This window comes from Onychostoma macrolepis, chromosome 14 (genome assembly GCF_012432095.1).
Source record: "Onychostoma macrolepis isolate SWU-2019 chromosome 14, ASM1243209v1, whole genome shotgun sequence".
NCBI classification, from domain to species: domain Eukaryota; kingdom Metazoa; phylum Chordata; class Actinopteri; order Cypriniformes; family Cyprinidae; genus Onychostoma; species Onychostoma macrolepis.
The window spans coordinates 27,485,025-27,990,983 of record NC_081168.1 but is presented as its reverse complement, the minus strand read 5'-3'; the positions used below and the strand labels follow the sequence as shown (position 1 = coordinate 27,990,983).

Genomic DNA, 505,959 nt, shown 5'->3' with positions numbered 1-505,959 from the left:
TGCTTAGTGGAACTAACACAGCTTTTAGTGTTCTCAGAAGCTCCAAAACAGTGATTCTGAGCATAAGCTCTAAAATAACATTCTCTGCAAAAAAGCTCTAACGCATGAAAATCTGTCTGCTACATTGCAAATTACATGCCATTTCATGAGAAAGAAACATCTTTCATGTACTTGAGCTTAACTCTTAAAAATGCATTGAGCAACTTTCTCTCACTGAGAAAGAAGCTTTTCAGCATCTGTGGCCTTGGATTCTCTTCATTTGCTTAGTTGCACTAACACAGCTTTTAGTGTTCTCAGAAGCTCCAAAACAGTGATTCTGAGCATTGAAGCTCTAAAATAACTTTCTCTGCAAAAAAGCTCTAACTCATGAAAATCTGTCTGCTACATTGCAAATTACATGCCATTTCATGAGAAAGAAACATCTTTCATGTACTTGAGCTTAACTCTTAAAAATGCATTGAGCAACTTTCTCTCACTGAGAAAGAAGCTTTTCAGCATCTGTGTCCTTGGATTCTCTTCATTTGCTTAGTTGCACTAACACAGCTTTTAGTGTTCTCAGAAGCTCCAAAACAGTGATTCTGAGCATTGAAGCTCTAACATAACTTTCTCTGCAAAAAAGCTCTAACTCATGAAAATCTGTCTTCTGCATTGCAAATTACATATCATTTCATGAGAAAGAAACATCTTTCATGAACTTGAGCTTAACTCTTAAAAATGCATTGAGTAACTTTCTCTCACTGAGAAAGAAGCTTTTCAGCATCTGTGGCCTTGGATTCTCTTCATTTGCTTAGTTGCACTAACACAGCTTTTAGTGTTCTCAGAAGCTCCAAAACAGTGATTCTGAGCATTGAAGCTCTAAAATAACTTTCTCTGCAAAAAAGCTTTAACTCATGAAAATCTGTCTTCTGCATTGCAAATTACATGTCATTTCATGAGAAAGAAACATCTTTCATGTACTTGAGCTTTACTCTTAAAAACTGCATTGAGCAACTTTCTCTCACTGAGAAAGAAGCTTTTCAGCATCTGTGGCCTTGGATTCTCTTCATTTGCTTAGTTGCACTAACACAGCTTTTAGTGTTCTCAGAAGCTCCAAAACAGTGATTCTGAGCATTGAAGCTCTAACAAAACTTTCTCTGCAAAAAAGCTCTAACTCATGAAAATCTGTCTTCTGCATTGCAAATTACATGTCATTTCATGAGAAAGAAACATCTTTCATGAACTTGAGCTTAACTCTTAAAAATGCATTGAGTAACTTTCTCTCACTGAGAAAGAAGCTTTTCAGCATCTGTGGCCTTGGATTCTCTTCATTTGCTTAGTTGCACTAACACAGATTTTAGTGTTCTCAGAAGCTCCAAAACAGTGATTCTGAGCATTGAAGCTCTAACAAAACTTTCTCTGCAAAAAAGCTCTAACTCATGAAAATCTGTCTTCTGCATTGCAAGTTACATGTCATTTCATGAGAAAGAAACATCTTTCATGAACTTGAGCTTAACTCTTAAAAATGCATTGAGTAACTTTCTCTCACTGAGAAAGAAGCTTTTCAGCATCTGTGGCCTTGGATTCTCTTCATTTGCTTAGTTGCACTAACACAGCTTTTAGTGTTCTCAGAAGCTCCAAAAGAGTGATTCTGAGCATTGAAGCTCTAACATAACTTTCTCTGCAAAAAAGCTCTAACGCATGAAAATCTATCTGCTACATTGCAAATTACATGCCATTTCATGAGAAAGAAACATCTTTCATGTACTTGAGCTTAACTCTTAAAAATGCATTGAGCAACTTTCTCTCACTGAGAAAGAATCTTTTCAGCATCTGTGTCCTTGGATTCTCTTCATTTGCTTAGTTGCACTAACACAGCTTTTAGTGTTCTCAGAAGCTCCAAAACAGTGATTCTGAGCATTGAAGCTCTAACATAACTTTCTCTGCAAAAAAGCTCTAACTCATGAAAATCTGTCTTCTGCATTGCAAATTACATATCATTTCATGAGAAAGAAACATCTTTCATGAACTTGAGCTTAACTCTTAAAAATGCATTGAGTAACTTTCTCTCACTGAGAAAGAAGCTTTTCAGCATCTGTGGCCTTGGATTCTCTTCATTTGCTTAGTTGCACTAACACAGCTTTTAGTGTTCTCAGAAGCTCCAAAACAGTGATTCTGAGCATTGAAGCTCTAAATTAACTTTCTCTGCAAAAAACTTCTAACTCATGAAAATCTGTCTTCTGCATTGCAAATTACATGTCTTTTCATAAGAAAGAAACATCTTTCATGAACTTGAGCTTAACTCTTAAAAATGCATTGAGCAACTTTCTCTCACTGAGAAAGAAGCTTTTCAGCATCTGTGGCCTTGGATTCTCTTCATTTGCTTAGTTGCACTAAGACAGCTTTTAGTGTTCTCAGAAGCTCCAAAACAGTGATTCTGAGCATTGAAGCTCTAAAATAACTTTCTCTGCAAAAAAGCTTTAACTCATGAAAATCTGTCTGCTACATTGCAAATTACATGCCATTTCATGAGAAAGAAACATCTTTCATGTACTTGAGCTGAACTCTTAAAAATGCATTGAGCAACTTTCTCTCACTGAGAAAGAAGCTTTTCAGCATCTGTGGCCTTGGATTCTCTTCATTTGCTTAGTTGCACTAACACAGATTTTAGTGTTCTCAGAAGCTCCAAAACAGTGATTCTGAGCATTGAAGCTCTAAAATAACTTTCTCTGCAAAAAAGCTTTAACTCATGAAAATCTGTCTTCTGCATTGCAAATTACATGTCATTTCATGAGAAAGAAACATCTTTCATTTACTTGAGCTTTACTCTTAAAAATGCATTGAGCAACTTTCTCTCATTGAGAAAGAAGCTTTTCAGCATCTGTGGCCTTGGATTCTCTTCATTTGCTTAGTTGCACTAACACAGCTTTTAGTGTTCTCAGAAGCTCCAAAACAGTGATTCTGAGCACTGAAGCTCTAACAAAACTTTCTCTGCAAAAAAGCTCTAACTCATGAAAATCTGTCTGCTGCATTGCAAATTACATGCCATTTCATGAGAAAGAAACATCTTTCATGTACTTGAGCTTAACTATTAAAATTGCATTGAGCAACTTTCTCTCACTGAGAAAGAAGCTTTTCAGCATCTGTGGCCTTGCATTCTCTTCATTTGCTTAGTTGCAGTAACACAGCTTTTAGTGTTCTCAGACGCTCCAAAACAGTGATTCTGAGCATTGAAGCTCTAACATAACTTTCTCTGCAAAAAAGCTCTAACTCATGAAAATCTGTCTTCTGCATTTGCAAATTACATGTGATAGTGCAAATGAAGAGAATCACTAGTTTAGAGCTTCGAAGAACACTAATGCTGTGTTCAGTGTAACTAAGCAAATGAAGAGAAAGCAAGGCCACAGATGCTGAAAAGCTTCTTTCTCAGTGAGAGAAAGTTGGTTTAGGCAATTTTAAGAGTAAAGCTCACGTACATGAAAGATGTTTCTTTCTCATGAAAGGAAATGTAATTTGCAATGCAGAAGATAGAATTTCATGTTTTTGAGCTTTTTTGCAGATCAAGTTATGTTAGAGCTTGAATGCTCAGAATCACTAGTTTAGAGCTTCTGAGTTCACTAAATGCTGTGATAGTGCAACTAAGCAAATGAAGACAATGCAAGGCCACAGATGCCGAAAAGCTTCTTTCTCAGTAAGAGAAAGTTGCTTATTGCAATTTTAAGAGTAACGCTCAAGTACATGAAAAATGTTTATTTCTCATGAAATTATATGTAATTTGTAGTGCAGAAGACAGATTTTCATGATTTAGAGATTTTTTGCAGAGAAAGTTATGTTAGAGCTTCATTGCACAGAATCTCTTGTTTGGAGCTTCTGTGAACACTAAATGCTGTGTTTAGTGCAACTAAGCAAATGAAGAGAAAGCAAGGCCACAGATGCTGAAAAGCTTCTTTCTCAGTGAGAGAAAGTTGGTTCATGCAATTTTAAGATTAAACTTGCCCACATGAAAGATGTTTCTAATATATGAAAGGAAATGTTATTTGCAATGCAGAAAGACAGATTTTAATATGTTAGGACTTCTATGCTCATGAAGTTATGTTAGAGCTTCTAAGCAGAATGAAAGAATTGCAGATGAGCACATCACAACATGAACAGACTTCTGAGTGAGTGATTTATGTGTGCTATTATGTAGAATTCACTGTTTTCAACAGTGCTTTAGATGAATGTAAGTAATGTAAATAAACAAATCTACATAGAGTAACTAAACATAAGTTATCTATTTCATTTGTCCATTAGTATTGTTGATAAATTGAGGAACATTTGTGTTGGATAAAAAGCGAGTTAACACATCAGCAACTACCTCAACATGTAAATGCAGTATTGAGCAGATAAATCACAAAGGTAACTTGACTCTTGTCTGGATGTCACAGGGACAGATGAGAGTGTTTATCCGGTGCAGAGTGACTGATGAAGGAATGCTGCTATTAAAGGCGTTGAGTGAGTACACTTCAGAAATGAATGAAACATATTAAATCTTAAGTTGTAGTTTATTTTATTTATTTTAATTTCAAACAGAGCTAATTACAGCACTTTTCCGATTCTCGATTGCTGTACATTTGATGCAGAGTTTTTGTGTTGGAGCAGGTGACGGCGGCATTTGTGGGAAAAAAAGGAAAACCTGAAACAAAAATATAAAGTAAGATAATTTTGTTACTTCTAATACAGAAATCAAATAACATTGTGCTGTTAAAATGACTGCTTTTCTATTGTGTTTGTGCATCTTTGCAGGATCTGCAATGTCTGCAGACTTGTGTGAGCAGTGAGGATGGAGAAGTCCACAGCAGTATCCTGGAAATGGTCCAGTGCCATGGATGTGTCACGTGTAGCTATGGAAAGCACACAACACAGGAGTTCAAATAAACAAGAAAGTCTTTTAATAAATCCACAGGCAGGAGAATCCAGGAGATAAACATCCAAAACAACATCAATACCAGAACTGAGGAGCTAGGGCAAAATACAGGGCTTAGGAGAGGGCAATCAGGGAGAAACAGAAACAGGTGTGGAACTAATTAATCAAATACCATAGAAACAAATAAGGCAGGAGAACAGAAACACAAACTAAACCAAAATGGAACATACATGTGACAGGATGAGATGCTCCATCACTCCACCTGCCCTTAATGCCTCATCTGGACTGGATGTTGCTGTGGTCTCTTCATCCTTAGTGACCCCAGAGACAGCGAGAACATCTAACAGAAACCAGCTGAACAAACTTGACCAAATTCACATCCTCAGTGAAACCCGAGTTTCAGAAGCTTCAAAAGCATCATCAAATAATGTCATGAAGCTTCTGAAAGTCAGGCTCCATTGACTGATATTGTATGAATAGAAACCAGCAACCAGCAGGAGAAACCTGACCAAAATCGCCTTTTGTGTTAAAAAAAACAAAAATAAATAAAAACACACACAAGAATTGAACAGCATGGAGGTGAGTAAATAATGACTGAATTTATATTTAGATGAACTAACCATTTAAAGCCCCAAATAGAAATTGTATGAAATATGTGTAAGCATCTATATTATAGTAGTACCTTGAAGAAATAAACTTTAAGAAATAAGTACCTTTATTGAGCATTCATGCCCAAGACACAAAAAAGCATTTTCAATTAATCACATTTACATTTATTCATTTGGCAAAGACTTTTATCCGAAAGTGACTTACAGGGATGCCCAATCCCTCTGCAGCAACCTGAAGTAGACACTGGTGGTGATGACTGATCGATCCAGCAACCCTCTGCTTACCAGTTCACTACACCACAAAAGTAATGAAGCTATATCAAAAACTAGCATGCAGTTGTAAACATATTAAATTAAATTTGGCAAGAAATGGAATGCTGGCAACATGAGATGAAAAGCGTTTTACTCTGTTTAAATGTTTTAAAGGTAGTTGTGTTCATGGAGTCCCGCACATGTTCTCCTGCTCTTGTTCAAGATTGTGTGGTTCAGCCTTGATGTCGCTTTCTCATCCACGATCAGATTCCAGTCTGACTGCAGCAATGAGGGACATGATGGATGGGCAGAGACAGGTGAAGGTAGACATGGTGGTCAGCTGCTTCATCAGAATAAAGCTGTACAACTGGCACAGCTGTGTTGAGATGGCAGTAGGATGTGGGTTCACCGCCCGTGAAAACATGATTGTCAGAACAATGTTTGAATGAAGCTTTGTTTCATGTGTCGTTGACTTGTATTTATTTATTGTCATGGTTACTTTTATTTATTCTTTTACTCATTTATTCATGTTTCCTGTTGTTTTCAGTAAATAAAATATAGCCTGTTTCATTAACATATGCATTAATTCATTACTTGACTGAAAATTGAGATGTATTCACCTTGGCTGCATTTGTCTAGTGTGTAGTTATGGACAGCTACGGCATATGAAAAAACTAATTACAATTTATTTGGTTTACTAAAAAATGTAATTAATTATTGGTCAGAATTTAACATTATTATTGTTCATAAATGTTGGGGTGGGCTAGCAATGCTTTCTGAGGTAATCATAATTTCTAAGTAGTATTACTTACATTCCTCGAGTGTAATATCAACAGTCTTCTCCAAAGGCAAGATCTTTGAGCAGCTGATCGATGTCTCCTTTGTGCAGATATTGCAAACACGGAGGAAAACTGTACTAGGTAGAGTTGTCGTGTAACGTGTTACTGATGCTATGAGGTGTTTGTACACCTGTCACTCTTATTTTCTTTTTGTTATTATTACTGCAGAACTTATTACATACAAGCTCAGGGAAAGATGGTAGTATATTTAACAATGAACAATCATAATGACAAGAAACAGAAAACCTAACTATAAAGGGTGTGCGTACGTCATAGTATGAGATTATTTACACAGGGGATAAAAAAAAAGGATTAAATATCTTTGAATAATCGTAATATTCATATAACCATAATGCATTAAAAAATAAAATTTTTGTTGTTGTTTTTGTTATTTATAAGCCTCAGGGATGAAACAAGAGAGAAATTCAACAAGAAAAAGAAGAAAACAAAGGAGATTTAAGCCAGTTTTGCATGTAGATGAACAATTTTACACATAAAATAAAGAAATTAATAACATATTGTCACGAATCTGGTCTGTGAACTTCCATTCATTCACCACCAGAGGTCACTCACTCACCACACTTTCACACCACACAACACAATGGACTGCATTTCCCATCAGCCATCTCAATCACACACTCACCTGATCATTGCACTGATTACACAGCTGAAACCCATTGAACACTCTTTATAAGCCTTGGACTTTCTCTGCCTCACTGCCAAGTATTGTTTGCATTATCGCTGCCCTACAGAGCCTTGTTAGTTTCCCTAGTCTTGCTTTTTCGGATTGTGTTTTCCCCTGACTGGACTCTCGCTCACGTTTTGGATTACCTCTCTTGTCAAGCCCCTTTGGATACTGTTCGCCGATCGTCGACCCACGCTTGTCTTTGTTTACTCTCTGTCTCGCCCATGTTGTGCCTGTTTGCCAATGTTTGACCCTGCCTGTACGACCACGTCTCTGCTCAATAAAAGCTCACACATGGATCCACACGTCTCACGTCTCGTCAGTCCCGTTACAGAAGACGTGGTCATACAGGCAGGGTCAAACATTGGCGAACAGGCACAACATGGGTGAGACAGAGAGTAAACAAAGACAAGCGCGGGTTGAGCAAATTTCATCAACATCAAATATTTACAGATAGATGAACTAAACCTGTCGCTTATATCTTTTAAGTTGTTGCGCTTGTTAACGTCATAGGTCACATGATAACATCAACATGACGGATGAAGTCATTTTTTTCTTTTTTTATTGCAAATGAAATAACAACAATTGACATAAAGAAAGAAAAGAAAAGGGGTCGACACACAGATGTCCCAAAAGCTTATAAAAGCATTACAAAAGTTAACAAAACATAATACTTTGTCATCATAAAAAATTAAAGGTTCCTTGATTTGATTTGATTTGATTTGATACTTTATTTGTCATTTCTATGTGTCACATAGAAACGAAATTGTGTTTCACACGTCCACATCTTACAATTCAGTGCATTATATAAATACATATAAATAAGTTCAATACAATTATTTAAAATACTAAAGCATAAATATTCTGGTAAAATTATTTAAAATGCTCTAATGTGTTAAAAAGAATAAACCACAAAAAAGTCACGAACTCTGTTTTAACAGCCTAATTGCTGTGGGAAGAAAGCTATTCAATAACTAGTTCTGGGGCCTCATTTATAAAATGTTGCGCAGAAACCATCCTAAATTTGATCTTACGATCATTTCTTAAATATGCGTGAGTTTGATTCATAGAATGAACGTACAAACAGAAAACGCGCGTACACGTCTCTTTCAGATGTGAAATCTATGAATCGCAAATGATCTTCAATTTGTGCGCAACTGAATGGTTTCAGCTCTCTGCCTTGTAAACGACTCCTAACTAATATCATTAACATATAAAATATTACCAGTCATCATAATTTAGAACAGCAAGCTGCAAGAACAGCTCACATTTTAAAAAACCTGCAATACTCCGACAATAAAAAGTGCGTACGTCTGCTCTGACCCTGACGTGACACTAAGCACTTTTCCACGTCAAAGACCGTCTTTATAAATATGAGCGCTGGCGTGGATTTAAGCATATGCACACTCTACGATCAAATCTGAGCGTACGCACACTTTATAAATGAGGCCCCTGGTTTTTATGCTGCGGTATCTTTTTCCTGACTGCATCAATGAGAACAATCCATAAAATGGATGTGTGCAGTCTTTCAGGATGCTACCAGCTCTCCGCACACAGCGCTCTGTGTAGATGTCTTGTAGCTGTGGCAGTGAGACACCAATAATTTTCTCCGCTGTTCTCACAATCCGGCTGAGATTGTGTCTCTCCTCTGCTGTACAGCTACCGAACTAGGACGAGATACAGTAGGTCAGCAGACACTCTACTGCCCCCCTATAAAACAGGGTCATGGCTGAGATAGGAAGTTCCACCTTCTTCAGCCTGCGAAGAAAGGCATTGTTGTGCTTGATAACAGCTGAGGTGTTATCTCTGGTAGTCAGCTTGTCCGTCAGATTGATCCCCAAAAACTTGGTGCTTTGGATCCTCTCCACCTCAGAGCTGTTTATAGTCAGAGGGAGATGGTGATGTTGGCCAGCCCTCCTGAAATTTATGACCATCTCCTTTGTCTTGTTGGTGTTGAGGGCCAGATTGTGCGTTGTGCACCAAGCTGTGAGTTTCTCCACCTCTTTCCTGTATGCCGATTCATCATTATTAGTAATAAGGCCGACAACAGTGGTATCGTCTGCGAACTTGATGACATGATTGCTATTAAAACTGGCAGTACAGTCATATGTCAGCAGCGTGAACAATAAAGGACTCAGATCGCAACTTTGTGGCGTACATGTGCTCACAATTATTGTTTTAGATGTTAAACTGCCAACTCTGACTGTCTGTCGTCTCTCTGTCAGAAAGTTTATAATCCACCTACACACTCCTGAATCCAGACCCAGCAGCAACAACTTTTCCACCAGTTGTTGGAGGCAAGATTGTATTAAATGCTGAGCTGAAGTCCATTAGTAAGATCCTGGCATAGGTGTTCTCCAGATGTGTCAGTGTGAGGTGGAGCAGGGTGGAGATGGTGTCCTCAGTAGAGCGGTTCTCTCTATACGCAAACTGAAGCGGGTCCAGATTTGTTGGAAGACAAGACCTGATGTAACTCATCACTAGACGTTCAAAACACTTCATGGCAATGGAGGTCAAGGCTACTGGACGATAGTCGTTCATTGAGGATGGATTGAACTTTTTTGGAAGTGGAATAATAATAGAGCTTTTTAGACAGGTGGGTACACTGGCCTGGCTGAGAGAGATATTAAATATGTCACAAAAGACATCCTTTAATTTCTCCACACAACCTTTTAGCACGCAACCTGGGATATGGTCAGGCCCAGCAGCTTTCCGTGGGTTGATCTTAGTGAAGACCCTAACGCTGTCCACTGTCAGCTGCAATGCCTGGCGAACGGAAGGCTCTTCCTGCATGTATGCAACTCCGGTGTTCTTAACCTCAAACCGAGAAAAAAATTCATTGAGGTCATCAGGAAGAGAAGGATCATTGTCCATTGCCTTTGCTGTAGGTTTATGGCCAGTGGCCATTTGAAATCCCTGCCATAAGCACCTTGTATCCTTGCTGTTGGTAAACTGAGTAGACAGCTTTATCCCAAAGGCCTTTTTTGCCTGGTGAATGCCTTTTTTCAGGTTGCTCCTTGCTCTTGCATACCCTACTGTGTCACCAGATCTGAATGCAGCATTGCGGAGCCTCAGTAAGGAGCAAACTTCACCTGTCAGCCACGGCTTATTAGTGGAGTACACCTTGATACATTTTTTAACAGTCACATCATCAGTGCACTTGTTTATAAAACCCAGCACAGCTCCTGTATATTCCTCCAGGTTTATACAGTCACCAGATGTTGCAGCAACCCTAAAGATGCTCCACTGTGTGCATTCAAAGCAACCTTGTAAGGATGAAATGGCCTCCTGTGGCCACACTCTGATTTCCTTCAATGTGGGTGGCTCTCTTCTCACCCGCAGCCTGTACGCAGGCCTAAGTAGTACAGTTAAGTGGTCAGAGCTGCCAATCCATACAACAGACTCAAGAATATGTTCTCGAAGCCTTTGAGTTCAAAGGTTTTGACGTTTTTAAAGGAAGTAAAAGGGGACTTTATATCAAAGGAAAACATTCTAAAATTGGGATTAAAAACGAATAGTTCTGGCTTTGTGAAGATGGAATTTACCCAGAAGACAGAGTAATAAAACAATATAATCAAGATTAACATTCATAGAAAGAACATCTGACAAAAAAAAAAGATAGTTTCTGTAAATTGTACAATTTTTTAACAACAAAGGAATACCATGACCTGTTCATGACCTCAAGGCTAGATTATTCCAATACTTTATTGGGTCGTTGTTCTGCACTTTTAATAAACAAACTTCAGGTGATTCAAAATGCAGCAGATAGAGTTCTTACTAGAACCAGGAAGTATGACCGTATTAGCCTGTTCTGTCAACACTGCACTGGCTCCCTATTAAACATCGTATAGATTTTAAAATCTTGTTAATCACTTATAAAGCCCTGAATGGTTTAGCTCCTCAGTACTTGAGCGAGCTCTTAACGCATTATAGTCCTGCACGTCTGCTGTGTTCTCAAAACTCTGGCCATTTGATAATACCTAGAATATGAAAATCAACTGCGGGCAGCAGATCCTTTTTTTATTTAGCGCCCAAACTCTGGAATAATCTGCCTAACACTGTTCGGGAGGCAGACACACTCTGTCAGTTTAAATCTTGATGAAAAACCCACCTCTTTAACCTGGCTTACCCATAACACACTAACACATTTCTGATTTAAGCTTATGCACGCTTTATAAATGAGGCCCCCAGTCTGTATTCAGATCAGATGGTCACTGCAGTCACCCGGATCCTGTCCGTATCCAGCCCAGATGGTGGCTCAGCACTTAGAGACGACCTCTACAGCTCTGAATGTCAGCAGAGATCAGATTCAGGACAACTAGATGAAAAACCCAGTCTCAAACCCAGAGACAGACCCCAGTGAAGACCTTGTCTCCTAGACGGCCATTGGGACAAACCTCGGGAACCAGATGAGTCCTCAGCACAAACTGCTGGTTTATCTGGCCAGAGGAGAACTGGCCCCCTGACTGATCGTGGTTTTTCCCAAGGTTTTTTCTCCATTCTGTAATGCAAAAGGACAATAGTTAACACTCAATTTTCAGTTAAAGGCAGTTTATCATTAAATTCAGTGATGTCATCAACCAGCTCAGTTCAATTATAATAGTATTTGTGCAATCAAGTCGACGTTATAGCTGGAAATTATAAGTGTCCCAAACTAAGCAAGCCAGAGGCAACAGCCACAAAGAATGATGAAGTTTTGGTTCCTTGCGGCTGTCGCCTCTGGCTTGCTTAGTTTAGCTGTATCGTCGACTTGATTGCACAAATACTATTATAACTAAACTGAGCTGAATGATGACATCACTGAATTTAATGATGAACTGCCTTTAACTGAAAATTGAGTGTTTACTATTGTCCTTTTGCATTACCGACACTATTTTCCTATTTGATACTGTAAATCTGCTTTGACACAATCTGTATTGTTAAAAGCGCTATATAAATAAAGGTGACTTGACTTGACCAACATGGTAAATTCTGACCAAAAAGACTTAGTGAATGGGCAATGATAAAACAGATGCAGAATAGATTTGTCACATCTCACGGGGGAGCACGGGAACCAGGAACGAGGAGATGAGGAATTAGCAACACGGGAGTTTTAATATACAGACAGGAACACAGATCACAGGCAGGGTTGATGTACAGGATGACTTTCAAAGACCGACAAACACTAACTGAAAGGACTGGGGTTTTAAAGACAGGACAATCAAGGAACTAAAGGAGACACACCTGGAATCAAATTAACCAATCAAGGGGAGACAGAAACTAGGTCACAGGGCACACATGGGGAGCAAAACACACACAAGACAGTCCAGGGACGTGACATTACTCCCCCCTCCCGGAAGGTGCGTCCTCGCACCGTGGAACAACAGAGGGGGGGAAACGGGTGGGAACCATGGCGGAGGCTCAGGAGGAGGACGGACCACCGGGAGGAGGTCGGCAGACAGAGACCAGGGAGGCAACGAAGGAGGGAGGAGCCAGGGAAGAGACAGGAGGGACCCGAGCAGGAGGAGCCTGGCCGGACCCAGGCCACAGCCATGATGATGGCCACGGTGGAGCCGACGGAGGGAGGAGCCATGGAGGAGGAATGGCCTCCGACTCCAGGGGGCCGACCAACGGCGGCGGAGCAGGTGGTGGAGGAGCCCGAGGCGGAGACGGAGAGCCGACGAGCCAGGGGAATGCCGAGGATCCGGGGGGCCAAGGTGGAGCAGAGTGCTCTGGCGACCGAGGCGAAGGCGGAGCTCCGGAGATCCGCGGCGGAGCCGGAGCGACTGAGGACCAAGGTGGAGCTGGCGGGAGGAAGGAGCCCAACTGAGCCGGTGGGACGGAGCGACGAGGTGCAGCCGGAGGAGCGGAGTCCTGAGGCGATGGCGGGTCGACGCCCGACCAAGGCGGAGCTGGAGGATCGACGGGTGACGGTGGAGGCGAGGGAGCTAGGAGCCGAGGTGGAGCCGCTGGGTCAACGGGCCGAGGCAGAGTCCGGGCCGAGGAGGTTGGAGGCGGAGGTGAGGGATACTCCAGCCCCGGCGATGCTGGAGGATGGCAGTCCTGTGGGGCTCGCACCGTATTGATGGTGGGCTGAGGGCGAGCAGAGGGGCTGCCAGACGACAGCGGTGGAGGAGGCAGGAGCGGGTGGGAGGGTGGGCATTTGCGAGGGGCCGGCACTGGGGGGCGCTCTTGAAGCGCGGACACTTGGGGGCGCTCTGGCAGCGCGGAGACAGGGAGACGCTCTTGCAGCGCGGAGACAGGGAGGCGCTCTTGCAGCGCGGAGACAGGGAGGCGCCTTCTTGGTGCAGGCACTGGGGGGCGCTCTGGCAGCGCGGTGCTGGACGGGACCAGCGGGGACTCTTGGAAGCGCCTTCGTGGCGCAGGCACTGGGGGGCGCTCTGGCAGCGCGGTGCTGGACGGGACCAGCGGGGACTCTTGGAAGCGCCTTCGTGGCGTAGGCACTGGGGGGCGCTCTGGCAGCGCGGTGCTGGACGGGACCAGCGGGGACTCTTGGAAGCGCCTTCTTGGCGCAGGCACTGGGGGGCGCTCTGGCAGCGCGGTGCTGGACGGGACCAGCGGGGACTCTTGGAAGCGCCGTGGCGCAGGCACTGGGGGCGCTCTGGCAGCGCGCGGTGCTGGACGGGACCAGCGGGGACTCTTGGAAGCGCCTTCGTGGCGCAGGCACTGGGGGGCGCTCTGGCAGCGCGGTGCTGGACGGGACCAGCGGGGACTCTTGGAAGCGCCTTCGTGGCGCAGGCACTGGGGGCGCTCTGAAGCGCTGTGCTGGACGGAACCAGCGGAGACTCTTGGGAGCGCCTTCTTGGCGCAGGCACTGGGGGGCGCTCTGGAAGCGCTGTGCTGGACGGAACCAGCGGAGACTCTTGGGAGCGCCTTCTTGGCGCAGGCACTGGGGGCGCTCTGAAGCGCTGTGCTGGACGGAACCAGCGGAGACTCTTGGGAGCGCCTTCTTGGCGCAGGCACTGGGGGGCGCTCGGGAAGCGCTGTGCTGGACGGAACCAGCGGAGACTCTAGAGGGCTCTTGCGAGGGGCAGGCACTGGCGGGCTCTTGCGAGGGGCCGGCTCTGGTGGGCTTGCCATACTCTCTGCCGGCGGGCTTGCCATACTCTCTGCCGGCGGGCTTGCCATACTCTCTGCCGGCGGGCTTGCCATACTCTCTGCCGGCGGGCTTGCCATACTCTCTGCCGGCGGGCTTGCCATACTCTCTGCCGGCGGGCTTGCCATACTCTCTGCCGGCGGGCTTGCCATACTCTCTGCCGGCGGGTTTTCCTGGACCGCGAACGGCGGCTGGTGAAGGGAAACGTTGACCTCCAGATCCGTTTCCCAGTCCAGTAAATCCTCCTCCATGTCCAGCAGCCCCAGATAGATGATCAGCTCATCCTCAGCCGTGATGCAGGGGGCGGAGCTCCACTCCGCGCTCACACCGTCCACGGTTGGCTCCCTCGCGATGGGCACCGTCGCCGGCTCTCGCACCTGATCTGACGTGTTGGGCTCAACTTCCGGGGCGATCTTCCGCTCAGTCGCTCGGCTTCGCGCTGGCTCGCAGATCGCAGCGGGCAATGGCTCTCCGTCATCGGTGGGCTCGGGCTGATGCTCCGTACCGCTGGGAGTTGGTGGGCTGGGCTCTGGGTCTGGAGTGGATCTGGCGAGATCATCCTCGGAAGAGACGGTGAGGGGTGATCCGTTTCTCACCAGCATCCACTCCACGAAGGCGGCGAAATCCTCTCGAGGACCATCCTCGGACGACAGCGCTCTGCACGCGGTGTTCAGACTGGCGTTGTAGAATGAGCAGAGCGTGCCGTCCGGGTAGCTGGTGTCATTAGCTATCATCAGGAATAGTCTGGTGTGGTCCTCGAGAGATCTGTCCCCCTGCTCCAGCAGGAGGAGGAGGAATTCGGGCCGAACATAGGGATCCATCGAACACAACGGAAAGAAAAAACACTGGGTAAAACGAGAAAACAAAACGGAGGGAAAAATGCGGAGGTTACTTTGTTAAGGTCGGTCTTTCTGTCACATCTCACGGGGGAGCACGGGAACCAGGAACGAGGAGACGAGGAATTAGCAACACGGGAGTTTTAATATACAGACAGGAACACAGATCACAGGCAGGGTTGACGTACAGGATGACTTTCAAAGACCGACAAACACTAACTGAAAGGACTGGGGTTTTAAAGACAGGACAATCAAGGAACTAAAGGAGACACACCTGGAATCAAATTAACCAATCAAGGGGAGACAGAAACTAGGTCACAGGGCACACATGGGGAGCAAAACACACACAAGACAGTCCAGGGACGTGACAAGATTCTTCTACAATATTACAAAAGGAACATAAAGAATGAAGTCTGGATCGCATTCATACTCAACGAGATTTTGCTGTAGATTTTGCTGTGTTTAGTTAAATGAAGCAGCCAGAAGCACAGCCTGCTTTTCATCACGGACAGTCAGATTTCTAGTACTTGGAGAACAAATTAAAATTTATAAAAAATAAAACCCCGTTCCTGAAGTTTTGCACTGAAGTCTCTGAACTCGTTTTATATTGGACATAGCATATAAAGCATATAATATTTTAAATGTATTACTTCCAAGCAATGACACAAGAAAAGAAAGTCGCCTCTGTAATCTCTATGAAATATATTTTTAAATAGGGTGAATTCAGGTAATCTGGGACAATTTTTTGCAATTTTAACTTCTGCGATTTATTTTAATATCTATCTAACACATTAGATCAACACATTAGACTTTTCTGAAATCCCTAAGATGTTTTCTAACCACACCAGAAGAAATAATGTAGATATTATGCCCAGAGGAGACATGCCACACCTATTAAGTGTTTTTGTGCCAAAAAACTTAAATAAAATTCTGCCTGAATTTGAAAATCTGGGACAGGTCACTTTGTAATATGGGACATATGTATTAGGCCTAAAAAAACCTATATTCACCATACTTTATGCATGCCAAACACAATATCAACAATAGCTCCCTTCATTCTTCTCTCATTCCATTGGTTTAGCTTCTTCGTATTTCTCTTATTTCCTTCTCTCTCTCTTCCTCGCTCTTTCTGTTGCCATCTCTTTTCCTGATGCTGTGGTACCATTGTATTTTGTAATACATTTCATTGAGTTAATTAAAGGCCATGGATATTGTGTGTGTGGGTGTGTATGGGTGTGTGTGTGCGTGCGCGTCTGTGAACATAACATTGTGAACTGGCCTGGGCGCAGATCCCCCTCCTGCTCAGTGATTTAAACCGTTGTATATACTATTAATCATTTTCCTGAGGTATCTGATTCTCTTTGTGAGGATTTTGCGAGATCTTTTAATGATAAGATTGTACAAATTAAATCTCTACTGACTTTGTCAGCCTATACTTCACTTGATGTTCCTTTCTGCTCTTCTACATGGTCTGTCTTTGAGCCTATCACCTTGGATTCTCTTAAAGAGGTTGTTGCATCTTTAAAACCTACTATTTGCCCTCAGGATGTAATTCCCACACATTTCTTTAAGCAAGTCTTTCATGTTATTGGCCCTGATTTGTTGTCTGTTATCAGCAAATGTCTTTGTACTGGGACCGTACCCGACTGTCTTAAACATGCTTCTGTTCTGCCTCATCTTAAAAAAACTAATTTGGATTCTACGCTTTTGAGTAATTTTCACCCTATTTCAAATTTACCTTTCCTATCAAAATTTTTAGAAAAAGTGGTCCTAAATCAACTTTTGTCTTTTTTGAATGATAACAATATACACAAGAAATTTCAGTCTGGTTTTAAAGCCCGTCACAGTACTGAATCTGCCCTCTTAAGAGTCATGAATGATGTATTGCTTACCACTGATACTGGGCAGTCTGTGGCCTTGGTCCTGCTAGACCGTAGCTCTGCATTTGACCTGGTTGATCACAATATTCTCCTATCACATCTAGAAGCATGTGTGGGCCTTCGGGGTGCAGTGCCTATGTAACCTAATGGTTTCGATCATATTTGACTAATAGGAGTTACTCTGTCTGCCTTGGACACCACTCTTCTTCCGTTATACACTTAACTTCTGGTGTCCCTCAGGGATCTATTCCCGGTACTGTTTAATCTCTACATGCTACCTTTGGGTTCTCTCTTATCTAGACATGGTGTATCTTTTCATCTGTATGCTGACGACACACAAATTTATCTACCTATAAAGCGTGACGATAAGCTTGCCTTTAAGTCTATATTAGACTGCTTAGACGAACTGAAACTTTGGCTTGCTAGTAATTTCTTAAGTCTTAATGAGAGTAAGACTGAAATTATTTTGTTTGGCTCAAATGATCATAGTGTTCACGATGTTGATCTTGATACTCTGTTTCCATACAGTACCACCTGTGTTCGGAATTTGGGGTTTTTGTTTGATAGCAGTCTTAAATTTGATAAGCAGATAAGTGCTGTGGTTAGGTCTTATTTCTATCATCTTCGTCTTTTAGCAAAGGTTAAGCCTTTCTTGTCTGGTAAGAACTTTGAAACTGTCATGCATGCATTTGTAACATCCCGACTTGACTATTGTAACTCTTTGTACATTGGTGCCTCTCAGACGTGTCACACGCTTACAGTTAGTACAAAATGCTGCAGCCCGGCTCCTAAAAGCGAAGCGTAAAAGTGAACACATCACACCGGTTTTGATTCCAGCATTTCTCCTCTACTTTGTTTTAATTTTATTTTAGGTTCATAATTCAATTGTGTTTCTAGTGCTTTAATGCTTTGTGTTTGCTTGTCTTTTTAATTGTAAAGCACTTTGGTCAACACCAGTGGTTTTTTAAATGTGCTATACAAATAAACTTGTATTGTATTGTATTGTATTGTATATACTAAACTAACTTGGAATTTGGGAAATGAAATTAACGGTTTACTTCATCCTGATACCTTCGCTTGCTATTGGAATACGTTTCCCAGATTCCATCTCTGTAGCATCTGTCTAGCTAGCTGGTTTAGCTAGCTGCTAGCTACTGTGAACTTGTGCAAATGTTATAACCTCCAGCATTAACACCCATTTCTCATTATGGCATATATTGGCCCATGTCATTAGATTTATAAAGTCCCTAAATGCATATTTCCCACATTTGAAGACTATCCCAGATTGCCCAAAGCATGCTGTCCCACATTCTCAATCATATTTGATAATGTGGGACAACAAAAGAATGTTAAAAAAATAAAAAATAAAAATAAAACACATTTTCAACACTTTAATACACATTTTGTTGCTTGAATAGATCACAAACATAATTTGACAACAATTAGGAACATTGTCTTATTTATGACAGATTTATGTCCTTAACATTTATCTAGTCAGAATCCCATGCCTTTGACCTTGTCATGCAATTCCCAGGGGAGCTTCTTGATTGACAAGTGCCCTGCCCCTTTCTGTGGAGTCACCCACATGAAGTCATGTGCTTTCAGTCACATGACATCCATGCTAAAATTATAGTAAAAGTCCTGTTGACTAAATTTTATTAGAACAGGAAATAAACACACTGGAGATTAGGTGTCCCAGATTACCCGAATTCACCCTATTATTCAGTTACCACGACTATTGGTCTGTACTAATAAGCGCTTAAAAAAGTAACACGCCATAAATAGGCTTGACAACACAGTTGGTGTTACGACGGTGACAATAATTTTGTCTCTAATAACGGCAAGAAGTGGCAAAATACATTAAATTTTATGCAAACTAATCGCATCTGTTTTACCAATCAAAGACAACGTCCAGACAAAGCTCTGCTCATTTTTTAGACGCGTTAGTAGCCCGTAATATCCCCTAGATGGCAATACTGTATGGTTCAAGATCTAATTAGAGGTTAATAAATGACAATAGTCACTGGTTTATAGAATCACTAGTAAACGATTTTATTTAGTAACATCAGTTCAAACGCAACTAATATTTATTGGTCCATTTTATGACAGTGCTACAAAGTTATCTTTATTGTATCTGAGTATATGAGCATCTGATTTTATGATGTTGTTTACAAAGGACAACCAGCAATCACCAGTAACAAAATAAACATTAATCGGTTGGTTTACTGTTTGTAATGTAAATTTTATGACGTAGAATATAATATAATAATGTTTGTTAAGTTGTAATTTAAAGCTTGTTTGTAATCTAATGCAATGGTATTTACAGTTACTTAAGTGTCCAAATAATTTTTGACATTATCTTTTATGGTCTTAAAATGTGTTTATTACCTATTTAAGAAAGTTCTTATGACATTAGGCCCAAAGAGCAGGGTGTGTAAAGTAGGCGTGTGGGCTGGGCGGTGCTGGGGAAGTGAAGTTCAACTCACAAGATTATTGGCTGTTTGGGCCGGTGGGCCGTGCTGGGACGCGATGGTACGTTGTGATTGGTTAATTCAGCCGCACCGCGGGTCGGCTGCGCTCTGACGTCTCTCATCTTATCCGCGAGTGCAGCAGCAGCGCAGCTCTGTCTGCGTCACGACACAAACAGAGACCTGAAATAACTTAACCTGGCAAGTTGCGTGACATTCTGTCACTCATCGGGCGTGAGGTGGGTTTTTATTAAGCCAACACTTCTAAATGGCAAGTTCAGGTTCGGATGCAGGACGGCATCTTCTTCAGCAGGCTCATCATCATCATCCCGAACCGGCGCCCGAAGCTGCTGTTCGCGAGGCGCAGAGATGGATAGAGGTGCGTGACGTCATAGCACTGCATTATTTGGAAATACAGTGTATCTGTATAATGCGTACTCATACTGAAGCTTTGCAACATTTGTGTCAGGTTTAACTGGACACGCGCATCTCCAATGTCCGCTGTGTGGTTTTATGGAGGGTTAAGTGTATGTAGAATGTACTTGGAGTTTAGTGTGGCTACTTGTGTTTACCTGTTGACATAATATAGGTTTCAAATGTCAATGCAATTGTTACCCAGTGCGAACCAGTCCTAATGGTATCAAACCAGCTAACACAATGTAGACTGTAAGGTTACAATTGCATTGAAATTATTGAAAATGTCACTTTTGTGTTGACTTTACTTGTTCATTTAAGGTTTGTCAAAAAATCTTGAAGAAGTACCAGTGGGATTTCTTTCATAATTCAGAATCAGAATTCAGAATTGTTGCATATTTCCAGATGAATAGATTACTATTGACGTACTGTCTTATTCCCTCCTATCAGGGAACCAGAGATTTAACTCGCACTGAAATGTCAAATTTATTATATGCCCATGAGAAGGATGCAATACAAACTGCTAAATTGAGGTGTGAACATTGGAGAATAAATGCTCATTGGGGCAGCTGGGATGCAAAACTAGGTTGAGAAGAAAATATATTAAGTACAACAAGACTTTAAGAATTACGGTGAAGAATTAGGTGTTAAACCAAGAATGAAACCATCAGGAACCTGCAAACTAACTGGATTCTCCATAAATTGTCAGGTTCTCAGAGACTTTGCTGAGGTAAAACCCTACTTAATCCTGACCCTGCTTAATACGAATCACAAGCAAAAGTGTTGTGAAATGCATTAAGGTAGATTTTTTTAAAGGCTTTTAAAAAAAGACAGATAAGACAGATAATTTGAATAGATGTCAATGGAAGAGAGGCTTCACTAGCAAATGACAAAATTTGACAGCCTCTCGACTGAACGTCAACTTGTTGCCATTAAACATTCATTTTGATTTGATTTACACCACCCTCCTCCAAAAAAAAAAGAAAGAAAAGAAAAATCTGTTTTTATAAGATAATTCATGCCTTTAACTTTGCACTAATTGTATGGTTCACAACGACTTCCATAACTCATAGATGTGAGATGCCAGTCTATGCAGACATGACACACACTAGCTGGTTATTTTTCTAACTTTTAATGCTATTATTATATATGCTATATATATATTGTATTGGATGGATTTCATTAGGGAGAAGAATAGCATTTGCCATATCATGACCCAACTGAAGCAGGCCATTTGAGATCAGTAGCAGGATATATGTGTACATAAAAATGTCATGGTACTTCTTACTTACTTGGAGCTGAGAGATATACACAACATTAATCCATTTGAGAAATGTACTCAAAACCCAAATGTTCAGAATTCATCATTAGCAATGTCAAATGCATTCAGGTCATATCCAAGTGCCAGATGCCCCAAATAACTGTTTATTGAAAAGCACACACCTCAGCTAGAGGCTTTTGTAAGGGGAGCTCAGTGTAACAAAGCTTTTGTGTCCATTATGTGTGGTTACTGGGATTTTTTTGTACAAGTTTTCACAGAACAGGGAGAAGGTGGGTCTCATTTTATTTTTCATCTAGCGCCCATGTCAACCTACTCAAACAAATGTAAACAGATGATCCACAAGCATTACTCCAAACCAAAGATTTTTTGGTTAAAAGAATTTCCTTTTGATGTCAACAAAGCTCATGTGGATTATGATGATGACGCCAGAGAAAGAACTGATACAATTGAGAAAGACTGTTCTGGGTGGTTGCTAGAGCATTGCTAGTCAGTTGCTAAGGTGTTCTAAGTGGTTGCTAGGGTGTTGCTAAAATAACAGTATAATAGTTATCTGTAGCAAAACTAGTGTGTGATGAATTAAACATCAAATATTTATACTTAAATTCCCTGTTAGTAGATTGATCCACTCAGGGCAGGGCACATCAAAGAAGGCGTCACATTTTGTTAAAGGGGTGGGTGATTGTGATATCACTTTTTTAACTTTAGTTAGTGTGTAATGTTGCTGTTTGAGCATAAACAATATCTGCAAAGTTACGATACTGAAAGTTAAATGCAAACGGAGATATTGTCTTTTAAAATTATGGCAGTTTAATGTCTACAGTTATGGCTCATAGGGACTACAACAAGCTACTTCCCGGGTTGTGACATCACAAACCCTGAAATTTACATAATGCTTTTGTAGGCTTGGGTGTGCAAAAAAATGCATGTATCCATGTGGGCCTTGTGCCACTCCTAAAGAGCCTCTTGAGAGGATAATTGGTGTGTGTTTTTCACCGACTGGTGAAAAAACTATGCTGGATTGGATGGAGACATTCCCTGGAGCAGTTTAAAAAATGATTTATGGCATTAAGTTACAACGCTGAAAATTCAATGCAAACAGAGATATTGTCTTTTAAAATTATGGCAGTCTAATGCCTACAGTTAAGGCTGTAAACCCCGCTCTCTGGAACATGCAACAAAGGAACCATGCTGCGTTGCTTTAGAGAAGAGGAAGAGTTGTTGCCATGCCATTAAAACTAGGAGTGCACGAAAAACTTAATATATGAATCACGATTCTGTCTTCTAACGATTCTAATGGATTCACAAGCTTCAGAATCAATGTTCTAAAGCAGTGGTTCTTAATCCTGTTCCTTGCGTCCCCCTGTTTTGCACACACACTGCTCTGCATCTCTCTCTCTCTCTCACCTGATTCAGTTCATCAGCTCGTCAGCTCCATCAGTGAACTGTGTTCCAGTTATACAATTTATGTATATAGACAGACAGATATTTTTCACAGAGCTACGAAAAGCGTTAAACATAGACGTGCACGCAGCTGCCGTGGTAGTGAGCAATACTTGCTGGCAAACACTTCTGTTACAAAAATGCTACAGTGCAATCATGTATTCTGCTTTATTAAAGCTTTAATCAGGATAAAACTGTATTAGAATCTAACATAAGCAGTACCATTTACAAATAACAGCCTATCTAAAAGTATGAGACAACAACAAACAAAAAAACACACCATTCTGAAACATCCTGTAAGAGCTGTGCTTGCACAGGTTCTGCACAATCCTCTTTACTAATATTCTCTGGGTCTCAGTAAGGCAAATTGATAAGCAATATTGACAATGCCTTTGTTTACAATACAACACTGAGCACATGCCACTGAGGTGAGGGGCGTGACATTTCTGAACGTGCACTAGGCAGTTTAACGAATCACAACGCACTGAGCCAGCTAACCAATCTGAGTGCACTGTGTATTTCTGAGGGAGGGGTTTCATAACACCAGGAAATCATCAGAGCATTCATAGGAGAAGGAACAGAGCGGTGTAGAATAAAGGTAAATTATGTGAAAAATAATATGTTTTTAAAAAAACAAAAACAAAGCATTAACACATGTTAGACTGCACCCCATAAAAGCAATCAACCAACCCTTTAAAAATAGGCAGTGTATGTGAGTGTGTGTTTGTTACAGCCTAGCAAAGTTGTAAAATGAATGAAAATGAATTTCCTCTCTGAGGACAAATAAAATGATCTATTTAACTCTTCAGATTTGAGATGGCAGTTGACTGGACAGAATATCTGATTTGAAGCTGAAGTGCCAAATGATGTCAAAATTGTTGCTCCGTGTTGGTGGCATAGAGTGACTGTGAAATTTGAATGCATATATATTCTAAATGTGAACCTTGTCATTGTTTTGGAGCACATAAGCTATAAGCTGGCTATACGCATAAGATGTGCATATTCATACTAAAAGCCAAACTATTTAAAACATTCAAAACATTTAGATTTCATGGGGACTTTAATATTGTAAGCAATTGTGAATAATTTATCACTTCCAAACGAAAAAAGGTGTCTTTAAACTCGTTTGTCAATATACACTTATATAATACAATAGCATACAATATACTATAGTTTACAATATACTTGATCTGCCTCTTAAACAATTTTCCTGTTTCGTTAACATTACAAAGTCCTCTTCTTTTTCAGTCCCTCCCCTCCAACCTCCTGTCAAAAAAACTTTTTTGTGATTATTTTCTATGAATAATATTTTTGCCAACATTTTTTTTCTCAGGATATCCTGATTTACTCAAAAAATATTTACTCAGAAGTGAAACTATGATTAAACTACAAATATAAGATATGTTTGTTGATATTCTTAGGTTTAGAGATGATCATCTCATACGGATATTCTTAGGTTTAGAGATGATCATCTCATATGGACACCGTTGAGAAAGAAAAAAAAAATCATGAATGGATTTTATGAGTCTTAACCCGTTGTTGTTTATAAATAAACATATGGGTGAAATTTTATAGTGTTAAAAAGTCATTCAGCAACTTGAACGAGTAAAGCAGTGCTCTTACCAGTATGAATTCACTTCAGAACTGTCTACCCTTTTATTTGTTAGTTCTTACTTTATAGGCTTGGCTGTGCAAAAAATGCATGTATCCATGTGGGCCTTGTGCCACTCCTAAAGAGCCTAGTCTTGAGAGGATGATTTGTGTGTGTTTTTTCACCGACTTGTGTGATGCCAATCAGGAGTGGGACTATGCTGGAGTGGATGGAGACATTCCCTGGAGCGGTTTTAAAAAATGATTTATGGCTCGCATATGGTTTGGGTAGGTCTATGTTTGTGCTTGTAAACCTACAGTAGATTTAAGAATAAGATCTAATGCATAGAAATGGTTCAGATCATTTATTGTAACCTAGATTACAGATTTGTCGCAGTTTTATTTTTCCAAAGCTATATGACTTCTACTACAGCAATTTTTTGCTACAGCAATCGTCTACAGTGTTCTCTACTGTACAACAAAAGCGAATACTGATTTTTGTCAAGCATTTTGTCAATTGATATCAAGGGCTTGTTAGTGAAATGTAACTTTTAAATTACTGCTACTTTCAAAAGTAATAATATAACTTATTACTCCCTGCTAATAGTAATTCATTAAATTACTTATTTTTCTGTTACACCCCACATAATTGGTCATTTCTGTACTTTTAAAATTCTGATTTTACACATGCACCCCTTTGTTAGGGGTGCACATGCAAATCTCTTTCTAGCACTGTCAATAACTGTGTATTTGTTGTTATGACAAGATCGTTCACTGCAAATACATCACTGATATTACCATGCCATATGTTCTTAACCTGCCCTGTCCCTTCTGAATTCCACAAACTTCCGCTTACGTACATAGAAACATTTTTACACATGAAACGTGAGACCAATAAGCATATGATTGTGACTGCATATGATTTGTGTGTGATTTTCATGTGATTTGGATTATTTTTATTAGAATTCATAGTTTTCAGTCACGTGATTGGCTTGAAGACCTGGTAGGCAAAACATTGATAGAACTGCAGCACAAGCCTGTCAGTTTTTATCTTTTTCCAATTCACAAATATTTAGATCATCTCTCAAAAGGATTGTCATGGGACGGGAGAGACGAAGACTCAAATGCTGGCAAATGGAGTTTCTTTTATTTATAAATCACAAAACAAACCAAAACACAAATGAAACCACCCCGAAGGGGAAAAAGCCAAAGTAAACACAAGCACTGAAAACAAGACATACACGAGGCACAGGGCAGACATAAGTCACAGGCATTACCTGGTACATAGGTGAGACAAATGAGCGCCGAACAGAAAACACAGGGGGGGGGGATGGGGGGCCAGGTCCGTGTGCTGGTGGGGGACCTGGGGACTGAGGCAGCGCCGGCGGGATGGGGACCCAGGGCAGAACCAGCGGCCACCACAGCAGTGTGTGTGGAGCTGCCAACCTGGAACGGGCAATGGCTGGCTCCGCTGCTTCGGGAGCCTTGTGAACGGGCGCCGCCGCCTCGGGAGGATCGTGAGCGAACACCGCGGCCTCGGGAGAATCGCGAGTGAACACCGCCGCCTCGGGAGCTTTGTGAGCGGGCACCGCCGCCTCGGGAGCTTTGCGTGTGGACACCGCCGCCTCGGGAGGAACGTGAGCGGGCACCGCCGCCTCGGGAGGAACGTGAGCGGGCACCGCCGCCTCGGGAGCTTTGTGAGCGGGCACCGCCGCCTCGGGAGCTTTGTGAGCGGGCACCGCCTCGGGAGCTTTGCGTGTGGACACCGCCGCCTCGGGAGGAACGTGAGCGGGCACCGCCTCGGGAGCTTTGTGAGCGGGCACCGCCTCGGGAGCTTTGTGAGCGGGCACCGCCGCCTCGGGAGGATCGTGAGCGAACACCGCGGCCTCGGGAGAATCGCAGTGAACACCGCCGCCTCGGAGCTTTGTGAGCGGGCACCGCCTCGGGAGCTTTGTGAGCGGGCACCGCCGCCTCGGAGCTTTGTGAGCGGGCACCGCCGCCTCGGAGCTTTGTGAGCGGGCACCGCCGCCTCGGGAGGATCGTGAGCGAACACCGCGGCCTCGGGAGAATCGCAGTGAACACCGCCGCCTCGGAGCTTTGTGAGCGGGCACCGCCGCCTCGGAGCTTTGTGAGCGGGCACCGCCTCGGGAGCTTTGCGTGTGGACACCGCCGCCTCGGGAGGATCGTGAGCGAACACCGCGGCCTCGGGAGAATCGCGAGTGAACACCGCCGCCTCGGAGCTTTGTGAGCGGGCACCGCCTCGGGAGCTTTGTGAGCGGGCACCGCCTCGGGAGCTTTGCGTGTGGACACCGCCGCCTCGGGAGGATCGTGAGCGAACACCGCGGCCTCGGGAGAATCGCGAGTGAACACCGCCGCCTCGGGAGGATCGTGAGCGAACACCGCGGCCTCGGGAGAATCGCGAGTGAACACCGCCGCCTCGGGAGGAACGTGAGCGGGCACCGCCTCGGGAGCTTTGCGTGTGGACACCGCCGCCTCGGAGCTTTGTGAGCGGGCACCGCCTCGGGAGCTTTGTGAGCGGGCACCGCCTCGGGAGCTTTGCGTGTGGACACCGCCGCCTCGGGAGGAACGTGAGCGGGCACCGCCTCGGGAGCTTTGCGTGTGGACACCGCCGCCTCGGGAGCTTTGCGTGTGGACACCGCCGCCTCGGGAGCTTTGTGAGCGGGCACCGCCTCGGGAGCTTTGTGAGCGGGCACCGCCTCGGGAGCTTTGCGTGTGGACACCGCCGCCTCGGGAGGATCGTGAGCGAACACCGCGGCCTCGGGAGAATCGCAGTGAACACCGCCGCCTCGGGAGGAACGTGAGCGGGCACCGCCTCGGGAGCTTTGTGAGCGGGCACCGCCTCGGGAGCTTTGCGTGTGGACACCGCCGCCTCGGGAGGAACGTGAGCGGGCACCGCCTCGGGAGCTTTGTGAGCGGGCACCGCCTCGGGAGCTTTGCGTGTGGACACCGCCGCCTCGGGAGGAACGTGAGCGGGCACCGCCGCCTCGGAGCTTTGTGAGCGGGCACCGCCGCCTCGGGAGGATCGTGAGCGAACACCGCGGCCTCGGGAGAATCGCAGTGAACACCGCCGCCTCGGGAGGATCGTGAGCGAACACCGCGGCCTCGGGAGAATCGCAGTGAACACCGCCGCCTCGGAGCTTTGTGAGCGGGCACCGCCGCCTCGGGAGGAACGTGAGCGGGCACCGCCTCGGGAGCTTTGCGTGTGGACACCGCCGCCTCGGGAGGATCGTGAGCGAACACCGCGGCCTCGGGAGAATCGCGAGTGAACACCGCCGCCTCGGGAGGATCGTGAGCGAACACCGCGGCCTCGGGAGAATCGCAGTGAACACCGCCGCCTCGGGAGGATCGTGAGCGAACACCGCGGCCTCGGGAGAATCGCAGTGAACACCGCCGCCTCGGGAGGAACGTGAGCGGGCACCGCCTCGGGAGCTTTGCGTGTGGACACCGCCGCCTCGGGAGGAACGTGAGCGGGCACCGCCTCGGGAGCTTTGCGTGTGGACACCGCCGCCTCGGGAGGATCGTGAGCGAACACCGCGGCCTCGGGAGAATCGCGAGTGAACACCGCCGCCTCGGGAGGATCGTGAGCGAACACCGCGGCCTCGGGAGAATCGCAGTGAACACCGCCGCCTCGGGAGCTTTGCGTGTGGACACCGCCGCCTCGGGAGGAACGTGAGCGGGCACCGCCTCGGGAGCTTTGCGTGTGGACACCGCCGCCTCGGGAGGATCGTGAGCGAACACCGCGGCCTCGGGAGAATCGCAGTGAACACCGCCGCCTCGGGAGGATCGTGAGCGAACACCGCGGCCTCGGGAGAATCGCAGTGAACACCGCCGCCTCGGAGCGCGTTTCTGAGGTAAATACAAGGCTTATTCCTCACAGCGTGTTCTTCCAAAACTGAAAAGTATCCGAGATGAATGCGTTGCTGCTTTGTTTACGGTGGTGTGGGCATTTACATGTGGCTCGCGTGGAGATTTGTAATAACAAAAGCGCGAGCAGCGTGGGCGTGACCTAATTAGAGATAATGAGACCAGACGGAAAAACTGGACATGTCCTTGGTTTCATACGGATTACTTTATCACAGAATATTTGTTTTCGGTAAGACTTACTTCATTTAACAGTAGACATGTCAAGCTTTCTATATATATATATATATATATATATATATATATATATATATATTTCTCATGTCTCTGTGTGAAGTATTTGCTGAGTTACAGTTCATTTTAGTGACGCGTTTCAAAAAGCAGTTCGCGGAGACGGAGAAGACAGAGAGCGCACCCTGTTTGCTTTCTTTATTCTTCAAAAGCACAAAGTTTAGTTGTTATTATGAGTGTATACAAATAAAAGTAGACCCCTTACAGATTCGAATGGTGTATTGCTCTTATCTGTACGATCAAAAATGGCAGAGTAAGGAAAATCTGCCTCAAAACGCATATACGCGTTTGTCGACCCCAGAGGGTTAAGCATTTGGTAATGGACTACGTGGATATGATAAAGCGAGTACCAGGTAAAAGGTATAAGCTTGTAATCATAGACAGATTTAGCAGATGGGTGGAGGCAGTACCATCAGCAGATCAGGGATCAGGAACAGTAATTAAATTAAGAGAAGTAATTCCTAGATTTGGAATACCATCAGAAATAAGTTCAGATAATGGATCGGCATTCATACAAAAAACTGTAAAACAAGTACTGCAACAATTAAGAATAAAGCAGAGACTAGGGTGCATTTACCATCCTCAGGCACAAGGGGCAGTAGAGAGATTGAATGGAACCATCAAGGCCAAACTAAACAAAATATGCCAAAGTACTAAACTTAACTGGATTGACGCATTACCTCTTGCACTAATGAGCTATCGCATGCAAACTAACAGAAACATGCACTTAACACCGCATGAAATGCTCACGGGTCGACCCATGCCTGTGCCATATTGTAGAGGTCCCTACAAAGGACCTCCTCTAGAGCAATTGCAAATGGAACTTCGATCATATATGAAGAAATTACCTGCCATACATAAAACTATCTATTTACAGGAAACAAGAAAAGAGCCCTGTGAGGAAACAGAGCCGGAATGTCCAATTGTTCCAGGTGAACAAGTATACCTGAGGGTATTCCGGAGAAAGTGGAATGAGCCCAGGAGAGAGGGACCCTACAAAGTAGCGAGAGCTACTCCAACTGCAGTCCAAGTGGAGGGAAGTACAACCTGGTATCATCTAAACCACTGTACTAAAGTTCCCAAAGTACGGACGGAAACAGAAGGAAACAGGCAAGCCAATAATTCAAGAGAAAGGGACGAGGAAAGACAAGTGACACAAGATGAAGTACAAACTGATGAAAGCTCAAAAACAGATGTACAAGGAGCAAACATTCTCCTGTCAGACAAACAGGAGAGGAGAACGAATAAGTCTGACAGCACATCTGATGATCATCACATGCCTAATGCATCTAATTTGGCAAACACAAGCGATAACCAACAGCACCCAGACTTCCCCGAGAATTGACTTTTCAACCCTCAAATGAATCTAGCAGTGGCTTTAACTTAATCCAAAATGAACAAGAACTAGATGAGGAGGAAAAAATATCTAGACAAAATAGACACATTGTAGATGACAATTATAACATTACTTACAAGAAAATGGGCAATTCAGATATATTATGGGAAAAGGCAGAAGACAACAATTGGTATAAATGGGTAAATTACACAGCAGAAAAAGAGAAATGGGAAAACTGCAGTTTGCTTTGAAGCAAGACCAATTTTATATATTGTACCAATACCTATACACAGTTCTAGTTGCAGCATATTTCATGATGAATGGTTTAAGAAATGTCCAGGACTATCTAATGCAATGGGATTAGATGTAGTAAGAATGGGAGGGAAATGCTTTATAAAGAAAGAGGCAGAGAGATAAATGTCTTTAGAAACTGTACCCAAAAAATGGCATTTTGCCCATATTGGTGCCAGTTTCTCCAGTCTACAACAAACTACAGAGAAGCAACTGAATTACAGTGCATACGTACCCGTAAATGGCCAATAGTACAGAAAATAAAAATACAAAAGCCACAAGGAAAAATACAATTAATGGCAGATCAGGAATTTGAATGTTATGAAAAGAAGGGAAATATTGACATAGGAAGATTTAAAGGGAAATGTAGCAAGATATGGAAAATACCATGAAGTAAAGATGACTATTTAGTGATAAAAGAAGGCCCACCACCTATATTTGATGACATTGATATTGCATTGGCAGACATATGGTGGATGTGTGGATTAGAATATGGCCTCTTGACAACATTACCAGAAAAATGGTCAGGATTATGTACTAGGGTTATGCTGACACATAAAATGAGTCACATCTCTCTAGAAGAGGAAGCAACAAGAGAAGAAAAATCCAGATCGAGAAGAGCCTATGAAAAAGACCCTGCAAGTTGATATAGATTCAACTGGTCAACCAAGAGGTATACCTTGCAAGAGATGAAGTTAAATCAGGGTTTGAATCAATATTCATTTGGATTACGCAAAATAAAAATACAGAACGGATCAATTATATATATTACAACCAGCAAAGATATATTAATTACAATGATGAAGCCTTAGCACTTTTAGGAGAGCAATTGGATGCAACAAGCAGAATGACATGGCAAAACAGAATAGTTTTGGATTATTTGTTAGCTGAAAAAGGGGGAGTGTGTGTTATGTTTGGGGATCAATGCTGTACTTTTATACCAAATAATACTGCTCCAGAAGGAGCATTCACTGAAGTAATGACCAAATTGAAGGATTGAACTCAAATTTAATGCTGGGACAGATAATAAAATGTGGGCTTGGTTTGATCTAAGGTTAGGAGCATGGGGAGCATGGTTAGCTAAATTAGGAATGTTTTTAGGAGTTGCAGTATTGATAGGAGGATTACTGTTTTGCTGTGTACTTCCAATGCTGAGGTCACTAGTTATCAAAGCCACAGCTAAGCAAATGGAAATGCTAAGATGTCAAGACGATGAGAAATGGAAATTAAAGAGCAACCAAAATGTACATTACCAGGGCTGGCCTTATGCACTCAACTGGAAGTCACAAACATTCACAAGTGATGGAGACTCTAGTTCCTCAACTGAGGACGAAGAAGAAGTAGTATAAAGATGAACCATACCCTGGGTGTAAGTGCTAGCCTAACCTCTGCCCAAGGGTGGCCCTCTACGTGTCTGGGCTGAAGATCAACTATGCTATTTTTGTGATGTTACATTTTTATGTTTTGATGTTTACTTCTATTGTTTTCTACATAACTGTGACAACCACAGGCAAGCGCTGAACCAATTGCACGCTCATGCTTATAACATTGTTTTATTTTAACTCTCTGGGGTCGACGGTATCGCCAGCGATACCAGATAGGTTTTTTTAAGATCAGTGCAAAAGACACTAAAAATACTCTGTTGATTTTGGTCACACAAATAAGTGTTATACAGCAATCGAAACTGTTAAGTGTCTACTTTTTTTTTTTATGTACACTTACAATAACAACACAACTTTGTGCTTTTGGAAAAATAAGAAAACAAACAGGGTGTGCTCTCTGTCTTCTCCGTCTCCGCAAACTGTTTTTAGAAACGCGTCACTAAAATGAACTGTAACTCAGCAAATACTCAGCACACAGATATGGGAGTTATATCTATAAAAACCTTTAAGTGTCTACTTTGAAATGAAGTAAGTCATATCGAAAACAAACATTCTGTGATGAAGTAATCTGTATGAAACCAACACGATGTTCAATCTGTCCCGTCTGACTCATTATCTCTAATGTGATCCCGCCCCTCTGTAAATAGCCGCGTGGGACGTGCGCACGTGCAAATGCCCAACACAAACAAAGAAGAGATCCTCCTCGTGGCTACTGTTACTGTTCGCGCTGAGTAAAGGAAGGATTTCCCTCGAAAGAAGAACACGATTTCATCCAGTAGAGGAGATCAATCTGATGAGTAAGTAATGTTTCTTTTTTGCATTAGTTACCGTTTTATTGTGACATAAACTTGAACAGATTTACTAACAGTTAGTTGGGTTTTTCCCAAACGACAACATGATGAATGCTACGCGTCTAACAATGTTTAGACCATGTTTATTATTAATACTCTGTTCACAAATAGATTTTAATAGCGTGCTAAACAATAATAATTAGTTTCTCAGATATAAAATATCATTTTGTATAGTACAAAGTACATCCTTTTATTGTACAAAGCTTGCTTGAGTCTGTGGCTACAGGATCATATCATAAGCTACTATAAAATCATACATACTAGACTATATGACTACAAAATCATAGTTGGGTTTTTCCCAAACTATAATTCCTGACTACAATGTTTGAAATTGTGTAAAATATTTTGAATATGATGGGCAATTCATTTTATTTAAATTTCTGGTCCCACTTTATATTAGGTGGCCTTAACTACTATGTACTTACATTTAAATTAATAATTTGATTCAATGCACTTATTGTGTACATACATGTTTTTACATTGTACTTATATTTTTAAAAATACCTATATGTACTTATATCTGTAATTAATTTCTGTAATTACATTTATAATTACACTGTTGACCCATCCCTTACACCTTAACCCACCCTTAAACCTACCCATACCACCAAACCTGTCCCTAACCTTACCTGTATCCCACCTCAATAGCAGCAGAAGTGTTTTGCAATACAATATGAACACAATAAGTACATTGTACTTATTTTTTGATGTAAGTACATAGTAGTTAAGGCCACCTAATATAAAGTGTAACCAAATTTCTTACGGCGCGATGATGTTTTCATGCTCTATATAAAACAATAAAAGTAATATGAATGTACACTGTAACATGATGAATGCTACGAGTCTAAGTATGTTTAGTACACGTTTATTATTAATAGCCTACTCTGTTCAGAAATAGATTTTAATAACGTGCTAAACAATAATAATTAGTTTCTCAGAAATACGATTTCTTTCTCTTTTTTTATGATAGTACAAAACATGTGTGAATCTATGGCTACAAAACATATATATATATATATACATACAGATGTTCCTGATATTAACATGCTCACAAATGTTTTTTTTGTTTTTTTTTGGTTGTTTGTATTTTATTGAATAAGATACCAGCACCAGATGTATCCTGATGTCTCTTCAAACTGTTTTCCTCTGAGAATGCTGTACCAACATCAGATGTTCAACTACACTGATATTCTATGTTAAAACAAGCTTCTTTTCTACTGATTATGTTTTTTTCTTCTTGAATCCTTGGAAAGAAGTAGAAACACTTAAATAAAACACGCAAATATCAGGTATGATTTACTTGTTTCACTTGTTGAACAAAATCTGTTGCAGGAATGACTCAAAGTCTGTTCACATCTCTGTGGTTAGATCAGTGTGCACAATAATGTGTCTTTGACCTTCATTATGTATGTTTTGATTATACTGTGTTGTAAATAAAATACAAATAATTAAAAAAAAACTTTTTTTCAATCTCAAGACTGATTACTCAAAAGTCTTATTCAGAACTATTTAGTGTGGGTTTTAAGGCCTTATTTCAGCTAAAAAAAATTTCCCAAAACTTACTAACCACGCATAATATTTTTTTTCTAAAAAAATGCAAACATGTACATCCAACTTGGTCACATATTATTGTAGCACAGTTTGTGCTGAATACAAAAAAAATTACATGTTGGTCAATAGTATGTTTTAAGTAGCTGAAATAAGCACAAATGTCGGGGCATGTCAAAACATCTCAAGGGCCCCAAAATGACCTCAGACCCCAGAGGAATTAAGGGGTTACGGAGACAGGATCTTTTACTCCTTCCTAGTCAAGTATGGGGGAGAGGTTTGGTCCTGCGGCTCCGCCAGAATGCTGTTACATAATAAAACTGTGTCTTAATTTAGTCACTAGGTAGTGATAACTGATGAGACTGAATTATGAAACTGCACTCTGGGTAAAGACAAATACAGGTGAGACTTAGTAATTCTCAAAGGGGGGAATGACAAAGAGTTTTATTCATCAAAATATAAAATAATCAAGTATAATCAATGTAAATATAAGCCATTTATGTATCAAGTTATTCTACTAATATAATCTTGTATCTGCCTGTGTAGAGGCCTGCATGAATGGAACATGCGAACATATGGTAAAGCTGCATATCCTGTTTTGACATTACACAAAATATATGAGGGGGCCCCTACCTTCACGGAACACAAAATTAAGGCCTCCTGTCTGCTTTTGAGTGGCAGGCTGGAGACATAGCCAAAAAAGCTAAAATGGCAATGTATGAAATGTATTGAACACGCCTAAAGAAAAACTGTATAAAAAGGCTAGATGGACACAGATTAGATAGGATTCACTGCAGTGTCTACTCGGCCTTATTGTCTCTGATTATAATAAAGTCTCTCTTCTGGCATCAAAACCCCAAGACTTCAAGAGTGATTCTTCATAGAAAAAGTGAGAACCACCACATTGTTGGTTTAGATGATTTAACAAGTTTATACAATTATTCATTTCCAATAGAAGAGAATGAGTGGAATTGTTCCTCAGGGGATCTATAGTGCACTATCTGATGTGATACTGTGGCTGACAGCTGCATGGTTACAATTTTATCTCTAATAGTTTCGATCTCGGAAATAAAGTAAAGTCATTACTTACTGCGTTGCTGGGTAATGTCTGCACCTGCTGATGATATATATTTTTGTTAATTTAACCACTGTATTGTATAAATACTTGGGGTTGTGTTTGTTTTCTTCTAAAAGAGATGTAAAGTAAGCAGATCTAGCAGTTTTTAAGGCTTTCCTGTAGGAGAGAGTATTTTCCCGCCAAGCAATACAAAATACCTTTTTCTCCAGTTGCGCTCCATTTTCCGGGCTGCTCTCTTTAGGGCCCGAGTGTGTTTTCCTTAATCTTCCTTAAGCGTAAAGGAGCAACTGTATCTAAAGTGCTAGAAAAGAGAGAGTCCATAGTTTCTGTTACATAATCAAGTTGTTCTGAGCCATTGGATATGCTGAGGAACTGAGATAAGTGTAACGCCACACCAGCAGAGGGAGCCCTCGCCCGAGTACTGACTGGTACCACTCCCTCTGCTGCTTCTGTGATCACTTCCTGCTTGGCAGCCATTTAAGCACGGCCAGGCTAAAGACCTTGCGAAGTATTGCCAGTTTCACTGCCTTACCGAGCGTTTCCATTGACTTGTTTTGTTTGTTACATGTATGATTTTTCGCCTAATTCTCTGGATTTTTGCCTTTTGGATTGCCCTCTTGTTTGTTTGCCAGTTGGACTGTATACTGTGATTTTGACTCCTTGCCTGTGACCACGACTCTGATTTTTGCCTAACGATTTGGATTGTTGTATGGTTCCTCATTAAACTTCTGCAAATGGATTCTGATGCAGCATCAGCTTCTCCCTCATTACAGAATACTTCGCCACCTAAGAATCCAGCAGAAGTTTCCCAGCTTTTGCTTTTGCTTATCAAAGTGAAGTGCTCAAGGGTTACCAAGAACAGCTCAACAAGCTTCAGTCTGCGAATGAGTATCTGACCCATTACATTCGATCGCTTCCTTCTCCCACCCCACAGACGGTAAGACTGGCTATGCCAGAGAAATTTAATGGTTCAGCTGAGCAATGCCGGGGCTTTATTCGTCAAGTGGAGATTTTTTTTTTTTTGGTAACCAGGAAGAACAGTTTTACTCAGATGAGAAGAAATGTGCTTTCCTAATGTCATTGCTTTCTGGTAAAGTGATAGATTGGGCTGCAGCAATCTGGGAGACAGATCGTCGGTTTCATACCTCCTATGAGTATTTTGTTCAACGGTTACATTATGTGTTTGAATATCCCGCTGAGGGCAAGTATATATCTACACAATTGCTTCATATGTCTCAAGGTAACCGCACTGCTGCAGATTACGCTATAGAGTTCAGAACGCGCGCTGCCTAAAGTGGATGGAATGACATCTCGTTAAAGGCTGTATTTCGACAAAGTTTGAACCTTGACTCTCGCTATTAAGATCGATAACCTTATGAGTAATGCTCCCAAGAGAAAAATTGTCCAGCCATCACAGGCCAGCGCTCCAGTCACACACCAGCTCTGCCATGTTCCTCAACCTACTTCAATGCCTAGCCAGGAGCCCATGCAACTGGGTTTCTCTAGACTCACTGAAGAGGAGAGAATTTGATGACGTTGACGCAATCTGTGCTACTACTGCGGTGAAACAGGCCACCACAGCATAGCATGTCCACACAAGGCCCGGAGGAACACCAAGATTACTAACCGGGTGAGTGTTGAACAATTTTCTCTCCTCCCTACTGTAGAACCTGGTCGAAACTAACGCACACACATGAGTAACTTAAGAACATTCCACTGGAACTAATCTAACTTCATCAGCTCGTAAAATGAGCAAATGACAAACACAAGGCCTCAGTTCTATGACTAGCGTCCGGCCATACTCTCCTTACCACCTCGAGAGACTCGTAAAACATGATAAGGTGAGGATGAACGGTCCGCGCTACATCTGTTTGGGGTTTAACAACTAATAATTACTCCTTTGGAGAATTTTCAGAACCAGAGCGTTCGCGATACTGCGACCCCCGCTTACCATAAACTACTTTCCGATAAACAAAAATTGACTGACTTACAACTTCGTCTCAGCAAAGAAGATCACCAGAGACACACAACGTGATACTCCTCATGACCTCACGACCTCAGCTCTGGTCTCCTGCATTCCAAAAGGAAGGCGCCTTTTCTCTCTCCTTCTCCAAAAGGAAAAGAACACACAAACTTTTATGGACAAAGGATCTTCAAAAGGACAATCCAGAAAAGACTGCTGCTATTAAAAGCAATATACCCAAGAGACAATACATATACGAATCAGAACTTAGGATATTTTAATCTATGACTTAACCCATTTAGTAGGTAAAATTATAGGTATTCAATATAAGTACCTCATGTTTGATATTGATTTAAACCTTATGCTGATTCCAATACATTGAAAAGGATGAATGCTGACTTTTAGCATCATAAGGTATGATTATAACACTTTATAGAAATCTGCTAGGATATTTGGCATGTGACATATTTATTAGCAGATAATGTATGCACGAAAGAGAAGTCGTGTTGGGCGGGGCTCCGCCCTACAGAGACAATGTGATTGGGTCAGACAGTGAATAGGATGGACTTAATTCTGTCCGATAAAAACAGACACCCCAACTTTGAAAAGTAGCTCAAAAAGAAAAAAAGAAAGGTGGTGAAACTGGTGAAACTGCAAGAAACTTGGCTGAAAGTCTGGGCGTTGCCCCCCCGATCGTGCTGCGAAACATCTGGCTGATCATCTAAAAGACTTCAACACCCTGGCCACGTCTGACCAAAGAAAACTTGCAAAGCTGCTGCGTAAGAACTTCAAACTCGCTATTTGCACGCTACCAGAAAGCCATCAAATCCAAAAGGAGGAATCCCGAGTGATGTCACGCGACAACAACACGTCAGCAGGAAAAGTCCAGGGCTTCCCTCAAGCAACCCCTAAGAACAGCCTTCAACTCAACTTCAACTCACAGCAAGTAAACAAACAAATCTCTTATTCGCTGAAGCTGACTTGAATTGAATGAATCGTTAAAAGATAACGAGAACTGAGTCTTCTGTTCTATCTAACACCAATAGAGTTTAGAACGTCTATAAATGCTGATCCCAACTAATCTTTTTCATTATCAACATGGATATTAAAATCACCAGCAATTAGGACTTTATCTGCAGTCAGCACTAAAACCCAATTTATACTTCTGCGTCGAACCTACACCGTAGCCTACGCAGAGACGCACAGGCCTGCGCCGTAACCTGCGCCGTGGACCTCTCCAAAAATCTAACAGCGCGTCAATTCTACGTGGACCACAAGTGCTGTGATTGGTCTGCTAGAACCCCTCCCTCCGTATGCACTTGTGTTTTGTGTGCGTTTATGAGCGCTGTAATATAGTTTAATGTTGCACATTCTTATTTAAAATAAAGCAAAGAACAAGTGTCTTATAATTTATTATACTATAGCATTATACATCACTAGTTGTCCGCGACAAACAATGTTGATCTGCCGTGGTACACGTCCTTGAGGAGATTGAAAGAATGCCATCTTCTCCCGTTCCGTTGTTGTCTCCTTTTTGTAGATTTAAATAATGATTTGATATTTATTTGCCGCTGTAACGGCTATGCTTCTCAGATGAGCCGCTGCTTCTTCGGCTTTTGCCGTGGTACTGCAGGTTCACAAGCAACATGCCCGTGAACACTGCGGACAAGCGGTCCGCATATGTACTGCACGTCGACGCGTATTCAGCACAAACTGTACTACAATAATATGGGACCAAGATGGATGTACATGTTTGCATTTTTTAGAAAAAAAATATTATGCGTGGTTAGTAAGTTTTGGGGGAAAAAAAATGTAGCTGAAATAAGGCCATAAAACCCACACTAAATAGTTCTGAATAAGACTTTTGAGTAATAAGTCTTGTAGCCTAGAATATTTACTTCAAAATTATGTGAAAATCATTCTGCTTACTCATTCACAGAAAACAATATATTGATTTAAAATTTTCAAGACATGTTTTGTGATCGAGGGTCTATGTGCGAGGGAGTGGCAATGGCCATGAATATTAAGTGAGTCTCACCTGAGAGACAAAGGGCCCTCCCCTGATGGCCCATCAGTGTGACTGTGACTTTGAGGCAGGTAAGAGAGAATGTGAGGAGATTGAAAAAGGGTTTTTAATTATTTGTATTTTATTTACAACACTGTATAATCAAAACATACATAATGAAGGTCAAAGACACATTATTGTGCACACTGATCTAACCACAGAGATGTGAACAGACTTTGAGTCATTCCTGCAACAGATTTTGTTCAACAAGTGAAACAAGTAAATCATAACTGATATTTACGTGTTTTATTTAAGTGTTTCTACTTCTTTCCAAGGATTCAAGAAGAAAAAAACATAATCAGTAGAAAAGGAGCTTGTTTTAACATAGAATATCAGTGTAGTTGAACATCTGATGTTGGTACAGCGCTCTCAGAGGAAAACAGTTTGAAGAGACATCAGGATACATCTGGTGCTGGTATCTGATTCAATAAAATACAAACAACCAAAAAAACAAACAAACATTTGTGAGCATGTTAATATCAGGAACATCTGTATATATATATGTTTTGTAGCCATAGACTCACACATGCTTTGTACTATCATAAAAAAAAGAGAAAGAAATCTTATATCTGAGAAACTAATTATTATTGTTTAGCACGTTATTAAAATCTATTTCTGAACAGAGTAGGCTATTAATAATAAACATGTACTAAACATACTTAGACTCGTAGCATTCATCATGTTACAGTGTACACTCATATTACTTTTATTGTTTTATATAGAGCATGAAAACATCATCGCGCCGTAAGAAATTTAAATACAGTGAATTGCCTATCATATTCAAAATGTTTTACACTATTTCAAACACTGTAGTCAGGAATTATAGTTTGGGAAAAACCCAACTATGATTTTGTAGTCATACAGTCTAGTATGTATGATTTAATAGTAGTCTATGGTATGATTATGTAGCCACAGACTCAAGCATGCTTTGTACAATAAAAGGATGTACTTTGTACTATAAAAATGATATTTTATATCTGCGAAACTAATTATTATTGTTTAGCACGCTATTAAAATATATTTGTGAACAGAGTATTAATAATAAACATGGTCTAAACATTCTTAGACGTGTAGCATTCATCATGTTGTCGTTTGGGAAAAACCCAGCTAACTGTTAGTAAATCTGTTCAATTATGTCACAATAACACAGTAACTAATGCAAAAAAGAAACATTACTTACTCATCAGATTGCTCTCCTCTTGTCACAGATCCGCCCACAGCGTCATCCACACCAACCACCTACACCCGTTCGCAATCACCGGAGTACTGATTACCACCTGTCATCACTTACCTGCTCGCTATATCAAGTCACTCACCACATTCCTGCGTTGGTTGGTCTCAAGGTCGTAAGCCTGGCTCACTTCCCTACTCACCTCTTGGATTGCCTGGATCCTCCGTCCTGTAAGCCTCACCGACCGACCGATCACAAAAGTGTCACTTTGAGTTGGACGAAGTCACTGAGTTAAAGGACCCCTTTGTTTTTAGTTACGTTTTGTTTGAAATCCTTCGGGATCAGTTTATGTTTGTGGGAAGGAAATAAAAGAAGTGTGTTCCCACTAACCCTGTGTTTGCCTCTCCGTCCAAACCTGACAGAAGACCAACCCCTCAAAAGGAGTAATTGGACGTTGTTAAACTGAGATGGAAGACCAAGCTCTTCCAACACCGGACCCATTCACCGAACTAGTTCACGCTCTCCATGAGCCCTCCAGCCTCCTCCGGCCCTCCCATCTCCTTCCGGGTGCCCAATGGCCAAACCTACCCTCTACTCCGGCGATGCGGCCACCTGTAGTGGCTTCTTGCTTCAGTGTTCCCTGTACTTTGAGTTTCAACCTCACCAATTCCTGAACGATCGGGCAAAGATAGCTTTCATCATGTCCCTGCTGTCCGGAAGAGCCCTACAGTGGGCTGAGGCGCTCTGGAATTCACACAGCCCCGTCGTGCGGTCACTGGGTGCCTTCACCGACCATTTCAGTGAAGTGTTCAGCCATACAGCCTCCTCCATCTCCGTTCACGAAGAGCTCTTTCAGTTACGACAAGCCAACATGTCCATCCATGATTACACCGTAAGATTTCGCACTCTAGCCGCCGGCAGTGGGTGGAACGAGACAGCACTTCTCGCCGCCTATCGACGGGGTCTTACACCCTCCATAAAACAGCAGATGTCTGTTATTGAAGACTCAGTGGGCTTGGAGGGCTTTCTCCAGAAATCGTTGCACATTTCACAACAGTTAAATGCTTGTCGTTCGGAGACTACCCCAGCAACCACCTCACAAGGATCGGTCCCACTTGTACCGGAACCCATGCAGGTGGACCGGTACCACCTATCTCCGGAGGAACGGGCCCGCCGGAGAACCCACAATCTTTGTATGTACTGCGGCTCGGGAAGTCACTCCCTGGTAGCCTGCCCCGTTCGCCCCGCGAACTCCACGGTGAGTACGGTCCATCTTCACCCTGAGGTTTCCAAGATTCCACATAGTGATGCTCTAATCATTTACCTGAACCGATCCTTTCCAGTTAAAATCCTCATTGACTCCGGAGCCGCAGGAAATTTCATCTCTTCGGCCAGCCTCCTTCAACTCCAACTACCCCGGCTCCGGAGTACTACATCCTACCGGATTTCCACCATACAAGGCAAACCGTTGAGCAAAGGGCTGGTACGCCACCACACTCCAGAGGTCACGCTCCGCGTTGGACACTTTCACGAGGAACAAATCTCCTTTCTCATCTTGGAGGAAGCCATTGTGGATGTGGTGCTGGGTCGTCCCTGGCTCGTAAAACATCATCCAGACTTGCATTGGAGTTCGGGAGAAATCCTTCGTTGGAGTGCTTCCTGCTTTGAAAAGTGTCTCCCCAGTCTCCCGGTACCTCGCCAGTCCGTACCATCTCTCCCACTCAACTCCACCACCGTAGAGAGCCCTACCACACTTACCTCGGTCAAGATTCCCAGAGCCTACCTCCCTTACCAAGACGTGTTCAGCAAAACGGCCGCTACTCGTCTTCCTCCGCACAGACCCTGGGACTGCACCATTGACCTGTTACCCGGGGCCAAACTGCCTAAAGGTCACGTCTATCCCCTCTCAATCCCGGAACGCATCGCCATGGAAGAATATGTGAGAGAGGCGCTACAGCAAGGGTTCATCCGTCCCTCCACATCTCCCGCAGCCTCCAGCTTCTTCTTTGTCGCCAAGAAGGACGGGGGCCTCCGCCCATGTATAGATTACAGAACGCTCAACGCACAAACAGTCAAATTCGCCTATCCCTTACCACTGGTCCCAGCTGCCTTAGAAGAACTTCGTGGGGCCCGAGTTTTCACCAAACTCGACCTCCGCAGCGCCTATAATTTAATCCGAATACGGAAAGGAGATGAATGGAAGACAGCCTTTATCACGCCCACCGGGCACTACGAATATCAGGTTATGCCGTATGGCCTTTCGAACTCTCCATCAATATTTCAGAACTTCATGAACGAGATCTTCCGGGACATGCTCAACCGATTCACCCTCATTTATATCGATGACATCCTGATCTACTCTTCCACCCTCGAGGAGCACCAAGACCATGTTACCCAAGTTCTCCAACGCCTCCGCCAGCATCAACTGTATCTCAAGCTCGAAAAATGTGAATTCCATCAAACAAAGATCCATTTCTTGGGATACATCATCGACGCGGATGGAGTACAAATGGATCCAGCCAAGGTGAAAGCCGTAAAAATTGGCCACAACCATCTTCTATCAAGGAGCTCCAACGGTTCCTCGGGTTCGCCAACTTCTATCGACGTTTCATAGCCCATTATAGCCATCTGTCAGCTCCTCTAACCTCTCTCCTCCAAGGAAAACCGAGATCCCTTACCTGGACGCCTCAAGCGATGCAAGCCTTCCAAAGGTTAAAGTCCTCCTTTTGCACCGCTCCAACACTCACCCATCCAAACCCCAATCAACGCTTCGTGGTGGAAGTGGATGCTTCGACGGTGGGAATTGGCGCGGTCTTGTCGCAGCTAAAAGGCGAACCTCCAGTGCTTCACCCCTGTGCCTACTTCTCCAAGAAGATGTCCCCAGCAGAACAAAACTACGACATCGGGAACCGCGAATTACTGGCAATCAAACTAGCACTGGAGGAGTGGCGGCACTGGCTAGAAGGCGCACAACATCCGTTTGAAGTGATTACTGACCACAAAAACCTCCAGTACCTTCGCGAAGCCAAGCGCCTAAACCCCCGACAAGCCCGCTGGGCCCTTTTCTTCACTCGATTCAAATTCACTATCACCTATCGTCCCGGCCACAAGAACCTCAAGGCCGATGCTCTGTCCCGTCTGCACCAGCCCGACCCATCACCCGAACATCCAGAACCAGTCCTGCCACCCAAAATATTCGCTTGCCCCATCATATGGAAGGTGGATGACCAGATCCGTGCTGCCACTCAATCTGAGCCTGCTCCGCCGGGAGTTCCAGAGGGGAAGCTGTACATTCCAGCCACCTTCCGTCTCCCCCTTCTGGACTCTCTACACACGTCTCCGGGATCCGCCACCCGGCCACAAACGCACTCTCTCGCTCCTTCGAACAAGTACTGGTGGCCCAACATGAACCAGGGCGTTGCCCGTTACGTCCGAGGCTGTGCCGTCTGTGCCATCACCTCGACCCCGTCACTTGCCCGAGGAAAACTGGTCCCCTGCCGATCCCACGCCGGCCCTGGTCCCATATCGGAGTTGACTTTGCCACAGACCTACCACCCTCCAACGGATCTACCACCATTCTCGTTGCGGTCGACCGGTTCTCTAAGGCCTGCAAATTGATCCCCTTACGAGGATTACCCACAGCCCTCGAAACTGCGGAAGCTCTCTTCCAACATGTCTTCCGGAACTTTGGCCTGCCGAAGATATTGTCTCCGACCGAGGGCCTCAGTTCACTTCCAGGGTCTGGCGTAGTTTCTTATAATTTATTATACTATAGCATTATACATCACTAGTTGTCCGCGACAAACAATGTTGATCTGCCGTGGTACACGTCCTTGAGGAGATTGAAAGAATGCCATCTTCTCCCGTTCCGTTGTTGTCTCCTTTTTGTAGATTTAAATAATGATTTGATATTTATTTGCCGCTGTAACGGCTATGCTTCTCAGATGAGCCGCTGCTTCTTCGGCTTTTGCCGTGGTACTGCAGGTTCACAAGCAACATGCCCGTGAACACTGCGGACAAGCGGTCCGCATATGTACTGCACGCCGACGCGTATTCAGCACAAACTGTACTACAATAATATGGGACCAAGATGGATGTACATGTTTGCATTTTTAGAAAAAATATTATGCGTGGTTAGTAAGTTTTGGGGAAAAAATGTAGCTGAAATAAGGCCATAAAACCCACACTAAATAGTTCTGAATAAGACTTTTGAGTAATAAGTCTTGTAGCCTAGAATATTTACTTCAAAATTATGTGAAAATCATTCTGCTTACTCATTCACAGAAAACAATATATTGATTTAAAATTTTCAAGACATGTTTTGTGATCGAGGGTCTATGTGCGAGGGAGTGGCAATGGCCATGAATATTAAGTGAGTCTCACCTGAGAGACAAAGGGCCCTCCCCTGATGGCCCATCAGTGTGACTGTGACTTTGAGGCAGGTAAGAGAGAATGTGAGGAGATTGAAAAAAAGGGTTTTTTTAATTATTTGTATTTTATTTACAACACTGTATAATCAAAACATACATAATGAAGGTCAAAGACACATTATTGTGCACACTGATCTAACCACAGAGATGTGAACAGACTTTGAGTCATTCCTGCAACAGATTTTGTTCAACAAGTGAAACAAGTAAATCATAACTGATATTTACGTGTTTTATTTAAGTGTTTCTACTTCTTTCCAAGGATTCAAGAAGAAAAAAACATAATCAGTAGAAAAGGAGCTTGTTTTAACATAGAATATCAGTGTAGTTGAACATCTGATGTTGGTACAGCGCTCTCAGAGGAAAACAGTTTGAAGAGACATCAGGATACATCTGGTGCTGGTATCTGATTCAATAAAATACAAACAACCAAAAAAAAACAAACAAACATTTGTGAGCATGTTAATATCAGGAACATCTGTATATATATATGTTTTGTAGCCATAGACTCACACATGCTTTGTACTATCATAAAAAAAAGAGAAAGAAATCTTATATCTGAGAAACTAATTATTATTGTTTAGCACGTTATTAAAATCTATTTCTGAACAGAGTAGGCTATTAATAATAAACATGTACTAAACATACTTAGACTCGTAGCATTCATCATGTTACAGTGTACACTCATATTACTTTTATTGTTTTATATAGAGCATGAAAACATCATCGCGCCGTAAGAAATTTAAATACAGTGAATTGCCTATCATATTCAAAATGTTTTACACTATTTCAAACACTGTAGTCAGGAATTATAGTTTGGGAAAAACCCAACTATGATTTTGTAGTCATACAGTCTAGTATGTATGATTTAATAGTAGTCTATGGTATGATTATGTAGCCACAGACTCAAGCATGCTTTGTACAATAAAAGGATGTACTTTGTACTATAAAAAATGATATTTTATATCTGCGAAACTAATTATTATTGTTTAGCACGCTATTAAAATATATTTGTGAACAGAGTATTAATAATAAACATGGTCTAAACATTCTTAGACGTGTAGCATTCATCATGTTGTCGTTTGGGAAAAACCCAGCTAACTGTTAGTAAATCTGTTCAATTATGTCACAATAACACAGTAACTAATGCAAAAAAGAAACATTACTTACTCATCAGATTGCTCTCCTCTACTGGATGAAATCGTATTCTTCTTTCGAGGGAAATCCTGCCTTTACTCAGCGCGTCTTCCAGAAACAAACAGTAGCCGCGATGAGGATCTCCTCTTTGTTTGTGTTGGGCGTTTGCACGTGCGCACGTACCACGCGGCTATTTACATATGAGCGGCATCACATTAGAGATAATGAGTCAGACGGGACAGACTGAACATCGTGTTGGTTTCATACGGATTACTTCATCACAGAATGTTTGTTTTCGATAAGACTTGCTTCATTTCAAAGTAGACACTTCAAGCTTTCTATAGATATAACTCCCATGTCTCTGTGTTGAGTATTTGCTGAGTTACAGTTCATTTTAGTGACACATTTCTAAAAACAGTTCGCGGAGAAGACAGAGAGCACACCCTGTTTATTTTATTATTTTTCCAAAAGTACAAAGTTGTGGTGTTATTGTGAGTGTACACAAAAAAAAAGTAGACACTTAACAGTTTCGATTGATGTATAACACTTATTTGTGTGACCAAAATCAACAGAGTATTTTTAGTGTCTTTTGCACTCATCTTAAAAAAACCTATCTGGTATCGCCGGCGATACCGTCGACCCCAGAGAGTTAAATGGCCCTTCTGGTACTGGTATATGGCCTATTGGTGTCGCTATTCCTTTCCTCACATTGTTTTTGGCACAAACTTCACATGTGGCCAGAAATTCATTTACCCTTGCATGTAAATAAGAAGACCAATATCCTTGCTGTTTAATTTTCCTTATCACTTCCCCCCTTGCGCAATGGTCAAAACCATGCGCATCTGAAATGAAAATATTCAAAAGTGAAGTTGGGGCAACAATTTGTCCTTCATGTGTACGCCAAATATGTTGTGTGTCTTTTTTGGCTCCCCTTTGGTGCCACATCGAGTGTTCATAGGGGCCTGCTTGTTGTTGAGTTCGAATAATATCATCCAACTGAGGCTGAGGTTCTATAAGTACTATAGGTGCTAATACTGCTACCTGACATCCTGAGGCTATTGTATTTTGTATCAGGAGGGACATTCGTCAGTAGCGTGTGCGGATTTGGTACTTCATCTGGCAAATCCTCTACTATATCATTGATTGTTCGTAGATCATGAACAAGACACCATCTGTTTTTGTCTGCTTTGATTACAGGCATAATTGGAGTGTTACATTAACTAGTTGTTTCTATTAATACTCATGCCTTCACTAAACCTTCAATAGTGTTTTTTATACCTGCTTCAGCATCAGGCTGTAAAGGGTATTGTGCTTTTCTGGGCAGAGGTGCATCTGGTTTAAGTTGTACTCTCACTGGGTTTGCTGATTTTATTATACCTATGTCTGCGTCATGTTGAGACCATAGTTCAGTTGGTACCTGACGCTCTACTTCCTTACATAGTTCAGTGTCAGTAGTGTCTATCAATTCGGATGTTGTAGTCATCTGTATATGTTTCTTTTGATTGATAACTACTTCTTGAGGAATTCCCATCAAACTGGTTGCACACAAAATTTTGATATAATTCTTGTCAGCTGAATGAAAAATCAATGGATGTTCTGTTGGTTCCCATTTGCTTTGTTCTGCCTTTTTCATCATTGGTCCTAAATCTTTTGCTTGCAATTTTTTTCCTACATATAAAGACACATGTGGTACAGAATCTGTTACATTGAACCATTTTTTCACAAATTCACATTCAGGTATATTTAGAGCGGCTCCCTGATTACCTATTATGATGTACTGTGAGATTATTTCAATTTTTTGCCCTTCAGTTTCTTCCTGCCATTTCTTTTCCAGTTTTTTTTTTTTATCTCTTTCGGGATCATATATCATTGTACAATGAAATTCTGATTTTGGTAACTGTGCTTCTGGAATCTGTGCCTCAATAAATTTTCCCCATTTATTAATTGTTTGTCTTACATCTTGTTCTATCTGCCCTATCCAGTAAACATTTGCTTTTGGCTCTACAACCATCATCTGAGTTTCTATTCCTATTGTGTCTATATAGACTCCTTCTGGAGAACACCAAATTTGTAGGCCCAATTTACATAATGCACCTCTTCCTAACAAATTAACAGGAGTCTGATTTGACACAAGAATGGGCATTGTTACACTTTTATTTTTTGATTACCGCTGTAAATAAAGCTGCTCTGCGCTGCGCTTATGAACACGGAGGTTAGAGACAGAGAAAATGCCTTCTAAAGTTTTCTGAAGAGAGTTCCCTTCAGATACTCTTTCATATTAACCCCCTGCCCCCCAATTCATTATTTATATTTTTCTTCCTATATTTCGAGCATTGTGAACAGTGATATTGCGCTGCCTGCTACAGTATTATCTCTCTTTGTGTCCATGTTCTGTCCTGTGTTAACGGTCGTTTACAGACTTAGTAATATTACCACACAAATTACATTTTGGGAAATTATTGTAATCTAGTTTGTGTGCAGTTCCAAAAAGCCGATCTTGTGTTTGGACCAAAAACTATCCGGTTCTGATTTATATCCGATCAAGCGGGGCATCTCTCTCTCTCTCTGATGACGCAGTAACGATCAGGGTTGCCAGGTTTTCACAACAAAACCCGCCCAATTGATACTCAAAACTAGCCCAACCGCATTTCGAGGGGGCTTCTCCGGTAAAAATCGCATTCTGGGGGGTAAAATACACGTTTGTCGGCGGGGAGCCTCCGGTAAAATTCGCATTCCAGGGGCTAAATATTACGTTATTTGGGTCGTTTCAACCCACGGACATGAAAAACAACCCGCGGCAATAGTGTTAAAGTAGCCCAATTCCGCGGAAAAACCACGGACTTGGCAACACTGGTAACGACCGTGGGGAAAAAAATCTTTGTCTGTCCATCCAATGAAATCCATGAATATGTAACGGTATCCACGGTATAGCAAAATCCATATCATGCCACAACATAATACCGGCAGTGTTGCCAACTTAGCGACTTTGTCGCTAGATTTAGCGACTTTTCAGACCCCCTAGCGACTTTTTTTCCAAAAAAGCGACTAGCGACAAATCTAGCGACTTCTTGGACAAACCTTAGCGAGTCTCTGTGATCGCTCGGACTGCCGCAACGGCGCGAGGTCAGCGCGTACACACCTCTTTCTCTGCATCTGCTCTGTTCAGCGAGCGGCTGAGAGGAGCAGCGCGTTCAGTTAAAATAGATATTATGTTGTTTCTCTAATTTTACATGCAAATATAGCCAATATCACAGCACAGAAATTGTCTCGTCTTTTGTGTATTTGATTTAATCAGAAGACGGCTCAATTATAAATCAGGATTTTTGTGCAGATTTTGTCTTGAAAGGGAGATGTAACGTTAGTCTTAAAGGGCAGCGTTTCAGTCACTATTTCATATTTTATTCTTTTGTCTGATATCAGAAACAGTAAAATATATAAATGAAAACAGTTATTATTAATTTGGCTGCATTAAAATACAGTATGTGAGCACAGAGAGACAAACAATGTAAAAGGCAATACAACGTGATGACGTCATGAATATGCTAATTAGCGTATGACGTCGTTTAGCGACATTTAGCGACTTTTCAAACTGGCTTTAGCTACTTTCCATTGAAAGAAGTTGGCAACACTGAATACCGGTAGTCACGTTAATACAGGAATAGCGCCCACCCCTAGCACACGCACACTTTGAGAGAGAGGAGAGACATGTTTTAAGCGCTCACTGTCTCTGAGCGAGAGCAGCATGTATCTGAGCGCGCACGTCCGGGTTTGTGCTAGAGCAGAGGAAATCCGTGTGCGAGCGGAGAGATGTGCTTATGTGCTTTCGCGCTACAATAATGCGCTCTCAACATTTGGCAGTAAAATAACGCCATATATGCTGATGATACCCAACTCTATATTTCTTCGCGACCTGATGAAACTTACCAATTTGCAAAACTAACGGAATGTATAGTTGATGTCAAAAACTGGATGACTAGCAATTTCTTACTGCTAAATTCTGAAAACAGATTTGTTATTTATTGGACCAAAAACTTTTGCATGTAATAACCTAGATCACTGTCTAATACTTGATGGCTGCTCTGTAAATTCTTTGTCATCAACTAGGAACCTAGGCGTACTTTTTGATAGTAATCTTTCCTTTGAAAAACATATTTCTAGCATTTGTAAAACTGCATTTTTCCATCTTAAAAATATATCTCTTGACATGCTCTCAATGTCAAATGCAGAAACATTAATTCATGCGTTCATGACCTCGAGGCTAGATTATTGTAATGCTTTATTGGCTGGTTGCTCTGCACGTTTAATAAACAAACTCCAACTGGTTCAAAATGCAGCTAGAGTTCTTACTAGAATCAGGAAATATGACCACATTAGCCCGGTTCTGTCAACACTGCACTGGCTCATAAACATGGTATACATTTTAAGATCTTGCTAATTACCTATAAGGCCCTGAATGGTTTCGCATCTCAGTATTTGAGTGAGCTCTTATCGCATTATAGTCCTTCACGTCCGCTGTGATCTCAAAACTCTGGCCATTTGATAATACCTAGAATATCAAAATCAACTGTGTGCAGGAGATCGTTTTCCTATTTAGCGCCCAAACTCTGGAACAATCTACCTAACACTGTTGGGGAAGCAGACACACTCTGTTAGTTTAAATCTAGATTAAAGACCCATCTCTTTAACCTGGCTTACACATAATACACTATCGTATTTCTATAATTCAAATCCGTTAAAGAATTGTTAGGCTGCATTAATTAGGTCAACCGGAATCGGGAACACTTCCCAAAACACCCGATGTACTTGTTACATCGCTAGAAGAATGGCATCTACGCTAGTATTAGTCTGTTTCTTTCTTATTCCGAGGTCACTGTAGCCACCCAGATCCAGACTGTATCCAGATCAGATGGTCACTACAGCCACCCGGATCCAGTCCGTATCCAGATCAGATGGTGGATCAGCACCTAGGGATGACCTCTACAACCCTGAACGTCAGAGGAGACGAGGACAACTAGATGAGCCCCAGAGACTGATCCCCAGTGAAGACCCTGTCTCCTAGACGGCCATCGGGACAAGACCACAGGAACCAGATGAGTCCTTTGAACAATCTGACTCTGCTTTAGCCTAGATTTAAACTGCTGATTTTGTCTGGGCAGAGAAGAATGACACTATTTCGACAAACTATTTCACCGTCTAAATACTGTAAAGCTGATATAAAGCCACCCAGCTTTATATCAAGCTGGTGTAAAGCTGCTTTGACACAATTTGGATTGTTAAAGGTGCTATACAAATAATTGTGACTTGTTATTTTGGCAAATTGTAATGAAGACCTTTGAGTTTCAGTGTGTAATTTGACAGTAGTTTTATCAAATGCAATTCTGGTGAAGTGACTCTCAGCAGCTCTGAAGGTGAAGTTCATATGAGGTTCAATTATCCTTATATAATGAGATAGCAGACACTACAACATGAGAATTATTATATTATAATAATTATTATAATTATTATTATTATTATTAGCTTTGACAGTTTTTAAAATTATTTTGATTCTTTACAGGTTTTCTTGCAGTGTTTATTAATAATGTAAACGTTTGATGGATAAGATACTGTAGTCTTTACATAGTCAGATCAACTCATCTGCAAACACAAACACACAAACACACACACACACACACACACACACACACACATACTTAAAATATTTCACTCTCCTACTTCAGGAGGAAGGGTGGTAAGTGGGGCATTGCTTTAGAGACGGAGATATGGATCCAAGAGGTGTGTGTGTGTGTGTGTTTTAGGGTGTTTTAAGTGGGACAGAAGTGATGTACTCATGGGAGCTGGGTTCTATTTGCTTTTCATGAGAAACTGACGTTTCTTTGTACCATAGACACACACACACACACACACACTTAACCATACACTGACTCATACTGACAGAGTAAACAGTCAGCTGCAGGGCTCGCAAATTTTCAAAATCCCTGGTAGCCCTTCGGGCAGGTACTCTTCAAATTTTGGTAGCCGAAAATTTAACTAGCCCAAATAAAAAAAAAAAAAATACCTTTTTTTTTTATTTATTTATTTTTTTTTAATAGAAAATCAGATAGGAGTATTGTCAATCAAAAATATTTTCAATACACAAATATCAACAAATATGAAGGAAGGAAATGTATTTCACTATTTACAAAGTATCTGCAGAATTAAAAGAAAAAGATAATTTAAGGCATTTTAAGAGCTGCAGAAGTAAAATGAACACAGTATGAGCGGGGTTGGACCATGTCTATGGTAACATACAGTATTAAGCCATAAAATTACATGATTTACAGTTCAGATACAGGTTTTCACAAAACAAAAATCTTATACAACAGCATTTCAGACTTTTTATGAAAAAGTTTTTTTTTCTTGTTTTTTTGTTTCTCAAACATGATCAGTTTTACCAGGGATGAACTGCTGAACATTCGGCAGAGCACACCACAAAATCTTTTACTGGATTTCGATTATTCGGACGTTTTGCTGAACGTTGTAGTTGGCGGGGCACCGGCGCTGTTCAGATGCTTCAGCCGGCGCGCTCGTGAAACTTGGACAGCGCAGATTTCGAACGCCATTTCCTAGCATCCATCTGGCGAATCTTCGCTCTCTACCCAACAAAACAGACAAACTTCTTCTGCTCTCCCGGACAAATAAGGATTTTTCAAACTGTTTCACAGAAACCTGGCTGAATTGATGCCATAGAGGCGACCAAAGACACTTTACTTTCACTTTCGAACTAGCGGCAATTCGGCCTCATTTCAAGCATCAACAGAATACAACTTCAAACTCAACATTGCCTATATATAAATCATAGAACTTTTATTAACAAAACAAATCAAAATACACCATTCTATAGGCTGTGCCTAATATAAAATAACAAATAACTTATACAAAGATTAAATAGCCTAGGTAGGCCTATACAAAACTGAAAATCAGCAAACACTGTGGAACCAATTAAATAAGAAACGAATGTTCCAAAAAACTTCCAAAATCACCTTGAAACACCTTCAAAATGCAAAATATTGCCAAACAAGCGCTTTTGTGTTTCGTTTTGAAACTAAATCTTCCGCAATCATCTTGTCCGTCTCACCCCACTCTTCTTGTCAATCAGCTCGACTCACTCTCCACATGAATGAAATCTATGATGTGACTGTTGTTCGGCACGCTTTATTGAGCTGCTGCGTTCAGTTTTTAATTGTAGTGTCTGTTCTCTAACTGAACTAAATGATTTTTATTACTAGAAATATTAAAATGACAGTGCCGTGGGCAAGTGACATAACAGTGTTGCGGTTTAACATCGGTATCACCGCCAACACCGTCTATTGCAGCAAGCCTACCTACAGGCAGAAACTGAAATCAGCTAAACCTTTATTAAGGACTGTAAAAAGATGGACTAATGAAGCAGAGCAGGCCCAGACGGTGTGACACCAGCCTGTCTGAAAACTTGCACTGACCAGCTGGCCCCCATCTTCATAAAGATCAACAGATCACTGGAGCTATGCGAAGTCCTCTCATGCTTCAAACGCTCCATCATCATCCCTGTCCCAAAGAAACCCAAAATTACTGGACTTAATGACTACAGACCTGTGGCTCTAACGTCTATGGCCATGAAATCATTTGAAAGACTGGTTTTGTCTTATCTGAAGGACATCACTGGACCCCCTGCAGTTTGCCTACAGAACAAACAGGTCTGTGGATGATGCAGTCAATATGGGACTGCACTACATCCTGCAACATCCAGACAGACCAGGGACTTATGTAAGGATCCTGTTTGTAGACTTCTGCTCCACTTTTAACACCATCATCCCATCACTCCTCCAGCCCAAATTAACTCAGCTATCCGTCCCCACCTCTGTCTGTCAGTGGATCACCAGCTTCCTAACAGACAGGCAGCAGCTAGTAAAGCTTGGAAAATTCTCATCCAGCACCTGTACAATCAGTACTGGCACCCTCCATGGTTGCGTCCTCTCCCCACTACTCTTCTCCCTCTACACGAATGACTGCACATCTAAAGACCCCTCTGTCAAGCTCCTGAAGTTTGTAGATGACACTACAGTCATCAGCCTCATTCAGGACAGTGACGAGTCTGCCTACACACAAGAGGTTAAGGAGCTGGCTGTCTGGTGAAGTCTTAACAACCTGGAGCTTAACATGCTCAAAACTGTGGAGATGATAGTGGACTTCAGGAGAAACCCCCCTGCACTCCCCCCACACACCATCATGACTGCAGTGGAGTCACTGTGACTGCAGAGGAGTCATTCAGATTCCAGGGCACCACAATTTCTCAGGACCTGAAGTGGGACAATCACATTGAGTCCATTGTGAAAAAGGCCCAGCAGAGGCTGTACTTCCTTCGTCAGCAGAGGAAGTTCAACCTGCCATAGGAGCTGCTGAAACAGTTCTACTCTGCCATCATTGAATCTGTCCTCTGCACGTCAATAAATATATGGTTCAGCTCAGCTACCAAATCCGACCTCAGAAGACTACAGAGGGTAGTCCGGACTGCTGAGCGAATCATTGGTACAACCCTCCCTACTCTCCAAGAACTGTACTTATCCAGAGTGAGCAAAAGGGCTGGAAAAATCACTCTGGACACCTTAAATCCAGCACACTCCCTCTTTGAACTGTTGCCATCTGGTCATTGCTACAGAGCTCTGAGCACCAGAACGGCCAGGCACAGGAACAGTTTCTTCCCTTAGGCAATCCATCTCATGAACACTTGACAATAACACTTGGCTAGATCCATCTCAAACAAGTCCTTTTTATTAAATGACTTTATTTCTTCTCGGGAACTGGACCTTTTGCTTGTGATAGAAACTTGGCTCAGCGTCGGTGATTTGGTCGGTGGGTGGGTGGGGGGGGGGGCTACTATATTTAATAATATTTTAAAATGTTGTCTATTAGTAGTACATGATTATTCTAGTTTTGAGTTGCAGCTAGTTAAAATAGACTTATATTGTCCGGTTATTTGTGCACTTATATATAGACCACCGAAATATATCAAACTGTTTATTCATGAATTTTCAGAGTTCCTAACTGCGATTGTACTGAGTTTTGAGAGGATTTTAATACTTGGTGATTTTAATTTGCATATCTGTTGTCCCAAAGAGCCCATGGTGAAGAGTTTGTACATCTTATTGATTCATTTAATTTCACACAATTTGTCTCAAGTCCTACCCGCAGACTTGGACATACTTTGGATTTGATATTATCCTTGGGTGTTTCAGTTTTGAATGTAGATATTGAGGATGCTTGTCTTTCTGATCATAACCTAGTTGTTTTTAGTATTTCAATTTCCAGTTCTTTTTTAAATTGTAAGCCTCCAGGTCGATATGTTTGTTCTTTGAAATCTTCAATGGCCAGTGAGTTTTCAATGGCTTATACTGTATTTTCAGATCTTCCTATGTCTTTTGGTTCAGGTATAAATGATTCAGTGTCAAGATTGAATTCCTCCTGTAATGTTATTTTGGATTTGTGTGCTCCTTTCAAAATCCTAAGTGAAATCACAACCATGGCTTAATAATAATACCCGTAGCCTCCGACTAATGTGGAGAAAAGCAGAGAGGAAATGGAAGAAAGATAAGCTGCAGGTGTCTTATGATATATTGAAAGATGCTATGATTAAGTATCAGAAGGCAGTTAAAGCTGCAAAGACAAAATATTTCTCTGATCTCATAAGAAAGATACCTAATAACCCCAAAGTGTTATTTAAAGAAATTTATTCAGTTTTAAACCCTGAGATAGCTACTGGTCTTGATATCAGTCAGACAACGTGTGAAAAGTTTTTTATGAACAAAATTGATATTCTTAGAGCTAGTATTCTGCCTCCAGACTCTATCCTTGATTGTATAATCCCACCCTCATTAGTACATTATTTAAATGAGTTTAAACCGATTTCATTACCTGATTTGGTGGACTTAGCCCACTCAGTTTTCTTTAGACATTGTTCCTCCACGTCTCCGTACTCAGGTATTGGACATGGTTGGCCTAGATCTTTTGTCAATAGTGAACTTTGTTGAGTGGTGTTGTGCCATCTTGCTTTAAGCATGCTGTGGTGCAACCTCTTTTAAAAAAGTCCAATTCATCTGATTTAAAGAACTATCGACAAATTTCAAAATGGTCTTTTCAGCCAAAATTTTTAGAGAGGGTTGTCTTTGAACAGCTTTCTACTCATTTAAATGGAAATGGTATTTTTGATAAGTTCCAATCAGGATTTAACGCCCAGCACAGCACAGAATTGGCCCTTCTTAAAGTGTCTAACGATCTCTTTTTGGCTATTGATTCGGGAAAGTGTGCAATTTTAGTTTTACTTGATTTGACAGCTGCATTTGACACTATAATACATGAAATACTGATTGAGCATTTACGACTGTGGGCTGGGATCCAAGGTAATGTTCTTAACTGGTTTAGTTCATATCTTTCAGGAGAACGTTTTCTGTTGAAATAGGAAATTTCTTATCCTCTTCTGCTCTGATGAAGTGTTGGGTTCCCCAAGGATCAATATTGGGTCCGGAGTTATTTTCCATTGACATGCTTCCTTTGGCTGTTATCTGTCAGAAACATAATTTATGCTATCATCTTTACCGCCGATGATACACAGCTTTATCTGCCTATAAAAATGGGGAATAATTTGGCTTTACAGTCTCTTTTTGCATGTTTTAATGATATTAAGGAATGGATGGCAGGACATTTTCTTCACTTGAATGAATCAAAGACCAAAGTGATAGTGTTTGGCCCTCCGAGTGTTTCTGAACCCATAATTAATCAATTAGGTTCATTTAAATCTAAGGTACATAATCATGCAAAGAGTCTTGGAGCCATTTTTGACGCAGAGTTAAAGTTTGATAAGCACATTAATTCTGTGGTTAGAGGTGGTAGATTATTATTTGTTTTTAAAGGTTTAAATTAGGGGTGTCAACGTTAACGCATGCGATTAATCTAATCTAATACTTTTATAATGTACCACGGCTGCCCAAAGTGTATATAGACAAATATATATTAAAATAGATCCTTTTACTAATGTGTATTATACTTGGAATGTATCTCTGGCAACTTAAGAATGGAGAGGCGGTTGTAACATCACAAACAACGTGAGTTTTATAAGATAATAAACACACGATTACGATAGGATATTTGTATAAGAGAATGTGTACATCTATGCTAATTTGGGCAGCGATATATAAGGCTATAAATAGCATATTTTAACAACAGTAAACGACCAAATTCCACATGTGATCGCAAAAGGAAGTTATTACAAACACTCGATGGTGGTTTGAAGTGAGTTCTGAGTAAAAGTGTACTATTAATCTCATAAATTGTCTTATGACGCATGATGCTAATATTAGCTCTAATGCACCTGCAGAACAGGTCCAGTTCTTCATAATGCATTTTGTCATAATACTTCACGTAAGGTCACAAGAAAATGTTTTGTTGTATTTATTTAGAAATACTTTTGATAATAGTTGGGTAAATGTATACTGGGATTGAAGCGATGTAGCTTGGTAAACATTTTATTGCCAGTATAAAGGCTGATAATGGCTGAATAAAAACAAAAGAATAATGATAAAAGAATAATAAGGATTATATCTCATACCTGGCGGAAGTGTGAAAGGTTCTGTTTCACTAGTTTGTCATGCATTTCTTTATTTCAACACATTTACAGGTAAATCCTAGTATTTTAAATTTGTGATTAATCATGATTAATCACAGTCCATGACTGTGATTAACGCGATTACATTTTTTTAATCGATTGACAGCACTAGTTTAAATGGACTGGCACCAAGTTATATTAGTGAACTTCTTCAGCAGCATACATCATCCAGGTCCTTACGATCTGCACAAAGACTCCAGCTAGTTGTTCCGAAGTCTCAAAAGGAGACAGGGCCTTTTCTGTTGCAGCATCTTGTTGCAAATTAGCTCAATGTGAGATGAACATAATTAATCATAACAGGTTATTGTCAATTATATTCATCTTCAGGAATTAACTGTAGCATTGATAGTACAATAAAATGATTTGTTCGTCCGCAGTACAGACAATTTTAATCGTCTATTGACTCTAAGGAAAATTATTTCTTTGGCCACGAAAAATTATTTCCTTACGAATACATTGCCCACAGAGCATGTAACAAAACCAGAACGTTAAAGTGACCTCGTTCTGTGAGCAGCAAACAGACATTCAAGCGTGAATACATATGGATGTTTATTAAACTACACTACTACTTACAAACATTAAACATATATGCCAACATAAGGAAAGCATGGAGAGAGAGAGAGAGAGACAGAGAGAGAGAGGGAGGGAGCGCTCGCGCGCAAGAGTAGGTTTTGTTGGTGCTGAGTGAAGTGTCCTGGTGTGTGTATAAAGCGTAGATTCCTGATGAATTCTTTCAGGAGTGAAAGCTTCGTCATTCCAGCCATGGGTTGATTGGTCCGAAGTGAATCGACAAAGTTACTGAACTTAAAACTGTCAGAAGATCGAACTCCCCCTGGAAGGGGAGTCGCGAGATTTCCAAGGTGATATGTGTGTCTCCCGGGAACTGAAAGTAAAGAGAAGAACCTCTTTTGGGTATGGGAGAAGTTTTGTCTGGTTTTCCTGTAACACCCATCTTGTTTAGTTTGACCCATAGCAAGGTGCATAGTTTTAGCGGGAAAGTGTTTCTTTGTCCCACTTGACACCTCATTTGCATGTTTTATGACTGGTCTGAAGAATCGGTGTAGTTTTGCCCACAGTACAGTAAAAATAGTATGATGCATTTCACGATCACATAGTGTGCATCATTGTTTGAGGAATAAAGAGCAGATCATTTTGATACCAAGAAAGAAACATCTAGAAGATATTAAACCCGAGATACATTCATACACCTGAATATGAGCATTTAGAGCTTAACCAATACAAATAACGAGTGGTAACTAGGCTCATATAATAAGGAAACAAACAAACAACACATGCATATACCAGATACATTTGTGACCGATTAATTATAGTCTAAATAAAGAAAATGTCTCTATGTGTGTGTGTTATGTGTATTATAATCGTGGAGGTAGTCCACTGGTCAGCCAGGCTGTTGGTGCCTGGTACCGAGGGTCATTTAGTTCTCTTTGGAATGCGTTTGAAGTCCGATGGAGAGAACAGAGAGTTGATCTGTTTACCATCTTCTAGATAGTGGGAAACAACCATTGGCAATTTAGCACCCATATAAAGGTAGAATGTGGGGCCAGGTCTGTGAATTACATGCAAATGTCAAAAGGCTAAAAGGATCTCTTAACTCTCTGGGGTCTGAGGGTGTTTTGGGGCCCTGGAGAAGTTTTGACATGCCCTGACATTTGTGCTTTTTTCAGTTGCTTTTTCAGTCTAAAAACACTGTATTCAGCACAAACTGGGCTACAATAATATGTGAGCAGCATGTACATACGTGATTGTGTTTTTGAGAAAACGACGTTTATGCGTGGTTAGAAAAAAACTTAAATTTTAAAGTAACTGAAATAAGGCCATAAAACACATACAGAACATTTGTTCACAAGACTTTTGAGAACTGGATCTTGTAGCCTAGAATATTTGCTCCAAAATGATCTGAAAATAATCTAACTCGCTCATTCAGAGAAAACAATATATTGATTAATTTTCTAAGTCACTTTTTGAGTAGAAAGGTTCTATGCGAGAGGGCGTGAACTATCCTGGATAATGCTGTGACTCACACCTGAGAAGACAAAGGCCCGCATAATGCGCTCCATAATGAGCCATTCAGTCAGGTGTGTGACTGAGAGGGAATTGCTACAAGAAAGAATGCGAGGAAAAAAGAAATGTGTATACATATAACTATCACATAAAATAACTTGTGATTCACTTGTGAGTGCAGTTAAACAGTTTATTAGAAACAAACAAACAAATAAACAACATAGGAGTCAAGACATCCAAAATATCCAAAATAGTGGCAGGAAACTGGAACCCAGGAAAACGGGAGACAGCAGAAACTGCATGATAAAACACAAAACAGATGTGAGCAACACAATGAACGGACAAAGACAAAGCAAACATGGTGACAATACATACACTACAAATCTTACTGTTTAAATCAGTGGTTCCCAAACTTTTTATGCCGGGCCCCCCTTTTGCAGAATAAAAAAAATGAAGGCCCCCCCCCCCCACCCCCACATACACATAAACACACCTCCAGGAGGATTTGTTTGAAACATTGTAATTCATTAATGGTAATTAACACAAATTCAGTGTGTGACAACTTACTGAAAAAAAAAAAAAAAACTAAATAAGGAACTAGTCAATAGTAGAAGCATTACAAGTAAAGCATGCAGCTTCAACATTTATTTATTTATTTATTTATTTATTTATTCATTTATTTATTATTATTATTATTATTTTTAACTATATAACAGTATTCATTTCAACAGATTTTCTCTTTGTTGTCAAAAATGAACATTTTTGAACTGCAGGATTTAGACTTATTCTTACTAGTCCCACAGTCTTTTCAGTGACTGGGATGGGCTTGCCTTGTGCTGCAGATCCTCTCAAATCGGGGATGCAGCTGTGAGACTGCCACTCTTAGCTCATTTTCAATGTCCAGCTTTGATCTGTATTTTGTCTTGATTGAGGCAACTGCAGAAAACCCTATCTAACATAGGTAGGATGTGGCAAAAGGAAGGAGTATTGCCAGGGCTCTCCTGCCCAGCAATGGGTAGTCCTTTTCCACTCCAATCCAAAATGCAGCCAATGCCTTGGACTTAAACTGAAGCCTTGTTGTTGAATCAGAGGTGACATCAATGGCGAAACCAAAACTGCTTTGTAATAATTATTTATTATTTTATTAAATAAGTCATTTTGTAAGACTTTTTAATTTAACTCAATTTTAATGATACTGAATTTAAAAATCACAAGCCAATAAAATAACCACGTTTATTGAAAGTAACACAAAATTGGACAGAAAATATAGCCTATTGATATTAAATATCAATCAATATATTATTTTTATTCAGTTCTATGAAACCGAATCGGATATAACTTTTTTTATAGTCCTACAAATCTATTATTATCAGAGCACGTGAGCAGAGCATCGCGTCACGAGAGGGTGGCTTCATTTTACCACCGTTGTGCAGTACATCTGTACTACAGCATGTTACATCACAATAGCGCTATTGCAAAAAGGAACAAGTATACATTGAAATTTTCTGTTGGCGCGTTATTTGAGAGGACTTTGCTTTGCGCACATTCATAGAGCGGAATATTCAGCGGAGTGTCACGACGGCAGTGATTAGAGAGAGAGAGTGCGCTGAATACTGCCGGGCGGCGGCAGATATTTTCGCTCATTGGACCGTTTTCTCTTTTGAAATTTCGGTGCGTCCCTATAAATATCGACTGACTGTATGTACACTAGCCTTGCCGCGCCCCCCTTATCATAACTCCGCGCCCCCCCTAGGGGTCGCGCCCCCCAGTTTGGGAACCACTGGTTTAAATAATTTGACTGGTAATGTTTTTTTGTTTTTTAAGTGTCTTCAGCTCACCAAGCCTGCATTTATTTGATTCAAAGTACAGCAAAAACAGTACATTATATTTATTATAATATATAGGCCTTCATATTTTTACTATTCAAAATAAATAAAGCATAGAACATAACTATCCTCACGTCGTGCAACATTTAGATGCAATGAAAGGTTGCCCATCATATTTCAAAATGTTACACTCGATTTTACACATTTTAATACTGGAGTTATAGTTTGGGAAAAGTTCAACTATTAATTGCGTTCAACTTTGTCACAACAACACATTATCGAATGCCAATAAGAAACATTACTTACTCGGTATAAAATATCTCCTCTGCCGGCTCCAGCTGCGCTCGCGTTCTGTTTGTGAGGTAAACAAAGCTTTTTCCTCTCAGCACGTCTTCTGGGGGTAAATGCAAGGCTTTTTCCTCTCAGCACGTTTCTGAGGTAAATACAAGGCTTATTCCTCACAGCGTGTTCTTCCAAAACTGAAAAGTATCTGAGATGAACGCGTTGCTGCTTTGTTTACGGTGGTGTGGGCGTTTACATGCTGCGTGTCTCACGTGGAGATTTGTAATAATAGCGCGAGCAGCGCGTGAGAGGCGTTTCAAGGACTGATTCGCGTGAAGTGACTCGCCTAGAAGGGACTTTGACACGGACATTTCACTCGCTACATGTGACTTCCTTTCAACTGTGCAGTAGTCTGATTTCAACTTAAGAGGGTCCACAATAACAGATATTTAGCCTATTCATTCTTTACACCATTTCTCTAGGGTCGCAGGTGGGTGTAGCAACATTTGTAATTATTCTAAAATCGCTCATTTAACAATAGTGTGATAATGCTATTCATGCTAGCACAACATCATCTTCAGTCCCTCTATGCCTGCGTTAAGGAGACTATGTTTGCCTAGCTTCAAGCAGCTAACTGTGTACTTCATTTTGTTGGGGGAATATAACTCGAGCATTATTTCTTCCTCTCATGGAGTTATTCAACGTTATGTTTGATATACATACATTTTCTAGTTTATCCTCACCAGTTGTCTTATCAGAGATCAGCTTTCCTGATCATAATTAAAATATACTATCTTCACAAGCTGAGATGAGAATATTCTCTTAAGTGACAATCAGCCTGAACACAGAGGCTGGGAAGTTGAACACAAAAGACCAACCGATGAGAGTGGGAGGTACACAAACTAAAGTTCCACTGATGGTTCGAGGACAGATGATTGAGGGAGTACAGAAGTTTATCAACCTTGTGAGCATAGTGGTTACTGATGGAGGGACATAGGCTGAATCAACAGTGAATAAGGAAGATCAATGGAGACATAGAGACAGGCTTTCCAAGAGACCTGGAAGACATGGCATGCAATGTCAAGATTTGGATAATGTGGCCATGGATTGAATACTTTGGAACGTCTTGTTGCCCATCGCGCCAACATGTGACCTGATCTGATAATGGTTTAATCTCTGCAGAGTAAGAAGCTACTCTCTTTAAATATTAAGGCATGCCACCTCTCCTAACCATTCAGAGAGTGCACTCCCTGAATTATCTTTGAGCCAAACTACTACGTCTTTGTGTTGAGGGGTTCAAACCTCAGTGATGTTTGCCTGTGGATAGTTCAGAATCGGAACCCTTCAGAGTGAAGCCTGCCGCCAAATATAAAGTTCAGGACCTCTACAATAATCTTACTCAAACAGAGTGGTCCTGACAGAAATCTAGTTTTAGCGATGAATGGAGCTCAAGCATAGTTCAGGCAGAGCACGGCGTGCCTGAAGCATCAGCTGACGCTCAGCTGATAGTAAATCCTCCCACTACAATTAATAAGATATATAAGTTCATCCGTACTCACACTTGCCATAGTCTGTTGCACAGACATGCGCTTACCCTCCTCCATCCCCAACTCTTACTCTCCTCACTTATGCAGATACATGATCACTAACTGCTTACCCATGGATATATCATCTATCCAGCTCATTGCTAAATTTCTCCAAATTTATTCACAGTACGGTATTACTCTGTAATACTGTATTACTTGACAGCAGTAAATATAACAACTGAACAATTATTTGAACCGTATATTGAACTAAACATCGGATTATTTTAATTTTATTACATTTATTTCTGAGTCAATTAACTACAAAATGTGCAGTTTTAAAAAACGCTGATATTTTTGTCTGCTTTTCAGGTGGTTGACGTGACATATTTTAAGTATCGCTTTTTATTTATCCTCTTTCCTACTACTTGTTTCACTTCTGTTTTAGTTTTTATAACCAATTCTTACTATGTGATCTGTGTTTTCAGATCACTACTGTCAATACCACTCGCAAACCACGCATCACACACTGTAGGCAGCGTAATCCTAACAACCTGCGCACTTTGCCTATGTCTGCTAATACACTACTTTCTTTTTCTATTGGTCTCTAGAATTGTCAGTCTGCTGTCAACAAAGCTGATTTCATTACTTCCATTACTAGTCATTCAAGGCTGAACCTCATGGCCCTGACAGAGACCTGGATGTCTGGCCAGAGGAGAAATGGCCCCCCAACTGAGCCTGTTTTCTCCCAAGGTTTTTTTCTCCATTCTGTCACAGAGGGAGTTTTGGTTCCTTGCAGCTGTCGCCTCTGGCTTTCTCAGTTGGGGACACTTAATTTCTAGCAATTATCGTCAATTTGATTTCACATATACTATTTAAACTAAACTGAGCTAAACAATGACATCTCTGAATTCAATAATGGAATGCCATTAACTGAAAATTGAGTGTTTAATCTTATAATTATACATTACTGACACTCTATCCTCCAATTTGATACTGTTAAGTGCTTTGACACAATCGGTGTTGTTAAAAGCGCTATATAAATAAAGGTGACTTGACTTGACCTGGATCAAACCAGAGGACAATGCTACACCTGCAGCACTCTCCAATAATTTCTCCTTTTCCCACACCCCCCGTTTGACTGGACGAAGTGGAGGTACTGGTCTGCTCATCTCTAATAATTGGAAATTTACTCCTTTACCATCTCTGAGTATCAACAGCTCCTTTGAATCACATTCGTTACTATTACCTACCCTCTAAAAATCCATTTTGTAGTTGTTTATTGACCTCCAGGACCACTAGGTAACTAGGTAATTAGATGTGTTGCTCTCAACCTTTTCTGAGGATGGTACCCCTTAGTTATACTTGGAGACTTCAACATCCACCTAGATACACCTCAGGCTGCAGACTTCCACACTCTACTTGCCTCTTTTGATCTCAAGAGAGTGTTAACTATGGCCCATCAGTGTGACTGTAACTTAAGGTAAGAGAGAATGTGAGAAGATTTAAAAAAAGTTTTTTTTTTTTATTATTATTTGTATTTTATTTACAACACAGTATAATCAAAACATACACAATGAAGGTCAAAGACCCATTTTTGTGCACACTGATAACCATAGAGATGTGAACAGACTTTGAGTCATTCCTGCAACAGATTATGTTCAATAAGTGAAACAAGTAAATCATACCTGATATTTACGTGCGTTATTTAAGTGTTTTAAGTGTTTCTACTTCTTTCCATGGATTCAAGAATAAAAAACATAATCAGTAAGGAGCTTGTTTTACCATAGAATATCAGTGTAGTTGAACATCTGATGTTGGTACAGCACTCTCAGAGGAAAACAGTTTAAAGAGACATCAGGATTCATCTGTGGTGCAGGTATCAGATTCAATAAAATAAAATACAAACAACCAAAAAAAAAAAAAAACCATTTGTGAGCATGTTAATATCAGGAGCATCTGCATGCATATATATATATATATATATATAATATACCGTATTGTCCCGAATATAAGACGACCCTGATTATAAGACGACCCCCCTTTTTCCAGATTTACCTGTTGAAAAAAGGCTTTTTGAAAACCAAATCTTTTTTTTTTTTTCTTTTTTTTTTCTCTCTCTGTAAAACACATTTATTCTTAAATTATTTTCATATTGCATATTTTTCCAATTCTAATTTTTGTTTTGAAAGTATGGTAAATACTGGTAAAATGTACCAACAATGACATTGGAACATTTTGATATACCATTGAAATAACAGGTAGCCCATCTGAATTATATAACAATTAGGCTATCAATCTCATAGTAGCCTACCAAAATGTTATTATCAGTAGACGTGAAATCTTATTGTAGTCTTCAAATCTGGGTACTGTCTTATGTTTTAAAATCACTTACAGAGGAAGTTTGTTCCCATCAGGCTAACATGACTCACGATCATGCTGCTGTAAGCTTTTCTTTTTCATTTGTTTTCATTCGCGATCTTTACAACACACATTACATATTTCATGGCACACTCGTTTTATTCGTTTTTGGCGCCACCTATTGTTGTGGGTGTATTATTGACATGTCAAAGTCTAGACCCTGAATATAAGACGAACGCGTTTTTTCAGATGCATTTCCAAGGAAAAAAACATCGTCTTGTATTCGGGTCAATACGGTATATATATATATATATATATATATATATAAAATGGCAGGGGAAAAACTGACATAAGTTAAAATAAGAAACAAGAATGCATGGACCAAAGAATGAAGATTGATAAATAAACCTTGTGGAACAATATCTTTGCAGAAGGATAAGAACTCTTTTATTTGACAACAATTCCTTACGACCTAATTGAACTTTAGCTAGCAGTCAGATTTCAGGACTGGCCATTCAACTGAATCTGTGCTACTGTCAGTCACTGAACTGCACTGCGCAATCTGCAAAAGCTGATTCCAAATCATTAGTTCTTATTCTTCTGGATCTATCTGCCGCTTTTGCCACTGTGAATCATCAGATCCTCCTGTCCACCCTCTCATCACTGGGCATCACAGGGATTCCACTTCCCTGGTTTGAATCCTATTTCACAGGTAGGTCTTTCAGGGTGGCTTGGGGAGGAGAGGTATCCAAAGCACATCAACTGGTCACTGGGGTTCCTCAGGGATCAGTTCTTGGACACCCTCCTTTTCTCCATATACACTACATCACTGGGACCATCATACAGGCAAATGGTTTCTTTTATCATTGCTAACCTGATGAAACACAGCTCTATCTTTATTTTCAACCACATGATCCAACGGTAGCTGCACAGATCTCAGGCTGCCTGGCTGAAATCTTGGCATGGATGAAAGAACATCACCTACAGCTCAACCTGGCAAAGACTGAGCTCCTTGTTTTCCCTGCCACTTCAACTCTACAGCATGATTTCATCATCCAGCTAGGTTCATCCACAATTACTTCATCAAGGTTGGTCAGAAATCTTGGTGTAATCTTTGATGACCAGCTGACTTTCAAAAACCACATTGCAAAAACTGCTCAATCTTGCAGGTTTGCATTGCACAATATCAGAAAGCCCTTCCTAATGGAGCATGCTGCAGTGGCACAACTGGTCTTAAACGAGCCCAAAAGGGCCCACGACACATCTTTATCTCCCTGCACTGGCTACCAGTTGTGGCTCGCATCAAGTGTAAGACATTGATGCTTGCATATAGAGCAGCCACAGGCTCAGCACCTACTTCCACTCACTATTACGACTCTACATTCCCTCCAGAAGTCCGAGATTTACTAGTGGATGATGCCTTGTGGTACCTTCACAGAGAGGCCCAAAATCACTTGCCAGAACATTTTCATTCACCATTCCTGGCTTGTGGAATGATATTCCCACCCCTATCCGGAATGCTGATTACCTGACAACTTTCATGTGACAGCTGAAAACTCATCTCTTTCATCACCATCTGACTTCATCCTTAAAAAAAAAAAAAAAAAAAAAAAAAAACTTTGCTTCTCTTGACTTAATCCCCAGTCTAGCTTGTACTTTTTTGAGCAATGCCTGAAACTTGGTATTATGAGCACTTACTGTCTATTTGCCTCTTTAAGATGGATCGCTTGATGTATTCCGTAAATTTTAAGTCGCTTTGGATAAAAGGATCTGCTAAATGACTAAATGTAAATGTCTATTGAAGAAGCATTGTTTAATGAGAAATGTATTTATAGCCTCCAAAGTGTGAACACTGATTAAGAATATTACAAGTTGTGGAGGAAATTCAGTGAAAAAGTCATGTCTATTGACTGGACAGACATAAAAACATAACAGAACTATAGAAAGGCCTTCACATGTAGAAGTTTGCAATAAGGATATAATGTACTTCAATGCACCACTACATAGTAAACAGACACGCAAACTAGTTATATACCCAATACGGAGGCATACACACATAGTTGATGCTGATTGATATCATCTTGGTCTGGAAAGAGGTTTGTGTACAGTATTCATGAAAAATACGAAGCAGTCTTAAAATCTGACAAACGGCTCAAAATTAGATCACTCTGCTGTTCCATTTATTTTTGAGGGGCACTGTAGAGCTAGAGTGTGCTAGACACTGTATGATGATACATGCCTGCCGAAGCCATAGCCTACATTAAATATGTAAGTATGTCCTGCTCACTTTATGACTTAAAATAGAGAATCAAAATATTTGTTACAGAATGCTGAGCACATTTGCAATTTATATTGATACGGTTTACATAAATCTAGATTTGAATAATTTAATAATTTCTGAATAATTTGAAGGGACTCTGCCCCAATGAGCCACGACTGAAGAATGAAATGTAATGATAAATCTATGATGAAAACTCTTAATTTAAGTCAATAATGTTATGCATCAAGAGAATATCAGACACAGTGTATTCCTTGACCTGGAGAAAACTTAAGGATTTACATGTTAATCTTCATCTTCAATGTTTAATGTAACTTTGATGTTGAGAGCATAGGAAGAATACATGTCTGCACGCGGTTGCGGTCAGGTAGTGCGTTCCAGGAGTGGTGCGTCTGTAGTAGTGCGGTGAATGTTTCTGCATTGAGTATACGTTTGTCGTGCTGCACGTGCTTTAATCACGTATAATTAAAGTCTGTTTCAAAGTCAACACATGGCTTTTTGGCTGGGTTTAAAACAAGGAAAAGTGCACTTTAAAGGGTTAGTTCACCAAAATTAAAATTAGCCCATGTTTTACTCACCCTCAAAGCATCCTAGGAGTATATGACTTTCTTCTTTCAGACGAATCCAATCGGAGTTCTATTAAAAATTACCTTGACTCTTCCAAGCGTTAGAATGGGAGTAAGCGAGTGTTTTTGTTCAACAGTCCAAATGTAGTCAAATAAAGTGCGTGCATCTGTAATAAAACATGCCTCACACAATTCTGGGGGTTGAATAAAGGCCTCCTGTAGTGAATCAATGCGTTTTGTAAGAAAAAAATCCATATTTAAAATGTTATTAATACTTTTCTCTCACTTCCGCTTTTTTCTCACTTCAGAGTCGAGAAAACGATACTTGTCAATCTCCCGCATATCCGCCAGGTCCAGAGATGCTGTTCCTGGACCACCAACCATTGTTGGCCATCGTCTGACCTATGGAGCGCGCAGTGACTTTCGTCACTCTCAAGGCGAGGTCCGTTGCCATGCACAGCTCCTGCAACAATCCTGGGTCAGAACTACCCTCGTGCAACTCCTTTTAATGCCTTGGCCTGGTATACTTGCAGGAGTGCCATGGCGTGCAGGGCGGAGGCAGCCTGTCCAGCGGCACCATAAGCCTTGGCCGTAAGCACGGATGAGAATTTACAGGCCCTGGATGGGAGACGAGGGTTACCCCTCCAGGTGGAAGCGCTCCTTGGACACAATTGCATTGCAACCGCACGCTCCACCGAGGGGATTGCCTCGTAACCCCTGGCTGCCCCACCGTCGAGGGTAGTGAGGGAGGAGGAGGCACCAAATCTGGTCACTTCCTCATGCACCTCTGGGAAGAAAGGCACTGGGGCGGGGGTCTGAGAACCAGCCCGGGCCACCCCAAGATACCAATCATCTAACCTCAACGGCTCGGGCAAACCCACTCTCCCTGAAGGGGGAAGTGCAGCCGAGTCCTCATCCCCAGACTCCAGCTCACCTTCTGATGCCACAATTGACATCTGGTCATCTGGAGGCACCCCAAATGAAACGGTCAGACCCCCATACTCAGGCTACCCTGACTTTTCACCGAAGTAGCCCTCTTCTGCGGAACAGAAGAGCGACTAGATCGGGGCATAGGTAAGGGGACTCTACCATTTTTGATGTACTGGAGTCTCAGCCTCAACGTCGCAATGGTCATGCCACTACAGTGACAGCATGACTCATCCACGAAGGCTGCCTCAGTGTGCTCAATGTCCAAACACGTGATGCAGCGATCGTGACCGTCATCCAGTGCCAGGAAACGACCGCATCCAGAAACACATGGGTGAAATGACATCTTTTAAAAGTGTTTGCTCTTTTACGGAAATTAGCTCTTTCACAAATGCTGAAGCACACAGGGGAACCACCGCTGCAGCGCCATCACACCAACACCAGCGTTGAAGAAGCCTCTTCCCCATAGTGCTCGTTGACTTGTCAGAATTCCTCTCAGATGAAAAGGCAGAGCAGAACAATAGAACCGCTCGGCTCCGAAGCGAAAAACTGAGTATGCGTTGCACCCGGTGCCTAATTATACTCGCGCTGCAATCAGCGGCAGCTGGATACGATCATCGCATGCCAATGTACATTGGCTTGTTTAGTTTACACTCGAAGTAGATTGGTCTATCGAAGCGAGATCCCAATTCGTCGCTCGCTGATGTGACTCGAAGTGACCGACTGAAAGGGAACTTTTGCTTAGCACACCATTATCTTTGTGTCTCTGGAACATCTGTTCTTATTGTTCTTATCATTCTTATTGTTATCAAACTGAGGAGCCAACTTTCACTAGAAGATTTAGATATTGTTTTTTCCCAACATTAACATGTGAAACAATATAAGCATGATAAACATAGGCCGACTTGAGTGTATTTATAGCACGGTTTGCTTTTTTATTTTAGTTTTCTCTGCTTGAGCTTGAATGGTTTTATTCCTTATATAGATGGTTTCAACAGCAACAACATAAACGTTACTGCGCATGCGCACTTTTGTGGCCCAAACTTAACTTCCTGTAGACTTCCACATAGAATCAATAACAACAGCAAAATCCCTCTAGTGTAGATTATTTCTGATAACAAGCAAAATATGTGTGTTGTGTAAGGTCCACGAATTTGGTCCAAGGACGGTATCCAATCGTGGGTGAAGGTTTCCTGCATGTTCAGTCTTTTCAGCGCACAAAGTTATTAAATCTAGGTTAATTTCAAATCTGACTCCATTTTTATTAACTAATCTATTATAACCTCGAATTTAGGTTGAAATGCAAATTGGTTGTTTGTCTATTTCTAATTAGTATTCTTCTGATATTTGATTATTCTAGTGACTCTTTACTTTATATTTACTCGTTCATTCAGGTGCTCATGTCGCTAACAAGGATACAACGTATTCTACTAGAGTCAATAATTACAGAGTAAAACAGAATAAGATCAAATGTAACAATCAGTCAGGTAAATATGTATTATGTCAATTACATAGCCAATTCAGAGATATCAAATCATATCAATACAAAACATTGAATTCTCAAAGATAAATCTACGAGTAAATGATGCATACCTGACTTTATAGAAATACATAGTATGAAGTATAGAGACACACCACACTACGGGCTTCTGGCTACAGAATCACCCTGATCCTTTTGCAACATTTCCTTAAGTACCTCAGACCAAGACCAACATCCCCCGAGATGGAGACAGGAGCTAATGATTGGAATTTGCATTGACGAGTTAACACCTTTTGGGACAAGTATGCCTCTACAGTATGCAAAATCTCTCTAAACTCTTAGGATCTGTATTACCTTTTAGTTTACTACTTATAAGAATAAGACCATTGTACCAGTTGCCCTGAGACAATTCAAATGATACCAAACATGACTGTAAATATCACTTGCATTCATGTAGAACATTATATTCTACTATTGACCATTCTGTGTGAGCTGAGTGAAGGGAAGGATGGGTGAGGGGAAGGAAGGGGATGGAAAGGCACTGATGCATATGTGAGAGAGGCGTTTTCCTGCATTTTCTCTCAGTGGGATGTGGAGACTGATGTCTGTATGTTAATACACCGTGTTGGTGTTGTCCATCTCAGAAGTTCAAAGTGTCTGAGGTTCTGTAATTCTTACAGCTGCATAAATCAGATGAACTTATTGAAAATGTAAATTCATTCTCTGCCAGCAGGAGGTGCTTTCGGAGCGGCAGAGATGGCGACAGAGGTTTCCCCTGTAAAGACTCCAATGTTCCTTAGTGTATCCCAAAACACAACACTTCTAATGCCTCTTTGGTGCTGACATTGTATCTCCAGCAGCTACAGCAAGAAAACATTAATGGCGGACCATGCTAATAGGGCAGAGAGCGTCACAAATGGGTGGGACATTTTCCCTATGGTGACATGTACCTAGGCAGAAATCTGGAATCAATTCTTCTGAGATGTATAACTGTTTGTCAATGTCTTGCTCTGGATGCAGTCATGTGTTTGCCCTTGTGATGTTAAAAGCCACCTCATATCCAAACAAGCTGTTTTTTTTTTAGCTTGATTAAATACATGCTGTTTATAATGATGAGGATGTTTTAAGTTATGAAACTTACAGGATGTTTTGTTAGTACAAAGACATCTTATATGCCAAAAGATGAAGGCAAGTTTGATTTCTCATGTCATGACCACTTTAAATGTTATGCATCTTAACTACTTAATCTCGGTGTCTGATTTAAAGCATGCGGAAATGCTACATCTACAGACCCACTGCCAAAATAATGCATCAGGTTGGTGTCTTGCTTCCATTCAAATCGTGCAATCATTTTTCACTTTTCCTGATATTCCAAAGCAACTGACAATAATAACAAAATGTTGGAAAACCGATCTTATCTTCTGCAAGGGCAAGACATTTATATTTAGTGTTGCATTGCCCAGGAAAGTGAAACTGAATTTTGGCATATGTGAAAAGCACTATATACAGATACACTTGAGTTCCTTACCTTACCTAATAAATACAAACTGTGTTAAAATCGAATATGAGGAGAGATGAAGACTGAAAAACAAGATATATTTCTGAAGCCTATACGAACATGCTGTGTGACCAGTAATATTCACTACCCAGATAGCACACATACGTCTGCAAGATGTTTGTTAATGATTGCTTCATCTGGAAAACATCTGCTGTGTACAAACATCTGATAAATGTCTTTAAGGTGTCAGTTTTACATACGTTCTAAATCATAAACATCTTAAAGACATTTTCTAAACGTCTCTTAAAGATGGATTGCAGATGAGAAAAGACTAAAAAATACATCTCGCAGATGTAAATGAAGTCATCAGATAGACGTCTCTGTAATCTATGTGTGCTATCAGGATAATAAATGCTCATACAGCCAGAACGCAAGACAGAATACAAAGCCGACATATGGCTTAATCCAAAAAGGCCTAGTCCACACGTACACAAGTATTTTTATAAATTAGTTTTTCCTCCATAAAAAAAAAAAAATTCACATGAGACAAACACACTATGAAGCACAAGAACACAAAAACACACTATGAAGCACTGTCAAGAGCATGCCAAACCAACAGGTGGCGGTATAACCCTTACTGTAAAGCCATTTTGGCCAATTGTAACCTAAAAAACACATACTCCGATGTCATAAGCCTCCAGTTTCACCAGCAACACAACAACACTGCAACCGGAGTTTCTGAAAAAAAACTTTACACTGACAGGTGTTTTCAAAAAGGTTAGCTTTCAATAACTTGATACTGCGTTTGCATGTGAACGAAGAAGAAATCTCATAGAAATCTCAGAAAAAGCTGTGGTTTTGAAAATGATCTGGATGACTTTTGGGACAGATGCTCTGCAAACATAGAAATAAATATAGATGATCTCATTTTTGTTCACCTTGACTCGATTGTTGGTTAGTCAACAAAATCAACAACTATTTTAATTAATGATTAATTTCAGAATAAATGAAATTTCCAACTTAAACTGTTTTTTAAATACAAAGATAGTATGTTAAAAGTGCATTTTAGTTAATATTCATGGTGTCTCAAAATAGCACAGTTGAGTAGACTTAGATGATCTTAAGTTGACTACTATTGGGCTGTCCCGATAGTAATTTAATTACATATTTACTGGGTGGCTCTCAATGTGTCTGAAAAAAATAGCAAGGGGATATTTTAATTATTTAATAATAAACTATTGTTTTTAACGTCAGCCTTTGCAGGCTGCAAAGATGAAGTTGAAAATACTGACTTGCCATCTTTGCAGTACAGTAGACATACCTTTGGAGAGAAATGCACTTTTAATATGGATTACATAATGAGAAAGTATTTATATTTTATTTGAATTGGTTACTTTTAAAGTAGACATTTCAAGCTTTCTGTAAGTATATTTATCACATCTGTGTGGCAAGCAACCTATGGGCTGAGTTTTGGTTCATTTTTGTGAAGCGCTCCAGTTCACAGACTGAGACGGCAGAAAGCACATCCTGTTTTTTTTTCTTCTTTATTTTACAATAGCACAACATTTTCTTGATGTTGTGACTGTACACAAATAAAAGTATACCCTTTATAGTTCAGGGCTCCAGACTAACATTTGAGAGCAGTGGCATTAGTGCCACTAAGTTCTACAGATGGTGCCGCCAGAAGCAGATTTGGTAGCGCTGTGGAGGTGGTGTGTGGGGGTATTAAAAATACAATGAATACATGCAGGTTACTAAAAATTGTACGTTTTATGGGTAATTTATATATTCTACTGTTATTAAATGTACTATTATTCTATTCTATTGTATTATACTGAAATGACAGACAACTTCAGTGATTATAAAAGGAGTGCTCTTTACTTGCTTTATGTGCAAATTCAAGTAACAAAAATGGTTTTAAAGCCACTTTCTGACTTTTCTTACTTCATACACAAAAAAAAGTGTAAAACTTTGACAAAATCTGATTTCATGATGATTTAATACTTTATATTAGTGATTCTATAATATAAAAATACAAAGCAAAAAAAGTTGGAATTAATGACTAATTAGCCAATAAGTGCTCCTCTCCTGCCATCTACTAGTTATAGTGGTCTCTTTTAATGGATTCTTTTAATTTTAAATAAGTGTTTGTTTACCACAAAATATATATTTTGGTCATCATATTTAAAATAACATTTAACATAACAAAATTTTATTTATTTTTCTGTGACTAACCAATGAATAAAATTTTGGTCGACTAAGCCTCTTCTCATCGATCAACGTTTAGTCGACTATTGCGGGACAGCCCCTACTAAATACCACTCAAAAATGGTAAAGTTTACATTCAGCTTGCTTATGATGATAATGAACCCAGATGCAGGATTTAACCCATTTAATCCTCAAGTGTCTGGGAGATCAGAAAGTCAGTTTCTGGATGTGTCCATGGTTTGTGTGGTATGGGCAGCGGGAGGAGTTTGCCTGATGGTAAGTAGTGTGGAGGCTTGGCTATGAGACACTTACAAGTCCTTGCACTTCCTGTGACATACACAGCCACCAGCACTTCTCATAGAGGAGCAAGAGAGTTTGCTGGATGCTGAGGTGTGGATTGACAGAGATGGAAACACAATGGGCTCAGAGAGTTTCAGGTGAGCTTTGATATTTTTGGACCCTGGACAATACAACAATGGTAAATAATAATAATTAAAAAAAATAATAATACAGTGATCTACGATGACTAGAAAGTGGTGACGGGAACCCTCAAGCCAAGCAAGTGATGCCATTCTTCTAGAGCCAACTTGATGGAGAATAGCTCCTGGTTGACTATATATAGAATATATAGTTTTGCTCCGTGGGGGATATTTTCCATGAAAAGAAGGCACATAGATGGATCTGAGACAAAACGTCTCCCATGCCTGTAGTCGATGTGTCCACTTCAGTAGCAAAAGGTTTGTCAGGACTGGGATGGACCAAGATAGGTACGGTGATGTAAGGCATGTTTCAGACATTCAAAACCATGAGAGGCTTTGGGATTCCAGAACGGAGACTTAGGCCGGGCGTGCACTGTGCGATTTTTGCTGTCATACAAACTCATAAGCAATTTACAGTGCCCTTCACTAAAATTGGCACCCTTGGTAAATACAGGTGCATCAAATTAGAATGTCGTGGAAAAGTTCACTTATTTCAGTAATTCAACTCAAATTGTGAAACTTGTGTATTAAATAAATTCAATGCACACAGACTGAAGTAGTCTTTGGTTCTTTTAATTGTGATTATTTTGGCTCACATTTAACAAAAACCAAACCATCTCAACAAATTAGAATACTTCATAATGCCCCATCACATGCCCCACCAGAGACAGAAATATACTGGACCACTGCTACACTGTCTTAAAGGATGCATATCACTCTGTTCCCCGTGCAGCGCTGGGACTCTCTGATCACTGTTTGGTTCATCTCCTACCAGCCTACAGGCAGAAACTCAAATCTGCTAAGCCTGTAGTAAAAACTGTAAAGAGATGGACTTCTGAAGCAGAGCAGGTTTTACAGGCCTGCTTCGAACTTACTGATTGGAGTGTTTTTGAGGCTGCAGCTACTGATCTGGACGAGCTTAGTGACACCGTGACGTCCTACATCAGTTTCTGTGAGGACATGTGTGTACCCACCAGGACTTATTTAACATTTAACAATGACAAACCTTGGTTCAGTGCAAAACTCAAACAGCTTCGCCAGGCCAAAGAGGACGCCTACAGGAGTGGGGACAAAGCCTTGTACAAACAGGCAAAATACACATTGAATAGGGAGATAAGAGTGGCAAAATTAAACTACTCTGGAAAGCTAAAAAAACAGCTTTCAAGCAATGACTCTACATCAGTGTGGAAAGGCCTGAAAGCCATCACCAGCTACAAGAGCCCATCCCCCAGCACTGAGGCCAATCAACAACTGGCTGAAGACCTGAACGAGTTTTACTGCAGGTTTGAAAAGACTGGTCTGACACCCCACACCCGCTCCGACCGTCTCACAGCACAGCCATTCACACCCTCACCCTCCCTCACCCCTACTGTTTCTCAGCCTGTACTCAAGATCTGTGAAGATGATGTATGCAAAGTCTTCAGAAAGCAGAAGATAAGGAAAGCCAAAGGCCCAGACGGTGTCTCTCCAGCCTGCCTCAAAGCCTGTGCTGTCCAGCTATCATCCATCTTCACATTGATCTTCAACAGATCACTAGAGCTGTGTGAAGTCCCCTCCTGCTTCAAATGTTCCACCATCATCCCTGTACCCAAGAAACCAAAAATCACAGGACTTAATGACTACAGACCTGTTGCCTTAACGTCTGTGGTCATGAAGTCATTTGAGAGACTGGTGTTGGCCCACCTGAAGGACATTACTGGACCCTTGCTGGACCCCCTACAGTTTGCTTACCGAGCAAACAGATCTGTGGATGATGCAGTTAATATGGGACTGCACTACATCCTGCAACATCTGGACAAACCAGGGACTTATGCAAGGATCTTGTTTGTGGACTTCAGCTCCGCTTTCAACACCATCATCCCAGACACCCTTCAGAACAAACTGACTCAGCTCTCTGTACCCACCTCCATCTGTCAGTGGATTACCAGCTTCCTGACAGACAGGCAGCAGCTAGTGAGGCTGGGAAAACACACATCCAGCACCCGCACCATCAGCACTGGAGCTCCTCAGGGCTGCGTTCTCTCCCCACTACTCTTCTCCCTCTACACAAATGACAGCACCTCTAAAGACCCCTCTGTCAAACTCCTGAAGTTTGCAGGCGACACCACAGTCATCGGCCTCATCCACGACGGCGGCGAGTCTGCTTACAGACAAGAGGTTGAGCAGCTGGCTGTCTGGTGCAGTCACAACAACCTGGAGCTGAACACGCTCAAAACTGTGGAGATGATAGTGGACTTCAGGAGAAACCCCTCCTCTCCCCCACTCACCATCATGAACAGCACTGTGGCTGCAGTGGAGTCATTCAGGTTCCTGGGCACCACCATCTCTCAGGACCTGAAGTGGGACAATCACATTGACTCCATCGTGAAAAAGGCCCAGCAGAGGTTGTACTTCCTTCGTCAGCTGAAAAGTTCAACCTGCCACAGGAGCTGCTGAAACAGTTTTTTCAGCTGTTATTGAGTCGGTTCTGTGCTCCTCCATAACTGTCTGGTTTGGGTCAGCCAGCAAATCAGATTTAAGAAGACTTCAACGGACTGTTAGGACAGCAGAAAAGATCATTGGTGTGCACCTGCCCAGCCTTCAGGACTTGTACAACTCCAGAGTGAAGAAAGCGGGCAGGTAACATCATCAAAGACCCCTCTCACCCCGGACACAACTTGTTTGCACTTCTCCCTTCAGGCAGACGCTACAGATCTCTGTGAACTAGAACATCTAGGCATAAAACAGTTTTTCCCCATGCCATCTCCAGCTTAAATAGCTAACACGTGGATCATTACCTGTGTTCTGTAATTCATTCTGTAATTCATTCTCCATCTTTAATTATTGCCTCCCTCTCAAGTATTATGTAAATACACATACATATGTTTATCTATACAGCTGTATATAGAGTAAATAATGCACAAATCTGTACATAAATCTACTGTTCCAGATTCATACTTATTATTATTAGGATTATTATCCATTGTTAAGTCTTACTATTTAAATGTTTTTTTCTGTTCTCATGTGTATTTATGTATGTATGTATGTATGTATGTACCAGGAGCACCTTAAAACCACAACAAATTCCTCGTGTGTTTGCGCACACCTGGCGAATAAAGCTAATTCTGATTCTGATTCTGATAAGACCAATAAAAAAAACATTTTTAGTGAATTGTTGGCCTTCTGGAAAGTATGTTCATTTACTGTATATGTACTCAATACTTGGTAGGGGCTCCTTTTGCTTTAATTACTGCCTCAATTTGGTGTGGCATGAAGGTGATCAGTTTGTGGCACAGCTAAGGTGGTATGGAAGCCCAGGTTTCTTTGACAGTGGCCTTCAGCTCATCTGCATTTTTTGGTCTCTTGTTTCTCATTTTCCTTTTGACAATACCCCATAGATTATCTATGGGGTTCAGGTCTGGTGAGTTTGCTGACCAGTCAAACACACCAACTCCATGGTCATTTAACCAACTTTTGGTGCTTTTGGCAGTGTGGGCAGGTGCCAAATCCTGCTGGAAAATGAAATCAGCTGGTCTTTAAAAAGCTGGTCAGCAGAAGGAAGCATGAAGTGCTCCAAAATTTCTTGGTAAACGGGTGCAGTGACTTTGCTTTTCAAAAAACACAATGGACCAACACCAGCAGATGACATTGCACCCCAAATCATCACAGACTGTGGAAACTTAACACTGGACTTCAAGCAACTTGGGCTATGAGCTTCTCCACCCTTTCTCCAGACTCTAGGACCTTGGTTTCCAAATGAAATACAAAACTTGCTCTCATCTGAAAAGAGGACTTAGCCCAGGACTTAGCCTCTGACGTTGTCTGTGGTTCAGGAGTGGCTTAACAAGAGGAATAAAACAACTGTAGCCAAATTCCTTCTCACGTCTGTGTGTGGTGGCTCTTGATGCCTTGACCCCAGCCTTAGTCCATTCCTTGTGAATTTCACCCAAATTCTTGAATTGATTTTGCTTGACAATCCTCATAAGGCTGCGGTTCTCTTGGTTGGTTGTGCATCTTTTTCTTCTACACTTTTTCCTTCCACTTAACTTTCTGTCAACATGCTTGGATACAGTACTCTGTGAACAGCCAGCTTCTTTGTTTGTGGCTTATCCTCCTTGTGAAGGGAGTCAATGATTTTCTTCTGGACAACTGTCAGATCAGCAGTCTTCCCCATGATTGTGTAGCCTAGTGAACCAAACTGAGAGACCATTTTGAAGGCTCAGGAAACCTTTGCAGGTGTTTTGAGTTGATTAGCTGATTGGCATGTCACCATATTCTAATTTGTTGAGATAGTGAATTACTAGTGTTTTGTTAAATGTGAGCCAAAATGATCATAATTGACCTATCGGTAAGCCCCCCTTAGTTACCGTTGCTCCCTCGGACAAGCAAAGGGAGTTGCTCACTGTCTTTCAATGACAGCTACAGTGTGAAAACCTTGTCCCACGATGTTTTGGCACAATTTTGGACACGGAAGGCCACCGAATTGGAATTAAATATTCCATGGAGGGATTTAAGCCCAAGTTATACTTCTGCGTTGGACCTACGCCGTAGCCTCTACGTCGTAAGCTGTGTGTCGGTTTTCATTTATACTTCTGCGTCGTCGTCCGCGTCGACGTGCAGTACACATGCGGACCGATAGTCTGCAGTGTCCACGGGCATGTTGCTTGTGAACCCTGCAGTACCACGGCAAAAGCTGAAGAAATAGCGGCTCGTCAGAGAAGCATAGCCGTGACGGCGGTAAATAAATATCAAATCACTAAATCATTATTTAAAACAACAAAAAGGGGGACAACAACGGAACAGAAGAAGATGGCATTCTTTCAGTTTCCACAAGTACGTGTACCACGGCAGATCAACATTGTTTGTTGCAGACAACTACTGATGTATAATGCTATAGTATAATAAATTATAAGACACTTGTTCTTTGCTTTGTTTTATTTTAAATAAGGTGTGACATTAAACTATATTACAGTGCTCATAAACGCACACAAAACTCAAGTGCATACGGAGGGAGGGGTTCTAGCAGACCAATCACAGCGCTTGCGGTCCGTGTAGAATTGACGCGCTGTTAGGTTTTTGGAGAGGTGCACGTCAGGTACGGCATAGGTTACGGCGCAGGCCTGTGCGTTTCTGCGTAGGCTATGGCGTAGGTTCGATGCAGTATAAATTGGGCTTTATGAAATATTTAAAAATAAATACGGTGGGTAACTGGAAGCGAGGGTTTACAGATCACAATGTAAGCGGGAGAAGTCTCATGTTACGGTCGGTCATCACGATCTCGGATAACAACATGTAGGATAAACACTGTTCATGTTTCGCAGGGTACGCTTAAATTAATGTACATTTAACCAGTTTAATATGGAGAGGCACTGAAATGTAGACCTTCGTTTATGAACTTTTGACCTACACTGTACAAGACGCGAGAACAGTCCGCTGTTTAAGTTTGTACGTTAGCATGGACTCACTAACTTTAACGTTAGCTAGTTTTAGCCAGTGATACCTTGCTAAAGCACAAGATAACATTAACGTTCTGCTTGAGCAGATGAAAACTGTAACTTAATGAGTGTATGACAACCAGAAAATGAACGTTTTTGTCTTCATTTGTATTGGGGTGAATACTTAGGGACATTTTGCTCTGTTTTGTTTGGATTCAGGAAATGTAATAAAATAAATTATATCGCCCATCCTCTCAGGATACCTGGAATCAGTGTGACAAGTACCCCAGGCACATCGTTTTTCCATTTTTGAAACATAAACCCCATTAAAGATGTCCGAGTTCCGCTCCCCGTGCAACTGATACTCGACTGCCATTGGCTAGTCTGCGATCAAGGGGAGGGGCTTACCGATAGGTCAATTAAAAGAACCAAAGACTTAAACTACTTCAGTCTGTGTGCATTGAATTTATTTAATACACAAGTTTCACAATTTCAGTTGAATTACTGAAATAAATGAACTTTTCCACAACATTCTAATTTATTGAGATGCACCTGTATGAGCAAAGGCTGCTGTGAAAATAAATCTGCATTGTTTATCCTTTTGATCTTTCATTAAAAAAAATCACAAAATTCTAGCCTATCATTGAAGTAAAACAACTGAATGTGGGGGGAAAATCTCAATGTGAAATAAATGCTTCTCTTGTTCATGTTGGCCACAATTATTGGCACCCAATTATTGCAACATCCTTTTCTCAAGATAACAGCTCTAAGTTTTCTCCTATAATGCCTGAAGAGTTTGGAGAACAACTGGTAAGAGATCAGAGACCATTCTGTCATACAGAATCTCTCCAGATCCTTCAGATTCACAGCTCCATGTTGGTGCTTCTTCTCTTCAGTTCACCCCACTCATTTCCTGTAGGGTTCAGATCAGACGACTGGGACGGTCATGGCAGAAGCTTCATTTTGTGCTCAGTGACCCATTTTTGTGTTGATTTTGATGTTTGTTTTTTATGTTCAGGATTATTGTCCTGATGGAAGATCCAACCATGGCCCATTAAAAGATTTCTAACAGAGGCAGTCAGGTTGGTATTGGTATAGTTGGTATTTGATAGAATCCATGATGCCATGCATCTGAATAAGATGTCGAGGACCTCCGGAAGAAAAACAGGCCCACAACATTAAAGATCCAGCAGTATATTTAACCGTGGACATGAGGTACTTTATCCCTGTTTGTACTAAACCTACCTGGTGGGTTTGCTGCCAAAAAGCTCTTTTTTTGTTTTTGTTTAATCTGACCATAGAATCCAGTGCCATTTGAAGTTTCAGTTGTTTCTGACAACTGAATATGCTGGAGTTTGTTTTTGGATGAGTGAGGAGAACTTTTCTTGAAATCCTCCCGAACAACATGTGGTGATGTAGGGGCTGTTTGATATTTTTTTTAGGCTTTCTGACCTCAAGACTCAACTAATCTCTGCAATTCTCCAGCTGTGATCCTTGGAGAGTCTTTGACCACTCAAACTCTCCTCCTCACCGTGCATTAGGATGATATAGACACATGTCCTCTTCCAGGCAGATTTGTAACATCTTTAGTTGATTGGAACCTCTTAATCATTGCCCTGATGGTGAAAATGGGGATTTTCAATGCTTTAGCTCTTTTCTTACAGCCACTTTCTATTTTGTGAAGCTCAACAATCTTGTTCTGCACATCAGAACTATATTCTTTGGCTTTACTCCTTGTGATGGATAGTTAATTAAGGCAATTTGGCCTTTGTGTTCCTCATATTTATAATCCTGTGGAACAGGAAGTTCCTATTTGCCTTGGTGTGCCAAAAAATGTACTGCTTCAGAGATGTTTTACTCATAAGAATTTCTAGGGGTGCCGATAATTGTGGCCAACATGCATTGGAGAAAAACGTTTATTTCATCATGATATTTTCTCCCCACATTTTTGTGATTTTTTATTGTTTTAATGTTTTTTTGAATGAAGATTCAAAAAGATCAATGATGCAGATTTATTTTCACAGCCATCTTTGCTCATATTTACCAAGGGTGCTAATTTTAGTGGAGGGCATTGTATTCCCATTGGGAGAAATTGCATGGATATTATTGACACTTATATGGACGTGGCTCACATTGCGTGAGAGGAATTCACGAGCCGAGTGCCTCCAGAGCTCCCAATAATTTTTAAACATGCTTAAAAAAGATGTAGGCTCCATTTTTGTATAGGCCCTTCCATATTACCAAATCATATACAGCCACATCACACATGCTAAATCCATGTATATTATTATAGCTCAGTGGCTACTAGGTGACCCCATATTGTATGGATACACCGACACACACACACAAATCTCTCAAGTTGTTTTTCTTGAACAGAATGGCTATACTGTTCTCTGTTGAATGTGTTCCACTGAAGGTGCTTTTGAAATGAGTGAGGGTGTTCTAGCCTTAATGTTCATCTATTTTCACATCTATTTTTTATGCCATTCATTGCTATGGTGCAAAGAGCGTTCCCTTTATCATTATTAAAAAGCTGTCACACATCTTAGTTCATCTAGTATAATCAATGAAGCTTTATACACTTCACAATGAATCTCTCTTTTTACAATACATTTACACTTTGGAATAATGAGATGATTCGCAAGCGTGAAGAGATCAGCACTGAACAAAACATCAGCTTTGTGAGCGGTGAGTGGATTCTAACATAAATGCCTCTGATTGGCCATTGCGTTCAGGAAATCAACCGATATGTCAGTGATTGGCTACATTGCTCACCGCTGCAAAAACATGTTATAAAGAGAAACTTTTGACACTCTCCAGAGCTCAAACACAAATACACAGTGGATTGTTTGTCAAATCTGTAATATGTGAACTGTGCTAGCAAAATGAGTCAACAAAATTTATTTATTACCTTCAAACCGATATATGATTTGTTGGAATCAGACGAAAAATGACTGAGCTATACCCGTTTGAAGTCAATGTAGTCAGCAAAGTCCATTTCGAGAAAAATCGAGTTAAAGTTTTCTGAGGGTTCCAAAGCAAAATCACCTAGCAGCATTGCATCTTTTCCTCCAATTCAATTCATAATAATCATTACTATATTAGTAATTACAATATAGCTAGTTCTATTATTTTGCCTTTGTTGTTCTAAATAAGAACAGATGCAAAAAAGAACAAATAGAAGAAGTGTGTAGTTTATTGGTTTTTTTTCATTTTACATCTAAACAAAAGCATTCAAGTAAGAACAACAAATAATCAAATGTAAAAATCAATTTAGTGTGTTCATTACAAATAATTTGATTATTAAAACTACAAAAACTGAATTTCTTCTTTTCTTATATTGTTAGATTAATATTAATGAGACAGACAACCTATACAGGTGCTGGTCATATAATTAGAATATCATCAAAAAGTTGATTTATTTCACTAATTCCATTCAAAAAGTGAAACTTGTATATTATATTCATTCATTACACACAGACTGATATATTTCAAATGTTTATTTCTTTTAATTTTGATGATTAGAGCTTACAGCTCATGAAAGTTCAAACATTTGTGAGAGCTTCAAAAGGAGAGAACTGAAGCTGGAGTCAGTGCATCAAGAGTCACCACGCTCAGACGTCTTCAGGAAAAGGGCTACCAAGCCACTTCTGAACCAGAGACAACGTCAGAAGCATCTTAACTGGGCTGTGGAGAAAAAGAACTGGACTGTTGCTCAGTGGTCCAAAGTCCTCTTTTCAGATGAAAGTAAATTTTACATTTCATTTGGAATTCAAGGTCCCAGAGTCTAAAGGAAGAGTGGAGAGGCACAGAATCCATGTTGCTTGAAGTCCAGTGTGAAGTTTCCACAGTCAGTGATGATTTGGGCTGCCATGTCATCTGCTGGTGTTGGTCCACTGTGTTTTCTGATGTCCACAGTCAACGCAGCCATCTACCAGGAAATTTTAGAGCACTTCATGCTTCCTTCTGTTGACAAGCTTTATGGAGATGCTGATTTCATTTACCAGCAGGACTTGGCACCTGCCCACACTGCCAAAGGTACCAAAAGCTGGTTCAATGACCATAGTGTTACTGTGCTTGATTGGCCAGCAAACTCGCCTGACCTGAACCCCATAGAGAATCTATGGGGTATTGTCAAGAGGAAGATGAGAGACACCAGACCCAACAATGCAGATGAGCTGAAGGCCACTATCAGAGCAACCTCGGCTCTCATAACACCTGAGCAGTGCCACAGACTGATCGACTCCATGCCACGCCGCATTGCTGCAGTAATTCAGGCAAAAGGAGCCCCAACTAAGTATTGAGTGCTGTATATGCTCATACTTTTCATTTTCATACTTTTCAGTTGGCCAAGATTTCTAAAAATCCTTTCTTTGTATTGGTCTTAAGTAATATTCTAATATTTTGAGATACTGATTTTTGACTTTCATGAGCTGTAAGCTCTAATCATCAAAATTAAAAGAAATAAACATTTGAAATATATCAGTCTGTGTGTAATGAATGAGTATAATATACAAGTTTCACTTTTTGAATGGAATTAGTGAAATAAATCAACTTTTTGATGATATTCTAATTATATGACCAGCATCTGTATATTAAGGCCTACTGTAATGCACGGATCTAATGTTACACATCCGATGTTTTCCCCCAACAGTTCCCCAAATGTTCACTTAAGACATTAAACAGATTGTTTGCGTGAATACTTAAATACTAATTCTGTGGAGTAATATGTGTATATTTATCAAGAACGCACACTGGCACACGCACATATGTCAGTGCGAGAAGCGACCGGAGAAAAGGTACTCATCTCAGAAAATGTACAAATAAAGATATTTTTAGATGTTTAATTACTATTTGGAGCATTGGGATTGCTAGATCTCAATTTTTTTGAAAACCTCAAATTCCACCAAAATAAACATTTTTCGCTTTTTTTGCCTTTAGCTCAAAATTAACTTGTGCACATTCCGACTCGTTGTGCCAGCACGGGTCACATATTATTATTATTATTACATCTTCAACTGAGGGTGCTCTTGCATTCGTTTGAACACCCCTGTAGGACAGGGCCTGTCTCTGCAATCATTTGCACACTCATCTTCAATTTTCTTTCTTTTTCTATCCGAAGCTATGTAGCTCATTCGCTGGTTACACTTTATTTCAATAGTCCAGTTTAGACATTCTACTAACTATAAGTATCTTTGGAACTATGTGTCAACTACATGTCAACTAATTCTCATTCATTTACAACTACATGTCTACTCTCAGTAGGGTAGGTTCAGGGTTAGTAGAATAAGTTGACACTTGAAAAGTTTCTCATAGTCAGTACGCTGTATGTTGTGGACCCATCAAAATAAAGTGTTAGAAGATATTAAGCAGACAGTCTACTAATACTCTAATAACTGCTAGTTGACATGTTGTTGCAAAGTTACTTACTGTTAGTAGAATGTCTAAAGTGGACTATCGAAATAAAGTGTTACCCATTCGCTTGCTGCCATCTCGCAAGTGCATTCCAGTCGTGCTGTGTACCAACTGCTTCGACATGATTATCAGGTTAACTGAATCGTAATGTGTGCAATGGGTCACGACCTCCCTAGTGTCCGAACCTGCAACGTGTACGCCCAGCTTTAGACTTGGCTCTCAGGAAGGACGTTAACAGAGCAGTGATGGAGCTGTAATTTCTATTAAATCTCTGATAAAAGTTTGTGAACCTGAGGAAGCATTGTAAAACCTTTACTGAGGTTGGAGTGGGCCAGGAATGAACTGCAGTGACTTTTCCCTTGTACATCTGCATTCCTTTCGGGCTGATGTTATACCCAAAGAACATAATGGACGCTTAAGGGAGGCAAAAAATAACCTTTTTAAAATTTTTAGAAAAATACTGAAAGATACATATTTAGCTATATCGGCCAACAAATATGATTGAGAATTTGACTGAGAAATTACCGTAGTCTGATTCAGGCATTTACCTGTTTAATTTTTTACTTTTGTTGACTATTTTGATTCTACATAATCCCTTTCAGTCTTTTTGATCAAAATTTCATTCAAATTGACTTCAGTTCAGAAGTTCAGTTCATATTGATTGAGGTGTTTACATGAAGGCTTTCAGTCCTATTATACCCCACCTTGGGACTAAAGATCTTTGCACACTGGGTCCGAAATTTTCGCGCGTTAAAAATAAATACGACCTCACATTGTGTCAGTCACGTTTACACACTGCCTCCGAAACTTTTGTCCGTCATAAAAAAAATTCAGATCATGTTCGATTTTCTGTGTTTTCACATCCGTAGCATGGAAAGGATGAGGAATACGAAAAAATGGAAAATCGCACGTGAACATTTCGGACTCAGTGTGCAATGGCCTTAAGACTAACATACCACAGACACCTAAATACGGGTTACACGATCTCACAGTGCATCTTTCTTAACTGCTGAATGAGGTTTCTTGTCTTAAATCTGATATTCCTCCTCATTGTATTGGTTTTAGAGCACACATTTTGATGTGCTAATGACATGATGAGGAGTAGGGCTGTGCAATTAATCGCATGCGATTGTCATTCGCATCTTGTCAGTAAAGCCGCTTCTGTGATTAGTAGTAAATATCGCGTTCATAATCGCAAATGACAATCGCATGTGATTAATTGCACAGCCCTGATGAGGAGTTAAAACAGGCTTGCATGATTTGCAGCATCAAACTGAGATCAGAGGAAATGCAATTGCCCAGGTTGAGAGACAACTGATTGAGTGTGAATCACAATTTGTGAATGTGAATTAGGTTAAATATCGATAAAATATGCATTTATAAATAATGTTTTGTTAATATATTCATTTAGCAACATTGACATCATAGACAATATATGACATAATTAAACAGTGGGTATGTTCTCATGGATCCTATGGAGGTCTGTGGTATCGTTTGATTACTGATACTGACTCTCAGTCAGACAGCTTCCTACACGCACAAGATTTCAGATTCAAAACTGCACTGTGGTGAGCTCTCTTGTGCACACACTATTACGAATAAGCTGCAGATACAGATGGACAGACGGTACAGTCATTATACACAGTGTTAAAAGAGATCAGAAATTTGAAGGCCGCCTCTTTTTACCTCTAGACACTCACGCATGTTATCATGCCCCTACCTTTATATTCCTAGGATTAATTTAATTCAGTAAACTGCCTATCCATTTCGTAATGCACATACACACACACACACACACACACACACACAAAGGGCTCTCTCAGCCTGACAATGCAGTTGGTCATTACACTGGAAAATGACACAGTCAGACCTCAGCTGACCAATATGTGTGCGCTCATCCCTTATACAGCCTCTCTCTTTCTGTCAATTGAGAACAATACCAACCTGTTACTGTTGTTGTGGCTTGTGTGCTGTGTGCTGTTTTGATGTTGTCATTGTGAAAAGGTAGCTAATTCATGTTTTGCCATATAATTAGTTACTCTGTAGGGTGTTCACACTTAATCTCTTTAAAATAACCTCATCTCAAATATCTTAGTGACCCAAAATTTGAATGAAAAAGAACTATGTATTTGCATTCACATTACTTGGACTTAAAACCAGGTTCAGTTCTATATTCTCTCCAGTAGTCTAGAGTTCATGTAGTTAGTGAGTTTAAAGTGGTGGTTGACTTTTTTTGTTTTTGTTTTTTTTTCTAGACTTGACTGTGTTTATGGGGTGCAGTCTAACATGTTAATGCTTTGTTTAAAAAAAAAAAAAAAAAAAAAACGCATTTTCACATAATTTTATTCTACGCCGCTCTGTCCCTTCTCCTATAAACTAGGCAGTGCGCTGCATGAGACAAAAAAGTAATATAGCCAAAACCACCGCATAGCCGCTCTTTAGTATATCGTTAGATGTATGTTGATTTTAATCAGACGATGTCGCGATTATAAATGAGAGTGACTCGTGGTTAACATGTATTAATGGGTCGTGTTTAGTCACTATTTAGTGTGGAATTTTTCTACAATAGTCACTCATCATGACAGTAAAATAGGGCATTCTAAGTCAATCTACTTGTAATGATACAGAAGCAGGAACTGCCAGACTATAAACTGAAATCTTGAAGGTTGTCCTTAGCAGGACTAGAACCCATATCTTCTGGACACAGGTTAGCTCACTTAGGAAGAACACCAGCTCTAAGTTGAGGATTTTGAGACCCAAGTGCAGAGGAATCACAATTGGGAGACGAGAGGTATAACTTCAAGTGGCTTTACTTGTAGAAGGTCAAAAAAAGGCAAGAAACAAAGTACAAACAAAACCAGAAGCAAAGCTTCCAATAGTTACAAAAAGGGAAAACAAAACAAGCACGATGGCTTACAAAGACTCACGGTCTGCAACAGGATACACAGGTAGGTAGGCTCAAGATTGAACAAAAAACAATGGCTAAAGGCAACTTAAATAGAGCCCTACACAGGTGAGTATCATCAACAATAATTGCTAGGCACAGAGTTCTTGCTAATGGTTGCCCCCTGGCAACTGGGAGGAAGATTGCAGGCAACAGACATCCTGCGCCCCCTTGTGGCTGGGAGCAATACTGCTCATCATGGCAGAAGTATGACCCCTAGTGGTTGGAGGAAGTATTGCTGGCTAAAGTCTTACAGGAGCCCCCTCTTGATGAACGGCTCCTGACGTTCCTTTTAGTGCTGTTTGACTGTTGTCGTTGGAAGTCCCTGATGAGCTCTGGGTCCAGTATGTCTCTGGCTGGTACCCACGAGCGCTCTTCTGGACCATAGCCTTGCCAGTCAACCAAATATTGGACCCCTCCCGTGCTTTGCGCATGTTCAAAAGTCTCTCCACGGAGTAAGCTGGTTGCCCCTCCACCATCTGAGGAACTGGAGGTGGTCTAACTGCAGGAGACAAAGGAGAGTAGATGACAGGTTTGAGACATGAAACATGGAATGTGGGGTGTATGCGCATAGACCTGGGCAGTAGGAGTCGGTAAGAGACTGGGTTTATTTTCTTGAGAATCTTGAAAGGTCCAATGTATCTAGGACCTAGTTTCCGTGACTCGAGGCGCAATGGGAGATTTCTAGTCGAAAGCCACACTCTCTGCCCCGGACGGAGTGACGGACCGATCCGCCGACGTCGATTGGCCTGTTTCTGCTGTTCCCGAGATGACTTTAACAGGGCTGCCCGAGCTCTCCGCCAGACCCCCCGGCACCTCCGGACTAACTGGGCCGGTGCTGGAACCTGTGCTTGAAGGTCCTGTTCAGAAAACAGAGAGGGGGGGAACCCAAACTGGCATTCAAATGGGGACATACCCAATGATGAGTGATGGAGGGTGTTATGGGCAAATTCTGCCCAGACCAGCTGGGAACTCCACATACTCGGGTTGTTCGAGACCAGACACCTGAGGGTCTTTTCAATCTCCTGGTTCACTCTCTCTGTCTGGCCATTGGACTGGGGATGGAACCCTGAGGACAAACTGATGGTGGAACCGATTAGACGTCCAAAAGCCTTCCAGAATCTTGAGGTAAACTGGGAACCCCTATCAGACACCATATCCTGAGGAAACCCATGAATCCTAAAGACATGTTGCATGAGAAGTTCTGCCGTCTGGCCTGCTGTAGGAATTTTAGGGGCGGGAATGAGATGACATGCCTTAGAAAATCTGTCGACTACAACAAGTATCACGGTGTTACCTTGAGAGTTGGGTAGGCCACTAACAAAATCCATGGATATGTGGGACCAGGGTCGTCTCGGGATAGGGAGGGGATGTAGTTTACCTTGAGGGAGGGCTCTAGGTTCCTTATTTTGGGCGCAAGTGGAACAAGCAGCAACCATTCTCCGGACATCAGTTCCCATGTTGGGCCACCAAAATTTAGACTGGATCCGCCTCAGGGTTCTTAGGACCCCTGGATGTCCAGATGACGGTGCGGCATGGCCCCACTGCAGTACTTCAGACCTGATGGTGTTAGGCACAAAGAGGCGACCCAATGGGCCATTACCTGGGTCAGGTTGGTGAATTTGGGCGTTCCGTACTGCTGTCTCCAAGTCCCACTGGATGCTTGCCAGCACTCTGTACCTTGGTATGATGGGCTCTGACCTGTCCTCCTCTTCCTGGGACTCGAACTGCCTTGACAGAGCATCAGGCTTAATATTCTTGGAGCCAGGTCTGTAAGAGGACAAAGTCAAAACGGTTAAAGAAAAGGGCCCACCGAGCTTGCCGAGGATTTAACCTTTTGGCTCCCTGGATGTAAGTGAGGTTCTTGTGGTCCGTCCAGATCACAAATGGGTGTTTAGCACCCTCCAGCCAGTGCCTCCATTCCTCCAATGCCAACTTAACGGCCAGCAACTCCCGATTCCCAATATCATAGTTCTTCTCTGCTGCTGTCAGTCGACATGAAAAGAAGGCACAAGGATGGAGTTTATTGTCCTAGTCGCTCTCTGGGACAAAACTGCTCCCACGCCCACGTCCGATGCGTCCACCTCGATAATAAACGGTAACTCAGGATCTGGTAGTGTCAGTATGGGAGTGGAAGTAAACAGCTGTTTGAGTCGTTTGAACGCTTGGTTAGCCTTCTCCGTCCACTGGAAGGGTGTGCCAGACCTCCTGGTGAGAGCTGTGAGAGGTTCTGCAATGGAACTGAAGCCTCGAATAAACCTCCTATAAAAATTGGCGAAACCCAGGAAGCGTTGGACTTGTTTCAATGAATCAGGGTGGGGCCACTCCAGGACTGCACGAACCTTGCTGGGATCCATCTGCACACTGCCACATGACAGGATGAAACCCAAGAAAGTAACTGTAGTGCTGTGGAACTCACTTTTCTCTAGTTTGACGAAGAGGTTGTTCAAGAGCAGACGAGAGAGAACCTGCCGGACATGTTGAACGTGGTCTTCGTAACTCTGGGAAAATATTAAAATATCATCGAGATAAACAAACACACATTTGTTAAGCATCTCTTAGAACATCATTGATAAGGGCTTGGAAGGCGGCCGGGGCATTAGCTAGCCCGAAGGGCATCACCTGATACTCGTAATGCCCTGTAGGGGTGTTGAAAGCAGTCTTCCATTCGTCCCCCTCCCAGATTCTCACCAGGTGGTATGCATTCCGGAGGTCTAACTTAGTGAAGATGGTAGCGCCTGGAGAAGTTCAAAGGCTGTGGCCATAAGTGGTAGTGGATAGCGATTCTTCACTGTGATGTTATTTAGGCCACGATAATCAATGCATGGGCGAAGACCTCCGTCCTTCTTACCTACGAAAAACCCCGCCCCTGCCGGTGAAGTGGAAGGCGAATAAATCCATTCTCCAGTGCCTTACAAATGTAATCGTCCATTGCGGACCTCTCTGGAGCAGACAACGAGAACAGTCTACCTCTTGGAGGGCAAGTTCCTGGCAGCAACTCAATGGCGCAATCATAGGGTCGGTGAGGAGGAAGAGTATCGGCCCGGGATTTACTAAACACATCCTGGAGATCGACATATTCCTGGGGGACTCGAGATAGGTCAGGAGAAGAAACAATCAGAGCAGGAGGTGTTAGTTTGACTTGAGGAACGGCTAGTACCTTAGTTCTTGGTGTATTTGACTCATGCTGGTTCCAGAGTTGTCGTTTAGGCCCCCAAAAAGACTCAGGAGATGAAATAATTCCGTCCATTGGACATGCACATCTCCATCTGGTGAAACGGCTAGTTGGCCAGTCAATTTGAGGATTGTGAAAAACAAGCCAAGGGTAGCCGAGGATGACTGGGAACTCGGGTGTCTATAATGAGAAAAGAGAGTGATTCTTGATGGGAGTCTATTTCAACTGAAATAGGAATGGTACGGTGTGTTACCTGGCCGGACCCCAGAGGTCTGTTGTCTAGAGATGTTATAGTGAACTTATCCTGGAGAGTTATTAGTGGTATCCTCCAGCTCTTGGCCAGAGTATGGTCCATGAAATTGCCAGCAGCGCCCGAGTCAATAAACGCAGAACTCTTGTGCCAACCACTGCCCCAGGAGAAATGCATCACTGTTGAAAATCCAGCTGAAGATCGGGGGTCAGTTATTTCTCTCGTCTCAGCCCCCCTCTCTCTGGACGAGAAATCTCTTTTCCCACAAGTTCAGGGCAATGAGTTCGAAAATGTCCTATTTCACCACAGTACAGACAGCACCGCTCCCGCATACGTTTGTCCCGTTCAGATTGTGATAAGCGATTTTTCCCAAGCTGCATGGGTTCTTCTGTGGAAAGAGGCTGGAAAACAGGTTGAACTGGACTGATGTAGCTTTGGGCTGTGAGTCGATCTTGTTGTTTCTCGGACCTCCTATCCCTAATTCGGTTATCCACTCGAATGGCGACATCAATAAGAGAATCCAAGTTAGGCGCAGGATCTCGGAAAGCCAATTCATCTTTTAGCTCAGGTGCAAGAGCCTGATGAAATGCTGCTTGAAGAGCCTGTTCATTCCAGCCACTCTCAGCTGCCAGAGTACGGAACTCAATAGCCATTTCTGCTACACTGCGTGCTCCTTGGGTGAGTTGAAGTAATCGTTGGTCATTTCCTACTCCTCCTGGATGATGGAAGACCCTCCTCATCTCTGCTAGGAATTGCTCAGAACCAGAAGTGAATGGTGAACAATGTTCCAAGAGAGCCGTAGCCCATTCCAAAGCTCTTCCAGTCAATAAGGTGATGATATAAGCCACCCGACTGCTCTCTGTAGGAAAACTACTGGGTTGAAGTTGGAAGGCTAGAGAGCATTGGGTGATAAAGCCTCGACAGCCCCTGGTATTTCCATCATATCTCTCAGGAGGTGGTAGCCTGGGCTCAAGAAGAGGAACCGCTGGAATTGGTTGAGGTTGAGGAAAGATGGGTAACTCAAGAACCTCCGGAGATGGAGGATTTTGGGGTAAAGCCAGAGAGCTCAAACGCTGAAGTATTTCTGTGAGTATCTGTTCATGATGTTGAATAGCAGTAGCTTGATTGGTGAGCTCGGATAATATTCTCTCCACATTTGACGAAGGGCCTTGACTCTCTGCTGGGTCCATCTTTTGGTTCAATCTTGCTGTAATGATACAGAAGCAGGAACTGCCAGACTATAAACTGAAATCTTGAAGGTTGTCCTTAGCAGGACTAGTACCCATATCTTCTGGACACAGAGCTGGTGTTCTTCCTAAGTGAGCTAACCTAAGTTGAGGATTTTGAGACCCAAGTGCAGAGGAATCACAATTGGGAGACGAGAGGTATAACTTCAAGTGGCTTTACTTGTAGAAGGTCAAAAAAAGGCAAGAAACAAAGTACAAACAAAACCAGAAGCAAAGCTTCCAATAGTTACAAAAAGGGAAAACAAAACAAGCACGATGGCTTACAAAGACTCACGGTCTGCAACAGGATACACAGGTAGGTAGGCTCAAGATTGAACAAATAACAATGGCTAAAGGCAACTTAAATAGAGCCCTACACAGGTGAGTATCATCAACAATAATTGCTAGGCACAGAGTTCTTGCTAATGGTTGCCCCCTGGCAACTGGGAGGAAGATTGCAGGCAACAGACATCCTGCGCCCCCTTGTGGCTGGGAGCAATACTGCTCATCATGGCAGAAGTATGACCCCTAGTGGTTGGAGGAAGTATTGCTGGCTAAAGTCTTACACTACTGCAGTTTCTCCTCTCTCAATCAGTAGAAAATGTGGTTAACACCCGATCATGCATGAAAAAAATAAATACCGTCATATACCGTGAAACCGGTATAATTTTGAAAAATACCGTGATATACATTTTTGGTCATACCGCCCAGCACTATTGCAGAGATTGAAAGAATGCTATCTTCTCCTGTTCCGTTGTCTCCTTTTTGTAGATGTAAATAATGATTTAATGATTTGATATTTATTTGCCGCCGTCACGGCTATGCTTCTCAGACGAGCTGCTTCTTCTTCGGCTTTTGCCGTGGTACTGCGGGTTCACAAGCAACATGCCCGTGGACACTGTCGACTAGCGGTTCGCATATGTACTGCACGTCAATGCGGACGACGACGCAGAAGTTAAATGAAAAACGACGCACAGTTTATGGCGTAGGTCCAACGCAGAAGTATAAATTGGGCTTAATCCATGCATTTAGAGTGTGTTCTTTCACTGCACGATTCAGTCTATCAAAATAAATTTACAATGATCACAAAATTCAAGATATGGGGACAGATGTCTATATTTATATAATTTCATATAGTTAATCATTATCACAGAAAGAGTGCCGTTTGTTCACCAAAAATTACCATGATTACAAATGTAGCAAAAAAAAATTTGTGATCAACTTTTTATATATTTTTTTCCAAATCAACAAAACAACAGGGAGGGAGGAACCACAGACACACCATCAACAATTTCAATTTTAATTTGTAGTAAAAAGGACAAAACAGAATTCACATAGATTGTCCATAGATTGGCAACAATTGGACATTCCCAAAACATGTGGAGAAAAGTACCTGCTGATACAGTGTTACAGATATGACAGTTATAGGTCGATTGCAGTTTCATTTTAAACCTCTTGTAAGGAGTTATGTATGCTCTATAGATGACTTTGAAATGGATAAGATGATGGTCTCATAGCTACAGTGGGGGAAAAAATTATTTGATCCCCTGCTGATTTTGGACGTTTGCCCACTGACAAAGAAATGATCAGTCTATAATTTTAAAGGTAGGTTTATTTGAACAGTGAAAGACAGAAAAACAACAAAAATATCCAGAAAAACGCATTTAAAAAAAGTTATAAATTGATTTGCATTTAAGTCAAAATAAGTATGTGATCCCTTCGCAAAACATGACTTAGTACTTGGTGGCAAAACCTTTGTTGGCAATCACAGAGGTCAGACGTTTCTTGTAGTTGGCCACCAGGTTTGCACACATCTCATGGGGGATTTTGTCCCACTCCTCTTTGCAGATCCTCTCCAAGTCATTAAGGTTTCGAGGCTGACGTTTGGCAACTCAAACCTTCAGCTCCCTCCACAGATTTTCTATGGGATCAACATCTGTAGACTGGTTAGGCCACTCAAGGACCTTAATGTGCTTCTTCTTGAGCCACTCCTTTGTTGCCTTGGCCGTGTGTTTTGGGTCATTGTCATGCTGGAATACCCAATCCACGACCCATTTTCAATGCCCTGGCCCTAACAGTACATGGCCCCATCCATCGTCCCCAGTGTTGGGCAAGCTACTTGGAAAATGTAGTGAGCTAAGCTAACAGTTACTCTTCTTTAAATGAAGCTTCACTACACTAAAGCTACAGCCCTGCGAAATGTAGCAAGCTAAGCTACGGCAACATGGCAAAAGTAGTTTACTACATCCAAGCTATTTAAAAAAAAAAAAAAAAAAAAACATTCTATTGAACCAACCTCATACCAAGTCAATGCTCTCTAAGTGATCAATAAAACTGTCAGTCAAGCAGATAGACAGGCATGTTCAGTTTAACTGTTTATTCAACAGCTGTTCCAAACCAATTTGGCAACATAATCAGTATCAAATACAGGGCCGGATTGACCTCAAATTGTGACATAGGCAAAATACATTTTTGCTGTCAGCCGGAAACCTCCTATTGGTAGTTGGTATTGTGGCTTTATTGTATACAGATACACTTATATAAATGGTAACACTTCACAATAAGGTTCAGTAGTTAACTTTAGTTAACTAGTGTAGTTAACATGAACTAAGAATGAACAATACTTCTGCAGCATTTATCTTAATGTTAATTTCAACATTTACTAACGCATTATTAAAATCAAAAGTTGTTTGTTAACATTTGTTAATGTACTGTGAACTACCAATGAATGACTGTATTTTCATTAACTTTGTATTAACATTAACAAAGATTAATAAATACTGTAACAAATGTATTTTAATGAAATCGTATTGTATAGTGTTACCATATAGATGTTTAGGCCTACAGATAGGCTATGTTTATTTGCATCGTTGCATGTGTCAATAGATAGCCTATTAATATTAGGGATGCACCGAATCCAGATTTTTGGGGTTCTGCCAAATACCGAATCCACTGGTTAAGATTCTGCCGAACCCGAAACCGAATACGGAATCCTACTCCCATCCTCAGACCATTAACACAGTAAACACATTAATGAAGTAAACAACGTCCACAGCAGTGTATTTTTCATTTTATTTTATTTTAATGCACAACTCGTATTCTTTCGGATGTTTAATACGCAAATGTTTTAACAGCGGCGATGTTGTGTATTGTTTGGGGTCCTTGCCACCACGAGACAAATCGGCATTGCAAATTGAACATGTAGCTCGACTTGAATCGCCTTCTTTCAACTGAAAGTACTGCCAAACAACACTTTTTCTGCTCACGAGTTCCATTTTCACTTTCTCACATATACTGCATTCGAACGGTCCACCTTAAACACCTTCCCGTACTCAACGGCGGCGTGACGTTGACCAGTGTAGCGCGCTTAATGCAAGCTAAGGGTTCGGTGGATTTTTTTAAAGTTCGGCAGAAACCGAACCCCGTCAAAAAGTCCAATATTCGGCCGAATCCGAATCCGAATCCTGGATTCGGTGCATCCCTAATTAATATAAACATTTCACCAAAATCTAGTTCAAATATGAAGCTTTTGACCAGCGAAGATTTTTTATTTATTTTTTTTCGTGTCCCGTTTTCCCCAGTTTTCTGTCATTATGTGGGCGTTCAGTTTTTTTCTGTTATTTGGCCAAAGTATCATATTATAAAAGATTCAACGCTTCGCGAGCTATTTGGCTGTGACTTGACAACAAATGCTAGAGAAACTCTTCTCCGCTCCTCAAAAAAAAAGAGAAAAAAAAGAAAAAAAAGCATTAGCCTTTATAAATAGTGTTTTTTGAGTAAAGAAACCGCTGTACTTATTCAATCAACAGTTCTTTATTTACCTTCAGACTGCAAACAAGCTGAGATGCTCCAAAATGTGCGCCACACTTCATTGATGAAAGAGGCGGGAGGAATAACGAGGTTTGACTGACAGTTTGAGGAGCCAATGGCGTTACGAGCCTTAGTGTATGTGCCATCACTTACTGATCCAGGATCAGTGATCCGTAGCTGTTATATTTCTGATTTGAGCTTGAATTTCAGAATGCTTTCTTTCGAAAATGTAACGGTAGCTTTTGCTAACGCTACTTGATCAAAAAAAGAGCTTAACTACCGAAAAGCTATTGGATTCAGAAAGCAGTGACACTACCACCACTCTACTGAGAAATGTAGTTAAACTAGTAGCGTCACTACTTGTAGCGACGCTACTGCCCATCACTGATTGTCCCTTTGATGCAGTTGTCCTGTCCCCTTAGCAGAAAAAACACCCCCAAAGCATAATGTTTCTACCTCCATGTTTGACGGTGGGAATGGTGTTCTTGGGGTCATAGGCGGCATTCCTCCTCCTCCAAACACGGCGAGTTGATGCCAAAGAGCTGGATTTTGGTCTCATCTGACCACAACACTTTCACCCAGTTCTCCTCTGAATAATTGGTAAACTTCAAACGGGCCTGTACATGTGGTTTCTTGAGCAGGGGGACATTGCGGGCGCTGCAGGATTTCAATCCTTCACGGTGTAGTGTGTTACCAATTGTTTTCTTGGTGACTATGGTCCCAGCTGCCTTGAGATCATTGACAAGATCCTCTCGTATAGTTCTGGGCTAGTATAACAAATCATAAATACTGCACTAAAGCCAGGGACACACTTAAATACTAGCTGAAACATTGCAAGACTGAACTGAACACACATATGATTTTAAATGCTGACTGTAAACACCGACGAACGTAACTGGCTCTGACGTGTTTGGGTGTGATCAGTTGTAAGTATCAAATTACATTCGTAATCAGTCTTACAGTCGTAGTGTGTTCCTGGCTGAGCTGGCAAGATGGCTGGTTCACATGTAGGCTACCTGGCTAACACGTGTACCTGGCTTTGATAACATGGGGCCAGGCCACAGTGCATATTGGCATTATAATATCATATCAGCGTATGTGAATAGCAAATAAAGAAACCTTGTGCTTCTGATCACAGCAGGGTTTTCATTTAATTATATTATATTGTGAAGATGTGCAAACAAACTGCAGAGCTTTCAATGTACTTTCACTGAAGCTTCTTAGAACCCACCATTTTCTCAGTCCAACAGCGTTATTCCGTAATTTCTCAGCACTGTTCCTGACAGCTGTGTGGCAGCTGTATGAATGATGTGGTTGGAATGTTTAACAGGTATGTGGACTACTCTGCCACATACCTGGTGATGTTCTGCTCTTAAGTTCAGCTATAAATTTGCATATATTTATTGTCAGAGTTGTCAGAACCTTCCCTTCCATGGAACATTTCAAATATGTCTTGCAAACTCTTTTATTTCCCTGAATAAACAGGTGTGGTTCAGCGATGAATGGTGAGTTGTAATGTTTTTGTGTTAAAGTTCACAGTAACACTTAATTTTATTTGCATTCAAATTTTATTATATGAAAATACCTATAAAACCTTGCCTTGATGTTTTGTATCCAACTGAAGAAATCTCTTTTTCAGGCTACTTACATAAGCTGGTTTCAGCTTGAATCCTCTCAGTTTTCCGCTGTAATTAGCTATTATGAAACTCTGTAGAGAACATTCAGGCAGAATCGTCATTCATGAAAGTTTTTTTGCTCTCTTTCAGAATGTCTAGGTATTGTTTGCTCAGTGCAGTGCAGACTGCATCACATCTAAATGAAAGCCCTGTCTGAGGGGATTGCTCATGGATGAAATATGACTGTAGATCAGAGAATGGAATAATTATTAGTCACCCCCCACACACAGCAGACATATACACACACCAGGTCTGTCGAGAGTCCACAGTTCATGATCTCTGGCTAAATCAGCTCAAATCTTTCAGATTAGGGAGCTGGGAGCTTGTGTGCAGATTGAGGGAGAAACTTTGTATGTCTGGCTTTTTGAGTACATTTCATTTATCCAGGTGAAAATATTTGGTGTGCGTGTTGTTTGTTGCTTTGGCTCGGGAAAACAGCTTGCACCTGCCTCTGTTGACATGAATTGACAGCTGATCCAGCTTTATTAAGCTTGTCTAATCACACAGTCATGAGTGATTAGTGATTAGTCATCTTTGCTGTTGGAAGAACAAGGTTTTGACGACAAAGGTATTTAAAATATTGCTAAGCAGTTTTGTAAAATTATTATTATTTTTTTCCCCCTCAGGACAAATGTATCACTATGTCTTTTTGACTTTATGCTCCCAAAACATATATATATATATATACTGTACACATATATATATATATATATATATATATATATATATATATATTTTGTGATGGGAGGAGCAAACGACAGACAGTGGATGTGGCGTCAGGCCTCGGAGAGGCTTTTATTAAACAAAAACAATAAAATATAGTGTCCAAAGGGAATAAAGTGTCCAAAACAAACATGGGGTCTGGTGTCCTCGTCGTGCTTCAGGGTTTATGAAGGAGGGCAGTGTTCTGGAAGGGAGGGTCCAGGTAAGGGACGGAGTCCGGGGCGCGACATCATAATGGCGGCTCTTCCTCTTGGCCCACGGCATACGGCGGGACTTGGTCGGCCCGGCATCCTGGCCCGACAGCCATAACAAGGGTGTGGTTTCGTCCGGACCGCGGGTCCGGCAGCTCACGTCTCTGGCGGCACGGAAGTCCCTCCACGCTCCCTTCCTGGACCCATGAGGACACCAGCGTGCATGCACGGGGGAAGAGACCGGTCTCTCGAGGAGAGGCACGTTCGGCATTTAAACAGCGGCGGTGATGAGGCTCCATTCAGTTCAGGTGTGCCTCATCACACGCCGCCAGCCCTAGCTGTTTCCACGCCCCTCCTCTCTCATACACCCACTCCCATCGGGAGCCTGGTGAAGGGCGGCGAATAAGGGACGGGGTGGTGATGATAATAAGGGGGGAGGCAACCGACTAGTCACAATATATATATATATATATATATATATATATAAATAAATAACAAAAAAATTATGTTATTGACCCAACTGTTTCAACACTGGACTCATGATAGCATAGAGGTTAAGTATTAGTGGAAGTGACCTAATCATCTCCAAATATAAAAAAAAACTTGTTTGCACAGCCCACAAAGCTAAAACAGATGGATGTTTGTGTGGCCCTAGCTAGCAGGTTGACTTTTTCATTAGGTGACTGGTAATTTTGGAGTTTGCGGGTAATCACCTTGAGGGTTAAATTCAAATAATCGCTAAGGAATATCCAGGGGTGTTACCCACAATTCAACTCTTATGTACACCTCTGTGGTTTTCTACATGCTAGGGCTAGGGTTAAGGTATAGGGTAAACATACCTATTAAGCTCACCAAAATCTACATTGAGACATTTTTTTAAGTGCACAAGATATCGGTTTCAGTACAAAAAGTTATGTTAAAATAAAATATAAATCTCTCACATAAAAATATAAAATTTTATTTTAAATGACTAAAGCGTTTCAATTAAGATATACATCATTAAATTCAAAAAGTCTGGCTGTGCTTAATGGGTACATTTTTGTATCCTTCAAGCACACCCCTGTTCCCATTAAGCTCACATCATGTTTTATTAAAAAAATATTGGGGGTGTTGATTAGATTTAGTTTAGTTTTTTATAAAAAGTTAATTTATAAAAATGTTTGGAGCACTTTTTTTCTTTTTTTTTTCTTTTTTAAGTAACAACCCAGCGGCAGACTGTGAGCTGATCATAGCCTATGTTTGATCAATTTAGCCTTCTAAAATCATCACGGCTTGCCTAAAATAAATTCTATAGATAGTTCAAGCATATCACAATGTTAGTTTAAATGTTTGAACTATATAAATGTGCGCTAGGTGCATATCTAATCGTTTGTGTGAATAGTGGAAGCTGAAGTGCACTTTGCAGGACATGGAGGCGCCAGAGCGGTCACTTGCATTTTTTTCTTGATAGTGGAATCAACTTAAAATACGCCGTAATGTTTGCTCATAAAGGTAAGAGTAATACGTCATTCGGAACTGTAAAGGGTCTACTTTTATTTGTGTGCATTCATAATATCAACAAAACGTTGTGCTTTTATAAAATAAATAGGAAAACAGGATGCGCTTGCTGTCTTGTCTTGAATAGGAGCACTTCACAATAATGAACCGAAACTCAACGAATTGAGTCACAAATATGATAAATATATCTATAGAAAGCTTTAAATTACTACTTTAAAACGAAATGTTTCAAATTTAAAACAGAAACTCTTTCATTATGTAATCCATAAAGATGCATTTCTCTCTAAAGGCACATCCAATGAGGAGATGGCGAGTCATTTTTCATCACTGTCTAAAATATAAAAATCTGAAAAAAATATATAATCAGGCCTGTTTTAGGCTTTTCCTTATTTTTATGTTGCTCTGCTCTGAATTCCTTAAAATTTAAAGGATTTTCTGCAACTCAAGTTTGTCTGAAATGTGAATTATTTATTACCCTATTTTTTAATCCATGCAGCAAATGCTTTAAAAACAGCTTTAAAAATGACTTTATTGCATTCCAGATGATTTTAAAGAACTTTTCACTATAAATTTTACGGGTAGCTTGAGTGTAAAACATTGTCATGAATTTGTTGTGTTCCCATTTGTAAAATACAAATTAATTGTTGTAGCCTAGCCCAATCTCATGAAAGTGCATGTAGCACAATTTTCTCTTCCTATTTGACGTAATGTTTATAAGCAGAAATTGACTTTGGCATGCAAAAGACCGATACATTCATTATTAATGGCATGGCTGGTTCAGTCGACAGAAATACAGGCCTATAAATTTTGCGGAGCAAATCTCAGGTCAGTCTGAGTGCTCATGGTACGCACAGTGCATACAGTCACACCTGCAGGCGCCACTGATTGTATGTATTATACAATCGCTCTATGTATAGCCTATAAGGAAGTCGTGGCCTAATGGTTAGAGAGTCGGACTCGTAACCTAAAGGTTCGAGTCTCAGGTCCGGCAGGAATTATAGGTGGGGGGAGTGAATGTACAGTGCTCTCTCCACCCTCAATACCACAACTGAGGTGCCCTTGAGCAAGGCACCGAACCCCCAGGCACCGCAGCATAAATGGCTGCCTACTGCTCTTGGTGTGTGTTCACGGTGTGTGTGTGTGTTCACTGCTGTGTGTGGGCACTTTGGATGGGTTAAATGCAGAGCACAAATTGCGAGTATGGGTAACCATACTTGGCCACATGTCACGTCACTTTCATATATAGATTGAGAAGCTACACGACTTTGCTGTATATGTATGAAATATGAATTCAAATAACTGTACAGAGTCGGCAAAGCCTTCCAAACTTTCAAACCGATCCTTTGATCAATACCTAAATATGTAGTAAATATTATAAGATGACAAAAAGACCCGGACCCAAAGCGACGGGGAACTTCCGGTACACCAAAACGGATTTGTGAGTCAAAAAGCTTCATTTTTCGTTTTGGTTTTATTGTATTTTCATTTGATGCATTTGAACGGAGCGTGACAAAGACAAAACTAAAAGTGTGAGAAAAACACCTGAAATTTGTTTATTATGCCCAGGAGAAGGTTTAAATATGCGATAAACCACTGATTTATTCGTTTTCCCGTTTTAAAAAAAAAAAAACGAAAAAACGAATTATCCGAAGGTACACGGACCTACCTAGTATCTGAGGCTTGGCTCTGGCCATTAGCAATTAGTGCTGACTTGTCCAAACTTCAAACTGGGGAAACCTTAAGAATAAGAGTACTGGGTCTTGCCCAGTAAATTAGACGAACACTGCAGAATTGTAATACATCAGAGAATATCATAGATTATGTGAGTAGATGTGGAAGTAGGTGTTTGAGTAGATGAAGATATAGAAATTCGGTAGGTGAAGTGTGAGTAGCCTGAACCAGATTCCGTAAAAACTAAAGTAAAAATATAGGATAAACGTACCTATTAAGCACACTTCCATTTTTGAGATCAGATTATAAAAAGAAAAAATAATTTATTATCCTACTTGATGTCTTAACCGATTGATATGTTTGTTACTATAAAACTCCTATAATTTCAAGATAGTATTAGCAACATAGCGCAGATGCTACAGAACACAGTTAGCTGACTAGCTGTATAAGATTGTGTGCTACGCTAACATATTACTTCACAGGCATTACTGGCTTGTACTTATACATCCATAATATTATAAATTGACAGTTGCTGGTCTGTGGTTTTACAGTGCTGTAATTTTTAAAGATTTCATATTATTTTAAGGTGAGCTTAAAGGGTACACTACAGAGCTTCAGTGTGACAAAATATGTATGAACTTAATACATGACCTAGACTATTTATTTAGCAAAATCCTGTCATTTTAATAAATATTACATTAAATTTATTAAAAATTTTTGCTGCTCGAATTAAGCTCAGTGTGCTTTCTCGAAGCTCTTCCACACTGAACGTCTATGTAAATACTTCATAAACAGACTTTAAATATTAACTGATGGTTGTCACTTTAAGTTAAGGTTAATGGATTCTGTCAACTCAAATCTGCAGACTGGCTCTGATCTTTGGCAACTAGCATTTCAGCAGTAAATTATAGGTCCATCGTTTGTCCTGCATTTCTGTCGACTGAACCAGCCTTGCCATTAATTATGAATTTATCAGTCTTTTGCACGCCAAAGTCAATTTCTGCATATAAATATTGAATATAAAAGTCAATTTCTGTGTATAAATACTATGCCAAATAGAAACAGAAAATCGTAGGCCTACTATATGCATTTTCATGAGATCGGGTTAGACTAAAACAATTAATTTGTAGCCTATTTTACAAATGGGAATTTTAAAGCTGTTTTTAAAGCATGTGCTGCATGGATTTTTCTTTTTTTTAAAAAGGCCAATAAATAATTCACAAGGGGATCACGTGACCCTTCGACGGCGATGCAAGCTTAGTCTTTCACTCTGCTCACTTTGCCACATATTGTAAGATCCTGTCAGTAAAATTTGAACCACTCTGCATTGGACCCATCATGAGTGCTAAGGCAGACAAAGGGGATCGGAAAAGAGAGATTGAGCAATCGCCAATGAAGAAAAAATTCAGAGATTCCGCCATCTCCAGAGAAGACCTCGACGATGCTATGGCTAGCCGTATTGAACTACCATTTAAACAACAGCAAAACACTTTGAATTCGGTTGTGAATTCGGCAGTAAGAGATGCGATGGACTCTGTACTGATTCCAGCATTGCGCGAACTGCGTGAGGACATACAAGCGACCAACAAGTCTGTTAAAGAGCTAAGAGAGGAGTTTGAGGCCATAACTACAGCGGCGAAGCAGACACGTGACCGCGTTGATTCTGTGCAAGCAGATGCACGTGAGGATAGGAGGGCAGTCACGGACGTAAGAAATCAACTGGAGCGACTCACCGAGAAGATGACGGATATGGAGGACAGGTGCAGGAGGAACAACGTACGACTGGTGGGGCTGCCAGAGGGGGCTGAGGGATCCGACACGGCTGGTTTCCTCAGAGTTCATCTTCCCAAGTGGATTCCTTTCTTGAGGGGCCGTGACATTGAGATTGACCGGGCGTGTATGACGGAGGGAGAGGCTCCGATCGGCCGCGCACTCTTATCTTCCGTGTACTGAGATGGCATGACAGATCAGATATCCTGAAGGGTGCTCGGCAGGCCTATCCGGTGAAATGCGCACAGAACAATGTTACACTACTATTTTTTCCCAACTTTAGTCCAGCTACAGCGATCAGGAGAAAGGCATTTGGTCCGGTTTTGAAGAAGATGACAGCGCTTGGCCTCCAGCCCTTCCTCATCTATCCGGCGGTGGTTAAACTACGGCACAAAGGGGAACAGAAAAGCTTCGATTCCCCTCAGAAAGCGGAGGATTTTATCAGCTCCCTGTCTCAGCAGAAGACATATGCTGCGGCTCTGCGGGGCGGCGACGGGGGAACAGCGGCCGCTGTCTCTCCGGTCCAGCGAGAGGAACTTTATGGCCGGGATGGACATGGTTCTAGCTGCCCAGTAGGGGATGATGGTAGGATGGACATGGACGTTTGCTAAGTCTATTTTTTGCTTTTTCTTCTCTCCTCTCTACTACCGAGATATTGTCCCTATATATCCGGTACAACGATCTCGTTGCTGGTAAGACTGACACTCCTTTTTTTTCTCTCTCTCTCTCTCTTTTTGGAGGACTAATTGAGAGTAGGTTTAATTAAAAATATTTTTGGCTGTGTGGGCCTTTCGGGAGACATGTCTTGCGTTGGAGTGGATCGGTCACGAACCATCACTATTTTGTTGCTCAGTCAGACCTATGTTCTCGGTAATGTGCGGTCTGAGTTGTTCCTCGTTTATAGTTGTTGGTTGTTCAGGTTTTTATGTTGTTTGTATTTTTACAACAGACATTTATACTGTTATTTATTTTACCTTATTTCTAAAGGGATTTTTCATCTAGGAGGTTTGGTATCTAAAATGCACGTCAGCGTTTACATGCTATTTACAGAATGGAAGTGCTTTTGTTTTTTCATTTATTGAATACAATTTAGGGATTGTGAATATTCAATGCATACTCTAAATATTTTATCACTGAATGTGAATGGTTTAAATTCGCTGTTAAACGAACCCGTGTGTTAGAATATTTACACCGTAAGTCTATTTCCTGTGCCCTAATTCAAGAGACGATTTAAAACAAGCTGATGTGGCACGTTTTCAGAATAAATATTATAAATTAGTGGCTTTTTCCTGCGCTCAAAATAAAACTAAGGGGGTGCTTATCCTTGTTAATCGAAAGTTAAATTTAACAATTGAACACCTTGGTAGTGATGAGAAGGGTAGATTTGTGTTTATCCGATGCAAAATATATAATAATAGGTTAGCATTGGTCTCTGTTTACGGTCCGAATGAGACAGACAGTGCGTTCCTTACACAGATTTCAAAACATTACTTGAGCAGACTGACTGCCCATTAGTTGTGGGTGGGGATTTTAATGCTGTCATAAATCCTGCTTTAGATAAATCTCAATTTGATACAACAGCCAATCCATCTTCTAAATTACTGAATAAATTTATCACGGAGCTCAACTTAATCGATCTTTGGAGAATTCAGAATACTAAAGCTAAGGACTTCACTTTTTTTTCTAATAGACATAAGACTTTCTCTAGGATAGACTACATATTTCTCAGCCCATCTTTAATTTCGACGAATTCGTCCATCTCTATATTACCAATTTTATTATCTGATCATTCTGCTGTGTTGTGCAGTGTTCCTCTTTCCGATGTTAAAGCCAAAGCCCCTAGATGGCGCTTTAACATATCATTATTAAGTAATCAGACTTTCATTACTTCATTAAAAGAATATATTAAGGAATTTCTTGAAATCAATATGCCCTCTGATGTGGATCCTCAAATAATGTGGGAATCGACTAAATGTGCCATACGATGATTCTGTATATCTTTTTCTTCTACTCTTGCCAAAGCGAAAACTTACCAATTTACACAATTAGAAAATAAAATACAATCATTGCAAAACCTACAAAAACAACATTTTACTGAGCAACAGGCTACACAGTTGTCCTCTTTAAAAGAAGAATATGATTTACTTTCACACTCAAAGGCGGAATTTATTTTACATAGGACTAGGCAAAAATATTATTTTGAATCAGAGAGACCTAGTCATTTATTGGCCCTTAGGTTGAAAGAATGCGAGTCTAAGGCATATATTAGCGCAATAAAATCATCGGATGATCATGTCACCATGAATCCTGCAGCAATTAATGACATATTTAAAGGTTTTTACATGAATCTGTATAAAGCCGAAACAGATTTTGATGAACCAATTTGTAAGCAGTATTTAGATAAATTGGAACTGCCTCGGATCTCACAGATGGATAAAGAATCTTTGGAGGCCCCATTAAGTTTGGAGGAGCTTCACGCCTCTAAAAGCCTTCAAAAGGGCAAATCGCCATGTCTAGATGGTCTCCCGAATTATATTTAGAAATTTGGGATTTGGTAGGGACACTTATGCTTAATTCATTTAATTTTGCGATTGAACATGGGGTTTTCATAGAGATCAAAAACATCACTGATTTCATTACTTCTTAAAAAGGGAAAGACCCATTAGATTGTTCCAGCTACAGACCGATTTCGCTTATCCCATGTGATCTTAAAATCTATGCTAAAGTTTTTGCTTTTCGTATGGAGAAGGTAATTCATAGTCTGATCAAGGAGGACCAAACTGGTTTCATCAAGGCGCAATGCATCTGACAATATCGTCGACTCCTTCATATTCTGGACTTTGCAGACTCCCACCCGACCCCTTGTGCGGTCTTTTCACTTGATGCAGAAAAAGCCTTTGACAGGCTAGAGTGGAATTATATGTGGGCAGTTCTGCAATGTTTCGGCTTCGGCGAACACTTCATTTCTATGATTAAGACATTATACCACTCACCTGCAGCATCAGTCATAACTGGTAATATTATTTCCCCCCCGTTCCCTTTGCAGCGGGAACAAGGCAGGGATGTCCGCTTTCACCCTTATTGTTTTGTCTATCTCTTGAACCCTTAGCACAAGCCATCAGGAAATCTGAAGTATCGATTAAGATTCATGATCATAATCATAGTATTTCGTTATCGCTGATGATATTATTCTATATTTAGACCACTTTGATGTTTCAGTCTCTAGTGTAATTAAGGAATTTGATAATTTTGTAGCTTATCAGGATATAAAATAAATTGGAGCAAATCTGCTTTAATGCCAATTAACAATGTTAAAGTCAATTCTTCTATTCCCTCATTTATCCCTATTAAGGAATCTTTCATCTATTTGGGCATTACCATATATAAAAACATTCATAAGATTGCCAGAGACAATTTTAATAATATCTTAGTTAAAGTCAAAAATGACATTCAAAGATGGAAGAATCTTAAAGTCTCTCTTCAAGGAAGAATTTCCACTGTTAAGATGAATTTGTTACCTCGATTAAATTTTTTTTTCTCTATGCTACCACTTTCTCCCCCTCCAGGTTATTTTAAGGAGATTAACTCCATAATTTCTAAATTTATCTGGAATGATAAATGCCCCAGAATTAAGCTTACCACATTACAACATCCTAATAGCGCAGGAGGACTGGCTGTACCAAATTTTGAACTGTATTATTGGTCGTTCCAGCTTAAGGCTCTTCATAATTGGGTTGATCCTCAATCTACAGTTTCTTGGAGAGTGATTGAAGCTGACAAGGTTAAACCAAATAGACTCCAAGATATGTTATTTACTGGCACAGGAAAAAAAGGGGATAAATATAAATTTGGTCCGGTTGTGGCCAACTCTATTAAAATCTGGAAAACGGTGGAACGTCGGATAGGAGGAACCTTCAAATTTTGTAATAGTACACCTTTATGGCACAATTTTAATTTTGTATGCGGAAATCGTCCATTTGTCCAACCCTCTTGGTCCTCTTTAGGTGTAAACACATGCGGTGATATATATGATAACCAGGGCCTATGTTCATTTCAGACATTAAGAACCAAATTTTGTCTACCAGCATCCGCATATTTTGTCTTTCTTCAGTTACGTTCTGCTCTCAAAGCGTATGGAGTTCCTTGGGCATCTCCCATCTCCTCTCATCCTATGCAAGATTGGATTGCACCATCTGTTGGTCGGCCGTCTGTTTCTTTAATATATAGTAAGATTATTGATTGCGTTACAAAACCTCTTTCTATTCAAACTATTTGGAATAGGGAATTATCTGACCTTAATTTATCTGTCGACTGGGAGAGAGTGTGGTCTAATCTCAGTTTAACATCTAAAAATCTGGCTCATCGTCTTATTCACTTCAAAGTCATTCATAGAGCATACATAACTCCTTACAAAAGATTTAAAATGAAACTACAACCGAATCTCAACTGCCATATATGTAATACTACATCATCAGGTACTTTTCTGCATATGTTTTGGGAATGTCCTGTCGTCATCAGTCTATGGACACATGTAAACCTGGTTTTATCATCCTTATTGCAAATGGATTGGTCTGTTAATCCAAGTTTGTGTCTTCTTAATGATGATTCTGATCTCTGTATAACCTCAATGCAAAAGAGAATGATGTTTGCTGGTTTTACAGCTGCGAAGAAGACAATAATACAGAACTGGTTTACACCGCACATGTGTGGAAAAACATATTGGATCCGTAGTCTCCTGCACATAGTGGCTTGTGAATGTACAACAGCACGAATCAATGGGGCCAAGCCTTCTACCATCGATGCTTGGCAGTGCTTTCTTTTTGATATACGTGACTGTATAAAGGAGTGACTTTTGTGTTTCTCTTGCCTTTCCCTCTTTCCCTCCCTTTGATTGGACTTTGAGATATTGAGTATGTGTCTGTTGTTGTTTTTTATTTTTATTTTATTTTATTTATTTTTTTTTTTATTTTTATTTTTTTGGATGTTATGTATAAAAAATAAATAAAAATGTTGATAACAAAAAAAAAAAATAATTCACATATCAGACAAAATTGCCTTGTAGCAAATCCTTTAAATTTTAAGGTATTCAGAAAAGAGCAACATAAAAATCAGAAAATATAAACAGCTATGCAATTATAGGACACAGTTTTACATATTATATGACATTATGTGTTATTTTTAAAATTATATACAATTAATAAAACGCAAATTATAATCGGGCCTGTTTTAGGCTTTTCCTTATTTTTATATTGTAGATGGTAATGAAAAAATGGCTCGCCATCTCTTCATTGGACGCATGCCTTTAGACAGAAATGCATCTTTACAGATTACATAAAGTAAGAGTTTTTGTTTTCGATTTGAATTATTTCGTTTTACAGTAGCAATTTAAAACTTTCTATAGATATATATGTTTATCATGTCTGTGAGGCAATTAGTTGAGTTTCGGTTCATCATTGTGAAGCACTCCTGCTCAAAACTGAGACGGCAGCAAGTGCATCCTCTGTTTTCCTATTTATTTTATAAAAGTACATTTTGTTGATATTGTGAATGCACACAAATAAAAGTACCCTTTACAGTTCCAAATGATGTATTACTCTTACATTTATGAGCAAAAATTACGGCGTATTTTAAGTTATTTCTATTGTAAGAAAAAATGCAAGTGATCGCACTGGCGCCTTCATGTCCTGTAAAGTGCACTTCAGCTTCCACTCTCCACACAAACTGCTGTGCTGGATATGCATCAGCGCACATTTATCTAGGTTAAACTTTAAACTAACATTGTGATGAACTGTTTTATATCTATATATTTTATTTTAAGCAAGTCGTAATGATTTAAGAAGGCTAAATTGATCAAACCTTTCAACTCACTGCTGCCACTGCCATTACTTAAAAAAACCTTACATTTAACGAACAAAAAAATGCTCCAAACATTTTTCTAACTTTATTTTTCTTTTTTTTTCTTTCTTTTTTTTTTATAATCACCTTTCCATTACATTCAAAAAGGAACTAGTTTCTAGTTTAGCTGAAACTAGCTGTTTTGGGAGAAGGGGAAAACGGGCTCAGGTCGGACTCGGGCTGGTAATTCTGATAAGCTGCCACCATTTTGGCCACTCAAACGCTCCCCCTCACCGTGCATTAGGACGATATAGACACACTGTCACGATCAGTGTCGGGGAAAGTTACTTTTAAAAGTAATGCATTACAATATTGAGTTACTCCCTAAAAGTAACTAATTACGGTAACTAGTTACTTTTTATGGAAAGTAATGTGTTACATTACTTTTGCGTTACTTTTTAAATACGAGCAAGGCTTGATTGTTTTTAATATAAGAAGTTCTATTTATAGCAAATGTGAAAGCCCTTTCACACCAAAAAGTGTAATGAATAAACCTCAGGCTGAAGGAAAAGTAAATTCACGTCTGTACAATAGAACGCAGGAGAAGAAGGTTCAACACTCTTCAGCAATAATAAAAAAAAAAAAAAAAAACAGTGAACCACAATTGTTAGTTTATCTAGTGTCATTTTTGCTTATTAGTATGGTTGAACTGGATCATCAAAGGTCAGCAGCAAAGACATTGGTTAATAAAATGGGATTAGATACATTTGTGTTATTTAAAATGTTTAATTATTGCAGGTTTACGTCATATTCTGAGTTTGCATTTCACTGTTTTAATTCATTTTGATAAATACTAAATCAGTTTTTTTTTTTTGCGAGTGGGATGAATTAATGCATATTCACATTTAGTCTAGAACTAGTTACTAGTTACATGAAAAACTAATCTGATTACGTAACTCGCGTTACTTGTAATGCATTATCCCCAACACTGGTCACGATACGCTGTTGGAAGAAGCACGAGGGAAACATGGAGTACAATCAATAGCCTTTAATACACAGGAGTACCATATAATTGTAGCCATTGTGTTATAGAGAAAAATATTTATTTCATAATGTGATTTTCCCCCACTTTTGTATTTTATTTTATTTTATTTTATTTTTTTTACTTCAATAAAAGGTTAGATTTTTTGGGAAATTTTTGAATGAAAGATCAAATGAATAAACAATGCGGACTTATTTTCACAGCCTTCTTTGATCATATATAACAAGGGTATGAATAATTTTGAGTACAACTGTATATTTTATGATATTGTATATTCTATTAATTTGAAAAAAAAAAAAAACTAACTAAAACAGAATTTAGAGAAATCTAATTATTTCTAGATACATTAATAAAGGAAAGTTAATGGTAAGTTAATATTTTATAAAAACAATAATTATGCAAGCTAATGATGTAGTTGAGTAATTTTGCAGTAAACAAGTAAAGTACCACATATCCTCAAAAGCATCATAAAATATGTTTTGTATTATACAATCGCTCTATGTATAGCCTATATATAGATGGAGAAGCACACACAAGAAAAATATACTTGTTAGAGGTATAATTGTACATTTATTTTTAATTCATATTTCATACATATACAGCACAGTCGGCAAAGCCTTTCAAACCTTCAAATCGATCCTGTGATCAATACCTAAATATATAGTAAATATTATAAGATGACAAAAAGATAGCTGAAACGACCCGGACCCAAAGCGACGGGGAACTTCCGGTACACCAAAACGGATTTGTGAATCAAAAAGCTTAATTTTTCATTTTGGTTTTATTGTATTTTCATTTGATGCATTTGAACAAAATGAAAATAAATTTGTTTATTATGCCCAGGAGAAGGTTTAAATATGCGATAAACCACTGATTTATTATTTTTCCCATTTTAAAGAAAAAAACTAAAAAACTAATTATCCGAAGGTACACGGACCTAGGTAGTCAAGAGTTGACAATGGTAGATTGTCAGTCACAAACCAATGATATCTTTCAACTAATCGAGTTGTTTTATGATGCACTTGTAACAGTCATTCAGCAGCCTGCTGTAATTTTAAATATTCATATATAGGCTATTCCACTGGCTCTCGTGCACTGAGAAGATATAATCAATAGTGCTGACCCATTTTACGGCATCATACTGTGTCACTCAGCAAGGGAGGCTTTCACAGTAGGTCGAAGTGGATCTATTTACATTTTCAGATAGACACTGTATGGGAATTGAATTTAAGAATTGTTTTATACAGAACATCATATCAGATTTTACTCTGTAGAAGTCAATGAATAAGAGACAGCCTGTTTTAATGTGACATGTAATTCTTTCAGACTACATTTTTTTCTGGGCTAAAGGCAGTGTGTTTTCATAAGAACTGAGTTTCTGGTACTATTGGCATTTCCTGACAGGCCTGTGATGAGTGCACTTGATTAGACTTGAAATTTCCAAAAGTGCTACGAGTTATACATAAAACACAAAGTTCCTCTCCATACACAGTTTCACAATTTCTGAAGAATGCAAAGTTTCCTTAGGGTTACCAGACTGTTTGTCTGTCTATGTTGAGCGTTCTGCAATTACTGTCCTCAATTAGTGTCCATATGGAGGGGCAGACAACACATTGCCTGTTACGTCGTTTAGGCTGCCTAAACTTCTTTTTATATAGTTTCTTATTTTCTTGCCTTGCCTTTGTGTTTTTGACCCTGGACTGCTTCCTTGTTTTTGATTGTTTGCTGCCTGCCCTGATCTTTGCGTGTGTACTGGGTTACTTTTTTGTCTCCCCTTGGATATTACTGTTTGCTGGTATCGACCCTGCTTGTTTGACCACGCTCCTTAATAAAGCCTTGCAATTGGATCCTCAACTCCATTGTCTCCTCACTCTCAATGGTACAGAATCATCAGACAACCCAGATCCAGCAGCTTTATTTAGTGATCCAGACCAGGTATGGATCCAGCAGCACAAGTAATGCGTCTCAAGGTGAGCGGCCTATTGAAGATTATGTGTAGGACTTTATTGAACTGGCTCACTTAACCTCATTTGATGAGGTATGGTTAAATATATTTTTTCGTGGTGGACTATCTGAGCCACTCAGCTCATGTATGCCATTGTGGCATCCGAACTGGTCATTAGTGGATTATATCGATCTAGCACTTCAATTGAGTGGCTCTGCATTCACCGTGGGTGTGGTAGAGGAGGACCGCAACTTGGTCGCCACACCACAGCCCTCTATTGTCATTGTTGCCTCTCATGAGTCATGTCCTCCGCAGAGTCTCATCCCAGAGACTTTTTGAAAAATGGCTGCCATCCCAGAGACTACCCACAAAATGGCCATCATTCCAGAATCTCATCCTATCATGGCTGCCGTTCCAGAGTCTCGTCACGTCTCAGCTGATCTTCCAGAGCCTCGTCACTTCTCAGCTGATCTTCCTGAGAACCTCGTCTCGTCAAGCCTGCGATGCCAGAGCCTGCTCAGGTCAAGTGTGGAGGACCTGGTGTCGGTGCGAGCTGCTGGCATTCCAGGGGTCGCTACGCTCACGAGCCACACAGACTCTACGCTCACGAATAACGCAGTTTCCACGCTCTCTTGCGACACTGATTCAGTGCTATTAAGCCTGCCAGCCGTTACTCATCCCAGTTCCCCAGGGACAGCACTGTCAGTCTTGGAAATAGACGATGTACTCTCTTGTCCTGCCAGTTATGGCTACGGCCATGCTCTGCATTTGGGCTGCACACACCATTGTAATTTCCCCAGAGGTGGCAGCCTTCGCTGCAGAACCTCCCAAGGTGGTGGCGCCCACTCTACTCCCCGAATCTGTTCCTAAGTCTAATCCAGAGGAGGCTCCTGATCCCAAGTTTAGCCCGGAGAAGGCTTCTGTTCCCGAGTCTAACCCAGAGAATGCTTCTAATCCCAAGTCTAGCCCAGAGAAGGCTCCTGGTCCCAAGTTTAGCCCAGAGAGGGCTCCTGTTCCCAAGTTTAGCCCAGAGAGAGCTCCTGATCCAGAGTTTGGCCCAGAGAGGGTATCTATTCTAGACCAGAGTCCAGTGCCAGCCCCCGAGCTCAGTCTAGTGCCCGCTCTCGCCCCAGAGCTCAGCTGGGATCCAGATCTAGTCCATGAATATGCTCCAGATTCCGAGACTGTAGCAGCACTCTCCCCCGAGCTATCGGTGTTCCCTGTTGCCTCTGTTTCTACCACTCACACTGGTTTTGAACTCTCCCTGTTTCCTGATGCCTCTGTTATGACCGCTAGTGCTGCCTCTGAACTCCCTGTGTTTGTTGTAGTCCTATTGCTACTGCTGAAGAACCTCCAGAGGTGGCGGCATCCGCTGCAGAACCTCCAGAGGTGGCGGGGGTGTTTGCTTCAGCTCCTCTTAAGACAGGGGTGCCCACTGAGGAGTCACGTCAAGCCACCTTTATTTATATAGTGCTTTTAACAATACAAATTGTCAATGATGCTCTATTTTTTTTGTTAATTTAGCCACTGTATTGAATAAATACCTGGGATTATGTCTTCTAAAAGAGATTTTATTTCATTATCAACATGGATATTAAAACCACCAACAATTAAAACTTTATCTGCAGCTAGCACTAACTCTGATAGAAAATCTGCAAATTCTTTAATAAAGTCTGTATGGTGTCCTGGTGGCCTGTATACAGTAGCCAGTACAAATATCTTTGCCTGTCTTTGCCTGTGTACTGGATTACTCTTTTGTCTCCCTTGGGCTATTACTGTTTGCTGGTATCGACCCTGCTTAATAAAGCCTTGAAATTGGATCCTCAACTCTGTTGTCTCCTCACTCTCAACGTTACACTTTGTCGCCTATTACTAAGAGTAAATTTAGATTTTCAGCCTGGAATAATGGACAGTGCTTTCACATTTTGGAAAGACGGTATGACCACTATAAAAGATCCATTTGAAAAGGTGTTGTTATCATTTGAACAGTTGAGGGCTAAATTAATAACTTCTTCAGGTATTTACAAATAAGGAGCTTTGTGCATAAACATACCATCCCTGGATTTACATCTTGCCCCACTCCAAGAGAGCAAGTGCTCCTGGATAATATATCTAAGAGGTCACTAATAAAGCGATGTTATGAAGCTCTTTTGAAAGGAACAAAAGTCAATAACGAACCCTAGCTATTTGGGAGCAAGATTTGGGGCTGTCAATTGATGTAGATACATGGACACAAATTTGGCAGTATGCTGACAATATATAAATTTGTAATAGAACAAAAGAGCTACAACCTTTTACATCGTCTCCACTACGCAGGCATGAATTTAATCCATTTTTGTCTCCATTTCATCTAAAATGCAAAATAGAAGAAAGGTGACTTTGTTCACTGCACTTGAAAATTTGTATGTTGAAGCTTGTTGGGTACAAATCTGTAGGAGACTAAGTCTTATATTTAATAATATAGGTTGCAACCTAAATTCATTTTATTTGTTGTTAGGTGTTGCTGATAAGAACATAAAGAGCATTTCGGACAAGAAGTTGTTCAGGTCAACATGAACCTTAATTTTTTTATTTAGATTTTTAAGCTGTGGTTTACGTTGGTGTGTAGCTACTTGTGGAATGGACTGTATATATGGTCATTGTTCTGTCTGTTTTATTGTTTTGCTACATTAAAACAAATCATTGAAAAAAAAGCAAAAGAAAGAAAAATATGTCAGTGCCATAGCCTTGTGTGCAGTTCTCCACCATCCACCATATGAAGCACCTGAATTTGAGTCCTGGCTTGTGGTCCTGTCCTGATACTGTTCCCATCTCTTTTCCAAAATTTCTTTCTTTCTGCCTGTTTAAAAATAAATAAATAAATAAAATACATTTTTATTTATTTAAATAAAATACAAACAAACAAATAGACTGACTAAATGATTATATTAATAGCACATAACATTCTCTTTCAAAACGTGTTGTGCTAACTCTGTTACATTGAATGCTATGGGGTTAAACCTCTGAAGCAGAGGTTCCCAACTCTGGCTCTCGAGATCCACTTTCCTGCAGAGTTTAGAGCCAACCTTAAATCAAATACCTTCCTGTAACTTTCTTGCAATCTTGAAGACCTTAATTAGCTGGTTCAAATTAATTAATTAGCTCTGTCATGTTTATAATATGTGGACATGGCAACCCTTCAAAAGTGTGCTCTGCAAAGCAGACTTTCAAACATTAACAAAACATGATGGCTCTGTTGACCCCGGTTCCTGTCTGTCGTGCCACTGAGAGGTTTGCGATTGTAGCTCTGTGTAGCTTTGCTTTTCTGTGGAATCTCTATCTTAATTTCACTCTCTGTTGTTTAAAGTGATAAAATATAACTTAATTCCCACCATATTTCTGGTATTATCTATCAAACTAATCTAACTAATTTGATCGTTCGCTTTTTAAATCCGTGCGTGCAGAAAATGGAGCGCAGCTGGAGGAAAACAAAACTACAGGTATTTCGTATTGCTTGGCGGGAAAGTACCCTATCCTACAGAAAAGCATTAAAACTGCTAGTTATTGTATAAAATTGTTAAATCATCTAAACCAACAACATGTATGTTTTTGCTTTAAAAATCCTACAATGTGATTTTTCTGGATTTTTTTTTTTTCTTATTTTGTCTCTCATAGTTGATGTATACCTATGATGAAAATTACAAGCCTCTCTCATCTTTTTAAGTGGGAGAACTTGCACAATTGGTGGCTGACTAAATACTTTTTTGCCCCACTGTATATTGAGACCTATGCTCTCAAATTCAAATGCAGAAATGTTAATTCATGCATTTATGAACTCAAGGTTAGATTATTGTAATGCTTTATTGGGTGGTTGTTCTGCACGCTTAATAAACAAACTCCAGATGGTCCAAAATGCAGCAGCTAGAGTTCTTACTAGAACCAGGAAGTATGACCACATTAGCCTGGTTCTGTCAACACTGCACTGGCTCCCTGTTCAACATCGTATAGATTTTTAAATCTTGTTAATTACTTATAAAGCCCTGAATGGTTTAGCTCCTCAGTACTTGATCGAGCTCTTATCACATTATAGTCCTCCACGTCCACTGCGTTCTTAAAACTCTGGCCATTTGATAATACCTAGAATATCAAAATCAACTGTGGGCGGCAGATCCTTTTCCTGTTTAGCGCCCAAACTCTGGAACAATCTACCTAACACTGTTCGGGAGGTAGACACAATCTGTCAGTTTAAATCTAGATTAAAGACCCATCTCTTTAACCTGCCGTATACATAACAGACTAATACGCTTCTAATATTCAAATCCGTTAAAAGATTGTTAGGCTGCATTAATTAGGTCAACCAGAACTGGGAACACTTCCCATAACACAAGATGTACTTGTTACAACGTAAGAAGAATGGCATCTATGCTAATATTAGTCTGTTTCTTTCTTATTCCGAGATCACCGTAGCCATCCGATCCAGTCCGTATCCAGATCAAATGGTAGGTCAGCACCTAGAGATGACCTCTACAGCCCTGAACGTCAGCGGAGATCAGGACACCTAGATGAGCCCCAGAGACAGATCCCCAGTGAAGACCCTGTCACCTAGACGGCCATCGGGACAAGACCTCGGGAACCAGATGAGTCCTTTATACAATCTGACTTTGCTGCAGTTAGAATTGAACTGCTGGTTCGTCTGGTCAGAGGAGAACTGGCCCCCCGACTGAGCCTGGTTTCTCCCAAGGTTTTTTTCTCCATTCTGTCACCGATGGAGTTTTGGTTCCTTGCCGCTGTCGCCTCTGGCTTGCTTAGTTGGGGACACTCAATTTCCAGCGATATCGTCGACGTACACAGATACTATTTAAACTAAACTGAGCTGGACGATGACATCGTTGAATTCAATAATGAAATGCCTTTAACTGAAAATAGAGTGTTTAATCTTGTCATTTTACATTATTGGCACACTATTTTCCTAATTTGATATTTGAAAGTTGCTTTGACGCAATCTGTTTTGTTAAAAGCGCTATATAAATAAAGGTGACTTGACTTGACTGTGGTTTACTTTGGTCAAAAATAGCAGAAAACAAATGTAGATGTAAAATGGCATGGTTACCATGGTGTCAATCCTGTACACACATGAAACAACAATTTAGGGTATTCACTCCTGTATGCAAATGCAGTTGTCTCTTCTTAACCTTTACCAACCTGATCTCATGACGAAAACGTACCTGTGGAAACCTTTTCGCAAGACACAAAATACATACTAATCAGTACATATCACTGCAGTTTCCAACAGAAATTTACACTAGAGGCGGTAAAACAGTGAGCACTTGTAATCATTTTCATACACAGTTATGATTACAGCTCCATATGTTTCACTTTCCGGACATAACAAGCTTGCTCGATAGCTCAGCCGGCACGGAATTAGACTTAGAATGCAGAATCCTTGGGTACGAATCCTGTGAAAAACATGACTCACGATGAAAAAGCTGAAAGATGAGAGATTGAAAAACAAGCTAAAACGGCATGCTTGAGATTGCATTTTTATGTCACATTCACTTTTGTTCATACTATCCGGTAGGTTTAGGTGTATTGCAGATAGTATGTTATTTTAAAATGTCACGGAGCATTAGAGTTATAGCACCACTCAACAGACATTTCAAGTCAGAACTGCGGTGACATACAAAACCAATGTCACATAAAATGTACCATATGTACATTCATCTGTTCCTGAGGAAAAATAACACTCTTTTAGCACCATGCAATTTGGGATGCTGGATAAAATCTGAAGTGTCACATGCACTTGTATAACTGTATAACTGTATGGAACAGGACTTGATAGTGAGATCATGTTATATTATGAGGACTTATATGAAACAGATGTAGATATGTTCAAGATCAAGAGGTTGACGTGGTGTTTCTGTTTGTCACTCATCTTCAAAGTAGCATCTTTAAGATAATTTTCAGCTGGGTCCACTTCATATTGGGGTCCTGTTTATTTCATGATAATCACCTTCCAGGTTATTATATGGGTACCAAACACATAAGATATTGATGAAAGCTGATTGTATTATGTGAGAATAAGAAGAGTGCAGAGTGATACAAGTGACATGAACCAGGTAATCTGTTATCTGGGAGGTCAGTCAGTTACAGTTTAGAGGTCATTATAAAACAAAATCGTGCCCAGTGCCTTGATTGACCAATCACAATCAAGTATGTAATGATCATAATCACATACAATTATATATAATTATATTTTATGTAAATAGTTTATTTATTCTGATTTTTTTCATCAATAATGTAAATCAGATGCTGTGGTGAAAGTGCATAATCCAATTTGCTGTCAGGAGTGGATTAGCCTTCTGTATTAGTCTCCTCTTAACTTCATAGACTTGCCATGTGCGCCAACAGATGGAGTGGTATAGAATAGGAGCGCTGACTATTCTAACTATTCTGCTAAAATAATTGTAGTTGGACAACAAATGTGCCATATGTAGAATTTAAACCTAAAAGTAAGTGTATTTTTATGATAGCTCTAACAGTAAAGCGACTGCAATGGGGTAATCAAAATGGCCTAATACAATTAGTCTGTGCTTTTGTTTTTATTTATTTTCATTTTCTTCTGCTTTGTAACATTACAATCTAAAAACAAAAATAATGCAATTCAATGTAATGTGATTTGAACCCTTTTTGGCACATAATATATGACATAGTCTACATAGTTACATTCACTTTATTTTATTTGCATGGCCTTTAATATCAACATTGTTTAACTGGAAAATATTTTCCAGGGTGTGTAATACAAAGTTTTTAAAACAAATACAGTTTTTTTTTTTCTTTTTTAAATCCAAGTAGAAAAACATAGTTACAATTTATTTTGATAGTCCACTTTAGACAGTCTACTAACTAAAAGTAACTTTGCAGCTACATGTCTACTAATTCTCAGAGTAGACTGTTAGGTTAGGTTTAGAGTTAGTAGAATAAGTTGACATATACTTACAAAGTTTCTCATAGTCAATATGTTGTATGTTGTAGACCAGGGGTCACCAAACTTGTTACTGGAGGGCCGGTGTCCTGCAGAGTTTAACTCCAACCCTAATCAAACACACCTGACGCATTTAATCAACGTCTTGCTAGGTATACTTGAAACGTCAAGGCAGGTGTGTTGAGGCAAGTTGGAGCTTAACTCCGGGACCGAGTCTGGTGACCCCTGTTGTAGACCCATCAAAATAAAGTGTTAGAAGATATTAAGCAGACAGTCTACTAATACTCTAATGACTGCTAGTTGACATGTAGTTGCAAAGTTACTTACTGTTAGTAGAATATCTCAAGTGGACTATCAAAATAAAGTGTTACCAAATATAGAAAATACAGAGATTTATACAGTATATCGCAAATCTGCCAAAAAATACTGAAAAATAATTTTTTTGCCCACATCGCCCAGTCCTATAAGATAATAAGCAGATTTTATTTTCTACTAGGTTGGTATAGTATGCATTGTATCATTATACCATTATATAATTATAACATTATATCACTTATATGTTCAGTTATGAACGGTAAAATATACTGGCACTAAAATGTCTGAAGCATTATCATAATTTTCTGATGTCGTCAGCATGAAAACAAAGTGAATCCAACATGCTGTTCTTCTCATGAGAAAATCTCTGTATTGTTTTTACTTTTGTTATTTTACTGAGTTTTCTCTGTTGTGCCTGACTGGAGCCCCCTGCCAGGCACAACAAAGCAGGGGATGTGGTAAACTTGGACACGGATGTGTGAGAATGGGCTGTTATGTCATTAAAATGTCTGCCGGGAGCAGAGTCACAGAAAAAAGGAAACATATTTGGATTGTTTAGGGAAACAATGCAGACATGCAATGGGATGCATTCCATGTGCAGCAGCAAAAGGGGACGAATTCCATCGACTCATTGAATGGCTTGGGACCACCTGCACTGTTGTTTTCGATTGTGAAATGTCAGGCATCTGCCAGAAGCTACTGTGTAGTTTTGATGTGTTGAGCATCCCTCTGAATTGAATCTTCTATCTAAAAGAAAAGAGCATTCAAAATGGACATTTCTGTCATAAATTATTTTTTTGTTTTTGTTTTTGGACAAGGCAAAACTGCAGTAACTGGTTGAATGGTTTACTGGGCACACAAAATGGTTGTGAAATATTCTACAAACTTATAAAAGCACTGCTGACTAGTTTGGGGGTGCTTTAATTATGGTCCCAAACTTGTTCAAGGCCTTCAGAGTTTGGACTAGACAGGGTTGGAATATCACCACACAGGGTGTGCTAATGGTCCTTACAAAGTATTTTGGTGGTACCATGATATCAAAGTAGTAAGTACCAAGTCAAGTCACGTTATTTATATAGCATTTTTACATTGCAGATTGCGTCAAAGCAGCTTTACAGTATTAAAAATGGAAATAGTGTGTTGAAATAGTGTGCCGTTCTGCTCTGGCCAGATGAAACCAGCAGTTTAATTCTAGGTTGCAACAAAGTCAGATTGTGCAGAGGACCCATCTGGTTCCCGTGGTCTTGTCCCGATGGCCGTCTAGGTGACGAGGTCTTCGGAGGGGATCTGTCTCTGGGGCTCATCTAGTTGACATGGTCAACTAGTACCGTGTTAAATTGGAACACTATGATACTAAATGTTTGCCATACTGTTATCTTCAGGACATCTTTTGCTCTAGAGCTTAACTAATTCTGTTCTAAATGAGTTGATGACTCTACATATCTATATTTAACATTGGTTATTTGAATATACATTATGCATTTGGCTGATGCTTTCATTATAAGCCACTCTTTATTGTTTAATTGCATTTTCTAGGAATTAAACCAGTGACATTTTTTACTTTGGTGCTGATAGTGGCATGCTCTACTATTTGAGCTTTCAAAAATAATTAAATATTAACTGTAGTATTCTATACGTCATATAATGCAGTAATGGACAGGTCAATCAAAATGTTCTTGATATTTATACATATAAAAGATTACACTACAATAAAAGCACACTGCAAGAACTCAAAACTAACTCTTCAGTTCAAAATATGAATTATTCCTTTCTATCCAATGCCTGAATTTGAAATCTGGAGAATTGTGATGCCACACTTCTCCTTAACACACCCCTTAACATGCATTATTGTTTTATGTAATCCAAGGAGTTGTGTTCATGTTTGTCCATTGATCACAAGCGCAATACTGCTTTTGGATAAAGATATAAAGTAAGACAGTCAAACTCAGATGTTTTTCTGCCAGTGGTTGTAAAGAAACTGCACCTCAAAAAACGTAGCCTTCTTAACTCTCTGGGGTCCGAGGTCATTTTGGGGCCCTTGAGATGTTTTGACATGCCCTGATATTTGTGCTTATTTTAGCTACTTAAAACATACTATTGACCAACATGTAGTTTTTTTTGTATTCAGCACAAACTGTGCTACAATAATATGTGACCAAGATGGATGTACATGTTTGCATTTTTTAGAAAAAAAATATTATGCGTGGTTAGTAAGTTTTGGGAAAAAATGTAGCTGAAATAAGGCCTTAAAACCCACACTAAATAGTTGTGAATAAGACTTTTGAGTAATCAGTCTTGTAGGCTAGAATATTTACTTCAAAATTATGTGAAAATCATTCTGCTTACTCATTCACAGAAAACAACATATTGATTTAAAATTTTCAAGACATGTTTTGTGATCGAGGGTCTATATGCGAGGGAGTGGCAATGGCCATGAATATTAAGTGAGTCTCACCTGAGAGACAAAGGGCCCCTCAGGACTCTCAAACAGAACTGTTCATAGCTTTTCTCATGGAGATATTATAAAATCACTGTTATAACATTTAAAATCACATTAAGTCAAAGTTTACCATTTTGTTCATACTGACATATCAGTTTTTACAATTATGACAGATTATGATTACAATGAAACCTGAAAATGACATAAACTCTTAAAAAGAGAAGACTTGCAATAAGTTTTGTCAGCTATCATTTATTGCAAATATCTATATCTGCAGCAAAATGTGTGTGCATGTATGTCCTTGTGTGTGTGAGTGTGTGTAAGAATGCTTATTGATTAGTCATATGATAGTTTAACCGTTTCATTTCTATGTGTGTGTGTGTGTGTGTGTGTGTGTGTGTGTGTGTATGTGTATGTGTATGTGTATGTGTATGTGTATGTCTGTGAGCTTATTGTCCATTTTCAATGTGTTTTAACTGTGAGCTATACATCCAGGTTGACCTAGACCCTACAGTTATACCACCTTAAGGCTTGAACCCTGGTAATCGCTGCTTGTAGCTATATTTTTTATTATTATTTTTCTCCGGTAAAACTGATCGTGCAGCCCAAACCGTAAGGCGTAGAGAGCTGAAACTTGATCAGATTGTAGTAGTATTGCTCGCTACTCAGATACAAAGCATCACCCCAATTGGCCTAACGATGGCGCTACAGCACAAAAACCTAAAATTTTACACAACTTTTTGGCCGTAGCTCGTACACCGTTTGTAGTAGACTCAAAATTGTATGAGCCAAATTTTCTCTAAAACGCACGTTTTTTTGTTTGTTTTTTTTTTCGCAAAATTGAGTTATATCTGAGACCTACTTTTGTGAACTAGTCCTAGGTTTTTAACCTGATCGGAATCAAACCACTTCAGAAATATTCCCTGGACACTGAATATCAATAATTATCAAAAAAAAGTTTACTTTAGATTTTCGTGCGAAACAGTACGTCAATTAGCGTCTATGCTAACGTTAGCCAAATGTTATTTGAAGCATAACTCTGGAACGGAATGAGATATCTTCACCAAACTCGGTACAAATGTGTATGAGCATTCTCAGCATTCTCAGCAACTTTGCCTCTGGGACTAATGTTGTCAATCTAATCGTTCATTAAATATTCTCAATTATGTTAAAAACCTACTTTTGCGAACTAGTCCTAGGTTTTTTGCTCCATCTCGATCAAATCACTGCAGTAATAATCTGTGGATTCTCTAGATCAATGATTTATCAAAAAAATTTTGAATTTTGTCCTTTGGTTAGCTATAACGGGGTCATTAAAAAAGGGGTGTGGCCAAATATACCCAGAACCTAAACGAAAACCTGAAACTTTACGAAACTTGTTAAAAACATGTGTCAGATGACTCTTAACAAGCATGCAAAGTTTCATGTAGATTGGACCATAGGTGGCGCTATAACAGTGAAAAAGGCCTCTAAAACACAGTATTTTTTATAGTAAATGACCTCAAATTGCAATAAAATGTTCAAAATATTCACTTATACACTATATCTTCATATCATACGATAGATCTTCTCATTCTGAACAACTTTGCCTCTGGGACCAATGCTGTCAATCAAACTGTTCATTTAAGTATTCGTTATTATTATTATTTTTTTTTTAAATTACTTGAACTAGACATGGTTTTTAAAATCAAAATCAATAAAATCAGTGCAGTACTATTCTGTAGACTCTCTAGGTCAATAATTATCAAAAAATGTTGAACATATGAATTTGGACAACTATAAACCGGTCATTTTATAATATCTTCTTTACATAGTGTACCCAAAGGCCTATGAATCCTAAAAGAAAGCTCTCAAAAGTGGAAGACCACTAATGGGCTTATTAAACTAACTCAGTGGTTCTCAAACCTGTCCTGGAATACCCCCAGTCCTGCGCATTTTGTATGTCTCCCTAATCTTTCACACCTGATTCAACTCATCAGCTCATTAGTGGAGACTACAAGACCTGATGTGGGTTTATCAAATATAGGAAGACATACAAAATGTGCAGTGCTGCGGGTACTTCATGGAGAGGTTTGAGAACCACTGAAATAACTTAAACAGTACTGTTCATAGGTTTGATGGATTCATGCTTAGATATTATAAAATCACTGTTATAACATTTGAAATCACATTTAGTCAAAATTTACCATTTTGTTCATAGAGACATATTACTTTGTACAATTATGCCAGATTATGATTACAGTAAAACCTGAAAATGACATAAACTCTTAAAAAGAGAAGACCTGCAATAAGTATTGTCACTTATAATTTATTTCAAATATATATCTCTGCAACAGAATGTGTGTGCATGTATGTCTGTGTGTGTGTGTGTGTGTAAATATGCTTATAGAGTATTAATATACTAGTTAAATCATTTAATGTCAGAGTGTGTGTGTGTGTAAGTCAAGTCAAGTTGAGCTTTATTGTCATTCCGCTACATGCGGGGGCATACAGTGGAACGAAATGTTGTGCCTCACAGGACCATGGTGCTACATAAATACAGGCATACAGCAATGAAGTAAAACAATATAACCTATACACAACTATCCTACTGATAGATTTTGACTATAAATATACTATATATAATTTTTTTTTACCTATACATAAACTAAAAAATACAAACTATACGAGTGCTTCAGATAAATACTGTACATGTGCGAAGAGAAACATTGTGAGTCAGCAGCTGGCTGGGGAACAGTGCAGGATGATTTGTAGTGCATGAGCATGTAAACATACATATATTACTGAGTCTTTTTGTGGGATTTGTATACACACAGCAGTGTGTGTGAAAAGTGACTAGTGCGCATAGAGGAGGAGAGTGTGCTACTACAGGTGGTTTGTACAGGCCCACTCACCTGTGTGTAGCACACTTCGATTGCACAAAAAAAGTTCCATAAGTTTCAGATGGTCCATGCAGTACAGTTCCTGTACCAGACAGTGATGAAGATGGTCAGCACACTCTCAATGGTGCCCCTGTAGAAAGTGGTGAGGATGGGTGGAGGGAGACTTGCTCTTTTCAGCCGGCGGGGGAAGTGTAGGCGCTGTTGTGCCTTCTTGGAGAGTGACATGGTGTTGGTGGTCCAGGTGAGATCCTCTGTGATGTGCACCCCCAGGAATTTAGTGCTGCTGACTCTCTCCACATTCGAGCTGTCAATGGTCAGTGGGGGGTGATCACTTCTGAGTTTCTTCTGAAGTCCATCACAACCTCCTTTGTCTTACTCACATTGAGGGACAGGTTGTTAGTGCCACACCATTTCGCCAGCTGTGCCACTTCCTCTCTGTAGTGTGTTTCATCGTTGTTGCTGATGAGACCTACCACTGCTGTGTCATCAGCAAACTTGATGATGTGGTTGGAGCTGGACTTGGCAGTGCAGTCGTGGGTCAGCAGCGTGAAGAGCAGCGGGCTGAGCACACAGCCTTGTGGGGCACCTGTGCTCAGTGTGGTAGTGCTCGAGGTGTTGTGGCCTACACAGACTGACTGAGGTCTTCCGGTTAGAAAGTCCAGAATCCAATTACAGAGGGAGTTGTTAAGGCCCAGCAGGTTTAGTTTATTTATGAGCTGTTGTGGGATTATTGTGTTGAATGCTGAGCTGAAGTCAGTGAACAGCATTCACTGTTCACTGACTTCAGTGATTGTCTCCTGCATTGCAAATTACATTGAAAATTCCCCCCGACTCTTCTGGAATAGCGAGAAGTTCTGCTGGCTCGTTGTGGAATATATATTTCGCTTGGATTTCTCGCCGTGGAGGACTTTGAACAGTTGGACAAAAATAAGTTATTTGGGGGAAGGACTCTGAATGCCGGTGAGGCTGATCTTTTATTCACGCCACGCTCTGGACAGTTGACACATACACAAACAACTGAAATACACAATTACGATTTTCAATGTTGTTGGAATTATTGTTTGTATCTGAAGGTGGTTAATGTTGTTTGGCTGTGTAATCGAAATATTACCTTGTAAATACACTGTGGGCTTAATAATGTTGCCTAGGTTGTTGTGGGTTATTTATAAGTATGGCTTGAGTGAGACTGATGTTCCCTTTTGTTTAGTGTACCACCGCTATACTATTTAGTCGAGTGTTACATATTGGTGGCCCGTACGGGGATTTATATATGTAATTTGGTGTTCTTTAAAAGTTAGAATGCTTTATTTTCCTGGTATGCTTTTATTTCTCCCCTGTGTATTTCTGTGTGGGAGCCTTAATCTGTGGGGGGGGGAAGGTGATGACGGGAGATGACGTGAGGCAGTCCGGAAGTAACGGCGGTTACACGGGAATAGGGGGGTGGGGTATAATAAGGAAAAAAGCGTGTGTGGAAAGGAGTTCGGTGGTGGCGCATTTGACGATTTTATTATATTTTTATTTATATAGTGCCTTTCTAGCACTCAAGGTCACTTTACAAATCAGGCTTAAGGAACAGAGACAATAGACATCAATACACAAAAAAAACAACCCTGAGTAATATACAGAAACCACGTACAAGATTAGATTACAAACAGAAAGAATGATGAGAAACATCCATAACAGGGTACAGTTCACAGTCAATGACTTGAAGAGTAATAGTCAGAAAAAAAAATGTTTTTTTAAGAGGTTTTTAAAGGAGAGAAGGGAGGATGCCTGACGGATGGTTTGGGGAAGAGCATTCCACAATCTGGGAGCAACAACACTGAAGGCCCTAGCTCCCATTGTCACCAGACGAAATTTAGGGGTGACTAATAATCCCTCACTAGAAGATCTTAATGAACGGGCAGGAACATATGGCAGAAGTAAATCAGATAAATAAGGAGGAGCAATGTTATGGTGGGCTTTATAAGTGAGAATTAGTATTTTGAAGTTTATACGCAAGGAAACCGGGAGCCAATGAAGATGATAAAGGATAGGGGTAATGTGATCGTTCTTTCTAGTGTGAGTAATCAAGCGAGCAGCAGAGTTTTGAACATACTGTAGTCGTTTGATATTATTAGCTGAGATGCCACAAAAAAGTGAATTACAATAATCTAATTGGGATGTAACAAAGGCATGTATAACAGTTTCAACATCTTGCTGACTGAGAGAGGATCGAATACGCGAGATATTACGTAGATGGAAAAAAGCTGTCTTAACCACTTTACCAATATGATTGTTGAATGAAAGAGTAGAATCAATGAGAACACCAAGATTGCAAACTTTAGTGGAGGGCATAATCAGATCACCATCCAGATCCAGCAGTTGACTAGAATGCTTTGACACAACAGCTTTAGAGCCAATCAGAATTAGCTCAGTTTTATTAGAGTTAAATCTAAGGTAATTTGCCTCTAGCCAAAGCTTGAGTTACTTCATCATGATTGGAGTCAGTGCTGTGGGACGGTAGTAATTTAGACAGGACACAGGTGATTTCTTTGGTACCGGTATGATTGTTGTGGATTTGAGACATGTGGGGAACGACTGCCTGGCTCAGCGAGGTGTTGAAGATATCTGTTAGGACATCTGTCAGCTGTTCAGCACAGTCTTTCAGTACACGGCCAGGTATGTTGTCGGGACCCGCAGCCTTGCGTGGGTTGATCCTAGATAGGGTCTTCCTTACGTCGGCTGGAGACAGATAGAGTGCCTGGTCGTTGGGAGGTGTGGGCAGCTTTTGTGCAGGTGTGTCATTCTGCATTTCAAACCGTGAATAAAAGTGGTTGAGTGTATCTGGGAGGGATATGTCATCATCACAGGCCTGTGGCAGGGGCTTGTAGTCTGTGATGGTCTGAATGGCTTGCCACAGACTCTGTGTGTCTCTGCTGTCTGTGAAGTGATTGTTGATTTTTTTGAGCATATGACCGTTTTGCATTTTTGATGCTGCAGGACAGATTGGCTCTTGCTGTTTTGAGGGCTGCTTTATCTCCTGATCTGAAAGCTTCATCTCTGGTTTTTAGCAGCCCACGAACCTCTTCTGTCATCCATGGCTTCTGGTTGGCGTGTGTGGTGACGGTCTTGGTGACTGTCACATCATCAGTGCACTTTTTGATGTAAGCAGTCACCGTTTCAGTGTACTCCTGCAGGTCTGTGTGGTTGTTGTATGTGGCCGCCTCTTTAAACATGTTCCAGTCTGTGTCCTGGAAGCAGTCCTGCAGTGCTGAGGTGGCATTTTCTGGCCATACCGTGATTTGCTTTAGAACCAGTTTGGCAAGTTTGAGAAGTGGTCTGTATGCTGGGATTAGCATAACAGAGATGTGGTCCGAGTACCCGAGGTGGGGGCGGGGTTCGGCTTTGTATGCATTCTTTTCTGTTGTGTAAACAAAGTCCAGTGTGTTATTTCCCCTTGTAAACTGCGACAATAACAATGGCCGTGAACTCCCGTGGCAGGTAGAACGGTCGACACTTCACAAACATAAACTCCACCAGTGATGAACAGTGTTTTGTCACTTCCACAGCATCGTTACACCATTTTTTGTTGATGTACACACACAAGCCACCCCCGCGAGTCTTACCAGACAGTGATGAATCTCTGTCCGATCGTTAACAGGTTAGCCCGTGCAGCTGAATGGCGGAGTCCAGGATGTTGTCGTTTAGCCATGTTTCAGTGAAAACAGACACACAACAATCCCTTGCCTCATGCTGTGTAGACCGACTGAGTTGAATTAAGTCCAGTTTGTTTTCCACAGAGCGAACGTTTGAGAGCATGAGTGTTGGAAGAGCCGGTCTTGTGGGGTTAGCCCTTAGCCTGGCTCGTATACCTCCGCGCTTACTGCGCTTCCGTCCTCTCTCACACCGCTTGCGACTAGGGTTGTTCCGATTCCGATACTAGTATCGGAAATTCCACCGATACCACAAAAAATTCTGGCATCGGTATCGGCGAGTACTTGAACCCATGTACCGATCCGATACCATTTTAAACAAGACCTATAGTTATGCGCTAGCTTTGCTTAACGCTGCAAATCGGAAATCAATTCTTCTTCGCTGCTCAGAATGCAAAGACAGGAAGTTGTGCTGTGTTGCCACACAAGCAACCACTATTTAGAGCAGCGAAGAAGAAATACAAACGTGCTAGCACATTGCCAGTTAGTTAAATCACTCGCATATGCGACTAAATCTTCACCCTGGGCGACTAAATGATGTCTAATATTAGCCACTGGCTAATAAATGATCAGATTTTACTGGGAGGCTATGTATAAGTTTAGCACAGGTATATTGTCACTCGCTGAACACTGAGCGCTTCAGAGTTTCTCTCTCCGTCAAGCGATATATTTTTCAGTTCATCTGAATGAATACGCAGCGCAGCTGTATTTGACGTACCGTAAGCTCTAGTGTGAAGCGCATGACTCGCCGTCGCTTTGCGTTTTTCCTCACACGCAGAGAGAGAGAGGGAGAGGGAGCGAGGGAGTCTTACATGTAGCCTGTCAATTCTGCATGGTATGTAAACGTTATTCTTTGTTGTATTTTTCTGTCAAAATAACGGAGTTCCTTTGCGATTCTTCAGCTTAACTGCCGGGTTGTCCGGTAGTAGGCGGAGCTAATGCGCAAACGACAATCTCATTGGCTGGCGTTCACCTATTATCGTCCCTGTTTTGATTTCAGCAAATCCGTTCGAGCCAATGCAGACAACGTGATTAATATTCATGAATCCAGCAGCTCGTTAATCCTTAGTGCGTTTTATATTGTTCTTAGTAGAATTCATAGTATGATTATTATCTTATCGGTATTATTGATAGTTTTTCCCCATTTTTACAGAAACACTGAATGACCAAAAAAGCACCACCACCGGTCCTAAATTCAGTTAAAATCTATCTATCTATCTATCTATCTATCTATCTATCTATCTATCTATCTATCTATATATGGTGAAGCACACCCTAAAATAATTGTATCAATTCATACAGGGCTAGTAGTACATACAACTGTATAACCAGATACACACCCGGGTATCGGATCAGTACTCGGTATCGGCCGATACCCTGAGCCTAGGTATCGGAATCGGTATCGGGAAGGGAAAAAGGGTATCGGAACATCTCTACTTGCGACGCCGCCTTGTGCGGGTAGCGTCAGTAGGCGAGGCCGCGGTCTCGAGGTCCGGCTCCAGGAGTAAACAAAGGCCTCGTACCTTCTCAGTAGCCGCCGGCGATAGTTTGTGTTTGTATGTGTTGTCGATATCCAAAAGGCTTTGGCGATCATACATGTATCCCGGAGTGATCTCCCGTTGAATTAGCGGTAAATTGACATTGTTTGGAGACGAACAGACGACATTAAAAGACATAAAAGCACCGTCTTTGGGACCCGGAGAAGCCGCTGTGTCTGACCGCGCCGCCATCTTGGTTTCAGTGTGTGTGTGTGTGTGTGTGTTTTTGTGACAAATCAGGACATAGATTTGTATAATGACAAGGGTACGACAGGTATTACAAGGAGAAGGTGACTTTTCGGGACATTACCCCATGTCCCCACTTTTCAAAACACTTATAAATCACACAGAATGGAGTGTATTGAAAATCTGAAATAGCACAAAGTCTCCTGTAAGGGGTAGGTTTAGGTGTAGGGTTGGTGTAGGGAAATAGCACATACAGTTTGTACAGTATAAAAACCATTACACCTATGGGATGTCCCCACTTTTCACGAAAACGAACATGTGTGAAAGTGTGTCAGTGTGTGTGTGTGTGTGTGTGAATGTATGTATGTTGTGTGTCTGTGAGCCATTTTGGATGTGTTTAACCAGGGTTTCCGCGGGGTCTTTAAAAGTCTTGAATTTAGTTGTATCAAATTTAAGGCCTTAAAAAGTCTTAAATTGTACAAGAAAGTCTTAATTATGATTTCAAGAGGTCTTAAATTTGGAGACGGAAAGACCAGAATTGCGATATGGCTGATTATGATGATTAAACTTCAAAAGGCTATGATTTCATTTCATGTTCTGGCTTTACCGGAAAACCGTTATATTTCAGCCAAAGGCGACACCTGCTGGCAGAGAATGGATCAGTTAACAGGTTAAACTAGTCCGCGTACTAGTTTCACTGCACGATTCAGTCTATTAAAATACATTTATAACGATCACATAATTTAAGATATGGGCGCAGAAAATGTATAGCCTATTTTTATACCATTTCATATAGTTAATATCACACGAAGAGTGCCATTTTTTCCTTCCAAAAATCAGCATGATTACAAATGTGATATTGATTTTATGCAACAGTTCAATAAACAAGAAGTTAATATTAAGAGACTTACGTTTTAGACACCATATTTCCTGCTTTTGCTCTATTTCTCCAACAAAAAAATAATTCCAAACACAGCCACAGAGCTGATTTGCGTCTCTGAGCAGCATGAAGGTGATTCATTCCTGAATGAATCAACCGTTTAAATGATTCACTTATTAACACTGACTTACTGCCACCTATTGGCCGTTTTAATTTCACATTTAAAGTATCTTCATTTTTTTTAAATCATTTCAAACACCAGTTTTCAACGTTTTATGTTTCAAATATCAAAACATTATTTATGCATTTGTAACTGCAATTTAGCATTCTGTGTCCTTCCGAGCTGCATTAAAAAGTGTATAAATACATCTAAATGCCTCTTCAGATGCATTGCAAAGATACATTTTGTTGATACTGATTTCATTTACTTGGTAACAGCCCAAATGCAAGAATTTGACTCAAAAGATTAGAAAAAATGGCTTAAATGTAAAAATGCTCTTAAAACTTGTTGGAAAAGATTAATTTCTATTGCTGCTGTGAACTGACCACACAGAGTCAGCTGTCCACGGTAATCTTTTAGATATCAGCACAATAACACACTCAGCAAAATATCGTCTAATTATCGTTATCGATAAAATCCCAGAAAATATCAAGATATAATTTTTTGGCCAATTTTGCACACCCCTAATTCATGTTATTTAATTTATATAATAATTTATTGATAATAATTGTTAAAATCAATATTATTAATACTTTTGACTTATCCATTTTCTTAAAAAATTGTTTAAAGGCTGAAATGTAAAGTTAATCATTTTACAAAACTTTGTTTTTGTGAAAACTTGTATCTAAATTGTAAATTATGCTTTTTACAGTTTAATATGGTACTATAGACATTATAGAATCTTCTCATTCTGATCAACTTTGCCTCTAGGATCACTGCTGTCAATCAAACTGTCCTTTAAGTATTTGAGATTATTTATAAAAACATGCTTTTTTCAACTAGCCTTCAGTTTTTAACTCAAAATCAATCAAATCAGTGCAGTACTGTTCTCAAGACTCTCTAGGTCAATAATTATCAAAACAATGTTGAACATTTGCATTTGTACATCTATAAACCGGTCATTTTATAATATATTATTTTACATAGTGTACCCAAAGGCCTATTAATACTAAAACAAAGCCTACAAACTGTGTAAAATGATGCATAATTTCATTCTAAACAAGCATGCAAAATTTAAGAGAGATTGGACAAAAAATAACACTATAATAGTTATAAAGGTTATAAACACAGTGTTGTATGAGAAATTGCTATTTATAACCACTAGATGACAGCGGAAGACCACTAATGGGCTTATTAAACTCTAAAACAGTAGTGTTCATAGGTTTTCTTATAGAGATATTATAAAATCACTGTTATAACATTTAAAATCACATTTAATTCAAGTTTACCATTTTGTTCATACAGATATATCAGTTTTTACAATTTTGCCATATTATGATCACAGATAAACCTGAAAATGACGATATAAACTCTTAAAAAGTGAAGACTTGCAAAAAATATTGTCACCTGTCATTTATTTCAAATATCTATATCTGCAACAAAATATGTGTGCATGTATGTCCGTGTATGTGTGTGTGTGTGTGTGTAAGAAAGCGTTTCACTGTCTTATGTGTTTCACTGTTAAGTGCTTTGACACAATCTGTATTGTAAAAGCGCTATATAAATAAAGGTGACTTGACTTGACTGTCAGCTATATATCCAGGTTGGCCTAGACCCTAAAAGAATACCACCTTAGGCCTTAAAATGCTTGAACCCCGGTAATCGCTGCTTGCAGCTATATTTTATTTTTATTTTTTTCCATTTCTGTCTCCGATGGAGTTTTGGTTCGTTGCTACTGTCGCCTTTTGGCTGGCTTAGTTGAGGACACTTAATATTTGGCAATATCTATTGACTGCACGGACACTATTGGATGAGAACTGAACTGAGCTAAATGATGACATCACTGCTCCACAGCTGGAGACAAAATAAACTCATTCTGAATAATGACTGTTGATTGTTGTCTTTTTGGAGCTGCTTTACACCAGAATTTAATTTTGTTTGCATCACTGAATCACTATTTTCTTGGTTATCACTGTAAAGCTGCTTAAAACAATCTGCATTGTACAACCCGAATTCCGTAAATGTTGGGAGATTTTTTACATTTGAATAAAATGAAAACTAAAAGACTTTCAAATCACATGAGCCAATATTTTATTCACAATAGAACAGAGAACATAACAAATGTTTAAATGGAGAAATTTTACACTTTTGTCCACTAAATGAGCTCATTTCAAATTTGATGCCTGCTACAGGTCTCAAAAAAGTTGGCACAGGGGCAACAAAGGGCTGAAAAAGCAAGAAATTTTGAAAAGATTCAGCTGGGAGAACATCTAGCAACTAATTAAGTTAATTGACATCAGGTCTGTAACATGATTAGTTATAAAAGGGATGTCTTAGAGAGGCAGAGTCTCTCAGAAGTAAAGATGGGCAGAGGCTTTCCAATCTGTGAAAGAGTGCATAACAAGATTGTGGAATACTTTAAAAACAACATTCCTCAACGTCAAATTGCAAAGGCTTTGCAAATCTCATCATCTACAGTGCAGGGCTCTAGACTCATTCTTCCCACTGGTCGGACTTTTGCGACTAACTTTCTCAGTTGGTCGCACGAGCACATAATTTGGTCGCAATATTTTTATTTATTTTTTATTTATTTATTTTATTTTTTTGCTACAACATTTGATTAATCAATGCATGCTGATTAACTTTTCTCATAGTTTATAGTTATATGGTAACGAAAGTGTTCAACATTCAACCCGTTCTTTTTCATCAGTATTATTTGTGACTTAAATTTTGTGAACAGGAATTCCTTTTTTCATGCGCTTTCACTTTCACTTTCAAATTCGCGATCTTGGTGTCACGTTTTACAAGAAAAGATAATTGTCTGTTTTGCTTATATCTATACACCTTTCACTTTTTAAGACTAAAACAAAACATGGATTCATTGTTATTCTTAATTAAAAAGCACAACAGCAATAAAACAGTAGGTTACAATGACAAACTAGCTTAGGCTACATTACATTTATTAACCAAAACGAATAAGACGAGGCATGGCATAGGACACATCACATGCTGTCTAATAAATTACAGAATGTTTCGCAAACTGAGGAATCAAGTAAATAATAATATTTAAAAAATTAAGGAAAGCCTCCACAGCGTAACGTTAGTTAAACAGCAAAGATAACAAGCTTTTCAAAACGAAAACAAAAAGAAAAGTAAAACTAAACTGGCTGTCGTTGACAGGACTTGCATGTTTTTTCTACAAGAATACCAACATGTTCACCTCTGGTTTAAGAAGCGGTCATTTAGTTTAGTTTGAAAACCAAATCCTCCGTTGCGCTCAGTCCGCTACTCAGCGAGTATAAACCAGGCTCTACACCTGAAGCGCTCGCGCCTCTCTTCAAGTTATCAGTGAAATCTGCTACAATGTGCCGCGGCTCTGCAGTGTGCGCTGTATGAAGCAGACGCTTTGGAGCAGCGCATACCATGCACTCATACAAATGTGACCACGTCAAATTTTAACTCACACATTCTCAAAAAATGGTTGTAGTCTAGAGCCCTGCCAGTGCATAACATCATCAAACGATTCAAAGAAACTGGAGCAAACTCTGTGTGTAAGGGACAAGGCCGAAGACCTTTGTCGGGCCCTCAGATGACACTGCATCAATCATCAGCATGATTCTGTCATTGACATTACTAACTGGGCCCAGGAATACTTCCAGAAACCACTGTCGGTAAACACAATCCACCGTTCCATCTGCAGATGCCAGCTAAAGCTCTATCATGCAAAAAGGAAGCCATATGTGAACATGGTCCAGAAGCGCCGTCGTGTCCTGTGGGCCAAGGCTCATTTAAAATGGACTGTTTCAAAGTGTTCTATGGTCAGACGAGTCCAAATTTGACATTCTTGTTGGAAATCATCAATGCTGTGTCCTCCGGGCTAAAGAGGAGGGAGACCTTCCAGCGTGTTATCAGCGTTCAGTTCAACAGCCAGCATCTCAGATGGTATGGGGGTGCATAAGTGCATAGGTGTTGGCAGCTTGCATGTTTTGGAAGGCACTATGAATGCTGAAAGGTATATAAAGGTTTTAGAGCAACATATACTCCCCTCCAGACGATGTCTATTTCAGGGAAGGCCTTGTGTATTTCAGCAGGACAATGCAAAACCACATACTGCAGCTATTACAACAGCATGGCTTTGTAGTAGAAGAGTCCGGGTGCTGGATTGGCCTGCCTGCAGTCCAGATCTTTCACCATTTGGTGCATCATTAAACGAAAAATACGTCAAAGACGACCACGAACTCTTCAGCAGCTGGAAACCTATATCAGGCAAGAACGGGACCAAATTTCAACACCAAAACTCCAGAAACTCATAACCTCAATGCCCAGACGTCTTCAAACTGTTTTGAAAAGAAGAGGAGATACTACACCATGGTAAACATGCCCCTGTCCCAACTATTTTGAGACCTATAGCAGGCATCAAATTTGAAATGAGATCATTTTGTGCTTAAAATTGTTACATTTCTCAGTTTAAACATTTGTTATGGTATCTAAATTATATTGTGAATAAAATATTAGCTCATGTGATTTGAAATTCTTTTAGTTTTCAATTTTATTCAAATTTAAAAAACGTCCCAACATTTCCAGAATTTGGGTTGTATAAAGCGCTATATAAATGAAGGTGACATGACTTGACTTGGCTGATGTGTCTCAAAGGCAGATATATCAGTTGATATGATTTAGTTATATTGTGACAGTGCTGTGAACATCAACACTTGAGCACCAATTCTCTAATAAATTATTAGACAGAACTGTTAAACAATGAAACTGAACAGTATATGAAAAAAAATATAATGGCCAGTATGTCATATTTATGTCATATTCACTGTGTAAATAAAGCATTAGCATTACCTGGTCTGTATTTGAGAAAATATGATTCAGTCAGCCTAGACTATGGAGATAGAGATGATAGACGATGGAGTTTTGGTTCATTGCCACTGTCGCCTCTGGCTTGCTTAGTTGGGGACACTTCATTTCCAGTGATATCGTCGACTTCATTGCACAGATATTATTTAAACTGAACTGAGCTGGACGATGACATCACTGAATTCAATAATGAAATGCCTTTAACTGAAAATTGAGTGCTTAATCTTGTCACTTTACATTATTAACACACTATTTTCCTATTTTGATATTGTAAAGTTGCTTTGACAAAATCTGTATTGTTAAAAGTGCTATATAAATAAAGGTGACTTGACTAGATTAGATTAGATTAGTGAGTGCACTGTTGGTTAGAGTGTTTACTTTTTGTTTATGCTAACAGTTTCTTTGTGAAAAATACTATATCAGGATTTGTATAGGTGTATTTGTCTTCACCTCAGATCATATGACTCAAGTGTGTAACTCCAGCTAATCTCCACCCAAGTAGTTATTTTTGAACTCATATAAAAATATTTAGCTGATTTAAGCTATTTTAAGAAAAGATTGTAAAATTCATTAAAATAAATGATCTGCTTTATTATGTAATACGTACAGCACTAAAAAAATGTGAATACGTAACCTGCATATGCCTCTTGCCCTTGAGAGAGGAAAGCACAAGCAACACAGAAGGTAAATCCCAAATGTCAGGAATAATTAGCAAGGATACTCGCCTAAGAAAGAGATTTAGCCAGGATGACGGCTGCTTAGGCACTTTGAATTTTCAGAGAGAGAGAGAGAGAGAGAGAGAGAGAGAGAGAAACTATTTATTTATCTCTTTCTCCTGTAGTGGTCTGAAATAACCAGTGGAATAAGCTTTGACTTGTGCTGTGTCATAGAAGGTCATTTCCTGTTGTGCTGATTTTCATCTTAAATTTTCTCAATTGTATTATTCTGAGAAATGCTGTAATGAATGCTGAAAACTGCACACCGGTGCTCTTAAAAACTTGCAAATTTTACTAAAATCAAGTCTTGTAGTCACACTGATGTTTGCTGAACATTTGTGAATGTGTTGCAGGTAGTGACCGGCAGGAGTTTTACTGACAGTGACTTCAGAGGTGGACTCGACAACGGCATCTTACTCTGCGAGTGAGTAACTCTCCCAAGCTGCTTTTGTTTCTCTGTACAATAAAAATAAATCAGGACTTGGGCCTAAGTATAGGTCTTCTTGGGTTCTAAAATCTGTTCCTGACCCAAATCAACCTAATAATTTCTTACCTACTTCTTACCCTATTTGAAGATTCATTTGTAGATTTGTAAATTAATTTTCTGATTCGTGACATTTACATTAGCTACATTTTAAACCCATGTTATCAGAAATCCTGTACATTGTGTATGTAAAAAAAAAAAAAAAGAAAAGATAATGTTTTTGGTGGATTTGCACAAGTTGCTTTGTTAGAAGAAAAACACCTAAATTTATAGCTATTGTATGTTTAATTTTTGTTAATGGCTTAATCTACAGTATACATGGAAGCACGGATGGACAGAGAGGAAGAAATTATTTAATATGTATTTGTATAAATAAAATATTGCATGAATGCCCAAAAAATGCTTGAAACTAATAATCAAAAGTTGGCTTAAAAGAATTTGGGTATTCTTGGGTCTATTTTGTAAAGCACATTTATTTAAAATTACCCAAGGTCCTGTGTCCAAGGCACTCATCACAGTTTTGGACCTTTAACCTGCTCAAGTCTTGGGTCAGACCTGACAAAGCCCCAAAAATGACAAAAAAATACAAATAATAATAATAATAAAAAAAATAAAAATAAATAAAAAATAAGACAAAATAAATAAAAACACCATAAAAAGCACACACTATAAACATAGTCAACATTTTTGGGCAGATTTCAAATCTTTAGCATTACGCCCGTTTCACACCGCAAGCGTGAGCTTCGCGGCAGCGTCACGTCAGCGTAACTACAGCGTCACTGCAGCATCAGACTCGGCAGAGTATTCACACTGGAAGCGTTTGTTCAGCGTCACAGCAGCGCCTCCAAAGCGACATATTTCTTTACAAAGACAACTATAAATTTGTTTTTAGAAGTTGGTCAGTTATAAACTTGAAAGTTTTGAAGTCTTGGGGATTCGCTTTTAAATGGTAAACAACAAAAACAGCTTCTATCGTGTTGTTTCAGTCATACTCAAATATAGAAAGTGCTGTTTATACTGTTTTATTATTATTATTATTATTTTTTAATAATATATACTTTTACCCATAATCTACATTTCTTATAGAAGCTGTCAACAATGAATGAATAATGAATTTCTTATGTAGGCCTACTGTATATACTCCATTGTAACTTAAGATCCTGAGCTAGATGAATTGTTCGTTGTGAGTTTGATAAAATGCTTTAAGTTATAATTTGCTTATGGCAATTAAAAATGAAAAACAAGTTAAAATGGGTAAATCTTCTATACATATTTTTAATTGTTCATTTTCTTTCCTGACATACTCCAATTTGTCTTAAAGCACACTAGACATGCTTATTCTGTGCATTTTTAGCACGTTTTGTGTGAAATATTTATATTGTCCATCAAAAGTGTGCTGTCACTTTAATTGAGCGTGAGCGGCGCAGCAAAAATAGACTCGGCGCCGAAACCATCGCTGCTCACGTGCCGCTCACGCTTGCGGTGTGAAACGGGCGTTATGCTTCACGGCAGGCTATACCTTTACATTAGCTAACTATAAATATTGTTAAACGATATATATTGTTGCAACACTTTTTGTATTTCCTTCAGTTTCTCAGAGACAGTTTTTTGTGGAAAGCCAAAATCTTTATATATTAAACCCACATCTGTCAGATACCCACCCACAGTGCTGTTACATGCATACATATGATAATATATGTACAATTTAAACTTGAACAGACAAAGTGAAACGTTGCAACTGACCCCTAGTAGGACGGTTGCAACAGTCCACAGGACAGTTGCAACACTTATTAAAATGTAATAATAAAGAAACATTATATAACATTATATTGCAATTTCTTTATTTTATTTGTGAACATACAAAATGTATATTGGTTAAATTGTTGAATTTGTTAAATTGGCCATAAAAATACAAAGACTAGTAAAAGAACAAGTAACAATCATGTTTTGGTTAATTATTAGGCCTAAAAAAAAATTGACCAACAAAATATTTTTAATGAAAATCTAGACTGAAAATTTACTGAACTACTTCTGTGAACTCCTGAAATGAACTGTGTCTGTCTGTGTGTGTGTGTGATCTGTTGTGCGTTTCCTCTCTCGTGGCTCGTGGCATACTGTAAACAAAGAAAAATTACAGACTACACTGTGGCCTAGTTTGAGAGTATGTACTTAAAAAAAGGAGGGATACCTGGGTATTGAACGGGTTATTTATTAATCCATGAAATTATAATTGTATTATGTTAATATGACAAGCTTTTACATCAATGTTGTGATAAGGGACAGTTGCAACAGCATGCTGTTGCAACTGTCCCCACTCTGTCAGCCATGATGAAACTTACTATACTAGCTAGATACAATAGCTTTAACACTTGATAGCTATGCCTATTAGAAGCTAAAAAAACACTGATTTAAATTATATGAATGAATAATGCTTCACAAAAACAGTTTAGACAGTATGAGAAATATTCTGAACATTAAAAAAAATACTTTTTTACCTCAAAATTAGCTTTTCCCTGAAGGAATGGTCACAAATGGCTGATTTCTTTCAGATCGGGGGAGGGGCTAACTAAGCATGTGCAGTATGAGTATCATCACTCTAGCTCATTCCTGATTGGAGGAATAAGTCATGTTGCAACTGTCCCCTGTTGCAACCGTCCCCGCTCTCCCCTACAAACATTCACTGTTATCTTATGTCTGCTGAAAGCAGCTACGTTAATGTTTCCATGTAGTCTACACTGTGGCCAACAATGTAAATGGCATTACAATCTGAGAAATTCGAAAAGGCCAGTAGTAGTTTGCATCCCTGAAAATTAATGTCAGTCGTTTAACATTTTTTGAAAACAGCTGGCAAATATTGCTAAATTGTCTCATCATGTTTTGCTGTTTAGCCTACATCTTACCTCAGCTCGCATTCAAATGCCACAGCCTCCCAGCTCAGCTTTGTAAACAGTAAATACCGCCTTCTTCGATTTGATAGGCTAAAACATTTTGACACTGACGTGACCAGTGCTTTTGAACCGCTGCGGCTGACTCAAGTGGGCAGCGCGGGCCATAAGTCTGGGTCAATGGACGGATATAGGCTACGTAAATTTACTGTAATCCATTCCTTATATTTATGCGATGGTTGTACAGCGGCCCATCGGTATAACTCCCGGTGCTCCAGATAGCCAGTCCGCCACTGCACGGGTCCTACTTCTTGCCTTATCGTAACACTGTGTCTACAACGGACGCAAGCGGCACGGCGCGACAAAATACTATAGAACTCATTATAATCAGTGATGCTGTCTACACTGGATGCTGCGCCGCGACAAGACAAATCCTTGACAGTAAACTGCTCCCACAGTCTATTTACAATGTATTGACACAAATTTCAAATGATTTTCATCAGTTGCTTTGTCGCGTCCAGTGTAGACAGACATGATAACTGGTGTAAGCCTTCTTTTGTTCCGCAGACGTTTTACTCTTTTGTTTTTTTATCTGCCATCTCTATCTTTCTGTCGTCGTTCGGCATTTTTGAAAAAAATGCATAGCCCACCTTTAATGGAGCATTTTAATTTTATTCAAAAAATTGTTCACCCAAAAATTACAATTCAGTGAAAGTCAGTGAGGTCCAGTGTTGTTTAGACCCCTAACATTCTTTAAAATATATTTTTTATATCTTTTTTAATATGTTAAATATCTTTTAGTCATACAGGTTTGGAATGTCCTGTGGATGAGTAAATGATAACAGAATTTACTTTTTTATTAAATATCCCTTTAAGTATTAACTTGTAATATCAATAAAATTTATATTGTTTTTCTGTAATTATTTACGAGCAATAAAATAGACACAAACAAGAAAATTGGGCCATAAAATATAAAGCTGCAAAATGTGCATATGAGTTGTTCTTGGAAGAATGTGATTAGAAATTTTTGCTCATATTAATCTTCATTTTTGCTGTCTTTGATATCTGGCCAAATCCAAGCATGGTTTGAAATATTGTTGAAAGCTGTTGTAAAACTTTACTCTGAGAAAAAGACCCCAATATTCTCACATGTAAAGTCTGGGAAGCAAGGGACTTCTCATTTCATTCGGGTAGTCTTGTTTGAGTACTGTAGGAACTTTGCTGAGTAGTTTTTAACAGTGTTGGTTACTATTAGACTAATTGTTAAAAGCAGTGCTTATTTTGGAAGTTTTAGGGGGTGTTTAGCTGAACACTTCAAAGCTGTCCTGTTTCATTAAAGACTTACTAAATAATGATCGGGTAATCACAATGTTGTCATTATCCGTCACAAACATGCAAATACAGATACTCCTTCCATACACACACAAAACCTTGTTTTATTGTTGTAAGCACCAACAAAAGCAAACATCTTCGGTATATTTCAAAGTTTCAACTGTGAAGGGTCAGTATTTGATACTTGATGTTTTTGAGTAACTCTACTGAGGTCAGTTTTTTCATCACATTCTTATTGTTTTACACAGAAAAGCAAGTAATGGATCTTAGCCTGTTAACAGAAGGCCTTGCAGTGGAGAAAATAAGCTTTTCCGGCAAAGGGACACATACAGAGACAAGTAATTAACCCTCTGGGGTCTGAGGGTGTTTTGGGGCCCTGGAGAAGTTTTGACATGCACTGACATTTGTGTTTTTTTCAGTTGCTTATAAACATTTTAATGGCTAAAGTCTAAAAACACTGTATTCAGCATAAACTGCGCTACAATAATATGTGAGCAGCATATACGTACATGATTGTGTTTTTGAGAAAACAACGTTTATTAGAGAAAAAAAACTAAAATTTTAAAGTAACTGAAATAAGGCCATAAAACACATACAGAACATTTGTTCGCAAGACTTTTGAGAACTGGCTCTGGTAGCCTAGAATATTTGCTTCAAAATGATCTGAAAATAATCTAACTCACTCGTTCAGAGAAAACAATATATTAATTTAAATTTTCTAAGTCACTTTTTGAGTGGAAAGGCTCTATGCGAGAGGGCGTGAACTATCCTGAATAATGCTGTTACTCACACCTGAGAAGACAAAGGCCCGCATAATGAGCTCCATAATGAGCCATTCAGTCAGGTGTGTGACTGAGAGGGAATTGCTACAAGAAAGAATGTGAGGAAAAAAGAAATGTGTATACATATAACTATCACATAAAATAACTTGAGATTCACTTGCGAGTGCAGTTAAACAGTTTATTAGGAACAAACAAACAAATAAACAACAGAAGAGTCAAGACATCGTGGGTGCAATATCCAAAATATCCAAAACAGTGGCAGGAAACTGGAACCCAGGAAAACAGGAGACAGCAGAAACTGCATGGGAAAACACAAAACAGATGTGAGCAACACAATGAACGGACAAAGACAAAGCAAACATGGTGACAATACATACACTACCAGTCAAATTATTTCAACTGTAAGATTTGTAATGTTTTTTTTTTTTTAAGTGTCTTCAGCTCACCAAGCCTGCATTTATTTGATCCAAAGTACAGCAAAAACAGTACATTATATTTATTATAATATATAGGCCTACATATTGTTATTATTCAAAATAAATAAAGCACCACCCCCCCACTAAAATTAATAAATAAATTAGTGAGCATGTTGATAGTCTTATCAGGAGCAACTATATTATTACATTAGCGATCACCAATATTGCCCACGTGATTTTATAACATAGATGCACACATGCTTTGCATGTATTATCATACAATACAATTATCATACAACATTTTGCAACTGAAAAACTAAATTATTATTGTTAAGCTTATTATAAACGTTTGAGCAGGTATTTTCAAACAGACTAGGCTACTTCACAGTAAAGATTGGTCTAAACTTTCTTAGACATTACTTTTATATCATTGTTTATAGACCATATAACTATCCTCACGTCATGCAACATTTAAATGCAATGAAATGTTGCCTATCATATTTCAAAATGTTGCACTCGATTTCACACATTTTATTCTGGAGTTATAGTTTGGGAAAAGTTCACCTAGTAAATGCGTTCAACTTTGTCACAACAACACATTATCGAATGCCAATAAGAAACATTACTTACTCGGTATAAAATATCTCCTCCTCCGCCGGCTCAGCTGCGCTCGTGTTCTGTTTGTGAGGTAAACAAAGCTTTTTCCTCTCAGCGCGTCTTCTGGAGGTAAATACAACACTTTTTCCTCTCAGCGCGTCTTCTGAGGTAAATACAACTCTTTTTCCTCTCAGCGCGTTTCTGAGGTAAATACAAGGCTTATTCCTCACTGCGTGTTCTTCCAAAACTGAAAAGTATCTGAGGTGAACGCGATGCTGCTTTGTTTACGGTGGTGTGGGCGTTTACATGCCGCGTGGCTCGCGTGGAGATTTGTAATAACAAAGGCGCGAGCGCGTGGGCGTGCCCTAATTAGAGATAATGAGACCAGACGGAAAAACTGGACATGTCCTTGGTTTCATACGGATTACTTTATCACAGAATATTTGTTGTCGGTAAGACTTACTTCATTTAACAGTAGACATATCAAGCTTTCTATAGATATATTTCTCATGTCTCTGTGTGAAGTATTTGCTGAGTTACAGTTCATTTTAGTGACGTGTTTCAAAAAGCAGTTCATGGAGAAGACAGAGAGCGCACCCTGTTTGTTTTCTTTATTCTTCAAAAGCACAAAGTTGTGTTGTTCTTATGAGTGTATACAAATAAAAGTAGACCCCTTACAGATTCGAATGGTGTATTGCTCTTATCTGTACGATCAAAAATGGCAGAGTAATTCAAGCTCATTTCGGCCTTATCAGGAAAATCTGCCTCAAAACGCGTATACGCGTTTGTTGACCCCAGAGGGTTAACAACAAAAACTGTTTTAACCTCGATAATAATAAGAACCATTATTGATTACAACAAAATCAGCAAGATGCGACCAAGATGGAGGCGCGGTCCAGGTCCCAAAGACGGTGCTTTTATGTCTTTTAATGTCGTCTGTTCGTCTCCAAACAATGTCAATTTACCGCTAATTCATCGGGAGATCACTCCGGGATACATCTATGATCGCCAAAGCCTTTTGGATATCGACAACACATAACAACACAAACTCTTCTACTGAGAAGCTACGAGGCCTTTGTTTACTGCTGGAGCCGGACCTCGAGACCGCGGCCTTGCCTACTGACGCTACCCTCACAAGGCGGCGTCGCAAGCGGTGTGAGAGAGGACGGAAGCGCGGTAAGCGCGGAGGTATATGAGCCAGGCTAAGGGCTAACCCCACAAGACCGGCTCTTCCAACACTCATGCTGTCAAACGTTTGCTCTCTGGAAAACAAACTGGACTTAATTCAACTCAGTCAGTCTACACAGCATGAGGCAAGGGATTGTTGTGTTTCTGTATTCACTGAAACATGGCTAAACGACAACATCCCGGACTCCGCCATTCAGCTGCACGGGCTAACCTGCTACCGAGCGGACAGAGATTCATCACTGTCTGGTAAGAAAAGCGGGGGTGGCTTGTGTGTGTACGTCAACAAAAAATGGTGTAACAATGCTGTGGAAGTGACAAAACACTGTTCATCACTGGTGGAGTTTATGTTTGTGAAGTGTCGACCGTTCTATCTGCCGCGGGAGTTCACGGCCATTGTTATTGACACGGTCTACATTCCCCTGTGTACAAACGCTAAGGACGCATTTCGTGAACTGTACAGCGCCAAACAAATAACCCTGACGGCTTTTTCATCATAGCCGTTGACTTCAACCACGCAAACTTAAAGACAGTTTTGCCAAAGTTCTACCAACATGTGAACTTTGCAACAAGAGGAAATAACACACTGGACTTTGTTTACACAACAGAAAAGAACGCATACAAAGCCGAACCCTGCTCCCACCTCGGGTACTCGGACCACATCTCTGTTATGCTAATCCCAGCATACAGACCACTTCTCAAACTTGCCAAACCGGTTCTAAAGCAGATCACGGTATGGCCAGAAAATGCTACCTCAGCACTGCAGGACACAGACTGGAACATGTTTAAAGAGGCGGCCACCTACAACAACCACACAGACCTGCAAGAGTACACTGAAACTGTGACTGCTTACATCAAAAATTGCACTGATGATGTGACAGTCACCAAGACCATCACCACACGCACCAACCAGAAGCCATGGATGACAGCAGAGGTTTGTGGGCTGCTAAAAACCAGAGATGAAGCTTTCAGATCAGGAGATAAAGCAGCCCTCAAAACAGCAAGAGCCAATCTGTCCCGCAGCATCAAAAATGCAAAACGGTCATATGCTCAAAAAATCAACAATCACTTCACAGACAGCAGAGACGCACGGAGTCTGTGGCAAGCCATTCAGACCATCACAGACTACAAGCCCCCACCACAGGCCTGTGATGATGACATATCCCTCCCAGATACACTCAACCACTTTTATTCACGGTTTGAAATGCAGAATGACACACCTGCACAAAAACTGCCCACACCTCCCAACGACCAGGCACTCTGTCTGTCTCCAGCCGACGTAAGGAAGACCCTATCTAGGATCAACCCACGCAAGGCTGCGGGTCCCGACAACATACCTGGCCGTGTACTGAAAGACTGTGCTGAACAGCTGACAGATGTCCTAACAGATATCTTCAACACCTCGCTGAGCCAGGCAGTCGTCCCCACATGTCTCAAATCCACAACAATCATACCGGTACCAAAGAAATCACCTGTGTCCTGTCTAAATGACAACCGTCCCACAGCACTGACTCCAATCATGATGAAGTGCTTTGAGAGGTTAGTCATGCACAACATCAAAAACAGCCTCCCCAACACACTCGATCCGCTCCAGTTTGCATACCGTCCAAACCGCTCTACGGACGATGCAATTTCCTCCACCCTACACCTAGCTCTTACCCACCTAGAAAACAAAGACTCTTATGTTAGAATGCTGTTCATTGACTTCAGCTCAGCATTCAACACAATAATCCCACAACAGCTCATAAATAAACTAAACCTGCTGGGCCTTAACAACTCCCTATGTAATTGGATTCTGGACTTTCTAACCAGAAGACTGTCTGGTACGGGAACTGTACCGCAGCAGACCGCAAGACCCTCCAGCGGACAGTGAACATAGCTGCAAAGATCATCGGTGACCCTCTCCCCTCCATCCTGGACATTTTCCTTACACGATGCTCCAGCAAAGCCAATAGTATCGTGAAGGACTCCACACACCCCTCCCACAGTCTCTTCCAGCTTCTACCATCAGGAAGATGGTACCGGAGCATCAGAGCCCGCTCTGCCAGACTGCTCAACAGCTTCTTCCCCCAGGCTGTGAGAGCCCTGAACTCAAATCACCCCGCCCCTTTCTGAACCCCCATACAAACCCCCTACCTCCTGAAACATGGACCATCTGAAACTTATGGAACTTTTTTTTGTGCAATCGAAGTGTGCTACACACAGGTGAGTGGGCCTGTACAAACCACCTGTAGTAGCACACTCTCCTTATCTATGCGCACTAGTCACTTTTCACACACACTGCTGTGTGTATACAAATCCCACAAAAAGACTCAGTAATATATGAATGTTTACATGCTCATGCACTACAAATCATCCTGCACTGTTCCCCAGCCAGCCGCTGACTCACAATGTTTCTCTTCGCAAATGTACAGTATTTATCTGAAGCACTCGTATAGTTTGTATAGTTTGTATTTTTTCTTTTATGTATAGGTAAAAAAATTTGGTCCCACTTTACATTAGGTGGCCTTAACTACTATGTACTTACATTTCAATTTTTTTTTGTATTTGGTACAATGCACTTATTGTGTACATGAATGTTTTTACATTGTACTTATATTTTTAAAAATACCTATATGTAATTACATCTGTAATTAATTTCTGTAATTACATTTATAATTACACTGTTGACACATCCCTTACACCTTAACCCACCCTTAAACCTACCCATACCACCAAACCTGTCCCTAACCTTACCCGTATCCCACCTCAATAGCAGCAGAAGTGTTTTGCAATACAATATGAACACAATAAGTACATTGTACTTATTTTTTAATGTAAGTACATAGTAGATAAGGCCACCTAATATAAAGTGTGACCAAAAATTTTTATATATAGTATATTTATAGTCAAAATCTATCAGTAGGATAGTTGTGTATAGGTTTATATTGTTTTACTTCATTGCTGTATGCCTGTATTTATGTAGCACCGTGGTCCTGTGAGGCACGACATTTCGTTACACTGTATGCCCCCGCACATAGTGGAATGAAAATAAAGCTCAACTTGACATGACTTGACTTGATAATTGAGCATAAGTAAAAATGTATAATAAATGAGCACCAAATCAGCATAGTAAAATGATTTCTAAAGACTTATGTGACACTAAAGATGGGAGTAATGACAAATTCACCCTTGCCATTACAGAATACAGTACATACATAAAATATTCAGTATTTTAATAGAAAGCAGTTATTTTAAATAGTATTACAATACAATTACTGTGTTGCTGTATATCCAAAAAATAATAATAAAAATGCTCTTCCTTCAAAAACAAAATCTTATTCCAAAATTTTGACACGGTAGTGTACATGTACATTGGGGCAAAAAAGTATTTAGTCAGCCACCAATTGTGCAAGTTCTCCCACTTAAAAAGATGAGAGAGGCCTGTAATTTTCATCATAGGTATACCTCAACTATGAGAGACAAAATGAGAGAAATAAAAAAATCCAGAAAATCACATTGTAGGATTTTTAAAGAATTTATTTGAAAATTATGGTGGAAAATAAGTATTTGGTCAATAACAAAATCAATAACAAAATTTCATCTCAATACTTTGTTATATACCCTTTGTTGGCAATGACAGAGGTCAAACGTTTTCTGTAAGTTTTCAACACTGTTGCTGGTATTTTGGCCCATTCCTCCATGCAGATCTCCTCTAGAGCAGTAATGTTTTGGGGCTGTCGCTGGGCAACACGGACTTTCAACTCCCTCCAAAGATTTTCGATGGGGTTGAGATCTGGAGACTGGCTAGGCCACTCCAGGACCTTGAAATGCTTCTTACGAAGCCACTCCTTCATTGCCCGGGTGGTGTGTTTGGGATCATTGTCATGCTGAAAGACCCAGCCACGTTTCGTCTTCAATGACCTTGCTGATGGAAGGAGGTTTTCACTCAAAATCTCACGATACATGGCCCCATTCATTCTTTCGTTTTCACGGATCAGTCGTCCTGGTCCCTTTGCAGAAAAACAGCCCCAAAGCATGATGTTTCCACCCCCATGCTTCACAGTAGGTATGGTGTTCTTTGGATGCAACTCAGCATTCTTTCTCCTCCAAACACAACAAGTTGAGTTTTTACCAAAAAGTTCTATTTTGGTTTCATCTGACCATATGACATTATCCCAAACCTCTTTTGGATCATCCAAATGCTCTCTAGCAAACTTCAGACGGGCCCAGACATGTACTGGCTTAAGCAGGGGGACACGTCTGGCACTGCAGGATTTGAGTCCCTGGCGGCGCAGTGTGTTACTGCTTGATTGCTCATTGCTGTTCGATTGCTTCAGTCTTTTGTGCTGCTGAGAGGTTTGTGTTTGTAGCTCTGTGTACCTTTGCTTTTTATTGAATCTCTACCCTACTTTCACTCCCTTTTGTCTAAAGTGATAATATATAACTTAATTCCCACCATATTTCTGGTGTTATCTTTCAAACTAATCTAACTAATTTGATCGTTCGCCTTTAAAAACCGCGAGTGCAGCTTGTTAGCCCGTTAACTTGTCACACGCGGTTCCATTTGAGTTTCTATTCGTGCCTATTACTGTTTTTTTTCTTTTTTTCTCGCTCCGTTTTTCACGAGCTCATCAAACAACAGTGGTAAGTGGTAAGTTAAGTTGGTATCATTCAGCAATCACGGTGAGTAATGGCTTCTTCTCCTGCTATTGTTGTTTGCACTGTTTGCCACATGTATAGCTTATCTGTCTCTGTCAGCAGCGAGGGATTCACATGTGATGAATGCAGGGAAATAGTTAGGCTGACAGAGAAGGTTTTAGAACTAGAGACACGCATCCAAACTTTAGTTGAGGACAGTAAGAATGTGAGGGCTGTAGATACTGCTTTGGATGCGACTAGCTCAGGGAGTCCTGTACATTGTTTGGTTTCGGTTGAGCCCGTGCAGCAGGGCAACTGGGTGACAGTGAGGCGGCCTTGTCGCGGGTCAAAACACCACTCTTCCGTTCCGATCAAAACATCAAACAGGTTCTCCCCACTCAGTGAAACACCCACTGAAATACCTGATGAAAGTGCTCTAGTTATTGGTGATTCTATTGTACGGAACGTGAAAATAGAGACACCAGCCACCATAGTCCATTCTTTACCAGGATCCAGAGCGCCTGACATCTTGTAATGTAATCATCTTGTTTTAGCCAGGTTTCTGTCAAACAAAGCACATCTAGTTTATGGTCAGTGAACATATCATTTACAAAAAGTGCTTTTGAAGAAAGGGATCTAATATTCAATAAGCCAAGCTTTATCATGTGTTTATCTGTATTATATCGGTTTTTTATTTGTTGAACATCAATTAAATTGTTACTATTACTTTGGTTTGTATGTTTTCTGTATTTTCTAGTTCGGGGAACAGACACAGTCTCTATAGCGTGATATCTAGATGAAAAAGATTCTATGTGCTGAGAGTTAACTGACTTTGGTGACGTGAGGCGGCTAGCAGACGATCGGTTTAGCCAGTCTGTCTGCTTCCTGACCTGGGCTCCAGTTAGTCAAGTACGAACTCTAAGACTATGTGCCATATTTCTAGAGAGAAGAGCGGCACCACCCCAGGAGGGATGAACACCATCTGTTTTCAACAGGTCAGGTCTGCCCCAAAAATTCTTCCAATTGTCTATAAAGCCTATGTTATTTTGCGGGCACCACTTAGACATCCGGCCATTGAGTGACAACAGTCTGCTATGAATCTCATCGCCACGATAAGCAGGGAGCGGACCAGAGCATATTACAATGTCTGACATTGTACTTGCAAGTTCACACACCTCTTTAACATTATTTTTAGTGATCTCCGACTGGCGAAGTCGAACATCGAAGTCGAACAGCGGCGATGTGGATAACAATCTTACTGAATTTACGTTTAGCATTAGTCAGCACTTTTAAATTTGCCAAGATGTCAGGCGCTCTGGATCCTGGTAAAGAATGGACTATGGTGGCTGGTGTCTCTATTTTCACGTTCCGTACAATAGAATCACCAATAACTAGAGCACTTTCATCAGGTTTTTCAGTGGGTGTTTCACTGAGTGGGGAGAACCTGTTTGATGTTTTGATCGGAACGGAAGAGTGGCGTTTTGACCCGCAACTAGGCTGCCTCACAGTCACCCAGATGCCCTTGCTGCAAGGGCTCAACCGAAACCGAACAATGTACAGGACTCCCAGAGCTAGTCGCATCCAAAGCAGTATCTACAGCCCTCACATTCTTACTATCCTCAACTAAAGTTTGGATGCATGTCTCTAGTTCTAATCTTCTCTGTCAGCCTAACTATTTCCCTGCATTTTTCACATGTGAATCCCTCGCTGCTGACAGAGACAGATAAACTGTACATGTGGCAAACAGTGCAAACAACAATAGCAGGAGAAGAAGCCATTACTCACTGTGATTGCTGAATGATACCAACTTAACTTACCACTGTTGTTTGATGAGCTCGTGAAAAACGGAGTGAGTAGAATAGAAACTCAAATGGAACCGTGAGTGACAAGCTAACGGGCTAACAAGCTGCACTCGCGGTTTTAAAAGCGAACGATCAAATTAGTTAGATCAGTTTGAAAGATAACACCAGAAATATGGTGGGAATTAAGTTATATATTATCACTTTAGACAAAAGGGAGTGAAAGTAAGGTAGAGATTCAATAAAAAGCGAAGGTACACGGAGCTACAATCACAAACCTCTCAGCAGCACAACAGACTGAAGCAATCGATCGAAGAAATGTGAGACGGGCCTTTGTGTTCTTTTTTGTCAGCAATGGCTTTTGCCTTGGAACTCTCCCAAGGATGCTGTTTTTGCCCAGTCTCTTTCTTATTGTTGAATCATGAACACTGACCTTAATTGAGGCGAGTGAGGCCTACAGTTCTTTAGATGTTGTTCTGGGTTCTTTTATGACCTCCTGGATGAGTCGTCTTTGTGCTCTTGGAGTAATTTTGGTAGGCCGGCCACTCCTGGGAAGGTTCACCACTGTTCCAAGTTTTCTCCATTTGTAGATAATGGCTCTGACCATGGTTTGCTGGAGTTCCAAAGCCTTATAAATGGCTTTATAACCCTTTCCAGACTGATACATGTAAACTATTTTGTTTCTCATCTGTTTATGAATTTCTTTAGATCGCAGAATGATGTGTTGCTCTTTAAACATGCTTCACTTTGTCAGACAGGTTCTATTTAAGTGATTTCTTGATTCAACAGTTCTGGCAGTAATCAGGCCTGGGTTTGGCTAGTGAAATTTAACTTAGCTTTCTAAAATAATGTGGTTAATCATAGTTCTTTAATGATTTAATAGGAGGGGGCAAGCACTTTTTCACACAGGGCCATGTGGGTTTGGATTTTGTTTTCCCTTCATAATAAAAAACTTAATTTAAAAACTGCATGTTGTGTTTACTTGTGTTATCTTTGATTAATATTTACATTTGTTTGATGATCTGAAACATTAAAGTGTGACAAACATGCAAAAAATTTAAAAATCAGGAAGGGGGCCAACACGTTTTCACACCGCTGTATGCCTAGAATGACCTTGTCCAATTTGCCACCCAATAAATTAATTCGTAATGCTGATATACAGGTTTGTTTTAGATGGAAATATAGATGGAAGTATACTAGTCAACAAAAATTTGACTGGTTGATTACTTGGACTCATGGCTAGTTCATATGCACTTGGGTATGTTTTTTGTCATAATTTCTTCATTGTGGTTATTACACTTCACCTCTGATCTGGCTCTGTAATGCCTCTATTGTATTATAAAATAATAGAGGCATCATTGAGATGCATTGCTGTGTGTGTGTGTGTGTGTGTGTGTGTGTGTGTAATGTGCTAAAGGTTAGTTCAGACAAAACATAGATGAGGCCCATAACCTCCTCAGCACAACAGGGAGTTAGAGTATGTGGACCCTGTAAACACACACACACACACACACACGCTAACATACAGTTTGTACATACAATTCTGACCAAGCTTGTTTTCAGTTGGTACAGTTGAAGTGCTCAGGTCAAGACTATTATAAAAGCACGCTGTATGATCTTTTACATTAATGTCCTTAGCGTGATTTCTGTGGGTCTGTTATGCGGAAGCCCTCGTGTCTGATCCCTGTAAGACTTTCCAGATGTATCCTCAAACACTTTTCTCTCCTACAATTATAGCTCAACATGAAACACACTCTAACTTCCTTTATATTTTACTATAGACAGGCCTTTATTTTGCTCTGCTTCCTGAAACTCGACAGTGGTTTTTATTACACATTTTGTCTATCGGATCACATTACATCAGAGGATTTCTACCATTGAATTTAGTGTCCCTGTCATATAGGACTGTGGATATACTGTGAACAAAGCATTTTTTCAACAATCTCACTCACCACGGACAAATTTGTTGATGAAAAGTGTTATGTGTGCCTTCTGGACATTTGCTTGCTTTCATCTCCTCTATTTTTCTTCTCATGCACTGTTTACTTGTTGAACAGCCAATCAGAGTGACATCTTCCACATACGGGCTCAGCCACTGATTCAACATGTTCAAATGTCCGAAAAGCCGCCAGTGCGTCCAGCTTATGGGAATGGTGGAAAACAAACTGCAAAATTGGGCCGACAAATGGCCAGCGATGGCCTGACATTGGCTGACAGCTGACTGGTATCCATCTCACATTCCCTAAAGAAATCTTACCCAACCTGAAAAAAAGGACTTTGATTGGAACTTTTAATTTCTATTTGGAATGTTATCAGTATTCAAAGACTGTCTGGTGGGTGAAGTAACCTGATCATCTGTGTTGCTTGTTTATGCAGGCAGATGTGGCAAATGCTATTGATCCCTGTCCCTTTAAGCAAAGGCTGCAAAGGTTATAACTGTGAAGCTGCTTTGCAACAATCTGTATTGTGCAGAGCACTATAGAAATAAAGGACGCTTGATTTTTTTTTTTTTTCTTGGCCTCTGCTTAAGTTGTTGACAAAACAGCAAAATAATCAAATATGTGTGATTGAGACTGTATAACTTTTTGTGGGGTTTGGTTCTGATTCAGGATGTCTGATGTGTCTCTCTCTCAGACTCCTGAACACAATCAGACCGGGTCTCGTGAAGAAGATAAATAGACTGCCCACTCCTGTAGCTGCTCTGGTAAGTGTTTCTACTTATCTATTCATTCAGCCCTGTACCCACCTCTCTTGTCTAAGCATCTTTGATTTCTTTTTTTATATTATTCTGGAAAGGAAGTCCTCTCAAGCCTATCTGAAAAATCTGACTTTTCAAAAATTAATAAAAAAAATAAATAAATAAAAATATATATATATATATATATATATATATACAGTCTTGACAAAAAGTATTTAGTCAGCCACCAATTGTGCAAGTTCTCCCACTTAAAAAGATGAGAGAGGCCTGTAATTTTCATCATAGGTATAGCTCAACTATGAGAGACAAAATGAGAAAGAAAATCACATTGTAGGATTTTTAAAGAATTTATTTGCAAATTATGGTGGAAAATAAGTATTTGGTCAATAACAAAATTTCATCTCAATACTTTGTTATATACCCTTTGTTGGCAATGACAGAGGTCAAACGTTTTCTGTAAGTCTTCACAAGGTTTTCACACACTGTTGCTGGTATTTTGGCCCATTCCTCCATGCAGATCTCCTCTAGAGCAGTAATGTTTTGGGGCTGTCGCTGGGCAACACGGACTCCAAAGATTTTCGATGGGGTTGAGATCTGGAGACTGGCTAGGCCACTCCAGGACCTTGAAATGCTTCTTACGAAGCCACTCCTTCGTTGCCCGGGCAGTGTGTTTGGGATCATTGTCATGCTGAAAGACCCAGCCACGTTTCAGCTTCAATGCCCTTGCTGATGGAAGGAGGTTTTCACTCAAAATCTCACGATACATGGTCCCATTCATTCTTTCGTTTACACGAATCAGTCGTCCTGGTCCCTTTGCAGAAAAACAGCCCCAAAGCATGATGTTTCCACCCCCATGCTTCACAGTAGGTATGCTGTTCTTTGGATGCAACTCAGCATTCTTTCTCCTCCAAACACGACAAGTTGAGTTTTTACCAAAAAGTCAAATTTTGGTTTCATCTGATTCTCCCAATCCTCTTCTGGATCATCCAAATGCTCTCTAGCAAACTTCAGATGGGCCCGGACATGTACTGGCTTAAGCAGGGGGACACGTCTGGCACTGCAGGATTTGAGTCCCTGGCAGCGCAGTGTGTTACTGATGGTAGACTTTGTTACTTTGGTCCCAGCTCTCTGCAGGTCATTCACTAGGTCCCCCCGTGTGGTTCTGGGATTTTTGCTCACAGTTTGACCCCACGGGGTGAGATCTTGCGTGGATCCCCAGATCGTGGGAGATTATCAGTGGTCTTGTATGTCTTCCATTTTCTAATAATTGCTCCCACAGTTGATTTCTTCAAACCAAGCTGCTTACCTATTGCAGATTCAGTCTTCCCAGCCTGGTGCAGGTCTACAATTTTGTTTCTGGTGTCCTTTGACAGCTCTTTGGTCTTGGCCATGGTGGAGTTTGGAGTTGGACTGTTTGAGGTTGTGGACAGGTGTCTTTTATACTGATAACGAGTTCAAACAGATTCCATTAATACAGGTAACGAGTGGAGGAGAGAGGAGCCTCTTAAAGAAGAAGTTACAAGTCTGTGAGAGACAGAAATCTTGCTTGTTTGTAGGTGACCAAATACTTATTTTACCGAGGAATTTACCAATTAATTCTTTAAAAATCCAACAATGTGATTTTCTGGATTTTGTTTTCTCATTTTGTCTCTCATAGTTGAGGTATACCTATGATGAAAATTACAGGCTTCTCTCATCTTTTTAAGTGGGAGAACTTGCACAATTGGTGGCTGACTAAATACTTTTTTGCCCCACTGTATAGTATTTCTGTAATACTTCTTTGCTGAAAAAAGTATTATGGTTTCCATAAAATATTAAGCAGCACAGCTGTTTTCAACACTGATAACAATAAGAAATGAGTATCAAATCAGCATATTAAAATGGTTTCTGAAGAATCATGTGACACTAAAGAATGGATAATTGTGGGGACTACAAATTCTGCTTTGCCATGATAGGAATAAATCACATTTTAAAATATATTAAATAGTTAGTTTAGCTAGTAATAATATTTCACAATACTGCTACTTTTACTGTATTTTAGATCAAATAAATGCAGAATTTTAAAACTTCAAAAAGACTACAAAAATGTAAAATGTCTTACTGACCCCAAACATTTGCTGGTACATGAATGCTTTGTGTAAATATCTGAGAGGTGCTACATACTGTTGTTTTTTTAGCTCTATTATTGGTCCTGCAGATTTGCTTTATACAACATTAGGAAGATCAGGCCCTTTCTTTCGGAACATGCAACACAACTCCTTGTTCAAGCTCTTGTTCTGTCCAGACTGGACTATTGCAGTGTTCTCTTGGCAGGTCTTCCAGCCAGTTCCATCAAACCTCTACAATTAATCCAAAATGTCGCTGCAAGATTAATCTGTAATGAGCCGAAAAGAACGCACGTCACACCTCTGTTCATCAATTTGCACTGGCTACCAATAGTTGCTCGCATAAAATTCAAGGCATTAAGCTGTGTTCACACTAGCAGCGACTTTTGTAGAAAGCTAGTCCCCCCCCCCTCCCATTCTACTTGTTTTCTTTCATTAGAAAACAAACAAACAACAAACCTTGCTCCATGTACTGCGTTAGGCTAACCAAGACTTGTCACAGCGCTTGCATATTGTTGGTCTTTTGTTGGTTTTGATTGCTTCTGTTGTCCTCATTTGTAAGTGGCTTTGGATAAAAGCGTCTGCTAAATGACTAAATGTAAATGTAAATGTATTATTTGATGAGTTGGGCTGCTGTGTATAAGAATAGCTGATTGGGAGACTGTTATGCTGTGGTGTTTCATTTTTCCAATCTGAAGTATTGTAAGTAATCTTTTTTTGAATACTTTATTTTGTCTTTCCATTCAATTCACTAATTGAACAAAACTAGACAAATACAGAATTCTTTTATAAAGACAATATTTTTCCCCAGAATTTTTTTCAGTTTCTTCTTTTCCTTTTTTGTGATAATAAAATGCTGCACCACACACAAAGTGTTTTTGTTTTTTTTGTTTTTTTTTGCAGTGTACATTTTGCAGTGGGCATGCAGTTTTGCTATATACAGTCTTGGTCTTGTCTACAGCATGGGTGTCCTGGATCCCACTTTGAAACAAATATTTGGCTCAACTTTGAGTAAAATGTAAATGTTTTTGAAGATGTGAACATTTTGAAAAGTTTATAACATTCACTGCATCCTTGGGATAATCACTTAATGTTTATATGGACAACATATCTCTCTGAATAGTCAAATAATCAACCATCCGAGTCTGTGTGACATTAGCTGTGAAGAAAGTTCACATTAACTTTCCACAGTGATGAAAACATCTGGTAGGAATCTGAAGAATCTTCTTGAATTGCTTTGTGATAAAGTTTGGTAGTTTGATGTCGGCAAAACTTTAAGGTCTCTGCCTGAGTCTTTGTGGTTTCATAGTTTAGCTACGAAATAGATATTAGTCTAAATGTCAAACTCTGTATTGAGTTAAAATCACGCTGAGGCTTCAGGCTAATGAATGCACCTCTTGTTTTCTTTAAGGGTGTTCTTTCAGTTTTGCCCTCCACCTCCTTTTGTCCTCTCACATCAATGACGAGTCTCAGAGTCACGTACCCTCCTCTGCTCAGCCCTTGAGTGAATAAAAACAAGTAGGGTACAACGGGGCTAAAGGCCCACCTTAAGAAAAAATGTGCTATTCACTGTGCCTAAAATGTATAATTGCAGAAAAAATATATACGTTGTATTGAACATTAATGGAGCAACAGATTTTGTGTGAAAATAAATCATTCAAGTTGTTTATTTTGTTTAAAAATCTTATAAATGTATGAGGGGGCAAGGGGGGCCTTTTACCCCACACACGGGGTAAAAGGCCCACGGTATTAATACAAATACTTCAGCTAAAATAATGTTTTTTTAAATAATGTCTAAGTTAATACTTGTTCAAAACAATCACTTTAGCAAAGTTTGTACTATTTTCTGCTTATTTTGAAAAACAAAAGAATTAATTTTTGTTCAATAAATATACTGTCATTAAAATATGTTAATATAAAAAAAATTTTAAATACAGAAACAAAATCATTTTAATAAGTAAAGATTCTGAAAGCGTTGAAGGAGATCCAACAATAATTTAATATATATTTACAGTAGTAACAACAAATTATATTTTATTATATGATATGATTAATTTAATGTTTTTAAATATGATGGTTTCATTCTAAACATGGTGATTATCTCTAATATGGACACCCAACATAATATATGATATTTACCATCTGAATCTAATCATGTCATGTCAACAAATAGAAAAGTCAGTCTTCTATTAATTATCATGTTAATTACTGTGCGCCTTTAGCCCCAACAGCAGGGGTGCTTTTTTACCCCAAATACCATACTTTTACATATTCTTTCATTATTTAAAAACTGTTGCTTTAATTATCTTAAACAAAACTGAAAATCATAAAGACCACCTTTGTCTCAAAATCTATGCATTAATTTTAGTGATTCTCATTTTATACTTAAATCTACAACATTCTAAAAAACATAAAATATTAGATCAAGTAAGCACAGAATGCTTTGCGCTGCTGCACGCGATAATGTCAAGGATCGGACAGATATACACGTGCATCTTGAAAAGCGGATGTTTTGGAAAGTGCTAAGCCATGTTTTTGTGCCATCTAGTGGTTTAGATTAAAATAATATCAAAGGCGCCTTTTACCCCGGGGCACCTTTAGCCCCGTTGTACCCTATATGCAAGACAGGGGGGCGACTCGCTATTCATTTAATGACTTCTTTGATTAAGGTAATAAAAAGCTTTGTAAGAGTTTGGAGGACAGCAGCCAGAAGAAGAAAACAGAGTGAAAACAACAGGTGTTAATCACCCAGTGCTTAGAATTTGTGTTTTGAAGGAAGTTTAGTTTGGCTGGGCCCTTTCCTTTCTCCTCCATCATTCACCCCTTCCCTCGCTAGATTGGGTGTCTTATCTTCCCCGTTCACTAATCAGTGCTGCCACCCTCATAACAGACATGGGTAATTACATGCCAGCATTCCTTAAATCTCTCTATCTCACTCTCTGCCTGGTTTCCCCCATGTCATAATGGGATCCCGGAGCTACAATTACGCTGGAATATCTTATTGCACTTTAAAGCCCTGAATGTTTCCTTGTGCCTATTATATCAGACAAGATCTCTCATGTTCGTATTACAATAACTGTTACAATCAACCTAGACAGGCATCATATGCATGCTTTGTTGTGAAAGCTGTTCCAAATGGTGGGTAGCAATGTTGCAATATATTAAATATAATGATATTATATTTTATATAAGTTATGGTCATCAAATCTGATTGTTTGAGCATTTCTCATTCCAAGAGTGCAGATATCATAGTCCAACAGCACTGGGGACTCTGCTTGTCTATATTTGTTTCAGACAGACTAGTCAGTCTGTGCATTAGTGTTGGGGACTTTTTGGATATTACACTGATACCCCAGTAGTTAGTTAATTCTGTTGTTCTGCTGAACTTTTTTTCTAACTTTCAGCATTTTTTCTTGTGTTAAATTGCTTAAATATTACATTGAATTCTAGTTAAGGAATGCAACAATACAGAACCTTTTGACCAATAACAATAACCGATAATCAGTTTAGTTCCTCGAGGAGGAATCATTTTTGTTTTTTCAGGGTGGCCTTTGTTTGGAGGATTACATGGAGGAGTTTACTAACATCTGCCATCGAGCAACATGTGAAGCTCATGAACCTTATGCTTATGAAAGGTTTTAGGTGCGGGCTGGACAAGGTGTGGGCATCCACTTCCAAATGCCCAGAGGTGATCCCTGCTGGAGTCTAAAACAATACATCAACTTCGCTCTCTGAGTGAACAGGTCCTCTTTTGAGGTGGGAAATAGTGATGAGAAGAACAGAGCAACCGTCCATGAGTCACATCACTCATTTCAGATTCCAGCCAGCCATCACCCATTTAGATGGACGGTCAGCCAGAGCCCACCGCAGATGGAGTGCTCAGATGGGCTCCTCCTCACTCGCATGAGCCGTCAGCTTCACCTCGACCCTCCGGGACTTTGGTGTCACCCTGGCTCTCCGTCTGCTCAGCTCCCCATGGGTCACCTCCAGCGGCTCCGTCTCCATCACTCATACCCAGGGTATCGTCAAGGGCATCTCCACCATGGCTCCTCCCTCCCTTGACTCCACCATGGGCCTGCATCCTGGCTGGTCTCTGGTTCACCACCTGGCTTCTCCTGCTCCTGGCTCCTCCCTCCATCATCACCAGCTTGGTGTTTCCCGCAGTCGCCTTCCACTGGTGCCTGCTTTTTACCTGCTTCATGCCATCCTCCAGAGCCCCCTCCCTCCTTCCTCAGTTGGACTTATGACGCTGGGACTCGCCTTCCAGGAGTTGGGAGTACTGTCACAGTTATGTTCTGTATAGGTCTGTTCCTTTGTCATTTTTTCTTGTTTTTGCCTGTGTTCCCTTTGCTTATTTTTGCTATGGTTTCTGATTCTGATTTAAGCCCTGAGTTTCTTCTGTTCACTGTTCGGTCTCGTTTATGGTATGTGTGTATTGTGTTGCACGGATTCTCATGTTTATTAAAACTCTTAGTTAACTTTCTTCAACATGTGCTATTTTTGTATTACTACACAAATGTTACACGTTACACATTTTGACATTGTACAAACACTGGATCTCGTGAGACTGGTTACTGGTTAAAAAAACAAAAAAACAGCAAATATAACATTGACGACAATTATGATAAATAAATTTATCAGTAAATAATATATTAGACACTAAAAGGTCTCAAAAAATAGTTTATTTAAAAATCAAATATTCATGCATTCATGATATTGCTGCAGTTGCCTTATTACGCAATACAGCCCAAGGGACTTTAACATTTTTCAAGTATTTCGAAACAAAATACCACAACCTGAATTATTGCAACCATTGCACTTTCAGACAAGCTCAGGTCTGTCGTCTTCTAAAATAATGCAGGTCTTCTTGGCACTTGCAACCAGCTCAAAACTATTGTCAAGAGCAAATTGCACAAACATGCTGTTATCTCCTGCATCATAATAAAACAGGTTAACTCCCCCTTCCTTTTCCTGTTTTTTTTTGGTTAGTAGGACTTTTGGCCCTCCAGACTTACTATTTTGTAGCCTACAGTTAGGGGGCTCTCAAGTTTGTTTTTGCTTGTTGTTAGTTTTGCATAAATTGCTGTAATGTTTTAGTTCGTAGCTGTGTGCTCATACAGAGAAGCAGGCCAATTTGAAGTGCAGACCTGGAATGTTTTAGAGAGTTTGTCAGGGTTTAATAGATAAGTGTGTTCAACGCTTATCAAAATAGTCAGAGTTATAAATCATAATTAAAATGAATTGAGTAAATAATCTCAGTACACACTGTAGTTCAAGAGATTTTCAAAGATTTAATTTGAAGTTCAAACCCAATACATTTATAAATCTTGCATACATTATGTTTATAGGTACCACATTATTTGCATAGGTTCTGTTGAGAACATAAATTAGATGAAAATTTGCACTTGTATAAGAGTTCCCTGTTCTGCAGCCCCTATCCACCGCCTACTTCAGCAGTCTGCTTCTTATTTCCCCTGTTTCTCCACCACCAATATTATGTCTGCTCACCAGTTCCTTTTTATGCAGGTGTCAGTACATTGTTTATGAACCGGCTGTTTTTCTTGGTGGGGAGGCTGTATGAATGGAGGTGAAGGAAAATAGGGAGGAATTCTGTGCATATGCTGGGAACATGACTGCTACATTACACCATCAGAAATATCTACAGCTCTTTTATTTATTATTAAATTAATCTCTTGGCACTCTTACATGTGTTCAGTCAGTTCATCATATTTTTGACCTTCTGAAGAAACCGTAATGTTCAAAACTACCCTTTGAAAGCAACATCAGCCTAATGAATGGATCAGTGGAAACTGCAGTGTACTTTGCGCCTCACCATCTTGCATTGCTGTCTTTGTCTAATGGATAAATCTGGGTTTGGCACATGTCAGCAGAATGCAACTGTAATGCTGTTGGAGGAGTAATTGTTCAGCATTGTTTTTCATGACTTTGGCAGGCTTCTTCCTTCCAAGGAGGACTGGAAATATTAACTATAATATTTGAACATTGTACGTTATTTGTTATTTCAAATTGGGAACAAATAAAATATGACAATATTTAACAATAAAATAACAATAAAATATGACCCTGGACCACAAAACCAGTCATAAGGGTGTCAGTCCTGTGTCGTGTGTTTCCCGCTCTCTTGTGTCTTTATATGGTTATTTTCCTGTCCTTGTTTAGTTTGATTATGATTCTGTTCAGCTGTGTGTGTTTTATTATCTTGTGTAATTAATTAGTTCCTGTCTGCTCAGTTAGTTTTTCGTCTGGTCTACTCGTTACGTTCCTTGTGATCCTGTGTGTCTCAGCCTTGCCTTGTCTTGCCCTGTCTGAGTTTATTACAGACTGTTATTTTGAAAGTTATCCTTGTCTCCGTGGTCCTCGTTCCTCCCCGCTGTGTGCACCGTGACAGAAGACCAGACCTAAACAGAGAATGAGCAGCGTCTTTTTTTCACTGTTTTATTTTCCATTTTTGAAAGTTTTTGGTTCTTTCCAGCCCGCCGGCCACGGCTCACTCAAGCCTGCGGGCTGATCCAAAGTCAAGCCCGCCGGCCGCTCCGACGTCAAGCCCGCCGGCTGCGGCTTGCTTCAGCTCCAAGGTTCACTCCAGTGTCCTAACCAAGAGTCCAGTCCAGGCTCCAGCCCCTGACCAGAGTCAAGTTATTTTAAAGTCTTGTGTCCATAGGAACAGTTTTATCAGTCTTGTCGGTCTTGTCTTGTCCGTGGAGGCTCTTCTGAGGCAGGTGGCTTCTCTAGTCATGGCCTGAGAGGGTCCCTGTCACCACATTCATCCCAAGGAGGGCTGTGGATTTGAGATAAATAAGCTTTCCATTGATGTATGGTTTGTTAGGATAGGAAAATATTTGGCCGAGATAAAACTATTTGAATATCTGGAATCTGAGGGTGCAAAAAATCTAAATATTGAGAAAATCGCCTTTAAAGTTGTCCAAATGAAGTGCTTAGCAATGCATATTACTGATCAGAAATTAAGTTTTAATATATTTACGGTAGGAAATGTACAAAATATCTTCATGAAACATGATCTTTACTTAATATCCTAATGATTTTTGGCATAAAATAAAAATCGATTATTTTGACCCATACAATATATTTTTGGCTATTGCTACAAATATACCCCTGCTACTTAAGACTGGTTTTGTGCTCCATATATATATGTCATATATATATATATGACCCTTTGTAAGACCTGCACAAATAAAATGATCAGTGTATGAGCGGGGTAGGGCAATGTTTATGGTAATATATTTAAAATATAAAATTACATGATTTATAGTTCAAATACAGTTTTTCACAAAAACAAAAAAAATCTTATAAAAAATCTTATGCTGTTAGTGAAATGTCTGAGTGTGCAAGACTAAGGTGATTCCTAGATCCCTAAAGATTACAGTAAGTACAAGGCATTAGTAGGGATCTGTGTTCGTTAATCAATGGGTCTGTCTGATGTTTTTGAAATATGTCATATGTCATTTTCAAGTCTTTTTTTTCTGTTGGGCAAAGAAGTGAAGTGAAAGAGAAGTGAAACATTTTTTTTTTTTTGTACAGAACCTAACTGCATATTCAGTTTAAACTCAAAGGTGAAAATCTTGTAATCAGCTGTTCTGCACCATGACCTCCTGGTCAGCAGGGGGCAGTATTTCACAGCTAGTGTAATTCAACTGAGTATTTTGATGTGGTGACAAAGAAATAAAAATAAAAAAAATAATAAAATGTTTGAATTGTCATTGTCTTCAGTCATATTGATAACATGAAGGAACCTTTATAGACTTTTGAGGTGAAGTACATTTACTTGGGTCTTAGGGTCTAATAGAGGGTCTCCCGAGTCCCAACTGGGGTTTAGCAAACATTTGGAGATTTGTCATGGAACTGCAGGGGTTTGTGAGAGGTCAGTAGTAAGTGAAACTGAATAATAATAATTATATACAGTATATATATATATATATATATATATATGTATATGTATATGTATATGTATGTGTGTGTGTGTGTGTGTGTCATTCTCTGTTTGTGCTCTGAGTTTGTCTTTTTTTTATAATGTGCTTTTGAAAATGCTACATGTGCAATCCATCTTCCCATACTTAAAATTAGAAACACTTATAACTAGCTGTTGTCACCAAAAGAGAAGCTTTAATGGCTCCCTGTGGTTTTCCACTAAAATAAAAAGTTGATGGTTTAACTCTTTAAAATCAGAAAATTAAGACATCTGTAAATATTAGTATTGCAATTTTAAAGTTGTACTGTAAAAATAAAGTTATTAATATTTTCTTTCTTTTCTGTCATATTGATATGTATTCTTTTTTTTTTTTTTTTAAAACAAACACAGTATTTGGTAACCCTCTTTTGTTGTGATGACAGCAACAGTCGAGTTGATATGAATAAAACCTGATGATTATGTTCTTGTGTGTGATTTGCTACTGATCTAAAGAGCATTTGACCATCTGGAGAAACAGTCACATGATCAGTTTACTTATTTGATTAGTCACTTAGAAAAAGTCCAGAATCTGAAATATTTATTATTAATTGTACATTATAAATCTTTATTTTAAAATGTAAAAAAAAAATCCTAAAACTTTTCAAGTTTAAATTAAACCCACATATTTTATAATGTTGTTTCAGAACTTTAGACCCACTGAATTGAATATGTTGCAAGAAATTAATAAAATCTGTAAATAATTATGGGTTCAGCTGATGAAAACTTGACTCAAACTGATGAGTGGTACTGCAGACTTCTTCAGTACATTGCAACAACATAGAAATGTTGCCTTGTTATTTATATGTTATTATTGTGTATTGTCAGAAGGGGCCGGTTCAGTTCTAGGGGGAGGGCTCTCTCTCTTTCTCTCTCTCTTTTTCTCACTCTCTCTCTCTCACTCTCACACATGAGCGTGAGACAAAAAGTTGTGTCCCTCCAAAATAACAGAGGAACAACAATCCCTAGGGACAGGAAACTGTGCCACCCTTCCAGGTCCGCTGGAGAGAGAGAGAAACTGAAGGGAGGGATCAGGGGCCTTTCATTGGAGCTGGGAACCAGAGAGTAGCAAATAACAGAGATCAGGTTGCACGTTTCAACAAAAGGCACAGATCCACCTGAAGGAGAGAGAGGCAGTCCTGCACCTGAGGTAGAGTATGCGTTTAACATTATAAACTTGCAGAAAGAGCGAGAAAGAGAGAGAGAGACACAGGCAGTGGATGACCAAAAACAAAGTGTCAGTTTGCCTCCCCTTCTGCTCTTTAATGTATGTGTGTGTAATTAGTCTTGGAGCTGTGTTCATGCAGGATTCACTCACATGTGTGTTTGTGTGTGTTTAGGATAATGTGGCGCTCTTCCTGAAGGGTTGTTTGGAGTTAGGTTTGAAGAGCTCTCAGCTATTTGATCCTGGAGATCTACAAGACACCTCTGCACGCTCTAACAAGTAAGATCAACCACTCATTAAACTGTCATTGTGTGTATGTTTGTGCTTGTGTGTGTACGCCCATGTTCTTGTTTACTTAGAAACACTGTATTTTTGCTCTAATTTCTTACATTGCAATATGTTACTTGAACAGTTGAGTTCTATTTCCAATGTTTCCAAATAATTTGGTTGCCAGTGGAAAAACATTAGACTCTCATTAAAACTGATTGATGTATTATTATGATTTCCTCACAAAATCTGTTGAGTTTGCTGTATAGATTTATTTGAATAACATCTGTCTTCCGTGAGTATTTTAACCATTGTAGTTTATATAGTGGCTTATACACTTTGATATGACTATACAAAATTCATTTATATGACCGCACCAACACCATCAGATTAGAACCAAATTTAAACCGAATTAAGCTGAATTGGCACTGTTGTCTTCTGTAGAGCTGCTTTACATTACACTGTTAATGATCTCTTTGTGTCCAACTGACTCGCACTAAATAATGACATTGCTGCCTTTGTAGATCTGGTCAATAACTTCTCATTTTTTATGTAGTGCTGCACGATAATGGTTAAATGGTTCATTTTGATTATTTTGGTCAAAAAATACTACCTAGTCTCATGGCATAAATGTACCTGGGTGCTCTTTTTAGCGAGATGCGAAATACATACCAATAAGTACATATCGCTGCAGTTTCCAAAAGAAATGAACACTAGAGGCAGTAAAACCCTGACACCTTTTATTCCTTTTCACACAAATTTACAGAGTTTCGATTAATAAAGTGTAATTTTCACACAATTACTTGAAGAATATCATGTTATGACTTCAAAACAATATTAATATGCTGGAAGATTTGAAAACTAATGCTTTTTAACATTAGCATCACACATATCCAGCTTCATATCTATGGATTTTCATAGACAGTAGGTTTGTTCGGTAGCTCACTGAGTACGAACTTGAGAGGCGAGGAGCGCCGGTTCGAAATCCTGTGTAACCACGGTTTGACAAAGCAGTTCAAATTTGCGTAAAAGGAAGTTGAAATGGCACGGTTGCATCTACAAATACGTTTTCATATCAGTTTTGCATTTGTTAACACTATCAGGTAGGTTTAGGGTTGGATTTGGTGTAGGGCATATTTCCAACACGATACAGCATTAACTTTTAGTGACAGTCCCCGGATATTTGAATTCTGAACCGCCGCAATAGGTACCTGAAGCAACGTAATAAAAACACAGCAATACGTACCTATATCAACGTAATAAAAATGTGCCAGGGTTCACGTATTGAACCTGTGTTTTAGCGCCACTCAGTGGACATTTCTCTTTGAAACTGCAGCAAAACGTGAAGTAAGGTACGTAAAAATGGTGTTGCACAGAGGTACGTATTTTTATGAGACCAGGTTGAAAAAATAAGAGGTTGCTGGACTGTATGTCAGATATCAGAGATGGTAAGTAGAGCGGGTAGGTAGCCAAGTAAGTTGCATGGAAGTAACAACAAGACCAGACAAAGGAGGAGTGCACAGTGAGGGCTTATAAAGGGTGACTTGCTTAGTTTAGGCAGGTACAGTGAATCAGAATTCTGGGGATTGTGAATGAGTAGGGGGAGCTGCAGGAGTGCACTGTTGGTTCTCACATTTCTATTCATGTTTTTAAAAAATGTATTACTACTTTTATGTTAAAAACTCTACAGTATGATAGGAATACAGAATCAATGCTATATAAAGTATTTATCTGTTGATTTTACAAGTTTATTTTAATTAAGTTAAAATTTATTTTTCCATATTTTTTTTGTAATTTAGTAAAAATAAAATAAATATGAATTTAATTGCAGCATGTGTTATTTACATTATTTAAATAAATGTGATTATATACATACAGGTGCTGGTCATATAATTAGAATATCATCAAAAAGTTGAATATTTTACTAATTCCATTCAAAATGTGAAACTTGTATATTATATTCATTACACACAGACTGATATATTTCAAATGTTTATTTCTTTTAATTTTGATGATTATAACTGACAACTAAGGAAAATCCCAAATTCAGTATCTCAGAAAATTAGAATATTGTGAAAAGGTTCAATATTGAAGACACCTGGTGCCACACTCTAATCAGCTAATTAACTCAAAACACCTGCAAAGGCCTTTAAATTGTCTCTCAGTCTAGTTCTGTAGGCTAAACAATCATGGGGAAGACTTCTGACTTGACAGTTGTCCAAAAGACGACCATTGACACGTTGCACAAGGAGGGCAAGACACAAAAGGTCATTGCAAAAGAGGCTGGCTGTTCACAGAGCTCTGTGTCCAAGCACATTAATAGAGAAGCGAAGGGAAGGAAAAGATGTGGTAGAAAAAAAGTGTACAAGCAATAGGGATAACCGCACCCTGGAGAGGATTGTGAAACAAAACCCATTCAAAAATGTGGGGGAGATTCACAAAGAGTGGACTGCAGCTGGAGTCAGTGCTTCAAGAACCACTACGCACAGACGTATGCAAGACATGGGTTTCAGCTATCGCATTTCTTGTGTCAAGCCACTCTTGAACAACAGACAGCGTCAGAAGCGTCTCGCCTGGGCTAAAGACAAAAAGGACTGGACTGCTGCTGAGTGGTCCAAAGTTATGTTCTTTGATGAAAGTAAATTTTGCATTTCCTTTGGAAATCAGGGTCCCAGAGTCTGGAGGAAGAGAGAAGAGGCACACAATCCACGTTGCTTGAGGTCCAGTGTAAAGTTTCCACAGTCAGTGATGGTTTGGGGTGCCATGTCATCTGCTGGTGTTGGTCCACTGTGTTTTCTGAGGTCCAAGGTCAACGCAGCCGTATACCAGGAAGTTTTAGAGCACTTCATGCTTCCTGCTGCTGACCAACTTTATGGAGATGCAGATTTCATTTTCCAACAGGACTTGGCACCTGCACACAGTGCCAAAGCAACCAGTATCTGGTTTAAGGACCATGGTATCCCTGTTCTTAATTGGCCAGCAAACTCGCCTGACCTTAACCCCATAGAAAATCTATGGGGTATTGTGAAGAGGAAGATGCGATATGCCAGACCCAACAATGCAGAAGAGCTGAATCAGAATCAGAATTAGCTTTATTCGCCAGGTGTGCGCAAACACACGAGGAATTTGTTGTGTTTTTTATTTTTTAAGGTGCTCCTGGTACATACATACATACATACATACATACATACACATCTGACATGAGAACAGAAAAACATTTAAATAGTAAGACTTAACAATAGATAATAATAAGTATGAATCTGGAACAGTAGATTTATGTACAGATTTGTACATTATTTACTCTATATACAGCTGTATAAATAAACAGATATGTATATGTATTTACATAATACCTGAGAAAGAGGCAATAATTAAAGATGGAGAATGAATTACAGAACACAGGTAATGATCCATGTGTTAGCTAGTTAAGCTGGAGATGGCATGGGGGAAAAAACTGTTTTTATGCCTAGATGTTCTAGTGCACAGAGATCTGTAGCGTCTGCCTGAAGGGAGAAGTGCAAACAGGTTGTGTCCCGGGGTGAGAGGAGTCTTTGATGATGTTACCTGCCCGTTTCTTTACTCTGGAGTTGTACAAGTCCTGAAGGCTGGGCAGGTGCACACCAATGATCTTTTCTGCTGTCCTAACAGTCCGTTGAAGTCTTCTTAAATCTGATTTGCTGGCTGACCCAAACCAGACAGTTATAGAGGAGCACAGAACCGACTCAATAACGGCTGAGTAAAACTGTTTCAGCAGCTCCTGTGGCAGGTTGAACTTTTTCAGCTGACGAAGGAAGTACAACCTCTGCTGGGCCTTTTTCACGATGGAGTCAATGTGATTGTCCCACTTCAGGTCCTGAGAGATGGTTGTGCCCAGGAACCTGAATGACTCCACTGCAGCCACAGTGCTGTTTATGATGGTGAGTGGGGGGAGAGCAGGGGGGGTTCTCCTGAAGTCCACGATCATCTCCACAGTTTTGAGCATGTTTAGAGCGTGAAGGCCACTATCAGAGCAACCTGGGCTCTCATAACACCTGAGCAGTGCCACAGACTGATCGACTCCATGCCACGCCGCATTGCTGCAGTAATTCAGGCAAAAGGAGCCCCAACTAAGTATTGAGTGCTGTACATGTTCATACTTTTCAGTTGGCCAAGATTTCTAAAAATCCTTTCTTTGTATTGGTCTTAAGTAATATTCTAATATTTTGAGATACTGATTTTTGACTTTCATGAGCTGTAAGCTCTAATCATCAAAATTAAAAGAAATAAACATTTGAAATATATCAGTCTGTGTGTAATGAATGAATATAATATACAAGTTTCACTTTTTGAATGGAATTAGTGAAATAAATCAACTTTTTGATGATATTCTAATTATATGACCAGCACCTGTATATATACAGGTGCATCTCAATAAATTCGAATGTCGTGGAAAAGTTAATTTATTTCAGTAATTCAACTCAAATTGTGAAACTTGTATATTAAATAAATTCAATGCGCACAGACTGAAGTAGTTTAAGTCTTTGGTTCTTTTAATTGTGATGATTTAGGCTCTTATTTAACAAAAACCCAACAATTCACTATCTCAACAAAATAGAATACTTCATAAGACCAATAAAAAAAACATTTTTAGTGAATTGTTGGCCTTCTGGAAAGTATGTTCATTTACTGTATATGTACTCAATACTTGGTAGGGGCTCCTTTTACTTTAATCACTGCTTCAATTCGGCATGGCATGGAGGTGATCAGTTTGTGGCACTGCTTGAGGCCTTCAGCTCATCTGCATTGTTAGGTCTGGTGTCTCTCATCTTCCTCTTGACAATACCCCATAGGTTCTCTATGGGGTTCAGGCCTGGTGAGTTTGCTGGCCAATCAAGCACAGTAACACCACGGTCATTGAACCAGCTTTTGGTACCTTTGGCAGTGTGGGCAGGTGCCAAGTCCTGCCGGAAAATGAAATCAGCATCTCCATAAAGCTTGTCAGCAGAAGGAAGCATGAAGTGCTCTAAAATCTCCTGGTAGATGGTTGCGTTGACTGTGGACTTCAGAAAACACAGTGGACCAACACCAGCAGATGACATGGCAGCCCAAATCATCGCTGACTGTGGAAACTTCACAATGGACTTAAAGCAACATGGATTCTGTGCCTCTACACTCTTCCTCCAGACTCTGGGACCTTGGTTTCCAAATGAAATGCAAAATTTAATTTCATATGAAAAGAGGACTTTGGACCACTGAGCAACAGTCCAGTTCTTTTTCTCCACAGCCCAGGTAAGATGCTTCTGACATTGTCTGTGGTTCAGGAGTGGCTTAACAAGAGGAATAGCCCTTTTCCTGAAGATGTCTGAGCGTGGTGACTCTTGATGCACTGACTCCAGCTTCAGTCCACTCCTTGTGAAGCTCTCCCAAGTGTTTGAATCAGCTTTGCTTGACAGTATTCTCAAGCTTGAGGTCTTCCCTGTTGCTTGTTCACCTTTACCTACTCAAATTCTTCCTTCCAGTCAACTTTGCATTTAATATGCTTTGATACAGCACTCTGTAAACAGCCACACCTTTCAGTAATGACCCTCTGTGACTTACCCTCTTTGTGGAGGGCGTCAATGTTTGTCTTCTGGATCATTGCCAAGTCAGCAGTTTTCTCCATTATTGTGTTTTCAAAGAACAAGAGATACCCGGAATTTATACTGTAGGGATGGTCATTAATTGAAACTCAAATGTAAATATTCCAATATTTTGAGATACTGATTTTTGACTTTCATCTTTCATCAACTAATCATCAAAATTAAAACAAAAAAACTTTTGAAATGTTTTACTTTACATGCAATGAATCTAAAATATATGAAAGTTTCACTTTTTGAAATAACTTACAAGAAAAAATGAACTTTTTCACGACATTCTAATTTATTGAGATGCACCTATATATATATATATATATATATATATATATATATACACACACACACACACACACACACACACATATACATATATATATACACACATATAGGTTTTACAGTGTGTGCATAATTAAGTCGATATTCTGATTCTTTTCCAAGCACATTATACAATTTCCAATCCACTCTCAACATGTCCATAAAACATTTTTTTTTAAATTAGTCAATCTATTTCATGACTAAAGATGAACGGTATATATATAAACAAAAACTTCAAAATGATTATCAGTAGAAAAGTTATTAATATTATCATGGTATTGTTACACACTGATGAGCACACTGAATTCATTTCACCAAGTTTTACATTTAAAAACAACACTCAACAAATAAAATTAGCAGCACTATGCACTTTTTGTTTCCATAAATATTAAAATAACAACAGTAACATTTTCAGGATTTTAAATTAACAAAAATGTTGACTAAATGACTTAAATGACATAACATTTTATCTACTAACATGTACAAGAATTTCAAAATGTTGTACAGACCGAGTATGGTTTCTTACAAGTTTTTTTTTTTCTCCGTTTCTATCACCAATGGTGTTTTGTTTCCTTGCCACTGTCACCTTTGTCTGTCACACTGCTGCTACATAGAAGACAAGTGCACAAAGAAGAGAGATTCCAAAAGGTTATTTATTCCACAAATCTCAGAAGAATAGGTAATCTACAAACCGTCAAAGCGATGTTCAAACAATAGACTAACTCAAACTGAACAGACAGGAACATAAATACACAGGCAAATGAGGATAATTGACAAGACACAGGTGAACTAACTAACGTAATCAAAGGGGAGACAGAAATTAGGTCAAAGAACAAGACAGGCAACCAAAGTTCAAACAGCTTGATGGTATGAAAGATCGCTCCCCTCCTGGAAGGTGCGATCTCGCGCCACAGAGAAGAAATGGGTGAGGAGACGGCAGAGGGATGGCAAAGGGCTGGCAGAAAGGCAGGCAGAAAACCAAGGCGGTGATGATCGAGGGAGGAGCCAGGGTGGAATAGATGGAGGGAGGAACCAAGGCGGAGCCCGGAGCAGGAGGAGACGGAGCAGGTGGGAGAGGAGCCCAAGGAAAAGACGGAGAGCCACAGAGCCAGGACGACAGGGAGGATCCGGAGGGCCAAGGCAGAGCAGATGGCTCGGGGGACCAAGGCGCAGGCGGGGATCTGGAAGGACATGGTGAAGCTGGAGTGACAGAGGACCAAGGTGGAGCTGGAGGGAGGAGCCCAATGGAGCCAGAGGGACGGAGGGACAAGGCGAAGACAGAGGAGTGTAGTCCCAAGGCAAGGGCAGGTCAATGACCGATCAAAGCAGAGCCGGAGGGACGAGTGAGCCTGGCAGAGCTGGTGGACTGACGGGCCACCGAGTTGAAGGGCCAAGGCGGAGTCCGGGACTCAGAGGCTGGAGGAGGAGACAAGGGATCCTTGAGCTATGACGTCGATGGAGACTTGCAGACCCGGGAATGCTAGGGACAGGGAAACGATCTCTGTGGTCGTGGCAGGACAGACAGACAGTTTTGGGTAGACAAACAGTTCATTGCAGACCTACATGGTCAATTCAGGACTGACAGGAAGCTCAGAAGAAGACAGGAGACTGGGTATATAGGAATAAAAGTCTATTAGATCCTTTGAATCCAGCCTTAGCTCAACCTCAGCGGTGGTGCAGTGGGCGGGGCTTTCCTCCACACCCCTGCCCTCTACAGTTTCATCCACCGTCGCCTGCATTGTTGCCGGCTCTCGCACCTGGTCAGACGATCGGCTCTGGCTCCGGGGCAATCCTCAGCTCTGTCGCTCTCTGGCAATGGCTCGTCGGTCGTGGCGGGCTTTGGCTCTCCATCTGCGGTGGGCTCTGGCTGACTCTCCGCGCAACGGGGTAATTTTGTTTGCATTATTGACACAATGCAAACTCAGGCGCTACTCAGTGGGGGAACGTGAAGCATTAGCCTGCATCTGGGCTTGTGAGAGGTGGCACTTGTATTTATATGGCCGCGCCTTCACCCTAAGGACAGATCACCAGGCCCTGACAGCACTACTTTCCACATCTGGGACAGGCCACAGGCCACTGAGGCTACACCGCTGGTCCGACCGTCTTTGCCAGTATAACTAACCTGAAGTTCACCCCGGGCAGAGACAATGTTGTGGCCGATCTACTGTCCCGTTCCGCTCCACCACACCCCACCACACACCACCACACACACACACACCGACATGGATCAGGTGGAACGGGACATTGTCCAGATGTTACACACACCCCTCCAGGCTGTTGTATCATTACAAGAACTGAAGGAGGCATCGGAACAGGACCCGGTCCTTTCTCAGCTCCGAGTCTATATTCTGAATGGCTGGCCTCAGGAGGTACCAGAGGGGCTGGCAGCATTTTCGAGAATAAAGCAAGAGTTGTCTTGCTGGAATGACACCTGTGTGGCACGGGGCCTCTGCACAGTCATCCCTAGCACCCTACGTGCACGTGTCTTGGCGATGGCTCACGAGGGCCACCTTGGTATTATGAAGTTGAAGCAGCGCTGCAGAGACCAGGTTTGGTGGCCAGTGTTAGATAAAGACATTGAGGCCCTGTTGAAAGATTGTGCTGCCTGTCTCTTAAGCGGTAAGACTGGTCAACAGGCCCCCCCACCCTTGCAACCTCTTGCTTGGCCATCACAGCCCTGGGACCACCTGCAGCTGGACATTTGTGGTGAGATACAGGGAGTTCCTCATCACCAACGCTTCCTAGTGGTTGTCTATGACCTGCATTCGAAATGGCCTGAGCTCATTACCACCGGTTCTGTGACTTCTCAGGTCATAATTAACTTCCTGGACTCTCTGTTTTCCCGCTGGGGCCTTCCAAACACAATCACTACTGACAATGGCCCGCGGCTAATCTCAGCTGAGTTCACAACATACATCAAAAACAAAGGTATTCATCACATCCGCACGGCATACTACCACCCCCCCCAAGCTAATGGTGGCGTTGAACACTTCCATCAGTCGCTGAAAAACAGTCTCAGAGCACATTTGTTCCAGGTGTGGACCTTTTCACGGGCCATCCATCACACTCTGCTGCACTACAGGGCCACCCAACACTCTACGACGGGGGTCTCTCCAGCTTTCCTCATGCTTGGCCATGAGCTCCACCTTCCCCTCGACAGGCTCAGCCCCGCACTGCCTAATGGGCCCACAACCGAGAGTCAGGGCCTCTGTCACCCACCAGCAGAGAAGGATGAAGCAGAAATTCGATCTCTCAGCACGCGTTAAGGTCACTGACATAACGGCCGCAGATTGGGTCAGGGTTCGTAGGCCCCACAGAGATAAACTTGCTTCATATTGGTCTGCCCCTCTCCAAGTTACTCATCAGCTGGGCCCAGCCACCTTCTTGCTCAGCAACAGCACACGGTGGCATGCAAGCCGTCTCCGCAAAGTGCTGCCTCCGGCACATACAACAGGCGTTACACCTCAAGCCACACCCTCCTACACAGGCTCCAGACATGCTATCAACCTGCCAGCTGAGATTTGTGCCTGCCGATCACAGGCTGCCCAGCCTCATCCCCTTGTTTCTCCACGGCCTGTCCGCATTCGTTCTCACCCAGGGCACTTACAGGACTTTGTGTCAACATTTCATGTTTGAAACCCAGTATGAGGGGGGGAAATGCTATGTTCTCTCAAATGAGTTGCTTGATAATGCATTGAGTTAGTGTTCAGTGATGCATCGAGTTTGATTGTGCTGAAAGCATTCTGTCATGCCTGACCAATGTAGGTGTTCATTTACGGGGGTCTGAGAAAGAGAGATAAAGTAAAAGAGATACGATAAGTGCATGCTACTTGCTGTGTCCGTGTGTTCCTTTTCAAACACAACAGGCACCTGTCACGGCCGCTGCACTTCGCCACTCTTTTGCCGTTTTTTGTGCTCCTCTACAGGTGCGCTGCAGTTCTATGGGGGTAATTAGGTGGATCGGGCACACAGGGCACACTGTGTGCCCGTCTATAAAGCGTCCTGGTTTGCTTTAATGGCGGCGGGCGACTCCTCATTACAACGGTCAGGACGGAGGTGAAGACCGCCGCTAGTGTGGAAAGGCTTTGTAGCCAGATTTGTTTTGTGACTGAGAACTTAAAATAAAATTCACTTTTGAACCGTCGCTCTCGTTCCCCCCTCCTTTCTTGTTACTTCCCACCGCGGGCATGAAGTAATCAGTGAGCCTGACATGACTGACGCACTATAGCTATTTGGGCATTATGTTCATAAGTCCTTTGATGTGTAGGGCATAGACGTTGCCGCTGCCTTTCTTGCATTTTGTTGTGGTGTTCAGTCTGGTCCGGTAGCTCAGCATTACTATGAAATAAGCTGCCGCTGCTTAGATCCAGTGGCTCAGCGCTGCTGTGACATAAGCAATAGCATCGCCATGATTGCCACTTGCTCTCACTCATGATGATGATAGCAAAACTGTTAGCTCCCTTATATCTGTTCTCATGTCCCCCTGCTGGTTAAAGGTTATGGGAACAGTAATTGCTCTAAGTATGCTGCTATAACGGCATGTTGACATCATAATCACTTATATTGGCCTGGCAGAATGTCCTGGCGATAAGGATTGTGTATGGCACAAGAAGGGGCACAAGAAGGTTTATCACCTCTCGCTCCTCTACATGACCAACTCGTGTTGAGCAGAGCACTCTGGTCACTTCTGTGATTTTGCCCCCATGGTAGTAACCCTTGCAGAAAAACCTATACCAGATGTGCTTAAAAAAAACAAAGAGGCACCTATGCATTTGCTATATATGCTATATCCTGAATGTTCCTTACTTACATCACATGTATTGTTTGTGCATGAGGAATCAGCCAATCCAAAACTGATGTTTAGACTTCATCTTACACTGTTGCACAGAGATGGTGATGACTGACTGGGTGCTACTGCCTTCTTGTTTCATCTGCATGAGATTGTCCCTGCAATGATCTTCACTTTTTTATGCGTGCACTAGCATATTCGTACAGTGCTCCATAGGCTTAACATAGATTTTATAGACAATTGGAAAAAAGTTTGGGGCAGACCTGACCTGTTGAAAAGAGATGGTGTTCATCCCTCCTGGGGTGGTGCCGCTCTTCTCTCTAGAAATATGGCACATAGTCTAAAAGCCTTGTTTATACTCGCGCCTGGCTCTGCTTCGCAAGCCTCCGCTGACTGCGCACGCACCTCCCCAAAAGGACGAGGCGTTTATACTTGACGCGTTCGCCGTTGAGATATTCTTTGAAACGACAGGGGGCGGCGAGGAGTAATTTTCCTCTAAAACCATCGGGAATCACCGGTGAGAAGAAGTCATTTGCCGGTACAAGGCTTCTCGTGTGATGAATGAGTTGATTAATTAATAATTTCTTTATTAAATGGTTAAAATAATCTTAAGCTTTTGGGTTATTTCACATATTATTAAGCAAATAGTGTATAAATAGTGTCTGCATGAATTCTAATTCTATTTTTATACAATAAAAATAAAACGTTCTTGAATTAAAAAGCCTTGGACAAACTATGCAAAAAAACAAAAAACAAAACAAAAAAAACTCCTCATTGTTTTCCCACAAAGCGTTAAAAGTTACCTGGTGGAGTTTGAAATTAACATCAAACTGCTTCTGTTTCACACAAATGCCAGCACAGACGTGCATGTTCGGCTAGAATCGCCCAGAACTAGTGCATCTTCGGAAGCGGAGCTGCGCAGAAAGTTACAAAAAATGTCGTGCACACTGCCACGCGAAACGACGTCGCGCGCACTCAAAGCGAACTTCCGCCAACACCGCGATGATGTCATATTTGGCGCGCGCACCCAAGCGAACTTGCGGACGCGTCGAGTATAAACCAGGCTTTAGAGTTCATATTTGACTAACTGGAGCCCAGGTCAGGGAAACAGACAGACTGGCTAAACCAATCGTCTGCTTGCCGCCTCACATCACAGAAGTCAGTTAATTCTCAACACATAGAGACTCTTTCACCTAGATATCACACTATAGAGACTGTGTCTGTACCCCGAACTAGAAAATACAGAAAACATCCAAACCAAAGTAATAGTAACAATTTAATTGATGTTCAACAAATAAAAAACAGATATAATACAGATAAACACATGATAATGCTTGGCTTATTGAATATTAGATCCCTTTCTACAAAAGCACTTTTTGTAAATCATATGATCACTGACCATAAACTAGATGTGCTTTGTCTGACAGAAACCTGGCTAAAACCAGATTATTACATTACTTTAAACGAGTCTACACACCAAGATTACTGTTACAAACATGAACTGCGTCCATAAGGTAAAGGGGGAGGTGTTGCTACAATTTATAACAAACCAAAAGGTCGGGTTTCAAGTATAATTCGTTCTAAGTAATGGTGCTTCATATAACATTATCCAAAGAAACAAGTGTTAATGATAAATCCCCTGTGATGTTTGTCCTGGCTACTGTATACAGGCCACCAGGGCACCATACAGACTATATTAAAGAATTTGCTGATTTCCTATCGGAGTTAGTGCTGGCTGCAGATAAAGTCCTAATTGTTGGTGATTTTAATATCCATGTTGATAATGAAAAAGGTTTGTTGGGATCAGCATTTATAGACATTCTATTGGTGTTAAACAACACGTGTCAGGACGTACTCATTGTCCAAATCATGCTCTAGATTTAATACTGTCACATGAAATTGATGTCAGTGGCGTTGAAATTTTGCAGCAGAGCGATGATATCTCAGATCATTATCTAATCTCTAGTATATTCCATAGAGCTAAAGCTGTAAAGCCAACTCTGTCACATGTTGACCTAGTTTCCTTAGTTCTCCTCATTAGTTAATTAGCTCCACACCTGTTTCTGTTTCCCCTTGATTACATTTTGTATTTAAAGCCTGTGTTCATCCCTTTTTCTTTGTCTGCTATTATTTGACCTATGTGTTTGCTATTCCTCGCTCCGGGATTATTTCTGTTTCTTGTTTGGATCGTTATTAAAAGACTCTGTTTTGTTTACACTCCTTCATCGTGCGCATATTGGTAAAACACCGTAACAGAATAGCAGACCGAAAAAGTGAATTATTTTTTAAGCGGCATTTTTCTTTCTGTTTATTTTTATTTTTTGTTTTTGTTTCCTCTCCCGGAATGGCCTTGTCAGCCGTCCAACTCCTTTGCCTGGAGCAGATGGACCGTTCGCTGGAGGACCATACCAGGGACTTTCTCGATCTGGCGTGCCTTACCAACTTCCCGGACCGCTCGTTCTGTGTTTTCTACATCTCCAGCTTGAGTGAGCGGTGTAAGGCATGCCTGCCAGTGAACGGTCCCAAAGAGGATTTCGCCGCTTGTGTGGAGCGGGTGCTGGAGAATAACAGACTGTTTTTCTCCGTCAGCCCCTCAGAGGAGGATATCTCCAGCCCCACTCCCAAACCAGAGAGCAGCCAGCCATCACCCCGCTATACGGAGATACTGCCTGAGCCCACTGCAGATGGAGAGCCTGAGCCCGCTGCGACTGAGCCTCAACCATCTTCTGACCAAGTGCGTGAGCCGGCAACATCGTCCGTCTTCGAGGGAGTTTTTGTGGTGTACGAGGGCTTGGAGGGAAGCCCCGCCCACACTCCTATGACTGAGGGTGAGCTGCATCTGGTTTCTGGGAGTTATAAAGCGGAACTAATGGACATCTTCCAGATGGACCTGATAGACTGGTTTGGAGAAGTACTAACCTGTGCTACTGAATCTCCTGCGTCTCCGCTGGTTCCGTCCAGCCCTGAATCTCCTGCGTCTCCGCTGGTTCCGTCCAGCCCTGAATCTCCTGCGTCTCCGCTGATTCCGTCCAGCTCAAGTCCTCCTGTGTTGCCTCCCTATCCCGCCTCCTCTCAAACCAGCTAGTTCCTCGCCTCCATCTCCGCTGATGCCTGTCAGTAACTCAGCTCACCCTCAGTCAGCGCCTGCCATGCGCTCCGTTCCGCCGCCTCGGGATTTCCAGTCTCCAGCTCCGCCCAGACTTGCGGATCCCCTGTCTCCACTTCCAGCCTCCGAGCTTTGGACCACACTTCGGTCCTCCGACCCATCGGCTCCGCCTCGGCTCCTAGCTCCCTCATCTCCACCGTTGCCCGTCATCCCACTGGCTCCACCGGGCTCCCTCATCCCTCCGGCTCAGCCTTGGTCAGTCGCGACCATCCGCTGCCTCGGGACTCCACTCCTCTGGCTTTGCCTCGTCACTCCATCCCTCCGGCTCTGTCAGGCTCCTCCTTCCCTCCAGCTCCACCTTCATCCTCAGTCGCACCGGCTATCCCATCCTTCAGCTCTGCCTCGGCCCTCCGGATCCTCAGTTTCGCCCCGGCTCTCCGTCTGCTCCGTTCCACCTAGGTCTCCACCTCCAGCAGCTCAGTCTCCGTCAGTCGGCCCCTTGGTGTCGTCGGCCCCTTCTCCACCATGGCTCCTCCCGCCGTCAACTCCGCTGTGGGCTGCCATCCTGGCTGGCCTCTGGATTGCCTCCGGGCTCCTCCCTGGCTCCTTCCTCCATCGACTCCACCCTGGCCCTATGAACATTGTCCCTTCCCCATTGCCTGCCCTCCTCCTGCTCCACACCCACCTCCAGAACCCCCACCCTCCCTCCTCTGTTGGACTGCTTTTGTTCTGCGCGGGGACGTGCAATTCCGGGAGGGGACGATATGTCACATGTTGACCTAGTTTCTTTAGTTCTCCTCATTAGTTAATTAGCTCCACACCTGTTTCTGTTTCCCCTTGATTACGTTTTGTATTTAAAGCCTGTGTTCATCCCTGTTTCTTTGTCTGCTATTATTTGACCTACGTGTTTGCTACCCCTCGCTCCTGGATTATTTCTGTTTCTTGTTTGGATCTTTATTAAAAGACTCTGTTTTGTTTACACTCCTTCATCGTGCGCTCAGTGGTAAAACACCGTAACAAACTCCTTGTTACAAATATGGTAGAACCATCACTTCTACCACAAAAAACTGCTTTATAAATAATCTTCCTGACTTATCTCAATTCCTCAGCATATCCAATAGCTCAGAACAACTTGATGATGTAACTGAAACTGTGGACTCTCTCTTCTCTAGCACTTTAGATACGGTTGCTCCTTTACGCTTAAGGAAGATTAAGGATAAGAGTCCAACACCGTGGTATGAGCACACCGGAAAATGGAGCGCAGCTGGAGGAAAACAAAACTAGAGGTATTTTGTATAGCTTGGCGGGAAAGTACCCTATCCTACAGAAAAGCATTAAAAACTGCTAGATCTGATTACTTTTCGTCTCTTCTTGAAGAAAACAAACATAATCACCGGTATTTATCCAATACGGTGACTAAATTAACGAAAAATAAAGTATCAACAGGTGTTGACATTTCCCAACAGCACCGCAGTAATGACTTTATGAACTACTTTACTTCCAAGATCGATACTATCAGAGATAAAATTGTAACCATGCAGCCGTCAGCTACAGTATCGCATCAGATAGTGCACTATAGATCCCCTGAGGAACAATTCCACTCAGTCTCTACTGTAGGAGAGGAAGAATTGTATAAACTTGTTAAATCATCTAAACCAACAACATGTATGTTAGACCTTATTCCATCTAAACTACTAAAAGAGCTGCTTCCAGAAGTCATAGATCCTCTTTTGGCTATTATTAATTCATTGTCATTAGGATATGTCCCCAAAACCTTCAAATTGGCTGTTATTAAGCCTCTCATTAAAAAACCACAACTTGACCCCAAAGATCTAGTTAATTACAGACCTATCTCAAATCTCCCTTTTCTGTCAAAGATACTAGAAAAGGTAGTATCCTCACAATTATATTCCTTCTTAGAGAAAAATGATATCTATGAGGAATTCCAGTCAGGATTTAGATCGTATCATAGTACTGAGACCTGCTTCTATCATCTGATCATGGTTGTATCTCTTTATTAATTCTACTGGATCTTAGCGCTGCGTTCGACACAATCGACCACAACATTCTTTTGAATAGACTAGAAAACAAGAAAACTTTTTTGGCATTAGTGGAAGTGCCTTAGCATGGTTCAAATCGTACTTATCTGACCGCCATCAGTTCGTAGCAGTGAATGAAGAGGTATCATATCAATCACAAGTGCAGTATGGAGTACCTCAAGGCTCAGTACTAGGGACGTTACTTTTCACGCTTTACATGTTACCCTTGGGAGATATTATCAGGAGACATGGTGTTAGCTTTCACTGTTATGCTGATGATAATCAGCTCTATATTTCTTCGCGGCCCGGTGAAACACACCAAATTGAGAAACTAACGGAATGCATAGTCGATATAAAAAACTGGATGAAGAGTAATTTCTTACTGCTAAATTCTGAAAAAAAAACAAGAGGTGTTAATTATCGGACATAAAAGCCCCACATGTAATAACCTAGAACACTATCTAACACTTGACGGCTACTCTGTCAATTCTCTTTCATCAGTTAAGAACCTAGGTGTGCTGTTTGATAGCAATCTTTCATTTGAAAGCCATGTTTCTAGCATCTGTAAAACTGCGTTTTTCCCATCTCAAAAACATCTAAATTGCGACCTATGCTCTCAACGTCAAATGCAGAAATACTAATTCATGCGTTTATGACCTCAAGGTTAGACTATTGTAATGCTTTATTGGGTGGTTGTTCTGCATACTTGGTCAACAAACTACAGTTGGACCAAAATGCAGCAGCAAGAGTCCTTACTAGAACCAGGAAGTATGACCATATTAGCCCAGTTCTGTCAACACTGCACTTGAGCAAGCTCTTATCACATTATAGTCCTCCACGTCCGCTGCGTTCTCAAAATTCTGGTCGTTTGATAATTCCTAGAATATCAAAATCGACTGCGGGCGGCAGATCCTTTTCCTATTTAGTGCCCAAACTCTGGAACAATCTACCTAACACTGTTCGGGAGGCAGACACACTCTGTCAGTTTAAATCTAGATTAAAGACACATTTCTTTATCCTGGCGTACACATAACACACTAATACTCTTCTATTACTCAAATACGTTAGGATTGTTAGGCTGCATTAATTAGATCAACCGGAACCGGGAACACTCCCCATAACACACGATGTACTCGTTACATCGTAAGAAGAATGGCATCTATGCTAATATTTGTCTGTTTCTTTCTGATTCTGTTTCTGAGCCCGTATCCGATCAGATGGTGGATCAGCACCAAGAGATGATGTCTGCAGCCCTGATCGTCAGCGGAGAGCCCCTGAGACATATATTTAAATTATAATAAACAAACAAATATATATTATAAAAATATACAGAGAAACAATAAACGCATTAAACTATACATTACAATTATAGCAAATGAATAAATCATATAAATGGAAAACTTCAAATAATGAATAAAACAAATATAACAAATACATTAAATTATAAATTAAAATGCTTCATCGGGACAAGACCATGGGAATCAGATAAGTCCTTTACACAATCTGACATGGCTGCGGTTGCAATTGAACTGCGGGTTTCGTCTGGCCAGAGGAGAACTGGCCCCCCGACTGAGCCTGGTTTCTCCCAAGGTTTTTTTCTCCATTCTGTCACAGAGGGAGTTTTGGTTCCTTGCCGCTGTCGCCTCTGGCTTGCTCAGTTGGGGACACTTAATTTCTAGCGATAATCGTCGATTTGGTTGCACAGATACTATTTAAACTAAACTGAGCTAGACAATGACATCTTTGAATTCAATAATGAATTGCCTTTAATTGAAGATTGAGAAAATTGAGTGTTTAATCTTATCATTATACATTACTGACACTCTATCCTCCAATTTGATACTGTTAAGTGCTTTGACACAATCTGTATTGTTAAAAGCGCTATATAAATAAAGATGACTTGACTTGACTTACAGTGCGCACAACACAAATTTCGCCATCAATAGTACGCGCACCACCCGATTTTTGTAACCATGTGTACTTTGTACGTGCAGGCCGCACATGCACATTGAATTTGTTTTGCACTAATCAGTTGTTCTACAAGGTGGCAACACTGGCCTGGGCCACTGTTTCACAGTAGAAACAAAAATAAAGAGAGAAAACAACAACAGCAACAAAATAACAGAGACAGCAGCAACAACAGACGGCCGCATTGACAAGCGCTTGTGTGAGAGTTTTATGAGATTGCTGCAACTTTAGTTTAAAAGAGTACAAACACATTTTTATCAGTCATAACTTCTGGAGAAGTATAGCACAGACACTGACCTAAGATTAAGCTTTATGTAGTGCATGTGTCAACAACCTGAGTGCGTGCACGCTATCAAATGGAGTATACTTTAAAATGCTATGCATTCAACTGTATGCATACGCTAACGTACACGTACAAAAATGAATACTTTTGGCTTTATTCTACTGCTCATGTACATGTGCTCCATTTACTGCTCTTCATTGTGCCCTTGCTGGTATAACTCCGTTTGTATTATGTTAGTGACAGCACCGGCATTGCCTCCGAGTCAGACATCAATACTATAATGCTGTTGGTACGACAGCCAATATTAACAATATATAGCACACCACGGGCAGGCCTGCCATTTGTTGTAACATTATGCAATAATGCAGTGACACTCACACTGTGGATGCACTGTAGATATCCTCAGGGATAAATTTTGCGAGGCGATAGTGTCATCGTCTTCATTCATCAAAGCTGTCAAAGATTCTGAGGCAATAGCATCCAGTGCCGCCGTATATAGTGCCTCTGTTTTGCACACTTGAATGCCATTGGTGGGCAAATTTTTACCTGAGAGATTTAATAAGGCTTCAGTAGGTTTGAGGAAGGAGGGGAAACCCCCAAAGCATCAACTATATGCAACATCTTGTTCCCTCCTCTTAGGTGGAAAAAAAGTGAAATGAGGTGGAAAAAATAGGCACAAAGGTACGATGAAAAGAATAGAAGATGCTATCGAAACTTTTCTGAAGACAGTCAGTCTTCTTCAGGTATAAAATACTGGACAGTATTTGCCATAAGTTCAAATCGTGGTAATCAAATACAGGTTTAATGATGATTATATAACATTATATTATTCAATGATAAGCATAAGTGTTATAATAATAACACTTCTCGTGTTTATTGCCATCCTATAATGAATCGCTTGTATTCCTCAACTATAAGTCGCTTTGGATAAATTCATCTGACAAATGAATAAATGTAGATGTAAATAATTATAATACAGTATGAAACGGTAAAACTAGCTGTCAGAAATTTTATCGTGGTTTATTGTCAAATTGGCCCTATTCATGACACTTAATGTTGTGATTCCTATTTCGGTCATGACAACTCTTGGAGAGTTTAGTATGGTAATATACAGTACATGGTAATGTTAATGTGTTTGGTCTTGACAGAATAGATCTGCTATGCTGCTGCTGCAGAGTGAGTACCAAGACTTGCTACTGCCAATACAACCACAGGCTTGCTGCTGTGAGCATGAAGGAAATACTGCTTCTGCACGTACAGGTGCATCTCAATAAATTAGAATGTCGTGGAAAGTTCATTTATTTCAGTAATTCAACTCAAATCGTGAAACTTGTGTATTAAATAAATTCAATGTACACAGACTGAAGTAGTTTAAGTCTTTGGTTCTTTTAATTGTTCTCAACAAATTAGAATACTTCATAAGACCAATAAAAAAAAAAAAACATTTTTAGTGAATTGTTGGCCTTCTGGAAAGTATGTTCATTTATTGTACATGTACTCAATACTTGGTAGGGGCTCCTTTTGCTTTAATTACTGCCTCAATTCGGCGTGGCCATGAAGGTGATCAGTTTGTGGCACTGCTGAGGTGGTATGGAAGCCCAGGTTTCTTTGACAGTGGCCTTCTGCTCATCTGCATTTTTTGGTCTCTTGTTTCTCATTTTCCTCTTGACAATACCCCATAGATTCTCTATGGGGTTCAGGTCTGGTGAGTTTGCTGGCCAGTCAAGCACACCAACACCATGGTCATTTAACCAACTTTTGGTGCTTTTGGCAGTGTGGGCAGGTGCCAAATCCTGCTGGAAAATGAAATCAGCATCTTTAAAAAGCTGGTCAGCAGAAGCAAGCATGAAGTGCTCCAAAATTTCTTGGTAAACGGGTGCAGTGACTTTGGTTTTCAAAAAACACAATGGACCAACACCAGCAGATGACATTGCACCCCAAATCATCACAGACTGTGGAAACTCAACACTGGACTTCAAGCAACTTGGGCTATAAGCTTCTCAACCCTTCCTAAAGACTCTAGGACCTTGGTTTCCAAATGAAATACAAAACTTGCTCTCATCTGAAAGGAGGATTTTGGACCACTGGGCAACAGTCCAGTTCTTCTCCTTAGCCCAGGTAAGACGCCTCTGACGTTGTCTGGGTTCAGGAGTGGCTTAACAAGAGGAATACGACAACTGTAGCCAAATTCCTTGACACGTCTGTGTGTGGTGGCTCTTGATGCCTTGACCCCAGCAACAGTCCATTCCTTGTGAAGTTCACCCAAATTCTTGAATCGATTTTGCTTGTCAATCTTCAGTCCTTGGTTCTCTCGGTTGGTTGTGCATCTTTTTCTTCCACACTTTTCTTTGGCAATGAATGTTTGTGGCTTACGCTCCTTGTGAAGGGTGTCAATGATTGACTTCTGGACAACTGTCAGATCAGCAGTCTTCCCCATGATTGTGTAACCTAGTGAACCAAAATGAGAGATCATTTTGAAGGCTCAGGAAACCTTTGCAGGTGTTTTGAGTTGATTAGCTGATTGGCATGTCACCATATTCTAATTTGTTGAGACAGTGAATTGGTGGGTTTTTGTTAAATGTGAGCCAAAATCATCACAATTAAAAGAACCAAAGACTTAAACTACTTCAGTTTGTGTGCATTTAATTTATTTAATATACAAGTTTCACAATTTGAGTTGAATTACTGAAATAAATGAACTTTTCCACGACATTCTAATTTATTGAGATGCACCTGTATAACATATATGAAATAAATAAATAATAGTAGGTTTTGTGATTGATGTGGTTTGAACTGGTAAAATGTGTTTGGAAAAAATATGATTAGAATAGTGAATATATGCACTGTGTCTTTGCCATCAGCCACCCTGCTGTCTAAGATATTGGGATTGGCCATCAGTTGACCACTATATAATTAGCTTTATATTAAACAATAGAAGTGTGTGTTTGTCCTCACTTGGATAGTTAGATAAACGTAGTCTCCATGGGCCATTTAAAAGGCTTCAAGTGTACAAACTTCCTCCATTTTGCTTCTTTTTTTTTTTCCTCTCATAGCCACAACATGTAGATATTAAACAAAGGTGTGTTTGTCCACTGCACAGTCTGTCGTCTCAGATGTCCCACTCAGAGTTCATGAGTGCGGTACTTCTTCTCAGTGAGGGATAAGCCATCAGGCATGAAGAGGTCTTTCTGAGACAGAACACTGAAACTACAGTAAATCAAAAAGATTGTCTTGCTCATAGGATTGGTTTTTGGCAAGGTTTTGGCAAACTGAATGTTTTGGAAACCTCTCTGTTAGTGTATGTGTGTTTACTTGTGTCATAGTGTCGCAGTTCAGAATTACACAATTGTGTAAATGGGTGTTTAAATATGTTACCAGATTATTGTTATTTAGTCTGAAGGTCCAGACAGAAAACATGTTTTTTTAATTCTTGCATTACATCATCTTTGGCACAATTTATGCATTTTTTAAAACCAACTTTTTAAAAGTAGGGTTGCACAGTATCACTGTGTGCACAAAGCAAGAATTTTAGTTTTTAGAAGTGCCAAAATAATAAAGTAAATATAGCACCTTTTTTGACAACTATGTATATTTTTTTCAAATTGCTCAAATTATTGTAAGGATAAATGTTGCTTTAGGCTGATATTATATTAGTAGTAATTATTTTATCATTTATTGTTTTATATATATATTTTTTGAATATATGTATTTTCAGTTAATTGGTTTGCTTGATAAAAGAGGTTTAATGAAAATGTATGCCATTAATAATTATGTAAAAAAAACAAACAAAAAAAAACATTTCTGTAATATTAAAACAAAAGCAAGGCCATTACAATACCCTTTAGCCTCTACCTCTATTAAAAATATAGTATATCCTCCTGAGCTTATTTCTGAACTGAACTTTTTTTTTTTTCTCTGAAAATCTACATGTGTGTGTGCATGTCTGCTGTTCACCTGTACTGGCCTATGCTTTTCCATACCTGTCTCTCTTTTATTCATATCGCAATCATCACTCTTTCCACTGGATCATAGACAAATCTATGAAATGAGCACAGAACTGAAGTATGTAGACACTCTGCTTGTTGATGGAAACAATGAACGCTTTTGACAGATGAAGGGAGAGAGACAGACTGAAGGTGCTATCAGAAGAATGATCTAATACGTATTGGAATCTGTCATGTGGTGTCAACCAAAGCCTATCTTCCAGGAGGAAAGCTTAGAAAAACAGACTGCCCTCTGATTCAACAGACATGAAGGAAACCAGAAATTACTGCTGCTTTATCTAGCCGTCTCTCTCACTCCCTCGCTTTTTCTTTACAATAAAAAAAAAAAAAAAAAATATATATATATATATATATATATATATATATATATAATACATACAGTATATAATAAAATAAAAATCTGGACACATGAGGTAGAGGTAGTTTGAAATGTCAGAAGCTGTCAGTGCCTAGAGATGATCAAATGAACTGAGAGACACACAGACACCTATAATATGAGTTTTGGACTGGTCAGAGAGTCACTGTTTACATTTTTTTTACCACGTTTCACCAAACCAGAGCAATCTGCAGGCTGAAAGTCAAGTCACACCAGTCAAAACACTCCATGCAGGGTCCCCAACATTTGATGATTTGAAAGTTTTGAATGTTGAAAGATTAAAAGATTTTCTCTTATGAATTTAGGTAGATAGTAAGATAATTTGTGTTATTTCTTACTCACCTGTTTTCTTTTTTTTTTTTTTTATCTAAATGATTGAGTTATATAAAATGAGTCCACTTACACATCTTTCTTATTCTTGGTCTTTCTCACAGAGGCCCAGACAACAACAAGAAGTTAAAAAATGTAAGTAAACTCTTCAGTGCCATGCCACTATATATATATATATATATATATATATATATCACAAATGCTGCTTTATGTGTATCAGTAGAAACTTAATAATTTGTAGCATAAATATATTTTTGAGCTAATTACTCCATTGTGATGAAATAATGGGTTTGATGGAACCACAAGCAGTTCTGTCTTGGCAAGGTTGAGTTGAAGGTGATGGTCCTTCATCCAGCAAGAAATGTATGTTAGACAAGCTGAGACGCGAGCAGCTACCGTCGGATCATCAGGATGGAATAAGAGGTAGAATTGAGTGTCATCAGCATAGCAGTGATATGAAAAGCCATGTTTCTGAATGACAGAACCTAGTGATGCCATGTAGACAGAAGAGAAGTGGTCCATGAACTGAGCCCTGAGGCACCCCAGTAGTTAGATGTTGCGACTTAGACACCTCACCTCTCCAAGATACCTTGAAGGACCTATCTGAGAGGTAAGACTCAAACCACTGGAGTGTGGTTCCTGAGATGCCCTTTGCCAATAGGGTTGACAGGAGGATCTGGTTGTTAACTGTGTCAAAAGCAGCGGACAGATCCAGAAAGATAAGTATTGAAGATTTGGAATCAGCTCTTGCCATTCTTAGGGCTTCAACAGTGCGATTTCACTTTTGTAATGTTAGTGTGTAATGTTGCCGTTTGAGCATAAACAATATCTGCAGAGTTGCAGAGCTGAAAGTTCAATGCAAACAGAGATATTGTCTTTTAAAATTCTGTCAGTTTAATACCTACAAAAAAAGCTCGTAGGGACTACAACGACTTACTTCCTGGGTCCGTTACGTCACGAACCCAGATAAAGCCCGCCCCCGGGAACACGCAACGAAGGGGGCGAGGCCATGCTTTAGAGAAGAGGAAGAGAAAACTAGGGGTGCACGTAAAAATCTATTCATATATGAATCGCGATTCTGTCTTCTAACAATTCTAATTGGACACACAGCTTTCAAAATCTATTTTCTAAAGCAGCAGTTCTTAATCCTGTTCCTCGCATCCTCCTGCTCTGCATCTCTCTCTCTCTCATTCAGATCATCAGCTCAGTGAATACACTTATTTTCAGATAGCTATGAGAAGCGTTATACATGGCGCGTTATACATATGCATGTGCAGTTGCCATACTGTATTACAGCTTTAATCAGGATAAAACCGTATATTAAAAGCTAACAGAAGCAGTAGCATTTACAAATAACAGCGTATGAGTATCTAAAAGTATGAGACAACAACAAACAAACATATCAAGAGCCGTACTTGCACAGGTTCTGCGCGATCCTCTTCACTAATATCCTCTGCATCTCAATCGGGCTCAGATTGATAAGAAATATAGACAACGTTATTGTTTACAATACAGAGCTGAGCGGAGGGGCGGGACGTTTAGATGCGCACTAGTGGCGGTTTAACTAATCACAACACACTGGGGCACCTAACCAATCATGTATTTCTGAGGGAGGGGCTTCATAAAAGCAGGTAATTAACAGAGTGGTGTGGAATAAAGGTAAATTATGTGAAAAATAATGTTGTTTTTTTTGTTTGTTTTTTTAACGAAGCATTAACACGTTAGACTGCACCCCATAAACACAATCAAGCCTAGAAAAAACAAAAAACAAAACAGTCAACCATCCCTTTAAGAAAGTCAGTTAACAGAAATTTGAATTTACATTCATAATTCATGATTATTACGTCAACAGAACTTATCAAAATTATCTCAGAACTCATTATGTTGGCAAGGTTTGATTAAATTCTTAAATTTGAATTTTTAACTTGCACAATTAACATTAATGTATTCTTTACACTAGGACTAGGTAAATCAAATGTGTGTCTTATTTAAGCTAGAACAGTTAACACAAAATTATGAAACGTCTCCTTTCCTTTGTTTTTCTGGAACAATAAGAGGATTATTCTCAATACACATATGATTGTAGACCACTGAATGATAACACATATGATTGAACACCTCTGCTTTTTTTGCGATGATTTGTAATCATGAAGTTCGGGGTCAAGAAGGGGTATTATTATACATATTAAACAATACTTTCACTGTAGGATTCAGATTGGCTCTTTATTTAGTACCACTACAGATGCTCTGTATATGGAGGGCTGAGTGGAACATTCACATGTAAAACTGAGTGAAATATTCTAACAGATCCAAAAGTGCTGTGAAAGCCCCACAATTACATCATATACAGTACGCTGCCATTTAAAAGTTTGGGGTTGGTAAGCTTGTTTTAATGTTTTTGAGATAAGTCTTTTATGCACTCTAAGGCTATTTAAGGCTGCATTTATTTGATTAAAAAAATGCAGTAAAAATTATGAAATATTAATACAATGTAAAATAACTGTTTTCTATTTGAATCATTTGAAAATATAATTTATTCCTGTGATTGTAAATCTGAATTTTCAGCAGCCATTACTCTTTTCATTACTCTTCAGTGTCATTTTATATTATAATCTTAATCTTATAACTGGAGTAAAGGCTGCTGAAAATTAATCAGATGAAAAAAAAAAACATTTTAAAATATAAAATAAAACAGATTTTTTTTTTTTTGTGATAATATTTCATATTTCATAATATAGCTGTTCTTCTAATTCAGTGTAATTTTTGGTTGAACAATTTCATTAGAAGTTGTCAGAACAGAAAAATACTGATGCAAACTGTTGCGTTCATAGTTTTTTTAGAGTGTACATCACAGTGTAGCACATTTGTTTCTGTGCTGCTTTTCTGTTTGTAAAGAAATAAAGGCACTTTGTTAATGAGTGAGTGTATAGATAAGAAGATACACTGACTGAGGAATATTTTGACTGTGTTCCTTTAGGTTTTGATCAACATCTACTGGCTGGGCCGAGCAGCCAATAGCAGCACCACATACAACGGGCCCACCCTGGACCTGCACAAGTTTGAGGGATTGCTGTCACAGATGAGAAAGGTATAAACAAATCAAAACCACTTGCATTTCTATCTGTCATTGACACTAGAAATGTGATTTTATATAATTGGTGGCATGTACAGAACAGAACATCATTCTGATACATTTCAGCATATTTATTAGTTTGTCATGAATCCTCAAATCAGAGACCAGAATATCATAAAGTTTGAGAGTGGGCTCTTGACTTGGACTTAGTACCACCAGGATTTTGACTTTTTTAGATTTGTGTGGCACAAAACAAAAATAAATAAATGAAAAATTTGCTGTGGCTTTTCTAAAATATTGTGTTGATGTTTGTAGCATTTTTGTGTTGTTTTGCAGTGGGAACCCACCAATAATTATTCATAATCATTTTGTAATTAGTATTAGTAACAAGAAATGTGCAATTTCTTGTAAACATTTTTGTGTATAATTATAGAAAACAGTTGTGCACAAGACAATGGTAAAATTCCAACAAAGAAATATGAATATTTCTGGTTTTCTGAAAATACACAACTGTGTTAGACACGGATATGTGCACACTTTTAACAATCTATTATGTTATTCACTATTGTTCTTATAGTTTTTACAGCTTAAATATATAATAAATAAAAAGAAAACATAGAATAGAAAAATAATATTTAGTGTTAGAGGCCTTTTTTGCTTTTGTTAATGGTATAATATATATATATATATATATATATATATATAAAGAAAACAAATAGATTGTCACAGTTTGCGGTGGAGGAAACACACAGGAGTCGTGGAAACGTTTAAACAGTCTTTAATCAAGGAACTCAGGAGATAATCCAAAATGGGAGATGCGACTGGGGAGAAACTGGGTCACAGAACACATGGGGAGCAAAAACACAACACAAGACAGTCCACAATCCTGACATAGATAGAATACATAAAGATTAGAAAAGCTTTTTTTTTTTATTTAATTTTTTTTATGAAAACAAGCAGTAAATGAATAGAGTGCAAGTCTAAAAGGGACAAGTTTTTTTCTTTTTCTTTTAAGAATAAAATTAGAATAGAATGTGCTAGAGTTAGAGGGTCAAATAAAGATGGAAGAGATGTGTTTTTAGCCAATTCTTGAAGATGGCTAAGGACTCAACTGCTTGGATTGAGTTGGGCAGGTCATTCCACCAGGAGGGAACATTTAATTTAAAAGTCTGTCAAAGTGATTTTGTGCGTCTTTTGGGATTAAAGCGGAGTTTACTTGCACATTCTGGATTAATTGTAAAGGTTTGATAGAACTGGCTGGAAGACCTGCCAAGAGAGCATTGCAATAGTCCAGCCTAGACAGAACAAGAGCTTGAACAAGGAGTTGTGAAGCATGTTCCGAAAGAAAGGGCCTGATCTTCTTGGATGTTGAATAAAGCAAATGTGTAGGACCGGGCAGTTTTAGCAATGTGGTCTGAGAAAGTCAACTGATCATCAATCATAACTCCAAGGTTTCTGGCTGTTTTTGAAGGAGTTATGATTGATGTGCCTAACTGGATGGTGAAATTGTGATGAAATAATGAGTTTGATGGAACCACGAGCAGTTCTGTCTTGGCAAGGTTGAGTTGAAGGTGATGGTCCTTCATCCAGCAAGAAATGTATGTTAGACAAGCTGAGACGCGAACAGCTACCGTCAGATCATCAGGATGGAATAAGAGGTAGAATTGAGTGTCATCAGCATAGCAGTGATATGAAAAGCCATGTTTCTGAATGACAGAACCTAGTGATGCCATGTAGACAGAAGAGAAGTGGTCCATGAACTGAGCCCTGAGGCACCCCAGTAGTTAGATGTTGCGACTTAGACACCTCTCCAAGATACCTTGAAGGACCTATCTGAGAGGTAAGACTCAAACCACTGGAGTGTGGTTCCTGAGATGCCCTTTGCCAATAGGGTTGACAGGAGGATCTGGTTGTTAACTGTGTCAAAAGCAGCGGACAGATCCAGAAAGATAAGTATTGAAGATTTGGAATCAGCTCTTGCCATTTTTAGGGCTTCAACAACTGAGAGCAAGGCAATCTCAGTTGAATGTCCACTTCTGAAACCAGAATGGTTGCTGTCGAGGAGGTTGTCCTGTGTGAGAAAGGCAGAGACTAGGTTGAACACAGCTCGTTCAAGTGTTTTTTGCAATTAAAAGGAAGAAGGGAACTGTAGTTCTCTAAAAGAGATGGGTTAAGGGTAAGTTTCTTAAGTAGTGGGGTTATACGAGCCTGTCTAAATGCTGAGGGAAAAACACCAGTGTGAAGGGATGTGTTAATGATGTGAGTCAGTGCAGGTACAACTGCAGGAGAAATGGCTTGAAGGAGATGAGATGGAATAGGATCAAGCGTACAAGTAGGATGATTAGAAAGGATGAGTTTGGAGACTTCTGCCTCGGAGAGTGAAGGATGTGAACGAGTACGAGTTTGCTGGTAAGAGGTGCTTGACAGGTTGTGGTGTGGAAAATTGTGCACTGATTGTTTTAATTTTATTAATGAAGAATCTGGCAAAGTCGTCAGCTGTTAGAGTTGATGAAGGAGGGGGAGGAGGAGGAGAAAGGAGCAAAGAAAATGTTTTAAAGAGCATGTGAGAGTTAGACGAATTGTTAAATTTGTTGTGATAGTATGTCCTTTTAGCAGTGGAGACATTAGCAGAGAAGGAAGAGGGGCGTGACTGATAGAGATGTTCCGATACCCTTTTTCCCTTCCCGATACCGATTCCGATACCTAGGCTCAGGGTATCGGCCGATACCGAGTTCTGATCCAATACTGTGTATCTGGTTATACAGCTATACTTACTAGCCATGTATGAATTGATACAATTATTTTATGGTGCGCTTCACCATAGATAGTCTGGCGAGTAAACAAAAAATATAATATATAATGTTTCGAAAAAAGTACACTCTTAACATCAGTCAGTCAAGCATTATAAATATATTATGATAATCAAGTATCATTGATAGAACTTTAGCAATTAGAATTAAAACTTGGTAACCATGTATGAATGCATATTAGTCATTTTAACTGAACTTAGGACTGGTGGTGGTGCTTTTTTGGTCATTCAGTGTTTCTGTAAAAATGGGGAAAAAACTATCAATAATACTGATAAGATAATAATAATCATACTATGAATTCTACTAAGAACAATATAAACGCACTAAGGATTAACGAGCTGCTGGATTCATGAATATTAATCACGTTGTCTGCATTGGCTCAAACTGATTTGCTGAAATCAAAACAGGGATGATAATAGGTGAGCGCCAGCCAATGAGATTGTCGTTTGCGCATTAGCTCCGCCTACTACCGGAGAACCCGGCAGTTAAGCTGAAGAATTCCAAAGGAACCATTATTTTGACAGAAAAATACAACAAAGAATATCGTTTACATACCATTCGGAATTGACGCGCTACATGTAAAAGACTCTCTCTCTCTCTCTGCGTGTGAGAAAAAAAGCAAAGCGACGGCAAGTCCTGCGCTTCACACTATTTACTGGAAATGTGCTAGAACGGTTTGTACTTCTTGGCTGCTCTAAATAGTGGTTGCTTGTGGCAACACAGCACAGCTTCCTGTGTTTGAATTCTGAGCAGCGAAGAAGAATTGATTTCATATTTGCAGCGTTAAGTAAAGCTAGCGCGCATAACTATAGGTCTTGTCTAAGAAAATGGTATCGGATCGGTACATGGGTTCAAGTACTCGCCGATACCGATGCCAGAATTTTTTGTGGTATCGGTGGAATTTCCGATACTAGTATCGGAATCGGAACAACCCTAGTGACTGATACACATTAAGGTCAGTAGGATTTTTTGATTTGTGCCACACCCTTTCAGCAGCCCTGAGCTTAGAACGATGTTTGTGGAGAACATCAGACCTGGAAGACAAGGGGCAGACAGCGTCTAAACAAGATGTAAGAGTGGAGCAGAAAGTATCAGTAGCTGTCACGTCCATGGACTGTCTGTGTGTGTTTTGCTCCCCATGTGCTCCCGTGACCTAGTTTCCCTTGTGTTGTTTGTGTTCATTGAATCCAGGTGTCTCTCAACAGTTTCCCTCGTTTCACCCTGTATTTAAAGTGTAGTCTGCCTGCCCCATGTTTCCTTGTCGAGTCTCTTACGTCTTTGTGCTACGTGTGTGTCTCCTGCCTGCCCTGTGTTACCCCGTGTTGGAATATTAAAGACTGTTGTTTGTGAATTATCCTGTGTCTTGGTGTTCTTTGCTCCTCGTTCCTCGCTCCAACACAGCAGCATCGTGACAGTAGCACTGTTAGCATCAAAAGATGATAAATGTTTAAGGGAAGGAAGCGAAGATGAAACCATAGCAGATAGCTGGGAGGGTGAGAGTGAGCGTGAGGGGAGTACCATCCTCAGGAAATGTTGAGAGCAGCACATCTAATTCATCCAAGAAGTTACCTTGTGGTCCTGGGGGTCGATAAACAACTACAAAATGGATTTTAAAAGGGTGGGTAATAGTGACTGAATGTGATTCAAAGGAGCTGTTAATACCCAGAGAAGGTAAAGGAATACATTTCCAACCATTAGAGATAAGCAGACCAGTACCTCCACCTCTTCCAGTCAGATGGGGAGTGTGGGAAAATAAGAAATTATTGGAGAGTGCTGCAGGAGTAGCAGTGTCCTCTGGTTTGATCCATGTCTCTGCCAGGACCATGAGGTTTAGTCTTGAATGACTAGAAATAGATGTAATGAAATCTGCTTTGTTTACTGCAGACTGACAATTCGAGAGACCAATAGAAATAGAAAGTAGTGTATTAGCAGACATAGGCAAAGTGTGCAGGTTGTTAGGATTGCGCTGCCTATAGTGTGTGATGCATGGTTTGTGAGTGGTAGTAATAATTTTAATTGAAAAAATAAAATTTTAAAATTGAAAAATGTATTAGTAATGGTAAATGTTGAAAATATTACTCTCTAACAAGGAACAATGCTTATACAGATTTAATTAATCCTAATGTTACAAATGAACTTTAATTGTAAAGTGTTTCCATTTCATTTCAACAGTTATGCTTAAAGATGGTCATCTTTAAATATCTACACAAAGGCCATAGCATTGATATTACATATGGATATTGTATGTATTCTCTCACACGCTATTTTCTTCTATTTTATAACACTTGATGATTATCTAATCAAAATAACAAAATATGTTAGTCACACACCAGGGAAAACCACAGTGCTTCATCTAGGACAACAGGTAGTGCACACACCAGACGCATCACATTCACTTCAAGGCGCAGTCTAAAAGTTTATTTAATCACCAAATGGGCAAAATGAACAATGTGACATAGATGAGTCTGAAGTTCTGTGTTTAAAAATACAGAGCAAATAAGAGAAAGTGTGATCTATATTATAGCTCAATAAATGAACCATAGGGACTGCTTTATTAGAACCAAAGAAAGACAAACCTTTTGCTGAAAATTGTGTATTTTGAATTTTAAGTTAAGTCATTATGTACATTAATAATGATTTGTGACAAATATAATGCAATTTAATGGAAAACTGTCATTGGCGCTCTGTAGCGCTGCAGGATTTTCTGTCGGCTGCATTTAAATCCGCATCTGAAGTTTCCCACACTGTGCAGAGCACAGCCTCATGTGTCAAAACAAACAACACAAGGTGTCAGTGATTTCCGCCTCTAGAGGCTGCTCTCATACTGTATAATGGCAATGGACCCTTCTCAGCCGCTCCAGCAATGGACACAACCCAGAAAACTATTGGCATGGATTTTTGCCTATGGCCGATAGGTCCAGTAATCAGCTATCGGTGCCTGATTAATCGGCAAAACTGATACATCTGTCGACCTCTAAAAATTAGTATGGCATTCCAAAAGTGCATATAAAATGACATTTAGCAGATGCTTTCATCCAGAGACTTACACCTGATAAGTGAAGTGACATGTGGCCAAGTATGGTGACCCATACTCAGAATTTGTGCTCTGCATTTAACCAAAGTGCACACACACAGCAGTGAACACAAACATCCGGAGCAGTGGGGCCCAGGGAGCAGTTGGGGGTTCGGTGCCTTGCTCAAGGGTCTCACCTCAGTCATGGTATTGAGGGTGGAAAGAGCACTGGTTATTCACTCCCCCAACCAACAATTCCCACCAGACCTGAGACTCGAACCTGCGACCTTCAGGTTACAAGCCCGACTCTCTATCCATCAGGCCACGACTGCCCTTGAGGACAACAAGAAGCAATCAAACCAACAAAATAAAGTTAAACACATACAGTTAGGTTCATGTACATTTGGACACTGACACAATTTTCATAATTTTGTCTTTGTATGCCACCAGAATATAATTAAAATGAAACAATCAAGATGAAATTGAACTGCAGACTTTAAGCTTTAACTCAAGGTGTTGAACAAAAATATAACATAAAAATCTAGGAATTACAACCATTTTTATACACAGTCCCCCCATTTTCAGGGGCTCAAATGTAATTGGACAAATAAATATAGTCATAAATAAAATGTTCATTTTTTATTATTTTGTTGAGAATCCTTTGCAGGCAATGACTGTCTTAAGTCTGGAACTCATGGACATCACCAGAGACTGGGTTTCCTCCTTTGTGATGCTTTGCCAGGCCTTTACTGTAGCTGAATTCAGTTGTTGTTTGTTTGTGGGTCTTTCTGCCTTTAGTTTTGTCTTCAGCAAGTGAAATACATGCTCAATCGGCTTGAAACCAGGAGATTGACTTGGCAATTGCAGAATAATTCACTTTTTTACCTTCAAAAACTCATGGGTTGCTTTTGCTGTATGTTTTGTGTCATTGTCCATTTGTACTATGAAGCGCCGTCCAATCAAATTTGCTGCATTTGGCTGAATTGGGGCAGACAGTATATCCCTGTACACTTCAGAATTCATCCAGCTGCTTTCTGTCTTCTGTCACGTCATCAATAAACACCAGTAGTCCAGTGTCACTGGAAGCCATGCATGCTCATGCCATCACACTGCTCCACCATGTTTCACTGATAATGTTGTATGCTTTGGATCATGAGCTGTTCCCAAGCCTTCTCCATACTTTTTTCTTCCCGTCATTCTAGTACAGGTTGATCTTAATTTCAGCCATCCAAATAATGCTTTTCCAGAAGTGGTCTGGCTTTTTTTTTTCAGCAAAGACTAATTATGCCTTGTTTGCCTTTTGGTGAACCCTCTGTATTTGCTCTCTATAGTATTCTCTTGATTGTAGACATTGACAGAGACACACCTACCTCCTGGAGAGTGTTCTTCACTTGGCTGGATGTTGTGAAATGGTTTTTCTTTCCCATGGAGAGGATCCTCCGATCATCTCCCACTGTTGTCCTCTGTGGGCATCCATGCCGTTTTATGTTGCTGAGCTCACCAGTGGATTCTTTTTTCTCAGAATGTACTAAACTGTTGAATTGGCCACTCCGAATGTTCCTGCTATCTCTCTGATGGATTTGTTTTGATTTTGATTTTGAAGCCTAACAATTGTCTGTTTCACTTGCATGGAGGGCTCTTTTGACTGCATGATGTATGATGCAAATTGAACACTGGCGCTCTTCCACTGCATGGTACGGTTCAGTACGGCTTGCTTTTGGGGGGGTTTCCACTGGGTACAGTACCTGGTACCTTGTACTTTTTTTAGTACCACCTCGGCCGAGGTTCCAAGCGAACCATACCGTTACCAAAACGTGACGTGTAAACTCTGCTGATCACTGATTGGCCGGAGAAAATCGTCACTGCCTGCGTCATTGAACTTGCGGCACTAGACACAACAGACCCGCTAGATTTAAATCAGCACAGCCAGCGAAGGATCGAACGCGACTGTTTTGAATGAGCGCACCTTTCTTTTAACAACCAAAAAACGTCTGTTTCGTTGTCAGTCGAGGAAGTACAGGCTGTCCTCTCATTGATAGCCGAGGAGCGGATCCAGCGAGAGCGTGATGTGGCGCGACTATAACGACACGTGAATAATCCCGCCCACTCTAAAGCGGTAGTAAACTGCAGTGGAAACGGAAACCGAGCCGTGCCGTTCTGAACCGTGCCGAGCCGAGTCGTACCACGCAGTGGAAAAGCGCCATTAGATTCAACTCCAGCCCTTTTACTTAATTAATGTAGAAATAGCGATCGACCAATATTGATTTTTTTATAACCGATACCAATTATTTGCATGTTTATGTGCCTGATAACCGATATGCAGAATCGATATTTATTTACTGTTATAAAGTAAATAAATGACTGAGTGAAGTAAATCCATACTTTACTTTGGTTTTTCCTACTTTCAAAAAGTGTTGAAAATGAACAGTCTTTCACGTTAAATTTAATCTTCATATTACAACAATAATAAAAAAAAACATTTTATTTATAAAAAGCATCAGCAGCAACACTAATATTAACAATAAGCAAAATAAATGTAGAATATCTAATGTTTTCAAATGGAGAAAATAAATAAAGGACGGGTCATATCAACTTCATTTTTAACTACAGTTTTAGATTTATAAGCTGTTTAATAGGCTAAAGAATGAAGAATAATTAACTGGATAATAATTCACTGAATAATATTCTCTGTAATATTGGAATATAACAAACAAAACATCGTATTTTATTGCATTTCTCAACTGGCATGTTATATCAGAATTATTCATAATGTTTTTGTCATTGTAGATTATGAAATGCCTGCTGACAGCGCGGTTTATCTATGCATTTACTTGATCTATAGGCTACTCAAACTGCGATCGCTCGCGGAGATAATAATTAATTTATATAGCCTAGAGATGTATTTATTTAGATGTTTATTAGCAAAATAATGGTTATGAAAGTGAAAGGACATATACGGCCAAGTATGGTGACCCATACTCGGAATTTGTGCTCTGCATTTAACCCATCCAACGTGCACACACACACTGTGAACACACACCCGGAGCAGTGGGCAGCCATTTATGCTGCAGCGCCCGGGGAGCAGTTGGGGGTTCGGTGCCTTGCTCAAGGGCACCTCAGTCGTGGTATTGAGGGTGGAGAGAGCGCTGGACATTCACTCCCCCCACCTACAATTCCTGCCGGCCCGAGACTCGAACTCGCAACCTTTAGATTACGAGTCCGACTCTCTAACCATTAGGCCACGACTTCCCCACGATATAGTAAATATAATAATATTATATAGTAAATGTTAATACAATGTAGGGTGTTTTAAACAAGTGAATCTAGTTAAAAGTAACATGCGGTGGCCGTCTGAAGCATTTCCTGAGCGTCGACCCCCTGAGTGAACAGCAATATGAAAGCAACTCATCGCGAGACCAATGATGAGCATACAGACAACAGAGAGGAAATTAAATTCAGCGCTTTTATTTCCAACATGTGCTCATTCATGGTTGTAGGCCTGTTATTTAATTCATGCAAAGTTACGTCTTTATTGGGAGAGGACTTGACGGATTGCCTGCGTGACTCCGACTTCACGAGACTAACGATGAGCATATCAACAGAGAAAGAATTAAATTCAGCACTTTTATTCCCAACATGTGCTCTTTCATGGCTACATATTTAATTCAGGCAAAGTTACGTCTTCATTGGTACAGACTGACGGATTATTTTATGAGACTCTGTGAGTTCGTCTCTATTTCTTAGAGCCAAGCTGCACAAACTACACATCAGATTTATGTAATGCATCTAATTTGTGCATTAATGACTATTATGTTAAAGTTTACTAACTACAGCAAATCAAGTAGCCTACCTGTGCACGCCGTTGTTGTTGTCTCATCTCCCCTCATGGTGCGTTCACACCAGACGCGAATGAGGCGTTAAACGCAAGTGATTTACATGTTAAGTCAATGCAAAGACGCGAATAGACATCCTGCGGCGCGATTCGCGCGAATGAAGCGGGATTTATACTTTCGCCAGTGTTGCCAACTGCTTTCAATTGAAAGTAGCTAAAACTGGTAGCTAAATGTCACTAGATAACATCATAATGCCAAATTCACTGATCTATAGGCCCTTTCGCACCGCAGGAACCTTTTCATAGTACCCGAACTAATTGTGGAACTACCCACTTTTTGGCGTGTTCGCATCGCGGGAACTAGGAACTGTTTTAGTTCCCGGAACTCCGTTTGAGGAACTAAATTAACTCCTACTTCAGAGTAGGGTCTAAAACAGTTCCATAGGAACTATCGTGACGTAAGTGTACGCTGATTGGCTAAACGCGTACGGAAACACCCTCACCCGCCATGATTTAAAACGCTGTGTAAACACATACTGTGTAAACATCGCATCAACTTATATTTCGCAAGAATGGAGAACAGCGATAGATGGACAGACGCTGAAGTGCAGGCACTTTTGAACATTTTGAACTTCTTTCCGATCTTTCAGTCGCTTAACGTATAAGTTACGTCGACATTCCATGTCCATTATTGTGAACCCCGCAAGACACAACAAAAACACAGCTCCGACCACAGCGTCCTCCATCCTCCTGTTGTTAACGTTATTCTTCTTTGTTTTCGTTGTTGAATGCCACGCACAAATGACGTCGCTGTCGACCGGCTTACGTAATTTCTTAGTACCCACTGTCGGTGTGAATGCAACCCTTTAAATGGTACTGGGAAATAGTTCGCGCAAAATAGTCCCAGTACTTTAGTACTGTACTTTTAGTTCTGGAACTAAAGCGGTGGGAAAGGGGCTTATATAAACATGAATATAGATCAGTGGGCAAGATAAAAACTTAGATAAGGTTTGTCCAAGAAGTTGCTATATTTGTCCCTAAACTTTTGAAAAAAGTCTCAAAAGGGGTGGGGAAGTAGCTCAATCTAGCTACAAAGTCGCTAAATTGGCAACACTGACTTTCGCCTGGCTCCGCTTCGCGAGCCTCCGCTGACTGTGCACGCACCTTCCCAAACGGACGACGCTTTTATACTTGTTGCGTTCGCCGTTGTACTATTCTTTGAAATGACAGGGGGCAACGAAGAGTAATTGTCCTCTAAACCGTCGGGAATCACAGGTGAGAAGTCGTCATTTCATCAAGTGAGAAGAGACTTCTCGCTTGATGAATGAGTTGATGAATTATTAATTTCTTTTTGTACAAACTGACTAAAATAACCTTAAGATTTTGTGTTTGTTTCTCATCAAATACAAGACAACTTTAAGCAAATAATGTATAAATATTATCTAAATGAATTCTCTTTCTATTTGATACAATAAAATAAAACGTTCTTGAATTAAAAAGCCTTGGACAAACTGCAAAAAACAAAACAAAACTCAATATTCATTGTTTTCCCTCAAAGCGTTAAAAGTTGCACCTGGTGGAGTTTGAAATTAACATCAAACTGCTTCTGTTTCACACAAATGCCAGCACAGACGTGCATGTTCGGCTAGAATCGCCTCGAGAACTCGTGCATCTTAGGAAGCGGAGCTACACAAAATGTTGTGCACACCGCCACGCGAAACGACATCGACATCCAATCAGGAGCTTGCTCTAGTAGTGACGTGATTACGACGTAGCGAGCGGAGGCAGAAATCCGAAACAACATGTTGTTGGACAAAATCATCGTCGCTGTATGTGGATACCCGGAGCTGTACAATACATCTTTGTACTTTTATAGAAACAGGAATAAAAATAATATTGCTTGGAAGAAAGTGAGTGAGGAGGTCGGACAATCTGGTAAGTTGTAAAAAACACTCTTTACTCAAGTTAAGCTACATATTGAGTTGATGTGTTTATTCAGAGGAAGTGTGCAGAAAGAAGTGGAAGAGTCTGAGGGACACATATTTAAAGGAGAGGAGAAAGGAGATGGAGTAGAGGAGTGGGTCAGCACCCAGATAGCACACGTACGTCTGCAAGATGTCTGTTAAAGATCTCTTGATCTGGAAAGCATCTGCTGTCTATAAACGTCTGACAGACGTCTGTAAGATGTCAGTTTTACATACAGTGGGGCAAAAAAGTATTTAGTCAGCCACCAATTGTGCAAGTTCTCCCACTTAAAAAGATGAGAGAGGCCTGTAATTTTCATCATAGGTATACCTCAACTATGAGAGACAAAATGAGAAAAAAAAATTCAGAAAATCACATTGTAGGATTTTTAAAGAATTTATTTGCAAATTATGGTGGAAAATAAGTATTTGGTCAATAACAAAATTTTATCTCAATACTTTGTTATATACCCTTTGTTGGCAATGACAGAGGTCAAACGTTTTCTGTAAGTCTTCACAAGGTTTTCACACACTGTTGCTGGTATTTTGGCCCATTCCTCCATGCAGATCTCTTCTAGAGCAGTAATGTTTTGGGGCTGTCGCTGGGCAACACGGACTTTCAACTCCCTCCAAAGATTTTCGATGGGGTTGAGATCTGGAGACTGGCTAGGCCACTCCAGGACCTTGAAATGCTTATTACAAAGCCACTCCTTCGTTGCCCGGGCGGTGTGTTTGGGATCATTGTCATGCTGAAAGACCCAGCCACGTTTCATCTTCAATGCCCTTGCTGATGGAAGGAGGTTTTCACTCAAAATCTCACGATACATGGCCCCATTCATTCTTTCGTTTACACGAATCAGTCGTCCTGGTCCCTTTGCAGAAAAACAGCCCCAAAGCATGATGTTTCCACCCCCATGCTTCACAGTAGGTATGGTGTTCTTTGGATGCAACTCAGCATTCTTTCTCTTCCAAACACGACAAGTTTAGTTTTTACCAAAAAGTTCTATTTTGGTTTCATCTGACCATATGACATTCTCCCAATCCTCTTCTGGATCATCTAAATGCTCTCTAGCAAACTTCAGTGTACTGGCTTAAGCAGGGGGACACGTCTGGCACTGCAGGATTTGAGGCCTTTGTTACTTTGGTCCCAGCTCTCTGCAGGTCATTCACTAGGTCCCCCCGTGTGGTTCTGGGATTTTTGCTCACAGTTCTTGTGATCATTTTGACCCCACGGGGTGAGATCTTGCATGGAGCCCCAGATCGAGGGAGATTATCAGTGGTCTTGTATGTCTTCCATTTTCTAATAATTGCTCCCACAGTTGATTTCTTCACACCAAGCTGCTTACCTATTGCAGATTCAGTCTTCCCAGCCTGATGCAGGTCTACAATTTTGTTTCTGGTGTCCTTTGACAGCTCTTTGGTCTTGGCCATGGTGGAGTTTGGAGTTGGACTGTTTGAGGTTGTGGACAGGTGTCTTTTATACTGATAACAAGTTCAAACAGATGCCATTAATACAGGTAACGAGTGGAGGACAGAGGAGCCTCTTAAAGAAGAAGTTACAGGTCTGTGAGAGCCAGAAATCTTGCTTGTTTGTAGGTGACCAAATACTTATTTTACCGAGGAATTTACCAATTAATTCTTTAAAAATCCTACAATGTGATTTTCTGGATTTTTTTTTCTCATTTTGTCTCTCATAGTTGAGGTATACCTATGATTAAAATTACAGGCCTCTCTCATCTTTTTAAGTGGGAGAACTTGCACAATTGGTAGCTGACTAAATACTTTTTTGCCCCACTGTACATTCTAAATCATTAACATCTTAAAGACATCTAATAGACGTCTATTTGACATCTAAAAGGAGACGTCCTATAGACGTATTGCAGATGAGCAAACACCCTAAAAAATACGTCTTGCAGATGTAAATGCAGACGTCAAATAGACGTCTCCGAGATGTACGTGTGCTATCAGGGCAGCGAATTTGCGTCTGTGTGAAGTGAATTTCACGTGCGAATGAGAGTAAACTCAAAATGTTCAAGCGGCCAACTACGCACGATTTATTCGCGCTATTTTGTGTTTTTGACCTACACTGTACAAGATGTGAGAACGGTCCGTTCTGTGAATGTTGAACGTGAAAATGAACATTTTTGTCTTCATTTTTATTGGGGTGAATACTTGGGGACATTTTGCTCTGTTTTGTTTGGATTCAGGAAATGTAAAAAAAATTAATTATATTGCCCATCCTCTCAGGATACCTGGAATCAGTGTTACAAGTACCCCAGGCACATCGTTTTTCCATTTTTGAAGCATAAACCCCATAAAACCGATGCGAGCTTTGAATCTGCCAATGTTTCTCTATGGCGCTGAAACCTAAAGATGTCCGAGTTCCGCTCCCAGTGCAACTGATACTCGACTGCCATTGGCTAGTCTGCGTTTGAGGGGAGAGGCTTACCGATAGGTCAATTCTCAAAACACCCACAAGATGGCAGCATTTATTGGTGAATCCGATATTACAAAACCGATATCCGACTATGGGAAAATGCTTAAATATTGGGGAAAATATCGGTAAATCGATATATCGGTCGATCTCTAGAAATAACGAAGGAATTAGCCCACATCTGTCCATGAAATGCCTTTTGAGTCAACTGTCCAATTACTTATGGTCCCTTGAAAAAGGGGGAGGTAGGCCTACATACAGTATTAAACAGCTGTGATTCCTTAACCTTTCCTCCAATTGTGATGGGAATACCCTTAAATTAAAGCTCACTGTGGACTTTAAGCCCATATTCATTATATAAGTGTAACTTGAATATATTTTGGTCAGCAGATAAAATCCAAATACTACAAATATATATATATATATATATATATATATATATATATATATATATATATATATATATATATGATGAGTTCATTTGCAAAACCAATAAATGCCACGTTTAAAAAACTGAACTGACTGCCTATGTTATTCTCCACATATAGCACGTTCTGAATTCTGAACCCTAAGCATGTTTTGTCACAAAAGCTGGTATTGTCTACTGTCAAGGCATACATCGTGAATTCACGCTTTACAGCAGAAACCGACAAGCACCCTTGTTGTTTGTGAACACAACCCGTTTTAGTGAGTCAGTGCGCAGTGTTCAGGTCAGGTGACAAGGCTGCTAGTCACTTCGAAAGACGCGCTATTCCTCTGATACGGCACAGACAGCATATAACCCACAAATGTGTAATCAGGAAAAAAAACACACACATGGATTCCGATTTTCTCAGATCGGTTTCAGGCCTTGTTCATATGTGGAAAATAATCTGATATGAATCTGATATGTGCATTTGCACCTGCCAGTATTTTATTGCTCAGTGGTTGCTCTTTCTAAGCTCATGTGACTTAGCTGTGATTCTCATATGTCTCATTTTAGAATCAGTAGTGTTTCAGATGTTTCTCCTAAAATTAAAAAGGAGAAATTAAAGTAGACACAAGACTTGAGAAAAATTCAAAAAGTGAAAAAGCATAATAGGACCCCTTTAAATAAGAGGTGATCTGGCGCTGAAATGTTTTGCTTTTAAAATCATGCTGAGTGCTCATTGCCGCTGTCATCAGTGTCAGCGGCTAGTTCACAGACAAGCGCTTCAGTCTATTGCTAACTGATGTGGGGACTAAAATGCACACAAACATGTCCCTGCACTTGATATTCCATCACTGATGAATGTCACGGAATCACCCGCATCACCAGCTGAAGCAGCCTCCTACACCCGTTCACAATCACCAGAGTACTAATCACGCACACCTACAACCACTTACCACCACCATTCATAAGCACACTCACCTCAGTCACTCATCGGCTGGTCTCAAGGTTGCAAGCTCCCATAACGCTGGTTGATGCCTACCTGTCTGTTTCTCCCGCCTGGAACTCCTCTCCTATGATGAACTAAGCAAGTTATGTTTCAGTTAGACTGTTTACTCTACTTCCAGTATTCCCTTTGTTGACTCTCTTCTGTTGGAAGCCCTACCTTGGTTCTCTTTAAATAAAACCCCTTTTTGATGTACACCTACCTGTCTGCCTCCTTACCAGTGTGTGACAGAAGACCAGCCCTTTGAAGATATATACGAGCACGAAGGTTCACATGGATCCTGGGAGCACCTCCTCATCGGAGCTCTTCGCCGATCTCGTTCACACTCTCCGGGAATCGCTTCTACCACCTCCTGTCACCGCCCCTCCGACAACCAGTCCCATGGCCCGACCTACTAGCTTCTCCGGGGAGGCAAGCTCTTGCAAAGGGTTTTTGTTGCAATGTTCTCTCTACTTTGAATTACAGCCCCATCGGTTCACGACGGAGCGGGCGAAAGTGGCATTCATTATCTCTCTACTAACGGGAAGAGCCTTGCAATGGGCGGAGGCCTTGTGGAATTCGCAGAGCCCGAGGATTGATTCACTGGAGAATTTCATCAAACATTTCCGAGAGGTATTCAGCCAGCCGACTACGGAGGTCTCGGTGCATGATGAGCTGTTCAAACTACGGCAAGCGGATTTGTCCATTCACGAGTACACGCTTCAGTTCCGCACTGCAGCGGCTGGAATGAGACTGCCCTGCTCTCCACTTTTCGCAGAGGCTTGAACCCCGCCTTACGTCAGCAGATGTCTATCTACGACGACTCCGTGGGACTGGAAAGCTTCCTCCAGAAGGCTGCCCGAGTCTCTCAACACCTAACCTCTCACCTCCAGTGCCCGAACCCATGACCACGGATAACTATCATCTATCCAACCTGGAGCGATCCCGTCGACTCACCCAAGGGCTCTGCCTCTACTGTGGTTCTCTGGCGCACCAGATCCGCACCTGTCCCATTCGTCCACCACGCCCAGCGGTGAGTACCATCCAAATTGCTCCTGATGTGTCTCACATGTCTCACGTCGATGCTCTTCTCAGGTATCAAGACCAATCTTTCCCAGTCAAAATCCTCATGGACTCTGGAGCTGCGGGAAACTTCATCTCCTCCCGCACCCTTGCTGGACTCAGGATTCCCCGTCACAGGAACGAAACCACCTACCAGATCACCACTGTCCAAGGGAAACCGCTGGGCAAGGGGCGAGTGCGTTACCGGACACCAGAGATCATCCTCCAAATCGGGTGCTTCCATACGGAACAGATCTCTCTACTGGTGCTGGAGGAGGCGGTCGTGGATGTTATCCTGGGACACCCCTGGCTTTCCAAACATCAACCTACCATCGATTGGAAGTCTGGGGAGATTCTCAAGTGGAGCATGGGGTGCGAGCAGGAATGCCTAAAGGATCTACCTGTCCCCATCTCTAACGGTACCAGCCTTTCACTCTGTTCCACCACCGTTGAAAGCCCCGAGACACACCAAGTTACACCCATTCTCCCCGAATATCAGTCATTTCAGGACGTGTTCAGCAAGGATGCTGCCACTCACCTACCTCCACAACGGCCATGGGACTGCGCCGTGGACCTGCTGCCTGGGGCTAAACTACCCAAAGGACACGTCTACCCACTGTCGATCCCGGAGAGAACAGCCATGGAGGAGTATGTAAAGGAGGCTTTGAATCAGGGGTTCATCCGTCCATCCACCTCACCCGCAGCGTCAAGCTTTTTCTTTGTGGCCAAAAAAGATGGAGGCCTGAGGCCCTGTATTGACTACCGTGCTCTCAACGAACAGACGGTAAAGTTCGCCTATCCCCTTCCTCTGGTCCCAGCCGCCCTGGAGGAGCTGCGCGGGGCCTGTATCTTCAGCAAACTGGATCTCAGGAACTCATCCGCATCCGCAGGGGTGATGAATGGAAGACGGCCTTCGTGACGCCCACCGGGCACTACGAGTACCGGGTTATGCCGTATGGGCTATCCAACTCACCTTCCATCTTCCAGAACTTCATGAATGAGATCTTCAGAGACATGCTAAACCGGTTCGTCCTCATCTACATAGATGACATACTCATATATTCACCTAACATTGAGGTACACCGTCGTCATGTCGCCCGAGTGCTCCAACGCCTCCGTCAACACCACCTGTATTTAAAAGCCGAGAAATGTGAGTTTCACAAGTCCACAATCCACTTCCTGGGCTACATCGTCACCCCTGCCGGAGTGCAAATGGACCAGAGGAAGGTGGAAGCAGTTCAGAATTGGCCTCAACCCACGACCATAAAGGAGATGCAGAGATTCCTGGGGTTCGCCAATTTCTATCGTCAATTTATTGCCCATTACAGCCAGCTAGCCGCGCCTCTTACCTCTCTCCTCCAGCAGAAGGCCAAATCTCTGTCTTGGACCCCAGAAGCTCATCGGGCCTTCGCTCAGCTCAAGTCGGCCTTCTGCACAGCCCCGGCTCTTTCACATCCAGACCCCAATCTCCGATTCGTGGTCGAGGTGGACGCCGCGACCCTAGGAGTGGGCGCCGTCTTGTCCCAATGGAGGGGTGAACCCCCCGTGCTCCATCCATGTGCATACTTTTCCAGGAAACTGTCCCCGGCGGAGCAGAACTCCGGGTGGGCAACCGGGAGTTGCTGGCCATCAAGCTCGCTCTGGAAGAGTGGCGGCATTGGTTGGAAGGTGCTCAACATCCCTTCGTCGTGATCACCGACCACAAAAATTTGCAATACCTCCGAGAGGCCAAACGCCTCAACCCCAGACAGGCCAGACGGGCTCTGTTCTTCACCCGGTTCCATTTCCAGATCTCATACCGTCCGGGGAGTAAGAATGTTAAGGCTGACGCTCTCTCCCGCCTGCACCAACCCGACCCGGCTCAAGAGGAACCAGAGCCCATCCTGCCACCTTCCGTCTTCTTGTCACCCATCCTGTGGGAACTCGACCGCCAAATCCAAGCCGCCACTCTCACCGAACCTGCTCCGCCGGGAGGTCCAGCAGGGAGGAGCTATGTCCCATCCAACCTACGTCTTACCCTACTGGACTCGGTCCACACCTCTCCGGGATCGGGACACCCAGGCAGCCACCGAACCCTCTCGCTTCTCCAGAACCGTTATTGGTGGCCCAACATGGCCCGGGATGTCGGCCGGTATGTCAAGGGATGTTCGGTCTGTGCCATCACCTCCACACCTCGCCGCCTGCCTGAGGGTAAACTGGTTCCATTACCCATTCCTTGCCGGCCCTGGTCCCACCTGGGGGTAGACTTTGCCACCGACCTCCCTCCGTCAAACGGGTATACCACCATACTAGTCATCGTCGACCGATTCTCCAAATCCTGCAAACTAATCCCACTATATGGATTACCCTCAGCCCTAGAAACGGCCGAAGCCCTCTTTCAACACATATTTAGGAACTTCGGCCTTCCAGAAGACATTGTCTCCGACAGGGGGCCCCAATTTATCTCTCGGGTCTGGCGAAGTTTCTTCCACCTCCTAGGGGTGACGGTTAGTCTATCCTTCGGGTACCACCCACAAACCAATGGCCAGACCGAACGGAGGATCCAGGAAATCGGGCGATATCTCCGGGCCTACTGTCATGAACATCAGGACAGCTGGAGCCAGTATCTACCCTGGGCAGAGTACGCCCAGAATTCGCTGCGCCAGGAAACCACCGGACTCACTCCATTCCAATGTGTCCTCGGATACCAGCCACCATTATTCCCCTGGACCGAGGAGCGATCAGAAGTCCCAGCGGTAGATTACTGGTTCCGTGAGAGCGAGAGTGTATGGGACTCAGCTCACATCCATCTCCAGAGGGCAGTACGGAGACACAAAACCAATGCAGATGCCCGCCGTTCTGCCAATCCCGTCTATCAACCCGGGGAACGAGTCTGGTTATCCACCCGGGATATTCGTCTCCGGCTGCCCTGCAAGAAGCTGAGTCCCCGGTACATAGGTCCTTTCCCGGTAGCAAGGCGCATCAACGAGGTCACTTACCGACTCCACTTGCCTGAGCGGTATCGGATCTCACCCACCTTTCACGTCTCCTTACTCAAACCTTTCATTAATCCTCTTCTCCCTCCATCCACAGAGCACGAGACACCCCCTCCTCCACCCGAGGTCGCCTCCAACGAAACCATCTATAGAGTCAAGGAAATCCTCGACTCACGACGGCGGGGCGGCCGGCTTCAATACCTCATAGACTGGGAGGGGTACGGTCCCGAGGAGAGATCATGGGCAAACAAGGATGACATTCTGGACCCATCCCTCATCCACGACTTCCACCAAGCCCACCCTGATCGCCCCGCTCCCAGGGGGCGCGGCCGTCCTCGCCGTCGATCTCGGGCGTCGGGAGACGCCCGTGGGAGGGGGGGGGTAATGTCACGGAATCACCCGCATCACCAGCTGAAGCAGCCTCCTACACCCGTTCACAATCACCAGAGTACTAATCACGCACACCTACAACCACTTACCACCACCATTCATAAGCACACTCACCTCAGTCACTCATCGGCTGGTCTCAAGGTTGCAAGCTCCCATAACGCTGGTTGATGCCTACCTGTCTGTTTCTCCCGCCTGGAACTCCTCTCCTATGATGAACTAAGCAAGTTATGTTTCAGTTAGACTGTTTACTCTACTTCCAGTATTCCCTTTGTTGACTCTCTTCTGTTGGAAGCCCTACCTTGGTTCTCTTTAAATAAAACCCCTTTTTGATGTACACCTACCTGTCTGCCTCCTTACCAGTGTGTGACAATGAACACATTTGGACTTAATGAGGAAAAAAAAAACTATTCGAGGGCGGATTAGAACCCATATCCGCTAACTTAGCATTTACAAAGCTTTGTTTACTTTGTTTTGCTTAACTCTGAAATATGAAATGTGGCGTTATCTGCTTTTGCCAAAAAAAAAACAAAAAAAAAACACTGGAGTTATCTGCTTTTGTTTAGTTATTGGAGTTATCTGCTTTTGTTTAGTTATTATTACTTGCAGTTTGATTGATATTACATATATATATATATATATATATATATATTAGTTTCAAGTACTTTATTGATTATTTTGCTTTCATTCATAATTTGAACAAAGTATCATGGGGCGTAGGAAAAAGGTAGATGAGCAAACCCGAAATACAGAGATTCTATGTATCACAGTCTGTGCTTACTACGGCTGGCGGCTGATTGAAAGAAATAAGATAATATGCACTCTTATAACCGTCTACAACATATTACAATATAAACAGAATAATGTAAACACTGTCACAATTAATCAACAGTCGATATAACCAGTCGCTTTGCTTAAATGCACGGTATCCATTGATTGCAAAATGAAACTGCGATCTAATTAGAGTAGCCCAGGCACGCATTGTCATAGGTCACTATTGTTAAGCCAGTCAGCATTGTAGCCAAGGCTCACATAGTCATAGGCCACTAGTGTTAAGCCGGTTGGCATGGTAGCCAAGACTCACATAGGCCACTAGCGTTAAGCCGGTCGGTGTGGTAGGTCCAGGCACACACAGATAGTAATACATGTGGTTCACATGGCTCTTCAGAGCAGGAGCAGTGCATAGGTCTTGGCAATAGATCTTGTTTGGGGGTGTTTGTTCTGTCCTGTTTCATTCTTTCATGTGTGTGGATATATGTGTGTCTGCATGTTCTTTTTTTCATCCCTAAATTTTAGACCTCTTAAAATGATAATTTCCAATTTCTTTTTACACATTCTTCTTAATGCATTTTACTGTTCAGACACATAATTTAACCTCTTGCTTTATAAAGTTTAATTTTCTCTCTGTTCCAATCGGTCCTCCCTATACACAAAGTACACAACCACCAAAGGGCCTCTTTGCTCTCAATGATTTAATGAATAGGGCTATGTGATTTTTTTTATTTATTCTTCCGGCGATTATGAAAACATGACGCTGAATTATGTTCCTTTCCTTTTAAAGTCGTGCGCTGTCACCCTTCCTACATAAAATCCAAATTAGTCAAATCATGTATCATGTCATAATATACAGTCTCCCACCGGATGTGCTCAATACTAAATAAGAGTTAAAAGCGTATTGAGCTGTGAATAGACTCCCTGGTGGCTTTCTGTGTGTGTAATCCGAGATGGAGCGAAACACGCACAAGTAAAGGTTACTTTAGGCTTTAGCTATGTGCTTAAATGGACAATTACACACCAAATATATATCAAAAGCAGTCGGTTATGTCTTCAGTGAATATAAACAGGTGAGAAAGTAATCAAATATCAGTAAATTAGATCTGTGCATTTGGTCTGGAAGTAAGAAAATAATAAACCTTTTGCTCTTTACTAAATAACTGAATAACTTTAATAAGAATCAGTGTATGTTTAATGCATGTGGAGAAGACTGTGCAGTGTTTTATTTTTACATTTGATTACTTTATTCAGTTTTTGCATAGTAGGCTATTAGCTATTTTTAGCAGGCTGAATTATTTTATTTGTATCTTTTTTCTATTGTATTTGTAATATATTGTTTGTTATATTATTTATTTTAATTGTATTACTGACTGTTTCAACTCACTTTTGTTTGTTGACAGTGATTTATAAATGCACGGAAAGGGCCCCCTGACAAAATTTTGCCTAGGGCCCCCAGAAGTCTTGGACCAGCACTGTGCACAGCTGCATCTCTTTTGTGTGGTTGGAAGTGAAGTGTATTTCGTGTAGTGTTGAAGTACTGGTTGTGAATGAATAATTTGGAAAGAGAAATTGGAAATATTAAATGGGAATATTAAAACACTTGTATATAATATGATGGCTGCTGCAGTCCCAGTGCTCCATATGGCCGGTCCGTCCCAGTGGATTTTACAAAGGAATTCACTTCAGCACATAATGATCAATTTAATCACCTCAGAATAAGTTAGCAACTGCTTAGCAACACCACAACACCCTGTAATTTTCTATGGGAAAGCACCACTCATATTTTCTTCAGAAAAGCTAAATATCTGAGTATAAAACAAGTTCAGCCTGATTTGGGTTGGGTTCTGAATGAGTGCTGTATCTTGGCTTAAAGAAAATCACTCCACCTCTGTCCATCAATCTTTGAGGTCATTATTGGAAGAGAGTGTTTAGGGTCTCTTCAGATGGGCTTACATCACTGCACTAAACCAGGGCTGATATCTTTTGTAGATCTTCAGGGAATACAATGATCTCTGTGTATATCATTGGGCCATATAACAATGTATTGGTTGTTTTGTGCAGTAGATAAAGTAGTAAATTCTTAACTTAAAAAAAATAATCTAAAATGATATGGACCCTAAAAATTATGTGGTCTTCATTTTCTGATGTCTTACTAACATTTATTTATTTATTTTTGTCTAATTGTGTAGAAAAAGACTTTATCACGCATTTAATGTGACACAGCCAATGATGTCACTGGACTGCAATTTATTTTTTCCATCATGTCATGTGTCCTTTGCATGAAAAGTGTTTCCCCATCTGGTTAGATAGTCACAAACAGACAAATCCTGGACTGATCTGGGTTCAGTCACAGTGCTGCAGGACTTTAATGAAAGGCTGGATTGTGTTTTGGTGACACAGCACAGCCAACTGAAAAAGAGCTGACTTGAGCTGTGATCTGTTGTTTTTTTTTAAATCAGAGAACTGCACTTTAAGCGCCAGTGCATGTCAGTCACCGCAATATAGTTATATACAGGTGCATCTCAATAAATTAGAATGTTGTGGAAAAGTTTATTTCAGTAATTCAACTCAAATTGTGAAACTCGTATTAAATAAATTCAATGCACACAGACTGAAGTAGTTTAAGTCTTTGGTTCTTTTAATTGTGATGATTTTGGCTCACATTTAACAAAAACCCACCAATTCACTATTTCAACAAATTAGAATACTTCACAAGTTAGTGAATTGTTGGCCTTCTGGAAAGTATGTTTACTGTATATGTACTCAGTGCTTGGTAGGGGCTCCTTTTGCTTTAATTACTGCCTCAATTTGGCGTGGCATGGAGGTGATCAGTTTGTGGCACTGCTGAGGTGGTATGGAAGCCCAGGTTTCTTTGACAGTGGCCTTCAGCTCATCTGCACCTTTTTTGTCTATTGTTTTCTTTTTCCTCTTGACGATACCCCATAGATTTTCTATGGGGTTCAGGTCTGGTGTGTTTGCTGGCCAGTCAAGCACACCAACACCATGGTCATTTAACCAACTTTTGGTGCGTTTGGCAGTGTGGGCAGGTGCCAAATCCTGCTGGAAAATGAAATCAGCATCTTTAAAAAGCTGGTCAGCAGAAGTAAGCATGAAGTACTCCAAAATTCCTTGGTAAACAGGTGCAGTGACTTTGGTTTTCAAAAAACACAATGGACCAGCACCAGCAGATGACATTGCACCCCAAATCATCACAGACTGTGGAAACTTAACACTGGACTTCAAGCAACTTGGGCTATGAGCTTCTCCACCCTTCCTCCAGACTCTAGGACCTTGGTTTCCAAATGAAATACAAAACTTGCTCTCATCTGAAAAGAGGACTTTGGACCACTGGGCAACAATCCAGTTCTTCTTCTCCTTAGCCCAGGTAAGACGCCTCTGATGTTGTCTGTGAACCTTGTGAGTGGCTTAACAAGAGGAATACGACAACTGTAGCCAAATTAATTGACACGTCTGTGTGTGGTGGCTCTTGATGCCTTAACCTCATAAGGCTGCAGTTCTCTCGGTTGGTTGTACACTCTGTGAACAGCCAGCTTCTTTGTCAATGAATGTTTGTGGCTTACCCTCCTTGTGAAGGGTGTCAATGATTGTCTTCTGGACAACTGTCAAATCAGCAGTCTTCCCCATGATTGTGTAGCTTAGTGAACCAAACTGAGAGACCATTTTGAAGGCTCAGGAAACCTTTGTAGGTGTTTTGTGTTGATTAGCTGAATGGCATGTCACCATATTCTAATTTGTTAAGATAATGAATTGGTGGGTTTTTGTTAAATGTGAGCCAAAATCATCACAATTAAAAGAATTAAAGACTTAAACTACTTCAGTCTGTGTGCACTGAATTTATTTAATACACGAGTTTCACAATTTGAGTTGAATTACTGAAATAAATAAACGTTTCCACGACATTCTAATTTATTGAGATGCACCTGTAAACCTCAATTCCTCTTCGAGTTCATCTGTCACACCTCATCCATTCCAGCTCTTGCTTGTTCTCTCCATGCTTATAATCAGGAAGAGCCAGTAGTGGGGATTTTGATTCATCAAGTGACAAGTATTTTAATTCCATTCACCAAAACAATTTGTACAATAAATCATTTAGTGACTCTTTTTATATATAATGCCACAATCCTGCCGACTACGCTGTTCGACTGCATGCCGAGAAGTGTCCGTGGCTTTTTTTTTTTAGGGGCAGTCGAGGCCTAATACACTCTCAGAAATAAAGGTACAGAAGCTGTCACTGGGGCTGTACCCTTTCAAAAAGGTACATGTTTGTACCTAAAGGGTCCATTTTGGTACTTTAAAAGTACATATTAGCAGAGGCGGACAATCCAGGGGTCAGAAAGTAAAAGTCCTGCCATGTGTTTATTCCACCCATGAACTCTGCAGCTGATTTCACCAGAGGAGGAACCAAGTCATTCCTTTCAAGTCACAAGCAAGTCTCAAGTCAAATCCCAAGTCCTCAAAGAGTTAAAGTTAATGAGATAATTAAGTGTCTAATTAAATTATGATTGTGCATTAGTGATGAACACCTGCTGTTATTGAGAATTACAGAGGATCAGATATTAATGTTTTAATGGTTAAAATGATGCCACCATCACGGAGATCAGTGTGTGCTTTAGTTGGGCTCTTGGCCTTTGACTCCTGTGTTAGATCGCTCTTTGCAGCATTACATGTGTTGCTGTAAAGTAAAGAGATCAGGGCTGCACAATGAGAAACCATGCTTTTACAGCTGTACTGATTGTTTGTTTTTTTCTTCTTTGTGTTGTATGTTTAGGTTTTGAAAAATCAATCTTGTGAAATAGCGTGCAAGGAACTTGTTGTTCTAATAGTTATGATGAATTCATTTGAAATCGACTGTATTTAATGCATATAAACACTTAAACTCTTCTGCTATTTAGACGCACGCAGACATAATGAACCAGAATATGAATCTCAACAATGGTGACAACCAACAAAATTCTTCATGCTGCAATGTATGCTGGGTAAGACCATAGTAAAAACTCCCATCATGCACTGCAGTATGAATTATTATTGTCACCACCATTGAGGATCATATGATAAGTGTTCATGTCTAAAAGCCTGAGCTGATGCTGTTCTTCCTCATATGTAATCACTACAGTAGCATTTGTTTGGTAGGACTTTTTTTTTCCTGAAATTCAGTAATAGCTGAATATCACTCAATAAACCAATGCGAGACACCTTCATGATGCTCATTTAAATGATTTAAAAGCAGAAAGTGTAAACTAAACTGCTACATCAAGTTCTTGATTCAGCAATGCACAAATGTTTGTTGTGAAACAATATTGCACTTGCTTAAAAGCAAATTACTTTGATTTACTAAAAGGGTCAAGAGCCCAACTAAAGCAAACACTGCTCTCCATGATGGTGGCATCATTTTAACCAATAAAACATCAACATCTGATCCTCTGTGATTCTCAATAATAGCAGGTGTTCATCATTAATGCACAATCATAATTTAATTAGACACTTAATTATCTCATTAACTTTAACTCTTTGAGGACTTGGGATTTGACTTGAGACTTGCTTGTGACTTGAAAGGAATGACTTGGTTCCTCCTCTGGTGAAATCAGCTGCAGAGTTCATGGGTGGAACAAAAATATGGCAGGACTTTTACTTTCTGACCCCTGGATTGTCCGCCTCTGCTAATATGTACTTTTAAAGTACCAAAATGGACCCTTTAGGTACAAACATGTACCTTTTTGAAAGGGTACAGCCCCAGTGACAGCTTCTGTACCTTTATTTCTGAGAGTGTAGATAGAGTCTCAGGTCTGGCAGGGATTGTCGGTGGGGGGAGTGAATGTCCAGCACTCTCTCCACCTTCAATACCACGACTGAGGTGAGACCCTTGAGTAAGGCACCAAACCCCCAACTGCTCCCCGGGCGCCGCGGCACTGGCTGCCCACTGCTCTAGGTGTGTGTTCATGGTGAGTGTGTTCACTACTGTGAACGGTATCACTAATTACAATGGTGTCTCTGTCACATTATGCCACTTGTGTCTATTGTGGAAACAGTGTTTAACTGTACAAAAGTGTTTAAAGACTGCTTAATTTTGTGGGGGAGTAGTAGCTACACTCTGCATCCTCATCCTCTCCTATTTTTCCTGTTTTATAATGGGTGGCAGTCAACGTTGCAATATGTGCAATACCATGGAGTGCAAGTGTTGGAGTGTCAACTAGTTACTGTTTACTTGTTTTGTATTATTTACAATATCATTGTATGTGTAGTAGTAACACAGTATCAATAATTTATTTAGTATATTGCGTCAATCCAATTCAATCACTGAATTTTATTAATATTGTCATGAACTACATATCATGATCCAGCAATATACTTTTTTAAAATAGAATTGATATATACAAGTTATGTACTTTTAACATAAAATAAAAAAATCATATTAATAATATTATTTTCATTTAGCACCGCAATGTGTTTTGCTTTTCCTCAAGTTTATCAGAACAGGCCTGTGACCCACAAGTTGAGATGCACTCATCTGTACTTCTGTCTCCAGAAATAATTTAAGCACCACAAGCTTTTTTCTCCACAATTGAAAAAGCAGATCTGTTAATGTGTTATTGTTTAATCCATTTTGTCAGTTGATAAAACTAAAAGCCAAAAGTTTGAATCTAAAATCCAAAAGCAGTCACAAGAGAGAGACTTCTGTGAAAGTCATTGTGTGAAAATAAATGAGAATGAATCATTCACTTTTTAAAAAATGTTTTTCAATATTGAAACACCACTTAGAGGAATCTTAAGCTGCAAACTTGTTATATTTTATATTTGTTTGTGTGTTTCTCAGGAAGCAGAGGAGTGGGACAGCCCAAAGCGAAGCATCAGGGACAGTGGTTACATAGACTGCTGGGAGTCCGAGCGCAGTGACTCTCTCTCCCCTCCGAGGCACATGCGAAACGACTCATTCGACAGCCTGGACTCCATCGGCTCGCGTTCCCATCAAACCCCCTCGCCTGATGGCCTGCTTGCCCACGGCTACAGCGATGGTAAGTCTAATGCACACATTAAAACACAAAAAATTACTTATTTATGGGTGGGTAATATATTGGTTGAAACAAAAAATTCAAGGTTAAAATTTGACAACCAGTATACATTTTGAAGTAATGCGGTTCTGAGAAACAACAAACACATTTGTCTCACAAATCCCCAAGGAAAAGAAAATGTGGAAGCTGCTATCCATGGTTTGAAACTGACCCCCGTATTGACTGCTTCTAATGCTTACTTTCCTAAATAATGCTTGTTCAGCAATAAAAGGTATGTGGAGAAACTGAGCAGTTTGCTTCAGAATTAAAGCCAAACAAAATAAGTTCAATTAACAGACCTTTTAGAGTTTAAATTTCAACTATTATTATTATAATTTTTATTTTTATTTTTTATTTTTTTTTGGCAAAATAGTATTTTAGAAAAATCTGTTTTTTTTTGTTTTGGTTTTTTTTTTACAATTTTTGCTACATTTGTTTTAATGCATTTTACATGACTAATAATAAAAAAGAATGTGCAAATAAGGTTTGATATGCTTATTTTTATTTTGGACAAAGAACCCTCAATGTTTTTATGTTTTTATGTTTTTTTTTTAACTGTTCTAAAAAATTTAAGACTATTTTATTGGGATATACATTTTGCTCATCACTCGATCATAATCTCATCCTTTTTGCACATATTAAAGAGGCTCATGACAAAAGTGTCCAGTTTGGTTAGCGTGGTCCTGTTAGCTTTGGTAGAAGCTATAATGTCAAAGTTCTTTCTTCATTGATGGCCAGTAAAAATGATCTGTATTTTGACAAAAGAGGTTTTTAGAGGTCTTTTAAAAATGTCTAATGATACGCCATGAGCCAATAATTTAATAGCATAATTTTCCTGCAGATCTAAAGTGATTAGTCACATGGCATTTATGGCATTGATGTTCAATAGAGAGCCAGTGCAGAGTTGACAGAACCAGGCTAATATGGTCATACTTCCTGGTTCTAGTAATAACTCTAGCTGCTGCATTTTGGACCAGCTGGAGTTTGTTTATTAAGTGCACAGAGCAGCCACCCAATAAAGCATTACAATAATCTAAACTTAAGGTCATGAACGCATTTGATAAATAAATGAAATTGAGAGCATAGGTCGTAATTTAGATATATTTTTAAGATGGAAAAATTTTGTTTTACAAATGCTAGAAACATGGTTTTCAAAGGAAAGATTGCTATCAAAAAGCACACCTAGGTTTCTAACTGATGATGAAGAATTAACAGAGCAGCCATCAAGTGTTAGACAGTGTTTTAGTTTATTACATGCAGAGGTTTTTGGTCCAATAATTAAAACCTCTGTTTTTTTTTTTTTTTGTTTGTTTTTAGAATTTAGCAGTAGGAAATTACTAGTCATCCAGTTTTTATATCAACTATGCATTGGATGGTTCAGTAGTTTAGTGGTGGTGAAGTTACGACAGTTTCTTCCGAGTTGAAGAATGACAAACTTCAGAAATGTTAGTCTGACTCGTTTGTGGTTGGAAGAGTTCTCTAAAAAGTTGCAAACATGCCTTTTTGTAACTTTGAGGTCCAGCGGCATCACTGTCAGACCAGATATCTCCAGTCTTTTCCACAAGAACAGCAACCAGAAGAGAGACTGAAGAGAGTTATAGGGTCAAAGATGTAAAGGCCTTTTAGCTTCTGCAGATGTCACACCACCTAAGTTTGGTTTGGCCAATGCAAAAGGTGTAATTTCAAACGGGAAGATATGTTTTCTTTTTTTTTTTTTTTTTGCATGATCAGAGTGGGCTAGCAGCTCCTTCCGGAGCTCTACGGTGGGACTCGTAGTGCAGTTGTCTTTCCTTCCCTCCTTCTTTCTTTCTTTCTATATATTAATATCCGAACCCTTATGTTAACCCTTTAACTGGCGACGTATCCTTGGGGATACAAATATTTGAGAGGCTGTGGGGAGAGGTAGGGAAAGTGTAAGTCTCATTTCTTGGCTTCCTGTTATATTTAGATATATTGACTTTGTTCATACATTCTTTGTTTAGTTCACAGGCAGCATTTAAACCTGCATGGCCACCTGTAGTGGGAAATCTACTCACCCTCTGATAAAAGTCGATCTAGTTCACATATATACACTTTAGAGGGAACTTACCTGTTTAAAAAGCTTTTGTTCAGCATTACCTTATTAGGTTTACATTGAAATTTTATGAATTAAATGCTTACATTTTTTGTAGTCTGTCTCTAAATGTTTGTATCTCAGGGGATATGTTGCCCTTTTAGGGGTATAAATCAAGATATAAAAACACATACAGTATATATGACCCTGGACCACAAAACCAGTCTTAAGTCACGGGTTTATTTGTAGCAATAGCCAAAAATACATTGTATGGGTCAAAATGATAGATTTTTCTTTTATGCCAAAAATCATTAGGGTATTAAGCAGTGTAGGGCACGTTACTTTAAAAAAGTAATTAGTTATAGTTACTAGTTACTTCTCACAAATAGTAACTGAGTTAGTAATTGAGTTACATCATTATAAAAGTAATTAATTACCAGGGAAAATAACTATTGCGTTACTTTAAAAAAATTTTTTTTCAAATGTCAAATAACTTTGGATGCCCCCAGTATTAAATATGTTAAATTTATGAAATGGACACTAAAAAGAATAAATTATTATTATAAAACATTGTACATTAATCTACACTATTTATCTACTGACACTTAGGATCAGTCAGTCAAGCATTATAATATAATATTATGATAATTGAATATTATATGACGATAGAACTTTAGTAATTAGAATAACCAAGTATGAATGCATATTTGTCATCAATATAAAACACACTAAGGATTAATGAGCTGCTGGGTTCATGAATATTAATCACGTTGTCTGCGTTTGCTCGAATTGATTTGCTGAAATCAAAACAGGGACGATAATATGTGAGCGCCAGCCAATGAGATTGTCATTTGCGCATTAGTTCCGCCCACTACAAAAGAAACCGGCAGTTCTTAAAAGCTGAAGAATTCCAAAGGAACTCCGTTATTTTGACAGGAAAATACAAGAATATCGTTTACATGTAGCTCGTCAATTCCACATTTTATGAAAGACTCTCTTGCTCTGTATCTTTCTTTGCGTGCGTGTATGTGAGAGAAAGCGACGGTGAGTCGTGCACCTTCACACTAGAGTTTATGGTACATCAAATACAGCTACACTGCGCATCCATTCAGATGAACTGAAAAATTAAATTCTAATAATATAATATAGTAACGCCACATTTTATTGTCAGTAACGGTAACGGCGTTGTAACGGGGGAAACAGTAATTAGTTTGATAACTCTTTACTGAAAAAAAATAATGTCGTTAGTAACGCCGTTTATTTGTAACGCCGTTTATTTATAATGCCGTTATTCCCATCACGGGTATTAAGTAAAGATCATGTTTCATGAACATATTTCCTACCATAAATATATTATTATTATTGATTAGTAATATGCATTGCTATGGACTTCATCTGGACAACTTTAAAGGCAAGTTTTATCAATATTTAGATTTTTTTTGCCCCCTCAGATTCCAGACTTTCAAATAGTTGTGTATATATATCTCGGCCAAATATTGTCCTACCCTAAGAATCCATACATCAATAGAGAGCTTATTTATTCAGCTTAATTTAAAAAAAAGAAGAAGAAAAAGACCCTTATGACTGGTTTTGTGGTCCAGGGTAACATATAGACTCTGAGATGTTGTGGTTTGTTTTAGAAAATAATTTTTTTTTTTTTTTTTTTTTTTGACAAAACGCATATCATTGGAAAGGTCTGACAGTCAAGGTTCCATATTTGGTGACTGTTTTGTAATAGAAGAGATGTATCCACTCGCCAGGTGGACAGGCATGCGCCGCAGCATGGCATATTGGCATTTCGTTCCCCATAGTTTCCGCTAGAGGACACAGTTTCCCTAGAAGGGGAACATCTCTGGTTACGTATGTAATTCCCCGAGAGGGAACGAGACGCTGCGTCTCCTTGCCATGCCTTCAGCCTGCTTGTTTCACGTCTCCAACAAAGAACTAAGTTGGTGTCATGTTCTGCAGACGCCCTCTTATACTTCCGGACACCTTCCTGTGACGTCATGGGCTATGTTGGCGACCCTTTGCAGGGAGCTTGATTGACAGATGATCTGACCAATCATAATGCTGAATCTGCCGTTTTTGACTGACAAACAAACCAGACCGGAGAACAGATTAACATTTGTGGACTTGAATTTGAAAAATTCCATTGGCACCTTTCCTCTGTTGAAACAAGATACCTTCTCATGTTCATTCGTGTTTATTTCCTGTAATTCGATTCGATTCACGATTTTCTTTTTTACAATATGAGATTTAAGACAAATTATAAATTAAATGTGTCCTTTTATTATTGCTTGGATAAAATGCAGCACGTTTCTTTGTGAAATTGAAATATAACTAGGGGTGTCAACGTTAACGCGTTAATGCATGCGATTAATCAAAAAAATTTAACGCGTTAATATTTTTTTAACGCAAATTAATCGCTTGATAAGGTTTGACCCCAACTTCTTCCCATCATCGCAGCGCGGAAGGTTATCTATCATGTGTGACGAGGGTACAGTGAACCAGTGTTGCCAGGGTAACGGCACAAGTGGGCTATTTTGAAAATACAGTCGCGGGAAAAATTACAGAGCCGTTTTGGGTTACTTTTTTAATGTGTATATAGACAAATAAAAATTAAAAAGATCATTTTACTAATGTGTATTATACTTGGAATGTATTCCTGGCAACTTAAGAACGGAGAGGCGGTAACATCACAAACATATTGATTTAAATATTCTATTTAAAACAGAAGAGAGACCAGAATCATATGCCAGTTCAGTATAAAAAAAAAAAAAAAAAAATTCTTAAAGCCAATTCATAGGAAACAGTATCAACACCCCCTCACTATTGCATGTGCGTTTTGACCACATAATCAAAATAAAAGCATCCGTGCGCTCCTACTCTACAGCGTACAGTAAATGATAGACATATCAATCTGGGCGAGCGATCCAATCCAAATGTGCTCTAACTGTTAAACAGTGGCCGATTGGTCCCTACATATCGTTCCCTCCCACTCTATCCTAGATCAAGTTCTTTTTTCTCAAATTATGTTTTCAACCATCATTGCAATGCGACCGGATCCCTGAAATCACAGCTTTAGACCAATAGAATGTTTTAGCACTCCGTTAACTTTTTCTCAAGAGCTATAAATCGCTTTATATTGTGCATAAGCTCATTTGAATTGAGATGAACTGCTTTAAATATCGACATGCAATTTACTATGCTTTACTAATGTTTCGTACGTGGAATTTTTCTTACAAAAACGTTATAGTTCAATCTCTAAATAAAACAAATTGTCTAGTTGCATTCTGCTAGTTGAGATCTTAACGTTATATATAAAGACTATCTGTTATGCTCCCCACTCAAAAGACATCGTATCGACTCCTCCTTTAGTCCCTTCTGTGATAAATGTCCTGACCAACAACTCGGATCCTTTTTTCACATGATGTGGGAATGTGAAAAAGTAAAAAACTTTTGGAGTGAAGTGTGTAATATCTTATCAAAAATGATTGATTATCCTAAACCAGTGAGCCCCTCTATATTGTTACTGAGTGATGATTCTCTGTTGAGAAAGCTACAAAAAGCTACAAAAAACTGTTTGGCTGGCCGGCTTAACATCTGCAAAAAAACTGTTAGCGTAACACTGGCTTCCACCACGTAGCCTGGATATGTACAAGTGGTTGATACAACTTCGGGACATTATAATGCTTGAATTATCCACGGAAAATGAGGAAATAATAACTTGGCACAAATGTCTACATTAAAGATCTGGACTATAGCTGCTGAGAAGATCTTCAAGTATATTGCACAAAACAATGATCAGGACTCAGAATGAATGCTTAATGCTGTATTTTTATTTTATTTTTTTATTTCGCATTCTTGATTGCTGGAATTTATGTTTTATGATTCCTGTGGCTTTGGTTTTATGTTTTACTTTTCTATCCATTAGGTACCCCGTTTTAAAGAGACCGCAAGGGAAGGGTGGGTGGGTGGGAGGGTGGGGGAAAGTTGAATTGATAAGTGATATCATGTTGTTATTCAGGTTTGTAAATTGTTGTTAAAAAAAAAAAAAGACTATCTGTTATGCTTCAAGCTTTTTCAGATCTGTCAACTAAAGTGGTAATTTCTATTTTCATGCCATGAAAATGGAGCTTTTTAATATATTAGCAAATTTTAAAGCAGTTGTTAAGAGTGAACAGACTCTCTTTGCCCAAGACTTGCTCCTACTGCTGTTTTACCTGGCCTCGCCCAAAACACACCCGTTTTCCTTCTCCTTAGCTTTCTCCAAAGGGGCCCCTAGCCTGAGGTTGCCTCAGCAAAAAGGAACCGCTCTTGCTGCTTCTTTGCATACCTCTCTTTCTTCCTATAACCTTTCTTCCAGAAGTGCCCTAGCATGAGGCTGCCTCCGCAAAAGTGCCTGCCTTTTATCCACCCTTTGCTAGCTATCCACCACCTAAATCAGCTACATCATCTTGCACCCTCTCTACAGCCACCCACATATCAACCTCAACCCACACCACCACTATGGAACCTCCGCCTGTCTGGGTGTTTTCACACCCGGTAGGGCAGTCGCGATAACCGCAATATCGCAATACCGCGCTATTGACGAGCATAACCGCAGAGGAATGCAACAACCGCAGCAATTATTGTCAGGTTTATGTTTTGTTATGTGGACCGTTATTTTGTCATTCTCTTCTGTTTACTTCACTTCCTGTTTCAACGCGATTTAGTTTCGGTTTGATTGGTTTCTGAATATGACCTCCTTACATCGTAACAGATACACACACAGATTAAATATATATATATATATATATATATATATATATATATATATATATATATATATATGCGGTAATACCACTCAAAATTACCGCAAGGGAAATTCCTTAACCGCGACAGCCCTAACACCCGGTCATTTTAAGGAATCTGAGCTATTTCAGACCTTTTTAAACCAAGTCCATCTTGGGAGCTTATTTAATGTTTTGGAATTTCAAATTAGTTGGTCATCAGATGCTTCTGTTCAAATGACTTTTCGTCATCGCTGCATCTTCAGGCAGATTTCAACAAAGTATGTTTATGACATACTTTTTTGTGTAAGCCCACAACATGATATTATTGATATTATTAAACCACCGTGTGAATATTTTTATGTGGATGTCACAATTGCTTCATCCAATAAATGATTTAAGGTGAAATTATTTTATCTTTATTTCAGGCCATAGTAAATCAGCAAGTATAATCAGTGCTACCGCATCTCTCTCTTAGACGTGTGCGCAGTGGGCCATGCGTAAACCATCTTCTTTCGCATGTACTGCAGTACTACAAACTTTGGCAAGTGAAGAAGGATACCTTAAATGGCCCGTATTATCTGTACTTGATATTTCACCTGTTACATTTCTGCATTACATTACTTCATTACTCCGTTCTACAGCAGCTTTTATTATAAAATTGTGTTACTTAACTGCTGAAGCAGCGATTTCTCCCTTCGCTCGTTGTGTCCACTTCCCCATGGTTGAAAGAATGGGCCTCCTAGGCTTTTCTTCCATCAGGACAACTCCATGGCAGTCTATTTCTTAAACAAATGCAGATGTAATGCCGAACTAATGCGGTTCCTCAGTTGGTTAATCTGGTCTTCCACATTATAATTAAAGCACAACTTACAACGGCAGTGAATTCCCCCTACAAAATTTCCATCATTTTTAGTAGAGCTGCCCATAGCTAAACTAAACTTGATCATTGATCATTGCATGCAGTTGAATTTTTACTGATCGTAATTGAGCTGAATAGTCTTTACTGTCTTGCTACAGCTGACTTATAGTGGAATTCGAATTGTCTCTTTTTTGATGAAGTTGGCATCATTAATTCTGTTACTTTACTGTTAATACTGCAAAGTCACTTCAGGCAATTTACATTGTATAAGCTGTATTATATATGTATGCAAAATACGATGAGGCCATCGCAACTGGCCCACCTTTACAGGTACTTAGCCCTGCACCAACTGTGAGCCAGTGGCATCGCTTCTGAGGACAATATGGTGTGTGCTATATGACCAGAGAACAATATGGTGTGTGCTATCTTCTCTGGGAATTTTAGCCGCTTCTTCAGGTCTGTCCGCATCACCCAGTCATTTGCTGAGGCCAAGACCCCTCTACTTCTCCGTCCTGCTGCAGTGCTGTCTCCTGTCCTGACAAACTGAATAAAGTGGTGTCCGCTGGAAAGGTTAACCTTTTTCCTTGCCTGTTCCACACCATCTGCCAACTAAGACAGGATCTTATGACCCCACCGGAATTTCCCATGTGCCAGACTTGACTGACATGCTGAGAGCACATGCTCAAGGTTGGCTTGGTTTCCACACAATGTGCAGCTGGGACTCTGCCATCCCCCAAATATGGAGGTTTGATGGAGTAGGCAGCACATCGTAGACAGAACATATCAAGAACTTTATCTGGTGTCCTTCCATGATCCAAATGTCCTGCCATGTCAGGGCCCTTTCTCGTATGCCCTCCCACCTTGTCCAGCTGCCCTGTTTTTTCATGGTTACAAATGCTGAATTTCCTCCTCTGCCTTGCGGACCTCCCTCTGTACCATGCTGCGGCGTTCCTTTGGGTCCATTTCTATTAAAATGTAGGGGGGCATTCAAGTTGACCTGAAATTACTGCCACAGCAGTGATTTATCTCACCACTCTTGCAGTAGACGTCATTCTAAACTGCCATCGATTGGACTGATTACACATATGATTCAGAGCATGGTATCGCTGAAGGCGTTCCCCTTGTGTTTTCCGACGCAACATTTCATTCCCTCGCGGAACCATGGTTACATACGTAACCTGGGACATTTTTGGAGCTTGATTAAATAAATGCTTTGTTTATAATGAGGAGGACATTTTAAGCTATGAAACTTGCAGAATGTTTTAATGGTATAAAGACCTCTTATATGACAAAAGATAAAAGCAAATTTCTCATGTCATGACCCCTTTAAATACGTGCTGTTTCCTGTAATGCGGACTTTCTGCTTTAAATATCTAGCTAATTGTATACTTCTTTTAAAGCAAACTTTAAAGTGCAAAAGGTTACATTACGAGTATCTTCAATTTTTTCATTTGACACGTATAGTACTCTCAAAGCATATGCTCGAAGAGCATTTGTGCATTTGTTGACTTTTTAAGTATTAAACAAATGTGTGACAGATACAGTATATAAATGGTTCTGGTGGATATTTATGTAAAGTACACTGGAGATGTAATTATAACTTGCCTGTATATAACTTTATTTTATAATGTCACTCTTCTCATAAGTTCATTTCATGAGAATATACCAAGAGTGGTTAATGTTTTAATAAGATGTCTATAAAAACGTTCCTGGTTTTATTAACAGAATGTACAAAGCATGTGCATGAGCAGAATACTCCAACTGTCTAACAGTTTTTATTTATTTATTTTTTTTAATTAAGTGTAAGCTGAAGTAAGTGTGGCTCACACTTGATTTGTTTCCTTGTTCTTAACCAGTGGTTTTCAAACTTTTTCAGAGCGACCCTATTTTTTCTTTTTAAATTGTCGCGACCCATATGTATTTGTGTGTGTATGTATATGTATATATATATATATATATATATATATATATATATATATATATATATATATATATATATAGGTGCTGGTCATATAATTAGAATATCATCAAAAAGTTGATTTATTTCTCTAATTCCATTCAAAAAGTGAAACTTGTATATTATATTCATTCATTACACACAGACTGATATATTTCAAATGTTTATTTCTTTTCATTTTGATGATTAGAGCTTACAGCTCATGAAAGTCAAAAATCTGTATCTCAAAATATTAGAATATTTACATTTGAGTTTGAATAAATGACCATCCCTACAGTATAAATTCTGGGTATCTCTTGTTCTTTGAAACCACAATAATGGGGAAGACTGCTGACTTGGCAATGATCCAGAAGACGAACATCGACACCCTCCACAAAGAGGGTAAGTCACAGAAGGTCATTACTGAAAGGTGTGGCTGTTTACAGAGTGCTGTATCAAAGCATATTAAATGCAAAGTTGACTGGAAGGAAGAATTTGGGTAGGAAAAGGTGCACAAGCAACAGAGATGACCGCAAGCTTGAGATTACAGTCAAGCAAAGCTGATTCAAACACTTGTGAAAGCTTCACAAGGAGAGAACTGAAGCTGGAGTCAGTGCATCAAGAGTCACCACGCTCAGACGTCTTCAGGAAAAGGGCTACCAAGCCACTTCTGAACCAGAGACAACGTCAGAAGCATCTTACCTGGGCTGTGGAGAAAAAGAACTGGACTGTTTCTCAGTGATCCAAAGTCCTCTTTTCAGATGAAAGTAAATTTTACATTTCATTTGGAAATCAAGGTCCCAGAGTCTGAAGGAAGAGTGGAGAGGCACAGAATCCATGTTGCTTGAAGTCCAGTGTGAAGTTTCCACAGTCAGTGATGATTTGGGCTGCCATGTCATCTGCTGGTGTTGGTCCACTGTGTTTTCTGATGTCCACAGTCAACGCAGCCATCTACCAGGAAATTTTAGAGCACTTCATGCTTCCTTCTGTTGACAAGCTTTATGGAGATGCTGATTTCATTTACCAGCAGGACTTGGCACCTGCCCACACTGCCAAAGGTACCAAAAGCTGGTTCAATGACCATAGTGTTACTGTGCTTGATTGGCCAGCAAACTCGCCTGACCTGAACCCCATAGAGAATCTGTGGGGTATTGTCAAGAGGAAGATGAGAGACACCAGACCCAACAATGCAGATGAGCTGAAGGCCACTATCAGAGCAACCTGGGCTCTCATAACACCTGAGCAGTGCCACAGACTGATCGACTCCATGCCACGCCGCATTGCTGCAGTAATTCAGGCAAAAGGAGCCCCAACTAAGTATTAAGTGATGTACATGCTCATACTTTTCATTTTCATACTTTTCAGTTGGCCAAGATTTCTAAAAATCCTTTCTTTGTATTGGTCTTAAGTAATATTCTAATATTTTGAGATACTGATTTTTGACTTTCATGAGCTGTAAGCTCTAATCATCAAAATTAAAAGAAATAAACATTTGAAATGTATCAGTCTGTGTGTAATGAATGAATATAATATACAAGTTTCACTTTTTGAATGGAACTTTTTGATGATATTCTAATTATATGACCAGCACCTGTATATACAGTGTATATATATATGTGTGTATGTGTGTGTGTGTGTGTGTGTGTGTGTGTATATATATACAGTGGGTACGGAAAGTATTCAGACCCCCTTAAATTTTTCACTCTGTTACATTGTAGCCATTTGCTAAAATCATTTAAGTTCATTTTTTTTCCTCATTAATGTACATACAGCACCCCATATTGACAGAAAAACACAGAATTGTTGACATTTTTGCGGATTTATTAAAAAAGAAAAACTGAAATATCACATGGTCCTAAGTATTCAGACCCTTTGCTCAGTATTTAGTAGAAGCACCCTTTTGATCTAATACAGCCATGAGTCTTTTTGGGAAAGATGCAACAAGTTTTTCACACCTGGATTTGGGGATCCTCTGCCATTCCTCCTTGCAGATCTTCTCCAGTTCTGTCAGGTTGGTAAACGTTGGTGGACAGCCATTTTTAGGTCTCTCCAGAGATGCTCAATTGGGTTTAAGTCAGGGCTCTGGCTGGGCCATTCAAGAACAGTCACAGAGTTGTTGTGAAGCCACTCCTTCGTTATTTTAGCTGTGTGCTCAGGGTCATTGTCTTGTTGGAAGGTAAACCTTCGGCCCAGTCTGAGGTCCTGAGCACTCTGGAGAAGGTTTTCGTCCAGGATATCCCTGTACTTGGCCGCATTCATCTTTCCCTCGATTGCAACCAGTCGTCCTGTCCCTGCAGCTGAAAAACACCCCCACAGCATGATGCTGCCACCACCATGCTTCACTGTTGGGACTGTATTGGACAGGTGATGAGCAGTGCCTGGTTTTCTCCACACATACCGCTTAGAATTAAGGCCAAAAAGTTATATCTTGGTCTCATCAGACCAGAGAATCTTATTCAGGTGTTTTTTAGCAAACTCCATGTGAGCTTTCATGTGTCTTGCACTGAGGAGAGGCTTCCGTCGAGCCACTCTGCCATAAAGCCCCGACTGGTGGAGGGCTGCAGTGATGGTTGACTTTCTACAACTTTCTCCGATCACCCGACTGCATCTCTGGAGCTCAGCCACAGTGATCTTTGGGTTCTTCTTTACCTCTCTCACCAAGGCTCTTCTTCCCCGATAGCTCAGTTTGGCCGGACGGCCAGCTCTAGGAAGGGTTCTGGTCGTCCCAAACGTCTTCCATTTAAGGATTATGGAGGCCACTGTGTTCTTACTGTGCGTTCACACCGCAGGCGGCGAGAGCGTCAAAATTCGCTCTGGCCGCCCTGCCAACGACGCTGTAGAAAGATCCGTTGACGCTCTGACGATCGAACGTTTGGTCTTGTATTTAAAGGAGCCGAAAAGCAAACAAGCATGTTGATCTTGTGCAGACTGACCAAATGTAGGGTATAAGTTAACCTCATGAAATATTTTAATTGTGAAAGTAAAAAATTGATCGATGGAAAGAACTTAATTATAGTTACATGTTTGCTAAAGAAATAAACCAATAAAAGCCATTTGTGTGGTGTGTTTTTTGTGTTCGTGGTTAAGTGCTAGTCTAAATGCAGTTGGTCAAATTGGTGTTGTTTTGAGCAAATGAATTGCATTCCCGCTGAAAAACAAGCGTTCTAGCGTGAAAATGCTTAGGAACTAATGTGGTCGGAACCAAAGTTTACAGGACTGCGTTCTCTGGACTCCGCTCAAGCGGAGGACTTCTACTTTCCGATTGGTTGCTGCCCAACCGCGTCATAGCTCATTACCATAAAGTTGACCTGATTTCAACTCTCCTCGACGCTCTCGCCGTCCAAGCCGCGCCGCTCTCGCCGCTGCTTGCCGCCGGCTCACATTGAAAATGAATGACTTCGGGCCACTTTGACGCTCTCGCCGCCTGCGGTGTGAACGCACAGTTAGGAACCTTAAGTGCAGCAGAATTTTTGTTGTAACCTTGGCCAGATCTGTGCCTTGCCACAATTCTGTCTCTGAGCTCTTCAGGCAGTTCCTTTGACCTCATGATTCTCATTTGCTCTGACATGCACTGTGAGCTGTAAGGTCTTATATAGACAGGTGTGTGGCTTTTCTAATCAAGTCCAATCAGTATAATCAAACTCAGCTGGACTCAAATGAAGGTGTAGAACCATCTCAAGGATGATCAGAAGAAATGGACAGCACCTGAGTTAAATATATGAGTGTCACAGCAAAGGGTCTGAATACTTAGCACCATGTGATATTTCAGTTTTTCTTTTTTAATAAATCTGCAAAAATGTCAACAATTCTGTGTTTTTCTGTCAATATGGGGTGCTGTGTGTACATTAATGAGGAAAAAAAATGAACTTAAATGATTTTAGCAAATGGCTGCAATATAACAAAGAGTGAAAAATTTAAGGGGGTCTGAATACTTTCCGTACCCACTGTATGTATGTATGTATATATATATATATTTATAAGGAAGGAAGGAAGGAAGGAAAGACAACTGCACTACAGACTGCTTCTGAAATTAGTGATCTATTCTGACATACCATATTTTGTCCAGTCCATAGTTATGATTATCACAATGTCATTGCAATTTCGAGAGAATATGTCACTCAGGATGTCACTTCCGAACGTTTGTTGCAAGTACGACACATTGGTCCTCTTAGCAGCATGAAAAACAAAACTTTTATTCAAATTTGAATGGAGAATAGGCTGTATACAGCAAAGAAAGCGTGCAAAGTGCGCTTCCTTAAAAAGCTGTAACTCATTTCAGTTTATCGCGATCTCTAATTATGCTATAATCAATCTGTCAACATAGCATTTTAATTTTTAACAAATGTGTGTTTTCATTTATTTGAAGTTGTTTTTTTTTTTTGTCGTAGTTTTGTTGTTGTTGTTCTTTTAATAATATTAATTTAAAAATAAACTTTTAATTAATTTTATTATTTATTCATTTATTTTATTCATTATATTTATTAATTTATTAAAAATATTTATTTTAGTATGTCAAGTTAGACTAAATTAAAATAAGAAATTAAATGTTGCCTTGGCAACAAGCTGAAAAAAGTTAAGTTTTAATATTTTATTTCAGTTAACCTTTATTTGATTTCAAATTATTATTTTTTTTGTCTTTTTATGGTTTTACTTTTAGTTAACTATAATAACCCTCTAACCAACTTTATAACTATCATGTCCCGTGAAAATAGCACTAAGTTTATGCTTTAGACACTTTTAGAGTACATTGTTTAAATAAATAAATAAATAAATAAATAAAACAGCATATACAATAATAAAGCTTTCTTAAAGGGGAAAAATGGATGCACCTAACCCTCTGCTCTCCTGCTCCGCTATTAAACTGCATAAACACTAATTAGATGACCAACTGAGTTGTGTAAACTGCTGTACTTTCTTATAGTCTCTCTTCTGCACTGGTGTGTATTTAACCCTGAGCTTGTCACGCCCATGGACTGTCTGTGCATTTGTTTTCCTCCCCATGTGCTCCCATTGACCTAGTTTCTCCCCTGTCTAATTAGTCATTCCATTCACCTGTGTTTCCCCAAGTCCCTCATTACCCCATGCATTTAAGTTCCAGTCTGTGCAATCTGTCTTGGTCCGGGATTGAAAGTCTGTGTTGTGATACATGTGTGTTCCTGCCTGCCCTGTGTTACTCCTTGGATGTTGATTCAAGGACTGCTGTTTGAGTTTACTCCTCGTCTCCTCATTCCTCGCTCCTCTCTGTAGGCAATCGTGACAGAATCCCGGACCCACAAACAGTTAAACTGCGTGATTCCCCTCCATTTTGTTTCCATTGTTTGATTCAGTGTTTTTTTGTTTCCGTTGTTTCCCCTATGGATGCCTTCACCTGCCCCGAATACCTCCTACTTCTGCTGGAGCAGGGGGAAAGATCGCTCAAGGACCATACCAGACTGTCCCTGGCCCTTGCTTATCTGAAAAGCTATCTGGACGACACGCTCTGCACGTTCTATGATACCAGCTTGAATACCAGCGCCGTCCTCCGAAGATGGTCCTCGAGTGGACTTCGCCGCCTTTGTGGAGTGGATACTTGTGAGAAACAAATCGCCTCTCACCATCTGTCTCATGGATGATTTCGCCAGTTCCACTCCCAACCCAGAGCCCAGCCCACCATCTCCCTGCTGCACGGAACAGAAGCCGGAGCCCACTGCGACCAACGAGCCATCGCATCTAGGAGCGACAGAGCTAAGGATTGTCGTGGAGCCAGAGCTGCATGTAACGTCAGACCAGGTGCGAGAGCCGGCTACCATGCCCGCCACGAGGGAGACAGCTGTGGCCTGTGAGATCGCGGAGAGGAGCTCCGCCCACTGCACCATGGCTGAGGGTGAGCTATTAATGGATCTGGGTGAATGGAAAGCGGAGGGAGAAATTATAGACTTGTGCCGACCTGCCCCCTCTCCTCTGTCCAGTTCCTGCGTCCAGCCCAGAGAGGGCTCCCGTTCCTGAGTTTAGCCCAGAGAGGGCTCCTGTTTCCCTGTCCATCCCAGAGAGGGCTCCTGTTCCTGAGTTTAGCCCAAAGAGGGCTCCTGTTCCCCCGTCCAGCCCAGAGAGGGCTCCTGTTTCCACGTCCTGCACAGAGAGAGACTGTGTCCCCGAGTGCAGCCCTGTCGTTCCCCTGTCAGTCACATTCCCTTGCTGGGAGTCGCAATTTGGTGTGTGTGTACGGTGCGAGACCCGTGGGTTGATCATCCGTCGCCTCGGGACTCCACTCCTCCGGCTGCGCCTAGTCCCTCTGTCCCTCCGGCTCCGTCAAGCTCCTCCATCCCTTCGGCTGTTCCTCGAACCTCTGTTGCTCTGGCTCCACCACGGCCTTCCGGATCCCTGCCTCCGCATCGGTCACCTGAGCCACCTGTTCCACCGTGGTCCTCCGGATCCTCCTCGTCACCCTGGCTCATCGGCTCTCCGTCTCCGCCCAGGCTCCTCCACCACCTGCTCCTCCGTCGTTGGTCGGCCCCCTGGAGTTGTCAGCCCTTCCTCCTGTCTCCTCCCTTCCTCCTGTCCCTGGCTCCTCCCTCCGTCGTCTCCACCCTGGACTCGTCGTTCTTTTAGAATTTTAACCTTAAAAGTTAATACAAGCTACACTAAACCGCGTTCATAATCGAAGGTGATTCGTCTTCAATTATGAACGCGATATTGCCTAGCTTGTCAGTGAACTACAGCTCTGTGTATTAACTGCCGCTCCATCTGAAAGCAGGTGATGGCGATTTACTGCTAATCACGAAACCGGCTTTACTGATGAGATGCGCATGATAATCAAATTCGATTAATTGCACAGCCCTACTTAGTGATGCACCAAAATACTTTTTTTTTTTTTTTTTTCTTTCAATAATTAAATTTGGGTTATTGGTCAATTGAGCTCTTTATGTTGTTCAGGATGTCATGTTCTCAGCTTTAACCAGTCATAGTAAAGTTCTTTGGCAATGACCTGCCTCTTGGTAGTTCAGCTAAACAAATTTTACATGTTAACTTGGTGTCTATTTTGTGCACACAATGTGGATAAGCTACAATGACACAGTCAAAATGCTCTAAATAAATGTCACTGTTCCAGTCAATGATTTTGACCATCCTATTTCAGCTGAAATAGAAAATTAATTTGTTTTGCAGTTACATTTAAATATTTAGGTTACTGAAAGTTCAGTGCATAAATAGTAAATATGAAGGATTTTTTTTATTTATTTTTATTTATTTATTTTTTTGCCAGGGACAGTGTATCCAGTGGTGGTGAACCTACAACTTTTTAGTTACCAGTTTAGTTCTTTTACCACTATGCCGTCTTACGCCAATACAGTTATAAAACAATTATTATTAACATGTGCTAAGATGATTGTAACATTACTAATTAATTCACACTGATTGTTCCACTGCAGGCCGTGGCAGCGACTCAGAGTGCGACACCCCCCAGAGGAAGATGCCGGACGTGCGCAAGGATGACATGCTGGTCCGGCGAACTTCCTGCAGTGAACCCCGGACTGCCATTCCTTTCAACCAGTATCTGCCCAACAAGAGTAACCAGAGCTCATACTTACCTGCACCAGTGCGACGCCCTCGCGCAGAAAGAGATGACAGCCGCAAAAGCTGGAGTAATGTAACCTCACCTGTTGGAGGAGAGAGACCTTTCAGGTAAATCTAATCTGAGATGCTGGTATGTTGATTATAGAGATTGTTTTTGCCATCTGGTAATGTTGTTTTAATTCAGAGTACAGTGGATACCGTGACTTGCTATAGAATTCAATATTCGGTCTGGGCTCCAAGATTTTTTTGAAACTTTTCCAGCTGACATCTGTAAAGAGTAAAGGGGAAAACTGCTATGCTCAAGACATGATTACTTTTGTGTAAGGAGGTCAAAGATCAGGCATTTGGTTAGATTCAAATTCCATTTCTGAGAACAGTTTTCTCCACTATCTTGATTATTTCTATAAAAATCAGTAATGTCTCATGCGGTTATAACTGTACCTGCAACAAAATCCTAACCTTCTGGGATTTAGAGTTAAACATGAATGAATGAATGAATAAATAAATACATAAATATCTTCTCTCCTGAAGCACGCACACTCCAGACACGGTCACTGTTTGCCAAACTCCAAAGACACTTTTACAGCACAAATATCTTAGCTAAAATTCCCCTTTGTCCTCATAAGTGGATGAAAACTGTATTTGTAAGTGATTGGCAATATTATGGCAACCTAAGGGATTACATGGTTGTCTTTTTTTTTTTTTTTTTTGCAGTTTTGATTTTGTAGTGCTGTGGTAATTGTGTAAGAGCTACAGACTGCTCTAATCCAGAACAACCATCAGACTGACACTATGAACACAGACAGGGACTTTCCAATACGAAATAAAAATTATACTAAAAACATCATGCTAATGTATCAAATGATAATCTCCTATAATTGCATTCAGTCCAACTGTAAGTTTTCAGTGCTATCTGTACTGATGTCCTTATTTATTGTTTGGAGTATTATGTTCAGAATTGTCTACTAACATGCTACTATTTCTGTAGTATGCAGTTCATATTTTGTGTGCAGTATGTGAATATTCTGCATGCATAGAAGAAAGCTCAAATGACCTTTTTTTTGTATCCCATAATGCAATGCAATGACATGTCTTGACCTTCCATTTAAAGTCTCATTAATGAGCTGGAATCAATGTGAACTGATTTTTTTGTTTTTTTTAAATATCTTTTATATATATATAAAATATAGTATATCGGTGATTCTATAATTGCAGGTACATTTGGTGTCCGAAGATTTTTTTTTTTTTTTTTCAAATGGTTATATTTTTTATTATTTTAATAATTTGTTACTCATTGTTATGAATTAAAAGATGTTACAGTCCATGCCAATATAATAATTTATTTTAAACGTGTCTTAAATAGCTGAAAATCATGATTTCTTGTTGTCCGAATTAGTTAGTGTATTTTTTTCCATCATGAATCATTGTGTAATCAAAATATTTTATTGTACTTTTCTTTTGGTAATATTTATTCATTTTATTTATAAAAGCCCTAAATAGTCATTTACTTAATTCTACAACATTAAATTGTTTAAAAATAACTTTTCTCTTATAAAAATGTGTGTCCATAAATCTTGCATCAACTCTGTTACTGTACCATACTTTACCTTTAAATTGGTGGAATTTTCTCCCACAACTATGTAAGATACAGGAAATTGTCACTTTCCCTCACAGATAAGATCTGACGCACTGAAAAGTCTGTGTGCTCTCTCTGAGAAAATAATTTAATCTAAAAAGTTCTTACACCAAGAGTTATTTTGCAGAATGTCAACACTGTTACCACAATATCAAAATGAAAACAGAATTCATTACTGATCACACATTGGGTTATTTAAAAGTATTTTAATCATGTTTTCATTAGTGCCATGTGCTCTTAGAATTATGCTAGCAAGTGGATTTTTTTGGTAAAAATAATATAAAATAGTAAATTCCGTTACCAAGGTAGAGTAACAATGCTGACAACAGAATTGACAGTCCACCAGATAATCCTGTTACTTTTCAGTTCTGTTACTTATAGGGTCAACTCTGTTTATGAACACTTTTCACAAAAAGCAATACAATTGTTGTTTAAAATCTCATAAATATTATTGAGATATTTTTGCACCCTTATAATATTTCAAAAACATTAATTTTTTTATTGGATATTGTATATAATACATAATCAGATGAAAAATATTTGCTCTAAGTGGACGATTCGGTGAAAAGATTAGTATTTTTTTATTTTTAAGGTATGCATAGGTGAAATTATCTCAGTTTCAAGTGTTGGAATGTAAGGACTGTTTGTCTAATGAAACAAGAATTATTTTTCCTGTTATGATTTATTGTTATTTCTACACATTGCCTTATTTGCCCATAACAGAGTTGACAAACAATATCCTAAAGACATCTGTTTTTTCATTAAAATTAAAAAAAAGAAAAAAAAGGAAGTTACTTATGTTTGGCAAGCACTGAATTATTAAAATTGAATATGTTTCAATACTGGAAAGAATTTATTTTAGTGAATATATATATATTTTTTCTTTCCCCTTAACTTTCTGAAATGCCAAATGTACCTGCAATTATAGAATCACCCATATATACCAGTGAATATTGCTGATAACTGATAATTATTTATGGCCCCAAAAATGATAAATAGGCAATATTTAATATAAAACAATTTTTGCTACAACATTACATTGTACAATAAAAAGAATGGATATTCATTGCAATAACTGATTAGATTAAACAGTGTTAATAAATTATTAGTTTAAAAAAAAAATCTAAACGTGAAAACAAATAATAAAATGGCAGAAATGAGCTCACACAATTGGATATCCAGTGTGAAATAATGTTTCCAAAAATCAACTGATAGAAATAAATGAAAAATAAAAATAAAAAAAAATAAGAGAGAATTGGGTGTATGTATACAAGCACAAACTAGCTAGTAGTGAATTTTGAACTCTGCCTCTATATATTGTCACCAGATGGAAAACACACAATGTAATTGTTTTTTTTGTTTTGTGTGTGTGTTGTTTTTGTCCCTCCTTTCTGTTTTGTAACACTTTCCTTTCCATATCCCTTTCATGTATTGCATGTTTTTTGTTTGACATGGTGTGCCGTTTTGTCTTGCATGTTGTTTTTGTGGGTGTGTCACTGTTCTTGTGTGGTTTAGTGGGAGTGACAACCTTTCGTTAGAATTGTCCTCTGTGGTAGCAGGAAGTAATGTTTACTATGTAGAGTCACAACAAATAGATACTGTCTCTATACAGCAATACTCTAGAATGTCTCCTCAAAATGACTCTTCCCCTAAAGACCCCATTTCTATTAATACACAACTCAGCGACCCTCAGATTAGACCCCCCCTTCCCAAAGACCACCTCCATCTTTCTGTACAACCCCAACCTCTAGAGCAGAACCACTCAGACCACAAGAAGATGGAGAAGGAAAAGGAGAGAGATGGATGGGCCGTTTTCTGTGAAATTCTGCCAAACACCACGGATCCCATTCAGAGCAACTTACAGATGTCACATAATAAGACTGCAGGAAATGATACCAGGTGCTGAGATTTCCCCTCCATCATGCCAACATACAAAACACTCAAAATCCCTCCTAGTGAACTTAATACACTTATACAAAAAAAGTAGCATATTGGTTGTTTGATTTATTTTTTTATTTTTCTCCCTTTAAAAAAACATTCAGTCACATTATCAAAGTAAAATGTGATTTGAATTTCTTTTTTACACTTGACTCATATAAAAATACAGTATATCCTTATGTATCCTTATAAAAATACAGTAGTTTTTGTAACAATCCGGTGGGATCTTATGTTCTTATGTTCATTTGACAACAAATGCAGCTTCTCGTCCTTTAATGTCTCTTTCAGGAGCTTTCTTGTTGCTTTGTCTAACCACCAAAGCTTGAGTCTGAGAGGAGACTTGTATTGTTTTGGGATCAGCACTGAGGAGCTGAGGGAAAAAAATACTTAATGTCCTTTTGTTCAGGTATTTGGAGCTTGCTTTCTGGGGAGGTCCAACTGCTGTTATAGGAAAGTCTGGGGGCTATTTTATAAGAACGGATTTTCTCTGGTAAACTGGGAATTTGGGGGCAAGATTAATCAGAAGTTAAGGGGTTTAGCACAATAGAGGACAAATGAGGAGCAAGCATGTCAAGAATGGCAGGGAGCATCATGTCAACTGAAAAAATGGTAAATAAAGACATTTGCTGTTGATTTTAAGCTTGTATTTTGATATAATTGCATATTACTTTTGACCAGTTGGTGAAGCTGCTCCCAAATTAATATGATGTGGTCAGTGTGGGGTGACAAGGACACACACAAAGTTTGGTGTCAGTATGTCAAGGCATTGCAGAAATACATTTATTTTGGCATCATCGTTGAAGATGAGTTTTATGAAAATGGTTAGAGATATCAAAAAGCTTTTAATAACTTTTTTGTCAGCAAAGTCTGATGATGATCTGTGTGAAATTTCGTAAAGTTTGTACAAACGGTCCAGTATGGGAAAGTTTGAAAATGTAGGTTTTTGACCTAAATCAAAATAGACAACAGGCACAATGGTGGACTGTCGAAACATATAAACCACTGGTTTCTGTAGGACCCAGGGAATAGGGAGAACCAAATTCTGTAAGCTGTAAGCATATTTGTAAATGTTGTGGTATCTTATGATCATTAGGTGGCACCAGTTCAAAACTCCATAGGCTGCTTCATGGACTGGTGCTCAAAAATTCAAAATGGCCAATGTCCAAAATCATCAAAATGGGAAAAACTGTGTACTGTTCGATTTGGTATGCCATACAAAATCTAAAAAGAGACCAATCTTGTGAGAAGAGGCTTAGTTGATAAAAATTTCATTAGTCACTTAATCACAGAAAGAAAAAAAAAATCCACAGGAAGTGGCGAAGTCATGTAGTCCGTGATGGACAGATCGTTAAGTGCTGATCTATGTGGTAATTATAGTACATGGCATCCAAACGTTCATTTCGATCATCGACCTCAAATGTGACTTATAATCTGAAACATGTAAGTAGCAGCAACATTACATAGCCGCTCGCTTTAATGCCAACCTAGAAAAATATTCAAGTGTTTGTGTAGAGTGCGGAAGCTGAACAGTATTGTGCTCACTGCATGACAGTTAACTTGGAGGCGCCGGTGCGATCATTTGCATTTAACTTAAAATACTCTGACATTTTTGCTCATACAAATAAGAGTAATACATCTTTCAAATCTGTGAAAGGTCTACTTTTATTTGTGTGCACTCAGAATAACAACAAAACGTGCTTTTGTAAAATAATGAAAGCAAAGAGGGTGCGCTTTCTGCCATCTAGGTAAAAAAAAAATAAAAAAAGAACTGAAACTCTCTGCTTGCTTCACAGACATGAAAAATATATTAATAGAAAGTTGTAGGGTTTATACATAGAAATAATTTAATTTAGCTCAAAGGGAATCATTTATGATTTTATAGGGAATTTGAACAGAATCACTTTTTTTGTGGCTGGTCACCGAGTCGGCCGGCGATTCACTGAACGAGCCGTACAACATCAACTCTGCACTGGATATTAAAATCCAAAATATAGTGAAAACACTATTAATCAGCATAGTAACAAGATCGGCAGATTAAGACATTAACTTGTAAGCACAAAACACAAGATACTTCTCTTTTCAATATAAATAAGACTTTATTTATATAAACCTAAGACATAAAATAATCTAACACAGGAACACACGCATTCTCATATTCACACGTTGCAGAAAGAGAGAAAGGATGAGTTTAGAGAATGAGAATGTGCAATCCCAAGTTTATAGCAATATGTGCTATTGCATAGACCTGAACAACCATCAATCACTTAATTAACCATCGCATTGAGTTTCTCAATGAGGCTAAAATTTATATTAAATGCACCAGTTCAGTTAGACCTGAAGGTTACTTGCTTGCATTGCCTTTGTGTTACAGGGATTCCCTTCTGTCGTCGTCGTTGCAGGAAAGGGGTTTTCCCGAGTTGGTGATTGGCTGGAAGTTCAGTAGTCTTTGAAGTGATGTCTTGGGAAGCCAATGGTTGGGCATTGGCTGAGGATGGTTTTGGAGTCAGTTGCTAGTTGAAGTTTGAAGCAGGTGCAGTCGGAGCTGGACTTTGCGGCAAACTTAACTTTTGAACACGAGACTCAACAGAAAGAAAATAAACTAAAGTAAAAGAATAAAATGAGTAAGGAGACTAGGTGGTTTTTCCTCTCATCGTGGTGGTAAGTAGCAATTGGCCTGTAGGCCAGAGCACGCTCAAAGAGCGCTAAAAACAGCGTCAAAACGCGGTGGTAAAAAGAGAAAAAGGCGAGAAGGGCAAGAAGGAAGATTTGATGGTGTCCTGAGTTTTTAAACTCTGCTTTTGGACACATCCCATCTGGTGTCTTGACCAATTAGATAGGCTATTATCTTAGCTAGGGTTGTTCCTTCCATCATAAATCAGCATGTTATCAGTCACATGGTCCGAATTTTACACACTCTTGCAAAGTATACTTTTGGATGTGATTTCTATAACCAGAATATGATACATTTGACAAAGAATCAGTTGGAAGAAACATTTCAAGCTAGAATGGTCAAACTCATACATACCAAACATGACTAACCTTAAAGTCATTCAGTAGTTATTAAAAAGACATACATAATATGTGCTTAAAACATGATAGTCTAATGTGTGGGTTACATACATAATAACATGCATAGAAATGTCCTTTTAGGATTTTATGTGCATATGAAAAAGAAAGTCTCTGTGTAGTTCTGTGTAGGACATAGGGATATGTTCGGTGAAGACCAGAGAGAGGTTAAAAGGTCTCCTAAAGAATTTCAGTCTCAGTCTTTGTCTTGTATGAGTGGGGGAAAAGTCAATCTAAAGAAGCTCGTGATTTCCAGTGTGGAATGCATGTGATGGCCATCTCTTTGACCATTAATCTTGATTATTTGTCCCAAATTTGACGATCTCCTTCCGGCATTGTACTTTTCAATAAGTGTTCTTTTGTCTTAATGTTGCGAGCTTTTCTGTGAAAGAGGCTTGTTGGTTAGGCTTGCTTCAGAGGTCGGAGCTAGGAATCTGATTTATGATGTTGTCCTGTTTTCTTGGGGCCTTCTCTGGAATTTCCGCTCTTCATGTTTCGATGTTCTGATCGAATCTTAGTTTTGTCTGACTCGTTCTGATCCTACAAAGTGAAATGTCTACTTTTAAGTAAACCAATTCAAAAGGAAAATATGGAATCTTTATGAAACATGCACATCAACAGTGGAGATGATGAGTCAGTGTCATCGACTTCATCACTGCAGCCGAAAATACAGAAAACACTTATCAATGAATTTTTATAATGTTAATGCAGTCTTCTTGCTGTTTTATTTATTTTTTATTTTATTTTTTTTTACCTGAAACATTCATAATTATTACTTCTGCGGTGCACTGTGGCAAGCTTTTTGCATGCACTTGAGCGCTGATAGGCTATAGGCAATTAAAGGCTCGTTATTATTAATTATATAGTTTATTAATATAAACATGAATGCGATTATTCGACTAAACACTTAAAATGAATGACTACTAGTCGACTAGGAAACTCTTTAGTCGAGGGCAGCCCTAATTTTTAATATCTCTTGACCTATAGGTGGCACTCTGCTGAAACTGTAGACTTAGTCATGGTTGTTATAACGTACCTCCATGCACATCCATTTCGGCATCCTCTTCGTCAAATTTGTTGATGCGCTATACGAGAATGGTTTGGTCTATCAGAAATCTTTTAATGATTTTTTGCCAGCATGGTCTAAGGGTGTACGCAAACTAGGCGTTTTGAACCGTGCCCGAGCACATTTGACCCACAAAAACCGGTTCGTTTGATTAGTGTGATCGCTCCGTACCGCGCTTGAGTGAAGTTTGTTTAGCTGTCCCTGGCTCACTTGGAAGAGGTGGGCCAGAGCACTGTTCAGTTGGGCTCAGGCACGTTACACATGTAGTGTGAGCGCTAACCGCGCCAGAGCACAGAACAGCTACTATTTTGTAAGTGCTACTGTCATCATTACGACCACAAACATATTCTATTACTACTACTACACATTTTTCAATAAATGTAATTAAATCAAGTACATTTAGGTTTATAACGGGTCTGGTTCTCAGAAGAAACCAGACATATTTTTGATTGCCTTCGGAATCTTTACACAACATTTGGAAACAAGACTTTTTAATTCATCTAAGAATGCACTGTTGCGTAAAATCCATACATCAAGAATTCATATGGAATCTGGATTTTATTATCTGAACATCTAAATATTAACCCAGCAACTGTACCTTTCATAAAGTTGATGAATGGCAACATTATGTGTTCACAATGGCCATTGTATGATTAACATGCATAACACCATACATCCACGCAAATTCATGAACACACTGAACACAGGTGGAGGAACTTTCCAACTGTGTGTTTCTGAAAATAGTCTCTCTCACAGGCACACCAGGAACAGGCAACCCACCCAGAGGAAGACGGGGAATATGCAGATTTCCTGTGATTAACCATGAACTGGGCTGAACTGAGCTTGGCGCTGTCAGGAATAAGTTACATAGCAGTCCTACTGGAGGTGGACAAAATAACACAAACACAGTATGACAGAGGTGGTTAACTTTTAGACAATTAAGTTAGAAGTAATTAAAAACAGAAGTATTAAACTTAATTGAGGAACTCAGTGTCTGATGTTGAGAATTTTTTTTAATATTTTATTAAAGAAAATGCCCATTTATATCCATAGAATTAGGTGATTTGTGTTGTTGTTTTTTTGGTCACTGTAAGAGTTTGGACACTTGGGTGGTCATGAACCACTTCACACATTATGTCAGTTAATCTGATGATTGTGTCGACGCAGTTGGTACACGGCAGGACTGTACTGCACAGTGAGCTGGCAGCAATTGCATGAATTTTTGTCCTAAACTTGAGAGCTTTCAATGTTGCTGCTATAGCTATGGATATAAAAGGAAAGAATAAAAAGGCTCTCACATGATATAAGCCACAACCATATGAGCATCAACCATGTGATTTCTCCCAATGGGACAAATGGTTCCAATGAACATTCAACAAACAGCATCGCAAAGTTGTGTGTTTGGAACTGTACTACTGATTAATACGTCCTTTATATCACAATATTGTTATATGATCATTTCTGTTATTTTTTCCATTCTCTGTATATTCTTTGCAGGTTACACAGAAACAAATCAAAATGATTAATTTTGCATGATGGAAATAAGTCCATGCTGCATAATGAAATAGGTGTTTGCTTACTCTGATGTGACTTGTATGGTGAATTGGAAGGGACATGCTCGATTCACTTAGTTTTGTCATGGCCACGGCATACAATTTAGTGTGAACATCATAGTGTGTTGAGGCCACACCATATTAATTCAAAGGAACATCCTTACATTGTGGCCACACTTTGTGAAGTTATGGCCTCAAGATCATGTTGTGGGAACAACATTCTTTTCTCATGGCTGTGAGTTTAATGTAAACAAACCTGCATAACCATAGAAGCATGGGCTTATCAGAGAAGGATGTTGTTAATAAATTAACATTTTCTTTTGAATTAAGAAATTATTTTATTAGTATACTGTATATTCTATTTTATTATATGTTTATAGACAACATTCAAATGAAGTTTATCAATATGTCAAAAGAATATGTAAGAATGTAATATAATACTTACATAATATATAAGTATTGATAGTCTTTAACATCTTAGAAACAATGGTAATACTTTAAGGTTCCATGTTACTATTAGTTAACTACATTAGTTAACATAAACTAACAAGCATTTATTAATCTTATTTAATGTTGGTTCCAACATTTATTAACACGTTATTCCAAAGTTGTATCTATTAATGTTATTTAATGGACCTTAGCTGAAATGAATGTAACAGTAAACAGCTGTATTTTTATTAACTAATGTTAACAAAGATTAATTAATACTATAACAAATAAAGGCCTTCAGAAGCAAAGTGATGCATCTGTGTAAAAAAACAGTCATGCACGTGTTCATGAGAGAGTGGCATTCCAGCGGGTGACATAGGTGTAGCGTGAGCTCGGCTGAGAATTTGCTAGTCTCAGAAGTTTTGTTTACAGCAAAGGAAAGCCAGTCTCCTCTTGGCTTATATCAAAATCCTCCAACATTTTTCTTTACAAATCCTTTGTTTTGTACTTATTTGTAACTGGTGTTTTGTTTTGCTCTCTTCTCTGCACTTCTGCATTCGTCACCGCGTTTGCCTATGTCCTGCATCATCCGCTGGAACGCTAGTCTCTTGTGAATGCCTGTAAGCTAGAGATTATGGTTTATGAAGTTTTTAATATGAATACTTTTCTTACAAAATGGCATCGCTTCGCTTTAGAAGATATTTATTAACTTTTTATGATGGATGGATGCACTTTTTTAGGCTTCAATATCCTGACCCCCATTCACTGCCATTATAAAGCTTGGAAGAGCCAGGACATTTTTTGATATAACTCCGATTGTATTCATCTGAAAGATGAAAGTCATACACCTAGGATGGCTTGAGGGTGATCGTGGGGTAATTTTCATTTTTGGGTGAACTATCCCTTTAAGTATGTCAGACAAGTGTGCTTTGTGCTTGTGTTTATATTCTTGAGAAGATGCTTACATGGTAACCTGAAATGAATTCAGAATGATGCCAATTTAAACAGCATTGTGCAATGTTAAGGTAAAGGAGATGAGCTTGTTGACAGAACCTGAGCAATCATTATGAAAGCAAGATATTCGCTGGAATTGCAGGTGAATGTTTGGGTAAAAGATATAGGCAATCATGGCTGTCTGCTGTGTCGGTGTGTTTTGTGTTGACATCATGCAGGCTAGCATTCAATGCTTCCAGTGCTCCTCAATCATTAGTCCAGTCAGAAATCATTCTAATATGCTGATTTAGTGAAAGCAGTTGTGCTGCTTGATATTTTTGCGGAAACTGTGATGCAGTTTTTTTTTCCACAAGATTCTTTGATGAATAGAAAGTTGAAAAGAACAGCATTTATTTCAAATAGAAACAATTTGTACCATGTCTTTTCAAAAACAAAATATCTTTTTGAACTTTTTCATGCATTCTTGCTGAATTTTCAAAAAAAAAAGGAGTGTACCCTGCATTCAAATGGCATGCATTTTATAATTTGTCTTAGGAACTTTTGAAGTTCTGCTGGGGAAAAAAAACAAAACAACGCACACACAAAAAAGCCATGATAGGTTAAAGAAGAGGATACCTTTGGGGAAAGATAACATTTATCTCTTGTTGCATCTTGTAAAGACATGGTGTCATGATGATCAAAAGCTGTTTTCTTACACTAAATAGCTTAGTGTTAAGAGAGAGCAGACAAGAAATTCACTTATTATGTTTTATGTTCTATTGAGCTTTGCAACTTTCTCCTGTTTTTATGTGAATCAATTTTGGCCTAAGGGAATTCAGTTTAACAGACCAAACAAATATGCAAGCTGTGCTATCTCAAAATCTACTTCTTGATGTTTTGTTATTAACTTAATAAACTCATGAAAAGTTATTTTGATAAGATCACTTTTTGTACAGAGTGTTTGGATCAGAACAGAATCCTCAGTTCAGTTACCATGCTTGCTTACTTCTCAGTTGTATCTGTAAAATGTTTTTTGAAGGTTTTTATTTATTTATTTATTTTATGCTCAGCAAGGCTGCATTTACAGTATTTGGTTAAAAATTATTTAATAATATACAAATATACAAATATATTGTGAAATACTGTATTATAGGAATTTATCAGAAGTTTAATATTTGCTTAATATTTTTGCTATTTATTTCATTAAAAACGTACGGTTGTACAGGAAACATTCAAACATATCCAGAAAATGTTAATAGATTCTGTGAACAGTAGTAAATAATAATTGCTGATTATTTACTTCAAAGTTGCCCTTCTGAAATAATTACTGATAATTTAACATGAATAACATATAAAAGAAAAGCAGAATACACAGTTCAGACACAACTTTCAAATATTTGATGCAAACCTTGCAAACTTTGAAAAAATCCAGTTATTATTTCATCCTTATTTATTGTAAAATGCTAGCTGTATCAACCTGTTACCTGGTAAATATGACTTTATTTTCAAATGGAAAACCTTGTGTGTCCCTACTTCCAAAAAGCAACTAACAATAGCTAATAGTAAACATATAACACTGCATAGTCTTTTACGTATGAATTAAGTATACACTGATTCCTATTGTTACTAATGTTATACAGGGAAGAGCAGTGAATGATTTTCTTATTTTCTTTTGTTTGATTAACATTAAATCAGAGACTGCAGCAGGTTTGTTATTTTATCATTTTAAGACTGAATGCACTGATAAGCATCCGATTACTTTCCCAACTACTTAAAACTGACTGCGTTTACATATATTTTTGGTGTGTTTTTGTCCGTTTAAATGCAAATCCAAAGCCCAAAGTAGCCTTTACTTGTCTGTTTCACCGTGTTTTGGATCGTGCACACAGTTGAAAAGGTGAGAAAAAAATGTGCTAAAACATTTTCTCTTCAGAGATGTATAACGACTCAAAGCTTATTGCCAACTAGGGCTGCAACAACGAATCGATAAAAATCGATTACTAAAAGCGTTGGCAACGAATTTCATAATCGATTCGTTGTGTCGCGCGACGCGGAGACGTTTGATTATTAAAAAAAAAAAAACTTTAGTTGAGCGCGGAGCGGAGTGAACACACTCGGTCTCTCTCGCGCACGGATGCTAGCAGAGTTTGGCGCCTCATAAATAAAAAACAAAAAGTAAAAAAAAAAAAAAACGAGCGGAGGTAGAGGAAAGATACATGGCGGAGGCAGAGAAATCCGTGCGACCCAAGTCATCCAAGGTGTGGGAGCAGGGGCGGCGTTTGCGTATGGCAGAGTATGGCAGTTGCCATACCCTAGCCCAGTCAGGTGCTGTGAAAAATTATCCAAACTTGAGTCGCTTATAATTCGTTTTTATTATTTTAAATCAGAGAGTTTTAAAAATAGTAAACCAATGATAAGCATTAAAATAACTTGTCAGTAAAACTTCGTAACGCCATTGGATCATCGAGCTCTCAGCGAGACCTCGTAACTTCACCCCGCCTCCGTTCAGATTGACGCGCCGCGCACAGCCTGGAGAAGATGAGATCTCTGCTTTTTCGCAATGCAAGGGTGAATAAATAATTGGTGTTTGAATAGTACAGCGTTTTCTTTACTCAAACACTATGTCAGTAAAGGATAATGTTTTTGTGTGTTTAAAGAGTGGAGAAGAATTAGTTATTTGCTGTCTATATACGTTTTAAATATCCTGTGCATTATGTGCATAAGCGCTTAATTTGAGATTTTGGCCAAGTGTATTAAACAACAAGAAAAAACTAAGCGCCCATATAGCTACAATCAAAGTTATATAACCTGTAAAAGTTGATGAAAGCATAATGCACTTAATGCACTGCATAACAGTTACAGCCGTTCTAACGACAGACAAAACACTCCATCTCCGTCATTCTCTGGTCAAAAACATTATTAACTCCATTTGAGCTTGATTTTCATATAATGTTAAGTGCAGGTGTCTGATACAATACCAACGCTAACGACGCAGTGTTGTTAAATTATTTAATTTTTGCACTTCCCAAAAAGTCTATATATTTGGCAGATGTAAAGCATACATGTGTATGTTTTTTGTGTTAGTCCATTTTTATTTTATTTTATTATTATTATAACAGCTCAGGGATGTTCAAGGAGCAACATGTTTGTGCACTTTCTAAAGATTTTAGTTCTGTTTTTGAATAAAGGGTTGGAAATGAATGCTTTTTTTTTTTTTTTTTAAATCCGATTCATCGATTAATCGAAAAAATAATCGACAGATTAATCGATTATTAAAATAATCGTTAGTTGCAGCCCTATTGCCAACATTATTCCTTGACAAATAGTTACAGTCCAACTTAATCTCTTGTTTTGTTTTCAGTGGAATCTCTCAGCTCTAGTTTCCAGTCTTTTCTGCTGGATGGATTTACAGCAAACTCAAGCCATATTTACATTTATGAGAGATACTCTTGGCTTTATAATTGGTTTGTTTTTTGGGTGGCCTGTATTTTCAGTGTCTGTGTGTTTCTTGTGGTGAGACCGCAGGCCACACTTTCACTGACACACATCTCAACAATTTTAAGAGCTGAGCTGTGGTTTTAGTGTTGCCAGCTCTCTTTTATGTTTTCCTTCCTGTTGTTCTTTTTCCTATTCTTTAAGAGGCCTTATAACGTTTTGATAAGTGCAATAAGTGGTGAATTTGAGTCTGTGCACTCTGGGTTAGTATGGCTGTTCTATTATGCCCTTTTCTGTTCATAAATGTGTATTTTAGATTTAACAAGGTACATAGAAAGGTAGCCAACTTAATGCATATGGAGGATTGTGATGTAAATGCTACAATCCATAGAAAATGTTTAATAAATGCTTTGACACCTTAACATTATTCTTCCATAATACAAGCTTAATTTCTTCCATCTAAGAGCTTAATATTTAGGTTTTTTTCAGCCATTAACACACAGACACTTTTGGGATGCTACTGTGACAGGTGGCAAAAGACATCAGCCAACAAAAAATGTACATTTTCTTTGTTATTTTTATTTATTTAGAAACATTTCTTCAAAAATATTGTATAGCCATTTGTTAAAGGTATGCAGAAATATATCTATCTACTAACATTTATAATTTTTCATGAAATAATGTACTCTATATTGAAAATGAGTAGCATCATAAAAATGTAACATATTAAGTATTAGAGTGGTCAGACCCACCACTTAAAGTTTTTACCAATTTGAGCCAATTAGCTATTACCACAGACTTAAATTTTCAATTGAACTGAGGACAAAATGTAAAACTGCTTTGCCACCTATTTATATATATATATATATATATATATATATATATATATATATATATATATTAGTGGTGGGCATAGATAAATTTTTTAATCTAGATTAATCTCACTGTAATCTTGGAATTAATCTAGATTAATCTAGATTAAAATGGCTCATTTGAATTCTGCCAAGTAGATAAGTAAACAACTAGCAGTCATCAAGAATTTAATATTGATAATAACATTGAAGACATTGTATGATTATTCCTTAAAGATAAGGTTTTAATAGTTTTAGTAGTAGTAGCCTATTACGTTCTGGCCAATGTCTTCAAGTGAAACCGAACTTTTATTTTGACGGGTTGCCGTGAGGATAGTTTTTCTCAAATGAAACGCTCGAATGCTCATGAAGTGACTCAGAGCAGTTCTGGAGATGTTGTTCATGTATTTATGTCCTCATTTAGTGAGACGACAGACGTTAATATCGCCGCAAGCCTCACGCGGGCTTCTGTATGAGTAGTGAACAAACCCGTGCGTCTGCGCCATACATTAACACAGAGACACACAGAAGTCATATTTAGATAGACGTTTTGCGGCTTAATATTTACAAATAGGAGTGGGAGTGTGCTCACTTGTGTGTGTGTGTGTGTGTGTGTGTGTGTGTGTGCGAACCGAGGCGGAACTCCGCTGTGCGCGCGATACAGAGAGCGCGACCATGTAACGTAGAGACAGAAATGACTTGCCGATTTCCATTGGGAAGCTTCTTAAAAATAAATTTTCCCTGAGGCAAACCCGGCGGCTTCATAGCTGCATCCATGTTAGCACGCATACACACAGGTTCGAAGACTCGTTCTCGCCCCCTACAGTGCAATTCGGCTAGGTATACATCCGCGCTAAAATATCAAGGTGAAAGTCATCATAGCTTGCGTAGTATAGACCCAGCTCCCAACCCAACTTTGAGAATAGATTAACGGCGATATTTTTTTTATCGCCCGATAAGAGTCTCACGTTAACGCAGCACGTTAACGCCGATAACGGCCCACCACTAATATATATATATATATATATATATATATACGAATTTTCACCCAAAACATCATCTGGGGCCAGTTGCATAAACTGTTTAGACTAGTCTTAAAAAGTTAGTCACCTAATTTTTTTTTTTCTTCAAGACTGGTCATAACTTTTTTAATTCAGTTATGAAAAGGTAGATTGGTCTTATTTGTATTGGAAAAGAAAGACTGATTACCCCTTGGCAACTGCTAGTTGGTCAAACTGGTTCTTAAGTCTTAACATGATGGCTAAGTTTATGCAACTGGCCCCAGATTTTCAGATAAGTCATGAAAGTAGACAAAGAGAACTGAATCAAACTAAATATTTTCTTTGTCATTTATTTATTGAGAAAAATGATCCAGTGTTACATATCTGTGCGTTGCATCAAGTACGTGAATCTTTGCTTTCAGTATCTGGTGTGACCCACTTTTGCTGCAGTAACTGAAGGTAAATGTTCTTGTTAATGCTGATCAATCCTGCACAATAACATGTAGGAGTTTTAGGCCATTCTTTAGTGCAGAACCACTTAAACTCTGTGATGTTGGTGGGTTTCCTCCTATGAACTGCTTGCTTAGGTCCTTCAACAAAATTTTAATTGGATTTAGGTCTGGACTTTGACTCAGCCATTCCAAAACATTAACTTTGTTCTTCTTTAACCATTCTTTGGTAGAATGACTTGGGTGCTTGGGGTTGTTGTCTTGCTGCATGACCCATGTTCTTTTGAGACTTTGTTCTTAAACAGATGTCCTGATGTTTTCCTTTAGAATTTGTTGGCATAATTCAGAATTCATTGTTCCATCAATGATGGCAGGCTGTCCTGGCCAAGATGCAGCAAAACAGGACCAAGCCATGATACTACCACCACCATATTTTACAGATGGGATAAGATTCTTAAGCTAGAATGCAGTGTGTTCTTTTCTTCGAACATAATAGCTTCTCATTTAAACCAATAAGTTCTATTTTGGTTTCATCCATCCATTAAACCTTTCTCCAATAGTCTTCTGGCTTGTCCACATGATCTTTAGCAAGCAATTTTCTTTTTGGAGAACAGTGGCTTTCTTCTTGCAACTCTGCCATGCACACCATGGTTGCTCAGTGTTCTCCTGATGGTGGGCTCATAAACATTAACATTAGCCAAAGTGAGAAAGGCCTTTAGTTGCTTAGAAGTTACCCTGGGAACTTTTGCAGCCTCGCAGACTATTACACGTTCTGCTTTGGAGTGATCTTTGTTGGTCGACCACTTCTTGGGAAGGTAACAGTGGTCTTGAATTTCCTCCATTTGAACACAATCTGTCTGACTGTGGATTTGTGGAGTCCAAACTCTTTAGAGATGGTTTTGTAACCTTTTCTAGCCTGATGAGTAACATCAACTCTTTTTCCGAGGTTCTCAGTAATCTCCTTTGTTCGTGATATGATTCACTTACACAAACATGATCAGACTTTGATAGATCCCTGTTCTTTGAATAAAACAGGTCACGTACTGACATTTGATAGTCATTGCACTGACTGAAAACACCTCTGCACAGATGGACTCTAATTTCACCTTTAAATTAACTGCTAATCAAAGTGTCACATGACATGCTCATGAACCTTCGAGTAGAGCTCTGTACGTCTGGCCCCTTTTTTCAGATTTTTTTTTCATTTTATTTTAAGTTTTATTCATTAATAATACTTTCCCTGATGACATACAATTGGAAACAGCAGGAGTTGTCACCGTCGGCTTCTCTGATTAAGAAGAAATCCAATACACCGATTGCGAGTGATATGATGGACAAGATGGCAAACACTGTTCCCTATCTGTCGGTCACTACGAGTTATGTCGTGACGACATAGGGGATTTACTTGGGAGCCCCAATCATCTCTGACTTAAGAGAAAACGCCAATGAATATTGGCTAGTGCATTTTGCATACCTGCGCCACTCCCCGTGCACACGGGTATAAATAGGCGGCAGGTGCATCCACTCATTAGATTTTTGCTTCAGAGCCGAGTGGATGAACGTGTTGATCTCCACAAAGAGCCATTCATCATCTGTCTGGAAGCTGTTCTGGTTGGCGTTATGGTGCGAACAGCGGTGTCCCTGTCTGCAGCGATTCCCCTGGGCACTTCAAGTAAAAAGAGCAGATTTCCTAAAAGAGCAAATCACGGTCGGTTCGCGTCTTTTTAAAGACACCGTTCCGGCCGTGTCCTCTTGGTTGCGGTCGTTTCCTATCCTCCATCCACGGCCACGATCGTTGTCTTCAGTGTCTGGGCATCCAGCACGCTGAAGCTGCGTTCGTGGATGGTTTATGCGTTCGCTCTGAGCGTGTAACCATGGCAGCGCTGCGATCGCGCCTCTCTCCTCACGGGATGGAGGGGCTCCTCTGTCACTACCGCGCTGGCTTCTCTGCCACGAGCAGAGAACCATCGGCTAGTGCTCTGGGCGATCTGAGGGTTACAGTGAGAGCCTTTCCGCCGGGCCAGTCCCCACGAATCTCTCACTCCTCCCGCAGCAGCTGTTCTGTGCGGCTCCCCGGTGATTCTGCTGTGCCGTCTCACGGCGTGCCCAGCGTTTCATTTGGTGCGCCGATAAAGGATCAGACGTCGATCGCAGCATCGGGGGATGGGCAATCGTCCTCTGAGGATGAAGATTCGGCGGGGCTGCCTCCCTCGGGAGTCGCGGCCGCCGCCGAATTGGACCCAGAGTTGACAGCCGTGCTTTCCCGGGCCGCCGCGAGCATCGGGCTGGAGGCGTGCACACCTCCTAGTCCTGAGCCCTCGCGGTGAGATGATTGGTTCCTCGGCACGGGCCGTGGCTCGCGACCATGCCCTGCCCCGGTTCCTTTCTTCCCGGAAGTGCATGGGGAGCTGACGAAGTCATGGATGGCCCCTTTTTACGGCCAGAAGCGGCTCGTCTGCCTCCCCCATCCTCGCTACCCTCGACGACGGGGCAGCTAGGGGGTACGTTGACATTTCCCAGGTGGAGAGTGTGTTTGCGGTGCACTTGTGCCCTTCGGGCGATGGAAGTCACAGCGCAGTCCCTCGGGAAGGCGATGTCCACACTTGGGGTCCAAGAGGGCAATCTATGGCTCAGCCTTGAGAAGAGCGATGTCGACAGTGTCGCCGCTCTCGTCTCCCAGGCTGGACTGTTCGGCGACACTGTCGAGGACTGTGCCCAGCAGTTCTCGGCAGTACAGAAGCAGACCAAGGCCAATTGGGTAACAGGTAAGTAGCTTGCCCCGGCGTGATGCACCGCTCCGCCGCAGGGCAAGCCCCAGTCTGCTTGTCGCCGTGGGCACCCTCCCGCGTCCTCCAGAGCTGCTCCGCCCCGTGCTGAATAGTCCCATATGCCGGTGCGTCAAGCCTCTCGCAGGAGTGCGGCGCCCCCCGTGTCCCAGTTGGCCCCTAATCGCCCAGATAGGCGACACAGCGGCCCTGACACGGGCAACCCAGTGATGTGGGAAGCTGCTCTTTCTCAGGAGACGGCAGGGACAGCGCCGCTCCTTCCCCCGGAGGAGGGCCGGGTGGAAAATCTCTGGTTCTGTTCCGCCGCTGGCCAGCGGCCCCCACTTTGTCAAAAGAAAGAGCAATTTCCCTTTCCTCCGGGTTTTCAGGTCCACGGGCCGACAGTGTGACGCGTTGCCTCCTCACTCTCGCCCACGACCCGTCTTGCCAGCGGCCAAGAGAGTGCGGTTCAGGGGACGCAGTGCCTTCCCACGCACCTCTAGCCAGTCCCCTCTGGGACCCAGGGAGTTTTGCGAGGATGCCTCAGAATGCACAGCCTTCTGTACCATCCAGCTCTACTCCCTTCGCTGCACCACCGCAGGTACGCCGATCGCGCCGCTGGAGCCACTTGCACGGCGCCTGGAGGCGTGGCTCACGCTGCCCAGCCCGCCTCGTTGGCTCACGGGCATGATTCGACTCGGCTACGTGATTCAGTTCGCCAGGCGACCTCCCAAGTCCAGCGGCGTTCTCGAGACTTCAGTGGTAGCTCAGAACGCTCCTGTCTTGCTCGAGGGGATTGCTGTCCTTCTGGCAAAGGATGCAATCGAGCCGGTCCCTCCAGCCGAGATGAGGCAAGGGTTTTACAGCCCTTACTTCATCGTACCCAGGAAAGGCGGTGGTCTTCGACCAATCCTGGACCAGCAAGTCTTAAACCGGGCCATGCACAGGCTCCCGTTCAAGATGCTGACGAACAGGCGCATATCAAATGCATCCAGCCCCAGGATTGGTTTGCAGCGATCGAACTGAAGGACGCTTACTTTCATGTTTCGATCCTTCCGCGACACAGACCGCCTACAGTTTGTGTTCGAGGGTCGGGCATGGCAGTACAGGGTCCTCCCCTTCGGGCTGTCCCTGTCCCTCCCATGTCTTCGCGAAGGCATGGAGGGCGCCCTTGCCCCGCTACGGGAAGTGGGCATCAGGATCCTCAACTATCTCGAGCATGGTCCGCGTGCGAGAACAGTTGTGTGATCACAGGGACCCAGTGCTTCAGCACTCAGCCAGTTGGGGCTTCAGGTCAACTGGGAAAAGAGCAAGCTCTCCCCTGTGCAGAGAATCTCTTTTCTTGGTGTGGAGTTAGACTCGGTGAGTATGACGGCGCACCTCTCGGAGGATCGCGCCCAGTCAGTGCTGAACTGCCTGAGTTCCTTCAAAGGCAGGACTGTGGTTCCTCTGAAACAGTTTCAGAGGCTCCTGGGGCATATGGCATCCGCAGCCGCAGTCACGCCGCTCGGATTGCTTCATATGAGACCACTTCAGCACTGGTTGCACTCCCAAGTCCCGAGGTGGGCATGGCGTCGCGGTACACTTCGTGTGAACATCACACAGGAGTGTCGCCACTCCTTCAGCCCCTGGACGGACCTTGCCTTTCTACGGGCCGGGGTGCCCCTAGAACAAGTTGTCACAACGGATGCCTCCAGTACGGGTTGGGGCGCTACATGCAACGGGCAGGCAGCCTCGGGGCCCTGGACAGGGCCTCGACTGCTTTGGCACATCAACTGCCTAGAGTTGTTGACAGTGCATCTAGCTTTGCGGCAGTTCCGGCCACTGCTGCTCGGCAAGCACGTGTTGGTCCGTACGGACAACACTGCGACTGTTTAGTACATCAACTGGTTGGGAGGTGTACGATCACGTCGCATGTCACAGCTCGCCCGCCATCTCCTCCTCTGGAGTCAGACGCGGCTCAAGTCGCTGCGTGCTGTCCATATTCCGGGAGCTCAATCGCGGCGGCCGACGCGCCTCACGACAGCTCACGTTCCCTGGAGAATGGCGACTCCATCCCGAGACAGTCCGGCTGATCTGGAGTCGATTCGGGGAAGCTCAGGTAGACCTGTTTGCTTCCCGCGAGTCCTCCCACTGCCAGCTGTATTACTCCCTGACCGAGGGCCCCCTCGGCACGGATGCACTGGCACACAGCTGGCCTCGGGCTCTGCGCAAGTATGCGTTTCCCCCATTGAGCCTGCTTGCACAGACACTGTGCAAGGTCAGGGAAGACGAGGAGCAGGTCCTGCTGGTCCTGCGTACTGGCCCACCCGGACCTGGTTTCCCGAACTCATACTCCTTGCGACAGCTCTTCCCTGGCGCATCCCTCTGAGGAAGGACCTCCTTTCTCAGGGGTTTGGCACCATATGGCACTGAGGCTAGAGCTCCTTCAACAAGGCAAGCCTATGCACTGAAGTGGAGTCTGTTCGCGAACTGGTGTTCTTCTCGCCGAGAAGACCCGCGAAGATGCACGATTGGAGTAGTGCTTTCTTTCCTGCACGAAAGGTTGGAGCGTAGGCTGTCACCCTCCACCTTGAAGGTGTATGTGGCTGCTATTGCGGCCCATCACGATGCAGTGGACGGCCGGTCCCTGGGAAAGCACGATCTCATCGTGAGATTCCTGAGGGGTGCCAGGAGGTTGAACCCTCCTAGGCCACCCCTGATACCCCCCTGGGATCTCTCTATTGTCCTGGCTGGGCTTCAGAGGGGTCCCTTTGAGCCGCTGGACTCAGTTGAGCTTAAGTTCCTGTCGGCTAAGACAGCGGTCCTGACCGCGCTCACTTCCATCAAGAGGGTCGGGGACCTCCAAGCATTTTCGGTGAACGAAGAGTGCCTTGTGTTCGGGCCGGTCTACTCTCACGTTGTCCTGAGACACCGGCCTGGATACGTGCCTAAGGTTCCCACCACGCCATTCCGCGATCAGGTGGTGAACCTGCAAGCCCTGCCCTCGGAGGAGGCAGATCCAGCCTTGGCGTTGCTGTGTCCCGTAAGAGCGTTGTGCATATACGTGGACCGCACCCAGAGCTTTAGAAGCTCTGAGCAGCTCTTTGTCTGCCACGGAGGTCAGCAGAAAGGGAAGGCTGTCTCCAAGCAGAGGTTGGCCCACTGGATAGTGGATGCCATCGCCTTGGCGTACCAATCCCAAGGCGAGCCGTGCCCCCTAGGGGTGAGGGCTCACTCCACACGGAGTGTTGCCTCCTCCTATGCGTTGGCGCACGGCGCCTCTCTGGCAGACATCTGTAGAGCTGCGGGCTGGGCGACACCGAACACCTTCGCGAGATTTTACAATCTCCGCGTCGAGCCAGTTTCTTCCCGTGTGTTGGGTAACAGGTAAGTGGCGGGAAGAGCTGGCCGGTGTCATGCTTGCTGCGCCATTCCCCCTCACCCGGGGATGTGAGCGCTGTTTTCCTCCTCCAGTTCAGTTCCCCGGACGGCGAACCCTGGTGGAGTTCCTCCAGCACCCCCGGCAGTCAGAGCGGAGCAGTCTGACACCAGGCCCAGTACTTATGTTAGCTCGCCTGGTCTCCGGTCAGCCCCTGTACTGGGCTAGGTGTCCAGATGGCTTGATTCCTTCGGTAATCCCATATGTGTATTATACCACGGTAAGGTTTCCCTCACGGTAAACCTGTGTCTTCCCTTTGACAGATCCTCTGTCAGGCCCCGTTGGCAGCTCTCCTCCCTACCCCTAGGTAGGATCTGCCCCAGGGTCCAGTCGTATGTAGTACTGCCCCAGGCCTGGGTCAGTCCATATCAGTGTCTCCACATGTTACCTCCCTTTGGGCAGGATGTGGCCTCCGTAGCGCCCTTCTCTGGAAGGCTCGCTTCCCGTCGTTACTGCCAAGCTGTAACAACAAATAGGAAAGACTTGAAGCTATCTTTCATTGAAGGTCGAAATCCTTCCGACTTCTGTGGGAAAAGGAACAGCGGCTTGGCTATCTCCAGCAGCGATGTACTCAGTGGTTCCCGCGGGCACCAAGGTTAGCGAATTTGCGCTGGGGCGATGGGAAGGTTGCGACCTTTCGCATGGCATTTGTCTATCACGCGCTCGCTTGTCAGCATCTGCATGCCACAAGGTTGTGACGGGGTTCAGGTTGTGGCGCTTTCCATAAGACCCCTATGTCGTCACGACATAACTCGTAGTGACCGACAGATAGGGAACGCCCTCGGTTACGCACGTAACCCTCGCCCCTGATGGAGGAACGGAGACGTTATGTCCCCATGCCACAATCTTGAACCATCGCTGGTTGCCAGGGACTTGTTCTCGGCTCCTCAGCGTAAAACCTAATGAGTGGATGCACCTGCCGCCTATTTATACCCGTGTGCACGGGGAGTGGCGCAGGTATGCAAAATCCACTAGCCAATATTCATTGGCGTTTTCTCTTAAGTCAGAGATGATTGGGGCTCCCAAGTAAATCCCCTATGTCGTCACGACATAACGTCTCCGTTCCCTCCATCAGGGAACGAGGGTTACGTACGTAACCGAGACGTTACACACTTTGAGGACATTCTAAGAACCGAGTTATACCGAGGCACGGAACCCACATGTCAGTTGTTCAGTCACTATGCTCTAAATTGGATCTTCTTACAGGGGAGATGAGAGAACAAAAGAAAGTTGTCACAGATCACGATAGGCGTGTAGCCGCGCTCGAGCAACAGGTTGTAGACTTACAGGATCGCAATAGGCACAGCAATCTGTGTCTGGTCGGATTGCCTGAAGGTTCTGAAAAGGACAACCCTATGGGCTTTTTGAAAAGATCTCTACCGACGTGGCTCCCGTCTCTGGCGGGCAAAGAGATTGAAGTGGAGTGAGCGCATCACTTGTACACAAGTCTCTCCTTAGATCGTGCTAAACCACAGGTTTTCATCTTTAAACTGTTACGGTACACGGACAGGATGCTCATTATGCGGGATATTTGCTGTCTAATCGGAGAAGAGATGCTCTAAATGCTTGGTTGACTGTCTCTTTCACTGTTCACTTTAATGTTCACTTCTTAATTCATAGTTACTAAAAGCTTTTATTGTGCATACAGTATCGCTTACTGATTATTGATGTTATTTTATTTGTTTTAGTTGTATTCTTTATCTCTTTATTTTTTTCATAATTTTTTTTTTTTTAATAGAGATACTACCTAGTCAATATGTGATTATGGGGCCCATGTTGATGTTTCAGTAATGTGCAGGTTTATGCTGACGCCACGGATCATATTAAGGGGTGCTGGCAGATCAAGGTTTGTTCTTGGTTTGATCTGCCATAGTTCATGGGAATGTGTTTGTTTTTTTGAATAGTGATGGGAAGGGTGGGGGTGGGGGGTGGTTTAATGGTAGAATCAACTGGTTTTATTTTCAAACTTGTATTTTGTCTTATTATGCAGTAATTCTGTTTGATACCTATGACTGACCTTAATATTCTGAGTTGTAATATTAATGGCCTAAATGGCACTCACAAACATACAGGTTTTCTGGATTTTTTGCGAAGAAGAAAGATTGATATAGTGTTAGTTTAAGAAACCCATTTGAAAGAGGAGGAAATACGCAGGTGTAATAAGTTTTATGAAGTGGTATCTCACTCATCTTCAGATACTAAAACCAAGGGGGTCCTAATGTTGGTGCGGAGGACTTTAAATATTACTATTTTTGATAATGGTTGTGATACAGATGGTAGAATAACACATATAAAAACAATAGCGGAGAATAGGAATATTGTATTTCTTTCAGTTTATGCCTCTTGTACTCCTGACCCTACTTTTTTCTGTTTTGTCAACCTATCTCTTGAAATTTTCAGATTTTGAAATTGTATTGGGTGCAGATACGAATTTTGTAATGTCGCATATCCTAGATAGATCTGGACCAAAGGAATCACACTCTTAAGCTTTTTGTTCAGACAAACTTCGGCAATGTGAAACCTCATCCTCATTGGTGGATAGTTGGCATTTATTAAATCCTTCTGCTTCTTAAAGTCTTTACCATTAAAGTCTTTCACTTTCTTTTTCTGCTACTCATAAATCCTATTCGCGAATTGACTATATTTTAATTTCTACTTCTTTATCTTCAGCTGTTCGTGATGCCGATATCTGTTCCTTATCTTTGTCGGATCATGATGGAAATTTGTGTGGATTATTTTTGATCCCTCGGCCATCTCGTGCCACTAGATGGCGATTTAATCCTAAATTGTTACAGGATGAAAACTTTTGCAGTCAATTCAGAAATACTGTAAATTTGCTGAGTTTATTGAAATTAACCAAGGTATGTAGCTATCCTTGTCAATGGGAAATATTCTCAATATTATTATTATTATTATTATCATTGGGAAGAGGGAGAGGGAGGGGGGAGGAGGAGGGAAGGAGAAAATACTTCAAGAAATTAATACACTCAACACCCATAATACTCAACACTCCCAACCTATACATTAATGTGAATTTATTTATTTATTTTTTGTTGTTGTTGTTTTTGTACACAGCTTGTTGTATGTTGTGTGTTGTTATAGTCTGTATCTTTATTTCGTATTCTCTTTGTATGTATTAATTTTAAAAAAAAAAGAAATAAAAAAAAGAAATTAACCAAGATTCAGTGGATGATCCTCGAACACTTTGGAATGCGGTTAAAGGATTTATAAGGAATAACTCAATTTCATATGCCTCTTTCCTTCAGAAAAACCAACACAAAAAGATAGTTGAACTGGAATCACAGCTCCAGAATCTGACTGGAGGTAATCAACGTTGTTTCTCAGACAATACACTCAGTAAAATCACTCAATTCATTACTGAGATCCAGGCATAATTATTATTTTCAAGGGAGTAGACCAAGCCACCTTTTAGCTCTAAGATTACGCAACAGTGAAAAGTTTGCTAATATTTCAGCAGTGAAATCCCAATCTGGGTTTATTATAACAGACCCAAAAGATTAATATCGCCTTCCACTCTTTTTACTCTAATCTCTATGCATCCTCTGCTGATGGTGACCCTGACTCTTTTGCGTCTTTTCTGTCCAACCTTGATTTACCTAGGCTGTCAGATTCAGATTCGGAAAACCTGGCTGAACCGATCACTCTTTAGGAGCTGGAGTCAGCAATCCGATCTATGAACAAGGGGAAATCCCCAGGCATAGATGGTATTCCAATCAAATTGTATACTACTTTTTGGTCGGATTTAGGCCCCCTCATGTTAGATATGATACATTTTTCAGTTACTTCAAGGCTCATTTAATCCGTCTATAGCTGTTATTTCTCTCTTGTTAAAAAAAAGATAAAGTTCCGAATTCCTGTTCTAGTTACCAGCCATTTTCTTTGATAGGGACTGATGTTAAATTATATGATCTCGTCATCGAGGTACTCGTCAGGGTTGCCCACTTTCTCCTCTGTTATTTGCCCTATCTTTGGAACCCTTAGCTCAAGCGGTCCGACAATCTGAAACTATTTCTCCCATAAATATACGGAATACTCATCATATTTCTTTGTTTGCTGATCATATCTTATTGTTTTTGGAGAAGCCGTCACATTCTGTTCCTCATGTGTTGAATTTATTTGACCAATTTGGATCTCTGTCTGGGTTTAAAATTAATTGGAGTAAGTCGTGTTTACTTCCCCCTCAATTCTAAAATTGATTCCATGTCCCTTTCTATATCTATTCCATTTGTTCAAAACTTTAAGTACTTGGGGGTAGATGGTTTTCCTTCCTTGCAGGAAATCGTCTCATAGTATTAGTATTATTATACTACTATTATATAATTGTATTCTAGCCAAAGTATCTTCAGATTTGGAAAATTGGTCTCATCTTCCTACTTCTTTTCAGGCTCGTATATCAGTGATTAAAATGAATGTTCTCCCACGTATTAATTTATTTTCTTCCATGATTCCTCTCGCTCCACCGGTTGGCTACTGGAACAAACTAGATGCATGTGTTTCACGGTATTTATGGGATGGGAAACGTCCTCATATTAAACTGACTACCTTCTTTCTTTCCTTGATTTTAGACTGTATGCTCAAGCCTTTTCCCTCCGCCCTTTATCAGTTTGGTTTGATCCTGACGCTTCTGTGTCTTGGAGAGCAATTGAGGAAACTACTGTTTATCTGTATAAATTGAAGCATCTTGTTTTTTCGGGGGTTCCGCTTAGGCAGTGTAAATCTCGATTTGGTCCCATTGTAACCCACCTCTTCTCCACATGGAGGGATGTTGAAAGATGTTCACAACCTGTTACAATATGGCATAGGCATTCTCCTATTTTCCACAATAATAACCTTTTGTGAGGCAGTACTCCATTTCGTTGCCCGCAATGGACTCATAATAAAGTAAACACACTATATCTATGATGTTAGTGGTTTAAAATCCTTCCAGAATCTCAAAATTCAATATAATCTGCCAGGCACCTCCTTATTTATGTATTTGCGCATTAGATCGGCCCTACGGGCATATAGGGTGCCTTGAAACTCTCAACTGCCTGTTCACCCTTTGCGCAAACTAATCCTTCCTTCTGAGAAATCTCCCTCCTCTGCTTCAGTCATCTATCTTTTTCTTCTTGAGCATTCATACAAACCTTTATCTATTACAACTGTGTGGGCTAAGGATCTTAATGAGGATGTGCAACTTTTATTTTCAGATCAGGTATGGTATGTTTGAATTGTCTTCTAAATACCCTAATCACCAGAGGTGGGTAGAGTACCCGAAAACTGTTGAAAAAACCAGCATATGCTGGTATGGTATGTTTTGAAGCATGGGATGCTGGTTTGAGCACCAGCTCAAGACCAGCACAAACCAACATCCCAGCTTCAAAACATACCATACCAGCATATGCTGGGTTTTTTTGTTTTGTTTTTTCTTTCCTCAACAACACTGGTAATAAATCAATATATTTGAATGATTTCTGAAGGATCATACTACTCTGAAAACTGGAGTAACAGCTGATACAAATTCTGATTTGCATCACGGAGTTAAATTAAATTATATTTTAAAGTTGAATTATGTATTAGAAATGTATATAACCTCTGACACAGAGAAGAGTGAAAACTCTACAGAACATCTGAACATAACGAAACATGCACATTGACGGATCTTCTTCCGTCTGTTCTGCAAAATGTAAACAAATGTAGCCTTTATTTCTGCAAGCCTAAATATTGTGAAAATATCAATATTAATTGTGTCTAGGCATTCCTCCTGGAACTAACGCGGGTTTGGCGGGTGTTTATTTCATACTCTGTGACAGCTTATTTAATGAATAAATTATACATTGTATTTAATGTGTAAGGTACATGTACAACAAACTGGTAATGTCATGGTATCGTGTACTGTAATCGAATCTATACCTGTGGAACCGACAGCACACGCGGTGTTCATCTAATAAAGATCTTCATAGCTAGCAAACCATAGCCTTTGCAGATTTGCTTTCAACTGCCTGTAGATCCAAAGCCACGTCTTCAAGGCTCTCAATGTTACAACTCTGAGTGAGAACCGCTTCAGACGACTCAGCGCGTGCGGCAGGGAACTGAACGAATCATTCAAACTGATTCGCGAACCGATTCACTGGTCTGCCAACTGGTTTGATCAAGCCTTCGAACAGAACTGACTCAAAAGAATGAATCATTCGCGAACGGGCATCGCTCATTGCCCAGAAAAAAAAAAGTAGACGGTGCGTTTGGAATGAATTGAAGGGTTTTTAATGCATTAAGATAAAGTAACGAGAGGAGCGTCGCCCACAGTAACGAAGTAAAAGTACCGTTTTTTCACTAAAAATGTACTTGAGTAAGAGTAAAAGTACCCGTTTTTAAATATACTCTAAAAGTATTAGTTACCCAAAAAATGTACTCGAGTAAATGTAACGAAGTAAATGTAACTCGTTACTACCCACCTCTGCTAATCACCAAATGATTCATTGGAAATTGCTGCATATTGTTTACTTGACTCCAATGAAATATTTTTATATGAATCTGTCATCTTCTCCTAAGTGTAATCTCTGTTCCCAAGGCACGTTTTTGCATTTTTTTTTTGGGAGTGCCCCTCGCTCTCACCTTTTTGGACTCCGCTCTCACAGGACCTATCATATTTGCTGGGTACTGAGATATGTTTGACTCCGCGCCATTTTTTCATGAATGACTTTTGGGACTTCACCTTGTCCGTCCAACAAAGATATTTACTGTTAGCTGCTCTCACAGCAGCAAAACAATTGCTAGTCAACCGTTGGAATCCTCCTCACACAATGGACAGACGAACCTGGACTGTGCATTTGTTGGACATTATCTCGATGGAACTCTCAACTTCTCGTATACATGGATCTAATGTGAAAACATGGCATTCAGCTTTTAATGTTGTGTCATCTTTTCTAAAATCTTTGTAAAAATGATTTTGTTATTTATTTATCTATTATTATAAATTAATTTATTTTTATTATTATTATCTATTTTATTTTATTTATTTATTTATTTATTATTATTATTTTTTATTTTATTTTAAGTCTACCAGGGGTGGGATGGGTTGGGTTGGGGTGGGTTCTAAATTTGTACAGCTGCTTTTTGTTTTATATTACTGTTCTCTGAAAAAAAAAAATTAAAAAAAATCAATAAACAGTTGTTAACAAAAAAATAAATTAACTGCTAATCCAAGAGATTCACATACATTTGCAACGCACAGATATGTAACACTGGGTCATTTTTCTCAATAAATAAATGACAAAGAAAATAGTTTACTCTCACTTGTTTGATTGGGTTCTCTTTGTCTATTTTCAGGACTTATATGAAAATCTGATGATGTTTTGGATCACATTTATTCAGAAAAAATTCATGCAGAAACTTTCAAGCAGCACATATATATATATATATATATATATATACATACATACATACATACATACACACATATATATATGCTCATTTTGGATTTTGTGAGAGCTGCACATTCCAAAAAAGTTGGGACAGGTAGCAATAAGAGGCCGGAAAAGTTAAATGTACATATAAGGAACAGCTGGAGGACCAATTTGCAACTTATTAGGTCAATTGGCAACATGATTGGGTATAAAAAGAACCTCTCAGAGTGGCAGTGTCTCTCAGAAGTCAAGATGGGAAAAGGATCACCAATTCCCCCAATGCTGTGGCGAAAAATAGTGGAGCAATATCAGAAAGGAGAGAAATTGCAAAGAGTTTTAAGTTATCATCATCTACAGTGCATAATATCATCCAAAGATTCAGAGAATCTGGAACAATCTCTGTGTGTAAGGGTCAAGGCTGGAAAACCATACTGGATGCCCTTAGACGGCACTGCATCACATACAGGAATGCTACTGTAATGGAAATCACAACATGGGCTCAGGAATACTTCCAGAAAACATTGTCGGCGAACACAATCCACCGTGCCATTCGCCGTTGCCGGCTAAAACTCTATAGGTCAAAAAAGAAGCCATATCTAAACATGATCCAGAAGCGCAGGCGTTTTCTCTGGGCCAAGGCTCATTTAAAATGGATTGTGGCAAAGTGGAAAACTGTTTTGTGGTCAGACGAATCAAAATTTCAAGTTCTTTTTGGAAAACTGGGACGCCATGTCATCCGGACTAAAGAGGACAAGGACAACCCAAGTTGTTATCAGCGCTCAGTTCAGAAGCCTGCATCTCTGATGGTATGGGGTTGCATGAGTGCGTGTGGCACGGGCAGCTTACACATCTGGAAAGGCACCATCAATGCTGAAAGGTATATCCAAGTTCTAGAACAACATATGCTCCCATCCAGACGTCGTCTCTTTTAGGGAAGACCTTGCATTTTCCAACATGACAATGCCAGACCACATACTGCATCAATTACAACATCATGGCTGCGTAGAAGAAGGATCCGGGTACTGAAATGGCCAGCCTGCAGTCCAGATCTTTCACCCATAGAAAACATTTGGCACATCATAAAGAGGAAGATGCGACAAAGAAGACCTAAGACAGTTGAGCAACTAGAAGCCTGTATTAGACAAGAATGGGACAACATTCCTATTCCTAAACTTGAGCAACTTGTCTTCTCAGTCCCCAGACGTTTGCAGACTGTTATAAAAAGAAGAGGGGATGCCACACAGTCGTAAACATGGCCTTGTCCCAACTTTTTTGAGATGTGTTGATGCCTTGAAATTTAAAATCAACTTATTTTTCCCTTAAAATGATACATTTTCTCAGTTTAATCATTTGATATGTCATCTATGTTGTATTCTGAATAAAATATTGAAATATATATATATATATATATATGTATGTGTGTGTATATGTATATATATATATATATATATATATATATATATATATATATATATATATATATATATATGTGTAATTAAAAAATACTGATAATTATTTTGTATAACATATTTTTATTGAATTTTAACAAAGTTTTCAAAAAAAAAAAAAAAAAAAAAAACACATCATCCTTCCCCATAACTTACCCCAGATCGGTTAAATAAAAAAAATAAAAATAAAAAAAATCCGTCAGTAATAAAATTCTATAACTTCACACATCTAAAGCATCTTCAATATCTCCATTTTTAACAAAGTCTAAAAACACCTCCCAGATATAAAAAAAATCAAAGGGTTTCTTTCTAATTACATATTTAAGTTTTTCAAAAGCCAAACATGTTATTACGTTTTTTAGCCATAATCCGATGGAAGGGCAATTGGTATTTTTCCAGCACAGGGCAATGGAACGTCTTGCTTGTAACAGACACAAATCCACCAATTTTCTTTCTTTAGTGGGCAACGAGCAATCCTCTTCATACATACTCAATACACACAATACAGGACAAAGAGGAATTGGAGAGGAAGTAAATTGAGAAACATATTGAGTCACCGCTACCCAAAACTTCTGCACCTCCTCACATTCCCATACACAATGGTAAAATGTACCTTGAAATTTATTGCATTTAAAACAAAAATCAGGGATATTAGGGTTAAATTTATTTAATCTTACTGGGGTTATATAAGTTCTCATTACCCAATTATATTGTAAGAGTCTCAACCGAGAGTTCAAAGTTTGTGTTTGTGCATTTAAACAAATTGTATTCCAATCATCTAGTGAAATATCCATATTTAGATCTCGAATCCATGCTTGCCTTTTATTTTCAGAGCTTTCTTTATGATTTTCTCTTAATATGTTATATAACTGGGTAATCTGCCCTTTAATGTAGCAATCTTGCAATGTAAATGTTTCCAATATTGACATTGGGGAGTTGTGTAAAATTCTTTAAACGCGTAAAATAAAACTTGAGTTGCAAATATTTAAAAAGTGTTTCTGAGGTATGTGAAATTTCGTTACAAGATTATCAAATGACATTAATATATTGTCTTCATACAAATCTTTCAACCTAATCATGCCCTTATTCATCTATAATTTGAACCCCATATCTTTTTTAGCTGGGCTGAAATGATCATTTCCCCAGATAGGAGAAAAATGGGAAAGCACAGGGAGGTCTCCAAGATATTTATGGACTTCGTACCAAATTACAATGGTATTTTTTACAAATGGGTTATCGGTCCTTTTTTTTAGTTCTTTAAGTGGTGCTGAATATAAAAGCTGTCAAGTGTCAAGCCTTTTGCGGCCAATTTTTCAACATGTAACCAAGACACAGCAGCTTCACTAGCAAACCAGAACAATGCAGCCCTCAACTGAGCAGCCCAATAATACCATAAGAAATTAGGTAGTTGGAGCCCTCCCCTTTCATAGGGCAGATATAGTAAAGAAAGTCTCAGTCTTGGCTTCCTGTTGTTCCAAATGAAATTAGAGAGAAGTTTTCTTATTCTTAGAAAAAATGTTGGGGAGGGGAAGCGGTAGTGATTGAAAACATATAAAAATTTTGGAAGTATATTCATCTTAATCACGTTTATTCTTCCCATTAAAGAAAGAGGCAGTGTCATCCATCTAGTCGTATCTTCAGATAATTTAGTCATCAAAGGTTCATAATTAGCTGAACTAAGGAGGTTTATGTTTGGGGTTATTTTAATTCCTAGATAATCAAAACCATTTAGAGCATTTACAAATGGGTGGCTTACTTTAGGGTTTAATCTCTCTTGTTCATTGAGAAACATAATTGAGGACTTGTCTTTATTTACTTTAAATCCAGAAAAATTGCCAAACAGGCCAATAAGTTTTAAGAGGGAGGGGATAGATTTTCCAAGTTCTGATAGAAATACGATGGCATCATCAGCGTATAGAGCAATGCGGTGTTCTAAAGCTTCTGTAAAAATACCGTGAATGGTAGGATGTGATCTTATTGCTATTGCCAGAGGCTCCATAGCTAGTACAAACAATAGAGGTGAAAGTGGTGAGCCTTGCCTAGTACCCCGACTAAGTTTAAATGCAGGCGAAATTAGATTGTTAGTAAGTACCTTTGCAGAGGAATCAACTAAAAGTACTTCCATCCATCTACGGAAAAAGTCACCAAAACCAAATCTTGCCAGCACCTCCATTAAGTACGGCCATTCTAGTCTGTCAAATGCTTTTTCGGCTTCGAGTGACAAAATGGCCGTATCAGGGGCTCCATCTCCTGCATGCACTAGATTAAGTACTCTCCTAACATTAGGAAACCCTTGACGGTTTTTAATAAAGCCATTTTGATCTATATGTATCAAATGAGGTAGAACCCTCTCGAGTCTCATTGCCAATGCTTTAGCGATAATTTTGGCATCTACATTTAAAAGCGAGATTGGCCTAAAGGAACCACATTCCACAGGTGACTTTCCTGGTTTTAAAATAAGAGTGATGAGGGCACTCCTCATCGACGGAGGGAGATGACCTTGTCGAAAAGCTTCCACATACATTTCCAATAAAGGCGATATTAATTTCTCTTTAAATTCCTTATAAATGTCAATTGGAAGCCCATCCGGACCCGCCGCTTTACCACTCCTCATACTAAGAATGGCATTAGAAACCTCTTCCAATTCCAGTTCCCTATCGAGCTCAGATCTTGTTTCTTCAGTGATAGAGGGAAAATCCAATCCATCTAAAAAGTTATTCTGATTGGAAAGGCTTGTAGGAATTTCAGATTGATATAAAGATTTATAAAATGAGATAAAAGTATCATTAATTTCAGCAGGATCTGTTGTAATTACCCCTTTTTCATTCCTAATTTCATTAATGGATCTTTCTGATATTAATTTCTTAAGCTGCCAAGCTAACAATTTGGTGGGTTTTTCACCCTGATCATAATAAGTTTGCTTCAATCTTAATATACTATTTTCAGCTCTCAATGTGGAAAGTTCCTCATACTCCGCTTTAAGGGCTAATAATTTTTGTTTAAGTTGTTTGGATTTATCTATATTTATTAATTTCTCTAAATCTCTGATTTCGGTATCCAAATTAATCATCTTTTGTTTAAATTTATTAAATTTAGAGCTAGTATACCCAATTATTTGGCCCCTAATGTATGCCTTAAAGGCTTCCCATCTAATAGTCGAGGAAGTCTGATCAGTATTTGTAGCAAAGTACAAGTCTATTTGTTCATCAGGGTTCTGCAGCCAATTAGGGTGCAAGCGCCATCTAGGGGAGCCTTTTGATAATTTTGAATCTATATAAAATAATGAAATGGGAGAATGATCTGACAAAACAGCACTATCATATATACAGCTGTCTATATTCGGAAGTAAAGAAAATGGAATTAAGAAATAATCTATTTGAGAAGAGGTTTTAGACAATGATGAAAAACATGAATATTCCTTTTTTGATGGATTTAGTGTTCTCCAGGGGTCACATAAATTTAAATCTTTCATAAACTGTTTAATTTTTTTCCTGCTTTGAGAGTGAGAACTATCCAGTCCCGAAGAGCGGTCAAGCAGCGGGTCCAGAGTGCAATTAAAGTCACCTGCTATTATAACCATACCTGGAAGAGAGGCTAGCAATATAAAAAGATTTTCAAAAAACGATGGGTTATCTTCATTTGGGCCATAAATATTAACCAGATTAATTACTTTACTCATATAGATTCCCTGTACTATCAAATATCTACCGGCCTTGTCTGTAATACTATTATTTACTAAAAAGGGTGCGGACTTATGAATCAACAACATAACCCCTCTGGAATGAGAAGAATAACATGAAGCCAAGACTTGACCAGGCCATCTTCTTTGCACCTTCAATAGCTCTTCTTTGAGTAAATGAGTCTCCTGTAAAAACACTATGGAAGATTCCAGTTGTTTAATCCTTGTTATAACTTGTTTAAGCTTAACCATTCTGATCATCCCCCTAACATTCCAAGAGGTGAACTTCAGCTTGTTTTGTGAGATTTTCTTTAACTTAGGTTAGATTGTACATCTTTATATACATCCATGTTAATCAAATAATATTTTGATGTGGAAGTTAACCAAAATATCTGCACGACTAAGGTGTAATTATTAAAAAAACAAGACCAAAATAATAACTCAAAAACCTGCCATGAACAAATTACCTTAGCTGTCCACCCGAACAAGACAGCCTGACCCCTCCCTCCCCACTTTAACACCTTGGGATACAGTTATGTCCCAATACTGATCCAATATCAAAAAGGGAGCAGATAAATAAAACTAAGCGACTAGATAAAAGGAAAAGGAAAAACTTATTGGAATTGTGTGAAACTCCTGGCATCTCTCTAAAGATTTATGGGCATTCACCTCATAAAGGTTTTACAAATTATATAGTTGAACTTTTCAAAGAAAATAGACATTTACAATGCGTTTAGTTCTCTTATTCACTATCACATTGGCTACTGTCATTCCGGGAACAGTGAGAATAACCACCTTATACCCAGCAGAAAACAAGGCATATGTATATCAAACGTGAAAACTAATCATTTTGCTGGGCATTTTTAAACCGGGAAAACTGACAAACTTTCCTGTAAGTCCTTTATGCTTCGACTGCACTCTGTATTCCCTGTAGAAACTTTTCGGCATCAGATGGGTCTTCAAACTCACGGGTCTGTCCCTCAACTGTCAGACGTAGTTTGGCTGGGTAAACTAGACCATAGTTAATGTTCAAGGATCGCAGTCGCTGTTTAACACCGTCGAAACGTCTCCTCTGACGAAGCAGCTCTGCAGATAAATCCGGGAAGAACTTGACCTCTTGTTCCCCATACATAATTCTGCCTTTAGACCTGGCAGAACGCATCACTCGGACTTTATCTTGAAAGTTCAGAAACTTCATGATCAGCACTTTTGGAGATGATCGACTGGATTGTGGCCTACCAGGTAGCCTGTGCGCTCTCTCTATAATAGGCGGAGATGGGAAGGTTTCGGGACCCAGCGATTCAAGCAACCATTTTTCCAGGAAGGCAACTGCATCCGGATTTTCCACCTTTTCGGGCAGATTAACCAACCTAAGGTTCGATCTCCGCGAGCGGAGTTTTCAAGATCGTCAAGCTTGCGTGTAAGAAAAGTAATGTGCTTAGCTGCTTCTTCCAACTTGTTCTTTTCTGAATTAACCGCGTCTTCTACATTGCTAATGCGCTCTTTGGCCATATCCATGCGCCCGGAGAAGTCTCTTACATCCTTTTTAACCTCCTGTATCGCGTTTAGAACTCCATCGAGTTTTGTGGCGAAATCATTTCTTATTAGATCCAGTTTTTGAATTATATCCAACTTTTGGGAAGCGTTGGCATTAGTTGCCCCTCCCTGAGGTACGCTGCATATGGTATCTGATGAGCTAGTGCTACTAGCATCCTCTTCAACGTCATGTTCCCCGGCTGGAGAAGAGTCCATTTTTGCCTTATCTTTCCGTTTTTTTGACGGCATCTTGATTCTTAAATCACCACAAAGAGTTAATAAAACAAAATAAAATCGTGTCGGTGAATAAAGAGGATGGTATTCAGGATTTTAAACGAACAACACCAGGAGCTCACAGAAAAGCGTGCGCCTAGTTCGGAGTCATAACCACGCCCCCCCTGATAATTATTTAAAAAAAATGAAGAATGATTAATTATGGTCCAGTCAGTAAATATTTTTTTTTTAACTGGCTTCACTCAGTTCTTGTAGTGGTTATTGTATGTGCTTGTTTAAAAGAAGTTTGACTAACTTAAGACTGTCTAAATGTGTGTGTGTGTGTGTGTAGTCTCTGTGACGTATGCCCTTTACTATAAAACTCTTTATTCACACTTTAAAAGTGATTGTGTATATGGATTTGTCAACATTTAGTCTCATTTTTTTGTGTTTTGGAATTAGATGCAATTTGCAATACTTAGAACTTTTCATATTCTGTGAAATGGAATATAATGCAATGCCATGTTTGTCATCTAAGCTTTTTTCATTTTTAATTTATTCATTTTAAAAAAATTTTTTATTTTTTACATTCATATTTTTAAATCTGTTGGTCATCAGTGTCCATGTGCTCTTTTGTCTTTCCATGTTGTAGATTTAGCCGCTCATCTAGTGTTTTTGATGATCCAGAGTAAGTCTCTTTAACACACTGTGCTGAAAAAAAAATAATAATAATAAAAAAATAAATAAACACGCTTGTGGGGGTGCCCTTTTTTCTCCACAGCCTAATGTCTGCATGCGCCAAGCTGTGCATTCATCACTTTGTTTTGGTACATTAACAATGAATTTTTGTTTTGTGAAAAAAAAAAAAAATTAATGTGGCGGTATTTCTTGTTTAGTGGAATGCTAATACAATGTAACCACTTATCCACAAATGGTATTTAAAAAGGTAAAGATACACTTAAACTTGTGACCTTTTGATATTTATGTTTGCTAAAGCACTTGCATCTAAAAGATGAAGTTATACTTGCATTTATACATACATTTAAGAAATTAAAACACAACAGTATACTCTTATGTAATGACATATTTGTTAGATAATATCAATTGTGTGGTTGTTTCAAAGTGTCTTCCACCACATGTACACTTTTGGCCTTCTTTCTTTGGATGCATGGCTTATGGGCAGCACAACCTATCTATTTATAAATGCTCACTTTGACTCACTGGCTGTGCTTTTTAACTGGTTGCTTGATAATAATTGCAATTGCCATTCAAAGTTGACTGCTAGTTGACTAAATTTTATAAATTACCAGTAATTTGATGATCTTAAATCTCTCTATAACAGGAGTGTGAGCATGATTGACATGAGAAGTGAGGAAGACTCTATGTTGCCACGCCATAGTCAAGTTCGACATGAGCTCATGCACAACCAGTACAACAAGCTAAAAGAGGAAGAAGACCATTGGCAGGATGTAAGTGTATTTCACTACTAGTACTGTTTCCTGTTATGGATCAGAATGTGTCTGTAATTTTATGTTTGCGTGTCAGGACTTGGCCAAATGGAAGAGTCGCAGAAGGAGTGTGTCTCAGGATCTGATCAAGAAAGAAGAGGAGAGAAAGATGATGGAGAGACTGCTGGATGGAGATGGAGGATCACAGAGAAGGAAAAGTATCAAGACATACAGAGAAATAGTGGAGGAGAAGTATGTCTGCCATTTCCACCTACCCTTTCAACTTTTGTTATTACACTTTTTGTTGCCGCCCAACAGTACAGGTGTCACTGGGTCAAGCAAAATCACATAAGCAAAAATTCTTATTACTGAATGTCAGTACAATAGTGATTCAGCCATAATCACAACATTGCAGGCCTGTCAGTGGCATTACTGTCAGTGGTGTTACTGTAAGTGCTGTTACTGCCATTGGCATTAAATTAAGAGGTGTTTCGTTAATTGGTGTTACTTTAAATGGTTTTACAGTTGCATTTGTCAGTGGTATTTATTTATTTATTTTTTCCAGTGACATCACTGCCAATGTTCTTAACTGCTAGTGATGTTGTTGTTATTATTATTATTTCCAATGTAGACGAATGGGGTAGACTGCCCAAAACCTTCAACAACCTGTGGGGATTATTGTTCCCCATTGGTCACTCAGTGTTGGTCAAGGGTATCTCTAACTACAATCAAAGATATATACCTTGGAGTAACTCTAATCTTCCTTATAAGACACTATATGAGTGGAGGAATTCATTCAGTTTCTTGCTAAGCAGAGAGTCCAGAGGTTTATGTTAGGTTTATGTTTCGATTTGAAAACTTTTCCCAAAGAGAAACTCATCAAACCTCTCTTAGGCCCATGTGCAGGCCAGTGCCTCCTTTTATATTTGAGCATATTGCTGCTCCGTTTTACTTAGAGCTCTTAAGGCATACTCCATATGTTTCCATATTTTAATTTGTTGCATCTGAAGGAGAACAGCCTCCAACCCATATGAGGCATCAACAAAGACATTTAATGTCACTGCCATTTATGGTTCCTTCATGGCCTTCACTACTGCCACCTTGTCTGCCTTCACCACTGATGCCACAATGATTTGTACTAGAAACTTGATTTTCTTTTTAGAGAACTCTCATTTATCATTGAGGGTGACCCTGGCCTTCTGAAGTGCCCTATGTGGTTCCCCAGTTGAGCATGTTGTCTATCTGACAAAGAACGCCTTTCAGTCCCTCAAGAATCTTTGATAAGTGCTTTTGGAAGTGCATAGACAGTTATAACAGTAGTAATCAAGTTAAGAAGGTGGTGAGTATTCTTTTGAAAGCATAATCTGCCAGAAGCCTGCATTAGCGTGGAGTTGAGAAAACACTTTGGCTCTGGCAAGCTGTCCTAAAGTTTTTTTTCACAGAAGGGAGAGGATATGATTTAACTCAGGGAGAGTCTCGCCTTGCCCATATGTTTTGGCAACACCAACATGGGTGCACATAATTTAGTTGACGTTTCCACCTTTGTAATAACCCCACGCTGTTCCATTTGCTTTAATTCTTCCTTCACCTTTGGCATAAGAGGGAGTGAAATATGCCTAGGCACTTACAGAGACAAAGGTTTTGCCCCTGGCTTTAGCACACTGCTGTACTCCACTTACTCTCCAACTCCAATGTCTAAGGCTAAAAGTAGCCTATGTTTGTGTAATCTATTTACTAAGTACATCATAAACCCTTCTTTTTAGGCAAGTACCAGATATGGGTGTGGTGTCATATTTTTTTTTTAATACGACTTTAACATGATTACAGTTTACAAAAAAAAACACGGTAAATTACTAATTATTTCATTATTTTATATAATTTTCATGGTTATTCAAACAGAGAATACATTATATAGCATGAATTTAAGCACTCTTAAAGAACTCCCGTTATTATTAATGAAGCTGTCTACACTGTAAAATTAATCTCTTACTTGCATCGTACGTACATCTGTAATAAAGAAATATGATGCAATATGAGCATATCTAGGTGTTATACCACAATCGACACTTTTCATTTTCACTTTATTCATGACAAGCCGTAATAGATTTAATTTAATTGTACAGGGCCATTTTTGTCCAGTTTGGTGGCATTTTTGCCTCAAGGCCCCGTTATTTCAGACCAGTGGCCAGGGGAAGGCTATATGATTCAGTAAGAGAGCGGTCAAAACGCATTCGGCCAATTCACAGAAAAGAGAGAACTGTACCCAAAGTAATGATTAATCACAAATGATTAGCATCGCTGGTTCATTTGACAGAAATACAGAAATACAAATAACTGCTTAAATATTCACAGGGAAGATGCTTCTCAGGTCAGAGTGCTCATGGTACACACAGTGCGTACAGCTGTACACCTGCAGGCACCCCTGCCTGTACCTATATTCTTCTTCATAAGGCTCGCTGTGAATTTCCCTTTTAACTGAATTTCCCTTTTTAACTTTCCCCCACGAACGTAAACAACGCTGATTACATAGATTACGTTCTTGGGTACTCTCTAAAATGGGTGAAGACAGTAACTCGGGGGAGAAGAATTGTTGAATAAAGTCATTATTTTTGTTTTCTTTGCACACAAAAAGTATTCTCGTAGCTTTGCAATTTTACTTACTATGTTTCTGGACCTGAGAACATTACAGTTGCGTTGCTGTCTATGAGAGGGTCAGAGAGCTCTCAGATTCCATCAAAAATATCTTCATTTGTGTTCCGAAGATGAATGAAGGTCTTCTGGGTTTAGAACAACATGAGGGTGAGCAATTAATGACAAAATTTTCATTTTGGGGTGAACTAACCCTTTAACAATTAATTACGTACAAGCTTATCGCAGGACGTTTTATACTTCTGACATCATGTTCTGTTGTCTAATACTGTATATACAACAGCAAGCTTTGCTGTATTATTATTAGGGCAGGGCAAGTTAACACGTTATTATCGCGTTAACTCATTAATTAATTAATGCCGACAATTATTTTATCTCGCAGTAACACAGTTTATTATTATTATTATTATTATTTTGAAAGTCCGTTGCTCACTGGCTCTGAATTCACATACAGACAAACCATGGGATGTTGATCAGTACTGGCTTGGGATGAGCGTCATCATGCGTCTCAACCAATGAGAGCATTTGGGGTAGGCCTAAGACTGCAGCAGCGCTCACATGAACATTCCCGATAAAATTATTTAGGCCACTGATTCTCAAAGTTCTTTTTTTAAATTATTATTATTATTATTATTATTATTATTAACAACAATTTACAAACCTGAATAGCAACATGATATCACATATCATTTTATCACTTATCAGGTTCAAGTGAAGATGGCGCCGCTCATGGCAGCCTACGTGGCGTCTTCCGCAGTTGTTTTTATGTTTTTGTTAGTTTGTCCTGTCTTTAGTTATATCCCTGCAATCAGTTTCACCAGAGACGAATTGCTGGACATTCGGTAGTACACACCACCCGATATTTCACCGGTTTTGCTGGACATTGTAGTCGGGGGAGCAGCTGCGCTGTTCAGACGCTTCAGAATGCGCAGACGGGAGAAGCGAGCCAGCGCACTCGTGAAGCTCAGACAGCGTGGATTTCGGACAGCACTGCCTAGCATCCATCTGGCGAATCTCTGCTCTCTACCCAACAAAACGGACAAATTCCTTCTGCTCTGCCGGACAAATAAGGATTGCTCCACACTCTGCTGCTCTGTGTTTCACGGAAACCTGGCTGAACGACGCCATTCCAGACAGCATGCTTCATCTGCCAGGCTTTCAGCTGAACGGGGAAATCGCGCTGCGGAGGGACATGCTGTTACATCAATGAGAGGTGGTGTACAGATGTAACAATGTTAAAGAAGATGTGCTGTTCACATCTAGAAGTGCTCTTCATTGACTGCAAGCCTTTCTACTCGCCGCGAGAGTTTTGCTTGTTCATTCTCCTGAGTGTTTACATTCCACCGCAAGCGCACGTGAGCTCAGCTTTACAGAAGCTAGCTGATCTGATCACAGAGACTGAGCAACAATACCCGGACTCTGTTTTAATCATTCTTGGGACTTTAATAAAGCAAATCTCTCCCATGAACTGCCAAAATACAGACAGCACATCACATGTCCCACCAGAGATAGTAATATATTGGATCACTGTAACACGGCAATAAAAGATGCATATCACTCTGTCCCACGGGCAGCTTTAGGACTCTCTGATCACTGTTTGGTTAATCTTATACCGACTTACAGGCAGAAACTGAAATCAGCTAAACCTGTTTTAAGGACTGTTAAAAGATGGACTAATGAAGCAGAGCAGGATTTACAAGCCTGTTTCTTTCTCACTGATTGGAGTGTTTTTGAAGCTGCTGCCACCGATCTGGACGAGCTCACAGAGACTGTAACATTTTATATCAGTTTCTGTGAGGATATGTGCATTCCTACCAGGACTCATTTAACCTACAACAACGACAAACCGTGGTTCACTGCAAAACTCAGACAGCTCCGTCAGACCAAAGATGCTTACAGGAAGGGGGACAAAGTCTTGTATAAACAGGCCAAATACACACTGGAAAAGGAGATCAGAGTGGCAAAGAGGAATTATTATGAAAAAATAAGGATTCAGTTCTCTTCCAGTGACTCTGCACTGTGGAGAATCAACAACTGGCAGACGATCTGAATGAGTTCTACTGCAGGTTTGAAAAAACACCCCACACCCGCCCTGAACACCACACAACCATTAACACCTCCAGCAACCCCCCTCTCCCCCACAACTGCAATTCAGATCAGCAAAGATGAGGTGAACAAATCTTCAACAGATCACTGGAGCTATGCTATGAAACAAGTCCCTTCATGCTTCAGAAGCTCCACCATCATCCCCATCCCAAAGAAATCCAAAATTACATATTTGTGCAATATATTTGGAGATCTTCTCAGCAGCTATAATCCAGGGCCCGTATTCTTAAAGATTCTAAGAATCCTCTCAGAGAGCTCCTAATTTAGCTTAAAAATTTCTAACTAGGAGTCTTAGCTTAAAAGTGATTCAGGAGCAATCTGAGTGCAACTCTGAGCGAGGAAAAGACAAAAACTTTTATCTTAGTGAGGAGGCGGGGCTGACCCCGTTGCTAGCGATGACACAGTCTTTTGAAAACTGTGATTGGTTGGTTGTCCAAGAAGGAAATAAAAGAGCGCTTTTAAGAGTAGGGTTTATTTTAAGCTTTCACAATTACAGGCGTAATTTTTCCTGTTTTACCGTTCTCGCTCTCGCTCTCTCTCTCTCTCTCTCACTCACTCACTCACTCACTCACTCACTCACTCACACACACACACACACACACACACATTATATATGTATATTCTTTATTTACCATGCGGTCATACTTAACGTATTTTATAGGAAATGAACAGTGACACAATAAGGTTCTGAAAGTGCTCTCAGGTACAAACCCAAATCATCACTGCTGCATAGTTGCATTTTCCAGTTGCCAAATATGTTAATGTAGTTAATGTAATGATTACTTCCATTTCTGGCGCTATGGCATTTCTGCGCGGTGTCGGATGTTAATGTGTCTCTAATAAGATCGGTCACAAACATGATCCCTGCACCATCTAATGTGTAGCGTCTTATTAACTCACTGTCATGCATTGTGTGCAACACAATTCTTCTTCCCTTTTCATGTTTCATCCATTTTCTCCACTGCTAAAGAAACTCTTAAGCCTCTTAAAAGTCCTCGTCCGTACTCCTAACAATTTTGGACCTTAAGACCTCTTTTAAGGGTTAAGATGCTTTCTGAATTACTTTTTTCTTTTCTAGGATCTTTTCTTTCATTTTAAGGGGAAACACCCACATTTCTAAGAATTTTCTTAGAATTTTGTTACTAGGAGCAACTCTTAGCGCTGAGATTTTTCATGAATACGGGCCCAGATCTTTAATGTAGACATCTGTGCCAAGTTCACCTGAGCCGTGGATAATTCAAGCATTATAATGTCCCGAAGTTGTATCAACCACTTGTACATATCCAGGCTATGTGGTGGAAGCCAGTGTTGCGCTAACAGTTTTTTTTGCAGATGTTAAGCTGGCCAGCCAAACAGTTTTTTGTAGCTTAGAGAAATTCAACAGAGAATCGTCACTCAGTAATAATATAGAGGGGTATAGGATAATCAATCATTTGTGATAGGATATTACACACCTCACTCCAAAATTTCACATCATATGAAAAAAGGATCCGAGTTGTTGGTCAGGACATTTATCACAGAAAGGACTAAAGGAGGAGTCGATACAATGTCTTTTGAGTGGGGTCCAATAAGTTCTGTGACAAAAATTATAATGAATCAGTTGGTGATTGGGATTTTTAGATAAAGTAAAAATGTTCGGCCATAACTCTTTCCCAGTCCGTAACACCCTCTTCTTGTTGACAGTCTCTTTCCCAAGTGTGCTGTATAGCTAAGCGTTTTGTTGTAGCCTCTAAGGCCTTTCTGTACATCCATGAAGTGAAATGGCTAGAAGAGGATAGATCAAACCAAGCAATGATTGGATGCATGGGAAGACTTTCCTCCCAGGGAACCCCGTAGGCCTTCATGGCCGACCTTAGGCTCAAATATTAGAACATAGATGAGGGTTCAGTTCCATACCGCTCACACAGTTCTTGAAAACTTAACATGCAATTAGAACCCGAAATATCTTTCTGTGTATAAATGCCTTTCTGCATCCAATCTCTCGAGAAAAATGGTGCGCCACCAGAACAAATATCATTATTATACCAAATAATATAATAATTGGGTGTGCCAATTATGTGAATGTTGAATGCATTTTTCCATCAGTTTAAAATTGACTATTGTATTGGCAATAATTGGACCAAAAGCTTCCATACACTGTTTGTTGTTTAGCCCAGAGAACAGTATATCTTGTAACCTATATTTATCTGCTAAGCTCATTTCAATCTCTCTCCAAGGAACCCTAGAGAGCGGGTTAAGCCAAATATTGATGCATTTTATTTCGAAAAGCCCTATGATATAATTCAAAGTTCGGAAGAGCTAATCCCCCATTATCTTTTGTTAGCTGCAGAGTTTCAAATACTACCTTACATGGTAGTCTAACTTTTTTAGCCATGCAATTAAGTGGAAGCAAAGAGGATTTATCCCAATTGATTTTGTACCCGGAAAGCATAATGAACTTTTCAAATACCTTCAGTATCCAGGGAAATGAAGCTTGTAGATCCAAAATAAACAGTAATATATCATCCGCATAGAGAGAGATATGCTGTTTGTAAGACTTAACTGAAATTGAACAAACGTTTTCTTGTCTTATCAGCTGGGCTAGTGTCTCGAGTGACAATGCAAATAGGATAAAGGGCACCCTTGTCTGGTGCCTCGTTTTATATTAAAAGGTAAAGAATGCACCCCATTGGTTACAACAGAAGCCGTGGGGTTTTTAAATAATACCTTTATCATGTTCACAAAATTTGTTCCAAAGCCAAAAGCCTCCAAGACAGACCAGAGGTAGTCCCACTCCTGTCTGTCAAACGCCTTCTCCGCGTCCAAGGAAAGAACTGCAGTGGGACAAGCTTGGGATTCATGTATGACATGCAGTACTCTCCGGATGTTATCTGCCGCCAATCAACCTGGCATAAAGCCGGTCTGATCTGGATGAACCAATTTGTTTATATATCGTTGTAATCGTAAGGCCAAAATTCTAGCATACATTTTAATATCCATATTTAACAAACTAATGGGTGTGTAATTTGCACAGTCTGAGTGATCTTTCCCTTTTTTGGGTATCAACGATATAAGTGCTGTATTCAACTGTGAGTGAAAGGCTCCAGCTTCTGCTGTCGCATGAATGGCCGTCAGGAAGACAGGACCGAGTAGATCAATATATTTAAGGAATAACTCTACAGGGATCCCGTCTAAACCTGGAGCCTTGCCATTGTTAGCACCCTGTAACGCCTCTTTAAGTTCCTCAAAGGAGATGTTTACCTCTCTTCTTCCGAGGAGGTTGAGGTAGTCAGCTGGGGCTGCTGGGTGGGAGCAGCCCCAATCGTTTTCCAGCTCCTCATTCAGGGAACGTTACTTCTCGTACTCCCCAGAATTTTGGAGTCGGAGTGGCGCTCCCGGGCCGAAGGCGGATCTGCGGACCGTCATTCTCGCTGGATAGTCTTCGGCTAGAACATCCTGATGCCTATGGCCCTTGGCCTATGGCTTATGAGGGCAGGCCCCTCTGGGGAAGAGTGGGGTACACCGCATTACACGGTGCCCATCTTTCCTCAGTGCCCTCAGGAGATCGGTCTGCCAACCCTGCCAGTGTTCCAGGGCGCAGCGGTCTCCAGCGAGCGCTTCTCTGTCTCTCCTGCCCGGAAACATAGCGGAACAGAGAGACTCGCCGCCCCCTTCGGGGGTCTCTAGGGCAGTGGTTCTCAATTCCAGTCCTGGGGGCCCCCTGCCCTGCACATTTTGCATGTCTCCCTTACTTAACACACCTGATTGAGATCATCAGCGTGGAAACTACTGCCAAATGTGTCTCAATGGGTCCTGCACACTATCGCATTCAGTTCAGCACTCCGCCACCTTTCAATGGGGTCATTCCCACACTGGTGGGTCCCGAGCAGGCTCTGGTAATGGAACAAGAAGTGAATACTCTCTTGAGGAAGGAGGCCATCAAGGTGGTCCCTCCTCTTGACAGAGAGTCCGGGTTCTACAGCCGGTACTTCATCGTTCCCAAGGAGGATGGAGAGTTGCGTCCTATTTTAGATCTGAGTCAATTGAACCGCTCAGTCATGCGACTGATGTTCAGGACGCAAACTTCCAATCTCCATCCTTCCCCATCACAGGAAGTTCCTGAGGTTTGCTTTGGGGGCGAAGCGTACCAATACAGGGTTCTTCCCTTCGGCCTTGCACTCTCACCTCGCACTTTCACGAAGTGTGTGGATACTGCGCTGGCTCCTCTGTGACTCCAGGGCATCTGCATACTCAACCAGACCGACATTTGGTTGATGTTGATCGCATTCCTCACCGGTTGGGGTGCAGTCATGAGTGGCCACCCTGTGTAGGGCCACCCTGGGTCTGTGGAGCGGTCGCCATCTCACATGGCACATCAACTGCCTGGAGATGCTGGCCGTGTTTCGAGCACTGAAACACTTTCGGACGGACCTAAGAGATCACCATGTGTTGGTGCGCACCGACAACACAGATGTGGTCACTTACATCAACCACCAGGGAGGTCTGTGTTTGCGCCCCCTTTACAGGCTGGCGCACCAGAACCTTGTGTGGTCCCAGGGCAAATTCCTCTCGCTGAGAGCAGTTCACATTTCTGGGCATCTCAATATGGGAGCAGACATCCTGTCGAGACAGGGGCTGAGGCCCGGGGAATGGATGCTTCAGCCCAAGGTGGTGAAGCAGATATGGAGAGTTTTTTGGCCAGGCTCAGGTGGACCTGTTATGACTTGAGAGACATTGCACATTCCGCTCTGGTTCTCTCTGACTCATCCAGCTCCACTGCCTTGGTACAGACTTGGCCGAGGCTTAGTCTGTACACCTTTTTCCCCGATCACTCTGCTCCCGTGAGTTCTGGAGAGAGTGCGCCAGGACGGGGTCCGTATGCTGCTAGTAGCCCTGTTCTGGCCAGGCCGAGTACGGTTCTCGGACCTGATTTCTCTCTTCGACGGCTCTCCATGGGAGATTCCCATCAGGAGGGATCTCCTCTCACAGGCGGAGAGTATGATCCTTCACCCCAGCCCGGAGTTGTGGAAGCTGTGGGTGTGGCCCCTGAGGGGGCACAACTCATAGCTTCTTGTCTCTCAGCCGAGGTTGTTGAGACTATCCTCCAATCCAGAGCTCCCTCAACGAGGAAACTGTACGCCCTGAAGTGGAGACTCTTCACTTCATGGTGCGGAGACCGCCAGCTCGACCCAGTTTACTGCCCAGTTGGTACAGTGCTGGAGTTCCTGCAGGCCCAAATCTCCACAGGGTTGACCCACTCGACCCTAAAGGTCTACATGGCAGCCATTGCGGCCTACCGCGCCCCTCCTGGTGGCCAGTCAGTGGGCAGACACCCCTTAGTTACACGTTACCTCCGCGGTGCACGGAGTCTGAGGCCTCCGGCCCGGGCATGTCTCACATGTCCTGAAAAGTGAAGCTGCAGGCTCATTGATCGCCCCCTGGTGGCTGGCTGCAGTACAGGTCATAAACCCCACCCTCTCTATGTAAACGAATGGGACTTCAGTCAAAATAAAAAAATAAAAAATTACACTTCAAATACAATTTTCCAAAATATGGTTTTGGTCATTTAAGGTAGTTGTTATCACGCTGATATATGTTCAGTTGTTCGTTTTTGAGATAAGTTTCATTTTAGCTAGTAATTTGATGCTATAATAACAGGGCGTGTCGTTATGGTTGATTGGATCTGCGGGAGTTTGATTCCGCGGCTCCACCTCACGACTCTACTGCGCAGACTCTGGCTCCAAACGAATCTCTACTGTGCAGACTCGGGCTCCAAATGACGTCATTTACTCAAGATGGCAGCAGCCATACTGAGATACATTCGCTTCACTTTTCTATAGTGGAAGGAAATGGAGACGTGTCGTCCATCTTTTTATACAGTCTATGCTCCGGCCAGAGAAGCTTATGCTAAGTGGTGGATCAGGATGCTATTCCATAGCCTCGAGTCCTCTGATCTCCCCTCACCATTGGGAGTCAAGGCTCACCCAATTAGAAGTGTGGCGGCCTCCAAGGCCTTTCTGGCAGGTGTGCCTATGCAGGACATCTACAACGCTGCAGGATGGTCTACGCCCCTCACGTCAGATTCTATGACCTAGATTTGGATTCAGTAGTGGCTTCGACTGTATGAGAAGCGATAGACCTCAGCACTCTGTGATCTATATTTGGATATATAAACGACCAACAATTGTGTAAAAGAGCTAAAAGCAGAAGTCGAAAAGCTAGCCACACATGACCGGGTCGATTCCGTTCAAGCAGCTGCACGTGAGGATAGGAGGACAGTCACAAACTTAAGAAATCAGCTGGAGCAACTCACCGAAAAAATTACGGACATTGAAGATAGGAGCAGGAGAAATAACGTACGACTCGTGGGGTTGCTGGAGGCGGCGGAAGGCTCCGATGCAGCTGGCTTCCTCAGATCTAATCTTTCCAAGTGGATCCCTTCCCAGAAAGGCCGTGACATCGAGATTGACCAGGCCCATCGCGTGTATGACGGAAGGAAAAACTCTGATTGGCCGCGTACTCTCATCTTCCGTGTACAAAGGTGGTATGACAGATCGGCGATCCTGAAGGGTGCTAGGCAGGCATATCCGGTGAAATATATGCAGAACAATGTCATGCTACTATTTATTCCCGACTTTAGTCCAGCCACAACTACCAAGAGAAAGAGCTTTAATCCAGTCTTGAAGAAGATGACAGCACTTGGTCTCCAGCCCTTTCTCACCTATCCGGCGTTAATTAAACTACGGCACAAAGGTGAGCAGATGATGTTCGACTCTCCTCAAAAGGCGGAGGAAGACGTATTCTGCAGTGCTACAAAGCAGCGGGAAGGAGTCTCCATCCTCTCAGCTCAACGAGGGAAAATTAACGATGAGGTCTGTGGTGATCCTAACTGCCCTGAAGAGGACAATAACAAGGTGGCCATGGACACTTGTTCATTTCTTTTTGGAATCTTACCCCTGCCCTGTACGTTCGTCCGCTGATTGGTAAATAATAATGATTTATTTTCTTTATTTTTCTTCATTATTATTATTATTATTCTTCAGGCTGATGGAGAGCAGGTTCAATCCACTATGCTTTTGGCTCAGTGGGCCTTTTGCGGACATGTCTTGGGTTGAAGTGGACTGGTCATGCATCAACATTTGTTTTTGTTGTTTATGCAGACCTACACTCTCTGTAATGTGCGGTCTGCTTTGGTTTTTATACACAGTTGTTTGTCGTTCCTTGTTTTTGCTTTTTTTCTGTGCCCTTCAACAGACATCAATGCTTTTATTTATTCTGCTTTTCTTTTAAAAGAACTATGCATCTAGGTGGATTGGTATCTAGGATACATACTAATGTTTACATGTCACTGGCAGTATGGCATTGCTTTTGTTTCTCTTCACTTAGACAGAATCTTGGCATTGCGAGCACACAATGCATGTTCTGAATATCTTATCATTGAATGTGAATGGCCTAAATTCTCCTATTAAGCATACCCGGATATTAGAATATTTGCACCGTAAATTGATTTCCTGTGCCCTGATACAAGAGTCTCATTTAAAACAATGCGATGTGGCATGTTTTCAAAACAAGTATTACAAACTGGCAGCCTTCTCTTGTGCTCCAAATAAAACTAAGGGGGTGCTTATCTTAGTCGATAGGAAGTTACATTTAACTGTTGAACATGATGATGAAGGTAGATTTGTTTTAGGTTAGCACTGGTCTCCATTTATTGCCCGAATGAAGCAGACAGTGCATTTTTCATAAATATTTCCAATATATTACTTGAGCAGATGGATTGTCCTTTAGGGATTGGTGGTGATTTTAATGCTGTTTTAAATCCTCCTAAAGCTAACCCATCCTCTAAGTTATTGAATAAATTTATCACTGAACTTAATGTAATCGATCTTTGGAGAATCCAGAATATTACATCTAAGGACTTCACTTTTTTTTCTAAAAAGGGTGGAATGTCTGATGGGAGGACATTTCAAATTTTGTAACAACACACCCTTATGGCACAACTTCAATTTTTTATGTTGAAATCGGCCGTTTGTCCAGCCCTCATGGTCTACATTTGGGCATAATCACATGTGGTGACTTATATGATAACCAGGGACTCTGCTCACTTCGAGAACTAAGAACTAAGTTTTTTTTTTTACCAGCATCATCATATTTTGTCTTTTTTCAGTTACGTTCTGCTCCCAAGGCTTATGGAGTTTCCTGGGCATCCCCCATTTCCTCTCATCCTATATGGGATTGGTTCGCACCACCCTCTGGTCGGCCATCTGTTTCTTTAATATATAGTAAACATAATGATCACACTGCAAAGTCTCTTTCTATTAAATTTATCTGGAATTGTGAATTAACAGATTTTGATTTATCGGTCGACTGGGAGAGGGTGTGGTCTAAACTAATCTTGACTTCTAAAAACTTGGCTCATCGTCTTATCCATTTCAAAGTCATCCATAGAGCATACATAACACCTTACAAGAGGTTTAAAATGAAACTGCAATCGACCTATAACTGTCAGATCTGTAACACTTTATCAACAGGTACTTTTCTCCACATGTTTTGGGAATGTCCAATTGTTGTCAATCTATGGACTCATGTGAATTCTGTTTTGTCGTTTTTACCACAAATTGAAATTGTTGATGGTGTGTATGTTGTTCCCCCCTCCCTGTTGAGTGGATATTGTTTTGTTGATTTGAAAAAATAAAAAGTTGATCACAAAAAAAAAAACAGATCCAGAGAAACTGGAGAAATCTTTGTGTGTAAGGGACAAGGCCGAAGACCTTTGTTGGATGCCCGTGGTCTTCGGGCCCTCAGACAACCCTGCATCGCTCATCGGCATGATTCTCTCATTGACATTACTAAATGGGCCCAGGAATACTTCCAGAAACCACTGTCGGTAAACACAATCCACCGTGCCATCTGCAGATGCCAACTAAAGCTCTATCATGCAAAAAGGAAGCCATATGTGAACATGGTCCAGAAGCGCCATTGTGTCCTGTGGGCCAAGGCTCATTTAAAATGGACTGTTTCAAAGTGGAAAAGTGTTCTATGGTTAGACGAGTCAAAATTTGACATTCTTGTTGGAAATCACGGATGCCATGTCAGCATTCAGTTCAAAAGCCAGCATCTTGGTTTGGGGGTGCATAAGTGCATACGGTATGTGCAGCTTGCATGTTTTGGAAGGCACTATGAATGCTGAAAGGTATATAAAGATTTTAGAGAAACATATGCTCCCCTCCAGATGACGTCTATTTCATGGAAGATCTTGTGTATTTCAGCAGGACAATGCAAAACCACATACTGCAGCTATTACAACAGCATGGATTCATAGTAGAAGAGTCCGGGTGCCGAATTGGCCTGCCTGCAGTCCAGATCTTTCACCTATAGAGAACATTTGGCACATCAATAAACGAAAAATACGACCACGGACTTTTCCGCAGCTGGAAACCTATATCTGACAAGAATGGAAGCAAAACTCCAAAAACGTATAACCTCGATGCCCAGACGTCTTCAAACTGTTTTGAAAAGAAGAGGAGATGCTAAACCATTGTAAACATGCCCCCGTCCCAACTATTTTGAGACCTGTAGCAGGCATCAAATTTGAAATGAGCTCATTCTGTGCATAAAATTGTAAAATTTCTCAGTTTAAACATTTATGTTATCTATGTTCTATTGTGAATAAAATATTGGCTCATGAGATTTGAAATTCTTTTAGTTTTCATTTTATTCAAATTTAAAAAACTTTCCAACATTTCTTGAACTGTTTTATGTTTTTGAACTGTGTATAGCTGTAGTTGAATGATTAGGCCTACAACGCTACTGCATTTTAATGTTGGTCATTATGGTGGTATTTGGTGTAAAAAGTTTGAGAACCACTGATTTAGGCTAAGCATTAACATTCACAAGCCGCTGTTCACTGTTATTTTTAACAGAAAAGACTGCAATAAGCTCGTAATCATGACTTCATAAGTGGGAAACAGGAATTTTCCGATAGCACGTGAAGACAGCAGAGAAGCGCTCTCACTCACCACAGTGGAGTGCATCGTTTTGTTAACTTTGTAGTTTATTATTTTGAGTCGTTTGGAATGTGGTGACACACGGCCCTCTCGCAATATATATACGCAATCATGCTGCAGGTATCAGAAGTGCTCACACTTGTTTTTCTGTATCAAACTATAAAATATTTTCTATAAAAACATTAATGCCCTGTCAGTGGCAAATAGCTTTGGTTTTATATTTAAATTGATTACATTAATGTTTAAGTTGAGATTTGCAAGAAATATTTTAACTGCTTTGTTTAAAGTGTTTGCAAACCAAATGTCATTGCCCTTTTGTTCATATAGCAGTACTTTTAAATGAAAAAAGTGCACAATACACTACTTTTGAATTCATTATTGAATTGTGTGCATAACAATGCGATTAATCGCAATGAATTTTTTTTTTTTTTATTATCCATAACTGTAACACAACGACTATGTTTCACCTGTTTATGCAATGGAACTGAATACTACCGTAGAGAAGCTGATATTAAAAGTACAGATGTTAGTCCTGTTAGTGTCTATGATGTTACTTTTGGTGTTATTACTGTTTTTTGCAGTCACTATAAGTAATGTTACTGTAAATGGTATTACTGTTAATAGTGTTACTGTCAGTGATGTTGCTGTAAGTGGTATTATTGTCAGTGCTGTTATTGTGAGTGCAGCTACAGTCAGTGGTGATGCTGTAAGTGATTTTTCTGTCGGTGGTGTTACTGTCAGTGATGGTACTGTAAGTGCTATTACTGTCAGTAGTGGTAATAGTTTCTGTCAGTGCCCTTACAGTTAGTAATGTAACTGATATTTCTGTTGGTGGTGTTACTGTAAATGGAATTACAGTCAGTAGTAGTGATACTTTCAGTGCCATTTTTGTCAGTGTCATTACAGTCAATAATTTGGTGTCCTGTAACATACCATTACTGATAAAAGTGCCATCAAATGGTAGATTATAGTTGCTGTAAGCTAGTGGATCTCAATTTGTGAATATATTTTTAGTGTCATTTCTATACTGTTTCTCTTTGTCCACTAGGGAGCGTCGTGAACAGGAGCTGCATGAAGCATACTGGAACGCCCGCACACCAGAGGAAGCAGCTTCTGTGCTGCAGCGTTATGCCCAGCGTTTCACCATCAGTGAGGCCATTATTGAGCGCCTCAAACTCCCCAAGCTACTGGAGAGGAGCGTGTCGGCTGACCCCACTCGTCACTCCTCCCTCCCAGTCTCCCAAGACATCCCCTTTTCTTTGAGTGCTTCCTCAAACCCACTGCAGTACCTGAGGCAGCAGTCACTTCCCTTGGCCAAATTTACATCCACGGTCGAAGCACGGGTGACGGGATACAGCACAGAGCATGAATTTGTAGGAGATGTGACAGCGCCCTCACTGGGTCCGAAACCTTACAGCAGTGCTACTGCTGAAATGAGAACAGCTAAGGTTCAACCAGCTCAACATTTCTCCTTGTAGAGTTTGCTTTTTAAGAGGTTTTATAACTGATACAAATGTCTATAGCTTAGGGATACAAACTTAATTTTTTTTTTTTTTTTCAATGCAAGTAAAAATGCAAGTAAAATCTAATTATCTTGAGCTATCCGCATTCATTTTGTAGTTTTAAATCTCAAAATACTTTTATGTCAGTAAGTGCCTCATTTATATTAACTTAGAAATCTAAGTTTATATTTAAATTGTATTTCACTAGGAGCTCCATTTTGCCTTTGGAGTTGTTAAAGAGCAGCTTCTGAGCAATGCAACATTGGTTACTGAAGCAACAATTTGCTGTGATAATATGCTGGATAATTTAGTGCTGTAGGTATATTCTCTGTTCATCTCCTAAGAAAAGTATGGTGTTTTTAGAAAGCATCAACAGTAGTAGATGTTGCCCTCTGGTGGCTGGAATGAGTTAAAGTGGGCATGTGTTGAATGGGTGCTAGTGTTCAGTAGGTATGAGTGTGTTTGTGAATGGGTTCTTTCTATGTGAAGTGCTCCATACAAGGACAAAAACACTCACAGTCAGAGAGCAAATCAGCCTATCTGGAACACACACACACACACATTTGTTTTTCTGTCATGGTAGAGGCTTTCCATTGACTTATTTTATATATTGAGCTAATGATAAATATATTCCCTTACCACTGATATCCCCTACCTGTTTACAGTTTTACTAAACACATTATTTAGTGTGTACTAAGCAGATTTCTTGTGAGAGCTGTTGACTGACAAAACCTGACCTATACATAAAACACAGTGGTTTCATTGAGAAAAGCTACTTAAACTTAAAATAAAATAAAAAATACCTTTTTTAATACTAATTTAATTTATATAAAGGGCTACACTGCAAAAAAAGAAGGAAATTCAGTAAATTTGTCTTTTTTTTTCAGTACACATCTGTAAAATAGGCTAGATTTTTTTGGGAAGCTGACTTGAAATTTATTAGAAAAATAAAATGGGGCTTATGCTTAAAACAAGAAAAAAATGGCAACATGTTAAAAAAAATAATAATTTAAAGTAATGTAAAATTTAAAGTAGTATTCTCTGGAAACAAATCTGCACAGTAATTTTATGTTATACTGGCTCATGCGCTAATCGTCTTTGATTTAAAGTACAGCTTTAGTACACCTAGCAGTGTGGATGCAACATCACACCACAGTAAAAAAAAAGTTTGAGTCATGTTTCACTTTTATTTATACAGCGCTTTTAACAATGCATATTGTATCAAAGCAACTTTGCAGTATTAAATAGGAAAAATAGTGTGTAATAATGCAAAACAGTAAACACTCAATTTTCAGTTAAAGTCAGTTCATCGTTGATTCAGTGATGTCATCGTCCAGCTCAGTTCAGTTCAAATAGTATCTGTGCATTCAAGTTGATGATATCGCTGGAAATTAAGTGTCCCCAACTAAGCAAGCCAGAGGCGACAGCAGCAAGGAACCAAAACTCCAATGGTGACAGAAATGGAGAAAAAACCTTGGGAGAAACCAGGCTCAGTCAGGGGGCCAGTTCTCCCCTGGCCTCCTCTGACGTATGCCATTGTAGAAATGCACTATATGCGGTCAGCGTTAATTTATTCATTTAAAGTAAGTGCCTGAAAATATAGACATCATCAAGTGATTAAGTGAGTAGAATTAGCTTGGTCATGTGCTCTAAACATAGTAGTCATCAGTTGATCCACTTCAATCATCAGGTGATCCGTAAAATAAATTAGGCTACTGATATGACTGGAGTTATACCAATTCATGTTTGTGAATATGATTTAAAATGAAAGTGCTACTTATTTTGTTAAATGTGAAATTTAAAATGTGCTCCTTTATTACCATATACAGCTTTGCTTCTCAAGTAAATATGCCTTGTTTTAAAGATGTTTACAAGAATATGAGACAAAAAAAAAAAAAAATGATTAAGAAAATAAGGGGAATAAATGTCTACTCTGAATGTTGGGTTACAATTTCGATTGTCCACTTTAGACATTCTAATAACTATAAGTAACTTTGTAACTACATGTCAACTAATTCTCATTAATTTGCAATTACATGTCTACTAACTCTCAGAGTAGACTGTTTGTAGGTTTAGGGTTAGTAGAATAAGTTGACATATACTTGCAAAGTTTCTCATAGTCAGTATGTTGTATGTTGTGGACCCATCAAAATAAAGTGTTAGAAGTTATTAAGCAGACAGTCTACGAATACTCTAATGACTGCTAGTTGACATCTAATTGCAAAGTTACTTACTGTTAGTGGAATGTCTAAAGTGGAACCGAATGTTGAATCTCTCTCTCACTCAGGTGGATGAAATAATGCGCGTGAATGGAGAAAGGGAGGATGGCGGCCACAGCAATGAGAAGGGAGGACCACAGAAACACAAAGAGGCAGAAGATGATTCTCTGCAGTTCTTCCCATCTTCTTACCAGCACACAGACTCAGACATCACAGATACTGATGTGTCAGGGGTCCAGCCTATGGACCACACACTCTCATCCATGTGCACACAAGAGTGGTGCGAGAAAGACAGAGATACCACAGAGGTAAGTATGTGCTGTGACCCATACAAGCAAAAGAATGTTAAAAAAGAATCCAGCACTACTTACTGTATGATGAAGGGAACTTTAATACTTTAAAAGTACCAACTAATTTGTATTCCCTTCATCATAAGTAGTGATGGATTCTTTTTTCCAAGCACCTTGTGAAGTGGTAAAGTTGCTCCAGATCCTATCTCATCAACCCATACAAGCAAACGAATGGAGAGTTTACACTCAATATAGCAGTTGAGTGGATTCCTATCATTCAAGAAGTCTGTCTGTTGCACAGGTTGAAGGTGGGACAGTCCCACAGGTTGGTGATGTCGCTATATCCCCAGAAGTGTTGGAGCTAAAAGCTGAAAAGACAGGTTGGTTAGCTTTTATTTGATAAATGTCCCAGCCCATTATACAAAAGACACATTTTTCTTCATATTGTTGTTTAAATTCTAAAAATGTTTCTGTATAGATCAAGAGCAGACAGATGAGACATATATGAGTGACTCTCAACAGGACATGATTCAGTTTAACAACTCTGCTGTGCAGGTTAGTCTATTGGGATCTGTATTGTATTTGTGCTTACATAAAAACACAGGCAAAAATACTATATTCGAATATAATGATTATTAAAAGAATGAATTGTATTTGTTATATTTATTTGACCATGACTTTTTTTTTTTTTTTTTGATTTGGTTGTAGGTCAATAAACTAGCAACTGAGATCCCACAGAAATCAACAAATCAATCAGAATCATCCAACCTAGAATCATACGGAACCAAACCAGGTGAGTGGTATTCAAAATTAGTTTTAGCCAACAGTAACCATAACAGTAACATCTTGGTGTTCTCTTCTCCCATTAGTCAAGTCAAGTCACCTTTATTTATATAGCGCTTTTAACAATACAGATTGTGTTAAAGCACTTAACAGTATCAAATTGTAAGATACAGTGTCAGTAATGTATAATGCTAAAATTAAACACTAAATTTTCAGTTAAAGGCATTTCATTATTGAATTCAGAGATGTCATTGTCTAGCTCAGTTTAGTTTAAATAGTCAAGTCAAGTCACCTTTATTTATATAGCGCTTTTAACAATACAGATTGTGTCAAAGCACTTAACAGTATCAAATTGGAGGATAGAGTGTCAGTAATGTATAATGATAAGATTAAACACTCAATTTTCAGTTAAAGGCATTTCATTATTGAATTCAGAGATATCATTGTCTAGCTCAGTTTAGTTTAAATAGTATCTTTGCAATCAAATCGGCGATAATCGCTAGAAATTAAGTGTCCCCAACTGAGCAAGCCAGAGGCGACAGCGGCAAGGAACCAAAACTCCCTCTGTGACAGAATGGAGAAAAAAAACCTTGGGAGAAACCAGGCTCAGTCGGGGGGCCAGTTCTCCTCTGACCAGACGAAACCCGCAGTTCAAAAGTTTATATTTCTATTTTAATTTGTTGCAATTTCTAACAATAGTGGTATTATGTAGTTAGGTATTTTATTATATTTTAGTTAATTTGTTATATTTTTAGTTTTATTGTATTTTAATCGAGGTCATCACTGGGGATATGTCTCTGGGGCTCATCTGGGTGTCCTGGTCTCCGCTGACGATCAGGGCTGCAGACATCATCTCTTGGTGCTGATCCACCATCTGATCGGATATGGACTGAGAAACAGAATAGGAAAGAAACAGACAAATATTAGTGTAGATGCCATTCTACTTACGATGTAACGAGTACATCATGTGTTATGGGGAGTGTTCCCGGTTCCGGTTGATCTAACTAATGCAGCATAAAAAAACTTTAACGGATTTGAATAATAGAAGCGTATTAGTGTGTTATGTGTAAGCCAGGCTAAAGAGATGGGTCTTTAATCTAGATTTAAACTGACAGAGTGTGTCTGCCTCCCGAACAGTGTTAGGTAGATTGTTCCAGAGTTTGGGTGCTAAATAGGAAAAGGATCTGCCACCCGCAGTCAATTTTGATATTCTAGGTATTATCAAACGGCCAGAGTTTTGAGAACGCAGTGGACGTGGAGGACTATAGTGTGATAAGAGCTCGCTCAAGTACTGAGGAGCTAAGCCATTCAGGGCTTTATAAGTAATTAACAAGATTTTAAAATCTATCCGATGTTTGATAGGGAGCCAGTGCAGTGTTGACAGAACCGGGCTAATATGGTCATATTTCCTGGTTCTAGTAAGGACTCTAGCTGCTGCATTTTGGACCAACTGTAGTTTGTTGATCAAGCGTGCAGAACAACCACCCAATAAAGCATTACAATAGTCTAATCTTGAGGTCATAAACGCATGAACTAACATTTCTGCATTTGATGTTGAGAGCATAGGTCGCAATTTAGATATGTTTTTGAGATTAAAAAACGCAGTTTTACAGATGCTAGAAACATGGTTTTCAAATGAAAGATTGCTATCAAACAGCACACCTAGGTTCCTGACTGATGAAGAAGAATTGACAGAGCAGCCGTCAAGTGTTAGATAATGTTCTAGGTGTGGGGTTTTTAGGTCCGATAATTAACACCTCTGTTTTTTCAGAATTTAGCAGTAAAAAGTTACTCGTCATCCAGTTTTTTATATCGACCATGCATTCCGTTAGTTTCTCAATTTGGTGCGTTTCACCGGGCCGTGAAGAAATATAGAGCTGAGTATCATCAGCATAACAGTGAAAGCTAACACCATGTCTCCTGATAATATCTCCCAAGGGTAACATATAAAGCGTGAAAAGTAACGGCCCTAGTACTGAGCCTTGAGGTACTCCATACTGCACTTGTGATCGATATGATACCTCTTCATTCACTGCTACGAACTGATGGCGGTCAGATAAGTACGATTTGAACCATGCTAAGGCACTTCCACTAATGCCAACAAAGTTTTCTAGTCTATTCAAAAGAATGTTGTGGTCGATAGTGTCGAACGCAGCGTTAAGATCCAAGATCCCAACTAATAAAGAGATACAACCACGATCAGATGATAGAAGCAGGTCATTTGTAACTCTAATGAGAGCAGTCTCAGTACTATGATACGATCTAATTCCTGACTGGAATTCCTCACAGATATCATTTTTCTCTAAGAAGGAATATAATTGTGAGGATACTATCTTTTCTAGTGTCTTTAGATACTAGATATGTATACAATTTAAAACCACTGAATTGGTCCACAGGTTTATCAGTCTTGATCAATTTTTTCTTAATATTTTTTAATTACATTTGACACTTTATATTCCTTTATATATATACACTTACACACTTTATACTATATACCATATTAATAAAATGAATAATTCATGAAATCACTGAAAGTGCATGTTTAAAAAATTGCATGTTTCATTTTCCAGATATGGCAGAAAAAGATGGAAATGTAAGTAAAGAAATTAAATATATTCATCTCTCTCTCCTCTTTCCTCATCCTTGAAGCCTGTTGTAGTTTTTATTTATTTTTTTATTTATTTATTTTTTTCTGGCTGTTTCTCATCTGGTATTTTTTATTCTTTTTCTACAAAGAGATTCTTTTGAATTACCACTATTAAATGCTAAATGGTGTAAAACAGTAAGGGTCAGTAAAGGTCCAGAAGGATCTCATTCAGATTTTGTTATGTGACAAGAAATTGCTTACTTGACAAACCACCATTGAAATACTGCACTAACCATAATCCTGAAACAAGATCCATTCAAAGTCACTGTTACCATGGAAACAGGAACTGGAATGGTGAGTTTTTGAATGCAAGCATTGGTTAAAATGTTATATTGAAGCATTTTCATCATTTTCAGTGGCTCATGATGAGAGTTGTTCATTCATTCCATCATAATGTCCTACTATTTTAAATAGTCAACCACCCACACCTTTTGCACACACAAGCACCACTTACATTTTTGGAAAATATAAGCACAATATCTGTTGCCAAAATTAAATTAAATTAAACTAATTAAATAAGAAAAATAAAAACAGAATATTCTATACCAGATGGTAAAGCAGCAGAAATTCCCCATTTTTTCTTGTCTTTTCACATTCATCTTCTCCAGTAGAACAGGTAATAACAAGTACTTCAGGGATAATAGATCAACTGTCTCTCTGTCCACTCCCCTCCTCACTGTTTTTGGTGTTGTCTGGTGCATCCTCGTACGGCGCATGTGCGTGTTGGTGCATAATATTGCGGACGGTATGGTTAGGTTCCTCCCCCAGTGCTGAATCTGGTGAAGCGGAGTGAACACTTTTCTTGGGACCCTGAGGAAGAGCGCAAGCGTCAGGAGAGGTGGCAGCAAGAGCAGGAACGCATGCTTCAGGTACAATGGCTTGAATAACCAGAGCCCACTTGAGCCAGCACTGAGAATCGGGCAAGCTTCATGTGCACAACCTGAGCATGCTTAGGCTTCATAGATCAACCAGACTGTAGACTAACCAGGCATTTAGCATATTATGCAAGTTGCTTAAGTATATAAGAAATAATTCACCTAAAATGGAAAATTCTGTTATTAGAATGTCCAGGTTGCTTTTTTCAATGCAATGAATATTCTACTAAATAACTAATTTAGTGTTCTTTTCAAGAAAGAACATTTGGAATGTTATTAGAGTGAGTAAATGATGACAGAATTTTCATTTTTGGCTGAACTATCCCTTTATGTTCCATGATTAAGTTTTCCATTTCCTTAAAATTGACTAGATATTATCAGAAGATCTGCTGACTCTCAGTAGAACTCAAATCAAAATTGATTGATGAAGAGAGGATGCATGTTTTAGCTGTTATAACCCACACTTGGCTGTTGCCTGTTCCTCCCCCACCCAAACAACTAGCCTAAAGATAATCTGCATCAATATACAGTGACTCCAAAAAGTATTTGGGCTCTTAAAGAGATAGTTCACCCAAAAATTACAATTCTGTAATCATTATCTCACAATTTTTTTGGTCTCATAACCAAACCTTTTTATTTTTCTGTTTTCTGTGAAATATATTTTGAAGAATGCTGGAGTTCAAACATTGTTGGACCACATTAAATTTAATAAATTAAATAGACTAAGTCCAGAAGAACTGTGGCAACATCTACAAAACACTTCCTACAAAGCTACCTGAAAACCTATATGCACAAGTCTGCCTATATAGGACAAAAGCTGTTTTAAACACAAAGGGTGGTGACACCAAATGTTGATTTGATTTAGTTAATAGACATGAAATTACAAATCAAATCTATTTATGATATTATTTTTGAAAGCATCCTCACTTTACAGCATTTTTACCTAAGTGCCTAAAACTTTTCACGGTATTGTAGCTTTGTGGGAAGTTTTCTTCAAGTGTCCTGGAGATGTTGCTACAGTTCTTCTGGATTTAGTGTATCTCAGTTTTTTTGTTTCTTCATGTAATTCGAGATGGGCTGCATGATGGTGAAATCAGATCGCTGTGTGAAGTATACTGGCTGTTGTCAGACTACTTCTGCATACAAAAATCTCACTGGATTATTACAATTAATGGCAAAAGGAATGTTTGGAAATGTAAACTGATATTTCCTACTGACACACTACAACAAAGGAAAAATACTAATGGCCTAAGACTTTTGCACAGTAGTGTATACAGTGTACATGTACATAGACATATACAGAGAGAGAGAGAACAGAATTTTCTTTGTTGGTGAGCTACTCCTTTTAATTCCACTGGCATTTAAGAGTAACTTAAATGTTGAAATCATTTTTGATAGTTCTAAGAAGATAATCTTGGATCAGTTTTGAATATGTTTGCACAATATAGCAAGCTAAAATTCTTAAGAAATATTTTTTTATTCATCATTGGCAGTAAAACACAAACCATAACTTGAACCCAGCATGATACATGAGTTCCTTCTGAAGATAAAGATACCCCTGCTTGTGTGAGTGTGTGTATGTGGGAAAGTGTTAGCTTATTTGAGAAAATAGTTAAAGGTAAAGAAAATAGTCAAGTTATTTAAAGGTACATCCACACAGCCTTTTTTTTTTTTTCCTCTGTTTGTTCCAAACTGTCAATGTTTACCACTTGGAAAAGATTGTGCCTGTAAAATGTTATAACTTTCAGCTGCCAAGCTTGCCTTTCTTTAAATTTATTTTTCAAATTTCAAGCACCTCACCATGACTATTAAAGAGCCATTTGGAGCTGCCATGTGCTAGAGCTTCTCTTAAAGTCATTTGTTAGTTTCTGACCATCGTAGTTCTGATGGTATACTCCATTTTCATTTTGTCAACGTTTAAATGAATGAAATGCATGTGTGATCACAGGAGAAATATCAGTGTGAACAGGAGAAGTTAAAGCAGGAATGGGAGCAAGCGCAGAAGGAAGTGGAAGAGGAGGAGAGGCGGTACCATGAGGAGGTGAATTTTCTCTCTGACCTTGTAGTTTCAGTTTCCCAATGACTTGCATTGTTAAAATATTTACTACTATTCAAAATGTAACTGATACCACTGACACCATTGCAAAATTCACATATTAATTTTATTGTTTTTTTTTTACTTAAACTTATTTACGTAATTATGTATGATTGGTCTTTTATAGCCACCTGTATACTGAAAATATTGTTTTATTTGATTCTCATGAACAGTCTAAATTTAGCATTATTCTTTAGCTGCCTAAGCTGGCACTAGTACTTCCTTGTGGAAATGCAGAACTACTGATATTATTATTATTATTATTATTATTATTATTATTATTATTATTATATTATTACTTTGCATTAGACAGTATGAGTTTGTGAAAATCAGGCTGATGAAAGTCAAAGACAGCAATGCCATCTACATTTAAATTACATTTTTGTTTGTAGTTTGTAGTTAGCCTGTATTTATAGTGAAACATGCATTTATAATATGCTTCATATGAAACTCCAAAAAAGATTTAATTATTAAAATCTTGGACTGATTTGGTTCATATTACTAATTAAGCTGACTGTTGCAGATGACAAATAACTGAATCTCAATATCTGGTGTGCTATTAATACACACATAAACAATTACAATATGCATCGTATTGTGACCCTGGTGAAACAATATGTCGCTGGAGCCACATTGTGTTAAATCACAAACCACAGAAGAGCTATAAATATTATGAAGCCTGTTGGGCTATTTTTGGCAGCTGTACAGTAACATTTATAGAATAATTATGAATTCTTATTTGGTTTTGAAAATCATTAGATCTTCTTTTTATTGGACAGAAAAGTAGTGAAATACACTCGATTTGTTAAGGATAACAATAAAGCAAAAATAAAAACCAACAAAAAACTTGTAGCTTGTACCCCAGAATATTTAAAAGACCTGCGACATACATAGTTTTAAAATGACATAATGTAATATCCATAAGACTTTGCCTAAAATTATAACAATGTTGCTCATTTACCCTAGGGAAAAGTGCATTAAAATATGAAGGTGCTCTGTTATTGATAATCTTAAGTACCATTTTTAATTTAATGTGTTCTAATCTGCTTTCTATAGGTAACCAATCAAGATGCTTAAAATGGGAAACATCAACATGTGTAAAACGACTAAACCCTAAATCTAACCTTATCAGTTTATTTTGAGATTTTTGTAACGTATGCAACCAACCATGAGACAAGTCAGACATCCAAGAAATGCATGCATATTGAAAAAGACATGACACTAAACATGATGCAAGTAATTTTATATTCTGTTTATTGAGAGAACTATAACATGTCTGGCAAGAAGTTTTGTTTTAGCATTAACCTTACCCAGAACGTTCATAGCCATACCACTTAAATCATTGTCAAGGACGAGATAATTAATGGTAGTTCTGTTTGATATTAAACAGTCCCCTACCTTAACAGACATCTTAAAACCTTTTTCAAATTCTTTTTAGACCCAAATTATATAATTCCATTTTACCTAAATGCAACATCAGTTTGTTTTCAGAAAACCAGTCTCTTACCTTACAAAGCTCCTTACCTAAATTCACTTGTATCCTACCAACATCCTTGTCTGAAATTAATAAAGCAGAACCATCAGCATATAAAAACAAATTAAAATCTCAAACTGCTTGCATGTCATTTATGAATAAAGAAACAAAAGAGGGCCTAAAACACTTCCCTGAGGGACTCAGCTAAATAAGAGTTCAACCAGGCTATCACTTTACTTGAAAAACCCATGGCACTTAATTTGTCTAAGAGTATTGAATGATTTACTGTGTCAAAAGCTTTCTGGAGGTCCAAAAGTACCATACCACACATTTTACCTTCATCAATCTGCCTCCTTATAAAATCTAATTTAATCTATTTAATAAAGTAAAGAAGAATCAGTCGAATAAGATCTCCTAAAACCTGATTGAAAATCATAAAACTACATCATCATCATCATTTACCTACTCTTACTTACATACTCATACATCTGTTTATACACAATCATTTCTAAAAAGAAAAATTTAAGGCCACACTAAGTACGGAGGTAGGACGATAGTTTCAAGGATCGTATCTATTTCCTTTTTTGAATAATGGAATGATTTTGGCTAACTTCATATCAGATGGGACTATACAATTTTCCAAGGAAAGATTAACAATCTTAGACACTTGAAGCTCTTTTAGCGTTATAGTAATTTGATCTACTTTAGTAAAATAAAAACAATTTGGCAACACCCCTTGTTTTGTATAAAATCTCTTAACAAGATCAATACCATAACTTGCCTTGGACAGAGGAAGCTTATCCACTAAGCTATTTGCAATTAATGGAAAAATGAATTAGATTTATTAGCAACTTTGTTTTTATCAAATTGCCATCAATATCCAAACCTACATTTGATACAGAAAATTTTGATTTACCAATTGATTGGAACCTATTCAACACCTTCCACAAAGATTTAGGATCTTACTTATTTTCTTGTATTTGTTCTTTAATAAAATTACGTTTTTCCTCCTTTATATTTTTTCTGTCCTAAATTTCTAAGTGCTTTAAATTTTAGATAGTTTTCCTGATTCTTAGGTTTCCTATAAGTCAGGGGTGTCAAACTCAGTTCCTGGAGGGCCGCAGCCCTGCAGAGTTTAGTTCCAACCCTGCTCCAACACACAAACCAAGTAGTTTTCAAATAAGCCTGAAGGACGTGATTAGCTGGATCAGCTGTGTTTAATTAGGGTTGGAGCTAAACTCTGCAGGGCTGTGGCCCTCCAGGAATTGAGTTTGACACCCCTGCTATAAATCGAGAGAGCCCTATTCCTACCTTTTTAATATTTCCAATATTTTCTGATCCATCCAAGGACTAGATCTTTGCTTAACTCTCACCTGCGGCAATTCTGTCCACTACTTTAAGAAAACTTTTAAAAATGTATTTTTTTTTTTTTAACCGTTTGATTTATTCTTATTTATCAGTTTATCAACTATTGATATATTTTGAATATCACTCCAATTAACTCTCTAAGATGGTCTTTAAAAACTTCAATATTATATATTTTTTAACAATCTAATTCGTACTGTTTTATGATTACTAAATCTTAATTTACTGCATTTTCTTGAACAAAAAAATAATATTATGATCACTAATACCATATTCCATTACTCCTTTCTGGGAAATATACTTTACATCAGATACTAAAATATAATTTGGGTTAAATGAAATAATGTACATAATGACTACAGAGTGTTAAAATTATCCCCTATTCTATTAGATATGTTTGTATTAAAATCTCCCATAATAATACATTCTTTTGTCAAATTGTCGTTATTGTTATTTAAAACATACTCAAGTCCCTCATAACAATTGTTTGATAGCTTTGATATTTGACCACTGTTTATAATACTTGGTTATAATTACAGTAATAATTCTTAATTTATGTCAGGAATGCTAAATCATGCAAAAATTAATCTGCAGTTATTGATATTTTGAATAGAATAACGAGACACATGATGTTTTATTAACAAAGTTCGGGAGGAGCATGTTCAGATAATTAACCTAATTAACACGAGAGAAGCAAGATCAGTAATCAACCCAGTTAACAAGATAAGAGGTGTGTATATATACACAGCTGACTCACCTTTGTTGACAGTTCTGCACCCGTCCAGAAACGGTATGAGTCCTCCCGATCAAGCACCCCAAATCACGCTGTTCCTCGTCCATCTGCCTTTTCACCCGGTGCCGTGAGCTGCTCCCGTCGGAGTTTGTGTGGGCCCTCCTGGTCAAGAGACTAAGTTTCTTCCTGAAACGCCAGCCCGACAAAATTTTCGGCATTCATTTTGGGGGGGTTATTTCGTCGGGCGGCTGTCCTTTTGCTATGTTGCTTTTTGAGGGGTACTCGGGGTTCGAGCCAAAGTTCCGAACTCGGAGCCCTCCCCTCGGACAGCACGCCAAATATGCTTAAACTTTATTCTATTTATTATATGTAAGTGTGAACTCGTGAAATTATGTTTTATTAGCAAAGTTCGGGAGGAGCACATTCAGATAATTAACCTAATTAACACGAGAGGAGCACAATCAGTAATCAACCCAGTTAACAAGATAAGAGGTGTGTAGATATACACAGCTGACTCACCTCTGTTCCTTGACAGTTCTCCAGCATCCCTCCGCCACCCCTTCTCCGCACTTACATCTATTCCTGTCCTAACCTGTAGGGGGGTACTCAGGGTTCGGGCCAAAGTTCCGAGCTCGGAGCCCTCCCCTTGGACAGTATGCCAAATACGCATAAACTTTATTCTATTTATTATATGTAAGTGTGAACTTGTGAAATGCCTGTAGTTGTGTTTGCTTTATTTATTTTTGATCACAGGACTTCGCTACACAACACACAAATGGCTTTTAGTCTGAAAATGTGCACATTTGGCGAAATATGTATTCACAATTTTGACCTAATATTTCATTATATAGAATCATAATTTCTGTAAATTTTTCATTAATTATGCAATCTGATGAAAATGAAGTAGCTTCAACCACTGTCTGCCCCTCTCTCTTCTGGGATTAATGAAAGAATAAACAATGTTTCCATGAGATGTAATAAACCGGTCTGTTTATTATCAAAACTACACTTAATATATTTACGTTATATTTTAGTTTATTTTATCCCCACCAGGGATTAAAATAAAAAAATTAAAAAAATCAGCAGATGTAGAGATATATAGACCAGAATCCCCCCATCTCTCTGACAAATCACACCCTCGTTATAACAGTTATTGTTACCATGGAGAAATTAATATCCAAGTCCAAGGTCCTCAAACAGTGTAAGAATCTTTTTCTGTCATGTTTAATTTCAGTTCTTTTTTTTAGCAGAAAGCATGCTTACTATGGTAAATTGTTGTAAAATACATGTCATCACATCATTTGAAACATTAGTCTCAGTTATCTGACAAAAAAAGCCATGTCTGTATTTCTTTACTCATAGACGCTTTTATTTTTTTCATCAATACAGGAGAGGAAGATTCTGGAAGAGACCCTGACCCCTCACTCAATGATTGCACCATCAATCTTTCCCAAAACCCACAGCACTTTACAGTCCCAGCCTGAGCCGGAAAACAAACCGGGGTCAGAGGAGAAGCAGATGGTAAGAATTTAAGGAAGGACATTAAATGAAGTGCTTGATGCTGGTGTAAATGATTCTGACCATATTTCTCACTCCATCAGAGCTCTGGGACTTATAGACAAGGGGAAAATGGCAACAGTGAAGCAGCCCAAAGAAAGACAGAGAGTGTACAGATGACAGTAAGGTCTGGGACACCAACTCTAGGAATAAACATAAAGGAATAGTTCACCCAAAAATTTTAATTGTAATTCCAGACCTTTTTTTCCCCTATGGAACACACTTTTTGAATACACTTCTCTTTTCCCTACAACAATAGTTTACATAGTGATTATGTCTGTCTACTTTGTTTTAACTATAAAATGTTATACGTATTATGGAATATACGATTTTGTGTTGCATGAAAAAAAAAAACGTAGATTTGGAGCAATGTGAAGGTGTGTAAATAATAACAGAATTTTCATATTTGGGTTAACTATTAAATTTTTTTAAACTTCATTATAATTGAACACATTGTTTGCTGCATGTTTTCACTTATCTTTTCTATACCAGTTCTCCCCTGCAAGGTTGTGGTTCAGTGAGTCAGAGAAGACAAGGAGACCAGAGCCAAGAAAAGCAGCCTACATTACCGTCTAGTCAGGGTGAGTCTAGTGAGCTTTGACATTAGCATGTTGTTTAACTAACAACTCTAATAAGCAAAATAATACATATATAGCACACAACACTACAAGGTCCATTTTATCAGATTGATTATTGCTCATTTTAATCAAATGTGAATGAAGAAAAAAAAAAAAAACATTTCTCACAATTTGTTTATCATTTTGTTTACTTAGCTTCTCCTAGTGCATTCTGGGATTACATTCTCAGTCAATTTAGACAAAATAATGTTTAACTTCTTAGGTATCTTAAAGGTTTCTTAAATTCTTAAAAAAGAAAAGCATACCTACGATGACCTAAAATACTGTCTAGGTAACTAAGTTTTTGAAAAAGGATGTTGTGCAATCTGTAACTGAATATATCTTTCAAATATTTTCAGTTAACACTCTGGTGGTTTTCTGTCATTTTATACTGAGACGTTTTGTGTTTTAATTTTTTTTAAGATACTTTACTTTAAGTTTTATCTGACCTTTGTGGTACTTGCTATATGAGCACAAAACAATCATGGACATGCTTAGAAAAGGCTAAATGGACCGCAGTGAAAATGAATTGGAAATACAAAAATACAGAGCAATTCTTTTGGGTATAATCTACTTGATAATGTCTTAATTTATATCTAAATGCAAAACAAAACAAAAATAAATTATTATAATATTTTATTATAAACTGATTATAATATTTCTAATTCTAACAATAATAGTAATAGTATTGTATAGTGTAATAGTATCCCTAATTATAAATATCTAGGGCACAGGTGTCAAACTCAGTTCCTGGAGAGTCACAGATCTGTAGAGTTTAGCTTCAACCCCTAATTAAACACACCTGATCCAGCTAATCAAGTCCTTCAGGTTTATTTGAAAACTACATCGTCCCTGCGTTCCATTCGGAAGGGCTCATCCCAATGCCCTAATCCCTTTAAAGGGTTTACCCTCCAGAGTGAGAGATTTGAAGGTTTGAAGGGTGTAGGGGCCCTTCTGCATCATCATCCAGTGCCCAGATGGAGGCACCATCATCATGCATAGAATCTGTGCAAAGTATCATGGGGTCCCGAAGTGTCCATCAGTTGTACCCTTCGAAATCCTTCATTCCAAAGAGCCCTTTGAAGTGGCCAGTTTTGAGCACTTCGGTTTGGAATGACCCTTCAATGTGGCAGCCATGATTGTTCAGACTCCGAAGTGCCCTTCGGAAGGTGATATATCCCATTTGGAATGCATGTATGCATATTTATATATTGGGCTATACAGGCATCTAGTGGTTGCACCATGGTATTAAATATAATTTTCTTTTTCCCCCACCAGACGGCACCAATCTGCCTTCCATGCACTGGATTTTAAAGGGTTCACATGACGTTGCTAAAAAGAACATTATTTTGTGTATTTGAAAGTGAAAGTGACATGGCCAAGTATGGTGACCCATACTCAGAATAAGTGCTCTGCATTTACCCATCCAAAGTGCACACACACAGCAGTGAACACACACAGTGGGCAGCCATTTATGCTGCTGCGCCCGGGGAGCAGTTGTGGGTTCGGTGCCTTGCTTAAGGGACCTTAGTCGTGGTATTGAGAGTGGAGAGAGCACTGTACATTCACTCCCCCCCGCCCCACCTACAATTCCTGCCAGACCTGAGACTCGAACACACCCAGAGCAGTGGGCAGCCATGTTGCGACACCTGGGGTGTAGTTGGGGTTTTGGTGCCTTGCTCAAGTGCACCTTAGTTGTGGTATTGAAGGTGGAAGAGAGCACTGATTATTCACTCCCCCCACCTACAATCCCTGCCGGACCTGAGACTCGAACCTGCGACCTTTGGGTTACGAGTGCAATTCTCTAACCATTAGGCAACGACTTCCCCCTGTATTTGGTGTAAATGTGTTTATGCAGTTTAAGGTTAAAAAAAACACATTATTTTCCACATACTGTACATTATTGCTGTTCCTCTATGCCCTGCCTTTCTGAAACACGCTGATTTTTACAAAGCTCATCGTTCTGAGAAGCGAGGTGTGCTCTGATTAGCCAGCTATCCAGTGCGTTGTGATTGGCCGAATGAGTGATTCATAATTACTGATTATAATGACTTATACTGTCTTTTTACGCGTCGCGTTGCATCGCAGCGCGTAAACATTACCATGTCTGCATTTGTGATCGGAGAAACGACAAACAAGAAGCACTACTCTACACAGCTCAAAACTTGTGTTTGAATAGTTAGTGGCAAATTCTTTAAATATGAAAACATACTTACAGGCTGTGAGTCAGAAGCGCCAGACTGTCCTTGCAAAGTTGGAATTGCCCCACTTTATAGAAACAGCCTTTGAGCATAGCTGGCAGACTACTCCCAGGTTCAGGAAATAGTCCTCCGTAAAATGGCAATGCACACACTCTAATATTTGGGTTGAACTGTTCTGGAACAGTGTTGTAAATACAATTTAACCACTGATTTCTAGTTGTGTCCTCTTTTGGAAGCCCAAACAAAGTAGTTTCACTTTTACAATGAAACACAGTGTCTCCAGGACATGGCGCCGGCGGCAGCAACAACACTACAGCAAAAATAAAAGTCCCACCTTCTTTCATTGCGTATACATTTGGGTGGTGTTTTGCAAATATCCCTACACCGTGACGTAGCCATGTGGGGGCGTTTGAATGAGCCATTTTAGGGGGGCGTGGTCGAGTCTTAACTTTTATAAAGAATATCTCTTTGGTTTTGAGATTTTAGTCTTTGCAACTTCAGGGATCTTATCTATGCACTCTTATCTAGCTTGTAACACTCCAAAGAGAAAGAAAAACTTGAAATCGCATCATATGACCCCTTTAAACAGCTTTGCAATAGTGTTTTTGAACTTGAACATTCTATTAATTCAAAATAATATGAAATATTTTTCTAATACTTGTATTATTTTATATAGGAATACATTTCACATAATTTACTGTAGAGGTGAAAATTGTTTAGTGCCATGAAACTAAATATAGTAGGCCTACATTCATTTCTCTTTTACACAATCACACACACACACACAAGTTAAACTATTTGTCTCCTGTCTGTTTTGACCGCCGAGGATCACAAGTGTGACCCCTAGGTTAGGAATACCAGAGAGTGAAATATTGGTGAAACCACATCAAATTTTGCATTAAAAATGAATTAATTAATTTATTTATTTATTAATTTATTTATTTATTTATGTTACAGATATGCCACTGGGTAACAGACAGATACCCCAGCCTGGAAATGAGACCTGGAAAAAGAATGCATCTCAACCAAAATCTGCTGGACGCAGGAGGTATATGTCTCTGTGCATTATGTATTCTTTCATTTTTTTTATTTTATTTGATTAGTTAACAGGGACATTTTACATTAATAAAACATTTCTGTAAATGTACCAGAATTAGCCAAAGGCTATTTTTCATCTGTAGTCACTGCACAGATGTTACAAGTCACCCTAAAAAGATGTGATTGTAATTGTTAAATGTTAAATGTTAAATTGTTAACTGTTATGTATTCTATAGCACAATCCATAAAACAATATATTAATAAAAACAACCAATAGAATAAAATAATAAAAACAAATACATAACACAATCCAAAAAAAAAAAAAAAAAAGGACAGCCACCAATATATAATTCTAATGTTGACATAGCTGAGTACTAATTAACCATTTCTTTAATTGAACCCTGAATACCTCATATGTATCTAGATCTCTTATGGTTGTTGGAATAGTGTTCCATTCTTGTGCAGCTTTAACAGAAAATGCGGACTGACTGAAATTACTCCATCTAAGTGGTATAATACAGTCTCCTCTCAATGCACCTCTTGTAGAACGATAAACAGTTGTTCTAATGTTGACTAACTGATTAAGAGGGGGAGAAGTTAAACCATAAATGATCTTATACATCAAGCATGCATTTGCATACTTAATCATATTTTCCCAACTCAGCAGATTATACATTTCAATATTGAACAATGATGAAAATGTACCGGTTTCTTGTCAAGAACTTTAAATGTACGTTTATATAAGGACTCTAATGGTTTTAGAGTAATTAAATTTGCCTGAGACCAAGTCGTTAAACAGTAAGTCATGTGAGGAATAACCATAGAATGCATATACATCTTAGCTGCCTCAAATGACATATAATCTCTTATAAACCTAAAATTATAGAGATTGAACTTAACCTGCTTACAAACCTTTTTTAACCTGAGCTTTAAATGTTAGTTTAGAATCAATCAGTATTCCAAAGTATTTACAGTGGGTACAGAAAGTATTCAGACCCCCTTAAATTTTTCACTCTTTGTTATATTGCAGCCATTTGCTAAAATCATTTAAGTTAATTTTTTTTCCTCATTAATGTACACACAGCACCCCATATTGACAAAAAAAACACAGAATTGTTGACATTTTTGCAGATTTATTAAAAAAGAAAAACTGAAATATCACATGGTCCTAAGTATTCAGACCCTTTGCTGTGACACTCATATATTTAACTCAGGTGCTGTCCATTTCTTCTGATCATCCTTGAGATGGTTCTACACCTTCATTTGAGTCAAGCTGTGTTTGATTATACTGATTGGAATTGATTAGGAAAGCCACACACCTGTCTATATAAGACCTTACAGCTCACAGTGCATGCCAGAGCAAATGAGAATCATGAGGTCAAAGGAACTGCCTGAAGAGCTCAGAGACAGAATTGTGGCAAGGCACAGATCTGGCCAAGGTTACAAAAAAATTTCTGCTGCACTTAAGGTTCCTAAGAGCACAGTGGCCTCCATAATCCTTAAATGGGAGACGTTTGGGACGACCAGAACCCTTCCTAGAGCTAGCCGTGCGGCCAAACTGAGCTATCGGGGGAGAAGAGCCTTGGTGAGAGAGGTAAAGAAGAACACAAAGATCACTGTGGCTGAGCTCCAGAGATGCAGTCGGGAGATGGGAGAAAGTTGTAGAAAGTCAACCATCACTGCAGCCCTCCACCAGTGCTTTATGGCAGAATGGCCCGACGGAAGCCTCTCCTCAGTGCAAGACATATGAAAGCCCGCATGGAGTTTGCTAAAAAAACACCTGAAGGACTCCAAGATGGTGAGAAATAAGATTCTCTGGTCTGATGAGACCAAGATAGAACTTTTTGGCCTTAATTCTAAGCGGTATGTGTGGAGAAAACCAGGCACTGCTCACCATGTGATATTTCAGTTTTTCTTTTTTAATAAATCTGCAAAAATGTCAACAATTCTGTGTTTTTCTGTCAATATGGGGTGCTGTGTGTACATTAATGAGGAAAAAAATGAATTTAAATGATTTTAGCAAATGGCTGCAATATAAGAAAGAGTGAAAAATTTAAGGGTGTCTGAATACTTTCTGTACCCACTGTATATTGGGACACTACCTGCAGCCTCAGCCCTGACACACAAACTCTTTAGTAAAACTATTTGACTTAGAAAAAAGTATACATACTGTTTTGGAAACATTTAGTTGCAAGCAATTTACACATTAACCATGGAATTTGTAAGGTTATTTGCAACTTGTGTGAAACTATTACCATCTAAATAGATTACAGTATCATCCACATACATTTGTATATTAATGCCAGGACATGCCAAATGAAGATCATTCATATACAGAGCAAAGAACAGTGGACCCAAAATAGATCCTTGAGGAACACCAGTAGAAGTACCTATATCAGTTGATTGGTGATTTTGTACTCTTAACACACTGAAGTCGATCTGACATATGATTCTATCCAGTTGAGTGTATGCAAAGAGAAATTAAAACTAAATAACTTTGACACTGTTAATCATAGAATTCTTATGTCTAAGGCTTTCTTCAGATCAAGGAGCACGGTTCCAACTACACCACCTTTGTCTAAAAGAGATTTCTTTATTCTCACACAAGCTGCAAAGTGTTGTTCAAAGTTTATATAATTTTGATTGTTTAATTCATCCTTATGGCTGAAGCTTAATGATTCTGAGCATGTGTGTGTGCATGAACACTGCATGTGCCTCTCCATTCTCAGGTCTGACTCTATAGAGAACATTGGGCCAAATTCATCAACATCACCTTCATTCACAGATACACAACCACCTCCATCACCAAACAGGTACAGCACAGTTTCTCTGATGTGAGATCACAACTAAAGATCCAAATGATCCAGTGTTATCACTCATTCCCTGTTTCCACCCATCACAAAACAGAATTGATTGTAAGTGAATTTTGAGTCAGTTTTTGAATTTGAGTCATTATTTGCATAATTAAATTTGTATTATATGATAATATGAACAAATATCAGCATTGGCACTCCCATTTCAGTCATCCATTAGTTTTGATGCTGTGCATTTTCTGTTACTTTCTGCTGCTGTGCTTATTACTGACAATTTTTATTTATTTATTTATTTTTTGTTACACTTTATTTTAAGTTCTCTTTGTTACAGTGTAATTATAGATTTAAGTACTGGGTAATATTAATTAACAAAATGTACTTTATATAGGGTTAAGGTTAGGATTAGGGTTAGTTGCAAGTAATTATGTATAATTTACTGTGTTTACTGTAGTAATTAAATGTAACATTTAACAAGAACACTATAAAATAAATAATGTATAATAAATAAAATTATAACAACTTATTTTTATTTAATTATTTTTTAACATACATTCACTTTTGTTTGTGTATATGTAGGTCTGTCAGTGGGAAGAAACTGTGTTCAAGTTGTGGTCATCCACTTGGCAAAGGTGCTGCCATGATTATAGAGACTCTCAGCCTTTACTTTCACATCCAGTGTTTTAAGGTATGTGTACATATTACAGCTGGAGAATTACAGATGCCAATTTATATAGTCATGTAATCACGATATTGTCAATGTCACTAAAGATCACAGGATCATAACTTTTAATGATGACTATAAAGTTTTAATAATCATTCTAATTTTATGAGAACAGGGAAGTCCACTGCAAGCCAATCAAATATCCCCTTGACTTTAAAGAGCTAAACCATTTCAAGTGGCAAATGACGTAAATTAACACTTCCAATAAGTAGTACATTATCATCCAATGTTGTGGATGCTAATATAGTTATCATTATAGTTGTTTGTTCTTCGTGTTTACGTAAGATCTGTTATAGAACTAGGGATGCATATCGTGGATTCTACTGTGTTTAAAGTTTATCCACATTCTTGAGATATTTTCCAGATGAATCATCAGGGTTTATGGCACATTGACAGTAAAACTAAGTGAAAAGCCAAACAGCTTCAGAGTTCTCTGAGGTTAAAAAATCTGGGGTTCGTAAATTTTTTTAAATGTTTTTGAAAGAAGTCTATTATGCTTACCAAGGCTGCATTTAATTAAACAAAAATACAGTAAAATTGTGAAATATTATTATAATTCAAAGAACTGTTTTTTTTATTTTATTATAAAATGTAATTTATTCTTGTGATGGCAAAATTCTGGCTGAATTTTCAGCAACCATTATTCCAGTGTAACATGTAACATAGAATGGAGACAGGAAGTGAATTTAAATGCAGGGTTTATTCCAAAGCAAAAACTTGTTTATAAAACAAAACCAAAACACAAGAAAAGGGGAGACAATGAAGAATAGCATGTAAATGCAAAGCGGTGAATGTCTGTAGGAGACAGAGATTGAGCGTTAATGCTGTGTTTTTGTGCAGTCTTTGATTGAGTGCTAAGTAGAATCATGTGCAGGTGAATAAATCCAGGGATTGTGAACAGAGTGAGCAGGGTCAAGACTGTGATGGTGACAATAGTGAGGGAGAACTTGGTGTGGTGACACAGTGACTGGTTTGTCACAAAAGATCTAAAGGACATCTATTATTACATACAAATTTTTCCCTTTTAGAATGTTTCTCAGGTTCGCTTTCAGAGGCGAAGCATGCCAATATTGAGCCTTTTGGCCTTGTCACTTCATGGATGCAGCCTTGGCTCCATTGCGACTCCAGAGCATCCGTGTACTGAATTATCTTGATGACTGGCTAATCTTAGCTCAGTTTGAGGCATTATCGGTTCTTGCCTGTGGCTAGGGTATTCCAGCCAGCCAATTCTAAAGGCTGCTGGGTTTATGGCAACATAACCTTGTCATCATGCTGGTCCTGCTCCATATGAGGCCCTTAAAATGGTGGCTCCAATGCAGGGTTTTTTTTTTATCCTTTGTGGACCTCTGTGAGTATAAGAGTTATGCCCAAGTGCCTTTGTACACTTCTTTTGTGGAGATGACCACGGTTTCTAAATCAGGGTGCCACGCTTGAGTGTATTGGCCTCAGAAAACTATAATTACGGATGCCTCACTTACAGGCAAGGGTGCTCCCTGAGGAAAAATGTATTGCTCAGTGGTGGCTCTTCCTAATCTCGGGAGACATGGTTGTGATTCTTATATATCTCTCATTTTAGTATCTACAGCATTTCAGATGCTTCTCCAAAAATTCCTTAGGAGAGATAAAATTATACACAAGTGAGACATAAGAAAGTTCTTAGAGAAAAGAGTCCAACATCAGAATGGGGTGTAAGCAACATGGGAGATCTCTTTATTGTCTTCTTGTAATCTCTTTCAAGACTCTTTTTTTATTGCTCATAGGTTGCTCTTTCTTTTTATCTTGATTTCTTGGGGTTTTTCACATTTAATGGTCAGGACAATAGGAGTAGAGAAAGGAAACAATGGGATATGTGAGAAGGGAACATGAGCAGGAAAGTACTATTAGCTGGGACTGGAACTCATGCTGTCTGAGGTGCAACTGTGCCTCCATGTTGATGTACTGGCCACAAAGCTCTGAAACAGCTTACGCTACACTCAGGATACTAAGAAAAAAATGAATAGAAAAGAGATCTCTTTAACACCCCAAATGTTTCTGCTAGACAGAAATTAGGTTATTTTAACATCAAATGGAGACTTCTGCTTGAATCTCCTGCTTCTCAAACAAAAACTCTAACACTCTCAGAGTGGTCTCCTTTATAGTTTTGGAAGAGATCTCAACAACATCACACACTGTGCTCAGATTTTTCTCCTAAACTAAAGACTTTGGATCTCACACATTTGTCTCCTTTAAAGCTTTAGAAAATATCTCAACAACTTTACAAAGTGTGCACCGTCAATTAGTTGAAAGGCACTAAATAAAGTAAAAACAACTATTGAGGAGACAAATGTGAGAGTCTCTAGCTAAAGAAATCTGAACACAGTGTGTGATGTTGTTGAGATCTTCTTTAAAGGAGACCACTATGAGAATGTTAGAGTTTTTGTCTCAGGAGACAAGTTTGAGAAGCAGGGGACTCAAGCAAAAGTCTCTATTTGATCTTAAAGTAACCTCATTTCTGTCTAGGATAAAAAAAAATACATGTTAAAGAGATCTCACTTTTGAGTTTGACAGAGAAAAAAAAAAAAAAACTTTAAATTTGTATTCATCTATAAAGAAAGAGATTGCATTTAAAGGGTTGAAAATAACACATTGCTGAATGGAACAGGTTGAAGTGATGAGAACATTTTTTACATTTTTTTATACAGTGTTTGTATTTTTGTTTTCATACTATGAAGTGTTTTTCAAATTCTCTCTCTCTCTCTCTCTCTCTCTCTCTCTCTCAATTCAATTCAATTCAATTCAATTCAATTCAGCTTTATTAGCATGACTGTGTAGCACAATGTTGCCAAAGCATTAACATATATATATAACAACAACATAAATAATAATAAATAAAATCCATCTAAATAAATGAAAAGATAAAGTAAGTCAGTTAATCATGTTTAACATCTAACATTGTGAATGGTTAATACATATTTAGCAGCGAGTGCAGCTGTGTTATCATCTTCTCCGAGTAAGAAGGGCATTTTCTCAATATCACCAAGTTCAGTAAATGATGGAATCAATGCTTCAAATATAGGGAGAAATGTTTGCCTCACATTGTGATATTTAGGACACATCAGCAGAAAGTGTTTCTCGTTCTCTATTTGCTGTAGATCACAGTGTCTACAGATCCTCTGCTCTCGCTCTGTCCATGTTTGTCTATGTCTTCCTCTCTATTTCTAAATCATGGTTACTTAATCTGTATTTGGAGAGGATTTGTCTTTCTTTGAATGGTTTGATCAATAAATAATTGGCAAATTTAGTGGTTCTGTTTAGGGTTGAGTAGCATTGGAGTTTATTTTGAAGGTCAAAGTGTATTTTTAGAGATTCATCATGAGTATCTTTCAGATTTTTGTCAATTTCTTTAATAATGGCTTTGGGGTTGTAGCTGTAGTCGGTGAGGAGCTGGGTTTTATGGACTAGCTGAAGAGCGAGCGTGTTTAGAGGATGAGATTCTGCTGAGGTTTCATTGGCGAGGAGGGCTTTATATCGGACTGAATCAGGATCAGATCGATGGAGGTGATGCCAGAACTGAACACATCTCTTCTGGATCTCAGTGTTCAGTGGGTATAAGCCTAATTCAGCTCTGCAGGCATCATTGGACGTACCTCTATGGACCCCTAAAATGTTTTTGATAATTTCTAGTTGTAGTTTTTCTATTGATGTTTTATCCCAATTTTTAAAATGTATTATTGGTCCCCAAATTTCACTCCCATACAGTAGAATTTGTTTAATGATTGCGTAATATAATTTGATCCATGTTTTAATTGGTAGTTTTAATTGGCCAAACCGTGATTTGATGGCATAAAATGCCCTCTGGGCCTTCTCATTCAAGGCCTTCACAGCCAGACCGAAGCCTCCTGATGCAGAGATCTTGATGCCCAGGTAAGTGTAGCTGGTGCTGTGCTCGAGGACTTCTCCTCCGTAACTGAACTGGTATCTGCTTCCCTGAGACCTGGCCATCTTCTGGAATACCATGACTCTGGTTTTGTCCAGGTTGACCGTCAGTGCCCATTCCTCACAGTACTGTTCCAGCAGGGCCAGGCTGTGCTGGAGACCCTCGGCTGTGGGGGACAGCAGCACCAGGTCGTCCGCATACAGCAGGCATTTGACTTCAGAGTCGTGCAGAGCGAGGCCCGGGATGCTGCAGGAGCGGTCCAGAGCTTCTGCCAGCTCGTTGATGTAGATGTTAAACAGGGTTGGGCTCAGACTGCATCCCTGCCTCACTCCACGACTCTGCTGGAAGAACGCACTTCTGAGATTCCCAATTTTGACCGCACATTTACTGTTTTTATACATGGATTGTATAACATCAAATGTTTTTCCCCCAATGCCAATTTGTAATAATTTGTATAGTAAACCATCATGCCAAATGGAGTCGAAAGCTCTCTCTCTCTGTCTCTCTATCTCTCTCTCTCTCTCTCTAAGTGTGGAATCTGTAAGGGCCAGTTGGGTGACACCAGCACAGGAACAGATGTGAGGATCAGAAACGGTCTACTCAACTGCCATCAGTGCTATATCCGCTCCCGCTGTGAGTTACACACACTTGCATCTGATATTTATTCAAATGTAGCAAATGAAGAAAAAAAATAACATATTCCTAAATATATTAGCAAAACTGCACTGGAAGCAAAATGATTCATGTATATTGAATTCATAGTTCAGACCATTGTTAATATATCATTGTCTTTTCATTTGTCTTGTCTTTAGCTGCTGGTCAGCCCACAACCTTGTGAGCTCATTGATTTTGGGAGCAAAAGTAGTCTACTGTCACCCCCAGTCCTCATAATGTTCGCATAATTGATTGCATATGTGAATACAAGCACATTTAACATGAAACCACAGCAACGTCTTCAAGTTGGGTTTTCTTTTCCAACACAAAAAAGCATGTGACTGTAGTGAAAACCAATTTTCTGACTCAACTGACTGTATAACTGATTAATAAAACTGTGTAAGCTAAAAACGTTTTCAGACAGTGCATACTCTTTGATGACAAATGGACAGTTTGAGCCATCTATAGATAACAATAATTAATAAAGAATCTGAGCTGAATTTGTGGGTGGAATTTCATATATGTATGTATGTATGATTTTTTGATGGCTTTTGAATAATTATTTTTTTAGTGTTTTTTTGAGTGGATTAAAACACCAAAATCTGTTAAAGAAAATTATCAAGAGATCTGCAAGTTATGTTGTCTTTATTTTATTTAAACATAACATGTTAGCATTTGTAGAGTTTCAAAATAAAAAGATCATCTTTAATTATTGGAATGCAGTTCCTCTAAATACCCCTGATCATTGTATTTCCTATCTGGAGGAAAGTATGTATTTTTATACATAAAAAGTACATTTGAGCTGATAAAAAAGACAAGTGCATGTAAAGTGATTGCTTATTAAGAAAACAGCCATATTCATATAGTAGGGTTTTTTTTTTTTCATGCAAATCTCTGTCTTTCAGTTGTTTGAGGGTTTGGGAAGTTGTTGCACTGAAGCAATGTGCCTTAGGAGAGATACAACGTCTACATGAGAAACTTAAGAGTTTGGATCCAAATACTGTTTCTACTCTCAGTTTAACCTTTTTCATAGCACATTGTAAATCTTTTTTTCCTGGCAATTGTATTATGCAGAATTTCAATATATGTATTGCTCAAACTACAATACCTTCCTGAAAATACATTTTTTCTAAAGCCGACTTTTGTTTTGGCTTTAAAGATACATAAAACTGGTTTTGGAAAAACATACATAAAAATGTATTTAAAAGAAATATCTTGTTTTAGTTTCATTCTGAACATAATTGAATTTAACATGACAAAGCAATATAAACGGTGATTTAAAATGATCATGAACTGCCCATCATAACACGCTCACTGGCTAAATATAACACCTTTTTTTGCCAATGTTAGTATCTTTGAATTATGTACAGAACAGAAGAGCATATGAAGTTTTTAGTTTGCTTGTTTTGTTTTTTGTTTTGTTTTGTTTTTGTTTGACCAAGTTGGCCATTTAATCTTCTGTCACAATTGATTTATTTAGCCAGTCTTTCTGTGCTTATAGGGTCTGGTCATGTATTTTATGTTTAATTCATCATAACTTTAGGTTGACACAGGTTATATGTTGTTTAGGAGGGAAATAGTTACCTTGGAATATATATGTATTAAATCTAAGGTATATTTATTGTTTTATTCAAATCTACACTATCCAAAAATAGATTAATTTGATGTTCAAATGCAATGGCTTTCAGTATAATGTATGTTTATAAATAAAATTCTGAAAAATCTAATCTAGTCCATATTTCTTTTTCACATGCATAAAATGTTTTGAATCAGAATGAAAATGGAAAAATATATTAAAATAATTGCATAATGTACAATACTTGTCAACAGTTTTGGAACACTACAATTTTTATTTATTTAATTATTTTTTTATTAAGTTTCTTATGCTCACCAAGGCTGTATTTATTAACAGCATTTGATATTATAAGCATTTTTATTGCAGTAATGTTGTGAAATATTATTACAATCTGAAATAACTATTTTCTATTTGAATGTATTTTAAATGTATTATTTATTATTTATAAATATATTATTATTATTATTTAATATTAACCCCCTGACATGGTTAATAATAAATGTTTTTGGGCACCAAATCACCATATTAGAATGATTTCTGAGGGATCATGTGACACTGAAGACTGATGCAAAGTTAAATTTTCTGCATCATTACTCCAAATGAATAAATTGAATTTTAAAATACACTGCAATAAAAAAAACAGTGATTTTTAAATTGTAGTAATATTTCACAATATTCCAGAACTTTGTAAATGAGGATCAACATGCTGCTTCACAAATATGCTGTATTGTGACCCCTTTAAAAAGAGTTAAAAATAAGTGCTGTTTAGTAATCGGCTTCCCCATATGTGGTTCCCAAGACGAAAACAGCTGATCGCTCTCTCGGAACTCTTTCTTTCTGTGTAAATACGCAAAGAGCACACTGGACATAATGCATTTAACTTTTGATGTTCTGCTGAGGAAAAAGGTGAAGGATAAAAGGCTGTTAACTCAAGAGGAACACTAGAATTAACAACTTCAGGCATAAATGCAGGCACTGCGTGAAGGAGATTGCAAGGCAAAGGGCACTGAGCATTGTCCTGGGATGTGAACACGTCCACTGTTGCTCTGTTGCATATGCTCCAAATCTGTTCTGTGTTCAGTTTCCCCGTTTCATGATGCCCTGTAGATTGCACCACAAAATCAGTTTGCATGCCAACGTGTGCCAGTGGAGTGCGTTGTGACCTCCCTGACAGTTAATGAAAGCCACAACTATAGTGTTATCCATTCTCGTGAAGACATAATGCCTTTTCAGAAATAGAAGAAAATGCCAAGTTCCACTGTGGCCGGACCTCCTTCCAAAGTGTCTTGTGTTTGCCTCATAACCCCTTATTCAGTTCAGGGCATTGGGGGCGTGTTTATTGCTGGTACTAGGTTTGCCCCACTAAATGGGTGCACACCTAAGCAGTTCACCACTACTATAGCGAACCAAAAAGTAAATAAATAAATAAAAAAACAAACACCATCACAAGAAGAACACTTCACAGTAGTGCGAATGTCAGTTCCCCACCCCAGTGCAGCGACCTACTGCTTGAATCACTCCAGCCCCTCATCACCTGAAGCCAGACTTGGGAAGCCATTCCAGGTGTATAAAAATGGGTCTTGCAAACTATTAAATGAGGTGGTGCCGTGGAGGTGCTTCCAGCGGGCCACAGATCAGGGCAGATGTCCTTTTTGGGTGCAGTTCTTGATTTGCCCCAAGTGCGGGCCTGGCTTTCACTGGAATGCTCTTTAAAAATTCAGCCTCTCACGGCAAGGCTGCTGGGTCTAATGGCTGCTATACATGCGGCCCCTTCAACATTACCTGAAAGCACCCAGGCCGCATCTGGGATGCCTCAATCTCAGAGTGACCTTGCCCCTTGGAAAGCTTCCCATCTCTACCTGTTAGGGATAGAGCTGGGACTATTCTCCAGATGTAAAGTAGTCATGACAGATGCTTCCAACTTGGGTTAGGGTTCCCCATAGGAAAAAAAAGTATTGCTCAGTGGTTGCTTTTCCAAAGCTCAGGAGACTTAGATGAGATTCTCATATATCTCTCTTTTTTTAGTATCAACAGCATTTCAGATGTTTCTCCTAAAAATCCTTAGGAGAAATAAAAGTAGACACATCTGAGACATGAGAAATTTCTGAAAGAAAGGAATCCAAAATGACAATGGGAGAGAAACGTGTGAGAAACATGGGAGATCTCTTTATTGTCTTGATGTAATCTCTTGCGAGACTCCATAAAAATGTTTTACTGCTCAGAGGTTGCTTTTTATTTTTGATTGCAACGAGGTTTTTCAAATTTAATTGTCAGGATAGTATGAGTAGAAACAGGAAACGATTGTACAGGTGAGAATTGAACAAGAGCAGGAAAGTACCTTTAGGTGGGATTTGAACCCATGTGTGGTTGTGTCTTCACGTCAATGCTGTCCACAAGGCTATGGCTCTGACAGATGTTATGCTACGCTCTAAGGATACTAAGGGGTGATTGTCTTATATGTCTCTATGAGATATCAACTTTATCTTAAGATGTCTTCAGTTTTATTTTAGGAGAAATGTTAAACATTTACTAATATTCTAAATACTAATGGTTTCAGCTCTCTGCCTTGTAAACGACTCCTAATTAATATCATTAACATATAAAATATCACCAATCATCATAATTTAGAACAGCGACCTGCAAGAACAGCTTACATTTGAAAAATTCTGCATTACTCCGACAATAAAAAGTGCGTACGTCTGCTCGCACCCTGATGTGACGCTAAGCACTTTTCCACGTCAAATACCGTTTTTATAAATATGAGCGTTGGCGTGGATTTAAGCGTACGCACACTCTAAGATCAAATCTGTGCGTACGCACACTTTATAAATGAGGCCCCAGAGTCTTTAGACTAGGAGAAAAAATCTGAGCACAGTGTGTGATGTTGTTGAGATCTCTTTTAAAGCTTTAAAGGAGACCATTGTGAAAGTGTTAGAGTTTTTGTCTCAGGAGAAAAGTTTGAGAAGCAGGAGACTCAAGCAAAAATCTCCATTCGATCTTAAAGTAACTTCCTTTCTGTCTAGGAGAAATATTTGAGATGTTAAAGAGATCTCACTTTTGATTTTTCTTTCCTATGGATCCTTGTGTGATGGCAGACCGGTGTCTGGCTCCTGGTCGAATCTAGAGCAGTGCTGGCATATCAACTGCCTAGAAGAGGTGCTAGTGAGACCAGCAGGGGGTGCTCACCCTGTGGTCTGTGTGGGTCCTAGCGCCCCAGTATAGTGATGGGGACACTGTACTGTAAAAAGCACCGTCCTTCGGATGAGACGTTAAACCGAGGTCCTGACTCTCTGTGGTCATTAAAAATCCCAGAATGTCTTTCTAAAAGAGTAGAGGTGTGACCTCGGCATCCTGGCCAAATTCGCCCATTGGCCTCTGACCATCATGGCCTCCTAACCATCCCCATATCTGCTGATTGGCTTCATCACTCTGTCTCCTCTCCACCAGTAAGCTGGTGTGTGGTGGGCATTCTGGCGCACTATGGCTGTCGTCGCATCATCCAGGTAGATGCTGCACACTGGTGGTGGATGAGGAGATACCCCCTGACAATGTAAAGCGCTTTGAGTGCTTTAGAAAGCGCTTAGAAAAGCGCTATATAAATGTAAGGAATTATTAGGGTCCAAGCCAGAATGGCGAAGGGCCCTATTGATTCCTTCAGGATTATTTATTTTATTTTTTATTTTTTTTCGACTATCCGGGGGTTTTGGGGGGCCTTAACGTGCTCAAAAACTCTTGAAAATTTGCACAAACGTTGGAATCTGCGGTCATTAGGACGCCGCAGAGGCTGGGACCTGGGGCGTGGCACGGGGGCTCTACGTCGCCCCCTGGAACACGGTCTGAAAACTTGAACATTCTTTTGTTGATTTTGAAGTTGATTTTGAGGCAGATAACATGCTTAGAATTCCATGAAACTCAATACACATATGTGTATTAATGATAGTTAGACACCGGCAAAAGCTCATAAATGGGCGTGGAAGAGGCACTCTATAGCGCCACCTTTTGTCAAAAGTGGGGCGGTTGGTTTTAGCTACATACACCAAACTCGGTACATAAATTGTACTTATTTAGCCGGACAACTTTCTAATTTACAGTCATTAGCTGCGACCGACAGGAAGTCGGCTATTTTTATTTGAATGTTTGTTTTTGAAGAAAACAGACTGTAAATAAATTCATACTCCTCCAAGCAGAAGCAAGTAGTTCACACCAAACGTTGTCAACATGATGCCAATATACTGAAGATTTTAAATTGCGGACGGATTTAGGATATCTCGAACGGTGTGGCAATGGTGATTTTTTTAAAGTAACAGTAAAAAAAATATTTCATGATCTGCCTCAGCTGCCTGTATGTCTATCAGATTCAAAAATAATGCATAGAATCAGCTGAAATGTTCTGTACTATCAGTATTCTTTTACATATATATATATATATATGTATACACAGACACACACACACACACACACACACACACACATATATATATATATATATATATATATATATATATATATATATATATACACACATAAATATAAATATATAAATATATTTTGAAGTGTTTGGAAACTGCACTTTAAACATATAAGAAAATTACTGCTATCTTTTTACTCTCACTTTAATGAATCACCATTTCAACACCGTTCAAGCTATCCATATATATATATATATATATATATATATATATATATATACACACACATAAATATAAATATATAAATATATATATATATATATATATATGTGTGTGTGTGTGTGTGTGTGTCTGTGTATACATATATATATATATATATATGTAAAAGAATACTGATAGTACAGAACATTTCAGCTGATTCTATGCATTATTTTTGAATCTGATAGACATACAGGCAGCTGAGGCAGATCATGAAATATTTTTATATTCAAAGCTAAGCATATATATATATGGATAGCTTGAACGGTGTTGAAATGGTGATTCATTAAAGTGAGAGTAAAAAAAGATAGCAGTAATTTTCTTATATGTTTAAAGTGCAGTTTCCAAACACTTCAAAACTTTTTACATAAATATAACAAGTCATTCTGAGGAAACATGCTTAGTTTAAAAAATGTATCATGCTCAGGGGCCACAAAACAATTAAAACTATTACTGAAATTGGTTTAAAGGTGAAGAGTGTAATACCAAGGATGACCACCAGATGGAGGCATGACCTTATTTTTCATGAGCTGCCTGTCTGTGTATCAGAATGAAAAATAATGCATCAAGAATCAGCTGAAAGGTTCTGTAGTGCCAGTATTCTTTTACACACACACACACACATACACACACACACACATATATATATATATATATATATTTTTTTTTTTTTTTTTTTTTCACACATATATGTATATATATTTTTTTTTATTTACTTATTTTTTTAAAAATTTTAATAGTTATAGAATATAAAAAGTATTGGTAACAATTTGCATTAAGGTCTCTGGTTAACATAAGTTATTACATTAATTAACATGAACTAAAAAGGAACAATATATTTTAAAATAATTTATTATTCTTATTTAATGTTAGTTAATACCAAGAGTGTAATACCAAAGATGACCACCAGATGGAGGCATAGCATTAAATTTCAAGAGCTGCCTGTATGTCTATCGGAATGAAAAGTAATGCATAGAATCAGCTGAAATGTTCTGTACTGTCAGTATTCTTTTACATATATATATATTTTTATTTTATTTTTTATTTTATTTAATAGTTATAGAATATAACAGAATATAATAGAATAGAATATAAAAAGTATTGGTAACAATTTACATTAAGGTCTCTTTGGTTAACATAAGTTAGTACATTAATACATTTATGAACTAAAAAGAACAATATATTTTAAAATCATTTATTAATCTTATTTAATGTTAGTTAATACTGACATTAATTCTGTTAATTCACAGAACATAAACTAATGTTAAGATACAACTTTAAATTTTAATAATGTATTAATACATTTTTAACTGAACATTAATAATTGTTATATAATTATTGTTCATGCTAACTAGTATAATTAAATAATATAGTTTTTAACATGAGTTCATTCAAAACTTACAAACTAAGTATGAACAACATATGTTTTACTATATTTCTTTGTGTTAGTAAAAAAAATCTTTGTTAGCTTATGGTACAGTAACTGATGTACATTAACCATAAATTTTAATTAATAATGTAGTAGTCAATTTTGAACATATCATACACCAAGATTCATAAATGGCACCCTAGACCACAAAACCGGTCTTAAGTCGCTGGGGTATATTTGTAGCAATAGCCAAAACTACATTGTATGGGTCAAAATTATAGATTTTTCTTTTATGCCAAAAATCATTAGGATATTAAGTAAAGATCATGTTCCATGAATATATTTTGTAAATTTCTTACAGTAAATGTATCAGAACTTAATGTTTGATTAGTAATATGCATAGCTAAGAACTTAATTTGGACAACTTTAAAGGCGATTCTTTTCGATATTTAGATTTTTTTGCACCCTCAGATTCCAGATTTTCAAATAGTTGTATCTCAGCCTAATATTGTCCTATTCTAACAAACCATACATCAATGGAAAGCTTATTCAGCTCTCAGATGATGTATCAATTTTTGTCGTCCAGGGTCACAAATGCTATAAAACTATTGTTCATGTTAACTTCGTGTTAACTTATATAATGTTAAAAACTGAAAACTTGTTGAAAAGTGTTATAAAAGATTTACATATTGTTCTTTATGTGTGTGTGTGTGTGTGTGTGTGAGAGAGAGAGGGATGATAGAGACAGACTAACATTAATAAAAGCTATATAATTATTGTTCATATGAATTAATATAGTTAATATTAATAACTGAAACCTTATTGAAAGTGTTACCAAAATTGTATATATTGTTGTGTGTATGGGTTTTTGTATGTGTGTGTGTGTGTGTCTCTCACAGACTTCATAGTTTGGATTAACCCTTTCATTGCTGTATCCCTCAAAACCAGACTGCCAGAGGGTTACTGTAATGCATGTGCCCGCTGGGCACAGTTTTCCTGATGCCACCGGGGTGGCGTTTGCACTGACGGCTTGGGCCCGCCATCGCTGCTTGCAGCTATATTTATTATTATTATTATTATTAGAGAAGATTGCAGTTTTTTCTGGCACTCAAAACCAAGGGGCACAGAAACTGTAGCGGCACCCCTGATGAAGCCCAAAGTAAACTTCAGCTGACTATGCATGGTCCTTGCACTAGCCTTGTGATGCAATTTCCGTTGTAAGGATGGTCTGTGTATATCAGCGCAGGAACGGAACACGGAAAGTGACGTATACCCAGGGACTTATGCTGCATTCATGCCATGTTGTAATTACTGTAATTTTGAAATGACAACACGTGACGTTGTACTTGGAGCTGTTCTCACCCTTGTACTTGGACATGGAACTACTGCACTATCAATGCCTAAACATAGCACCTAATGAATCTGATGTGGTCAGGTGGTACAAGTCATAGCTCTCAGAAAACTCCCAGTTCACAAGTTGTAATTAAGAGTTCTGTGAGGACGTGAACGCTTTTTAAAGGTTGGTATATCATAATTACATTGATTACAGTAATTATGTTGTGAAAGCATCTTTAAACGTACACCTACTTGCCGGCAACCCACCAAAATAAAAGCTTGCTGATTTTAGATTTGAAAATGATCATTTATATAAAAATAAAGAAAATAAAAAACCTAAATATTTACAATATAATAGTATTATCACACTGATTTGTTTATCATTTTATTTAAAAACTAAATAAATAAAGTGAAATAATAATATTATTTATTTATTTATTTAATTATTATGTTTTTATATATTTAATGGTTTACACTACATGCAGGGTGAGCAACCAAATCTCCAAGTGCTCATGATCATGAGCACTTGGAAAAACTCATGTGCATCAATGATTATTACTATTTTGTATATTGTTTTCATACTGTATACTGTACCCTATTGGTACCATGCTTGATATCAAAATAATCCTTGTTTAGTCTCCTATTCATTTGGTGTATATCACCTCCTCAGCATTGTATGCCTGTTATATTAATCAAAGTATAAAGGGACACCAAACTGCCAGCCCATTCTGATCATGCAAATGAGCTAGTTTTCAAACAAAGAAACATCTTCCCACCTGAAATTACACATTTTTCTTTGGTCAAGCCAAACTCAAGAAGCGTGGCATTGCCAGAAGTTAAAAGGCCACTACTCAGTGACCCTCCCTCTCTTGGGTCTGTCTTCTGATAACTGCTCGTGGGGATAAGAGAGGCTTAGTATAAGGTGTGGACTCCTTTGTTACAAAGGTGCTAATGGTTCTGTTCAGGCTGTTAACTGACTCCTTTTCATAGTTTCATTTCCCTGTTTCCATTTCTGTTTAATGCATTAGTACTGCAAGAAAATTATTTTCTGTGGCCATGACAATAACATTTCTTAGACTTGATATAAAATTACACCGAATGTTTGCTGGCCAAGCAGTAGTTGATTGTAATACTGATTCTGCAGCTGATCTAAACCTTTATAATTAATTATAACCAGTTAAAATTAATTATTCATATTTACACTTTAAGCTAATTTGCTTCAGAACAAATGCATGAGTTGGTCTTGAATATCCTAAACAACATTTGGCATACAACACTTGAGCAAATCTTGTTTTGAGGGGGGGGGGGGCTAACATGAAATAAATATTGGCTAACATGAAAATTATGAGAGATAAAAGGTGGCATTAAAATTGATTTATCAACGTTAGATTGTTAATTTCTTTTCACACTGTATTTGGTAATGTTTTTGACCACTGCTTAAATGTATGTTACCAGTGACTACAACTTTAGTTATTGCAAGACTTATAATTTGATGACTTGGTAAGGAGCATGTGAAACATGTGAATTCATTTAAATTCATTTGATGACATAAGGTTGATGATCGTGTAACAGAAACGATCAGAGAGTGCTCAAATATATAAGAAGAACCAATCATATGGAGCAGGTTAATGAAACACTAACACTTACGTACGATATTTTTAATGAGATCTTTAGTGTTCATAAGAATTGAGACAACGTCTGAATCAGCAGGGTGCTAACTAGTAGACATGCTACTAGCCGTAATCAATTTGTGTCACCTGTAGACGCCTCAGGTTAATTTATGTCAGGTGTGGAAAGGAATTTCTACCACACTTCTTAAAATTCTCAAATTTTATAGTTTAATGTTGTGACAGTTTTTTTCCTGTGGTATAATGGTATCGAATATTAATATTTTTCATATCAAAATGAGATATATACAGTACACCTGGATTAGGAGACCACCAGAAATCAGGAGGCCATAGCTCAGACTCTGCAATTAATTTAATAACATTTACAGCATGAATAACAGTTCATATCCAGACTGGAGCATGTATGTTTGAAGTAAGTTTTTATGGAAATATTTCATCTACTCTAGTGATCTAGACATGCTCCGGCACCATGTATGCACATATTTCATCATGTCTTTTTTATGTTGTGCAAATAATGGCATTGATGCAGCTGTACATCAGGTCATGAATACAATGACGATTATTAAGATACGCAGAAGAAAATGATGCAACCAAACATCTAGCCATCGAGGTCTACTATTGTTCAGAGTTTAGCTGAAAAGTGGCCCAAGAGAGCCAGAGTTGAGAACCCCTGGTTTATGTGAATGTTGAAAAAAAAAAAAAAATCATGAACAATAAAGTTAATGACTGATGTAATTAATAATGTTATTCTGTTTGATTAGATAAAACGAATTTATTCTCTTCCTTTTACCTACTCTCTTATTCTCCTACCAGATGTGATAACAGTCAGTACCAAGAGAGGGCGCTCAAACTCAACTCATATGCTGTATTGGCCTCACCCTTTTTAGAAGTAATAGATATTGTTCTTTTGTTTTTGGCTACAGTGTGTGTCTGCTGCATAGAGAAAATTGAGTTATACTTATTTCTCCTCTTCTCTGTCTCTCTTTTACTGTCTATCGATTTGTAAGAATGAAATCTGAAATTAATTGCCACCACAAGAAGAGGATAATCCAGAATAACCTGAACTGTCAAATCATCAACAGTGCTGCATGCTCTCACACAGTGCTACACACAAACGCACAATCCCTATTTCTCTCCGACACGACTCGTTATTATATATAGTTCATGACATCTGAATCTCAATTCAGCAGCAACAATATGAGCTGCTAAAAGAAAACATCTTCACCCCCACTCCCCCTCCCCATTTTAAAATTGTTGTACACCTGAAATTGCAGATGGTCACTAATACATGACAATGTTTTTAAAATAAAAATGCAAAATACCTCAATTTAAATATGTCACATTAGTATACACCATTAATATACACTATAGTGTGTGGACAATAATACTGAAAATAGGCTACACAAAATAGCCTACATGTGAAATTGGCCATTAAATTGCGAAAAGACTGAAATTTATCTGGACCTATTCAGAAGGAACATTTCATGTGCAACTGCTTAGAAACATTCGTTTTCACCTCTCTTCTTTCTCAGTGTGGCCCACCATGAAATAAGAAATTACGCTAACGATGGTTAGACTGGCTGCTGATTGCATGCATTGCGAGACGAGGAGCTTAGGCATTATCTTAATCGTTTAATGGAAGTTAAATAACATTTGTCAAAATACATAACATTTGTCTAACTTTTAGAAATTGCGGGGTCGACTTCCAGGTTTTCATTCCAGGTTTATTTTTGTTGTTGTAAATTCTGTGTGCTTACTTAGAACTATTTTCATCAGTGTTGTAACAATCAAGTTACTACTGTGAACAATTGGACCATCTTTTTGGGATATCGAATTATTTTAATATTAGTGTTTCTATTGATTTCTGTGAGGTTCTCTCAAAACTTAATAGATATTGTAACAGATATTGTTCATTAAACAGAATCGACTTCCGATTCTGAATTTTTCGAAATTGAAAAATGTATTATTTTTACCATATTTCCTACAGAAACGCAGAAAATGGCTAGATGGAGCCGTTCTCTCACCTACATCTGCAGCTCGAGTACAAACATTTGGGGATGGGGGCTTGAAGTTGATACAGAAATTCAGCAGATTTACTTGCGCACTACTAGTATTTTATGTAGGCTAATTTGAAAATACCAAAATGCCAAACTTATATGTATACAGATTACGTTTAATTTTTTATTACTTTAAAATACAAAATCGAATTCGTGTTTCACATACATGTCAATATCTGAAATTCATCCCATCTACCTGAAAGCGTAAAGTGTGTGTTTATTTTATGTTGATAAATTTATAAAACAGTTTAGATCTGTATGTCTTTGTAAATCGCTGTCAAACAAGCCCTTTTAAAAGGCAAACTTCTAAAATCCTTCTTTCTGCAGAAAAAAACGGAAAGAAGAAATGTAATTGAAATCGATTTCTGGTCTACTTTTACTAAAAGAATAGTAAGCCTAAATAGATTGTGAAAGCGATTTTACGAATAAATCAGAATTACGGAATGTTGTGAAGTGCTTTGTAAGGAGTCAGCGTCATGCAGTCAACTGCTCCATGTTAGACCAACACATTTTGTACCTACAGTGTGATTTTAATATAGGTTCTTTATAATTAATTTCATTATATTTATTGTTCAATTATGTTTAATTTGCTAGATATAATTAAATACATTCAAATTAATTATTAGATTAAATCGTTCGTACCTGTATTTAGCACAAAGAAAGAAATGACAACTACGTTGTGCCGTACAGTATATACAACTGTAAGAGGAGCGGAGATATTGAATGACTTGCCATGTATGAAAAACGGCCATATACTGACGTCAAGACGTCTTCCTACTAACATTTTCTTCCTTTTCTACAACCTCCTTCACTTTCTCTCTTCACCGCAGCATAGTTGTCACCGTTATCACTTTGGGAGAGTAAAGCGTAGACCACCGCTTGATTAGCGAATGTCTTGAGGAGAACCTTCATCATTGTGCCCTCCTCTAGACTTCTAACTACAAATGAATTGGTGAAAATAAAACGGTAACGTGGATTATAATTGATTGCTGGTTTGCACACAAAATGTGTATTTAATTATGTGGACAATTCAACGAATTGGGGGTCGTTTCCTGGCTGTTAAAATAAAGAGTATTTACGCAAAAATTACAGGTTTTTTAAGGTTTTCAGCTCTTCATGAACAGACGGCGAATGTAGCACTTAAAACGCCTACTCACTCGTTCTGAGAAATGTATGTAGAAACGAATGTTCCTATAACCTCACATGTAGAGAGACTCTTTCAGAGCTAGATACATCGTTATCGGGAGACGCGGCCCTGATTTTTTTTTTAAACAATATAATTTCCCCCTTAAATTAAATAAGTATGTGCAAAAATGATTGCTTCCGTGCTCGTTTCTTTGTAGCTACTCCTTAACTTCTTTCTCCTGTGGCACGAAGCTGATCTGCAGTCTGTAGCATGCAATAAAAAGCAAAGCCCACATTGTATTAGGCAGTAGCAAATGCTCAGATCAAACCAGACGATTTAGAAATATGTGTCTGTCATTGAAAAAAATGATTCATTGAATTTACTCTATTTTTTTAAGGTAAGTGGTTGCAATCAATTTATTTTAGCTACATTTAAATAAAAAAAAATATGTTGAAAGTTAGTCAACTAAATTAGTTTAATTAAATGTATCTAAAATAAATGGTTTGCGACGACTTACCTTAAACAATTTTTTTCAGTGTACTCTATATGTAAAAATGGATTGCTCATAGCTAGTTTGCCACAGAGCTGATGTAGGTCGTTGTAATGTCGTTGTGTTGTTCTGCACTTTATCTGGAAAACTAGCAGTATACATTTCTGCCATTGTGAGACTTCAGTTATTCGCGTTCGAGATGGTTTTTGCTGCATCGGCGCATCTATAGAAAACAAATTAATAGATAATATTGATAATATACTTTTTAAATGCTGAGTATTACACATGTAGGCCTATATGGGTCTGCATACAATCCAGTCGTCCGTTAATCAACAAAGCCACTAAAGCAGTTTTATAATACACAATGTGCATAGTAAGATATCTCTACGACTTTTGAAGATTAAAATAAGAATCAAACAGTTGGGGGTATGAAAAGCTATACATTTTGGAGTAAACTGCTAATGAAATTTAGTCTGTATATCTGTGTTCATAACAACAATAACAATAGTGTCTATATATTTCAGTGTCGTGACAGCATCATTTCCCGGAATCTGTATATCAGCAGCCCGGCGCCTTGTGCGGCTGTCCAAGGTGCTGAACAGGATATACACCCTCTCGGTCGTCCGAAGCTAGTAATGCAACTAAAGATCTTTTGAATGAAGATTTTGAATGAATATTGTGTTTTAGCAATGTTTCTGTTAAATTAAGTGAATACTTTAAAAAGGAAACGGGACAATACTATTTTAGCATCATAATTGTTTTTATCATCAACAGCCATGTCAATGGTACACCTGAAAAACTATGTGCACATGTAGAAATATTTCCTTCTTAAATATAAGCATCCATTACCTACATATAAATAATTCTCAAATCCTGGACAAAAACATGTTACATTATGCTCACAAAATAGGTGAAATCATTATAAAATTGGACGGAGAAGACAACATGCAAATAATATAGAAAATAAATACAATGTTTTGCATCCATTCCCTTTTTCCTCCAAAGAATGCTCCAGTTGTAATTTGTAAAACATTATAAAGACTCAGTGAACTACAAGGGGGATGTGGTCTATGTTTATCTAGGACGTCAATACGTTTTAACACTATACAATTTGAGCCACAAAAACACAGCTGTAGAAAGACACACAAAACGTTTACGTATTCCTGTCAACAATGAAGTATGTACTTGTGCCATTTTGAAGAACAATTTGCTTTAGATTAATAGTAAATATGTAGATGAATGTTTGCAGAGCCCCTGGCTCTAAGGCTTGGTAAATTTATAGGTAAAAATATATAACAGAGTGCCACATTTGGCAGTATTCTGTAATACAGACATGTAACTTGCGCTATTGGTACGTTTAGAGTCAATGTAAACAAATAATTATGGCGCCAAGATATAATGACATGTATAATGACACTGAATAATGACATTGTATCTTCATGAGTCCTTGGTGGGTTTTCTTTGCAGCAGGAGCGCGCATCGCAGTCTATTGGTTAGTTTACTTGAATTCGTCAGAAATTATGTCGACGACCACAGCCAAAACAAAACAGTCCGGATAAGGTCACAATGTTAACATAATGTGTATGGTATTATTATCCAGCTTCTGGTGTAAACCAATGGCGTCGAAAGTAGTCGAATGAGGACCAGAGGTGGTCTCTTTTTTCTACGCCAGAGGGTAGAGATACAGGGCTCTCTCCTTCTTTTGATATTCTCCTTTTTCAAGTTATCAGTTGTCAGTGACTAAAGTAAACGCTTACTTGTTTGTTTGTTGAATCTCGCGGTCGTCGTTTCTTTTCTGCATCAAGCACTAACTCAGAACATGCTGGTCTTTACTAAAGTGGCTTTGGCTCCGTTCTGTCTTTGTAACGAGGACAGAACACTAGCGAACGGTCCGCCCAGAGAGTCCGGAATGGAGGTGATGGTGCCCGGGGCAGAGGCCCAACCTTGACTCGGTGCAGTGCCTCCCATACCAGCCACTGACGTCTTCACCTGTTCAACCGGGCCGTTCCCTGTGGCGCTGACCTGTCCGCCGGTGGGACTTGGTCCACCACAGTTGGAGGAAGGGTTTGGGTTAGGTCCGGGCCCACCAGTGCTGTCAGGATCGGTAGCCTTTGCCTCTTTGCTGTCCTCCTCACGCGAGTCAGATTTCTTCCCAGACCCGTTCTTTGCTGCAGCAGCTGCGGCGGCGGCTGCACGTTCTTGTTTGCGAAATTTGGCGCGCCTGTTCTGGAACCACACCTGTAGAAAATGCGCATCACATATTTTAAAACATATTTTACACTGCATTTTTCGTGTTTCATTGTACCTGCATTAGTACTGAGTAATACAAACGATGTCATTATTTTGTATGAATGATCATTATATTAATAAAGAAAAGTTAATATTATTATATGCACATAACTGTATTAACATTTTGAAATGTATAGCATGGGAACCATGAAATGCTACATGGCTCTTAAACCACAAAAAAAATAATAAAATAAATTAAGCATAAACATAAACATAAAAATAAACCACTAAAACGTAATTGCTCGTCATGTAATATTATATAGCACGTCTTTACTTTTTGTCATGTTTTCTGAAGTAAATTTAAGAAGTCAGTGGAGGATATCCCACCTGCACTCTAGCCTCGGTGAGATCGATCTTTAGCGCGAGCTCCTCTCGTGTGTAAATGTCTGGGTAATGAGTCTCAGCGAACACGCGCTCCAGCTCTTTGAGCTGCGCGCTGGTAAAAGTTGTCCGAATGCGTCTCTGCTTCCGCTTCTCATTCAAACCTCCGTGGTCGGTAAACAGCTTGTAGGGGACTGTTCAAATACATAAGTCAGATGTTAGCCATTTGTGAAAGTATAATTGTAAGAAAATGTACCTAAATGTCACCTTAAATCTTTTGAAGTAAAACATGCAACTTGTTGATTCACATAATGAAAATGAAATAATTCAAATAATGTTTCTAAACTAAGCGTATCCAGTGGTTACTTGCATCATAAATTGTTTAAGATAAGATAAAATCGTGATAAAAGATAAGGTTATGAAAATCTGGAGTAATCCTGTTATCTGTGAAATGCTGTTAATTAAATGTTATTGGAGACTGGATTGGAAACTTGTCATAAATGCTTCTATCTGTTCTATTGTTGCTACTGCAACTTCAATTCAGTGTCAATAATGAGCTTAAGTCCCTGGTTATTTCATTATTTTCGAAGGTTTATGTCTCATCGCAAAGTAAATAAATTATGCCTATCATTTTGGCAGCTTAAGATAATTTTGTTGGCGGTTAGGGTGTGACTGGGATAGTGTAACCCCGTAACTGAATTACCTCTTGCCTGCAATCGCTTCTAACGTGATAAATTCTTTCATTTGTGTAAGCAAATTTCGTTTGGTAAATACTAAACACATTTCCATTTTCGAAAGCAATCAAGGCTTCCTATATACCGGGGCCATGATTCTTGTGCCTCTCAGCTGGCGAACTAAAGGTGACTCTGGGCTTACCTGCGGCGTACGGACTGCTCTGGTGGTCCCGCAGGGTGCCCAGACTACAGGAGCCCGGTGTAAGCGACGGGCACCCGGAGGTGGCCCCAAACGTCGTCCTGATGGGATTGTACTGAAAGCCACTGGCTTGGCTGCAGGAGCTGAAGTCCGCATAGGCTGACGCCAGGCTCGAAGTGTCCATCCCGGCCATACAGGACTCGTAGGCAGAGGAATTGAGGTAAGAATACTCCATTTTATACATTGAAAAGGCTCAGTGGAGAAGGAAAGCTGCACTCCCAAGGAAAAATACACACAAACGTCAAATTCAAATTGGATTAAATTGGTGAGGAGCACATGAAAAAAGCAAGCCAAAACGCGGACGAAGTTGGGGAGCTTGTGGCGGCTGAATTTTTACTGGTTTGAAGGAGGCTCGTGCCGTGGGTAGATGTGCACTGCTCGGCGCCTGCTCAAAAACTGCCCTCCTTTATAGGAGCTGAGCCTTGTTTTATGAAAAGCCTCCCAAGGAGCCGCCTAGCCCCAGGTCTCTAGAGCATATAGTCCTCATAATAAACTTGGCTCTTTCCGCTTGGACAATAGCACGGCGTTTGGGTCTTATTGCTAGCGCTTTTTTACATGACAATAACTCATCAGTCTATTGGGCTGGCACTGGGGGATCGGGCTGTCCAACCTCCCTATCATTGATCCCCTGCATCTCTAATTAGAATTTAATACCCCACCATTACGCGCCAGCCCCCTCCACCACGTATAGCCCTCTCGCTCAAACCGCCATCTTGCCCTTTAATTCAATCACACCACTTGGAAATAATGAAAGTTGGGTGACGATTCTCCCTGATCCAATTTTCCCCAAGCTTTTAAGCCTTTAAACCGGTGGTATACCTTGGGCTGAATTTTCGATAGTATTTCCCCGTCTCCTTTACTTGTTCTTCTCTCCGTTTCTCTTTTCTTTTGCACGGCACTTCTTTGGCACTCGCTGGTTTTCAGGAGCTGAAGAGACCATTGTGGTTATCATAAATGTTACATGCTTATTTTAACAGGATACATAACCTATGTCATTCTGAAGAATGTAGCCGGAAATGATTGTGGAGTGCAAATGACGCGTTGGTAATAGCTTAATAATAATTATAATCATCATCATCATTATTCGAGCAATGGACAACTGAAAGGTTTTGGTAAAACTTATGTTTACCGCATGCACAAATAATTCATTTAAGTTAAACTGATCAAGTTAATTTATTTGTGTATTTTATTATTATTATTATTATTATCGTTATTATCTTCGTTTGGATAATGAGGGTAGCAAATTCGCAAAAAAAATCTTAATCATCAGACCTCTTATCTTCTAAAATTGCCTCAGAACATAATTTTGTAATGATAACAAGGTTTTTGCGTTGCACCCATGACTTGGGGTTAGCACAGTATATTTAAGTCATGCGTAATGTAGACTTCTTAAATGTTGAAATTGTCATTATTCTAACTATATTGTATAAAAACAGTAAGAATTATTTCTTAGCTGTGGCTATCCATAGCTAAGTTGTATAACAGGCTTTGTATACAGCTATTTATTTCAAATACACGAAAGATTGAAAGAAAAGCGCTTAGTAAAATGTATCAGCCAAAGATGATTTCTCACGTCTTTCTTACCGTAAAAAAAAAAAATCAAGGCCACATCCTTTGTTATTGATCGTATATAATGCAAAAGCAAAGACAAATATCAAACCTATAAATGTTCAAAACGTTATACTTCCTATATGTGCTGAATAAACAAACAAACAAACGAACAAATAAATAAATAAATGGGAACAAGAAAAACCGTTGCACCTGTGGTTATACAAACAAAAGTACGCTCTAGGTGCAGTATACAACAGACGGATAAAAGCGATGATTGAAATTTCGTTGAAAAGCATCAAGCGTTTCGAGTTAGATTTTTCACCATTTCTGCGCCGTTTAAATTATCTTTTTTTCTCCTTCAGCCAGCTTCGTCTTTTTTTGTGAGAAAGATAAACGGCTATTAAAAAGTTCAGTCTTTCATGATACAACCCGGCCCCTATTATGTTAATTTTTTCTTTCTACACGCGAGTTGTGACTAAAAGATGTAGCAAATGGTTAATTTGATTACTGAAACCAAAGACCAACTGGTCCACCGTCCTCCCTCCACGCGCCTAGAAAGGAAAAAGAAGGCATCGCGAGGAATTAATCTAATAACATACAAAGGGCCGAGAAAAGTCCTTTCTGATATTTTGCCGAGGCAAATACAATTATAGCTTTTACCATCCGTTTCCCCTATTCAAACAGCTCTTTATTCTCATGATCTGTGGTCCACCAGCTACCGAAACGCCCATCTTTTATATTTTCAACATCTCCTTTCATACTATCAACTGGTTCTGCGATCTGTTGGGCGGACTAAAATGTCAACGTTAACCCTTTGATATTACTGTTTGAATAAGCGACCTGTCCACCTCCAAGCTTAACGAAAACAAGCACAGAGGTTTGCGGGCGCGCGCACAAACAGACGCGCAAGTAATTCTAAAGGAGGTGTTTGGATCCACTTGGCTATAATCTGTGATAAATCAGTTAAATCAGTTTGCACCGGCATAATATCGTTAACAGGTCAATAGCACGAAGCATTCTAAATTAAGCCCTATTCTAACAACAAACCGTAAAACTGTACGTTATCAGTGATTAACAGTGTGATAATGGTTCAATAACCGTAATTTAGAAGGTTATTTGTGATTTAATGACTTATAAATAGCAGCGTCCATATGGCTTCACTTAAATAAATCAAATAACTACGGGGCTCACAAGATCCTAAATCTTTGGTTGCAAAGTGGTTGACAATAGGGGTGTAAGTTCAGAAGGCTCTGCAGAGACTTCTTCAATTTCTGCACGCCTGCTCTGTGTTGCTCTGTGCTGGTGGAATGCGGGTCGGCAGGAGGGCAAAAGGAAAAACAAAATCCCTTTGTATGTGGAAGGATAAGACGAATCAGTCACAAAAAAAAAAAGAAAAAGAAAAAAGAGGAGTGAATAAGAGGGGAGGCCAGAGGGGTGTGACTGCTGTCAGATCGAACATAACGTCTCACTTTAATGTTGAGGAAACCCTAAGATTATCAGAGGGGAAATTAATATGGTTCTGTTTGTGGAATCAAAGGTTTTGCTGCGTGCAGTGCTTTTTTTTCTTTTCTTTTTTTTTTTTTTAATTAAGCTGAGCGTTTAATTTGATTTTTTTTTTTTTTTTTTGTTAAAATAAATGTATTAATTTTGGATTTATTTTCTAATATATTCATTATTAATTAAGCTTATGTTTTCTGGTTATTGCTCTGACTGATATTTTGCATAAGTAGTGTAAGTTCGCCGACAGGCAATAATACAAGACTTAAAGGCATTCCCAAATAAATAATGTACTGACATACCTGTAAATTTTTGTTATCATTATTATTTACACTAGAATAGAAAAAAAAGATGCCTCTGTTATGCCAACCTATAAGCGCGCGGTAGGATGCATTTGCTGAATAGTTATGTAGCATGTTTATTGTTCACGTGCACCCATTAATAAAACAAAGTTTAAATCAAGCTTTTCATAAATGACAGGTCAATAGTAAGTAACTTTTTTATTTTAATGCTCTAGAATGCTATATTGATATAGATATAAATATAAATGCAATACAATACATTAAAAATATATCTTCCTAAATTTTTCCTAATTCTACGGATGGTGACGCTGACTTTTTCAAACAATAACTTATATTTACAGTTGCAGATACGATCATTTGCCTTTTTTTGAGAATATAGGCCGAAAACCCAAAGTTATAGCCGATGTGAACGGTGGTCCATAGGCTGTGTATCCGGGATGCCAGATCCCTTATCCTTTTCTTATGGCCACTCAGCTCACGGCCTTCCCAAGTGACCACGATGATGTCTGGCCTTCAGAGGAGCGGATTAGCATAAAAATCTTATTCTGCGGGGACAGTATTAGCAAACATATTACCCTCTAACGCGGCTCTGGCCCCGCCGAGATCCTGTGCTCGGAATCAATTACGAAATTACTTCAACCTCTAAGTCGACATTAACGGGAGAAGAAATGCCATCGACCGGACCCAAATAAGATTTCGAAAAGATGTGATTATTTAATCTCTTGCCAGTGTTTAAGAATTTGATTCATAAAATTGTCTAAAATGAGATGGAATTAAATTCTTATCGGAGTCCCCTGTCATCGTTTCATCCCGTGCTGTGTAACGCTGGTTTAACAGTGACCCTCATTAGATTCCACCAAATCTAGCACTGTCCGGCGGAAAGGAAGGCCTACGTCGACTCTCAAAATGCTCTCCTATTAAAGATGTGGTCTTGGGCATAGCACAATACCATGTATGTGTTATTGATGTCATTTTCGTCATGAATTTAGCATTTGGCGTTCCACGTTAATTACTCTGAAAGTTGAATGCTAAATGATAACCACTTTTAACAGACTTTGTTACTGTTTTAATGAAGATGCATATATCTAAAATAAAGCTGATTTATTTTAGTGCTTCTGTTCAGCTTAAGTGACTCTTTTAAGTTGTCTATCAACGTTTACGAAGCAAAGCTGTTTATTTTAACATGGCTTAAGTAGGCCGGCAGGGTCATTCGTACAAACGAGGCCAAACGACTGAGTGGGGGGCATATTTTATTTAACACACTGGCATTGTTGTCCACGTTAAGCAATTGACAATTATTAGCCCTGATCTCATAAATCAGCCGGCAGGCCGTTATAATGGTTGAATAGAATGGCCGATGAAGCTCGGGTCACTGTCATTAACCAGAGCCCGTCTCCATGAGGCTACACAAGCAGGCTGGTCGGCCCCCCGAAGGCATTTGGGTCTCTGTAGGACCTGCTGGCTTAATATCGCCCGTGTGCTGAGATAAATGCTTAATCACACATGCATTAGTGGAAGACAGCGGGCCATTGTATGGAGCGAAGGTTTACTGGAATTAAGCGATTAATGACCAGCTACGTTAAATGGGACACAGCAGCACATCAAGAATGATTGAGTGTTTTGTAATATTTTTATTTTTTTTATTCCTTGTGGTCTCTAAGGGTCTTCCCTCTGGCCTTCAAGTTGAATCTCAGTTACTGTAGGCCAAACCTATCACCTATTATCAAATGCTAAATTATCCCTTATCTCTCCCATGCCTTTCTGTATGTTGTCGTAGATCTCTATAGGCAATACATGGTGTGTCTAAAAATGTAAATAGCAAGAAAGAAAAAATCACAATTTCTTGTACTTTTCTGTTATTTTCTTGGTATCTTAAAATTCTTATATATCTAGAATTTGTATAGTATTTGTAGAGTATTTGTATAAGTATCTGCCTGGACAGGCCAGTCACACTGGGTCCATATCCCCTCAGTACAGTCACTGATGAACATTGTGTCTCTCATTGGGAAAACAATGACCGGCATTCTTCTGTCTTTATATGTGACAATAAATCATGTGATCCGTGTCATATTTTTTGAGTTTTTGCATTTGTCTTGCAATGAACGAAATGTTTTTGATGGATGGAAACGGATATTAGGGGTCACAGAACCAGCGATCATGAACATTTAAACCCACGGTCTGGTAGGTCTGGAGAGCTTTCTTCCTCTTTTTCCCCCTCTCTCGTTCCTCCTTTATAAAAATCGTTATTGCATTACGCCACAATCTCCATACATTAACTGATGCAAGAATCCACAAGTGAATGTTTGAGAATAAGTGAACGATATCCACTCACTTGTTGATTTTTTTTGTTTGTTTGTTTTTTTGTTTTTGTTTTTTTGTTTCTAATTTTGCCCTGCTTTTAAAACCCCCTGCATTATTTCGTAAGTTTGATATAGCAACAGTCCAGCCACCTTGTGTCTCATCAGCATCACTTTAAAATGTGATGAACCCGAGCTGATGGTGATAATAAATCGCACGGTCAGCGTCTTCCTTTTTAGACCAGGAAAGAGTATAAATTAGAATGAATTGTGTGAGGTGAGGAAATGCTTAGGGAGTCGACGGTGTTAAATCAACCCAAACTTATTTAATGTGGTTTAATGGAATGGCTCTGCCGGGAGAGTTGATAAATTACTATTGTATTCCCCCCACCTGCTATTGCACCTTGTGATTTTGTTCTACTCTTTAATAGCTTTTAAGACATATCATGTATACGTCGTAAAAAAATAAAAATAAATAATAAAAAAAAAAATATGAGGAGATAAAGCTATTAGTAAATGTCCTAAAGAATTATGCTGTGCAACTATTTGACTGTTTATATGACACGGTTGTGTATGAGGTAGGTTGACACATCTTTTACATGTTGACATATCCTTAAGAAACTTCAACTTCATTTGAAAGTGCCCTGGGAGGATTATTTACAAAACTTTATCTTTAGTTTGCTACAGCTCATTCAGTAATAGTTAATTTTAATAATAACTGAAATGGGGGCAAAATATTTTCATTCACAACTCTATTGATTTTAAAGCTTTATTAAAATAGTTTATTACTATTTATAACTGAATTATTGATTTGTCTTTGATTAGGAAATAACGTGGATGTGATTAATGTGATTAATTCTTGTAATCATAAAAGTCTTAGCACTTTTGGAAAGATATCATAATGTTATTGGAACATATTGATGCATAGGACTAACATGTTGTAACATGATTATTCCTCCTTCCATAAGACCACTGACTCACTAGTTAACAAATTCATAGAGTGTATTTAAATGTAGTATGATTTTCAAGACTAAAGAACAGTTTTCAGATGTTGAGTTCAGGCCAAACTCATATCATGGAAACAGAAGTTTGAGGCCTGAGGTAAGATATTGAGCTGCAGAGTCAGAACAACGCCCGAGAGTGGCAATAACGCTAATGTGATAAAAGAAAGTGGTTTTCTGAATATAGGTAGGTTGGAAGCAATAGCCAGAAATATCTATTTTCAGACCTTGGCTAAAATGAAAGAGTTATGGAAAGTGAAACCTGTGCCAGACTCGTTCCTCTTAGTTTCTTTGGTGAGACAGAAACTTTATTCTGACTGTGGATTTCATGTTTTGAATGTATTTATGCCTATAGGTTTTGATTAAAGCCTGTTTGCCACAAAAGGCAGATGTTTGTTAATAGATTATAATGTCAATAGATTATAATATTATGAATTATGAAAAGCAGAAATGGCAAAAAAAAAAAAAAAAAGTAGATTGCAGTCCTACACAAATGTATTTTTGCATTTGACACATCTGTCATTAATCAAGTAATGGCTTTGTTCCTAGTTTAAAAAAAAATGCACTCATTAATAAAACAAATGACTTCAGCTCTCATTTTATTACCCATCATTTTATATTAAAGTTTTTTTTTTTGGTATTGGGTGGAAAAGAATAGAAGAGAGTTTTTCTTAGCCACGTGCAGGGCAGATTGATGTCATTGTCTCGGCACACTGACCTTTGCTGTAGTACCCACGGCAGACATCACAAACTCTCACATCAATTTAGTCCAATTGGATGTGGCATGTCTTGGCTAACTCGATTTGTGCAGAAATGCACCTGTCTCTGCCTTCTCTCCCTATAGATTTGCTCTGGGGGAGGAGGGGTTGCTTCTCTCTCCCTTTCTCTCTGCAGATGCAGCCTCATTGCAGCAGGCCTGGTGTGCCTTCCAAGGTCTGGGCAGAATGTCTCCAAGCACCAGAAGGAGAGGCCATTAGCCGCACACTAATCATATTACTGCACGTTAAAGGGGGAAGTGAAGGCAAGCAGGGGAGGAGGGAGAGGAAGGGAGAAAAGTTTAAGGTGTTATTAAGGTTGTTCATCTCTCATACAGCTTGTGCAATTTTGTGTTGTCTGGGAGTGTGTCCTTGTGTGTGCGTGACTGTTTGTCTTGTATGTTTGTAATGTGGTTTAGTATATAGCTTATGGTAATTTGTGATTGTGTGCATCTGCCTCAGTTTTTTACAAACTGTAACTGCACATTGAGTATATTGTATATGTATGTGGGTACAATTGTATAAACCAGTTGTGTTGTTAACTGTGTGTGAATATTGCATTTGTTAATGTGTGTTTGCTAGAACACGTGCTAGTTTTTGTGTGCGTGTAAGTGTGTGTTTGTGTGCGAGTGCGAAGGATTTGTTTAGGTTATGCAGAGCAGGCTGGCTGTCAGAGATGAATAATATGAGTGGCTTTATGAGCATTAGGTAATGAGAGGCATGCTGGGAACTGAGCGATCAGCACCAGCTCTCTGCATAGAGTCTTCCATCTGTGCTGACACAGTGATTACACCACACACACACACACACAATCACTACGCACATGCGCATACACAGATTCATGCTACCTATGTTCACAAATACTAGACAGGTCGAGCAGAAAATCTGTAAATTCAACAATACATACTCAGTTTAAATGTACATACTTATACCTTTTAAATTCACAAATTTAAAATAATTTTCTGGGTTCACAAGTTAAATTCACTCAACAGTTTTTTTTAACCAGAAAATATTTATTATATTTATAATATATTTTGGCTTATTCCTTGTTTTTATAAATAAAAATAAACCAAAATGATAGGTACAGTGAGGCACAATGGAAGTGAAAGTAACCATTTTTGGAGCAGAAATGTAATGCATATTTTATAAAAGCACTTATATTAATTATTCTATTAAGATTTGCTGTTTGTTTTTTTATTTATTTATTTATTTATTTTTCAGCTGTTTTAGGGTTCATGGCATTTCAGTGTCATGGCAACAACGTTGTAAAATTATAACTTTACACATAAAAGGTTAAAATCATGTTAAAATGCGCACTGTTTACGTCTTGTTTACTATTTAAATACTGAATATTTTAATATCTGTGAATTGACCCTTTAACTTTCAATAGATATTGAGACATGACATATGATGGTTTGATTCAAATAGACATAGATAGACAGAGACAAACTAAAGATGGATAGACAGATTAGCTAGACAGACAGACAGACAGACAGACAGATAGACAGATAGATAGATAGATAGATAGATAGATAGATAGATAGATAGATAGATAGATAGATAGATAGATAGATAGATAGATAGACAGAGACAGATCCTGACAGATCACTGTTTTAATTCTAGCTTTGTTTAGATGGTCAGACTGTGGGTCAATGTCTTGCCCTGCTGTGCCCCAGCACACAACCCTTTGGGGCAGAATACTTACTAACCCACTGGGTGGGTTTGTGTGTTCTTACTGCACCCCTTCTTTTGTCTTTTGTGGGGTCACAGTTAGTGACCTGGTGTGCCCAGCAATCCTAAACAATACCTCACACAGATAGAATGACCAACCGCACACACACACACACACACACACACACACCACCACCACCACAAGACTACTAGTGCTGAGGCATCACAACACACACACACACACACACACACACACAAAATGACCAGCATCCCCCTTCCCCTCTGATACTGACCCCACATTGCCTCCCCATTATAGAGGATTCAGAAAGCTTTTAGGGGTCCAGTAACGCTGAGAGATTGATGGTGTAAAACGCATGGTAGTGGGGGAAGAGCAGGTGGTTAAGAAGAAAATGTCCCTCTTTTAATGGGAGCTACAGAGCGTAATTTAATAATTATGAAAAGTGAGAGAGTGGGGAGAGGGTAGCATGGCGGAATGGATGGATGATTCTGGGTCTGTCTGGAGCGGCAACAGACCAGAAGGAGACAGACACTCTTCTGAACAGGTGAGGGGACTGAAGAGTGCTCCCTCATGTACACAAAAGAAAAAGTCTGAGATCACAAATAAAAATGATTCAGTTTTGCATTTTTCTATTTTATTACAAATATTACCATTACAAGATTTAATATCGCCATAAGTTCTTATTCTTAATTTCCATGAAATTAAACTTCAGGTTTGAGTAATATTTTAAATTCAGTAAAAGTAAATGTACTGCAAATATTAAGCATCTAGGTGTCACATAAATGTTGTTATTGAATAATGACTGTAGTACAAAAAAGCTTGTCAAAAACAGCTTGCATTCAGAGGAACATGCTACTGTGATCACAACATTAGTGTGACTCCTAAATGCTTAATATTTTCAAAGGCATGCAATGATAATCACAGTTGCTGTTGTTGTTGGGTTTTTTTCCCAGCAAGAAATTGTCTCTCTCACAATAGTGTTTATCCCTCTCTTTGTCTCTGTTTTATTAATTTTTTTTTCCATCTGCAAATATCAGCTGCTCCTGTTCTGCAAACATATGCATTGAAACCAGCTCCTCAGACACCAGCCATTCCCATGCTTCCCATTCAACCTCTGCCCCTTTCGATCATCTCTTCGTCCTCCTCTCCACTAGCTTCGCTTTATCTGTGTGTCTATTCGAGTTCCCTGGGAAAGATGTATTGATAATTTCCTGCAAAAATATGATTCCAGTTTATTCTACAGAGAAAAATCCAATAGCGCAGCCTCCAATTGGATTGGGCTTTTCAGTGGAGTAGAGAACAATAGAGAGAGAGAAGGGACCTGGCCCCAGACATTCTACATGAGATTATTGTTAAACAGAGACCTGATAGAATTACATGGTACAATAGATGATAATTGCATCACAACATGATTTCTCTTTTCTGTACAACAGCGCATATTCATCTACCTTATCCATCCACTCAGGGCACCAGTGTGGCGTGAGGGAAGCAAGGCTGATCCAGAAGGAAGGTGAAGACAGCGAGGCCATGAGATGAAGTTATAGATAAGCGAGCACATAGAGAGAACAGAATACAGCTCAGTCATACTACTACAGAGGTATTGTCATATTTTATGACACACTATGACAGTGAGCAGCTAGTATTTTGTTAAATAAAAATATATGATCCACTACAGAAAAAAAAAAAAATAGATATGAATGTTTTTTGTATTTGTATTTTGTAACACATATTTTGTATATCTATTTTTTTTTTCTTCTGTAGTGGATCATGAATGTTTTTTGTATTTGTATTTTGTAACGCATATTTTGTATGATCCACTACAGAAGAAAAAAAAAAAACATTTTTAATGTCAGTAGATCATATACAACAGCACAGTTGATTCTGTCAGGTCTGAATCAGGGCTTTATATATATATATATATATATATATATATAAATATATATATATATATATATATATATATAAATATATATATATATATATAAACATATGTGTGTGTGTGTGTGTGTATTACAGTAAATATTGACTGTAGTTACATTACTAAACGTAAGAGATGATGCTTATATACACACACTCCTAACTTAAAACAAACAACTCAGAGTAACTGGATTAATTCAGGGCCAGCAGTAGATGGTGTAGGACCTGGTGGTAAAAGATCGTCTCTTTTACAAGGAACGACAAAGAGAATGAAAAATCACAAAAGAGCCCAACTCTGATGTTCTAAAAGTATAGGGAGCACTTCGCCTGGCTGGCTGGCTGGCTGACTGCTCGGCACGGTGTGTGTCGGCTGCTGTGGGTGTGTGTGTAGTGGGGTGGGCCAGAGGGGTTAAGTAGGATGGAAGGCACCCATACTTCAGATTGGCAGCAAGCTGCCGCAAGGCTAATCTAATCAAGGGCCTCGCAATTCAATTAGAGCCATCTCAGGGGCCCCACCGCCAGCTTGCCAAACGTTCAGCTCTCCTCTCTGACGCCCTGTTTCCCCCCTCCTCCTCCTCCATCAGCCCTGCCCAGTGCCACCCAGCTGTGCTAGATGAATGTAGATGAAATCTGAAATATGAAAATCTCCAATAATTTATGGGAGCTGTGAGGGATGGCAAGGGGGAAGCGTTGGCTGGTGGTAGGTAATTCTCCCCTCAGGAGAGGAAGAGTCATCTCACCGGCAGAGAGACTGAGTGCGGCTGCTTATGTTGCAGAAATATATACGGTTGAGGAGCCCGTACACACACACACACACCCCCACATGTTGACTGTATCATCATTCCCGCCAGCAGCGCAACTCATACTTCACCAGACAACTCCATCTATTGCTCTCTGTTGCAACATCCACCTGAAATGGATGAGGCTCAGTTCAAAACACACACACAGAAAGAACTTGTACATACTTTGAGGCAAGTCTAACTCATTGGCGGGGAGACAGACTAGGAGAGAGTGAATGATGGGCAGTCCATGAAATGAACTCAGATTCTTAAGTAGAATACAGTGGCTGGGAGAAGGCAAGTGGGGGGTGGATGCTCTTAGACAAATTACACCTCATTATATCCTGGCTCTCACCGGCACATCATGTCAGGAGGAATCTTTTTTTATTTGCACAAATTTGCCTGGAATTCCTCTTCGTTTTCCCGCCGTCCATTATCAAACAGGGCAATTTGATTACATTGTGATTATTCTCTTGCTTGCGGACACTCCCACATGAGGCCGAGACCTCTCTCTCTTTCCCGTCTGTCTTGCGTTTCATATCCCAGAAGTGGCATATCTGGCAAAGATGCTCTATCAATATATAGCTTATGAATTCTTTCTGAATTTATTTTGAAAGGGAAATCGAAATTTTTGTTGTTTTCTCATTGGTGACTTGCATCAATGTTTTGTTGTTTTTTGGTACAATTGACAAGTTATCATGATTATTCTACATTAGTGACAGTAAAGGTGAGGTACTGTAATACTGAACTCTGTTGAATCAATATTGTTAAAAAAATGCAATTCTTTAAACTATTACGCAATTGCAGGATATTTATCAGAGTACTAATTACAGTATTTCAGCTTGAGTACTTCACAATCCAGTTCACACACTCTTGAAAATAAAGGTTCTTTATTGGCATTGATGGTTCACTGAAGAGCTTTTAACAGTCATGAAACCTTTCCATTCCATAAATGGTTCTTTGTGGTGTGAAAAGGTTCTTAAGATTTTTCAAATATTCTTCATACTAAAAAGAAAGAAAGAAAGACAGACAGACAGAAAGAAAAAGAAAGAAAGAAAGAAATATTTCTTCACATTATTTGATTTCCGTGTCTTTTTTATATGCGTGCTTGCATGTCTGTATGATTTTAAGTGGACACTGAAAAATCTGTAGTGTTTAACCACAAACATTGCATCAAGCTTGAGATGGGTACCATAGCAACAGTGCATTTTTTTGCAAGCAGCATCAACCTCATCAACTCTATATGAAACGAATGGACAGCTTAAGAAACTCTAACCATGACAGAATCAAATCTTAGAGAACAGGTGAAAGGGATTCCTATGGCTAAATTATGACTTCAATTGAGCAATTAAAACCCAAGTTGGAATTGAATTAACAAGATCCTGTGGCTCCAAATATGGCTTCCCACCCTTGCTCTAATCACAAATACATGGAGACATACAGAACCAGCCTTCAACCTGTTAACCACTTTTGTGATTTTGACAGTATTGGGGCAAAAACAAAAGGCTTCATGAGGTGAAATTTTGAATATTGCTCTTTATTGTAAAATACTCTGACAGGGGTGTAAAATATATAACATTGCAAAAATTGTTCAACTGAAATTTAATGAAAATAAAATAAATACCAACAAAATCAAAATCTTTGCTAGTACTCCTGGAGAATCACTGGGCCAGAATACAAGTGACTCATACTGTAATACAACAAATTCCAGTTTTCTGCACACTATGCTGTTGCAAACAAATATATGTCTCTGTATATATTTGTATATTTAAGCACAAAAGTGATCAATAATCAAGACAGTATTCATCTTTTAAACATACCTTGAGAATTCTTGAAAAAGTACTGAAAAACTAAATTAAAAACCAAGAATGAAAGCTGTTGTGAAAAACCTGCTGAGAATCACAGCAGGCATCAGAGTGCAGCGTAAGTGCTTCATCCCTCTAATTCTCCATCACTCTCTCTGTCTATTTGGCCTCCAGGAACAAGGCAGTTCTGCAGGATACCTTGTCTGTGGCCTTGGCTGGATGAAAGGCACTCCTGGCAGGGGTTTAGGGTATACTAATTGTGTTTTTGACTAATGCTGTGTTTGTAAATGATGAGGTGGAGAAGAGCAGAGAACATGGTGTGCAGGCCACGAATGGAGCTCTTATGATAGATCCTGATGGCGCCTATTCATGTGCACATTAAGCTGCTGGGATATACTTCTCCCTTTGTAGATTGCAGTGGAAAGTGAAAATATTAAGTCCTATTATGGAAAAATATGTTTCTCTATTGGTTTATCATTACATGGTTTAGGTTGCAATTGTGCATTTATGTAAATTATTTAATAATAATAATAATAATTAATAATAATAAATGTGTTGATAATGATTTACATAAAAACAGGATCACCTACTTAGTTTAATAATAATAATAACTGTTTTCAAAAAACAAACCTTTATCTGTAAATTAAATGAGAATCCATGTTTATCATATATTTTTGTTGGTGTACAGGAATAAATCTACTTTGTTTCAATCTTCACTTTTGCCGTTTGTTCCAGGGTGCTTAATGTGGGACTGCAATGTGCTCGCTTTATTTATTTATTTTTCTTTCACTCTGCTGTGCTCTGTCTTTCTCAGCAGGGGCTGCAAGCTGTGCTTCCCCCCCCCCCCCAAGCTGTCCAACCTTTCTGTCCTCTGCTCTCCTCGGCCATCTTACGCTACTGCTCTCTATCGTGCTGCAGACGGCTGGTGGCTCAATGGCTAACTGGATTATGGGACAACAGAGCACCTTCCTCTCTGCCGTTGGCCTCAATCTACTCGCGCCAGCGTCTATTGAGCGCGCCCGGTCCCCGCTCAGGCCCGGCTTTATTGAGCCGTGTATGGGTCTTTATGCTGTGCGTGCTCGGCCTTGCCCCCATCCCTCATCAATCATCCGCCTGTGAGGGCGAGCTCAGAGCACAGACAGGCTTCAACCATCTCTATAGGAGAAAAGAGAGACAGAGAGAATGTTTACTATAAGACTGATCACTCAAATCAATCGCGCATTTGTTCTGAAATGTTTCAGTGAAGTCTCGAAATACAAACATTTAGAAAAATTAAGACAGTTCACTGTGATCGTAACATTTTTCTGTTTTAAGATGCATATTTAAAAAATAAAAATAAAAAACTGCACTGCGCTTATATGATTTTCAGCAGGTTATTTTTTATGTATTTTTGTTTGATTGTTTGTTTGTTTTAACCAAAATCAAACCAGAAAAATATGTTAACTAGCCACCACACAGGCTCTGTGGTGTGCCGGTGCTGGTAAGCTTATAGTCTTTTGCATTTGCTTATATTCTTATATTTAAGCTTATATTCTTTTGCAATTATTTTTTTAAACAACGTGTTTAAATCCCTTTTTATACATTACAACATTTTTTGTTAAATTTAAGGTATAAACCTGGCAGCAGTGGTTGCTATGACTAATCATTTACAAGAATTAGCCTACCAGAAGGTATTTTGATTACTGTACAATCAGTTCCTAACTGCAATTCCATTATATTTTGCACAGTATACACTGTTATATACCTATTTAGGCTATTAAAATCGGATCGCTACTGAAGGGCACAGGATGAGGCGGAGTTCATTATAATTAAGCAAAGCAACTGGTGAACAATAACAAAGGTAGAGCACAGTGTAACAAAAATCCAAAACAATGAACATTATCAGGGCAAAACACTCATATGTAGCCCACACAACTGACTAAACCAAAAAGAAACTGTTAAAAATAGGAAGAAATCTAAACTTAGCTAAACATGTCATGGTCGCCCATTTTCCCATAAATGTTAAGGCCAGTTATAGTTTTCATTTAGGCCTATAAAAACAGATTTTTTATAATCTTTAATGTAAATATACGCATTACCTTATTAAATGTATAAATATAATTGTAAGCTAATTCATACTTTTCAAAATAATATTTTACAGCTAATGCACATGTAGGCTATTGTGTTTTAAATTGTGCAAATTTTTGTGTGTGATAAGGTGTTTTACAGTAAACCAATTAATTAGGTCTTAGAATTTTCTCTTTATTTCTCCGTTAAAATAAAACATATCTTTAAACAGAAAACTTCGTTTTCTTCGAGAATGATATCTCGTCAGCTTTGTAGATGATATCACCCCCCCCCCTCCCCCGGTTTTTTTTTTTTTTTCCTTTCATCAGGCCTCAACAGTATGTCGAACTTCTCTCTCTGCGCCTAACTTTTTTAATAACGATTTTCCCCCTGGCCGTAGGCTCACACTCGTCTCCTGGAGGAATACCTCAATCCGATTATGGCTCTATTTTACAGCAGACGCCAGGGCGCAATAAGAGCAGAAACGCCACTTCACCCATCAATTAGATCTCTATTAGCATCCAATGCCCACCGTACTCCAACCAAGAACCAAAATTAAACAATTCTTCAAGTCGACAAGGTCAATTCAGACCTTAGATGCCTTTCTTTCAGAACAAATGATTTCACTTAACGGTTTATTTCTCAACAACTATTAATGATCAATAAAGTAATAAGAACTGGATTATCCCATTCATTGTATGAAAATGTTGCAATCCAACAATAAACGCAATAAACGCGCATTTTACAATAGGCTACACTGATTTTTTCCCCTGAATAATATGGGCAGAGTGCACTATTTTTTTAACTTCTGTTCCTTAATCTCTGTCTTTCTTTCATTTATTTAGATATATGTTTCAAGAGGTCATTTGCATAGCTCTCTTAAAGCTGATTCCTGACAGGCTATACATAAGCTTTTGACTGGATAATTACATACCAAATTAATATGAGCAGGTAAGTTTACTGATAATTCACTGCTTGGGGACCCTTAGCGCATCGTCGCCAACCAAGCAACATGTTGAAATGGTGCCACATTTAGGCCTGCTACCCTACGCGGGAAGCAAGAGACTATGTATCACCTTCTACAAATTTTAAAAGGAAACGCTTCTTTTTTATTTTACCCTTCGAAAAAATGCTGTAAAATTAATTAAGTAAAATTAATTGTTTCCAGCTCCTCTTTCGATGCAAGTTGCTGACATTTTTCAGCGGCCTTTCATGTGTTTACTATACATGTTAGTTTAAAGGAGTATTATTTTCTCTTGAAATACAGGCTAAAGCAAATATTAGACAATGCTTTCACTAAAAACTATACTATGATTTTGCAGTCTTAAAAAACAATGATACAACCCAAATGAGCTCCTATGTCACTGTCAACTCTTTTTATTCGTAAAAAATAAAACCTGCAGGACAAGTGGCTCAAGCACGTATTTCTCTGTTTACTGAGTCAAAGGATGGCCATTTATCATCGATCGAGACAGCGTCGCATTTTCTACCTAGCTCTCTCAGACCTTGTCCTAAATTCAGCATTTTTATGGAAAACTGCAGTCATTTTGATTGATGAAATCTAAAGATGTCTAAAACAATCCCAGAGATCCCCAACTGTGGAGCTCCTACGGGGTGCTTCACTCCAGGCATTGTTATTGTGACATAAGGGGGGAGCTTCGTGAGAATACACGAAAAAATCGCGATTTCAGTGTAAAAGCGGACAGAAAAGGATTTCTTTACATTCATCCGGGCAGGCAGTGGGAAAGTTGGAAAACTCTCTCCATTTTATAAGCAAACAATACCACCTCAGTGTCTGTTGACTCCTTCAAAACATAGCCCTGCAGTATGGCTCAAAACTCAAGAAAGGCCTTTTTATTAACAAGATGGACTTCAGAGCGTTTCTTTTAAAGTCCGCGCTTAAAATTCAAGTCACTATTGAATAGGTTTGTGGCGCCTTAAGACATTAATATTTAGATGATATGATTAGATTTTATTAGGCATTAGTGTTGCTTTATGTGGAGGATGAATCTGATGATGTGGAACACTACAATCAAAATTATAGAGCTTCATCAAAATAAAGGTGCCATTTGGGTCAGAGAATTTAAGCACTGTATTTTTTGGTCATTGGTTTGCAATTTTCGTGCTCGTTTGCCAATCACCCAAAACAGCAGAAATGTCACCTGCTAAATTAGCTACTGCCCTCCATTATTAATAAGGGAAGCAAAGCAAGGGCAAAATCGGAAATATCTTACTTCGCGACACCCAAAGGGAGTTTTAATAAATCTCCCTCTATTTAACAGCGTTTTCCCTCAGACTCCTCCAGGCGAATAGAGGCCGTGTCAAGATTGCGTTTGTGTGCCAGTGCTTAGGACCAGCTGCTCTCAAAAACAGACAAGCCCTTGTCAATTAACTGCTGACGAGCAGGTCTGAGGATCGCCCGAGGCACTGCGGCGACCAGCAGTGTTACAGTTCCCGCAATTAGTATCCATTTCTGTCCAGACCTCCTCGGAGCGCTCAGACACAGCGCGGTCAAATGGCAAAACATTGCAAAGAAAACTGAAAGGATATTTTTGCTCAGCATTAAGGCTACGTCAAATTGTGGCTATTAGGAGAATCTGCCAATAGAAAAAAAGTCCCATGTATTCTCCAAACAATTTTCGTAAATATTACGAATCTAAAAAGAAGCAGATAATTACAAAATAAGAACGAAAAATATAGATCGGATGACAACGACATGTTTCTCGACTACTGGCCGCTTTGTCGTGGTTGTCACCGTTAACAGCTGGTGGGCATTCCGAGTCCGTCTCGGCCCTGTGGCCTTTGGCCTGGTGGGGGATGAACCTTCGGACAGGGCCGTCCAGCAGCTTTAACAACCCGCCGTTAGTTTGGGTCAGAGAGGCCAAGTCTCTAACAGGACAAGCAAAGACCCTCTCCAGCGGAAGCTGAGCCGAACAAAACGACTCCAGCCCAGCCGGCCCAGGGAATCATTAGGGGATGCGTTTGTTTAACTAATTAGCAAGCTGGGCAGCCATGGGGAGACTTGTAGGACAAGGCTTTTACTCAGGGGAAGATCTAGAGTTCAAAGTACAGGAGGGGGACACGGCCTGCAATGCACTGAAGTTCAAGAACAGAGCAAACAGCACATGCCAAAAATGGGCAACGCGTTCAATGCGGCAGCTAAATGAGGCAAATGACCCAAAAGAAGAAGAGGAGGGGTCCCGCGTTAAATATGGGAAAGTTTGGGGAACGGGTCGATGGGTCAAGAAAAGTCAACAAGAGACCAGTGTTAATGACAGACGGAATTTAATATCAAAAATACATAAATCTTCAGCTGAGGTCGGCAACACAATGCATACAAAGGGGCCGAGTGTTCAAGTCAAAACACTAATTTGCTGTTAGATAAAGAATGGGTTGATCCGAACTGTTATTATTTAACACAAAAATAGACAAATCTACCCACGTTGTGGGTTTGAGCAAAGAGGGTTTTACATGCGACACTTCTCGATGTTACTACGATGTGTCCGCAGAACCATTTAACCGGTAATTATATAAAAAGGTGGAGCCGAAATTTATTATTTAAAATAGCGGAATATCACACTAAATTGCCACTAAACGCAATGATGCTTATACATGATAAGATGTCAAACTACAGACTAGAGCACGCAATCCTGTTCCTAGATAGGCCTATTGGCTTCAAAGCAGAATTCGCTTAACCAAACACACCTGAACATGGGGATCACCACTGATAGCTTGTTTAGAGCAGAGTTAGGTCTATTCTGCTATTCTAATAAACTACGTCCAACTTCGCTGACCACACAGAGAGGTTAAAGCATAATCATTGATGAAAACTCTGCGTGACCTTGGGCAATGCCCCTCCCCTCTTAACCCTTGTTAGTCCTCACGTCCGTCCCCAGAAACGCCACATTCCATAACTCTTCATAAAAACCATTATTAGGGAAATCCTTTCTTTTTGACAATTTAATAGTGCAAACCAATCATGTGGGTGACACCAACCATTCATCTACCATCAGAGACAAAGAGCAGGCCTCTTCGCCATGCCGACGGGTGTCTGCGCTATTTCAGGACTAATCCACAATGCAAGCATTGTATCTCCATACTCGTTATGTTTAGGAAACCAATCATAAGTTTGAGAGGTTTCTTTTATTTTTAATTTTTGGATTGTGACGCAGACCAATAAACAAGACTACCAGTTATGTCCTGATCGTATTATTTTAAGGCCATGAACAGAAGCAAAAGCATGAAGTAGGCCAGTTTTTAAGACTCGCGCGAAATGCACTTGTCAGCTCATTAAAAAGGGTGAGGTTTTTGTTCTTCACACATAGGTTATGAATTATTTTTTGAATCAATTTAGCAGATTCAAGGCAATTTTGCAACATTCTCCAGTGGGACTAACAAGACAGAAAAAATGCTTCCTCAGAGGATTCACCTTTTACGAGCGCCTCAATAAAAGAGACACGAGCTCCACGCACCAGCGTATAATTTTTAATATATATGCAATAAATGTTCAATTTGTTTTCTGCAATGACGGGAAATAATTTCGTCATATTTTAAAGCCATTATTACATCCGTACTCCCACTCGAGCTCCTTGTGTTTGATTAAGTCATTCTGAGATTGTAGTTGATAGTTAATAACGATACTGTTATGGTCCTCTTGACATTAAATTCTCCACGGGGCAGTTATAAAAGTGCTTCTTTGTGTGCAGACCTCGGCCTTGGCTTATTTCCCTCAACCTGTCAATAACTCATTTTTAATTTGATGTCTCTATTCAGCTTGGGAAAATGACACATAAAATACACATGGTTGAATTTTATCCAAAACGACAAGCACATACTTTTCAGGAAAACAATATAAACCGATTAACTCAAATGTTAAACGCTTAATAAAGCACATATAGAGAATAATTATCAATGACTGACCAATTTAACATATACGGCTTGCTTAGATTTCTTGTGAAATTTGCATCTTTGTCATGCTTTAATTTCTGGTCAAGGTAGGTGTTGTTTATTGTTCTGCTGCCTATTGTTCCTTCTGTTGAATAGTTCATTGATGACAATTATATTTAGGAGGGTTTTGTCTGTGCACCATCGCGTTAGTCTGCGGTATGTGCTTGTTTTTACTAATATTGAGCTTATTTCAGAACTGGTATTCAGTATGATACTTAATAAATAACCACTGAAGTGTTATTCATTTATTTTTGTACTGCTATTTAGATGTAGTTCAATTGATCTTTTAATGATGTTATTTTTAAATTTGATATTTGCCACTGTATATTAGTGGTTTTTCATCCAAAGTCACCCAACTTGTTTGTAACGTTATCAGAGAGATGAGATGATAAAAACCTAGGAAAAGTAAAAATATCATTTCACTTTATTAAGCTAATCGATTTTTATGTCACAATACTGAACAAATAAATGATATAATATAAATAAAAATATTGAACATCTTAATGTATTGATCTATTCTTTTAATCGAAATACACATCCGAATTAAAATTCTAACATTTTCGTTTTTATTAGGCTATGCATCCCATAATTCCACATCAGTTTGAATGCAACCTAAAGATCACTGCAGTGACAATAGCTCATGTCATCCTGAAATTTTTGAAACGCCTCGGTAATTTGGGGTGACAGTCATTATCCCATCCATTTAGCGGAACCAGGTCCACTAAGTAAAGCAATAATAATACAGAACACTCTTCCAGTGAGTCTGATTTAATGTTTAAAAACCTGTGTTAAGAGCCGCGCAGAGCCGGTAAACTGGGAGGGAAAACACGCGAAAAATGGCCTTTATAAATTCCAAAAACAGCCGTTTAATAAATTACAGTTTCATTTGTATCACAAACAAAAAATAAAGTATTTAACTATTTCCCAGTGTCGCACGGCCATAAAATCGTACTGCATTTTAAACCCGCGCGTTCGTAGTTATGCGATGTTTCTTTTCATCAATAATTTGAGAGGTCTTTTAAAAGTCGATTTTCTGCATCCCTTTTTTCTTTTGTCCCCTCTCCTCGCTTGTCCAGAATTGCGTTTGTTTCGCTCTATTTCTGATCCTGTTTGTTTTATTCCTTTATTCTAGGTTCGATACACAGCTGCGGAGAGAATACAGTCTTCTTTTTCGATAAAAAGCACATTCTTTTTGACTGCAGTCTTTGATTTCTCTGGCTTTACACAGTCTTTGACTCTGAGATGTCAATCCGTCTCTTTTGTTGAGATTTAGCTTCTATGCAGATTGGACGGAAAGCCCATCGTCAGATGTGATGGATCCGTTTCGAAATAGGGAAAGGTTAAGGGTGGAAAAGTGAAAGGGTTTCCCTGGTAATTGCTTCGGTTTTACGAAAATGCTTTACTTCGTCGCTGGTTTCTTTTTCCAGAGACTACGCCAAGAACATTAATGCATACATTTTAGTCATTGCATCTGCTTTGAATTGAGATAAAATTGTAATATACTGTCCAAGATCATATGTTGTTGAATTTAGTCGCTTCAAAATAAATACCCTACACTGACTGTATGAAATAAACAGTTTATCTAAAAATGCGTTCACGTGACGCAGTGCAGAATAAACCAATATACTGTGCGCAATACATTCAAAGGAAAAAGCAAAGCATTCTGACCCTTATTTTTATTTAATTTTTGTTTTGTTTTGTTTTGTTACGTTTTGTACAACTCACTGCAAGATATCTATACAAATCTCTGCTCTTTATCAATACGAGCTGCCGTTAAACACTGTGATTCCTCTGAGAATAACAACTATTTGCAGCTGCTCTGCCACGTAGGCTGATGGTTAGAGCAGTGCAGTGATCTCAGAGGAAAAAACACTGCACAGCACTCAGCGGTCGCTAAAACCGAGTAACATTCAGCATTAGACAAAATATCCAACAGATTTCAGTTCATATAAAAGAGAGTTTAAGAATATGAGAGTTCAAAAAGGTATAAATTTAAAACGTTAAAATGTTCTAGCTACTTACAGTGCCGTGATGCGCCTTTCCGTTTGGTATCCTGTCATATCCTAACAGTGAGCTAATGTAGAGTTTGTCTTGTCTTTTTCTGGGAGATTCACTTTAACAAGTGGAAAGTTTGTGTCCTTCTGCGCCATTTTATACATGATGAGCCGTCAGTAATGGGATTATTAAACAAAAACGGTTTCAGGCGCTGGCGTTAACCTTTTTTAATGCCTAATTAGGTTTTGCAAAGAAATAATTAGATTTTGCATCGCTTACATTGCCTATATTTTCAACTGACGTAGAAACAATTTCATCTTTATTCGACCCTCTTGTCGATCAGCTTAACAATATACATTTAGCGTGACTGTATACAAGATGATTTAAAAATATGCTGTGATCAAATATTGTACATAAATTAATTATGTTGCACATTTGCCCGCATCACTGCCGTAATGCAATGATGAGAGCGCCCTCTGTGTGCCAAGACCACTTATCGCACATTTTTCTTTATTCTTATCCTCAACCCTGAAAAGTAGCCTACACAAAATAAAGCATATAGTTGACGACACAACTGCTTGTGGCAGTTTACCTGCTTTTTATTTGAAAGTCGTGACAGGCATGAGAATCGTATATATAGCCTACAGGAATTAAAGACATATTTGCCACTTTAAAATGGGAATACCTCAGGCGGTTTACTTATAAAGATCATGCAAACTTCGTTAGTTAAACTTAAGTTACGTTACGTAGCTAACCCAAATTATGTCACATCATGAATTGCTTATCGACTGGACCTCTCCAGTTTCACAAAATCACCCCGTAGAATGTTCATTACAAAGTGCAAAAGAGATTTCAGGTCCAAAGGTGATGAACCTCTTCCAAAACACGGAGAGCGACTCCAAACAAGTTTTTATACATGCGTGTGCTTTTCATTGTCATGCAAGAGTCATGAGGAAGTTATCATTTTCATTTGATTTGATTAAATAAATAAATGATAAAGTGTAGTCTATGTTGTGACAAACATTTTAAAGACATTTGAGATTTGAGATTTGATATGGTTTTAATTGCTTGTGCGCCCTGTGATTGTATATTATAGTGGAGTATTGATTTTGTTAAAATTTCCGCTTGAAATTGTTATTAATCTAACACACACAACGCTTCGCTCCACCGTGCTATTATTCAAAATCATCTTCGGCCAGTTAAGGTTGTTAAATTGCTGACTGTACACCATCTTCGTAGCATAAGATGTATAAGGCACAGGATCACACTTGGGCGGGTCGGAAAAACTAAAGGGCGAGGAGGAGGACGAGAGAGCTGGAGCATGCTCACAGAACTTCACCTAAATGTCCTTTATTCGCCATTCTTTCTTAATGTTTTTGTTTTCTGGAGGTTAAAATATTTCTAGGATGATTGCAATTTTATATATAGGCTTTAAACAGGCTTTTTAGGGGGAAAAAACGCTTGACTGCAATTGTGTTATGGTAGGCTTATGCTATAGCCTATGCTATGTGGAAATATATATATATATATATATATATATATATATATATATATATATATATATGGGTGAGTATCGCTGAATTAAAATGTAGGCCTCTCTCCATTTTGATTTATGCAGCACAATGCCGCATATGACAAAAGAGTCCGGTCTCATGAAAATGCGTACGCCAAATAAAAATGAAAACTCGTGGTATTGATACGCAAAAACGGACTTTGGCGTATGTATGATACGAACGTGTTTGGCGTGCATATAATACGTAATTTTTGCGTACATATGATATGATACATATCTACCCCACAACCCCAATCCTACCCATCGCGTACCATATACACGACAAAGTCCATTTTTGCGTATCAATACCACGAGTTTTCATTTTTATTTGGCATACTATTTATTCGCACTTTCATGAGGCCTGAGGTGGTCGACTGCTTTCCAAAAAAATGGAATGGAAGGGATCGTGAAAACAACTTAAAATAAATCAATCAATGTTTTACAATTGTTCCACAATAAAACAAATAAATACATTTCACAAATGGTGAATAAGAATAGGGCCTTACAAAAGAGACTTTTGCTTTTTCCTTTTTTGTCTTTTTCTTTGCTCATAGGTGCATCTGAACATGTTCCATTAGCGTATGTGCAGTACTGAGCAGAATGGCAAAAGAAAATGTTGGACAATGAAATTGAACTATTACTACAAGAGTGTCCACCTGCACAATCATTAGGGTGTCCTTTGTGTTTGTGGGTTTAACATGACATGCTAGCAATAGCTATGACGGGCTACCGTGAGCCATTTGCACACAATTTGTGCGTTTTTAGCTTAGGAAAATTTCATTATTGCAAACCATCAACTTCCCATAGAATGTTCAATACGGACCTCATTACAAAAATATCTGGACAGCGTTATGGGCATTGATGATAATGTTTTGCCTCATGATGCTAAAGAGAGTTCTTTACTTTGTGATTACGTCCTTTTAATACCCGAGTCTTTGAAAAAATCATTAATAATATAATAAAATTCATAAATGCGTAAAAATATATATATTTCATTAATGCGTAGTCTCTCTATTTGGAGATTTTGTCTATTTTGGGCCACTTATGTTATAGCACATTTTCTAATCGCTTATGTTAATGTAGCACACACACACACACACAAAATGTAATGTAATGCTGAATATGATACTAGGTATTATAGATTTAGTCAGTTTAATTCAGCACCTCCAAATGTGTACCATGTATCTTGGATTAGTGTACCTAGTGGGTTGTTTCCTTAAGTGCCTGAGTTACCCAGAAAATATTTAGAAAGTCTGCTACTCCCTTTTATGAAAATACTCCCTTAAATTAACATATTTATTTATTTAGTTAGTTACAGAGTAGAATAAATAAATAAATACTGCATGAGAAGAATGACCCATAGAGTTCACAGTATTAATGGTATTATGGTTGTCAGTGTAATCCTGTTTCGTGTCCTCGGCATCTGTGTCTCCAAACAAAGGAACACTATAGGCTAAATGGTAATTGCAGAGCCTTATAATAGTGCTTATAATGGTCAACATTTTTGTGTAATCACATTACACGTGTGTTTTGGCTAACTTTTTAGGTAAGCATTAACATTTCTGAAACCCTGCCGTCACAAATCATTTCATTTACTGTGTTTAATAATGTTTTAATTTTAGTACCTCAACGAGACAAATTGAAATATCCATGTTTGACAGTATTTTCACATTATTTTTTATAAGCAAGAAAAACTCTAGCTCTGGGTAAAAGGTTTGGCTTTAGTTCAGCATCTTTGAACTAAAATTATGCACTACTTACAAACTGTTGCAGTTCACAAATGTTTAAAATATTTAGGCCTATTCATTATAAAGTAATGCATAGAATCATTATGAAGCAAAAAGCTAAATACACAATTATATAATGTATAATGTAATGTATAATACAAATGTAACACCCAATAGTAGCTTGCTATAATACTGGCTGATTTATGAAATAAAAATGCTTTTACAAATACATTTTACATTGGCCAATATATATACAGGTGCATCTCAATAAATTAGAATGTCGTGAAAAAGTTAATTTTTTCTTGTAAGTTATTTCAAAAAGTGAAACTTTCATATATTTTAGATTCGTTGCATGTAAAGTAAAACATTTCAAAAGTTTTTTTTTTGTTTTAATTTTGATGATTAGAGCTTACAGCTCATGAAAGTCAAAAATCAGTATCTCAAAATATTAGAATATTTACATTTGACTTTCAATAAATGACCATCCCTACAGTATAAATTCTGAGTATCTCTTGTTCTTTGAAACCACAATAATGGGGAAGACTGCTGACTTGGCAATGATCCAAAAGACAAACATTGACGCCCTCCACAAAGAGGGTAAGTCACAGAGGGTCATTACTGAAAGGTGTGGCTGTTTACAGAGTGCTGTATCAAAGCATATTAAATGCAAAGTTGACTGGAAGGAAGAATTTGGGTAGGAAAAGGTGCACAAACAACAGGGATGACTGCAAGCTTGAGAATACTGTCAAGCAAAGCTGATTCAAACAGTTGTGAGAGCTTCACAAGGAGTGGACTGAAGCTGGAGTCAGTGAATCAAGAGTCACCACGCTCAGACATCTTCAGGAAAAGGGCTACCAAGCCACTTCTGAAGCAGAGACAATGTCAGAAGCGTATTACCTGGGCTGTGGAGAAAAAGAACTGGACTGTTGCTCAGTGGTCCAAAGTCCTCTTTTCAGATGAAGTAAATTTTGCATTTCATTTGGAAATCAAGATCCCAGAGTCTGGAGGAAGAGAGGAGAGGCAAAGAATCCATGTTGCTTGAAGTCCAGTGTGAAGTTTCCACATTCTGTGATGATTTGGGCTGCCATGTCATCTGCTGGTGTTGGTCCACTGTGTTTTCTGAAGTCCACAGTCAAAGCAGCCATCTACCAGGAAATTTTAGAGCATTTCATGCTTCCTTCTGCTGACAAGCTTTATGGAGATGCTGATTTCATTTTCCAGCAGGACTTGGCATCTGCCCACACTGCCAAAGGTACCAAAAGCTGGTTCAATGACCATGGTGTCGGTGTGCTTGACTGGCCAGCAAACTCGCCTGACCTGAACCCCATAGAGAATCTTCCATGTAAAGAGGAAGATGAGAGACACCAGACCCAACAAAGCAGATGACCTGAAGGCCGCTATCAAAGCAACCTGGGCTTCCATACCACCTCAGCAGTGCCACAAACTGATCACCCCCATGCCACGCCGAACTGAGGCAGTAATTAAAGCAAAAGGAGCCCCTACCAAGTATTGAGTACATATACAGTAAATGAACATACTTTCCAGAAGGCCAACAATTCACTAAATTTTTTTTCTAATGGTCTTATGAAGTATTCTAATTTGTTGAGTTAGTGAATTGGTGGGTTTTTGTTAAATGTGAGCCTAAATCATCACAATTAAAAGAATCAAAGACTTAAACTACTTCAGTCTGTGTGCATTTAATTTATTTAATACACAAGTTTCACAATTTGAGTTAATTTACTGAAATAAATTAACTTTTCCACGACATTCTAATTTATTGAGATGCACCTGTATATATTTTTTTTACATTGCTTATATATATTTTTAGTTTATTATTATTTTCCGTGCAGACACATTAAATTGTTAAGTAATTTATTATATTATATTAGAACTAGTTATGAAACAACAGAAGTCAATCTCCCTTTTAGACAGCTATGTAAATGTGTGTTGAGGTAGTCTATGGATGCTTATGTAAAACGTGAACAGAAAAAAAAAATATTATTAAACATGGGCCAAAATGTCCTCACTATTCAAAAATGTCCTCACTAACTTGTCATCCGCAAACGTAAAATTATGCATCTATGGATGTGCACATGTTTATTTGACTGTTTTACAAGTAAGAGATATGTGACCCTGCACCAAAAAAGGGTAATTTTAAATGAATAACTTAAATAATAATAATTATAATAATAATTAAAAATAAAAATAATTATAATTTAAAAATTATTTAAAATTTAAAGCGAATAAATAAGCTTTCCATTGATGTATGCTTTGTTAGGATAGGACAATATTTGGCTGAAATACAACTATTTGAAAATCTGGAATCTGAGGGTGAAAAAAAATCTAAATATTGAGAAAATCTCCTTTAAAGTTGTCCAAATGAAGTCCTTAGCAATGCATATTTCTAATCAAAAATTAAGTTTTGATATATTTACGGTAGGAAATTTACAAAATATCTTACAGTTTTTTTCAATTGCTAACAAGCATTGTTCAATACTGAAGCCACAAAAAAATATATATATATATATATATATACACACACACACCACAAGTACAGTTTTTCTCGATTGCTAACACACAATTCATGAAACAATTCACCATTTTCACACAACTATAAACACAATCTCAAAACTACACACCAACTTGTGCAAACTTCAGACTTTCAGGTCAAAATCAAACATTTTAGTCAAAAACATATTCTCTTTTGTCAGAATCTAATCTTTGGCCTCAGATGACACACAAAGCTGTCAAACACACAGACTATTTTCCTGACTAGAGAACACTAGTGAGATCAATTCAAAACACTGTTACAAAAACCTCCTTTTGGGAAATAGGAGACATTTCGCAAGTCAATGTCTGTTACAGTATGCAGCAGAAATAGAGCGTTTCAGAAAACTTTAAGAAAAGTTTACTTTCATTACACTACTGTAATCAATCTGATCCTACAGATAATGAAAATCACTAGAAGAGAAATGTTCAAAAACCAAACAACTGAATATACAGTAAACACACATTGGAATGTATTGTCAGTTACTGTACATAAATAAACAAATAAAATTCAGCATCCTCTACCAAGTTGCATTACATTATAGGTACACTGAAAAAAATAAGTTAAATTTACTTAAAACATATTCGTGCAAAAACTTGCAAAAGAAAAATTAAGTTAAATTTAAATAAGGAATTAAGTAAAATCTACTTACACTTTTTCTCGATTGCTAAGACACATTTCTTGAAAGCTGCTCTCCTTTTTTCTAAACTGTGAACACAAAACCCAATTTTCAAGCTACATTCACAAAACCTCAGACTCTTCTTGCAAAACCAAACTTTCACCTCAAAACAGTTCAATCTGTGCTCAAAACTGAACCATGTTGTCAAATCGTGCCCCGAGTCAATCAAAATTAAAAACACTACGGAACAGTCACTAAACACTACGTAGAAAATTAGAAAACACAATGCTCAGGAAATGAAGCTGGAGAAATAAATGTTTATTGTTCACTGTAGGCTAAATGCATGTTGCAAAACAAAAAAAACCTGTGCATTTAGCACTTGTACAAAAAGACAAAACAGAAATCTTGTGCATTTACACGTAGCACTTGTAAAAACAAACAGAAATCTTATGCGTTTGCCACTTGTGTACAGTAAGCCCATGTAAAAATAAAGTACAAAACTATACAAATAAGTGCATTACTCAGCCATTTTACAGTCCTGTCTCCGTACTGGGTCAGGCCACAGGACTTCATCCACATCACAGGCCACATTTTGTCTGGCCAGGCAACGGGGGAAAAAAACCCTGGCATGCCGTATCCAGGCTTGGCATGCCTCCACACCTATGTCACCACAGGCAAGTCCCATGGCTCGCAGGAGATTTACCCTGGTGTAAGGTTGGCGTTCATATACCTTCCACCGCCATGAGGAGAAGAATTCCTCAATGGGATTTAGGAAAGGGGAGTACGGTGGAAGGCAAAGATTGAGAAAACCTTGGTTCATATTGAACCACTCTCTAACCTGGAGGGCTCTGTGAAAACTCACATTGTCCCAAACAACAACATAGATGGGATGCTCATCCTGCTGCCCTAACAGAGCATCTCGCATGTGATTGAGGAAATTGAGGAGCTGGTGAGTGTTGTAGGGCCCCAGGTTGGCATGATGGTGGACAACCCCATGATTGCTGATGGCAGCACATAATGTGACATTGCCACCACGCTGCCCAGGAACACCAACAATGGCCCGATGGCCAATCACATTACGGCCTCTCCTTCTCCTTTTGGTGAGATTAAACCCGGCTTCATCCATGTACATGTATTCATGGGGTCTTTCCATTGCATCCAGTTCAAAAACCCTCTGTAGAATTAGATATAGTTTTGTAAGTGATACGGAAAAAGTGATTTAGGCCACTACAGTAAATCGCTACTTAGAGTAATCAACATTGAATGTGTCTGGATATATGCCAACCTGTACATACTGGAATCTTTGCTCTTTGACTCTGTCTGAGTTGCGATCAAAGGGCACTCTGTATAGCTGATTCATGCGCAGTCTGTTGCGCTTGAGGACACGATCAACAGTAGAGAGGCTGACACTGTTGATACCCTCAAAATGTACATGGTCCTCAATGATCTTCTGCTGAATTTCACTCAGTTTAATGGCATTGTTCTCACGGACCATATCAACAATTAGGGTCTCTTGGTGTGGGGAGAACATACCTGTCCTCCCACCCCCATGTGGCAGTCTTTCAATTCTACAAAAAGAGAACATGGAGTTACAAAAAATATACATGGAATACTAGGCCTACAAACAGTTAGACCAACCCTCCATTACAACAGTATATTGGTACAGTGATGTACTGAAACATATATTTACTTACAGTATACTGTGGTACAGTATATAGTATGTCATACAGTAATTGCTATCAACATTTACATACTGTACTATAATGTCAAAAAAAGGTAATTACCTGTTCTCTTCTCTAAATCTTCGGATTATGGTGGACACAGTGAATCTACTGATGTTTGGTTGTACCCTTTGTCCAGCCTCCCTCATGCTCATACCATGGACAAGAACATGGTCAATCACAGTAGCTCAACCAGTGGGTTCAGGCAACTGAGCATTTGGTCCAGACAATAGGGTCTAGTGTTTTAGCAATTGAGAAAAACTGTAACTAAGTTATCTAAAATTAGTAAAGGAAATAAGTAAATTTAACGTGACCAGGTAGAGTTTGATGAGTAATTTCTACTTAATTATTTTAAGTTTACCCTACAATACTCAAGTACATTTCACTCAGTCACGGTTTGTAAACTTTACTCAAACAACATAGAACTGAAAAAAAAAATGCCTATAAAGCATGTGGTTAAGTTACAAGCACGTATGTAAGCAAGTAGACTGCTCATTATTCACTTAAAGGTAATATGTTGACTCAATATAGTTATTAACTGAATGAACACAGAGACCTGAATACTTGGCACATGATACACAATGACGGTGACAATCAGTGAATAGTGTTTGAGTATGAATGGGTCATTTTGAGTAAAAAAATTAACTCCAGATGTCACAAAACAGCAAGTTACTTCACCTAACAACAAAAGCAACCACAAAACAGTATAAATACATTTCGAAAACAGCAAATAAAAAATTACCTTATTACTGTAATTATTCATGTACAAGTGCATGATGGGAACAACGGGATCATGACATTGATATTTACTTAAACAATATTATACTTATAAGTTCAAACTTTAAATTATACAAGCTTAAATTGAGAACTAATATTGAATTTACTCTTTTATTTAAATTCTTGCCTGAACTAAATTATTAATGTAGAAATTACATTTGTTTTTCTGTAGTATTTACTTCACCACAATCATTTTTATCAGTGTAATATCCTTATTTGTTATACTACATATCAGTTTCTTAGTCTTCTGAGAATAGACTTTCTCTGCCTCCCCTAGACAGTCGACTCTCAGTTCTGCACAAATACATGTAAGAAGTACTTGGCTACAAATCAATTCAACAGTTATGAGTTTGAGGGTGTGTGCTACAGTATTTACAGTACAAAGAACAGTGAAACTTCTCTCATCTGAAGTACTGCTACTATGTACTGTAATTGTAATGTGTAAATAGTGTAAAACCCTGTAGAGGATCCTGCAGGCCAGCTTTCCTTATGATTATTCCATGCACAAGAAGATGGTCAACTATAATGCTTTATATTTCATCAGCAACAAATGACATTTCACCTCGTTCCCTTCATTTTTCTTTTCTCCTCCTATTCCTCTTTGTCTCCCATTACCAGGATTCATTTTCCAAAACACATAATCACCTGTGCTCTTGTTCATATCGTCCTGATATTCTGACTGATGTGTCATCAGTTTTGCTACTGAAAGTTCACACATGGATAAATGTGTGCTATTTGTGTTCATTTTGTGATTCTTGAGGTAGTTATATTGTGTGTTTGAGTTTTCTAAATGAGAACATGGTTAAACCTGTGCAAAATGATGCTGTTCTTGTGTAGAGTTTTGCAGAAAACACTGCGCAAATTGGAGCAAGTGTGCAAACAGGTGAAATGTGTTAAAAGTTTTGAGAAACGTGTCTTTGTTTCAAGAACTGTATGAATGGTTTGGACAATTGTGCCAAATGAATCAGTTACAGTGTGTTAGCAATCGAGAACAACTGTAAATAAATTCTGAAGCAATAAATTCAAAAAAAAAAAAAAAAAAAAAAAGACATCAACAGTCTAGTATAACGAGGTGCTGTATGTGCAGTATTGGAGTCCCAGCTGCTGCAGGAGTCTTTCTGTGTGGAGTTTGTATGTTCTCTCTGTGTTGATGTTGATGTTGGTTTGCTCTGGGTTTCTCCCACAATCCAGAGACATACAGGACAGGTGAACTGGAGACTGTAGTGAGTGTGAATATGAATGTGTGTGATGGACTGGCCATTTGTCCAGGGGGTTGTCCTGCCTATATAACCCAGGAAAGGCTCCAGCCTCATGACCCTACATAGGACAAGCGCTAGGGAAAATGGATGGAATAGATGGATGGATGTCCACAGTACTATGACGGTTCCAGTCCTCCCTCTCTCTGCCTACTCTTTTTTCCCCCACCAATGTGTCTTCCCTGATCCATGTTTCCAAACAAAATCATTCCAAAGCCATCCATTTATCAAAAGATAATCAAAAAAGAAAGAAAGAAAGAAAGAAGAAGAAGACTAAAAATAGGACATCTGGCTTGGCTTTCAGCTGAAATTGCATTTAGTTGTGTTTGGAATAATTATTATTCAATTTCATAATAAATATTCTGCTAAGATTTTATATTTCAATATAATTCCTGCAGAAATGGACATTTGCCATTGTTCTGATTTGAATGTGCTTTTATCAGTTCTGAAAGCAGTTTTTTAGCATTTGAAAAATGTATAGTGTTTTGCCAGTTGTGGAGTATGAATGACAAAAGTGTTTGTGAAAAAATGTGGTCATTGCATGCATTTTGTCTGAAAGCAATGAAAAATGATTCACAGTTTGGTCTACATAGACTTCTGTATCACTGAATGTGTGAAGAGTTTTGAAAATGTGGCTTCAGTATTGAACAATGCTTGTTAGCAATTGAAAAAAACTGTAATGGAATGATCTTTACTTAATAAACTAATGATTTTTGGCATAAGAATAAAAAAAGAAAAGATCATTTTGACCCATACAGTGTATTGTTGGCTATTGCTACAAATATACCTGTGACTGGTTTTGTGATCCAGGGTCACATATGGTAGGCAAATAATCCTGCTATGAAAAAAAATAGAAGCATAAGTCCTCAGACAAACACGTTTGTATGAAAATGTACAGTCGTCAGTCATTATTGCAAAACGAAGCCCTTCCAGGTCGTACAATTCCTGATCATACTGTCGGTTAATTTATTCAAGTTTTTTTGCTACAGTTTGGATATATCAGACTGGTTTGGGATTTTAACCAAAATCTCTCTACAGGCCTAAAAGAATGTGCGTGTGATTATGGTGCCATGTGCCAGTCAGGAATATCGAGACATATTGAACTTTTAACAGACTGTGAATATATAAATAATGTAAATTTAGCCTGTAACACTGTTTTATTCTGCCATTAAATTCCAGAACTATGGGGTTTTCTATAACAGCTGTTGAGTGAGTGACTGTATCAGCCGTGCAACTATCTTGAGATGAAAGGAATGCTGACGGATTATAGACCTCGACTGCTATTTTAGTTTTAAAATTGGCATTATCACATTATAGACCGTTTTATAACCTGCAATACTTTTATGTCAAAAGTTCGGTAACACTTTATTTTAGGGTCTCTTAACTAGTTGCTTATTAGCATGCATATTACTAGAATATTAGCCATTTACTAGTACTAATTAAGCACATATTAATGCCTTATTCTACATGACCTTATTCTAAATCCCTAATCCAATACCTAAACTTAACAACTACCTTACTAACTATTAATAAGCAGAAAATTAGGGATTTATTGAGGGAAAAGTCATAGTTAATAGTGAATAAGTGTTCCCTATTCTAAAGTGTTACCAAAAGTTCAACTTAAAAGTAGCTCGTAAAGAATGTACAATTCAGTACATTCCATTTTAATTCAGTTTAGACAATCACAGTCTGTGACAGCTAAACGCTGGTCCAGCTAATGAAAAAACCACACAATTCAGATTAGATTGTAGAGAGCTAGAAATAAGTAATCGAAGCTTAAACACAACAGATATAGGGGTGAAGTTAATTGCGACATTTTTTCCCAGTCATCTCAAATGCAAAACGTTTCCCAATTTACCAGAATTCATCGGTTTCACTGTAAGAGAAAAGTGACACCTAGAGGATGGTTGAAGCCCCATTATTAAAATCATATAGGCTACAGACTACAAGTATATGACAAAGCACACTTTTTGGCTTACAATTTTATCAGTTACCAGTGGTTCCACAAATACGCTGTAAAATAGATTTTGAATTAATTTTAACTTGAAATAAATTTACTTGACATAAGTGTACTTCTTTAATTGCCAAGAGTCTTGTGTCTCTAATTATAGTTGCAACTGGGCAGTGTTAAATCAGAATTTATAAGCACATCTCACATTATGTAGACTGCATAGTGTCGGTTAGCTGGTTAACTGGATCTATGACATCAGACTATTTGGACTTGACTACTAGAACAAAATATGTATTTAGCACAACATATTATTATCATGCACACAGAGCATATATTAAATAGGCCAGTGCTTTTTAGAAATTGTTTTTTTAACTCACTTTCTTTTGAGATAGTAAGTTAGAACAGCTATCTAAAATAACAAAGTAACAAGAAAATGTCAAAATATCAAAGTACTTGAGGTGATTTTCAAGCAAAAGTTGAAAGTTAAAAATCTGAATCCAGTCTTATAAGGATGAAATCTTCAGTTCTCGGCTATTTATCAAAACCGTATATTACGTTATCTTCTGTGGAGCTTCTCCTTTGCATATATTTTTCCCCGATTCCAAAGTAAGGGACAACAAAATCCTGATTTACTCTTTCACAACTTTAATCTGTTTATTCATATCCTCAGTCTCATCACTTTGATTCATGGGGTCCAGAATAACATTTTTATTGGTGGGCCTCCAGCATACAGACCCCCTCATCACAGGGTCCTCTGCTTTAAAGGATACCAGATAATCCATGTGCTGACTCTGTGGCTGTTGGCTGCTGGCCGGGTGGGGGCCAGCGTTTCTCAAATTTGCTGAAGAACAGTGGGTCGGTGAATGGCCCTCCATACACAATGGTTTGCAGCAGGTAGACCAGTGCCACTACTAGGCATGAGACCAGAAAGAAGGGAATGAAGGGACGAAGATGTGTCCACACAACTCCCACACCATAAGTGAGGCCACCGTGGTCACGGTAATGGGTGGTCTTACGTGATGTCGATGATGGTGGAATAGGCGAAGTGAGGCTGTCTGAATCCATGTAATTGGAAGACTCTGGATCAGTGGAATCCATGGTCGATGGTTATATATTGATGGTTGATCCACCCAGGAAATCAAAAGGAACACTGATTAAATTCTATGGAGCATCCAACAAAGGTAGACGTTCCAGTTGTCAGCATTTCCTGAGTATTGCATGATCCTGTGCGTCTTAAGGCGATCTGTGGTCTTTTCAGTCAGATCTTGACAGATGAAACACAATTTGCAGTGAACACTCCAGAACTATGACCCTAAAGACAGGTTCATCGATTTCCTCATGCACTCTAATTTCTCTCTTTTTCAGACTCTTAACTCTCTCTGTGGGTGTTTGCATGCACTGACAGAGCTGGTGTCTGTCGGGACCTCATAAGATCACCACACCAGTTTCATACCAGCCGCACTCAGGGAAATAGAATACTCTGAGAGAAATACTCTGAGAGAGTGCAAACGATGTAGGGATAAGATTCCTGTGTGTATATATAGCACCAAGTGACTGGAACATTTGGACGAAGAGGGTGTCAGAAACAGTGACACTGATCCATTTACTTCACAGTGTCAACAGCCTTAAATTCATCTGTGTTGAAATAGCATGTGAACTTTGCATAATCATTTTTCTCTTTTTTCTTTACCTCCCTTTCGCTAGTTCTAACCTACACAAACTTCAAGGTAGTTACAGTGAAGTGATTTATAGCTTCAGCATCGAGCAGATGCCCCTCATGGGTTTCATGTTCTAAAGCCATCAAAACAAAAACTGCTGACAGAATTCAGTCAACGTGACTTCTGTTTTGGAAGTCACTCTGTGACCTAAAAAAAATTAAACAGGAGAGAGAGAGCGATATTCTCTGTTCTTTAGGGTTATTGTGGATGATTGGATTAATTACACAGTCTTTCGGAATCAGTTTAATTTTTGTTTTTGTAACCATTTGACTTTGATATATCAAATGGTATCTTTTACTTCTTATAAGTTGAGTAATGCAACACTGCTGTATGCTATATGTTCAATAAGAGAGACATACAAAATGTGCAAAGCATTGGGTCCCCAGGACCAGAGTTGACATCCACTGATGTAAACAACATTAGGGCTGTGCTCAGATCGGTACTGCCATACTTAAGTACGCAGCATGTGAAATGTGAAATGTGTAGAGGACATAGTATATATAATGGAGAACACTGCACAGAAGAGGCCTACTGTACCCCATAATGCAAAGTACTTGAGTGGACCTTCTATTTCCAATTCAGAATAAGGTAATCTTATTTGAAAATGTATTTGAAAACATCTAGCCCAAGTAACTATGCTCCTCCTTATCTTGACATGTGATAGTAATGACAATATAATAAAAATGAAATGTATTTAATTTATTAGATAACATCCATTTTGATAATAGAAAAAAGCATAAACTATAGATTTAGAGCAACATGAAAATGAATTTGCATTCTTGTTTCATTCAACTATAATAAACTATATTAACTATATTATATAAACTATAATAACTACATTATTAAATAAATTTTATTAATTTGTATAGAGAGAAAGCTTAAAAACTCTGACTGAGGGACAAGGCTAAGATGCACAAATTGTTGCAGATTTACCCTTTTATGCACTAAAACAAAGAGAGAGATATAAATTGAATCTATTATGAACCACCCTTTAAAACAGAACTGAATGAAATCTTTAAACTTACACTTCAAAATTTGAAGAATCTAATTGAAGAATCACCCTTAAACATAAAATTTGATTAAAATGCAAAATAACTGTTTATTTAGGTGATAGTAACACAGAATGTAACAATTTTAGCTCAACAACACAGCTTTGCTAGTGTTTAGGCTCAGAGCTAATGTTTTGAGGGCTCTTTTGCCATGAAACATTGTACAGATTGTAATGAGCCAGAGGACAATGTGAGATGTGAATTTGAAGCCAGTAGTCAAACCAAAACATAACTTTAAAAAATTATAGGCCCCAAAATATAATAAAAGTCACATGTTCAAGCATTTGAGCAAATGAAAATCTGTATAATGAAATACAACTCAACAAAGAATAACACATTCATCATCCATATTAGACACAAAAATCACTATCCATACCTTCAAAAAAGCAGATTATGACAACAAAATTATTCTGACACTCCCCTTTCCTTTTTCTTTCATTTATGTTGTTTTTTTTCTTCTATTTTTCATCCACAGCATCTGCATTTATTACATTTTCATTCTGATCTGTCTCTTTTTCTGTCTTCCTGTCAGAATCTGATCCATTTTTCTCTGTCTCCTCGTTTTGTTTAATCTCATCCCCCTCTCCATCTTCATTACCTTCAGAAACCCCTTGATCTTGATCTTCTTTGTTCTTGTCCTTCTCCATGCTCTCTTTTTCCCTCCTCTCTTTCTCTATCTTTGAGAGGTGATGACAGAGAGCCTGTACATAGGTAAAAACACACAGAGAATCTGGATTGTTGCCCATTAGTAACATGTCAGACACTTCCAAAAGGGGGCAGCAGTCAGCAAGAGATCTGGAATTGAAAGAGAGTTTGTTTGTTTTATATTAACTGCAGACTCTCAGATGTTTGACATCTACATATGAAACCAAAATGCACAAAAATACTCTTCTTCACACACCACATCTTTTTGCCATAATGTAATACTACTCACATATTTACATATTTACACACATTCAAATGTCAACATACTCTGCTGTACTGAAGGCCAGAGTGAAATTCTTCTCCCGTTCACTTGCTTTGAGGGAGGAGAAGTTAAAAGCAGAAGGAAAGAAACGATGAACGAGTGCACAGAAAGCCAGGCCATCACTCCAGGAAGAAGAGAAGTTTTCTATGTTGACACCCTTTGAGATACAAAATATTACAAAAATAACTAGATCGCCCAGGAAAACTTCCACTATAGGTCATACTAGCCTAATGTGTTTTGCTCATACTAACGAATGTAGTTTTGTTGGTGAGCACATACTCTCAAAAATACTTAAAAATACCTGTATAAAATTCAATATGGCATCCACCCTGACTAAAGTATATAGGGATCTTGAGTACTTCGATCATATAACATTCTGATTATAACCTGTTTTTAAGAGTTTATTTTAAAAAATGTGTGTTTCTTAGGAAGTTTTAACTTTAGTTTACCTCATACTTCTGTGTCTTGTTCCTGCACCACTGCAGAATTTTCTGTTTAATTGATGCTCCACCAGCCATACCTATAGATGTCCGTTGAACTTTAAAGTTTCTCGCACCTGGAGTCCTACAACAAACCAACATATGCTTTTCACACTCAAGACACAGCAGACTACAAATCCAACGGCAACAGCAGAGAGATAGTACTGAACAAATGGACCTATTTAAAAAGCAGAAATCATTGCTGAAGATGCCAGGTGTTTTATTTTTTATTTTTTACATTAAAAAGAGAATATAACAAATGTGTGGGTGATCAAAACTCCAAAGCACATGGTATTGTGACAGCGATCAATATGATTATGAGGTTGATGATAATGATAAAGAAAAATATCATGTTAGTGAGATGACTTACTGGTCCTTCTGAAACTTGGCCATAGCATCTCTTCTAGCTGAGGGTCGGGCAGATGACTTGGTGGGGGCTCTAAGAGTTCCACTTTTTCTTCGCAGATTTTCTGGTTTGTTCTTGATATCATCTTTAGTCTCTTTTTTCTCTCTTTCATCTTCTTTATTTTTAGTTTTGCCTTCAGTTTCTTTTGTTCTCTTGTCCTCTTCTTTGTGCTTTACCTCAAGTTGTCCCTCTTTGTTGCAGGAATCATTCTCTTTCCTGTAAGGGTCGTTGTTACTCTTCTTCTTTTCTTCTTCTTCTACCTCGCATTCTTTGTTTTCATTTACCCCTGTCTCTTTTTCTTGTTCTCCAGATTTATGTTCTTTGATATCCTTCTCTTGTTCTTCTTTCTCTTCCAGGATGTTAACATTCTCTGTGACTCCGCCCTCTTGCTCACATGCCTCACTGTCATTGGCTTCAGTTTTTGTGTTCTTATGGTTTTCTTTGTTGTTCTCATTAGCTCCACCCTCTGTAGTATCAGTCCCACATCCTGGCTCTGACTCTGCAACACATTTTGTCTCTGGGGACTTCACGTGTTTGGCATCCTGTGAAGGGCCCATTCCAAACATAAAATGATGCCAAAGTACAAAATTACCAATCACAGTGTATCTCTACAGTGTGTACACCAGCCAGTTTTATATATATTAAATATGACATATATTTAATATATATAAGTTTAATAGAGAGAGTAATGTTTAATATATTAAACATTACTCTCTCTCTCTCTCTCTCTATATATATATATTAATAGTTTGTAAGTGGTTATAATCATAAGGCACTGTTTGTGTTCACACTGAAAATTCCAAAAAGAAAAGTAGGTACACTTCAGGGACCCAGATGATGCACTTAATTAAAAAATTGTGGAATTTCGGCACTCCATGCCATATGCCGCAGCTTTATTTGTGTGAAGTGAGAGGGGCTATCAGACGCCGATACTGGATGACAAAATAACCTTATAAAATGTATACACTAGATGGACCATATTGTAGTTTATAAGGTATGGTTGTGTAATTTGGAACAGAACTATAGTATTAACTAGTTAGCTTTAGCATTCAGCTAGTCAATTAACGAGCATATAATGAACAGTAGCCTGCTATTATAATCAGTTAGCAATATGTAGCTAACACTGTTATACAAAAGCATAAACAGAAAGACTCTAAATTAGTAGCCTGTATACTTGGTATAGTATTTATTTTTTCCAACCTGGTCTCATAAAAATAAGTGCCTCTGCGCACTTTTTGTGCGACACCGTTTTATGTACCTTGCTGCACGTTTCGCCGCAGTTTCAAATAGAAATGTCCACTGAGTGGCGCTAAAACACAAGTTCAATATGTGAACCCTGGCACGTTTTTATTACGTAGATATTGGTACGTATTGCTGTTTTTTAATTATGTTGCTTCAGATACGTATTGCGGCGGTTCAGAATTCAAATATCCAGGGGAATATCAGGTTAACGCTCTGTTGGAAATATGCCCTACACCAAATCCAGCCCTAAACCTACCCGATAGTGTTAACAAATGCAAAACTGATATAAAAACGTATTAGCTGATGCAACTGTGCCATTTGAACTTCCTTTTACACCGATTTTAACTGTCGAACCGTAACCGGTGCTTCTCGTCTCCTAAGTCCATCTCCGTACTCCGTGAGCTACCGAACAAATTGATCATCTCTGAAAACCCATAGCCTATATATGAAGCTGGATGTGTGCCATGTTAACGTTCAAAACCATCAGTTTTCAAATCTCCCAGCATATTAATATTGTTTTGAAGTCATGGCATGATATTCTTCAAGTAATTGTGCGAAAATTACGCTTTATTAATCGCAACTCTGTAAATTTGTGTGAAAGTGTTTCTTTTTGGAAAAATTTATTTTGGAAACTGCAGTGATATGTACTTATTGGTACATATTTCATGTCACGCTAAAAAGTGCACCCAGGTACGTAAATGCCATGAGATCAGGTAGATTTTTCCATCCTCTTGTGAAGATCTGTTATAGGCTTATCAGGAAGTATTAGTCAAATCACTTTTTCATCAAGATATTCTTTTTTACCCCTTGTGACGCACTACATCTCCTCATCCCGGCTAAAGGGTTTATGTGTAATGTTCTCAGTTTGATATAAGGTAACATCAGTGTTTGTGTGTGTGTGTGTGTGTGTGTGTGTGTATGTGTGTGTGTGTGTTTAGAGGAGCTGTCCCAGGTGTCACACGAGGTCATGACTCACCAGTTGTAAAAAGAGCTGTAGCATTCCACTAAATGAGCAGGTGGGAGAGTGAGCATTGGTAAATGTGTTCTCATATCGAATTACCACATGTAATTTAAACCAGCAAAATTATCAATGTGATAGCACTCCTGATAATAATTACATAATATTGTCATTATTATAAGTTTTTGACTTGGAGTGCAAACATACTGAACAACTTCAGAATGCAAGACAGTGTGTGTGTGTGTGTGTGTGTGTGTGAGAGAGAGAGAGAGAGAGAGACCAAACAAGTGACAAGAAACATAATGCATGCATTTCATTGTAACTATGGTGGGAAAGCATCTGCGTCATATTCTGGGGACTGCTTATCAGTTTTACGGTATATTTGGTGTAAAAAAATTTTTTTAAGAATTTTAAATAAAACAAAATAAATAAGACAATTGTAAATAAAACAAATATTGTTGTATTATGTTTTACAAGAAAATATTATTTAATTTTTTCTACATCAAAGTGTCATGTTTAATTTAGTGTGTTACTTGCTGTTTATTGTTTATGGCATTTACTAGTAATTTCTGATATATTTTCTGCACCATTTTTTTAGTGTATTGAAGTAAATCAGTAATTAATCACTTATTTCCCTTCAAATTAAGTCCCTTGAAATATTTTCCATTGCATTAAATAGATCTCATCTGATAAATATTATATATATGATTATTAAGTTTCAACTTTCTGTTGTAAGGAAGGATATTCCAGAAATCTGACTGGTGTGAATACATGGTTAATTACAAACTGTAATTACTGTTTTTGAGATGTTAAAAAGGCCTTGGGGTCTCTCAGACAGAACATGAGGGTTAATGTGAGATAGTGAGAGAAATATAGGAACTGAAATAGAGAGAGAATCACATGATAATTCACTGCAGCACTTACCTGGTCACTAATTACCTTTGTCTCACTGGTCACAGCAATATTCTCTAAGTCCTCCATTTGAACAGATGACTCTGGATTCAGATGAATCTCCAGTAATCACTGAACTGACAGACAGATAATACTGTCTTCTTCCTTCTTCACCTCTGTCTTTCTTCTGATTTTCTTGGTTTCTCTCGCTCTCTTCTTCCTTTTTTCCCTAACCTCCTCTCCCCCCTTCTGTCTCTGTCTGACCTTTTAAACAACACACGCTCCAGAAATAGTGTAATACTGGTAACACTGGCTCAGACAGACCCACTGAGCAGCTGTTAGTGCTGGTAACCAATACACAACATTACACACACACACACACGTAGTAGGAATAAACAGTATTGACGCACATCCAACATACTGTACAGACAAACGTTTATGACAGAAATAGCCTTTAATCTATTAATTGAATATGAACTGGCTTAATATTTTTGGACCTTATTTGCATACACTCACACACTCTAAGATAAAATGTACAAAAGCTGTCATTGGGGTGGTACACTTTCAGAAGGTACTACCATTTAGGTGCTAAAATGTACACGTTAGGTACTAATATGTTACTATATATATCATAAAATATCATTGACCCCTCATACTAATGTTTCCAGTTATTCAGTTTTGTGTAATTTAAGGTAAATTATGCTCAAAACTTTAAATCTTCTCTGACATTCACAAAGATGGTTTCTTGATGCTATTTGGGGGGATTATGTGAATGTGATGAAAATAGCAGTTTGAAAATTAGAGTTTTGAACTTCATCTAACGCTTTCACTTTGTACACTTGTTTATCAAAGCAGGCTGTGGTTCATTATCTCGGTGGACATGTATAGTTCTTCTTATCCTGTAGAGGAACGTCTCCCTCAACACACATGGTTTTAAAAATAAACTGATATCTTTGCTCTCATTCACTCACTGCCCATGATTATCTGTTGTCTTCCTTCACCTCCTTCTCCAGTCTGTACTCACCTGTCTGAATGAACAAATGTAACACATGTGGATGTGCATTTTACTGCTCTTTATTTAATTAAATGATTAGGGTTAGGGTCAACCCTTAATTCAATGAAAAATATTTGAAGTTAATATTGGTGCAGCTAATATGCTATGAATAAACGCCAATATGGTCAGTCTAATTTGTAGTGGTAATTTTTAGTTTTTTTGGGATTGATTATTTAAAATCTGTTAATAGTTTAACAGAATTGGTTCTACAGTTGGTTGCAGAAGAGCTCCAATAACCCATGGAGTGAATGTATGTTCAGCTCAGAAGAGGGCGCCAAATATAGGGTGAATTCGGGTAATCTGGGACATTTTTTGCAATTTTGACTTCTGCGATTTATTTCGATATCTATCTAACACATTAGACTTTAGAATTCTGCCTGAATTTGATAATCTGGGACATATGTATTAGGCCTAAAAAAAGCCTATATTCACCATACTTTATGCACGCCAAACACAATATCACCAATAGCTCCCTTCATTCTACTCTCATTCCATTGGTTTAGCTTCTTCTTATTTCTCTTATTTCCCTCTCTCTCTCTTCCTCGCTCTTTCTGTTGCCATCTCTTTTCCTGACGCTGTGGTGCCATTGCATTTTGTAATACATTTCATTGAGTTAATTAAAGGCCATGGATATTTTCATATTTTAGCTGACATAATGACTGTGTCTGTCTGTCTGTCTGTGTGTGTGTGTGTGTGGGTGTGTGGGTGTGTGTGCGTTTGTGAACAGAACATTTTGAACTGGCCTGGGCGCAGATCCCCCTCCTGCTCAGTGATTTGAACCGTTGTATATACTAAACTAACTGGGAATTTGGGAAATGAATACCTGATACCTTTGCTTGCTATTGGAATACGTTTCCCAGATTCCGTCTCTATAGCATCTCTCTAGCTCGCTGCTTTAGCTAGCTGCTACCTACTGTGAACTTGTGCTAATGTTATAACCTCCAGAATTAACACCCATTTCTCATTATGGCATATATTAACCCTTGTCATTAGATTTATGAAGTCCCTAAATGCATATTTCCCCCATTTGAAGACTGTCCCAGATTACCCAAAGCATGCTGTCCCACATTCTCAATCATATTTGATAATGTGGGACAACAAAAAAAATTTGAAAGAAAGAAAACTAAAACACATTTTCAACACTTTAATACATATTTTGTTGCTTGAATAGATCACAAACGTAATTTAACAACAATTAGGAACATTGTCTTATTTATGACAGATTTATGTCCTTAACATTAATCTAGTCAGAATCCTATGTCATTGACCTTGTCATGCAATTCCCAGGGGAGCTTCTTGATTGACAAGTGCCCCGCCCCTTTCTGTGGAATCACCCCCATGAAATCATGTGATTTTTGTCACATGACATCCATGCTAAAATTATAGTAAAAGTCCTGTTGACTAAATTTGATTAGAACAGGAAATAAACACACTGGAGTTTAGGTGTCCCAGATTACCCAATGTCCCAGATTACCCAAATTCACCCTACATATATTTACTCAGCCATCACTCCATTCGAAGTTGTGCCGTAACATTAACAAACACGTTAGGTTTTTGTGAATTGTGGGGACTTTCCATAGATTTTATAGTGACCATTTTCTATCCCCTAACCCAACCCTAAACCTAGCTACCCCTTACAGAAAAAAAATGTTCTTTACCTTTTTACACTTTCAGGTAAACATTATTTATTTATTTATGTATGTATGTAGGCTATTTATTTATTTTCACCTCGTACAGGCCAATCCCCACAATGTCAACAATTTCAGGTTTTACTATCCTTGTGGGGTCATTTAGTCCCCATAATTTAGGGAATACCATACACAACAACAACAACAACAAAAACAAATTTACTTTTTTAGACTAAACATACATCATAGACAATACTCTGATTTAATCATGTATATTTGTATATATTTGTAACATAGGCTACATTTGAAACTGTGACATTATACATTATTGAAAGCTTTCTTCGGAGTAGAAAATTACGTCAAGCCCAATCATTTTAAAATCAAAGCGATGTTATTGAAAGGCTCTCTATTGTTATCGTGTGTATCATGTGATTAAATAAGTGTAAACTGAGGCCAGAGTCAGCTGTTTTCAAGCACACTACAATATTCTGCAAATTATTTCTTACAGAAATAGGCCAGTGATATGAAGCTGTAGGTAATGTGCTAAACGTATTATACGCGACTTCTGGCTTCTTTTTTTTTTTTTTGTAAAGTTGCATGAAAAAATCCCTGGTTGCGGGTTGCGGTTTTTTAAGCTTATTTAAAAATATATGTTTGCTTGTTAGGGAAATTTGACAAGCAACTTCGTTTCTTAATTTATGTTCGCCGTATTCTCCAATGCATTGATTGACATTCTGTCTGCTCGCAGTTAATAGCCAACCAGTGCAATAATATAAGTGCCATAGCATTTGCCATATGTTCCGCCTCCTCATTGGAGAAAAATCACATTCAAAAAGAAGGCGCGTGACGCTGTAATCCAAGCGATGACAGAAGTAGACGTAATTTTTACAATGTTTTTGTAATATATTAATTATCACGGGCTGTAATAAAAAACAAGTAGTCATATCCTAATACTAAGAGTAAATACATTTGTCAGTCAGTCAGTCATATTTATTTATAAAGCACATTTAAAAACAACAGCTGTTGGCCAAAGTGCTGTACAAAATTAAAACATATACCAAAATACAAGAATAAACAAAACACAGCAACAGATAGTACACTACAGTTATGCCACTGTGCTCACTTGAGACCATGTGCAACAGTAAATAAGTACGTTTTAAGAAGAGACTTAAAATCAGCGTATGTTGGAGCAGATCTTATATAAAATGGCAAATTGTTCCAAAGCTGTGGGGCAGCCACTGAAAAGGCACGGTCACCTTTCAATTTCAGGCGTGTCCTTGGAACAGTCAACTGAAGACTACTGGTTGATCGAAGTTCCCTAGAAGCACTACAGTAAAACAGGAGATCGGAGATATATGACGGAGCCAGTCCATGCAAACCTTTGTATACAAACAGCAATGTTTTAAAATGGATACGATATTTAACTGGGAGCCAGTGAAGAGAGATCAGCACTGGCGAAATATGTTCCCTCTTTCTTGTTCCAGTTAACAATCTAGCGGCAGCATTTTGAACAAGTTGAAGACGTGAAAGTAGGGACTGTGAAATACCCGAGTACAATCCATTACAATAGTCTAATCTGGATGAGATAAAAGCATGTATTACAGACTCCATGTCTCTTAATGTTAAGAATGACTTCATTTTTGCAATATTCTTTAGCTGATAAAAACAACTTCTAACCACAGCATTGATCTGTTTATCAAAAGTCAAAGCAGAGTCAAAAGTAACGCCTAAGTTTCTGACATGTGAATGAAGATTACCAGATAGAGGCCCCATTATACTGGCCACAACCTCTGTAGAAGCAGGGGAGCCAAAGAGTAGGACCTCAGTCTTAGACTCATTTAACTGGAGGAAGTTGGCAGACATCCACTGTTTAACATCTCTCAGACAATCAAATAAACACTGTAGACTGGAGACATCCTTTGGGTGCAAGGGAACATAACACTGAGTATCATCTGCGTAACAATGGTATGAGACATTGTGCTTCCTAAATATAGCATACAGAGGGAGCATGTACAGAGAAAATAGAACAGGACCCAAAATTGAGCCCTGTGGAACCCCATACAAAACCGGTGCACAAGATGAAGAATATCTGCCAGTCTCTACCGAGAAGGTTCGATCCTTTAAATAGGATACAAACCAACTTAAAACACAACCTTGGATCCCGATTTGCTGTAAGCGATTTAAAAGAATGCCATGATCGAGAGTGTCGAATGCCGCGCTAAGATCCAGCAAAATTAAAACCGCACAATTGCCAGAATTGACGATCAACAACAAGTCATTTAAAACTTTTAGCAATGCAGATTCTGTACTGTGTTGAGGTCTAAAACCAGACTGATATTTATCAAAATTACCATTTTCCTGTAGGAAAGAGGAAAGTTGATTAAAAACAACCTTCTCCAAAACTTTTGATAGAAACGGCAATTTAGAGATGGGACGGTAATTCTTAAAAACTGTTGGATCAAGATTTGTTTTTTTGAGTAGCGGCTGCACAATGGCATGCTTAAAATAAGATGGGACTTTTCCACTGATTAAACTGTTATTAATTATTGACAGTAAACTAGGAGTAATAGCGTCAAGTGTCTCTAATAAGAGACAAGGGGGGACAACATCCAAGGAACAAAAGGTGGGCTTCATTTTATGAATAATTTGCACCAAGTAACTATGAGACACTGGAGTAAATTCAGATAAATATGTAGAAATTGATGTGGACTGAGGAAGGTCCAGAGAGGAGGGAACAATACATGATCTTATATCATCGATCTTTTCAGTAAAAAACTTAAGAAAGTTTTCACAGGCCATAGGAGACGGATCTGGATATAAATTAGACATCGGATTTAACACACTATTAATGGTATTAAATAATATTTTTGGACTATGAGCATTTTTAGCAATGAGATCAGAAAAATAATTTGCCTTTGCAATCTTAACAGTTTTTTGATAATGAATCATACACTCTTTGACGCAATCATATGATATTTGTAATTTATCCCTCTTCCACTTCCTTTCCGCTTTTCTCCATTTCTGTCTAATCGCCTAGTTTCATCATTAAACCAGGGATGAACACGACTTTTAGTTTTTTCAATTTAAAAGGGCAACAACATCAAGTATATTTGAACATAGTCCATTAAACTTATTAACCAGCTCGTCAGGATTACCTCCAAGACAGTTAGACTCTAATTCGTAAGATATAGGGGAAGTAATATAAGCATCAGAAAATTGTTTAGATGTGGATGAGTTAAAAAAGCGAGTACACCGGTATGCCGAGGCACGGTATAGTACAGGACTAGGGACAGCTGTGTTAAAAGTAATAGACTTATGATCAGACAAAAAGGATTCCTCAATAATAATTTGGTTCGAATAGCTGTCACGGATCGGCCAGGCCCAACTCTCCACCAATCACAACGTTCCAACTCACCCGAGTACAAATCACGTCCACCTGCACCTCATCCGCTCATCACCATCACTGAAGATAAAAACCCCATCACCAGTCACACACACTGTCCAATCTCATCAGCTAGATGTGGACTCTTCACCCAGCTACCTGCTAAAGACAAAGAACGATATCCCTTACAAATATTACTTACCTCGAAAAACCTTACCCTCTGTTTCTACTCCTTGTGTTCCTCTCCTCCTCCTAGATCGTCAACCCCCGGATCAGTGCACCCTCTCTTCGTCCCTGGAAAAGTATTCAGTGTGTGTGTCAGCGCCAGTCTCCATCTCTACTCCACTATCGTTTCCTCTCATCTCTGTCTAAATAAACTTTGTGTTATCACTCACCTTGTGTCCGGCCCATACTGTGACAGAAGCTCGGACCGCACAAATCGACAGACAGGATGAGTGCTTCAGATCCCTTCCAGGAGTTGGTGGATTCACTTAAGAAGGTTTTACTTCAAACACCCACTCCACCGGTACCATCAGCTCCACTGCCACCACCCGCCAGCACTACCGCCAACACTCCTTCGCCAATCGTCTCTGCCAGTCCCATGGCCAGACCAGCGCCCTTCTCTGGCTCGGCAGAGGAATGCAATGGCTTTCTCTTACAATGCAACCTCACCATCATGTAGCGCTTACTCTCTGGCTATTAATTCGTAGATTAATAAATAACTCAATCAATGGACCAGCGTTTCAGAAGAAATAGACTCGCTGCTGAGAAAGATGCCACAACAACAGTGAACACTCGTTTGAGTACACAATGTGTATTTTCAATATAACAACTCAACAGGTGAGTCACATTAATTGATAAACAAATAAAATAAACCAATATAGATACGCATTTCTTTTTCAACCAGAATGTAACTTCTCAAATATTGTGGTTGTTCCTTTGTTTCTTTAGGTCTCAATTTTTTCTCTTTGGGTTTCAACAAAGTAAAGTCAGCTCACTACGGTTTCTGCAATGTTCCCTTAACTCTATTGAAGTTAAATATACTCATGTGTTGTAATTGTACACACTTATATCTTGGATAAGCACAATATAAATTTTCAAACTCAAAATAAACAATATACAATCAATTTGAACAATTTCAATTGAATATGATCAAAATATTCAGTCCTTGTGAAAAGAGTCCTTTGAAAAGTCCATAGGAAAAGTTAATTGTCCTTTATCAGTTGGTGATGAAAAAGGGTGTCCATCCGAGAAAAAACAAAAGATGAGAAAAGTTATTCTTTTTCCTACCATTCGCAGTTCAAATCAGTGCTAAGACTTGTCTTTCCTCAAGTGAAAGATCCGAGAACAGACTCAAGGGAGGCTCGCCAGTCCAAACCCTCCGCAGAACCACTGGAAGGCCGGGACAGATCCAGAATACAGGCACGAAATTGAATTCGGAAAAGGACAGAACAACAAAAAAAAACCTGACCTTGAACAGACAAGGTCACAAAAATATAATTAATATCTTCATTATTACAACAACTTACAATAAACATTTTCAACACATGAAAGTGAATGAATCATACATTTTACACATAACTTGAACATATGTAATGGCATTTTTCAAATAAAGAATATTTCTTTTACATGTGAAGGTTTGTGACTATTTTCTCAACATGACACACTCATTAATATATCACTTTTCGTCACTTACTCGTGCAGTTGGGCTGTTATTTATGCATATAAACCACTCACAGATTTAATTTCTCTTGCTTTTCCTTTTACACATTGATAACAGTCTGACTTGTAACAATCACAAAGCAAATTTGACTCACCAAGGAGATCGTTAACTCACGGAAAATTCCAGAATGGTGCGGGTACAGCACGTCTCGTTTAAATCCCTCTCTTTACCCTTTTTAATCAAAAATACACTCCATAAACACTTTAGCAATACTCTGATGCTACTCAAGTATGTTTATAATCACCATACAGTTTTATATCATCAAGCTAAATGTCCGATTCACTCTCATAACAATACCAAAGTCACTCATAACTAATAGGAAATAATATACCTCATTTTACTCACATCAATCCATCGATATAACTCATCTAGAAGATTATTTTCTTTATTTCTGTTTCGGAGCGTCGTGACACCGCGCTCATCAGGCATCCGTGCACGAGAGAGAGAGAGCTTCTAACTTCACGCATGAACCTCGTGCAAAAAAAACCGGAAAACAATTTTTCCGCTGCAGCACATTCTGCGCTCGCATTGGATCGTCTCAAGTTCAAGACTCACTACCATTGGTCACACTAATACCCAATGAAAATATACGTTTGTATGAAATTAATATTTTTCTTTTATGAAGTTACTTCTTTTGAATAGTTTTTAATAATTCTTCCATTATCACTTTGTTATTTTAATAACAACGAGTTTTTCTGTTACTCCCTGGTAACCTTGGTTACAATCAACCTTCACCCCCATATGTTCCCAAACGACCAGTCCAAGATCACCTTTGTGGTCACCTCCCTAACTGGGCTGCACTTCTCTGGGCGGAAACCATTCTTCTCCAGGCTGGACCCGCTACTCGAACTTTTGCAAACTTCATCCACCACTTTGAGGAGGTAATTCAGCAGCTCCCCTGGAGACTCGACGGTTGGAGAGAAGCTTTATCGACTGCGACAAAGTACTATGCCCATTCATCAATATGCTCTCCAATTCCGTACCCTCGCCGCAGCCAGTGGGTGGAATGAACCCTCTCTTTTGACAGCATTCAGACAAGGGCTCAACCCATCTCTTCGCTTACACCTCTCCGCATACGATGACACTTATGGTCTGGAGAAATTTATCCAACTGGCCATTCGGTGCTCTAACCGTATTCAATCCTGCACTACAGAAACAGCCTTAGCTATTGCATCTCCTCCTCCCCATCAGCCAGAGACCAGTGGCCCTCCAGAACCGATGCAAACTGACTCCACGCGCCTATCATTAAGAGAGCGGCAGAGAAGAATTACCCAAGGATTGTGCCTGTACTGTGGCGAGAGCGGGCACAGGATCCTGGAGTGCCCTCTTCGACCTCCACGAGCCGTGGTGAGTACAATCCGCCCTCACTTCCAGAAACTGAACCCTCTATCTACATTCGCTCAACTTACTGCTGGCTCTTCTATGATTTCAGTTACCGCCCTCCTCGATTCAGGCTCTGCGGGGAATTTCATCTCAGGAAACCTCGTCAAGCAGCTCGGACTCTCGACCTCGACTACGGAGACCGCTTACGAGGTCCAGTCAATCACCGGTCAACCGCTAACAAGACGTTACGTCCGCCATATACATCACGAAGAAATCCATCTATTGGTTCTGGAGGGTTCCACTGTTGACATCATTCTCGGGCGCCCGTGGCTGGTGCTGCACGATCCCCATCTATCCTGGAGGACAGGAGAAGTCCTAAAGTGGGGTGAGAGTTGCTTTCCTCAATGCTTTCCAAGACGTCCATTACCAGTATCCCAAGATCCCATTCAAGTTCCAGTTCACTCCACTTCCATTGAAAGCCCTGTAGAGAAGCAATCTGTTGACATCCCTGCCTGCTACTCCAACTTTAGCAACGTCTTCTGTCCCAAGAAAGCTGCCCAGCTACCACCACATCGGCCATGGGACTGTGCTATTGACCTCATACTGGGTGAACCAGTACCACATGGGAGAATTTACCCCCTATCACCTCCTGAACAGAAGGCCATGGAGGAGTACATTGAGGAGGCGTTGAAACAAGGCTACATAGTTACATCCACCTCTCCTGCTGCCTCCAGCTTCTTTTTCGTGGCCAAGAAGGATGGCGGTCCTTGTATTGATTACCGGAAACTGAATGAGATCACTGTCAAGTTCCGATATCCTCTTCCCCTTGTCCCTACGGCATTAGAACAACTCCGCGGTGCCACCATCTTCACCAAGTTGGACCTCCGCAGCGCCTATAACCTCATTCGCATTCGAAAGGGAGACGAATGGAAGACCGCTTTTGTAACCCCCACCGGACATTATGAGTACAGGGTGATGCCATAAGGGCTGGTCAATGCTCCCTTGGTTTTCCAAGGCTTCATGCATGAGGTGCTCCGGGAGTTCCTCCACCGTTTTGTTATTGTGTATATTGATGACATCCTCATATACTCCCGGAGCCTGGCCGAACATCGCCAACACGTTGCGGAGGTCCTCCAGCGTCTCCGTCAACACCACCTCTTCCTCAAGGCAGAAAAATGCACTTTCCATCAGTCTACAGTTAATTTCCTCGGGTATATCATCAACAGTGGTGGCATTCGCATGGACAAGGGGAAGGTGGAAGCCATCACTTCTTGGCCCCATCCCAACACCATCAAAGAGCTCCAACGGTTCTTAGGATTCTCCAACTTTTATCGTAGATTCATCTCAAGCTACAGCACCATCACCAGTCCCCTCACCGACCTCCTGAAAGGCAACGCCAAGACCCTCTCATGGAATCCTAATGCCCAAAGAGCCTTCGACACCCTCAAAACAGCATTCACCAACGCACCACTCCTAGTTCACCCCAATCCCAACCTGCCGTTTATAGTAGAAGTGGATGCATCCACCACCGGAATCGGAGCCATTCTTTCTCAGCAGCAGGGGACGCCTCCCAAACTCCATCCATGCGCCGCCTTCTCCCAGAAACTCAGCCCGGCGGAGAGGAATTATGACATCGGCAACAGGGAACTCCTAGCTATCAAGCTCGCCCTGGAAGAATGGAGGCACTGGTTGGAGGGGGCTGCACACCCATTCCTGGTACTTACCGACCACAAGAACCTCCAGTATCTTCGTGATGCCAAAAGGTTGAATCCAAGACAAGCCAGATGGGCTTTATTCTTCACTTGATTTAACTTCAAGATATCCTATCGTCCAGGTCCAAAAAATGTCAAGGCCGATGCACTCTCTCGCATACATAGCCCCGAGGAGAACAACGAAGAACCAGAAAAAATCCTACCCACAGAAATAATCTCTAGCCCCATCCAATGGACCTCTCTGACAGTCGCCTCCACCAATCCTTCTGCCAACCCGCCGGGCTGTCCCCCTGATCACCAGTACGTTCCAAGAACTCAACGGACCACTCTCATCCACACCACTCACACCTCCCTAGGTACTGGTCACCCAGGGGCCAACGCTACCCTCTCGCTGCTGCAAGATCGCTTCTGGTGGCCTAACATGGCTAGGGACGTGAGAAGGTTCGTACGGGGCTGCCCTGACTGCGCCATCTCAAAGAGCACCCGTCACCTTCCAACTGGCAAACTCCTTCCTTTACCCATACCACACCGCCCTTGGTCACACCTAGGAGTAGATTTCATTACAGATCTCCCCATCTCCGACGGCAACTCATGTGTCTTTGTCATCATCGATCGATTTTCAAAATTCTGTCACCTCATACCTCTCCCAGGCCTTCCCACTGCCTTACAAACTGCAGAGACTGGGAAGGCTACGCCCCTGAAGAACGCTCATGGGTGCCAAGAGAAGATGTCCTCGACCCCACACTCCTGGAGGAGTTTCACTTGACACATCCGGATCGGGGTAGACCACCACGACGCCGAGGGTGGCCCTCAGGAGCAGGCCGTGGAGAGGGGGGTACTGTCACGGATCGGCCAGGCCCAACTCTCCACCAATCACAACATTCCAACTCACCCGAGTACTAATCACATCCACCTGCACCTCATCCGCTCATCACCATCACTGAAGATAAAAACCCCATCACCAGTCACACACACTGTCTGATCTCGTCAGCTAGACGTGGACTCTTCACCCAGCTACCTGCTAAAGACAAAGAACGATATCCTTTACGAATATTACTTACCTCGAAAAACGCTCTGTTTCTACTCCTTGTGTTCCTCTCCTCCTCCTAGATCGTCAACCCCCGGAACAGTGCACCCTCTCCTCGTCCCTGGAAAAGTATTCAGTGTGTGTGTCAGCGCCAGTCTCCATCTCTACTCCACTATCGTTGCCTCTCATCTCTGTCTAAATAAACTTTGTGTTATCACTCACCTTGTGTCCGGCCCATACTGTGACAATAGCCTGGTATGGCAAGATGTCTTAAAATGTATTTCTTTTTTTTTTAACATTTAAACTTAGACCACATTATTAGATTACCTTTTGACTTCATGAATACAAATAAATGACAGCTTAATGATTTTTTAAATATTTTTTATAACATTTTTTTAAATAATATTATATAATATAATATTTTCTTTGTTATATATATTATAATTTAATATAATATTTTTTATATATATTTTTCTATAATATTTATTTGGCTTTTTTTATGTAACTTATTTGATCATTATGTATACATTATTTTATTTTAAATGGTTGAAAAACCTGTTTTTGACCTCAAAATAAAGCACTTTCCTTCTGTACAGGTGCATCTCAATAAATTAGAATGTCATGAAAAAGTTCATTTATTTCAGTAATTTAACTCAAATTGTGAAACTCGTGTATTAAATAAATTCAATGCGCACAGACTGAAGTAGTTTAAGTCTTTGGTTCTTTTAATTGTGATGATTTTGGCTCACATAACAAAAACCCACCAATTCACTATCTCAGCAAATTAGAATACTTCTCAAGACCAATAAAAAATTGTGATCAGTTTGTGGCACTGCTGAGGTGGTATGGAATTCTCTATGGGGTTCTGGTCTGGTGAGTTTGCTGGCCAGTCAAGCACACCAACAACATGGTCATTTAACCAACTTTCGGTGCTTTTGGAAGTGTGGGCAGGTGCCAAATCCTGCTGGAAAATGAAATCAGCATCTTTAAAAAGCTGATCAGCAGAAGGAAGCATGAAGTGCTCCAAAATTTCTTGGTAAATGGGTGCAGTGACTTTTTTTTTTCAAAAAACACAATGGACCAGCAGATAACATTGCACCCCAAATCATCACAGACTGTGGAAACTTAACACTGGACTTCAAGCAACTTGGGCTATGAGCTTCTCCACCCTTCCTCCAGACTCTAGGACCTTGGTTTCCAAATGAAATACAAAACTTGCTCTCATCTGAAAAGAGGACTTTGGACCACTGGGCAACAGTCCAGTTCGTCTTCTCCTTAGCCCAGGTAAGACGCCTCTGACGTTGTCTGTGGTTCAGGAGTGGCTTAACAAGAGGAATACGACAACTGTAGCCAAATTCCTTGACATGTCTGTGTGTGGTGGCTCTTGATGCCTTAACCCCAGCCTCAGTCCATCCTTGTGAAGTTCACCCAAATTCTTGAATCAATTTTGCTTGACAATCCTCATAAGGCTGCGGTTCTCTCGGTTGGATGTGCATCTTTTTCTTCCACACTTTTTCCTTCAACTTTCTGTTAACATGCTTGGATACAGCACTCTGTGAACAGCCAGCTTCTTTGGCAATGAATGTTTGTGGCTTACCCTCCTTGTGAAGGGTGTCAATGATTGTCTTCTGGACAACTGTCAGATCAGCAGTCTTCCCCATGATTGTGTAGCCTAGTGAACCAAACTGAGAGACCATTTTGAAGGCTCAGGAAACCTTTGCAGGGGTTTTGAGTTGATTAGCTGATTGGTATGTCACCATATTCTAATTTGCTGAGATAGTGAATTGGTGGGTTTTTGTTAAATGTGAGTCAAAATCATCACAATTAAAAGAACCAAAGACTTAAACTACTTCAGTCTGTGTACATTGAATTTATTTAATACACAAGTTTTACAATTTGAGTTGAATTACTGAAATAAGTGAACTTTTCCACGACATTCTAATTTATTGAGATGCACCTGTACATGGCTGTGGGGACGAGCAGTTGATGAGCATGCACACATTGGTGCTTGGAATTCTTTATAATTATTATAAAACAAATATTGCCACATTGATGGCTCAAGAAGGTTTAATTGTTCAAATAACACATTGTTTCATTTTAAAATATAAAAAAATTGTAACCAAGTGTTTTTCAAGTGTAATATGTCTGTAAAGGCTAGGGAAGAAAAATGGACATTTCCATGGAATGACCCCTATATATATTTTAGGCTATAATTATGTGGCTATGTTACAGCTCCCCTTTGAAGCTCTTGTGTTTTTCTCCTTTTCCATCTCTCCAATCCTATTCTGCTCACAGGTGATTGGAGATAAGTTTTGTTCCCACTTTTGTTGCAATTTGCTGATATTTGTAAAATAGCTTCTGTTTTTGCTTTTCAGAAAAAAGAGTGGTTTCAGCTTAAAATGTTGCAGGCTCATTTATTGGTGAGAAGTAATTGATAATAAATAATATTGATGATAATAAATCATCAAAAAATATTGGGCTTGTTTTTGAAGCTGCGGTTACTTATTGTCTCGCGAGAGTTGGCAACTGTGCTGCAGACCTTTCAGCATCTTTGATCACCGCAGTGGTGCAGAGGATTCAGTTGCTGGTCGATCAGAACACATTCATGGTGATTCCATTCATTCACCGGTGAGCCATTAATTCATTCCCTTTAACACGAACACATATCAGAGGTATGATACAGCTTGGGATATGGTGATACTGCATTAAGAGAAAGAGAAATTGAATCGTTAATGCAGAATCATGCACTCGCAGAAATAAAGGTACAAAAGCTGTCACTGAAAATTAAAATAAGAAAATTAATAAGAAAGAATGTACTCCCCATGCACCCCTCAGATCAACCAGCACCTGCAGCGACATTTACACACAGGAAGTAGTCCAAATAGAATTCTCCCTTTTCTTAAAGGGGCGACATCCATTGTTGTAACACCACAGACATGAGTTTGGGGGACTTTTTTCTTAAATATAACAAAATTTTTAATTTATAAAACAATTTAATAAAATTGTACATGTTAAAATCTATATTCACAATATAACCAATTTGAGTTAAAAATGTTATATTCTTGCAATTACATTCCATGATACCTCTCTGAGGTATGGCGGGAACATATTTTGTTACAAATCTCTAAAAATCAATAAAATATGTATTTTAAAACAAAAATGTAACTATTAATAGTGCACAAATTGTGTTTACCCTACAGAATACAAACATGCAAAATTTTTGTGATTTATTGGTATTTAAAGTTTATTTCAGCTGTTGTAAAGAAGAGGGACACCACTTGCCACCACAAATGAAGAATGACCCAACCAATAACGAACAAAACAAAACCTGAAAAGGCATTACCATTTAAATACATTTATGTAGCTATCTATATTATTCTATTATTAGTCTTGATTGGTCATCATTCAAGATGTGCTTTATGTACAGTAATTTAGTATCAATGAAGCATTGTTGGCATGACTCAAGACTGCCAACATTTACCATATTAAAGAATTAAAACAGACAGTACAGGAAAGAATGAGTAGGCTAAGCCAAAGGCATATGATATGAGGTAGAAAATCATTTAAAAAGTATTCATAGAATAGGCTACAATGGGGACGGATTTAGATGTGCCATAAGATCTATCTGTCTCTATGTTACACTTATGACCGGTCTTTCATAAATGAAGATAGTACTGCTATAGGACTGTAGCTGAGCACAGGTTTAGAAAAGTGTCTAGTCATAAAACAAACAGGTTTAGACATAGAAGAGTCAATAAAACTTTCACAGCATTGCAGTCAGAGCAGTCCTTTGGACTCAGAAGAAAAGTTGCAGGCCTTGAGGTTACATTTAGGTAAAGTCTGTTTCATTCTAATGGTTCCCCTTTTTGGGAAAGAGTCATATATCTTATGATGTTCTGAAGTGATGACATATACACAAATATGAAAATGCTGATGAGTGACCACATGTGATTTGTTTCACTGATTTTATGTACTGTAGCAAACAATAGTACATCACACCTAAATATTTGTTTCATAGGAAATGTATTTATGCCGGCTCAAACATCCATGCTTTAAATCTGTAAGGTTTACTGGAAATTATAATAATGAGTAAGTAAGTGAGTAAGGAAGGAAGGAAGGAAGGAAGTACACTCTTAAATATAAAGGTGCTTAAAAGGTTCTTCACTGTGATGCCATAGAATAACCATTTTTGGTTCCACAAAGAACCATTCAGGTAAAGGTTCTTTAAAGAACCATCTCTTTCTTACCTTTTTATAATCTGAAGAAGCTTCTTTCGCCACAAAAAAACAAAACAAACAAAAAAAATCTTTTGTGAAGCAGAAAGGTTCTTCAGATGTTAAAGGATCTTTATGGAACCATAGACTAAAAAAGGTTATTCTATGGCATCGTGAAGCACCTTTATTTTTAAGAGTGTAAGTAAGTAAGTAAGTAAAATAATAAATAAAATAAAATGTTTCTTTTCTGCCTAGAATAAAATGGTCAATGACTTGGCACATTTTGTCCAGATCTATTTATTCAAAATGCAATTTATACATACAATTACTTGAATGCATCTATAATGAGTACATTTTTAATTTCTGGATAAAAATTTATTTAGTCATTTTTGGGGATCAAAAATAAAGTCAAAAATATATCTGGACGATACAACAGAAAAGCACACTTAATAAAAAAAAAAAAAAAATGGTATAAAGTCATTTTAAATCAACAAGATTTGAAACCAATACAGAAAATAAAGTTCTAAGAACTTGGCACACATCTTTTAAAATAGACCTTCCTTGGCTCATGGAACTCACATTTGTTGAGGAGTTTGACGTAGATGGTCACACATAAGAGGAAATCCTTTGGTGGTCTTGTGATAGGAACTGTGAAAGTACAATTAGAATCTTATTCTAAACACTGTTGCATCACTGAACTGAAAGGGAAGCACAGAAATAGTGTGTCTTGTGCCAATCACAAATTTCACTTCTGCTGTTCTTTTTATTTTAGGTTCTAAAATAACAGAAACACCAACAAATCATAAGGTTAACAGTCATGATCATGATCCATTGTGCTGAATGACAAGGGACGAGCTTGTATTTGGGTGTGGATCAGTCCATTTCTCAATCGACTACAAAACCCTAAAATGTTGCCCATTCAGACAATCTTGCTTTGTGGCATTTTTGCTCAAAGCCGCCTATCTCATGCTTTAATGTGGAATGTGTGTTTGAGAAGTCAGAGAGTGAGGAACAAACCAGTATTACAGAGCTTATCAGTGCTCTCAGTAGTTCATTCACTCAGTAGCTCATTCGCTCTCAGTAGTTCACTCACAAAATCAGTTAAACTGTAAAAGGGTTAAAGGGGTTATACAGCATCACACCGATTCCCAGAACCAGCTTCAATTTACACACATAAAAACGTGTTTTAGAATTATATTTGTTTACAAATTTATTTTGACATTTAATAAGGATCAATAGGGATCTTGTTATATCAAAATATTTGATGCAGAATTCAACCAGCTACTATTTTTAAAAAAAAAACAACAAAAAACACAGCTCTGCTATTGAGATCTGTGCTGGATTGAATGCTTACAAACATCTGCTGCTGAGAGTGTCCTAGAAGGAAATAAGAGGAGGGATTTGTAAAAATGGGAGGGAAAAGAAACACAGAGGCCCATATAAAGAGCCAGTAAGTGAGAGGGAGGGATAAGTGGATGTCTGTATACTTTGTTGAAGGAGTTGAAGATTTAGGAGTAAGTGTACATCTGCATTCATGTGTCTTGCTGTTGCTCATTTTAAATGTTTTTAAGTTTCCTTAATAAAGCTGAATTAATTACATTTTTATTCTTTTCAAGGACACTGGAGAAACTCCAAAACTGTTTGAAAAGAGGACAGAGGAGTGCAGCAGAGAGAAAGAGGCAAGATGTTTGGCTGCCAGGGAGGCGGGTTGAGGGTACGGTCCTGGTTTACTCTGATATCTGGGTTAGTGGAGTGTTTGGGGTTCGCAGGGGTTGTTTTTGGCTGGGTATCGTTGGTTTTTGTGCTCAAGACTGAAGGCTACTTCAGAAGTCTATGTGTGAATGCCACAATAAATGGAACTGCTGTTGAAGGTCAGTTGAAAATGCAAACATATGCGTTGTGTATGCATGTCTAGCTGTGGAAACTGTGTAGTACATTTAACATTTGCTGTGTGTTAGATTGCAGTAGACAGGATGAGCAGCTCTCACTCATCTTCACCATCGCATCCTTCATGAACAACTTTCTCACACTGCCAAATGGCTTCCTGTTTGACCTCTTTGGTACCACAGTTGCCAGGCTACTGGGAATGTAAGTCAGATTTGGATGTGTATTTGTCTGGCTAAAGATGCCTGTCCACAACCACAAAAAAAGGTAATACTATGATATTATGTAAAGTATCCCAGCATATCTTGTCCATACCACGGTAAACAAATATGGTAATCAGTCAATACTAGGGTATTACCACTAGTATTAGGCCATCATATTGCTGTTATACTTTTTGCAAGGGATGTGTTCTTCTGTCCTTTTATTTTAAAGACTTTTTAGTGTTTATATAAACACTATGACTATTTTTACAAAATTGCTATATTTTGAGTGTAGTAATGGTTAAAGGCCGTTGTAAAGCTGTTCACTCTCCTGTTATCCATATTGTGTTTATGCCTCAAAAACAATTAGGAGGGAAGTGTATTAAAAATAGACTTTAATTTCTGCTGTGTGAAAAAAGTAGCGAGATCGTGTGAGAACAGAGGGGTGATATTGCAGCTGAGGGAAGGAGGGAAATTTGGCAGGACTGAGTCTGGGGTGTGCTGAGAATTTGGATGTTTTCAGCCTCTACAGAGATTGCATAATAAGGCAGAAATTATTGAATGTAGTTACCACTAAATGTATTTGGACACAAGTTCAAGTCACATAGTACTATTGTGAAATATTATTGCAATTTAAAATAACTGTTTTATATTTGAATTATGTGTGATTATATATGTTGAATTATAGGTGATTATCACGGCAAGCAGTGTTGCTGCTGTGTTCAATGCAGACCAACCTCTTTGAAAGCAAATGTCCTCACAGCACATAAATCTCTTTTATTTCGAATGCTGAATAAAAGTGTTAATGTCTTAAAAAAAATCTTACTGACCCCAAACTTTTGAAAGGCATTTTATGTGTGGCTTAAGTGTCCAAATATTTTTGGGGACACTTTATCTCCCAGCTCATAAATCTATATCTGTAATAACTCAGTTCATTATGTTTCCATATGTTTTGAGACAGAAGGGCAGATAAAATATCAAGTAGGTTCTGTCACCTATTTATTTAACCACTCTCATACTCTCATGTTATGATTTATTTTACAGATCGGTTTACACTGCAGGAATGTTGTTAATAGCCTTTTCCAGTCCTGGTAAATAGAGGGGGTTTTTCTTTCTTTCTTTTTTTTTAATCTTTATTTGACCTTTGGTATATTGATACATTTCAGTTTGTTTATAGTCATAACCGATTTTCACTCCTGCAGTGAACTCCGTCCTCCTATTCCCTGCTCTGTCCTTCATTGCTGTGGGAGGAATTCTGTTCTTGGTGACCAACATACAGGTATTGAATATTTCATCATGCAGTGAGGCTTCAAACCCATTGTGATAGTAACACATGTAGTAGCAAATGCACGAGCTGCTTCAAAAATGCTTTTCACTGGCTTTTCTTAGGATCTGAGGGTGCTTTCTGATTTGACCTTCACATGCTGCACTGTTAAAAATTGCTGTAAAAAAACAACCAAATTTTGACAGTAACAGAATCAGAATCAGAATCAGAATGAGCTTTATTGCCAGGTATGTCTACACATACAAGGAATTTGTTTTCGTGACAGAAGCTTCTACAGTGCAACAGAATGACAGCGACAGAACAAAAAACACAGATAATAAGTAAGGAATAATTGACGACGGGCAGTTGGATTATTAGAAAAATAATGCACACCCGAGGTGGTGATGCGGTCACGGCATTCGTCCGGTATTTCTACTTAAATCGCTATTGTGAGTAGGATTATTTCTTCCTTATCTCAGCCAACGCCTCCGTTGCTAATTCCAAAACCTAATTTTAAACCTAGTAATGGAGGCTTGAGCCGTTAATAACAGACTAATGCAGTTAATACAGTTAATAACTAAGTTATGAGAGAGAGAGAGAGAGAGAGAGAGAGAATTACCTCTGTGCATCTCTCAATAGTGTTCGGCAAGGTTTGGAGGTTTGTAATGATAGTGTTAAAGGCCAAGCTGAAGTCCACAAACAGGATCCTCACATAAGTCCCTGGTCTGTCTAGATGTTGCAGAACATAATGCAGTCCCATGTTGACTGCATCATCCACAGACCTGTTTGCTCTGTAGGCAAACTGAAGAGGATCCAGTAAGGGTTCAGTAATGTCCTTCAGGTGGTCCAGCGCCAGTTTTTCAAATTACTTCATGACCACAGACGTTAGAGCCACAGGTCTGTAGTCATTTAGTCCTGTAACTTTGGATTTCTTTGGGATGGGGATGATGGTGGAGCGTTTGAAGCATGAAGGGTCTTCGCACAGCTCCAGTGATCTGTTGAAGATCTGTGTGAAGATGGGGGCCAGCTGGCCAGCACAGGATTTCATGCTGTTTTTCATTAAAACAGTGCATTCTGGGTAATATTTGTCATTTTCAAGAAAATAGCCTGCTGCTATATCATGAATAAACAGCTTTCAAATCATTCACTGTTCTCTACATGAGTTTACTAATGAACTCAGAGTGAATTCAGACACTAATGAGCAGCTGCTGTTAACAAGCAGAATTACTAATGGAAAGAGAAACAAGACAAACACAAGAACTACAACTGACTTCAGCCACAGCCTTAGATGAAATCAACTGAAGATTTAAACAACTCAACAAACAGCTTTACCAGCTTCACGCATTACTAACCAGACTGAATTTATTTATTTCAGATGTCTATAGAAGATCTTATTGAGAATGAACAGAAGTTTAGATGATTCAATTGACGTTACCATTGTGGAGATCAGTGTTTGCTTTAGTTGGGCTCCCAACCCTTGACATTTGAACATTAGTTTTTGTTTGATTGTTGTAACTTTGTCTTTGAGATGCATTAATTATGGAAAAAGTGTTATGGTTGGTTAGGTGGTGTTGTCTATTTAGTCATCATTTCCTAAACTGGTGTAAAAAAGTGTTATTTTATATTTTATGATTTTCCTAGTGATTTACAGCATGAGATTGTTCAGTGTTGTGACAACCACAAATTAAGAAGTATTTAAGAACAGTTTGGGTTTAAAACATTTTGAACTATTGTCATTTACACTCAAAGAGGGACATCAAGAATCAGCATATGAATCTCAACAATAGTGACAATCAAAAGCGTCATGTTGCAATGCATGCTGGGTACCAGCACAGTACAAAACTCAACCATGACTCCCAGCATGCATTGCGGCATGAATAAATTATGCCACTGAATTGTCCACTTATTTTCTTGAATTCTTACTATGTGCTTTTGGTTTTGTGTTGAGTATTCGTAGCATGTTTTGTGATGTTTAGAATTTATCTGTTTATTTATTTTGTGGATAGCCACCATTGTTGAGATTCATATGCTGATTCCTGATGTGAGCATGTATTTGCTATCAACAATAACACATATACATACATTTTATTAAATGAGTGATGTGTTTTAACAGTCCTTGTTCTTTTGCTCTAGTGTCAATATTCAGTAAGAGAAGAGACACTAGATAAAATCAGTAAATCAGGAGTAAGAGAGCAATTAATATTATCAATCCATAAACAGCAATACCAGATTTATTTTTTTCTTTGACCACTCATTTTTTTGCTGTAATAAACATGTTTCCAAAACACATTGTTACAGCAGCCAAAGAAAACTTAATGTTAAAAAGTCAAGGTTCAAGAGCCCAACTAAAGGAGAATGCTGATCACCATCATGGAAGTGAAAAAAAACAAAAAAAAAACATCGAAACCTCTGTAACTCTCAATAAGATCTTCTGTAGACGTCTGACAGAAATAAAGTCAATCCAGTTAGTAATGTGAAGCTGGTAATGCTGTTTTTAGGAGTTATTTAATCAGATCTTGAGAGATTTAATGTCTTTTATTTCAGTTGATTTAAAGGTAAAGGTAGTATTTTTTTATAACAAAAGACTCGGATATTTTTGTTGCAAATGGAACGTGTTTGACTTGTAATGCGTTACCCTCAACACTGTCTTTTTCTGACCTTTAGAATGAAATGTCATGTTTTAGAAGACTTTGTTATGGTTGGCTACCCTATTCTCATGTGAAGTGATTATGAAGGCAAGTGGTGCTGCTGTTGTGTCCGATACAGACCAACCTCTTTGTAAAGCATATGTCCACACAGAACATAAATCTCTTTTATTTCGAAACAGGAAGAAATACTCCTTTTTCTTGTTTTCCATTATGTGAACCATTTAACAATGAAATGTCCTCTTATAGGACGTTTTGTGTATGATCAAGCAGAAATCTCATCTGCTGTCTTTAGGTGGGGAATCTCTTTGGCAATCACCGGTCCACTATAATCACTCTGTATAATGGAGCCTTTGACTCTTCCTCTGCAGTTTTCCTCATCATCAAGGTAAGAGGCAAATAAAACACCTCACACTGGAGAGAAAGATAAGATTGCTGGTGAAGTCTTGAATCATGATGGTCACATCTATCTCTTTCAGTTGCTGTATGAGGATGGAGTCTCTCTACGAGGGTCTTCCCTCTTCTTGGCCTGCTGCAGTGTCATTCATCTGTTCCGGACTTTTGTGCTGATGCCTCGTACACATATCCCACACCCGCTTCCGGAGAACTACACCTATGGGTAAACAACACATTCAACACCTTTTCCTTCAGAAACATGCTGATATGAGTGCCTTCTCTTGGAGAATATCAGCTACATACACTGTAAAAAATGATTCACTATATTTACTCAATAAAATTGTGTCAACAGATTACAAGCAATATTATTAATTAAATTCAACACAAAACAATTAATTAGAATTAATCAAATGAGATGCTTATAAATTATCCATTCAAAATGAGTAAAATAGCACAAACAAATTAAGTAAAATTTAAACAAAAATATTGGTTTCATTGGACAAAAAACACTATGCTAGTGATACTATGTTATGCATGCCAGGCCAGTAGTTGGCGATCAAGAAACACTGCGCAAAAACGTAATATGCATGCACATGACGTCACCTTTTTCACAAATTCATGTTTTTGTTGTTTACATGGAGATGATACAGGCATCTTGTTCAAAAGCTTGTGTTTCCAGGCCCCCAAAACTGAATTATTGAAGACACCTGATGTTAACACAGAATCACTGAAGGAGAAAATCATGTTTTACCATTGGGTCACCATCACGGTGGTCAATGTTTGCTTTAGTTGGGCTCTTGACCCTTGACTCTTTAACATTAGATTTTGTTTGGCTGCTGTAACTGAGTTAGACAACAGTTAAGACAAGCCAAGAGAAAAGGTGATCGGGTGGTGTTGGTTATGTTTTGACATCATCATCATCATCTGACCTGTATCTCTGAGTTGGATTTACCGTATCGGTTTCTGCCATCCTGTGATTGTACAGTGTAATGTCTGAAATTTTCAGCATAAACAGAGATTTAAAAGTTCTTCAAATCAAATAATAAAAAAAAGCTTTCATCTAGACACACAGACATCAAGTATCAGCGTGAGAACCTCAACAATGGTGACCATCAAATGCTGCAGTGCATTCTGGGTGCCACCAATCAAAACTCATCAATAGCTCCCATCATGCATTGCATATTTTTAGTAGTTTGTTTTGTGACGTTCAGAGTTGATCTGTTTATCTGAATATGCTGTTTATCACCATTGTTGAGACTCATACTCTGATTCTTGATGTCAGAGTGTGCCTAAAAGACAATTTTTAAGAAACCCTTTGGGTTATACTGAAACTTCAGATCTTATACTGTAGAATTACAGGACTGCTGCAATCAAAGTAAATCTAATTCAGAGTTTCAGGTCAAATGATGATAATACATAATCAACACCACCAGACCACCTTCTCATTTGGCTTGTCTAACTGTTGTTTAACTCTGCAACAGCAGCCAAACAAAATCTAATGTTAAAGAATCAAGGGTCAAGAGCCCAACTAAAGCAAACATTGACCACCGTAATGGTAACCTAAAAATTCAGATTTTCTCCTTCAGTGATTCTGTGTGTTAACATCAGGTGTCTTCAATAACTGTTTTTGGGGGGGCCTGGAAACACAAGCTTTTGAACACAATGCCTGTATCATCTCCATGTGAACAACAAAACATGAATTTGTGAAAAGGTGACGTCATGTGCATGTGTATTACATTTTGCGAGGTGTTTCTTCATCGCCAACTACTGGCCTGGCATGCATACTATTCATTAGCATATAGTTTTTTTTTTTTTTTTTGCCAGTGAAATCAATATTTTTGTTTAAATTTTACTTAATTTGTTTGTGCTATTTTACTCATTTTGAATGATTAATTTATAAGCATCTCATTTGATTAATTCTAATTAATTTTTTTGTGTTGAATTTAATTAATAATATTGCTTGTAATCTGTTGACACAATTTTATTGAGTAAATATAGTGAATCATTTTTTACAGTGTAGGAAACAGCTGAGTTTTCTTTCTTTTTTTTCCACACATATATATATATATATATATATATATACACACACACACATATATATTTGTATTAGCTGCAAACAATATGAGAACTTTGCCTGCAGGAAAACAACAAATACCAAGAGGATTTTGTCCTCTGTGTTGTTGATTTTTTTAAGGTGAAATACCTACTTCAGAATGATGGTATTCAGAATGCTTGTTCTTCACAGATTGACTTTATGCTTCACTGTCTATACCGGATATGTTTCCTCTAACAATGTCTGTCTCTTATTTACTGTGGTAGGATGAAATGTGGAGGGACTCGGGATTACACAGTTGCAAAGGTCGAAGAGAAAAACATCCAAACTTCCCAGGCTGAAGAGGAAATGCCATGTAAAGAGACTTCTCTTCAAGGCCAAAACACAGGCAAAATGGGTAAGGACATGTTCAACACTTCACAGTGGTGCCATTAAACACACCTTTTTGTAATATATATGCTGAGTCTATTATATGCCTTTGCAGTATAAAGATGACTGTTGAAATAGCTTGCACATTTTTAAGCTTGTTTTTACCTAAAAACAAACAAAACAAACAAACAAAAAACAGAAAAACTCCAATGTAACATACACTGTAAAAAGGCCTGTAATGTTTATTTAAAAATAAAAAATCAGGGGAAAAAAGTGTCAAAACTTATTAATTTGCTTACTCTAAGTTACGTTATCATAAATGTTGAATATGATCACATTACATGCATTTTTACTGTAAAATACTGTCAAATGTATGGTTATTGCAAGTAAATCTATGAATTACCATCAAATATTTTGTGGAAAATAATAAAAAGACATTCCCAGTCCCTGCGTGACACATCACATATGATTATATTTTATACAGTTAATTTTGTTTCTGGACAGGCCACTTATGATGAACTTTGATTTATTGTTTGGTTTTCAATTTTATCAGCTGTATTATCATGCTGGTTATCATTACATTTTCTGTAAACTGAAGGATGCAAGGACATTTTTTACAATGCATTTACTAATGATTTTATAGTCACTTCCTATCTAAGTGCTTGATCAGACTAAGCTGCAATGTGCTTGAAACGACAGCCACATTATTGTCCTGAATTTTCTCTGCTAGTTCTCTCTGATTAAGCACTTGCATTACGTGTTCCTTCCCCTTTTTACTTTGGTTACTTCATTGTGAAATATATCATGTGAAGTGGATCAACTCTATGAATGTATGTGTTTTTGTCAGAGCGTAGTTTCAAGAGCTGTTTGCTTTCCTGGTTCTTCTTGTGGCATCTGCTGTGGCTCTCAGTGATGCAGTTGAGACACTACTTGTTCATCGGGACCTTAAACCCGATGCTGAATCATCTGGCTGCTGGAGACCCAGGCCTTGGTATACACACACATATCACACAGACACACAGTCTCTTTATCCTCATGTCCAGCTATTTATGGGCAGGTGAAGCCATGCCTTTGAGCAGTATGAATAGATATAGACATGCCAATAGGCTCACACTGTGTGTAAACTCATGAGCGTGAGTTTTCGTCATTTTCTTGGCTGTGAACAGTCATGTTGTTTTTGCTTACAGTCAGTAGATACACAAATGCGTTTGCATTTACTCAGCTGTGTGGGATTCTGTGTGCCCCCTGGAACGGCCTCATCATGGACCGCCACAAAGGAAAGCAGAGAGAACCAGGTCAACACATAAATGCACACATTTCCTTAGGGTCATATGAAGAAAAATCGAATTTTCTTTGTTTGTTTTGTACTTATTCAGTATTCGTTGAAAACATTAGAAAACTCACTGCCTAGACCAAAAAGAGCATTTATTAAATTCCTGACATAAATGTAGAACACTGAGCTGCTATTTGAATCACATTTATGAGATTGTCCGGGTCATAGTCATCAAACATAGCATTAGCATTGTCATCTTTTTCATCATCATCATCATTTTTTTTTTTTTTTTTTTGCTTAGGTTCAGATTTATCTGTATTTATAAAAAATGCTGAATATCCATTTATGCAACAGACATACTGTAGGCTATTATCTGCTAAAATGCAGATTTGTCACACAACAACTTTTACGCAAATTAGATTGGGGAGGCATTAGTAAGTTTGATTTGATTTAATAATTAATTTACAGAAGAACTATTTCAAATGTATTAAATAACATTATATTCATATTTACTACTGAATTTAAAATGTTTTTTTAATAAATAGTAAAATTTAATTATTATTTAATTAATGGTAAAATCTTTTCCCCACCCCGTGAAGAATTTAAAAGAAAAAATAATGATTTTACAGAATTTAAATCATTATTTATTTAATATTGTTTATAATGTATACCATATAAATAAACTATGGCAACAAATTGATTTAGTTCAATGATAACATAAAAGCCAATTATTTAATGTTTAAAAAAAATGTCTACATTATCATTAATCAAAATCATTATTTTTCTGACAATGTAAATTAATTTGTAAACTACTGTGCTATACAGGACAAAGTGAACAAGAGGCAGACTTGAAGGCAGCCATATTGTCTCTGTCGCTGACGGCGCTGCAGTGTGTGCTGTTCTCAGTGTGTGCCGCCACCCCCATCCTTCCTCTGCAGTACCTCACTTTCATTCTTCAAGTCCTCAACAGATCCTTCCTCTACGGAGGAAACGCTGCTTTCATCAGTGTGGCGTGAGTCATCACAGGCCCACACGAACATTAAAGGGATAGTCCATCCAAATAGTCCAAACCCAAACCTGTACAAACCTGTATGACTTTATTTAGTTGATAAATCCCCCCCAAAAAAGAAAGAAATTAATTTTAGATGTATATTACTCTTGTGAAAAAGATATACACTTTGGCATACTTTTAAAAAATGTATGAAAATAATATACCTTAAAATAATACATTTAAGTGTGAACATAATTTAATGTGTTCAGACACTTAACTGCATGTTGTTTACAATTAAATGAAAATGTATTCTAGTTTAAATTTATATTAAATGCAGTTATATGAACTTAAGTAGGACTTTAAGTATATTTATTTTAAGTATGTAATTTCATAATTACTTCTGTTTTCATTAATGTAAACTATACATTAATGTCATTTCTGTTGAAACCTTTATGTCACATATTAATATATTTGTAATTAAACAATAATAACAATGAAGTTGCAATTTAATGTATTTCGAATATATTCACTTTGACTGTAATATCAAATAACACACTACAGGTTAAAATTATAATCAAGTAATTTGCATGTGTATTAAGTATGTTAGTCAACAAATGAAACTTCTTTAAAGCATTACAAATGGTGATTAAAAATTATTTAAAATAAGTAAAACACTTAACTGGATATTATTAAAAAGTGCATTTTTAAAACGTGTATTTAACTGTGTTACGATCCAGTCACGGCAGTGTAGTGTCTAAGTACTAAGTAAGTGGCCTTTTGTTTCATTATCTCCAATTACAGTTTATTAAAAATATACTTTTAAGATTCGAAGTACACTATAAGTGTATATTCAGTACAACTGCAATACAATTCAATACAAGCACACACTTATTTTTCACAAAGATATTCATCCATAAGTAAAAGAAAAGAGTTTTGGGTGTTTATGTATAATTGTGAATATGTGAAGGTAATTTATTATTATTATTATTTTTTTTTTTTTCAGGTTTCCATCCATACACTTCGGAAAGCTATTTGGAGCGGTGATGGCTTTCTCAGCTGTGGTCTCGCTGCTTCAGTATCCCTGCTTCACCCTCATTAAAGGACCACTGGGTGGAGACCCTCTTTATGTAAGCTTCTGAATGCTTTTAGTTTGTCTTTCCAACACGTACGTGCATTTTGTGATAAGGTGAGGTCACATTAGCAGAATTTCACTGGCAAAAAAATATCCATTGTCCCTTGTGTAGTGATATGAGTTCACACAGAAGTCACGTTCAACTCAGAAAATCCAAATTGAACAAAATCTGCACTGCAAAATCTTTCGCTCTCACGTGAAATTACTGATTATGTTCATTCCTATTTAAATGACAGGATTTTTCCTGTGAAATTTCACAGAACAACAGTAATTATGACCACAACAAAATAAACATATACAGTATGTGAGCAAATGACCCAACTGTATTATAACCTTCCAGTGGAGATCATGGTATTAGAATTAGCTTTCATAGTGTGTCAGATATGTTCACAAAAACATTGATTATGGTTTATTGATTTGTTTTTTATTATTATTTATTGCTATGGCTTTGTCTTTCCTTGGAACTTGTTTCTCTAACATTGGCCTATTCAAGTCTGACAAACAACTCACATTTTTCTAATTCTTAGGAAGAAAAAAGTTGGAGTCAGCTTCAGAATAAGAAACAGCTGTTTATCTTTTGAAGTCATCTAGTCCTCAGCAATGAAAGACATTTGTTTGGCAGATATAGATTCAGCATATTTGTAAATTTTTCTGAGAAGTTTGAAACTGTTATGTTCCGTTCACACACCCATCAAGAAAAAGAAAGAAAAAAAACTTTTTATTTAAAGTATTTCTGGCATCTCCTGTTTTAGATCAAGTATTGATTGAACTGTAATAATTGATTTCTCTAGGTGAACATTGGTCTGACCATTCTGAGTCTTCTGGCCTTCATCAACCCTCTTTATGTTTACCTGCACTGTCGGCGTCAAGCAGCCCAGCGAGCCAGTTCCAACAAAAGTGCCTCTTCATAAGTCCTCTAGGCAAAGGGAATATCAACCTGACCTATGACTTTTAAAACTGGTTTCTATTTCTTACTAGTTTTTCTTTACAAAACTACACAAAAATGTATAGTGTAAAGAAATATGTTACTAACCTTTCAGTGCCCTGTTTTGCAGAGGTTGACTCTTCACCCCTTGTATGCGGTGTGTTATCTTTGCTGATCATAGCAGGAAATTGACCACTTCCCCACCCTCTTTACTATTTGTTTTTATGCACATTAGTTGCTGGATCTTGCTGGATAAGTAGAGATACATCATAAAGGGACCACCATTAAAATATGTGATATTTTTTGACCAAACAGGGGAGAAATGTCTGAAAATGTTCAACTAACTGTAACACCAACTAAGCAGTGAGTTAATCCATGCATGTGCACAAATATATATAGTAATTCTCAGCAAATGTTTACATGCGCGGTGGTTATAGGAGCCCTCTGCTGGACACTGTGTGAAACACATCCTCCTCGGTGCTCCTAATGAAGTAGCTGTTATTTAGTCAGCTTTCTGTAAGATCTCTTTTACAAATATATCAGTATTACTCCAAATAAAGGGAATTGTTATAAGAAGTTTAGTGAAAGTAACTGAATTTGTTACTGTTGTAATGTTTGTCAATAACGTCTTAACATCTTGCTAGAACCTTTAACTGTCCTGAAACATTGCTTCCTGTGTGTTCTTAAGGTGCCATTAACCAATCAGTGTTGTCATGAAGCCATTGTCCAGAAACTTCACATGCCATTTATGGAACAGTAACTGTGTAAATAAGTAAATAAATAAGCAACTGCACTTTAACTATGGTTCTATGTAAAGGGCCTGTTACAGGTTGCCAAAAAGTGAAGAAGAATACAAATTAATAGGCCAGAAATGCCATTAAAAGCTTTGTGAATCAAAACTTGTTATATTTGTTGTTACAGATGTAAAACATTTGCCCAAGGTGCACCAGCAGATGGCGCACAATGTGCTTTTGTATGAAGCTTTGCACCCAAGTACACATGCTAAATAAAGTTTTCAAAATATAATGTCAGTTTAATGTTGTGCATCTTTATTTTTAGTCTTTTTTTTTTTTTTTTTGCGTTGTAATTGTTGTAATTAAGATTATTCTATAACTATATATATCTAAACTTAAATTCAAGGCTTACTGTGTGGCCCGCTTGGCTTGCTGAGGCTGCCTAGTGAGTCCGAGCTGCCTGGTTGAGAACCACTGGCTACTTGAAATCCAGTTTACAGCATAGATTTGTTCGGAGTTGAACCCAAACCCCACTTTTTTGTTTCTTTAAAGAATCTTGAAAAACAAAAATGTATATTAGTTTCCTCAAAATTATTAAGCAGCACAACTGTTTTCTAAATTGATTATAATAACAAATGTTTCTTGAGCACCAATTCAGCATATTAGACTGATTTTTTAAGGATCACTTGACACTGAAGTAATGAATGCTTATAATTTAGATTTTCTATCACAGAAATAAATAGCACTTTATTAAACAGTTATTTTAGTTCTTATTTTAGTTCAATATATATATATATTGTATGTATATAAATAAATAAATATATTTATAATATATAATGTATATAAAGATTTCATTTGCAAAAACAAATAACTCCATTTTTAACAGTTCTCAAAAATCATGTTTTTTCATTGTGCATTCCAATTAATCTCAATGAAACTGCAGTTGTTGTTTTTTTTGACTAGGTTAAAATATAGCTAAAAAACAGCTAACTAACACAATAAAAAAAAAACAATAAAAAACATGATGTTTAGATAACAGAGTTATCTGTTTCTGCAAATATATATATATTGGAACTTGTTTCTCTAACATTAGCCTATTCAAGTCTGACAAATATATATATATATATATATATATATATATATATATATATATATATATATATATATATATATATGCACTACATGACATCAACATCATTTTAAATTATGATACAAATGCTATTGGGGTGAGCGGGTCAAACAATTAATCTAAACTCTAACTGAAGCGAGTGAGCTATTTACTCTCTCTTCAAATTATTTCCATCCTTTTTTGCTCTGTTTTCCTCTTTATCTCTCTCTCTCTCTCTCTCTCTCTCTCTCTCTCTCTCTGAACATCCTTTCAGTGTTATAAACTGTTTGGGATATGACATGGTCTGACATCGCCACTAAAAATACTAATGAACAAAAAAGACTTGCAGAAATAGATAGATGAGGGCGGCAGTGTAAAATGACTGATTGTGAAACTTAGTCAGTGAGATGAATGTGACAGAGAGATGGGAAGGCTCTATAATTACTATAAATGGAAATGCCGGGATTTAAGGAAGCACAATAAAAACATTGGTTATAATTAGTGCTTATGTGACCCTGGACCACAAACCAGTCATAAAGGTCGATTTTTTTTTAAATTGAGATTTATACATTATCTGAAAGATAGGACAATATTTGGCTGAGATACAACTATTTGAAAATCTGGAATCTGAAGGTACAAAAAAATCTAAATATTGAGAAAACCGCCTTTAAATATGTCCAAATGAAGTCCTTAGCAATGCATATTACGAATCAAAAATTTAGTTTTTATATATTTACGTGGGAAATTTGCAAAATACCTTCATGGAACATGATCTTTACTTAATATCTTTTTTATTTTATTTTATTTTATTTATTTTTTTTGCATAAAAGAAAAATTTATGATTTTGACCAATACAATGTATTGTAGGCTATTGCTGCAACTAGACCCGTGCGACTTAAGACAGGTTTTGTGGTCCAGGGTCACATATGACTGAAAGAAGGGACTGCAAAAGAAATTTGCTTTTAGGAGTTTTAACTGATAATATGCTGCATATACACCATGGGGGGAGGGAAAGAAAACAATCTTGTTAAAAATGTTAAAACATCTTACCAACATAGATATGATCTATGTACTTTTAGGTACATTTGGTCCATCATCATGTACTAATGCTGAAATGTGCTGTGAACTCCTTATCATTATTTGCTCACTTAGTCTTTAGACTTTATATACTCTCCAGACTCCCAACAGGTCTTAGATTTGTGTTAATAGATTCAGAAGATGCTTTTATGTAAAACAACTATTCAGGGTATACTGTAGTTCTCCTTGCACTTGTTATAAACTCATCTATGGATCTCATGTTTGTGCTGCCATAATTAATTCATGTGTTGTTGTCCTTTTGCCATGCTATTTCTGGCCCCTGGTATTACCTACCACTACCTGCAGCCAAACTTTTTTGTTGACCTTGCATTATGTTCTGATGATATCTGGTATCTGATGGTATCTGCTTCTGGGGTCTTGGGTTAATACTCAGTAGATAATGATTTTTAGCCTTTATGTTTTTCCCAATTCCCATCTGAGCCTTGCACATTTCTTCTATCACAATGCCTGACATAAGTTTCCATGTTGTGGGCAGGCAGGTTATTGCTAGTTTTTCCATTGTCCAACCTCCTGTTGCAAATTTATACGACAATCTGCTGGTAGGAGTTTAATCGTCTGTACCACCAGACAACAACAATTTAGTGCTGTAGTTTTCTTACCAGTAAGTATGAATCATATCAGGGCCTGATATTGTTCAAATCTTCTGCCCTTGGACATCTGTCTCTATTGAGAGCAATCAGTGGATTTGTCTCAGATCTGCAGGTGTTCTCTTAAGGTGTCACAGCTGTGAGTAGACATCTTTGAAAAAGAGGGAATTACTCATTTAGAGTCTTCTGTTCTTGGTGTATCTCTGCCGTTGCTGTGCTTTAAGACTTACTTGATCAGTATCTAGGCCTTTAATTACAGGCATTGTGTTACTTCCGTAGCTCATCTTTACTCCATTCTGTAGCTCAGCCATCCCACTAAATTTTGGCTTCTTCCTTTTTCCTTGCTTCCTTGGAAGAATTTGATGTCTTTTGCTTTCAAAATCTGAAGGATGACGATTTACAAATATTTGGGAGATGAATGAATGAATGAATGAATGAATGGGAGATAAACCAGGGATAAAAAAAAAAAAAAAAAAAAAAACTGTTGATTTTAACCATTTTGTAGATAAAAGCAGTTTGATTATTTGTTCTCTGCCAACAGCTTGTACCATTAACTGCGTTCTCTCTCTCATGCACATTCTCTTCATCTCTCTGCATCATTAAATCTGCGTCATAATGGCTTGAGATATGACAGGGACAGCCTTTGTATAAAAATAGAGATGTATGAATGAATAGACAGCAGATAGACAGATGAGGGAGGCAGTAAAAAAGCAATGGAGGTAAATATTAGTCACTGAGACAAAAATGACAGAGCGATGATAAGGTTCTGCTCTCTATTACAGGAAGTGTATAAATCGTAGGAGTAAAGCTAAGTCATTATTAAGACAAAAACAGGTCAGATAGCTAAGTATAGAGGTAAATAGAGTTTACAGTACTAAACAGGTGGGAGAGCATTTTGTAGGGGGGATGGACACATTTCCGTTCAATACTGTTTTGTATTTTTTTTTTTATTATTTATTTATTTTTTTTTTGTGTGTGTGGACTATTTTAATAAGTAAAAAAAAAAACTTTTTCTATTATTTATAAATTACATTTTTCATATTAGGGCTGTCAAGTGATTACATTTTTTAATCTAATTAGCTGCACATAAATTTTGGCTGAGAATTGAAATATTGAATACTGAAATACTAAAACTGCAAGTGGATGAGTGGGTCATTCAGTCATTCATTCAACCGATTCGTTCGAACGGCTGATTCATTCAGAAATGAAGCAAGTGACTGTCTTAATGAATGGGTCACCGAATTACTGGCTCACAAAATTCGTTCAAAAATGTGGATTCATTTAAGTAACGAAACACCATAGTGTGTTGCTCAAAGACACACTAGAGGCTTTGTTTGGAACTTTTTTCTTTTTTTTTTCATTTTCATTGGCCATATAGAACAAAACAGGCAATGTTGACAACACTGTCTAAAATACTGTCTTAACATAATGTTAACTTTTTGTTTACTGTATGAAATCAATATCACATTTGCAGTTATGCAGATATTTGAGAAAAACACCACTCTTGCTGTTGTGATATTGCTAAATTAGATTGTGATATATGTTTAGTTTAGTTTGGTTTATTAAATTATAAAGCACATTTCAAAACAACAGAAGTTGCAACCAAAGTGCTGTACAGAGGTTAAACAAAAAATAAAACAAAATGCTGCAAATATAATATAAAAAACTTATATTATAAATAAATAAATAAATAAATATATTGCTATAGTCGTCATCCTGCATCATGTTCATCATCAACATGCAATGTTAATCATTTTAAGTTTTAATTTTTCCCCAAAATGAATCATATCAAATCAGTGTTAAATTTGACAGCCCATAGTATGAGATGAAAAACAGTCAAAAAAGAATGCAGTGTTAACAGTTTGGTTGTAAATAAACCTTGCATCCAGGGTGATAGGTGTTAGTATAGAGTCTAAAACCATACTATTGGGATTAATAAGAGCCAGCTAAGAGTAAGCTAAAACGCTTACTGGCTATATCCGTATAATCATCCCCTATACTCTACATTACTCCGCTAATATAGTTCACTTAATAAGTGAACAGCCATATCACCCTGCAGCCCAAGACCAATTGCCCACGAGAAGCTAAGCAGGGCTGAGCCTGGTCAGTACCTGGATGGGAGACCTCCTGGGAAAACTAGGTTGCTGTTGGAAGAGGTGTTAGACCAACAGGAGGTGCTCACCCTGCAGTCTGTGTGGGTCCTAATGCCTCAGTATACTAATAGCCTAACCAAAGATTCTCACTTCTGATGACTGTATTTAGGCTTCAAAATTCATAAAAGTTTTGCTCGTTTGTGAATATTATCTTTACTATTATCCACTAGCAAATTGGAAAAACCTATAATTATTTTTGTTGATTGAACCAGAGTGGTGCTAACTTTTGCCCTACAAAGAAATTATTTCTGCAGTACTTTATTGCAGACAACCTGTACAGAAACACGTTTTTGCTGTTGGCATAGAAATTACACACTTCACTTTTAAGAGCTAAATCTGTGACACAAATTCATGTTGTACATTAGGAGATTTATATTAAGATTTTCTGGTTGTCAACCTCTGTAAGAAGGCACACATGTACAGTACAAAGCTGAAAAACATGTTCATGGCATTAGGACGAAATATTCAGAGTTGAGCTGTTCAGTACAGGTTGGCAACTGTCAAAGGACACACATATGAACTGACATGCACACACAAGCATGTACACACTCTCCCCAAACCCTTCTGTTGCTCTTTAAAGCGTGTGTCACTGCCCCAAGTGTTGAGGGGGAGTGTGGTCATCTGTCTGATCTTGCCTCATGTATGTATGTCTTGTGTGTGTGTGTCTTCCCCCACGGCCCCCTGTAGCGCTGAGAATGTGCAGTGATGAGTTAGCTGGTGGGCTAAGATTATTGTGCACAGTACATAGCCTCAGGCTCGGCTGCGTTGTTTCTGCAAAGCACACTAAGAACAAAGGGCACTTATGACGAGGAGTGACCTACTACTGTGTGTATGGTTCTGCAGGCTGTGTGTCCCGTCCCCCATGGTCCCCTGCCCTAACCTTTGATTCTCAGTGATGAGTGAGCTTGTGGGTACAGATGAAAGTGTGTGTTCTTGTGTGTATACGATATTCAGTGTTTGTCATGTGATATTTCATAAAGTCCACTGAGAGAAAGAGTAGGAGGAGTACAAGAACTGTAAAGCGTGCATATCTGCACATGCACATGATTGCATTCTGGCAGAGCAGACTGTGCGTGTGCGCTTGTGTGCATACAGGTTCAACATGGGGTTACAATTAAGAGATAGATAACAGCATTAGCTCAACATAAAAAAGCAGTCAAAAAGAAAGTCCCCACAAAAATACAAAAACAAACTTGTGTGTTTGCATGTGTCATGACATGGGTACACAGGTGTGTGTGTACAGATGGACTGCATCATGCTGAAGTTGGAGCGCACTGACCTCAGTCACGGTCAGGGAACAGAACTCTGACTCAGTGCAGCCCACACACATGACATTTGCACACAAATGCATACATGAATTTCTAACACTTCTTTTACTCAACCATTTACACACGTATCAGCTTTTTGTCTTCTAAAAATGTGGCTCTCGAAACTAAAAACTCTGCATTGCCATTGAGTAAAAATATTCTGAAGAAATTTCAGGTTATAGGATCAAATTTGATTGCTAGAATCCTCTTGGATGTGATTTTATATTTAGAATCCTATGGTAGGCTATTGGATTCTAATATTTTATTGCTTGATGTTTAAAAGAGATCACAGTGGGAGCTATAGGGGTTTAAAAATTCTAAAAGATTTTTGTAGAATTATGTTAAGCCTATAAAGCCTTCAGTATCATATTTGATACTCAAATTTCTAAAGCCTCTAAATTATCAACAAGATCAAAACTTTGCCGAAAAACCTGTTGTACGCAATCTTTTACATGTATTCATAATAAGACATTTTTGGAAGATATAATGACAACTGATATTTATATGCATTTTACACCCTGACTTCCGGAAATGTTGGGACGTTTTTTAAATTTGAATAAAATGAAAACTAAAATAATTTCAAATCACATGAGCCAATATTTTATTCACAATAGAACACAGAGAACATAACAAATGTTTAAACGGAGAAATTTTAAAATTTTATGCACAAAATGAGCTCATTTCAAATTTGATGCCTGTTACAGGACTCAAAATAGTTGGGACAGGGGCATGTTTACTACAGTGCAGCATCTCCTCTTCTTTTCAAAACAGTTTGAAGACGTCTGGGCATCGAGTTTATGAGTTTCTGGAGTTTTGGTGTTGGAATTTGGTCCCATTCTTGTCTGATATAGGTTTCCAGCTGCTGAAGAGTTCGTCTTTGACATATTTTTCGTTTAATGATGCACCAAATGTTCTCTATAGGTGAAAGATCTGGACTGCAGGCAGGCCAATTCAGCACCCGGACTCTTCTACTACAAAGCCATGCTGTTGTAATAGCTGCAGTATGTGGTTTTGCATTGTCCTGCTGACATACACAAGGCCTTCCCTGAAATAGACATCGTCTGGAGGGGAGCATATGTTGCTTTAAAACATACCTTTCAGCATTCATAGTGCCTTCCAAAACATGCAAGCTGCCCATAACGTATGCACTAATGCACCCCCATACCATCAGAGATGCTGGCTTTTGAACTGAACGCTGATAACACGCCAGAAGGTCTCCCTCCTCTTTAGCCCGGAGGACACGGCATCCATGATTTCCAACAAGAATGTCAAATTAGGGCTCGTCTGACCATAGAACACTTTTCCAGGTATCCATTTTGCATGATAGAGCTTTAGTTGGCATCTGCAGATGGCACAGCAGATTGTGTTTACCGACAGTGGTTTCTGGAAGTATTCCTGGGCCCATTTAGTAATGTCAATGACAGAATCATGTTGACGAGTGATGCAGTGTCGTCTGAGGGCCCGAAGACCACGGGCATCCAACAAAGGTCTTCGGCTTTGTCCCTTACGCAGAGATTTCTCCAATTTCTCTGAATCGTTTGATGATGTTATGCACTGTAGATGATGAGATTTGCAAAGCCTTTGCAATTTGGTGTTGAGGAACATTGTTTTTAAAGTATTCCACAACCTTTTTACGCACTCTTTCACAGATTGGAGAGCCTCTGCCCATCTTTACTTCTGAGAGACTCTGAAGACATCCCTTTTATAGCTAATCATGTTACAGATCTAATGTCAATTAACTTAATTAGTCGCTAGATGTTCTCCCTGCTGAATCTTTTCAAAATGTCTTGCTTTTTCAGCCCCTGTGTCAACTTTTTTGAGACCTGTAGCAGGCATAAAATTTGAAATGAGCTCATTTAGTGGATAAAAGTGTAAAATTTCTCAGTTTAAACATTTGTTATGTTCTCTATTTTCCATTGTGAATAAAATATTGGCTCATGTTATTTGAAAGTCTTTTAGTTTTCATTTTATTCAAATTTAAAAAACGTCCCAACATTTCCGGAATTTGGGTTGTACTGTATGTAAATAAATAGTCTGCTATAATCTTTCTGGCTAACATTTTTTACGCCAGGCTTTACAAGGTTAGAATTCCACGTGCCATTTATCCCACTGGAAATTTTTATTTCTTATATTGATATTTTATTTCTTATTAGAAATTTTTAATTCATGTCTTGTAGGAAATACTGTCATTCACAACAACAAAGACAGAGTTGTTTCCACAGACTTAGTAATTATTGTTTCCTATGGCAACACTCATAATGTCATTTTATTGTTGATGCCCACAAAATTCTTACCAAACTTATGTACTGTGCATGTGACTAATCCTAATCGCACTGCTTCAAATGGGATTCAAACCAGCATCAACCAGCAGGCAGTCGCTAATATGCCTCTTGAGGCCAGGGGAGTGAGGTTTACTTGTGCTGTATGTGCTTACACTATATATTATGTGCTCTGCCATCTAGTGTATGAATTTAGGATAGATATGAAGAATAGTGTGTCTCTTAATAGAATATAACATTTTCTTTTTTTAACAGGGAAGCAAAATGACGTTTCAACCTGATGTGATTCTGCTACATTTAGGCCCTCACCTTACGCTATGTACAGGAAAATCTACGACTACTGAATGTATATTAAAAATGGAATGTGAGAAAACATCTTAAACCAGCCAGTGGGCAACTTGATATCAATTTGACGTCAAATATTAGCCAAGACTTGATCAAGATGCTGTAATATAATTTTAAATTCATTTTGGACAGCATATTCTTCAAGTAGTAATTGGGTGAAAATAGGAAGTTAATCCAACACTGAAATTGATTTAATGTATATGTAGACCAATATGTTTGACGTTCAGTAAAATCACATTTCATCAAATCAACGTCATGTCAAGTTTTTGCGTAAATTTTGCATATTTACCTCCTTTTTGACATCAATTTTGATGTCCTTTTCACATCTATTTCCCACTGGGTAAGCTGGTTTGCTGGTGTCTCAGCCTGGAATGATGTTGGTTTTAAATGGGACACATTTCAGGTGGTCAAACTGGGAGACAAGCTGATCGCCTGGCTAAACACCACCTTAGCCAACTGGGAAAGCAGTTTAACAGCAAATCATTTAAGGATGGTTTAAGCAGACTTTTAATCACAACTTTTATTCACAAATATATTGTGTTCAAAATATGTTCTAAATTCCTTTAAGAGTTGAAGCTGCTTCCGGTTTAGGTGGCTTTACAGTTTTATATGACAGCTGTCAAGTGGGAGAAGAGCTTTCACAAAAGTTGATGCTTCCAGCTTCTCATCATCATGGTTTCAAAAAACAGAAAACACATCATACTGTACATGTTCTGATGTACTAAAACAATAGGCTATATTAAACAGAAAATAAAAATGTGTAATTATAAGAGTATGACAAAATTTTTTTACTGTTTTTAGTCAGAAACCCATAATTACCTAATACCATTATCATGTGAATGACTATGATGTGAAAAATCGTATAAAAGCAATGTTAATCAATAAAATTCTAAGAAAATTCTATTTGGATTATTTAAGTGTCCATATTATGATAACAAATTGCTGATTTTTGTCTTATGTGTTTTTTGTCTATATTTAGTGTATTTTAGAATTTATAATATAATATAAATAATCCTATATGTCATAACCAAAATTATTTATATTATAATCTTACTTGTCACCTGTATAGGTACAAACTATAAGCTTATTTGTCAAAACTGTAGGCTATTCAGGTCTTTCGTCCAATAACCTTATGTGTAGCCTACACACTGATTTCATAGGTTGTTGTTTTCTAGCCTGTTTACTAATACGACTCTAGAGAAAAGAACAGTCATCTATGTAAAACAACCGTTAAAGTTATTTAGTCATCCCCCTCAATACACTCACTCAGACACAGTCCGGTTTCCTCCCCCCACCTACGTGCAGCTCGCCCTCGCGCGCGTTACGTATCAGAGATTCCGCTGCGTCCCGCGTCCGTGGGCAGCCGGTGCTGGACTATAAACGCTGCCGGGGTGCGCGTCGCTCCTCAGTCGCACTCGACTCGAGCACCAGAGCTGACCGTTAGAGCAGATAGCAGCTTGCGCTTAGGCTAACTAGCTCTCGGTTTGGATTTTGGGATGGAAACTCGTGTGACTGCGCGGAGCGCTCGCGTCTCCAACACTCTTACCTTCAAGAGTAAGTACCAACTTTTTTATTGTAACTATTACTAATGTTTAATGATTATGCATATTTTAATTTCAGGCACAATTATAGACATTATTTACATACAAATGCATTTTGATTATATTGTGCTAAAACAGCTATTCTTATATGGTTATGTTAGATATGTATTGATGTACATTTAAATACATTTAATTGCATATTTAATGTTATATTTTGAATTTTACAAGATGCAAACAAATGTAACATAAGTAGCCTATCAAACAAAAGCTAATACTTATCTCTACTTTTGTTTGATTGACATTAATTGATATATATATATATATATATATATATATATATATATATTATAAATTATACAACATATAAACACAAAAATACATGATAAGTATGAATAAAAAAATTATAATATACACATTTTTGTACATGAAATTGTAGCGTTACATTTTTAAATTTTCCATTTGGAGTCCCAGTTTGTTCTGACCTCAGTACAGCCACTTCTGATTAATCAATAAGTGTATTGCGACTAGACAAATAATGTTTTATGTGCAACTTTTGATGTAACCAGGATAAATATAGAATAATCAATCATTTCTCAACGTTGAGAAACTTACAAAGCTACTGTTAACAAAAACGGGTATGCAGTTATGCAAAAAGGTAACGCAGTACAATTTTCACATTAGTCCTGTGCAGCGGATTAGTACATCTTGTCCTGGAAGGGATGTGGAGTGACCAGGTCAGGTAATAGGAAAATCTTGTGCAGGCAACATGAATGCACGCAACATGATTAATTCACGCCATGCGTGTCTTTAAGCGCCATGTTATTGTATAGAGTCACCGATCCCGTGAGGTCCCCTCTTAAATATTCATGAGCTGCAGTAATTGAATCGGCTTCGGTTTCACAAACCTGAAGTTAATCCGACCTTTTTTGTTTCACGCACTCTTAGGCACTGTTCTGTTCTGTCCTGGATTGACATGGACAGAGGGAGTCTCTGACTGCACAGAGAGTCTTTTTTAGAACTGTTTTCTTCATGCTGAATATATGTAGATATTACTTAACCCAGCAATGATATTTCAAATAGCTGCTGTTATATTGCGTTTAATCCCGCATGATAAATGACAAATTGTTTCCTCATGTCTGTATCACTCCAGAACTTTAAGAGGATGTGGAACAGCTTCTTTTCAAATGTGAACACGAACATCTTGTTAAGTCTACCTCTTTCTCTCTCCACAGGTGGTTTGTCTCTTTGGTTGGTGATATGGTTGTTGGCATGTCGCTGTGCACCGGGTCAGGCATGTCCCAGGTTGTGTGTATGCTACCATATGCCCATGACTGTGAGCTGTCAGTCTCAGAACTTCACCGCTGTTCCAGCCGGCGTACCCTACGACTCCCAGCGGGTTTTCTTGCAGAACAACCGTATCACTGAGCTCAGAGCCGACTCCTTTGGCTTCGAAACACAGGTGAGAGCATATCTAGAAGTAACATCACGCTGAATTTTTTTGTGTGAAGATTTAAGCAGAGATTTACCTTTGTCTTTACTTTCTGAATCCGCAGGTCCTATGGCTGTATTCCAACAACCTCACATGGATCGAAGCAGGTGCATTCAGTAATCTTCGTGTACTAGAGGAACTAGATTTGAGTGACAACCCATCACTGCGCAGGCTGGACGGGGGTGCGTTCAGGGGACTGGAGCGCTTGCAGAGTCTACACATGCACCGCTGCCACTTGACCGAGCTGCCTGCTGACCTCTTCCACAAGCTCTACAGCTTGCAGTTCCTCTACCTGCAGGAGAACCAGCTGAGCCACCTTGCAGATGGCCTCTTTTCCGACCTGGTCAACCTCACCCACCTGTTTCTGCATGGCAATCGTATCCGTGTTCTGTCTGAAAATGCCTTCCGCGGCCTGGTAAATCTTGATCGCCTGTTGCTGCATGACAACCGCATCCGACAAGTCCATCGGCGAGCCTTCCGTGACCTGGGCAGATTGACCATCCTCTATCTCTTCAACAACTCTCTCCAGGAGCTTCCAGGCCAGGCGTTGAAGGATACATCGTCGGTGCAGTTTCTCAGGCTCAATGGTAACCCCTGGACCTGTGGCTGTGAAGCTAGGTCACTATGGGAGTGGTTCCGCAAAGCTCGGATCTCCAGCTCAGACCTAACCTGCTCTTCACCAGCCCCTCGTAAAGGCCAGGACCTGAGGTTCCTGCGGGAGCTGGACTTTGCCCTCTGCCCGGTGCCTGACCCAGGATCCCTGGCTGGCACTACAACCACCACCTTCAGCACCAAGACCCGTTGGTGGTTCTCCAAGAACAAACCGGCCTCATCATCCAAGAGCCACTTTCACAAGAGCAGCGAGACCCTGAAGGCCTTTCCATTCACCTCTGTCAAACATCCCTCATCTTCATCATCCTCCTTCTCATCCAAGTACGATCTCACTGCGGAGGAAGCTGCTTTACCCAAGCTAGAGCCTGAAGAGTACTGGGCAAACTATGGCAATGAGGATGCAGCCTCAGTCCCCTGTTTCGAACTTGAGTGTCCACCAGGTTACGACTCTCCCATTCTCCCATCTTCCTCTTCACCTTCACTTCTGTCCTTCCTCTCGCTCACAGCACTTACTCTCTCTTTTCACCTTCTCTTCGGCTGAGTTTTCCTTCTCCTCCTCTTTTTCTTCTGTTATACTTCACTACCTTTCTCCTGCAATCGGGCTTATGCTAATAAATGCATAGAAGCAGCCATGTAGGAAAGGGTGACAAGACTGGCACTCAACAACAAATTAAACACAACATACACTGTGCAATTCATACAGTACAACTGAGACAGGGCTACTGCATGCACGCACTCCCAGCAGGCTTTGCAACACCACCTCAAGTGGCGTCCTCTCTAAAATCAGAGAACACAGGACAAGTAGAGGAACAAAGAGAAAAAAGGGAGTGATGTGGAAAATGAAACTAGAGGTCAATGTCAAAGATGGCGGGGAATGTCTCTGCATGGAGAGGAAAACTCTCATGATGACAAAGAAGACTACGTCATTTATCAATGACCATCACATCATCATGTAAATAGGAAAATACATAAACTAGACATATTTTTCCAACAGGACACTGTCAGTGTCTTTTTGTTGATTGTTGGGTGCTAAACCAGATACACTATCACATACAGTTGCTCCAAAAAGTATTTAGGCAATTATGCTACAAATTTAAAGAACATTTTAAAAACAAATAATAATTTTTGATTTAAAATGATTAAACTATAGAAATATTGTATTAGGATATATTCTGATTGTCAAAGTGAAATGTGCATGGTTAAAGTGATTAACTAAAAACAGATGCCACGTGCTTTGATATTTTATTTCCTAATGCAATGACATTTTCAGGAGTGGTTTAAATGTTCAAATATTTTTGGGGCCACTGTAAACAATACAATGAACAGATAGCTAATGGAAGAAGTGACTAACAAAGGCCGTCACTAATGTATTTCATTTGTTAAAACCGTGTTAAGTACTTTGGTTTGTGTTAGTTAATCTGAGTTGTGCCAGGTACATTGAGTATCAGGTGAAGTTAGGGCAGGAAGTCAATGTTTAATTCAACCTGAAGAACTCAGAAACTGCTTAAGGTGAGAGATCTGTGCTTTCTCTGTGTGTAAGATATCACATAGTCTTTCTCTCTGAGCAAGTTGACAGAAAGAAATGTTAAACACAAACTTTGTCTTTGTCTAAAAAAAAACTAAATAAAACCACCATGAATAAATATTCATTATTATCGAGTGTTTTATTGAGTGATCTCTTGTTTTGCAGTATTTGATCTGTTGGTGTGTGGATGTGGGTGTTTAAGCATTAACTAAGCAGATGGTGATGGAGAGGCAATTAGATTTTTAAATCTCACCTCAATGTTAAAATGGTTAAAATACAGTTTTTAAGTCCCCAACAGAGCATTCAGTTGCATTGCAGCCAGTATGCATGCAAGAGACTATTTCAATTAGTTAAAACACAATCTAACATTTATATAACATTTATCTATTATTTAGAATTTCTCCCCTGACAAGTCACTAGACAACACCCTTCAGCAATCCAAGTAATCTGAAACCCTTAGAAGAAAGGTGTATTGCTCAGAGGTCTTTCATAACACATTTAACGACTTGATGTTTAGGAATCAACTTTATCTCTGATGTTTTTCCCAAAATTTCTTAGGAGAAATAAAATAAATGAGAAAACAATACTAAAATAATAAATATATGAAAAGGTATGATAATGTAGATAGCAAATGACAATCTGACCATTACAAGGAGACACTTTCTTGGGAAATAATTTCTTGGGATAAACAGATGTACTCTCTATTTAATCTCGTTTGCTGTGTAACAACAGGTCTTAAATAGAGCTTTCCTGCGTATAATGTGTGCGTATAAACCATATGTTTCCATATGTGTGCGTATAAACTTTCAAAGTGACTTGACTGGAAATTTCTCCTCTGAAGACGCACTTGCTCTATTCTCCCACAGAGTGCCTTTTGTTCTAGGCTGTCTGTTCGGCATTGTTCTGCTGTCTTGTGTGTCAATCACTTGCATTCGGGCATTCATGAGCTCGCCATTCATTCAGCTCTCGTTTCCTAAATCTCATCATCTCCTCATACGCTCTCCCCAGATGGTTCTGTTTGCATGGACGTGTGTTGGCGTGGCTGTGACGTGCATCATCAGTCGTGTGTCATGCCTGAGAGAGTACAAGTGCATGTGCTTGGGTGTCTTAGAGCACAAGTGTAAATGTTCCATCTGCAAGATCATTAGCGCTATTAATTTAGAATGTGGGGAGAGACTAAAAAAAGATAAAGTTTGAACCACAAATAACATTCTGTTGCTGGGGACAAATAAGGCCATACTCCAATAACACAGTACATTACCTGCAATGGCTAGTGAGTGTATAAGATGGGATGTACACTAGCGAACAGTTTCAGATGGAGTGTACACTACTGATTGCAGATGGAGTACACACTAGTGAATATGCATCAGATGGAGTATACACTAGTGAGTGCATTAGATGGAGTGCATCCGATGGAGTGTAAACTAGTGAATACACATAAGATATAACGTACACTATTGTGAGTTTGCATCAGATTGAGTGTACACTAGTGAATATACATCAGATGTGGTAACATATGTACACAACAGATTAAGTGTACACTAGTGAATCAGATGGAGTATACATTCCTGAATATGACATACTGTGTCACGGGCTTGTGGTTTTAGCAAACATAAAATAAAAGACTTGGAGAACGAAATAAACATAAACACACTTTTCCATTTATTTGACGTTAAAACGAGACAAATACAAGGGGAAAACTGAGGACTTATAAATGGAAGAGAACAAAAGAGCAAACAACATAATCCAAATCAGGTGGGGACAATGAACGATAATTAACTAACAAGAACAGGAACTAAACCAAATAAGGAAAAACAGGAACTCAGACGGGTCGACACGTGACATACTGAGGGTACACTAGTGAATATTTATCAAAAGTAGTATACACTAGTGAGTGTATTAGATGGAGTGCATCAGACAGAATATAAACTAGTGAGTGACAGCACTGGATGAAGTACACACTAATGTGTGCATCGAACATTAGTGTACACTAATGAGTTTATCAAACAGAGATTATCAGATAATATGTATCTGATTAAGTATACACTAGTGAATATTTATCAAATGGAGTATACACTTGTGAGTACATTAGACGGTGTGCATCAGATGGAATATACACTGGTGAGTGAATTTGATAGAGTGCATCAGATGGAATATGCACAAGTAAAAGCACCGAATGATGTATACACTAATATGTGCATCAGACAGTGTGCATTAGTGTACACTAATGTGCTTATCAGATGAAGTGTACATTAGTGAATATGTATCAGATGCATATCAGTCAGCATGGAGAATGAATGGAAGGATCATATACAGTGTGTGATGTGAGGAGGGGGGCTGACGTGAATTAGTCGGGGTGATTAAGAGACTGCGTCAGCAGTGTGGGGGTCTGCATCTTTTCCCTCTCATCCCCACCAAACTTCTGTTCTGAACTAAAAATACGCCATGCCAGAAGGCACCCAGAGAGGAAGACAGAATGTGTGTGTGAAGGACAGTTTGAATAAAGGTATCTGAAAATAACAGCTCGAACAACTCTGAAAATAACTGTATCAGTTTAACATATGGGAATTCACTAGCTGGAGCGGCTTGTTTTTGGTGGTTTGCATCAGGTGTCCATCATACATCATCATTCATTCATCACTCTCTCCAGATGAGTGTTAATCTGCACTATGTTTAATCATGTAGCTCACACTGATTAAATCAAATCTCTCTTTTTCTGTCCAACTCTATTTTTGACAGGCAAGTTTGTTCAGGCTTTAGCTGAGATCATCTCTCTGGCTCAGGAATCTGTGCGTAAACACACGGGTGGTTTATTTCCTGTTTGTCAGCGAGTACGAGAACATTCTGAGGTGTTCAGCCTCACTCCTGCTGATTTCTTTTACACTCTGCTCCTCCTTCTTTCATCGCCTTCATTCACACATGCATCCATACTTTTCTGGCTGCACCTTGTCTTCTCACATGTCTTTTTGTTTATCAATGGTCTGCCGCTACAAAAGTTTGTCATCTCCATCTGGTAAGTCTAGCACAGTGAGATGAACTCAGGTCAGGTGAGTGAGACAGTCTGCAGTCCTTTTTCCCAATCCCAGACGGCAAAAGGATGAGGGACGGATTATTAATTTACTGCCACCTACTGGCTGATCTAAACAACAACTTGCTTTCAAATAAAAATGTGCACCACCCATTGTCCTGTTCACCTCTGATTTAAACTTTAGAATAGTTATCCATCATTTCAATAAAGCCTTCAAGAGCACATGTGAAAAAAATACAACTTTATTTATTGAAACTAAAAGCAGTCTGACAAGAGCTGAAGTGTCTTTAAATACTCATTATAACAAATATTTACGGTGCATTCATTTATATTTGTTCACACAATTTCAATCCGACAAAACAAAATGAAGCAGCCTCTGGAACCTTTGAAATACGAATGTTTCTCTTTGGAAACGTTTCATAAAATGTTTAAAAACATGTTTTGTACAACAAACTGAGGAATGGTTGTGTCACCAAAGTTTCTAGTGGTAAGATGAGTTTGTATCTTTCGTCTAGATACTGCACCTGTGTGTGTTTGAGAAAAACAGTGAGAGACAGAAAGAGATACAGAATAGAGAGAGAATATGATGTGTGTGTGGGTTTTAAGGCCAGATAATAAAAGCTAGGGAGAAAAACAAGAAAAGGAACAAAAACTATAAATTATAATGAACACAAATTTCAAACAAGAGAGAGGAGAAAGGAAGAGGAATCAGTCTTACAGCCTAATTTGGAAGAAGAACATTTAAGAGACAGTATCTATCCAGAACATGATCTAACACTCTGATAAACACGAGAGAAGGACACATCCATACACACCTTCTCTTCAATCTCTTTGATTTGTCTTCTCTGCATGTCAATCTTATCTTCAAGTTCTCTGATCCTCTGTAAGTCAAATGATAAAGTACATGAAACACAACAAGAGATATTTAGAATAGCTGATTTATTTCATACAATGAAAGTGAATAGGAACTTTCATGGAAGAGCAGCTTGGACATGTACTTTTTGGCAATTTTGCTAATTAACACATGCACCGATCCCAACCTGCTGTGCAGACTGGAGGAGCTCCATACGCTGTTGTAGGACGAGCGTGTCGGCATGGCGACTCTGCCGCAGGATCTGTCTCCGCACTGCATCCATTGACTCGGCCAGCTTCGCTCGCTGCCTGTCACTCAGACTCTCCCCCACACAGCTGTCTGGATCCTGCTGCAGGGCAGCGTATAATGTGGCCTCCAGCTCCTGCACCCTCTAAACACAACAAACAAACATTTAAACAATGCTTTATAAATGGCAAACGGTATTGAGTTAAATATTAAATATTGAGAAAATGTTTTGATATATTTACTGTAGGAAATTTATAAAATATCTTCATGGAACATGATCTTTACTTAACATCCTGATGATTTTTGGCATAAAAGAAAAATCAATAATTTTGACCCATACAATGTATTGTTGGCTATTGCTACAAATATACCCGTGCTACTTGTGACTGGTTTTGTGGTCCAGGGTCACAAATATGGTACAAATTGATGTCCTGACACTTTCTAAAAAGAAATTAAGGTACTTATTGTACAAAATAACAATTAATTTTTTTTTTTTTTTTTTTTTTAAATGATGAACTTCATGTAATCACTAAAAATACAGTACATTCTTTTTTACTTTCCCAGTAACTGTTTTTGTCCGAATTAACCATATAACTGTTATCAAAGATATTGTAAGAAAAATGAGCAAAATACACTTCCTGTGATCAACTACCACACCAATGGGACACTATTGTTTAAAAGTTTGGGCTCAGTAAGATGTTTTTAAAAACTTGTCAACCCCAAAATTTAAACAGTAGTGTAGGGGTGTCCCCGACTAAGGATTTTCATAGTCGAATCAGAATTTTCGAATCATGCCGATAGTCGACTGATAGTCAAATCATATATTTGGGGGCGGGGCAAAATACATTACCAAGAGTCAAGTCAGAGATTCGACAGTCATAAATACACAGGGAAAATGTGTAACGGACGCCTCGCAGATACAAACGGGGTAAATAATGTTTTATGTTTTGATTAAAAGATAGTTAACATTAAAAGTCAGCAAAACCCTTAAGAATTCACAACATTTTATTTTTATTTTTTTCAATAGTGCTCTCATAATAACATTATGTATATGATCATAATTATAGTTGGATTTATTCACGCACGTTAACATATTTATTTAAAGCTTCTTTCTTTTCAGATTCCTATTTACAGCATTATCTTACAGCATTATCATAATAGGCTGTATATTAACCTATTGGGAGAAAACGGTAGTTCCATGTGAAATCAGACACTGAGCACCCCTGTATAGCCAAAATGGCATGATCATAACACCCCGCGAATATTCGACTGTGAGATTGGGAGTCGAATCAGGCTCCTCGAATCGAAGCATCGAATCGTCGACTATTCGGGGACACCCCTACAGTAGTGTATATATTATTTCATTTATGATAAATATAATTTAATATAATTTGTTTCCAAACTAGCTATCTGCTGCTGAGTGGCTTAATTAAGGTTAAATTACATTTTGGTATGTTTTCATTTCAGTAGAACCTTGGAATTACAATTTTTATTCATTATAAAATAAATAAATAAAATGAAATGACACAAAATATTTTAGAAAAAATATATGTATCTTGGCCAAATAGTAAATTTTGGCCTTTTACTGACATTGTTGAGAATAAAATCTAGCAAAAATGTCTGTAAATGTCTTCACATATACACACTGATCATACGTAGGTATCCAGAAGTATCCATTTACACTGCTACATAATCTCAAAGTCCTACCAGTTGGGACTGATCGAGAGCTTGCTTCCTGTAGTCTAGTTCCTCTTCCAGGAAACCTTTCTGTTTACTGAACAGCTCCTGTTGATAACATCGGTTCACCACGGTCAAGACAGGAGCACACACAGATGATAAATTTTTAATCTAGTGTCATCAAGCCTCATCTATAACTAGACCGGCTGTTAGAATAAACAGTACAACACATTCATCTCAGATGACACGAATGGATGTTCTCACCTTCTCATTCTCCAGATCAATCATTTTCTGTGTCAGGGCTGCCTCTGTGCTGTCGATCTGCTTCAGCCACTGGTCACAAAGACATCATACAATAGAACCACTGACAAAATATAAGGCATCTTATCTTTGAGCATTTAGAGAATGAAGGAGAAGATACCTTTTCACATAAAGACAGCACAGTGCCTGCTTGAATGACTGTCACCTGCTCCTCGTTTCGCAAGTTCTGCCAAAGAAAAGTGATAATTTCAACTCTCTTTTTTGAGAAACCGGAGTAATGCGTGCACATATAATGGCAAAAAACATACCCCATTATCCCCAAGAATGTCAAGCTTTTTCATGAGGTCTGGAATGATGACATCCTAAACCAAACACACATGAAGATGAGGCCAACACACAGTATGTTATCATACGGTACATATATGCACCTGTGTGGAGTGTGCAATTTATTGAATTGTATATGAATTGTATAGTATAAAGTATATTGTATCATATTGTATAAATCAATGGAGCTAAACACACATTCCTTCAACCGCACGTTACTATAGTAAGTACAATATACAGTTTTGAATTAAGTACCTTAACATTTGTAACTTAAGATGGTTAAATGCCTGCAGTGTGTGGGGTTTTACCTTGACACCCTCTTGCTGGCAGTGTAGCTGTAGGCTACTGTTGTTTTCAGAGGCAGAGATTTGCAGGTTAAAGGCAGGAGAACGGCGTTCCCTCTCCTATAGTTAAAAAAAAAAAAGGATTGGTGATGAAATATAGAGAATGCATTTGGGGGCTAATAGTATCTGGAGAGAAATTTTACTTTTAAAGTAATAAATAATTTAATAAAAATAAATTAAATAAATAATTAAATATTTCAGGATTGAACCAAAAAATAAAACTTTCTTCAGATGAACACAAAAGGTAACTGTTCAATCCAATGACATTCAGACATCAGACAAAATAAATAAATGTAATAAAAGCGAGTGCACTTTAATGACTGTTTCATCACACACTATACAATTAAAAAGTCCACTGTGTAATGTAATTAAAATTTTACTTCATAGTAAATGTAAATAATGGTTACTGATCTTTTGTCATGATTTAAAGAAAACAATATGCATTTAAGCGTCCAAAAACATTACATTTACCTCACACGTAAGCATATTGTTTTAAAGTAGGCTATGAAAATGTATCGCTATATTTTAAAAGAATACTAAAGTGTACTTTTTGTCACAAGGGCAGTTCCTTTTTACTTGCATGAAAAGAATAGCAGGGATTTTCTTCAAATATTCATTATCTGTGTTTAACAGTATAAAGAAAGTAATATGGGTTTGAAATAACATAAAAGGTAGTGGTGACATTTTTGACATTTGTGTGCTGTACATTGGACGCTTATAAAAGACTTAAACATACAGATGTGTTCTTATCATACTTCATACAACAGTATGGAACAGAATGTATGCAGATACTATGAATGTTGTTGAATATTGTAGGCTCTGTGACAATCTGCTTATGTTCCTCTACTGCAAGTCACTTTGGATAAAAGTGTCAGAAAAATGCATAAATAAGTGTAGAAACCTCTACTGATCACATGACCTATGTGTACAATATTAAGGATATTCTAAGCTGTGTGTAATCCAGTCATTAACTAAAATACTTCAAAAATTGTAGAATGCTAAAGGACAATATATATATATATATATATATATATATATACAGAGCTGGGTAGATTATTTACAAATTGTAATCCGTTACTGATTCCAGGTTACATGACAAAAATTGTAGTCAGTAACGTAATCCGTTACATTACACATTTTAGGTAATATAATCAGATTACTTTTGGATTACTTTTGATTTAACTCATTCATCACATCAATTTAAATAGCATTATCTTGTACAATAATGATGGAAAAAAATGCAAAGTGTAAGAAAACTTGTTCCATTCATTGTAATTTACAACATGAAGTGCATTAAACATTATATTACATCAAGGTTTCCCAAACTAGAGTTCGTAAAGGAACTGCAGGGGGGTTGTGAGTTTAATGAAAAGCTGACAATTAATCATAAAAAATGAAAATAAATAAATTATTTTCCCCTTTCGAGGGAAGTCTCTTCACTCGGTAGCCATATTTGCAACGCCTCCGGGCAGCTCGTACAAGACCAACCTTAATGAATGGGGGAATCCTGAAATCTCAAAAACTATTGTTGAACTCACAATTAAATTGCATATGTCAAATCAGCAACAAAAATCTGAAATTAATTGGCCCATGAATGTTGTTTATTATGCTAAATAGCGTTTAAAAAGCTTATTTTTCAGGCTAGACCAGCCAATGTGCATGTGGAGTCATAACGTGCTTAAGACTGCGCATGTGCATTGGCTGGTCTAGTCAGGTTTCTATGGGAAATTTGGCTCTTTCATTTAGAAGGTGGGACTATTCCTCCATATTGTGCGTTGCAATTTCTCCCATTCATAAGAATAGGAGTAAATGACATCTCTGAATTCAATAATGAAATGCCTTTAACTGAAAATTGAGTGTTTAATCTTATCATTATACATTACTGACACTCTATCCTCCAATTTGATACTGTTAAGTGCTTTGACACAATCTGTATTGTAAAAGCGCTATATAAATAAAGGTGACTTGACTTGACTTGACTTGACTTGACTTACTAAAAAAGATGAAATATTTTTATTTACCTGCATGCCATGTGATCATTAATCAACATCAAAGAAACCGTGAACATGCAAATGTTTTACTTAATTATTGAAATATTTATTTTTAAATATAAGGGGTACTTAAAGCAAATGTATTTGGTGAATAAGGTTTAGATGACAAAAAGTTTGGAATGCCTGCATTACATGTAACTAAGAAATAATGTGAATATGTGCATTTTAATTAGTTATAATTAATAATACATGGTTAAAAAAAAACTACAGAGTAATAATTCAAATAAAAATGAATGTGTTCATCAGTACTTGATGCAATATTGAAACCCTTCTTAAACCTGAAATTATTTTTGTAAATCCAGTGGTCAAATTCTTTCACCACCTGACTAATGACTGATCTTTGTGTGAATGTCCACAAACTGGACTATATATATACATATTATATATGTATATAATCGGTAGGCTATTTTAGAAAGGAAAATTTAAAAGATGAAAAAGAGAAATTAGGGAGAATCAATGAATTATTATTCACAAAATAGCAATAAATGATTCATATGTAATCATGTAATCCATAAAAAAGTAACTGTAGTCTGATTACGAGTATTTTAAAATGTAACTTACTCTAATTACAAGTACTTAATTTTTGGAATCTGATTACGTAATCCAGATTACATGTAATCAGTTACTACCCAGCTCTGTATATATATATATATATATATATATATATATATACACACACACACACATATAAGAGAGAGAGAGAGAGAGAGAGAGAGAGAGACTTCTTTGTTTTTTGGGCTCCAATGACATTCAGAATGTCTTCATTTATGTTCCGCAGAAAAAGAATAAAGAAAGTCATACATGTTTGGAGTAACATAAGGGTGACGGACGCGGAGTCATTTCTGTAATCAAACAGTATGCACTTAATTATATGCAGCAATTTGAACTAAGAAAGAGCTCTTTCTAATTGGCAGCTGCAGTTACCGTATACTGCTAATTGGATTCTGTAAATTAAATAACTTCTCACAAATATTTCACAATGATCACACAGAAATATTCAACACCTCAGAAGATGCATAAAATTGTACAAGCATACAAAAAGAGTACATAGGTATATATATGTGTGTGTTGGGATGAATCATGATCTGCTAACTGAAAAGTTGACATGACCAATAAATAATAGTGAGTTTTTGTGTGTACACAAATAAAAACACATGCAGGAAGTGCAGTCAAAAAGAGAAAAAGAATAGTGAGGAGTTTCATTCAAATAAATTTTATTCCACTAAAACTTATAATTAACAAAACAATAGTGATATAAATATACAGTTCTTGAAACAGAAAAAAAAAAACATTTAAAATGTGTATGAAAATATCTATAGCAACATGAAAACAAAACTCAAAGCAGTGCCAGTTTGGTGTATGTAAGGGGTAAAATGGATTCATGTATGTAGCTTGTGTAGACATGAGCCGGGTTTGGCCGTCCCTGTTTGCTGCTGTGGGAGCAAAACAGATTCTCTTACTTCCAGTTCTAGAATGCGGAATTCAAGCAGCTCATTCTGATCCAGAGTGTCTTGAACTTCCGAGCGTAATCGCATTTCACACTGCTCCAGTGATACTATCTACCACACACACAGAAACACACACCAGAAGAATGTTAAGTGTTTATGTTTGAGTAGCCTATGTGTAGATTGTAGGAAACAGCGGACAAAGGCTGTACCTTTTCTCTGAGTTCCTGGTTCACCCTGAGAAGATTTTGCTTTTCCTCCACCCACTTTGAGTCCTGCATAACATAAAGCCACATACAAACACACACACACACCACTACAAATTACACTACTAGTACTTATCTAACACTCATATTATCACTAATCACACACACAATCCACACTCTCATGTACTTGTGTCAACCCAAATAATCTCAGAATCAATTATCAAATAATCAGTTTTAAACATTGAGCTCAGCATAAACAAAGAAACACATAGAGAAAAAATAATAAAATGAGAAGTTAAAGATGGAGAAATGGCTGAGATTTATTAGACTGCATGCAGGTAAGTCCATTTCCATATTTTACAGGAAAAACAACAACAAAAACATAAAACAACGAAATAAGAGAACAGAACATAGAACAGAAAGGAAATACATGCAAGAGCAGGCTGACCAATGACAAACATTCACTGTGAACCAACTGTTTAAAAATTAAGCCAAAAATAGCTGTGTTCGGAATAGCATACTACCCTACTACTCTTACTATTTACAACAGGGAAACAATGCATTTCCATTACCAGTGTTCCAGTGTGAACTGAAACAAATATAAACTTTCATTTTTAACTCTTTTTGGTCTCTCTTTTTTTTTTTTTCGAACAAAAATTGGAGTAAAAATACTATATTTGTATTTCTAAAATAATAGATGGTCAGCATTCACACCTACTTAAACATGCAAATAAACATTGTTGCACGCTACTATTTGAAACATTTAGCAAATGTTGAATAATTCACAGTTCTGTTTCACATACTATTAAAGGGTCATGAAACACTAAACTAAATTTTCTGAGATTTTAACAAGAGTTGTTATATCATAGAAGACAACGTTAGCATCCGTTAGATAGATAGATAGATAGATAGATAGATAGATAGATAGATAGATAGATTTGATTACGTTGCTTCATTAAGTTTTTTCCTTCAATAAAAAAAAGTTACTGTCTCATATATCTGTCTTTTTGTCTGATTTTAACATACTTTTGTAATGTAGTTGATAGCTGCATTTTTTTTTTTTTTTAAATACCTATGGGAAAATTAATAGAACAAATACCTCTGGAACCAATGCCCCTGAAAAAGTGGGTGTGCACTCATGCACTTTATAGGGGGGTTTCATGACCCTTTAAAAACAGTAAGCAGTAAGCCAGTCCGAGCAGATCACGTCAACGAAAGAGCAGCAATATATTTGTGCCCTAGTTCACCCTCAATTTTTGGTCAGCGGACAGGATATTCTGCAATTCTCAAATCTAGTGTTAAGGCAGCCTGTGAAAACAAGGTTATAATATAAAAGGGAGACAGCAGGGCACAAATAGCACGAATATGAAACGATTACACCATAATTAACTGTGCTGATCGATTTGATTAAAATATACACTGAAAAAGCAAAGTAAAAAGCACTGGTCAAGGAAAGGAAATGCACAGAAAACTGTAAAGTATGACTGACAAAATCTGTACAGTATGACTGATCCTGTGGGGGAAGTCACATGATTTGGTGCCATATCCTCTCTTTGTAGCGCCAGCAAACAAGCATGGCTGTCAGAAAGACAAGCAGCAAAGCCAATGTGACTGGAGTCAGGGGTGTCTTCTCCCCGCCCTCTTTCTTATTTACCTGCCCCTTCTCTGCCAAGCTCCGCTCCAGGTCGGCAATCCGTGCCTGACAGCCAATCAGCTCCGTCTGCAGCTGCTCCCGTGTCTGACGGACAGAGCACAGAGCCAATCAAAGAGCCAGCCTAGGGCATATGTACGCATAAACAGTCTATGGCTTCTTTTGAATTTCAGAAGAATTTCAAATGACAGATGTTTGAAATTTTGGTAGGTTTTTTTTTTTTTTTTTGAGGCAGGAATTTTCGGCCATGCTTGCTACAATGCTGGCTGTGATCAACAGATGAGTGGTATTTCAGTGTGGGTAAAGGAGATTCTGAAAAGGTCTTGGAATTCAATTCATTTAAACTGTATTTAAACATTGGTGCGATTTGATTCAGATCTAAAAATTATCAAAAAAAAATAAATAAATAGTGGTAAGAAAATGATCCTTCAGAATGTCCAGTGTTGGTGGGGTTAAACATGCGTCTGTGGAGTTGGCGTCATGGGCCCTCACCCTGCAGTGTCTCTCAGGGTCCAGAGGCCCCGTAGTCTCCTGCAGAAGTGCATAAGCTCGCTGAAGAGCCTGGTACTCTCGCGTCAGCTGCCGAAATCGCAGCTCTGCCTCCTCTCGGGAAAAGCCCTGACAAATAACAAATGCAATTCCATTTGTCACATTTGTTCATGAGAATTCTGGCCCAGTAATTCCCAGCTGTTCATGTAAAATATGAACTCACTTAACGAGACATATGCTCACCCTCAAGTTGTTCTAAACCTGTAGGACTTTCTTTCTTCTGGTGAACACAAAAGATTATATTTTTTAAAATTTTGGTAACCAAAGAGTTTTGGGGGAGGTGGTGTGGAGTTTATACAGCACCAAGAAATTCATACAGGTTTGGACCGACAAGGGGGTGAGAAAATAATGTCAGAATTTTCATTTATATGTGAACCATTATAAAGAAAAAGCTAGTTAAGTAGTTCCTGAATATCAAAAACACAACTCAAGACAACCTCAGACAAGTTTGTCTGATTCACATTTCGGTTATTATTGTGCTATCAATTTTTTGGGATATGATTTTGCTTGCTTGCAGTGGGAAAATCTTTTTGAAGACAAAATACCAAGCACTGAATCAGGTAGGACTGGGTTGCATGATTTCAGATTGTTCAAACGCACCTGGTTTTCCAGAAGATTTACACAGAAATTTCTTCTGCTTGTGTATCATAAGGCCCGTTATATTTAATACAATTAAAGTGTATTCCTGTAAAAGTGTCTGTAATTATCATAAATCACATCGTTTCACAATACACATTGTCAAGTCAAGTCACCATTATTTATATAGCACTTTTTTACAATGAAGATTGAGTCAAAGCTGCTTTACAGTATTAAACAGGGAAATAGTGTGCCGTTCTCCTCTGGCCAGACGAAACCAGCAGTCTGCAACAAAGTCAGATTGTGCAGAGGATTGTATCATAATACACAATGTTTCAAAGCAGTATTACAGGAAATCATGATGTTATTGTTTATAATGTTTTAATACATTAATTATAGTCAAATTTAGCAGATAAAATAGATTACATTTTCTATGTGTTTTATATTGCTTTACATGAGCACGCTGTATATATACAGATAAAGCTGGGTATAATACATACCCGAATTTATACAGCTGTGCGATAATACAGTTTACATTGTTCAACAATAAAATGTTTGTTGTAAACAAACAACTGTTTACAGTTAGTAACAGTTTCAGTCAGTAAACTAAAATCAAACTTAAAACAAATCAAATTTGTGCCTAATTTTTATGACATTTAGTGAAGAAAATCTTATTAAATGAACAGCATATTCGAGGGAGCTGAGAACACTACATGAACACAATGTTATGGGATCGTCTTCATGGTGCAGTTAATGACTCGCATATAATCCCACTCCTCATTAACTTGCTCTGGCTATCAGTAAACAACATGAAGGTAGGGGGCAACTTATGAGCAAGAGAACTGCTGAGACGCCTCATCATGGTCCCTTGAGCACAACACTTAACTCCATCTGACCAAATAACAAGTCTAATTCAAATGAATGCTTTGAATTAAACAAACACTGTAGTTTGACACCATGTTTACACTCTCCCGGGCTGCCAAATTTATGAAATGAATATGCAGACTACAGTTTTATACTGTCAGAAGATAATCGAAATGTAAGGGTGGTGTTAATGGTTGTTATGGTACTGCTATGTGGCTGAGTTGTTTTCGCTGTATTGCTATGTGGTTGATCAGAATTACATTTTCATGGATAGTAAGTAGCTTTACTGGGTTGTTGCTAGGTTTTTTCTTACTTAGAAAAATAATAATACATTTCTCTTTAATATGCTAAATTATTTTATGTATGATCCATGTCAAACGTGCAGAGCAATTTACACACTAGCAAATCACTGACACTAAAAACATGGATTTTGATAAGTGTTGAAAAAAATGTTTAAAAATTAAAATCTTCTCAGGAACTTTGATGGACAGCACAGGAAAATATGATTTAACGGGATAGTTCACCCAAAAATGAAAATTTGATGTTTATCTGCTTACCCCCAGGGCATCCAAGACGTAGGTGACTTTGTTTCTTCAGTAGAACACAAACAAAGTCTGTTGTAGTCTGTCAGTCATATAATGGTAGTCAATGGGACTCACGGCTTTAAGAGTAAAAAAAACATACACAAACAAAACCAAATTAAACCCTGCGGCTCGTGACGATACATTGAGGTCTAAAGACACGAAACGATCGGTCTGTGCAAGAAATTGAACAATATTTATATTGTTTTTTACCTCTGATACACTGCTATGTCCGCTGTCCTGAGTGCGATGCATTACCACCACCTATCTCTCAAATGGACAATCTCAATTAGGAGTGTCAATGGTCCATTTGAGAGATAGGTGGCGGTAATGTACTTATAAGTCTGCAAGCCGCCATAAAGCAAGAAGAAGACGCGTCAAACGTCGGCTACTGTGAATGCGCTCAGGACAGTTGGACATTGCGGTGTATCACAATTAGACCTCAATGTATCGTCACGAGCCGCAGGGTTTAATTTGGTTTTGTCTGTGTATGTTATTTTGACTCTCAAAGCCATGGAGCCCATTGACTGCCATTATAAGAGTGACAGACTGCAGCGGTTTGAATTAAAAATCTTCGTTTGTGTCCTTCTGAAGAAACAAAGTCACCTACATCTTGGATGCCCTGGGGGTAAGCAGCTAAACATAAAATTTTCATTTTTGGATGAACTATGCCTTTAAGAGACGTAAACAGGATTACAATTCTAACTGGTGCATTTGGTTTGGATGTACACTACCATTCAGAAGTATAGGGTCAGTAATTTTTTATTTACTGTCATTTTTAAGGAAGGTAATGTCATTGCTGAATAAAAGCATCAATTTCTTTCTTTAAAAAAATCTTTTTTCAATAGATACATTTACAGTACAATGTTATAAAAGATTTCCATTTCAAATAAAAGCTGTTCTTTTGAACCTTTTATTTATCAAAGAATCCTGAAAAAGTGCATCACGGTTTCCACAGAATTATTAAGAAGCACACCTGTTTTCAACATCGATAATTATAAGAAATGTGTCTTGAGCAACAAATTAGCATATAAGAATTATTTCTAAAGGATCATGTGACACAGAAAACAGTAATTGCTTCTATAAATTCAGTTCTGCCCTCACAAGAATAAATTACATTATAAAATACAAAACAGTTATTTTAAATTGTAATAATATTTCACAATATAACTGTTTTTACTGCATTTTTGATCAAGTAAATGCAGCCTTCGTGAACATAAGAGAGGGGAAAAAATCTTACTGACCCCAAACTTTTGAACGGTAGTGTAGCTGAGCTGCAAGAGTGTTTTGTGCAGGTATTAAGGTTTGTAAAATAATTAATTACATGACATACATCTTCAAGATCCTCTTCAGGGGTGGCAGGGGTGTGATCTGTGCGGTCGGTGTTATATGATGTCAGAGAGGATGTTTCAGAGTCGACAGATTCTTCGTCAAATCCAAAATATGTCTCCACAACATGCCTCTGAAAAAGAAAGAAACCAGTGCTTAAATATTATACAGATATTTACATTAAACTAGTGTAATAAAATCACTTACTAATCTAACTAAAGTCCAATTTAACTTTCAGACAATATCCGCAAGTAGCCTATACCAAAAAGAAACATGCTGTAACTTTCTGCCTCCCCTCTCTTTTGTTTACACAGATAAAAATCCACCCACAGGAATTATGATGGTAATGCATGACCAGAAATTCACCTGCCCAGTAAAAGCAGTGCCACGGAAAAATTAATGTGAGTGATTTGACAAAAATATGACCCCAATCGTTTCTGCTTTTAAACCTTTACGGATGTCTTACATTAAGTGCATTACTGTAAATGTTCATATTTACAAAACGAGGGAGTTAACATTATTGTCATTACTACCCACATATGCAGTGAACACAATGTGACTTGTTTCTAAATGCAAAATAATCATTTAAAAAAAAAAAGCCAATTTTCATGGACTGTACAGTATGTAACTGACACGCAGATGTCCTTTGAATACACTATGCAATCACTCTTACCATCGTGTTTGTAGGTCATCTCCTGACAGCCAGAGAAATACAGACACACCAGAGCACACAGACACAGGAACATGGAGAGATACAGCACCAGCAGGAAGTATTCTGGCATACTGGATGTGTATATGTGCTCCTCAGTCCAGTGTCATGGTATGCGGTATATCCTTTTAACCTCTTTAACCAGCATCATCTTCCTCAGTGTTCACAGGAAATGAGAGTTACAAATGTGTTTTAAAGCCTATGTTGCGGTAATGTCTTGATGTTTCTCTCTTGCGTGAATTTATAGTCAAGTCCACTGACTCCACCTCCATAGCAACGGTTCTTGAGAACGAACAACTAAACCCCACCCCACAGCGCCACAAACACACACACACAGGTTTACTTCATTAAAATGAGAACATGCAGTACCATATACAATAAAAAGCTAATCACAATAAGCTTATATATTAATTACTTCATATATTACTGACTATTATTACTCAAACATTTTTAGAATAAAATAAAACATTATTTAATTTTTAAATTATTTTTTAAATTATTTTTTCAATTCAGGACATCCTCAAATGTTCCCAAAGGAGGTTTTGTCAGATTTAGCTAACCAAAAATGAATAATTTTGTATCCAAAGTACAGTGATGTAAACCCAAACACACGCAAACTCTGAAGGACAGTGGCATACAGAAATAAGGAAAGTGACTTTTGCATTGTGAAAATAGGGTTTTTAGTTGTTTGGATGACTGGTTTAACCTTCTAGGCAAAAAACTGAAATCAGAGACTGTTTAAGTGATGTTTATCTGGTGAAAGCACGAGAAAGAAAAAAGAACTTGGCTTGACTCAGAGGTCTCGAGAGGCCAATTAATGCTCCAATGTAACCAGCACACACATGAAGAAACACACACTCACTCCTCGGAGGAGACAGTTGCTTAGTGACAGTGTCCATATGCTTTAAAGAAACGAGAAAGTAACCAGAGCAAAACTTCCATCAAAGAGACTCCAAATATGGTTTAATATAATTCTATGAATGAGAAGATCAGCTCACCCTGGGCAACTTGATGTTTTTTCGCCTGTTCTTTTTGTTGATTATCAGCCTGTCCCGTTCCTGAAAGCACATCCAGACATCACATTAAATAAGTTGTTAATAATACGATACAAAAACACACAACTTAGAATCTTCATTCAGCAGAACATTTAAAGAGTGAGTTTCTTTTCACATTGAATCAAGTATGAGTGTTACAGTCCAACAAGTTTATACTACTGTGCAAAAGTTTTTTTTTAAGTCTCTTATGCTCACAAAGGCTGCATTTACTTGATGAAAGATATGGTAAAAACAGTAATACTGAGAAATATTATTACAATATTAAATAGCTGTTTTAACATATTTTAAAATGTCATTTATTTCTGTGATGGCAAAGCAGAATTTTCAGCAGCCATTACTCTTCAGTGTCACATGATCCTTCAGAAACCATTTTAATATGCTGATTTGGTAAAAACAGTATTTTAATTTTTTTTTTTTGCTGCAATTTAAAGCACTCTTGCTGAATAAAGGTTTTTTTGTTTTTTACTTTTGAATATCTTTAAAAAAAATTAATAATAGTGTATGTAAACATTGTCACATGCAATACTGCTTTATTGCTGGCAATGCTGTAATATCAGCGCGCATATTAAAAGAAGTCATTAGGGAGGGGAAGAGAAAATGAGAGTGACGCAGTAATTCATTTCTAATTAGGCTTTGCCTTAATGAAGTAAACAAACTAATTAACAGACACAGAACTGATTACCAAACACAAATAATTACAGGGTGAGACCAATTAGAGAATAAGCACACACAGTACACACACACTGACACATACACAGTTTATAAGCTAAAAACCAGGCAAGGACACAAAATATGTCTCTAGAAATAGATTTAAAGAAACATAAAAATCAAAACGGACAATCTTTCCTTTTTAAAATAAATTTCCCGGTTTTATTGTGTGCTTATCATTGAAATGTTAATTTTCATAACCTGTAATCACAATCTTAAAAACATAAAAGTTCACCTATTATGGTTTTTCAGAAATTACCTTTCATGTAGTGTGTAATATAGCAGTTTGTGGATGTAAAAAGTCTGCAAAGTTTCAAAGTGTATGACACATGATATTTCTTTCTCAAATGAAAGAACTGATTCTGAACTGCCTGAAACAAGTCCTCAGTAATTCCAGTCTTATTTCTGGCACAAGTAGGTTGCTATGTAGGTTTGTGACAAATCTGCATTATGATCTTCCTGCCATGTGTAGAAGACACTATTTTCTGCGCTCCAAAGGTGAAACCACTTTGCATGTACTTCCAAAGGAGGAGTCAAAATTTATTAAACAGTGACACAGCAGTATAACTCCAACCTCTCATTGTGTTCCCGTCATTTTATTCACTTGTTACTTAAGTCACTTATTCACTAAAGATGGTGCTGTACACACTTTATTTTGACCATCTCGTGCCTCTGGAACACAGCCTGTAAGTATACTTTATTATTTATGCATATATTTTCTACTTAGTGTTCAAAATGCATAGCTTTGTGTTGTATATAGTGTATAACAAGTGCACTGCTGTAACCCTCTGCTAACTAGCTAACTCACTTTTGTCTTGAAATTCTCCTGCTCTGAAATTCTAATTGCAAATATCAACATGTGTGTGTTTATGGCTGACAGAAACAAACCTGCGTGAGCTCATCAATAACACCACGCTGCTCGCTGATTTGCAAGCGCAGATACTCGACTTCCTGTTGCTCGTGGGCGTGACTCAGGTCAGTTAGAGAGGTGTGTCTCTTCAGCCCACCCGGCTGCAAGTTCTGCTGGGATTTCTCTTTCTGAGGAAACACAGCGACAGAGGTGTACTCTATAAACATTGTGTGTTTAAGTACAAATGTAATAAATGTTCATTAAATTAATAAAAATGTTATTCAGAATGTAATAACTTTCTTTACACCTGAAACAAATTCTCTTTTCTGATGATGTAACAATAGCTGAGCCAATCAGATTATTAAAACCATGTCCTGTCCAACATTATTTCCCATAATTTTCAGTTTTCCCTTAACAGCACACCTGTTCAGCGTTCTCTCTGCTGATTGTCTTCAGTTTGTCCTCCATGCGCTGTAGAGTCTGCTGCAGTTCTTCATTCTTTTTATTCAGCCGTTTATTCCTCTCCATGAGAGGCTTTATCTCTGCATCTGTTTCTCGCACTCGTTTCAGCTGTATGACAGAGAGAGACTGATCTACATACAGAGTGAAAGACATCTGTACTAAAGTCTAATCGGGATTTCCATCATAATTTGGAAGCTATCATAAAGGATCTTATTGTGTGAGAATTATCTTACAGATTTTTTACAACACAAAATACAAATCTTTTGAGAACTAACCGTGTAATCATTAATTGTTAGGATGAATTAACAGAGGACAAAATGCAGGTTAAATAATATATATATATATATATATATATATATATATATATATATATATATATATATATATATATATATATATAAAATATATTAAATAATGTTTGGTACTTGATATAAAATCTGGGTCCTGAAGCAAAACCAGTTGAAAATCACAAAACATTGTTCCCAATAATCTTTCACTATTACAAGTTTAACATCATGTACATTTACTGCAGAACATTGTCAAATGTATGTTTTAGAAGGAAAAACTATTATTTACCATTTAAAAAAACAACTGTGAAAAACAAAGTTCCCTGTGTGACACACCACATATGATTATATTTTGTTTCTTCATATTTATGTTAACAGAAATGCAAAAAAGAGTGATTTGTGTTTTTTTAGTTTATGATTATTGCATTATTTTAGTATAATGTGTTACCCTGATGGTGTTTTGTCTGTATCGTGCATCAGCTATAAGTGAGTACTGGCCATGTTAATGAGCAGGACATTTGCTTTGGATTCATCACGTGGCTTTCTATTGTACCACCTTGTTATCAGTACATTTTAAGGTACAAAGCATTTTGGTAGTTCAGGTAGCTTGGTATATTAACATTTTCTCATTTAATGAAATACTCAGTTATAAATGTTAAAATACACATGCACCAATATTCCATCCAACTAAAACTGAAATATTGTCATAGTATTTTTACACTGAATTTTTGGCAAACACAGCTGCCATTTTTTACTGTAAATTTAACAGGTTATTTTACAGTGTATTTACAGTGATATTTTTCAGATAAGATCCTATTAAATAAATTCCTATCTGATTTTTGTCCTTAGTTTGTTGAGAGTGTGTACCAGTTCGTTTCTCTCATCTGAAAGCAGGGTGTTTCTATCCTCTAATTTCCTGATGACTGCCTGCAGCTCAGCGATCTTCAGCTGAAACCTCCTGAAATCCCTCTCATCCACGTCCTATGAATGGATAAACATACTTTATTGTGTGATGGTAATGGTGTGAAGTTCAGCATGCAGGAAAAAGCTCTCTGCCATGTTAGTCCAGCTCTAATGAGCGTTTATGTTCCTGATGATATAAAAGCTTTTTATCAGCCATTTCTGATTGCAGAACAGTACAAACCTGATTATTGACAGAGTCTGAGTTTTCCCCGAGAGACGGCGCCACCTCTCTCTTTGGACTCCCATAATGCCGCTCTGACTCCACCTTCTGCAGCAGCAGACGCTGTGTCTGTCCCGCCTGCACTCCCAGCTCTTTTTCCAGTGACTGCACCACACGATCTCTGCTCTTCAACTCGTCCATCTGACACAAATATACATCTGAGTATATGCTTTTTGTGGTCCATTTCACAAAATGTCCTTCCTTCAGGTCTAACTGCTTAACTAATAGCAAAAATAGCATTGAGGTAATTCCTAGTTATGCACAGATATAGAAACTTTAAGATTTTGGGCCAGTAAGATCTTTGTTTTTAGATTTAGATTTTTGACAATAAAGACATTTACAATGTTACACACTACTTCTATTTAAAATAAATGCTGTTATTTGGAACTTTTTATTCATTGTAGAATCCTGAAAAAAGGGTATCACAGTGTCCACAAAAATATGAAGCAGCATAACTGTTATCAATATCGAGATTTTAAGAAATGTTTCTTAAGCACCAAATCAACATATTAGAATAATTTCTTAAGGATCATGTGACACTGAAGACTGAAGTTATGAAGCTGAAAGCTGAATAAATTACATTTCAAAATAAAAATTCAAATAAAAGTAGATATTTTAAATTGTAATGACATTTCACAATAAACAAAAACGTTTAAAAACTTACTGACCCCACCTTTTGAACGGTAGTGTACATAAACTGTGTTTAAAAATTTGGTGTGTATTAAATAATAAGCTTCTGGTTCCAATAATTCTTTTTTTTTTTTTTCAAAACTTTATAAAAAATTATAATAAAAAGCTTTCTTAATGGCAAACAGATCTTTTTTTCTCTATTTTCTTTGATGATGTATTGCATTTCTTCATTATAAGGACGCTAAAAACTAAAATCCTGTCTATCTCCTCTGTCATAAGAAACACAATTTGTGACTGACCGAGTAATGAGACTGAGACATTTTGAGGGCTTTTATACATTAATATCAACTTGATGCATGTCAATTGTCAAACAGAGATAATTATACATTTAATGCATGCATTATGTCAATTGATATTAATTAGTTGATATTAATGTATAAAAGCCCTCAAAATGTCTCCGTCTCATTACTTATATCAATCAGTCATGAATATAAGTATCATATAAGTATGTATAAACATTTGTAGGTTGATTCCCCCCAAAAGGTGTAAAGCAAAGATGCCACACTGAATCAACCAAGGGCCTGAGACTGGAGCGGGACTATTAGCCATTATTTTTACAATTTCATGCGGTGATGTTTTTAGATAACTCCATCCATCCTTCTAACCAGTCTCCGGATTTCTCTCTCGCTCTCGCGTTTGATTCTCTGGATCTCCTCCTGATGAGCTTGATGGGCCACTCTGAGATCGGCAGCTTTGGCTCTGTCCGCCTGCACAGCATTGGAGAGCGCCTCCTCTGCCTGCCGCCGTGACGTCTTCGCCTCCTGCAGCTCCTGCGTGAGCCTGAGTTTCTCTGCCTCGTAGCTCCTGCGGGCCTCCTCTCGTGCCTCCTCCTTCAGGGCACTACGTAGCTCACTGCTGGCTCCGTCCCGTAAAATACACACCAGCGCCTGAAGCCGAGCCAGTTCTGTCTCGCGGAGCCGTGCCGCCCGGGCCAGCTCGGTCTCATGTTGCCGAGATAGGCTCTCTCGTGTGGCCGCCACCTCTCGCTGCTTCTCCTCATGGAGCTTGACGCGGAGTTCAGTGAGAGCGACCGAGTGCTTGTGCTGCTCAGTCTCTCGTTGGGACCGTAACTCTTGCAAACGTTCCCGTAATTTACCCACCTACAGATTGAGAGACAAGGTTATTTCACAGGACATCAACCGAGGCATTCACATAACGGTTCTCATAATGTCACAAGTTGACTGAAGAGTTTCCATTGCTTCTTCAAGTCTGTGATTACTAAGGTATTAATAAAATAATGTATTTTTCCTTTTTTTTTTTTTTTTAAATTGTATGTCAGATACCATAATGTCAATCCATCTTTGGCATTAATGGATTTAAACAATTATAGTTTTTAGTTAGTGACGTATTGTCAAGTATGGTAACCCATACTCGAAATTAGTGCACATAGACAGCAGTGAGTAGTGAACAAATGCACACACACACAGTGAACAGTGTGGGCAGCCTTGCTCCAGCGCCCAGGGAGCAATTAGGGGTTTGGTGCCTTGCTCAAGGGCACCTTAGTCATGGTATCGAAGGTGGAGAGAGTGCTGCTCATTCACAATCCCCACCTTCAATTCCTGCAGGCGCAAGAATCGAACCGGTGACCTTCAGGTTACAAGCCCGACTCCCTAACCATTAGGCCACAACTACCCCTAACATGTAACATCTAACTACCCCTAACATTTTAACATGTAAATGTCTCCAAAAAGACAAAAATGTTCTGTCCAAATCATTTACACAGATATATACTCTCAATGAACAGACTGAAATAGGTTATGCTTTATTTTAAGGGTGTTATTGTAACAGTGTAACTACACAAATAAGTATTGAATAATATTAATTAACTACACGTACTTGGTTTAGGATTAGTTACTTGATATAATCCTAATACTATTATTACTATGTTACGTACATGTAGCATGTGTAAAAATGTCATCTTAAAATAATGTGTTAACCTGAGATATTTTAGAGGCTCGGACCTTCAGTTCATACAACTGTTTGTTTGTTTGTTTATTTATTTAACAGGGACAATACACTAGGCATTGTTACACACAGACAACCGATGCCATGTACATAGGGCATATAGCATAAAGCTAGTTTGCAGCCCTCGTCCCTGGTTAACAGTGAAAGAACCTAATAGACCTCTCAGCTCATCAGGAATGAGTCAGATACCTAGGTTTCATTCCAAACATGAGAAACGTATTCTGAACAAAACATCAGCACGTGAGCAGTGTCCAGTCATCACGCTAAAAACTGGAGAAAGCCTGTGAGTATAATTGTCATTTTGCCTTGATGACAGGCCTAAAAGGAAGGCTGACAATCATGTCAGAGGTGACATCTTTTCCTTCTCTGACCAAAATGTAAAATGTAAATAACAAAATGCTGTAGGCCTACATAAAACATATGTAAACAGATGTTATAATTAAAGTTTCTAGAAATGCTGGGTTAAATACAACCCAGCGCTGAATAAAATATGGACGAACCCAGCGATTGGGTTGTTTATACCCAGCGGTTAACCCAACTGTCGATTGAAAGCAACCCAGCATGTGTTCTGTCCAATATTTACCCAGCATTGGGTTGTATTTAACCCAGCATTTTTTAGAGTGTAGTAAAAAAAAAAAAAAGGCGCATACGTGCAAGGTATTTTTGTAGACAGACTTATTTAATCATTCACATGCGTATTTCTTCCTATCAGTCAGATTATTTTAGATATACATCACCCCTTTCAGATAGATAGTCAAGTATTTAATTTTATGTTCTCAAATGATTTTAAAATGAACTTACCATTGCGTGTGAAATGTGTTAAGGCAATGAACTTGCCTTGTGTAGAGTAGGGCATAATTAGAAAACGTATATTGACTATAAAAATGTCCATTATTCTCTCAGACCTCCATCCTCTAAATTTACTGACCGGATTTGTGCCTAGCTTTTTGGCACTTGCCACATATTCTATTCACTTTGTTTCCACCATTAGCAAATGTCTTCATATTGCGTCGATATTTTATAACCTTCTGGGGTTTTATAATGGTTTAGAGAGAGGGACAAAATGTAGTGACCAAGCAATGAGCAAGAAGGAATGAAATGTACCAAACTGGTTTTGCATTAAGCTCTGTGTAGTTTGATTTCATATATTTTACCAGGTCAAAAGCCATGTTGACATCATTTGATTATGTGAAATAATTCCCTTTGACTCCATAATCTGTCACATTTATCCTGGCTTTCCAGCAGCGTTAAGCTGTCCCATTGTTTGATGCTTCCAGAGGATGTGGCATGTTTTCTCTTCTTCTCATTATGGCCATGAAGTAATCACTGGCACAAATTACAGCTCAGACTGGTGATGGATTTTGGGATATATGATTCATGAGAGGATAAATCTTCTGAATCGGTTTAGATGTTTGTAGCCTGAACAGCAAGAAGAATGCATGTAAATCTTATTTAAATGACATTCTTGTATGATTTAGAGTCAAGTTTTACAACATGGGTTTTAAGAAATGTGATTCAGTCTGACCGTTTTTTTAATTTATTTTTCCTCTTGCAGATGTAATGCCAAATGTAAATTCATCACTCAGTTTTCATATAGTGAACTATTTAAAATACACTAGTAAATAGTGAATGCGGAAATTTGTGAGCGATTATGGATGCTTCATATCTGAAAAATTTTAATAGCTCCAGATTATGCCTTCTGGATCACACTGAGATGTCATAAAAAACATAGGCAGAGCACAAATTTCCAGTTTTCCAGTCCTCTATTTTCACAAATCATGACTTGTGTCTCCTGATATTGTACTGATACTTAAGCCATTACTACGCCAACTGATGTACTGGATACTTACAACTATGTCGTAAAAAAAACGTTATGAAAGTGTCTCTTTAAGTACACTTAAATGGCCTTTTATGTTATTAATATTATATTATGTCCAATTACATTTAAAAAAAAAAAATTAAATATGCTTGTAGAATTTGAAATACTACTAGTGCACAAAATCAGATAGGGTGTAATGTGAACAAAGCCATACACTGGCTGAGCGTACCTTGCCTCTTTCCTGTTGCAGTTCATTTTGCAAGTCACTCAATCGGCTCCTCAGCTCTTCATTGGCTGTCTGTAGAGTTTCTATTTCCTGTTTTCCTCTGCTCTTTTTGGGAGGTGGAGCCGAGGTGGGCGTAGTTGCAGCCATCCTCCCCAAATGATGATTTACCAGTCAAATCCACACTTCCACAGCCAAATCTCACTCTAAACCTTTTGTAACACTGGAAATCGACCACACCGTCACAGGCATCTTTCTCTTCTCCTGCTGGAAACAGAAAGGGTCGGTCTGTGAGTTCAACATCCAAAGTGCCTGCACACACAGTTGTTCCACTCAGTAAGAGTGAGGGTGTTGCCCTTACACATGCTCACAGACTACAGTCAACACAAACAATCTTACACACACTGATCTGAACACTCACATGTGCCATTTGTTCACTGGAATTTGGCTCCAAGGTATTTTGCATGTTTGTGCCTCCATCTAGTGGTGTCTCGTGGTATTGCGTGACAATAGATGCAACAAACACTACAGGTGCTGGTCATATAATTAGAATATCATCAAAAAGTTGATTTATTTCACTAATTCCATTCAAAAAGTGAAACTTGTATATTATATTCATTCATTACACACAGACTGATATATTTCAAATATTTATTTCTTTTAATTTTGATGATTAGAGCTTACAGCTCATGAAAGTCAAAAATCAGTATCTCAAAATATTAGAATATTTACATTTTAGTTTGAATAAATGACCATCCCTACAGTATAAATTCTGGGTATCTCTTGTTCTTTGAAACCACAATAATGGGGAAGACTGCTGACTTGGCAATGATCCAGAAGACGAACATTGACACCCTCCACAAAGAGGGTAAGTCACAGAAGGTCATTACTGAAAGGTGTGGCTGTTTACAGAGTGCTGTATCAAAGCATATTAAATGCAAAGTTGACTGGAAGGAAGAATTTGGGTAGGAAAAGGTGCACAAGCAACAGGGATGACCGCAAGCTTGAGAATACAGTCAAGCAAAGCCGATTCAAACACTTGTGAGAGCTTCACAAGGAGAGAACTGAAGCTGGAGTCAGTGCATCAAGAGTCACCGAGCTCAGACGTCTTCAGGAAAAGGGCTACCAAGCCACTTCTGAACCAGAGACAACGTCAGAAGCATCTTAACTGGGCTGTGGAGAAAAAGAACTGGCTCAGTGGTCCAAAGTCCTCTTTTCAGATGAAAGTAAATTTTACATTTCATTTGGAAATCAAGGTCTGGAGTCTGGAAAAAGAGTGGAGAGGCACAGAATCCATGTTGCTTGAAGTCCAGTGTGAAGTTTCCACAGTCAGTGATGATTTGGGCTGCCATGTCATCTGCTGGTGTTGGTCCACTGTGTTTTCTGATGTCCACAGTCAACGCAGCCATCTACCAGGAAATTTTAGAGCACTTCATGCTTCCTTCTGTTGACAAGCTTTATGGAGATGCTGATTTCATTTTCCAGCAGGACTTGGCACCTGCCCACACTGCCAAAGGTACCAAAAGCTGGTTCAATGACCATAGTGTTACTGTGCTTGATTGGCCAGCAAACTCGCCTGACCTGAACCCCACAGAGAATCTATGGGGTATTGTCAAGAGGAAGATGAGAGACACCAGACCCAACAATGCAGAAGAGCTGAAGGCCACTATCAGAGCAACCTGGGCTCATAACACCTGAGCAGTGCCACAGACTGATCGACTCCATGCCACGCCGCATTGCTGCAGTAATTCAGGCAAAAGGAGCCCCAACTAAGTATTGAGTGCTGTACATGCTCATACTTTTCATTTTCATACTTTTCAGTTGGCCAAGATTTCTAAAAATCCCTTCTTTGTATTGGTCTTAAGTAATATTCTAATATTTTGAGATACTGATTTTTGACTTCCATGAGCTGTAAGCTCTAATCATCAAAATTAAAAGAAATAAGCATTTAAAATATATCAGTCTGTGTGTAATGAATGAATATAATATACAAGTTTCACTTTTTGAATGGAATTAGTGAAATAAATCAACTTTTTGATGATATTCTAATTATATGACCAGCACCTGTATGTGGCCAAAACTAGTGATCAACCTGCCACTGTGTTGTTGTTGTTGTTGATGATGATGATGATGTGTGTGTGTGTGTGTGTGTGTGTGTGTGTGCGTGTGTGTGTGTGTGTGTGTGTGCGTGTGTCATGAAAGTCTCGCTTTAAGTGCACTACAATGGCCTTTTATGTTATTAATATTATATTATCTCCAATTACAATTTTTAAAAAAATATAGTTTTAGGATGGCTGCAGGTTTTTTTTTTTTTTCCTTTTTTTCTGCTTGCCCAGTTAGGCCCGTAGTTCAGACTGCCCTGCTAGTGTTTTAACTGGCCCCATCTTTCAAAAGGAACTAATATGTACCATTTATGTAATAATAAGGTACTAATGGCCCTTTAGGCCAAAAAAAAAATAAAATGTACCACCCCTGCAACAGCTTTTGTATTATTACATTTTATTTAATTTTTTTTAGTGACATATATATAGTTCATACACCACATACGCTTGCAATCCAAATTATTACAAAATTATATACTGTAATAACTTTCAAGTTCTTTCTGAAGATCCTTTTTTTTTAAAGTTTTTTGTATGTGCATCTGTAACCGTTTTAAGGCATATTAAATGTGATAATGGCAATATATAAAGTAACTTTTTTTTTTTTTTTTTGCAATAAGGAAATGTCATAATTATTCAACCCCTATCACTGTAAAAAAAAAAAGTTGAACCAACTTAAAATTTTAAGGCAACCAGCTTCAGCAGATTTTTGAGTTTTCTCAACGTTTTAAGTTTATATAACAAACATTTGAGAATCTCCCACAAAAATAAGTTGAGCAAACTCAGAAATCTGCTGAAGCTGGTAAAAAATGTTTTCTTAAGTTCGCTCAGCCTTTTTTTTTTTTTTTTACAGTGTATTCATCATTGCTGTTAAGTCACTTGTTTGTATGGTAGGGCACAAAACTGTGTTAAAACACACAAGTCTTTGGAAAATGTAAACAAATTTGAACATGAATGAGCTCAAGCTGTGTGGCAAATATGGCCAAGTCAAAAGAGCTCTCAAAAAAGCTATAGAGAATAAATTGTTTTATTAAATTAGACAGTCTGTGGCTACAAGAAGAAACCTAGAAACCGGTTCCTAGAGACACAGCTAGCAGCCTTATGCATTAAAAGGTGTTGTAACTGAAAACCTTTGAGGGCATTGAAGAAAAAGCACAATATCATCAAGAGGAATAAAATGTTTTATCAGAATAACTGTAATTTACTTTCAGTTTGCAGTAGAGAGGTGACAGAAGTTTCTGAGCACTTACAGACAGTGTTTATTAAAGGTTATAATAATTATTGAATTTGAATAATTATGTACAATTTTATTTATTTTATTTTATTTTTTTCATTTTTCATTAACTTTACATTCTCAAACGTTCTCAAATCAATTGTATTAATAAACGTCCTATAATAGTTAACTGATGCCTTTGTTTAACTGTTTTCATAGAATTTTGTTCTCGGCAGAAAAATGTCTTGCAGGTTTTGATTGCATTTTGATTGCAACTATATGTAATTCAATTTTTTATTTTCGTTTTTTTTATAATATTTAAACAATATTAAATTGTAACTTTATGACCACTATAAATTCATGAACACACTGAGCTACTTTAAATAAGTTCACCTTTGTTACATATTTTAAAAAGCAATATTTGCTTCAACACTGTTTACTACACAGGAGGAAATTAAATAGCAAATTTAGCTAATACTAGCATGGCATCAAAAAATAAATAAAAAAATAAAAATAAAATAAAAGTATGCCAAAGACAGAGCATCAGGTTAGGAGAGCTTTTTAAACTCCTTTATAAGCGACTAAAAGAATAGCCATACTACTTAATTAACCTTAAATTAAGATGTTTACCTTGACCTATTTGTCACATGAAAAAATTACAAAATAAAGAGTACAGACACACACAAAAGCTTTACTGCTCTCTAATACAGAGACTGAGACTCCAATATCTCTCTTATCTGGAGAATGATCAACAGCACAGCAAAGAAACAGAAAAAAGAAATAAAACTACTAGTGACTTGTTATATGGTCTACAACACACTGAAAAACATTTGGATCTGGATTGTAATTCAGTTTCTTAGAGAAAATGAGTGTTTAACAAACTAGTTTGAACTGTTAATGACATTTCACAATTATGTCAGCTGTTCCAAAATGTTATTTTATTTTTCCTTAACCAAAATGACAGCAAACCAGGGGTTTATAAAATCATGAACATTTGCATGAGTTGAACATTTGCTAAATATATCCTACACACACGCACGCACGCACACACACACACACACACACACACACACATTTGGCTCCCAGATGTCCAGCCAGTCACAAGCGTTTACTGCCAGTCTGCAGATATTGCAAGTTTATGGGAAACATCAAAGTCAAGTTCCCTATAAAAACTGGAAAGGAAAAAAAAAAAATAATAATAATAATAAATAAAACCACTTTATCGCATTAGGTAGCTAATAGTCAAATACAGGAAGACTCCAAAATCTTTATCTTAAAAAAAAAAAAAAAAAACAGAGAGAAGAAAGAGGCGCTCGTAAACACGGTATTTAAACTTTGTATTTCAGGTAGTGCAGAGTTATTATTGTTAACTAAAACTAAAACTATTAAAAACATTTTGTTCCCTGAAATAAAGTTAAAATAAAATAAATATTAGATAAAAGTTCAACTAAACTTAAAATTAAATAAAATAAAATGAAACTATAAAAAAAATGAAATGTTGCCTTGGTAACTAACTGTTGAATAAATAAGTTGAAGTTGAAGCACTAGAATTACTGACTGTAAATAAAAAATAAAATAAAATAAAAGTATGCCAAAGACAGAGCATCAGGTTAGGAGAGCTTTTAAACTCCTTTATAAGCGACTAAAAGAATAGCCATACTACTTAATTAACCTTAAATTAAGATGTTTACCTTGACCTATTTGTCACATGAAAAAATTACAAAATAAAGAGTACAGACACACACAAAAGCTTTACTGCTCTCTAATACAGAGACTGAGACTCCAATATCTCTCTTATCTGGAGAATGATCAACAGCACAGCAAAGAAACAGAAAAAAGAAATAAAACTACTAGTGACTTGTTATATGGTCTACAACACACTGAAAAACATTTGGATCTGGATTGTAATTCAGTTTCTTAGAGAAAATGAGTGTTTAACAAACTAGTTTGAACTGTTAATGACATTTCACAATTATGTCAGCTGTTCCAAAATGTTATTTTATTTTTCCTTAACCAAAATGACAGCAAACCAGGGGTTTATAAAATCATGAACATTTGCATGAGTTGAACATTTGCTAAATATATCCTACACACACGCACGCACGCACACACACACACACACACACACACACATTTGGCTCCCAGATGTCCAGCCAGTCTGGCGTTTACTGCCAGTCTGCAGATATTGCAAGTTTATGGGAAACATCAAAGTCAAGTTCCCTATAAAAACTGGAAAGGAAAAAAAAAAAAATAATAATAATAAATAAATAAAACCACTTTATCGCATTAGGTAGCTAATAGTCAAATACAGGAAGACTCCAAAATCTTTATCTTAAAAAAAAAAAAAAAAAACAGAGAGAAGAAAGAGGCGCTCGTAAACACGGTATTTAAACTTTGTATTTCAGGTAGTGCAGAGTTATTATTGTTAACTAAAACTAAAACTATTAAAAACATTTTGTTCCCTGAAATAAAGTTAAAATAAAATAAATATTAGATAAAAGTTCAACTAAACTTAAAATTAAATAAAAATAAAATGAAACTATAAAAAAAAATGAAATGTTGCCTTGGTAACTAACTGTTGAATAAATAAGTTGAAGTTGAAGCACTAGAATTACTGACTGTAAATAAAAAAAATAAAATAAAACTGAAATAAAATGAACATAACATAACATTACTATAAAATTAAAATTAAAACTGAAAATTGAAAATTAAAAAATTATTAAAATATTTGATAAAAACTGTCATGGTATATCAATAAGTAACACTGGCAGATACAGAGGCCCTTGGACACTTAAAGCACACATGAAAATGTCATTGCATTACATGAAATATCAAACCAAGTGGCATATGCATAATTACAACCACAAACAGTACATTTTAAAGTCTGACATAAGTGTCTAAATATATTTTGGGGCCACATACATTCCATACAGGCCAATAGTGCATATGCAAAACAAATTTACAAATGTCCCACCCTAGGAAAACAAACCAAACTCACTGAAGTAAACCACCACCAGAGGACACGGAATGAAAATGATTACAAGTCTACCTTGTCCAACATTTCTGCTGACCTTTGAAACTTTTAATGCCCTGATATCTTAAAAACTTACATAAAGTTGTAATCTAAACATGGCGGCAATGAAACAGCAGTGTGTTATCTCAGCATATTCAAATTAACGAAGCTGCTCACTGGTCATGGGTGAACGCATGTGACCATACAAGACTGTCTTATGGAGATACGCTTTCTCTTTCTTTAAACCTTTCTCAGTTTAGAGTTAGAGTAGCAGATTAAAAATTTCCAGTCTATGTGGTAAAAGAGCTCTATACAGATGCAGGGCAGGTTTCAATCGCTAAGGGAAGTTCTGTTAGGGCGTAACAGCTATGTTGCCAATGTAAATGCTACAGTGTGTTTGGCAAGGAGGGTTGTGACAGTAATGTGCAACGTCCGGGATCTTATTGAAGCCACCCAGCGAAATGTAATCAAATAAGGAACCGCAAAGAAACCCAACAAGCACAACAGTAAGTCCAGAGCTGGCTATAGAACTGCATTTGATGGTCAAACATAATCAACCAGGGCTATGTTTCCCAAAAACATTGTAAGCCTAAGTACATCATAGACCCATTGCCAGCAATGGAGCAACAAATAACTTAGGCTTGCGATGCTTTTGGGAAACGCAGTCCAGGTTGAATGTTACATTAATCAGACAAAAATTCCAGGGTAATCACCATAATATCATATTTATAGGTTATTTATTACAGCACTGTACACTCTCAGAAAAAAAGGTACAAAAGCTGTCACTGGGATGTTACCTTTTCAAAAAGTACACCACTGTATATTATTTACCCCCACAAAAAAACCGCACATTAGTACCTTAAAGGTACATATTTGTACCATTTGAAAGTTAAAGACTCAGTGATATTGTACCTTTTTTTCTGAGAGTAAGTAACTTGGTATTTGCCAACACATAAAAAAATAAAATAAAAAAGTAAAATGAAATAATTAATTAATAATAAATTATTTTTTAAAAAACAGTTCAATTAAATTTTTCCCTACGATTACAAAACAAGTAGGCCTACTTATTTAATTTAAAACATAGTCTATAAAAGGCAACATACAGAAATATTAAACCAGTGTTCTGGCTTTTAAAAAAAGAAAAAGAAGAAGTAAATTGTATAATAAAAGATAATAAAAGTAACACATTTCAAAACTTGCCCTAATGTGACGTTTACAAAAATAACATTTGTCCTGAGAACACAGTTCATGCTTTCTGTTAAAACCTTCCATTAAGCCTCCATCTGCGTAAAGTTAGAGTAAGCAGATTAAACAAATTCATGTGGTAGAAGATATCTATACATATGCAGAAAAGGGTTGAATGGCTAAAAAAATTGTATAGTTAACCTTCCTTAATTATATAGTTAACCTTTTCCCATGGAAGATTATGAAGACCCTACATGGCTACCTGTTTTTGGAGGCCCCCTTCACCTCTAAAAGCCCCTAGTAGCAGATGCCATCCTGCTTTAAGCAGCAATTGTAATTTGGATAAAACAATTAGGAAATGTGTTGTGTGCTGTTGTAGGGTGACATTTGAAGACTAAAAACAGCCAGTGGCTGGTCAGGGATCTACAGCTCAGAGGCCCCGGGCTCTGTTGCTCATTTGAATATCCAGTCCTGGTGTGGTTAGTGTGGGTTTATCAAATTCACATGATACCCAACAATTATAGTTCTTGTTGGAGAGAAAAATATGATATGCAAAGAAATAGTTTACTCAAAAATGAAAATTTGCTGAAAATGTGCACCCTCAGGCCAAAGATGTAGATGAGGTTTTTTTGTCCATCGGAACAGATTTGGAGAAGTTTTACATTACATCGCTTGCTCACCAATGGATCCTCTGCGGTGAATGTGTAACGTCAGAATGAGAGCCCAAACAGCAGATAGAAACATCACAATAATCCCACAAGTAAATGACATCAATTAATGACATCAAGTCATGTATTGTGTTAAACTGTTGTGTAAAAGCTGCGTGTTTGTAACAAACAAATCCAACATTAAGGCATTGTATCTTTAAATTGTCACTTCTGGCCAAAATACGAGTCATTACTAATGCTTCTAACAGTGGAAAATGCACTAACATCTTTGTTTAGAACAGTTTTGTTGCTTGATCTGTGCATATTTCTCCCCTGATTTGGACCATTCATTTGAAGAAACCCAACAAGCACAACAGTAAGTCCGAAACTGGCTACAGACCAGCATTTAAACATAATCAAACCAAACTTAGCCACATAATAATAATAATTTAAAAAAAATGCAGTTTGTTTGACTACATAATTATGAATCACAAAATGATTAATACATACAAAAATGAACAAACAGAAATGACCTGTGTTCTGTAAATTGTGTAATTTGATCAAGCACACTTAATACCTAACAGCTATATGATGATAAAAAAAATATGATGTGATGACAGAATTTACAAAAATATTCCATTTAAAAGAAGGTTTTGAACTGGGCATTTGAAACTAAGATATAAACCAATGACAGAGAAAAACACAGATATACAGGCTAGACCTAGTGTGACAACTAGCCCCATTCTTCCCTATTCTGAAGCTGAGCATAACTAAAAATATATATATATTCATAGCCTGAAGACATTCTCATAACTTTTCAAGGCCTGGAAATCACGATTCCACAATTCCGCGTTATTTCCAGTTTTTTCATCACCGTGGGAACCCAGTAAGCAGTGCATCTAGAGACACAGAGGCAGTCTTCATCAGCACCGGGCGGGCAGAACCACACCCACAGCACCAGCCATCACAGACCCACTGCAGCTAAACATCTCCGATCATCAAACCACAGCACAACACATCAAACAAACCGCCGGATGACTGACAGCGCTGCGTCATCATGATTGACAGCCGAAAGATGAAAGAGAATCGACACCAATCATACGTGTTTCAATCTGGAACGACGCCGTTTACAAAGCATCACGAGGACAGATGTCACTGTTACATTACCGAACCAAATGCTATGAATTAAATATGGGTGTGTGTGTGTGTGTGTGTGTGTGTGTTGCAAGCGATGAGCGCAGCGCGCAGGATCAATAAACTCTCTCCGGTGAAAGTGATGAGACTACCAAATTCATTCATTACGCTCATACAACCGTTCGCATTAAATTATTCGTTTATTTTATAACAATGAAATACCGTGTGCAGTGTGTGTGCTGGCGAATCAAATGGACATGTGCAGTGATCCAGGTTATAAATGAACATTTGTTCGGACGATCCCCAGTAACTTGCCGTGAGCGTCTCAGGTGTCCGCGGTCCAGAAGGCCGAAAATGTGTCCTTAATTCCGCTCTGTCCGGAGAAACACGGCATCTGACGGCATCTGACAGCAGTTGCGGAAGTGTAGATGAGGGTGGTGTGTGTTGATGCTGTTATAGTGGTGACAGGCAGCGTTACATTAGTCTCCACTACACATGCAAGAGAAATCCGACGGCGAATTTTTGAATCCTACTACTGTGAAGGTATGGCTTTTAATATTCATGAGCAATGCTCTCGCTATTGGAAAGGAGCGGTGCAGCGTCAACGGTCAGCATTTAATATATATGAGCCAAGCAATGGCAATTGCAATGTATTAACACACGTCAGCTGTAGGCTACATAATTGATATTCATAAACTAAGCCTTAGTCATAGTACGATCTGTAATTTCACACAACACCTCCACGCCCACAGTGAAGGACGTCATTCAAAACTCCTCACCAAACCCTCACTATCAGATAAAAATGATAGTGCTGCTGTATTGAATTATTTGATGTTAATTATTGTGTCTTAAACTGTAATCTCTATACATTTCGTGTATTGGTGTGGATACCCTAGGTTTGTTGTTTTTCCTAATAATAATAGGCCTAATAATAATAAATAATGAAAAATCAAAATACATTCAATCAGGTCTAAAAATTGAAACAAAATTAAAGTCTAATATTAAAAATATATATATATTAATTTATTAATAAATAATATAGTTATTCAATAAATGCTTTTAAACAAATAAACAAACACACATTTATTATAAGAGACAACTTATAGTTATTAGGCTTCACAGTTCTTTCAGATATTGGTTGTTTCAAATAAGAGTTCCCTGCTGATGAACTCAGGTAATAAGTCATAAGGGAGAGAGGAAAATGTGGTTATAGCATGGATGAATGAATGAACATAGTCATAGTGCAGCAGCACTAGCCGCTGCTGTGTAAGGGGGAGGGAGGAGTGTGGGGTTGACAACAGTGGGTCTTTGCTGAGTGAAGTGGAAAATCAACCTCAGCCCCAGAAACATCGCTAAAGTGCCATCATTCTGACCTAGATTTCCTTGTCTGCTTGCCTCTTTCTGTCTCTCCTTGTATACGTATGTTGGAGTGCAGTTAAACACAGACATTACAGCATGCATGATTAACACCATGTGTGGGCCACTTACCCACTTCCTCGGGCCAAACTCTCTCTCTCTCTCTCTCTCTCTCTCTCTCTCTCTCTCTCTGGATTTTGTCTTTTTACTTCTTTCACAAGGATCAGAGCATAAAATCATGAAAGTATGACATAAGAAAAAATTTAACTTCAGAAACATATTTTCTGTTCTCTGGCAAAAACAGTCATCTCAATGTGCATGTGTTGCACATGCAACACAATATGTACAATTAAATTATCATATTTTCTAGAGTTCTACATTTGAGTATTTGTGTCCTATATATTGTATGCACCAATGTAATGTTTCAAATGTATTCTTACGTTTTTTTTTTGTTTGTTTCCTAAAATGCACTTATAATGCACTTAGATGGAACAAAATAATTGTTACTGCGTGGATATTGAAGTGTCATACTGGTTTAGGTGTGTAGATTTCTAACACTAAAATATTTTAGTTAAGTCAAGTTATCTTTATTTATATAGCGCACAATACAGATTGTGTCAAAGCACTTAACAGTATCAAATTGGAGGATAGAGTGTCAGTAATGTATAATGATAAGATTAAACACTCAATTTTATCAATTTTCAGTTAAAGGCATTTCATTACTGAATTCAGAGATGTAAACTTAGATTAGTATGTAAGATTAGTAAGCACGCATGCTTTGTATTTTAAAAACACAGTTTGGTTTATACACAGAGAAATAAACTCTTCATCACCATTATATTGGCCAGCAAACACTATTCATAAAAAGGGTTTCTTACACAGATTTTTAATTTTGCTTGTGTAGTTGGGTAGCTCACAGACTTCCTACAACACAGTCTACAACACAGTGTGACATGCTACTGTATACTCCATTTAAAGTTATTAAAGGGCATTTTACTCATTTATATATATATATATATGTAGATTTTATGTAGATTTTTTGAGATCATATTAATTGAGAGACTACATGCATGTACTTTAAAATAAATAATCTAAATAAATAAAAATGATCAAATTTGTGAAAGAAATGTCACCAGTCACATCACTGTAGTGTATTTTTCTTCATACATGAGAAATATACTATGTTGTGGTAGGAAAGGAATGTCGAGGTAGGAAAAAAACATTAATGTGAAACCTATGGGTTTAATATATGTGAACGCCACTCTCCTTCTCATTCTCAGTGTGTGAAACTCATAACAAGCTCATTATCTTAAACCTGCTCTAAGCTGTATTACTCAACGAAGCTTGTAAGTGTGTGTGTGTGTGTGTGTGTGTGTGTGTGTGTGTGAACCTTCTGTTCCGTTAAACCCTAGTACAAAGTCCAACTCGAATGTGGCAAAGACTACATCTCTTTTCTTTGTCCCCGCTGTTGAACCTGAACACAGTAATGCCTGGCCATGAATGTTAGACTGAAAACTACAGAAAACCCATGTTTTAGAAAAGGGAAATATGATCTGATAATCATGCCATCTCAGATGCCATTATTTTCTCTTCTTCGTTTTTAAAGATTCATCCACCATTCACACTTCACTGGCTCATATGACACTTGAAAGAGAGTAAATAAAGAGTTCTAAGAAATGTATACGACCCTGGTGTTAAGTAAATGTGTCTTAGCTATACATCATATAAAAGGGAAAGCAATCCTATCCTGCTTTATGAGAAGGGCTGCTCTGGCTTGTCTGTTCAGTAATGCAGCAAGCTCTGTCACCATGGTTACAGCACACATTCCTCATCAGCTGAAGATCATGAACTGCACACACTCACATACTAAACACTATTACAAACAGCCCTCAGTTTAACATGTTAAACTCATATTCTGGTTGTTGCTTCAAATTAAACAGTAAAGTATGGATTCTGATGCATTTTTGCTTTCTAGTTATATAATGCATGGTGGAGTAATAATTCCATGCGGTTTATGTATTTAAATTATAAACATGTTAGGCAAGGACCATTGTGATGTGCTCTTGTAAATGTGTGAGATTATCGTGGTCAGCAAATTAAAAATTTTGCCTACATACGATATAAGTTTATAACAAAAATTTAAAATAAAATACAAAAAAGTGTAAAGTGACACTTTTATTTGTGTTACATTTGTGTTTTAATTATTTTACTATGTAGTTATTTTTAAAATGTAAAATAGTAATAGAAAATGATGTTTCCTGTGTTTATTTACAGAGTGATATAAAAAGCACAATGCCATCTTCTTGGTGATCTCATGGTTGTATGTATAAGAACAGTATGTAAATTTATGAAATGATGTTGCTGCTTGTTTTTTTATTTTTTATTTACTATAGCTGTCAATCCACTGATGCCATCTGTGCTGTACGTTCTTATGCAATGTTTTTTATAGCACCTGGTGGTAAGCTGGTCTATACAATTAAAATCAAGCAAATAAAACAGCATATATTTAAACAGTATAGAATGCAAGACACAATCCAATTTATTTTATTTTTTTCTTTCTGATATTTATGCATTTCATGGAACAAAATATTCAATTTCCTATTTCATGTATTCAGGCTGAAGTTATGTTGAAGCTCCTTTAAAAGCCTATTACACTGAATTGCATTGCCCAACAGGCACTCCTCCCAAGTCCACTGTTTTTAAATCACTGTGTTATATTTCCTATATTTTCATATATTTGGTATTCCTCTTCTACCACTTTCAACTTTTTGCAAAGAATTGAATCTCCTGACAGATCTCTCCCAAGTGGTTTCACTGTCAGCATTACGCCTGAGAATGATTCCATGGGCTATGTAACACTTTTGATTCTCAAGAAAATGGCAAAGAATAGCATACCTGTTGATCAAAATTGCCTTTGACTTGCACTGGAAATGTTTTATTTAGTTAGCCTATATTTTATAGCTTTCAGGAGGGTGTATTCACTTTTGCAACACAGTTTTTTTTTCACTTACATTTAATTTTCCTGAGTAATTTTGACATGCTTCTTTTTGTTAATGATCAAACAAACTTGCCTGGAACATTATATCTCACAGGACCCATATGTCTTACAAGTAAGAAGTAATTGGTGAATTTTTTAAGCTTCTGAAGGGGAATATTCATTTTTGCTGAGTCTTGTAAATAGGCTTGCTTGCCCATACCTGCCTCAAGCTTATATCTCAGTAATCTCATATATATATGAGATATATATATCAATTGATTATTTTGCTGTATTTGGATATAACAAGTACCTCAATCTTCTTGTTCTAGTCCAGTAACTGATTGAGGTCCTGGTTGGATATTCAGGGTTTTGATCCCTATGGTCATCTATAAACGTGTCATGCCCAGCTGGGACCGTAACTTGGTTTTATCAAAAATTATGTTCATCTGCTACCCCTTACTAAAAATTGTATACTTCAAGTTTATTTTATTAAGTATACTTAAGTAAAGTTCAAGTATATTTTAAGTATACTTTATGTAGTATGTATACACATATCAGTGTACTAGTAGTATACTTTTAAGTGTACTGTACTATTTCAATACTAAATACTAAATTGGCCCACTTAGCATATAAAAATATACATTTAAGTATACTTTATGTTTAACTGTAGTAAACTTTGAGTACACAACTAGTTTACATCAATGTTTTTAGCTTGCACTGCAACTAAACTAAAAGTGAACTTATAGGTATACTGATAGTTTACTAATTAAATACTTGTAATAGCTTTTTAGTACACTTTGAAGCATAGTCTCAGTAAACTACTAGTTTAGTAGTTTTATACTGCAAGTATACTCGTAAGTTTTCTTTAAGTGAACTTAACATCATACTTTAGGTATACTACTATGTCCCTACACTGTAAAAAAAATTTTGTTATATAAACTTAAAACGACAAGTTGAGAAAACTCAAAAATCTGTTGAAGCCGGTTGCCTTAAAATTTTAAGTTGGCTCAACTTTTTTTTTTTTTTTTTACAGTGTATTTAGGTATTAATTTGTAGCCTACAAATGCGACCTCCGGAGGATGCAGCCTTCCGTTTGAGAAACGGCCTACATGTGGAAGCATCTGTTGTTTCAGTTTCTTCTTCACTTGTGTTTTTTTGGAAATTCTGTACTGAAGATGTGTACTAGCGCCCCCTACTGTATAACAATGAAAACACGGATTCTAGGAGCACAAGTATAGCTCAAATATATTTAGACTTTTTTTAAGTATAAGTATACTATGTCATTTTAAGTATATTTCTGAGAAGTACATAAAACAAATTTATGAGACGTACATAAAAAGTAGACTAAAAGTATACTTTCCTATTTTAAGTTTAAAAGAAGTATGCTAATAGCAGTGATGGGAATAACGGCATTATAAATAAATGGCGTTACTAACGGCGTTATTTTTTTCAGTAACGAGCTAATCAAACGAATTACTGTTTCCCCGTTACAAGTCGTTATGACAATTTATTATAATGTTATTATAATTTTATTTTTCAATTCATCTGAATGTAGTGTAGCTGTATGTGACGTAGCCTACCATGAACTCTAGTGTGAAGGTGCACGACTTGCCATCGCTTTGTCTTACAGGCGCAAAGAAAGATACGTCATGCCCATTCAAAGCACGTGCCCCCTCATATTTTTAAGCCAAGTGGATTTTGAATGCAGCTTCCAAAAGACAAAAAATAGCCGAATAATATTTTCTATATTTGATATAATCACACCAGCATGATTAAATCGTTCAGCGCGTTATATCATCAGATGCTAAATTAAAATCTGCTTTCACTGGCTGGCCCTGAGCCAGATCCAGACGCGTTTTTTACAGCACTGCACATTATAACCAATCACACTCGATTCTGTTGAGCTTATGAATGCAATAACCAATCAGAGGTGTTCAGATGAGTCATCGCTAAAATGCCTGTGTTTTCTTCACTAGCTCGCTGACTGAATACGTATTTCTGGCGAATTCTCTCGTTAGAAACAACAAAGTGGAGATGTGTGTATGAATCTGTAAGTAAGATATTTCACAGTGTAAACAGCTTCAGTGATTTTAATGGGAGTTTTTGAGAGTGCTTGAACTCTAGACTGTCAGTGAAAATGTTCTTTGATAATAAAAATGTTCTTTGCTCTCTTTCTGTACAATGAATACAACTTAGGGCTAGCCTAAGCACCCCCAGCAGGCTGCCAGTGCAGGGCCCATGAGAATTTGCTCATTGGCAAAGCGTTGGACCCTTAGCGTTGGCCCTGCATGGGCAGCCCTCACTTAGCCCCCAGTAAGCCCTCACTAGGCCCAGGTGCCCAGTCCTGTTCCTGGAGATCTACCTTCCTGGAGAGTTCAGTTCCAACCTTGATCAAACACACCTGTCTGTAATTATCAAGTGCTCCTTCAGATCCTAATTAGCTGGTTCATTTGTGTTTGATCAGGGTTGGAGCTGAACTCTCCAGGAAGGTAGATCTCCAGGAACAGGGCTGGGCACCCCTGATCTACAACAATACATCTGTTTCACTATCAATACTTTCCAACTACTATAACTTAAGTCTTTGGGGAAAACAGTTATTATACATCTGAATGGATGCAGTCACCACATAACTAATGTCTGTATTGTCAAAAATGTACAGTAGTCAAAGGGATTTCAAATCAATTTATTAAATACAAAATAGAAAACATTCAATTCAGGTTAATACAGCTACATACAGCCAAAAATGTAAATACACAAAAGTACAAAAAACAAAAACAAAAGAAAGCAAACAAAGCAATGTAAAGGCCATACATACAAGACATAACATCTCTGCAAAAAACATCAACTCCTTACTTTAGACTGGGCTTGAAATGACACATTTCCCAACCATGACACAGCACAATATGCTTAGCAGGTGACCCATGCTGGCTACTGCTGCTTGTTATTGCTAACTCCCTCTACCCACATGGCTTTACTTAAGGAAACCTAAAACACCCTAGCACTCTGAATCTAGCACCCTGAATCTCGTGAGCCAGATTTGAGGATCCCTGGCCTATATGAAACAGGTTCTGGAAAGGTCTCTTTTGGTTTGAGCCATTCCAGTTCAATTGAGTGGCTAAAGAATGGCCAGTCAATGTTAGTATTCTCCTAGTTGCATTACAGGGCTGCCTACACCAAACCTGTATGGGCCCAAAGGTACAAAATTTGCTCTGGGCCCAAACGGGCTGGCCCACACTGGGCCATCATTGGATTAATGTGGGCAGTCCCATAGTGTGGGCTGCACACGGTGAACCCAAAGCTGTGGGCCTTGCCTGGGCAAGCCCGCACTGGGCCTGTTTAGTGATGGGAAGTTCGGATCATTTTACTGACTCTGACTTTTGAGTCTCGTTCAGCAAAATGAACGAATCTTTTTTTGGAGCCATTTCATTCATTTCGTTCATTTTAGCAAAATATAATTAAAATGTTACGTGCTACTTCCCTAACACATCTACTACTTATGCAAACGTTGATCACACTACAAACAATACAAAACTAATGCTATAAGAAACAGAAAAGATTAATTCATTGTTTACCTGGGTCTGTCTATTATTAGCTCACCTCACCTCTTATCTGACAAGTCTTCGGGTTTGACTCGTTCGTTCATCACATGACAGCCTCATAAGCTAAACCTATGCAGTGAGAGCCGGAAAGAGAATTGATTAGTTCATCCCGAGTCTTCGGGTTTGAGTTGTTCGTTCATCGCGTGACAGCCCCATAAGCGTAATCTATGCAGTCAGAGCCGGAAAGAGAATTGATTAGTTCATCTCGAGTCTTTCGAGTCTTCCTTTCAAACGGGTGCATAGTTATTATTATTATTATTATTATTATTTACTCTTACAGTAACGTGATGCGTTTCTGGTCTCAAATTGTCGCTTTTTAATTACAGTTTATAAATGTGAATTTCTGTCATGATGGTTCTTTTCCATAACACTGAATGTGGTAACAAAGGTAATAAACTAAAGAGTTGGTTATTATTATTATTATTAAGTATTTTTACCTCAGACTGAATAGGTTTGGCGTATGAGGCTGTCACGTGATGAACGAACGACTCAAACCCGAAGACTCGAGATGAACTAATCAATTATGTTGTTGTATAGCGCTTTTAACAATGCAAATTGTGTCAAAGCAGCTTTACATCAGCTTGATATAAATCAGCTTTACAGTATTTAGACAGGAAAATAGTGTGTCGAAATAGTGTCATTTTCCTCTGGGCAAACAAAATCAGCAGTTTAAATCTAGGCTTAAGCACCACCACCAGTCCTAAGTTCAGTCAACATGACAAATATGCATTCATACTTGGTTATTCTAATTTCTAAACTTCTATCATGTGGAAGTCATGGCCTAATGGTTAGAGAATCGGGAGTGAATGTACAGCGCTCTCTTCCACCTTCAATACCACGACTGAGGTGCCCTTGAGCAAGGCACCAAACCCCCAACTGCTCCCCAGGCGCCTCAGCATAAACGGCTGCCCACTGCTCCGGGTGTGTGTTCACTGCTGTGTGTGTGTGTGTGTGTGCGCACGCACAATTAATTATCATAATATCATATTATAATGCTTGACTGACTGATGCTAAGTGTCAGTAGATAAATAGTTATAATGTTATCATATTATAATGCTTGACTGACTGATGCTAAGTGTCAGTAGATAAATAGTGTAGATTAATGTACAATGTTTTATAATAATAATTTATTTCAATTTAGTGTCCAATTCATTCATTTAACATATTTAATATTGGGGGCATCCAAGTTATTTGACATTTGAATTTTTTATTTTTTTTTAAAGTAACGCAATAGTTACTTTCCCTGGTAATTAGTTACTTTTATAATGATGTAACTCAGTTACTATTTGTGAGAACTATACTATAACTGTAATTGCTTTTTTTTTAAGTAAAGTGCCCAACACTGACTAATAGTACACTTGAATAATCAAGTCAAGTCCCCTTTATTTATATAGCACTTTTAACAATACAGATTGTGTCAAAGCACTTAACAGTATCAAATTGGAGGATAGAGTGTCAGTAATGTATAATGATAAGATTAAACACTCAATTTTCAGAGAATAAACTTCTTTTTCGTAAGGGACTGGCTAAATGGCAGCTCTAGCTTCATGTTTTCCTACCTGCTAGACAGACTACAACTCTTCCTTTTCCAATTTAACGACGATGTGATGTTCATTGATCAATACACACCATGTCCTTCATTTAGGCCAGAGAGACCAATCAAAATGTTGTCCACAGCACTGGAAGTGAAAAGATGACATTTATCCAAACAGACTGTTATAAAATTCATAGTATCATGATGAGTTTAGATTTTAATTGAATTGAATGAATGAATGAATGAGGCATTTATGTAGCAATTTATTGTGTATTGCTGTACACCCAAAGCGCTTTACAATCATATGGGGCATCTCTCCTCAACCACCACCAGAATTGGCTAGGAAGTTGAACTAGATTTTGGAATGAATGACATGGTTTGCATTCATTGTACTTCTGGTGGCTGAGAGAGCTCAACGAGCTGCAACCTCAGAAAACACATGCAAATAGAAAAAGCACCAGCAAATCAAGAAAACATCTTCATTAGTTTGACAGTAGGTGGTGCAAAGGCTCACAACGCAAACAAATAAAGAAAAGTGCTGCAAATGCTCACAACAACCAAATAAAGAATTTTATTTGCAGCGCGTTTCTTTGTTTGGTTGTGCTGTGAGTATTTGCAGCGCGTGTGTTGTCAAATTGATCAAGTTGTTTTCTTAATTTGCAGGTGTTTTTTTCTATTTGCAGTGCGTTTCTTTATTTGGTTGTGTTGTGAGCATTTGTAGCGCCTGTTGTCAAATTGATGAAGTTGTTTCAGAGTCCTGCACGGGTCCTGTTTGATAAACCCGCACCCACAGTAGTTAAACTACTGCAACACTAATTTAATTCCGAACCCGACCCGACCCGTTTGACATAAAAACCGCGTCCCGAACCGCACCCGCATTAAATCTACATAAGGCAGACAAAACACCTTTATTTTATTTTTAATGTAACAAGCAATTAACAAGTCGTTCTAATTAACAAGTTAATGCGTTTGTTTACACGCAAAACGTGTAAACAAAACTATTGCGTATGTGACCAATCTATTTTAAACAGGTCTAAAAGGCTTAGATTAGTCAAATAAGAACTTGGAGGGCTCCTATAGGCTAATCACAGAGACAGAGTCAACATAATAAATATGATACATAATAAATATGAAACACTAAAGAGTTTTATTTAAAAAAAATTATTATAATAATAAATAAAAATAACAGCCAGGATTCCGAAATTTCAGTAGCCAGTTTTACGTTTCTAATTATTAATTTCGAAATCATAGCAAAAACTATTGGAACACACCCCTCTATTTTAACAAAATTTTAACAATTTGACAAAAATATAAAATAATCGTTAGCGTTTTTATTAGCGCACATTAAGAAGCCTTAAGCATTTTTCAGTTAATTAAACATTGCATTAAATAAGCTAACAGAACAGTGTTTTATTTTAGAATGAGAAATAGACTAAAGCTTTTATTCAAACTGTGAATAGATTAACTACAGAAAAGCGAGCAAAGAGCGCTCCCTTTAATATAATCACTAGACCTACAGCTGTCAATCAATGTCAATACAGCTGTCGATTGGCTACAGTGCTCAGTGTTTGCAAATCCCGCTGTAGAAGCCCGGTCTTCAGACAAGCGCGCGAACACAAGCACGGGACAATTTGAAAGGAGCTGTCTTTCAGCGTGTACTGGATTAAGTCGAAATAATCTTGGTTATAATTGTACCCGCAACCCGCCCGTGCCTGTCACCAGTCCAACCCACACCCGCACCGCACCCGACACGTCAATATTATTCCACCCATTACATCAATTTTTGCTGTTCCTGTCGGGTACCCGCCCTCGTGCAGTTGTTTCTTAATTTGCAGGTGTTTTTTTTTTTTTCTATTTGCAGCGCGTTGAGCTCTCTCGGCCACAGTTAGATTTTCACATTAAAGAAAGAAAAAATCTGCATCTTGATTCCTGTATCTTATTTCAAATTCACGAATGCTTAATTTATCACAAATAGTGCACAATCCTAATTGGTAACACAAATGATTTATATTTGCTTAGCATTATTACAGTACTAGATCCGTTTTCATTTTTCATTTGGTTGTGGGTCTTAAAATTAGGCAAAAAATCAAGGCCATTTTTATTGTATTTTATTTTAGGTCTTTTATTTTGAAATTTAAGGGAGGCAACAACAGGAACTTGAATAGGACAATGTCAACATTCTGCTCCAGTCAGTCTGTCAGTGGGGGAGGGTTTATTTGGTGAGCAGCATCTGTACGCTGGACGGGCCTCTGCTCTGACCGCTGTGTGCTCATCACTTACTTTAGTTACACTGTGTCTGGTGTCAAAATAGACTAAAGTAACAAGGGTTGTGCCGACAGCTCTGTCAAACTTATGATGGAGTGATGAGAGGAGCTCAGGTAAGAAAAAAATAAGCGACAGAAATGCAGTCGGTGATTGAAGACTCGCTGTGTAGTTTCATTTATGTACCGTTTGTCTGTGAAGAGCATTCACAGACATACAGAAAAACCAACAGTTTACGCGTTTGGAAGTGATCGGAGGTATTTCTGTTTGCTCCTCTGTGCTTGTTGATTATTGTTTGCTTGAGTGTAACCAATAGTCTTTGGTGTAACTTTACTTTCTGTTCTGCCGGTCAGTAGTGAAGGTGACACGGCTGAGCAATGACAGAATGACAGCTCAGCCTTTTTGCAAACAGTGTACAAAATAAACTGTTTACAAAACATGCATTGTATAGTTTCCATGAAATTCAGTAGTAGTTATTTCAACTACTGTGAAATCATAATAAATTCATGTGGGATCTCCCCAAGAATCTTTCAGAATTCCTTTTGTTGTTGTTTTTTATGATGACAGTAGTACTTGCTAAGTTTCGCAGTAGTAATAATTAGTAACAGTATGATGTTGTAGTGGAATCAATACATAAGTGGAATCAGCAGGAAAGGAGAAGTAGGACTTTAGGATTCCAGAAAAAGGAAAGATAAAAAGAAACTGATGCAGTTAATAAAATACAGGAATTAAAAATATAACTCTCCATTATTTTAAAAAGCACTTATCACAAATTTTGTGTCTCTTTGTTTTAGGTATAGAAATGGACGTCTCTCTTCTTGAATCTCCACTGCCATCCCCAGCATCACGTGTCCCCACAGCTTTCTCTGCATCTGGGCACACCATTCATCCAGCGTCCTCTTCTTCAATGCCTAGCCCCTCCCCTTCAACAATGACTTCACCTCCACATCACGCCTCACAGACAGGTCGATCCCAGCTGAATGCAACCAGCAATTCCCACACTGCCTTTCCAGGACAATCATCTTTTCCTCTACAGGGTACGGATTCACTCTATGTTGGGTAACACATAGCTCAGATGTCACATACTCCCGTGCTGGTATTCCCCAAGTTCCAGTATCATTAATCATTGACTCATGAGTTTAGATCTAATATTACACACTCACCAGTGTTGTTATTATTAACTAAAAATATTAAAAATAGTTTTCAGCAATTGAAATAAAGCTGAAATGAAAAATAAATGCTAAAGATTAGATGAAAGACTTAACATTTATAAACGTACAATTAAAAATGTCACCACAACTACTCAAATTACTAAAACTGATACAAAAACAAATGAATGCTAAATTAAAATATTTTTTAAATTATTTTTTAAAATAAATATTATATTTTAATTATTATATAATACTATATATATAAATAATATTACAATAATGCTGACATGCACAAAACTTGTCATAAATTGTACAATACAACATCAAATTGCCATATGAAGAGCACTGATATGTCATAATGTTTTTTGTAACACATCCATAGAAATGCCAGGACTACATTGCCTGAACACTGATCTGCTTTGCAAATAGTTGCAAATAAGTTGGTGTAGGTAGTCAGTCTTTAGTCAAGTCACCTTTATTTATATAGCGCTTTTACAATACAGATTGTGTCAAAGCACTTAACAGTATCAAATTGGAGGATAGAGTGTCAGTAATGTATAATGATAAGATTAAACACTCAATTTTCAGTTAAAGGCATTTCATTATTGAATTCAGAGATGTCATTGTCTAGCTCGGTTTAGTTTAAATAGTATCTGTGCAATCAAATCGGCGATAATCGCTAGAAATTAAGTGTCCCCAACTGAGCAAGCCAGAGGCGACAGCGGCAAGGAACCAAAACTCCTCTGTGACAGAATGGAGAAAAACCTTGGGAGAAACCAGGCTCAGTCGGGGCCAGTTCTCCTCTGACCAGACGAAACCCGCAGTTCAAAAGTTTATATTTCTATTTTAATTTTGTTGCAATTTCTAACAATAGTAGTATTATGTAGTTAGGTATTTTATTATATTTTAGTTATTTTGTTATTTTTGGTTGATATATCTGGGGATATATCTCTGGGGGTCATCTGGGTGTCCTGGTCTCCGCTGACGATCAGGGCTGTAGACATCATCTCTTGGTGCTGATCCACCATCTGATCGGATACGGACTGAGAAACAGACTAGGAAAGAAACAGACAAATATTAGCGTAGATGCCATTCAACTTACGATGTAACGAGTACATTGTGTGTTATGGGGAGTGTTCCCGGTTCCGGTTGATCTAATTAATGCAGCCTAACAATCCTTTAACGGATTTGAATAATAGAAGCGTATTAATGTGTTATGTGTAAGCCAGGCTAAAGAGATGGGTCTTTAATCTAGATTTAAACTGACAGAGTGTGTCTGCCTCCCGAACAGTGTTAGGTAGACTGTTCCAGAGTTTGGGTGCTAAATAGGAATAGGATCTGCCGCCCGCAGTCGATTTTGATATTCTAGGTATTATCAAACGGCCGGAGTTTTGAGAACGCAGCGGACGTGGAGGACTATAATGCAATAAGAGCTCGCTCAAGTACTGAGGAGCTAAACCATTCAGGGCTTTATAAGTAATTAACAAGATTTTAAAATCTATCCGATGCTTGATAGGGAGCCAGTGCAGTGTTGACAGAACCGGGCTAATATGGTCATATTTCCTGGTTCTAGTAAGGACTCTAGCTGCTGCATTTTGGACTAACTGTAGTTTGTTGATCAAGCGTGCAGAACAACCACCCAATAAAGCATTACAATAGTCTAACCTTGAGGTCATAAACGCATGAATTAACATTTCTGCATTTGACGTTGAGAGCATTGGTCGCAATTTAGATATGCTTTTGAGATGAAAAAATGCAGTTTTACAGATGCTAGAAACATGGCTTTCAAATGACAGATTGCTATCGAACAGCACACCTAGGTTCCTGACTGATGAAGAAGAATTGACAGAGCAGCCGTCAAGTGTTAGATAATGTTCTAGGTTATTACATGTGGGGTTTTTAGGTCCGATAATTAACACCTCTGTTTTTTCAGAATTTAGCAGTAAAAAATTACTCGTCATCCAGTTTTTTATATCGACTATGCATTCCGTTAGTTTCTCAATTTGGTGTGTTTCACCGGGCCACAAAGAAATATAGAGCTGAGTATCATCAGCATAACAGTGAAAGCTAACACCATGTCTCCTGATAATATCTCCCAAGGGTAACATATAGAGCGTGAAAAGTAACGGCCCTAGTACTGAGCCTTGAGGTACTCCATACTGCACTTGTGATCGATATGATACCTCTTCATTCACTGCTACGAACTGATGGCGGTCAGATAAGTACGATTTGAACCATGCTAAGGCACTTCCACTAATGCCAACAAAGTTTTGTAGTCTATTCAAAAGAATGTTGTGGTCGATAGTGTCGAACGCAGCGCTAAGATCCAGTAGAACTAATAAAGAGATACAACCACGATCAGATGATAGAAGCAGGTCATTTGTAACTCTAATGAGAGCAGTCTCAGTGCTATGATACGATCTAAATCCTGACTGGAATTCCTCACAGATATCATTTTTCTCTAGGAAGGAATATAATTGTGAGGATACTACCTTTCTAGTATCTTTGACAGAAAAGGAGATTTGAGATCGGTCTGTAATTAACTAGATCTTTGGGGTCAAGTTGTGGTTTTTAATGAGAGGCTTAATAACAGCCAATTTGAAGGTTTTGGGGACATATCCTAATGACAATGATGAATTAATAATAGCCAAAAGAGGATCTATGACTTCTGGAAGCAGCTCTTTTAGTAGTTTAGATGGAATCGGGTCTAACATACATGTTGTTGGTTTAGATGATTTAACAAGTTTATACAATTCTTCCTCTCCCACAGTAGAGAATGAGTGGAATTGTTCCTCAGGGGGTCTATAGTGCGCTATCTGATGCGATACTGTAGCTGACGGCTGCAGGGATACAATTTTATCTCTGATAGTATCGATCTTGGAAGTGAAGTAGTTCATAAAGTCATTACTGCTATGCTCTTGGGAAATGCCAACACCTGTTGATGCTTGATTTTTCGTTAATTTAGTTACTGTATTGAATAAATACTGGGGGTTATGTTTGTTTTCTTCTAGAAGAGACGAAAAGTAATCAGATCTAGTAGTTTTTAATGCTTTTCTGTAGGATAGGGTACTTTCCTGCCAAGCTAAACGAAATACCTCTAATTTAGTTTTCCTCCAGCTGCGCTCCATTTTCCGGGCTGCTCTCTTTAGGGTGCGAGTGTGCTCATTATACCACGGTGTTGGACTCTTATCCTTAATCTTCCTTAAGCGTAAAGGAGCAACCGCATCTAAAGTGCTAGAAAAGAGAGAGTCCATAGTTCCTGTTACATCATCAAGTTGTTCTGAGCTATTGGGTATGTTGAGGAACTGAGATAAGTCAGGAAGATTATTTATAAAGCAGTCTTTTGTGGTAGAGGTAATGGTTCTACCATATTTGTAACAAGGAGTTGGCTTTACAGCTTTAGCTATATGGAATATACAGGAGACTAGATAATGATCTGAGATATCATCGCTCTGCTGCAAAATTTCAACGCCACTGACATCAATTCCATGTGACAGTATTAAATCTAGAGTATGATTTCGACAATGAGTAGGTCCTGACACGTGTTGTTTAACACCAATTGAGTTTAGAATGTCTATAAATGCTGATCCCAACGAATCTCTGTCATTATCAACATGGATATTAAAATCACCAACGATTAGGACTTTATCTGCAGTCAGCACTAACTCCGATAGAAGATCAGAAAATTCTTTAATAAAGTCTGTATGGTGCCCTGGTGGCCTGTATACAGTAGCCAGTACAAACATCACAGGGATTTATCATTAACACTTGTTTCTTTGGATAACGTTATATGAAGCACCATTACTTGAACGAATTATACTTGAAACCCAACCTCTGAGAGATACTGAAAATATTTCTATAAATTGTAGCAACACCTCCCCTTTACCTTTTGGACGCCGGTTCATGTTTGTAACAGTAATCTTGGGGTGTAGACTCGTTTAAAGTAATGTAATCATCTTGTTTTAGCCAGGTTTCTGTCAGACAAAGCACATCTAGTTTATGGTCAGTGAACATATCATTTACAAAAAGTGCTTTTGAAGAAAGGGATCTAATATTTAATAAGCCAAGCTTTATCATGTGTTTATCTGTATTATATCGTTTTCTATTTGTTGAACATCAATTAAATTGTTACTATTACTTTGGTTTGGATGTTTTCTGTATTTTCTAGTTCGGGAACAGACACAGTCTCTATAGAGTGATATCTAGGTGAAAAAGTTTCTATGTGCTGAGAGTTAACTGACTTTGGTGATGTGAGGCGGCTAGCAGACGGTCGGTTTAGCCAGTCTGTCTGCTTCCTGACCTGGGCTCCAGTTAGTCAAGTACAAACTCTAAAACTATGTGCCATATTTCTAGAGAGAAGAGCGGCACCACCCCAGGAGGGATGAACACCATCTCTTTTCAACAGGTCAGGTCTGCCCCAAAAATTCTTCCAATTGTCTATAAAGCCTATGTTATTTTGCGGGCACCACTTAGACATCCAGCCATTAAGTGACGACAGTCTGCTATGAATCTCATCACCACGGTAAGCAGGAGCGGACCAGAGCATATTACAGTGTCTGACATCGTACTTGCAAGTTCACACACCTCTTTAACATTATTTTTGGTGATCTCCGACCGCTAAGTCGAACATCATTAGCGCCGATGTGGATAACAATCTTACTGAATTTACGTTTAGCATTAGTCAGCACTTTTAAATTTGCCAAGATGTCAGGCGCTCTGGCTCCTGGTAAACAATGGACTATGGTGGCTGGTGTCTCTATTTTCACGTTCCGTACAATAGAATCGCCAATAACTAGAGCACTTTCATCAGGTTTCTCAGTGGGTGCTTCACTGAGTGGGGAGAACCTGTTTGATGTTCTGATCGGAACGGAAGAGTGGTGTTTTGACCCGCGACTATGTCACTGTCTCACTGTCACCCAGTTGCCCTGCTGCACGGGCTCAACCGAAACCGAACAATGTACAGGACTCCTGAGCTAGTCGCATCCAAAGCAGTATCTACAGCCCTCACATTCTTACTGTCCTCAACTAAAGTTTGGATGCGTGTCTCTAGTTCTAAAACCTTCTCTGTCAGCCTAACTATTTCCCTGCATTTATCACATGTGAATCCCTCGCTGCTGACAGAGACAGATAAACTATACATGTGGCAAACAGTGCAAACAACAATAGCAGGAGAAGAAGCCATTACTCACCGTGATTGCTGAATGATACCAACTTAACTTACCACTTACCACTGTTGTTTGATGAGCTCGTGAAAAACGGAGCGAGGAAAAAATAAAATAATAATAGGCGCGAATAGAAATGCAAATGGCACCGCAAGTGACAAGCTAACGGGCTAACAAGCTGCACTCGCGGTTTTTAAAGGAGAACGATCAAATTAGTTAGATTTGTTTGAAAGATAACACCAGAAATATGGTGGGAATTAAGTTATATATTATCACTTTAGACAAAAGGGATTGAAAGTAAGGTAGAGATTCAATAAAAAGCGAAGGTACACGGAGCTACAAACACAAACCTCTCAGCAGCACAACAGACTGAAGCAATCGAACTCGAACTTTAGTATAAACTGGACTGGTTTGCCACTATACATATTTGTTGTGACAGCATAATATGAATATGAGGCTATTTGTAAATGTGCTTCATTTCATTTTCTAGGGGAAATCCCAGAGGAACTGAGCATAGATGATCTTAAACAGAGGGCAAAGAATGGAGACACCAAAGCACAGATGGAGGTCTGAATGCAACAAACACACTACACATCTTTATAGTAATTACAAAAACTTACACTGTGTTTTTGGACAGATTGGCAGGTATTACTTGAGATTAGCTGAGCAAGAAGATGAGGAAGTGAATTCTGTTACTGCCGTTACATGGCTGCTCCAGGCGGCAAAAAATGGACGGAAAGATGCCGTGAAACTGCTACAGCGCTGCCTGCATGAAAGAAGGGGTAAAGCAGATACTTATTATGATATCTAGATTATAAAGATATGACATCCCTTTGCCTGTACTGAATTCATAATGGATTAATGTGTGTGTGTGTGTGTGTGTGTGTGTGTGTGTGTGTGTGTGCCTGTGCCAGGCATCACAGCTGAGAACAGAGAGGAGGTGTGTTCCCTGGCATGTGAATCTCGTTTTCAGCGCAGTGTAAGGAAAGCAGCTCTGTTAATGTACTGGAAACTCAATCCAGAGAGGAAGAAAAACATCACTGCCGCTGAACTTCTGGAAAATGTGAGCCAGCTCAACACTGAGACAGGTGAAACATCAGCAATCTGTTGTTGTGATCAACCAGTTTGGACAATGTTCTGTCATTACCGTTGTGTTGTCCCCAACCTGTATGCTGTTAGAATTTATAACTTAATAAAAAAATGAAGGATCTTCATGCAGTTCTTTTCCGTAAATCAACAGTGTCGACTGTAAATATCTCCAGAACATTTAACATGCTTGTGTGTCCTCCTCCTCTAGATGGTGCTCCCAGCAGTCCTCTCGCAACCCCAACACAGAAACAAAGAAAGGTTTTGGAGAGTTTGGTCTCAAGAGATGGTGATTGCGTTGTGTTATCTTTCCTTTTAGAGTGTATTATTTTTTAGACTTTTATTGCATATGTGGTAATATGCATATAATATTCCTAATTTGTGTGTCTGTTCTCTGGCAGGGGTTGATTATGTTGGTGTAGAAAAGTTTGTTGAGAATACTAAACAATATGCTGAGGGTATTTCCCCAACTCCTGCCATGGAAGGGGTCGTGGGTGATGATGATGACGATGATGAAGGGCCAGTAAAGAACCCAGATGAACTGCCTTTGCATCAGAAGGTGTTATTACATTTCTGCTTAAATCTATGTATGTGAAAACTTGGCGAGCTGACTCATTGTGTACTGCCTACATGGCCAGCTGTCCACACAAATGGTATCCTAACAAAAGTGGAATCTCCTAAGTAACTGATATTAGATGCTCTTCATAGACAATAGGTGCTGATTACACCTTACACACAGGATATTGGCTAATGTGCCGATACCACATTTATTGGATGAAACGATGCATCTTTAGTTTGGTAGAAATCATTGCTTATACAGTCATTAGCAATGCATGTTATTCCATGTCTGCGACACAATCGGACATTTGGCATGTTCAGCATCATCAGTGTTAGAGCATTTCCCTATAAATGGTTCACTGCCAAAACAGTGATCAAATATTAAACCACAACACAAAAAATAAATTTTAATAAAGAGTATTGTCTGTATTTTTTGTACATATTGTTACCTAAAAGTAGGCCACATATATATGATGTTTGACGTTCTCTGTTTTGCAGAATTAATGTAGCACTCAAATTAAATTAATTTTAATGGACAATTTATCCAAAAATGAAAAAATTTATTTCCAAATCCATCTGAATTGAGTGGTTTAATCCGAGTTTTGTCACTTATTTTTTAAGTTGAACAGATATAATTTAGGCTTTTGATTCACATAAAAATGGTAGAGTGGATGACTGATCAACACACCTACATAGAGCACATCAAGTACATCCACAGAAGCTGAAACATGCTTGCTTGATGCATGAAAACCAACCTCATGCCATTCTCCTGTATCAAGCAATTAAACATTTTGGTTGTGTGGATTTTCAATGGATAGGCAAAAATTTATGTTTTGAGAGTGAACGAAAGTCTTACGGGTTTGGAAGACAATAGCTGGGTTTCCATCCAAAGTTGCGAATTTAACTAACGCGCAAAACTGGAATATCGCATAAAACATTTGCGAACAAGCACCGTTTCCATCCTACGAGTCAAAGAGAACAAAAACGTCACATCCTGATAAACCTGCACTATAAATCAATAAGAAACGTAGGAAAATATAATCATTTTCATATATAATAAATTATTTGTGCCTCAGAGCGAGCAGATGAAACACAATGAATGCGGTCATTGCTTTCGGAGGTGGATGCTGCTATTTGGGAACACAGTCGTGTATGACATTTCTGGGAGGCAATTAGAGAAATACTTTGACAACAGACTTTGCTCGGGCATTTGAGAATAACCATAACAAGATTTCAGATGTTGTGGAATGACATTGGCCTGCTGGTTAGTCAGGTTTTGCCGTCCCATAGCGCAAAGTCACATGACTTTTTTGATGTGCTTGGAGGAATTTATTCGCAAAATGCATTTTCATTTCCCATTACTTGCATCAACCCTTTTTCGCACAAGTCAAAAACCACCTCAAACGAGCGTAAAAACTTTTTTTGCGAATTAAGGAATATTTATTAGAAATTTGGTATTTCCATCACTCGTTTCTCATGCGATACTTCAAAATGCGCATTAAAATAGGGTGATGGAAATCCGGCTAATGACATGTTCTTTTTTTTGGTGGATTATCCCTTTGACAACAAATTCTTAATATTTCTGACAGTTGACATCACTACTATTTAGTAAAGCAACTCGCTATGTTTTGAGACACAGCCAATGTTATAGTGTACTAAAAATTATTTTTGGCTAAACAAATAATTTTCTTCATACCCACAGGTGTTGAAATTTCCTCTTCATGCAGTGATGGAGGTGAAAGAAGTGTTGATTGACTGGGCGTCACGTGCTGGCATGCAGTGGATTAGCGCCCTCATACCTACTCATCACATCAATGCCCTCATCTTCTTCTTCATCATCTCCAACCTAACCCTGGAGTTCTTTGTCCTTGTCATTCCCCTCATTATATTCTACCTCTCCTTCGTGTCAATGGTAATCTGCACGCTCCGAGTCTTCCAGAACAGCAAGGCATGGGAAAACTTTCGAGCACTGACGGCCATGTTGTCTCATTTTGAGCCGGGGATTGACCTTGAGCAGGCTGAGTCCAACTTCACATGGAACCACCTTGAGTCATACCTCTACTTCCTCCTTTCTGCGTTTTTCCTCATCCTTTCGTTTCCTGTGGCAGACAAGTCCTGGTTGCCATGTTCAGAACTGGCTACAGTTGCAATCTTTTTCACTGTAAGCAGCTATTTAAGCCTGCGACCAATAGCGCAGCAGCATGCCAAATTTGCTCTGCTCTCCCAGGTTGCCTCCACCATTTCTGCTTTCATGAATCAGTTGCTGGGAGGCTGGGTGGGTCGTATAGTTGGTGGCACTTGGCTCAGCATGCACCTTGGAGATCAGTTGGTACTGCATGTGGGTGTGCCTTGTGTTCTGTATCTCTACCTCCTCTACCTGTGTTCCCGTATGGCCACAGCAGGTGGTGCACGTGGCACCTACTGTGTGCTGCTGCCCTACCTGGTGTGCTTCATCTGGTTTGAACTGTCCGTGACGCTGTTGCAAGAGTCCACTCTATTGGGGCTTATGCGCACAGCTGTGGGCTACCTCCTTTTCTTCTTTGCTTTGCCGGTGTTATCGCTGGCTTTAGCAGCCGTAATGCTGGTGCAGCTAGTGCAGTGGTTCCTCGCACTGGAACTGAAAAAAATGATTGTAACGGTATGCGTTTGCGTGCTGCCTGTTCTGCTGCGCTGGTGGACACGTTTTAGCGTGTCGCCCTTGGCAGTGCTGCGCTCTTTGCGGCATAGCAGTGTGGTTAAGTTGATCCTTGTGTGGATTTCAGCTCTGGTGCTCTTCAGCTGGTTCTACGTGTACCGTTCGGAGGGGATGAAGGTATACAACTCCACCCTGACTTGGCAGGAGTACAGCGACCTGTGTGGTCCTCGTGCCTGGAAGGAGCGTAACATGGCACATGCCCAGATCCTCTGCAGCCACTTGGAGGGACACCGGGTGACGTGGGAGGGCCGGTTTAAGTATGTTCGGGTCACTGAGATTGAGAACGGCGTGCAAGCTGTCATCAACCTTCTACCCGTCTTTATAGCGGACTGGGTCCGATGTCTATACGGTGAGGAGTATCCTGCTTGTGAAGAGACCCAGACAGGACCCGCTGAACCACTGTGTCAGCTCAAGGCCCTTGCAAAGCATAAGTGCCATGTCAAACGTTTTGACTACTACAAGTTTGAAGTAACTTTGGGGATGCCGCAGAAGGGGCGCAATGGGGCACATGATTTTGATGATGCCACCAAAGACATTGTGCTGCGGGCTAGTAATGAATTTCGCCACGTCTTACTGGCACTCAGCTCAGGCAGCGTGGTGGAGTTCAGCACGGTACTTGAGGGTAGACTGGGCAGCAAATGGCCAGTGTTTGAGCTCAAAGCCTTGCGCTGCAAGACATGTGCCTCACCGCTTGTACCAATACAACAACAGGTCAAGATCGAGCAGGACTGGAGGGTTAGCGCCAGAAAAGCCTTTGCGTTCGCCTTCAATTTCCTGTTCCACCCTCTGCTCTCAGCTGAGGTGGACGGTACTGTAGCTACTACAGATGTATCTGTGTGAAGCTAGTTTTTGACCATTGGCATACACTGCAGTATTAGACTGAACTTCGAAGTGCAAGGAGACTAATGATATTTGATAAAGTGCTTTTGATAAAAGCACTATTAAAATGCCAGAGGCACTGTCATCTTGTTTTGTCTGTTCCAAGTATGAAAGTGAATGGCTTTCTGTAGCACCTACAGCAAAGGTGCCCATTTCTGTTCCTGGAGGGCAGCGATCCTGCAGAGTTGAGCTAGGCTGCTTCAACACAACTGCCTTGAAGTTTCTTATAATCCTGAAGACCTTCATTAGCTGGTTCAGATGTCTTTAATTAGGGTTGAAGCATGAAAGTGGTCATCCAGAAGCAGACTTGGACACTCCAGTGCTACAGAAACCAAATAAAATACCACTACAATCCCTGAAGTATTTAAATCCCCTTTAACTATTTAATCAAAAGTTAAGGAATATGAATATGCACAATATGGAAATTGAAAGTCATACCTAAATTTCCAAAAACCAGTGCATCTAAATATTCTAAAGTGAGAGGTTACTGTACATTCACTAGCTTTCCCACGTTTTACTGATTTATAGGGCTTTTGAATGTCTGATATTATATTTAATTGAATATTGGAAGATAATTCATTACTATTTGGGTGTGTGCATGCGTGTGCCTGTGTTTTATTATTATTATTATGCCTTAGATTGGTTCAAAAGTATCTTTTGAAGATTTAGGTAACTTACATTTTAGGGCATATAGAACAAATTTGAAAATGATTAACGATTTTTCTGTGAAAAAAAACTGTACAGTACAATAGAAGTTTTTCTTAGACATGTTTAAAGATCTTTTTATTTTCTATAAGTTTGGTATTGTTATTGTCATATATATTAATAATAAGATCTATTTGAGATTTTAGTAGACATTTCAAACCTTAAACATTGCTGAAAAAATATTTGATTGTTTGTGGCTGCATTGAAGGTTACAATCTGACCAGTACATTGCACAATATTAAAACACTGTATGTAGTGACTGAATTTGTCCTGTGTGAAAAATCAGCCCTTTTATAAATTTTATTTGCAGTACTTTAAATATGTGAATGTGCCACCACTGCATTATATAACAGTCAATACATAAGTGCCACTCACATTTATTATTCCTATATAACCAAAGAGAAACCACCCACATGTCCGCATATCGACTGTGTTCTCTCCATTTACTGAAATACACTGTCCGTGTTTTCCTTTCTGTCCTGCTATGATTTCAGTGAATGTTCCACCTTGCCTTACAGACTTGTGGGTGGGCAGGGTGGGCATGTTTGACATGGGCCAGTAAACAACAACACTTAACAGTTAAAACATTGAATATCATAGCAACTGCATAACAAGCTAGTATCATGTACAAACACATTCTTCAGAGAATGTGAAAATCTAGTTTTATGCATTATGCAGAGTAAAGAGAAATGCAATAAGGCAGCAGAGTTTTCAGATATTTATGAACAGTACAACCATTAGATGGCAGAATAATTATATCTACTGAAACGCGAATACACTGGTGAAAGCCACCTCCAAAATCTGTTATCTCTGCTTGAAAAGGGAATTATGAAGGACTCAACCATGCACTCTTTCAGACTGTGATTGTATACAGGAGTGTTTAGAAAATGTATTTTTATCTAGTAAATGTCAGGTATAAAATTTAACAAGTATGGCAGAGATTCGAGATTCACTATGCTGTTTTCTAGTGGGTTGAAATTATTTATTATTATTATTACTATTATTATTTATGCACAAGAAAATAAGGGTGGTGCTTTCCTATAAAAAGTAAAAGAAAGCAAAAATTATTTAAGTAATCCATTTTAGTTTTAATATTTTCTGTAAAAACTGGGTGTTGGACATATCTGTACAGTACATGTGTTTTACGTGTATGTTTTTGCCATTACCATATTATTCCGAATATAAGATGGTGATGTTAATTATACACCTGCAACAATAGGTGGCGCCATATACATGTAAAGCGAATGTGCCCCCAGAACTAAAGTGACCCAATACTGCAGGGGTGTCAAACTCAGTTCCTGGAGGGCCACAGTCCTGCACAGTTTAGATTCCCTAAACCCTAATTAAACACCTGATCCAGCTAATCAAGTTATTTAGGGTTATTTGAAAAGTACATGGTATGTGTGTTGAAGCAAGGTTGGAACTAATCTCTGCAGGGCTGTGGCCTTCCAGGAACTGAGTTTGACATCTCTGCACTACTGATTATTGCCATCTAGCCAAAAGTTGTTCGCAAGACCGATTTGAAGGGGTTGCAGAGTATGCAATCAAAGAATAACAACAAACATTCTATGATTTTTTCTGATGTGAGACTTTAATTTTGAAAGACATGCGTGAAAGCTCTTATCTTTGGTCAGATAAGCTGTAGTTTCGCATAGCCAGACCTTCAGACTGTTGGCAGAAGGTCTGGGAATCTTGGCCACTTTGAATGGCCATATGACTGACAGGCAAAGCAACCAGTCACATTTTGTTTTGAGCCGCGTCATGTTTAGGGGCATGGAAATGTCCTCACAATAACAATAAAACTATTGGACATATTTTAAAGGGGTCATATGATGTTGCTAAAAAGAACCTTATTTTGTATATTTGGTGTAATGCAATGTGTTTATGTGGTTTAAGGTTAAAAAAATTACATTATTTTCCACATAATGTACATTATTGTTGCTCCTCTATGCCCCACCTTTCTGAAACTCGTCAATTTTTATAAAGCTCATCGTTCTGAAAAGCGAGGTGTGCTCTGATTGGCCAGCTATCCAGTGTGTTGTGATTGGCCGAATACCTCAAGTGTATGACGAAAATGTTACGCCCCTTACCGTATTGTGATGGCGTGTCCCGGTGCGATGAGACTAAAACAGTAAAATCCATTATAAATGAGGCATTTGTTGCATCCAGTGGGGACATAATTACTGATTATAATGACTTTAAACTGTCTTTTTACGTGTCGCGTAAAAAGTGATCGGAGAAATGACAAACAACAAGCACTACTCTACACTGCTCAACTTGCGTTTGAATAGTCAGTGGCAAATTCTTTAAATATGAAAACATACTTACAGGCTGTGAGTCAGAAGCGCCAGACTGTCCTTGCAAAGTTGGAATTGCCCAACTTTAGAAACTGCACAGCTGGCATTGTAGGCTACTCTCCCTGGTTCAGGAAATAGTCCTCCGTAAAATGCGCTGCACACACACTAATATTTGGGTTGAACTGTTCTGGAACAGTGTTGTAAATACAACATAACCACTGATTTCTAGTTGTGTCCTCTTTTGGAAGCCCAAACAAAGTAGTTTCACTTTCACAACGAAACACAGCGTCTCCAGGACATGGTGCCGGCAGCAGCAACAATACTACAGCAAGAATAAAAATCATGACCTCTTTCTTTGCGTGTACGTTTGGGCGGTGTTATGCAAATCTTCCCACACCGTGATGTAGACATATGGGGGCGTGTTTGAATGAGCCGTTTTAGGAGGGCGTGGCAGAGTCTTAACTTTTATAAAGAATATCTCTTTGGGTTTGAGACTTTAGTCTTTGCAACTTTAGGGATCTTATCTATGCACGAACAGCTTGTAACACTCCAAAGAGAAAGGAAAACTTGAAATCGCATCATATGACCCCTTTAAAGATTCTATGCCACGAACTTTAAATATTTCACATACTTTTGAAAATACAGCATTTAGTTGATCCTAACAAGCGCTCGTCATCACAGTTGTAAATACGATGGCTTTCTTCTTCCATGAGAGGGTTTGGCATCACGCCATCTTTGTTTCTTGGTGGAACATTAAAGTACGCATCACACACATCTCCCAAAAAAAGTGGTAGCAATTTTTGGTGCGATATGCATCAGACTTTCAGCCAACGGTTCGTGGGCGTGACGTCTGCAGCTGAGACTATATAAGATGTTGTCAGGCCTGTTACGAAATAAAGTCTGTCTCATCTCAGAAAAATTAAATTTACTGTCCTGTCAGCCGTTGTACCGGGCTCGTTGCGCTCACTCTTCCATTGCATGTGTGTGGCGGTGCACGCTGTATATCACAAAGCTCAAAAAAAAGGTTGAGCATGCAGCTTCACAGTTATGTTGGTAAATTATGAAATTACGTGACTGGTACCAGCTGGGAAAGACTTGAATGCAGGTATATTCTATTAATCAGGATCAGTTTCCATATGTTTCATCCCTTAGGAAAATTAACCATGGTTTTATTGTAGTAAAAGTGTAGTAAGCATTTTTTTTTTAATTATTATTATTATTGCTATTTGTATAATTATAGTTTTACTACAATTACCATGGTTAAACTATAGTTAGTGTAGCAAAACTTTTATTTTAACTTTGTGTTATTTTGTATATTTTAAACATTTTTATACACACACACACATACACATATATATATATATATATATATATATATATATACACAGGTGCTGGTCATATAATTAGAATATCATCAAAAAGTTGATTTATTTCACTAATTCCATTCAAAAAGTGAAACTTGTATATTATATTCATTCATTACACACAGACTGATATATTTCAAATGTTTATTTCTTTTAATTTTGATGATTAGAGCTTACAGCTCATGAAAGTCAAAAATCAGTATCTCAAAATATTAGAATATTTACATTTTAGTTTGAATAAATGACCATCCCTACAGGTATCTCTTGTTCTTTGAAACCACAATAATGGGGAAGACTGCTGACTTGGCAATGATCCAGAAGACGACCATTGACACCCTCCACAAAGAGGGTAAGTCACAGAAGGTCATTACTGAAAGGTGTGGCTGTTTACAGAGTGCTGTATCAAAGCATATTAAATGCAAAGTTGACTGGAAGGAAGAATTTGGGTAGGAAAAGGTGAACAATCAACAGGGATGACCGCAAGCTTGAGAATACAGTCAAGCAAAGCCGATTCAAACACTTGGGAGAGCTTCACAAGGAGAGAACTGAAGCTGGAGTCAGTGCATCAAGAGTCACCACGCCAGACGCCTTCAGGAAAAGGGCTACCAAGCCACTTCTGAACCAGAGACAACGTCAGAAGCATCTTAACTGGGCTGTGGAGAAAAAGAACTGGACTGTTGCTCAGTGGTCCAAAGTCCTCTTTTCAGATGAAAGTAAATTTTACATTTCATTTGGAATTCAAGGTCCCAGAGTCTAAAGGAAGAGTGGAGAGGCACAGAATCCATGTTGCTTGAAGTCCAGTGTGAAGTTTCCACAGTCAGTGATGATTTGGGCTGCCATGTCATCTGCTGGTGTTGGTCCACTGTGTTTTCTGATGTCCACAGTCAATGCAGCCATCTACCAGGAAATTTTAGAGCACTTCATGCTTCCTTCTGTTGACAAGCTTTATGGAGATGCTGATTTCATTTACCAGCAGGACTTGGCACCTGCCCACACTGCCAAAGGTACCAAAAGCTGGTTCAATGACCATAGTGTTACTGTGCTTGATTGGCCAGCAAACTCGCTGACCTGAACCCCATAGAGAATCTATGGGGTATTGTCAAGAGGAAGATGAGAGACACCAGACCCAACAATGCAGATGAGCTGAAGGCCACTATCAGAGCAACCTGGGCTCTCATAACACCTGAGCAGTGCCACAGACTGATCGACTCCATGCCACACCGCATTGCTGCAGTAATTCCGGCAAAAGGAGCCCCAACTAAGTATTGAGTGCTGTACATGCTCATACTTTTCAGTTGGCCAAGATTTCTAAAAATCCTTTCTTTGTATTGGTCTTAAGTAATATTCTAATATTTTGAGATACTGATTTTTGACTTTCATGAGCTGTAAGCTCTAATCATCAAAATTAAAAGAAATAAACATTTGAAATATATCAGTCTGTGTGTAATGAATGAATATAATATACAAGTTTCACTTTTTGAATGGAATTAGTGAAATAAATCAACTTTTTGATGATATTCTAATTATATGACCAGCACCTGTGTGTATATATATATATATAACATTTTTTAGAACTAATTAGGTCAAAGACAAGACAACATTTCATCTTATATTTAGAACAATAGGTAAGGTGCAGCTGTTTAGAGTATGTATAAACTACAGGATCTGCTGAAACTGTTCTGGAAGCTTGGGTTTGTCAGCCATAGACATGCTTAAAGCCAGACTTTTTCCAGACTTCCTTTTCCCGAGTAACTTGCAGAGTTACAGTGTCTGGCAGACATGTGGCTTACTTCATTTGAAAGCCAGCAATACAGGATCAGTTTCTGATTTTATAAGAAAAAAACCCAAAATTAAGGATACATAGAAAGCTACACAAACCAATGGCACTGGCTCAAGTGAAGGATTACCTGTTTAAACCACAAATAACATCCAAATGGATTGATTTCTCCTTCTACAATAACCCATGTATCATACTGTGCTGCTAATGTTTTTATAATGATTATATATGATTATACTGAATTATTTTGGTATGAAATAATATATTTAAAATTAAACATGGCCAGAATGGTCTGAATGAAAAGTATAGCCTAATATTTGATCATTTTTACTTGGAGAAAAATGTGCTGAATATGCCCTTAGCACAAAAACTGTTTTAATTTCATTACCCATGGAAAACTTTCTGACAGTGAACCATTTCAAGGGCATGTGATTGCTTTCAGTAGTTTGGTGCTATTTTACAAAGTTTTACACCTTAACAATTTGTTTTTGTGAAGAGTCATCTGAATAGTGTACTATGGAATGATATTCTGGACAATAATTGCAAATTATTGCTTTTTCAATTTGTGGACACGCATGTCTTTCAACTGAGCTAGAGCTACTTATTGGGAATTTCATGTTATAAAACTTAGCAAATGTGTTTTGTAAAGACAATCATGCTGCCAAACAAATGTCCTGAATAGACAGACCAGGCCCATGACGACACCAAACTCCTTGTGGTGTGGGCTCGAACACATATTGGGCAGTTGACTTTCTCTTTTTAGCACCCACAAAGCAGACAAAGAGCTGCACGCTGAACTGGCTGGTTCTGTCCAGAACCTGGGCTCGAGACAGCATTGAGAGCACTTTGGGTGTATAATCGTATAGATGTAAGCATTACCATACAGTCACGTGGCCCAAACTGTACGAAGTGCTGCTGATAAATAGGGCTTCCACAAGCCAAAGTGAGCAGCAGCACCATCTTGAACAAGAGCGCTCTCTGCTCTCTCGACTCCGTCGGCTGCATATAAGCATATAGTGCACGAACAGGGCATAGCGCATGCTTATCTTATGTCAGAGATCATATTAGAGAGTTGAGCTCCGAATGCCATTGAGAAAACTATTATATAGATAACAAATGTCTAGGCATAAGCTTCACCTCACAGACATCCACCCCAACTCGAAACAAGCAGCCCCTTAAGAAAATGAACCATGGTTTTATTATAATAAAAGTGTAGTAACCATGGTTTTTTGGCAGATTGATTGCCATTTGTATAACCACAGTTTTACTACAAATACCATGGTTAAACTATGGTTAGTCTAGCAAAACCATGGTTAATTTATGGTTACCATAGTTTAACTATAATAACCATGTTTTTTTGGTTTTATTTGTAATAAAACCATGGTTAATTTTCATAAGGGGTATCAGTTGAAGGGCTCACAGACCATTGACTCGCTTCCTTGCATCAGTGCAAGAAACAGCGCCATCTTAAATGAGAGCACTCTCAACTCACTCGCATGAAGCAGTTCGAAGGGCAGGTCTTACACTGCCCTGAGCACCAATGACCGTTCCCACTATTCGACAATAGCGCTCTGCATAGGCTGGTCATGTAGCGGGAAGAGAAGAGAACAGCCCCTTTGTGTCATTTCAAACTCTTATTGCCAGGACCTTTGGCCGGGTTATTCTGAAAATTATGGCGACAAGCTGTTATAGTGGCTGTACCCTTTGAGCATGCAGGGCAGTCACTGTCCAAATGCTCTAGCATAAAAGACCAGTGACTGAGATAAGCCAACGCCTATGAAGTAGACATATTTTATTTTAGGTCCACTGACAAAATCCAGTCCCTTGGCCACTCATGTGCGAGGGTCTGTTCCCATGCATTATTATTTGAATGAATGTGACCACAGCCGATTCACTTCGTGCTCATCAGGCAGCTCACCGCTTGAAGGCAGGGTCAGCGGAGACCATGTCAACTAGATGAGCCCCAGAGACAAAAGACCTCTTCACCTAGATGGCCATCGGGACAAGACCACGGGAACCAGATGAGTCCTCTGCACAATATGACTTTGTTGCAACCTAGAATTAAACTTCTGGTTTTGTCTCTCCAGAGGAGAATGGCACACTATTTCGACACACTATTTCCCTGTTTAATACTGTAAAGCTGTATTGACACAATCTGCATTGTAAAGATTTATATCGCTATATAAATAATGGTGACTTGACTTGACTTGCCATACTATGAGAGTGAGCAAGGGCAGGAAGAGGAGCTTCGCTTCTGAAGCTCACGTCCTGTACGTGAATACATATAGATATGTTTACATATGTAAATGTATAACCTAACTTAACCTATAACACGCTGCACAGCGGGACCTCAAAAGAGGTGCTTGCAGGAACCTTCTGAACTTAAATGATAAATGGGATACCCTATGGCAGGGTTCCTCAAATCTTTCCCTGGAGGGCCAATCTTTTAGCTCCAACCTTGATCAAACTCACCTATCTGTGATTTTCTAATGATCTTGAAGACTCTGATTAGCATGCTCAGGTGTGTTTGATTAGGGTTAGAGCTAAACTCTGCAGGAGTGGGCCAGATTTGAGGATGCCTGCCCTATGGTCTCGTGGACTTACCGGACATGCGGACAAGTGCACAGGAAAGCTGTGTTCCAATTCGGAGGCTGCATCCTTGAAGGATGAAGTTGTGAAGGTTGCACTGAGCGTTGTTAAATGGGACAGTCTAGGGGGGTTGTTTTAGTTGCCTATCAACTGTGACAGCTACCGTTGACAATCGGCAGTATTGAAAGTTATATTCAACTGTCTGAAAACAAAACAGGGTTCACAGCCTGTCTAAATACTGTATGTTGTTCACCTATACATAATAAAGAGTATAAACAACTCAACTGCTTTCTTCTTCTTATTATTTTTTTTTTCATTTTTACTTTCTATTCAGGGCCGTGCACAGGGGGGTGGCCCGGTGGCTAGAGCCACTGCCCCTCTGCCCTCATCGGCTGAGGTGCCCCTTTCGCCAAACCCACCTCCGCTATCATCCCAGCTCAAAGCGTTCAGTTACTGCTCCGCTAAACATCCACTGATTCCGTGAATCCGCTCCATGTTTTCCCCCCACTGACATCACTCACAATCTGTGTGCCCACTCTCTGGAGACGACAGTTCTTCCCAAAGGTCGATGCATTAACAGGTAGATGCATTGCTATCCACATTACAGTCAGTGGATGATTCGCTGAATTAGTAATTTGGTAGTTTATTTTTATATTTCTGTCAGTAATGATTTGCTCTAAAAGTCGTAACAACTTGTACAGAATATTCACGTTCTTAGAATGTCTAATCAAATTATTGTCCCCGATCAGATCAAATATAAATAACACCAAATTTGCTGTTGTTGGCACACATCATATAGAATATTTAGCAGTTTGTCACACTTTAATTCTTGCTATTAATATTCTATTTGAATGTATTTTAAAATGTCATTTATTCTTGTGGTTTCAAGCTGAATTTTTAGCATCATTACTCCAGTCACATGATCCTTCAGAAATCATTCTATTCTTATTTGCTGCTCAAAAACATTTATTATTAGTATTATGCTGAAAACAGCTGAGTAAACTTGTTTTCAGGTTTCAAATAGAAAGTTCAGAAGAACAGCATTTCTGAATTAGAAATCTTGTGTAATATTATTCTTCATTCATTATAAAGTCTTTATCATCACTTTTGATCAATTTAAAGCATCCTTGCTAAATAATAGTATTAGGCCTAATTTCTATCATTTCTAAATATATATATATATACTGACTCCAAGCTTTTGAATGTTTATAGTGTATAAATGCTGATCTTTGGATATTTATATTCATCAAACAATCATAATAATAAAAACAATAATGTTTCTTGAGCAGGAAATCAGAATATTAGAATGATTTCTGAAGGATCATGTGACACTGAAGAGTAATGATGCTGATCGCTTCCAGCGATATCGTCAACTTCATTGCACAGATACTAATTAAACTGAACTGAGTTGGACGATGACATAATTGAATTCAATAATGAAATGCCTTTAACTGAAAATTTAGTGTTTAATCTTGTCATTTTACATTATTGACACTATTTTCCTATTTTGATATTGGAAAGTTGCTTTGACACAATCTGTATTGTTAAAGGTGCTATATAAATAAAGGTGACTTGACTTGACTGAAAATTTAGCTTTGATCACCGGAATAAAATACAGTTTAAAATATATTCAAACAGAATCAGTTATTTGAAATAGTAAAAATATTTCAATTTTTTTGTCTTTTTGCTGTACTTTGGATCAAATAAATGTGGGCTTGGTGATCAGAAGAGGCTTCTTTAAAAAACATTAAAAATCTTCAAAAACTTTTGACTGGTAGTGTATATTTGTAACAACTGAATAATTTGTTATCAAGCACCCACCCTCTTAGTGCCCCTTTTTTTGGTTTGGGCCATTACCCCTCAAAATGTCTGTGCACGGCCCTGTTTCTATCACTAGTTATTGAAGTAAGTTGAAACCCAATACTTACATTTAAAAGCAATTTCACTCAAAATATCCTGTCATCATCTGTGCACAATGAATTCTGGGGCAAACTAGGCTGTGAAGGATCCATCTGTATTATCCTTCATTGCCCGGGAAACGAGGCCGCATTTGATTTTATGGCTGCATTAGAAGGAGCCTTCGGATTGTGACAGCCTTTGTCACGCAGCAATGATGCTCTTCGAATGTAGTCTTCGAAGGATGCAGCCTCTGAATTGGGACACAGCTGAAGTGTGCCATTTGGGACAGAGCCTGAGACACGCTTTCAGGACTGCACATGCACATTGGCTGGTCTAGCCTGAAAAAAATAAGCCTTTTTTAACACTATTCAAGCATAAGAAGCTAAATTTATGAGAGCTGTTGTCAGATTTCATTTGTGATTTCAAATATGACATTTAATTGTGAGCTTGGAGAACAGCCTTGGAGAATTTGTCTCTTCATTCAAAGAGATAGGAACTATACATGCATGACTTTGGTTAAAACAAGTGTGTTTCTGACCACCCCAACCACTAACCCTAACTTTTGTACTGCTATAAGGTCTACAATAATGTATGCCCAACCCCACATCACTACTAAACTTAACCTTAATGATGCTATATTCTCAACTCTTAATTTCCGGTCTGAGGCTGCTGTCATGAAACTGTGGTGACGTATGACTTTGGGGCTCTGTAGTTGGTTATTATTGACTATATTGGCATCAAATAGAACTTCAAGAACAACTGTTTTCAGACAATTAATCCCAAACACTCCTTCCTTTTGTTTCTGGTTGACCAAACAGATAACCTTGCCCCAGATATATAATGTAAAATATGTTGTGTCTACATACACAATATTTTTAAATCAATAGTTTTACATTTAACAGTTTTATTTGCAGTAAACTTTCAAACAACTGAAGAATGGTTTGCTAGTTGTCTCTGTGTATTAATCCAGCTTTTAACATGAAAAAATAAATAAAAATAAAACTACATTACATGATGGTTATCAATGGCAGATCCCAGTAGGAAAAAAGGCTGTTCTGAAGAAAAGATGGGGGGAAAAATAACTAAACACAACAAAGCACAGAGAAAAAAGAAAAAAAAAAACTTTGATTGAAAGGTTTTGGACAGGAGCCCTGGCTTTGCAAACACATGTGTAATTGTTTTGTCAATCACTGTTTCCACAAATGGCTCTTGCTTGACCCACATTTCCAAAGTTTTTTTTTGCCCGTATGTGGAAAAGCTGGAAGTAGAGTTTGACACAACGTCTTTATAGACCATTTAAAAAAAAAAACTTTAATGCAAATATCTCAAATTAGTCTTAAGTACAATCCTGAATTTTCAAAATGGGTTTGGCTTTATTTCAGTTAATGCTAATCTCCAGCTGTCCTGAGTCATTTAGTTTACCTTTGTAAAGTGAATCCATGCGGTCTCACTCACGTGCTTGTAAGATCACACGTGAGACAGGACTGACCCTTTTCTGAAAGTTTTCAGTTGGGCTTTCTTCAACTAGTGAGCCACACGATTCAGCACTGTGTCTTTGGTAACAGTGATGCACGTGAGATGTTATGATATGAGTACAGACCTTTCCACCAGGTATACCAAAACAGCTTTACAGAGCTGGGTTTATAATTAGGTAAAGCCAAATTCCATCCTAAGGTACTACCATATGGATATGTCCCAGTATAATGAACTTCTCTTGACATCTTATGTAGCCTGAAGATGTTTTTTTCATGATAATGGACAGGTCCAGGTCCTCTTCATCCAAAACCCCTACAAAAATCAAAAACTATACTTAAAAGCATTGTCACGAAAACATCCGCTCTTTGTCATTGAAAACAGCCAGCAATTTATCTTTAACTGACTTATGATTTCAAGAATTGCAACATTGTCTAGAACACACAGTTGTTTATAATCATAAATGCCTGAAGGAATAACAGGAATAAATTCACATGGTGTGATTCTTCTATGTTCCTTCAGACAATGTCTAATATGTTACCCAAGTTCCTTTCCAAAACATTTTGGCATAAACATACAGCATGCACATGACTTTCCAAGGTCATTTAAAGTCACATTTTTAAGAATCACAGTGAAGAGTTAACTCCCCAACCATTTGTTTGTCTCAAATAAACACATACAGACTATAGATTTTGGCACAATATGGTACATGTACAAACGATATAACTTATTTTTCCAAACCAAAACAACCCGTGACTTGTCATGTTGCTCTACATAACTTGATTTAAATCTTCATGACATGCAGATGAAGTCACGTTTGGCTAAACTCAGCTGGACTGTGTTCACATTTTTATCAGCCTCTTTAAATTCTGTGTGGAATTTTGTGAACAATACTAATGCCAAATCACTGTTTCTGTCATTGACAGATGAGGTGAATTTAATTCAAAATCATCCTTGCCTTAACCAATAAATTGACCCTCATTATTACAGAGGTCTAGAAGGATGAAACTTCACACACAAAAAATGTTGTGTTGGCCTGAAGCTTTTGCATGCACATTACAGAGTCCAAGACAGAGTCCTGGTCCAAGTCTCAGGTCTTGAACTTTGAGTGAAACAAGTAATGAGATGTGAAGTTATAAGGTTTAAGTTTAAGACAACAGAGCTAATACAAAAAGGCTGGATATCTGTGAAGAAAGGAGAACTGCTTGAATTTGTGATATAATTGATGTGTTGAAAATATAATTTGGCTACAATCATATCTAACACAAAATTCATAGCAAAACATGTAAGGCCCAACCTCAAACCAGTGCTTAAAATTCACATTGAGTTGCCAGGGTTTTAATGATGTCTCATGGGAGGGTTTACAGACAGGGCATGATGATTGGCTACTGAGGATGAAGAAAATAAAAATGTGATTACTCCTCCACATGTAACTTTTAGCTGTCCAAAATAAAGAACAAAACGAAATGGCTTTTGGGTAAAAATCAAAACTATGAAATAAGCTCACGGTCATGATCTTCTTACAAAATTATTTCCAGCATAAGCGTTAATTGATTTTCAACATTAAAGGAAATGAGTATTTAATTAAGCAATATTACACAAGCAGTATAATTTGTTCAGTTATGTTTTTTTTTCACCAAAGAAAGTTGTTGCAAAAGAATTTGCATTTGACCAAGTATCATACGGACTGGAACAATACAAGATCAACAGCAGTTCCCCTCACCCAAATGTACCACGGTTAACTTTTTTATTGCATCTAACTAAAGTATATTTTTTTAACTGAGTGCCGCAATAAACTATTATTATAGAATTGTCTAGGGCAGTGGTTCCCAATCCTGATAAAGACCACATTGGTGGGTCCGAAATTGCATACTGATTTGACCGTTAAAAAAGTGTCACACGATTACATCTGAATCAGAATTAGCTTTTATTGCCAGGTATGTTTACACATACGAGGAATTTGTTTTCATGACAGAAGCTTCCACAGTGCAACAGAATGACAGCGACAGAACAAAAATACAGTAGGGGTGTCCCCGACTAAGGATTTTCATAGTCTAATCGGAATTTTCGAATCATGCCGATAGTCGAATCATATGTTTGGGGGCGGGGCAAAATATATTACCAAGAGTCAAGTCAGACATTCAACAGTCGTAAATACACGGGGAAATGTGTAACGGACGCCTCGCAGATACAAGCGGGGTAAATAATGTTTTATGTTTTGATTAAAAGACAGTTAACATTCAACGTCAGCAAAACCCTTAAGAATTCACAACATTTTTTTCACAATAGTGCTCTCATTATAATGTTATGTATATGAGTTATAACGTTCCGAATTTCTGTTTTGAGCTGCTCGTGCTGAAGATGACCAGTAGAAAGCATATGATAGCAGGTTTTTAATCAATGGGATTTAACTCATTTATCTCACATAGAATACGCTTCGTTATTTATATAACATAACGTTAATATTACAACTTATAGGCTATCTGCACAAAATGCCCCGAATGCACATGAAGGCGTCTGCGCGGCTCTGAATGAACTCCTTTTGTGGACGCGTTCTTCATGCAATAACATGCAGAAACACAACTAAACACTAAAAAATCACAGCGTTTTATTATAATAGTGTTCTCATTAAATGCTATGTATATGACAATGCCAGTCATAGTTATTAATATTCTGCATTGTTGTCCTGCTCGCACCGCGAGCTGAAGAGATAATCACCGTATAGTACTACAATGAAGCACTTTACTGCAGCGTAAAGCCCAATTTATACTTCTGCGTCGTACACATGCGGGCCGCTAGTCCGCAGTGTCCACGGGCATGTTGCCCTTGAAGTGTGCTCTTTAAAGGGTGTAGGGCATTACTGTCTCATATAAGCGTTTGGAACTGGCTTGGCGAAGCGAATAATGGACAAAATGTTACCTTGTGCGTGCATGCAGCATTCAGCGCTCCAACAGTTGTTGCAAATAAATATTTCTTCTTATTGTTATTATTTTATTCAAATACTGTCTAATTGTTTCTTATTTACTATTAAATGTTTTCAAACTAAACTTAATCTGTCTTAAATCAATACAGCCTTAAATCATATTTTTATCACTGACGAAAATATTTTGTATTACATAAAAATAAAGACAAATTTAATTAGTTTATCCTACTTACGTTTGTGTGTAAAGTCAAAATAAACCCCAACTTTGATTTAAAATGCATGCAAGATCTCCTAAGTGAAGATCGTCCCGGGTTACTTGACTGTAACCCTGTTCCCCGAAAAAGCGGGAACGAGATGCTGCGCTGAAAGCGCTATGGGAACATTCTTTGTTCGACCGGTTGTTGAAGCACGTGTGCCAAACACGCCAAACTTGGCTTAAATAACCTCGGTTAGGTGACGTCACTCGATTACGAACACCTGGAGGTTATAAATAGATGTGACGGAAACATCCTCAGGTCAAAATTTTGTCTGAAAGGACGTCCAGTCACGCTTACAGTGCGGCATTGAGGCGCAGCATCTCGCTCCCGCTGGGAACAGGGTTACAGTCAAGTAACCCGGACGTTCCCCTATCAAAAGCTACTCGATGCTGCGCTGAAAGCGCTATGGGAACGAGAATACCAACGCCGCCAAGACTGGAAGTGTCTGGACCCCCAATGTTGTGTAGTGTGCGCACAAACATGAAAGAGGTCTCAGACATGACTCTGGGATGTCGACTCAAGGACATGCGAGCCCGGAGTAACATGAACATCCAAACTATAGAATCTAACAAATGTGTGCGGAGAGGACCAACCTGCCGCATCACAAACTTGCTGCAAGGGGACACCTCTTGCCAAAGCCATGGAAGATGCAATCCCCTGGTTGAATGGGCCTCACACCCAGAGGCGAAGCTTGACCACGCGCCTCATAGGCTAGGCAATAACATCCCTCACCCAATGTGACATAGTCTGTCGAGTGGCAGCCGCCCGGTTGCGCCTCCAAAACATACGAAAGCTGCTCCGACTTACGCCACTGGCTAGTGCGGTGGACGAAATCTGGAGAGCACGTACTGGACAAAGTAAGTGAAGTTTCTCCTGCTCCGGTGTCGTGAACGGCGGAGGGCAGAAGGCTTCGAGAACGACCGGATTTATGGTCGAGAATGGAACCTTCGGAAGATAACTAGGGTGAGGATGCAAAATAGCTTTGACCAGCCCAGGGCAAAATCTAGGCAGGATGACGAGACTGACAGAGCCTGCAAATCCCAATTCTCTTCAGAGAAGTAATAGCTGTTAGAAAAACCATCTTTAGGGTCAGAAGCCTGACAGGCGCTGACTCTAGTGGTTCGAAGGGTGTCCACTAAGCCCTCAAGCACTATAGCTAGGTCCCATGAAGGAACTGTCGCTCTAGTGGGCGGCCTCAACCGCTTAGCTCCTCGAATGAAGCGGGCAACTAGAGGGTGTTTCCCACGAAACCCCATCAATCAGAGCATGGCAAGCCGAGATGGCGGCCACGTAAGTTCTGAGAGTATTAGGACATGTTCCTGAGGACAGTTTCTCTTGCAGAAACTCCAGTACTGAAACAATCTGGCAGTGAGCTGGGTCTGCATGGTGTGTCGACACCAACTTTCAAAACGCGCCATTTACTGGCATAAGTTCTTCTAGTGGAGGGAGCCCTAGCGCTCAGAATAGTCTCTATTACATCGGCTGGAAGGCCAGCATGTCTCAGTTGGTCCCCCTCAGGGGCCAGACATGAAGGTTCCAGAGCTCGGGCCGGGGATGAAATATTGTCCCCTGTGCCTGAGAGAGAAGGTCCCTCCTCACCGGAATCGCCAACGGCGAGCCGTCGAGGAGAGATATTAGATCTGAGAACCATATTCTGGTCGGCCAACGGGGCGCTATCAGTAAGAGGCGAGACCCTCTTGACGGACCTTGGCCAGGACTCCTGGGAGCAGAGCGACCGGGGGAAATGCGTAAAGACGCAGTCTGGGCCACACATGGGCCATCGCGTCCAGACCCAGGGGAGCTGGATGAGTCAGAGAGAAGTAGAGGGGACATTGTGCTGTCTCCTGTGAAGCAAAGAGGTCCACCTCTGCTTCGTAAAACCTTTCCCAGATTTGACTGACTACTTCGGGGTGGAGTTTCCATTCCCCGTGTATCACAGCTTGTCTGGACAGCAAGTCTGCTCCCACATTCATATGTCCGGGATGTAAATCGCCCTGAGGGACAGGAACTTTTCCTGTGCCCAAAGCAGAACCTGGTGCGCTAGCTCGTTCAAGCGGCGCGACCGCAGTCCACCCTGACGATTTATGTAAGAGACTACCGCCGTGTTGTCCACCCGCACTAGGACATGGTAGCCTCTTAACTGCTGGAGGAAGTATTTCAGGGCCAGAAATACAGCCTTCATTTCGAGGCAATTGATGTGCCATTCGAGAAGATGACCTCTCCAGATCCCTTGGGCTGGACGGCCATCTAAGACCGCTCCCAGCCCGTGAGGGATGCGCCTGTCGTTAGCATCTTGCGACGACAGCACGGACCTAGAGTGGGACCCAAAGTCAGAAACCGGGTCTGAACCACATAGAAAGGGTACGAAGCCCTGGCGCGTAACCCTTATTTGCCTCTGGGGATTGGCCCTTGGATGAAATCCCTGGCTCTGAGCCACAACTGAAACGATCTCATGTGCAGGAGACCCAAGGGTATCACCGTGGATGCAGCTGCCATGAGACCTAGAACCCTCTGAAGGTAATGAACAGTAATCTTCTGGCCTAGCTTGATGTTCTTTAGGGCGTTTAGAATGGATTCGACGCTGCAGGAGACAGATGTGCCCGCATCGTGATCGAATCCCATACGACCCCCAAATATGTTGTCCTCTGAGCAGGAGAGAGAACGCTTTTCTTGGCGTTGAGTCTCAACCCCAGAGATTCGAGATGAGCTAGGACGACATCCCGATGTCGGCGCTAGCTCCTGAGACTGAGCCAGAATCAGCCAGTCGTCTATGTAGTTTAAAATGCGGATGCCCTGGAGTCGTAGAGGAGCCAGAGCTGCATCCATGCATTTGGTGTAAGTCTTGAGGGTGACAAGGCTAGGCCGAACGGAAGAACCCGATACTGGTAGGCTTCGCCCAAAGCGAACCTCAGGAACTTCCTGTGTTGTGGCAATATTTCTATATGAAAATAAGCGTCCTTTAGATCGATAGTCACAAACCAATCCTCTGATTGATGTAAGAAACAATCATCTTGATTGTCAGCATTTTGAACTTGTATGTTCTGAGGTAGCGGTTCAACCGCGAAGATCTAAAATCGGACGCAACCCCCATCTTTCTTGGGAACAAGAAAATACCGGCTGTAATAGCCTGACTGTCTGTCTGGCAGGGGAACACGTTCTATGGCCCTTTGTCCAGCAGAGTTTGCAACTCCTGTGTCAACAATGCGCTGCCCGGTTTCACGGAAGTGGAGACCACGCCGTTGAAACGCCGGAGGACGACACGTAAACTGAACCCTGTAGCCTCTCTCTACAGTCCTTTCTACCCACGGAGAGATATTTGGCAGTAGCTTCCACGCTGCCAGCTTCTCTGAAAGGGGCACTAGTTTTGACACTTCGCTTTGATGGGGGATGTTAGATGTCTGGCATCCTGAAATGTGGCAGGAGGAAACCGAACACCTAACATTTCGCTGGAGACCGCTGATCCCAAACGCCAGTGGCGGCGGAGATTGTACAGCGGCCCCCTGAGGGTGCCAGGAAGGAGCCTCTATTCTCTGTTGGAATTGTACGCGCCCCTCCCTGGGGGGACACACCCCCACGGTCCTGGGCGCACCAGCCTCAGGACTTCTTCTTGGCGGAGATGATGCTCGCAGGTCCGGGTTTCTTCGAGGCAGATTGAGGCGCGGCGAGCCGCTCCCAGTCTCTACGAGGGGCGCACGACCGCCACACTCTCCTTCTGGGCTTCTCGCCTCAGAAGAACCGGACCTGGTCGGGACTGGGTGGCCGACAGTCCCGACTCTTGAGCACGGCGGGAAGAAACCTCACAAACGCTTCCTCATAGCGCCGCCTCCCGAAACCTAGTGGCGGCGGTGTTGACGGCGTCACCAAATAGGCCGGAAGGCAGACGGGGCATCAAGGAGAAAAGCGCGGTCTTTGCCCTTGATGCCCGTGAGGTTGAGCCACAGATGTCTCTCCGTGGAAACCATTGCAGCCATAGAACGGCCGATGGCACGGGCCGTCTGCTTGGTCGCACGGAGAGACAAATCTGTGGCCCGGCGGTTCTAAAACGCCTCGCCAATTGACCCGCCAGTGCTCAAGTCTTTCAGCAGGTCAGCCTGATATGCCTGCAAGACCGCCATAGTGTGCAAAGCAGTACCAGCCTGACCCGCTGCCTGAAAGGCTTTCCCCACCAATGAAGATGTTACTCTGCATGGCTTGGTGGGGAGAGTTGCTTTTTCAGTGATGATGATGTCCCAGGAGAGAGATAGCCCGCGAGCGCCTCTTCGATCTGGGGCATCATCATATAGCCCGTGCCTTTGCATCAACGATAGTCGAGTAGATCGACGCCGATGGCACAAAAACACGGACGAATATGGCTTGTTCCATGAACGAGTTAACTCGTCATGGAGGTCAAAAGGGAGAGACCATCGCTGAGGCCCCTCCCCGACCACCCGACAGATATCTGTCGTCTAACTTTGAGCGCTTGGGGTCTCTTGCTCCTGCGGCCAGTCTAGGTGTAACCGATCGACTGCCCGAGTAACCACCTCGAGTAACTCCTCGTATGCTTTCTCATCACGAGAGGAGCGCCTGAGGTGGCACTCTCCACCTCCCCAGAAGCAAGAGATGAAGTCTCCTCAGCCCGTTCAGAAGAAGCGCCGCGCTTGAGAAACGGACGCGAGCTTCATGATCTGGCGAGAGCGCCAGAGAAAGGGCAAGTCCGTCTCACGCGCCTCGGCCAGATCGGCACGCGATCCCCACGAGCTTTTAAAGAAGGCGAGCCGCGAAGCACTTTGAACGAGAGGAGATCGCAGTGCTCGACCGCCTCGAGCCCGAGGATCGCGTGCTCTTCCCCAAACACTCAAAGCAGAAAGCATGGAGATCATCGTCAGAGAGCTGCCTCTGACAAGGAGGTAAACATCTCCTCTGCTGATCTGCCATAGTGAGCAGCTATCTTTATATATATAAATAAATATCTATATCTATAACTACTCGCTTCCTGCTTTGCCTTTTTTTTTCTCTCTTTTTTTTTTTATCGTGCTTTTTTCTCACGCACACAACAATGCGGTCCTTGAAGACAAAAGACCTGAGGATGTTTCCGCGTCACATCTATTTATAACCTCCAGGTGTTCGTAATCGAGTGACGTCACCTAACCGAGGTTATTTAAGCCAAGTTTGGCGTGTTTGGCACACGTGCTTCAACAACCGGTCGAACAAAGAATGTTCCCATAGCGCTTTCAGCGCAGCATCGAGAGTAGCTTTTGATAGGGGAACACATGATCACAAACGGAAATCACTTCCGTGAAGAGACCATGTTCCCTTCACTAACGGACTTCTGGAAGGGCCCTTCGTGAAGGGATTAAGTTGTTCACTTTCGTTTGGAACGTCCCTACAAATGGCGCCCCCGTCCCGAAGTGCCCTTCAAGGGCGCAAAAAAGCCGTTTGGAATTCGCCCTAAATATCAAATCATTAAATCATTATTTAAATCTACAAAAAGGAGACAACAAAGGAACAGGAGAAGACGGCATTCTTTCAATCTCCACAAGGATGTGTACCACGGTAGATCAACATTGTCGTGGACTATTAATGTATAATGCTATGTAGTATAATAAATGATAAGACACTTGTTCTTTGCTTTGTTTTATTTTAAATAAGAATGTGACATTAAACTATATTACAGCGCTCATAAACGCACACAAAACTCAAGTGCATATGGAGGGAGGGGTTCTAGCAGACCAATCACAGCGCTTGCGGTCTGCCTAGAATTGACGCGCTGTTAGATTTTTGGAGAGGTGCACGTCAGGTACGGCGTAGGTTACGGCGCAGGCTTGTGCTTCTCTGCGTAGGCTACAGCGTAGGTTCGACGCAGAAGTATAAATTGGGTTTAACTCAACCAAAGGCATCTTATACGAGATAAATAATATATACACGATATAAATAAACCAACTGAAACGTTTTGAAATCACTTCTTGTACCCTACCTGATCGGGAAAAAAATGAAGTCTTCCACTCTGCCTGTGTCAATTTGAGTCTTGTTAAAGATTTAAATCCCTGCCGCCAAAATGCTCCTCTGTTGGTGACGGATTAGAAAGCGAAACTTTAATCTATAGGGGAAATTGGATTTATTCAGCACATTCAAATATTTATTTAAAGCTTCTTTCTTTTAAGATTCCTATTTACAGCATTATGATAATAGACTGTATATTAACTTATTGAGAGAAAACCGGTAGTTCTGTGTGATATCAGACTCTGAGCACCCCCATATAGCCTAAATGGCATGATCATAACACCCCGTGAATATTCGATTGTGAGATTGGGAGTCGAATCAGGCTCCTCGAATCGAAGCATCCAATCGTCAGGGGGGACACCCCTAAAATACAGATAATAAAAAGAATAAAAAAATAGAACAAGTAAATAAGGAACAAAAATATACAAATTGACAATTGTATGTACAGGTATATAACAATAGACAGTTGTATGTACAGGTATATTATGTGCGAATTGAAATGTAGACTAAGTATGTGTGTTAGATAAATAAGTGTATGAGTATATAAATAGTGTGTGTTCCACAATTATTGTCAGGTGTTCATGAGATGGATTGCCCGAGGGAAGAAACTGTTCCTGTGCTGGCCGTTCTGGTGCTCAGAGCTCTGTAGCGTCGACCAGACAGCAACAGTTCAAAGAGGGAGTGTGCTGGATGTGAGGGGTCCAGAGTAATTTTGCCAGCCCTTTTGCTCACTCTGGATGAGTACAGTTCTTGGAGAGTGGGGAGGGTTGTACCAATGATTCACTCAGCAGTCCGGACTACCCTCTGTAGTCTTCTGAGGTCAGATTTGGTAGCTGAGTTGAACCAGACAGTTATTGAAGTGCAGAGATTATTGAAGTGCAGATTCAATGATGGCAGAGTAGAACTGTTTCAGCAGCTCCTGTGGCAGGTTGAACTTCCTCAGCTGGCGAAAGACGTACAACCTCTGCTGGGCCTTTTTAACAATGGAGTCTATGTGAATGTCCCACTTCAGGTCCTGAGAAATTGTGGTGCCCAGGAACCTGAATGACTCCACTGCAGTCACAGTGCTGTTCATGATAGTGAGTGGGGGGAGTGCAGGGGGGTTTCTCCTGAAGTCCACGATCATCTCCACTGTTTTGAGCGTGTTGAGCTCCAGGTTGTTAAGACTGCACCGGACAGCCAGCTCCTTAACCTCCTGTCTGTAAGCAGACTCATCACTGTCCTGAATGAAGCCGATAAGTGTGGTGTCGTCTGCAAACTTCAGGAGCTTGACAGAGGGGTCTTTAGATGTACAGTCGTTGGTGTAGAGGGAGAAGAGCAGTGGGGAGAGAACGCAGCCCTGAGGAGCTATGAGGGTGCTGGATGTGTATTTTCCCAGCCTCACTAGCTGCTGCCTGTTTGTCAGGAAGCTGTTTATCCACTGACAGAAGGAGGTGGGCACGGAGATAGGGGTGGGCGATATGACCAAAATCTTATATCATGATATGACTAATTTGATATCACGATAACGATATATATCACGATATAGTAATTTTTTTTCCTTTTAAATAGGTTATGATATTAAAATCTTTGATACCATAGAATTTTCATAATCCTTGTCACCAATGTCAATATCAAACTAATACAAGCCTAAAAAAATTAAAAAAAAAAAAACCAAGCTCACTTAAAATAAATAAACAGTCAGTGATGAAATAAGTATAAGAAACTAATTGCAAGCAATAGGACAAAAACTACAATAAATAAGAAACGCTACATACATTGTGTAAATTAATTAGTCTTCACTGTGTTAATTATATCTATCTATCTATCTATCTATCTATAACAGATATAATTAACATGTGTATTATGTATAGATTCTATACATAAATAATAATTTTTTATTATTATTTCTTCTTATTAAAGTTACAAAAGTGATTTAGTCAAGAGCAGCGAGAGATTTTCTAGTAATGTGCTATGATTAATATGAATGGCAGACAGAACGAATATTGGACAGCTTCCCCTTTAAGACCGAAGTCCGGATCCAATATACTGTTACATATGTGTTTTCTCTTTTAGCTGTTTCCTCTCTCTTAAGACCTAAATCGCTGTCTTTATGAGGATACTTGCCAAGACGGGGATTCTGACGCATATAAGTGTGTTTATGTAATCGTTCAAAGTCAATAAAGCGAAAAAAAAAAAAAAAAAGCGCAGTCCTTTCACATAGAAACAGAGACGGCGCACGCATATAGCTCTGTTGTTTGTGTTTCAACGGTTTAAAATCGGTTGTTTTAAAACTGCAGTGCTTAAAAACGCGTGCCCATGCTACAGATGTACCCCTCGTTTAGGAACGAGCTCCTCGTTTTGTTCTGGTCATTCTCCACCAGGTTCTGTCTCCCCTTCACGCCCCATGGTGGTGTGTAAAGATCGCATTCATCCAAATGATTAAAAAGTATTACCGTAAACAATGTATTTTGCGACACCACGAAATAAACGATAGTACATAATATGAAACGATAGACTTTTTATTTCGTCCATTCGATATATATTGTCATATCGCACAGCCCTACACTGAGAGCTGAGTTAGTTTGGGCAGGAGGAGGTTTGGAATGATAGTGTTAAAGGCTGAGCTGAAGTCCACAAACAGGATCCTCACATAAGTCCCTGGTCTGTCTAGATATTGCAAAACATAATGCAGTCCCATGTTGACTGCATCGTCCACAAACCTGTTTGCTCTGTAGGCAAACTGAAGAGGATACAGTAAGGGTCCAGGAATGTCCTTCAGGTGGGCCAGCACCAGTTTTTAAAAAGACTTAATGACCACAGACATTAGAGCCACAGGCCTGTAGTCATTTAGTCCTGTAATTTTGGATTTCTTTGGGATGGTGATGATGGTGGAGCGTTTGAAGCATGACGGGACTTCGCACAGCTCCAGTGATCTGTTGAAGATCAATGTGAAGATGGGGGCCAGCTGGCCAGTACAGGATTTCAGACAGACTGGTGTAACACAATCTTGGCTTGGTGCTTTTTTCCGTTTCTGCTTCCGGAAGACCTGGCGCACCTCATCTTCGCTGATCTGAATTTCAGGTGTGGGGGAGAGGGGGGTTGCTGAAGGTGTTAATGGTTGTGTGGAGAGGTGTTCAGGGCGGGTGTGGGGTGTTTTTTCAAACCTGCAGTAGAACACATTCAGATTGTCTGCCAGTTGTTGATTCTCCACAGTGCTGGGGGATGGTGTCTTGTAGTTGGTGATCTCTTTCAGACCTTTCCACACTGATGCTGAGTCACTGGAAGAGAATTGAATCCTTATTTTTTCAGAATAATTCCTCTTTGCCTCTCTGATCTCCTTTTCCAGTGTGTATTTGGCCTGTTTATACCAGACTGTCCCCCTTCCTGTAAGTATCTTCTTTGGCCTGACGGAGCTGTCTGAGTTTTGCAGTGAACCACGGTTTGCCGTTGTTGTAGGTTAAATGAGTCCTGGTAGGAATGCACATATCTTCACAGAAACTGATATATGATGTTACAGTGTCTGTGAGCTCGTCCAGATCGTTTGCAGCAGCTTCAAAAACACTCCAATCAGTGAGAAAGAAACAGGCTTGTAAATCCCGCTCTGCTTCATTAGTCCATCTTTTAACAGTTCTTAAAACAGGTTTAGCTGATTTCAGTTTCTGCCTGTAGGTCGGTATAAGATGAACCAAACAGTGATCAGAGAGTCCTGAAGCTGCCCGTGGGACAGAGTGATACGCATCTTTTATTGCTGTGTAACAGTGATCCAATATATTACTGTCTCTGGTGGGACATGTGATGTACTGTCTGTATTTTGGCAGTTCACGAAGAGATTGACTTTATTAAAGTCCCCGAGAATGTACAAGTAAACATAAGACATTTAATCATTTTATTTGTAAGTGTTTTATTTTTGTTGTTTTGTAGAGTTCCACATACAGTATATAGGGTTTATTAGTAGTAAAAAATGAAGGTATAAAAATATTACTGTCGTAAATTACAATTGTCCTGAAAATAAATATTTGATCATTATAGGCCTAATAATTATTTTACACTGCAAGGCAGAATACTTATATTAATGTCTTAAATTTTACACTCCTTTGAAGTAATGGTGCTTCATATAACATTATCTAGAGAAACAAGTGTTAATGATAAATCCCCTGTGATTTTTGTACTGGCTACTGTATACAGGCCACCAGGGCACCATACAGACTTTGCATTAGGATCAGCATTTCTAGACATTCTGAACTCTATTGAGGTTAGACAACACGTCTCAGGACCTACTCATTATCGAAATAATACTCTAGATTTAATACTGTCACATGGAATGGATGTTAATGGTGTTGAAATTTTGCAGCAAAGCGATGATATC

At 39.1% G+C, this 505,959-nt stretch overlaps 8 protein-coding genes and 1 long non-coding RNA gene across 34 annotated transcripts; 5 read left to right on the top strand and 4 right to left on the bottom strand.

Moving 5' to 3' along the window:
- Window positions 1-19,656: 19,656 nt before the first annotated feature.
- limch1b (LIM and calponin homology domains 1b) lies at window positions 19,657-319,382 on the top strand. 21 transcript variants are annotated; one of them, XR_009274141.1, is made up of 29 exons: window positions 19,657-19,925; window positions 117,839-117,884; window positions 138,396-138,462; window positions 154,773-154,842; window positions 166,266-166,369; window positions 189,287-189,317; window positions 192,160-192,270; window positions 219,733-219,931; window positions 236,997-237,249; window positions 274,619-274,654; window positions 275,309-275,435; window positions 275,512-275,666; window positions 291,204-291,603; window positions 293,945-294,184; window positions 294,468-294,546; window positions 294,645-294,721; window positions 294,875-294,959; window positions 297,520-297,542; window positions 298,352-298,465; window positions 300,420-300,512; window positions 305,528-305,659; window positions 305,740-305,822; window positions 306,188-306,276; window positions 309,471-309,561; window positions 312,281-312,364; window positions 312,941-313,049; window positions 316,939-316,988; window positions 317,100-317,634; window positions 317,814-319,382. XR_009274141.1 is itself a non-coding variant. In XM_058797788.1 (28 exons), the coding sequence occupies exons 1-28, from the start codon at window positions 19,815-19,817 to the stop codon at window positions 317,837-317,839; spliced, it is 3,138 nt and encodes a 1,045-aa protein (XP_058653771.1). In that variant the 5' UTR covers window positions 19,657-19,814; the 3' UTR covers window positions 317,840-319,382. The 21 variants fall into 21 exon arrangements, 6 of the variants coding, with proteins under 6 accessions (XP_058653771.1, XP_058653776.1, XP_058653772.1 ...); XR_009274143.1 differs by lacking the exon at window positions 117,839-117,884 and having other exon boundaries at window positions 138,392-138,462; XR_009274142.1 differs by lacking the exon at window positions 274,619-274,654.
- Window positions 282,755-290,510, top strand: LOC131553263 (uncharacterized). Its single transcript, XM_058797794.1, has 2 exons — window positions 282,755-289,341; window positions 289,418-290,510. Exon 1 carries the CDS (start codon window positions 284,516-284,518, stop codon window positions 285,560-285,562), a length of 1,047 nt encoding a protein of 348 aa, XP_058653777.1. The 5' UTR covers window positions 282,755-284,515; the 3' UTR covers window positions 285,563-289,341; window positions 289,418-290,510.
- A 13,281-nt stretch (window positions 319,383-332,663) lies between the features above and the next one.
- Window positions 332,664-336,571, bottom strand: phox2bb (paired like homeobox 2Bb). Of its 2 annotated transcripts, XM_058798278.1 has the most exons (4): window positions 336,266-336,571; window positions 335,390-335,656; window positions 334,520-334,707; window positions 332,664-334,141 (listed from the first exon to the last, which is right to left on the bottom strand). In XM_058798278.1, the coding sequence occupies exons 2-4, from the start codon at window positions 335,628-335,630 to the stop codon at window positions 333,716-333,718; spliced, it is 855 nt and encodes a 284-aa protein (XP_058654261.1). In that variant the 5' UTR covers window positions 335,631-335,656; window positions 336,266-336,571; the 3' UTR covers window positions 332,664-333,715. The 2 variants fall into 2 exon arrangements, with proteins under 2 accessions (XP_058654261.1, XP_058654260.1); XM_058798277.1 differs by lacking the exon at window positions 336,266-336,571 and having other exon boundaries at window positions 335,390-335,954.
- A 36,400-nt stretch (window positions 336,572-372,971) lies between these two features.
- Window positions 372,972-378,141, bottom strand: smtnl1 (smoothelin-like 1). Of its 2 annotated transcripts, none has more exons than XM_058798205.1 (5): window positions 377,923-378,141; window positions 374,763-375,340; window positions 374,363-374,477; window positions 373,919-374,070; window positions 372,972-373,741 (listed from the first exon to the last, which is right to left on the bottom strand). In XM_058798205.1, exons 1-5 carry the CDS (start codon window positions 377,977-377,979, stop codon window positions 373,405-373,407), a joined length of 1,239 nt encoding a protein of 412 aa, XP_058654188.1. In that variant the 5' UTR covers window positions 377,980-378,141; the 3' UTR covers window positions 372,972-373,404. The 2 variants fall into 2 exon arrangements, with proteins under 2 accessions (XP_058654188.1, XP_058654189.1); XM_058798206.1 differs by having other exon boundaries at window positions 377,938-378,141.
- A 6,768-nt stretch (window positions 378,142-384,909) lies between these two features.
- LOC131553739 (uncharacterized) lies at window positions 384,910-386,296 on the bottom strand. Its single transcript, XR_009274253.1, has 3 exons — window positions 386,022-386,296; window positions 385,771-385,847; window positions 384,910-385,424 (listed from the first exon to the last, which is right to left on the bottom strand). It is a non-coding gene; the product is annotated as an uncharacterized LOC131553739 (long non-coding RNA).
- Window positions 386,297-395,430: 9,134 nt separating this feature from the next.
- Window positions 395,431-408,115, top strand: slc43a3b (solute carrier family 43 member 3b). The gene is made up of 13 exons (XM_058798828.1): window positions 395,431-395,466; window positions 395,569-395,823; window positions 395,911-396,040; window positions 397,081-397,127; window positions 397,239-397,315; window positions 400,241-400,333; window positions 400,425-400,564; window positions 402,661-402,791; window positions 403,611-403,754; window positions 403,951-404,058; window positions 404,862-405,048; window positions 406,031-406,154; window positions 406,951-408,115. The coding sequence occupies exons 2-13, from the start codon at window positions 395,637-395,639 to the stop codon at window positions 407,068-407,070; spliced, it is 1,488 nt and encodes a 495-aa protein (XP_058654811.1). The 5' UTR covers window positions 395,431-395,466; window positions 395,569-395,636; the 3' UTR covers window positions 407,071-408,115.
- A 9,874-nt stretch (window positions 408,116-417,989) lies between these two features.
- On the top strand, window positions 417,990-421,966 carry rtn4rl2b (reticulon 4 receptor-like 2b). Its single transcript, XM_058798170.1, has 3 exons — window positions 417,990-418,249; window positions 419,469-419,695; window positions 419,790-421,966. Exons 1-3 carry the CDS (start codon window positions 418,192-418,194, stop codon window positions 420,876-420,878), a joined length of 1,374 nt encoding a protein of 457 aa, XP_058654153.1. The 5' UTR covers window positions 417,990-418,191; the 3' UTR covers window positions 420,879-421,966.
- A 3,176-nt stretch (window positions 421,967-425,142) lies between these two features.
- On the bottom strand, window positions 425,143-457,678 carry jakmip1 (janus kinase and microtubule interacting protein 1). 4 transcript variants are annotated; one of them, XM_058798422.1, is made up of 21 exons: window positions 457,405-457,677; window positions 447,805-448,065; window positions 444,397-444,891; window positions 443,063-443,242; window positions 442,786-442,899; window positions 441,593-441,739; window positions 441,208-441,357; window positions 439,555-439,614; window positions 437,852-437,980; window positions 434,441-434,566; window positions 433,952-434,035; window positions 432,304-432,366; window positions 432,107-432,205; window positions 428,560-428,655; window positions 428,236-428,289; window positions 428,088-428,153; window positions 427,931-427,999; window positions 427,697-427,774; window positions 425,931-426,134; window positions 425,706-425,771; window positions 425,145-425,511 (listed from the first exon to the last, which is right to left on the bottom strand). In XM_058798422.1, exons 2-21 carry the CDS (start codon window positions 447,946-447,948, stop codon window positions 425,308-425,310), a joined length of 2,628 nt encoding a protein of 875 aa, XP_058654405.1. In that variant the 5' UTR covers window positions 447,949-448,065; window positions 457,405-457,677; the 3' UTR covers window positions 425,145-425,307. The 4 variants fall into 4 exon arrangements, with proteins under 4 accessions (XP_058654407.1, XP_058654405.1, XP_058654406.1 ...); XM_058798423.1 differs by having other exon boundaries at window positions 447,805-448,062; XM_058798425.1 differs by having other exon boundaries at window positions 425,350-425,542; window positions 457,405-457,676.
- An 11,048-nt stretch (window positions 457,679-468,726) lies between these two features.
- wfs1b (Wolfram syndrome 1b (wolframin)) lies at window positions 468,727-481,565 on the top strand. The gene is made up of 8 exons (XM_058798265.1): window positions 468,727-468,933; window positions 469,612-469,854; window positions 475,621-475,697; window positions 475,768-475,912; window positions 476,045-476,218; window positions 476,428-476,505; window positions 476,618-476,775; window positions 478,477-481,565. The coding sequence occupies exons 2-8, from the start codon at window positions 469,620-469,622 to the stop codon at window positions 480,307-480,309; spliced, it is 2,700 nt and encodes an 899-aa protein (XP_058654248.1). The 5' UTR covers window positions 468,727-468,933; window positions 469,612-469,619; the 3' UTR covers window positions 480,310-481,565.
- The last annotated feature ends 24,394 nt before the right edge of the window (window positions 481,566-505,959 follow it).

Coding starts and splice junctions, on each gene's coding strand:
- limch1b (XM_058797788.1), top strand. CDS start 19,815: ATGGCAAGTTCAGGTTCGGATGCAGGACGGCATCTTCTTCAGCAGGCT. Junction 192,271..219,732: donor TGCTGTCACAGATGAGAAAG/GTATAAACAAAT, acceptor TGTGTTTCTCAG/GAAGCAGAGGAGTGGGACAG. Junction 275,667..291,203: donor AGAGAAATAGTGGAGGAGAA/GTATGTCTGCCA, acceptor TTTGTCCACTAG/GGAGCGTCGTGAACAGGAGC.
- LOC131553263 (XM_058797794.1), top strand. CDS start 284,516: ATGGCACATCAACTGCCTGGAGATGCTGGCCGTGTTTCGAGCACTGAA.
- phox2bb (XM_058798278.1), bottom strand. CDS start 335,630: ATGTATAAAATGGAGTATTCTTACCTCAATTCCTCTGCCTACGAGTCC. Junction 334,708..335,389: donor GAGCAGTCCGTACGCCGCAG/GTAAGCCCAGAG, acceptor GTATTTGAACAG/TCCCCTACAAGCTGTTTACC. Junction 334,142..334,519: donor TCACCGAGGCTAGAGTGCAG/GTGGGATATCCT, acceptor CATTTTCTACAG/GTGTGGTTCCAGAACAGGCG.
- smtnl1 (XM_058798205.1), bottom strand. CDS start 377,979: ATGGAGGACTTAGAGAATATTGCTGTGACCAGTGAGACAAAGGTAATT. Junction 375,341..377,922: donor CAAAGGTAATTAGTGACCAG/GTAAGTGCTGCA, acceptor GGCCCTTCACAG/GATGCCAAACACGTGAAGTC. Junction 373,742..373,918: donor CTGGCCTTCAGTACAGCAGA/GTATGTTGACAT, acceptor TTTCAATTCCAG/ATCTCTTGCTGACTGCTGCC.
- slc43a3b (XM_058798828.1), top strand. CDS start 395,637: ATGTTTGGCTGCCAGGGAGGCGGGTTGAGGGTACGGTCCTGGTTTACT. Junction 397,128..397,238: donor AATAGCCTTTTCCAGTCCTG/GTAAATAGAGGG, acceptor TCACTCCTGCAG/TGAACTCCGTCCTCCTATTC. Junction 400,334..400,424: donor CAGTTTTCCTCATCATCAAG/GTAAGAGGCAAA, acceptor TATCTCTTTCAG/TTGCTGTATGAGGATGGAGT.
- rtn4rl2b (XM_058798170.1), top strand. CDS start 418,192: ATGGAAACTCGTGTGACTGCGCGGAGCGCTCGCGTCTCCAACACTCTT. Junction 418,250..419,468: donor CAACACTCTTACCTTCAAGA/GTAAGTACCAAC, acceptor CTCTCTCCACAG/GTGGTTTGTCTCTTTGGTTG. Junction 419,696..419,789: donor CCTTTGGCTTCGAAACACAG/GTGAGAGCATAT, acceptor CTGAATCCGCAG/GTCCTATGGCTGTATTCCAA.
- jakmip1 (XM_058798422.1), bottom strand. CDS start 447,948: ATGGCTGCAACTACGCCCACCTCGGCTCCACCTCCCAAAAAGAGCAGA. Junction 428,656..432,106: donor TCCGCATTCTAGAACTGGAA/GTAAGAGAATCT, acceptor TTTTAACTATAG/GAGAGGGAACGCCGTTCTCC. Junction 427,775..427,930: donor TTGATCTGGAGAATGAGAAG/GTGAGAACATCC, acceptor TGTTATCAACAG/GAGCTGTTCAGTAAACAGAA.
- wfs1b (XM_058798265.1), top strand. CDS start 469,620: ATGGACGTCTCTCTTCTTGAATCTCCACTGCCATCCCCAGCATCACGT. Junction 469,855..475,620: donor ATCATCTTTTCCTCTACAGG/GTACGGATTCAC, acceptor TTCATTTTCTAG/GGGAAATCCCAGAGGAACTG. Junction 476,219..476,427: donor CCAGCTCAACACTGAGACAG/GTGAAACATCAG, acceptor CTCCTCCTCTAG/ATGGTGCTCCCAGCAGTCCT.